This window comes from Leucoraja erinacea, chromosome 12 (assembly GCF_028641065.1).
Source record: "Leucoraja erinacea ecotype New England chromosome 12, Leri_hhj_1, whole genome shotgun sequence".
NCBI classification, from domain to species: Eukaryota; Metazoa; Chordata; class Chondrichthyes; order Rajiformes; family Rajidae; genus Leucoraja; species Leucoraja erinaceus.
The window spans coordinates 41,570,556-42,145,520 of record NC_073388.1 but is presented as its reverse complement, the minus strand read 5'-3'; the positions used below and the strand labels follow the sequence as shown (position 1 = coordinate 42,145,520).

The following is a 574,965-nucleotide window of genomic DNA, read 5'->3' as shown; positions in this document are numbered from 1 at the left end:
TTGATGATCTTTTTGAAGCAAATGAGTTTGCCTTACCATCCACTGAATGAAGCATCAAGGCTGAACCAAACCTTGCTGTTTATCCCTGTAAACTCTCCCTCAGAATGAATATGGCCCTGTTCTCCAGTGTGATGCTGCATTTGCAAGCAGAAGCGGGAGATGTATAGCATAACAAAACAAAACCAGCACACTTCACAAATGCATGAGCAAGTCCTATAAATGACACCAAGTGCTGGAGTAACTCACAGGCAACATCTTTGAGGGGCATCTTTTTCACTCGGATGGGTTTGGTATGTGGAACGAGAGGCCAGAGGACATAGTTGAGGCAGGTACTACAACAACATTTTAAAGACACTTGGACAGGTACATGGACAGGAGATTTAGAGGGAAATGGGCAACACATGAGCATGTGAGATGAGCATAGATGGGGCATCTTGGTCTGGGCAAGTTGGGCAGAAGGGCATTGTTTGACTATGACTATATAAATAGACTTAACAAAGCTGCAAAAATCCAATTTGTTTGTTGTTAAGGACCCAAGGCACCCTGAATGCCTAAAATGTCACAAATGTTCTCCCTGTGAATTCTCTTCCAAATGTAAAATTGTGCTGCAGTTGACAACAACCAAGAACATCAGGGACTGTTGCCTAATACATGGGAGGGCAGTGTCCCAGCTGGTACAGTTGCTGCCTCGCAGTGTCAGAGACCTCGGTTTGATCCTGTCCTCGGGTGCTGTCTCAGTGAAGTTTGCATGTTCTCCCTGTGACACCGCAGTTTTCCTTCAGGTGCTCCAGTTCCTCTCACGTTCCAAAGACGTGTGGGTTGTTATGCCCCTGTCCCACTTAGGAAACCTGAACTGAAACCTCTGGAGACTTTGTGCCCCACCCAAGGTTTCCGTGCAGTTCCCGGAGGTTCCCGGAGGTTTTTGTCAGTCTCCCTACCTGCTTCAACTACCTGTAACCTCTGGCAACCACCTGCAACATCCGGGAACCGCATGGAAACCTTGGGTGGGGTGCAAAGTCTCCAGAGGTTTCCGTTCAGGTTTCCTAAGTGGGACAGGGGCATTAGGTTAACTAGCTTCTGTAAATTGCCCCTTGTGCGTAGGATGCGGAAGCAAAAGTGAGATGATATTAAACTAGTGTGAGCGGGTTATCGATGGTCGGTGTCAACTTGGTGGGATGAGGGTGGGGAATGAGCATGGATAAAAGGGAGATGGGAGATGCGGGGACAGGAGATGAATGTGGGAAGGAGGGGAAAAGAGTGGGGTTGGAAGATGGTGAAGATATGAGTCATTAAAGGCTGCAGACTCTGGACAAAGGACCAGTAAGAAGAACTGAGGGAATCACAAATGTCACGCCCTCGAGTGTGGCTGTGCGAGGCGCCCCCAGGGCGCAAAAGCTGAAAGTGTCCGGGCGAAGACAGGGATGACGGATCGTGGAATGACCCGGATTGGAGGAGCCGGCTGCAACGGGCCTTTATGGCCAAGGGCAGCTGGGACTCTGAAAATGGTGCCAAAACCCTTGCATGTAGACTCAGTGGGCTATTAATATACATTCCGCACTTAATCAGGAATTGGACATGTGTATGGCAATAATCTTATTGATCTGAATGCAAAAAAAGAATGTAGTATCTTGGTACATGTGATAGTAAAGGACATTGAACTATTGAACGCACACCAGAATGGCCGTTACTTGATGTTAGAGAGTTTCTTGGCCTATGCGATCTCCCAGTTGCCAAACATTTTGACTCCCCTTCCCATTCCTATACTGAGCTTTCTGCCCTGGACCCCCTTCTCTGTCCGTAAAGCCACATGCAAATTGCAGGAACAGCACCTCATATTTCACTTGGGCAGCTTAAAACCCAGCAATATATATTAGATCTCTAATTTCAAGTAACCGCTGCATTCCCTCGCTCTCTGCCTCTCGCTAACCCTAGTCGTCCTGCCATTTCCACTGTTTGCATCCATATATCTCTCCGTTATCACCTCTCTCACAGCCACCAATGGTTCATCTTTCCTTGGTCATCGGCACCAGCTCTGATTTCTTCGGAACCGTTACATATCTCTAGATTCCCTCCCCCCCTGTCACTCAGTCAGAAGATGGGTTTCGACCCGAAACATCACCTAGTCCTTTTCTCCAAAGATATTGCTGTTGAGCTACTCCATCCAGCATTTTGGATCTATCTTCAGTGTAAGCCAGCATTTGCAGTTCCTTCCTGCACACTCAAGGTTCATACTGCTGGGTTGTAGGCCACCCAAGTGGAATATGAGGTGATGCTCCTCCAGTTTGTGAGTGGCCCCACTTTCTTGTGGCCCAATTCATGGTAATGCTACTTTCAGATGCAACAGAATGCAATGAACACGGACCTATTCTTGATCGTATGTACAATATGATCCTTAGTGTGTACCTCGAGCTTTGGAATAGGTGGGCAAGACAGTTTAGTGTCTCAGACAGTGTTGGCAGGTCTGACAATGCACCACTCCATCAGCACAAGATAGCTCGTCATTCAGGAAATGACCTCCCAGGGAGATGTTGATTTATGTGCATGGTTTCAAGAGATGATATCCAAGGCACGTTTCTTTCAATCATTTTCACTCCACAATAGGGCATCCTGGGTTAGTTTTTGAAAGGCTAATAAACAAGCATCAGTCTCAGGCAAGGATGGGTAGCAGAAAACACCGCTGTCTCAATACATACAAAGCTGTTCGTTAACACATCAAAGATTCAATGAATCCCCTGGTCTCAAGGATACTGACAATAGTTTATTTTTACTGCCTGATTGTAAAACTTCTGTTTGCTTCCTGGCTTAGTTATTCAACTAGTAATCCAGTTCAAATTCTACCTTGGCAACTTGAGAAATTGAATTCACTTTTAAAATGTGTGAAAATAAAATGTGCTTCAATATCATTGTCATGTGTGCTGTGGTACATTGCAAAGCTTCTCCTCCCTTCTTTCCCTCACCCCCACTCCCAGTACCCCACCTGATAAGCACCCCTCGCTCCTCTCCCCCACTTCCACCTAGATTCCTTCCTCTGGCTTCACAATTCGCAACTCATCGATCTATTTCATACACCTTTTGTCTTCTCATCTCTGGCCTTTGTCCAATCATCTCCCTATCAAACCTCCCCCTCCCCACACACCTGTATCCACCTATCACCTTAAGAAGGGTTCCGACCGAATATGTTGCTTGCTCCTTTCCTCCAGATATGTGGCCTGACCCGCTGAGTTACTCCAGCATTTTGTCTATCTCCACCTATCACTCAATAGACAATAGACAATAGACAATTGGTGCAGGAGTAGGCCATTCGGCCCTTCGAGCCAGCACTGCCATTCATTGTGAGCATGACTGATCATCCACAATCAGTACCCCATTCCTGCCTTCTCCTCATATCCCTTGACTCCGCTATCTTTAAGAGCTCTATCTAACTCTCGCTTGAATACATCAAGAGAATCGGCCTCCACTGTCTTCTGAGATAGATAACTCCACAGATTCACAACTCTCTGGGTGAAAAAATGTTTTTCCTCATCTCCTGAATGGCCTACCCCTTATTCTTAAACTGTGGCCCCTGCTTCTGGACTGCCCCAACATCGGGAATATGTTTCCTGCCTCCAGTGTGTCCAATCCCTTAATAATCTTAGGTAAACAAAAATGCTGGAGAAACTCAGCGGGTGCAGCAGCATCTATGAAGCGAAGGTAATAGGCAACGTTTCAGGCCGAATCCCTTCTTCAGCCCGAAACGGTGCCTATTTCTTTAGCTCCATAGATGCTGCTGCACCCGCTGAGTTTTTCCAGCATTTTTGTGTACTTTCGATTTTCCAGCATCTGCAGTTCCTTCTTAAACCCTTAATAATATTGTATGTTTCAATAAGATCTCCTCTCATCCTTCTAAATTCCAGTGTATACAAGTCCAGTCGCTCCATTCTTTCATCATATGACAGTCCCGCCATCCCGGGAATTAACCTCATGAACCTACACTGCACTCCCTCAATAGCAAGAATGTCCTTCCTCAAATTTGGAGACCAAACTGCACACAATACTCCAGGTGTGGTCTCACTAGGGCCCTGTACAACTGCAGAAGGACTTGTTTGCTCCTATACTCAACTACTCTTGTTATGAAGGCCAACATGCCATTAGCTTTCTTCACTGCCTGCTGTACCTGCATTCTTATTTTCAGTGACTGATATACAATGTCCACAATGAGATAGAGGAGAATCAGAGAGTATCCTAGCTTATGGAAAGACTGTTCAGAAGCCCGATAACAGAGCGGAAGAAGCTGTTCCTGTGACTAGTGGAGTGCGCTTTCAAGCTTCTGGATCTTCTGCCCGTTGGGAGCGTGGAGAGGGAGGAATGACTGGGGTGGGAAAGGTCTTTGATTATTATGGCTGATTTCGCTAGACAGCGTGATGTATAGATGAGTTAGTAGTGGGGAGTTGTTCTGTGTGATGGACCAGGCTACATCCACAACTCTCTGCAATTTTATGCGGTGTTGGGCAGATCTGTTCCCAAAGCAAGCTGTGTTGCAACCTGAAAATATGCTTTCTATGGTACATCTGTAGAGGATTATTAGAGTAATTGGAGACATGCTAAATGTCCTCAGTCGCTGAAGGAATTAGGGGCATTGGTGTGCCTTCTCTATGTTTTTATGGTGTAGAGAGATAGATTCTTGATTAGTATGGGTGTCAGGCGTTATGGGGAGAAGGCCGGAGAATGTGTTTAGGAGGGAAAGATAGATAAGCTATGATTGAATGACGGAATAGACTTGGTGGGCCGAATGGCCTAATTCTGCTCCTATAATTTATGAACATGAACATGTCGTAGAGCCGGAAAGCAGGAGGAATCACAGTGGGGGAGCAGCGAGAGAGGGTGTTGCAGAACCCCTGTCGGAGAACTTCTTCAATGCAGGCATAGCTTGAGTAGATTTTGCAGTGGAGCAGACAAAATATGTAGGAAGGAATTGCAGATGCTGGTTTCCACCGTAGATAGACACAAAATGCTGGAGTAACTCAGCAGGTCAGGCAGCATCTCTGGAGAAAAGGAATAGGTGATGTTTTGGGTCGGGACCCTTCTTCAGACTAGCGCATTGGTATTAGACATCTGGCAATGTTGCGTTTATCAACGTTGAATGGAGTGCCAACTGAGATTATTTAGTCAACTATTCGACAAGAACCATAGCCCTACTATATTAATTCAGCATGGGCAAACCAGAACTGTTGCGGAGTTATTCCTTGTTGCTGAGCAATGTGTAAAGGGTGTATTTAATTTAATATGTTTAGGTTCATGCACAATTGAAAATCTGCTCCTCATAATGTTTCGCATGCGGAATTATGAGCAGCTGGGGTTGAGTAAAAGGCTACAGTTTAACAATAGGGTGCATGTCTCGAAAGCCAAACTCAAGTAATTTATGGAGGTGATTCTTACCTTTCAATTAAGTAGCAGTGTTGAACGTAGCCCATACATATATATTATATAATATGTGTAACCAAGGACTTAATGAAGTGAAGACAGCACTAATGGCGGAATATGACGCATGAATCCGAGAATATTGCGTTATGTGATCTAGAGGTGGCGTAATGATGGGATTTCACTAGTTTGCTTGGAGGAAGTATATATGTCACCTGGACACTAATTAATGGGAAAGAAGTACTCAATTTTGTCTGCACGGATCCTAAGAATGTCAATCTGCTAATGAATGCAATTTACATAAATAACTTAACCATCAATTTGAATTTGTCCAAAATGAGCACTATTTCTCCCAACCTAATTAGCAGGAGGAAGGTAGGTCCATGCACTGAAGCTTCAAGGAAAGACACAAAGTTTTGGGTTGGGATTTATAAGGTCATAGTTTTGTGCTGCATAGAAACAGGCCATGTGGCCCATCTATTCCATGCTAACCATTACACTACCTATATTAATCCCACTTGCCTGCATTAATCCCACATGCCTCTCTGCCCTGTTCATTCAAGTACCTGTCCAGTCACCTTGTAAATGTCCAAAAAAGACACAAAGCGATGGAGTAAATCAGTATAGACACAAAAGGCTGGAGTAACTCAGCGGGACAGGCAGCATCTCTGGAGAGAAGGAATGGGTGACGTTTCGGGTCGAGACCCTTCTTCAGACTGACAGTGGGGAGTGGGGGGAAGAAAGCTGGTAAAGGCCGAGACACAGGGAAAAGTGTGGTAGATAATAGGTTGACACAGGCGAGGGGGATCTTTTTGACAGGGAGAAAGGGCAGAGAAAATAACAGTAGTTGTGAGACAAATTTGAAGAGAGGTGGGTTGTGAAGCTAGGGGGAGGGAAGTACTGGGGCGTGAGACAGGGGATGGGGGTTAGGCAGAGGAAAGTGGGGGTCCAGGTGGGGCACACGATAGAGAAGGGGGGAAAACGGCAACCTATATTTAGTCGCGGCCGATTTTGAATTTTTTGAAATAATTGCCGGAACATATAAGAAGCGGAAACTACTTTTAACCATTAGGGAGACTGACAAAAACCTCCGGGAACCTCCGGGAACCGCACGGAAACCTTGGGTGGGGAGCAAAGTCTCCAGAGGTTTCCGTTCAGGTTTCTTAAGTGGGACAGGGGCATAAGGCAGCAACTCTGCTGCTGTGCCACTGTGCTGCCGCTGTCTTATCAGAGTATTTAGATAGATTAGAGTTGGCCTTCAGCAAGGCAAGTGATTTGCTTTTAGAATTACTTTTAGAATTGCGTTTAGACCTTGCAGAAGATTGTGTGGGAGCCTTGCTCAGTGGATGGTTGCAGATACAGTAATGGTGTAGCCCTCCTCTTCTTGCAGAGACCTGATCATGTCTGTATAAAGAGCAGTTGTGGTATGGAGCTGAATGGTGGGGAGGGCTGCCATCATTATTGGGGTACATGGCCATAGTGGGGCGATCCAAATGTCATCTAGGCCCTGTGGCATGCATTAGAAACAACACTTATTGCATCTGCAACCAAAAAAACAAATTAACTGCGACAAATATTAAGAATTATTCATATCGCACCTTTATATTAAGCATTTGAAGTGAAACCAATGTTCTTACATGCAGTTTAGTTTAGTTACAGCATGGAAACAGGTCCTTCAGCCCACCGGGTCCATGCTGACCAGCGACCCCCACACACTAAGATTATCCTATACACACTGGGGTCAATTTACTATTATACCAAGCCAATTAGCCGACAAACCTGTACTGTACATCTTTGGAGGGTGGGACGAAAGCGGATATCCTGGAGAAAACCCGCACAGATCACGGAGAGAATGTACAAACTCCGTACAGACAGCATCCGTGGTTGTCATGTCATGTGTTGCGCTTGGGCTGAAGATTGAAGGGGCAATGCTGATAGTTCGGTATCCAGTCAACCAGATGCATAACCGCGTGGGTTTTCTCCGGGTGCTCCGATTTCCCTCCAAAGATCCAAAGACGTGCAGGTTTGTAGATTAATTTTGACCTCTGTGAATTACCACTGGCGTGCAGGGAGTGGATGTGAAAGTGGGATAACATAGAACTCGTGTCGAAGGTGGGTAATTTTCCATGCTGTATCTCTAAAACAGATAGACTACGTATGATGAGCATTTGACAGCACTGGGCCTGTACTCCTGGGAGTTTAGAAGGATGGGGGGTGGACCTCATTGAAATTTACCGAATAATGAAAGGCCTGAATAGATTGGATGCGGAGAAGATGTTTCCACTAGTGGGAGAGTGTAGGACTGGAGGGCATAACCTCAGAATAAAAGGATGTACCTTTAGAAAGGTGATGAAGAGGAAGTTCTTCAGTCAGAGGATGGTAATTCTGTGGAATTGATTGGCACAGACAGCTGTGGAGGCCAAGTCATTGGTTATTCTTAAGGTGTAGATTGACAGGTTCTTGATTAGTGCGGGTATCAAGGATTATGGGGAGAAGGCAGGAGAATAGGGTTAGGAGAGCAAGATAGATCTGCCATGATTGAATGGCGGTGAAGACTTGATGGCCTATTTCTACTCCTATGACTTATTATCTTGTGGACTTGTGAGACAATGAACGTTTTGTGGTGAAGAATGGTGGTGCAGTGGTAGAGTTCCTGCCTCACAGCACCGGAGACCCATGATCAATCCTGACTACAGGTGCTGTCTGTGCAGTTTGTGTGTTCTCCCCATGACCTGTGTGGGTTTTCTCTGGGTGCTCCAGTTTCCTCCCACACTCCAAAGACGTATAAGTTTGTAGGTTAATTGGCTTTGGTAAAAATTGTAAATTGTCCCTAGTGTGTAGGATAGGGTTAGTGTACAGAGATGGTTGGTCGCCACAGACTGGTTGGGCGAAGGGCCTGTTTCCGCGCTGTAACACTAAACTGAACAAAATAATTAAACTAAAATGGTACCTAAGGTAACCCCTAACTCTTCCTGAACAATGACACTGGAGATCCACACATAGTATTAACACAATGGCATGATCATTCACTCTGACATGTCATCACCAACTATGGGGAATCTTCACCACAGCCTAAAGGAACATCCTTTCTGACGCCAATTTGGAGCAAAGTCTCTTTCATTAAAAAAACCTCCCAGAGATATTTTTGTTGAATTGTTTCTTAGTGAGTCACTTAAATCAGTGCTTGAGACAGTCACTTAAGTGCCAGATGGATAGAAAAGATGCAACTAAGGCCAACAAAGGAGTACACACTCTGATTTCACTGCTTAAAGAAGCTCATAGCATTAATAAAAATGATGTTATGAGAAATCATGTGATGGTCTTACCTTCCATGCCCTCAAGGCCGGCTGCGCTGGTGCACCCCGGGGCACGGAGATTAGAAACATAGAAAGATAGAAAATAGGTGCAGGAGTAGGCCATTCGGCCCTTTGAGCCTGTACCGCCCTTCAATATGATCATGGCTGATCATCCAACTCAGTATCCTGTACCTGCCTTCTCTCCATACCCCCTCATCCCTTTAGCCACAATGGCCACATCTAACTCCCTCTTAAATATAGCCAATGAACTGGCCTCAACTGCCTTCTGTGGCAGAGAATTCCACAGATTCACCACTCTCAGTGTGAAAAATGCTTTTCTCATCTCGGTTCTAAAAGACTTCCCTCTTATCCTTAGACTGTGACCCCTTGTTCTGGACTTCCCCAACATCAGGAACAATCTTCCTGCATCTAGCCTGTCCAACCCCTTAAGAATTTTGTAAGTTTCTATAAGATCCCCCCTCAATCTTCTAAATTCTAGTGAGCACAAGCCGAGTCTATCCAATCTTTCTTCATATGGAAGTCTTGACATCCCAGGAATCAGTCTGGTGAACAGTCTGTACTCCCTCTATGGCAAGAATGTCTTTCCTCAGATTAGATTGAAGATGGCTGGACGAGGAGAGGGGCGTCAGTGCTGTAAAACAGTAACTCTACTACTATGCCACTGTGTCACCCCCAAAAGATTTAAAGGCAGTAGTCCGGAAGTGTATTAAATGGGCGGCAGGCACAGTCGCACAGTGATAGAGTTGCTGCCTTGCAATGCCAGGGACCCGGATCCTGTCCATGCGGGAGTTTATACGTTCCCCGTGTTGGTTTTCTCCAGGTGCTCCAGTTTCCTCCCACATCCCAAAGACGTACAGATTTGTACGTTAGTCGTTGAAACTAAGCTAGGGTGGAAATGTGAACTGCGAAGAGGATAGTAAGAGGGTGACTTTGACAGGTTGAGTGAGTGGGCAGGTGTATGGCAGATGCAATATAATGTAGATAAATGTGAGGTTATCCACTTTGGCGGCAAGAACAAGGAGGCAGATTATTATCTCAATGGTGCCAGATTAGGAAAAAGGGAAGTGCAATTGTACATCAGTCACTGAAAGTAAACATGCAGGTACAGCAGGCAGTGAAGAAAGCTAATGGCATGTTAGCCTTCATAACGAGAGGATATGAGTATAGGAGTAAACAGGTCCTTCTGCAGTTGTACAGGGCCCTGGTGAGACCACATCTGAAGTATTGTGTGCAGTTTTGGTCTAATTTGAGGAAGGACATTCTTGCTATTGAGGCAGTGCAGCGTAGGTTCATGGGGTTAATCCCGGGATTGTGGGACTGACATATGAGGAAAGATTGGAAAGACTGGGCTCATATTCACTGGAATTCAGAAGGATGGGAGAGGATCTTATAGAAACATATCTATATAATTAAAAGTCTCATCATGACCACTTCCTGTCTGCGCTGTATATTGATTTTAGAAAAAACGCTACCATATATTGCTATGATTTCCAGCCATCTTACTCACAATCCTGCTCTGCTGAGGAGGCCCCAAGGATTTTTCCCATCGATGAAAAAAAAAATTATGAGTGTTTAAAAAACCTTGAGATCCTATCGCCTGACAATCTAAGCTGTGGATCAACTGAACTGTGATTCTGCAGTGTATTTGCAATAAATGATTGGTTAGCCCTTAATGAAAATGAAATGAGTTTTGGCCTCCCTTGTGCTTTGAACTACAATGGCAATGGAAGAGGAATGAAAATGCAATGGACTGTTTGGCCTGCTCTGTGCTTGAAACTGCAATGGCAATGGAAGTGAAATGATAATTCAATCAGCTCTTTGGCCTGCCCTTTGCTTGAAACTGCAATGGCAATGGAAGTGCAATGAAAATGCAATCAGCTGTTTGGCATGCCCTGTGCTTGAAGCTGCAATGGCAATGGAATTGAAATTGAAATGGAAATGAAATGAAATGAAATGAAATTAGTTGTTTGGCCTGCCTGAAACCACAAATTCCGACCCACACGACTCCTATTAACCGCAAAATCAGTCCCTTTGGCCCAAAATGCCCGTATTAGCCTAGGAAGAGAATTTTGTCCCAAAAGGCCTGTGCCAGGCCAGGAAAAGTCCTGAAAAAATGCCTTTCACTGAGATTTCAGTCAAATTTCTTTTTAAAGAGCCCATTCGGCCCATCAGGCCTGTACTAGCCCAGGAGGCGTCCCTTCGGCCCATCACTATTTCCCCTGCAAGTATTAAATCTCAGTATTTTTCTCCCTCCCTTCATTGGCTACGTGAGATCCAGACCAGGGTAGACTTTCCTCCTTCATTGCTGTGATCTGTAGAAAAAGATGAAAAATGTCTAAAATTTATTCTCCACCCTCTCCTCATTCTCTCTCACAGAGTCTCTCACCTGTTTTGGGCAGAATTCCTCGCAGGCCTGAGTGACTGAGCTGCCACCACACCAGGCCTGACTGACTGAGCTGCCAGCCCACCAGGCCTGAGTGACTGAGCTGCCAGCCCAAGAATGTATTTGGCCCACAATGTCCATACTAACCCTCTGGAAACAAGTCCCTTCGACCCACAACACCCTTACTAGCACTCCAGAAAGAACCCCCCCCCTCCCCCCTCCCCCCCCCCCCCCCCCCCCCTGGCCACCAATATTGGAATTGGTGGAGAGGTGGAATATTGCGTTGGGGGACCATCCCTGGTCCCACTTAGTCTAGTAAAATTATAAAAGTACTAGACAAGCTAGACGCAAGAAAAATGTTCCCAATGTTGGGGGAGACCAGAACCAGAGGCCAAAGTCTATGAATAAAGGGGAGGCCATTTCTAACTGAGTTGCAAAAATAAATTCTCACCCAGAGAGTTGGGAATTTATGGAATTCTCTGCCACAGAAAGTAGTGGAGGCCAATTAACTTGATAAATTTAAAAGATAGTTAGGTAGAGCTCTAGGGGCTTGCGGAATCAAGGGATATGGGGAGAAGGCAGGCATGTGTTATTGATTGTGGAAGATCAGCCATGATCACGATGAATGGCGGTGCTGGCTCAAAGGGCCAAATGGCCTCCTCCTGCACCTATTTCTGTTTCTATGTTTAACAGGCCTCGGTAGTGTGTAGGGAGTGAATGTGAAATTAGGATAACATAGGAACTAGTGATTATTGGCTATGCAGACTCGATGGACACCCAAGGTCAGGATCGAACCCGGGTCTCTGACGCTGTCAAGCAGCAACTCGACTGCTGCTCAACTGAGTTACCCAACAAAAAGTGCGCAAAAATAAAGAATTTCACTGGACCTTGGTATACGTAATAATAAAGGAACCGTTGAACCATTGATGAGAGCATGTAACAACTACACCACTGTATCCAAACGTAATAACATTGTCCATGGTGAACACTTGGATGAAAGGTGACCCTCCAAGTTATAGGTGAATGGGGTAAGCTGGTGGTGTTATAGTTCCTGCTTTCCAGCAGGGGCTGCTGAGATGCTCTGTGCCTTCTTGAAAGCAGCAAACATCAGAACTGTCAGCGGCGTAACTAAAGGCATTGGAAATCACAAATCCTCACTTCTCACTTAGCATTTTTGTGGAATGCAATCTGTCACATTACAGCGTTCTCCAGCTCTGGGCTGCTGACAGTGTCAATCAGCCTGGCAGCATGCAGGGAGAAGCCAAGCTGACAGACACTTTTCATTAACAATTAATTGCACATGGATGGCTCGAGCGTTTGTGGAAATGGGGAAGGTGCGCACACACACACACACACACACACACACACACACACACACACACACACACACGCACGCACGCACGCACGCATGCACGCACACACACGTGCACACACATGCACAACACACACACATGCACACATGCACACACACCCACATATGCACAAACACACAAACACGCTCACACATGCGCATGCACACACATGTGCACATACACGCACGCATACACGTATGCACACGCATCCATACACACATGCACGCACCCATACACAAATAAAAAATATATATAAAACTAAACCCGAGTTGTAAAAATGAAAAAATCCATTACAAAGTGCTAAATGAGGTTCATGATGAGGGATGCTAAATGCTGCCAGATAGTTTAATGAGTTTGTCTTCCAAGCAACCTCACATTCCTACTCTTTCTGAAAGTAATTAAGCAATTGACAATGAAGATGCAATTCCCAGACGTGGTAATGAGATGCTGTGAGAGCACAGATCCCACCAGAAGGGATTGCTTATTAAATATTTATTGTGTGTGTAGCTTCATCGCTCGTACTACAAAGCACAGGGCTCTTTCAGTGAATACTTGTCTCCCGCTTTACAAGACCAGTGTAATCATTCTAAAGATCAATATTTCATTGTACATGTTAATTGTTTGTAAAGCAAAAAAGCCGCCACTGTACGTGACACCTGCTACTGCTCAAAGCCTCGCACGGCCGATCCGTGGGTGGAGTGAGGGCAATGTTATCGGTCGGTTTAATGAGTCTCGCAAGATAAATGTTACCCTCTCCGGGATGTGTGTCGGAGTACTAGTGGTGGTTAACTTCATTCCAAGGCTGTGGTCTCGGGCTGCATACCAACAACTTCTCAGCACACCATGTTGCATTTGCAACTCGGCGAGAGAGAGAGAGGAAAAAAATAAATTGAATGCAGGAGCAGTCATTTAACAGGGAGAGCTTTAGATTTACGAAGCATTCATCCACCTACCAGGGCTAAATCAAATACCGCGAATGAAAATGGATTTAACAAATTAGAGTGCATGTAGCATTGTTTCACATGGTGCTCTTCAGCTTTGCATATATGATCTTGCACTGCATACTACCCAATTAATTCACCGAATACAGTGGGGATTTCAGGCACCTTCTGTTCCTCAGTGCTTTGCATAGCTCATTATATTTGGCACCACTATCTGTGTTACAATTAATGGAACATAAAGGCATCCACACCAATATTTTTTTCAATACTCTGACCTAAATGTAGCATTTTCATTTTGTTCGACTTTTAATAAAATATTTACAATGTTCGTCGGTTTCACAAAGATGTTGGTTAGAAAATCTGCCTTTGATAACACATTTTACATCCATTCAAAAAAGAAGGATTTCATTGCCAGAGGAAAATGGTTCACTTCAGCACTTGGAGTAGTGAAAACAGCAGGCATAATGCAGAGGAGATTTAATGCAGTGATATATTACAGGGGGAAGGATGAGGAGAGGCAAGATAAACTCGTTTATACAATTTTATACAGCAGGAGCAAACAAAATCTGGATAAAGGGCAACACAGTGGCACAGCTGGTAGTTTAGTTTAGCTTAGAGATACAGTGCGGAAATAGGCCCTTCAGCCCACTCAGTCCGCGCTGACTAATGATCCCCGCACACTACCACTATCCTACACACTAGGGATAATTGACAATTTTATCAAATCCAATTAAGCTACATACCTGTACATCTTTGGAGTGTGGGAGGAAACTGGAGAACCCGTAGAAAACCCACGCAGAACGTACAAACTCTGTACAGATAGCACCCGTAGTCAGGATCAAACCCGGGTCTCTGGCGCTGTAAGGCAGCAAAGCTACTGCTGCACCATTGTGCTGCCCATACCGCTGCCTCCTCACAGTGCCAGAGAGGCCAGGGTTTCATCTTGACCTCGAGTGCTGTCGGTGTGGAGTTTGCACGTTCTCCCTGCGACTGTGTGGGTTTCCTCCGGGTGCTCTGTTGTCCTCCCACATCCCAGAGACGTGTGGGTTTGTAAGTTAATTGACCCTCTGTAAATGGCCCCGAATGTGTAGGGAGTGGATGCAAAATTGGGATAACATAGAACTAATGTGAACGGGTGATCAATGGTCAGTGTGGAATTGGTGGGCTGAAGGGCCTGTTTCCATTCTGTATCTTTCAATCAAAAAACTTTGAAGGGTGAACAAAAAACGTGGAATCCTTGGTCTTTAGCATAGAACCTTCTAGTGCAAAAGCAAAGAGGTAATGATAATATTTTAACTAGCACTGATACACTCTCATCTTCAGGAAGAGTAACTAATTATCTTGTTATTTTCCTTGTCACCAAAAAGAATGAGAGCAAGATTTATTTCCATGGCATTTCTCAAACATCACAGAGTTCTTTGCAATCAGTGCAGTAATTGAAATGATGGTGGTGTTGAAATGTAGGGATTGTATCTTTACTGTTGTAAATTGCCAGGCAATCTACTCTCAACCCACAATGTTAAAATGGATGAATATTAATTGGGAGTTAAATATTAGTCAGAAATAGGCCTGGATAGAGTGGATGTGGAGAGGATGTTTGCACTATTGTAAGAGTGTAGGACTAGAGGGCACAGCCTCAGAATAAAAGGACGTACCTTTAGAAAGGAGATGAGGAAGAATTTAGAAACATAGAAAAATAGGCGTAGGAGTAGGCCATTCGGCCCTTTGAGCCAGCACCACCATTCATCTGATCATCTAAAATCAGTACCCCATTCCTGCCTTTTTCCCAATATTCCTTGATTCTTTTAGCCCTAAGAGCTAATTCTAACTCGTTTGAAAACATTCAGTGAATTGGCCTCCGCTGCCCTCATCTCAGTCCTAAATGGCCTACCCCTTATGCTTAAACTGTGACCTCTGGTTCAGGATTCCCCCAAAATTGGAAAAAAAATCCTGCATCTAGCTGGTCCAATCCTTTAAGAATTTTATATGTTTCTTTAAGATTCCCTCTCATCCTTCATAAATTCTAGTGAATACAAGCTCAGTCGACCCATTCTTTCAACATACGTCATCCCACCATCCCGGGAATTAACCTGGTGAACCTCCGCTGCACTCTCTCAATAGCAATAATGTCCTTCCTCAAATGAGGAGACCAAAATTGCACACAACGCTCCAGGTGCAGTCACACCAGGGCCATGCACAACTGCAGTAGGACCTCCTTACTCCTAAACTCAAACCCTCAAAACCAACATGCCATTATCATTCTTCTCTGCCTGTTGTACCTGCATGCTTACTTTCAGTGACTGATGTACAAGCACACACAGGTCTCGTTGCACCTCCCCTTTTCTTAATCTGACACCATTCAATTAATAATCTGCCTTCCTGTTCTTGTCACCAATGTGGATAACCTCACATTATACTGCATCTGCCATGCATCTGCCCACTCACCTAACCTATCCAAGTCACCCTGCAGCCTCATAGCATCCTCATCACAGCTCACACTGCCACCCAGCTTTGTGTCATCCGCAAACTTGGAGATGTCACATTTAATTCCCTCGTCTAAATCATTTATATATATTGTAAATAACTGGGATCACTGCCTGCCATTCTGAAAAGGACCTGTTAATTCCTACTCTTTGTTTCCTGTCTGCCAACCAGTTCTCTATCCATGTCAATACCCTACCACCTATACCATGTGCTCTAATTATAACACTCATCTCTTGTGTGGGACCTTGTCAAAGGCTTTTTGAAAGTCCAGATACACCACATCCACTGGCTCTCCCTTATCCATTCTATGTGTTACATCCTCAAAAAATTCCCGAAGATTAGTCAAGCATGATTTCCCCTTCATAAAGAATAGGGTGGTGAATGTGCAATGTATTGCCACAGACGGCTGTGGAGGCCGAGTCATTGGGTATTCAAAGATTGACAGATTCTTGATTAGTACGGTGTCAGGGATTATGGGCAGAAGGCAGGAGAATGGTTTAGAGTGGAAAAGATAGTAGTCTTGATGGGCTGAATGGTGGAGTAGTCTTAATGGGCTGAATGGCCTAATTCTGCTCCTATTACTTATTAACTTATGAAAACTAGGAATACTTCCTCAAGCAAAATGCAAAGAGCTGGAGGAACTCACCAGGTCAGGCAGCATCTGTTATGGAAATGGACAGATGACATTTTGGGGCCGAAACCTTTGACAGACTGATTCACGTGTGAAGTCCGAAGAAGTGTCATGACCCAAAACATTGCCTGTTCAATCTGTCTGAGGAAGGCCCAGGACCCACGATGTTGCCTGTCCAGATGCTGCCTAATTCGCAGATTTACTTGAGCTCTTTGTGTTTTGCTCAAGAACCAGCATCTGCAGTTCCTTGTGACTCTCTGATGCATGTTAATAGATTCAGAATTCGCATATTTAAAGTGGTCAACAAACTGAAACAGGTTGACATACAAACCTCTGAAGATGTATTAGAGTAATTAACAGTGCAAAGGAAATGAATGATCTGGTGAAGTAAATATGACACAATCACTTTCACTGTGTGTAACCACACACATGCATATTGACAACACAACCCTTAATAAAGACAGATGCATGGCGCTGGAGTAACTCAATTGATCAGGCAGCATCTCTGGTGAACATGGATAGGTGATGTTTTGAGTAGGGACCCATCTTCGATCTGATTGTGGTGGAGGGGTGCAAATGTTGGAGAAGAAGTGGAGGCAGGACAAGGTCTGGCAAGTGATAGGTGGATACAGGTGAGGAAGTAGTAACAAGGACATGCAAATGCTGGTTTATCAAGTGAAGACGCAAAGCATTGGAGGAACTCAGTGGATTAGGCAGCATCCCTAAAGAGCACGGGTAGATGAGATTTCAGATCTGAAGACTGCTCCTGATCCGAAACGTCACCTATCCATGTTCTCCAGGGATGCAGCCTGACACACTAAGTTACTCCATCACTTTGTGTCTTTCCTCATAGTTGAGGAAGGTTTTTGAGAGGCAGATGTTTGAAGAAAGGCCTGGGATGAAAACACAATAGAAGTGAGATAAAGATAGAAAAAGAACATCAACTATTCATGTCTGAAGAAGGGTTTCGGCCTGAAACGTTGCCTATTTCCTTCGCTCCATAGATGCTGCTGCACCTGCTGAGTTTCTCCAGCAATTTTGTGTACCATCAACTATTCATGCTCTCCAGAGATGTTACCTGGCCTGTTGCTACTCCAGCACTTTGTGTGACTTTCTCCAAACTAGCAACTGCAGTTTCTTGTGTCTTCAATTAAAGCTACTTCACAATAGGACTGTCATTATACTAAGTCACAGGACATAATATTAGAACAGATGACAAATGTTTTGAGAGATTAAAGTACACTGCATGGAAACAGGCCATTTGGCCCATCAAGTCCATGCCAAACATTGCGTTCACACTATTCTATATTATCTCTCCTTCACTCCTTACATGCAAGGGACAATATACAGAGGCCAATTAACCTAGATAAAGGTGGAGAGAGAGAGAGAGAGGGGGGGGATGGGAGGTGAGAAAAGGCCAGGACAATCAGGGCCGGCATCAGGTGACCTCAGGAAGAGTGAGTCCATAATTTATGTCAGTGTTCTTTGTTTAATTTAGTTTTAGTTTAGAGACACAGCATGGAAGATTCCACCATTTTCATTCTCTTGAGACTTGTTATTGAGCAAATTAATGGCTACCTGACAATATCTCCTCGATTTCTTTGGTGATGGTTCATTTTTAATGAAGTATCTTGTTTCTTTTTCTGTTTTGAGAATGGTTTATAAGTGTGAGAAAACAGGGCCTTTGGTCCACCGTGTCAACGCAGACCAGCAATCACCTGTTCACACTAGTTCTATGTTGTCCCACTTTCGCATCCACTCCCAACACACTAGGGGCAATTTACAGAGAGCTAATCAAACTACAAACGCACACGTCTTTGGGTTGCGGGAGGAAATTGGAGTACCCAGAAGAAACCCACGCGGTCGCGGGGAGAACATTGAAACTCCACACAGACAGCATCCGAGGTTGGAATCGAACACTGGCCTCTAGTGCTGTGAGGCAGCAGCTCTGCCAGCTGCAGCACTGTGCTGTCCCTGTGAATTTTAATTTCTGGTAACTCTACATACAGCTCACAGCAACTGACAAAACAAATAATGCTTTGATTTTTTTGTCGACTGCATTATTCAAAGCATCGTTTAACAAGAATGAATTTGATAGTAAACAGATGTTTATAATTTTCACATATTGCTGTGATTTCATAACTATAATTCACGGGTAATATATGATTTACAAATCCAATATTATGCAAGAGGACATAATCAAAGACTGTAGCAGATAATACAGAATCTCTCAGTCTCAATAATTGCACTGATGGTGTTGATAAAATTCATAATTAAAATAAAACATTGATTTGATATATTCCCCAAGATTACATGATGATATAGCTTTCATTGGTCTTTTACTGCCCATGATAAAATGATTAAATTAATGCTTTGACTTTTTTTCAATCCATGTTTTATTGGGCAGTCACGGTGGCGCAGCAGTAGAGTTGCTGCCTTACAGTGAATGCAACGCCCGAGACCCAGATTTGATCCCGACTACAGGTGCTGTCTGTACAAAGTTTGTACGTTCTCCCTGTGACCTGCGTGCATTGTCTCCGAGATATTTGGTTTCCTCCCACACTCCAAAGACGTACAAGTTTGTACATTAATTGGCTTGGTAAATGGAAAAATTGTCCCTAGTGGGTGTAGGATAATGATAATATGCGGGGATCGCTGGTCGGCGTGGACTGAAGAGCCTATTTCCGCACTGTATCTCTAAACTAAACTAAACTAAAAGACATTCCTGTACCTCAGAATACAAGGATATACCTTTGGAAAGAAGATGAGGAGGAATTTCTTTAGTATGGTGAATCTGTAGAATTCATTGCTACAGACGTCTGTGGAGGTCAGGTTTAAGGCAGTGATTGACAGATACTTGATTGATAGGGGTGTCAAGGGTAATGGGGAAAAGGCAGGAGAATGGGGTTGAGAGGAAAAGATAGATCAGCCATGTTTGAATGGTGAACTAGACTCCATGGGCTCTTATGAACTCATGAAAATCATGAGGTGAAAAGTTAAGGTAAATGCACAGACTTTTCCCCAGAGCAGAGGAATCAAGAACCAGGGGATGTGGATTTAAAATGAGTGGAGAAAGATTAAAAAAAAACCTGAGGGGCAACTTTTTCCACACAGAAGGTGTGGAAATATATGGAATAAGCTGCCAGAGGAGGTAGTTGAGGCAGCTAATATCACAACATTTAAAAATAATTTGGACAGATACATGGATTGGAAAGGTTTAGAGAGATATGGGTCAAACACAGGTAGGTGGGACAAGTGTAGATGGGGCATCTTGGTCGGCATCAAGAGGTTGGGCCGAAGGGCTTGTTTCCGGACCGTGTGGCTCTATGACACAGGCACATAATTTAGCAATTCTGATCAACACCTTCATGTATAAAAGACAACTTGTGAAAATAAAAAAAACTGTAGATACCTGCAGATGGTGCAGAGCCAGATGTGCTAACTTACAGTGCCAGACACCCGGGTTTGATACTAAGTACAGGTGCTGGGTGATCCAGTTTCCTCCCACATCCAAATACATGCAGGTTTGGAGGCTAATTGGCTTCAGTAAAGATTGTAAATTATCCCTATTGTGTAAGATAGTGCTGGTGTACAGAGATCGCTGGTCAGCGTGGACTCGGAGGGTCATAGGGCCTGTTTCCACTTTGTATCTCTAAACTGAATTAAGCTAAACTAATACTGAAATTTTGAACGAAATTTGCAGGAAGATGAAGGTCAGGCTGCATCTGTGGCCAGAGAAACAGATTAAATCTTTCAAGTAGAAGATTTTTTTTGTCAGAACACACCTGTTGAGTATTTACAGCACGTTTTGCTTTTATAAAAGACACCTTGTTGGTTAAACGGTTACTCATGGAAATAAATGATTCACACCTGATGGGTGAATTTTTGAACCACTGTTATAGTTTAATTCCCTTTGCATAAATAGTGCATTTGTGATCTCTGCAGCATTAGAGCCCAGGTAAACTGTCCCCCTGGTCATTATGTAACCATCGTGAAGCCACACTTCAATTTGACGAACAACTTCTCGTATTTCGCTTGGGCAGCTTATACCACAGTGGTATGAACATTGAACTCTCTAACTTTAACTAACTTCATCTCATACTTCCCAACCCTTCCTCCTCCCTCTTTGCCCCCTTCCTCCTCCCTCATTCTTTTACGTTCCACAGTTCTCCACATTGTTTCTCTTGAGATCACACAGCTACGAGACACTGCCTACCTGAAATGTCCCGCTGAGTTACTCCAATACTTTGTGACTATCTTCATGTCGCATATCAACATGGGACCACCTCAACGTCTTGAGGTTTAGGTTTAGGTTTACTATTGTCTTGTGTAGTGAAAAGCTTTTGTTTGCATTCCATCCAATCAAATCAGATAAACAACAGAAGACACGAAGTGCTGAAGTAATTCAACGGGTCAGGCAGCATCTCTGGAGAAAATGGACAGGTGACGTTTCAGGTCAAGACCCTCCTTCAGATGAATGTAGAGAGGGAAAGGAAAGCTGGAAGAGATGAGGGGCAGGACAAAGGCTGGAAGGTTTTTTGATAGGCAGATGTTTGGACAAAGGCCCGAGATGAAAAGACAGAAGGTGTGAGACAAAAAGATTATAAAACAACATCTGGAGTTCCTTGTTTCTACAGAAATGAATCCAATCAAACCCAACTCAAGCACTGCAGGCAGAGCAAAGAGAAAGGTACCAGAGTGCAGAATATAGTTCTTTGCATTTGAGTGTAACAGTTCTAGAAAAAAGTCCAATGTCTGCAATAAGGTGGAGGAGAATTGGCCAGTCCCTTCGCTTATGGAAGGACCACTCAGAAGTCGGATAACAGAGGGGAGGATGTCATTCCTGAGTTTAGTAGTTTGCGGTTTCAAGCCTCTGTATCTTCTACCCATAGGGAGAAGCCAGAAGAAGGAATGACTAGGGTGAAAAGACCCTTGATTATGTTGGCTGCTTTCCCAAGGCAGTGTGAAGTGTAGACTGTTGAGAGTCTGGTCTGTGTGATGGACTAGGCTACATCTACAAGTCTCTGCAATTTCTTGTAGTCATGGGCAGCAGGTGTGGGAGCGGCATCACCTGCAAACACCTATTTTGTCCCGGAAGTGGCACAGTGATGCAGCTGGCAGGGCCACTGCCTCACAGCATCAGAGGCCTAGGTTCGATTCTGACCTCGGGTGCTGTCAGTGTGGAGCTTCCACGTTCTCCCTGTGACTGTGTGGGTTTTCTCCGGGTGCTCTCCTGTCCTCACACATCCCAAAGACGTGCGGGTTCGTAGATTAAATGTATCAGGTGTAAATAAACATGATAACTAGTGAAACTAACAAAGTGCTGGAGCAACTCAGCGGGTCAGGTAACATCTGTGGAGAGGATGGACAAATGACATGTTTGGTTGGGATCCTTCATCAGACTGTGGTGGGGGTTGGGGTTTAAGGAAGCTGGCAAAGAGGTGGGATTGGGACAAAGTCTGGCAAGTGATAAGTGGATACAGGTGAGAGGGTGGGCTTGTTTGAATTACAGATGAAATTGCAGAGTAGATGAAAAAGGCGACAAATGGGTGCCAGATAACGTGAGAAGAGTCAAATGTTTTAGTTTACATGTATCAAGGTACAGTGAAAAACAATGTTTTTTGTTACATGCTATCTATTCAGCATAAAGAGTATACATGATTACAGTCAAACCGCCCACAGTGTACAGATACCAGACAAAGGGAAATGTAAAGGGCCTGTCCCACGAGCATGCGACCAAACCGGAAGCAGGGGCCACGCGGGGGTCGCGCGGAGGTCAAGTGATCCCCGTACAGGTCCGGTCCCACCAGCATGCGACTGCATGCGGCAAGCGCGACCAAACCAGAAGCGGGAGCCGCACGGAGGTCGAGTGAGTGACGTGAAGTTCGAGCGAAGTCCGCGGGAAGTTTGCACGTGACGTACAGCGTCAAGGCGCTACGTGCGGCGTCAAGACGCTGCGTATGCCCGTCGAGGCGGTGCGTACGGCCTCAATGCGGCTGCGGTCTGGCAGGCGTTTTTTGAACACTGTCAGTTTTCCGGAGCCCCACACGATGTCGGGACCAGCTCCGCACAACTCCATACGGCTCCGGTGATCGAAGTGGGACCGGCCCCGCGAGGCCATACGGCTCAAGCGACCACGTTAGGTCGCGCTTGCCGCATGCAGTCGCATGCTCGTGGGACAGGCCCTTAAAGCTGAAGGGAGGGATGGGATGGAAAGGGACATGGGTGGAGGGGAAAGAGATGGATAAAAGGGGAGGCATGGTGGTGCAGCTGTAGAGTTGCTGCCTTAAGGGTCTGTCCCACTTTCACGACCTAATTCACAACCTTTTTTACTCGTGGACATTTTTCATCAGGCTAGAAAAACGCCCCGACCTATTTGATGCCACGAGTACCTACGACCAGCATCATGACCTACCTACGACCTCCTACGACCTACTACGACCTTGTGACGACGATGCAGCGAGTATGAGTCAAGGGCAAACTCGGCAGAGGTCGTGAATTAGGTCGTGAAAATGGGACAGGCCCTTTACAGCGCCAGAGACCTAGGTTCGATCCTGATTATGGGTGCTGTCTATATGGTGTTTGTACGTTCTCCCTGTGACGTGCATGGGTTTTCTCTGGATGCACCGGTTTTCTCCCACACTCCAAAGACGTACAGGTTTGTATGTTAATTGGCTTCTGTAAATTGTAAATTGTCCCTAGTGTGTGTAGGATAGTGTTGGTGTTTGGGTTGATCGCTGGTCGGCGAGGACTCAGTGGGCCGAAGGGCCTGTTTGCACTCTGTATCTCTAAACTCTCAACTAAACTAAACTCTAAAAAGGAAATAGGGGATTGGGGAGATGAGTGTATGGAGGAGGTCAATATGCTCTCTACCGTACACCTATAGAAGTTCAAGAGCATTAAAATCTAAGGGGTTTACACTGATGGGAGCCCAGGGACCTTATGATCTCCTATTTGTTTCACATACGGCTTTACGCTAAACCTACTTCACAGAGTGCTGGATTAGTGCAACATGATTGCTACTTCTAGTTCAAATCAATAATTCATACCTTGAATTATTTTGCATTTTAAACTTCAGTTTTTGAGATTAATAATAAAAAAAAATTAGGAAAGCCTTTTGCAGAAATTCAAGTTTATGTTTGTTAAGTAAATAATTTATTAAAATCAAAATTAACATCATATTTTCCTTCATGTACATACAGCAGTTCATTTTCAGAAAGAAAATGTGGTAATGCATTATTAAACACTTTATTATTCAATTTATACTTTAAATTAATTTTACATGGTTAATTTAGTCATCAAAACTTTAAATAAAACATTAGCTAAATAGGCTGTGGCAAAGGCAGCCAATTCAATTCAACAAAAACATTAAGCATAAAAATTTAACTTTGTCCAACACTGGTTTGAAGTGGACTTCATGCAGACCAGGGTGGGTGCTTGAAGTCTGACAGTCAACTTGAGAGTGGGTCTGCAGTGTCTTGGTTAATAACAGCTTTAGTTTGGTTTAGTTTAGAGATACAGTAGGGAAAATTACCCTTTGTCCCACCCAGTCCACGACGACCAGCAACCCCCATACATTGGTACTATCCTACACACTAGGGACAAATTACAGTTTTTACCACACCCAATTAAACTACAAACCTGTACATGTTTGAAGTGTATGAGGAAACCGGGGCTCCCAGAGAAAACCCAAATAGTCACTGGAAGGACATACAAACTGCATACAAACTGCACCCATACTCAGGATTGTACCTGGGTTTCTGGCGCTGTAAGGCAGCAACTATACTGCTGCGCTACTGTGACCTCCAGCTGTGAATATTGTCGCAGTAACTCATAAGGAAAAGGCACAAGATCTGGTAGTTCTGGGTCTCTGGTGCTACCACTCTACCTCTGTTCCACCGTTCTTCACAACAAATGGATCATAATCTCACGAGTTCATGAGTTCATGAGTTATAGGAGCAGAATTAGGCCATTTGGCCCATCAAGTTTACTGCTATTCAATCATGGCTGATGAATCATTCCCTCCTCAACCCCATTCTCCTGCCTTCTCCCCATAACTGATACCTTTACTAATCAAGACTCTGTCAATTTCTGCTGCCTGTGGCAATGACTTCCACAGATTCACCACCCTCTGACTAAAGAAATGTGGTTCATGCAAACTAAAGCTGAGGACAGTCAAGTCAGGAAGTGTTGCGATGCCCAGAAGATTGTCGGGAGATTGGAGAGTAGATTGGGAGAGAGCATAAGAGAAAATAGAGTGGAAAAGCAGAGGAGACAGTGTGGAGGAGAACGGAGGGAGAGACCGAGGTTAGAGAAGGAAGTGGAAAGAGAGGGAGAGCAAGGGGCCAGGGAGAAGAGAAGGGGTGCCATTGTATAAACATTCACACAAGCCACTGTTCAACACAACCATTAAATTAAGCAGTCTATAACCAGTACACCATTAACAAAACCTGCACGAAATACAATTTATGAGCCCTTAAAACAAACACTATTTCAGTAATTCCTGTATCATCATTTTCTTAACATAATCCTTGCGACACCACACCCATTAAAGTAACAGAATCTCTAAGCACGGAATAAAGGAAGCCTGTGTACTCTGCCTAGCTAACGGTGATGTCTACTTACAAAACCACATTGCCTCCCTGGTGTGGTTCTATTTTGAGGCACAATTATAATTGAAAAAGAATCCCTCTTCAAGTTGGTTATCAGTCGGAGTGCAAAACAAGAAACACTGCTTCAATTCTAAGCAGCACCTCAGAGAACATTATCATTGCAGTAAAAGCTCTACATTCAGCAAATTTATGGCAGTACATCTGCATCTGCAGCCTTCTCTCTGGAAATAAATTGAAAGATACAATTTCTTTCCGTATATGTGGGCTATCATGAATTCGAAAAAGGTATTTCACTATCATCTTCTTTGGTTTGCACATCAAGTCAGGGCAATGAATGTGTACCAGTGTCGTGATGGATTGCTCAAATGACCTACATTTGGAAGGGAGATGGCTCTATACATTACAGCTGCCAGGGAGAATGGTTGAGTTTTCAGTGCTGGGGCACCGATGGTTAACATGTTGTCAAGAGTCAAGAGTGTTTTATTGTCCTATGTCCCAAGCAGAACAATTAAATTCTTACTTGCAGCAGCACAGCAGATATGGAAACATAGTGCTCCATGAACAATATAATAAATGAAAAAAGTTCAGAATATGTATATATATATATATATGTGTGTGTGTGTATGTGTACACAGGCATATATTTACTATATACATATATATATATAAATATAAATTTGTAGATGACACTAAAACAGGTGGCATCATAGACAGTGAGGATGGTTGGCAAGATTTATCTTAATCCCAGAGCCCTACACAGTGAATAGTAGAGCCCTGAAAAGTGTTGTGCAGCAGAGGGATCTAGGAGTGCAGGTATATAGTACCTTGAAAGCGGCTCAGCAGGTAGATGGGATGGTCAAGAAAGCTTTCGGCACATTGGCCTTCATCAGTCAGATTATTGAGAAGAGAAGTTGGGGGAATCATGGGGGGACGTTGGTGAAGCTGTATTTAGAGTATTGTGTTAATTTCTTGGCACCAATTCTAGGAAAGATATTATTAAGTTGGAAAGGATGCAGAGTAGATTTACAAGCATATTGCCAGGACTAAAGGGTCTGAGGTATAGGGAGAGGTTGAGCAAGCTGGGAGTCTGTTCCCTGTGTACAGTGGGATGAGGATGTGATCTTATAGAGGTGGCTAAAATTATGAGAGGACCAGATCGGGTAGATGCACAAGGTTTAAGGTGAAGGGGGAAATATTTTATAGGAATCTGAGGGGGGACGTTTTCACACAAAGGGTGATGGGTGTATGGAACGAGCTGCCGGAGGAGGTAGTTAAGGCAGAGACTATTGCAATGTTTAAGAAGCAATTAGACAGGTACCTGGATAGGACAAATTAGGGAGATATGGGCTACACGCAGGCAGGTGGGGCAGGTGTAGATGGTACATGTTGGCTGGTATGGGCAAGTTGGGCCGAAGGGCCTGTTTCCAAACTGTAAGACACAATTTATCACTCTAACTGAGCAAGTGTGGCGACTAATGGAGTTGTTGAATGGAACGACTAATATGAGATGTTGAATTTTCGGAAGTCAAACCAAGGCTGGTACAATGACAACTTTTAAAAAACACTTGGACAGGTACATGGATAAGAAAGGTTTAGAGTGATATGTCAAAAGTTGGAAAATGGGACTAGCTTAGATGGGGCATCTTGGTCGGCGTGGTTGGGTGGACTGGCTGAATGACTCAAAGACTCTAAGTATTTAAACCATGACAGCTGCCATTATAACACAGTGAACATATAAGACCATAAGACATTGGAGCAGAATTAGGCCAGTCAGTCCATCAAGTCTACTCCGTCATTCACTAATGGCGGAACTATTTTTCCGTCTCAACCCTGTTCCCCTGCCTGTTCCCTGTAACCCTTGACACCATTACTAATCAAGAGCCTATCAATCTTTACTTTAGAAAAACCCAATAACTTGGCCTCTACCGCCATCCGTGGCTATGAATTCCACAAATTCACCACCCTCTGATTATAGAAATTCCTCCCTGTCCCAATACTAAATGTACGTCCTTTTATTCTGAGGCTGTGCCCTCTGGTCCTAGTCTCTCCCATTAGTAGAAACATTCTTTCCACGTCCACTCTGTCAAGGCCTATTTAGTGGCTTGATTAGTGGGCAAGAGGTCATGTGGATGTGTAGCAGGACATCTAGGTTGGTAGGTGATGTGATAGTCCTTGGCAGGGTGAGTACTGAGGTTGAGACAGGCACGGTGGCGCAGCTGTAGAGTTGCTGCCTCACAGAGCCGGGTTCAATTCTGACCACAGGTGCTGTCTATATGGAGTTTGTACGTTCACCCTGTGACCACATGGATTTTCTCCGGGTGCTCCTGTTTCTTCCCGAACTGTAAAGACGTGCAGGTTTGTAGGTTAATTGGCTTCGGTAAATTGTCCCTGATGTGTAGTCTCACATAGAACTAGTGTAGTGGGTAATTGTTAGTCGGCGTGGACTCGGTAGGCCGACAGGGCCTGTTTCCATGCTCTATCTCTAAACTAAACTAAACGAGACACAGCATACTCACAGATAATATCACCAGGAATATTTGGATGGATGGAGAGAGGCTCAGATGCCTGACCGTTATTGAACTGAGCCAAGCTGACAGTATGAATAAATTGATGGCCTTTCATGCACCAGAAATAACACAAAGTGACAGCCGAATCTCGGTAAATGTACCTAAGCTGTAAAAAGAGGATACTGATTTATGAGCTAATGAATCAATTTACTGCCTGCTATTATAGATGCAATGTGTGTAGTACAATAGTGTGGTGCAATCTTCTGAATCTTACATTAAGTCAGTATAAATCAGTAATTGTAATCAGACACTAAACATTGTGATAGATAAGGTCAGGTGCCTGAAAATAACAATTAAACACGACCTTGAACAGATTATTGTAATGTCAACCAACAGCAGCACATAAAATGGCAGTCATCAAGGGATTAGGATACATTGGCAGTACAACGTTTCCAGGGCAACAGATGAAGCAGAGTTTACAGTGCTTGCCGTCTTCTGCTAAATAAAACACAGCTTCCACTTTAAGCAATTGGACAGAAATTAATTACATTTGTTTATGAATTAGTGATAAATCTGGATCACATTTTTTTTGCCAAACGTCAGTTCACCTCGGTTTAAAACATGTTTAACTTGTTATCTTTTCTAAATACCAATCTATGATGGAAGAAATTGCAAAAAAAAACAGCTTTGAGAGATGATACGAAATGATGTGTTACCTTAAAATTTAATTTGTTGCTGAGATAGAATAGCAAGTTATACGCTTTGGGGGTGATTAAAATGGGAATGGAAAAGGGAGAAGGAGGAGGAGGCGGTTGAAAGATTATTAGACGTAAAAGAAATTGGAATTTGTATAGCGCCTTTAGGGCGGTAGAGTGGCGCAGCGGTAGAGCTGCAGCCTCACAGTGGCAGAGACCCATGTTCAATCCTGACTACGGGTTCTGTCTGTGTGGAGTTTGCACGTTCTCCCAGTGACTGTGTGGGCTTTCTCTGGGTGCTCTGGTTTCTTCCCATGTCCCAAAGACGTGCAGGTTTGCAGGTTATTTGACCTCTATAAATAGCTCCTAATGTGTTGGGAGTAGATGAGAAAGTGAGATAACTAATGTGAATAAGTGATCGATGGTCGGTGTGTACTCAATGGGTTGAAGGGCCTGTTACCATGCCTTATCTCTAAACTAAACTAAACTAAATCTTGCAAATCCCTAGGCTTTACCAAAGTGCTTCACTGGTGTTGAAGTAAACTAACAGAATTGATTGATTAATTAATTGACTGATCGATTGATTGAAACATACAACATGGAAACAGGCTCTTCTGCCCACTAAGTTCTGCCAATCATCGGTCATCCTTTCTCATGAATTCCACGTCATTCCACTTTCACATCCTGTCCCCACACACTAGGGGCCTATTAATCTCCAATCCTACATTTGTTTAGCACATAAAACAAAACTTTTCAACGTACATCAGTAGACATGACAATAATAAACTTAAAGCTAAAACACAAAGTTAGGAACAACCAGTTACAAGTACACTGTGTAGAGTAGCAATTCATCCCTGGTGACAATTGCTGAAGCAGAAATATAAAGTATGCTGGAAATTACACTGTATTTACAACATTTGTTTGAAGTTAATTGGAATAAGTTGACAGACAGCACGCTGGTGCAGCGGTAGAATTGCAGCCTGGGTTCGATCCTGACTAGGGTGCTGTCTGTACGGAGTTTGTACATTCTTCCTGTGACCTGCGTGGGTTTTCTCCGGATGCTCCGGTTTCCTCCCACTCTCCACCGACATACAGGATTGTAGGTTAATTGGCTTTGGTTAAAATTGTAAATTGTCACTAGCGTGAAGGATAATGCTAGCGTACGGAGATCGCTGATCAACGCGGACTCAGTGGGCTGATGGGCATGTTTCCATGCTGTATCTCTAAACTAAACTAAACTATACAGAATGGAAATCTCAAGGGCACAAACTGGTAGGTCAGTACTATACTTCAAGCAAGGGATAACTCTGAATGAGTGATGCCAACACACTCTCAGCTTGTGACATTGAACTAGTGTTGATAACTGCTGCAGTCTTCAAGCAGATTTTACCCAACTGTTAAGCACAACCATGGGTTGAACAGTAGGGGACAGAATTTAGATAAAGGACAAGCTCTTTAATAATTGTACAGGCTCATTCAATCATAACCAAAGGTATTAAAGGCACTTTTTTATTCCTGTAACAAATAGATACAGGCCTTGAAAAGAAATGCAGCATCAGCATTTTTGTTTGCTATGTTGAAAATGTAACAGTTGATGAATTTTTCGAGGTGCTGTGCAAAAGAGTATTAATACATTGACGTGATGTCTGATGAATTATGTAGAATTTATCCTATTAGCTGCCTCACGGGATGTGCTTTAGTCAGTCATTGTTGCGGTTTGCTCTCTGAATTACAAACTTTTTAAAATAAAAAAATTATATCTTAATTTTTAAAGGGATCATGTCCACTGTTCATTTAGTCTCAATGCATTATTTAGCTAAGGTTAGTTTTCATGTTGGGAATGGGTTTTTCTACCTTTGCAACAGTATTTGTCTTTTGTCTTTGTATGATAGGACTGCACAATGGCGCAGCGGTAGTCAAGTAGTCAAGTCAAGTCAAGTCAAGTTTATTTGTCACATACACACATGAGATGTGCAGTGAAATGAAAGTGGCAATGCTCGCGGACTTTTGTGCAAAAGACAAACAACTAAACAAACTATAAACACAATCATAACACACATAATCTTTTACATAATAAATAATGGAAGGAAATACGTTCAGTAGAGTTAGTCCCTGGGGAGATAGGCGTTTACAGTCCGAATGGCCTCTGGGAAGAAACTCCTTCTCAACCTCTCCGTTCTCACCATGACAACGGAGGCGTTTGCCTGACCGTAACAGCTGGAACAGTCCGTTGCAGGGGTGGAAGGGGTCTCTCATGAGATTGTTGGCTCTGGAGTTGCACCTCCTGATGTATAGTTCCTGCAGGGGGGCAAGTGAAGTTCCCATAGTGCGTTCAGTCGAACGCACTACTCTCTGCAGAGCCTTCTTGTCCTTGGCAGAGCAATTCCCAAACCAGATGGTAATGTTCCCGGACAAGATGCTTTCCACCGCCGCTGCGTAGAAGCACTGGAGGATCCTCGGAGACACTATGAATTTCCTCAATTGCCTGAGGTGGTAAAGGCGCTGCCTTGCATTACTCACGAGTGCTGAGGCGTGTGATGCCCATATCATATCCTCGGAGATGTGGACTCCCAGATATTTAAAACAGTTCACCCTATCCACAGGATCCCCATTTATCCTCAATGGAGTGTACGTCCTCGGATGATGTGCCCTCCTAAAGTCCATGATCAGCTCCTTCGTTTTTTTGATGTTCAAGAGGAGGCTGTTATCCTGGAACCAGAGTGCTAGATCAGCCACCTCTTCCCGGTAGGCCTTCTCATCGTTGTCTGAGATCAGGCCCACCACCACAGTGTCATCAGCAAACTTAATTATTGAGTTGGAGCTGAACCTAGCCACACAGTCATGTGTGTACAGGGAGTACAATAGGGGGCTGAGGACGCAACCCTGGGGCGATCCTGTGCTCAGGCTGAGGGACTTCAATGTATTCCCTCCCATCTTGACTACATGGGGCCTGGCGGTGAGAAAGTCCAGGACCCAGGCACACAGGGAGGTGTTGAGCCCCAATTCCATTAGCTTCCCGGCCAGTCTGGTGGGGACTATCGTGTTGAAGGCTGAACTGTAGTCTATGAACAGCATCCTCACGTAGCCCCCCTTCTGGCTGTCCAGATGGGAGAGAGCGGTGTGCAAGACCTGGGAGACCGCATCGTCCGTGGATCTGTTCGGACGGTATGCGAACTGCAACGGGTCCATGTTCCGAGGGAGGAAGGCGCAGATGTGTTTCTTCACCAGCCTCTCAAAGCATTTCATGACTACCGAGGTAAGGGCCACCGGACGGTAGTCATTCAGACAGGCTGGGGAGGCATTTTTTGGTACCAGTACAATGATGGATTTTTTGAAGCAGGCAGGGACCACGGACTTGTCCAAGGAGAGGTTGAATAATGTAGTGAGCACTAGAGTTGCTGCCTTACAGCGCCAGACACCCAGGTTCAATCTTGGCTCTGGCACTGTCTATATGGATGTTCTCCCTGTTACAATGTTTCTATGGGTAATCCGGTTTCCTCCCACATTCCAAAGATGTATAGGTTTATAAGTTAATTGGCTTTGGTAAAATTGTAAATTGTTCCTAGTATGTAGGATAGTGTTAGTGTACGGGTTGGTTGCTGGTCGGCACGTATTCTGTGGGCCAAAGGGCCTGTTTGTATGCTGTATTGCGAAAGTCTAAAATCTAAAGACTTATTGTTTCAACTCTGGGGTAGGATGAAATTATATTCAGTTCTGAGAGCAAACTAAACGCAATGTGATCATAGTTTGAGAAGAGGCCATTCAGTCTCTCAAGCCTATCCTATAATTCAATTAAATCATGGTTTTATCTAACATAGAATATAGATTATAGAACAGTACAGCACTGTAACTGGCCCTTCGGCCCACAATATCTATGCCAAGCATGTTGACATGATAATATAATCTCCTCTGCCTGCACATGATCCATATCCCTCCATTCCCTGCATGTCCATCAGCCTTTCTAAAAGACTCTGACACAGCAAAACAAAATATATACTCTCTGACCATTTCCCTGAATGCTTACGCTCAGTCCACCAAGGCCTACTGGATATCCCAGTTGCCAACCATTTTAACTACATTTCCCATTCCCATGCTGACCTTTCTATCCTTGGCCTCCTCCATTGCCAGAGTGAGGCCCAGCGCAAATTGTAGGAACAACACCTCATATTTCACTTGGGTAGCTTACAACTCAATGGTATGAATGTTGAATTCTCCCATTTTAACTTCTATAAATACCCCCCCCTCCCCCTGCACCCTTCCTCCACGAAAAATCCATTAACCAACTGAACTGTTCACAATGATGCTTCCCTCATGAGTTCACACCTATCTCCAACCAATAATTGGCATATCAGGGAACCTCCTTGCCTGAGGTCTACTGTTGCTAGCCCCGATTTGTCCTATTTTATTTCTCGCTTCCAGTCCCCTCCACCCCCCCCCCCCCCCCTGCCCTCCCACTACAATCAGTCAGAAGAAGAGTCCCAACACAAAATGTCACCTATCCATGTTCTCCACAGATTCTGCCTGACCCGCTGAGCTACTCCAGCAATTTGTGTCTGTCTTTGGCTTAGAACACAACAATGCAACACAGGAACAAGCCATTCGGCCACAATGTCCATGCCAAACATGGTGTCAAGATAAACTAATCTCTTCTGCCTGCATATGATCCATATCCCTCTATTCCCTTCCTATCTGTGTGCCTATCTAAAAGCCTCTTAAACGCCACTATAATATCTGCCTCCACCACCACACTCGACAGTGGGTTGCACGCATCCAGCACCTTCCGTGTAAAAAACTTGCCCAACACATCTCCTTTAAATGTTGTCCCTCGCACCTTAAAGCTACACCTTCTAGTCATTGATGTTTCCAGCCTAGGAAAAAGGTTCTGACTGTCTACCTTACTGATGCCTCTCAGAATTTTATATACTTCTGTCAGGTCTCTGGCATTCAAGGGAAAACAGTCCAAGTTTTTCCTGAAGAAGGGTTCTGATCCGAAACATCACCCATTCCTTTTCTCCAGGGATGCTGCCTGACCCATTGAGTTACTCCACCATCTTGAGTCTATCCAAGTTTGTCCAACCTCTCCTTTCAGTTGTGTGGGAAGGAACTGCAGATGCTGATTTACACCGCCGAAAGGCACAAAATGCTGGTGTGACTCAGTGTGCCAGGCAGCATTTCTGGAGAAAAGGAATAAGTGACATTTTGGGTCGAGAAACCAATATGAGGAAGGGCCTCAACCTGAAACATCACTTATTCCTTTTCTTCAGAGATGTTGCCTGACGCGCTGAGTGACTCCAGCATTTTGTGTCTCTCCTTACAGTTAATAACCTCTGCCTGGTAAATCTCTTCTGCACCCTCTTCTGGCTTTTTATGCACTCCATGATCTGAATTTCTGCTTTCAGAATGGCATATCATGAAGGGGTCACAGTAAATGATTACTATTCTAAATGAGCCAACCTACCAGTACTTTTAATGAGAACTCTCCCACAGTTAATCTATTCCCTTTGTCCAAATGTTTCTATTAAGCAAACCGCATTAAAAGCACTGTATACTCTAGTTCCATTTGACAATCACGTGTCTTCTAAAGACTCAAGGTCTGAAATCATTAGGCCATCTCTGCAGCAGATTTCCATTATGTGCTAAATGGATGTAAAAGTGTATTTCTTTAGGACTCAATCAATTGTGTAGCAACAGCATGGGCTTATAGAAAAATGTACTTACTTGTAAGACATATCCCATCTAGTTAGTGTAAGTGTATCCTGATCTCCTTATCAAATGTTGGAGCAGCAACAAGGAACATGAATTGTAGAATTGGTATCAAATCTTTCTTTCAATTTCTTATATACTTGCATGCCCCAAGAATTTCCAAAGATAGACACAAAGAGCAGAATAACTCAGCAGGTCTGGCAGTATCTCTGGAGAAAAAGGCTGGGTGATGTTTTGGGCTAGAACTAGATCCCTTCTTCAGACTGAAAGTTGGTGGGGGGGTGGAGATGGGAGTTAGTTACTTAAAATTAAAGAAGTCAATGTTCATACCACTGGGTTGTAAGCTAAGCTACCCAAGCGGAATATGAGATGTTATTCCTCCCGTTTGCGTGTGGCCTCACACTGGCAATAGAGGAGGTCGAGCACAGAAAAGTCAGTATGGGACTGTGAAGGGGAGCTAAAATGGTTAGCAACCGGAAGATCTGGCAGGCCTTGACAGACTGAGCTCAAATGTCCGGTGAAATGGTCACCTGGTCTACGCTTGGTCTCGCCAATGTACAGGAGGCCACATCCGGGACACCAAATGCAGCAGAACTGAATGTCGACCAATGAGTTAGAGGTGTGGAAGGATGCATTTCCAGACTCAGGCAGTTAGTTTAATTTAGTTTAGTTTAATTTCCTTACTTTAGCAAGGAAACAGGCCATTTAGCCTACTGAGTCCATACCGACCCATTCACACAAGTTCGATGTTATCCCACTTTCTTATCCACTCCCTACACACCAGGGGCGATTTTACAGAGGCCAACTAAACTCCAAATCCGCACGTGTTTGGGATGTGGGAGGAAACCAGAGCACCCGGAGGAAACCCACATGACCATGGGGAGAATGTGCAAATCCAACACAGACAGCACCCAAGGTCAGGATCGTACACTGGTTCTCAGGAGCTGTGGGCAGTAGCTCTACCAGCCATGGTTTTATTGCACAGCCAATAGTGGTAACTTACTCAGAAAATTATTTATTAAAACATTGAAGGAAACCAAGCTTAAAAGAAATGGGGAATGCAATTGTTTTTCGCAATGCAAGCAGCATACTTTAGTTTCATTCCACTTGTAGCCACGTACAGCAATAGAGTCACCAGCATTGATCATGATAATCAATTAACCAGCGTTAATCATTGAGTTATAGACTCTGTCCCAGATTCACCATCCTCTAACTAATTAAATGTTTCCTCATCTCCTTCCTATTAGAACGTCCTTTAATTCTGAGGCTATGACCTCTAGTCCTAGACTCTCCCACTAGTGGGAATATCCTCTCCACATCCATGCTATCCAAGCCTTTCATTATTCTGTATGTTTTTATGAGGTCCCTCCTTGTTCTTCTGAACTCCAGTGAGTACAGGCCCAGTGCCGATAAACGCTCATCGTGGGTTAACCTGCTCATTCCTGGAATCATTCTTGTAAACCTCCTTGTGACCCCATGGGTTTTCTCCAGTTGCTCTGATATCCTCCCACACACCAAAGACGTGCAGGTTTATTGGTTCATTGGCTTTGGAAAAATTGTAAATTGTCCCTAGTATGTAGGATAGTGCTAGTGTACATGGTGATCGCTGATCGGCCCAGTGGGCCTGTTTCCGCACTGTATCTCTAAAGTCTAAAGTCATAACCCTTATAGAAGCGTCCGGACCTGAAACGTCACCTATCTTTTTCCTCCAAAGATGTTGCCTGACCCACTGAGTTACCACAGTACTTTGTGTCTGAAGAACATTCAAGGTGTTGAGTCAGGCCCCATCTGTGCTGCCAAAATGGGTTTTGCGTTCAACAGGAGGATTATTAGAAGATAGTCAGAACATTGGATTAAATTAGCTGACTCAAGTGGAAAATAATATTCTCTAGCTGCAGCCTATAACTTGCAGTGTGGCTGCGACATTCTGCTACCCAAAGATTAAACATACCTCCTGTCAAACAGCAGCCTGTATCAGATGGTAAATGCTATGCTCAGTCACTCCGTGGAGTGTCATTCTAATTTTAGAATTAATCTTTATCAAAGGAGGGAGATAGTGAGCTTAAAAACCAATGGTATATTCTTATTAAGTATGGCAATGTTCCACTGTTAACCCACAGTAATGTCATTGTCCTATCTGGGACACATGACAATAAAACTCTCTTGACTCTTGACTCTTGATTTTTCACTCAGTATATCTCATAGGAGAAGTCAGTACTTGTGAGGATAGGGAAAATTTAAGGAAGAATGGCATTTTCTCAGAAGAAGAAGGAAGTTCAGTATGTTGGGAGTATATTCAGTATATCATGTTGCAGTTATATAAGGCATTGGTGCGGCTGCATTTAGAGTGTTGTGTTCAGTTCTATCAGTAAACCATAGAAGGATGCTGTCAAGCTGGAAAGGGTGCAGGGAGGATTTACAAGGATGTTTCCAGGACTCAAGGGCCTAAGCTCTAGGGAGAGTTTGAGCAGCGACCTTGTAACACAAGCGGATAAGGGTGATCTTACAGAGGTGTACAAAATCATGAGAGGAATAGATTGGGTAAGTGCACAGAGTCTCTTGCCCAGAGCAAGGGAATAAAGAACCAGAACACGTAGGTTTAAGATGATGGTGGGAAAGTTTTAATTAGGAACCTGAAGGGTTAGGGTTGGGTTGGGCTGAAGGGCCTGTTTCCACAGTACTTAACTCTACGTTCAGCCAGACTCCAAAGACTCCTACCAATGTCTACAAATGCACAGCAGAAAGCATCCTATTGGAATGCACCAACTCTTGGTTTGGGAACAGCTCTGCCAAAGATCGCAAGAAATTGCAGTGGATGTAGCAATTTCCACAGACCAGTCTGTCCGGAGGTTAGATCATCCCGACGAGACGGCCTGTACATCGGGCCGTCCGTTGTGGTGACTACGGAGGGTTTATGGCCCCGACCACAGGTGAACAAAGGAGAACTGACTGAACTTTGTTGCCTTCCACCACAGTGAAGAATGTTGTGGTGGATGTTTGTGTTAAATTCTATTGTGTATTGTGTGTTATTTTTTCAATTGTATTGTTGCATGGCAAATTCATTTCACTGTACCTTAGTTGGTGCATGTGATTAACAAATTTGTATTGTATTATTGTACCTGTAATGCTGTAAAACTATATTCTGCACCCTGATATTTTTTCTCTTTGTGCTACCTGTTGTGCTTGTGTAAGGTTTGATTGTGGTCATGCATTGTGTGATTAGACAGGTTAGCACACACTGTATCTCAATACATGTGACACTAATAAATCAATATTTATAAGATAACACTCAAACATCCTGAAATGCTAATTCTGTTTCTTTCTCCACAGATGCTGCCTGATCTGCTGAGTATTTCCAGCCAATTCAGTTTCATTTCATATTTATATCTACAGTGCTTTGACTTGGAGTCCATTTTCATCGATTGTATTTCTGGGCTGTGTTGCCCTTCATGGGTAGAGGCATATAATCAGGGCGCTGGATAGCATAGAAACGGACCATTCGGCCATGACCTTGTCCATACCGACAAAGTTGGCATACTGGGCTAGTCACATTCACCTGCATTGACCCAAACTCTTCCTCTCCGTACATCTATCCAAACGACTTTCAAATTCATAATTGTATCCACTTCTTGAGCTTCCTCTGGCTGCTCAGTCCGAGTATGGATTACCCTTTGAATTAAAAAATTACCCCTGAAGTCCTTGTTAAATCCCTTCCCTCTCACCTTAACTCTATGCCCTCACGTTTTAGAATGCTCTATCCTGGAAAAGACTGTGAGTGTTCACTTTATCCACTGTGCTCCTTATGATCTTGTCCACCTCAATAGGGAAGGTAAGTAAGTGTGAAAACACAAACCTCCAAATTCAGGGACAGTTTCTTCCTAGATGTTATGTGGCAAGTAAACCAACCCCCATCAACAACTAGAGAGTGGTCCTGGGCCACCATCTACTTCACTGGAAACCCTTGAACTATCTTTAATCGGACTTAATGAACTTTATCTTGCACTAAACGTTATTCTCTTTATCATGTATCTGTACACTGTGGACACTTCAATTGTATAGTCTCTCTGTTGACTAGTTAGCACACAGCAAATACATGTTTAATTGTTCCTCAGCACATATGACAATAAACTAAACTAAACACTGGTTTCACCCCTCAGCCTCCAACACTCCAAAGGAAAAAGTCCCAGCTTATCCAACCTTTCCCTATAACTCAAGCCTACAAGCCGAGGTAAGATCCCCTCTGCAACCTTTCCGACTTAATGACATCCTTTCTGCAGGTGATAAACTCGCTGGAAACGGGTGAGTGCGTCATATATTCTTTTCTTTGGTGGCTAGTTCACACTACTGCCCAGTTACAGCAATTTGTGGCGAGAATAATTGAACGTTGGAGTGACAATGTGTGTGGCACATTGAAAATAATTGATATCATAAATTAATCATGGAAAACTGTTCCATGCACTGCTAAATTATGCACTTTAATTCCCCTTTAAGCCAAAATTGAACTTACCATTCATTAATCGCTCAGCACCAAACATAGATTCCGCTCACTAAACGAGAATTCTTCTTGAGTATTTCCCCAAAGTGTTGGTTGTGCAATATAATTCTCCAATCACATACTGTGCTTCTAATCTCCCAAGACCTAAATTTTAAAATTTGCATTTTTCTTTCAAATACATTCTTGGCCTTGAACCTTCCTGTTATTGTATTATCTTCTATTTTTAAAAGCCTCTGAGATGTCCATGTTACTGTACATTGCAGCTACACCCTGGTTCTCAACAATCCAGCGCAAATAGATGTGTTGACAAGGCTGTATAATCTGGGATCAAAATTATTTTGTTAATGAGCTCCAGAGAACAAATGTCTTTTGATGTGTCGGGAAGAACTGCATATTCCAACTGCAACTGCATACATGCGTATCTAAACCGAAGATAGATACAAAACGTTGGAGTAACTCAGTGGGACAGGCAACATCTCTGGAGAGAAGGAATGTGATCAATGTCAGTTCCAAACACACAGGGGTATACCAGATATTGGCTACACTCATTTCACACTTGATCAGCTTTTTTTGAGTGGAAGTCTACGGTAGTCAGCACTCTCACACGCATTTAGAACCAATAAGCCAAGAGAAGTTTTGTACCTTTCTCAAATATTTTCTGCAGAACAGTCAAAACTGATTGTGAAAACTAGGCATTACAGTTGCTGGGATATAAAAGAACACGCACAAGATGCTAGAGTAACTTCAAAAGTTCATAAGTTATAAGAGCGGAATTAGGCCTTTCACCCCATCGAGTCTACTCGACCATCCAATCATGGCTGATTTACTTTTCCCTCACAACCTCATTCTCCTGCCTTGTCCCCATTATTTTTGACACCCTTATTAATAAAGAACCTGTCAATCTAGGTTTTAAAAATACTCAATGTCTTGGATTCCACAGCCGTCTGTGGCAATGAATTCCACAGATTCACCACCCCCCGACTAAGGAAATTCCTCCTCATCTCCTTTCTAAAGGCCCTCAGCACATCAAGCATGGAGAGCATGGATAGGAGGCATTTTGACGATCGAGCTTTCTCCCTCACTACCACAATCACTGAAGAAATAGCGCGGAAACAGGCCCTTCTGCGCACCGAGGCCATGCCGACCAGTGATCATCCCGTACACTAGCACTATCCCACACACAATTTGCATTTTTTATCAAAGCCAATTGACCTACAAACATGTACGTCTTTGGAGTGTGGGAGGAAACCGGATACCGGAGAAGACCTACGTGGTCACAGGGAAAAAGTACAAAATCCGTATAGACAGCAGCCGTAGTCAGGATCAAACCAGGATAAGGCAGCGACTACCGCTGTGCCACCCGATGTTGCCTACGTAGATTTTAGTAAGGCCTTTGATAAAGTTCCCTGAGGTAGGCTGACCCAGAAGATTAATATGCACAGGAATATCAGTGACATGGTCATATGGATTCAGAACTGGCTTACTGATAGAAGACGGGGGCTTACGGTGAAAGGACAATATTCAAGCTGGATGTCTGTGACCAGTGGAATTTTGCAGGGATCTGTACTGGGACCTCTTCTGTTTGTGATATATGTGACTTGGTCATAAACATAGACAGGTTGGTTAGTATATTTGCAGATGATAGCAAGCTTTCTGGGGTCACAGAGTGTGCTACAGAAATGGGCAGAGAAATGATAGATGGACTTTAATCTGAGCAAATGAGTGTTGCACTTTGGGAGGTCAAATGGTAGGGGAAAATATAAAATTACTGGTATAACCCTGAACAGAATTGATGTACATAGGCATTTTGGGGTCCAAGTTCCTAACTCCCAGAAAGTGGTAACACAAGTAAATAAAGGGGTAAAGAAGGTATATAGTAATGCTGGAGTAACTCAGCAGGACAGGTTTCATCTCTGGACAGAAGGAATAGGTGACTTTTCGGGTCGAGACCCTTCTTCAGACTGAAAGTCACAGAAAAGGGAAATGAGAGATATAGACAATGATGTAGAGAGATATTGAACAAATGAATTTTATATATGCAAAATAGTAACTGTGTTAGGCCATTGTTAGCCGTTCGCTAGGTGAGAACAAAAAGCTGGTGTGACTTGGTTGGGGGAGGGTTGGAGAGGAGGGGAATGCAGGGGTTATTTGAATTTACATAAACCAATATTCATACCCCTGGGTTGTAAGCTGCCCAAGCAAAATATGAAATGTTGTCCCTCCAATTTGCATTGAGCCTCACTCTGACAATGGAGGAGGCCTAGGACAGAAAGGTCAGTGTGGGAATGGGAAGGGGAATTAAAGTGTTTAGCAACCGGGAGAACATGTAGGTCCAGGCGGACTGAGCGAAGGTGTTCAGCAAAACGATCGCCCTGTCTATGTTTGGTCTCACCGATGTATGAGTCCACATCTTGAACAATGGATACAGTAGATGAGGTCAGAGGAGGTGCAAGTGAACCTCTGCCTAACCTGAAAGGATCCCAATCCTTGGATAGAGTCGAGGGAGGAGGTATAGGGAAAAGTATTGCATCTCCTGCATTTGCAGGCAGAGGTACCTGGGGAGAGGGTTCTTTGTGTGCGTTAAGGGATGAGTTAACCATGGAGTTGTGGAGGGAACTGTCTCGTTGGAGGGTGGAAAAGGGTGGAGTAGGGGAGGCGTGACTAGAGGTGGCAAAAATGTCAGAAGATTACTTGTGTGTGACGGCTGATGAGGTGAAAGGTAAGGACTAGAGAGACTCTGTCCCTGTTGCGGGGAGGGGGAGCAAGGGCGGGGTTGGGGGGACCGAGGAGCCACTTGCGAGGATCACATCTACGATAGAAGAGGGGAATCCCGTTCCCTAAAGAATGAGGACACCTCGTATGTCCTGGTATGGAACACTTCATCTTGGTGCAGATGCGACGTAGGCAGATAAATTGGGAGTAGGGGTTAGAGACTTTGCAAGAGGCAGAGTGGGAAGAAGTGTAATCGAGATAGTAATGGGTGTCAATGGGTTTGTAATAGACGCCCATCGATAGTCTATCTCCTGTGATGGAGACGGTGAGATCAAGAAAGGAGAGGGAGGTGTCGGAGATGGTCCAAGTGAATTTGATTGCAGGATGGAATTGGTGGCGAAGTTAATTAAGTCATATGGTTTGCTTGCTTTCTTAGGTCAGGGTATTGCATACAGAAGCCAGGAAGTTATAGTGCGGATTTATAGGACTTTGGTTAGGCGGTTTTTGGAGTATTGCATGCAGTTCTGGTTGCATCATTACAGGAAGGATGTTGAGCATGTGGAGAGGGTTCAGAAGAGGGTTACCAGAATGCTGCCTGGATTATAAGGTATTAGCTACAGGGAAGGCATGGACAGACTTTGATTATTATCTCTGGAACGGATAGAAGTGGATACAATGATAAGAAGTAGAGATAGGGTAGACAGTCAGAACCTAGAACAAATACTAGAGGGCATAGTGTTGAGATGAGAGAGATGGTTTAAAGGAGATATGTGTAAAGCTCTTTTACACAGAGGGCGGTGAGTGTCGGGGAAGCATTAAGAGACTTGGTTTAATTTAGTTAGTTTATTGTCACATGTACCAAGGAACTTTGAAAAGCTTTTTGTTACGTACTATCCAGTCAACGGAAAGATTATAGCAACATGTATACGTAGGGACTGGAGGGATACGGATTATGTGAAGGTAGATAAGACTTGGTCTTCGCATCATGTTTGGCAGATACATTGTGGGCCGTAGGGTCTGTTCTTGTGCTGTACAGTTCTATTTTCCTTGTTGCTGAGCAATAACGTGGGTGTTGAGAGGTAAACATGCCTCTGGCAGGTGAGGGCTACTTAGTGAGATCGTTTTTTTTAATAGGATTTATAGAGTCTTGCATTCCATGCATCTCAATATATCTGGGCTAGTTGGATTAGTGAAATACTAATACAATCCTGGTTCTGTCACAATATTTCTTTATTTACTTTCATCATCATATCAGAGTTGAATATTAACAATGACATCAATGCTTAGATTTTCTCTGATATGTTAGTAAAATGATATTTAATCCTGCCTACTGCAACTGTACACTTAGTTCATTGACATGACAGTTTCCAATAAGATAACCTTTCATTGTATTTGAATGTTTGATGTAATTTCCTGTAACAATTTAGTATTTTCAAGCATGATACAACTATGAATGGGAAGAGTGGGATCAGGGAGATTGATCGACAGTCAGGAAGGTGGGTTTAAAGATACTTTTTACAGTGGTGATTGGGAAAAAATTCCTGATGTTTATCAATGGTTCAATGATTGAGTGGTTTATTGAAACATGCAATAAAGAAACGAAAAGGGTGATTGATGAGGATAGGGTGGTGGATGTTGTCTGCATAGATTTTAAAAGATGCATTTTTACAAAGGAGATGAGGGGGAATTTCTTTAGTCAGAGGGTGGTGAATCTGTGGAATTCATTACCTCAGATGGCTGAGGAAGCCATAATTTGTTTTTTTTGGGGGTAGAGAGGTAAAGATAGATCAGGCACGACTGAATGGTGGATTAGACGATGGGCCGAATGGTCTAATTCTGCATCTATGACATCAAAAAGGGGACATCTTAATTGGCAGGGAAGGGCAAGTTGGGCTGAAGGGCCTGTTTCAGTGCTGCATGACTCGATGGCTCTAATTGTGTTCTGCATTCTAACATCTAGAGCTGATCGTCCATAATGTTTTGATTCATTTGTGATTAAGCATGAAGAAAGCCATGCTCCAACAAAATCACCCTGAATGTTTGGATTTTCTCCAAGGTCTTGACATTGTTCGTAACAATCCTAATCATTGTCAGGCACAGCTGGCATTTCACAGAGACGCTGGTGTGCCCTTCTCGAGTTTCAGACATGATTCAGCTGAACAGTAAGCATAGGTATTAGGTAACAGAAAATTAGTTCATTATATCCTGTCCCTATCAATTACTCAAATCCATGACCTCCTCTCGCAGACTGATTGGTCCAAATAGCTGAAAGATGTTACACATTGAAGGGAAAACTGCAATTGTGATCTTAATTGTGAAAAGAACACCAACTTTTAGAGACCAAAAAGTGAAATTCTCCTGAAATATTCAATATTGTCCACATTTCATTCTCGGCAGCTTACCTGCTTTCTACTTTGCACTAAACATTGTACCCTTTATCCTCTAGTTTAGTTTAGAACAAAGAAAACCATAGCCCTTAGTGCAACTAACGACAGTCCATAGAAGTTCATAGTTGAGATTAGTGTTGCGTAGTGTTCAAGAGTCTGATAGTTGTAGGGAAGAAGCTGTACTTGAATCTAGTGGTCAGTGTTTTCAGACTCCTCCTGTATGTTCTTCAAGATAGTAGAGGAAAATGAGAGCATGGCCAGGGTGGTGTGTGTCTTTGGTGATGCTGGCTTCCTTTTTGGGGCAGTTCCTCCCATAGATCTCTTAGATGGTGGGGAGGTCGGTTTCTGTGATAGGCCGGACAATGTCTATCACTGCCTATAATTAAAATTTGTGCGATTCATAGCCAGGGAATTCTCTCCCATCTGATAGACGTTAGACATATCTGTCCTGGCGTGATGGATGACCAAAAGATATAATTTTATCTGCTAGAAACATAGGTCAGTGTTTAAGCAAGTCTAAGACATTAACGATTCCTATTCATGAATTATCTACCACAGGAATAAAACTGTGCATTAACATAACTCCTTGTGTTAGTCAAACATCCCTGGAGAAGCAGAGATCATGAATACAATTAATTGATAGCACTGTCAAACAAAATATAAACAACAGGCTACTTAAGGAGATAAAATAGACAGCCAAAGTATTTAAAGGCATGGGTAGTAGAAGGCATTGTTACTGGTTTTCAGACTCCCTTGCAGAATTCCTTCTTCTTTACGTTCCCATCGGGCAGAAGGTGCAGAGGTTGAAGGCACACGTCATTAGATCAGAAACAGCTTCTTCCCCTCAATCAATCAATCAACCTTTATTGTCATCTTGCAAAGCAACAGTTGTACTGTGCAAAATGAGAAGATGTTTCCCAGGGAATACCGGAGCATCGCACGTAAAAATTAAACATTTCACACATAACTAAAAACAATAAAAACAATCCAGTCCCTGATAAAACAGTACGAATAGTTAAAAAGTGCAGGTAAAAACAGCAACATTGAAATACAAGTAAAAAACAGTCATAAAATGTCCAGGGCAGCTGATTTAAGTGGCCAGTGCCAGAGTTATTAAATTGTCAGTGCAAAAGCAGCAGAATCAGGTTTAGCAGCCTCACAGCCTGTGGAAGGAAGCTGTTTAGCAGTCTGGTTGTCCGGGCTTTGATGCTACGGTATCTCTTGCCTGATGGCAGGAGATCCAGATGTGTGTGGGGGTGCAGTCTGTCCTTAGCTATGCTCAGCGCTTTTTCAGGCTTCTGAACTGTCCTTACGTAAGCTGGAGCACCTGTCCTATTCACCTCTACCCCATTGTAGACATTGAACTTTGTTTCTGGAACTGATGCACTACAATGCTGAGAACTATATTCTGCATCCTGTATCTTCTCCTTCACCATATCTATTGTATTTAACTTTGAACTGATTGTATTTATGTATATAATGTTATTATGTGAAGGAGGGAACGGGAGATGTTGGTTTAAACCGAAGGTAGACACAAAAAGCTGGAGTAACTCAGCGGGACAGGCAGCATCTCTGGAGAGAAGGAATGTGTGACCTTTCGGGTTGAGACCTTTCTTCAGACTGTGATCTGACTGGCTAGTATGCAAAACAAAACATGTCACTATACCTCAGTATATGTGACAATAATAAACCAAAACTTAAACTTGAACTCCCACAGCTTCTTCCCAACAGTGAAATTAGAGCATGGCCAAGGTGTTGTAGGTCTTTGAGGATATTAGCTGCCTTTTTGAGGCAGTGTTTCCCAATTATCTAATCTTTTAGGCACTTAGAATTAGGGTGGCACAGGAGGCTGAATGGAAATATAACAAGACAAATGGAACTTGAGAAGACGGATTTATAACATAGGGCATATAAGATCTTTATGTAATAAATATAAGATATTTGTTCCTCTTGGCTTTAAATTTGTGTGCTGGAATCCAATGAACCATCACGTAACAATGGACTTCATCTGTTATTTTACTTCATAGTCATAATCATAGTGGTGCAGTTTGGAAATAGACCCTTTGGCTCAACATGCCCACGCCATGCCCCATTTATGCTTGTTCCACCTACCCACATTTGGCCCATATCCCTCTAAACATGTCCTATCCATGTACCTTACAAATGTCTGTCAAATGTTGTTAGAGTACCTGCCTTATGCCCCTGTCCCACTTAGGAAACCTGAATGGAAACCTCTGGAGACTCTGTGCCCCACCCAAGGTTTCTGTGCAGTTCCCGGAGGTTGCAGGTAGTGGAAGCAGGTAGGGAGACTGACAAAAACCTCTGGAAACTCCGGGAACCACACGGAAACCTTGGGTGGGGCACAGTCTCCAGAGGTTTCCATTCAGGTTTCCTAAGTGGGACAGGGGCATTACTTACCTCCCCTGGCAGCACGCCCCATATACCCACCACCCACTATATGAAAAAGCTGTATCTCAGATTCCTACTAAATCTCTCCCCACTCACTGTAAACCTCTGCTGCTTGATTCCCCTACTCTGGGTAAAAACCTTTGTGCATTCACCTTATCTATTCCCCTTGTGTTGTTCTAGTCTCTTGTTACATCTTGGTATTCTAATTTAGATCTTGATTTGTTTTTTTTTTTGCATTAAATTTCTAATTAAATATATTGCCGGGTATGTATCCCCCACCATCAGTTCCGTCTACACTTCATGCTGCCTCGGGCAAACAGCCAACATAATTAACCAGAAGATAGATAGAAAATGCTGGAGTAACTTAGCATTTCTCAGCATCTCTGGAGAAAAGGAATAGGTGATGTTTTGGATCGAGACCTTATTCAGACTGAGAGTTAGGAGGGAAGTTAGAGATATGAAAACATACAAAGAACAAATGAATGAGAGATATGAAAAGAACAAATCAAAGCCAGAACAATGATCAAAGAAATAATCCACTTGTTATCACCTTTTCTACAGCCAACAATGGACCATTGTTGGGCTCCGCATTTCCTTGATCATCGTTGCTAGCTTTGATTTGTTCTTTTTATACCTTTCATTCATTTGTTTTTGTACCTTTTCATACCTCTAGTTTCCCTCTCCCCTGACTCTCAATCTGAAGGGTCTCGACCCAAAACATCACCTCCTTTTCTCCAGAGATACTGCCTGACCCGCTGAGTTGCTCCAGCATTTTGTGTTTATGTTTGATTAATATTGGGTATGACTAGGTGTTAACAACATTAACTGCCAGGCTTCCAATTAGGCAGAAAGTATTCAGAGAATATAACTGCCTGCTCATTTTGGAGTACTTTTCCCCTGCATAACATTCCCTGGCAGGCAACCATTTCAAACAACTGAAGCATGCGAGGGCAATACATTTATTAGCTGCCATGAGGTTCTGTTCTCTTGCAATGAGAAAGTTTATAATCGTGGGTGAATTCCCAGTAGAACTTCTATGTGGCCCAGATTAGGCAACAGAAGAAAACATAAAAATCCCATTTAATTTTAAACTCAAAATTATTTAAAGATCAAACACACCCAAATAAATGACCCGAGCCAGATGGCATGGACTTTCCTGTCGCAAAGGACCTGCAGATGCTGGTTTACAAAAAACGACACAACATGCTGGAGTAACTTACCGTGTCAGGCAGCATTTCTGGAGAGCGATGGATAGGTGACATTTCGGGTCAGGACCCATCTTCTGACTGATTGCAGTAGGGGGAAGAATGGAAGAGCGAGATGGGGAGAGGACAAACCCTGGCAAGTGATAGGTGGATAGACACAAAGTGCTGAAGTAACTCAGCGGGTTAGGCAACATCTCTGGAGAAAGTTGCTGCCTGGTCCGCGGAGTTACGCCAACACTTTGTGTCCACCTTTGGTATAAACCAGCATGTGCAGTTCTTTGTTTCTACATTAAGTGATAGGTGGATACAGGTGAGAGCAATTTTTTGATTGGCAGATGATTGGACAAGTTGCCAGAGGAAGTAACTTAGGCAGGTACCATAACAATAATATCATAGTAAAAGTTATTTGGACAGGCACATGAATTTTGAAGGGAATCAGGGGTATTGGTCAGGTGGGCTCTTGCACTCTTTGACTGTAGCAATGTCCCATCTCTCTCCATATATATGAAAAAAATATCACCAAACAGAAAAATTGCAATTTGGTTTCACCATCCTAGCTATATTGGTCACTCAACATGGGCCAATAGGACTAAGTTAGATGGAGCATCTTGGTCGCTATGGAACAGTTGGGCCGAAGGACCTCTTTCCATGCTGCATTGACTCTATGACTCAAACCTTGTAGTTCAGCAGGATTCACAGTAGGATGTGGTATGTAGGGGGGTTTGAGAATAAATCATTATAAAACATTAGCAAACTACAACAATAAGCAACTAATAACATTGAAAACACAGTTTCCTTTCTCGGGACAAAGTCGTTATTAAATATTGAAATCAAACCATAACCATTGTACGAGCAAATGGAATGGCCACACAGAGTTGGTATTTGGGCAATTTATTAAAAATCGTGCCCTCCAGGAAACCAGTCAAAGCTGATATGTGAGCGCAACTTTGGTACAGCAATATTACACTGAAACTTGATTAACGGTAAAACTAGGTCTTGATTACAAAATAAAATGATTATCCACAAGTCTAATAGTTGACAGTAGATCCAGTTTTCTTCTACAATGATGGGTGCACGCTATGACAAAATCAATGAAGTTCCTGAAAGGTGGGGGTCATCATGGCTGCATTCCTTGCCTCTACTTTTAGGCTTTGTCTGCGATTCCCTGTCACCACATTCCACACAACAATCCACTTCCTTCTTTACTAGTTATTAGCTCTCACTATTATTTCCCTTACAATACCATACTGTAAATCGTGACAAGGGGAATTCAGCAATTGTCCACAGCTACTAAGCCTTTTCTAAAATTACCTGAATATGGAAGAAAGGTGGACATTTGTTAGACAGATATGGTATAGAAACAGGTACTTTGGGCCATTGATCTCATGACCATTAACAACCCATTTACACTAATCCTACATTAATCTAATCCAACTTTATTAAATTAGTTTAGAGATACAACATGATGGCCATCGATCACCCATTCACATTAGATCTATGTTAAGGGCATGTCCCACTTAGGCTATTTTTTAGACGATTACAGGTGACTAGGCTGTTGCCACATGGTCACCAGGATGTCGCCTGTATGGTCGTGAGTAGTCTCCTCAGTCGCCCAAAGAGTCGGAGCATCTTTCTGGTCGCCACTGGATTTTCAACATGTTCAAAAATTTTTGGTGGCAGTGGGCTTGACGGCAATGAGCGTAGCTTGACATCACCTGATGTAGGAGCTGTCGTAGATTGTCGCCAGGTGATGTAGGTTGTCACCAGGTGATGTAGGTTGTCGTGGTGCTGACTTTGGTGAATTCCATTGGCGACTACCTACGTCAACCGGCAACAGTTTTCGGCGACTGAATGGTCTTCAGTTGTATTCAGTTGCTGCCGACAGGGACGTAGCTTGTCATAGCTTGTCATGGATGGATATAGGTTGACCGGTTGTCATAGGTTGTTGCCTGTGTGGTCATAGGTTGTCGTAGGTGTAAGTCGTAGGTGGATGTCCTAATGGGTCACCGGTTATCAGTAGCTTGACATTGACTAGGTGGTAGGTTGTTGTAGCTTGTCGTAGACATTGTCGTAGGGGGGTCCAGTTGCAGTTTTTTGGCGACCTGCTACGACTATGACAGTCGCCGACAGTCGCCCTAAAAAAATCACCTGAGGGACAGGTCCTTTATTCCACTTTCTTATCCACTCCCCGCAGACTTATGGCAATTTACAGAAAGCCAATTAACCTGCAAACCCACACGTCTTTGGGATGTGGGAGGAAACCAAAGCGCGTGGAGAAAACCCATGCGGTCACAGGGAGAACATGCAAACTCCGCACAGACAGCACCCAAAGTCAGGATCGAACCAGGACTATGGCGCTGTGGGGCAGTGGCTCTACCCGCTATGCTACTGTGCCACCCATAACTTACACTAATATGGCACCTGTTATGACACAAGAACATCATAAAATGGCTCTCAACCAATTACTTACCTCTAAAATGTTCTTGCAAGTGCAACACAGCTAATGTATCTCCCAATCCATGTATAGGTGGACATGGAATTAACTATAAACAAACTTAAATTTCTCTTTTCTTTAGACATAAGTTCGTAAATTATCAAGTGATAAGAGCAGAATTAGGCCATTCGGCCCATCAAGTCTACTCCGCCATTCAATCATGGCTGATCTACCTTTCCCTCTGAACCCCATTCTCCTCCCCCATAATCCCCAACACCCTTACTTATCAAGAATCTATCAATTTCTGCCTTAAAAATATCCATTGACTTGGCCTCCACAGCTGCGTCGGGCACTTGCGACATACAACGTGACAACAGGCCGTTCGGCCCACTGAGTCGGTGCTGATCAGTGAACCTTGCACACTAACACTACCCTACACACTATGGACAATTTACAATTTTGCTGAAGCCAATTAACCTACAAATCCGCACATCTTTGAAGTGTGGGAGGAAACCAGAGCTCCCAGAGAAAACCCACGTGATCACAAGGAGAATGCACCAACTCGGTAAATCCAGGACCCATAGTCAAGATCAATCCCTGGCCTCTGGCGCTGTATGGCAGCAGTCCTACTGCTGTGCCGCTGCCGCACAGCAATTGTTGTTGATCTCCTTGTGTTAGGGATGTTTTACACCTCCTTGGGCCAATATATTTTGTTTAAATAAGCGTGATATCTTTTGTAATTTGTAATACTGCAACATTCCAGAGTCAATCCAAAACAAATTGAGTTTTTTTGCGCTTTTTGGGATTTGCCAAGCAATTTGCAGATTACACGTTATGAAGTTTACATATTGCTCATAAACACCTAATGTGCCAACCTATGCTGACACGCTGAAATTACTCCCTCTCCCCATGCTCTGTAACAAACATTACACTCAGCTGAACTGCTATTAATGAATAATGTGACTGTGACTTCCAGCAATTTAGCAGTGTGAAATTTACTGTTCATTCTCTTAATCGCTACTCACTGTTTAAAAATGCAGGTTTAGTATCTATTAAGCTAATACTTCGTAAAATAATTAACAGGTTTTCTTGTAATTATTTCTGATAACATTTCTACTTGTTGGAAGTGAATAACCTACATTTATGTAGCATCTTTCAGAAGCACTGATTGCCCTCTCTGGCAATTGATGTACAGAACATTGTATATTACTGCATAGTACAGGAAGCTCTCAGAAACAATAGTGATTTAAAAATAAATAATCAGAGCATTGGTTTTAAGTTTAGTTTAGTCTAGAGATACAATGTGGAACCAGGCCCTTCCCCCAACCGGGTCCACATCGACCATCAATCACCCGTACAGTATTTTTATGCTTTTCCACTTTCACATCCTACATGAAGAAGGGTTTCGGCCCGAAACGTTGCCTATTTCCTTCGCTCCATAGATGCTGCTGCACCCGCTGAGTTTCTCCAGCTTTTTTGTGTAACCTTCACATCCTACATACTGGGGGCAGTTTACAGAAGACAATTAACCCACAAATCCGCATGTCTTCAGAATGTAGGTGGAAACCGGAGCACTTGGAGTAAACCCACGCGATCAGAGGGAGGACGTGCAAACTCAGCACAGACAGCACCCGTGGTCAGGATCAAACCCAGGTCTTGTGCTTTAAAGCAGCAACTCTACCGCTCTGCCACAGTGCAAATGACTGAGGCCAATGGACTTTAATTTAACCTCTCATGATATGGAAGAATATGGATCATGTGCAGGCAATTGAAATTAGTTTATCTTAACATGATGTTCAGCACTGACATTGTGGGCCAAAGGGTCAGTTGCTGTGCTGCACTTTGCTCGATGTTCTATTAGCTAAAGAACAGCTCCAGCATCTCTACACTACCTCTGTACCGCACACACTGTGCGATACTGTTCTGTGTTCTATGTGGTTTAATTTGGCATAATATTAATCTCGGATATTGTGAGCTACAGGGCCTTTTCCTGCACTGTTTATGTTCGATGTATCATTTTGGATAAGAAAGTACACTTTGTAGAGTGAGGCTTGAATCTATTATCTTAGAGACTTAAGGGCCTGTCCCACTTGGGCATCATTTGCGCATCACGCAGATGACGGGCAAAGATTTTGTAGATCCCAAAATCCTGGGGCTTAGCGCGCGATCGCGCGTCCTCACATGCGCGCTTAATGCACACCATGCCCGTGTAAGGCGCACCATGCGCGCATCACATGCGTGCCGCGACGTGCGCATCGTGCGTCGTGACGCGCTAATGATGTCACGTAAATTACACACAAATGACGCCCAAGTGCCATTCAGCCTATCCATTCTTTGCTATGTGTATATACAGTAATATTTTTTATTCTTCTTAACCTTCCATCCTGCATATATTTGTGATGAGGGAAGAAGCTGGAGATGTGCAGATTTGTAGGTTAATTGGTCTCTATAATTTACCTCTGGTGTGTAGGGTATGGATGTGAGAGTGGGATAACCTAGAATGGGTGATCAATGGGTGATCAATGGTTGCCGTTTACTCAGTGGGTCAAAGAGCCTGTCTCCATGCTGTATCTTTAAAAATAAAAGCAAAATATAAATATATCTCTGGAATTGAAATCCCAACAGTTCGACTCTGATCTTGGAAATCACATCACAGTTGGTTCACGGGCTGAAGACTTAGTTATTCTCAAAAGCAAGGGCTAGAATCTAGGCTAGTTTAAAAATCTTGTCTGGTAGAACTGCTGCCACACAGCACCAGAGACCCTGGTTCAATCCTGACCTTGGGTGCTGTATGTGTGAAGTTCGAAGTTTGTACATTCTCCCTGTGACAGCATGGGTTTCCTCCGGGTGCCCCAGTTTCCTCCCACATCCCAAAGATGTGCGTGTTTGTAGGTTAATTGGCCTCCGTAAATTGCCCTTAGTGTGTAGGGAGCGGATACGAAAGTGGGATAGCATAGAACTAGTGTGAATGGGTGATCGATGGTTGGTGTGGGCCCAGTGGACTGAAAGGCCTGTTTCCATGCTGTAACTTTCAATTCAATTAAATTGACCATGGGGATGAAATAGGGGTTTGGAAATATGAAACAACCTCAGGCAATTCCGATCGATTTCCTGCAGGGCAATGAAGGAGATGAGCATTGAAGGTAAACCAAGCCATTTCTGACCTGCGACAGCATTCTAAACAACACTAATCTAAACGCAGGTAACCCCAATAGAAATGAAATAGTCTTAGTTTTCAAATTGTTTCTGCAAAATACAATAACTTCAGTGGGGTTTTAAATGCACTGCCAAATCAATTGATATTGAAACAAAATACGTCTTGATACAAGACCCAGGCAGACAAATTACACACTGCTATCTTCAGGACTGTTACAACTCCAGAAAATATTTTAACAAAACAATGAAGGAGAATAGAGCCATGGCTACAGATAAACTGATCAAACGTCAGGTCACAAGTCGACCATGGATGGGATTTTGGAAACTGTAATTTATCTTACAAATGCACAAGAAATTCTAGGCTCCAACAATTAATAAGCCTGTGGAAGTAACCACCCCATGGATATGTCGGGGTCATTTACCGGGTCTGGAGGTGTCAGCACATAAATGATCGGTTCTTCTCCAAAGCAGTCTGCTTTATACAAAACATGTGACGGCTCGTACATCACTGACCACCTTCCGACGTGCACAAGGGACAGGTAACCAGTTGCAATACTCACGGCAAGAGCCTACACATTTTGTCTGCTCCACTGCAAAATCTCCTCAAGGTATGCCTAGAGTCATAGAGTCGTACAACGTGGAATCCGGCCCGTTGGCCCAACTCGCCTACTCTGACCAACATGCACCATCTACACTAGTCTCACCTGCCTGCTCTTGGCCCATATCCACTCTAAATGTGGCCTCACCAACATCTTTTATTACTGTAATATGACATCCGGTCTTCTATATTCCTACTTTGAAGAGGTACTCTGACATGAATTCTTCAATACCCTCTCTCTCTCACTGCTCCCCTTCTATGAGTCCAACTACTCTCTGGCCTTTTCTCGCCTCCAGTTTATTTAACCCCGTCTCTCACCCCCCCCCCCCCCCACCTACTTTCAGTCTTAAAAAGGGTTTCGGTCCGAATTGTTACTTATTCTTTTTCCCCCGAGCGATGCTGCCTGATCCATTGAGTTACTCAAATATAGTTTGTGCCTATCTTTGAAATATTAGTATTAGGGTTTGGTAATTTCAGAGGCTAAGCCAATTTTAGTTTAAAGATAGACACAAAGTGCTGGTGTAACTCAACAGGTCTATCAGCATCTCTGGAGCAAAAGGATAGGTGACGTTTCAGGTTGGGACCGCTCTTTAGTTTAGTTTAATTTAGTTTAGAGCTGCCGCATGGAGATAAGCATTTCGGCCCACCAAGTCCATGTTGACCATCAATCAACTGTTCACACTAGTTCTATGTTATCCCACTTTTCCATCCACTCTCTGCACACCAGGGAAAACTTTCTGATTAGATTTTACCCACAAACCTCAAAAGGACACCAAGTGCCGGAGTGACTCAGCGGGTCAGTTAACATCCCTGGAGAACACGATCTCCAGAGATACTACCTGACCCGCTGAGTTACTCCAGCACTTTGTGTTCTTTTTCATAGACCAGCATCTGCAATTCTCTGTTTCAGGGTGGGGCCCTTCGTCAAACTAATTATGGTGGAGGAGGGGGGAAATCTTGAAGAGGGTGGGGGCGGGACAAAGCCTGGCAAGTGATAGGTGGATACAGATGATTCAGAAATAAAAATGTCAAAAAGTCACTTATTTTCAGGAAATATATCCTCTCATAAAGTACATCACCCCATTTAGTTTAGTTTAGAGATAAATAGGCCCTTCGGCCCACCGGGTCCATGCCGACCAGCGATCCCTATACACTAACACTATCCTACAGACGAAGGACGTTGTCATCAAAGCCAATTAACCTACAAACATGAAAGTCGTTGAAATGTTCAGATTTTCAGAAAGCCTTTGATTAAGTGCCACACGTTAGACAGCTTAGGAAGATGAGCCCTCGGTATCAAAGGGCAGATACTAACATGGATAGCAGGTTGGCTGGATGGCAGGAGACAAGGAGTGGCAATAAAGGGAACTTTTTCTGGGTGGCTGCCAGGGACTAGAGGAGTTTCATAAGAATTGGTGCTGGGGCTACTTTTCACGTTGTATAATAATGATTTGGATGAGGGGATTGAAGGCTTTGTGGCAAAGTTTGCGAATTATACGAAAATAGGTGGGGGGGCAGGTAGTGTAGAGAAAGCAGGGACTCTGCAGAAGGAGTTGGGCAGGGTGGGAGAGCGGGCAGAGAAGCCACAGATGGAATATTGTGTAGCAAAATGTGGAGTCATGCATGTTGGTAGTAGGAATAGAGGCGTAGATTATTTTCTAATTGGGGTGAGAATCCAGAAATCGAACTTGCAAAGGGACTTTGGAGTGCTGGTGCAGGATTTCCAAAAATTTAATCTGCAAGTTGAATCGGTAGTAAAGAAAGCAAACTCAATGCTAGCATTTATTTCAAGAGGACTTGTATACAAAAACAGGGATGTAATGTTGAGGCTCTATAAGGCCGCATTTGGAATATTGTGAGTAATTTTGGGCACCATATCTGAGGAAGGATGTGCTGGCTCTGGAGAGGGTCCAGAAGAGGTTTACAAGAATGATCCCAGGAATTAGTAGGTTAGCCTATGATGAGCATTTGTCAGCACTGGGCCTGTACTCGCTGGGGTTTAGAAGAATGAGGGGGGGACCTTATTGAAACATACAGAATAATGAATGGCTTGGATAGAGTGGAACTAGAAAGGATGTTTCCACTATTGGAAGAGTCTAGGACTAGAGGTCATAGCCTCAGAATTAGAGGACGCTCTATTAGGAAGGAGATGAGGAGAAAATTATTTAGTCAGAGAGTGGTGAATCTGTGGAATTCTTTGCCAGAGAAGGCTGTGGAGGCAAAGTCAGTGGATATTTTTAAGGCAGAGATAGATAGATTCTTGATCAATACCGGTGTCAGAGGTTATGGGGAGAAAGCAGGAGAAAGGGGTTAGGAGGGAGAGATAGATCAGCCATGATTGAATGGCGGAGTAGACATGATGGGCCAAATGGCCTAATTCTACTATTCTCATGACCTTATGACCTGAAGTGCGACAAAACGGAGCACCCGGAGAAAACCCACACGTTCTCTGGGAGAAAGTATAAACTCTATGCGGAGTCAGGATCGAACCCGGGTTTCTGTCGCTGTAAGGCAGAAGCTTTACTGCTGCACCACCATGCCGCTCTTTAACACTTCTTTCAATCTTTATATTGTTAATAGATTCTACTTAATGCATCTATAAAGGCAGGAAAGTGGTTAAAAATGTACAAAGAAACGGGCAGTTTTCACATGATGTCTAATCTTAGCTTCAATTAGGTGATTAGACTCTTATCTATTGCTGTTGTTTAATTATTTTTTTCACTGTATATTGCTTGAAACAAAATCACAACATGGAGGGAGGGAGTGATCCATTGTTGAGAGTATCAGCATCGCAAACAGGCGTGGTAGAAAGGGTTTATGATGCACACAGCAAGCAGGCTGGCTTGCTGTGTGCGTGATCCAGAGAATGGAGGCTCGGAAATCAATCATCTCCCAGATACACATCATAACCTGTGCACTCCTCAGTGAAAGAATATTTTATGTCACAGCTTGGTTTCTGTAGCTACGCAGCTCCGAGCTCTCAACCCAGTGATCAAATTTCAGATTCAAATGAAATTCAGACCCATATGTTTTCGCTGTGTGTGTCACGACAGTAATTGTAAGACACATTGCTTTGTTCCCCTGGAAGGTCAGTCTCCTACCTTCTCCCAGTTGATGGGCTGTGCATTGCTTACCAATCGTGGGCAAACCGGGGCAGTGAGCATCAGCCCTGCATATCCCACCACCAGAGGCATCGCAGTGCAGCACGATCCTCCTGCCCTTTCGGATTGACTGAAAGATGCAGAGTGGAAACAGGCCCTTCGGCCCACCGAGTCCATGCCGACCATCGATCACCCGTTTGCATCAGTTATATGTTATCCTATTGTCCAAGCTGTATCTCTGAACGAAACAAAGTATAATACCTCTCTTTAAATTTGGTTTTAGTTGAGTTGAGTTTATTTTAGGGATACAGCATGGAGACAGGCCCTTCGGCCCACCGAGTCCACGCTGACCATTGATCACCCTTTCGCACTAGTTCTATGTTATCCCACTTTCGCATCCACTCCCTGCAAACTAAGGCCAATTAATCTACAAACCCTCTGTCCTTGGGATGTGGGAGTAAACTTGAGTACCTGGAGGGAACCCACCAGTCACAGGGAGAACGTGCAGACTCCACTGCCAAGATCGAGGAAATTACAGAGTGCAGATCCTAGTTCTGAGCATTGTAACCTATTGCACCTTTATTCAGAGTCCCGACCCAAAGTGTCACCTGTCCATTTCCTCTCCAATTGCTGCCTGATCTGATGAGTTCCTCCAGCACTTTGTGTTTTTGCTTAGCAGTGTAGTGCACCAGTTCCATAGAAAAAGTCCAATGTCCGAAATAGGGTAGAGGTGAATCGGAGTGTCCCCTAGCTTCTGGAAGAACTGTTCAGAAATCTGATAACAGAGGGGAAGTAGCTGTTTATGAGTGTGGTGGTGCATGCTTTCTAGCTTCTGTACTTTCTACCCAACCGGAGTCAAGAGACAGGAATGTTTTATTGTCATAAGTCCTGAAATGAAACATCAAAGTTCTTACTTGCAGCAGCACAACAGACATGTAAACATAGTATTCTGTAAACACCATAAAAAACAACAATAAAACTTCAGTATATATAAATATTGTGCAAAGATAAAACTGTGCCCTGCAAGTCTATGTAGTTTGCAGCTTATTTGGAGGTTGTAGTGCTTAATAGCCTGATGATTGTTGGGAAGAAGCTGCTCCTGAACTTGGCCGTTACAGTTTACAGGCTCCCACAACTTATTCCTGTTGCCAAGGGTGAAATGAGAGCAGGTCCAGAGTGGTGTGGATCTCCAATGATGCTGGCTGCCTTTACGAGGCAGCGAACCCTGTAGATTCCATCGATAGTGAGGAGGTCAGTCCCCATAATGGACCCATTATGAAAATAAGTAATAACCGAGGTGGGACAAGCCTTTGATATATTGACTGCTTTCCCAAGACAATGTGAAGTGTAGATGGAGTCCATGGTAGGGAGTCTGGTCTTTGTGATGGACTGGGCTACATGTACAACTCTCTGTAAGAACGGCACTAATTTTGAGGTTGGAGATTCTGGATGACAAGTGCATCCCTGAGGCTTGCCCCAAACCATTGGGCTCCTCAGAACACACTTGGCAGAGAGGTTCTGACAGGCAGCAGCAGTTTGCGATAGCTCGTCACCGAACATTCACTTTGCCTGAAGTGATAACAATATTTGACAGTGTATGGGGCATCATTTTGTAATTATTCTCCTCGTTTGCTCAGTTCAGCCTTCAGAACACATTATCCTTGCTCTGCTACTGGGTACGGGACAAGAGAACAGATGTTGTCTGACTGACAGTCTGCTCATGGATATTTACAGTTCCATCACCACTTGTGTGGCAGTAATCAGAAAACATCGACTTCTAATTGGACTTACTAATGAACAAGCATGGTACACATGGAAATAATTCGCAGGTTGTCAAATAGTTAGGGATTCACCCCAGCTTCAATACGTTAGTAAATAGCAGTCAATGGTGTGTTATGTAATGAACCGGATTTGATAAAGGACCTCGAGGTTAATGAGCAATTAGAAGGCAGTGGCCATAACATGGTCAGGTTTAATCTACAATTGGAGATGGAGAAGAGTAGATCGGAGGTGTCGGTGTTGCAGTTGAATAAAGGGGACTATGGGGCCATGAGGGAGGAGCTTGCCAAAGTTGACTGGAAAGATGCACTGGCAGGGATGACAGTGGAACAGAAATGGCAGGTGTTTCTAGGAATAATACAGAAGATGCAGGATCAGTTCATTCCTAGGAGGAAGAAAGATTCCAAGAAGAGAAAGGGATGACCATGGCTAATAACGGACGTCAGGGACAGTATAAACATTAAAGCGAAGAAGTGTAACGCAGCAAAGATGAGCGGGAAGCAAGAGGATTGGGTAATGTTTAAAGAACAACAGAAGATAACCAAAAAGGCAATATGGGGAGAAAAGATGAGGTACGAAGGTAAGCTAGCCAAGAATATAAAGCAGGATAGTAAAAGCTTCTTTTGGTATGTGAAGGGAAAAAAATGAGTTAAGACCAAAGTTGGACCATTGAAGACCAAAAAAGGTGAATTTATTATGGGGAACAAGGAAATGGTAGACGAGTTGAACAGGTACTTTGGTTCTGTCTTCACCAAGGAGGACACAAACAATCTTCCTGATATAGTAGTGGCCAGAGGATCTGGGGTAACAGGAACTGAAAGAAATCCACATTAGGAAGGAATTGGTGTTGGATAGACTGATGGGACTGAAGGCTGATAAATCCCCAGGGCCTGATGATCTGCATCCCAGGGTACTTAAGGAAGTAGCTCTAGAAATCGTGGATGCATTGGTGATAATTTACCAATGTTCTCTAGATTCAGGATCAGTTCCTGTGGATTGGAGGGTAGCTAATGTTATTCAACTTTTTATGAAAGGCGGGAGAGAGAAAACGGGGAATTATAGACCAGTTAGCCTGACATCGGTGGTGGGGAAGATGCTGGAGTCAATTATAAAAGATGTGAGAGCCGCACATATGGATATCAGTAACAGGATCAGAGAAACATAGAAATATAGAAAATAGGTGCAGGAGTAGGCCATTTGGCCCTTCGAGCCTGCACCGCCATTCAATATGATTATGATCATCCAACTCAGTATCTGTAACGGGTATAGCTTGGACCCAATAGCAGCACAGAATCAGGCAGGTATAATTGGTCATGAACTTTATTACAATACTGTAACACAGAGTAGTAACACAGGAATGGGTACACCGTACTCACACAGAGGCTCAGGATTGAGCGAGGGTTCCAAAGAGGGGCAGGCAGGAGACGTAGTCGGGGTAGCGGAAAGTCCGGTAACCAGGAGATCCAACACACGATGCAAACAAACCAGCGAGGGACAGACGAAAGGAGAGTCGAAGCCAGGCAGGAAGTCGAACAGCCGTTGCAGGGATACACCAAACAGCCCAGGAGAGAGGCAGACAGAAACCAGGAGGTACGGGACGAAGGCCGTGGTCGGGGACAGAAGGCTGAGGTGATATACGGGAAGACAACAGGACGGAATGGTCAGGGGCAGGCAGGTTCGAATCCGTGTAGTCAGTCAAGAAATCGCTGGAGAGTCTTGCATGAATGCTGAGAACAATCTGGCACTGTGTGAACGGTGAGGAGAGTCTATATACCGGGTTAATTGGTGATCAGAGGCAACTGAGTGCAACAGGTGAGGAGAGTTGGGCTGATGAGAGGGGAGTGGCAGGCAGGCAGGTGAGGAGAAGGAGGGATTGGTGGAAAAGTACTGGGAGGTGAAGTGGATGAGAATGAGGAGAGGGCAGACTGTGACAGTATCCTGTGCCTGCCCTCTCTCCATACACGCCGATCCATTTAGCCACAAGGGCCACATCTAACTCCCTCTTAAATATAGCCAATGAACTGACCTCAACTACCTTCTTTGGCAAAGAATTCCAGAGATTCACCACTCTGTGTGTGAAAAATGTTTTTCTCATCTCGGTCCTAAAGGATTTCCCCCTTTATCCTTAAACTGTGAACCCTTGTCCTGGACTTCCCCAACATCGGGAACAATCTTCCCGCATCTAGCCTGTCCAACCACTTAAGAATTTTGGAAGTTTCTATAAGATCGGTCCAGTCAGCATGGATTTACAAAGGAGAAATCATGCTTGACTAATCTTCTGAAATTTTTTGAAGGTGTAACTCGGAGAATGGACAAGGGAGAGCCAGTGGATGTGGTGTACCTGGACTTTCAGAAAGCATTTGATAATGTCCCACACAGGAAATTAGTGTGCAAAATTACGGCACATTGTATTGGGGGGGAGAGTGCTGACATGGATAGCAAATTGGTTGGCAGACAGGAAACAAAGGGTAGGGATTAACGGGTCTCTTTCACAATGGCAGGCAGTGACTAGTGGGGTACCGCAAGGCTTGGTGCTGGGACCGCAGCTATTTACAATATACATCAATGATTTGGATGAAAGGATTCAAAGTAACATTAGCAAATTAGCAGATGACACAAAGCTGGGTGGCAGTGTGAACTGTGAAGAGGATGCTATGAGAATGCAGGGTGGCTTGGACAGGTTGGGGGAGTGGGCAAATGCATGGCAGATGAAGTTTAACGCGTTTAAATGTGCGGTTATCCACTTTGGTAGCAAAAACAGGAAGGCAGATTACTATCTAAATGGCGTCAAGTTGTGAAAAGGGGAAGTACAACGGGATCTGGGGGTCCTTGTACATCAGTCTATGAAAGTAAGCATGCAGGTACAGCAGGCAGTGAAGAAAGTGAATGGCATGTTGGTCTTTATAACAAGAGGAATCGAATATAGGAGTAAAGAGGTCCTTCTGCAGTTGTACAGAACCCTAGTGAGACCACACCTGGGATATTGTGTGCAGTTTTGGTCCCCTAATTTGAGGAAGGACATTCTTGCTATTGAGGGAGTGCATCGTAGGTTTACAAGGTTAATTCCCGGGATGGTGGGACTGTCATATGCTGAGAGAATGGAGCAGCTGGGCTTGTACACTCTGGAGTTTAGAAGAATGAGAGGGGATCTCATTGAAACATATAAGATTGTTAAGGGCTTGCACACACTAGAGGCAGGAAACATGTTCCCGATTTTGGGAACATCATCAGAACCAGGGCCACAGTTTAAGAATAAGGAGTAAGCCATCTAGAACGGAGACGAGGAAATACTTTTTCTCACAGACAGTGGTGAGTCTGTGGAATTCTCTGCCTCAGAGGGTGGTGGAGGCAGGTTCTCTGGATACTTTCAAGAGAGAGCTAGATCGGACTGTTAAAAATAACGGAATCAGGGGATATGGGGAGAAGGTAGGAATGGGGTACTGATTGGGGATGATCAGCCATGATTACATTGAATGGCGGTGCTGGATCGAAGGGCCGAATGGCCTGCTCCTGCACCTATTGTCTATTGTCTATTGTCTATTGTCAATGAATGGAGCCCAAACATGATACACACAAAGTGCTGGAGTAACTCAGCGGGCCCGACAGCATCACTGGAGGAAAGGAATAGGTGACATTTCAGGTCGAGACCCTTCTTCAGACTGAGAGGCAGGAGAGAGGGAGACTGGAGGTATGAAAATGTTCGGAACAAATTAGAGCCGCAAATTAGAGTTAGGGAAATGTGGAGCCCACAATAATCCATTGTTGGCTGTGGAAGAGGTGATAATGATGGGATACAAATAGTGAAACTAGCAAGCTGACTAGGGAGGGAAGGGACAGAGAGAGAGAAGGATGAAATGGGACTACAGGCTTCGGTACCTCTTGCCCGACGGTAGCAGCGAGAAGAGGTCATGGCCCAGATGCTGGGTGTCTTTGATGAAAGATGCTGCCTTCTTGAGACAGCGTCTCATGTAGATGCTTTCGATGGTGAGGAGTGCTGAGTTCAATTTCTGGATTAAAGGTTAACGAGGGTCAGTCAACCCTTGCATGAATGTATCATACGGTTCAATGGAGGTTTCTCCGGTGTTCTGATGAATATTTAACCTTTAATTAGCAGATCTTCAGAAATATATATCTGCCGATTATCACTTTGCTGTTAGCGTGCTGTGTGTGAGTTGACAACTTGCGGCACAGTGGCACAACAGTAGAGAAGGTGCCCGACAGTGCCAGAGACACAGACTCGATTCTGACTATGGGGGCTGTCATCTACAGAGTTTGCACGTTTCCTCTGTGACCGCGTGGGTTTTCGCTGCATGTTCCCACATCCCAAAGACGTGTGGACATGTGGGTTTGCAGGATAATTTCCTTCTGTAAATTGTGCATAGTGTGTAGGATAGAACTAGTGTACGGGTGATTGTTGGTCGATGTGGACTCAGTGGGCCGAAGGGATCAGTTTCCACAATGTATCAGTAAACAAACCTGAACTAAACTGCATTTCCAACATCAGTAACAACTCCCCTGATTGCACTTAGTTGGTTGCAAAGTGTTTCAGAATACCCTGAAGTGTGAAAGGCCCTGGAGTCATGACAATTCTTTGCATTTATTTTTTATCGCCATTCCTCTTGGAAAAGATTATGCTCTGGTTTAGACATGGTATTGGAGATAGGAAGTTGCTTCCATTTACAGATGTCTGTTGAAGGGTCTCAACCAGAAACGTCACCTGTCTATGTTCTCCAGAGATGCTGCCTGGCCCGCTGAATTACTCCAGCACTTTGTGTCCTTCCACAAAGGTGCGGAAGGTTTTTTGAGAGGCAGATTGTGGGACAAACGCTAGAGATGAAAAGGCAAAGTGAGTGAGATAAGGATAGAGGAACAACGTCAACAACTCATGTTCTCCAGAGATGCTGTCTGACCCGCTGAGTTACTCCAGCACTTTGTGTCTTTTGGCTCAGAGACATGGATTCAGAGTGAACGGCAAAAGTTGTAGTATTGGCATTGGTTTATTAATATTCTCACTTGACAATAGCATAATGTTAACCTATAATCCAGAGAGTGGTGGACTCAGCTTGGTCCATCACAGACAGGCACAGTCCCCTTCATCAAGAATATCCACACGAGCAAAATCTTTCACTGTGACTTAACTTAAGAAGAAATACGTGATCTCTAAAAACTGCCTCAAAAAAAAAAGCACAAGGAGACCTTAAAAAGAAAGTAGGAACAAGGAACTCCAGATGCTGGTTTACAAAAAAGACACAAACTGCTGGAGTCATTCAGCAGGTCTTTAGATTTTAGACTTTTGAGATGCTCCGCAGAAACAGGCCCTTCTGCCCACCATGTCCATTCCGACCAGTGATTACACCGTACACTAGCACTATCCTACCCACAAAGAACAGTTAACAATTTGCAGAAGCCAATTAACCTACAAACCTGTATGTCTTTGGAGTTTGGGAGGAAACCACAGCACCCGGAGAAAACCCACGTGGTTACAGGGAATGTACAAACGCCATACATACAACACCCTTAGTCAGGATCGAACCTGGGTCTATAGCGCTGTAAGCCTGCAACTGTACCACTGCTCCACCATGCCATCCCTATCAGCAGGCCAGGCATTATCCCTGGAGAATATATACAGTTACACCTACACCATGTTCTCCAGGGATGCTGCCTGACCCACTTTGTGACCTTAAAAAAAAAGTTGGGTTGATATAAGGCAAAATGCAGGGGAATAGAATTGATTAGATTGCTCTGCAGGAATCCAGAATACACCCAGTGGGCCAAATATTCTCTTTCCTGGCTGCAACAAGTCAAACAAACCTTCCCCTTCATTCCTATGGTTTGATGTGAAGTGCAGCGTGATTTCTTAGATCATATTACTCACTCACCCAACACTGCAGGAAGCAGATTAATTGGTGAATCATTGCAGGATCTTTCCTGTGTATAAATTGACTGCTGGGCTTGCTTTCAAAACAACTGCAACCAGAGTATCTCATTGATACTGAAGCTCTCTGAGACCCGACCATTATTCTGCTGCCAGGGAAGATGCTTCTTGTCAATGTCTGACTAGATTTGTTAAAAATGGGAGCCTAATCTACATGGACAGTGTCTATCAAAAATCAAAATCTTACCAAGGGATGGTTGTTGATTGTGTGGTTTTACTAACTGTGTTTTATTCAGAAGCAACTGGTTTTGAAGAACTGAGGCTTTACATCTGTGGCAAGTAGGTTCACTTGCATCTTCTCCAACCTCATCTATTGTACCTGTTGTTCAAGATGTGGACTCTTATACATCGGCGAGACCGAACATAGACCTGTTGTTTCGCTGAACACCTTCGCTCAGTCCACCTGAACCTACCTGATCTCCTGATGCTAAATACTTTAATTCTCCTTCCCATTCCCACACAGACCTTTCTGTCCTCGGTCTCCTCCAATGTCAGAGTGAGGCTAAACATGAATTGGAGGAACAGCATCCGGTAGGCGGCGCGGCTCTGGCCAGCAGCGGCCTCTGCAGCCTGTCCGCGTTTTTATTATTTTTTGTCTGTGTTTTTATGTAGTTTTTGTTATTTTATGTTGGGGTGTGTGTGTGGGGGGATGGGGGTGGGGTGGGAGGGGGGGGGAAAACTTTTGAACCTCTCCCTGCACTGGAGACCCGACCTTTTCTCGTCGGGTCTCAGGTGTCGTTGAGGCCGCAACGAGGAGCGGCCTCCAACGGGAAGAAGCCGGGGACTCTGGTGCCAACTCACCGTTGCCGTCGCGGAGCTGGCCGAGACCGGAGCGGGTGGAGCGGTGGAGGAGCGCTGCTGCTGCTGCTGCCGATGCCGCTGCTGCTGCTGCTGAGTCGGAGGCTGCTGCTGCGGGTCTGCGGACGGCGGCAACCGGGAGCCCGCGGCTCCCTGGAGGGAGACCGCTTTTCGGGGCTCCTGCAACGGCGACTTCCCCCGCCCGAGTTGCGGGGTCGAAGAGCTCCTGGAGCGGGGCCTGACATCACTGCCCCGCGCGGCTGGAACGGCCGCGGGACTTTGCGAGCGCACACCGGGGGTTCCAACACCAAGACCCGGTGTGCGACCTCGCACCACCCGGCGTGGCTTTAATGACCGCGGGACAATCGCCATCGCCAGCCGGGGGCTTTGACTTTGACTCTGACATCGGGGGGGGGGAGAGTGCAGTGGAGAGATAAGTTTTTTTTGGCCTTCCATCACAGTTATGTGATGGATGTTTATGTTAAATGTAATTATGTTGTGTCTGGGGTCTATTTGTGTGTAATGTATGGCTGCAGAAACGGCATTTCGTTTGGACCTCCAGGGGTCCAAATGACAATTAAATTGACTCTTGACTCTTGACTCTTGAGCATCTCATATTTTGCTTTGGGCAGCTTACAACCCAGTATGAATATTGATTTCTCTAACTTCAGGTAGGCCCAGCATTCCCTTTCTCTCTATTCCTCCCCCACCCAAGTCGCACTAGCTTCTCATTTTCATCGATCAAACAGCTAACAATGGCCTGTTTCCTTTATCATCATTACATTTTTCATATCTTTCATTCATTGTTCTTTATCTCTCTACATCATCGCCTATATCTCTCATTTCCTTTATCCCTAAACAGTTTGAAGAAGGGTCTCAACCCAAAACGTCATCCATTCCTTCTCTCCATAGATGCTGCCTGTCCGGCTGAGTTACTCCAGTTTTTTGTGTCTATCTTCGCATTATATATATATTTGGGGCAGCACAGTTACATAGTGTTAGAGTTGCTGCCTTACAGCATCAGAGACCCTGGTTTGATCCTCACTATGAGTGCTGTCTGTACGGTGTTTGCATGTTCTCCTGTGACCGTGTGAGTTTTCCCCAGGTGCTCTGGTTTCCTCCGATACTCCAAAGACGTGCGGGTTTGTAGATTAATTTGACTTAGTTAAAAATTGTAAATTGTCCCTAGTGTGTAGGATAGTAACAGTGTACAGGGATCTGTGTGAATAAGGTGGGCCGAAGGGCCTGTTTCTGCACTGTATCTCTACACTAAACCATCATTTATCTCTGGAGAAATAGAATAGGTGACATTTCAACCTGAAACATGACCTATTATTTTTCTCCAGAGATACTGTCTGACCTGCATTTACTCCAGCATTTTGTGTCTATCTTCGGTCGAAACCAGCACCTGCAGTTCGTTTTTATACATTTTAGATTTCAAACCAACATGCATAGACTTCAGAAAATCATAAAACTCCAATAATCTGTACACGATTGCTCAGAAATGCCAAATGTTAGGTATCTATCACACCAATCCATCACACAAACCCTCCTTGATTCCATCTACACTTCATGCTGCCTCAAGGAATCAACCAACATAATCACGGACCACTTACTCCCTGGACATTCACCCTTTTCCCATTCCCATTGGGCAGAAGATACATAAGCCTGAAAGCATGTCCCACCAGATTCAGGAACAGCTTCTTCCACACTGTTGTCAGACTACTGAACAGTTCTTTCATAAGCTAATGGTGTAATTAAAATGTCCCCACTACCTCACTGCAGCTCTTGCACTTTTTCATCTGCATTCTCTCTGTAGCTGCAGCACTACAATGCATTAATGCTATTTCCGTAAGTCATGGGAGCAGAATTAGGCCGTTCGGTCCATCAAGTTTATTCCACCATTCAATCATGGCTGATCCATCTCTCCCTCTCAACCCCATTCTCCTGCCTTCTCCCCATAACCTTTGACACCATTACTAATCCTGTATCTTTCAATCTCTGCTTTAAAAATACCCAATGGTGTGTGTGGCAATGAATTCCCCAGATTCACCACCCTCTGACTGAAGAAATTCCTCCTCATCTGCTTTCTAAAGTTATGTCCATTTAATCTGAGGCTGTTCCCTTTGGTCCGTGACTCTCCCACTAGTGGAAGCATCCTCCCCACGTCCACTATATCCAGGAGTTTCACTATTCGGTACGTTTCAATGAAATTCATCCCTCCTTATCCTTCTAAACTCCAATAAGTACAGGCCCAGCACCTTCAACCGCTCATCATACGGTAACCCTCTCAATCCTCGGGATCATTCTCGTAAACTTCCTCTGGATCCTCTCCAATACCAGTACATCTTTTCTCAGCACATCCCTCCTTGATTAGTACAGGTCTCAGAGGTTATGGAGAGAAGGAAGGAGAATGGGGTTAGGAGGGAGTGATAGATCAGCCTTAGTGCTGTCTAGATTAAGGGGGTATGAGATAAAAGGAGAGGTTGGGCACACACCTGGATTGTTTTTTTGTGGGGTGCTAGAAGTTGACAGAAGATCTGATGAAATTTTATAAAATGAAGAGAGGTTTCCTTTGGGTTTCTCCGGTTTCTTCCCACATCCCAAAGATGTGCAGGTTTGTAGGTTGATTGGCTTCTGTAAATTGCCCCTAGTGTGTTGGGTGTGGATACGAAAGCAGGATGAGATAAAACTAATGTGAATGGTGATTGATAGTCGGCATGGACTCGGTGGGCCGAAAGACCTGTTTCCATGCTGTATCTTTCACTTGTTAGATGGGCACAGCAGAGGCCATTTCGATGATCATTTTGGGATCCTGAATGGACATTGTACATAATTGCCTTCTTCACATGGCAGCACAGTGGTGCAGCAGTAGAATTGCTGCCTTGCAGCACCAGAGACCCGGGTTTGATCCTAACTACAGGCACTGTCTGTACCGAGTTTGTACTTTCTCCCTGTCACCACGTGGTTTTTCTCCGGGTGCTCCGGTTTTCCTCCCACATCCCAAAGATGTGCAGTTTTGTAGGTTCATTGACCTTTATAAATTACCCCTAGTGGGTAGGGAGTGGATGAGAAAGTGGGATAACATAGAACCAGTGCGAACAAGTAATCGACATTTGGCATGGCCTTGGTGGGCCAAAGGGCCTATTTCCATGCTGTGTCTCTAAAAACTACAACATACTCGGCTGTAAGCATGCTAATTTTAAGTATGAGATATTTGTAAAACATGTCTCCTTATTTATTTTTAACATGTATTTTTAAAACATGCACGCTCTAACCAGGGAAGATTTTTGAATGTGGTTACCTGTTAAGGTATATCAGTGAAAAGGAGGCATTGGAAAAGCAGTGCCAAATAAGTATTTAATGTCATTTATCTTTGTACATTGATGCAGCTGGTGTTGCAGCTCTGCGGTATGCGACATATGTGATATTCAATAATGATAAAGGTAAGAAAACAAAGAGAAGGGTGCTACGATAAACATGTCACACCAAGAATGTAATCTTCTGTTTTATCATTGTGCATAAAATACATATTACCATTGGACTGTAAATTATCCAGCTTGTTTAAAAATGCATGAACACTGGTTCCTGGGGTAACATTGTAATAGTTTTCTACATAATCTAATATTATGTAGAATACCTGTGCTGTTGACATAAGCCTCTTGGATACATAATAGGTCTATGTTTTCTATCTTGTTATCATGGTTATTGTTTAACATCTGCTTTCCATCACAGTGCCATTGTCACCAGGTTTAATTGTTAATTGATACTGTCAGCCAGGTCTTGAAGCATTTTTTGTCATGTTTCAGAAAATTCATTAAGGTCTAATCAGAAAGGGGCTCAATATTGTAAATGGGACATCTAGGTTATGCAGCATCAAATGGTGCTGTACAGACATACTTAATTTAATGTAATCATTGTGAATGAATGATTACGGCACTAGTTATGGAAGGGCTCTGTCATAAAGGGCAGTTCAGTGATCCAATCAGACATCAGCTTGTTTCCCGATGATATGTGTGACTCAGTGCCGCATGCTGAAAGGTTATTCAAACCTCAAGCAGAATTCTTCTAGACGAGGCACACTGGCACAGTGGTGGAGTTGCTGCCTTACAACAGGAGACCTGAGTTCGATCCTGACTACGGGTGTTGTCTGTACGGAGTTTCTACGTTCTCCCCGTAACCGTGTGGGTTTTCTCCGGGGGCTCCAGTTTCCTCCCACACTCCAAAGATGTACAGGATCTCTCTATAGTCTATAGTCTAAAGATACAGCATTGAAACAGGCCCTTCCACGGTGAAAATCAACATATTTTATTTTATTCAGATTGCAAATGCCATCAAAATATTTGTACTCACTAAAATTTGTATTTTTAAACATTCTTCCTTCTGAGAATGGGGCAATGTCCTACATGATAGTGCATACAATTTTCTAGATTAGCCAACAGATTAGCCAGATTAACCAACAGATTCCATTCAAGGACCCAAGCAATCATTCCAGGTGCGACAGAGGTTCACCTGCATCCCCCCCAACCTCATCTATTGCATCCGCTGCTCTAGATGTCAACTGATCTACATCGGTGAGACCAAGCGTAGGCTTGGCGATCGCTTCGCCAAACACCTCCGCTCGGTCCGCATTAACCTACCTGATCTCCCGGTGGCTCAGCACTTCAACTGCCCCTCCCATTCCGAATCTGACCTTTCTGTCCTGGTGATCACCCACTAGTTCTATCCATGCTCTTGCAACAATTTACAGAAGCAAATTAACTTTCAAACCTGCACGTCTTTGGAACACTGACAGCACCCGAGGTGAGGATCGAACCTTTGTCTCCGACGCTGCGAGGCGCAGCTCTACCGGCAGCCCAAGGTATGAATCATCAAGTGTCAATAACCTCCCCTTCCACCTGCTGTACATTCTTTCCTCCAGCTTCACAACTCGCAACTCTTCAATCCTTTTGTCTCACAACATCTGCCTTTTCATCTCTGGCCTTAGTCCAACCATCTGTCCATCAAAATAAAATCATCTCCTACATCAACCAATTACCTGACTTGTTTTGTCCTGCCGCTCTTCTCTTCCAGCTTTCTTCCCTCCCCTGCTTCCCCTGCCTTACAATCAGTCTGAAGAAGTCCCGACCCAAAATATCACCTATTCATGTCCTCCAGAGAAGTTGCCTGACCCGCTGACGTATCTGTATTAAGATTAAATGCAAATTCAGATTTTCCACAGTATGACCCGCTGGACATTTTGCAAAGTATTTACTGAAGGAGGGACCCGACCCGAAACGTCGTCTATCCATGTTCTCCACATATTTTGCCCGACTCAATGAGTTACTCCAGCACTTTGTGGGGCTCTTATGAGAATTTACTTTGGACTTAGCATTGAAACAGGCTCCATGTCCCACAGTGTCTGCGCCGACCAACGATCACCCCGTACACTGACACTATCCTACACACTAGAGACCATTTACAACTTTATCCAAGCCAATTAACCTACAAACGTGCTCATCTTTGGTGTGTGTGAGAAAACCGGAGCACCCGGATAAAACCCATGTGCTCACAGGGAAAACGTTCCAACTCAGTACAGGTAGCACCCATAGTCTGGATCGCACCCGGGTCTCTGGCGCTGTAAGGCAGCAGCTCTACCGCTAAACCATGGTGCAATCCAGTAATTTCTAGTCTTCTTTCATCCTTACACTGTTATGGATTTCCTTGCTAATTTAGCTTTTTAAAAAATAAATCTTCCTGCTTTTTCAAAATGTGACAGATTTGACATCCATAAGAAAACCTTGAAGAAGGAGGGAGAGGATTTGTTCCATCGGGACTACTTCACTGTGAGCTTGCATGTGATTTTGTTCTGCCATTGATTTCCTGTTAACTTTCTCCCCATGGAGAAGTTTAACTCAAGGCTGCAGAAGTGGAGGAAAGAGTTCTGATCATCTCATCTAACCTCATGACAGAAAGCTACTTGTTCATATGACACACAGCTAACTCAATGATCCACTGGTTCTTTATTGTCACATGTACCAAGCTACTGTGAAATGCTTTTTTTACAGGCAAGTATTACTATACATAAGCACACTCCTTGATTAAGTATGAAGTGTATAGAAATTGTCTACTGAGACAATATACAAGTCGCCGGATGTTGGCACAATTTTCAAAGTCCAGGTTGCTTTAAGTTGAATGGATCCATAAAGGCCCATTGTCCTGGCAGCGTTGCAGGGTTGGCCTTGTAGGCATCCTCCACTGCTCTGTGCTGCTGCAGGCCATGTCCAGTCCGCAAGCTCTGGAGAACCCAAATTGTTCTACTCCCCACAGCCATCAGGCTAAGAAACATAGTAACCTCCTAATAACTCTGATAGCTACATAGACCAGGAGGCATTGGTTTGGGCTTTTTGCACTATAATTGTTTGTTTGTCATATATATATATATCTATTACTAAAACTCTGTTCTTGACCGGTTTTTGCGATCTGTGCTGCGATTTCCGTGAGAACGCCGCCACCTACGGTCGTCATTTTTGGCCACCTCGCTCAGAGCCCCCCTCCGCCATATGTGTGCCAAGGATTTTTCCCGTCGATGAAATATGACAGAGATATTAATGATTTTACAAAATTCCACATTCTCTCTGCTGCCCCTGCAATTAGTCTGCAAGCTGGAGGAAGGCAGAGGGTCATGTTGCTCTGAGCTGTGAATAAAACTGAACAAATGTCCACACAACTTGTGAGTAAGTGTGTGTTGTGTGTGTGTTTGTGTGTGTGTGTATGTGTGTGTGTGTGTGTGTGTGTGTGTGTGTGTGTGCCTGCAAATGGTGTGTTTGGGTTGAATAAAAAAAAACTCTTCTTAACCTACAGACCTGTACATCCTTGGAGTGTGGGAGGAAACCGGAGCATCCGGGGAAACCCCCCACTCTCCTCGCCCCCCTCCTCATCCCCCCCCTCTCCTACAAACTCCCCCTCACCCTCTCTCCCCCCTCTCGAACCAAAGTCTCCTCCTCTATAAGGCAGCAACTCTCTACCCCTGTACCCCTGGGCCCCCCCTTCTCTGCAAATCTCTCCAGGATCAAAGCAAAGTCTCTGGTGCTACAAGGCAGCAACTCTACCCCTGTACCACTGGGCCACCCTTCTCTGCAAATACATATTTCTGCCTGTGGTAACAGTAACATATTGAACTTGATTAAAATGCCTTCAACTGGAAAAACCAATACACAATTCCTGATCTCGAGATCGGCAACTGTGCATTGGTTTTTCCTGTTGCTCTGGCTATTGCTCTGGCTGAACAATATCTAATCTTGTGATATGGACTCGATAAGAAGAAGCAGAAAACCAGTGGGAAGATCAGGATAAATTCTTCACTACACAAGGAATTATTAGAACAACAGTGTTTTATTGTCTGAACAAACTGGGGCAGAGATCATAACATCATTTAAGGGAGATTTGAATGAATATTTGAAGAGGAAGATATCAAAGGACAGGAAAATCATATCTGAACAAATGTGGTACTGGAAGAGTTGACACAACAGTGTATGTGCGGTAGTTTCCACAAAGCTGTGATTCTATGAGTAGAATGTGATTGCTATATTTGTAGAAAGGTAATACGAAACATCTAGAGTAAACCTTCAGGTAAATATTATCTTGCAGTGGAATGTAAGCAATATATAGACAAACAAAAGGAAAGAATGTCTTGTATTTCTGGAGCAGTTATCGCAATGGTGTCACAGTGGGTACAACATAAGTGTGCATCATTTCTTCCCCTATGTTTGAGTTTGAGTTTAGTTTATTGTAGCTCATACAGATGTACAGTGAAAAGCTTTTGTTGTGTGCTAACCAGTCAGCGGAAAGACCATACATGATTACAATCGACCTATCCACAGTGTACAGATACAGGACGCTTTGAAGCACTTCCCTCTGGAAGGCGACTCCGGACTGTCAGAACTGCCACAGCTAGACTTAAAAACAGCTTTTTTCCACGAGCAGTAGCTTGACTCAATAACCATAGGTCTGTAGCCTCCTTTTGCTCTGGTATTTTATTTAATTCACATGTCTAAACTATAATGTTTTATTCTTAATATTTTAATGTTTTATGTTTTATTCTTAATTGTTTATTGTATGTCGTTTTGTTACTTGCGAGTGGAGCACCAAGGCAAATTCCTTGTATGTGTACACACTTGGCCAATAAACTTATTCATTCATTCAAACTTAAAGGAAATGACATGAATAATGTTTAGTTCAAATGAAAACCATACAGTCCATTCAAAGATGGTTTGAGGGTCTCCAATAATGAGAAAAGGGAGGGCTGGGATGTGACTCATCCTTGATTATGCTGGTGGCCTTGCTGAGGCAGCGTGAGGTGCAAATTGAGTCAATGGAAGGGAGGTTATCAGGTTTCTGAACAGTCCTTCCATAAGCTAGGGTACTGCATCCGATTCACCTCTGCCCCATTGAGGACAATGGATTTTATCTGAAAATGATCCGCTACAATGCTGAGAAGTATATTCTGCACGTATCTTCTCCCTTGCTTTATCTATTGTACTTGAGTTTGAACTGGTTGTATTTATGTGGGGTATATCTGACCTGTTTGGATAGCATGCAAAACAATGCTTTCTACTGGACCACGGGACACATGATGATAATAAACCTATATGCAAAGGTATATAGCTCCCCATAGCTTAAGTGGCCGAATTGCAGCACCACCTTCGGTGCTGTTTGTGTGTAGTTTTCACATTCTCCCAATGTGAACGTGCAGGTAGATAGTTCCCTGAAAGTGGCGCCACAGGAAGATAGGGTGGACAAAAGGCCTTCATAAATTTAGTTTAATTTAGAGATATAGTGATGAACAACCTCATTTGACCCACCGAATCCGCACCAACTAGTGATTATCCGTATACTAGATCTATCCTACACACTAGGGGCAATTTACGGTGGCCAATTAACCTACAAACCTGCATGTCTTTGGGATGTGGGAGCAAACCAAAACACCCAGAAAAAACTCATGTGGTCACAGGGAGAAAGTGCAAACTCTGTACGGACAGCACCTGAGGTCAGGATTGAACCTGGTTCTCTGGCTGTGAGCTCTACCATCTATACCACTAGGCTAATTAGCTAAAGAACCAAGGACAACCTCCTGCTCATCTTTGAGTCACTGCCCAAAAACCTTTCATAACTGGAGGCACAAAGAACTGCAGATGCCAGTTAACAAAAAGAGACACAAACTGCTAGAACAACTCAGCGGGTCAGGCAGCATCTCCAGAGAACATGGATAGGTGACCTTTCGGGTCGTGGCCCTTCTTAGAAACATAGAAATTAGATGCAGGAGTAGGCCATTCGGCCCTTCGAGCCTGCACCGCCATTCAATATGATCATGGCTGATCATCCAACTCAGTATCCCGTACCTGCCTTCTCTCCATACCCCCTGATCCCCTTAGCCACAAGGGCCATATCTAACTCCCTCTTAAATATAGCCAATGAACTGGCCTCAACTACCCTCTGTGGCAGAGAGTTCCAGAGATTCACCACTCTCTGTGTGAAAAAAGTTCTTCTCATCTCGGTTTTAAAAGATTTCCCCTTTATCCTTAAGCTGTGACCCCTTGTCCTGGACTTCCCTAACATCGGGAACATTCTTCCTGCATCTAGCCTGTCCAACCCCTTAAGAATTTTGTAAGTTTCTATAAGATCCCCTCTCAATCTCCTAAATTCTAGAGAGTATAAACCAAGTCTATCCAATCTTTCTTCATAAGACAATCCTGACATCCCAGGAATCAGTCTGGTGAACCGTCTCTGCACTCCTTCTATGGCAATAATGTCCTTCCTCAGATTTGGAGACCAAAACTGTACGCAATACTCCAGGTGTGGTCTCACCAAGACCCTGTACAACTGCAGTAGAACCTCCCTGCTCCTATACTCAAATCCTTTTGCAATGAAAGCTAACATACCATTCGCTTTCTTTACTGCCTACTGCACCTGCATGCCTACCTTCAATGACTGGTGTACCATGACACCCAGGTCTCGCTGCATCTCCCCCTTTCCCAATCAGCCACCATTTAGATAATAGTCTGCTTTCCCGTTTTTGCCACCAAAATGGATAACCTCACATTTATCCACATTATACTGCATCTGCCAAACATTTGCCCACTCACCCAACCTATCCAAGTCACCTTGCAGTCTTCAGACTGATTCTGGTGGGAGGGGGAGTGGTGAAGAATGCTTGATGAGAGGTGGGGGCAGACAAAGTCTGGCCTGGATACAGCCTCAGATTGCCTGATGGTTGGACAAAGGCCAGAGGTAAAAAGACAAATAGTGTGAGATAAGGAGAAAAGGATAAAATCCGTGCAATTTGTGAAGCCAGAAGAAGGAGTTTAGATGGTCCCATTCTCCCTCCGATCACAATCAGCCTGAAGAAGGATCCAAACTTAAAGTATCACCTATCCACCTCCAAAGTTGCTGCTTGACCCCATCAGTTATTCCAGCACTTTGTGTCTTTTTCTGTGAACCTTTTACATCTGGTGGAGGCAGCTTAAGGTCGTACCCAAAATATGCAGGAGGTGCCCCGGGACACTAAGATGGCGGGGCGAGGAGAGGAGGGGGATGTCGGTCCGCGGGCCGATCCGATCGAGGGTGCCTGAGGCTTGCCAGGATCGGGAGCCACTCCAGTAGACCAAGCACGCATGCGGACTGGACTTTAGACTTTGGAAATGGCGCCAAAACATGGCAGCGCCCGCATGTGTAAATATGCAAAAAGAATTTCACTGTGCAGTTGCACATGAGACGAAAAAAGCACCATTGAACCATTGAAGACCATAAACAGACAGGAACGTGCTGCAAGAAAAAGTGGTGGAAGCAGATATGACAGCAACAATAAAGAGGCATTTAAATAGCACAAGAACAAGCAAGGAATGGGGGGGGGGGGAGGGAATACAGACCAGGTGCTAGCGGATATGTAGTTTGAATTGGCACCGTGGTCAATATCATGAGTTACAGGACTTGTTCCTGTGCTGTTGCTGTTATATTTGCTCAGTTCATCAGAGAGTCAACCGAGAATTTTGGTTCAAATCGCAGGAGCTGGTCTTGAAACTAAAACTGTCCAAATGGGAGATGAATGCAGTGTATATTAGCCATGGCTGCCAATGGGTTTCTAGTCGCTTGTGGGGGAAATCCAAATGGTTTTCTGAGATCTGCCATATTAACACAACTCTCCAGCGACTCACACTACGCATCCCTTTGTGTGAACAGATGGGACAATTCTTGAGAGGTTCAACATTTTTGCAAATTGGCGCACGGATAAGAGCATTTGTGGAGCTGCCTCATTACCCTACTTGAGTGAGAACAGGTGGTTGAGACCTTGGCCAGCAACAATACATCATGCTCGGGTGATTAAATGGCCGACATCTATTGATGCGATTTCTCCGTTGTGTCGATCCGACGAACAGCCAAAAAATAACCTCTTGCTGACTGCCAATAAAAAGAAACACATCCATCTCTAATTATAGCTAGAAACAAGGAACTGCGGATGCTGGTTTCCCAAAGATAAGACATAAAGTGTTGGAGTAACTCAGCGGGTCAGGCAGCATCGCTGGAAAACATGGATGGGTGACATTTCGGGTAGAGACCTTTCTTCAGACTCATTACATCTCGAAGTCAAGACGCTCTCAGACAATCAAACGAGCCCTGAGATTATGGTCTGTTCCTTACTGTCTGATGTAGATCCAATGATCATTAATGCAGCATTGTGCAAAACAAAGTTGTGAACGCATCCCAGAACATCACGCAAACCAACCATTGACTCCATCCACACCACACTGCCTTGGCATGGCCACCAGCATAATCTAGGACCAGTCTCACCCTGGTCACTCCCTCTTCTCCCCTCTCCCAGCAGGCAAGAGGTTCAGGTATGAAAATGCACACCTCCAAATTCAGGGACAATTTCTTCCCAGCTGTTATCAGGCAACTGAACCATCCTACCACCAACTAGAGAGCAGTCCTGAACTACCATCGACCTCATTGGAGATCATTGGACTATCTTTAAATGGATTTTACTGGACCTAATCTTGCACTAAATGTAATACCCTTCATCTTGTATCTGAACACTGTGGATGACTTGGTTGTAATGATGTATAGTCTTTCCGCTGACTGGATAACACGCAAGAAAAACGTTTTTTACTCTAATATATTAAGCACATGACATAAACTGTTCACATGACAATATACTAATTGAAACTAAATTAAAATAGAAGTACTGGACGAATGCAGCGGGTCAGGCGGCTTCTGTGGAAGGAACGGACGGGTGACATTTCGGGTCAGGAATAATGGAGTAGGAGGGAGAAAGCTGGAAAATAGGTGGGGGGGGGGGAGAACTTTCCCCTACTCCCTCCATCAATCAATCTGAATTAGGGTCCTGACCAGTTACCCAAGGATTTTTAGTTCACCACGTGTACCAGCACCAGCCATTGACCTGTTGTGGCGGTAGGCGAACTGCAGTGGGTCAAAGCCGCTGGGTAGACTGGTTCCATAACCAGCCTCTCAAAGCACTTTATTATGGTGGATACCAAGACCACTGGATGGTAGTCATTACAGCACGAGATCTTGCTTTTATTCGGCCCCAGGATGATAGTGGACTTCTTGAAGCAGGTGGGTACCTCAGAATGTAGGAGGGAGAGATTAAAGATGCCTGTGAATACTACTGCTTGTTGGTCCACACAGTTTCTAACGACAATGGACAATAGACAATAGGTGCAGGAGTAGGCCATTTGGCCCTTCGAGCCAGCACCGCCATTCAATGTGATCTTGGCTGATCATCCCCAATCAGTACCCCGTTCCTGCCTTTTCCCCATATCCCCTGACTATGCTATCTTTAAGAGCCCGATCCAGCTCTCTCTTGAAAGCATCCAGAGATCTTGCCTCCACTGCCCTCTGAGGCAGAGAATTAAACACACTCACAACTCTCTGTGAGAAAAAGTGTTTCCTTGTCTCCGTTCTAAATGGCTTACCCCTTACTCTTAAACTGTGGCCCCTGGTTCAGGACTCCCCCAACATCGGGAACATGTTTCCTGCCTCCAGCGTGTCCAAACCCTTAACAGTCTTATATGTTTCAATAAGATTGCCTCTCATCCTTCTAAACTCAATAAGATCCCCTCTCTTCCTTCTAAACGACGCAGTCAGGGACTCCGTCCGTGCCAGTTGCTTTCCGTGGGTTCACACTCAGGAAGGCCAATCTAACCTCTGCAACAGTTACCCTGGGAAGAGGCACACTTGAGTCTGATGTGACAAATGTCATCACTCCGTTGGCCCTCTGCTGTCTTTCATCTGTTCAGCTGTGATGCCCTAGTACCATTTACAGCAGGTTACATCGATGTTAAAGTGGCAAGGTTGGATCTTGCTAACAACTCGTGATCTTTACTGACACCTGCATTTATGTGCCTGTGTTGTTCTTAAACCTATTGAAACCACTCAAAATTAAAACCACTGCCATGAGATGTGTAACTGCTGAACTGTAGGTCTAACCTCCCGCAGTACAATTACACCATCCAGAGGAGGTAGTCGAGGCAGGTACAATAACGTTTATGTATATGTAACATATGTTTTAATGTTTATGAAACATTTGGACAGGTACATGGTTAGGAGAGGTTTAGAGAGATATGGACCAAGGCAGGTGGGACTAGTGTAGATGGATTATGTAGGTCGGCATGATGAAGTTTGGCCAATGGGGCTGTTTCCACACTGAATGACTATGACTCTATAACAGGCCCCATCTATGACTCCCTGAGACTCCATGATTACAATCTTGCCTCAGTGGAGGTGCGTTCCATTATTCCAATGTTTCTGAGTACCTACACAATCTACAGCAAATGCCTTACATCGCCAAGGACCCGGGTTCGATCCAGAAAATGGGTGCTGTCTGTACGGAGTTTGCTGTCTGTACGGAGTTAGCACGTTCTCCCCGTGACCATGTGTGTTTCCCCCGGATGCTTCAGTTTTCTCCCACGCTACAAAGACATACAGGTTTGTAGGTTAATTGGCTTTGTTAAAATTTGTAAATTGTCCTTCGTGTGTTGGGTAGTGCTAATGTACAGGGATCACTGGTCGGCACGGACCTGGTGGGTCGAAGGGCCTGTTTCCAGGCTGTATCTCTAAATTAAAATTAAACACGTGGCACTTTCAACCCAAGGCACACTAATCATTTGGTAATGCTATTTTTAACAAGCTGGTGTTAGAAACACATGGTCACTTAGCCTATTATTCTCTCTGCTTCATACTTTAAATAATCCAAGTAAGTGGAATGCATTTAGAGTATCGCAAGGAACTGCAGATGCTGGAATCTTGAGCAAAACACAATGTGCTGGAATAACTAAACAGGTTAGGCAGCATCTGTGGAGGGAATAGATAAGCAATGTTTCTGGTCAGGAGTCTTCTTTGCATCATATGTATCTGACAAAGGGTCCCAACCCAAAATGTTGCCTATCCATGTCTTCCAGAGATGCTGCTTGACCCATTTACTCCAGCACTTTGTCTAAGATATTAATATTATCCTGAAATGTTATTGAGTTGATAGCCTCTGTTCTATTAAAGTTATCTGCACCAAATGAATATCAACTTTATTAATATACTTTGTCATAATGTAAACAGCAGGAAATTAATTCTGCTCTAATTATATTTACTATTCCTTTATTGTATTTCACTTTGTACGTTTCATGATATGAAATTTGTTCAGGATTAGTTATGACTGATATGGATAATCTTGGTGGTGGATTTTGTAGGATATTCATGCAAATTAAAAAATGTAAGAAATATTATTTTTAAAATTCTACCAATATAAACTATTCATCAAAGAATTCAGCCAAGAAGGGAGTGAATGCACAGGGTATTGTCTATAACAAGAATGCATAGGCTTATGGTGTGAGGGGAAAGATTTAATAGAAACCTAGGAAAGATTTAATAGAATAGATGTTGGTGAGTATATGGAATGAGCTGCCGGTGGAGGCAGCTGAGGTACAGTGAGATCATTTAAAAGACATTTGGACGGTACATGGATAGGAAAGATTCAGAGTGATACGGGCCATACGCGGGCAGGTGGGACTGGTGTAGATTGCGTATTTTGGTCGGCATGGATGAGTTGGGTCGAAGGGCCTGTTTCCCTTCTGTCTGACCCTATAACGTTATGAAAACAAGGCAGAGCTATAGAAAATAATCACCATCCTGAGTTTGCCACAATGGAAAGGTGCAGAGATTTTAGCGATGAATTAAAAGTATGTAATCAAAAAGGGGAGAAAACAAGACTTTAGACTCTCGAGTCACAGCATGAAAACAGGCCCTTTGGCCCAGCACATCCACATCGACCAGTGACACACCAGGGAACATTTACAATTTATTTTGTGCTGAAGATGTTACTTAAGAGGGAGATGTTCTCTAATAAATTAGATTTCATGTAATCTAAAATAGTTCGATTGACTAAATATTTCAGAATGGATTTTTCGAGTTTTATTTTCAACTGAATTGAGCTTTTTATCTGTTTTCTGTCTCTATCATGTGTGCACTGGGAATTGGGTAACTGTAGGTATGGCCTTTATTGAGACACCAAAGGCAACAATGTTATCTATATAAAAATTGAAATTGAAATAATATTACAGAATTGTCTATATTATTCAAGTTGATAAGCATTGCATTATTGTATATATATTGAATAGTATTATTATTCATGAGTTCATAAGTTCATAGGTTCTAGGAGCAGAATAAAGCCATCTGGCTCATCGTCTACTCCGCCATTCAATTGTAGAAACATAAAAACATAGAAAAATAGTTGCAGGAGTAGGCCATTCAGCCCTTCGAACCGGCACCGCCTTTTTATATGATCATGGCCATTCCTGCTTTCTCCCCATATCCCTTGATTCTTTTAGCCCTAAGAGCTAAATCTAACTCTCTCATGAAAACATCCAGTGAATTGGCCTCCACTGCCTTCTGTGGCAGATAATTCCACAGATTCACAACTCTTTGGGTCAAATCGATTTTCCTCATCTCAGTCCTAAATGGCCAACCCCTTATTCTCAAACTGTGACCCCTGGTCCTGGACTCCCCGAACATCGGGAACATTTTTCCTGCATCTAGCCTGTCTAATCCTTTAAGAATGTTATATGTTTCTATGAGATCTCCTCTCATCCTTTTAAATTCCAGTGAATACAAGCCCAGTCAACCCATTCTTTCATCATATGTCAGTCCCGCCATTCCGGGAGTTAACCTGGTGAACTTACACTATATTCCCTCAATAGCAATAATGTCCTTCCTCAAATTAGGAGGCCAAAATTGCACACAATACTCTAGGTGCGGTCTCACCAGGGCCATGTACAAATGCAGTAGGACCTCCTTGTTCCTATACTCAAATCCTCTCACTATGAAGGCCAACATACCATTAGCTTTCTTCACTGCCTGCTGTACCTGCATGCTTACTTTCAGTCACTGATGTACAAGCCCACCCAGGTCTCGTTGCACCTCCTCGTTTCCTAATCTGACACCATTCAGAAAATAATCTTCCTTCCTGTTCTTGCCACCAAAGTGGATAGCCTCATATTAATCCGCATTATACTGCACCTGCCATGCATCTGCCCACTCACCCCAACCTATCCAAGTCACCCTGCAGCTTCATAGCATCCTCCTCGCCACTCACACTGCACCCATCTTTGTGTCATCCACAAACTTGGAGATGTCACATTTAATTCCCTTGTCTAAATTGTTAATATATATATTGTAAATAACTGGGGTCTCAGTACCGAGCCTTGCAGCACCCCACTAGTCACTGCATGCCATTCTTAATTCCTACTCTTTGCTTCCTGTCTGCCAACCTATCCATGTCATTGCCCTACCCCTAATACCATGTGCTCTAATTTTGCACACTAATCTCCTGTTGGGACCTTGTCAAAGGCTTTGTGAAAGTCCAGATACATCACATCCTCTGGCTTTCCCTTATCCATTCTACTTGATACATCCTCAAAAAATTCCAGAAGATTAGTCAAGCATGATTTCCCCTTCATAAATCCATACTGACTTTGACCGATCTTGTCATGACTTTCCAAATGTGCTGCTCTTACATCTTTAATAATCGACTCAAGCATCTTCCCCACTACCGATGTAAGGCTAACTGGTCTATAATCCCAGTTTTCGCTCTCCCTCCTTTCTTAAAAAGTGGAGTTTCATTGGCTCCCCTCCAGTCCACAGGAACTGATCCAGTCATGGAAGATCTGAACCCCATTCTCCTGCCTTTGCCTTATAACCCCTGACACCCATACTAATCAAGAATCTGTCAATCTTTCCCTTAAAATACCCATTGACTTGGGCTCCACAGCTGTCTGTGACAATTAATTCCTCAGATTCACCGTCCTCTGAATAAACAAATGCCTTCTCATCTCCTTTCTAAAGGTATATTATTTTATCCTGAGGCTATGTCCTCTGGTCCGATACTCTCCCACTAACAGTAACATCCTCTCCACATTCACTTTATCCAGGCCTTTCAATATTTGGCTAGTTTCAATGAGATCCCCCTCATCCTTCTTCATGCCAGTGGGTACAGGCCCAGCATCTTCAAATGATAATTCCTAGGATCATACTCGTAAACCTCCTCTGGACCCTTTCCAATGCCAGCATATCCTTCCACAGATTTGGGGCGCAAAATTGCGCCAGATCAGAGTTTGACCCTGACTACGAGTTTACGTTCTCCCTGTGACCACGAAGGGTTTCTCCAGCAGCGCTGGTTTCCACCCACACCCCAAAGTCATGCAGGTTTGTAGGTTAATTGCCTTCTGCAAATTGTAAATTGTCCCCAGTGTGTAGGATAGTACTAGTGTAGGAGGTGATCACTGGTCAGCATGAACTCAATGGGCTGAAAGGCTTATTTCCACACTGTATCTCTGTTTAAAGTAAAATTAACAAAGTGAAGCACTTTAGAAGGTCCAGTGAGTCTATTTCCCATTCTTTGTTTGCTTAACATTCTATTAAAATGTTGTGGCCCATCTATTAATGGAGATATTAACTTGTTTACTTTAATTTAATTTACATCTCTATTAATTAGTGCAGGAACATAATAAAAGTTAATAAATATTAATAAATAGGAATATTGCCAAGATAGCGTAAGGAGCTTTATATTAAATTAGACTGCGGGCACTGGTTACTCAGTGGATCTGTTGAGTGGATCATCACGTAACAAGTGCCGACTCAAACTTCACCAGGTTTAGAATGAATGTCTCCTTGTGGAAGCATCACTTTGAAATCACTTTTGCATTTGTGGACCAATTATGTGTTAAAGAAAACCATAGATTCATAGATTCAAACAGCACAAAACAGGCCATTCAGCCCAATTGACCCATGGTCAAGATACCCCATTTACGCTAGTCCCAACTGCCCACGTTTGGCCCTTACCCTTCTAAATCTACCCTATCCACATACCAGTGGAAATATCTCCCAAATGCTGTTTTAGTACCTCTCAACTATGTAAATAGTGTAAAAACGCACATTTCCAGATTCAAGTACCATCTCTTTCCAGCTGTTATCAGACAACTGAACCATGCTATCAATAACTAGAGAGCAGTCCTGAGCTGCTATCAGGAGACCCTCAGACTTTACTGGACATTATCTTGCACTAGACTTTATTCCCTTTATCTGTACACTGTGGAAGCCTCGATTGTAACCATGTAGTCTCTCCATGGACTGGTTAGCACGCAACAAAAGCTTTTCACTGTACCTCGGTACACATGATAATAAAATAAACTATACTAAACTCTCATTGATATACTCATCACCCTCCTTTTTCATCTGTGCATTAATTGCCTCATATTGTGTTTTGAATTGAATTCTGTCTTTACTTTGTGTACTAGTCATGTCTCTACTATTTATTTCATTCCCCTTACATGTTTTTCCTCTACCTGCTAAATTTTTGTAAGGTGTCCTTGAGACTCTTGAAAGGCGCCCATAAAATAAAAAAACATTAAAAAATAAAAAAATAAATAAAAAATAAAGATAAATGTATTATTATTATTATTGAAAAAGCTGCCCCTCGGGTTCCTATTAAATCTTACCTCACTCACCATAAACCTACGTCCTCTGGTTCTTGATTCCCCTATGTTGGGTAAAATAATCTGTACATTCACCTTATCCATTCCCCTCATGATTTTATACACATCAATAGGATCACCCCTCAGCCTCTTACACTATCTATATAATTAAAAGTCTCATCTTGACCACTTTCTGTTTGCATTGTGCTTTGATTTTAGAAAAAACGCTACCACATATGGCTGTGATTTTTTGTCCATCTTACTCAGAGTCCTCCTCTGCTGCAGCCCTGAGGATTTTTCCCATAGATGAAAAACAAAAGACTTATTAGTGTTGAAAAAAATCTTGAGATTCTCTCTCCTGTCAATCACTGTCATAAAGGCTACGCCCCTTCTGGTGGGAGGGGGAGGGACTATAAAACCCGGAAGTGTGGGCGTGGCTCGGTCTGTCTGCAAGATGGCGAGGGCGAGGTCACGACTCTCTGTCTGAACTGGGAAACCACAGAACAGTGAGTATGCAATATACTTGAATAAATTATTTGTTAGCCATTAATGAAAATGAAATGAGTTGTTTGGCCTGCGCTGTGCTTGAAACTGCAATGACAATGGAAATGAAGTGAAAAAGCAACCCCCCCACCCCCAACCACACACACTGGCCAGCAATATTCAAATTGGTGGAGAGGTGGAATATTGCGTTGGGGGACCAGCCCTCCTGTGTGAACATGGGACCCAACAGGTCCCACTTAGTCTAGTAAGGAATAAAGTTCTAACCTGCTCAGGCTCTCCAGGCAAGTCCTGGCAACATCCTCATAAATCTTCTATGCACTCTTCCCAGCTTAATGACATCCTTCCTATCGCAAGGTGACCAAAACTGAACACACTACTCCAAGTGTGGCCTCACAACATCTTATACAGCTGGAACATACCATCCCTACTTCTGTACTCAATACCTTAACTAATGAATGTCAATGAAACAAAAGTCTTCTTGATCACTCTATCTACCTAGGAGGCCACTTCCAGGGAACTAGACAGACCAGGTTTGATAATTACAATTACAAACTAGGAAAAGATCTCACACCTTCTGTCTTTATATTTCAGGTCTTTTTCCAATCACCTGCCTATCAAAAAAAACATCCTCACCTGTATCAACTTATTAGCTGCCAGTCTTTGTCCTGCCTCTCCTCTCTTCCCCAGCTTTTTACAGCTTCTGTCTTTTCATTTCAGGCCTATCAAAAAGCCTTCCTTGCCTGTATCAACCCCCTCCTCTCTTCCAGCTGACTGGTTAATACCAAAGATAGACAGACACAAAGTGCTGGAGTAACTCAGATTGTCAGGCAGCATCTCTGGAGACAAATGATGGGTGACGAGAGAGGGAAGGGAACTTGAAGCGAGAAATAACCAGGACAAATCAGGGCCGGCAACAGATGACCTCAGGCAAGGAGGTTCCCCCAGGGCCTGAGCTGTAGGATGAGATTAGGCAGGCTAAGACTATTCCTTGCAGCGCAGGAGGCTGAGTGGCGATTTTATAGAGATGTATTAAATCATGAGGGGAAATGACATGGTGAATGCACAGAGTCTTTTACCCAGTTTAAGGGAATCAAGAATTAGAGGACATAGGTCTATGGTGAGGGGGGAGATTATATAGGAACCTGAAGGGCAACCATCCTTGCAGCGAAATGACAAACGTTGCCTGATTTTGTTCAAATACAGCTTGTTCTGTGCTGTATAATGGATTTTTAATGCTCTGTGGTTGTTAAGGAACGGCAGTAAATGCTGTCTCCTCAGCATTGCTATCAGGAGAGCAGTGGAATGGTTAAACTATCGAGAGGCCTCAGTTGGAGATGCAGAGAGATTGCAATCCTGGGGATCTAAATTTAATTAATTGAGTAAACTCTGGGGGAACATAGATAAAAAGCAGTGATGGTCCTGTTATCAACACTTTCTATATTGTGCTTCCCATTCCCACACTGACCTTTCTGCCCTGGACCTTCTTCCATGCCGTTGTGAGGCCATGCACAAATTTGAGGAACAGTGCCTCATATTTTGCATGAGCAGCTGACAACCCAATGATAGTAATGTTGAATTGTCCAAACTTTAGAGATACAGCACGGAAACAGGTTCTTCAGCCCACCGAGCCCCAACCAGCGATCACCCCGTGCACTAGCACCATCCTACACACTAGGGACAATTTACAATTTTGTTTTTATCACAGCCAATTAACCAACAAACCTGGACATTTTTAGAGTGTGTGTGGAAACTGGAGCACCCGGAGAAAACCCAAGCAGAACGTACAAATCCGTGCAGACAACAACTGTTGTCACAATCAAACAAAGGTACCTGTCTACCACTGCCCCACCGTGTTGCCCTGTTGAGACGAGTTGAATGTTTAATGATCATATGTAGTGCAAACTCCACACAGACAGCACCCGTACACAGCTTGTACATTCTCCCAGTGATCACGTGGGTTTCCTATCGGTGCTCCGGTTTCCTCCCACATCCCAAAAACGTGCGAGTTTGTAGGTTAATTGGCCCCTCCAAATTGCCGCTAGTTTGTAGGGAGTGGATGTAAAAGTGCGATAACATAGAACTAGTGTGAATCGATGGTCAGTATGGATTCGGTGGATGGAAAGGCCTGTTTCCATGCTGTTTCTCTAAACTAAAGTAAACATTTCCTTACATTGTTATCGTTTGAAAGTGTATTCAAAAGTTCTTTAAAACATTAAAATATGCTACCAAAATGTAAGCTTTATTTTCCCTTTCATTTCAATTCTAGATATATGATCACGCCAATTTACCGGAAATGTTCTACCTGGAACATGTAGAACTATAGACGTAGCACTTGAAAAATTACTCTAATGTATCTGTGTGCCATGAAAATTTATCTTTTAGATGATTTTATTGCATGGTTACCCTAGGCAATTAATTCAATAAATCTTACTGTCAGAAACCTTGAACTCCAGCCAAGAATAAATGAAATGCATGGAATTTGTGAATTCAGTATTCTGACACCTTGTTTGGGAAATTATTTATCAATTGCGTTTCACTCCCTGCCCTGCAATTATTGTTTATTATATAAAAGCATATCACTGCATTTTAATTCATACTGTGTGACAAATGCCTGCAATCAGGTGGATAAAACTCATGTAAAAATTCTAGGGACTTAGGGTGTTAATCGCTGATAATTTGTGTTCATTAAAACGAGACTAGGTTGGTAAAATAACAATTCCGCAGAATATGGATTTGAAAGCTCCCTTGCAGAGGGCTGTGGTTTAAAGTGGTTATCTTTTTTTAAGCCAGGAAGGGAGTTCATAAAGTCCAGAGAGGGCAAGAGAGTGAAGAAGGGAACACTTAAGTCTTCTCAATAGCAGAATAACCTATAATCAATAGGATGTCAGGCGCTCATTAGAGTAACAAATTACTGCCGTTATTTGGCACTGGAATACATGCAAACACTGTGTTACAACTTCCAACGGCCTTTAACGTGATTTAGGTTTCAACTTATTTCAGACGTAGGCTTAAGGTAAAACGAGAAAGATTTAATGGAAATCTGAGGGGTTTTTTACACAATTACTAGTGGGCGCATGGAATGAGGTGCCGGAGGAGGCAGTTGAGGCAGGTACTATTGCAATGTTTAATAAAAATTTTGACAGATATATGGACGTTAGGTTTAGAGGAATCTGGGCAAAATGCAGGCACCTGGGGCTTGTGTAGATGGGACATGTTGGTCGGTGTTGGCAAGTTGGGCCGATGGGCCCGTTTCCACACTGTGAGACTTTATGACTCTAAGACACCTTCCCCTTAATCTTGATTATAATCATGGATTGTCTTTCTGCTGACTGGTTAGCAAATAGCAAAAGCTTTTCACTGTACCTTGGTACACATGATGATAAACAAAACTACATTTTCCTGGTAATAAGGGTAATGTATTGTATTGGTCAGAAATTGTGTCGATGCAATTCAAACAAAGTTAGCTAAAAGATAAAGGGATGGTTTATATCAATACCAATCAACCCATCGCCTCTGGAAGCACTGTCTTTCACACAACAACCTACCCTTTGAACAACTGACAATGCCAAGAATATTTTGCTTGGGCAGCTTGAATATTGATTTCTCCAATTTCAAGTAACCCCTGTATTCCCTCTCTCTCACCCTATTCCCACCCCCACCCTAGTCATCCCACCCATTCCACTATATCCATATATCCCTTTGTGATTACCTCTTCCACGGCCAACAATGGACCATGGTGGGCTTCACCTTTCCTTTTTCAACATTGCCGGCTCTGATTTGTTCTGTAGTAGAGCGAATATGACGATGTTTCAATCCCTGAAGTCGGCACTCGTGATATTGGCAGTGGGATTGGAGTGGTGGAAGGTACATCATCAGGCGGGCACCCTCCTTCTTTGTCATTTCATTGACAAGCCCACAACGTCTCCAGAGGGCTCAATGGTGATAACTAGCATCCCAGGTACACCCCGCTCAGTTCCATACCCTCCTATTTTCATCTTGCAGCCCAGTTGTCTTTCCTTTTAATCCAAAGTCAATTGCTGCTTTTTTCTGCTGAATTTGACAATGACTTGATTGCTTGTCGGAGGGAACAACCCCTCTCCCCCATTTTCTTCAATAGACTGGTCGTAGATGTAGCAACAATTCCCCTGCATCCCACTTCTACAGGGAAAATCTTAGTCTTCCAGCCATTCTGGGCAGCTTCAGTTGCCAGTTCAGAGTACTTTTTCCTCTCATAAGCTTCTTTGACATCATCTTCCCATGGTACCTGTCCATACCTCTAGTTTCCTTCTCCCCTGACTCTCAGTCTGAAGAAGGGTCTTGACCCGAAACATCACCTATTCTTTATCTCCAGAGATGCTGCCTGACCAGCTTAGTTACAGCATTTTGTGTCTATCTTCAATGCCAAGAAAATTCCTGTGTTATGTCCACCCCATTTTAGATATCATATTTTGGCGTATTTTGCTTCTTGCAGTCAAAGTTGACCATACATTCGTCATAGACTTTCTCTAGTTCTCTAATGCTGCCTGACATTGTGTTTTGTTCTAAATACATTCTGAGCTAGAGTGCGAATGTGTTTATAATATAGGTCGTAAAACAACTAATTTGCATCCTTACTCATGCATGTAAGAGTACAAATTGGAGATTTTTTTTCATAGATGATCGTGAACAAAATATATTTTTCAACATTCTGGTAGTTCCATGATCATTGGCATTGTTATAGAGTCATAGAGTTGTACAGTGTGGAAACAGGCCCTTCAGACCAATTTCCCCACACTGACCCATCTACAGTAGTTCCACTTGCCCACGTTTTGTCCATGTCCCTCTAAACCTGCCCTATCCATATACCTGTCTAATTGCTTCTTAATCATTGTGATGGTACCTGCTTCAACTACCTCCTCCGGCAGCTCCTTCCATACCCCAACCACCATTTGTGTGAAAGGTCACCCCTCAGATTCTTATAAAAAATCCCCCCTCCCCCACCTTAAATCTATCTTGTTCACGATTCCCACACTCTGGTGAAGAGACTCTGTGCGTCCACCTGATCTACTCCTCTCATGATTTTATACACCTCTGTTACACCTAAATTATTAGAGTTTCACTCCATACTGCTATTAGGGTTTTACTCCAGATTAATTCTAATTACCACTACTGTGATCTGGCAGAAAAATATCAATGTAGCAATCCTATACTTTTCATGGTTCAGGCCATGTGAGGGCTATAAACCTATATAGTTGCTGTAAGTATTCCAGTATCCCAACCAAGATTAATTCCCAAGTCTGAAGAAGGGTCCCGAACTGAAATGTCACCTATCCTTTTTCTCCACAGATGCTACCTGGCCCGCTGAGTTACTCCAGTGATCTGTGTCTACCTTTGGAATAAACCAGCATCTGCAGTTCTTTGTGTCTACAAAGCGAGATTGAGGGAGTTTGTCCCTTGCTTACTGGCTGATGTATCGGTAGGAGAGGAGAGGGAACCGGGGTCTGGCCTACTGCACCATCATGGTTGGCTGCAGAAGGCTCTTCGGAAAACAAAGGTGGACGGGAAAGGAGAGACGCATCGCATCCAAGGACGGCGACAGATGGAGGCCTCCAGCAGCCTGGGGCTCACCTGGAACAGGCACCGTTCATAACAACTGGTGCATGGATGGACTCAGTAGAGACTCTTTCCATACATTTGCTAATAGGGGATGGTATGACATTATGGCAACAATGGACTATTTGTAGGAAAGGAATTTCACAATGTGTTAGCACTTTGCACATGGAACAATAAAAGCACCGTTGAACCATTGAACCATAGACTGTGGTCCTCTCTCCTGCAGCATTCCAACGATTCAAAGATAACAATGAAATTGTTTCCCACACTTTCACTAATACTTCACAAGATGATGATCCCTCTTCAGATTTGAAGGGAGCAATATTCTAATTCAGATACAATGCTAAATTAGGTTAATTAGCATGTACATTTTCCAGCATAACTGAAGAAACAAAACATAAATCTTTCTCTGGAAATCCTGGATGGTGTTATTGTTATGTTATTAGGATGAGTAAATGAATGATTGCTAATAATTAAGGCTAATTTGCATATACAAATTAGATCAAAGACTGTAGTGTATAATTGAGAGGCATTGCCTCTATTGTTTTATTTCACTGCTATTGTTTGCTTTTTGAGTATGTGTGTATATATATACACATATGTATATATGTGTGTCTGTGTACTTGTAGTATACAAGTATATCAGTATATACACACTGATTTTTCCCCCCCTCTCATTTATCTCATTGTTTACAGTGTACTATGTTTACATATTCTGTTATGCTGCAGCAAGTAAGAATTTCACTTTTCTATCTGGGACATATGACAATAAAACACTCCTGACTCTTGAACACTTGCTAATATCATTTGCTGAGAGAATTTCCTGGATTTTTTTTTATTGGGGCAGCATGGTGGCGCAGCAGTGGAGTTGCTGCCTTACAGTGCCAGAGTCCCGGGCTCGATTCTGAATACGGGTGCTGTCTGTACCTTAACCCCGTAACCTGCTTGGGTTTTCGCGGGTCCTTCAGTTTCTTCCTACATTCCAAAGCCATTCATGCCTGCAGGCTAATTGGCTTGGTAAAATTGTAAATTGTCAGCACGGACTCGGTGGGCCGAAAGGCCTGTTTCCGTGCAGTGTCTCTAAACTAAGCTAAACTGAAGTGGTACTGCCTGTCCATTTCTGTAAGTGTGTTGCTTCTCTTTTTATGTTTATTCCACAACCTCAAAGTCTATGTTTGTGTTAAGACTTGCTTTGCAAGTTTGTGTTAAGACTTACTTTGAAGCAAGGAGCCTTATGGACCGGTCCCACTATTTTCAGCAGATTGCCAGCGACTGTCAAGTTGCCTGCAGTCGCCAGATAAACCGGGAACTGGAACGTCTGAGATATATTTGTCTGTCTGTCCGAGATATATTTTCTCCGGCTACTAGCTGATGCTGAAAAATTCTTCCGACTTGCGTTCTTGGAAGTTTTAAAAAAAAAATTGCGGGACAATTTAATCGCTGGAGTAAAATAAAAATGCGACTTCTAACACCGTCAACGCCGACAATGGGACGGATCTCACGTAGGGGACAAAACATAAGGTAAGTTGTTTATTTTACAAATAAACTTGCTTCTTCAAATGACTTTGTGATTATGGCCCAATACGAACCGGCAGTGATTTTCTTGCTGATATGGGGTTCAAATTCACCGCAAACCGCAACGTTCCAATCGATCGCGTTCCACAAAAACCCACTCGCAAGATGATTGAAATGGCCATTAATTTACCCGGAATTAAACATTAAATCCCTTTCATTTGGCCTAAACATTGAATTAATGACAATGAGATTTAAAAATCATGTTATATTGTGAATTCTTGTGTGAATGTTATTTGGACACTTAGGCTATTTAAAAATGTTAATATTTTCTTAAGAAATGGATAGATGTTTAGATCTAGTTATTGAATTTTGTAATTAGCTACAATTAGGTAACAAACTAATTATATGCTTTAATTTCAGGTCATCCAAGTAAGATTGTTTCATATTTCTTTCAGAATGCTTCAATCTATAATAACTGAAAAATTATTTCAGTTCTCTTAATTTTTAAGAAAGTTATGGGCTTTTGACTGTCCTCGATCACAGCTTTTGTGTTAAGTCAATGGAAAAGTAATAGGGAACACGATGCTAATTTCCGTGTATGAAAATGGCCATAACATTTTTAATACTGAAGATACGAAAGTGAATTAGGTGTCAAATTAAACTTATTTTTATGCTTTATCTGATGGGATAAATTGCAGACTTGATTTTTTAAATCTCAAAATGTTGTAACATTGCTACTTCTTCCTCTTTCCCCATCATTTAAATCTACTTCCGAAGCCTTCATCCGGAAGGTGGGAGTGGCTACGGATATAATTGCAAGGATGAAAGATTTGGAATATCATTATTTTGCTTAGTTGTAAACCATTCCCGTCTCTTAATTTGAAGTCATAGAGCTGTAGAGTGTGGAAACAGGCCCTTTGGTCTACCTTGGTCCTTGCCCACCATTGGCACATTGGGCTAATCATTTTTTGCTGCATTTGGCCTATATCCCCAAAACCAAATGTCCAAATATGTTTTAAATTAATAATTGCATTCACTTCTATAACTCCCTCTGACAACTCATTCCAGATATGGAATAGCCTCTGAATGAAAATGTTATAAGATCACTAGGCTAAGTGGGACCCATTGGGTCCCAGCATCACAGAGTCCCCCAGTGCAATATTCTTCCTCTCCACCAATTCCAATATTGGTGGCCAGTGGGGGGGTGGGGCTTTCTGGAGCGCTAGTATGGGTGTTGTGGAATGAAGTGACTGGTATCCAGATACTAGAGGGCTAGTATGGACATTGTGCACCGAAAGGATTTGGGCTGGCGGCTCACTCACTCACGCCTGTTGTGCTAGCAGCTCAGTCACTCACGGCTGGTGGGCTGACAGTTGACTCATGGCTATTCCTTGAAATTCCATTTTAAGCGGGGTGCAAGGCCAACAAATTCAAGTGCAGTTTCTAATCACTTCAAGCAGGGTGCAAGGCCACTAAAGACAGTGAGTCGTGACCTCTCGCTCCTCCATCTTGCAGAGACTGAGCCACGCCCACACTTCTGGGTTTTATAGTCCCTACCCCCTCCCACCAGAAGAGGTGTGGCCTTCATGGCGTGATTGACAGGAGAGAGAATCTCAACAATTTTTAAACACTAATAACTCTTTTATTTTTCATCAATGGAAAAATCCTCGGCACCTGATGAGCGGAGGGGGACTCTGAGTGAGATGCCCAAAAATCACAGCTGTACGTGGTAGCATTTTTTCTAAAATCAATATAAAGCACAAACAGGAGTGGGCAAGGCAACTTTAATTAGGAAAGGGAACTTTAATTAGGCAAGGCAACTTTAATTAGGCACAGCAACTTTAATTATTCAAGGCAACTTTAATTGGGCAAGGCAACTTTCGCATTTCCAAACCAAAGGCAACACAGCTTTAGCATTTCCAAACAAAGACAACACAGCTTTACTATTTACAAACCAAAGGCAACACAGCTTTAGCATTTCCAAACGAAAGGCAACACAGTTTAAGCATTTGAAAACTATATTTTCAAACCACATTAAGGGCACTGACAGGACAGTAAAACCACTCACAGTTTAGTAGACGTGTTCAGTGTTATTCACAGCTCAGACTGAGAGACAGGACCCTCTCGCTCCCCATCTTGCAGAGACTGACTGAGGCACTCAACACCTCTGGGTTTTATAGTCCCTCCAGATGGGGCGTGGCCTTTCAGGAGAGAGAATCTCAACATTTTTTAAACACTAATAACTCATTTATTTTTCATTGATGGGAAAAATCCTCTTGTCCTGCGCAGGGGGGGCACTCTGAGTAAGATGGCCAAAAATCACAGCCGTAAGTTGCAGCGTTTTTTCTAAAATCAATATACAGAACAACAGGAAGTGGTCAAGATCAGACTTTTAGTAATGTAGATAAGGGATAGGAGTAGAATTAGGTCATTTGGCCCATCAAGTCTACTTCGCCACTTCTTCCTTGGATGATGATCATGGCTGATCAATCTCTCCCTCCTAACTCCATTCTCCTACATTCTCCCCCTAACCTCTGAAACTTGTACTAATCAAGAATCTACCTATCTCTACCTTGAAAATATCCACTGACGGACTCCACAGCCTTCTGTGGCAATGAATTCCACAGATTCACCACCGTCTGGCTGAAGAAATTTCTCTTCATCTCCTTCATAAAAGAACCTGCCCCTGCGGTCCCTCTGAAATCTCCCCCCTCACACCTTAAGTCTCAACTCTCTAGTTTTAGAATCCTCTGCCCTGGGAAAAAGACTATGAGCGTTCACTTTATCCATGAACACATGTCAATTTCTGAGGATAGACACAAAGTGCTGGAGTAACTCAGTGGGTCAGGCAACATCGACCCAAAACGTCACCTATGCTTTGTTCTCCAGATATGCTGCCTGACCTGCGAGTTACTACCACAGGTCTTTGTATCTATCTTTGGTATAAACCAGCAAATGCAGTTCTTTGTTTCTTCCATTTCTGAGGTATGGTAATGTACGAATCTCCACCAAACAGACCAGCTAACATAACCAGGCAATATTAAGAAAAAATGGTTTTATTGTAGCTTGTTATGATTCAACACACTGGTAATATAATTAAGCCCTCTTTCAGAGAAGCAATCATACCAGTTCATACAATTATTATTTATACCGAGACATTACATTTAAAAAGAACAAAAAATACCAATAACAGTTTAATGTTTGTACATTTAGTATTAATGTTTCCAAATGAACACACAAGTGACAAAAAATGCATTATCTGTGCAACAGAGCTGAAACACAAAGCGAAACAGGCAGATAATATTTCATATTTAAGCCAAAGAAATCAACCTCCCACAGCTTTACAGAGATTAATCAATAGCTTAACATAATTACATTTTAGCTCTCTGTACAAAAATTCATAACTTAGCAAAAAAATTATTATTTTTTTACAAGGATAGATAAGAGCATGCCTGTCAAACAAAGTCTACTTGTGATGTTGGGGGCTGGACATATTTCCCTAATCTTTACACTTGATGTATTGTTCTTCGCCACCTACTTCCGCGCACCACATCCGTCCCTCCATTAATGGATGGCGTGATGGCAGTAGGCCGAAGGAAGGCTCTAACGTCTGCTAGGCCGCAGATGCTGAAGCCATGAATGGAGAACGAGTTTCAGAGAGGGTTAACTTGACATGGTGGGGGAGAGATTGAGACGCAGCGAGAGAGAGAGAGAGAGAGAAAGAGAGAGAGACGGAAAGAGCGAGACAAAGAGAGAGAGGAAAAAGAAAGAAGAAAGAGAAAGAAGATTGGGGAAAATGAAAGATAAGGGAGAGAAAAAGAAAGAGAAGGAGATAAAGATATATTAGAGAGGGAGGAGATAGAGATGAAAGAGTGAAATAAGTGAGAGAGAGGGAGAGAGAAAGAGAGAACGTTTCAGAGAGGGGTAACTAGACATGGTGGGGGGGGGTAGAGAGAGAGAGAGAGAGAGAAAGAGACAGCGAGAGTGGCAGAGATAGGAGATGGGGAGAGCAAGTGAAAGAGAGAGGGAGACAAAGGGAGGGAGAGAGCGAGAGAGGCAGAGAGAAAGATAGAGAGATTCAGGCTTGTTGATATCTTTGACAAAATCTTTTACAAAAGGCAGTGGATTTGTGAACATTTGGCAGTAACAAATCAGTTAGTGTGCGTATTTTTCCACAAATGGAGTTTTGATCAGGAAAACTAAAAGTTGAGAAGGAAAATTTACAATGTCTTGAGTAGGTGCCTGGTATGATGAGAGTGCACCCATGCAGAAATGGAATAATTTAACAAAGGCATGACTAATAGACTCAATAATTCACACACTTGTCAAACATAATCAAAATCTGACAAAACATGGCTTACTGTCAAAAATTATCTGCTTAGCCAACATACTGCTTCATTTCTAATAAATAAGTTTCCAAATTGGAGTTTTATTATATAAAACATCTTTAGTCTGGTTTAAAAATGTAAGAATAAGTCATAACTCAGTACCTCAAACATCAACATCAATGGAAATAGGTTAGTTTGTTCCTATAAGATTGACTTGTGCCATATTTTGTTTTAAATAATTACCTACAATGGGGGAAATAATAAGGATGACTATTGTCCTTGACTCTGATGCAAAGTCTGTAATGAGGCAAAATCTTTGAAGAACCTACACACATTTGGCTAAGAAATAGTTCATTCCATGGGACAAGATTTTATGAACGTGCTTTAGAAAGCGTTTCTGCTCCGACTGTTAAATCTCATTCTTATTCATTGGACCATGCCGGCAGTGAAGGAGCCACACATTAGTGGAAATATCACAGTGCGATTCTCAGAGTTCTCAACATCCAATTGCTTGAAGAAGGGTCCTGACCCGAAACGTCGCTAGCTCACTCCTTCCACAGATGCTGCATGACCTGATGAGTTCCTCCAGCACTTTGTGTTCTACTCTTGATTCCAACACTTGCAGTTTCTTGTAGAAACTAAGAACTGCAGATAGACACAAAATGTGGGAGTAACTCAGTGGGTCAGGCAGCGTCTCTGGAGAAAAGGAATAGGTGATGTTTTGGATCAAGACCCTTCTTGAGTCTGAAGCAGGGTCTCGACCCGAAATGCCACCTATTATTTTTCTCCAGAGATGCTGCCTGACCCGCTGAGCTAATGCAACATTTTATGTCTAGCTTCGGTGTAAACCAGCATTTGCATATCTTTCATACATAAAAAACTGCAGATGCTAGTTTATACCAAAGATAGACCCGCTGAATTACTCCTACACTTTTTTGTTTATCTGCAGTTCCTTGTGTCTGCTGACTACAGTCTGCCAAACTACAGTAACACAATTCTGATTACACTCAAGCAGGGTTGAAAGGTGAGCCACCTTGGCTCATACTCAATATTTGAGCCGTGGAACGAGTTACCCTGTTCTAGGCAGTTTAAAGATATTCCTAAGAGAGTAAAGGCTTCAAGGATGATGTTTCTAAAAAAAACCCCAATCCTTTAGGAATCCCTTGCTCCTGATCAATCAAAATGAAGACATCTAGAACTTCAACTCCCTTCATCAGGAGAAGCCCAGTAAAAGTTGTCTTCCATCTGCCAAACTCCCTATTTAAAAAACATTTGGACATGTCCATGGATAGGATTAGAAGTAGTTGAGACAGGTGCTATTGCAATGTTTTAAGAAACATTTAGACAGGTACATGGATAGGATAGAGGGATATGGGTGGGTGGGTCTGGTGAAGATGGGTCACAGTTGTCGGTGTGGGCAAGTTGGGCTGAAGGGCCTGTTTCTACACTGTATAACTTTGTGCAAAACTATCTACCTGCCTGGCCCATCAAGTCAATACTGCCTCACCTATGGGGCGCTGGCATTTACATTACATGTAGGAAGGAACACCAAAGATACACACCAAAGATAGACATAAAACGTTGAAGTAACTCAGTGGGGCAGGCAGCATTTCTGCAGAGAAGGAATGGCTGATATTTTGGGTCGAAAGAAGGCTCTCAACCTAAAATGTCACCCATTCCTTCTCTCCAGTTCTATGGCAGAGTCAGGGGTCAGCATTTTGTGCCTAACAGGGGTTTCACCAGTTGCCTCTGATCCCCACAGAATTGACAATCATTCCATCATTCAGAAACAAGATACAAGACTACACCAGACCGTATTCTGTGACAGACACTTCAACAGGGTAAGTTGTTGGGGGAAAAAAAACTCTTTTGAACTGTCCTATAGACAAAAGTGAAAATCAGGTTACAACTATTTTATTGAAAAAGACTGCTTTATTGCTTCCTTACTAGAAAGATTTTCCTCTTTTGAGCTGCCATTAAAGATGTAAAATAACTTTTATACTCAGTATGTCTTCCTCTGTAATCCATCCAAAAGTGAATACATTTTGTGTTTACCCTTCAGTGTGCAATTCTAGCTACTGCAAGCTGGTCACCATATTAGGTACCTCCTGCATCTGAAGTTCCTCACAGTCTAATCTGAATTATAATGTTGGTTATTTTATGAGGAGTGTTTGATGGTTCTGGGCCTGTGCTCACTGAAGTTGAGAAGGATGAGGGTGGACCTCATTGAAACCTATTGAATAATAAAAGGCCTAGATAGAGTGGATGTTTCCAGGGTGGGAGTCTAGGACCAGAGGGCACAGCCTCAAAATAAAAGGAAATACCTTTAGAATGGAGATGAGTAGGGATTCCTTTAGCCAGAGGGTGGCGAATTTCAGTTCAGTTCAGTTTAGTTTAGTTTACTGCAACATGTTCTGGGGTACAGTGAAAGGTTTTATGTTGCGTGATAATCTGTGGAATTCATTGCCACAGACATCTCTGAAGGCTAAGTCATTGGGAAATTTTTAAGTAGTGATTACTAGGTTTCAAAGATTATGGGGAGAAAGCAGGAGAATGGAGTTGAGAGGAAAAGATAGATCAGCCGTGATCTAATGGCAGAGCAGACTCGGTGGGCTGAATGGACTAATTCTGTTCCTATGTCTGTGGATCTTATTACCTTATTGTGATACTTTGAGAAACTAAGTTGCAACTTTACAAGTATCTTCACTCTCTCGTTCAGAAGGTTATTTTTGAACACTAATTTATGGCTGTGGGTGTCTTTGCTAGGTTTTAACTCTAAAGCTGAGGATGAACGGCCAGGCTCTAAAATGTTTGAGGTAAGTCAGATCAATTGTACTCACATTCACAATGGAAACACCGCCTACACCTGACCAAGATATTTAATCATAATTTCCAAATATAACCTCCCAATGACAGATTTAACAATGCCTGCAAACCTTAATCTTGCTCTTATTTCTTGGAAATTGGAAAAGCTAAACAGCTGAAAGAGTGACTGAGTGCAGTTCCTTTTTCAGCTGGGACGAGATTTAACAATAGGTTGTATGACCCTATAACCACATGGGTACTTCCCTATGCCAATTTATAATTCACCAATAGCTCAACACTAAAGATCTCAAGCTTCTGTTCCAAACCTATCCATTGACTGGCACCCAATCAACCATGTTACCCCTTTCATGCTCTCTGATGTTTCTGCATTCCTTCCTCTTGACCTAACCTCTTACTCAAAGATAATAATTCCACCAGAAATAATAGTGCTTGTAATATTCAGTCATCTTCACAAACTATCCTGTTACCAAGCACTCTTGCCACTCATGTGAACCACTAGGGTGAAATCCCTTCCCTTATTAGAGGGGCGTTTGCCAGATTGCCAGATTCAACCAGATCCTACCCACTCCCAGCCCCCACAATATCTTGCCATTGATGAAACCCTAGACTATGGTCCTCCCCCACAGAGCCTTGGCATTGACTACACCAAGCTTCAGCGAGTCCCTCAGCACATATGGAATGGGCCAGTTTATTTATGCAGACCAACAGTAACAGGAGTGGGTTCAAAGGCTAGACTATGCTCTGGAAAATAATTCCCTCGAGCGACACAAAATGCTGGAGTAACTCAGTGGGTCAGGCAGCATTGCTGGAGATTATCCCTTCATTATCACCTCCTCCACAGCCAACAATGGACTATTGTAGGCTCCGTGGCCACTGGGCCAGCTCTGATTTGTTCTATACCTTTACATACAGGTACCTCTAGTTTCCCTCACCCTTGAATCTCAGTCTGACGAAGGGTCAGACCCAAAACGTCACCTATTCCTTTTCTCCAGAGATATTGCCTGTCCCACTGAGTTATTCCAGCATTTTGTGTCTATCTTTGGTGTAAACCAGCATCTACAGTTCCTTCCCACACTAATAATTCCCTATGTGGCTAATGTCAGTGTTTGTCTGCTGTGTTGTGTCTCTGGTGATTTACTTAAATAAAAGCACTATATAAATGCAAATTGCTATGATTACTCTTAAAGAGTTCCTGAATGACTATCTCAGGCGATGAACACACCCCAATTTGTTCTCTGGGGGATATTTTCACTGGAGTTTTGAAAGCAGAATAACCCTTCTAAGGTCTGCAGGCACATGGGAATTAATATTTATTTTTACATCCACCTGCGATTAACAGGAATTAAAATCTATGAATTTACTTATGTGCATGTGTTTTGTGGGACTGATTACTGTGGTGATTTTATATAAACTTTCAATGAGGTGAAACACCTTGAATCGACACAACACCATCTATAAAGCAGAATATCCTGGGGAAATCCAACATTTGGATCAGATCCAAACAACATTTGGTGGTACGCCAAGAGCAAGATTTATTTTTATCAAGGCAGTAAGTTTTAAGGGGGAGTGCAAGGTGGCTGTCCTAAAATCATGAGGAGGAATGTACCTATTTTCCCCATCAGGTTCAAGAAAATCGGTGGTGGACCTGTAGTTTTTCCCATTTCAGTTGCAAACCTGAGAAATCAAAGTGAACAACTAATTGCATGGTCCGTGAAAATGCCAAGGAACTCCACAGTTTGAGCACTGTGCCTTTTTTAAAATACCAATTAAGTTCGGGGAATGCAAGGTACTCATATTTTGTGACCTACCAATGTGTGCAGCTACACATCCCAATCCACAAACTATCTCCTATTAGATTTGGCTGTGCTTTCAAAAGTTAATAAGGCACAGACAGCGTTGCGTATCTTAATCTCCTCCATCACTGCATTTGTCAGATATGCATCCTATTAAAAGATCTAGCATGAGTTCTTTACGATTTTGCTGCATTGCATTTATCTTTTGAAGCTCAACAATATATGATGGACATTGGATTAATGATAATTGTACCTTTTACGAGAGACAGGGTGAGGGATGGTTGAAGGACATCTAAATGACTCTTAATTCATAAGAACTGATATTGCATGTCATGCCTCCACCAATAACCACCCATAAATATCTCCATCTGGAGTAACTCAGCGGGTCAGGCAGCTTCTCTGGAGAACAGGAAGAGGTGTCATTCCGGGTTAAGACCCTTCTTCAGACTCAAAGATCAGACCAAAAAACGTCACCTATTCCTTTTCTCTAGTGATGCTGCCTGACTCGCTGAGTTACTCCAGTTTTTAGTGTCCATAATTCTCTCCAGCTCCTTACATATAAACCTCGGCTGAGATGGTCTTTGAGCGAACAGGGCCCTTTGTTCTGCTTAATTCAGTTTGCTTAAGTTGAGATGCATTTTGATATGATGGAGGAACCTCATTAGCATTGAGTAGTTTTGATCCTGGACAGGCGCATGAGGTATCTGCAAATGAGCACTCTCAACTACTTTCCGAAATTGCACCCTTGGTTATTAACGGCGAGGTGCCAACTCATGTATATGACACAAATTAACACCACGTCCACTATAATGAAGCAGTGAGGAATCCCACTGAAACATCTTAAGTACTTGAGCATCGGTAACTTCAAACCGCTGTTTTTTTTTTCTCTCAATAGATCCTTTCGTCCACTTTGGAGATACCTTAGTTCTTTGAACGTTCCATCCCCTCAAATGTTCAAGCATCATCTTATCACAGTTGGAGGAAATTTTTCAGTTCCATATTTTGGTATGGGTTACAATGTGGCATAACTTGATATATAAAAAAAAGATCACAAGAGTATCAAAGATCTCCTGGTGCTGAAAATAGAAGCTGGATGTGTCTGAAGATATTGTCATGACGATTGGAAGGACTGAAATTCACCTTTGAAAATATACACAGCCCAAGTTTTGGGCTCATCCTTATAAATGGCAAGGCCAGGACCGTGGAAATTTTCCTTCACACATTACCTAGGTGTTAGGAATTCTATCCTAATAAATATTTGCAACAAAAAAAAGTGCTTGTGATCACCAATCTCTAAGGCATACCTGACAACATGGGAGATGGTGAGTCCCCATTGTGCAGAAAGCAAGTAGAGCAGACCTCTGTTCAATGCTCAGTTTTCCATTTCTACTCGAGTACGTTTTCCTTTAGAAAGGGTACAAAATCAAGAGTCACACGACTTGCCTGTGTAAATGTCAGACTCTGTTCTGACCTCAGGGCTCACAGTCTGACGTTCAAACATTCTGCCATGACCCAGTGCTTACCCCTCTCAGCCTGAGTCACAAGGAAGCACAACAATGATTTATTTGGATCTGATTCTTGTTGGGAATTTCCATTCGTAACTCGGCATAGTCGCTTCTTTCATTTTAGTTCGCTCTCTCTCTCTCTCTCTCTCTCAGACACATCATACTTTTCCTGGTTTTGACTTGTCTTGGCCCTTGGGCAGTGTACAATGCCTGTTGTCTTCGCAAAGGCGAGCAGAAATCGATGCACTCAGATGAAAGCACAGAAACATATGACGTTGGTACTTCACTCCTCCACTCCTCGTGGCCCGCTGGGGCTCTCCTCCCCTCCCTCGAAGCACAGGCTCTCGGTCAAACTACTGGCCATGGGGAGACAATGTCCTCTGGCAGGGGCAGGCTGCAGGGCAGCGGGGGGAGGGAGGGGGAGGGATAGAGATACATCGCCGGTGGTTTGGATTCGGTGCCCGGGTCTGGCAGGGGGGGGGGGGGGGGGGGGGGCATCCGCCGATCGTGGTCCTGGCAGAGGTAGAGATGGAAATGCCAACTGAACGGAAAATTAAAAAGCAGCGTGCAGCACAGTCACTACAATAAGTGGGCTTCCACCCTCAACCAATGCAGTCCCTGCCGGGTGTAACGGACCAGGGTGGTCATGCTACTGTGTTGCGTTAGTGGCCCCATCAATGTGTCCAGCTCGTGAAAGAATTCTGCAACGAAGAAGGAAAGAAAAAATGAACAATGTGACTTAGAACACAGAACAGGTTGGCTGGAGCACAGAATGATGGAAAGGGATTGCTCTAAGTGCGGGCATAGACTTGATGGGTTGAATGGCCTCTTTTTATAGAACATAGAACAGTACAGAACAGGAACTCACCCGTCAGCCCACAATGCTTTTGCCGAACATGATGGCAAGTTAAACTATTCTCATCTGCTGTACATGAACCATATACCGGCTATTCCCTGCTCTTCCATGTGCCTACCTAAATGCCTCTCGAACACCACTGCTGTATCTGCCTCTGCCACCACTCCCAGCAATCTGTTCCAGGCCTGCATCACTCTCTGCGTAAAAAACAAGCCCAACACATCTTCATCAAACTTCCCTCCTCTCACCTTATGCCCTCTAGTGTTGGACATTTCAACCCTGGGAGAAAGGTTCTGACTGTCTACCCTATCTATTTCTCTCGTAATTTTATGTATCTATAATTTTATGTAAATCAATCTCCGACTGTCCAGAGAAAACAATCCAAGTCTTTCCAACCTCTCCCTGCAGCTGAAACCATCTAATCCAGTGTGGTGAATCTGTGGACGACTGTCCAGGCCAAGTCATTGGGTATGTTTAAGGCGCAGATTGACAGATTCTTGATTAGTAAGGGTATCAGGAGATAAGGGGAGAAAGGCAAGAAAATATAGGTCAGTCATGATCGAAACCATGTTGTAGACTTGATGGGCCAAAGGGCCTAATTCAGCTCCTATAACTGATGAATTTATAAACTTAAGGGCCTGTCTCAGTTGATGATTTTGCTGGCATCATATCACTGTCGACAAAAGATTTTGAACATTTCAAAATCCAGCGGGGAGCAAAAAAATGTTGCGATGCATGAAAAAACACCGCGCCATCACGGCGCATCACTGCCGCATCATATGTCATCATGCCGCGACACTGCCGCATCATACGTCATCACGCTGTGTCACCGCTGCATCATATGTCATCACGCCGTGTCACGCTGCATCACTCGAATTTTTTGGTGACCTGATATGTCAATCAATGATGCCAGCAGTCGCTGAAAAAAATCGCCAAGTGGGACAGGCCCTTTATGAGCATCCTGGTAAACCTCCTCTGCACCCTCTCCAAAGCCTCCACATCTTTCCTGTAAAGGAGCGACCAGAACTGCACATAATACGTGTTTCTGCAAAATAGCTTGAAATCTCATACTCAATGCAGCTAGAAGGCATTATTGCAATATTATTTTAAACATTGTCATATTGTTATATTCCACATTCATTGCCTCATAAACTGCTCTATTTTAAGATCCTAATACAGGCTATTTGCTTCCTGTAGATTCTCTTTGATGGCATTCTTTATGACTAATTTGCAATTTATCTGCATCTAATGAAATACATTTGGTTGATATTATCCCTTGTTAATTCACAAAGCAAAAAAAAAACATGAAGTGGATATTTTTTCATCTTAACTACAGTGCAAGCAAGATCACTCAGCTGTAATGTGCCTTGATGTAAAACCTCTTAACCTTAAACTTTTAATTAAATATCACAAACAAGCGTTGAAGTGCTTTACATGATTAGGCATAATTTGGCTAGATTTTTTTTATTACCATTTAACATCCATTTCACTAGTTGGCATAGGACTCCAAAGTGCCCAGAAATTGAATTTATTGGACTTTTCGGAATCATTTGTGAATGTGGGATTGTCAACCTTCTAAACAGACAGATAGGATGATATTAGTTTACATCTAGGATCCTCCAAGCACATCTTAAAGCACATCGTTTTAGTAAGTTGTGATTGGAAACTCTGTGAGTAGACAAAGTGCGGGAGTAACTCAACAGACCAGGCAGCATCTCTGGAGAACAAGGATAGGTGAAGTTTTGGATTGGAACCCTTCTTCAACATTATTCTCTGGAAATTCATTACAGTGTCCATCTCAATCTCATTCCAATGAAGAGATAGCATGGTAGCACAGCTGGTAGAGCTGCTGCCTCAGAACTGCAGTGTTGCAGGTTCACATGAGACGCATTGAACTGCGGTTGCTGGAATTTTGAGCAAAGCACAAAGCACTGGAGGAACTCAATGGCATCTGTGGTGGGAACAGACAGGCATGTTTTGGGTTGGGACTCGTCTTCAGACTGATTGTAGAGTCTAGTTTAGCTTAGACATACAGCGTGGAAACAGGACCTTCGGCCTACCGAGTCCACGCCGACCAGCGATTACCCCGTACACTAGCACTATCCTGCACACTCGGGACAATTTACAGTTTTTTTTTACTGAAGCCAATTAACCTACAAACCTGTGAGTCTTTGGAGTATGGAAGAAAACTGGAGCACCCGGGGAAAACCCACGCGGTCACAGAAAGAACGTACGAACGTCATCAAGACAAACACATGGAATCAAGATGGATTCCGAGTCTCTAGCGCTGTAAATCAGCAACTCTACTGTTGCGCCATCATGCCCATATTCTACATTCCACTGTATCAACAAGCAGAGGGAGCATAGCCTCAGCGCACTGACCTTTGTTCTCTCTGGCCAACTTGTCAGCAGTGTCCCAGTGCTCGTAACTCCTGAGGATGTTGTTGGTGATGTTGACGTGGCTGGCAGCCATGTGGTGGATCCGTTGGGGAATGCTGATGGTTGCTGAGGGTGAAGACGCAGTAGTACTGGTGCTGCTCCCATGAGACCCGACGGAGCTGACTGGAGATGGGCTGGGTGACAAAGGGGAGGCTGTTCCCGTGGTTCTACACAAAAAAAATAGAAAGAGGATTGTAAACCAAAACTGGGTGATGCCACGAAATCTTGAAGTCCACATGGCCACCTTTTAGTTTAGTTTAGTTCATTAGTTCATAAGGCCTAGGAGCAGAATTAGGCCATTTGACCCTCTCAACCCCATTCTCCTGCCTTCTGACACCCTTACCAAGCAAGAACCTATTATTGTCACGTGTGCTGAGCTACAGTGAAAAGCTTCCTCCGCATGCTCCGCTGCCCTCCCATGTCTGGAAGACATGCGGGTTATGGAGGCTAATTGGCCTCTGTAACAAATTGCTCTTCATGTGGAGGAGAAAGTGGGATAACATGGAATTAATGTCAATGGGTGATTGATGGTCTTGGTGGGGCAGAAGGGCCTGTTTCCATACTGCATTTCTGAAACTAAAAACTAAAACAAACATAGATTTGAGTCAGCACCTCAACCTTTATTGGACAAGGTGTGGCCTTTAGTATAGTTTATCATTGGCACATGTACCGAGATACATGTGAAAAGCTTTTATGCTTCGTGCTATCCAGTCAGCCAAAAGACTGCTGTACATGATTATAATCAAGTCATCCACAGTAGACAGATACAGGATAAAGGGAATAAAATTTAGTGCTAAATAAAGTCCAGTGAAGTTCGATTAAAGATAGTCCTCGGGTTTCCAATAAGGTAGATGGTGAAGGGAATATTTAGCTTCCTGGCAACAGCTGTGAAGAAACTGTCTGCGATCCTGACCACTATGCTCTTTTGCATGCAGTATTACTCTCAGTCTTATCCAGAAAGCGATAATTGGTCCTGTATGCTGGAACTGCTATCCCTCAAGTCAATAGTAACTTGAAAATTCTGATGAAGGGTCTTTGACCTAAAACAACAACTCTCTTTTTTCTTCCCACTGATGCAGCCGGACCTGATGAGTGTTTCCTGCATTTTCTGTTTATATTTTAGGCTTCCAGCATCTGCAGTTTTTAGTTAATTTGTATTTACTTGTTTAATTCACTGCCTCTATTCTTCCAGGCATAATCAGTTCTAATGAAGGGTCGTCAACTTGATACATTAACTCTGTTCTTCTTCCCACAGATGAGGCCTTACCTATATAGTGTTTCTTGCACTTTTATTTTTAAATTGGAACTCTCCTATGGTGCTATGGGAGGTGGTAAAGGCAGATACGAGTGGCATCAAGAGACTTTTGGATAGGCACATGGACATGCAACGAATGGAGGGATATTGATCATGTGCTGACAGTTAAGACTGGGTCTTGGCATCAAGTTTGACACAGACGTTGTGGGCCGAAGATCTTGTTCTAATGCTCTATGTTGTTTGTTCTTATCTGCTGTTAATAGAGCAGGCAAACAAAATCTCATGTACCCAAATGCTGGAGTAACTCAACGAGTCAGGCAGCAACTCTGGAGAAAACGGATAACTGACATTTCAGTTTTGGACCCGTCTTCAAACTCAAGAAATCGTCCCGACCCAAAACATCACATCCATTTTCTCCAGAGATGCTGCCTGACTGGTTGAGTTACTCCAGTTTATTGTGTATATGTTTGGTGTACATCAGCATCTGTTTGGGTTAGTTTATTATCGTCACGTGTTCCGAGGTACAGTGAAAAGATTTTTTGTTGCGTGCTATCCAGTCAGCGGAAAGACTATACATGATTACAATCAAGCCATCCACAGTGTACAGATACAGGATAAAGGGAGTAAAATTTAGTGCAAAATAAATGCCAGTGAAGTCCGATTAAAGATAGTCCGAGGGTTTTCAATGAGGTAGATGGTAGCTCAGGACGTTGTAGGTCTGCAGTTCCTTGTTATGACATGATGAAAGATGTGCTGGTTTGAAGAATTAACAGGTGTAGAGATGTTATCAGTTGACCTTGTAAGTCACAGGGTCAAACCCAGGATAGAGCGGGGCTCTATTGGGAGAGAGCTTAAGAACTGGCTCAAGTCCAGCTTGTTTATCTCCTTGAAAACTCTTAATATAATTAAGAGACAAACAGCAGTGGAGGAGGAAGCAGATGCTGCTGATCCTGTAGGCAGTCCCTGTGTTCATTATAAAAATGGGCTGCTTTCATGATCAATAAATTAAACAGTTTGCAAGCATTCAAGAGGAGCTTGATTAACACCATGATGTATGATTTTATTGCGGAAATCAATCACAGTTCTGCTATTTTATTCACAATAATTACTCTCAGCCCTTCCTTATTCTGTCTGACAGGCGACAGGGATAAATGTTGTATTGAAAAGCATTCAGGCCCGATAAAATCCGGCTGAACTCTGTCATAATCACAAACAAAAAGCCTTGTAAATGTGACTGCTACTTGCCAATCATCCGTGACTTTGATTGCTTTTAAACTGGATCTTAACATCTATCAATGAAATATTCATCAACTTTTCAGTAAACGTAAACATTGTGACTCCAAGTCTAAAGGTCGATATTAAATTGAAAGATTGCAACACAGGAGGAAGGTAAATCACTTTAACTGTTGACAATTCGCCTTTATTGGAAACTGGCTGTGTGTAGCGAGGTTATATAAAGTCTCTGGACAGGAGGGGACAGAATGAAATGATTGCATGTTAAATATAAAACAAATGTGACTGATGCCGTGTTTGTGACCTGATTGCACTTGTAATAGTGGGCTAATCTATTAGAAAGTCACTCTTACGCCTCAGAACTTTGTTGAGATAGCTGAGGGTGGCACAGTGGTGCCGCGGTAGAGTTGCTGCCTTACAGCGCCAGAGACCCGGGTTCGATCCTGACTACGGGCGTTGTCTGTACGGAGTTTGTACGTTCTTCCCGTGATCAGTGTAGGTTTTTCTGCACGTCTTTGGGACGTGGGAAGAAATCAGAGCACCCGGAGGAAACCCACGTGGTCACAGGGAGAACATGCCACTCCACAGGGTATAGTTTTAAGTTGAGAGGTGAACATTATATTTAACACTGGAACACGCTGCTGAGGCAGATACGTTAGTGGTGTTTACGATGCTTTTAGATAGGCACTTGGTTATGCAGTTTTAAGTTGAGAGGGAAACATTATATTTAACACTGGAACACGCTGCTGAGGCAGATACGTTAGTGGTGTTGTTAGACTCATAGAGTCATAGAGCATGGAAACATACCCTTCAGCCCAACCAGCCCACGCCGACCAACATACCCCATCCACACTAGTCTAATCTGCCTGCATTTGGCCCATATACCTCTAAATTTAATCTATCCACGTACCTGTCTAAATGTTTCTTAAATTCTGCGATAGTACCTGCCTTAACTACCTCCTCTGGCAGCATGTTCCATTCACCCATCACCCTTTGTGTAAACAAAGTTACCCATTAAATCATTCCCCTCTCACATTAAAGCTATGTCCTCTGGTTCGCGATTCCCCTTCTCTGGGCAAAAGACTGTCCGTTCAACCGTTATGTTCCTCGTATGATTTTGCACACTTCTATAAGATCGCCCTTCATGCTCCGGTGCCCAAGATATAAAGCCCCAGCCTACTCAACCTCACCCTGTAACTCAGGCCCTCAGGTCCTGGCAACACCCTGGTATCGGTAAATCTTCTCTGAACCGTTTCAAGCTTGACAACATATTTCCTATAACATGGTCACCAAAATTGAACACAATACTCTAAATGCGGCCTCACCAATGTCTCACACAACTGTAACATGACGTCCCAACTTCGATACTCAATGCTCTGACTGATGAAGGCCAATGTGCTGAAAGCCCTCCACCTGTTGGACCATCTATGTTTAATGTTCTAACCTCTCTTGGGAACACATTTTACAGGGAATCTGTGGGAGCACATCACTCTAAAATTCTGTAAGCTTGTGAAGCCAGGAAATGAAGAAAGAAAACTTACTTTCCATTCGTTCCCCAAGGAGACGGTGCTTGCGATGCTTTCGAAGAACTCTGCAACACAGAAAATCAGTGGTCAAAATACAACAGAGGCCAAGGGCAGCTTTCTTAGCCGGACAAGTGCGATTTGAAATTCCCTATTTGGATGGAGCAGCACAAAAGGCCAGACCTGATGGGGGATTGTTTGCCAGGGGTTTCATTGGCAGATTAGCAAAAATAAAGGAACAAAGAGACGGCATAATGGTGCAGCTGGTAGTGCTGCTGTCTCACAGCGCCAGAGATCCCGGGTTCCATCCTGACCTCGTTTGCGGTTTGTGTGGGGTTTGCACGTTCTCCCTATAACCTTGTGGGTTTACTCCAGGTGCTCGGCTTTCTTCCCACATCCCAAAGATGTAGGCTAATTGGCCTTCTATAAATTTCCCCTGATGTGAAGGGTGTGGATGAGAAAGTGGGATAAGATAGAACTAGTGTGAACGGGTATTCGATGGTCAGCATGGATCTGATGGGCCAAAGGGCCTGTTTCCATGCTGTATCTCTAAATGGGTAAATTATGTCGAGGAAAGAAGTGGTTTAGATGACGGTGGGCCAAATGCAGAAATATGAGTCAGCCGACTTGGTAGGCTTGGACTGGATGGGCTGAAGGGACTGTTTCCCGACTGTATCTCTAAAAGCGATGCCATTGATCTCCCATCCATTCCTGTGATCACTTGTTTGCAACCTGCTCAGTGTTGAAGCTTTAGACAGCGAATGTGCGTTGACCATGATTCATACAGGCACCATTCTCTTTAGTTTCGTTTAGTTTACTGTCACATGTACCGAGGTACAGTGCAAAGCTTTTGTTGCATGCTAACCAGTCAGCAGAAAGACAATACATGATTACAATCGAGCTGTCCACAGTGTACAGATACATGATAAAGGAAGTTTAGTGCAAGATAAAGCCAGTAAAGTCCGATCGAAGATAGTCCCAGAATCTCCAATGAGGTAGATAGTAGTTCAGGACTGCTCTCTAGTTGTTGGTAGGATGGTTCAGTTGCCTGATAACAGCTGGGAAGAAACTGTCCCCGATTCTGGAGGTGTGCGATTTCACACTTCTATACCTATTGCCCGATGGGAGAGTGGAGAAGAGGGAGTGGCCAAGGCAGCGTGACGTGTAAATGGAGCCATTCTGGGAAAAGCGTGAATCTAGGAAAAATCCTGCTCCATATGCTTGAGGAGAAATACCCATGCTGGTGCCCCAGCACTGAGACAATGAATCGCCGCACTGTAGGAACTGTCAATGGGACAGCTTACTCAGTGGGCTGCTTAGCTGTGGCAGAGGGGAGATAGATAAGGCCTAAAGGTCTTATTGTATCATTCAATACAACATTATGAGAGGTCTAGATGGGGTGGACAGTCAGAATCTTTCTCCCAGGGTGGAAATGTTAAAAACTATGGAGCAAAGCTTTAAGGTCAGAGTTTAAAACAAATGCGCAGGGCATATTTTCTACGCAGAGGGTGGTGGGTGCCTGGAACTAGCTGCCAGGTTGGTGGTGGTGGAGACAGATACAATAGTGGTGTCTAAGAGGCACATGGATATGTAGGGAATGGAGGGATATGGATCATATGCAAGCAGAGGATATTATTTTAACTTGGCGTCATGTTTGGCACGGACATTGTGGCCAAAGGGTCCATTCCTGTGCTATAATCTTCAATGTTCTTGGATTTTATTGGCAAAGGGAGTGAGGATGAATTGGCTTCACCGCTTAGAGTCAAAGAGCTATAAAAGACTGTAACAGACATTTTGGCCCACATTGTCCATGCAGACTAAGTTGGCATTCCCATCACCCTGCATATGACCCAACTTATAGCTCCTTCTCAACTATGGTGGAATTCTTCACCCCAGAAGGCTGTGGAGGTACTCAAAGGCTACTTTTACAGCAGAGATAGATAGTGTCTTGATTAGTATGGGTGTCAGGGGTTAAAGGGAGCAGGCAGGAGAATGGGGTAAGGAGGGAAAGATAGATCAGCCATGAGTAGACTTGATGGGGCGAATGGCCTAATTCTGCACCTATCACTTATGACCTTATGACCATCCCATTTCCCCGCATATGCCACAGAGCCCTCTAAACATTTCCTGTCTTGGGCATAAATAACGAGCTGTATGCAGTTCCTAGTTTTGGATAGGAACAGCAGAACTAATCCAAAAGGAAACATTCTGTTTGGTTCGCAGTTGTGAATAATTGGCAAACTCTGTGGCTTTTTAAATATTCATTCCACGAGTCACTCCAAACATAACAATGAGGAGACGATTCAGCAGCCAAAAGGAACAACTGTTTTGGGGAAAACTCTGCATGAGATGGAGTTTAACGCAGAGACAATTACAAAGCGGAATCACTGAGAACACATCAACTGTTTCAGCTGTTGTGTTTGGATAGATAAAAGAATGCAATGGAGAGCAGAATGTTCATCAGGACTCAAGGAAATATAGCCAAGCCATAGAGGCTCATCGCAGAGAGAGGCAAACCTCCAAGCTATAAACACAGGTCCACCACTGACTTTCCAGCAACTGGTGGTCCGGTGCCTCTTTTAATCTGGACAAAATGACACAATTAAAATCCTCGCTGGAAGTCCATCCCAAAATGTGATACCTCGGCTGGGTGAGGCAGCTGATCTGGACCTCATTGGGACTTCCGCGGCCGATCGGCGGGTCGAATTTGCTCCCTGTGGCTGGGACTCTGTAAATCCAGTCCAGCCAGAGCTGGCAGATCCGTTCCCAAAGTTGACTTCCACGAGCAACTTTACGGGCCGGTAACTGAGCCCTGCCCCCACCCCCCATGACCTCTGTTGGTCCAGCAAAACATGCAAAACGGCAACGCTCTAGAATCAAGGGGGCCGGGAAATTGGTTTTAAGTAATTGAAGTAAGTCATTAAAAATTAAGGATACTAAGGGCATAATCTCAGGCATAATCTTTGGAGGATATGGATGTGACGTTTCAGATAGAAACCCTACTTCACATCTTCACACTGATTGTAGGGGGGAGAAGAAAGGTGGGAGTGGCAGGACAAAGCGTGGCAGGTCATAGGTTGACATTGTTCATGCCATTGGGTTGTAAACTGCCTAACCTACCCTTGTTTGTATTAATTAAAAATCTCACCAGCTTCTTGATAATAAAACTCTGACGTTCAGATACCAAGGATGGGTGACAGAAGACTTGCTCACAAAACAAGTTTAAAGAAGACAAGGATGGGTAGAGAGGTTGGGAGGTTTTTGTTTAGATTAGATCATGACATGTAAACAGGGCCTGCTGGAGACAGGTACATGGATAGGATAGGTTTTGAGGCCTATGGGCCAAACGCAGGCAGGTGAGAATTGTGCAGATGGGACATGTTGGTCGGTGTGGGCAACTTGGGCTGAAGGGCCTGTTTCCATGCTATATGATTATATGAAGCTCATAAATACAGTGCACATTGATAACATATAATAAACAAAAATTCAATAAATTATTAACCTCATCACAAGTGCAAAAAAAATGCCGGAGGTCCTTAGTGCAACCAAAGACAGTCAATAGTTCATCGGTTCAGGAGAGTGTAGATTAAGGTTTGGATGAGCTCCAGTTGCTGCCTAGGGTAACAACATGCTATTTCAAGATTAATGCCACTACCCCATTCTATCTGTACTGAATTATGTGTTTTGCTTTAAATACTCATCCATTTTTCGTTTAAAAGATGCAACTGCAACTGTCTCAACTATTCCCTGTGGCAAAGCATTGCATGCTTCAACAAGCCAACATGTAAACAAGCTTCTTCTTGTGCTTTGTTCAGTCTCTTGGTGATAATATTAAAACTGATGATTCCTTGTCACTGATGCCCCCAACCAGAAGGAACAGTTTATCACTTTTGATCTATGGAAGCATTTCATCATTTAAAAAGAATCTTGCATCAAAGCCTCTCTAATGTTCTCTACTCCTTTAGAAACAGATAGGGGAGAATTTGAAGTCTACAAATGCGTTCCTTCCGGTGGGAGACAGTATTTATCAGGGCACAAATGGTTGAAGTAACTCAGAGGGTCAGGCAGCATCTCTGGAGGACATTGGACAGGCGATGTTTCAGGTTGTGACCCTTCACAGACTATGACCTGGAACATCGCCTATCCATGTTCTCCAGAGATCCTTCATGACCTGTTTGTGTTACTCCAACACCTGGTGTTGTTTTTTTTGGTAAACCAGCATCTGCAGTTCCTTATGTCAACAGTATCAATAAGCTTGTTTCTCAATTTAGGGGCATGGGATAAGATGGAGCATAATCAATCTTTCTAGTCTGATGCTACATTTAATTTGATCATGGTTCATCCAGACTACAACTCCAACTTCCTGCCTTTGCTTTAAATACCATGACAATTTACCCATAACAACCTCAAGCTGACAATCCCTGATTCTCCCAGAGGAGCGGCATGGTGGCACAGTGGTAGAATTGCTGCTTTACTGCCCCAGAGACCCGGGCTTGATTCTGACTACGGGTGCTGTCTGTGCAGAGTTTGCACGTTCTCCCCGTGACCACGTGAGTTTTCTCTGGGTGCTCTGGTTTCCTCCCATACTCCACAGACATGCAGGTTTTTAGGTTAATTTGTTTCGGTAAAATTGTACATTGCCTCCAGTGTGTAGGAAAGTGTTAGCATACATTGGTTGGTGTGGATTCGGTGGGCCAAAGGACCTGTTTCTGCACTGCATCTCAAAAATGTTTAATAAAATATCAGTGTCTGGGAGAAGAGAACTTTTGACTGGAATTGGTCCCGACTAAATTACAGTGTAATAGCAGATGTTGAAGGCAACCTACTGTGATAACTGATTCAGGCACAATTACCTTAAAATATTCCATCAAAGATCGGGAATATTTCATGGCGTGATCTTTCTTAAGTCTGAACATCCTCAAGTAGAGAAGGGATAAGCATCGGTAACTAGATGTAATTAGAGAAAGATGGTGTTAGACCAAGCAATCAAACATTGCACCCTCTGTAAACAAGGTATTTCACTTTAGAACATAGTGTAAATAGAAGATAGACACAAAATGTTGGAGTAACTCAGCGGGACAGGCAGGTTCATTGGAGAGAAGGAATGGGTGACGTTTCGGGTCGAGACAATTCTTCAGACTGAAAGTCACGGGAACGGGAAACAAGAGATATAGACGATGGTGTAGAGACATATAGAACAATGATGAAAGATGCAAAAATGTAACAATGATAAAGGAAACAGGCCATGTCTTATACAACTGTAATGTGACCTCACAACCACTATACTCAATATTCTGATGATGATTAATATGCCAAAAGCCTTCTTGACCACCCGACTACCTGTGACACAGCCTTCAAAGAACCTATGGACTCCTAGATGCCTCTGCTATACAAAACTGCCCAGAGGCCTACCATTCACTGTGCATGTACAGCCCATGTTAGACATCCTAAAATGCAACACCTCAAATTTATCTGTATCCATCAACCATTCCTCAGCCCACCTGGCCAACTGATGAAGGTCCTGCTGCAATTTTTGACATCCATTTTCACTATCTGCAATACCACCCTCTTTTGTATCATCTTCAAACTTGCTAAATTCACCATGTACGTTCTCATCCAAATCATTGATATAGATGACAAACAACAATGGGCCCATCACCAAACCCAGGGACATACCGCTTGTCATAAGCATCCAGTCCGAGAAGCTACATTCCACCATTACCCTCTGCTTCCTTCAATGAAGCCAATTTTCTATCCATTCAGCTATCTCTTCTTGGATCCCATGAGACCTAACCTTCCAGAGAAGCCTACCATGTGGAATCTTATCAAATACTTTGCTGAGGCCCATATATACATCTACAGCTCTACCTTCGTCAACCTTTTTGCTCACATCTTCAAAAAACTCAATCTGATTCATGAGACACGGCCTCCCACGTACAAAACCATGCTGACTCTCCCTCATCTAAATGCATGTATATCCTATCCCTCAGAATACTCTCCGGTAACTTTCCAACTGCAGATGGTTCCCAACTTATTCCCTGCAGCCCATCTTGTATAGAGGCACAATATTTACCACCCTCCAGTCTTCTGGCACCTCGCCAGTATTTAATGATGACTCGTAGATTTCAGCCAGGGCTTCCACAATTTCTTCTCTAGCTTCTCACAGTGTCCTCGGATATATCTGATCTGGTTTAAAGTTCACTCCACAATTTGAAGGGAAAGCCTTTTCATTAATATATTTTCCCTGTACAAGTACACTCATATAACATGAAGGAGCGCTTACTCACAAGATCAATAATCAAATGTCCACTTTGCAAAAACTCACCATAAAACTGCCAATTTCTTCTCCGCTATTGTTGCCAAGGAGCGGGTGAAATTCTTTAACCTCATGGCGTACCTTGTTAAAGAAAAAAACAAGCGACAATTAACATTCCCAATCAATGAACAAAGTCTGAGTGGATTTGTTTTTCTCTGGAAGTTGGAGGGGGAGACACAGCATCATGCATCAGATATGTGGTAACTGCTCTGTCCGCACGCTACCACAGAGACTTGTGGACGCAGCCCAGTTTGCCAAGCAAACCAGCTTCCCCATTCCATCTATACCACACTGCGTCAGGAAAGCAGCTGACATAATCAAGGACCACTCACACCCTGGTCATAGAATATAAAATAGTACTACACACAAACAGGCTTTTGGCCCACAATGTCTGTGCCGAACATGATGCCAAGTTAAACTAAACTCTGCCTGCATGTGATCCATATCCCTTAATTCCCTGTGGGTCGGGTCTGTGTGACCAATTTAAAGCCTCAGTCCTGACCCTTCTTCAGCCTAAATGGATGATTTTTGATTTTGAAGTAGATAAGTCAAACCTTGAAAGATATACAATGGTGAAATAATCTTTCCCAGAAGGCACACGACCCAAACGTCAACTACCCATTTTCTCTAAAGATGCTGTCTGGCCCACTGAGTTACTCCAGCACTTTGTGCCCCCTTTTCAAGGTGATTTAGACCTTTGGATGATGACATTAAATCAACATCCTGTTAGATATCTGACCCCGCATCTTTTTTGTTAGTTTCCCTGAATAAAAAGATAATCTCGACGGGGATGTGGTGCGGATTGAGCCAGTGTTAGCATTTTGATACCGACAAGTTGTGCTTGTGCTGTACTCAAGCCACTCCCTCAAATTCACATCTGCAACAGGATCAGATAGACCTTGGAAAGCTGAGTAAAAATATACCCTCCATCCAAGACCGCGAGAAATTGCAGAGAATTGTGGGCGTAGCCCAGACTATCACTAACCATCCTCCCTTCCATTGACTTAATCTACACTTTGTGCTGCCTCCTCAAGGCCAGCAGCAGAATCACTCCTTGTTCCATCAGACAAGAGGTATAGAAGTGTGAAAGCACACAACTCCAGATTGAGGGACAGTTTCTTCCCAGCTGTTATCAGGCAACTGAACTATTTTATCAACAACAGGAGAGCAGTCCTGAGCTACTATCTACCACAATGGAGACCCTCAGACTATCTTTAATCAGACTTTATCTTGAACTAAAACATTATTTCCTTTATCATGTTTTTCTACATTGTGAACGGCTCGATTGTAATTGTGTATAGTCTTTCCACTGACTGGTTAGCATGCAACAAATAAGCTTTTCACTGCAACTCGGTAGATGTGAGAATAAACTAAACTAAAATTGCTCATGTACAGCGTAAAAAAACAAAACTAATTTGTGACCACCTGTATCTAAGCTCTTAATTTTTTAGATAAGTTGCATGGCATTTAGAAAGCTGTATACCCTCAGATCAATTGATGGGCTCAGTAAAGGGACTAAGTTACTGCAAGATTGAGTTGTTCAGCAGGATTTGCAGTAGGTATGAGCAGCAAGATGACACATATTCCACAGCCTGAGGGAAGACAGGTATCAAACACCCAGCCAGTGTAACATCCCAACTCAATATCATATTATAGCTTGGGGAAGTGTAAGGGAAGCCTCTGTAGAAATGCCTTATCACTCAATTATGGCTTTATGTTTGTTTAGGATGGAACTGAAGATGACTCTCAGTCTGAAGAAGGGTCTCAACCCAAAACGTCACCTATTCCGTTTCTCCAGAGATGCTATCTGACCCACTGAGTTACTTCAGCTTTTTGTGTCTATCTCTGGTTTTATCTCTGTCCGCACTGCGGCCGAACACCGTGGAGCTGGCGGCCTCTTGCTGGGGATCAACCTTGGGATCTCAAACCGCGGGAGCCTGTGGACTTAACATCGTGGAGCTCGCGGTCCCTGGTTAGAGACCGGCTTCGGGAGCTCCAAGCCGCAGGATCTTCAACCGCCCTGATCACGGAAGCTTTGATCACTGCGACGCGGGAGCTTCGATCACTGACTGCGGGAGCTTCAATTGCCCTGACTACAGATGGTTCGATTCCCTCGACCGCGGGAGAAAAGGAGGAAAGAAGATAAGACGTTATTGTCTTCCATCACAGTGGGAATGTGGAGGAGCCGCTCTGGTGGATGCTTATGTCAAATTTTTATGCAGTTGCGTGTCTTGTTGCTTTTCTTGGTATAACTGGAAGGCAAATCAAATTCCTCGTATGTTCCAAAACATACTTGGCTAATAAATTATGATTGTGATTATTAATATTATTTAGTTACTAAAACAATTTGTGGTGCTTTAACTAGTAAAAAAGTGACCTTCCACACCACTTAGATGTTCAGAAAGCCTTTGATAATGTGCCACATGTCAGGCTGTTTTGGAAGATGAGAGCACACGGTATCAAAGGGCAGATACTAGCATGGATAGCAGGTTGGCTGGATGGCAGATGACAAACAGTGGCAATAAAGGGGGCTTTTTCTGGTTGGCTGCCAGTGACTAGTGTAGTTCTGCAAGGATCGGTGCTGGGCCGTTACCCTTCACGTTGTATATTAATGATTTGGATGAGGGGATTGAAGGCTTTGTGGCAAAGTTTACGGATGATACAAAAATAGGTGAGGAGCAGGTAGTGTAAAGAAAGCAGGGACACTGCAGAAGGACTTGGGCAGGTTGGAAAAGTGGGCAGACAAGTGGCAGACAGAATATAGTGTAGCAAAATGTGGAGTCATGCATATTGGTAGTAGAAATAAAGGCGTAGACTATTTTCTAAATGGGATGAGAATCCAGAAATCGGAGGTGCAAAGGGACTTGGGTGAGCTGGTGCAGGATACCCTAAAAGTTAACCTGGAAGTTGAATTGGTAGTAAAGAAAGCAAACTCAATGCTATGGTATGACTATGGTATGAAATATAGCATTTATTTCAAGAGGGCTTGTACACAAAACAGGGATGTAATGTTGAGGCTCCAGAAGGCACTGGTAAGGCAGCATTTGGAATATTGCGAGCAATTTTGGGCACCATATCTGAGGAGAGGGTCCAGAAGAGGTTTACAAGAATGATCCCAGGAATGAATAGGAAAACCTATGACGAGTGTTTGTCGGCTGGAGCTGGAGCTTAGAAGAATGAGGGGATACCTCATTGAAACATGCAGAATAGTGGAAGGCTTGGATAGAGTGGATGTGGAGAGGATGTTTCCACTAGTATGAGAGTCTAGGACTAGAGGTCATAGCCTCAGAATTAAAAGACGTTCTCTTAGGAAGGAGATGAGGAGAAATTTCTTTAGGCAGATGATGGTGAATCTGGAAATTCTTTGCCACAGAAGGCTGTAGAGGCTGTCAATGAATATTTTTTAAGACAGAGATAGATAGATTCTTGATTAGTACAGGTGTCAGAAATTATGGGGAGAATGCAGGAGAATTGGGTTAGGAGGGAGAGATAGATCAGCCATCATTGAATGGCAGAATAGACTCGATGGGTCGAATGGCCCAATTCTACGCTTATTCCATGTGACCTTATGACTGGCAAACGGGAGGAATAATGCCTTATGTTTTGCTTGGTTCGCTTACAAAGCGACGGTATCAACATTCAAAGGCAAATAGCGGTGGAGTAACTCAGTTGGTCAGGCCGCGGGAGCCTGCGGACTTTAACATCGAGGACTTAGCAGTCCCTGGTTAGGGACCGACATTGCAGCTCCAAGCCGCAGGAGCTTCAATCGCCCCGACTGCAGATGGTTCGACTGCCCCAATAAAGAGGAGAATAAAGAGGGAAGATTAGACATTATTGCCTTCCATCACAGTGAGGAATGTGGGGAATCCACTGTGGTGGAGGTTTATGTTAACTTTTATGTAGTTCTGTGTCTTGTTGCTTTTTTTTGGTATGGCTGTATGTTAAATCAGATATCACTGTACCTTAATTGGTACACGTGACAATAAAATACCTTGAGCGTTGACATACAATGTGGAAACTGCTGTCACAGGGAAGACATGCAGACTCCACACAGACCGAACCCGAGGTCAGGATCGAACCTGGGTCTCTGGCACTGTGAGGCAGCAACTCTCCCTGCTGATTGATGGGAGTAAGGTTTAATGCTCTCTGTGCACATCAGTTCTTCTCACCTCTACAGGAGGCTCTCGTCACCAGTCTGTGGCCTTGTTTGACATTCCTGTCACACATTAAATAGCTTCTCAATCTCAAATCCCCATTAATTCAAGTTACCATATGTTGATGGCTGTACGCTCTTTGACAGCCACTGTGCATCGCTTCACGTTTTCACACAATTACACACTGCGGGAGGTTATTTTCCAATGTCTCTCCAAATAGGTCCTACAGTTTTTGCTATTAATTTATAATATATTTATTCACATTCCTCCTGAACATTTCTGTTAAATCTGCTTCCATTTACCTTCCAGATAATGTAAATTCCGATGAATAAAACAATTTATATTCACGTAAATCTTACTGCATGAAATAATTTCTCTATATCTCCCCACTGGTTCTTTTGATTCTTATTTATGACCTCTTTCTTTGTTCACTGACTATTCTTTCAGTGGAGATGTTAGCACTTCATTGAATATAGTTGAATCTTTCAATGAATGAATCAATCAATAAATGGAGGAATCAATCAATCAATCAACCACACTTGCTCATCTAATCTCCATATCCCTTGAATCCCTGGATTCCACAAAGTGATTGGACATTTCCATAGGTATAAACAATGCCCACAGCCTTCCTTGAGAACATTCCTTCTGTCTTCAATCCTAAATCTTTTACCTCAGACAATCTGACATAGAACATAGAATAGAGAACATCACAGGAACATGCCCATCACTGTATAATATCTGTACTGATCACAATGCCATCTCTTATCTACCTGTGAATAATCCATATCCCTCCATTCCCTCCATGTCCATGTGCCTATCCATAAGTCTCGTGAATATACCATATCTGTCTCTACCACCAAATACAGCACCAGGCACTCACCACCCTCTGTGTAGAAAACTTGCCCCGCACATCTCCTTCGAGCTGCCCCTCCCACCTGAAAGCTATGCCCTCTTGTATAGCTTGATATTGCCATCGTGGGAAATAGGTTATAGCTGTCTCAAAATGTTATATACCTCAACCTCCTGTATTCCAGAGAAAACAATTCACGTCTGACCATCCTCTTCCTGTAGCTAATACCCCCTAATCCAGGCATCATTCTGATAAACCACCTCGCCACCCTTTCCAAAGCCTCCACATCCTTCCTCCAACAGAGCAACTAGAAGTGCATGCAATACTCCAAATGTGACCCAATCAAAGTTTTATAATGCTGCATCTAGACTTCCTGTCTCTTATACTCAATGCCCCGACCTATGAAAGCAAGTAAACCATGTGTCTTCTTTACCACTACGTCTTCTTGTGTGGCCACTTTCAGGGAGTTTTGGACTTGGAAGATAGATCCCATATTTTTTCTTTTATCATTCAGACATCCTCAACGAATAGAGCAACAGCGCACCCACATATTTGACACTGTAAATGGGCACTGCTTCTTCACAGCTCTCCTGTTCTGATCTCCATCTCATTGTGCCCATCCTCCTTCTCCAACTATCTGCACTGAACTGGCACAATCCCTCAACATTTCCCCATCCCCAGCTCATTTAACTGATTGATGACCTGATTGCACATTCTTTCCCATGAACCTTTGAGCAATCCCAGCCCTTCCCCACGTTGGACTTCCTGGAAAAATGTAAGAGAAAAATTATGAGAGTTATAGACAGGATAGACAGTTGGAACTTTTTCCAAGAACGGAAAAAATTCAAATACTAGAGGGCATAGGTTTAGGGTGAGAGGGACAAAGTTTAAAGGAGATGTGCGGGGCCGTTTTCTTTTTGCAAAGAGGGTGGTTAGTGCCTGAATGCGCTGTCTGGGGTGGTGGTGGAAGCCGTTATGATAGTGGTGTTTATGAGAATTTTGGATGGGCGTATGAATATGCAGAGAATGGCTGGACATAGATTACGTGCAGGCAGAAAAGAGTTGGTCTTGGCATCATGTTCGGCACAAATATTACGTTGTACTGTTCTATGTTCTATCTGAGTGGACTCTCATTTGCTGCAGGAAACCCAGTTGTCCCAGAGATGACTGGCAATAGTGCTCCCAGGACAATGTGGTCCAACTCCCACCATAACATCCAATAGGAGTATTGCAGTTGGAATACTATAACTTGGTGCACCAGCGACAAGTGATGCAAATTGACCCACAATGGTCACCATTGACTATCGCTCTGTGTTAAATGCATTTTCAGTCATTTAGTGCTGAATGAACAGCACTTCACCATCCAATTCTAGGCCAGTTCTTCCTTGGTTGAAATACCTTAAAAGCCCTACATACCTCAAAGCACTTAACCTTTGATAGACACAAAATGCTGGAGGAACTTAGCGGGACAGGCAGCATTTTCTAAAGAGAAGGAATGGGTGACGTTTCGGGTCGAGACCCTTCTTCAGACCTTTTAACTTCCACTTAACCTTTGCCGTTCTATGGAGCTTAAAAAAAAGACCTTCAGGGACTTCTACCCTTGGGGCCATTCTAATATTTCCAAGGTCAATATTGTCAATATTTCCAATATTTTCTCCAACGTGCAGTGCCTTGCAATGAACAAAGCTCCCCAGTTGAAACATTTGACTGGGAGCTCCCCAGTCAGATATCTACAAAAGTCTACCATAACTTCTTTCTTCTTTCAACCCGTGGCTCTATTTAGAATCTGTTTTTTTTTCAACAAATGGAGCTCCAAATTCAATTTAGGCTGAAACTTAATTTTGGTGAAGTGCATTAGACTTTAGAGATACAGCATAAAAACAGGCCCTTCGGCCCACCGAGTCCGTGCCAACCAGCGATCATCCCATATGCTAGCACTATCCTACACACTAGGGACAATTATAATCTTACCAAAGCCAATTAACCTACAAAACTGCATGTGTGGGAGGAAACTGGAGCACCCGGAGAAAACCCATACAGTTTAAGGTGCTTTTAGAATCTCACAGATTCACATGTGAACATGTTTGCTCCGGTGACCAAAGGTTTGGTGAAAGAACTAGCTTCACAGAACAAATCTTGATGGAGAAGACCAAAATGGAGAGGAGCTTTACTCAGAGCCTCAGCAACTGAATGGATGCCTACTAATGGTGGAACAAGGCTTGTGGATATGCAGGGAAAGGAGGGATATAGATCATGTGCAGGCAGGTAAGTGTTGGCATCATGTTCGGTACAGATATTGTGGGCCAAAGGGCCTGTTTTTGTGCTGCACTATTCTATGTTTTCATGAAAATGGGGGATGATTAAGAAACTACAATTGGACAAGTGCAGAGTGAGTGTAAGGCTGGAGGATGTTAGACTGCGGAGAATTTAACTAATCAAGGTTTATTAACATGACCTGGTGCCTTTAAAGATTTGTGCATGTAAACAACGAGGCCTCTCTATCCTTGCAACTCTATTAAGACTACAGCAATTTATTTATATTGCCTCCATTCCTTACGGTAGCATGGTGGCACAGTGGTAGAGATGCTACCTTACAGTTCGAGAGACCCAGGTTCAATCCTGACTACGGGTGCTGTCTGTACGGAGTTTGAATGTTCTCCCTGTGACCACGTGAGATTTCGACCCACACTTCAAAGAGGTACAGGTTTGTAGGTTAATTGACTTTGGTAAATTATCCCTGTTGTTTTGGATATGGGTGATTGCTGGTCGACATGCACTCTGTGGGCCAAATGGCCTGTTTCCATGCTATTTCTCTAAACTAAACTAATCTAAGCTAAATCAGTCCTGACTGTAAGAATGACCTTAGCCCTATCTGATACTGCAAGATTGGCTTCCTCCCACATGCCAAAGATGTACAGGTTTATAGGTTAATTGGCTTTGTAAAAACTGTAAATCATCCCTGGTGTGTAGGACAGTGCTACAGTATGGGGTGATCACTGGTCAGCGCAGACTCTGTGGGCCGAAAGGCCTGTTTCCACACTGTATCTATAAAATCTAAAGCCCTTCCCTCCCAAGTATATCACATCATCCATCCATCACTGCACTAAATTTCAGACGACACTTGTCTTCCCATCTCGTCAGACTCTTTACATTATTCAGCCATTATTAACATCCTTAGCCTTCAAGGATGTTGAACAGTTTATTTGCTCAAGTATTTACCGAGGAACCACCAACCATCGTAAATTACTTAAACATATAAATTATCAGCAAACAAACAAAAGTCGATTTAAGTGTTAAAGTTCTGAAATATGACATCTTTGTATGGCTCTTAATCTCCAATTTTGATTTCCTCACAGCAGGTTATTAATTATCATTTAAAAGTGATTAGTAAAATTATATTCATAAAGACATTAACCTGATGAGTTCCACCGTCTCGGAATACATGGTATATGGGGATTTTGCCTCTAATGGGTCACGCTCCATGGCATTCCCGCATTCAATGAATGAGAGTGCTGCATCTGCATAATTAACTGCTTTTCCAAACTTATCAAGCTGAAAATTAAAAAAGAAAAGAACTTTAGTGATGTGGATCTCAACAAGAGGCACCACAATTTCACTTCTCACTGGTGACATGGCAGCAGGATCAGCTTGTACCTATTGACTTATGTCATGCCAGTAACAACAAAGGAAGGGAGCAATAAAGCACATGGATGGATATATTACCAGTGCGTCAGCTCGATGTTTCAGCTTCTTGGCCTCTTGCATGTAGTAATCGGCATTATGAGACCTGTAAAACAGTCATCATCAGTCACAACTGGATGTCTACGGTGTTGAGAATCAGTCATCTCTCTGTTACAGTCAAGGAAAGTGATCTGCTCCCAGTCAAGACAAGATTGACTACAGCAACGGGAAAGAGTAGAGGGTGGCACGGTGACTCAACAGTAAAGTTACTGCCTTACAGCACCAGGGACCTGGGTTCAATCCTGACTATGGGTGTTGCCTGTACGGGGTTTGTACATTCTTCCTGTGACCGCGTGGGTTTTCTCCGGTTTCCCCCCACAACCCAAGACGTACAGGTTTGTAGGTTAGTCAGAGAGATATTCCTTTACTTTAGACTTTACATTTTAGAGATACAGCATGGAAACAGGCCCTTCGGCCCACCAACAAGCGATCACCCCGTACTACCCACTAGGGACAACTTACAATTTACAGAAGCCAATTAACCTACAAACCTGATCGTCTTTGGAGTGTGGTAGGAAACCGGAGCACCCGGAGAAAACCCACGTGGTCACAGGGAGAACGTACAAACTCCGTACAGACAGCACCCAAAACTGGGTCTCTGGCGCTGTGAGGCAGCAACTCTACCATTGTGTCACTGAGCCATCCCAATGTGGTTTCCTTTCATGTTCTGTGGAGATAATTTCAATGGAATCCACCTACTGTTGTGCATGAATGGGGCTTGAACTTATAAGCTACTGACTCTTGAGAGCAGACCAATGGATATACTTCCGGAGGTTCAGTACCATGGCATGCAAATGAGCACTCACGTGTCATCAAAAGTCAACTTGGGTCTTCGTGGTTCTGAATGACCATTGGATATCAACATCCAAGTATCCATTTGCGATTGGCTGTTTTCTTGGACATTGCTTGACAAGCTGGGATGCGATTCGTTCTCCTGCAATAAAGAAGTATTTGTTATTGCAAGGAATGAGGTATTTTTCTGTTGGTAGCAAGGCTGATGTGCAATACCCAACAACATACCCAATGTTACAGCACATAAGCACCCATCTGATTAAACGACCATGATTTTATTCGATGTTAGAGCAGTCTCGAGGATCAAGCAGCTTATTCCTGTTGTAAATTTTTGAGGAACTTAAATTTGTAATGAAGATTGGAGGGTGATTGTAAGAACCAGAGGATATAGGTTTAAGGCGAGTGTTGGAAGATTTAATGGGAACCTGAGGGGCAACTTTTTAACACAAATGACAGTAGATATATGGAACAAGCTACCTGAGGAGGTAATTGAGGCAGGTACAATAACAATCTTTAAAAGACATTTGGTCAGTTACACTTATAGGAAATGTTTAAATGGATATGGGCCAAATTCAAGCAGATGGGACTAATGTAGATGGGGCATCTTGATCGTTGTGGATGGGTTGCGCCTAATGGCTTATTTTGGTGTTGCATGACTCTATGACCAACCTGGCACGAGCAGTTGGACATATCCGTGACTTATCTGACCTTAAAGAGTTGCAGCGATGCAGCAGGTAGAGCTGCTGCCTCACAACTCCAGCAATCCGGGTTCAATCCTGACCTCAGGTGCAGTGTGCGTGGAGTTTGCACATTTCCCCTGTGACCACGAGGGTTTCTCTTCCAGGTACTGGGGTTTCCTCCCACATCCCAGATGCATGATTCACTGGCCCTTCATTGGCACTTGGTCAAATTCATGAAACTTCTTCCTTAACTACACTCTGGGAGCACCTTCACCCGAGGGACGTAATGGTTTGAGATAATGGCTCACCAACCTTTTCCCAAAGGCATTAGAGATGGTGAATACACATCGACTTGCCAATTACATGAGTAAATGATCAAAAGATCAATGTTCTGTCAGGCAATTTAGAATCTAGAAAATTTAAAAAGTACATGGACAGGAAAGCTTTAGAGGGATATGGACCAAACATGGGCAGATGGGGAGTGACTTTAGAGGGATATGGACCAAACATGGGCAGATGGGGAGTGGCTTTAGAGGGATGTGGACCAAACATGGGCAGATGGGGAGTGGCTTTAGTGGGATGTGGACCAAACATGGGCAGATGGGGAGTGGCTTTAGAGGGATATGGACCAAACATGGGTAGATGGGGAGTGACTTTAGAGGGATATGGACCAAACATGGGTAGATGGGGACTGGCTTTAAAGGGATGTGGACCAAACATGGGCAGATGGGGAGTGACTTTAGAGGGATATGGACCAAACATGGGTAGATGGGGAGTGACTTTCAGTACTCAGAGGGCACAAATTCTAAGTGTTTGCCATCAGAGCTGGAAAGAGGAGAATGTTGTACTATATCACCATGAGTTGTGATATAAAGTGCTTAGCTTAAAAGAAGCAGAGAAACATATTATTTGAAAAGGAAACTGTATACATACTTCACAGAAAAGTCACAACACATGCACCCTTGTTTCTCGGCCAGCTCTTTGAAAGACCTTTACAATAAATCCCACTCCTCAGTTTCTGGGAAAGGGGGAAGTACAACGGGATCTGGGGGTCCTTGTACATCAGTCTATGAAAGCAAGCAGGCAGGTACAGCAGGCAGTGAAGAAAGCGAATGGCATGTTGGCCTTTATAACAAGAGGAATCGAATATAGGAGCAAAGAAGTCCTTCTGCAGTTGTACAGAGCCCTAGTGAGACCACACCTGGATTATTGTGTGCAGTTTTGGTCCCCTAATTTGAGGAAGGACATTCTTGCTATTGAAGGAGTACAGCATAGGTTTACAAGGTTAATTCCCAGGATGGCGGGGCATGCTGAGAGAATGGAGCAGCTGGGTTTGTATACTCTGGAGTTTAGAAGGATGAGAGGGCATCTCATTGAAACATATAAGATTATTAAGGGTTTGGACATGCTAGAGGTAGGAAACATGTCCCCGATGTTGGGGGAGTCCAGAACCAGGGGCCACAGTTTAAGAATAAGGAGTAGCCATTTAGAACGCAGACGAGGAAACACTTTTTCTCACAGATAGTGGTGAGTCTGTGGAATTCTCTGCCTCAGAGGGCAGTGGAGGCAGGTTCTCTGGATGGTTTCAAGAGAGAGCTAGATAGGGCTCTTAAGGATAGGATATGGGGAGAAGGCAGGAATGGGGTACTGATTGTGGATGATCAGCCATGATCACATTGAATGGTGGTGCTTGCTCGAAGGGCCGAATGGCCTACTCCTGCACCTTTGTCTATTGGACATTTATTTTGGAGTTTACTTTCAGGCTCTATACTTTAGGCTTTGGTTTTTAAAGATTGTACAAAGATATAAAAATGGAATAGTTCTGCTATTCTAATGACTGGAGACCTGCTTTGAAAGTGAACTGGGTCAAAGAAGAATGGTGACTGTGGTAGTAATTTAGATGCTAGCACAGTACACCGTGGTTTAAAATAGGACCTGGTCTAATCAGAATTGGATCGTTTCAGACATTGAATCTGCCATTTGATCATGGCTGATCTATTTTTCCTCTCAAACCCAATTCTCCTGCCTTCTCCCCATAACCTTAGACACCCTTACTAATCAAGAACCTAACAATCTCCGCTTGACACCCAATGACACCTGTAGTCATTTATGTCAATTAATTTCACAAATTCTCCATCCTCTGGCTTAAGAAATTCCTTTCTAAAGGTCCAACCTTTTATTCTGAGGGTGTGCCCTCTGGTCCTAAACTCTCCCACTAGTGGAAATATCCTCCTCATGTTCACTTTATCAAGGCCTATCTATAAACCTATTCTTGAAATAAAAGCAGTAAATGATGCCTTGTCTTTTAACATTGTAAATGGTCACTTGTGCATTTCCCTCTACAGATGCTGCCTGACCTGTTGAGTTCCTCCATCACTTTGTTTTTCCCCTCTTTGCTCAGATCAAGTAGAGATGTGAACCAATTAGGAGGACATTGGGAAATTAGATTTGCGCGGAAGGAACAAATGAGTGATCTAGTCATCATTTAATGCCCATTAGGGTGGTATGGTGGCGCAGTGGTAAAGTTACAGCGCCAGAGACCTGACTACGGGTGCAGTCTGTACAGATTTTTTATGTTGTCCCCGTAACCTGCGTGGGTTTTGTCCGGGATTTCCGGTTTCCTCCCACACTCCAAAGACGTAGAGGTTTGTAGATAAATTGGCTTGGTAAAAATCGTAAATTGCCCCTCCCCCTCGTGTGTGTAGGATAGTGTTAGTGTGTGGGGATCGCTGGTCGGCGTGTACTCGGTGGGCCGAAGGGCCTGTTTTCGCACTGCATCTTTAAACTAAACTAAAGACATCTATTCCATTAAAATGGCAGCGGTCAGAGTGTTCAGGTTCATGTTCTTTGATCTCAGATCCCACTAATTTTTTCTCCGATCAATGAACAAACAAATGTTTCTGCCAACAGTTTGTTGTGAAACTTTCCACCTGGAACATCAAGCTTTCAATCTTTGCATAATGTGTTAAAAAGAAATTGGCTGAATTAATATTTTCTAAAGAGGTTTAAATTCCAGAGAACGTTGCTCTTTTTTTTTTTAACAAAAAGCATTATGCATTCTGAAAATATACAGCTTCATCTCATCTCGTGAATAGACAGAACAAGTTGAGGGTATTATGGTAATTCTGAGACTTTACTGAGCTGTTGCCCTGGCAACAGAATTGAATCAGGTTATGTTCATGATGATGGAAGAAATTGAGTCTAGTGCAGTCGTCCTAATAGCGATATGTATGAATGGTTCAAACGTATAATCTGAATATGAAAAATTCTGTATGAAGGTGCTAAACTATTTATCAAAAATACTGCTGGCTTCTTCCTAATCAAATCAGGCCTGCTTCACGCCCGGCCATTTCTGTCTGAGACACCAGCACTGTCTCTTTCATTCTTGGAGCTGGGAATTTTCATAAACGAAAAGAAAACATTTGTTTCAATTGGCCACGGTGCCCTAAAGCCAGTCACTGGTAAAGGACTGATCAAAAACAAAACCTGGGAAACACACAGTTCATAATGAACATGAAACCAACGTGTATTTTCAGTGTAGGTCCTTTGTAAGATGTAAGATGTTAATACCAGAAATAGGATAATCGGCCCTTTAAGTCTGCTCCGCCATTCGATCATGGCTCCCTCGCAACCCCATTCTCCTGCCTTCTCCCCGTAACCTTTGATTCCCTTACGACTCAACAACCTATCTATATCTGCTTTATAAGTACCCGAAGACTTGGCCTCCACCGCCGTCATTAGTCTGATTTCTACTTGATTTCATTTAATGATCCCCATTTGCTTGGAGTCATTAAAGGCAATGAAATACTTTTGAAGCATTGCCCCTTTCGCAATATAGGAGCCATGTAGCACTGAAGCAGGCCCCTTTGCCCAATTCATCCATGCCAACCAAGATGTCCCATCATAGCCGGTCCCATTTGCCTGCACTTGCACATAACCATCTAAACCTTATCTATGTACCTGTCCAAGTGTCTTTTAAATGCTGTTATTGTGCCTGCCTTAACTGCCTCCTCTGGCAGCTCGTTCCATATACCCACCACCCTCTGAGTGAAAATGGTGTTACCTAGTTCCTATTCATTCTTTCTCCTCTCACTAAAAATCTATGTCCTCTGGATCTTGATTCCCCTACTCTGTGTAAAGTACTCTGTAAAGTACATTCACCCTATCAATTTCCCTCATGGTTTAATACACCTCTCTAAGATCACCCTTCACCCTCCCAAAGCCCTCCAAATAATAAAGTCCAAGCCTATCCAACCTCTCCCTACAGTTCGGGCCCTTAAATCCAGGCAATATTCTCGTAAATCTTTTCTGCACTCCTTGGAGCTTATTTGTGCACAGCAAACACCTCCATATTGCAATGCGTTGAGCCTCTCGTGATGTAGACTTAAACAGTCTAGGGTATTGGCTAGGGTATTGGCCGATTCACCTCTACCCCATTGAGCATGTTGCATGTTGTCTATGGAACTGAATAGCTACAGAGCTGAGAACTATATTCTGCACTCTGCAGCCTTTGCTCTACCTATTGTACATGAATTCAACTTGATTGTACTCATGTCGGATGTATCTGATCCTTTTGGACAATAATAAACCTTAAACCTAAATTGATTCAGAAATCGGAGGTGCAAATGGACTTGGAGTGCTGGTGCAGTTTTCCCAAAAGGTTAATTTGCAAGTTGAATCTGTAGTAAGGAACGTGAATGCAATGCTAACATTTTTTTCAAGTGGGCTAGAAAATGAAAACAGGGATGTAATGTTGAGGCGTTATGAGACACTGGTCAGACGGCATTTGGAGGATTATCAGCAGTTTAGGGCCCTATATCTGAGGATGGAGGTCCTGAGAATGATCCCGGAGATGATTAGGTTAACGTATGATGAGCATTTAACGGCACTGGTCCTCTACTCGCTGGAGTTTAGAAGGATGAGGGGGTAGCTCATTGAAATCTATTAATACCTATCATTGAAAATTACCGAATATTGAAAGGCCTGGTTAGAGGGGATGTGGAGAGGATTCCACTAGTGGGAGAGTCTAGGACCAGAGTCCATAGTATCAGAATAAAAGGATATACCTTTAGAAAGGAGATGAGGAGAAATGTATTTCCTCAGAGGGTGGTGAATCTCTGGAATTCATTGCCACAGACGGCCATAAAGGCAAAGTCAATGGGTATTGAAGATTGACCGGTGCTTGATTAGTAAGGGTGCCAGTGGTCATGGGGAGAAGGCAGGAGAATGGGGTTGAGAGGGGAAGATAGATTACCCATAATTGAATGCTGGCAGACTCGATGGACCAAATGGCCTAATTCTGCTCCTATATCTTATGGTCTAACATGGAGAGGTCACATTTCAGGTAAGGTGAAGGGTCTGAAGAAGGTTCTCCCGAGATGCTGCCTGACCCACTGAGTTACTCCAGCACCCCACTGTTACCCCAACTACTCTCTCTTCCTTGCACAGATGAAGTAGCCGTGCGTTTCACACCATTATGTCTTTCGTGGACATAAGCAATGAAGAAGAGGAACTCACGGTGGTGTTTTTTGCGTGGCACGTGGGCTTGTTGTCGGGTTTGCGGTGTTTGTATTGCGTGGAGGGCTGTGAGGCACTGCTTGGTACGGAGTTACTGCTGCTCTCCTGGCCAAGGAGCTCGCTCTCGTTTATTCCGCGTTTGGACTCGGGTTCATCCGGCAGTGGCGAGAGCGGAGGTGGGAACTTCCGGTCCCTTTTGGTCAACTGTTTTGTTAACCTAGGAGAAGAAAGAATGAATGTTCCAGGATTGGACATCAGAGGCAGGGAGCAACAAAACATTTCAGTCGGCCTTTCTCTCACCTCATGATACCGGAGGACACTCAACCTATCGTAGCTGAGCTATCTCTCGGGGTGCCTTCACTTGTGGCACATTGGTACAGCCGGTAGAGCTACTGCCTCATATGCCAGAGACTCAGGTTGGATCCTGACTCCAGGTGCTGTCTGTGTGGAGTTTGCAGGTTCTCCCTGTGACCACAGGGATTTCCTCCGTATGCTCCGGTTTCCTCCCACATCCCAAAGACGTGCTGTTTTGCAGGTTAATTGGCCCTCTGTAAATTGACCCACGTTTGCAGGGAGTGGATGCGAAAGTGGGATAAAAGAACTAGTGTGAACGATTGATCAATGGCGGGCATACACTCAGTGGGCAGTAGAGCCTGTTTCCGTGCTGTGTCTATAAACTCAGGGAGCAATTAGCCAAACAATCTGCACATCTTTGGGATGAAGCTGAAAGCCCCAAAGGAAAGCCTCACAGTCGCAGAGTGAAAGTGCAAACTCTACACAGAGAAAACATGCAAATTCCACACAGAGAGAATATGCAAACTCTACATAGTGAACAAACAAACTCTGCACTGAGGGAACATGCAATCTCTCCACAGGAATAACGTGCAAACTCTGCACAAAGAAAATGTGCAAACTCTGTACAGGGAGAACGTGCAAGCTCTACACTGGGGAGAATGCAAACTTTACCCAGTGAGAACGTGCAAATTCTATACGGAGAGAACGTGCAAACTCTGCACAGACAACACCAGAGATCAGAATCCAACTCTAGAATGTGAGGCTCATCGAGAGATAGAGCATGGAAGCAGGCCCTTCAGCTGATCAAGTCCATGCTGACCATCAAAGACCATCAAAGATTTGGGGTGGCATGGTGGCACAGCAGTAGAGTTGCTGCCTTACAATGCCAGAGAACAGGGTTCAATCCTGACTATGGGTGCTGTCTGTATGGAGTTTGTACATTCTCCCTGTGACCACGTGGGTTTTCTCCAGTTTTCTCCCATACTCAAAAGGCATACAGGTTTGTAAGTTAACTGGCTTTGGTAAAATTGTAAAAAAATATATAAACCTTGTGTATAGCTTAGTGCTAATCTATGGGCATCACTAGTTGGTGCAGACTTAGTGGGCCGAAGGGCCTTTTTCTCTAAATAGTAAGATTAAACGAGAACTTACCAGTTCGAAGTTTGATCGTTATTTTATGAGGAGTAACGTTGAGGGATTACGTGAAGAATCCGCCAGGACGCATGCGTGTCATTCTTCAAAGCAGCGGTGTGATATCACAGATAACAGTAATGACTGAACATAGTAAGATTAGAGAAGAGGATACCAGTTGAACTGTATGATCAAGGGTGGGAGCGGAGGGCAAGTAATCCCTCGACGTTACTCCTCATAAAATAACGATCAAACTTCGAACTGGTAAGTTCTCGTTTAATCTTACTATTTTACTTCGGAGTCATGTGAGTGACTACGTGAAGATTTCAAAGCTCTGTGATTTCATGCCGTGGAAACGAGTCCATGCATCACATCTGCCTTAATTGACTAAGGGAGGAATTGTGTTAACATATTTAAACATGAATCCGACATTGAAATCCATGATAAAGTTATTAACAACAAATTATAGCCCCTATTTCATGGGGTGAAATCATATTACAGAACTTAAAATTGATTCTGCAAAAGTTCCAGGTTTAACCACTGGTTTATGGTAGAATTGTTGGAACGTTTTTTCCCTTGACCATCCTGCTGTCTCCAGGATTTGGTCCATCGGTACGTCCAACTCCATAGCTGCCGATGTAGCTGCAGCCCTGGTGGAATGAGATTTGAATATGTTAGTATCCACTCCAGTTGTTGTTAAAACCTGTTTCAGCCATCTGGAAATAGTTTGAACCAACACTTTTTTGTGAGGTTGCTTGTGGCTGATTAGTAGTGCCATCTCATAGCCTCTGATGCTTTTGGTGTTCTCCATATATAAAGATAAATGTCTTATTATAAAGAGACGATCATCTATCGGGTAAGCCCATAATTCTATTTTGAGGCCTGATGGTCCCGGTCTGTTCTGTTTGACTAATTCGTGAACATGAATAGTTATATTTCTTGTTAAGGAAGTCATATTGTTCAGCCTTAACTTATGTAAAGACTGTACCCTTTGTGCTGTGACCAAAGCCATTTGCATGACTGTTTTGTGCGTCAGTTTTTGCAGGGACAGAGCTGTTGCTGGAGACCAGTTCCTTAGCAACGTTAAGACAATACTCACATCCCATATTTGAGAGTACCTGGTTCTTGGGGGATTGATATTAAAATTCCCCTCATAAGTTTGGTTACAATGCAATACAATTTATTTGTCACTTGAACCTCATAGAGGCTCAAATGAAATGTTGTTTCTGCAGTCATACACACAAGAAAAAAAGACCCAAGGCACAACACAATTTACACAGACATCCATCACAGCGCATCTCCTCCTCGCTGTGATGGAAGGCGAAAACTTATCTCTCCCCTGCACTCCCCATTCCCCTCCCGATGTCAGAGTCAAAGCCCCCGGCGGGCGATGGCAATTGTCCCGCGGACATTAACGCCGCGCCGGGCGATGCAAGGCCACGCTCCGGGTCTTGTTGTTGGAGCCCCCGGCGGGCGCTAGCAAAGTCCCGCAGCCGTTGAAGCCGCGCCGGGCGATGTAAGGCCCTGCTCCAGGTACTCCTCGACCCCGCAACTCGGGCGGGAGAAGTCACCGTTGCGGAAGCCCCAAAAATCGGTCTCCCAGCAGGGACCCGTGGGCTCCCGATATTACTGTCCACCGGACCTGCGGTTGGAGCCTCCGAATCTCCGGGGGCCGGGTCGCAGCAGCGCGCCACTACTGCTCCTCCCGCTCCGAACTCGGCCAGCTCCGCGATGGTGGGTAAGTCCGCAGCTCCGTGACTGGAGCCCCAGGTTATTCCTGCTGGAGGCCGCTCCACGTTGCTCAGCCCCAACGACAACGGAGACCCGACAGGGAAAAGGTCGGGTTCTCCGTGCAGGGGAAAGATTTTAAAACGTTTCCCTCCCCCCCCCCCCCCCCCACCACACACACCCCCCCAACCAAAAAAAAAACTACATTAAAACGGGACAAAAAAATAACAAAAATACAGACGGACTGCAGAGGCCGCTGCAGGGTGAGTCCCAACAGAATGACACTCTGATCCTCGCCATAGATATGCTGAAAGGGCACTTCTGGCGCAGTTAATGGCACTGTAACTGAGCCCCTCATCATAATGGAGGCCTGCCAGGAATTCCAGAACAGACGTTATGTTCATCGAGCTGTACGTGATGTTGTTTCTGTGACATATATTTCCCATTTCCTGATGTATACCAGATATTGTTTTTTGGTGGACTGCCTGTGAGCCGATGAGATAATGTTCAATGTTCGGTCCGTCAGTCCCAGTTCAAGTAGAGGTTTCTTTAAACTCTACATATTAATAAGTTTGTCGTATTATGACATGGATGGCTATCCCCAGTTACGGGATGAACCAACAAATCTGGTCATTTCAGGATGGTGACACATGGTTCTAAGACCATGTCGAGTATCACAGGGAACTATGGTTGAGTAGGCCAATCGGGCACTATCAAAATACCAGACGCCGAGTCTTGTTGTATTTTGCGTAACACCCGACTGATGAGGCAGAAAGGAGGGAATGTATAGAAAAACAATTTCCCCCAATGCAGCGAAAAAGCATCTATCGCTGATGCCCCAGGGTCTGGTTCCCAAGAAACATAGTTTGGTAACTGGTGATTGAGTCTAGATGCAAATAGATCGATATCTGGTGTTCCATACCGTGCTACAATATCAGCAAATACTTTTATATCCATATTCAATGTTGTCATTGAATTTGCGTGACCTGGTGCCTGCCTCTGAATTTAGGTTACCTGGTAGGTAAGTAGCTGATATCTAAATATTTCTCTGGATACACCATTGCCAAATTGTATTAGCCGATTGTCACATGATGTCGATTTGATTCCACCCATATGGTTAATATATGCCACCACGGTGGTATTGTCAATCTGTAGTCTAACATGCTGGTGATATATTCCAGAACAGTATGACTTTAGGCCATAGAACGCACCCAACATTTTAAGGTAGTTTATGCCAAGTGTCTGTAGTAATGATTCCTCCTGTGCATTCCATCTACCTCCACAGCTGGGGATGGAATTGGTAGCACCCCAACCAAGTGCACTGGCATCAGTTTGTAGCACCACTGAGTGGTTGCTGATAATGATAGGGCTGGAACAATGCCGAATGTTATCCCTCCACCATTTTAATTCCATCATTGCTTTGATTGGTAGCTTCATTGGTCTGTCAAAATGACCAGCATTCATTTTGAGTGCTTGTATTTTTGCCCTTTGTAAATTTTGATAATACAAAAGTCCAAATTGCGTGGCTGGAAAAGCAGCCACTTTTTTGCCAATCACCCTTGCTACCAATCTGATAGATGGTTCACTGATGTCAATGAGGTTGTTGCAGGCCTCAGTTAAGACTGTCCTTTGGTAAAGTCACCGACATGTGAACTGAGTCAATAGTGAACCCCAAATAATCCATATGGTGGAAGGCGTTAGTTTAGATCTAACTGGATGGATGATAAACCCCAGTTTCTCAAACAATTGTTTGGTGGCTGATACAGCTAGTTTGGCTAATTCCAAAGGTTAGCCCACAATCAATATGTCATCTAGATAGGCCATGATCATGTTTTTGTTTCCGAAGAAATGCTAGGGCTGGTTTCAAAATTTTTGTAAACGGCCTGGGGCTGATGTTAATCCATTTGGTAGAGCTCTATACTGCCATTCTGCCCCATCCAGTTGAATTTTAAATAACGTCTGTGATCAATCCGTATAGGTACTAAATAGTAGGCATCTTTTAGGTCGATGCTGGCCATGAAGTAGCCTGTGGAAATCAATTGTTTGGCAGTAACAAAGGTTTCCATTTTGAAATGAATATCCAATTTGGTCAAATCTATGATGATGCGACAACCACCATCTTTTTTGTTTTTGGTAAAGATATTAGATACAAATTCCAGAGAATCGTGTTGGGTTTTTTCAATAACCCCTTAGCGTGGAGTCTCACCAGTTCAGCATGTACTTCCAATTATTCTTTTCGTGAAAGTACGAACGTTCGGTTCAGTACATGCTGAACTGGGGGGCTATTTTTGTGCACAAATTCAATGGTATATCCCTGGATACTGTTTAGGATATAAGTGTCTGTTGTTAATGCACTCCATACCTCTCAAAAGAAGTGTAATCTCCCACCGATATGTGTATTAGCCACACTTCCTATAATTTGTAAGGGACCAGACCCACCTACCTCCATGGTTGCCAGTGGAAAGTTTACTTCTTCCTGTGTAGTCTTCGAGGAGGTTGAGGCGTCAGTGTCTGGGTTTGGGTTTGGGGTTTGAGCATTTTCCACAAAGGCCGGTCTGGGCCATGGCCTAAAAAAGACCGCAGTCCTGTATGTCCGGCCTTTGAGCTTTCACCAGCTTCTGATTGTCTTGCTCTGCTGGTGGGTGCGTAAGGGTGCGGTCTTTGAGTGTAGGAGGTCCTTCCTGTTGTCGCCTTTGTGAGCCCCAGGGTTTTTGCCTCATCAAGCTCCTTCTTTCTCCTTCCTGCACCGCCTGCACACTTGTTGTTTGTTCAGCAAACCCCTCTTCAGGGTCAGCCCAGAATTGCTGGCTGCCCGCAACTCCGTGGTTCTTTCCAGCCAGTGCAGCCCTTGTGGACCCTTGTCCATAGTTTCCCCTGTGAAAATCAGCACGGGAAACAAAAAACGACCGCAGGGTAATTCCCTTACCTGCCGGTCTCGGTTTAAACTTGCCGCTGCGGGGGAACGCTCCCTCCGCTTGCCGTTTTGACTTGTCAGAGTCAACGGCTCTGATTTGTGTAGTCTTCCCGCCCGGCCGTGGTGTTGATCTGGCCGGCGCGGGTGCTAAGTCGGGCACAGCTGATCCCACTCATGGTGATGCTGGTGCCTTCAGCTGCTACTGGCTGCCCGCAACTCCGCGGTCCTCCCCAGCCAGCTTTAGACGCAGCCCTTGTGGACTCTATTTTATGTCCAGTTTCCCCCTGTAAAAAACAGCGCGGGAAACAAAAAACGACCGCAGAGTAATTCACTTACCTGCGGTCTCGGTTTCAAAATTACCGCTACGGGGGAACGCTCCACCACGCCTGTCGTTTCGCAATGCGTGAAGCGATATGTCACGCATGCATCCTGGCGGGTTCTTCACGTAGTCACTCACGTGACTCCGAAGTAAAATCTATATTTCTGTATCCCTAAACTAAACTAAACTAAACTAAACCTATTTATGTTAATTTTACATGAATCCCCTTTATTCGCGCCACATTGCCTGTAGCCCCCTCAGGGGGCAATTTAGAGTTGTCATTTATCCTCTCAACCTGCCTGTCTTTGGGATGTGGGAGGAAACCCACACTGTCACGGAAACATGCAAACTCTATGCAGACAGCAGCCGAGGTTAGGATTGAACCAGGTTCTCTGGCGCTGTGAGGCAGTAGCTCTATGTACTGTACCACCGTACTTCCAATTTGTCCAGCTAAATGAAGCCTGCTTAATTTATTCATTTAAGAGTCAAAGTGAAGTGTGTTTAATAGTCTTCTGTACTGACAATGAAACACTGAAATTCCTACTTGCAGCAGTTTTATAGACCCATAAATGCAATGCATACAAATAAAATATAATAACGAAAAACATTTCAATAAATTAATAACCATAATAGCCATAATGATGCAAAACCAATGTCCTTAGTGCAACCAAAGGCACAATCCATAGAAGTTCATAGTTGCAATGCTCAAGAACCTGATGGTTACTGCAAGAAGCTATTCTTGAACCTGGTATCAGGTTCTTCCTGTACTATCAGGAAGAAGGTACAGCAGTCTGAAAACCATGGGAGTGAGGCTCCTGTACCTTCTTCCTGATAGTAGGAGCAAACTGAGAGTGTGGCCGGGGTTGTGTGGGTCCCAGATGATGCTGGCTGTATTTTGGAGGCAACGCCTCCAGTAGATCCCTTCGATGATGGGGAGTTTAGTACCCATGATGGACCAGGCTGTGTCCATCACTCTCTGTCATTTCCTTCATTCCTGGGTGCTCAAGTTGCCAAATCAGGCAACTTTCGACATGAGAATATTTCTGGGAAAACCAAAATGTATTGCCCGTCTCTAATTGCCTTGCAGGATAATTTTAGTGTCAGCCATCGGCAAATCTAAATCCAATTGCAGGCAAGGATGGAGGATTTTATTTCCTTAAAGAACATTAGTCAGCCACATGGGGATTTATGGCAATTCAGTTTGTCCGCACTCACCACTCCTGCCACCAGCTTTATATTCCAGTTATTAAAATTATATGAATTTAAATTTCCACATATGAGGTGACGGGATTTAAACTTACATCTATAGATCAAAAGACTAGTAACTTAATGAACAAATACCCATTACCAATTTGTCTCAGATCTTTATCTACACCAGGCACATCCCATTCTGCGTTTGTCTTTTAATCTTGTCCCTTCCTGCAGGGGCGGGCTCAGGATAATACTTGTTACATCAACAAGAATAATTGCTGCATTAAAATCATCACAAAATCTAATTATGAGATTTTCCCTTTCCAAGTGCACAGTTCATTCGTAAATGACTTTCTGAATCTGCTTCGGATGATTTTCATTAATTTTCCATGTAAAATGTAAATTTTTAATATCATTGCTCAATCTTTTCTGGTTGGAATATGAAAAGCTTAAAGGGACATTTGAGTTTTTTTTTTAAACCCACGCTATTGCTTCCTCTCCACTCAAATGTCCAAAGCTATTTCTTCTTCTCCCGCTTCTCATGGGCAGCAGATACAGAAGCTTGAAAACACGCATCACCCAGACTCAGGTACAGCTTCCTCCACTGTTTTGGCCTCTGTACATTGCCCCCAGTGTGGGATGTGAAATTGGGATAACATAGAACTAGTGTGCGGGTGGTTGTTGGTCGGCGCGGATTCGATGGGCCGAGTGGCTCATTACCATGTTGTAGCTGAACTATGCCTTATCGTGGACACTGGACTTTGTCTTTGGAACTGGTGCTCTACAATGCTATTCAACATCTTCCCCTTTGATCCATCCATGTACTTGATGATAGTTTATCTGATTTGATTGAACAACGTGCAAAATAAAGCTTTTCACTGGACCTGGTTACGTGTGATAATAATAAACATAAACCTTTTCTCTCACCCCAACAACAAAATCTTCCACCTCTGTTTCCCTCTATATTTATTGTATTTCCCCTTACATGCCTCCCTGCGCACCTTAGCTGTGGTGGGAATGAGTTTCCCCATTCGACCCACCTTCTGGAGCAAGGCCAGAGGTTCACTGAGTTATCCCAAGTGCCCGTTACCAGTAGTTATCCCACTTTCTCATCCACTCCCTACGCACCAGGGTCAATTTACGTAGGGCCAATTAATCTACAAACCCACATGTCTTTGGGGTGTGGGAGGAAAGCGGAACATCAGGAGGAAACCCATGTCATCACAGGGAGAACGTACAAACTCCACACACGCAGCACCCGAGGTCAGGATCGAACCCGGGTCTCTGGCGCCGTGAGACGGCGGGTCTGCCACCTCCGCCACTGGGCCACATGGTTTAGTTGAACAGTGCATGAGGCTACAGAGAGAACAGAGTGGACCAGGACTGAAGGCTAAAGTAACAAGCAATGGGAAGCCAATGTCATGCCCTGTTGTGTGGTCAAGTGAGATCTTGAACGTACATGCTACGTTTATAGTGGGCAAAAATGGCAGTAAATTAGAGGGTTGCTTACTCTTTACTGCTCAGGACCTTGTGGCTGGAACTTGCCGAGCAGCTGGCGGGAAGAAGCATCGGCGCCGTGGGTTCCTTCTCTATGTGTTGCTTCTTGAGTTCGCACAGACCTTCTGTGTTCTCCATCTGCGGGAAGGTACATGGAATCATTACAGGATCACCCTCGATCACCCGCGAAAACAGGTCCTTTGGCCCAACCTGTCAATGCTGTCCAACATCCCCCATCTACACTACTCACACCTGCATGGATTTGGCCCATATCCCTCTAAACCTATCCTATTCATGTACCTGTCCAAATAGTTTTTAAATGTTGTAATAGTACCTGCCTCAACTACCTCCTCCAGCAGCTCGTTCCATATACTCATTTTGCCCCCTTCGTTCTTATTAAATATTTTCCCCCTCACCTTAACCCTATGTCCTCAGGTTTGAGATTCCCCTACTCTGGGTAAAAGAGTGTGTATCGATCCTGCCTATTCCTCTTGTGTTATTATACACCTCTAGAAGATCACCCCTCTTCCTCCTGCACTCCAAGAAATAAGGACCATCAAACACCTATTTACATCATTCTATTACTAAACTAATTTTATTCTTGCCATCTACAAACGATGACATCATCTAACCTCATCTACTGCAGCCAGTGTTCCTGCTGTTCCTGTACAACAGCAAGATGAAGTGTAGATTTAGCGATGGTTTCGCCGAGCACTATAGCTCAATCCGCCAAGGCCTGCCGGATCTCCCAGTAGACAACCATTCCATCTCCCCTTCCCATTCCCACACTGTCCATTCTGTCCTGGGCCTTCTCCATTGCCAGAATAAGGCCACACACAAACTGGAGGAACAGCACTTCATATTCCACTTGGGCAGCTTGCAACTAATGGTATGAAATTCACCAATTTTAGGTAAAATTCTCAATTTTTCTAACCATCTGCCTATCAAATAACCCTCCTCACCTGTTTGCTGATTTAAGACTATAGAGATGCAGCAAGTTAGCAGGCTCTTCAGCCCACCATGTCCGTGCAGACCAGCGATCACCCTGTACACCAGCACTATCCTACACAATAGGGTCAATTTACAATTTTTACCAAAGCCAATTAATCAACAACATGTTGTTTAAGAAGGAACTGCAGATGCTGGAAAATCGAAGGTACACAAAACATGTACATCTTTGGAGTGTGCGAGGACACCGGAGCATTTGGAGTAAATCCACGTGGTCATAGACAGAGCGTACAAACTCCGTACAGGTAGCACCCATAGTCAGGATTAAATTTGGGTCTGTGACACTCTGAGGCAGTAACTCTATCGCTGCGTCACTGTGCCACCCCGAAAATGGCTGTGATTATTTTGGCTGCTTTTCTGAGGCAGGGTGAATGTAAAAGGAGTCGATGGTGGGGATGTTAGTCTGTACGATGGACTGTATTTACACAGCACCTTTCATGTGGAAAGGGTTACCGAACAAAATTTGATATTGCACTCCGTACAGATCCGGACAAAACGTAGTTAAACAGGTAGGCTTTAGGTGAAGCTTGAAAAATAAACGTTGCCAGGATCGAACCTGGGTCTCTGACGCTGCAACTCGACCGCTGCGCCACTGTACTGATCTGAATGCATATCTCCAGACTTTATCCATGCCATTGGATTGCAAGTAACATAGCCACTGAGGAACCACATCTTGTTAAAATGCCATTTTCAACCTTATTGTTCCTCAATAGAGTAAAGCCAGGTCACTCACCTTGTGTTTCCGTTTGGTTTTAATGGTGTTTTTATCCATCACCGTTGAAGGGGACTGATTGTTGTGTTTAATGTTGGGTGGTCTGACCTCTGGCTTGCCCACCACGTTTTCTTCCACTGCCAGTCCAGGGACCCGGGTCAGAAGGCTGAGATCTAATTTCACCCAAAGTGACTTGATCTCCTCGTAGTCTCTCAGGGGAGATAGAGGTTCGTTCTGCGGGAGTGGGAGAGGCGAGAAGGATAACTCTTCCAAATCGATGGGCCCTTTGTCCAGGGCGGAGCTGTCCATGGGGCAAACGTTGGGGCAACCCGTCGCGCCCACGCAGTCCTTGGTTTTCACCGAGTTGCTGGTCACGGCGGGAGGGGCCACGGCTTTAGCCGCAGCCACTGCTACCACTTCCTCCAGGTCCGTGTGAGAGTCTGATGAGTCCGTCTCCACAAACTCCCTCGACTTAGGCACAATCTTACCAGGCACGCGGTGCTTCCTCTTCTCCACAGGGGCCGGCACGGCCGCCGTCGCTGCGGCAATGCTCCGTGGCTCCTTCCTGGCCCCTGCCTTGCAGCCGCCCGCTTTCCCCTTGGCCTTGGCTTGGTCGGCCGAGCTTCCTCGCCCATCCCTGTCTTTGGGGGTACTGCTGGGGTTGCCGGGGCGAAGCCAGGCATGTTCCTCGACGCTCGGAGCCCGTTCCACCCTCCTGGGCTGCGACTTGCCCGTGGTCCTCCTCGACGGAGCAGGCTCGGTGTGCACGGGGGACTTCTGCCTCGCTGGCTTCCCTTCCGCCACTTTCTGAGTGGACCTCGGTTTGGCTTTCTCCCTGACGGGCACAAGTAGGACTCGATCTTTGGAATCTGCCTGAGGCAGTGGAAGGACCTGCTTCCCTTTGATCTGCGTGTCAATCTCTTGGTTCCTCTGGGACAGCGGATCACTCAGCTCATCGCAGTCGGTTTGGTTGTTGATGATGGCCTTGCTGTGCGACGTAACTTTGTTCAGCCATTTGTCCAGCTGCCACTTGTTGGTCGATGGTGGTTCAGGCTAGGGGGACAGAAAATAAATCGTCACTTCACATGAACAGGGTAGGGTCAGATGGATACGGGCCAACAGCAAGCAAATTGAGTTTATTTTAGTTCAGAGACACAGCGTGGAAACAGGCCCTTCGGCCCACTGAGTTAACACTGACCATCAATCACCCATTGTGTTAGAATCTATTTCTTTCGGTGAAGCATTTTTAAGCTACAAAGTTAACACATTTACAAAGTCCAAACATAAACCGTCCTTTATTCAACTGTGAAAGCGGAAATTGAAAACTGCATTAAACATGAAGTAGTATTTAATTCCCTTCAGGGATGGCAATGTGACCTCAGTATGTGACTCCAGATCCAGCATTATGAAGCGGGCATTAAATGTCCACTCCATCTCAACTCCACGGCAATTATTCAAGGTTGAATTGATTAATTGATTGAAAGATTCAGCATGGAAACAGGCCATTGGACCTCTGAGTCCATGCTGAACAACAATCTCCCATTTAAGTTAGAGATACAACGCGGAAACAGGCCCTTCGGCCCACCGAGTCAACACTGACTAGCGAACCCTGCACATTAACACTATCCTACACACACTAGGGACATTTTACATTTATACCAACCGATTAACCTACAAACCTGCAGGTGTTGGGAGGAAACCGAAGATGTCGGAGAAAACCCACACGGTCACAAGGAGAACGTACGAACTCCGTACTGACAGCACCCGTAGTCGGGATCGAACCCGGATCTCCAGCGCTGTAAGTGCTTTAAGGCAGCAACTCTACCCCTGCGTCACCATGTCACCCTAGTGTCACTAGTTCTATCTGAGAAGAAAGAAACTAACTAAATAAAGTTTGCCCTTCTCACCTTAAAGCTATACTATCCTGTATTTGATATTATTACTCTAGAAACGAGGTTGTGTCTTTCTACCTTCTCAAATCCTCTCATAATTATGCCTGCATTTTCTCTGCAGGTGCAACATTACATTCTGCATGGTTATGATTGAATTTCTGCATGGGTGGTGTACTTGGATAGCACACAAAACAAGGCTTTCCACTGACAATGGCCCAAGTGACAATAAAACCAATACCAAATACTCATTGAAGAAGGGTCCCATCCTGAAACGTCATGCTCTCCAGAGTTGCTGCCTGACCAGCTAAGTTACTCCAGAACTTTGTGTACTTTTGTGTATTAACCAACATCTGTATTTAGACTTTAGACTCGAGAGATACAGCACGAACAGATCATTTGGCCCACTGAGTCAGCGCTGACCAGCGATCACCCCACACACTAACTCTATCCTTCACACTCAGGACAGTTTCCAATTTTTTTCATCAAAGCCAATTAACCTACAAACCTGCACGTATTTCTAGTGTGGGATGAAACTGGAGCACCCGTAGAAAACCCACACGGGGGTGGTGAGAACGTAAAACTCCGTACAGACAGCACCCGTAGTCTGGGTCGAACCCGGGTCTCTGTAAGGTGCTGTAAGGCCACAACCCTACTGCTGAGCCACTGTGCCGCCCCACAGGAGGTCACTAATTCATTCTATCAATTAGAAACCTCAAGATGAAGGATGACGTTTCGTGGGATGACTGAATGGAGGTGACGGATGCAACGTGCCTTTACGGCCACCCGCAGTTGGGACTATGAGAAGGTGCCAAAACCTGGTGACTCTTGCATTTGGACAGTGGCCTACTTCTGTGCATTATGTACCTAACTGGGGATTGCACTTATGCAAGGCATTGGTCCTACTGATCTGTAGGCGACAAAATAATTTCACTGTACTTTGGTACACGTGATAATAAAGAAACAATTGAACTATTAGGTTGGCAAGATAATGCAGTGGTATGTCATTTTTCTCCAGAAATTCTGCCTGACCTGCTGAGTTACTTCAGCACTTTGTGTCTCTCTTTAATGCACTACAATGCTGAGAACTATATTCTGCACTCCGTATCTTCTCCTTTGCCCTACCTATTGCACTTGAGTTTGACGTGTATATTTATGGAGAGTATTTTGTGATCTGATTATTATCTTAATATTACTATGATAGTATTATGTAATGTGATCTGCAAAAACAAATCCTTGTACCTCGGTGTACATGACAACAATAAACCTGAATTAGACTGGCACGTGGCCGCATGCTGCCCCCTCTCCTACCTCTGGTGTTGCGGTGCGGGGCGCCTCGTTGCATTCACTGTCACTGGAGGTGCTCTCGCTGTCCGAGTCGGACTCCGAACTGCTCCCAGACTCGCTCGAGCTGCTGCATCCGCCGCTGGAATGACCGGAGGCGGCTCCGTGGGTGTTCTGCAGAGCGCTGGTGCTGTCAGGGGGAAAGGGAGAGTTAGCCGGGTTTAAAGGTTAAACGAGGCACGTGCCAACTGGTCGGTACCCCTGACATCAGCTGAGGACCTGCAGGGCAATGGATACATCATCTCATGAGAGGAACAGCCGATCTTGCCAATGTACAGGAGGCCACGTTGGGTTCATTGGATGCAGTAGATGAGGTTAGACAATGTATATGTTAGTCAATGGAGAGAGTAAAATTGGATTAGATCAGTGCAGACAGCACCCATAGTCAGGATCGAACCCGGGTCTCTGGCACTGTAAGGCAGCAACTCTACCGGTGTGTCACTGTGCCGCTCTTAAAAAAACATTTTTTTCCTCAAAGAAGGGTCTCAACCTGAAATGTCACCCAAATGTCTGAAGAAGGGTCTTGACCTGAAACGTCACCCATTCCTTCTCTCCAGAGATGCTGCCTGTCCTGCTGTTACTCCAGCATTTTGTGTCTATCATAAATTTTTCCTTTAAGCAGTTTCTATCACTCAGCTTTTCCCAACAGAAAATTACAGAGATAGAGCTGCTGGATCATTGCACCGGAGACCTGGGCTTGATCCCGACCTTCTGTGTTGAGTTTGTACATTCTCCCTGTGACCATGTGGGTTTCCTCCGGGTGCTCCAGTTTCCTGCTACATCCCAAAGAGTTGCAAGTCTGTAGGTTAACTGCCCCTATATAAATTGCCCCTAGTGTGAGGGGAATGGATGCCAAAGTGGGATATCATAAAACAAGAATAAACTGGGTGATTGATGGTCGTCGTGGACTCGGTGGGCTGAAAGGTCCTGCTTCCTTGATGTGTCTCTAAACTAAACTGGGTGGCACAGTGGCACAGTTGCCAAAGACTAATGTTCGATCCTAACTACGTGCTGTCTGTGTGGAGTTTGCATGTTTTCCCCATGACCGCATGGGTTTTCCCCAGGTGCTCTGGGTTCCTCCCATATTCCAGACTCGTACAGGTTTGTAGCCTAATTGGCTTTGGTAAAGATTGTAAATAGTCAATTGTGTGTAGGATAGCGTTAGTGTATGGGGATCACTGGTTGGCGCAGACTCGGTGGGTCGAAGGGCCTGTTTTCTCACTGTATCTCTGAACCAAACTAAACTAAACAGGGAATCAAAGGGAGTGATCCATATTGTCCATGTTTTCTGTACAACCATTTCAGCACAACTATGCTGTTATTAAATGATCTTCAACACATCATTTACTATAATCTTGTGATAAATTGCCTTGAAGAATAATTTCAGCACTTTCAGAGATCATAATGTGCAATGACTTGCCTTAAAAATCATTAAACTTCTTAATATATTAAATTATTGCTTGCCTGCGCAGTAATTGTGTAAAATCAACTGTTATGGCTGTGCTATAATGTCATGATATTCCTCAGAGAGACAGTGTCGTCAGCTAAATCAAACGTATCATCGCAAAATTACGACCAATTAAATTTAGTGAAACCAATTAAAGTGGTCAGAATTTATTTGATCGATTACCCTGGTTTAAAGCCATTCTAATTCACTTAGGACCATTCTCCTTTCACATACCTGCTGGTAAAGTGGACCCGCATTCACCAGACTTTACCAAAACAAAACCTTGTGCATGAATTTGAAAATAAGACGCACATCAAAAGCCATGAAAGGAGGGGATCACTGCAGAAATTTGAGGAGGGTCTCCAAAATTGGCAATCACATGCCTTGTGATTTGTCGGCTTGGTAAAATTGTACATTGTCCCTAGTGTGTAGGATAGTGTTAGTGTATGGGGTGATTACTTAGCTGCTCAGGCTCATTGGACCGAAGGGCCTGTTTTTTTTTTTTAGTTCTTTCATTTAGTCTAGTTTAGTTTATTGTCACGTGTACCGAGGTACAGTGAAAAGCTTTTTTATTGTGTGCTGTCCAGTCAGCAGAATTTCTATGCATGATTCCAATCAAGCTGTTCACTGTTTGCAAATGCAGGATAAAGTGAAAAACAATTAGTGTAACTAAAATCCTGTACACTCCGATTAAGGATAGTCGAGGGTCTCCAGTGAGGTAGATGGTAGATCAGGACCACTCTCTAGTTGTTGAAAGGATGGTTTTGCCTGATAACCTGGGAAGTAAATGACCCTGAGTTGGAGACCCCAGCATAACCCTTTGAGCAGACTAAGTTAGCCCCATATTTCTAGTTTGATCAAACACTTTTAACATAACTTTCCATTTATAAATGCCTTTAAAGTAGCAATTATAATGTCCCAAGGGACTTCCTGGGTGCATTAATAAACAAAACAGACAAACAGAAGGCCAAAATAGAATGGATGTGGATAGGTTGTTCCCAGAAGTAAGAGAGTCTTGGACCAGAGGGCACAGCGTCAGAATAAAAGGGTATATGTTTAAGGGCCTGTCCCACTTGCATGCGATTTTGTGCGTTTGGCGCGACCAAACGGAAGCGGAGTTCACGCAAAGTTCGCGCTAAGTACGCGCTAAGATCTCGCTAAGTTCGCGCGTGACGTCATTTGTGTCATGCTTATCAATCAGCTGGGCAGGAGGCGGGCCGACTGAATTTGGGCATCGCACGGCGTAGGGCGGTGACGTCATCGCGCAATGCCATCCGCTAGGCGTAACGCCGTCAAGACGCTGCATACGACATCAAGACCGCAATGCGCCTGCATGCCGACAGGCTGTTGGCGCGCGAAGATTTTGGCCACTGTCAGAATTTCGGAGCCCCGTACGATGTCGGGACCAGCCCCGCACAACTCCGCGCTTCTAAGTGGGACCGGCCCCACGCAGCCATGCGGTGCCCGTACGCCTCAAGTGACCACGAGGTCGCGTAATTGGGTGTGGAGGGATATGTATCACATGTAGGCACAGGAGATTATTTTCTAACTTGGCATCATGTTCGGCAGAGAGAGCATGGGCTGAAAGGCCTGTTCATGTGCCGTAGAGATGCAGTGTGGAAACTGCATCTCTACGGTGCAGTGTAGACTTGGCCCACCAAGTCTACGCCAACCAGCGATCAACCCGTACCCTGGCACTACCTTATACACTAGGGACAATTTACAATTTTATCTAAGCCAATTAACCCTACAAACTATACGTCTTTGGAGTGTTGGAGGAAACCGGAGCACCTGGAGAAAACCCACATGGAGACATTCAAACTCCATACAGACGGCACCCATAGTCAGGATCGAACCCAGGTCTCTGACGCTGTAAGGCAGCAACTACTCACTGTGCTACTGTGCCACCCTAATGTTTTATGTTCTCTCAGTTTTTATCATTGGGACAGATTGGAATGTTTGTGGGAGCGTACCTTACGCAAGCTTGTTGCCATATTTCCCCCATGACACGTTTCATGAACACATAATTGGCTGCAAGCTGCTTTGGAATATCCCAAGGTCATTTTCGTTTCTCACAAGATCGTGACACATAGGAGCAGAGTTGGTCCATACAGCCCATGGCTGATCTATTTTTCCATCTCAACCCCATTCTCCTGTCTTGTCCCCATAACACCCGACACCCGTAATAATCATCTTGGTCGGCGCCAGATACGTGGCGACTCGTGTGTACTGCCTAGATGAGGTTTGCTGTACGAATTTACCAGGATTCATGCAAAACAAAGCATTTCACTGTTCCTAGGTACACATGACAATAAAGTATAATTGATTCATTGAGTTAAGTCTCAATCAAGAGTTGGTGTCAACATTAAGGCACAAATGTTAAGGCATTCCATTGCAAGTAGGGTGACTGAGAATGGAGACCACAACACAGGGTCTAAGCTGCCGTGAAGGGCTGAGGTGAACTTTGACTGAAGCATCAGGCACTGGAACGTGAAGTAACGACTTCATTGCTGCCTACGCCGAACATATGTATTCAGTCAAGAAACAGCTGGCTTCTCACTCTGCCCTTGGACTGAGGCGTGTAATTACATTAAGTTATATCCTCTTGTAAACAGTTTGAAAAGAAGATTATCGTGGAGAAAGAAAGAATCCTTTTCTGCACAGCGCAGAAGATCTGTCAGAGCTTTGTCGAAAGTGAGCAAAGCGCTGGAACAGGGCTTATCTTATCAAGCTCGGGGGGGGGGTAAAAAAACGATGAAGCGATTGCAACTGATTCTTTTCGCACGGAGATGGTGCAATGTCCTGGGAGAATGACAAACAGCATCAAGAGCTCGGGCTTCATTGATTGACAAGCCTGCAGCTGTAATGAGCAGAACTGGGAATTGAGCATAAGAGTGGAGCGCAAGGTTGGACCAGAACACCACAGACCATTGCACGGGAGTTCAATGGAACTCGCTTTGACTGCTGCATCATTAGATCAGCTTTATTTCAGGTGTGCTAACCCCAAATTCCCAGCAGCATCTGGTACTCTTGGATCATTGGACGTTGTTAGATTATCCTTCCATCCTGGGAGCCCGTCGTTATGAATGCTTGCCTGAGTTCATCTTTATTTTTTTCCAGTCCAAGGATTCATCTGAATGTGTGGTGGTTAACAAGGTAGGCTGGTGCACAGAAGGGGCTATAAGTTGGGCGAAAAATACCTCACAGTGAATCCTCCGACAGAAGTATGAAGGGTCGCACTTTTGGGGGGGTTGAATGTAAGGGGAAGGTACACAGTTGATGGCAACCCACTCAACATTGATGTGCAGAGGGCTCTTGGGGTCCAGTTCCATAGTTGCCTGAAACCTCAACAATCCCTTTCCCTCCACAGATGCTGCTCGACCCACTGAGTTCCTCCAGCAGATTGTGTAGGTTTTCACCAACGATTGACACAAAATGAGTAACTCTGGAAAATAGGAATAGGTGACGTTTCGGTATAAGACCCTTCTTCTTCCAGCAGATTGTTTACTTCCCAATCAGACCGTGAGCTGCTGGAATTGTCTGCAGGAATCATTAATACACTTATCGGAGATCCTTGTGGCTTTGGGAATCTAAACGTTGGGTAATTATGTCGCAACTTTACCAGACAATGGTGAGACCACACTTGAAGTATTGTGCCCAGTTCCAGTCGCCACTTAATAGGAAGAATGTGGTTATGCTGTACAAAGCTTTACCTTAAACCACTCGTCTGGAACAGCTTTCTCCCCTCTGATCCGACTTCTGAACGGTCCTTCCATAAGTTAGGGCACAGTCCCGATTCTCCAACCTACCCTATTGTGGACATTGCACTTTTTCACTGGAACTGTTACACTACAATGCCAGGAACTACGTTCTGCACTCTGTATCTTCCCCTTTGCTCTACGTATTGTACTTGAATTTGACGATTGTAATTAGGTGCAGTATTGTTTGATCTGATTGGTAGCAGGCACAACAAAGCTTTTCACTGTACCTCACTCAGTACAGGTATGAATAATCAACCTAAACCGAAACATAAACAGCAATGGTAATATACACTTGGCACATTCATTTTAAATCATTTTAATGCACCCATTGTTTTGATTATTAAGGAAAGGAACAAATGGACAGGAAGAAATATTTCTCTGGTGCATTTTTTCTGCATCACCGTACCATGACAATGATAAGCCTATACCCTAACCTCTAGTCCTTTCCTGTATTCTTAAACCTAAGACAAGACCCTCAGTTCGTCAGTCCATATGGTGGAAAGATAAGTATATTTAGAAACTGCAACAATGAGCCACTGATCACAGATCAATTAGTAACGTTAAATCCAAGACTGACAGTTTCATTGATTAATTAATGATATTCGGGAAACATGGGTACAATGCAAGTTGATGGAAATCAATTTGGCTGCGGCGGTACGGTGGAGCAGCAGTAGGGTTGCTGCCTCACAGCACCAGATCCCGGGTTCAATCCTGACTACAGGCGCTGTCTGTATGGAGTTTGAATGTTCTCCATGTGACCGCATGGGTTTTCACCGAATGCTCCAGTTTCCTCCCACACTCGAAAGACAAACAGGTTTGTAGGTTAATTGCCCGGTAAAAATTGTAAATTGTCCCTAGTGTGTGGGATAGAGCTAGTTGATCACTGTTCGATATGGACTCTGTGGGCGAAAGGGTCTGTTTCCGCGCTGTATCTCTAAAGTCTAAAGGCGCTCCTGCATCTGTCTTATATTCTTATAATTGTAACATTTCTCAGCCTTTAAGGACACCATTAATACAGGTTTGTAGGTTAATTGGTTTCAGTAAAATTGTAAATTGACCCTAGTGCGTAGGATAGCGTTAGTGCACAGTGATCGCTAGTCTGCATGGGCCGAAGGGCCTGTTTCCACACCACATCTCTAAAAGTCTTAAAGGAATCGACCAAAACAGTCTGGGGTTAAATGGATTCCTCCTGTCCCTGTGTTCACTAAATTTCAGCTACATTCACCTGGACTTGATTGAATGGAGCTGAGCATTGTGACAGATCCAAAGGAACCTCAGTGACAGAAAGACTGTCACCCCCCCCCCCCCCCCCCCCCCCCACCTCTCCAACCACCAATCACCATCATTCCAAGTGACTTAATGACTTGAGTTCCAATTAACTCTGTGACCACAGATATCCCTGATGCTCTCTGTCTGTCACAAATTCCCAGAGGGAGGAAGGCAGTACAAGCATAACCTGATAAGGTAGCAGGCTTAATAAATGGAAAAAAAATCAATTTATTGTCCACAGACACAGCCTTTTAACACTTTGCTCCCCACATTTATAGATAGTGCTAACAATGGAATTTATAAAGTTGTGATCATTTTTTGGGTGAAATACATGCATTAAAGTTGGTGCCTGCACCTGATGGTCAAGGGGTATGATTCTTGCTTTGGTGGCGAAAGGTCCTGGTTTCAAATCCCGGACAGGCCCTTATTTAGGATGGGACAGTGGCACGATGATAGAGTTGCAACTTTACGCTGCCAAGAGCCCATGTTAGGTTCTGACTATGGGTGCTGTCTGTACAGACTTCAAACGGGCTCCCTGTGACCACTTCAGGTTTTCTCCGGGTGCTTCGATTTCCTCCAACATTCCAAAAATGTGCAGGTTTGTAGGTTGATTGGCTTGTGAAAATTGTCCCTAGTGTGTAGGATAGAGGGAATGTACGTGTGATTGGTGGACGGCTTGGACTCGGTGGGCTGTAGGGCCACCATGCGTTTCCATGGATATCTCTTAACAAAACTAAAAATCTGTGCTTGGTCATTGAAAATGCTAGCTCCTTCCAAGTAGCTTTTAAAGTAGTTTAATATCAAGATAATGGGTGGGCAGTCAGAATACATTCACAGATGGCACAGTGGTGCAGTGGGTAGAGCTTTTCCCGCACGGCACCAGAAACCCGCATACGATCCTGACATCAGGCGCTGTCTGGGTGGAGCTTGCACATTCTTCCTGTGACTGTGTGGGTTTCCTCCAGGTGCTCCGGTTTCCTCCCACATCCCAAAGACGTGCGTGTTTGCAGGTTAATTTCTGTGAATTTCCCCTAGTGTGTAGGGAGTGGTTGCAAAAGTGAGAAAACATCGAGCACTGTATGTGGTTTTCTACACTATTGTTTAGTTGGAAATGCAACGGAATGATTTACAAGGACAATGCCAGAAATGAGAGGCTTAAAACTACCAAGATAGACCAAACAGTGATGCTTTTCTCCAGTAAGGCAAAGATGGAGGGGTTACCCGATAAGTAATCAAAGATTCTGACAGGGTAGATGGAGCTAGAGAAAATATTTACATTTCCAGAGCTACCAGCCGAGGGCAATAAATAGAAATGGTTCTGATAGGTAACCGAACAGAAACTTTTACAAGAGAATGGCTTGAAAGAAGGACCGGCAAAATGAATAGGAGGAGGCAAATTTAGGATAAATATTCAGGAGATACAAACAGAAGTGAGAAGAGGGAGTCTGGATGGGAAATGATGATGAGGTCCACTTAAGACTGGTGCTGTGTTGTAAACTCTCAGTAATTTACTTCCTCCTAAGCCCTACACTGATCGAGAGTGCAGAGTTCACAAGCTGACATTTTGCAAAGAAAACAATAAGGGCGTGGGAGAGAATTATTTTCTAAAATTATAGTTGAAACGTTCAGTTTCACTGCATTTGTTCGGTGATCTTTTGGTTGCAATTTTGCCGTTATTAAAAACAATCTGTTTACTGTGAAATAATAATGTGATGGAACAATTCAGTCGATCAGGCAGCAAATGTGTGTGTGGGGGGGGGAGGGGAGTAAGGGGGGACGGGGGGGGGGGGGGGGGGGAGGGGGGGGGGAGGGGGGGGGGGGAGAGGGTAGGGGGGGTGGGGAGGAATAGACAGACGACATTTCGAGTCATGACTGTTCTTCAGACTGAAAGTCTGAAACTGGAAGTCTGAAGAACGATCCCAACCCTAAACGTCGCCTGTCCACTCCCTCCACAGGTGCTGGCTGACCCACTGAGTTCCTCCAGCACTTTGTGCTTTGCTCATGATTCGAGATTCAGAAGTTTCTTGAGGGTTATGAGGCGAAGGCAGGAGAATGGGGTTGAGAAGCAAAGATAAAATAAGCCATGATTGAATGGCAAAGTAGACTTGCTGGGCTGAAAGACCTAATTCTACTCCTAAAACGTACGAGTCTCCAATCAATTTACTGCCCTTGTTGAAATGGGTGGACAGCTCAATACCATATATCTAACTTGCACACAAATATATATTTTATACATATGGATTTCTCTGCAAAGAAGGTGCTTCGGAAGCTGAAAGGGCTGAAGGTGGATATGTTACCTGGACCAGAAAGACTGCTGTGGAGTCAGGAATGGTTCCAGATGATTTGAAAATTGCCAATATTACCACGCTGTGAAATTGGCAATAGAAAATTACAGGAAAGATAATGTTAATATACAGGTCCTTCCTATGTTACAATATAGTTCTTTAGTTTAGTTTAGTGTAGAGATACAGTGTGGAAATAGGCCCTTCGGCCGAGCCAAGGGTTATGGGGAGAAGGCAGGATGATCGGGTTCAGAGAGAAATATAGGTCAGCCATGATAGAATGACAGAGTAGTCTTGATGACTAGACTAATCTTGCTCCTATGATTAAAGTTCACCCGACCAGCGATCACTCGTACACTAATTCTATCCTAACCATTAGGGACAATTTATAGAAGCCAATTAACCTACAAACTCGCACATATTTGTAGTTGGAGGAAACCAGAGCACCCGGAGAAAACCCACACAGTCACAGGGAAAGCGAACAAACTCCATACCGACAGTAACTCTACTGCTGCACCACTGTGCCACCCACCCGCCAATGTGTGGCCCCAGTTCCTGTTGATCGTTTGTAACCTGGACTGTTCGTATGTTGGAAATACAGCCTCAAAATACATTCCTGGGTGGCAGAAGATGCCTGCGGTCCCATAATAGCTGCCAACTAAACTAAACATCAGCCCCTTCATCCAAGTCAACCTACTTGACAAAACAACAATATCACTGCTGAAATATGGAGACTAAAACTACTATCTATGAAATGGAAACAAACTGCAGGAAGGATATGATCAAAAGGAATGGCTATACGGTGTGGAAACAGCACAGTGTTAATTAATTAATGGCGAGGATGACAGGAAAGGGGGCAAAGTGGTTGAAAGAGAAAGCATTTACTTAGCTTCATGCTCATGCAAGTTAAAGAGAAGTAACAAAAGATATACATTCCTTACTAACACTCTCAAACATACACTCACATTGAAGCATAGTCATCCCCACACATTCTCTCTCTTACACACACACTTAGATGCACACACATACACGTACACACACACACACGGACACACACACACACGATATACACAAAGGGCTGGAGTAACTCAATGGGTCAGGCAACATCTCTGGAGAAAAGGAATAAGTGACATTTCAGGTCGGAAGAAAACATAATTTATTCCGTTTCTCCAGAGATACTGCCTGACTCGCTGAGTTTCCTCCAGCACTTGGTATTTATCTTTGGTATAAACCAGCATCTGCAGTTCCTTCCGACACATACTCACACACACACACACGCACGTGCCCGCACACACGCACGTACCCACACACACGTAGACACACACACACACCACAAGCATGCATCACTTTATATGAAAGGTCCTGACCCGAAACGTCACCTATCCATGTCCTTCAAGATAAAGATGCTGTCTGGCCTGCTGAGTCACTCCAGCACTTTGTGTTCTTATATGAATCATTGCTTGACTTGTGTTAATAGGATTTGACATCTCTATGTGCAAAGTGTTTCTCTAGTTTCAATACTTTTCACACAATTCTAGGAAAGAAGCCATGGAAAGCATTGTGGGTTTTAAATAGTTGAAGAGATATCTGAGTATTCTATTTCATCTCAGACCTAATTTACACTTTAAAAAGACTGCCCGTCGATGTTACACTTGCAAAGAAACATCTTTAAAATTGCATATAGATGGGGCCATGATTAGGTGTACATTTCTATTGCAGGGATACCTCAAGGCTACAGTTTGCTGTCATTATCCATTTTAATCTCTTTGGCATGATTAATATTATCCAGAATAATACTTACACAATAAAGTTCCACTGTAAATAAAACAACTTCGATCTGTAACTTCAAAGCAGTCACACCAGGAGATAATACACTTGCACTATACGTCTGATTTATTCTATATTTGCCTGGGTGATGCTTTTGAATGTAATTTTGCATCGTACAACCATAAACCCTGTTAGAAATCGTACATCTGTCAATCCTGCCCTTTGAAAGAGAAAGAATGACAATACCAGGCATTTTAAGTGATAGATGTTAGAAGGAACTTCTTTGGAGAAAACCTTTCATGTAAGAAGATGCAGGCAGCGACAAATAGAAGTAGTCTTTAGCAACCAAGGTGTCCCATCTACACGAGCCCCACCTGCCAGCTTTTGGCTCATATCCCTCTAAACCTTTCCTATCCATGTACCTATCCAGATATCTTTTAACTGTTGTTGAAATGTAGCCCCTCAGCTACCTCCTCTGGCAGCTCATTCCATTTACCCACCGCCCTCTGTGTGTAAATGTTGGCCATCACGATCCTATCAATCTCTCTCCTCTCACCTTAAACCTATGTCCTGATTCTTAATTTCCCTACTCTGGGTAAATATTCTGCGCATTCACCCTATCTATACCCCTCATGATCTTACACACCTCTCGAAGATCATCTCAGCCACCTGCGCTCCAAGGAATAAAGTCCAAGCCTGCTCAACCTCTCGCTGTAGCTGAAGCCTGGGGGTCGTGGCAATTATTCACATTCTTCCCTTTATCATATATCTACACACAGTGGATGGCTCGATTGTAATCATATATTGTCTTTCTGCTGACTGGTTCGTATGCAACAAAAGCTTTTTACTGTACCTCGGTACACATGAAAATAAACTAAACTAAACTTGCCAGACCTTTTGTTCCATCCCACCTCCCTTTTCCAGCTTCAGAGTCCCGATTGAAAACATCGCCTATCCATTTCCCTCTCTAGATGCTGACTGACCCACTGAGTTCCTCCAGCATTTTGCTTTTAGCTCAATTAATTCCAGAACCCCAGAACACTGGGTGAACATAGTTTCTACTCATCTAATCCCTTCACCTATTACCTTACATCTTCTCTGCCAATGAAAATAGGTTATTCCTGTCCCTCCATGAGTAAACCTCCGTGCAGCCTCCCCTATTAGCGTACTTCACAGAATGACCATTGCCCACATTAAAAAATAACAGTTTTACAGTTGGATCTTTGGCTCTGGGCTTTTTGGCCGGTAGACCTTCATTGTTTGGAAAAAGAAATCATTTGGTATTGATTGTACTGTTTGCAAATCCGTTTCCAAAAATCCTCAACGTCTTATGAAGCAGCGATCCTTAAATGAACTGTATAAGAAAATCACACCCACATGCACACTGACACAAGCCTCACGCACTCTCCAACACACATTCATGCAGGAACATAGTCATGCAGGAACATAGTCATTCACACACGCAGACACACACAGGCAGACACGCACACACAAACTCAGGTACACACGGATACACACACACACAAACATGGACATGCGCACATGCGCGCAAACATGCACGTACATGGGGACACACACAGACACACACATACAAACACACAGGAAAACACAGTGCCACACAGGCACACACACATAGACACACACGCACGCACGAATAGACACACACACATGTGCACACACACACGTAAATCCAGACACACATACATGTACTTATGCACATGTGCACACAGGCACATGTACACACACATTATATACACAAACACAGATACACACATACATACATACACACGCACGTGCACACACACACACACACACACACACACACACACACACACACACACACACACACACACACACACACACACACACACACACACACACACACACACAGACAGATGTGTTCAAACAATACCAGTGTGGAAACATGTGGAATTTGGACCAAGGGTAAAACAATCTGATGTGCTCCATCGGTTAGAATGGTGAATCAAATTTGCCCAAGTTAAATAGTTTATTATCAGGAAAGCTGATCAGTCAGGAAGTAAAATGCTCACAAATTCGACACAGCAATGGCACCCCATAATTCTTGACAATCACATGAGAACATTATTCAGGTTTTGGTAAAAACCAGCCAATAATATTTACAACCCCTCCAAAAACGGTATCTTGGCACGCAAATCCCTTCCTGCTCCATTGTTAACAGTCCACATATAGAGCCATGGAACTGAGGCAAATCGATAGCTAATGTTACAAAATCAACAATTAATTTATAACATGGTGTGTGAAAGTGTGGTATTTGGCAGGCAGAAATGAATAATAGCTCTAGTGAGCATAATTCACAGGGGAATAAATTGCTGTTGTTTTACTGACTCTGTGTGCCAGTACTCAAATATAAGCTGAATGCCACATGATCATATTTAAATTTTTTTTAGTTTTAGAGATAAAACATGGAAACAGGGCCCACTGAATCCACACCGACCAGCGATACCCGCACACTAACACTATCCTACACAGTAGGGACAATTTACAATTATAGTCAATTAGCCTACAAACCTGTACGTCTTTGGAGTGTGGGAGGAAACTGGAGAACCCAGAGAAAACCTACACAGGTGACAGGGAGAATGCACAACCTCCATACAGATAGTACCGTGGTCAGGATCGAACATAGGTCTCTGGCGCTGTAAGGCAGCAACTCAACTGCTGCGCCACCCCCCCCCACTTCAACAACAGCAGAATACGTGCATTGATGTTGCAGCTTTAACATAACAAACCCTCCCAAAACAATTGGCACATTGAATTCAACATCACAATCGCCATGAGTTATTTAGACAGCAGACTAAGATATTTCCAGTGTCCTGGCCAATTCGAATCCCAAAACCAACATTCCTGGAGCAGCTGATCTGGTTATTAACACGCTGACGTTGCTTTGGGTAAATTGGCTAACATGTCAGTCTCATGTCACAATAGTGATTACATTTCACACCGCTGGGTGTTGACTGCTTTTGGGCATCCTGTGTGAAATCTGCCTCTTGCTTTCGTGCTAATGAAAAGGACTTTACAAATGCACTTTCCTCTCTTCCATCCTAGTACCTCTGACAAAATGGAAGTGAGCTATTTGTCCCAGTGCAAAAGGGTGGCATAGTGGCACAGTTGGTGGAGCTGCTGCCTCACAGAGACAGAGACCCGACTTTGATCCTGACCTTGGGAGCTGTCTGTGGGTGGATTTTGCACGTGCTCCCTGTGACCGCCTGGGTTTCCTACAGGTGACAATAGACAATAGCTGCAGGAGTACGCAAATCGGCCCTTTGAGCCAGTACCGCCATTCAATGAGATCATGGCTGATCATCCACAATCAGTACCCCGTTCTTGCCTTCTCCACATATCCCTTGCTATCTTTAAGAGCTTTTTCTAACTCCATCTTGAAAGCATCCAGACAACATGCCTCCACTGTCCTCTGAGGCAGAGAATTCCACAGACTGACAACACACTAAATAAGGGGGATTATGAACTATGTGTGAAAAAGTATTTCCTCATCTCTGTTCTAAATGGCTTACCACGGTTTCCTCATCTTTGTTCTAAATGGCTTATCACGGCTATTCCTTGAAATTCCATTTCAAGCTGGGTGCAAGGCCTGAAGGCAATTAGTCTTCGAGATTGTAAGGGATATAAGGTAGCCAGAGATAGTGGGTAGGGTAGATGAGGATTGGGAAGCATTAAAGGTCAGCACTAATAACTAAGAGATTAATAAGACGGGGAAAAAACAAATTCAAGTGTAGTTTCATACCATTTCAAGCAGGGGGCAAGGCCACTAAAGACAGCGAGTCGTGACCTCTCCTTCCTCCATCTTGCAGAGATTGAGCCACGCCCACACTTCTGGGTTTTATAGTCCCTTCATGGCGTGATTGACAGGAGAGAATCTCAACATTTTTTAAACACTAATATCTCTTTTATTTTTCATCGATGAGAAAAATCCTCGGCACCTGAAGAGCGGAGGGGGACTAAGAGTAAGATGGCCAAAAATAACTGCATTATGTGGTAGCGTTTTTTCTAAAATCAATATAAAGCGCTAACAAGAAGTGGTCAAGATTAGACTTTTCATTATATAGAAGGCAAGGTGACTTTAATTTGGCAAGGCAACTTTAATTAGGCTATGCAACTTTAATTAGGCAAGGCAACTTTAGCATTTCCAAACCAAAGGCAACACAGCTTTAGCATCTCCAAACCAAAGGCAACACAGCTTTAGCATTTCCAAGCTGTACACAAATGATTACGCTAGAGAACACTGGCTTTATGGATCGTGTGAGTGCACGAGGATGTTCTGGAATGATCATACTAGAACTTGGACCTAGTTTGCAGGGGTATAAACTGAGATAGGAAGACTGAGGGGGGGTTCCTATGGCCCCATTTCCAAACCAAATTAAGGGCACTGACAGGTCAGTAAAACCACTCACAGTTTAGTAGACATGTGTTCAGTGTTATTCACAGTTCAGACTGAGAGACTTGAGACTTGACCCTCTCGCTCCCCCATCTTGCAGACTGACTGAGGCACTCAACACTTCCAGGTTTTATAGTCCCTCCGGAAGATGAGTGGTCTTTAGGAGAGAGAATCTCAACATTTTTTAAACACTAATAACTCTTTTATTTTTCATCGATGGGAAAAATCCTCTTGTCCTGCGCAGCGGTGGGGGACTTTGAGTAAGATGGCCAAAAATCTCAGCGTTTTTTCTAAAATCAATATACAGAACAACAGGAAGTGGTCAAGATCAGACTTTTAGTAATATAAGGTAGATAACTGCAGTCCCAGCACCAAGCCTTGCGGTACCCCACTAGTCACTGCCTGCCATTCTGAAAGGGACCAGTTAATCTCTACTCTCTGTTTCCTGCCTGCCAACCAATTTTCTATCCATGTCAGCACTCTACCCCCAATACCATGTGCTCTAATTTTGCCCACTAATCTCCTATGTGGGACCTTATCAAATACTTTCTGATTGTCCAGGTAAACTACATCCACTGGCTCTCCCTTGTCCATTTTCCCAGTTACATCCTCAAAAAATCCCAGAAGATTAGTCAAGCATGAATTCCCTTCCGTAAATCCATGCTGACTCGGACCGATCCTGTTACTGCTATCCAAATGTGCCGCTATTTCATCTTTGATAATTGACTCCAGCATCTTCCTCACCACCGATGTCAGGCTAACTGGTCTATAATTCCTTGTTTTCTCTCTCCTGCCTTTCTTAAAAAGTGGGATAACATTAGCTACCCGCCAATCCTCAGGAACTGATCCTGAATCTATAGAACATTGTAAAATTATCACCAATGCGTACAACATTTCTAGAGCCACTTCTTAAGTACCCTGGGATACAGACCATCAGGCCCTGGAGATTTATCAGCTTTCAGTCCCATCATTCTACCCAACACCATTTCCTGCCTAATGTGAATTTCCTTCAGTTCCTCCATCACCCTAGATCCTATGGCCACTAGTACATCTGGAAGATTGTTTGTGTCCTACTTAGTGCTTCGGTTTCCTCCCACATCCCAAAGGCATGCATGTTTGTAGATTAATTAGCCTCATTAAATTTTCACTGGTCTGTAGGAAAGAATTAGTGTATGGATGATTGTTGATCAGCGTGGGCCGAAGGGCCTGTTTTCATGCTGTATCTCAAAGGTAAACTAACCACTCAATCCAATCGGCTGAAGCCAACAAGCTTCAGGTTAACATATAACCTGCTTCCTTGGTGTCATGGTCAAATCAGTCCCAAACACACAAACGCTGCCCAATAATGAAAAAAGAATACACACTAACTTTAGAAGGGAGACAAAAATGCTGGAGAAACTCAGTGGGTGAGGTAGCATCTATGGAGCAAAGGAAGGGGTGACATTTCTGGTCGAGACCCCTCTTCAGAATGATGAGGGGATGGGTGGGGGGGGAGGCGGGAAGAAGAAAACTTTAAGCACACTAGCTTTAAGAATGTTCATGGTCTTTTTCTGGAACGTGTGTAGCTTGTTATTTATATGTGGAGGTAGAGAGGCTATATTTCACAATGTAAAGTTTTGTACCTTGTTTGAAACAAACATAAAATTGGCCTAAACAGCTTGAACCTGAATTGTACACACTCCCTATGAAACTCTGAACAGCGATTGGGAATCTTACATTTTCACCAAATATAACAATTATAACAACAACGTTTTACATTGATCCAATGCCTCTAAGGTAGTAAATCTTTACAAGAGTGCTCTCCAGGCAATTTCAACCATAACTAACTCTAAAATGCAGACACAAGGAAGTGCGGGTGGAAATCAAGCATTGAACTTAAAGTGCTGGACTAATTCAGTGGGTCAAGCAGCATCTCTAGAGGAGAGAGATAGTCGACGTTTCAGGTATGGACCCTTCATCAGACTGACTTAAAGAAGGGTCTGGTCCCAACCTGACACATCACCTATCCATGTTCTCCAGAGTTGCTCCCTGACCAGCTGAGTTACTCCAGCATTTCGTGTTCTACATAACTTTGTCTAAGTCAGGTTTGGAGGTTTAAGCACAGGTGGTTCATTGTATGGTGGAGTAATGGGTTGTTAAAGAAAGCCTCAATGTGTGAGAGGCAGTAAGGTGTTGGGAACAGGGACATTGATAAGGCAATACTGTCAGGGGTGGGGGAAAGAGGGAGGCAAGGATCACAAGCAGAAGAACTGGAAGAGAGGACTGAGCATTTAGTTTAGTTTAGTTTAGTTTAGTTTAGTTTAGTTTAGTTTAGTTTATCCACCAAGTCCGCACCGACAAACGATCACTAGTTTTATGTTACACAGTAGGGACAATTGACAGAAGTCAATTAACCAGCTAATCTGCACGTCTTTGGAAAGTGGGAGGAAACAAGAGCACCCGAAAACTGCGCGATGGTGGGGTATTGGCCCAACGCTCCACGCCATCCATTTTGGTGCCGGTTATTCCGGCTGTTGAGTTGTTACATACTCCTTAGAGAGGAATGCAAGATGTGTTGCTTGCAATCCATAAAGAATGAACGCAAACTAGAAACAAGCCAGAGTTCCACTTACTAATTAAACCTCAGCAAATTGAAATATCCAATGCAGAACACAATCAATTTTAGCTACGAGCTTCAAACAGATTGCAAAGAACCATTTCAAAGGCATTCAATCCAATTAGATGTTCTTAGTGGGAGGATTGTTCTGGTCTCAAATGTAAATACTTTCTATTTCTCTTCATTGACTGAACCACGCAGAAAAAGTGCCAAAATATCAATGTCTTTTTTGTCGTTGCTAACTCTGTAATCACACTTGAAATAGTAGTTATTTTGCCAGTGGTGAAATGGGTCATTTGCAATCTGAGGTTATCTGTATTTGTATAAATACCGTAAATCTTTGGTCATTAGTTCAGCTAAAAATAAGGTCAGATTGCTCTGCACAATTTGGAAAGTGTGGCATCACCTTACTAATTGGAAAATGATAAGTTGGAACCATTTAGTAAATGTAATGATGTTTTCATCTTCCAACTTCCAATGCTAATAGTATTTTGATTAATGAAAAGATACAGCATGGAAATAGTCCCTTCGGCACACCAAGTCCACGCCGAACATCGATCACCCATTCATACTAGTTCTACGTTATCCCACTTTTGCATCCACTTCCCACACATTAAAGACAATTTACAGAGGGCCATTTAGCCTACAAACCAGCACTTTGTTTTGGGATGTGTGAGGAAACCGGAGCACCCGGAGGAAACCCACACAGTCACAGGGAGAATGTGCAAACTCCAGCGCAATGGTAGAGTTGCTGCCTTCCAGCACCAGAGATCTAGGTTTGATCCTGACTACGGATGCTGTCTGTATGGAGTTTGTACATTTTCCCCATGACCACGTGAGTTCCTCTGGGTGCTCTGCTTTCCTCCCATATCCCAAAGACATATAAGTTTGTAGATTATTTGCCTTCGGTAACATGTACAGTATATTGTCCCTAGTCTGCAGCATAGTTCTAGTGTATGGGGATGCTGGTCGACGTGGATTTGGTGGACCAAAGGGCTTATTTCCGCACTGTATCTCTAAACTAAATTAAACTAAATTAAACTCAACTAAACTAAACTCAACTAAACTTAACTCCACGTAGACAAAACTGAAATAAACTCCACACAGACAAAAGTGAGGTCAGTATCGAACTGGGCACTGCGAGGCAGAATCTCTATCAGCTGCGAAACTCCTGTACCCATGCAATCTTCCAGTTATCTGAACCTCATACTCATTTCCGCCTTCCCGACACGTGTGGGTTTTACATTACAGGTAACAGCACCAACATAAACAGAAACAGTCCAATCTGCGGCAGTTTTCAAAGTTGCTTATAAATCTCAGATTCAGCATTAATCTTGATGTCTGTGGAGCACCTCAGATTGCTCAGTATATTTTACAGGCATCGCACAGTACTCTCTGAACATTGGAGGTCACAGTGCATCCCAAATACCCCTACTTCCTAAATGCTAGTGCAGGGTCTTGACATGAAATGTCGACAATTCCTTCCCCCTGCCCCTCCCCTATAGATGTTGATGAATTCCTCCAGCCATTTATGTTCCCAAATTGTTTAGAATTATTTTCTCTGGAATACCGGAGGTTAAGGAGAGGCCTGGTGGAAGTAAATGAAATTATGAGAGGCACAGATAGAGTAGACAGTCAGAACCTTTTTCCCCAGGGTGGAAATGTCAAAAGATAGAGAGTATAACTTTAATGTGAAAGAGGGCCAGTGTAATGGAGATGTTCGGGGCAAGTTTATCCCATTGAGAGTAGTGGCGGCAGGGCCGGATTTAGATGAAGAGAGGCCCTAAGCTGTTCCACTTGTGAGGCCCCCTCCGCGTTGGTTTTCAGTGCTGGCGGCGAGGCCTTGGCCGGAGGCCCCCCTAGACCTCGAGGCCCTAAGCTTAAGCTTGTCTAGCTTATAAGTAAATCTGGCCCTGAGTGGCGGCCTGGAATGCATTGCCAGGGGAAATGGTGGAGGCAGATATGATAATGTCATAGAGTCTTATGGTGTGGAAACCGACCCATCTGCCCAACTTGCCCATACCGTCCAACATGTTCCATCCACGCTAGTTCCACCTATCCCTCTAAACCAATCCTATCCATGTACCTGTCTAAATGTTTCTTAAATGTTGCAATAGTACCTGCCTCAACTATTCCTCCGGCAGCTCGTTCCATACACCCACCACTCTTTGTGTGAAAAAAGTTACCCCTCAGGTTCGTATTCAATTTTTCCCCCTCACCTTAAACCTTTGTCCTCAGGTTCTCGATTCCCCTACTCTGGGCAAGAGACTCAAACCGATCTATTCCTCTCATGATTTTGTACACTACACAGACAGATACAGGGATGGCAGCAAGATTCAGAGAGAACTCCTTCAAATGCTGGGCAAAACTCATCACATGTTAGTTTTGTTTACTTTTGTCACGTGTACTGAGGTACAGAGAAAAGCTTTTTTTCTAGCGCATTGGAGAAGCAGCTGGATGACCTCAGGGCCATCCAGGACAACGAGAGTTTCCTGGACAGGAACTGCATTTAGGTTGTCACGCCAAGGATACGGGAAGAACGAAGGTGTGTGACTGAGAGAAAGGGTGGTAACCGTGGAGTGCAGGAGACCCAGGTGGCTGTGCCTAATGAAAACAGGTACGCCCTCTTGGGAACGGTCGGGGAGACGATGCTTCCAGTCCGAGCGACGGACATGTCGGTTGCTCCAATCCTAGAGATGGGACTTCACGGGCAAGACCGAGTTCGGGCAGAGCCATAGTGGTGGGTGACTCCATAGTTCCAACACTGGGAAAATCAGGTTGGAACTGGACCCCAAGAAAGGATGTTTGTGGAGTGCCTCTGTGATGGATTCTTAGAGCAGCTTGTATTGGAGCCTACCAAGGAGAAGGCAATTCTGGATTTAGTGTTGTGTAATGAACCGGATTTGATAAAGCAACTTGAGGTTAAGGAGCCATTAGGAGGTAGTGACCATAATATGGTCAAGATTAATCTACAATTGGAGAGGGAGAAGGGTAAATTGGAGTTGAATAAACTGGACTATGGATCCATGATCCATAATACAGAAGGTGTAGGATCAGTTCATTCCAAAAAGAAAGAAAGATTCCACGGGGAGTAAAGAGCCTGTCCCACTGGACGAGGTAATTCAAGAGTTCTCCAGAGTTCCCTTGATTCGAAATTGGAGAATTGCGGTAATAGCCGTTCGTAGGTAGTAGGGACACTCGTGGACATTTTTCACAGTGCTGTTACCGCGTTTCCCAAGTACCTGCCGTTAGCATTACAAGCCTCTACAAGACATCCATGAGCTCCGACGTAGCCGCTACGTACATTCTACGTACTTACCACGAGTTTGATTTTTTTTAAACTCAGGAGAGCTCTTGAATTACCTCGTACAGTGGGACAGGTCCTTAAGGGTTGACCGCGGCTGACAAGGGACGTCAGGGACAGTGTCAAAATAAAAGAGAAGAAGTACAACGTAGCAAAGATGAGCGGGAAGCAAGAGGATTGGGTAATGTTTAAGAGGATAAGAAGATAACTAAAATGACAATATGGGGAAAAAAGAGGAGGATAGTAAAATCTTCTTTAGGTATGTGAAAAGGAAACAATTAGTTAAGACCAAAGTTGGACCCTTGAAGGCTGAAAAAGGTGAATTTATTATGGGGAACAAGGAAATGGCAGATGAGTTGAACAGGTACTTTGGATCTGTCTTCACTAAGGAGGACACAAACAATCTTCCTGATATACTAGTGGCCGGAGGATATGGGGTGACGGAGGAACTGAAGGGAATCCACATTAGGCAGGAAATGGTGCTGGGTAGACTAATGGGACTGAAGGCTGATAAATCCCCAGGGCCTGATGGTCTGCATCCCAGGGTACTTAAGGAAGTGACTAGAAATTGTGGACGCATTGGTGATAATTTTGCAATGTTCTATAGATTCAGGATCAGTTCCTGTGGATTGGAGGGTAGCTAATGTTTTTCATCCCACTTTTTAAGAAAGGCAGGAGTGAGAAAACAGGGAACTATAGACCAATTAGCCTGACATCGGTGGTGGGGAAGATGCTGGAGTCAATTATAAATGATGAAATAGCGGCACATTTGGATAGCAGTAACAGGATCGGTCCAAGTTAACATGGATTTACAAAGGGGAAATCATGCTTGACTAATCTTCTGGAATTTTTTGAGGATGTAACTAGGAAAATGGACAAGGGAGAGCCAGTGGATGTAGTGTACCTGGACTTTCAGAAAGCATTTGATTAGGTCCCACATAGGAGATTAGTGGGCAAAATTAGAGCACATGGTATTAGGGGTAGGGTACTGACATGGATAGAAAATTGGTTGGCAGACAGGAAACAAAGTGTAGGGATTAATGGGTCCCTTTCAGAATGGCAGGCAGTGACTAGTGGAGTACCGCAAGTCTCGGTGCTGGGACTGCAGCTATTTACAATATATATCAATGATTTAGATGAAGGGATTCAAAGTAACATGAACAATTTGGCAGATGACACAAAGCTGGGTGGCAGTGTGAACTGTGAGGAGGATGCTATGAGAATGCACGGTGCCTTGGGCAGGTTGGGTAAGTGGGCAGCAGCATGGCGGATGCAATTTAATGTGGATAAATGTGAGGTTATCCACTTTGGTAGCAAAAACAGGAAGGCAGATTACTATCCAAATAGTGTCAAGTTGGGAAAAGGGGAAGTACAACGGGATCTGGGGGCCCTTGTTCATCAGTCAATTAAAGTAAGCATGCAGTGAAGAAATCGAATGGCATGTTGCCCTTTATAACAAGAGGAGTTGAGTATAGGAGCAAAGAGTTCCTTCTGCAGTTGTATGGGGCCCTAGTGATTCCACACCTGGAGTATTGTGTACAATTTTGGTCCCCTAATTTGAGGAAGGACATTCTTGCTATTGAGGGAGTGCAGCGTAGCTTTACCAGGTTAATTCCCGGGATGACGGGACTGTCATATGCTGAGAGAATGGAGCGGCTGGGCTTGTATACTCTGGAGTTTAGAAAGATGAGAGGGGATCTTATTGTAACATAAGATTATTAAGGATTTGGACACGCTAGAGGCAGGAAATATGTTCCCGATGTTGTGGGAGTCCATAACCAGGGGCCACAGTTTAAGAATAAGGGGTAAGCCATTTAGAATGGAGACAAGGAAACACTTTTTCTCACAGTGAGTTGTGAATCTGTGTAATTCTCTGCCTCAGAGTGCAATGGAGGCAGGTTCTCTGGATACTTTCAAGAGAGAGCTAGATAGTGCTCTTAAAGATAGTGGAGTCAAGGGATATAGGGAGAAGGCAGGATGGGGTACTGATTGTGGATGATCAGCCATGATCACATTGAATGGCGGTGCTGGCTCGAAGGGCCAAATGGCCTATGCCTGCACCTATTGTCTATTGTCTATCCAGTCAGTGAAAAGACTAGATTACAATCATGTCGTTCTAAAGTTCATAAGTTCTAGGAGCAGAATTAGGCCAGTCAGTTCTTCCAGTGTACTCCACCATTCAATCATGGTTGATCTATCTTTCCCTCTCAATCCCATTCTCCTGCCTTCTCCCCATAACCCCTGACACCCTTACTAAACAAGAATCTGTAAATCTCTGCCTTAAAAATATATCCTCCACAGTGAATTCCACAGATTCACCAACCTCTGATTAAAGAAATTCCTCCTCCTTTCTAAAGGAGTGTTGTTTTATTCTGAGACTATGGCCTCTGATCCTACACTCTCCCATATACGGAAACATGCGCTCCACATTCACTCTATCCAGGGCTTTCACGATCCAGCCAATTTATAGTGTACAGATACAGGATACAGGGAATATCGTTTATACAGAATAAAGTCCAGTAAAGTCCAATTAAAGATATTCCATGGGTCTCCAACGGGAATTACTGGTCAATGGGACCTATCTGTAAACCTCGTAAATGAGGAGTTATCCTTGTAGTCCTTGTCTATACCTGTCCCTCGATGACCACCATTGACTTGTTCTTTAAATTGAATTGATACAGCATGGAAACAGTCCCTTCGGCCCGCCACCGATCATTGAGCACCCGTTCGCAATAGTATTATGTTATCCCATTTTTGCATCCACTCCCTACACACTTGCGGCAATTTCCAGAGGCAATCAGCCGACAGACCTGCACGTCTTTAGGACATGCGAGGAAGCTGGAGCACTTGGAGGAAATCCACGTGGTTACAGGGAGAACAGTGCAAACTCCACACAGACAGCATGCAAGGTCAGAATCGAACCGGGTCTCATGGGGATGGAAGTGAAGGAGAGAAATAGGTGGGAGGTGAACCCCACAGAGGATGGAATTGGGGATGGGGATGGGCAAATATGGAGGTATGTGCAGAAGAGGGTGGGAGGGATAGTGAGAAGCTAAAATTGGAACGTTTTCCTTGCCCGCTATAATTTCAGAAGTGTCAATTCATCAGAAGCCTTGGATGCACTATATGCACAGACCTAGACTATTGATTCAGCAACATAAGTTCAAATCCAAACACTGCATCTGGGGAATTTCAACTCAAGTAATTAAATAAATCTGGAATTACAAGCATGGGTATTGTCAGTTATGGTATTTATAAAGCAATTGGATTGTTGTAAAAATTCATCTGGTTCCCAAGTGTCTTTGGGGACAGGAAATACACTGTCTTTATGAAGTCTGGGCTAAATGTGACTTTGAATCCACTAATTTTGTTGTCTCTTAACATTTCTATGTCTAGGGAGAATTAGAGATAATCATAGTCATACAGTATGGAAACAGCCTCTTCAGCCCAACTTGCCATGCTGACCAAGATGTTGCACCTACGCTAGTCCCACCTGCCCATGTTTGGTCCATATCCCTCTAAACCTTTCCTATCCAGGTGCCTTTCCGACATTTAAATGTTGTTGTAGTCGATCATTGTAACGTTCACAGATCTCACAAATGAACAAATTATAAAATGACATAGACTGCATGACACCTCTGCCTGCTGCACAGGCTCGTCACTTGGGACGGCACAGTGGCACAGCGGTCGAGCTGTTGCCTCACGGTGCCAGAGACCTAGGTTAGATCCTGCATGGAGTTTGTCTGCACGGAGTGTGTACGTTCTCCCTGTGACCGCATGAGTTTCCTCTGGGTTTTCCTGTTCCCTCCCACACTCCAAAGACCTGCAGGTCTGTAGGTTAAATTGTCCCGAGTGTGTAGGATTGAACGAGTATATGGGTGATCACTGATTGTCACGGACTCGGTGGGCCAAAGGGCCTGTTTCCATGCTGTATCTCTCAACTAAACTAAGCTGAACTTTAATCTTCCATTGGTGTAAATCCATATGAGATTTCTCTCGCTCAACTCTTATATTGTTTTAGCATCTTCTCTTGTTCCTTTGTCAGGCTGCCTCTGAAATATCCCTGTGTCAGCACATTGTGAGCAAAGACTTCTCTTCAGAATTCTCTATTGGTTTGTTAATTATCATCTTCCATTTCGAGCTCCTAGTTTTGGATTCACCACAGGTTAAAGCCAGAGCTGAGATTGTGGCTGTAGGATTCGCTGACACTGAGAAATTTGCAGCAACTCACAGCTGGAAGAGAAACAGCCTCAGTGCTCTAGTTCCAGTGTCTCGTAATCCAAAGCTGTATCAATAACATCAAAGCGACATTTTGATTTAGTTTAGAGATACAGTGCGGAAACAGACTCTTCGATCCACCGAGTCCGCGCCGAACCGCAATCCCCGTACACTAACACTAGGGACAATTCACAATTTACAGAAACCAAATTAGCTTACAAACCTGTACGTCTTTGGAAGTGTGGGAGGAAGCCGGAGCACCCGGAGAAAACCCTAGTGGATAGAGGGAGACCATACAAACTCAGTACAGACAGCACCCGTAGTCAGATTCAAACCTGGGTCTCTGGTGCTGTGAGGCAGCAACTCTGCTGCTGCACCATCATGGCGATATGTTGTTGAATGGACAACAGTCTGGGTTTCAGCATGTTATATTGGTAACCAATTTTACATCAACAACAATTTATTGTTTTATAAGAACATGGCAACAATTATTCAAAGCTCACAACATCTCTGGAAACTGCAAAGGCTAAGCAAAAATAAGGGATTTTCCTTAGTTTTAAGCCTTGGGACCAAATTTGTGTCAATGGCAAGAGCCTTAGGAACATTGTAGAAACAAGGAACTGCAGATGTTGGTTTACACAAAAGGACACAAAGTGCTGGAGTAACTCAGTGGGCCAAGCAGCATCTCTGGAGAAAGATGCTGCTTGATCTGCTGAGGTACTCCAGCACTTTGTGTCCATCTTTCGTATAAACCAGCATTGGCAGTTCTTTGTTTCTCCATTTCAACATCCCGTCAGAACATGGATAGATGTCATTTCAGATTGGGACTCTTCTTCAGACTGACCCATGTCCTGCAGAGATGCTGCCTGACTCACTGAGTTACTCCAAGACTTTGGGTCTCTTAGGAGCATTGATGTACATAGGGGTCATGGGGTGCAAGTTCATAACCCTTTTAATGTGAGCAACACAAGTATGACTGGTAAAAAAGGCCCTTGCCTTCATTGGTCGAGGTTTTCAGTCAGGAAGTTACTTTGCAGCTGTGTGAAACGCAAGGAATGGTGATGCACGATGGCCAATAGGCCTGTTCTTGTGCTGTACTGGGTTATTCTTTGTGATCACATGGGTTTCCCCAAGTGTTTCCGTTTCCTCAGATTCAGAATAAATTATAAATATAAACACAAGGGTGCACACACGCTGATGGGAAGGAACTGAATATTAAGTGGGCGGCACAGTGGCTCAGCGGTAGAGTTGCTGCCTCACAGCACCAGAGACCTGAGTTCAATCCTGACCTCGGCTGCTGTCTGTGTGGGGTTTGCACGTTCTCCCTGTGAACGTGGGAGTTTTCTCCGGGTGCTCCAGTTTCCTCCCATGTTCCAAAGACGTGCGTGTTTGTATGTTAATTGACTTCTGTAAATTGACCCGAGTGTGTAGGGTGTGGATGAGAAAATAGGATAACATAGAACTAGTTTGAATGGGTGAACGATGACTCCTGGGCCAAAGGGCCTGCTTCCATGCTGTATCTCTCACCATGTGTATTAGAGGTAATATATGGCTGGAAGTGTGGGGAGAATAAAATTAACGTGGTTTAAATGGGAGTTTGATGGTCACTGCAGATTCGGTATGGAAAGGCTTGTTCCTGCATGTCCTATCATGGCATAGTTGAAATCTGTAAAATCCTGTATTATCGCAGCCAAGTGTGTCCCACCCTATCCCAACTAACACTTCAAACATGCCACAGTTGATGAAGTGCGTGGAACAAGCAATAATTGTAAAGCAAATGAACTCAACCTTGGACTCAAGTACTGCACCCCAAGGTGATCAGACAAGATTATCAGTTAATAATACAGCTTTACTTTTTAAAACCATTTGGAATATAAAAGCAACCATTCGTATCATGTACCCTGTGCCAAGTCCTTACATACCAACATCCACAAGTGAGACAACTGGGATAGGACATCACTGCCAAATCCCTCACCAGAGTTCTTCCCTCTGCCAAATCTTCATCTGTCTGGCAGATTATTGGGCACCAGTTAAGTAACATATGAGTCATTGACAAGTTCATTTTTTGCTGGCCTGTACTTTCCTTTCTTACAAGCAGTCATATTAACTTTACAATTTTCTGATTCCAAAGGAAAAATCTTGAACTATATCGTTGAAGAGCGGCATGGTGGCGCAGCGTTAGAGTTGCAGCCTTACAGCGCCAGAGACCCAAGGCTCAATCCTGACTTTGGGTGCTGTCTGTACGGAGTTTGTACGTTCTCCCAGGTACCGCTTGGCTTTTCCCCCGATGCTCCGGTTTCCTTCCACGCTCCAAAGACGTAGGTAAATTGTCCCTAGTGTGTAGGATTGAACTACTGTATGGTGTGATTGCTGGATGGTGCGTACTCGGTGGGCTGAAATACCTATTTCTGTGCTGTATTGCCCCTGTCCCACTTAGGAAACCTGAACGGAAACCTCTGGAGACTTTGCGCCCCACCCAAGGTTTCCGTGCGGTTTCCGGAGGTTTTTTTGTCAGTCTCCCTAATAGTCGAAAGTGGTTTCCGCTTCTTCTATCTTCTATGTTCCAGCGATTATTTCAAAAAATGAAAAACCGTCCGCGACTAAAAATAGGTTGCCGTTTTAAAAATCGGTAATTTTTTTGTCGAAGCCGGCTGCGATGCTAGTTGAAGGTAGTTGCCGGAGGTTGCAGGTAGTGGAAGGTAAGACCTTTTTTTCACCCAGTTTTATTCCACCAGGGAGATCTTAGAAGCGGAAACCACTTTCGACCATTAGGGAGACTGACAAAAACTTCCGGGAACCGCACGGAAACCTTGGGTGGGGCGCAAAGTCTCCAGAGGTTTCCGTTCAGGTTTCCTAAGTGGAACAGGGGCATAAGTCTAAACTAAACTAAACTTAATGTTTATCCTTTACTAACGACCTGTCGTGGACCTACCACGTTGCTGCGTTAGCCAAGAAGACACACCATCTTCCTGAGGAAAATTGGCATGTCTCCAGTGACTCTTACAAACATTTACAGATGTGCCATGGAATGCATACAGCTTGGCATCACAGCTTGGTTTGGGAACAGCTCTGCCCAAGTTTGCAAGAAATCACAGAGAGTGGTTAATATAGTCCAGTCCATCACATAGACCAGACTTCCCAACACTGACTCCATCTGCACATCACGCTGCCTTGGAAAAGCAGCCAAAATAATCAAAGACTTGGCCCCATTCGGTCATTCTTCTTCTCCCTGCTCCTGTCCGGTTAAAGGTACAGAAACTTGAAAGTGCGCACCACCAGATTCAGGAACAGCTTCTTCCCCTCTGTTATCAGGCTTCTGAATGTTCCTTCTGTAAGGAATCTGTACTGGACAATTCAGCTCAATTGCACACATTGCACACATTGACTTTGTTTGTGGAACGATATTATTTTGCTCTCTGTATCTTCCTTTTCCCTTTACCGAGTGTACTTTTGACTTGATTGTATTCATGTATAGTACTATCTGATCTGTTTGGATAGCATATAAACCAAAGCTTTTCACTGTACCTCGGTACACATGACAATAATAAACCAGAACCTATTTCCTTCAGTATTTGACATTTCAACACTGAAATAAAGATTCTGACTATCTTCTATGTTTCAGCGATTATTTCAGCGATGTTATAAACAGGCCCTTCAGTCCACTGAGTCCTCACTGACCAACAATCACCCATACAATAGTTCTATCTTACATATTAGGGACAATTCCAAAAAGACAATTACCTACAAACCTGCACATCTTTGGGATGTGGGAGGAAACTGGATCACCCGGATGCAGCCATGCAGTCACATGGCCAAACCCTCACAAATGTACAAACCCTTCGTACAGACAGCACCCAGAGTCAGGATCGAACCTGGGTCTCTGGTGCAATGAGTCAGCAGCTCTACCGCTGTGCTGCTGTGTCGCTCTATTTCGGTACACATGGCAACTCTTAAAAAGATTAGTTTGGTCGTTCAATGTGTGGGGGCTGTAGGAACGATGTATCAGAGGGAAACATGAAGTCAGGGCTGAAAGTCCAAGGTGGGGAAATGCACCAAATTCTTTTGGATGGTAGAAAACTGTTGCTTCATTGTCCTGTTTAACTGTGTGTATATATTATTGCAAATTATTTGCAAACACAAGAAGATGTTCAGCAGAAGCCTTTGTGAACACAGAACCGGACAGAGGATACGATATGGTGATATAGATTGAGATGGGTGTTCCTGTAAGTAAAGCGGCACAATGGCGCAGCGGTAGAGTTGCTGTTTTACAGCGCCAGAGACCCGGGTTCGATCTTGACTATGGGTGTTGACTGTACGAAGTTTGCACATTCTCCCTGTGACCGTGTGGGTTTTCTCCGGGTGTCCCGGTTTCTCCTCACACACCAAAGATGTACAGGTTTGTAGGTTAATTGGCTTCAGTAAATTCTAAATTATCCCTAGTATAAAGGATAGTGTTAGTCTACGGAGTGATCATTGGTCGGCGTGGCCTCGATGGGTCGAAGGGCCTGTTTCCACGTTGTATCTCTAAACCCAAGAAGATGCTCAGCAGAAGCCTTTGTGAACATGGAACTGGAGAGAGGACATGATATGGTGATGTAAATGGAGATGGGTGTTCCTGTAATCAATTACTGTTAGCAGACAATCACAGTAAGCAATTAGGATGGAAATCATAGAGAAAATACATCGAAACAGGCACGTCAGCCCACCGGCCACACAAATCATCAAACTCCGATCTGCTCACTGATCTATTTTATTCTGCCACATTCCCATCAATTTCCCCCTGATCCTGCCTCAAATTCTGCCAGTCAGCTAAACATAAAGGCTCAGTTAACGCATCAACTCATACATCATTGAGACATGGGTATTGTGTTCAGCTTTGGTCACCCTGCTCTTAGAAAGTACGGGATACTGAGTTGGATGATCACCCATGATCATATTGAATTGTGGTGCAGGCTCGAAGGGCCGAATAGTCTACTCCTGCACCTATTTTCTATGTTTCTATGTTTCTATGTCATTCAGCTAGAAAGGGTACAGAGTAAATTTACAAGGAGTTTAAAAGTCGATAGTGTTTTATTGTCATATGTGCCAAAACGGAAGAGTGAAATTCTTACAACAGGTTTGTACACACAGTACTCAATAGATGACGTAATGAACAAACATCAAAATAAGTTCACTAAGTACAAAAACCCTATAGAATGCAAAAAACAAATTGAAGCCTGAAGTCCCTAGCGCAACTAAGGTAGTTAGTAGCTCAGATGTTTAGTTGGAGTTTGTAGTATTCAATAGCCTGATGGTTGTTGGGAAGAAATTGTTCCAGAACCTGGATGTTATCAGGTCTTGAGAGGCTGTTATTGGGAGAGGTTGAGCAGGTAAGGACTTTGATCCTTGCAGTGCAGAAGGCTGAGGGATGATCATGTGAAGGTGTATAAAATCCTGAATAGGGAATAGATAGCGTGAATGCACAGTCTTTTATCGAGGGTAGAGTAATCAAGGGTAAAGGTTTACGGTGAGATGGGAAAACTTTAATAGGAACCTGAGAGTCAACTTTTTCACAAGGAGGGTGATGGCTATATGGAACAAGCTGGTACACAAGGTAGTTCAGGCAAGTACAATAACAATATTGAGAAGACATTTGGACAGGCACATGGATAAGACCATGAGGGATATGGTTCAAACGTGGGTAAATGAAACCGGCTTAGATGAGACATCTTGGTCACCATGGATAAGTTAGGTGGAATGATCTGTTTCCGTGCTGTTTGACTCTGACTCCATAACTCTGTGGTGTCAAAGACATTTCAGTGTGCAGTGAAGTTGCCTCTCAGCAATTAACAGCCAGAAACAGCTGGGTAACAGGATTGCTCGACTAACAAAGTGACCCACTGCAGATTTATGTTGCTGCCAGTTTCACCGCAGTATTCAGGTGTTTCAGATTTTGTGTTAAATTAATTTCAGCAGCAGAGCATGGGGAAATCTTCAACACCTCTTAATAATCTGGCGGTTTTGTATTTTTTTCTTGTCAAGCCTTCTTTCCATTAACCATGAGGAACGTGCTATTTCCACATTGATGTGCTAATTCATGTTACCAATCTGAGGGTCCCACTTAGTGTCATCAGTCATAGACGTACAGCACTGAAACGGGGCCTTCAGCCCAAATAGTCCATAACAAACATGATGCCCCATCCAAGCTAGTCCCATCAGCTTGCATTTGGCCCATATCACTTAAAACCTATCCTATCCATGTACCTGTCCAAATATGTTTTAAATGTTATTGTCCTTGCCTCAACTACCTCCTTTGGCAGCACATTCCATACAACCACCGTCCTCTGTGTGAAAATGTTGCCCCTCAGGTTCCTATTAAATCTTTCTTCTCTCAACGTAAACCTATGTCCCCTGATTCTTGATTCCTCTACTCTGGGAAAAAATACATTTTAATGATTTTATGTACCGCTATAAGATAATTTTCAGCCTTCTGTGCCCCAAGGAATAAAGTCCGATCCAAAGATTGTGAGTTCCAGAGAATACCTGAATCCACCATCTGCCCTCGCCAAAAGTATTTTAAGAATGTGATCTCCTCTGCACTGGAGAAACCAAACAGAGGTTGGGTGGTCGTTTTGAGGAGCACTTGCACTGTCTACCAGGTGAGATCTTTAAGCTTCCTGTTTCTACCATTTTCATTCCCATTCCCAATCCCAATCCTATTTCAATCTGTTGGTATACATTCTCCTCCGTTGCCAAGGTGAGGACCAGTGTCAATTAAAACAATACCTTATATTCCATCTGGCACTTTGCATCCTTGTGGAATAAATGTTGAGTCTTCCTTGTAGAACCCATTGTTCTGGAGGTACTCAACGGGTCAGGCAGCATCTCTGGAGATCACATTTTGGGTAGGAACACTACTTCCACTGCATATAATATTCAGTCTAATTATCACACAATGGCACAGTGGCGCAGTGATAGAGTTGCTGCCTTACAGCACCAGAGACCTGGGTTTGATCCTGACTACAGATGCTGTCTGCATGGAGTTTGTATGTTCTCAGTGATTGCTGTTCTGCATGGACTTGGTGGCCGAAGGGCCTGTTTCCATGTTGTATCTCTAAAGTCTAAAGTCTAACCGGATGTTTCATATCTATCACTGGGGCAGGAAAGTGGTGCAGCTGGTAGTGCTGCTGTCTCACAACGTCACAAACCCAGGTTCAATCCTGACCTTGGGTGCTGCCAGTGTGGAGTTTGCACGTTCTCCCTGTGACTGCATGGGTTTCTATTGGGTGCTCCAGTTTCCTCCCACATCCCAAGAGACATGTGGGTTTGTAGGTTAATTGGCCTCTGTAAAATTGCCCCTAATGTGGTTAATTAAAAAATCGATGAGAAAGTGGGATAACATAGAACTAATGTGAAGGGTGATTGACAGTTGGCGTGGACTTGGCGGGCGTAGGTTCTGTTTCTATGCTGTATCTCTAAAAACTAAAAAAACGAAGACATTATAAAATATGAAGCACCATAGTGTCGTACAGTGTGGAAACAGGGCCTTCAGCCCAACTTGCTCACATCGAGCAATACATCTCATCTACACTATTACCACATGCCTGTGTTTGGCCTATATCCCTCTAAAACTGGCCTATCCATGTATCTGTTTAAATGTTCCTTAAACGTTGTGATAGTACCTACCTCAACACCTCCTCCAGCAGCTCGTTCCATACACCCACAATCCTTTGTGTAAAAAAGTTACCCTTTCTATTAAATCTTTCCCCATTCACCTTAAACCCTCTGGTTCTCTCCATTCCTTTACTCTGGGTGAAGTAAACTGTGCGTTTCCCCAATATATTCTTCACATGATTCTGTACACCATTATAAGATCACCCCTCACTCTCAACACTATGTTATTTAGACAATAGAAAATAGTTGCAGGTGTAGGCCATTCGGCTCTTCGAGCCAGCACCACCATTCGATGTGATCATGGCTGATAAACCACAATCAGTACCCCATTCCTGCCTTCTCCTCATATCCCCTGACTGCACTATCTTTAATATCGATATCATATTGTTTATGCTCACAGGCATCTGTACAACTTACGATGTTAGTAATGTCAGTAGAATGTTGTAATTGGTCTAGAAATATTTGGATGACGTAATGGGAGAAGGCATGTGGTCTCAGGATGGAGAAAGTGGAATGAGGTGAATACACGGACATCTGTATTTATTTTGTGGATACCACATTTACTATCGTGAAAGGGCAGACTGCAATGGCCATCACTTTGAATACTCTACAGAAAGTCAATATATGAAATGAATCATGAAACAGCCATCAAAAATGTCAGCTCTTAATTCTTTAACTTCACACCCCTTTGTGCTTCCTCCCTCTGCAGTGAAGTGCCCTGTCTATGAGCATGGCTGGTAAATTCCCCCAGTTACTCATTTTACGACCCGATTTCAAACGCAAGTGTTCAAAGATGGTTTTCGTTATAATCATCTGTGGTTCAGATAAACAAAACGTACAGCCTGACACTGATTAAGATGCACATATGGTTCTTGGTTGACTCACAAGTTTCAACAGAAAAATCTGTCCCTTGGCACAACAAAGATCTTTCCAAGGCTTTGTTGTGGCCTCTCAGCTGGATGCGATCTAGCCTGGAACTGTTTTGCCCCATGGATAGTTGATGTACTTTAACTGACTCAATGTCTCTAGCTTCTGAACAGCTTCAGCTTCAGAGGACCAGCAGAATTAAATCCCGACACTGGAGGCTAGCACAGGGATGGATTTCTTTTTGCGAGCGCCTTGATGCTAAATCTAGACTGTGTGTCTGGCAAGTAACAGATAGCAGAAATACTAGCAGCAGCCACACTGCCAGCCAATTACTTGGAATAGAGGGCTTTCAGCGACTCCTAGGATGCTGGGTAGTTTAACCACCATACCATCTCTTCTTCCAACTTTCTCCTGCTAACAGAGGATCGACGCAACATGCTGGAGTAACTCAGCGGGACACGCAGCATCTCTGGAGCGAAGAAATGGGTGATGTTTCAGGAGGCTTCTTCAGACTACTGAGTTTAGTCTAAAAAAAAGGTGTTGACCCGAAAAGTCACCCATTCCTTCTCTCCAGCAATGCAGCCTGTCCCACTGAGCTACTTCAGCATTTGTGTCTATCTTCAGTGTAAACCAGCATCTGCAGTTCCCTCCTACATATTTCTTCTGTCAACCACTGATGTTAGTAATCAAATCAATAAATGAGCATAAAGGGAAAGATAAAGATGAAAGTAAGATCCTTAATGGCATTGAAGATAGATACAAAATGCTGAGTATCTCAGCAACATTGCTCAGTATTCCCTTTATCATATATCTGTACACTGTGGATATCTTAATTGTAATTTCCACTTTCCACTGACTTGTTTAGCACACAACCAAAGCAAACAATAAGCTAAACTCAAACTCAGGTCAGGCAGCATCTGTGAATAAAAGGAGTAGGTGACGTTTGGGGTCTTGACCTGAAACATCATCTACTCCTTTCCTTAGGAGTTACTCCAGCATTTTGTGTCTATCTTCAGTGTAAACCTGGGGTGGGGAACCTATTCACATTGGAATGCTGCATTAAGTTAGCTATAATCTAATAAGGCCACATCCAAGAAACTTAAATTAGATATACTTCAAAATGTACATTATTTTGTAAAAATCTAGCTACTATGTACTAACTTCAAGAAAATGAAAATAAATTGTTAATTCTAAAGTTAACTAACCTTTTAATGACTTTGTTGTGTGCCTTTTGTGGGAGGTTAACATACATTTTAGAGTCGCATTAGAACTAAATCATGAGCATAACAGGTGTTAAAATAGCCCTCATGCCTTACTAATGTTTTAATTGTGGCCGTCAGTCGGGGAGGATTATTTTGTTGAATCTCTTGGTATTTTAAATACGTTCATTTTAAGATTAAAATTAAAATAATAAAAGACGGACAAGAACATATTAATAAAATAAAAATAAAAGGATTTGTTCTACAAAATTTGGATTCATTCAAAAGGTCGCACTTAATGGCCCAGAAGGACGCATACGGCCTTATGGCTGCAGGTTCCCCACCCTTGGTGTAAACCATCATTTGCAGTTGCTTCCCATACATCCTTAATGGCATTGATGTGCAGAGTGACCATGGGGTCCAGGTCCATAGCTGCCTGAAAGTATCAACATGAGTAGACACAGTGGTAAAGAAGGCGCACGGTATGCTTGCCTTCAGAGGTCGGATAATTGAGTCGAAGAGTCAGGAAGTCATAGTGCAGCTATATAGGACTTGGGTTGGGCCGCATTCAGAGTATTGTGTATAATTCTGGTCACCCCATTACAGGAAAGATTTAGAGGCTTTGGAAAGGGTGCAAAAGATACAGACTGCACCCGTAGTCAGGCTCGAACACGGGTCTATGGCACTGTATGGCAGCAACTCCACTGCTGTGCCAATCTGCTGTCCGAAATATACTGGTTTAATGATCTCTAGTCTGTCACTAATGGGCGACTTAATCTGTGAGTTCTGTCAAGTTTGCCCTCGACTTATACTCGCAGCATGGTCGACACGAGGTCATAGGAGGTCTTCATAACGCTCCTTTGTGCTCGAGAATGGTCTCCGCATACTCGAAGCCTCAGCTGGATCACGGTGATTTTTTCAATATGTTAAAAAATGCCCTTAAAGGGGCTGTCCCACTTGGGCGACCTAATTGATGAGTTTAGATGAGTTTAGGAGAGTTTGAAAAATTGTCATGTTGAAGACCTCCTTCGACTATGTTGAAGACCAGCTTCAACAACTAGTTACGACTAACCGGGAAATAGTGGAGAGTGAAGACGACCTCCTTCGATCTCCTTCGACCTTCCTTCGAATATGATGAAGACTCTCTACGACTACATTTGACTACCTTCGATTAACTTCGACTACCATCGATTACCTATGACTAACATGCCGACCTATTACGACCTACTATGACTAAACCTACGAGTAAAAACAGTATAGATATTTTCTATGGTGACGATTTTTTACTCTTGGGGAGCATTTTTCAACATGTTGAAAAATACATCCCGACTTAGCTGAGGCCTCGAGTACACGGGGACCACTCTCGAGCATGAAGGAGAGTTACAAAGACCTCCTACGACCTTGTGTCGGACATGCTGCGTGTATGAGTCGGGGGCAAACTCGCCAGAATTTGCAGATTAGGTCGCCCAAGTAGGACAGGCCCTTAACCATCCAGCGACCAGAGGAATTTAAATTCAGATTATAATCTGGAAATTGGGGAAAAAACCCCAAAAGATCAGCGTGACTAGAAGTAAAGCTACTAGGCGGGGGAGAGGGTAACCTTCATAGTTGTCGATTAAAACAACGACCCCACACGTCTTTGGGATGTGGGAGGAAACTGACCCAGAAGAAACCCACATGGTCACAGGTATAACAGGCAAATTCCACACGGATAGCACCCGAGGTCAGGATCAAACCCAGGTCTCTGTTGCTACGGACCAGGCGTAGGGCCACTGAGAATGAAGAAGGGACCCAGATGGGTGTCTGCTATTCAATCATGGCTGATCTATTTTTCCCTCTCAACCCCATTTTATGCCTTCTCCCCATAACCTATGACACCCTTACTAATCAAGAATTTGTCAATCTCTGCTGTAAAAATACCCAATTACTTGGCTTCCCAGCCTTCTGTGGCAATGAATTCCACAGATTCACCACGCTCTGAATGAATAAATTGCTCCCCATCTCCTTTCTAAAGGTATGTCCTTGTATTCTGATATAAACCAGCATCTGCAGTTCCTTCCTACAAATTTCCTTCCTACAGTCAAGGACTGTGAACGATATAATTCCACAAACCAAAGTGCAGTGGGAAATATTAGCTTGCACTTCAGCGATAAGTCAATGAATCTATTTATTAAACATCCAACCAAATGTAATACGTTATTATAGATGTAACCTGTGTTAGAATTTCACACCTACACACCAGTGTTGAATGCTAATAGCAATGTCTGCCAATTATGTGCCTGGCATATCAGTAGGGAATCTCCTAAAGACTCATTTCAGTAGATGTCTAAAAAGGTGCTCTTACATTGACTGTGATGCACTGTTGTTGGATCACAGTCCACAATTTGCCCTGTGTAAGCCTAAACTAATTTATCTGATGCTGATGGCTCTGGGCCACATGTAACGTGCCAAATGAAAATGTGTATGACTATGCTATTAAATGATAATTTAGCTTGCAGTATTCACCGCTGACTCTAATCGCATTCTTTACAGCCTCCTGTTAGAAGATGCAATTTGATGCAATTCTGCTACATCACAACTCAGAAAACAGTTTAATGGACATTTCCTTAATAGATCCATCTCCATTTTTTTTAATGTAGGGCACTGCTTAGCGGGGCTGTGTATTATATCTTTGAGAGGCCAGTCAAATTGCAATTTGTATAACGGGGCTGCCATTAAGTGTGCATTTTTTAAGTAATATCTATCATCAAGATGTGAGTGTTGTTGGCGAAGCCAGAATTTATTGCCCATTCCTGGTTTCCCCAGAGTGGTTTGAAGTGAATCGCATTGATGGGATCTATGTGGAACGGCATTAAATACACACCAAAGAGGCAGGCCCATACTAGCATTTATTCTCCACATTAATTCTCCCCCCCCCCCCCCCCCCCCCGACACAAGTAATACCACCAGCAGGTTCATACATTCCTTTCTCACTGTGATTAAATGTGTTGACACTGTTTGCCTCATTGACTCCTTTTCTTGTTATTTATTGTCAAGCAGATTTATTATCCATATTTTCACCCTTAAAAAATCTTTAGCTTGGTCTAGTTTAGTTTATGTTGGAGATACAATGTGAAAACAGGCCCTTTGGCCACACCGAGCACGTGCCGATCATTGATTACCTGTTCACACACTAGTTCTATTGTATACACAAGGGGCAATTTTACAGAAGCCAATTAACCTACAAACCTGCATGTCTTTGGGATGGGGGGGGGGGGGGGGGGGGGGGGGTGGAAACCCCACAGGAGGAGAATGTGCAAACTTCGTGCAGAGAGCATCCAGAGTCAGGATCAAACTGGGTCTCTGGTGTCATGCTGAATATTATGTTAAATTGAAATGCTAAAATAGTGACTTCTACCCACATGCGATCCATGTCCCTCCATTCCCTCCCTATCAAAAACCCTGTCAAATGCCTACAAATACAGGCACAAAGTACTGGAATAATTCTGGAAAACATGGATAGGTGACATTTCCGATTAGGGTCCTTCCTGAAACATAGCTATCCAGTTTCTCCAGAGATGCAGCCTAACTCACTGAGTTACTCCGACACTTTGTAACCCAGCCTCTGTAGTTCCGTGTATCTTAAACTTAAACACCCCTTTCGTATCTGCTTCCACCACCACTTCTAGAAAATATTTTGTTGAAAAATCAAGCAAAGTGCAATTAAAAATGTTTTTAACATTCCGACAACCAAACACTCTTGTACAAAGCACTCTCATGTGTGAATCTACAGGTCCGCCACCAGTTTTCCAGCTCCCTTGATTCCAGATCCTTCTGGACTATCCATTTAGCTGAACCAACAGAGGTTATGGCCTCTAAGAGGAGTCCATCGGTACAGGTATGGTCCACCTAGACCGCCGGGGGGCCGAGATACCGGCCCGGAAGTCGGCGTTGGGAATGGATCAGCCGGCTCCGGCCAGGCCTGAGTTCCAGAGCCCTGGCTGCAGGGGGCAAATTTGACCCACCGATCAGCTGTGGAACTCCAGATAAAGTCCAGATCAGCCGCCTCACCCAGCCTAGGTGCCATGTTTCCAGAGGATTCCGAGGTTGGGGGTGGGGGCTGATTTGTTTGGGTTAACAAAACGTGTTACATAAACAAAGAGCACCCTGAATAAGAGCCAAAATTAATTTAATCTTTTGGAGGATATCTGACATCTCTACTTGTTAATAAATTAACTACATCCCAAGTTCAGCTGTCAGAACAACAGTAATTGACACCACAATGTTGTTGGGCCTTTAATAGCATGCATACATCTAAATAGAGAAATCTGCCTCAGGAAATTGTGGAATGAATTATTTTGTGCTCTCTGCAGAGTAAGTGTAGTTTCTGCTTGAGCAACACTGATGTAATCTTCGGTGAATGCTGAACACCTGGCTGTGGTTCTGAGTTTGAAGGAACTACCCCTCGAGCACCATACTTTCCAGTAAAAAGCATGATCTATACCTAACTGGCCCTGACTTTTCCCACCATCGGCATTGAGTAGCAGATATGACCTGCTCTGATACTGTTGAAACTAAGAACCGCAGATGTTGGTTTATACCAAAGATAGACACAAAGTGCTGGAATAACTCAGGCAGCGTCTCCGGAGAAAAAGGATGGGTGACCTTTCAGGTCAGGACCCTTCTTCAAACTGAAAGCAGAGGGTGGGCCGAGTGGGCATGAAGGGCTGGTGACGGGAAAAGACCAGGACTGATCAGGGACAATCACAAATGCCCTGGTAGGCCCCTTGTTGGCTAGGGAAGGTGCGTCCTCAAGAGAATAATAATAATAATAATAATAATAATAATAACTTTATTTATAAAGCGCTTTTAGACAACATCAGTTACCACAAAGTGCTGTACATGGGAAATCAACAAAAAGTTATTACAAACTACTAAAACCATTAAGACGACAGGACTATAAAAACAGTAAAAAATTAAAAGACATTAAAAGCACTAAAACAGGAACAATGTCTCAGCCAGTGTCGAAAGCCAGTGAATAAAAGTGAGTTTTTAGGGAGGATTTAAAGATGGACAGTGAAGGGGCCTGTCTGATCTGCAGCGGCAAGGTGTTCCAGAGTGCCGGGGCAGCAACAGAAAAGGCTCTATCCCCTCTGAGCTTCCGCTTAGAGCTTGGTAGAATAGTGGAAGGGGTTAAACAACTAGGGTGGAAGAAGGGAGCCAGTGGGGAGGAAGAGGGGAGGGGAATGCAGGTAGAAGACACAAGGTCTACTGGATCTCCTGGTGCAAACCATGTTAACCGCCCTTCCCATTCCCACACAAACCTTCCTGTCCTGGGCCTCCTCCATTACCAGACTGAGGCCACAGACAAACTGGAGAAACAGCACATATTCTGATTGGATAGCTTACAACCCAACGTATGAACAATGAATTTCCCAATTTTTGGTGACCGCTAACACACGCGCCCCTCCCCTCCCCCCCTCCTCCCCTCACACACCGAACCCCCAACCTCCCCCATGCCCTCACCTGGACTCGTACCCATTTCTCCTCTCCCCATCTTCCTACGTTTTTTCCTCCGGCTTCACAATTTGCAACTCTTCATACTGTCTGTCTCACTCCTTCCGCTTCAATCTCTGGCTTTTGTTCCAACCATCTGATATCAACTCCCCCCCTCGCCTGTGTCCACCTATTACCGGCAATGCTTTGTGCTGACTCACCTATCTTCCAAACCCCCCCCCTCACAATCTGTCTGAAGAACGGTCCCGACCCGAGACACCACTTATCCATATTCTCCAGAGATGCTGCCTGACCCAATGAATTACTCCAGTACTTTGTGTCCTTTTGTGTAAACCCGCATCTGCAGTTCCTTGTTTCTACATTTCTCCAGTCTTGTAAGACTGTGTAGAAACTGGGACCTCATTACTATTTACTTGGTTCCAGCAAGATGCGAGAAGTGTAGTCGATTTCAGTGAATTTTTATTTGTATTTGTGGCCATTTGCCAAATTACATTTATGAAAATTTCAAACATGGCCTAATAACAATTTTTCTTCATTATTATGCATGAGATATTACTTACACAGTTAGTGCTGAAACCTCCAGCGTTAATCCATCTCAAGTGGCGTCAGTCATCACTTCAGTTTTTATTGCAAATGATATTTTTCGATGATTCTTTCAAGATTAACCTTCCGTTTTCATAGATGGTGGAGGATAAGCTGAAGGTAGTCTGAGGTAAAGATGGATCATGAACATTGAACGGCTATCTCTATTAGTTCTGGCGTCATGGACTGAGGTCAACTATGTTGTTTTGTTTTAGTTCAGAGATACAGCGTGGAATCAGACCCATTTCTGTCCTCCTTGGCCATCAGTGTCGGCTCTGTTCTGTACCTATCCAGACCTCTAGTTTCCTGCTCCCCTGACCTTCAGCCTGAAGAAGGGGCTCGACCAGAAACGTCACCTCTTCCTTTTCTCCAGAGATGCTGCCTGACCCGTTGAGTTACTTCAGCTTCTTGTGTCTATCTTTGGTGTAAACCAGCATCTGCAGTTCCTTGCTAATACATCTCAAGTTGTCGATTTTTCATCTGGACTAGCACAATTTAACGAGGGATCCTTGAGTTGAAATGCTATCTCGGTTTCTCCCTGCATAAATGTTACCTTTTCTGCAGTGTCTCCAGTATTTTACTTAAATGCATCAGCATTTACACAGTTCCCATAATGTAGGAGACAAGTACTGTATGATCTCATGCAGGGAAGACCTCAGAACAATATAATCGTCCAATCAAGATTGCATGATTTAGTTGCATACCTTGTTAAAAAAACCATTAATGGAATATTTAATCATACATCTGCAGCAATAATCCTAAGTGTTTGCATTACTTGACACATGCAAAGAATCTGACAGTGTGAAATTAGAATTAGTCATTTTAACGTTGCTAATACAATTACATTTCTCAGTGCTCCATAATTATCCTCAGAGATGTGATGGATATTCTATCTTTTGTTCAATATAACCCCACCTCAAGCCTTCATTAAACAAGACCTGTACTACAGTCGTTTCACAGACAGCATCCTCTCTGTCCCGGATAATGGGTCTAGTTTACTTTAGAGAAACAGCGCGGAAAGAGGCCCTTCAGCACATCGGGTCCATGCCAACCAGCGATCGCCACACATTAACACTATCCTACACACACCAGGGACAATTTGCATTTATACCAAGCCAATTAACCCACAAACCGGTACATCTTTGTAGTGTGGGAGGAAACCAGAGCACCCAGAGAAAACCCACACGGTCACAGGGAGAATGTACAAACTCCGAACAAACAAGCATCCGTAGTCAGGATTGAACCCGGGTCTCTGGCGCTGTAAGGCAGCAACTCTACTGCTGCACCACCATGCCGACCCATCCTTGCATGATTATTCCATAATTATTCCTCTTTCTCTCCATGCTAATCATCTCCCTCCACTCCACTCCACTCCACTCCACTCCACTCCATTCCAGCTCCATACTCAGCATCTGCAGTTCCTTGTGTCTAACTGATACCTTTTCCTGTAGTTTACAGCGTCAATTATAAAGACAGCAGCTGCTGGAAGACATATGTCTGAATAACAGGTGACAAAGATCGGAGTATGAATTTCTACCTGCTGGAATCCAGTAAGGCCAGTTTGTATCATGAGCATCTCTTTGAACCCATAAAAATGAATCAAATAAAATTAGTAAGTTAGTTTCATGTATTGTTACATGTACCCAGGTACAGTGCAAAGCTTTTTTGTTGCGTGTTGTTTCTGGTTAGTGGACAAACTATACATGATTACAACCAAGCTGTCCACCGTGTACAGATACAGTATAAAGGAAATCATGTTTAGTGCAAGATAAAGTTCAGCTGTGCTTCAGTCCTTGGTGCAAACCCAAGTGTCATCATTTACTGTTAAACCAACTTTGGTAATAGAACGATCCCAAGCACTTTCTATTTTCTTGTCACAAACTGTTTTCGCATCGTAGAGCCAAACAGTTCTTTGTTTCCACAGGGAAACAGGCAGTTTGGCTCAGCTTTCTTTTGCATCCTATCCAATCTCATTAGATAATATTACACATAAATACAATAACAAGTACAATAGGTAGAGCAAAGAAGAAGATACAGTGCAGAATATAGTACTCAGCATTGTAGTGCATCAGTTCGAGAGACAAAGTCCAATGTCCACAATGAGGTAGAGGTGAATCGGATAGTGCTCTAGCTTATGGAAGGAGTGTCTGTCACTATTACTGTAACACAGAACCATGGCAATTGTCTGTCAGTAAGCTGAGGGGAACCCCGCTCCCCACAAAATGTACTCACCCCCACCCTCACTGTTGCTTAGCTGTACTAACATAAAACATAGAAAAGCACAGCATAAGAACAGGCCCTTCTGCCCACATGATGCTAAGACCACCTCTTATCTGCTGGCACATAACCCATACCCCTCCATTCCTTGCATATACGTGCCTATGCAAAAGGCTTTCAAATGCTACTTTCATATCTGCTTCACCCAGCATGTTTCAGGCATTCACCATCCTCTGTGTAAAAAAAACTTGCTCCACACATTTCATTTAAACTTTGCCCCTTTTGCCTTACAAATATGACTTCTGGTCTTTGACATTTCCATCCTGGGGAAAAAGTTCTGACTGCCTGTTCTATCTATGCCACTCATAATTTGACATACTTCCATCAGGGCAATGGCCCTTTGCCATTGTCTTTGCTTAGCTGCCTACCCCTTCTCTGTATCCTCCCTCTGTATCATGGAATGTCCCTGCCTTCTCCCAGTCAACTGCACCTAAAGCAAATTTGTCAAAACAATTAGCAGCTATGGCTCACTAGGTGGTGATAAAAACATTGTGTTTATACAGCGCCATTAACATAATGAAAATCTGGAAGTTTTCACATGAAAGGTTATCAAACAGAAACAAAGCAATGTAGGGGGAGGCATCAAAATAACTAGTCCAATGCCTTGGATGAAGAGCGTTAGAACAGTGCAAAGCACAGTGAAAGTGCTAGAGAGGTTTAGAAAGAGCAATTCCAGAGGAAGGGTCTGGACAGCAGAGGACACAAACAACAGGGCAGCACAACGCCTCTTAACGGAAGAGAAACGGGTTCGATCCTGACCTTGGGAGTTTGCATGTTCTCCCTGTGACCATGTGGAATTTTTCCTGGTGCTCCTTTTTTTCTTCCACATCCCAAAGACGTGAGGGTTTGTAGGTGATTGGATGCTGTAAATGACCCCTAGTGAGCAGGGAGTGGTTGGCATGGCCTCGGTAGGCTGAAAGCCAGTTCCAGGTTGTATCTCTAAACTCTAAACAAAATAGAATTTTAAGTTTGAAAAAAAATCCCAAAAAAGGCATGTCCATTCCCTCCTCAGATGCTGCCTGACCCACTGAGTTACTCCAGCACTTTGTGCTCTTTGTGTGGATGAGAAAGTGGAATAACATAGAACTAGTGTGAATGGGTGATTGATGGTCGGCGTGGACTCGGTGGGCCGAAGGGCCTGCTTCCATGCTGTATCTGTAAACTAAACTAAACTAAGCTAACTAAACTCTGACCATGCAAAAAAAATCAGAGTGTGAAGGAACACCAAGCTCCTGAGTGTTTTTAGGTCTGGATGCCTTCCTAGGTGTGTCCTTGTGGAATAGTGCATACTGGAGACTTAAAATTTAGACCGTCATTTTGGTGCAGTAGTAGTGATGGGCTTTTGGAGATGACACAAAACCAAGGTTGCATCATGAAAGATCTCACAGATATTTTCAATGAAGAGGAAGGCAACTCTCACCAGAGTCTCCCATAACATCTCAAACATAAATTCACCCGTTTTAAAGTCATAGAATCATACAGACAGCCCGACTCGTCCATGCGATCAAGATTCCCCAGTTAAGCTAATCCCATATGCCCGTGTTTGACCCATATCCCTCTAAATCTTTCCTATCCATATACCTGTCCAAATGTCTTTTAAATATTGTTATAGTATCTGCCTCAACTATTTCACATACCCACCACCCTCAGTGAAAAAGTTGCCCCTCAGGTTCCTATTCCCCTCTCACCTTAAACCTATATCTTACGATTCTTGATTTCCCTACCCTGGGTAAAAGACTGTATTTACCATATCAATTTCTCTCATGATCTTATCCACCTCTACAAGATCACCCTTTAGCTTTCTGCGTTCCTATGAATAAATTCCTAGCCCTCTGAACCTCCATTTAGACTTTAGATTTTAGAGATACAGCATGAAAACAGGCCCACGGCTCACTGAGTCCATGCCGACCAGCGATCGCCCCATACGCAAGAACTATCCTACACACTAGGGACAATTTATACTTTTCGGTTGCCTAATAACCTACAAACCTGTACTTCTTTGGAGTGTGGAAAGAAACCAGAGCACCATAAGAAAATCCATGCAGTCACAGGAAAACGTACAAATTCCGTACAAATAGCAACATTGTCAGGATTGCAACTCTACTGCTGTGCCACTGTGCTGCCTCTCACAATAGTTCAGGCCCTTGAATTCTGGCAAGAACCTCATATATTGAACAAGTAAGGGCTCTGCTTTATTTTTGTAAAATAAGTAAATGGAAACGAATTTGAGAAACACAACCACGATCAAGGATCAATTGGTAATCTACCGGAACATTTATCTCATTGGTCTTTGTGGGATCCTGATATGGACCAATCATCTGCTTTGCTACTTGCATGAGAAGAATGAACACACTTATAAAATATTTAACTGGCTGTACAGAGGTTTGGAAAGCTAAGAGTTTGCAAAAGGTACCATGGAGATACAAATTGTTTCCTTCTGTTCCTCTAAGACTGATGAAGTGCACGCACACCCACAGCCCATTAGTGCCTCGGTTAAATTCTTTCGTAAGTATATTAGGAAGTAGCAGTCAAACGTTGACAAATTGGCTTTCTCGTACTCTCTCTCATGTGATGTTTAAAATTGTAAACTGGAACTAAATCATTGGAGTATAATTCTGCAAACTGTAACCAAACACGACCATGCTGGTCACAAACACTATGGGCCTGTCCCACTGGGCGATTTTTTCGGTGATTGCCGGCGACTGTCATAGTCGTCGAAAAACCGGCGATTGGACCCCAATACGACAATGTCTACAAAAACCTACCTCCTAGTCGACGTCAAGCTACGGCAAGCTATCGACAACTGGCGACCAATTAGGACGACCACCTACGACCACACCTTCATAGAAACATAGAAAATAGGTGCAGGATTAGGCCATAAGGCCCTTCGAGCCTGCACCGCCATTCAATATGATCATGACTGATCATCTAACCCAGTATCCTGTACCTGCCTTCTCTCCATACCCCCGGATCCCTTTAGCCACAAGGGCCACATCTAACTCCCTCTTAAATGTAGCCAATAAACTGACCTCAACTACCTTCTGTGGCAGAGAATTCCACAGATTCACCACTCTTTGTGTGAAAAATGTTTTCCTCATCTCGGTCCTAAAAGATTTTCCCCTTATCCTTAAACTGTGACCCCTTGTTCTGGACTTCCCCAACATCGGGAACAATCTTCCTGCATCTAGCCTGTCCAACCCCTTAAGAATTTTGTAAGTTTCTATAAGATCCCCCCTCAATCTTCTAAATTCTAGCAAGTACAAACCGAGTCTATCCAATCTTTCTTCATATGAAAGTCCTGACATCCCAGGAATCAGTCTGGTGAACCTTCTCTGTACTGCCTCTCTATGGCAAGAATTTCTTTCCTCAGATTAGGAGACCAAAACTGTACGCAATACTCCAGGTGTGGTCTCACCAAGACCCTGTACAACTGCAGTAGAACCTCCTTGCTCCTATACTCAAATCCTTTTGCTATGAATGCTAACATACCATTCGCCTTCTTCACTGCCTGCTGCACCTGCATGCCTACTTTTAATGACTGGTGTACCATGACACCCAGGTCTCGTTGCATCTCCCCCTTTCCTATTCGGCCTCCTACATTCACCCGTGACAAGCTACGACAAGGTAAGACAATTCAATCGCCGGTTGACATAGGTTGACGTAGATAGTCGCCAATGGAATTCACCAAAATCAACGCCGGTGACAACCTACGTCACCTGGCGACAACATACATCATTCTGGCAACAACCTACGTCAGGCTACGATCGTTGGCGTCAAACCCACGGGCGCCGACAGTCACCAAAAAGTTTTGAACATTTCAAAATCCAGCGGTGAACAGAAAAAAGGTACGACTCTATGAGCGACTGAGGAGACCATACAGCCGACAGCCCGGCGACCATGTGGCGACACCCTAGCCGCCTGTAGTCGCCTAAAAAATCGCCTAAGTTGGACAGGCCCATTAAAACTGCAGTATCAGGCACAAAAGATAGATGGCATCCCTTCTATAAACCTTCACCTATCACAATGACAACAATGACCAGTGATCACCTCGTGCACTAGCACTATCCTACACAATAGGGACCATTTACAATTTTTTTTACCGAAGCCGATTAACCTGCAATCCTGTGCGTCTTTGGAGTGTGGGAGGAAACAGGATCACCTGGAGAAAACAGGGGGAACATGCAAACTCCGTACAGGCAGCACCCATAGTCAGGATCGAACCTGGGTCTATGGTGGTGTAAGGCAGCAACTTTACTGCTGCGCCACTGTGACACATTACATTTTCCAAACTGAGCACTAGATTAAAGTTTAAATAACCCAGGAACTAATTGACCTCGTAAATCAGACAAATATTATTGTGAAATTCAATCAATTGACAGTATATGCTCAATAAATTAGCCATGTTGGAATTATAACTGTAACTATATTTTAGAAGGAAGGATCCCAAAGAACTGCAGATGCTGGAATCCTGAGCAAAACACTAAGTGCTGGAGTAACTCAGCTGGTCAGGCAGCATCTGTGGAGGGAATGGACAGATGGTATTATGGGTCAGAATCCTTCTTCAGACACCAGCATTTTGTGTTTTTTTCTATTTTGTAAGGCTTTTTTGCACTGAGATACGGTATGGCAACATGCCATTTGGCCCATTGAGTTCACACTGACCATCTAACCCAATCATACTAGTTCCATGTTATCCAATTTTTGCATCCATTCCCTGCACATTAGGGGCAATTTACAGAGGCCAGATAGCCTACAAACCCATGCATCTTTGGGATATGGGAGGAAACCAGAGCATCTGGAGGAAATCCACGTGGGAAAAGGGACAAATGCAGGAATCTTGACAAAACACAAAGTGCTGGAGTAACTCAGCAGGTAAACTCCACAGAGACAGCACCTGAGGTCAGGATCGAACCTGGGTCTATGATGCTGTAAGCCAGCAGGTCCACCAGCTGCGCCACTGTGTACCCACAGATGTAACTCAACTGAACTGCTTCTATACTGTATGACTGATCCATCTGTGAACAGGAAAAACTTGGATGATCTCTCACTTGATAACACCATTTACAGAGTAGAGTCAGGCTACAGTCCACCAAGCCTCTGGGTTATCCATCATTTCATGAAATGTAAAATTATTCTCACAGCTCAACTCCACCTTCACTGTATCTGTATCTTTCACTTCAATGTTCTTTAAAGTATCCCACAATTTCTCACAGAGCTACCACACTCTATTCTCTTGGCCTGGTCTGAAGACGTTGTCCCTAGCTTATCATCTCTCTTCATCCATGAAGCATAATTTCATGGCTCCGATTTACTTGCACCACTGTTAGAGGAATTAGAGGCACACGGAACAGCAGGTACTGGAATCATGAACAAAACATAAAGTGCTGGAGGAACTCAGCGGGTCAGGCAGCATCTGTGGAGGGAAAATGAATGGGCGACATTTCAGGTCAGGGCCCTCCTGTAGTCTTTCCCTATGGTATCAAACTCTTGTTAATTTTGTGCTCATATGTGCGTGAAATAGAAACAGAAAGTGCTGAAAATAATCAACGGGTCCGGAAGCATCTGTGGTGAAAAACCTGTAAATATAACCCACTGAGTATTTTTAATACTTTCAGTCCATGGATCTGATTTCTGGCATCGCTTTGCTTTCAATTATTGCTTTTCAGTATATTTTCTGTTCTGGATATAGCCACAGAATCCCATTCCTGCTTATAGGATAAACTTTTCTTTACAATATTACCTTACCTACAGTACTTCCAGGTGCGGGAGAGGTTCACCAGCACCTCCTCCAACCTCATCTATTGCATCCACTGCTCTAGGTGTCAGCTGCTCTACATCGGTGAGATCAAGCGTCGGCTTGGCTTTTAAAAAAATTTCTTGCCGCTCGCTTCGCCCAACACCTCCGCTCGGTTCGCAATAACCAACCTGATCTCCCAGTGGCTCAGCACTTCAACTCCCCATCCCATTCCGAATCCGACCTTTCTGTCCTGAGCCTCCTCCATGGCCAGAGTGAGGCCCATCATAAATTGGAGGAGCAGCACCTCATATTTCGCTTGGGTAGTTTACACCCCAGCAAACATTGACTTCTCCAATTTTAGGTAGTCCCTGCTTTCTTCTTCTTTCCCCTCCCCTTCCCAGCTCTCCCACAGCCCACTGTCTCCGCCTCTTCCTTTCTTCTTCCTGCCCGCCCCCCACCCCCACATCAGTCTGAAGAAGGATCTCGACCCGGAACGTCGCCTATTTCCTTTGCTCCATAGATGCTGCCTTACCCACTGAGTTTCTCCAGCATTTTTGTTTACCTACAGTAAGTCTATGTGGCTGACTAGAATATACCCTATTAATCTGTTAACTGAAGTGTGATATTTGTACAGATTTATACAGTCATACCGCGTGGAAACAGGCCTTTCGGATCAACCTGCCCACTCCATCCAACGTCCCATCTATACTAGTCCCACCTGCCTGCATTTGGCGCATATCCCTCTAACCCTGTCCTATCCATATGCCTGTCTATATGTTTCTTAAACATTGTGATAGCATCTGCCTCAACAAAGTCCTAGTAATTTATCTTTACTTTGGTTGTACTGAACTAACGTACACAACTTAGAACTAGTGTGAACAGGAGATCGATGGTTGTCGTAGACTCGCTGAGCCAAAAAGGCCTGTTTCCATGCTGTATCACTAAACAAAAATAACAAAAAGGGACTTTGCGTTTATTAATCTGATTTTCAACATCCGGGGTATTATGTATTTGATGGGTTCCCTTTGTCTCTCTGTTCATCCACACCCTCCATTGCACATCCAATGGCTGTGTGCATCTAGGACATTTTGCCTCATGGTTCCCACAATAAACTTCACTTGCTACCTCGCTGGCCATTCCACTGTGCTGTCGTTGGCTTCGAAAAGGGGTGGCTCAGTAGAATTCCTGCTTTACAGTGTCAGAAACCCGGGTTCGATCCTGACTAGGGGTGCTGGCTGTACAGAGTTTGGATGTTCTCCATGTGACCGTGTGGGTTTTCTTCGGATGCTCTTGTTTTCCTCCCACACCCCAAAGATATACAGGTTTGTAATTTATTTGGCTTTGGTAAAATTGTAAATTGTCCCTAGAATCTAGGACAGTTGTTCTTAACCTTTTTGGCACCAGTACGCACCCAATGACTCCCCCCCCCCCCCATCGGAGGTCATGACCCCCAGGTTAAGAACCACTGATCTAGGATCATGCTGTATTGCGGGTGGACTCGGTGTACCAAAAGGCCTGTGTCCAAGCTGTGTCTAAAGTCTAAAGCCTCTGATACTGTATGCTTGTTCCTCCTACATTTCAGCTTTGTATCATCTGTTACTGCCAAGGCAAAGTGGACTTGAATGAATCTGTGGAACACAAACCTTTGATTCTCATCCAGCAGCATAGCACTTGATCCTTGGTCCCCACTTATTTTAATCAATATGCTTTCAGACAGTTAAACACGCGAGTCTTTAACAATAAATGATCTGGCCATTCTAAACATCCAACATTCCAAGGCTGTGTTGCATACCACGCAATTTACAGACTAAAGGCAGAGAGAGAATGGGTAGGACTTTGTGAAATAAGACTGTTTTCACATCAGTATTGTCAAATAGAAACACATTTTCAAATACTGTAAGTGGTCATAATAATGTACAGTGATGTACTGTAACATGGGGAATGGGCTAACAGTTTTCCATCTGCAACTTTGAGTTGCCTCTCAAGATCAAAAAGACTTTCACGGTACTTAAACCAGACTATTGTATCAATCCAGGAATATCAGCACTCAACTCCCTGTGGAAGTGTCAATGTGCATGTACAAGCTTTCTAAACCACCTTTTGCACTGGGGATGTGACATGCTCAATAGAATAAGCCACAAACCAATCACAGTTGGATGCTCTTAAAAATATATGGGCATAAAAAGAAGGGAACAAGATCATTCCTGGTTGTTTTTGTTCCGATTGACTGCCTGGGAATGGTCCAGGTGGCTGCCAATCTAAGGACATTTCCAACAATAATTGGCCTTTAATTGATCCTGGAATCATTTCCATGTTTTCCTCCTGGGAATAATGCAGATGATTAAAGAGGGGAGGAAATCAAAGAGGTCCTGGCCACATTCACTCAAACATCTATGAATCCATAGATGTTTAGACAAATGTGGCCAGAACCTGATTTATAGATTTATGGATTCAGTGATGATGTTGGTGGACTGGGAAATTGGATATGTTAGACCCTTGTCCAACAAAGGGTGCAGAGATCAACTCTATAACTATATACCAGTTAATTTCAATCTTTCAGCTGGGGATTGGGTGGATCAGGCGACGCTGGAGGCCCGACAGAGGTCAGACGAGCTCACGGATCAGACAGGGCCTGTAGTGGCATGGAGTGGTGGAGCAGCAGTGGAGGACACCGATAACATCGCCTAGCCAGGCCGACCCTTGACACACTGACCCAGCGCCAGCGCCAGGACAAGGCCAAGAGAAGACTCCATATTTTTAAGAACATTGAAACTTGAAGGACACAAGATAGCATTGGAAACTCGGCAAGTCTTTGTTAACTGTCTCAGTGTAATGTACCATTCGGTCCACCGAGTCCACGTCGACCAGCAATCTCTGCACACTAGCATTATCCGACACACTAGGGACAATGTACAATTTTTTTAATCAAAGCCAATTAACCTATAAAACTGCATGTCTTTGGGATGTGGGAGGACACAAGCCTGATTGGACTGATCCAGGATGGGGAGGAGTCTGCCTACAGACAGGAAGTGACACAGCTGGCGTCCTGGTGCCATCGCAACAACCTGGAGCTCAATGTTCTTAAGACAGTGGAATTGATTGTAGACTTTAGGAGAGCTCCCCCCACTCACCATCAACAACACCACAGTCACATCTGTGGAGTCATTTAAGTTCCTTGGAACCATCATTTCTAGGAACCTTAAAGGGCCTGTCCCACTTTCACAACCTAATTCACGACCTTTTTTACTCGTGAATATTTTTCATTAGGCTAGAAAAACGGCCCTGACCTACTTGATGCCACGAGTACCTACGACTAGATCATGACCTACCTATGACCTTGTGACGACCATGCTGCTAGTATGAGTCAAGGGCAAACTCGGCAAAGGTCGTGAATTAGGTCGTGAAAGTGGGACAGGCCCTTAAATGGGAGGCCACCATCGACTCCAACGTCAAAAAGGCCCAACTGAGAATGTACTTCCTGCGGCAGCTGAGAAAACACAATCTGCCGCAGGCAATGATGGTTTAGTTTTATACTGCCATCATAGAGTCTGTCCTCATCTTCTGCATCATGTGTATCATTATAAAATTTTATGCAGATTATCATCAGCTGTATCCCTAACGTTGGAGCAGTTACTCTTAAGTTAGTCATGCTTATGACACTGATTTCAGCACGAAGAGCACAGTCTTTACACAATCTCCATCTGGATCACTCGGTCATATCTGACAAGAGGGTAGCATTTTATGTGAATGAAAGCAGAACAGGCACGGTTGGGTACAAGTTGGAGTTGACAGCATACCCACCAGATCGGAGATTGGGGGTGTTTATTATGTAAAAAGGTACACTGTGGTTACTAAGAACCTATGAGATGAAGGAAAAGTATCTTCATAGTTATATAATAGTTTCACAAGAGATTGTTGGTGCAGACTATTTCAAGATGGATAGATGGATGAAAGCAGCTGAAAGTGGGAGTGAATACAAATAATTTCAAGTCTCACTCTACCAGGGTGGCTGGCTCCTCAGCAGCCAAAATAATGGATATTCCCCTTTGATCACTTTCTTGCAACAGCAGGAGGCTCAGATGAGCGCACTTTCGGAAGTTATAAAATATCGTTGAACATGTCTGGACGTTTGCAGATAGAATTCTGAACAGTGCTACATGAGCTATTGTCGAACTCAAAGGCAATTGGGACTGTGGTCCAATTACGGGTGATGTACATGTGTGTAAAGTTAGCATCACTTTGTTAATGCCCCATGTCTTTTCTACCATTTATGGTTTATCTATGTAGCGTTTTCACATAGATTGGTTTACTGCATGAAACCACAGAGCTTCGAAGGCTTCCCGCACTCATCACGAGACTTCGATATAAAATAGAAAGAGTAAATGGGAACTTACCGTTTGAAGTTTGATCTTTATTTTATGAGAAGTTGGACTGAGAGATTACGTGCCCTTGACTGCCAACCGTGAATCTCATAAAGATCATTCGGGAAGGCAAGCATTATTAATCTTTCTATAGTTTAATTTGGTGCAAGTGGTCTGTGGTTTCATACAGTTGCTTTGAAGATTGACTCGCATGCGGGCTGACGGGTTCTTCATGTAGTCTCTCACTCCAACTTCAAACGGTAAGTTCTCGTTTAATCTTTCTATTTTTGGCCGAAAGAGTTATAGTAATAGATCAGAAAATGGAGTTGAAGCCAAGCACAACTTTTGTCTTCTGTATATCTCTAGACTTTGTCCACCCATCAGCAAATTTAACCCTCCTCACCTGTATCTGCCTATCACTTGTCAGCCTTTGTCCTGCCCCTATGTCTCTTTTCCAGGTTTCTCTCTCTACGACAACCGGCTGCAGAAGGGTCCCGACCTGAAACGTCACCTATCCATGATCTCCAGAGATGCTACCTGACCCACTGAGTTACTCCAGCACTTTGTGGTCTCTGTTTAATTCATGCCTTCCTGGATAAGAAGCTCGTGTTCAAAACCTCTGCGTCACCACAGCCATTTGCATTTAATTACTGGTCTTCAAAAATAGACCTCATCATCACTGTCATTATTATTATAATCGTTATTTTAGTATTATTATTATTAGCATCAATAGGAGTAACCATAAAGGAGATATCGCAAGAGAGTAATGAGTCAAGTTAAGAGTGTCATATAGTCATAGTACCAAAATGGAACAATGGAATTCTTCCTTGAAGCAGCAAAACAGATATGTAAACATAGTACTCTGTAAAACCCAAACTGAACAACAAGAAAAAGTTTGGTATATATATAAAAACACAAACAGACAAACAAATAGACAATAAAAGTGCAAAAATAACATCTCCCAGTCTAGATAGTTCAGAGCCTATTTGGAGTTTGATGTGTTCAATAGCCTGGTGGTTGTAGGGAAGAAGCTGCTCCTAAACCTGGACATTACAGTTTTCAGGCTGATGATGTTATGATTTAGTTGACAATGTTCTTTTAGATACTTTGGAGGCAAATTTTATCTTTGGTTGTCAGCGCGGAACATGACGTGAGAACAGTGAGGAGGTGTCTGAGATCGAGAAACAAGAGCCAGAGATGGTGGCTTGGTGTTCATCTGTGAGGACATGGTCAAGGGGTAGATGTGAGGAGGTGTTTGAGAGCTGACTTCATCATGATAAAGGTCAGCGCACCAGAATACAACAGCACCTCTCTTGTCAGTGGGTTTAATAACAATGTTGGGATTGCTGTTGAGTGAGAGGAGGGCTGTGTGATCGGAGGACGTTGGGATTAGAGTGCGTAAGGGGAGTTGAGAAGGCTAGATAGTTGACGTCACAGCATCAGTCCGAAGAAGGGTCCCGACCCGAAACCTCATCTAACAATGTTCTCCAGGGATGCTGCCCGACCTGCTGAGTTACTCTTAGCATTTTGTTTCTTTTATTAGAAGCAAGATGTAGTTTAGTCCACACAGCCTCTTGAGTGTGCTTCAGGATTCAATTATAGAGTGGCAAAGTGGCACAGCAATAGAGTTGCTGTCTAACAGCGCCAGAGATCCAGTTTCAATCCTGACTTTGGATGCTGTCTGTATGGAGCTTGTACATTCTCCCTGTGACTGTGTGGGTTTTCTCCGGGTGCTTCAGTTTCCTCCCACGCTCCAAAGACATACTAATTGGCTTCTGTACATTTTAAACTGTCCCTAGTATGATAGTGCTAGTGTACGGGATAATCGTTGGTCGGCATGGACTTGTTGGGCCGAAGGGCCTGTTTCCACACCGTATCTCTAAAGTCTACAGAGAATACTGGACCTGATCTTGGTCTCAACTACACTTTTCCCCTCGTGGTCCACATGTCTGTCTCAGTCTGCGATATAATTAATGATTCTTTGAGCAAAGATCTCTGTGGTGGAGTATTTCAAGGATCCCAGGGCTCTCTGAGAGAAGGTTTCTGACACATTTCCATCTTAAGCTATTCTGAAATTCTGCCCCTGAGTCTGGGACTTCCCAAGAGGGGAAACAACTTCTCATCGTCAACTCTTTCAGTCCCCTAGGGTGTTGTTTGTACTCAGTCTCAGGTCTGTACATTTGCATCTTTGGTAAGAATCAGTGCTTTTGATGTAGACAAAAAGATGTCGGTATGTATAACATTCCCTGCTGTTAGTGTCTATGACAGATTATCACCCCACAGCTACTAAAGCTGTTTAAGGTTGAAGAAAGGAATTATAGGTGCTGGTTTAGAGAAAAAGGGGCTGGCGTAACTTAAATAGACAGTCAGCAACTCTGGCGAACACTGAGAGATGACGTTTCGGGTCGGGAAGAAGGGTCCCCATCTGACACATTGCCTAACCAAGTTCTCCAGAGAAGCTGTGTGACCCATGGAGTTCCTCAAGCAATTTGAATCTTCTTTAAGCTGTTTAAGGGCCTTACCACCAAATTGCATGAATACAATTTATCTTTTTAAATTTTAGTAATCTTTTCATGATATTAAAAATTCAAAAAATGTGAAATTCTACTTTTTAACTTTATAGAGGTATTGCTACGTACCATCACAAAACAAAGTACTCGTATGAAATGTTTGGAAGTGGATACAATGAATAGCCAGTGCTCTGGGTAATATTCACTGTTAATATAACCGATGAGAAATATTTTTCCTCTCAAATCCCATGCTTCCACGATGGTGCAGCAGTAAGTGCCGCTACATAACTGCTCCAGCTACCGGGAGACATGAGGAATGCAGACACTGGACTCTGGCGTGGAAGACATAGTTCTGGACTACCTCAATGGGTCAGTTTAGTTTAGTTTAGTTACTGTCACGTGTATCGAGGTACAGTGAAAAGCTTTGTGTTATGTGCTATACCAGTCAGCGAAAACACTATATATGATTACAATCAAGCCGTCCACAATGAACATATACAGTATGAAGGAAAAAATATTTTGTACAAGATAAATTCCAATTAAAGATAGTCTGAGGGTCTCCAGTGAGGTAGATGGTAGGTCAAAACTGCTCTCCAGTGGTGATAGGATGGTTCAGTTGCAGGATAACAGCTGGGAAGAAACTATCCCTGAATCTGGAGGTGTGTGTTTTCACACTTCTGTACCTTTTCCCAGATCAGACAGCATCTCTGGAGAACATGGATAAGTGATGATTTGGGTCAGGACACCCCCCTACATATCCATATGCCCATCTAAAAGTGTTTGAAATGCCCCCTTGTATCTGCCATCACCACCACCCATGAGTCTGAGATTTCCCTAGAGGTGAACTAATTCAAAAACCTCTTTTGTATGGTTCATACTCAGTCTTGAAATCTGGACATTTGCATTTTTGGTATGAAACATTACTTTATTTTGTGGATAAAAAGGTGCCGGTGTGCATATAGTTTCTTGCCAATGTTGTCTGTGGCACTTTGGGTTTAATCCTAACCTAGAGAACAGTGGTGCAGCGGTAGAGTTGCTGCCTCACAACGCCAGAGATCCGGGTTCGATCCTGACCTCGGGTGCTGTCTACACAGAGATTTTACGCTCTCTATGTGACCGCGTGGGTTTTCTCCGGGTGCTCCGGTTTCCTCGCACACTCCGAACTTGTGCTGGTGGGTTAATTGGCTGCTGGAAATTACCCCAAGTGGAGGTGGCGACAGGAGAATTAGTTGGAGTTGGTCGGCAGGCAAAAGAGAATAGATTGTAAAGCAAACAATTGGGAAATGATTCCGAAGGCCAGTATGGTCCTGATGGGCAGACTGGCCTCTTTTGGCATCATAAACACGTAACTATAAAATATAAATAAAAGCAACAAGCCTGCCCAATGCACAACACAGCAGATAGTGTCTCGTAACAAGAATAAGCAAGTGGTTTGAATTGCCAATAGGACTGGATCAATTTACAGGATATTTAATGTCTTGTCACATTAGCACTCAGCCCAAGCCACTTGAAATACTTGTGAGTTTATTTATAGGGGCCCTGAAGATGATTATTTTTATATTCATTACAGCTCGTTTAAGGAGAACAACAAAATTGGTTTGAAGTAGGTTGAGGTTGGTGTATAAATATGCTGAAATGGTGTTACTCGAAACAAAGCACAAATTGTACTGAATCGAATTAGCTAATTTATGAGGAGCAGAGAACATTTGCCCTCTGGGCAATAAGGGGTAGATTGCAGTATCATGCTTGTTATAATCCTTACCTGAACAGCTGATGGAACATAAATCTCCCCCATCTCCTTCCCACCATAACCAATATTTCATTTATCGATCATCAATAGAGAACACTGCCACATAAAAGTAAACTTACTTCACAGCGATGGGTCGAATCTTTGTTTTTTCTGCCTGCAAGTACAAATAACACCATTAGCCAGAGAAAAAAGAACTACATGGGTTTGTTGTAACTTCTTTGAATAATTTAGTGCTTCAGTATTTGGAAACTAGAACAATATGTTTTTTGAGCACAGAATAATCTGATAAAGCATGACATTTCACAACATCTATTGTCTTTTATCCAACAAATATCCCAGGTACTAACGCAAAAATCAATGCTGATTCCTCTATGTAACACCAAGAATACACTGCATAGTCCGAGGTGGTTTCTTCTCTAAAGGAAGGAACTGCTGATGCGGGTTTATACCAAAGATAGATACAAAATGCTGGTGTAATTCAGCAGGACACGCATCATCTCGTAAAGTCATAAGGTCACATGGTCATGTGATAGGAGCAGAATTAGGCTGTTTGGCCCATCTAATTCATCGCCATTCAACCATTCTGATGAAGGGTTTCGGCCTGAAACGTTGCCTATTTCCTTCACTCCATAGATGCTGCCGCACCCGCTGAGTTTCTCCAGCACTTTTGTCTACCATCAATTTTCCAGCATCTGCAGTTCCTTCTTGGCCATCCAATGATGGCTGATCGATCTCTCTCTGCTGACCTCATTCTCCTGCCTTCTCCCCATAAACCGTGACATCCGTGCTAATCAGGAATCTCTGGATAAAAAGAATAGGTGGCGTTTTGGGTTGGAGCCCTTCTTCAGAGTGAAAGTAGAGGTGGGGGGGATTAAACTGGAGGCGAGAAAAGGCCAGAACAAATCAGGGCTGACCTCAGTAAGGATGGAGCTCATAATGGGCTATTGTTGGCTGGAAAAGACGTGCTAACAAGAGGGATACAAAGATGCGAACAGTGGAACTGGTAGGACGACTGGGGTGGGGAAAAAGGAAGAGCGAGGGGAAGGGAAGGAATGCACGAGTTACTTGAAATTAGAGAAATGAACATTCATACCATTGGGTTATAAGCTACCCAAGAAGAAGTGCTTCTTCTAGATGGGAAGTCAAATTAAAGTGCTGTCTGACCACCTGAGTGTGAAAGATCCTTGGGTCTGTTTCGAAGAGTTATCCCCAGAAGCCTGACCACTATTCCCCCTTCAATCCATACCGTTGAAGCAGGTTATGTTCATAGAACATAGAGAACCACACAGGATCTGGCACCTTTAGCCAACAATCACTGGGATGAACATGATTCCATGATAATCCAATTCAAAGAGATTCTAATCTCATCTGTCTCATGGTCGACACAGATATCATAGGTCGAAGGGCCTCTTCCTGTACTGTTTGACGTTCTATGTTCTAATCTGCCAATCTTCAGGATGCAGGTGGAATCTGGATCACCTGTGTGATCACAGAGAGAACGTGCAAACTCCGCACGGATACCAGCGAAGGTCATATTTAAAACAAACTCAGGTCACTGGAACTGTGAGGTGATAGAACAGGAAGACCCAGAGAGGCAGTGGACCTTTGTTCCAATGGCCCATTCAAAGAAGCACAATCAGCGTCACAACATAGAGCATAGAAGAGTACAGCACAGGAACAGGTCCCTCTGCCTGGACAAAGCAGAACAACATTGCAATCCCACTGCATTGTCTCTGGATGACAAGATTTATACCCTCAATATAATCGCCGCCGCCATTAATGGCTTGTAACTTGCATGATGAGGACTCTACTAATTGTACTAATTAATAGTCCGGACATGACGAACAACATCAAAGTACTGAGGTTAGGGCCTTGTTCTTTTAGGTAACACTCCGTTCCATTTTTATATTTTTACATTATTGCAAAGCTAGTTTAATTTATTTTGTGTTTTCTTTTTTTCCTCTGTCATTCCTTCTTCTTATTTCTCTTTCTGCCTCAAATAGAACATCAAACAGTACAGCGGAGGACCAGAGCCCTTGGCCCACAATGTTCATGTTGCACATGATGCCAAGTAATCTAATCTCCTCTGCCTGCACATAATCCAAATTTTATTTCCTGCATATCCATGTGCCTATCGAAAGGCCTCTTAAATGCCACCTTCCTCCACCACCAGCCCTTCTTCTATATGGCCACACAAGATGAAGCATTGTTGAATTGGCTTACCAGTCACATTCGTGGAACAGCAGTCAACTTAGCCTTCTATTCCTTTGGCACTCAGGTTTTCTTTCATGAGTCCCTCCTATTTGCCCCAATAACTCTGGAGGAGTGCATTCACACGCTCTCATCACCTTCTGGGTAAAGGCATTACTTTGGAATTCCCAATTTGTTAACGCCTCCGTCATTACTGACACCGAGAACAGAGAGGGACCATTGGCGCTATGATGAGTACTTTGCTACTCTGTCGGCACCAGATATGTGGCGACTCTTTGCCTACTTTGTGCACTGTCGGCAAAAACAAGAATTTCACTGTACCTCATTGGCCTGGACATTGTTGACAATGTTGACGGTTTCAAATAGAAATGCTTGTCTGTTTCAACAATGTTAAGTCAAGGACTTACACATGAGAGCTGTCAGAGTCAAATATCTAGGATGAAGAGGGGTCTTGAACGAAACATCACCTTTTCCTTTTCGCCAGAGATGCTGCCTGACCCGCTGAGTTACTCCAGCACGTTGTGTATCTTCAACCAGCATCAGCAGTTCCTTCCTACACACTAGGACACACTGACTGACTGACTATGTCAAATCCCTCACTTTGTCTAATACCGGACATTGATTTGAGTTAGACTTTACTACAGACCCGAAACATCATCTAGGATACATTGAAGAAGGGTCTTAACCCGAAACATCACCTATTCCTTTTCTCCAGAGATGCTGCCTGACCTACTGATTTACACATTTTGTGTCTTTTAGTTGTAAACCAGCATTGGCAATCCCTTGTTTCTACAAACTATTCTGGGTGGCCGGCTCTAGTAATGTGGTCCCATTACAACGAGAATATTTCTGGAATCACTGACATGAACTACTTGTTGCCTGAAGAACGATTTTGAAATTCATTGGAGAATTTTTCAAGTGCAGTTCTAGTGAGTCAGAAACCCTGTGCTCTGTGTGGGTACATCTGTCAGAGATTGTGCATGATGTTCTCTTGAATTTAACCCCGGGCATTAGATCTTTCCGTTCTGATACAAGACAAGAGGATGGCTTTGCTGAACACAAGATATGAAAGAGATTATCTTAACAGCTCAGAAATGCTGTAAAAATAACTGTGTTCAAGTCATTTGCCAATGTTAGTTTGTTTAAAAACCCCAGCAATTTGCAATGAGGAAGACTGAAAGGTTGAGTTCCTATTCTCCGCAAACAGTGCACAGTGAGTGAAACAATGCCGTTGGTTTAGACAGAACAACATTGCAACATCTCACTGAAACATCTCTTGATGATGAGATTTATACCCTCAATATAATCACTTCTGCTATTGGGGGCTTGTAACCTCTATGATGAGGACTCTACCAATTGTACTAATTAATAGTCCACACATGAGGTTAGGGCCATGTACTCTCAAGCAGTACACTGTTCCAAATATTTTTAATATTATTACAAAGCTAGTTTAATTTACCTTTCTTTTTCTTCTCTATTTTCCCTCTCTTTATTTCTCTTTCTGCCTCAAATTGAATATAGAACAGTACAGCAGAGTAACAGGCCCCTCGGCCCACCATGTGTGTGCTGAACATGATGCCAAGTAAACTAATCTCCCCTGTCTGTACTTGGTCCATATCCCTCCATTACCTGCATATCCACTTGCTTATCCAGTAGCCTCTTAAACACCACTATCTTATCTGTCTCCACAACCACACCCCTGGCAGCGCGTTCCAGGCACTCACCGTGCTTTGCATAAAATATTTCAGCATAGTTTATAAGTCATAGAAGCCATTCATTAAGCCATGCCATTAAGCCATTTGGCAGACTGAGTCTACGCCATTCAATCATGGCCAATCTCTTCCCCCTTCAATCCTACTCTCCTGCCTTCTCCCCATAAGCTTTGACACCCTTACTAATCAAGAACCTATCAATCTCTGTTTTAAAAATACTCAATGGCCTCCACAGTTGTCTGTGGCACTGAATTCACCACTTTCTGACGAAATAAATTTTCCTTATCTCCTTTCTAAAGGCACGTTCTTTTATTCCGAGACTGTTCCCTATAGTCCTAGACCCTCCAATTACACTGATCTTCACCGTCGCACCTCTCGTTTCCTGTCAATCTTTCACTTTATTGGCTCGGGAAATTTTACAACAGATTATTTTATTCACCTATGGAAGACAGCGAACACTGAAGGCAAACATTGCTGAAGTAAAACATTGGGCTGGCTAGATCTTTATTCCTTGGAGCGCAATCATCTGAGGGGTGATTGTATAGAGGTGTACAAAGTCATGAAGGGAATAGATGGGATGAATGCACAGAGTCTTTGACCAAGAGTAAGGGAATGAAGAACCAAAGGGCATAGTTTATGGTAAGAGGGACAACATTCGAATTTCACTCAAAGGGTGGTGGGTATCTGGAATGAACTGGCAGAGGAGATAATTGAGGCAGGTATTATAACAGCATTTAAAAGACATTTGGATGGATACATGGATAGGAAAGGTTTAGAGGGATGTGGGCCAAATGGTACTAGCTTACATGGGACATCTTGATCGGCATGGAAGTTGATGGGCAGCACAGTGGCACAGTGGTAGAGATGCTGCCTTACAGCACCAGAGACCCAGGCTCGATCTGACTACTGGTGCTGTCTGTGTAGAGTTTGCATGGTCTCCCCATGACTGCGTGTGTTTCCCCCAGGTCCTCTGGTTTCCTCCCACAACCCAAAGACATAGAGGTTTGTAGGTTAATTAGCTTTGGTAAAAAAAATTGTCAAATGTCCATAGTTTGTAGGATGGTGCCAGTGTATGGGGAGCGCTGGTCAGCGAGGACCTGGTCGGCCAAAGGGCCTGTTTATGTGCTGTATCTCTAAACTAAACTAAACTAAAGTTAGGTTGAAGGACCAGTTACCATGTTGTATGACTCTACAATTCTATTTATACACAATCTGCGTTGGTGTAAAGGCCAATTCTAGTAACATCCAAAATAGTCATAAATATAACTGGTACTGTTCGGTGGTTAATTGGTCTGGAACAATTTTTTCTAAAAAATATATCAACATCCAACTGCAAACCTTTGCATCAGAAAGCTCCAAACAATCCCCTTTCCCTGTTACTGACTTATTCACCAATGCTGTTCTCCTGAAGTGATCTTGCCTTGAAGGCATGGCACACACACACAGAAGAACGATCACTTAACTGTGATGTCCTCGCTGTGTGACCAGTGGCAACAATTTGAGCTGGCCAGCCTTGGCACTGTTGATGTCACAGCGTTATTAAGAAACAAAAATCTGAGGGAGGCATGTTGGCCCAGCAGTAGAGTTGCTGCCTTACAGAGCCAGAGACCCGGGTTCAATCCTGATTACAGGCGCTGTCTGTAGGGTACGTACGTTTTCCTTGTGACCACGTGGGTTTTCTCCGGGTGCTTCGGTTTTCTCCCACACTCTAAAGACATGCTGGTTTGTTGTTAATTGGCTTTGGTTGTAAATTGGCTCAAGTGCGTTTTAATAGTGCTAGTTCACGGGGTGATTGCTGGTCGGTGCAATTCGGTGGGCTAAAGGGCCTGTTTGCGCCCTGTATCTCTAAACTAAACGATACCGTCAGGATTTGGAAGCTCTTTCCGCTTGCACTGTGCAATGGCGAAAACAAACAGGAATTGTTTCAATAACCAAATCTTCAGGTCCCTTCCTGATTATGCAACCTCTGCTGCCTCAGACATGGACCATGGTTCCAGTTTATTGCAGTGCCCATTGATCTGTGTACAGCCCATTTATCATTCATGAAAGAACTCGGTGATCTTCACAGTATATTATATGAAACAACTCATATCATCTGTCAACTGCAGTCTCATTTCTGTTTTCAGCTCCATAGGGATTTTGTCTTTTCAATCCTTCTTGAATTAAAATGTTGCTAAGCAACACAGCCAGGAGACATGCTGGCTCAATGCTTCCAGAAATGCAGTCTATCAAATCATTTTAACTGCCTGCTATACTACTGAATTCTGAAAGCACTGTTTATTTCATGAAACTGCCATACCACTGGATAAGATTCACACAGTAGTTTACCTAGGTCCAATTAACCTGTCACATTTTAGACTTTTTGGAAGACCAACATCAAGGGACATCCTGCTAGTAAATGCAGTTCAAGGTTGCTTAACCATTGCCTTTATTCAATCCTCACTCAGTTTTGCACTGTAACGATTATCCTTTGATCACTAAATCTAATCCATCAGCTGCAAAAAAAACCTCTACAATCATCTTCACCATTATCAGCCCAAGTCAAATCTTCAATCAAGGCCTACGTCTCATTTATTGCGTCAAAAACGTTTGTGCCTTTTCTTGTGTCAGTGGCGATTACAAACTGCTAAGTCTCTTGCAGGGCCTAAAGTCACTGTTGTAATCCGTCGTATGAGCAAGTTATGGGAACAATGGAAAATAAAATCAAAGCCTCTTGTTCCTAGCCCATCCTATTAAGGCATGTTGCAAAGAAGAAGACACAAAGTTCTGGAGTACCTCATCAATTCAGCAGCATCTCTGGAGAATATAGATGGGCGATGTTTCAGGTTGGGACCCTTCTTCAGACTGATTGTGGTTGAAGAGGGGGGTAAAAGCCGGAAGAGTGGTGGGGGCAGGACAAGTTTGGTGAGTGATAGGTGGATATAAGTGAGGGTTTTTTTTTTTATTGGCAGGAAGTTGTGCTAAAGTCAGAGATGAAAAGACAAAAATTGTGAGATAAGGAGATAGGGATTTGAGGAGTGATTTGTGAAGCTAGAGGAAGGAATATAGGTGGAACGGGACAGGGTCAGAAGGGGAAGGGGAGAAATGTGTGTGAATCCAGGTGGGGCACAGGGAACAGGGGAAAAATGAGAGAGAGAGGGGGGGAGGGGGTGCTAGTAGGTTAGTTACCAAAAATTGGAGAATACCAATTGGAGAATGTCAATGGAGTTTGGCCGCACGGGTTTTCTCTGGGTATCCTCGTACACTCCAAAAACGTGCAGGTTTGTGGGTTAATTAGCTTTTATAAATTGTAAATTGGTCCTAGTGTGTAGGATAGTGCTGGTGTACAGGTTGATCACTCGACATTGCAGACTCAGTGGGACAAAGACCCTGTTTCCGTGCTGTATCTCTAAAGTCTAAACTCAGTATTCTCCATCGTCCAAGGAAGAAGCTTCAGAATGTAGAACCAATGACCTGCAGATACTAGTTCACACAAAAGAACACAAAATGGTGGAGCAACTCAGCGGTTCAGGCAGTATCTCCAGAGAACATGGAGAGTTGATGTTTTGGTTCAGGATTCTTCTACAGATTTTGATCAGTTGGCATTCTCTTTCCATTTATAGTCACACATATGTTGATGAGCACCAATTGTAATTGTTTACAGGGCAGTAGGAAAATAGGAAATTGGACTTGGAGGAGATGCAGTGTGGCGATACCGTCTTGATTTACTGAAGCTTATTAAGTTGTAGCAACTTGGAAAGCAGGAATCAATTGTACCACAAGTATTCACAACTGCGTGATTAAATCCCAGACATCCAACTTTTCTCCTTGCAAGCCAAGTGTTCTGATCCAGCATTATCAACAAAGGTGGAATAGAAATGAGCGGTTAATTGCTGGCATTTGGGCATTGGGATATGAGCTCATTGCCAGATGGGCATGATGCCAAGATTTTAGTTTGCTGGTTTCTTTCTGTTTTTAAAATTGTGAAGAGCTTTCGTCCCCTGGCCCAGGGCCAAATAAATACCAAAAGGAGAAGGAAGTCAAGGTTAATTTCTCAAAGGCTGAAGGTTTTACTTGGCTACTTCTCAACTAGATTCAGATCTGGAGATGTTCTACGAAAGTCAAGTGATGGGACTGATGACCTCTAAGGTACCTCTGCCAGGTACCTCTGCTAAGGTACCTCGGGGGCAGTGCCCCTCACCCTGAACACCACCACAACTAGTTTAATGCTTTATGAGATGCTGATAAGACCACATTTGGAAATTTGTAAAAGGTTCCCGACCTAAAACGTCACCTATCTCTTTTCTCCACAGATGCTGCCTGACCCGCTGAGTTACTCCAGCACTTTGTGTCTGTCTTAGGAATATTGTTTTGGGCCCCATATCAGAGGAAGGATGTGCCTGCATTAGAGATGGTCCAGAGGATGTTTACAAGGATGATCCTGGGGATGATCAGGTTAACATATGAGGAGTGTGTGATGGCTCTGGGTCTGTATTCGCTAGAGTTTAGAAGGATGAGTGGACAATCTCATTGAAACTTACTGAATAATGAAAGGCCAAGAAAGGCTATGAACAGGATGTTTCTAGTAATGGGAGAGTCCACGATCAGAGGGCACAGCCTCAGAATAAAAGGTTGCACCTTTGGAATGGAGACGAGGAGGAATTTCTTTAGCCAGAGGAAGTTGAACCTGTGCACTTTATTGCCACAGATGGCTGTGGAGGCCAAGTCATTGGATATTTTTAAGGCAGAGATTGATAGGTTCTTGATTAGTAAGGGTGTCAAAGTTTATGGGGAGAAAGTAGAAGAATGGGGTTGAGAAAGAAAAATAGATCAGCCATGATTAATGGCGGATCAGTCCCGATGGAACAAATGACCTAATGCTACTCCTGTGTCTTATGATCTTATAAAAACATAAACAAAAATTAGACCATTTCTTCTGACAATTGTATTTTAGGAAGAATAATTTCTAAAGACACCACTCTAAACTCTATTTGCCAACTGCCTGTTCCACCCTTCTCTTAGGCCTTCACCAGCAGCCAGACTGAAGTGTTCACATCTCAGTGCTCTACTTGCCAAACTCTACATCACCAGGATAGTTTGTGACCAAAAGTGGCCACCACCATGAGAAACTCAGCTCACTGGAGACCGAAATGTTACCCACACTTAGTTAGCTCCAGGTGACGCCATCTCCCATGTTCTCCTGTCCACCCCACAACCTGCATGAACATACTGATCCACTCTATGAATTTATACTGATCCTAACGCTATTGTAACTTCTCATCTCATATTTGATGAGAACATACATGACATGATTGGCAAATTTGCAGATGTGGATGGTATCGTAGGGAGTGAAGATGGTTGTCAAAAATTGCAGCAGGGTCTTGATCGGTTTGGAGGGTGGGTTGAGGAAAGGTTCACGGAATTTAATACAGAGAAATGTGAGGTGTTGCATTTTGGTAAGACTAACATGGACAGGACCTACACAGTGAATGGTAGGCCTATGGGGAGTTTTGTAGAGCAGAGGGATCTAGGAATGCAGGTACATAGTTTGTTGAAAGTGGCACCACAGGTAGATAGGGTGGTCAAAAGGCTTTTGGCACATTGATCTTCATCAGTCAGAGTATTGAGTATAGCAGTTGGGATGTCATGTTACAATTATACAAGACTTTGGTGTGGCCACATTTAGAGTATTGTGTTCAGTTTTGGTCACCATGCTATCGGAAAGATGTTGTCAAGCTGGAAAGGTTGCAGAGATTTACAAGGATATTGCCAGGACTTGAGGGCCTGGGCTATAGGGAGAGGTTGAGCAGGCTAGGACTATTCCTTGGAACGCAGGAGGATGAAGGGTGATCCTATGGATGTGTACAAAATCATGAGAGGAATAGATCGGGTAAACGCACAGGGTCTCTTGCCCAGAGGAGGGGAATCGAGTGCATGACAACATAGGTTTAAGGGGGGAAAGATTTAATAGGAACCTGAGGAGTACTTTTTTAGACAAAGGGTGGTGGGTGCATGGAACAAACTGCCAGAGGAGGTGGATGAGGCAGGTACTATTGCAACACTTATGAAACGTTTAGTTATATGGATAGGACAGGTTTAGAGGCAAAACGTAAGCAGGTGGGACTAGTGTACTATAGATGGGACAGGTTGGTTGGTGTGGGTAAGTTGGGCAGAAGGGCCTATTTCCACGCTGTATGACTTTATGACTATCAGTGTATGGATGAGGGGAAAGGAGCAGGGTGGAGCCACAAAGAACTGCAGATGCTAGTTTACAAAAACAGACACAAAGTGCTGGAGTAACTAAGTATGTCAGGCAGCATCTCTGGAGAACTTGGATAAACAAGGAACTGCAGATGCTGGTTTGCAAAAAGGAAGACACAGTATTGGAGTAACATTAGGCAAGTTGGGCCGAAGGGCCTGTTTCCACGCTGTACGACTATGACTATTTATCAGAAGACGAGAAAGGGTACAAAACTCCTCACTCGCTACTTGTAATGGAATATTTGTAGCGCTCGGCTGTTCATTGACTTTGTAGAGTAATGGAAATGATCGATAACAAGTGGACAAAGTGATGATCCAGGTGAAAAAGAAATCAGCTGCTCTCAATAAATTGTTCACCACAGCAAACAAATTAAGAGACAACTGTACTAGATTAATTAAATATTGATTGGATGCCGTGTCACTGAAGGACTTTACATCGTCAGTGCTGTTGGCTTTGAGTGCTAATCAATAAAATGCCCAAGAAACAGGGCACCCAAGCATTTAGTGCTCAGCTTCCACCAGGCAAGTTTAGCAGGTGGGTTCACCATATGATCTTTGTGTGTGACACTAGACAAAGACCAATCCTCATTGACACCTCAAGATAAGGATTGATTGCACGTAGTAATTTCTCCTATAGCAACTAACAAGGCAAAGGAAACAGGGCAGCAAGTAGCGTCTGAAGAAGGGTTCCGACCCGAAACGTCACCCATCCTTTTTCTCCAGAGATGCTGCCTGACCCGCTGAGTTACTCCAGCACTTTGTGTCCATCTTTGGTATAAACCAGCCTCTGCAGTTCCTTCCGATGCAGCATAGTGGTGTAGCTGGTAGAGCCGCTGTCTCACAATGTCAGAGATCTGGGTTCGACCCTGACCTCGGGTGTTGTCTGTGTGGAGTTTGCACATTTTCCACCAGGTTCATTTGCATGCATTTTCTCCGGGTACTCCAGTTTCCTCCCACATCCCACAGACTTGCAGGTTTGTAGGTTAATTGGCTTCTGTAAAATTGTCTCTTATGTGTGGGGAATGGACGGGAAACTGGGATAACATAGAAAAAGTGATCAATGGTTAGCGTGGACTCAGTGGGCCGCGGGGCTTGCTTCCTTGCTATATCTTAAACTAAACTTAGAGCTTTCTACTTAAATCGAATCATTGCACAAGGGAAATGTCAATGGCCTGGGAATCTTTCAGATACAAGTGGCATTTGTAGACCACCTTTGGAGATGTGTTGCACCAAGGTGTCGGGACGTTTACCAAATGTTGGGCTAAAGAGGAGATGGAGTGGGAGAGTGCAAAGCACAGTTGTTGTGGAGGAAAGACTGAAGTAGGAGTTACACAAGAGGCCAGATTTGGAGAAGTATGGGGCTTGCAGAGAGAAAACAAGGGAATTTCATTTGCAAAGGTGAAAATCTTTAAATTGCAGTCTTATCAACTCAGGATGTGTTGAAGGTGAGGAAATACAGGAGAGAAGGGTGGGATTTAATTTGGGTTATGATCATGATAGCATGGTGTTTGGGTCAGTTTAAGTTCATGGATGTTGGGAGGCAATCAAGAGAACATGGGAGATTGCCTCACCTTGGGTCACAGAGTCAGAGTCTTACAGCATGGAAACATCCTCTTCAGCCCAACTTGCCCACAAAGACCAACATGTCCCATCAACACTAGTCCCACCTGCCTGCATTTGTCCCATATCCCTGTAAACCAGTATATCTTTATTGTTATTTCCCGAGTACTCACATACCCAGAGGAAACAAAAAAACGTTGCTCAACCAGTGTCCGTTCAGTGTGCAGTACAAATAACAACAAGTAAATAGAAATAAAAATACATATATCATGAACAAATTAAATTAGAGTGTTTAATTTAATTTGTTCATGATATATGTATTTTTATTTCTATTTACTTGTTGTTATTTGTACTGCACACTGAACGGACACTGGTTGAGCAACGTTTTTTTGTTTCCTCTGGGTATGTGAGTACTCAGGAAATAACAATAAAGATATACTGATACTGATACTGATAAACCTCTCTGTGCTGGCTGTACGGAGTTTGTAGGTTCTCTCTGTGATGCCGTGGGTTTTCTCCAGGTGCTCCAGTTTCCTCTCACATCCCAAGGACATCCTGGTTTGTAGGCTAATTGGCTTCTATGTAATCCCTAGCATGTAGGGTAGAACTAGTGTTTGGGATGATCGCTAGTCGGTGCGGACTCGGTGGGCCGAAGAGCCTGTTTCCACACTGTATCTCAAAAATCCCTGAAAAGGTGTTGTTGTACAGCCATATATTCATCAGACTACTGATGATATTGTTTTCCACACGACTTTTACAAACATCTGAGGTAGCAGAGAGGTGAACAGGTTGCATGAAAACTGGCACTGTTAAAAGTACAACACATCATTAGTTCCACAATGAAGTGCCAGCATTGAGTTTTGTGCTCTGGAGAAGGAATGCAACCCAACAATTTCTATCTCCGGAGACAGCAGAGTATCAACCGAACTTCTGGTGCCTGACCTCCCTTAACGTTTCATAAACACAGGGGAAAAAGATATAGACTATTGTTCATCATGGTCTTGAGACTTAACTTTAGACTTTGGAAACAGGCCCTTCGGCCCACTGAATCCGTGCCAACCAAATGGTGCACGAACACTATCCTACACACATCAGGGACAATTTTATAATTTCACCAAAGCCCAATTAACCTACAAAACTGTACGTCTTTGGAGTGTGGGAGGAAACCGGAACACCTGGCAGAAAACGCACATGGTCCCAGGGATAACATACAAACTCTGTACAGACAGTACCCGTAATCAGGATTGAACCCAGGTCCATGGGGCTGTAAGGCAGCAACTCCACCACCGCGTCACTGTGCTGCCTTAATGGGCATTAAATCACTGATTTGTTCCTTCTGTACAAATCTAATTTCAAAGCCAAGTTCAATCATTTCCCAGTTGGGAGACTGGCAGTGAGTGTCACTGCCATGCTGCTAATTATGAGTGAGCTATGCCCACAACCTTTTCTCCATTGGGCTAATGATGTACCACATAAACATTTGGAAAGGCAATGCTTTAAGGCCTTCAGTTGCCACGCTCATTAAAGTGAAAAGAAAGCCTGGAAAATCGTGCTGAATTACAGTAAAACCATACGAACAGATGCTGATAGTAATTAAATTGATTTATGTCCTCCTTCGATGTTCAAAGCTGACAGTTCTCTACAATTTACCTTGCGTACAGCATCCTTTTTTTTCAAACCCTGAAGTATCACAGATCCTCCAAATGATATATACACAACCCTCGAGTGTGCGTTCAATTGATATTTATTGTACGTTCTATTGGAATGATGAGTTGATGGCCTGTAAACCAATGGCGCTGAACAAGGTCACGGGTCTCTGTGTGTTCATTTGTATTAATGTCACTAGCCAAAGCTCTGTGCTCAGACAACTGTTACAAACCAGCAAAGAATCCACATCAGCTTCTTCACGATAAATAAATAAGATAGATGTGCAGCACAGTGTCGAGCGGTAAAGTGCTAGTGTACGGGGTGATCACTGGCCGGTGAAGATTCGGTGGGCTGAAGGGCCTGTTTCCACCTTGTATCCCTGCAGTCTAAAGTAATGTAAAGTCTAACGTAAGGGGTGGCACAGTGGCACTACGGTAGAGCTGCTACCTTACAACACCAGAGATCTGGGTTTGATCCAGACTACAGGTGCTGTCTGTATGAAGTTTATACATTCTCCCTGTAACCTGCGTGGGTTTTCTCTGGTACTTCGTTTTCCTCCCACATCGCAAAGACGTGCAGGTTTGCAGGTTAATTGGCTCCTGTAAATTGCCCCTAGTGTGTAGGATAGAACGAGTGCAAGGTTGATTATTGGTCGGCATGGAATCGACGGGCCGAAAGGTTGTATCACTAAAGTAAGCTAAACTAAATATTCCCTGCCTGACATAGTCATAGAGCATGGAAATAGGCCCTTCAGCCCAACATCCATGCCGACCAAAATGCCCCATCTATGCTAGTCCCATATCCTTCTGAACATTTCCTATCCTTGTACAAGTCCAAGTATCTTTCAAATACTGTTATAGTACCTGCCTTAACTAGCTCCTCTGGCAACTTGTTCCATATACCCTCCACCCTCAGTGAAAACATTGTCCCTCTGGTTCCTATTAACTCTTTCCCCTCTCACCTCAGTCCTCTATCCTCTGATCCATGATTCCAGATAAAAGACTGTGCATTCACCTTATCTATTCCCCTCATAATTATATACAGTCGTATGATTTCCTTTCATCTGTGGCTCTATTTTAACATATAAAACATGAAAGGAATATAACATATATATGTAATTTACATTTCATGGGTCTCCGTAACTATTGTAAGTACTATGTATCATGAATCCAAATGTTGTAACATGCATATGGATATATAAGGTGCACCCTGCTCTTTTTAATTATGCATCGTTGGGAGACTTGGTGACATTAGAATCTAACTCCACAGTGAAAATGTCAAAGACTAGAGGCCACAGCTTTAAGGTGAGAGGGGCAAAGTTTAAAGGAGATGTGCGGGGCAAGTTTTTTACACATAGGGTGGTGGGTACCTGGAACATGCTGCCAGGGGTAGTGGTGGAGGTGGTATAATATTGGCATTTAAGAAGCTTTTAGATAGGCACACAAATATGCAGGGAATGGAGCGATGGGAATCATGTGCGGGCAGGCGAGATCAGTTGAACTTGGCATCATGTTCGGCACAGATATTGTGTTGTGAAATGCCTGTTTCTGTGCTGTACTGTTCTATGTTCTACGTTTATCACTATGACCATAAAAACTAAGTGCTTTAATATTTGTTGGATTTAATAGCTACCAATGGAAGATTCTGCGGTACTGGGAATTTTCACCTAAAAATCCTTTGAAAGATTTGATAGTTCCTGGAATGCTGCCCTTTCCATTATTTTACAATAGGCTAGAGAGGATCACAGTGACTGTATCGAACTGCAGTCCGGCTCAGGGAATAGTTAAATTACGGAATTATTTTCCTGATTTCTCCTGCCCTTTGCTTGCCTCTCCTCCATTACGACTCGAGTCAAAGCTTTTGGCCCTAATATTTCCTTATATGGTTCAGCAAAACTTTTTTTTGATAATGCTCCAGTGAGGAGCCTTGGAATATCTCACTGCATTAATAGGCGCATATAAACATTGCTGTGATTCTACGCTCAGGAATGCCTAGGCATCTGGAATGGGTCGCTGCTTCGTGTACAGGCCACTGATTCTCTAAAGTTGCCAAATTCCTTTTAAGAGAGAGCTGTGCTTGCTTTTGGTCGTTCTTGAGGTAACTTGGTGCAAGGAGTAGACACAAAGTGCTGGAGTAACTTCAGCCTTCAAACCAATGCACAAAGCCACTCAATCCATGACAGTTCACTGGCGACCTCCCTCTTGTACCAAATGTGTCGAAAGGGACTGCAGATGCTGGTACATACCGCAGATAGACACAAAAGTGTTGGACTAACTCAGCAGGTCAGGCAGCATCTATGGAGAAGAAGGATGGGTGAAGTTTCGGGTTCAGGCCGTTCTTCTGTCTGAGGATGTCTGCCACCCAGCCTTTTCCTCCAGAGATGCAGCCAGACCCGCTGAGTTACTCCAAAAGTTTGTGTCTATCCTCAGTATATACCAGCATCTGCAGTGGGTCGACGGACCTGTTTCTGTGTTGTACAACTCTATATCTTCAAAAAAAGTATTTAGTTAATTTAATACCTATTCATTCACTGTTGAAACAAGCCCTTCGGCCCAGCTTTCCATTGCAACCAATGTGCCCCATTTACACGTCTCAACTGCCCACTTTTGACCCATATCCATGTAAACCTATTTTATCCATGTACCTGTTCAAATGTTTTTTAAATGTTGTGATGGTACTTGCCTCAACTACCTCCTCCGGTAGCCCGTTGCATACACCCACCGTCCTTTGTGTAAAAAAGTTAACACTCAAGTTCCTGTTAAATCTTTCCCCCCTCACCTTAAACCTTCGTCCCCTGGTTATTGATTCCTGTTGAGAGACTCTAAGCACCTCTCCCCTCTCTGGCATGAAGAGCTATAAGCCTCTTGAGCTGATGAACAATCAGATCTGAACCGCATTAAAAAAAAAAATCTATAGGTAGTCGTTTCTTTCAATTACATAGCACTTTCAATTCTTGGTCTGCCCCTTCAGAACGTTTGAAAACCAGGCAATATAATGAATAAATTAGATAGATTCCAATCATCTCTGCAACCTGCTCCAATGCAACATGTTGCTGAGACCCCTGCGCTCCACGAAATTTGACCTCATGTCCATCACCAATTCCTTCACTCCAACATTGGTACATTTATCTTCAGCTATTTGGGCCCAAGTCTCTGCAAATCTCTCCCAAAATCATTCTACCTCTCTAGCTCACCTTTTTATATTTGAATTGAAAGATACAACATGGAAACAGGCCCTTCAGCCTGCCAGGTCTACGCTGTCCAACAGCCACCCGTTCGCATGAGTTCCATATTATCCCATTTTTCATCTACTCTCGACACATCAGGGGGCAATTTACTGAGGGCCAATTAACTTACAAACCTGCACATCTTTGGGTTGTGGGAGCAAACAGGAGCACCCAGAGGAAACCCATTTGGTCACAGAGAGAACGTGCAAACTCCGCACAGACAGTACCCAATTTCAGAATCTAACGCGGGTCTCTGACGCTGTGAGGTAGCAGCTCTACCAGCTGTACCATTCTGTGCCTGTCAGCCATTTTCTTTTATAGCTTAGTATCATATTTTTATTAGAGTCATGGTCATGCAGCAATGAAACAGGCCCTTCAGCCCAACTCATCCATGCTGACCAAGATGCCCCATCAGAGTTACTCCCATTTGCCTGCATTTGGCCCATGTCCCTTTAAACCTTTCCTATCCATGTACTTGTGCAAATTTATATAAAATACTGTTATAGTGCCTGCCTCAACTACCTCCTCAAGCAGCTCATTCCATAAACCCACCACCTTTGTGTGAGAAAGTTGACCCCCAGGCTCCTATTAAAACTTTCCCCTGACACCTTAAACCTGTCATCTTGATTCACCTAATCTGGGTAAAATACCCAGTGCATCTGCATTAACTATTCCCCTCATGATTTTGAGTCTGAAGAATGGTCTCGATCTGAAACATCACCTATTCCTTTTCTCCAGAGATGCTGCCTCATCCATTGAGTTACTACAGCTTTTTGCGTCTATCGATGATGTTATACGTGTCTGAATATGCCGTTGAGGTACTTTTGTCCCACATCATAATACCAGGCAATTGTGCTTTTGTTTACCTGTTCACTCTCTTCCTCGTCACTGCTAAGCTTCAAGTCATCTTCCAGCATCCTACAAAATAAAAGAAGTAATTGTATGTTAAAATTGTCCCTTAGATGGCTGCGAGATGTTATAATCATAACAATACAAGACAGAAGCATGTGGACCCATTAGCCCCTTTAAACTGTTAGGCTTTAGAGATACAGTGTTGGAACAGACCCTTCGGCCCACCAAGTCCGTGCCAACAAGCGATCACCCCGTACACTAGCACTATCCTACACCGGAGGGACAATACTGTACAGACAGTATCTGTGGTCAGAATCAAACTTGTGTCTCTGCCACTGTAGGGCAGCAACTACGTCTGTGTCACTGTGCCCCCTTGTGCCTGCTACACTGTTCGATAAGATCATGCCTGATCTAATCTTGGCCTCAACATCATTTCCTTGCTCCGTACATTCTCTCTCCCCCTTGATTCCATGGTCTGTCAAACTTTGTGTGCATGCGAGTCCATCATCACTGGGCTCTGGGGTAGAGGGCTCCAAAGATTTACCATCCCATGAGAAGAAATTTATGAAATGGTGACCCCAGTTCTAGACACTCCCATCAGGGGAAGGGTCCTCTCAAGCATCCTCCTTGGAATATTTATTTCAAGTTCCATGGGCTACAGGTCCAATCTAAACCCTTCTTTATTGTCAACAATTCCATCACCCCATAAAATGATGCAGCATGGAATCAATCCATTATGTTCAGCATGGACGTTGTGGGCCGAAGGGCCTTTTCTTGTGCTGTTCTATTCTATATTCTCACCAATGTATCTCTGTTGACTCATTGAAGAAACTCCCCCAGTAGTTCTACTCCAACCGTTGTATCCCCAGCAATATGTTGTTATGCCCCCCTCAAACATTTAGTCAATTCCCTTCTGAAGGCTACCATCGTGTCCACATCCAACACCATTCAGGCAGAGAGCAAGCAAACATGAAAAATATCTTATCTTCACCTTCCCTTCCTTTTCCTCAGTTAATTACATTAAATCCTGTACATTGGCGATACCGAGCATAGACTTGGCGACTGTTACACCGAACACTTGTGCTCGGCCCGCCAAGGACTACCAGATCTCCCAGTTAGTAACCATTTTAACTCCCCTTCCCATTCCCACTGACCTTTCTGTCCTGGGCCTCCTCCACTATCAGTGTGAAGCCACACGCAAACTCGACGAACAACACCTCATATTCCACTTGGGTAGCTTACAACTCAGCGATATGAACATTGAATTCTCCAATTTTAGGTGACCTCTAATAACCCCGCCCCTCCCCCTCCCCTTTCTACACTCTCCTCCCCTTTCGCCTCCCCCTCACCTTTCCCCTCCCCTTTCCCCTCCCCTTTCTCCTTCCCATCCTGTTTCTTCCACCCTCCATTGTGCTCCACCTGGACTTTACTACTGATTTCTCCACCCCCTCCCCTTCCACCTACATTCCTTCCTCTGGCTTTACAATTCACAACAATCCTTTTGTCTCACGCCTTGTTTTTCCATCTCTGGCCTTTGTCATTAGTTCATGTCAAAGGAGCAGAGTTAGGCCATTCTGCAATTCAATCATGGCTGATCTCTCTTTCCCTCTCAACCCCATTCTCCTGCTTTCTCCCCATAACTTTTAACACCTTTCTAAACAAGGACCTGTACAACCATCTGCCTATCATAACCTTCCTCCCTCACCTGTGTTCACTTATTACCTGCCATGCCTTGTCCTGTCTCTCCTAGCATTCTGCCCTCCCTATAATCATTCTGAAGAAAGTTCCCAACCTGAAACGTCACCTATCCATATTCTTAGTGATACTGCCTGACCCACTGAGTTACTCCAGCACTTTGTGTCTTTTTTTTGGGTAAACCAGTATCTGCAGTTCTTTGTTTCTACTTTTAATTTTTGTTCCTTGGTTACCGCAGCTGAGATCGGAGGACTGTAAGCCAGACATGACCCAACGTGCAGACGTGGACACGTCATTTATTGCCAATTGGACGCTGCACTTGATTTAATTCAGTGGAATCTGAATGAGTTGGTATGGCTCAATCAACCCAAAGTAGTTCACACCAACATGATCCAGTGTGCTGGACATCATGATCCAAAATAGCAGTAACTCGGAAGATGAGTCAGTGGGAAAATTTGAGAGCAAGAAAGATTAAATGAGTGGAATTAATAGGTGTATAATGATCAAAGAATGTGATAGAGTATATATAGAGAGAGAATAACTTCCTCAGACATGGGGAACTTCTGGAAAGTCACTCAAGCTTAAATCAATGTGTGTCTTTCTCTCTCCTTCACATAAAGGATCGTGAGAATCTGCAACTCCCTTTCTCAAAGTCCGTCAAACATTTATCTTGCTAACTGATACCCTTCAAGCTAATATCATGCTGTTCATACATATGTTTAAAAGAAATTTGATATGAAAACCAGGAATGCAGGAAAGCTGAGCAAGTGTTTTGCTTAGTTTAGAGATTCAGTATGGAAACAGGCCCTTTGGCCCACCGAGTCCATGCTACCTACCCATCGAACACCCGTTCACACTAGTTCTATGTTATCTCGCTTTTGCATCCACACTCGGGGCAATTTACAGAAGGCAATTAATTGAATTGAATTGAATTGAATCCTTTATTTGTCATTCAGACCTTTCGGTCTGAACGAAATTTCGGTCTGAACGAAATTAACGTAACAACCCGGTCTGAAGAAGGGTTTCGGCCCGAAATGTTGCCTATTTCCTTCGCTCCATAGATGCTGCTGCACCCGCTGAGTTTCTTCAGCATTGTTGTGTACCCGCACAACTTTGGGATGTGCGAAGAAACTGGAGCACACGGAGGAAACCCACACAGTCATTGGAAGAGCATGCAAACACCACACAGCAGTCCCCAAGGTCAGGATCAAACCCGGGTCTCTGGCGCTATGAGGCACCTGTTGTGCCACTGAGCTGCCTAAATGAAAATACGGTCTCCATTGATCCTAAAACAATCCAGAGCCAAGTAAGTGCAGGAGAACGCATGAAAACAGGAGGCTCAAGGTAGATGCTGAAATCTTGAGCAAAACACAATGTGCTGGAGGAACTCAGCAGGTCAGATAGCTTCTGTGGAGGAAATGACAGATGACGTATCGGGTTGGAATCCTTCTTCATCTTGACGGAGTGTAAATTTAGAATAGACGTGAAGAAGGCTTTTCCTGCTTTCTCCCCACTGCTCTATCAGTCTGCAGAAGGGTCCCAACCTAAAACGTTGCCTGTTCATTCCCTCTCTGGACACTGCCTGGCCCATCGAGTTCCTCCAGCAGTTTGTGGTTTGCTCAAAATTCTAGCATCTGTAGTCTCCTGTGTCTCTCTGTCATTTGCTGTCTTATCTGGCTTCTGAGCCGAAGACACAAATTATTTTGAGTGAAAACAGGAACTTGACCAGAAATGTCTCCAGTCCAATATCTCTGTAGATGCTGCTTGATCCTTTGAATTACTCCAGGCCTTTGTGGTTTACACAAATTACTTGTAATTTAAATATAGGAAATATGTTGCACCTATTCCATGATAAATCTGTCGATGAATATGACACAAGGCGTGTTAGTGTGAATTTGTTTGTAAACAAATCAAATCCTTGTGCAGAAAAAGACGCAAACTTCTGGAGTAACTCAGCGGGTTAGGATGCGTATCTGGAGAGCATTGATAGGTGACTTTTTGGTTCCGAATCGCAGTTGCAACACAATAAAAAAGTCCCAAAACATCACCTATCCATGTTCTCCAGAGATGCTGCCTGACCCACTGAGTTTGTGTCTTTTATTGGTAGTTCCTCTACAGAAAAAGGATGGGTGACATTTCAGATTGGAACCCTTTTTTAGACCCTTGATTCTTGACTCTCTTGAAACTTAATATTGGTGCTCTGGTAAAAAGAGTCTTAAAGTCATAGGCATAAAGCAAGGAAACATGTCCCGCTGCCCAACTTGCCCATGCTGACCAAGATGCCCCATCTGCAATAGTGCCACCTGCCCACGTTTGGCCCTTATCCCTCTTAGAGGGAGGAAGCAGATACTTGTGGAAGAAGAAATTGCAGATGCTGGTTTAAACCAAAAATGGACACAAAAAGCTGGAGTAACTCAGCGGGACAAGCAGCATCTCTGGAGAGAAGGAATGGGTGACCCTTCTTTGGGTCTCGACCTGAAACGTCACCCATTCCTTTTCTCCAGAGATGCTGCCTGTCCTGCTGAGTTAGTCCAGCTTTTTGTGTCTATCTATAAGCAGTTACTTGTTTCTAATCTACATGCTGCTGCAGGCTTTACGCTGCATAGAAACTAGATCAGATTAAGATGTCGGAATTTTAGATCAATGACATAAGGAAGGATTGTGGCTGAAGTGCCACTTGTGAAACAATTAGCAGGAAATTGCAGTTAAGATAATTCAACTGAAGTGACTGCACTTCAGAACACAGGCTTTCATTTTTTTTCTCTCTTTTTTCAAATTCTAGGCATTTTTCTTTAATCTATTTGTACAGAAAATTATGTAAGAGACAAAGTGGTGCAGTGTCACAGCAGTAGAGTTGCTGACGTACAGGGCCTAGGGACACGGGTTCGATCCTGACTATGGGTGCTGCCTGCACGGAGTGTGCACGCTCTCCCTGTGGTTGTGTGGGATTTCTCCGGGTGTTCCGCTTGTCTCCCACATTCCAAAGACGTGCAGGTTTGTAGGCTAATTGGCATCTGTAAATTGTCCCTAAAGTGTAGGATAGACCTAGTGTATGGGGTAATTGCTGGTCAGCATCGACTCGATGGGTCGAAGGGCCTGTATCCGCGCTGTATCTGTAAACTAAACTTAACAAAAGCTGCTCCCTTCCAAACAATATAACTGCAACCTCGAAATAGGCTCCAAACTATATAGACTTCGGAACATTATTTTTGACCGCACTATTATTGTCTATTCATTTGTTTTTTTTTAATATATACAAAACCTCTTATTTTGTAGTTTATTATGGGTTTTACAGAGAACGACAGTATGTTTACATGACTGGTGTGCTGCTGCATGTAAGAATTTAATTGTTCCGTTTAAGGCTTTATGATAATAAAACACTCTTGACTCTCTTGAAATTTAATAGCAATTCTCTAGTAACCGTCATAGTCAAATGGCACGGAAACAGGCTCTTCAGCCAAACTTGCCCATATCAACCAGGATGACCCAATATTTTTGTCAATGAAGTTTCATTTCTCATTTTATTAATTTATTATTATTATTACGTGTATCTAAGTACAGCAAGACGTTTTTTGTTGCATGCTTTCCAGTCAACAGAAAGACTATAAATGATTACAATCAAGCCATCCACAATGTACAGAAATACGATAGGGTATCACGTTTAGTGCAGTAAAGTCCATTTAAAGACAGACACAAAATGCTGGAGTAACTCAGAGGGACAGGCAGCATCTCCGGAGAGAAGGAATGGGTGGCATTTCGAGTCGAGAGCCTTCTTCAGACTGTAGAAGGGTCTCGATCCGAATTATCACCCATTCCTTCTTTCCAGAGATTCTGCCTGTTCCGCTGAGTTACTCTAGCATGTTGTGTCTATCTTTGGTTTAAACCAGCATCTGCAGTTCCTTCATACACAAAGTCAAATTAAAGATACACTGTAGTTTGAGGGTCTCCAATGAGGTACATGGGAGGTCAGGACCGCTCTCTAGTTGTCGAGAGGATGGTTCTAAATCACAGCATAGAAGACAGAGCCTGCTAGCTTCTATCTGTCCTTTCCCTCCCTGTTCCCCATCAACTCATTAACTGGGATTAGAGTGAGCTAACAATCGACGGGGATGGTTCACGCATTGAAGTAAAGCATTGTATTAAGGGCCGCGTTATATCTCCCACCTGCACATCCTTTCATTGGTAATGTCTGGTTACAAACTCAGAGTCAAGGGGCAACCTGTACCTCCCACGTCTCCCCACCCTGCTGCCTAACAGAAAGCAAGAGATAAAGGAGGAGGGTTGTGCGAGGAAAATTAGCGATGGCTTTGAATGGCAATAAGGAGGTGTCTTTTTCTCTGTGGATCCTGCCAATTTTAACACAGCGGTTATAATGCAACCACTTGGAACCACCCAGGGGTGTTCTGATCCCAGCCTATTTACATGGAGAATTAGTTCTACTCTCTCCGCTTGCAGAGGTCATGTCTAAGTAATGCAGTGTCAACTCAACAATGTAAAGATTCTACGTGTTCAGTCATGAGGGGCAGAATTACTTGGCCTGCTAATCTGTCATTATTTTCACTGGTGTTTTTTTAAACTCATCATCCTTTGGGGCCAAATATAGGGCGGTACGGTGGTTCAATGGTAGAGTCGCTGCATTACAGCGCCAGAGAACAAGGTTCGATCCTGACTACGGGTACTGTCTGTACGGAGTTTATACGTTCTCCCCGTGACTGTGTGGGTTTTCCCTCGGTGCTCCGGTTTTCTCCCATGTTCCAAAGGCGTGCAGATTTGGAGGTTAATTGGCTTCTGTAAAATGTAAGTTGTCGCTATTGTGTAGGGTGATTGTTGGTCGGTGTGGACTCGGTGGGCTGAAGGTCTTTCTTCCACACCGTATCTCCAATATGCCTTTTTAACCGTAGACTGGGTCTACTCCGGGTGTTACTGAAGAAGGGTCCTGACCTGAAACGTCGCCTATCAATGCCCTCCAGAGATGCTGCCTTGACCCAATGAGTCACTCCAGCTCTTTCTGCTCTAGTATATTTTTAACTGTCTGTCCTCTGCTGGAGACGGCTGTTGTGTGCTTTTGCATGAGGCCAGTTAAGGTGCCTTGAGTTAGGCAGCTCCACAATTGCCCTGCTCCCGTTTCAATCAGCCAGCCAAGAATGTGAGCCCAGCCCCTGTGAGTGTAAAGATCCCCCCGCAAAGATCTTCTCAAGTTAAAAGTGCCTTGGCCCCACAGGCCTGAGGGGGAAAGAAAAAACTCACCCTCTATTAAGGCAGGGGAAAAAAATAGCCCTACAGCAGTGTCTGCAAACAGTTTCCTTTCCCAAAAGTGGGATATTAAATATACCCAAAGCCCAGTCCTTGATTGCTTCTTGCTTAACCAGTGAATAGTTCACATAGAGCTGCTAATCTTGACTGTCAGTCATAAGGTTTCAATAAAAAGCATCGCACACCTGTTTTTTTTTAAGGATTCCTGCTTTGTGTTAATTCCTCACCAGGGCTGTGGGAAAATGAAATGCAGAAGGTCCCAATTTTGTCGGAGCAATTTACTTCTCAAATGTCATACGGTACATTATTCATCTTCTGTTCAAATGAGCAGGCAATTCTTTTATTAACAAGGATGAAGGGGAGGGAGAAATGGACAAATTAACGGGAGACTTTGTAGACTCTTGGGAATTGCAAGGCAACACCTTGGGGGAGGTGGAGTTGTCGAGAGGGCACAATTCGACCTCAGGCCTCCACATAGGTTTGAGATGACGTAGGTTTCAGGTGAGGGGGGAAAGATTTAATAGGAACCTGAGGGGTAACTTTTTCACACAAAAGGTAGTGGGTGTATGGAACGAGCTGCCGGAGGAGGTAGTTGAGGCAGGTACTATCACAATGTTCAAGAAACAATTAGACAAGGTACATGGATAGGACACGTTTAGAGGGATATGGGCCAAATGTAGGTAGGTGGACCAGTGTAGATAGGACATGTTGGTCGGCGTGGGCAAATTGGGGTGAAGGGGTTGTTTCCATGCTGTGTGACTATGACTTTCCATGAGTGTACGGAAGAGGGGAAAGGAGCAGGGTCGAGATACAAGGAACTGCACATGCTGGTTTACAAAAAAAAGGCACAACATGCAGGAGTAACACTGAGGGTCAGGCAGCATCTCTGGAGAACATGGATGCATAAGGTACTGCGGATGCTGGTTTACAAAAAAGACACAAAGTGCTGGAGGTTCCCAGAGGTTTTTGTCAGTCTCCCTACCTGCTTCCACTACCTGCAACCTCCGGCAACCACCTGCAACCTCCGGGAACCGCACGGAAACCTTGGGTGGGGTGCAAAGTCTCCAGAGGTTTCCGTTCAGGTTTCCTAAGTGGGACAGTGGCATTAAGTATCTGCCAATCTTCACCTTAAAAACTCCCATTGACTTGGCCTCCACAGCCGCATGTGCCATTGAATTCCACAGATTCACCACCTTCTGACTAAAGAAATTCCTCCTTATCTCCCTTCTAAAAGTATGTTCTTTTATTCAGAGGTATGGCTTCTGGTCTTAGACTCTCCCATTAGTGGGAACATCTTCTCCGCATCCACTCTATCCGGGTCTATCACTATTCGTAAGGTCTCCTTTTATCCTTCCAAAATCCAGCGAGCACAGGCCCAGAGCCGTCACACACTATGAATGGTGTTGTCGACTGATATTGAGTCATGAGCAAATGTTTACCCCATGTTTTTCCTTGACAGTGATGGTATTGTGTTCTTTGGCAGTGAAGCAAGTCCTCAGATGCAAATACTAGAGAAATAATGATGAGGAAGTCAAGGCGGGAGTGTAGGGAGAGGGTGCCAACATGCTGTGGCACAATGCCATGCAGGTCCTTCCTTTCCAACATGGTAGCTTCTCCAAGGCAGCTGAGAGCAGGTGGGTTGGCAACTCTCTGGGAGATGAGCATCAGTCCACCTCTCAGGAGCCTTTCAGCACCCTGCTCCCTTGAGCGACAGAAAGCTGGACAGAGGCACTTGGAGAGTGGAGAAAACCAAACTCATCTATAGCCGGGTGTATAAACTCGGATTAGATGCTGAGATGATTGAGAGCTTGACATTTCTGGGTGTAAATATCACCAATAATTTGACCAGGACCAACCATATTGAAGCTATGGCCAGTGGGGCGATACGATGGCACAGTGGCAGAGCTGCTGCCTCACAGTGCCAGAGACCCGGGTACGATCCTGACTACGGATGCTATCCGGAAGGAGTTTGTACATTCTCACTGTGGGTTTTCTCCAGGTGCTCCAATATCCTCCCACAATCCAAAGACGTGCAGGTTTGTAGGTTAATTGGCTTCTGTAAATTCTCTGTAGTGTGTAGGATAGTGCTAATGTACGGGGTGCTGGTCGGCACTGACTTGTTGGGCCAAAGGACCTGTTTCTGCGTTTAGTTATGTTTAGTTTAATAATGTCACGTGTATCGAGGTGTGGTGAAAATCTTTTTATTGCCGGCTATCCAGCCAGCAAAAAGACGATATGTGATTACAATCAAGACGTCCACAGTGTACAGATCTATTGAAATAAAGATCTAAGAGTGGAGCGAATGTAATGAATAATAGCAGATCCAGCTCTCGGATCAGTATATTAAGGGTTGCCTTGCTTCAGCGAGGGACAAGGGCCAAACACAGGCAAATGAGAGAAATGACGTTTTGGGTCGGAACCCTTCCTCAGTCTGAAAGATAGAGAAGACCAGAACAGAGGGGGAGAATGAGCGAGGGTGTTGCAGAACTCCCCTCGGAGAGAAGAGGAGAACTTCTTCAAAGTTGAGTTACTCCAGCATTTTGCGTCTATCCAACATTAACCAGCATCTGCAGTTCCTCACTACACATTTTGTCAGCTCCACTGCAAAAGCTCTTCAAGGTAGGCCTACTTTGAAGAAGTTCTCCTCTTCTCTCCGACAGTGTTCAGCAACACCCTCTCGCACTGCTCACCCTCAGTTCTGACCTTTCCATCTTTCAGTCTGAAGAAGGATTCCCACCCAAGCCTTCACCTACCCACGTTCTCCAGAGTTGCTGCCTGACCCCTCTGAGTTACTCCAGCACTTTGTGTCAATTACAGGTAGGTGGAACTAGCTTAGACCAGCCTCTTGGTCAGGGTATGCAGGTTGGGCTGGAGGGCCTGTTTCCATGCAGCATGACTCGATACATCGATGGCCCATGTTCCAATTCATCTAATCTCCTCCTTTACACCCATTTAAAGGAGGGGAGTCTTATACACGTTCCCATGGGAGCTCGGCCAGTTCTATGGCTGCACCTAAACATGCTCCCCATTTCCACGGCTACCATCTGAAGCAAATTGTCGGTGTGCACAGAAAGATAGATAACATTGTTTGAAATGTAGAAATACCCAGATTACTATTTTCCACTCTTATAATAACAATTACAGAGGCTTAGGAATTTATCATGAAAATCTTCTGTATAAAAAAACTCTAAGCATTGCATCCACTGTAATTACCTACAATACAAACTAAAAACATGCCTCTTCCTCCAGTTCATGTAACTACTCTTCATTTTATTTAATGTATCTTTCAACGTTGTTGAATATAATCTGAGATTAGCTGTGAATTTTAGCCAGCCAGGAATTAAGTCAATTTATTACTTGATATGACTGATGTGACTGCTTATGTTTTATCTTTATCACTTAAATCCCAAAAGGAGTGTTTTCTCTGGAGGCATAGATAGGGTAGACAGTCAGAACCTTGTTTTCCTTGAAATGCCAAAGACTAGAGGGCATAGCTTTAAGGTGAGAGGGGCAAAGTTTAAAACAGATGTGCGGGGCAAGTTGTTTAACACAGAGGGTGGACAGTGCCGGGTATGCACTGTTAGCGGTGGTGAGGGGTCTGCAAGGGACAAACAAAGACCCATCGGGGGGGGGGGGGGGGGGGGGGGGGGGGGGAGTGGGGGGGGGGGGGGGGGGGGGGGGGGGGGGTGGGGGGGGGGGGGGGAGGGGGGGGGGGGGGGGGTGGGTGGGGGGGGGGGGGGGGAGGCTGAGAACAAAGGGCGACCATCAGGATTCTAATGATTACTTTAGTAACATTGTCGACACCAGATACATGGCAACTCTTAGCGTACTTTGTTTTATTGTATGCAAAAGCAAAGATTTTCACAGTACCTTGGTGCATTATTTATTCATGCGTGTATATATTTATATTATGGTATATGGACACACTGATCTGTTTTGTAGTAAATGCCTACTATGTTCTGTGTGCTGAAGCAAAGCAAGAATGTCATTGTCCAATCAGGGACACATGACAATAAACTCACTTGAACATTTGAACACTTGAACTTGACTGTGACAACAAAGTATCATTGAAGTGGTGGAGGCAGAAACAATAAGGGCATTTAAGAGGTTTCTGGATAGGCACAAGGATATGCGGGGAAAGGCCGGATATGGATCATGTTCAGACAGAGAAGATTAGTTTAGCTTAACATCATGTTCACCACAGGGCATGTTCCTGTGGGCTAAAGGGCATGTTCCTGCGGGCTAAAGGGCATGTTCCTGTGCTGTCCTGTTCTTTATTCTATGTCCTACGTCACATTACTTTTTTTTATCATTTGTCAAACACATCCAAGTCTTTCGTAGGAACCTCTGCCGATGGATTAGTTGCATAGAGGCAAGCTCTGAAGTATTTCTGATCTTCGTACTTTACTGGGATTGTTTACAGTCACAATAAGTCTGAAAGTAAATTTTTGGAAGGTCAGGGAATTGAGGGTTTTGGGGAATTGGCGCGGAAGAAGAGTTAGGGGCGGCGCGTTGGAGCAGCGGTAGACCTGTCACCTACAGATCCAGAGATCCCAGTTCAATCCAGACTATGGGTGCTGTCTGTACAGAGTTTATACACTCTCACTGGGACTGTGTGGGTTTTCTCCGGGTGCTTTCTTACCACTAAATTACTGCTAGTGTGTAGGATAGTGCTAGTTAACGGGGAGATTGCTGGTCGGCATGGACTCGATAGGCCGAGGGGCCTGTTTCAACGCTGTATTTCTGAAGTCTAACGAGGAGATGTAGCATGGGGTCATTGTCCTATCTGGGACACATGACAATAAACTATCTTGACTTGACTAGCAAGGCAGGCTTGAGGGGCCAAGTTGCCTTTTCTTGGCCCTGTTTGCTTGTGCTTGTGTGCACCAGGTACCTCTATATGTACCTCCATGAACCATGTTGCACTTCAGTCTCTCTATGCTTCATAAGTTCATAAATTATAGGAGCAGAATTAGGCCATCAGCCCATTGAGTCTACTCAGTGATCCATATTTCCGTCTCAACCTCATTCTCCTGTCTTCTCCCTGTAACCTTAGAACCTGTACTAATGAAGAGTCTGTCAATCTCCACTTTAAAAATACCCAATGACTTGGCCTCCACTGCTGTCTGTGGCAATTAATTCCACAGATTCACCACCCTCTGACTAAAGAAATTCCCCCTCATATCCTTTCTAAAGGTTTGTTCTTTTATTCTGTGGCTATACCATAAACTCTCCCACTAGTGGATACATCTTACACTGATATGCACAGCTAGATTTTGTGCTTAGGTCATTGTGTCATAACCTCTAACATGGTGACAGCAATACCAACTGAACAAGATTAGATGAACTTCGCGCTATGTAACAAATTGGATAAAACCTTGTCCTACCTCTCAAACATTGGTGGAAAAAGTAATACCCTTTTAGAAACATTTTGCCCTTTGAAAGTAGGGTCTCCATGAATCCTCCAAGTACTCTGGTTTCCTCCCACATCCCAGAGACACGCAGGTTTGTAGATTAATTGGTCTCTGTAAATTACCCCTGGTGTGTAGGGAGTTGGTGAGAAAGTGGTAAAACGTAGAACTAGTATAAACGGATGATCGACGGTCAGTGTGGACTCGATGGGCTGAACGGCCTGTTTCCATACTTATCTCTAAACTACACTAAGCTAATATTTGCAGGAATATGCACTACTACCTCAATCTAATGGTTTAGTTTAGAGATACAGCGTGGACTCGATGGGCTGAAGGACCAGAAACAGGTCCTTCGGCCCACTGAATCCATGCCAACTGTTGATCACCCACTCACATTCATTTTATGTTATTATTTAAATTTAGGTTTAGGCTTATTATTGTCATGTGTACCGAGGTACAGTGAACAGCTTTGTTTTGCATGCTGTCCAAACAGATCAGATATACCGTATATGAATATAACCAAGCCAAACTCAAGTACAATAGATGGAGCAAAGGGGAAGATACAGAGTGCAGAATATAGCTTTCAGCATTGCAGTGAAAGTCACTTTCTCATCCATTCCCAAAACATTTGTGACAGTTTATTGTACGGTGATGTCTATTCATTGTTTGAGGAATGAGTCACTAGATACTCGGGGAAAAAAATTCATTGGATATTTTTCTGTCAAGACTTAATCCCAAAATTTCTCTCTGAGTTAGGAATAAATTGGTTGTCTGATTAATGATGGCTAAATACGAGATTAAATATTCAGCAGAACACAATTATTCACCTTGTTGATAGACTTGGGAATATCAGCAGTGATATGCACTGATTAAGATTGAATTTTGCAAAATGCAACACTAAATTTATCCCTTGAATTTTCACATCGTTACCTTAAATGTCAAAAAAAATGCTGAGCTCTTATCTTTATAGAAACTTGATTTGCGTTATCTCATCTCCCCACGGAGACTAAATAAATCGAGTTTGATCCATGCCAATGTCTTTGTCTCGCCGGAGAAGCAAAGAGTGAGGGGTAATGCGTTGGAGAGTCCTTGAGATGCAGAAAGTCTTGATAGGGCAGGGGTTTCTGACTTTCACACGCAGGATGCCCAGAGGACACAGACATAAGGTCGTCAATAATAAATTCACTAAAGGATTCAGCACCAGAGTTCACTCCCGCCAGGTGAAGGTGAGATGAAGAGAAGGCATGCATTTGCAGTCAGCGATTCATACAACAGTGATATCAATCAATGGGTTAGGCAGCACGGAAACAGGCCTTTCGGCCCACCTTGTTCCTGCAGACTATCATGCACTGTTTCTAACACCAATCAGGAGCTGGGCGAGCGTGCGGATCAAACGCAGCCTGCGGCAGCAGCACGGAGTGGCGGTGGAAGGAGCCGATGGCATCGCTCTGCCCCAGGCCGACCCCTACTTCACCGACCCAATGTCAGCAGGACACCGGGCCTTAAAGAGAGAAAATAAGGAATGATATCTCTCCCTGGTCCAAGATTGGATTCTTCAGAGACTTGAAAGTTAGAAGCTGGTGCCAGAATGTGGTGACACTCTATGCGCTCTTCCATAAGAGGATTTATTGTACATCTATTGCAGCCTTACAGCGTCAGAAATCCAGTTTCAATCCTGACTATGGGTGCTGTCACTGCTGTCAGTACGTAGTTTGCACGTTCTCCTGGTGACCACATGGGGTTTCTCTAGGACCTAGAGTCTAGGTGTTCCAGTTTCCTCCCTCATTCCAATGACCAGCTTTGTAGGTTAATTGGCTTCTGTAAATTGTCCATATTGTGTAGGATCAAATTAGTGCCTGGGTGATCGCTGGTCAGCATGGACTCTTTGGGCCAAAGGGCCTGTTTTCTTAACTAACTAAATATGTATAGTATGATTTTGCTGGAAATAAGCTTTGCACTGTATCACTGTCCATGTGAAAATAAATAATCCAAAACAAACCAACATAGAGACAGGCCCTTCGGCCCACCATGTCAATGCTAACCATCAATTGCTCATCTAAATTAATCTCAATTACTATCAGCCTCCTGACAATTCAAGCTCTCAACCAGAAATGTCTTAAATGTAGTGAGAATGTCAATTTCCTCCACCGACATCTGTGGAGTGTCCTGATTCCAACCAACCTTTGGGTGAAAAAGTTACTTCTCACGTCCCCTCTAAGGCTCCCTGCCCTCTGCACCTGACTGTACATCCTGCGGTTATTAACACCTCTGTAACAGGCATGACTTCCTGCTATCTACTCTGCCCCTGCCACTCGTACTCTTCCACATCTAAATCAGTGTCCCATTTGGCTTCCTCCGCTCTGAGGAAAGCAAGCCCAGCCTATCCAGAAACCAACCTCGACAGATTCGCCATAGAAAACATTTTATCGGGATGCACCTCAGAATGGTTTGGAAACATCTCCGCTCAAGGCCGCAAGAAATCGCAGAGAGTTGTGGATGCAGCCCAGACCATCACACAAATTGAATTGAATTGAATAACCTTTAATAATCCTTTGCAGGAAATTACAGTGCCACAACAGCTTCAAGACAGACATAACACCACACATTTCCACAGATAGCTTCAATACTTAATAAGTTAAAATACAATGAATGAATACTAAAAAAATCCAAAATTATTTTTGTGCATTATAAAACCTTATAGCAGCTGGTATACAAGACTTCCTATATCTCTCAGTTTTGCACATTGGTGCAATCAGTCTCTGACTGAAGATGCTGCTCTTGATCACCTTCAGGGCGTGGAGTGGGTGAGTGGGGTTGGTCATTATTGAACCTAGTTTGTTCAGAGTTCTGGCCTCTGCCACCTGCTGGACCGTTAGTTGCTCAGCCCCGACCACTGAGCCGGCCTTCCTGATCAGCTTGTCCAGTCTGTTTTTGTCCGCCATGCGGGCGCCTTCTCCCCAACAGGCCACAGCAAAAAACAGAGCACTGGCCACCACTGAATGGTAGACACTGCACAGTAGGGGTTGGCAGATGTTGAATGACCTTAGCCTCCTTAAAAAATAGTCCACTTTGTCCCTTCCTGTACACCGCCTCCATATGACTCTTCCAGTCCAGCTCACTGTCAAGCTGCACACCAAGGTACCTGTGGTTGGCGACTACCTCCACCTCAGTGCCCCTGATGGTGATTGGTGTTGGTTGAGTCCTCCTCCTCCCCCTCCTGAAATCCACAACTATCTCCTTCGTTTTTGTGGTGTTGAGATGGAGGTTACAAACCAACGTCGCTTCCATTGACTTAATCTACACTTCACGCTGCATCAGCAAGGCCAACAGCATAATCAAGGATGAGTCTCATCCCCTTCTCCCTCATTCCCTCTCCTCCCCTCTCCCAACAGGCAAAAAGTACAGAAGAGTGAAAATGCATAACTGCAGGGACAGTTACTTCCCAGCTGTCATCATGCAATGGAACCATCCTACCAACTAGAGAAACATCCTGAGCTACCATCTACCTCATTGGAGACCCTCGGACGATCATTAATTGGAATTTACTGGTCTTTATTTTGCACGAAACATTATTCACGTTATTCCCTTTATTATGTATCTGTACACTGTGGATGGCTCGATTATAATCTTGTATTATCTTCCCTCTGACTGGTTAGCATGCAACCAAAGCTTTTCACTATATCTCAGTACATGTGACAATAAACTAAACAAAAACTAAAACTAACGTGACCCTTAGGTAAGTCCGGGAATGTCTCTATATACTTTCTACTGATTCTTTTTAGTTTAGTTTAGTTTAGAGATAGAGCCTGGAAACAAGCCCTTCTGCCCACCAAGTCCGTGCCAGCAATCCCCATATATTAGTTCTATCCTAAAGACCAGGAACAATTCACAGGAGCCAATTATCCTACATTGGGATGTGGGAGGAAACTGGGGCACCTGGGGAAAACCCACGCAGTCACTAGGAGAATGTGCAAACTCAAGACATGTGCAGACAGCATCTATATTCAGGATCAAACACAAGTCTATGGAGCTGTAAGGCAGCAACTCTATCACAGCACCACCGTGTCGCCCAATATCTTTAGTATCTTTCTCTCTTCTTTCCTACCCCAGGAATGAGTAGGTTAACCTATGATGACCGTTTGTCAGCACTGGGCCTGTACTCACCGGAGTTTAGAAGAATGAGGGGGGGGGGGCATCATTGAAACATACAGAATAGTAAAATACTTGAATAGTGTGGAGGTGAAGAGGATATTTCCACTACTGGGAGAGTCTAGGACGAGAGGTCATAGCCTCAGAATTAAAGGATGTTCTTTAGGAAGGAGATGAGGAGAAATTTATTTTGTCAGAGGGTGGTGAATCTGTGGAATTTTTTGCCACAGAAGGCTGTGGAGGCCAAGTCAGTGGATATTTTTAATGTAGAGGTAGATAGATTCTTGAGAGATAGATAGGCAGGAGAATTGGGTTAGGAGGGAGAGATAGATCAGCCATTATTGAATGGCAGAGTAGACTTGATGGGTCAAATAGCCTAATTGTACTGCTATTCCTTATGACCTTATGACCCTCTTTGAGTTACAGGAAGACAGTCAGTCCAGTCAAATATCAAAGTACTTTTCTAATTTTAAAAACCTGCTGGACAATCAGGACATCATTTCTGCTGTCTGCTTACTTCACAGAGACACTCAGATGCTGTATCAGGTTCCACCGTAAACAATACAGCAACAAGGCAGGCAACAGTGATTACATGCTACAAGACTTAAAAACGATACCAACCAATATTATATCTGCTGTGTTCATTCCCGGAGAGTTGTATTTCCTCTCTCAAAGTTAAAAGGGTTGTCATTTTAATTGCAAACATAAGTAACGTTTCACGTGGTTTGGTTGAACTGATCGATTGAAAGATACAGCACGGAAACAGTGACACAGCTGTCTCCCTGGTCCAACAATCTGGCTTCAATCCTGACCTCTGGCGTAATCTGTGTGTAGAGTTTGCATGTTCTCCCTAAGAATGTTCTGCGGTACAAGCAGTCCTGCCCTCCCATCTACCCCATTGGAGACTCGGACTATCTTTAATCGGACTTTTAGTGAACGTTATTCCCTTTATCCTGTATCTGGTGGGTGGCATGATTGTAAGGCAACATCTGTGCAGAGAGGAACCTGTTACCGTTTTGGAGCAAAGAGCCTCTGTGACCTAAATTGTTACCTACTTAGTTTAGTTTTGAGATACAGCATGGAAACCGGCCCTTTGGCCCACCGAGTCCATGATGACCATCAATCACCCGTTCACACTAGATCTATGTTATCCCACTTTCATATATACTTCCCACACACTAGGGGTATTTTACAGAGGGCCAATTAACCTGCAAACCTGCACATCTTTGGGATGTGGGAGGATACCGGAGCACCCGGAATAAACCCACACGGTCACAGGATGAACGTACAAACTCCACAAACAGCACCTGTAATCAGGATCGAACCCTGGCCTCTGGCGCTGTAAGGCAGCAGCTCTACTGCTGTGCCACTGTGCCATCCTCAAAACACTATTTCCGTGCTGTATCTCTAAACTTTCTAAACTTGTCAATGCGTCCATCATCTCTCTATCATCCGCCCATTCCCTCCACACCTGCCACAAGATCCGCTAAGTTCTTCCAGCACTTGGTGTTTGGATCAAGATTCAGGCACCTGCAGTTCCTTGTGCCTCGAACATTTAATTTTCCTTCGCGTAATACGTTTGGTTTAGTTTTAGTTTTTAAAAGATACAACGCGGACAGGTCCTTCAGCCCACTGGTGATCCCCGTACACTAGCACTATCCTACATACACTAGGGACAATTTATAAATCTCTACCAAAGCCAATTAACCTACAAACCTGTATGACTTTGAAGTATGAGAGCACCCAGAGAAAATCCATGTGGTCACGGGAGACCGTACAAACTCTGTACAAGTAGCACCCAGAGTCAGTATAGAACCCGGGTCTCTGGGGATGTAAGCCAGCATTTCTACCACTACGCCACTGTGCCGCCCTTGTTTGGCTGCAAGTTAAATATTAGCCTGGATATCAATTAGCGCACCAGAGCCCAAATATGTGCGAATGCTGATTTAATATCAGAACCCTTCTCAAAGCAGAATTAACTTTCTAAAGATGAACGTGATTTCAGTTGAATGGGAAGCTGATGCCTCAGTTTAGTTTATCAGCATGTTTGCTCGATACTCTGCCCCACTGTAAGCTGCATGTACCGATCTACGATTAAAGATATTTCGATAAGCAACTCACTGACAAGCCAAAAATACTCCAGGTGGTTGCAAATTCATTAAATCTACAAGCAGATTACTGCTGAAAGGCACGGCGCATAGCTTCAATGACACATTCAATTGAGTTAAGCAGATTTTCTCCACTGTGCTTGGGACTAAACCCGATAATTGAATTTGCTTGCCTGCAACGAACTTCACTGACACTATTACAGGACAGCGCAGTTCGTCAGGTTGAAGGTTAGTTACAAGAATAGAATAAAGTTATCAAGTACAGTGGCACAGCTGGTAGAGTCGCTGCCTCACAGCGCCAGAGACTTGGGTTCGATCCTGACCTCGGGTGCTATCTGTGTGGAGTTTGGACACTCTCCTTGTGATCATGTGGTTGAACGAGTTGGGCTGAAGGTCCTGTATTACTCTAAGAGCGGCACGTTGGCGCAGCATTAGAGTTGCTGTCTTACAGCGCCAGAGACCCGAGTTCGAACCTGACTAGGGGTGGGTGCTGTCTGTATTGAGTTTGTACCTTCTCCCCGTGACCGGGTGGGTTTTCTCTGGGTGATCACGTTTCCTCCCATATTCCCAGGTTTGTAGGTAAATTGGCTTTGATAAGAATTGTAAATTGTCCCTAGTGTGTAGTACTGTGTTAGCGTAATGGGTGATTGTTGGTCAGCATGGACTCGGTGGGCTGAAGGGCCTGTTTCTACGCTGTACCTCGAACTAAACTAAACTAGATAAATGTCGTCTCTTCTACCCCTCTGTAATTAGCCTTGTGAATGTTCCTTCCATAAGCAACATTACAGTCTGATCAACCTCTACCCCATTGCGGACATTGGATATTGTCTCTGGAACTGATGCTCTACGATGCTGCAAACTATATTCTGCATTCTGCATCTTCCCCATTGCTCTACCTATTGTGCTTGAGTTTGGGTTGATTGGATTTAGGCATAGTATTATCTGGTTTGATTCAATAGCATGCAAAACAAAGTTTTTCACTGTGCCTCGGTACTCATAACTATAATAGACCTAAACCTACAACTAATTTGTCTAAAAATCAACCTTTCATTTTATTTGTGAGTATTGCTGTTCAGGACAAATCGGGGCTGAATTGCAGAATAAGGTATGCATTTATTCTCTAAATAAATGGTTTATTAAGAAGCAACACTAGCCTAATGGAGTGCATAGGCTCTGTCTGTGTTGTAGTGATCTATGATTGTTGTGGCAAATGTGGACTATCTTGGAAAAATACTACTACAGAGACAGAGCAACGATTTGGGTCAGGCAGCATCTTGGAGTGAAATGGACATATGACATTTTGAGTCAGGATCCTTCTTCACCAATCTGATGACTGATCTGTCTTGCCATTCCCTCTACAGATGCTGCCCGACCTGTTGAGTTCCTCCAGCACTTTTTCTTTGCTCTATATACAGGCATCTGCAATCTCTTTCATCTCCAATGAAAGAAGTCAAATAATTAGGGGGTGAAGGCATCCAACATGTATTGTCCTTGCCTGTCTATCCTTGATGAGGTATCTACTTGGACCATTGCCTTCATTGTACTGATGAAGCTGAGAAGGAAGTTCCAGGATTTGGACCTAGTGAAGGAGAGGCATCTCATTCAAGGTCCTTGAGTTACCTCATTTGGAAGTGGTGGTGCTCCCATGTGCTTATTGCCCTTGTCCATCTGGCCAGTAGAGGGCATGAGCTTGGGAGGTGATGATAAATTCTGTCAATGACATATATCTGACATGGATAGATCTATTGGACAGTGGGTAAGGCGGTGAATAGCTGAGTGTAAATTTTTAACTTTAGACTTTATTTTAGAGATACAGCATGGAAAAAGACCCTTTGGCCCACTGAGATTACACTGACCAGCAATCACCCTGTACACTAGGACTCACCTACTCACTATGGACAACTTTACAACTTACCGAAGCCAATTAACCTACAAATCTGTACGTCTTTGAAGTGTGGAAGAAAACTGGAGCATTTGGAGGAAACCCACGTGGGTACGGGGAGAACATACAAATTCCATACAGACAACACCCATAGTCAGGATTGAATGTGGGTCTTTGGCGCTGTAAGGTAGCAACTCTAACGCTGTGCTACTGTGCCACCCCAATATAATGTTTATGATAAGAATTGATCATCAGCTGTTGATACCACAAAGGCATCAACATTTCAGAATGCTGCCTGGATTTGAGCACTTTCTGCTGCAGGAAGAGCTCGGTTCGACTTGGATTATTTTCTCTGCAACATCGGAGATTGAGGGGAGGCTTGATAGAAGGGTATAAAATTATGTGAGGCATAGATAGGGTAGACAGTCAGAAACTTTTTCCAAGTGGAAATGTCCAATACTAGAGGGCATAACGATAAGGGGAGAAGGGATGTGCGGGCAAGTTTTTTACAGAAAGCGGTGGGTGCCTAGTACGCATTGCCAGGGGTGATGCTGGAGGCAGATATGATAGTGGTGTTTAAGAGGTTTTAAAATAGGCATAGGGAAGTGCAGGGAATAAAGGGATATGGAACGTGTACAGGCAGATGTATACAGGCAGATCAGTTTAAATTGGCATTATGTTCGGCACAAGCATTGTGGGTCGAAAGACCTGTTTCTGTGCTGTACGGTTCCATGTTCTATTTCACTTTCCCAAATTCCTCGGGGGTTTTTAGGTTTATTATTGTCACATGTACCGAGGTACAATGAAGGCTTGTCTTGCATGGTATTCAAACATATCAGATATACCATACATAAGTGCAATCAAATCCATCTCAAGTACAATAGGTAGAGCAAAGGAGAAGATATAGAGTGCAGAAAATAGTTTAGTTTAGTTTAGAGACACAGCGCGGGAACAGGCCCTTCGGCCGATCGACCACCGATCTCCAAGCATTAACACGCCTACACACACAAGGGGCAATTTATGAAACCCAAGCCAATTAACCTACAAACCTGTACGTCTTTGGAGTGTGGGAAGAAACTGAAGATCTCAGAGAAAACCTGTATGGTCATGGGGAGAACGTACCAACTCCATACAGACAGCACATATAGTCAGGATCGAACCGGGGTCTCCTGTGCTGCAAGTGCTGCAAGGCAGCAACTCTACCGCTGCGCCACCATGCCACCCTTAGTTCTCAGCATTGTAGTGCAACAGTTCCAGAGACATGTCGAAACAAGGAACTGCAGATTTACAAAAAAAAGACACATACAGGAGTAAATCAGTGGGTCAGGCAGCATCTCAGGAGAACATGGATAGGTGACGTTTCGGATTAGGGCTCATTTTCAGACTGATGACGACTCAAAGCTACACGCATCCATGTTCTCCAGAGATGCTGCTTGACCTGCTGAGTTACTCTAGCACTTTGTGTCTTTGTTCTATGGGCATCTTTAGTACCTTCTTACTAAAGACTGAAGATGATGGGATAATATTAACTGGCAATAATCTGCACGGGGGAGTGTTTACAGAGATGTTTTACTGAGCTCTTTTGAAAACCGATATTGCTTAAGATCAACAAGGAAAATTGGATTCATTTGAAGGTCACAAATGAGAGCATAAATCCAAAGTGTGTTCGTATTTGGATGGTGCCAATGGAAAGGAAAGGCAACAATCTGAACTCCAGGTCAGGTCAGGCGGCATCTCTGGAGACCCAAAACATCACCTCTTCTCCAGCAATGCTGCCTGACCCGCTGAGTTACTCCAGCATTTTGTGTCTATCTTCGAGGTAAACCAGCATCCACAGTTACTTCCAATTCATACACAGCACCCCTGTAAACTTGCAAAGGTTAAAGGCAACTCTGTTTTAAAGAGACAAGTGTTACTTTATCATTTCACATTTACAGGCTCCTAACTGAATCACAGCAATGTAACCTTGAGGGTCAGGGCTACTCCTTTCAAAAGTAAACCCTTTGTGCATTCTCCGACCATGCTGGTGTTGGGTAGTCTGTGATTTAAAGGCCGTCACTATTTGGACCCTGGTATGCATGTGGTAGTTCGTTTTGCCCAGGGCATCGTTCATTGGACTCGTGTCTTCAAATGCTTGGCTTGGCACTCAGCCACCTCATATATCAGTTTGGATATGGTTCTTGCAGGCTGCATGTCGGGGCTGATTTAAAATTCATGGCAACAGTGTGCCTTACTTCTTAGCAAGGGCGATCAGTTACTGTGCTTTTTTTTTGTTGGAAAAAAAGCAAACCCATCATGGCTAGAAAAGAAATCGTTCTCTCGCAAGCAAAGAACCAGATTATTTCAATTAGGGAGATGTCATTGCCAATTGAAGAAAGCCTCTATTGCATGGCTCACTGCAGCTCCTAGAGTTTTAAGTTTCTTCCTGCCCCTTCAAAGACCTAATTTTCTGGATACCGTCACCATGGAAACGGTTGCAAAATTTAATCCAGTGCCAAAGGTCAACTTGGGCCATCGGCTTCAGTCGCTCAGTCCCAGAGAAAGCAGCAGATGAGGAAATCAGATGCAGTGCACGTTGAGTACTCAATGGGCAACCACACTGCTCCAAGAGAAACCCATGGGAAGGATAAATTAGCTTGTTGGTTGGAGGCCATTAAAAAGGTTGACATAACACATCTTCCAGAGTTCAATGTTTAGTTTAGTTTAGTTTAGTTTAGTTTAGTTTAGAGATACAGGGCGGGAACAGGCCCTTCGGCCCACTGAGTCCGCACCGGCCAGAAATCCCTGCATATTAACTCTACCCTGGAGTTTGCATGTTCTCCATGTGACCGTGTGGGTTTCTCCAAGTGCTCTGGTTTCCTCCCACATCCCAAAGACATGTACATTTGTAGGTTAATTGCCTTCTGTAAATTGTCCCTAGTATGCAGGATAGAACTAATGTACGGGTGATCGTTGATTGGTGCGGACTTGCTGGGTCGAAGGGTCTATTTCCACGCTGTATTTCCGAACTAAACAAAGGTGACGTTTCGGGTTGGGAACCCTTCTGTAAAGTCCCCTATCCATGTTCTCCAATGATGCTGCCTGACCTGCTGAGTTACTCCTGCACTTTGTGTCTTTTTACCTTGTTTACTTTATGCATTTGTTTCAAACTTTTGGAATCTACAGATGTAATGAATGAATTTTTGGCTGTGAAAACGGGCAATGTATTTTTGTTGAACGGAATTGAGAGCCTCCACACTAATTGCTATCAGTGGGAATGGATACTCTTGCTTAGACACTCAGAGCAGATAGTCTGCTCCATCAATGAATGATTTGGTTATTCCTGGGATCAGTAAATGCACTTTGTGCTCAGTAAGCATCTGTTCATTCCTGGAATGTGAGGATCAGTATATGGATCAGTAAATGTCTTTTCATTGCAGGATCAATAAATATTTTGTGTGTCTCTGGGATCTGCTGTACATGTTGGGTACCTGGATAGATAAATACAGTGTAGGAAGGAACTGCAGAAGTTGGTTTACACAGACACAAAATGCTGGAGTAACTCAGCAGGGCAACAAGCATCTCTGGAGAAAAAGGAATAGGTGACATTTCGGGTCGAGACCCTTCTTCAGACAAATGTCACTTATTCCTTTTCTCCAGAGAGTCTGCCTGACCCACTGAGTTATTCGGCATTTTATGTTTATGTTAGATAAATACAGTACCAGTCCATTTCCTATGTCAGTGAGCGTGTTTTTTTTAAATGAAGAGTACATTTAATGTTATTGAGTTATTTAGTACAGTGTATTAGGGTCATGGCATTTAAATGTACACAACACAAAAGGTTAAGGAGATGGATTAAGTTATTTTGTATTAGGGTCATGGTACTTAAAATTACACAACCCAAAAGGTTAAGGAGATTGCTAAACACAAGTCATACACAGTACTACTGTGGCAATGCGGAGCTGGGCGCACGGATCGGATGCGGCGGCCTGCTGTGGCATGGAGCAGTGGTGGAGGACATCGGCAACATTGCCTGGCCCTGCAACTCTGACCCAGTACTGCCACTTGGACAATAGGTTTCTACGGTCAAGTTAAGACTCTTTCTTTTTAACGTTTGGACCTGAATCATACAAAATGCCACTGGAAATGTGGCCACTCTTGTGTACTGTCTCAGTGTAATCTACTATTCTGCACTCTTGTTCTTAAGCATGATTGTGCTTATGTATAGTAAGATCTTTACTGAAATACTAGACTGTGGGTCCCGTCCCCTCAACGCGTTGTTGTGGGGGGGGGGGGGGGGGGGGGGGGGGGGCTGTGGTGTCACACACACACACACACACACACACTAACCTGAGAGCAATGCCAATGATGTTGATTTGACAACACAGTATCAAGCTGTTGCATTGGATAGAGTGTGAACATTGTGGTAGAGCATTTGGGTCATGAAGAACTTCCTTCACAGACGATGTACGTGGAACAGCATAGCACAATCCTTCAATCCATAATATCTGTGTTGTAAATGTAGCCAAGACCATCTCTTATCTATCTTTGCAATATTCCATACCCCTCCATTCCCTGCATATCCACATGCCTATACAAAAGTCTCAAAAGCGTGGCTGGCAGCTTCGCCTACAATCTGTCTGTATTTTCGTCTTTTTGTGTTATTTTTAGTGTGCTTTACAAAGTTGCTGTTAATGTTCTCTGGTTTGTTTTATGGGTGGTGTAAAGTTTTTTTCAATCTCTTACCTTTGCCGGAGATGGAATTATTTTCCAGATTGCATCTCCAGTCGTTCTGCGGCCTAACATCGTGGAGCTGGTGGCCTTGCTTGGGACTGACATTGAGCCTCACCACGGGGCATGGACTTACCATCGGAGCTGATTCCTTGCCTGGGATCGACTTGCCTGTGGACTTTAACATCAAGGAGCTTGCAGTCTCGGGTTGAGACCGACATCAGGAAAGCTCCAAAAGCCGCACAACGTTCCACTAGCCCTGACCCGGGGTAGATCACCCGACATGTGGGAGCTGAGATTCCCCCCCCCCGATGCAGGAGCTTGATCGCCCCGATGAGGAGGCCCACCGCCGGCTACGGGTATAAGATCGTCCTGTCAATTGACGGTTGGAGGCCCCCGACTGCTGGCAAAGAAGGGAGAGATTGAACTTTTTTTTTTGCTTTCCATCACAGTGAGGAATGCGAAGAAGTCACAGTGGTGGATGTTCATGTTAAAATGTATTTTTGTGTTCTTTTCCGTTTTATTGGTATGGCAAATTAAATTCCTCGTATGTTGCAAAACATACTTGACTAATAAATTATGATTATGATTAAGATTATGAAATGCCACTATCATATCTGTTTCCATCAACCCCAGCAGTACATTTCAGGCACCAGCACTCTCAGCATCAAAACTTGCCCCTCACATCTCCTTTAAACTTTGCTCCTCTCACCTTAAAGCTATGCCCTCTAGTACTTGCTTTTCTATTCGAGGAAAAAGGTTCCGATTGTCTACTCCTATCTATGCCGCATAATTTTATACAGTTCTTTCAGGTCTCCCCTCATCCTTCAGTGTTCCAGAGAAAACAATCAAAGTCTGCCCAACCTCTCCCTGTAGCTAATACCCTCCAATCCAGGCGTCATTCTGGTAAGCAACCTCTGCACCCTTTCCAAATCCTTCACATCCTTTCTCTAATGGGGTGACCAGAACTGCACACAATAATCCAAATGCAGCCTAACCAAAGCCCTGAATAACTGCATCATGACTTCCTGACTCTTGTCCTCAATAGCCCAACTAATGAAGGCAAATATAACATATGCGTTCTTTATCATTCTATCTATTTGTGTTGTCACTGTCAGGGAGTTCTGGAATTAGACCCCAAGATCCCTCTGTACATCAATGCTAATGGGTGTCTTGCCATTACGTGCATACTTTCCTCTTACATTCGATCACCCAAAGTGCACCATCTCACACTTGCTCGTATTAAACTCCATCTGCCATTTCTCCACCCATTTCTGTAGCTATTTGAGAAGATCTATAAACGGTAGCACGCACGACTCATATCAGAAACAGCAGCAACTCCTGCTGGCAAAAGGATTACTATTCCAGTGAAATGCAGAAACTCGTTACAAAAAAATAAATCCCCCCCACAAGTTTTGACCCATCACGTGAACAAGTGTGATCTCTGGGTGCGATTCACTTTCATCCTTGCTGCAAATAGTCAAGACACCGTGAGTATCCAGGATATTTCTGCTAACAGTCCTGGCATAATAAGGTCCCAGTCTAATTAAAATAACAATGGTGGTGACAGATGGAATAAGTCGGCCTGGAATTTTTATAACCTCTATTTTGAATGAGCTCTACAGCAAATATAGATCTTCATTAAAAAAAAATTCTCATTTTCAAAGCCATTCAAATCAAAGTTTATTGTTATGGCTTCTCTCTCCTTTTTCACTGTCATCAAAGCTATTCTGAGCACGCTTTGCTTTATAAAAAGACAAGTAATCATGTGTATAGTGATTCTGTTTGGAAAAATAAATTGCTGATTACATTTTGATATTTCGTGCTGATACTCCATGCTTGGCTCCTGCAATGTGGGTGGTGAAGGGTGGCTAAGTGCATCTAGGATGCATTTCATACACTGCACTGCACTGCAACTGATGATTACTCATGAGGGGACCCTTTAGTAGCCTGATAACAGCGGGGACGAAACTGTTCCTGAATCTGGTGTTTGCACCTCCAAGCTTCTGTATCGTCTGCCTGATGGGAGAGGGGAGAAGAGGGAATGACCAGGGTGTAAATGGGCATTAATGAGTTAATGGTTGTGAGTCTGGTCTGTGTGATGGATTGGACCATATCCACATCTCTGCAATTCCTAAGATAGACACAAAGTGCTGGAGTAACTCAGTCGGATGTCATGATCATAGTGAATGGCGGTGTTGGCTCGAAGGGCCAAATGGCCTATTCCTGCACCTATTGTCTATTGTCAGGCAGCATCTCTGAAGAAAAAGAACGGGTGACTTTTTGGGTCGGAACCCTTCTTCTGAAGAAGGGCCTTTCTTCTGAAGAAGGGTTCTAACCAGAAAATCACCCATCCTTTTTCTCCAGAGGTGCAGCCTGACCTGATGAGTTACTCCAGCACTTTATGTCTATCTTCGATATAAACCAGCATCTGCAGTTGCTTTCTACACACTTTCTTTGTAATTCCTTGTGGTCTTTGGCAGAGTCAAAGTAAACGGTGTGGCATTTGGATAGGATGCTTACCACAATGCATCTGTAGAAGTTGATGCAGCGCAAAGCAAAACTCCAGGGCGCAACAAGGTGCAAGGTATCAAAGGGAAAGATATTAGGAGACGTTGGTAAGATCATGGTCACAGACAAGGGGTGCTATGGAGGGTGCAGAGAAGATTCACCAGGAATGTTGGAAATACAAAAAACTGCAGATGCTGGAATCTTGAGCTAAACACAAATTGCTGTAGGAACTCAAAAGATTTGGCAGCATCTGTTGGAGGAGATGGATAGAAAAAGTTTAATGTTGGGATTCATATTCTGTTCATTCCCCCCCGCAGATGCTGCCTGACCCACTGAGTTCCTGCAGCCATTTTACTTTTGCTCAGGTTTCTGGCATCTGCAGGCTCTTGGATCTCGTAAATCTCCCACCACTGGGTGGCGCCCAAAGTGGCCGCCTCACCAGCAGTCTGCTTAGAAATACAGCACGGAAAAAGGCCCTTCCGTCCGCCGCTGACCAGTGATCCCCGCACATTAACACTATCCTACACCCACTAGGGACAATTTTTACATTTACCAACCCAATTAACCTACAAACCTGTGCGTCTTTGCAATGTGGGAGGAAACCGAAGATCTCAGAGAAAACCCATGCAGGTCACAGGGAGAACGTACAAACTCCGTACAGACAGCACCCAGGTCTAAGGCGCGGCATTTTCTGTAAGGCAGCAACTCTACCGCTGCGCCACCGTGACTGACTATCTTGTCCCTTCTCTGTTTTTATTATTTTAAGTATGTCTTCAATGTTTGCTTTAATGTCTCTTGGTATGTTTTATGTGCGGGGTGTGGGGGGGATTGGGCGAAGCTTTTTCCAGTCACTTACCTCGACGGAGATGCCAATTATTTCCGTGTCGCATCTCCCTCCCTCCCTGCAGCCCACAATGTGGAGCGGTGCAGCCTTTCCTGGTGACCGGCTCGGAGCTTCAAGCCGCGGTTGTGGCGCAGACTTACAATCTCGGGGCCTGGAATCCTTTGCCGAGGATCGCCAGTGTTGGTGCTCTGACCGCGGGTCCTGTGAACTTTAACAACGAGAAGCAGCAGTCTCCAGTAAAAAACGGCCGACTCCGGAGGTCCATGCCGCAGAGCGTTCCGTTCCGTCCCGACACCGTAGTTTCGATCATCCCGACGAGGGGGCTTGAACAGCAGACCGTCGGCAAAGGCCCCGTTCAAAGGCCCCGACCATGGGTGAACAAAGGAGGAAGGTGACTGAACTTTATTGCCTTCCATCACAGTGAGGAATATTGATTCCACTGTGGTGGATGTTCATGTTTAACTTTATTTTATGTGTTGTGTATATTTTTTGGTTTTTACTTAATATGACTGTATGGGGGCATCCGGTGGGAATGCAGAGAGAATAAAATGTGTTATCACTGGTTTAGTGAAAAAATACTACTTGATAGTTAGCGTGGACTCAATGGGCTGAAGAACCATTTTCCATGGCACACCATTCTCTATGGGCAAGAGGTTGTTCAGTGTGTTGGCTGTATTCTTTTTGGTCAGGAATAATCTACTAATTCTATACCAAAGCCTGGATGAAATTTAAAAAGTGCATTTATATAGCATTGTTTATAATCTCAAAAACATGGTCAAGGAAAGATAAGGTTTAAGGATAAAATAATAAATAATGCTGATATATCCTTAGTGAACAATGGCATATGTAAACTACCAGCCACATCCTTGAATTAATATACCGAATATCAGATCCTATGATCTATAGCCATGGCCAATCAATCTGCTCAATGGTTCAATGATATTTTATTGTCACGTGTACTCAAATACAGTAACAGTCCTTGTATACTGCTCAATGACAATCCTACATTGACTCCATCTACAATTCACGTAGCCTCGGGAAGGCCTCCAGCATAATCAAAGGCCAGACTCATCCCGGTCACTTCCTCTTCTCCCCCCTCCCATCAAGCACAAAGAACAGAAGCATGAAAACGCACATCTCTAGATTCAGGCAGAGTTCCTTCCCAGCTATTACCAGGTAACTGAACCATTGTATCAACAACTAGAGAACAGCCCTGAGCTACTATCTACCTCATTGGAGACCCTCGGACTATATTTAATCGGACCTTACCGGACTTTATCTTGCACTATCCATTATTCCCTATATCATGTATCTGTACGCTGTGAACGGCTTGATAGTAAGTGGTCCTGGTCTTATATTGTCAGCCTCAAATGACCTATTTTCCTCTGATGTGTGTGTGGCCTCACTTTTCATCATACTCTAACAATGCTTAATCTATATAAGGCCCAGTCCGCCTTGGCATATGCGATCTCCCAGTTGCCAAACATTTAAACTCCCGTTCCCAGTCCAATACTTACATTTCTAAACTGGGCCTCCTCCACTTTCAGAGTGAGGCCACACACATATTGGAGGAGGAACACCCCATATTTCTCTTGGGCAGCTTACAACCCAGCAGTATAAATATTGATTTTTCTAATTTCAAGTAACTCTTGCATTCCCTCCGCTCCCCTCTCTCCTCCCCCTTCCCCCACCCCAGTCGTCCTACCAGTTCCACTGGTTGTATCCTTGTATCCCTCTTGTTATCACTCCATCCCCAGCCAACAATGCGCCATTATGGGCTCCACCCTTCCTGAGGTCATCTGTTGCCAGCCCTGATTTGGTCTGGCCTATTATAGAGTCATAGAGTGACTATGATTAGAGCATATGTCTAGAGAGAGTATTCTCGCCTCTAGTTTGTTTTTACCGCTACACTAATGTGCCGCCACTTATTGAGATTGCTAGTGCTATGGAGTCATATAGCGGCCCATAGCAGAAGCGTCCAGGTCGCGGGGCTGGAAACTGGAAGTATCCTGAGCTAATTTCGCTGCCACCATCGTCTATTGCAACAAGTGATGGCTCCCACTGATTGTCGCCGGAAGCTTGCGTCCTTTTCAGGGCGGACGATGACAGCGATGTCAACATTTGAAACATGGAATATGGGCACAAAAGAGGAAGAAGTCATACAGCATGGAAGCAGGCTCTTTGGCCCAACTTGCCCATGACGACCAACTTCTACACTAATCCTACCTTCCCCCGTTTGGCTCATATCCCTCTAAATCTTTCCTTTCCTATCCGCATTAACCAACCTGATCTCCCGGTGGCTCAGCACTTCAACTCCCCCCTCCCATTCTGAATCCGACCTTTCTGTCCTGGGCCTCCTCCATGGCCAGAGTGAGGACCACCGGAAATTGGAGGAGCAACACCTCATATTCCGCTTGGGCAGTCTGCACCCTGGTGACATAAACACTGAATTCACCAATTTCCAGTAGCCTTTGCTGTCTCGTCCCCTTCGCAGCTTTCCCTCAGCCCTGGGGCTCCCCCTCTTCCTTTTACCTTTCTTCTACCCCATCCCCCCCCCCCCCCCCCCCTACCCTACATCAGTCTGAAGAAGGGTTTCAGCCCAAAACGTTGCCCATTTCCTTCACTCCATATATGCTGCTGCACCTGCTGCGCGTTTCTCCAGCATTTATGTCTACCTTAAATGTCTTGAATGTTGTTTTATTACCTGCCTCAGCCATTCCCTCTGGCAGCTCGTTCCATGCACCCACCACCCTCTGTATGAATAAATTGCCCTTCAGGTTCCTATTAAATCTTTCCCTTCTGGTTCAGGTAACATTTGCTCTAAAGTTACAAAGTACTCTCCCTATCTGACACTCCGTCTCAGATTCCACCGCCACAGTATGCTACTGATGGTGTAAAAAATTGAGTTCAGCAATCAAATGGAATCTTCTGTCTAGGCTGGTGTTAAGCTTTTTAAGTCTAGTTGAATCCTGGCAATCTCTGCTGTCAGTTCTGGCATTGTGTGTGCTTCCCATATTTATCATTGCACCATTGCCAATCACGCTGGCAGCTGCCAATGGCCTATGCTGTGGAGTGTCTCACATTAAGCTCTCTGCCTTTCCACATCTTTGTCCGATATTAAGAAGCTCCTCAAAATCTACTTCCTTCATCAGGTTTCTTCACCACCCGTCCGAACATCTCTTTGTGTGCTACAATTTCAGATGCTGCCTCGATTGTTGCTGCTGCTTCCACATCAGTGGAGGCAGCTTCCACACCCACGCTGCCTCCATAGAACATAGAACAGTACAGCAGAGGAACAGGCCCTTCGGCCCACAATATCCCTGCTGAATATGATGTCAAAATAAATTAATTTCCTCTGCCTGTGTCTGAAGAAGGGTTTCATACCCAAGATGTCACCTGTTCCTTTACTCCAGAGATGCTTCCTGACCCGCTGTTACTCCAGCACATGATCCATGCACCTGTATTCCCTGCATATCCATGTGCCTTTGACCAGTGCCTTCCATAATGTTTGGGACAAAGACCCATCATTTATTTATTTGCCTGGTTAAAGTGCACATTGTCAGATTTTATTAATGTTTATATATTTGGGTTTCACCATGTAGAAATTACAGCTGTGTTTATACATAGTCCCCAATTTCAGGGCACCATAATGTTTGAGACACATGGTTTCACAGGCATTTGTCATTGCTCATGTGTGTTTAATTGCCTCCGTAATGCAGGTATAAGAGAGCTTTCAACACCTAGTCTTTCCTCCAGTCTTTCCATCACCTTTAGAAACTTTTATTGCTGTTTACCAACAAAGTTGTGCCAATGAAAGTCAAAGAAGCCATTATGAGAATCAAGAACTGTTAGAGACATCAGCCAAACCTTAGGCTTACCAAAATCACCAGTTTGGAACATCATTCAGAAGAATGAGAACACTGGTGAGCTTACTAATCGCAAAGGGACTAACAGGCCAAGGAAGACCTCCACAGCTGATGACAGGAGAATTTCCTCGATAATAAAGAAAAATCCTCAAATACCTGTCCAACAGTTCAGAAACACACTTCAGGTGTGGATTTGTCAATGACCACCTTCCGCAGAAGACTTCATGAACAGAAATACAGAGGCTACACTGCAGGATGCAAACCATTGGTTAGCAGCAAAAATAGGATGGCCAGGTTACAGATTACCAAGAAATACTTAAAAGAGCAACCACAGTTCTGGAAGAAGATCTTGTGGACAGATGAGACAAGTATTAATTTATATCAGAGTGATGGCAAGAGCAAAGTATGGAAGAGGGAAGGAACTGCCAAAGATCCAAAGCATGCCATCTCATCTGTGAAACACGGAGGTGGGGATGTTATGGCCTGGCATGTATGGCTGCTGAAGGTGTTGGCTCACATATCTTCATTGCTGATTCAACTGCTGATGGTAGTAGCATAATGAATTCTGAAGTGTATAGACATATCCTATCTGCTCATGTTCAAACAAATGCCTCAAAACTCATTGGCCGGCGGTTCATTCTACAGCAAGACAATGATCCCAAACATACTGCCAAAGCAGCAAAGGATGTTTACAAAGTTAAAAAATTGTCAATTCTTGAGTGGCCGTCAATCACCCGATCTGAACCCAATTGAGCATGCCTTTTATATGCTGAAGAGAAAACTGAAGGGAACTTGCCCCCAAAAGAAGCATAAGCAAAAGATGCCTGAAATGCAGGCCTGGCAGAGCATCACTAGAGAAGACACCCAGCAACTGGTGATGTCCATGTATCGCAGACTTCAAGCAGTCATTGCATGCAAAGGATATGGAACAAAATACTAAACATGACTATTTTCACTTAAATGACACTGCTGTGCCCCAAACATTATGGTGCCCTGAAATGGGGGGACTATGTATAAACAATGCTGTAATTTCTACATGGTGAAACCAAAATGTATAAAAATTGCCTTTATTAAAATTCTGACAATGTGCACTTAAACCACGTGATTTTTTTCTATTACAAATCTCAAATTGTGGAGTACTGAGGCAAATAAATAAATGATGAATCTTTGTCCCAAACATTATGAATGGCACTGTACGTCTCTTAAACGCCACTATCATATCTGCTTCCACCACTACCCCTCGCAGCGCAGTCCTTGACCAGCTCATCAACAGAGCATAATCTGTATGAATTGGCAGCAACACTTCCAGGAGCACCTCAAGATTGTGTGCTTAGCCCCCTGCTCTTCTCATTCTAGACCCATAACTGTGTGGCTGGACGTAGTTCCCACTCCATCATTAAATTCGCTGATGACACCACCATTGTTGGATGAATTACAGATGATGATGAGTCAGAGTATAGGAGGGAGATCGAATGGTAAAAGAACAACAACCGTGTTATCAACGTCAGTAAGACCAAGGAACCAATTGTTGTCTTTAGAAGAGGAACTACAAACATGTCTTCACCAACAGGATGGTGGTGGAGAGAGTTAAAAAAATTCAAGTTCCCAGGCATGTATATCTCTGAAGATTTCTCCTGGACCCAGCACATTGATGCGATCATAATGAAAACCTTACATAGGCTCCACCTCCTTAGAGGTTGAGGAGATTTGGTATTTGACAAATACTCTACAGGTGGACAGTAGAGAGCATGTTGTCTAGTTACATCATGGCCTTGTTTGGGAACTCAAACGGCCAGGAACGAAGAAGGTTGCAAAAAGTGGTAAACATTGCCCAGTCCATCACGGGTATTGACCCACCGAAGGATCAACAAAAATCGCTGCCTCAATCAGATGCCCACACCACCCTTGCCACTTTTCACTCCTGCCATCGAGAAGATAGTATCAGAGCCTGAAAACTGTAACATTCAGGAAAATGGGAGTGGATTGGTGGTATTATTCTGCTGGATGGAGTCTGGCACGGATATAATGGGCTGAATTCATTACCATGTCACACATGGAGGTATTTCCCTCACAGATGCTGCTTGGTCTGCTCAAAAATTTTGTTCAAGTCATATACCAGCGGAGGAAGTTAAACAGTTACTATAACATTATTTAAAGGACATTTGGACAGATAGGAAATGTTTAGAGGGATATCGGCTAAATATGGGCTGGTGGAACTAGTGTAATTGGTCATCTTTGTCAGCATGGGCAAGTTGGGCTGAAGGGCCAGTTTCCACGCTGTATGACTCTATCTTGTGAATGAGTATTCTGATTAAAAGCCAACTACTGGTTCTTGTATGCCATTGTACCTTTGCAAATCCATTGCCCTAGTCACATCATCCAATTTTATTTTTCCTCTGCATTTCTCCCCTCTCTTTAATTTAGTTTAGAGATACTGCATGGAAACAGGTCCTTCGGCCCACTGAGTCCACGTTGACCATTGATGACCAATCACAATAGTTCTATGTTATTCCACTTTCTCTTTCATACCCGACACACAAGGGGGTCATGTACAAAGGACAATTAACCTATAAAACCTTTGGGATGTGGGAGGAAAATGGAGCACGAGAAGGAAACCAATATAGGCACAGGGAGAACCTGCAAACCCCACACAGGCAACGCCCGAAGTCAGGATCAAACCCGGGTCTCTGGCACTGTGAGGTAGTAGCTTTAACAACTGCACTAGTGTTGAGCCAAAAGTCCATACAAGGGCTTGTTAGTTTAAGGGGTGTTCTATTTTCTCCTAATCCTATTAATTTTGGAGCACCATTAATATTGCAAAGGTAAACAGAACATCACACAAGACTGCAGCCAGTAAAAATCTGACATTGTACTAAACAAAATAATCGGACAGTTTGGAGCAGTGTTGAGATGGAGACATTCAGACTTAACAGAGAGGGGAAAAGTGAAGCTGTGGAGAGATTGGCAAATGGGGATAATAAATTTAAAAGACATGCCAATCGGAGAATCATTGAGCCATACAGCACAGCAACAGGCCCTTCCGCCCATCTTGTCCCTGCCGATCAAACTGGCATAGTGGGCTCGTCCTATTAGCCTGCATTTTGCCCACAGCTCTCTAAGCCCTTCCTATCAACACGTCTGTCCAAATTGTACCTGCTTGTATGGGGAAAATCGCCAGTGAAAGCTTGCTGATAATCCTTAGCTAGGTTATCTGTCATTCAAAGTTAATTAACTTGAGCAACTGACTTGTGAGCTGGCTAGTTGGAAGGGTAGGGCTTGATGTGAGCTTTTTAAAATATATGCATAATGTTCATTGCGACGGATATCGCTGGCAGTGGGAATATTTAATGTCTGTTTCTAATTGTCCCTTCACACTGGGTGTCAGAGTCATAGAGCTGTACAGCATGAAAATAAGCACTTCAGCCAAGCAAGTCTGTGCCGACCAGCGATCACCTTGTACACTAGCACTATCCTACACACCAGGGACAATTTACAATTTTACCGAAACCAATTAACCTACAAACCTGCACTTCTTTGGAGTTTGGGAGGAAACTGGAGAGCCTGTAGAAAACCCATGCAGTCACAGGTAGAACATACAATCTCCATACAAACAGCACCCGCATCATCAGGATCGAACCCAAGTCTCTGCCGCTGTAAGGCAGCAAGTCTACGGCATCACCACTGTGCCGCTGGGCACCCAGGTCCTTCACACTTGCGCCCAGCTTTGGTCCCGGACAAAGCGAGTGAGCTTTTGAAAGAAAGAATCAGCAAGTTGTACTCACGATTTTTGCGGGGCAGACTTGGTCGGAGGCTTTCCTTGCACATCGCATCGTTCTGAAAGGTAAACATTAAGGGTGTCAGGCACGAGGAAATAAAGATGCTAGTTTACAAATAAAAAGACACAAAGTGCTGGAGTAACTCAACGGGTCAGGCAGCATCTCTGGAGAATATGGATAGGTAACATTTCGGGTCATGATCCTTCTTCAGACTCATCTTATAATAGATTCCCTTAACACGTGTATCTGTCTATCAGGATTTGTCACACCCTCCATCTGTTTTCCAGCTTTCTCCCCCTACAATCAATCTGACAAAGGGTCTTGACCCGAAACGTTGCCTGTTCAAGTTCTGGAGAACATGGGTAGGTGACGTTTCGTGTCAGGTCCCTTCTTCTAGCGGCCTAAATCATCTCCTAGTCACCTTACTCGTTTCCCTGCTCATACCCCTTCATTATCACCTCATTCACAGCCAACAATGGACCATTGTGGGCTCCTCCATTCCTGAGTCATCGGTGCTGGCTAATTTGTTCTGCCCCTTTTCATACCTCTAGTTTCCCTCTCCCCTGACACTCAGTCTGAAGAAGGGTCTCGACCCAAAACGTCACCTATTCCTTTCCTCCAGAGATGCTGACTGACCCGCTGAGTTACTCCAGCACATTCTGCCTGAATCTTCAGTCTGAAGAAGGGTCCAAACCCAAAACATCACCTATCCATGTCCTCCAGGGATGCTGCCAAACCCACTGAGTTTCCCTGGCATTATTTGTGGTTTTATTTTTTTTTAGTGTCAGGCCCCTGTTATTGTTTTACCTAGAATCTGTCTACAGTTTTGACACTGACTGTTAATATCAACTGTTAACATGCCCCAACAAATAATCCTTCATCATGGGGAAATAATCCTTCCATCATCAGAGAATCAGGAGCATGCAATTAACATTCCAATGTTAAGTTTAATTACAGGCAGAGCATTAAATTGCTTTCAAAAATGACTATAAGACTTGACCTACTTTGTCCATTGTAGCCAGAGGTTAGATGCTGAGAATCCTATAAAACAAAGAACACGAGATCAGAGCAGAATCCCGAATGACACAATGTGAGCCAAGATAGGTAAGAATTTATTCATTTAACTTTAACACGGAGAGATTACAGAAATTAATGACTGATAATACAAAAGCAATTAGGCAGAACACAATGGCATTGTGTTGCTTTGCCAGTGTCAGCTAATTAGCTGGACGACTCGGAACTAAACACACATTTCTAACAGAAAGAGTAAAAGATCAGGATGATAGAATGTGGCTGATGAAAGAATCACATTTTATGTCATCCAAACAATGTCTCTGCAGCGTTTAATGCAGTAGCTATTACTAAAAAGGCCAAGCTGCCTACGCATTATGAAAGGGATTTCCATATACCTTTTTCTACAGTGACAAATGGAAGATGAGTATGTCTTGAAATTGGTTAAAAAAAAAAGCTATATATGAGAAAAAGAAGTCAAATTATACTTAGCAATGAATGGCTTAAATCAACGAGTGAGTTTTAAAGATTTTTAGCGATAGAGCATGCAATGCTTCGGTCCACTGAGTCCATGTTGGCCATTGATCACCCATTCACGCTAGTTCTATGTTATCCCACTGTCTCATCCACTTGGGGCAATTTACAGAGGCCAATTAACTTACAAAACCCACACGTCTTTGGGATTTGGGATGAAACCCATAGCACCCAGAGGAAACCCACGTGACAATAGACAATGGACAATAGACATAGAAACATAGAAAATAGGTGCAGGAGTAGGCCATTTGGCCCTTCGAGCCTGCTCTGCCATTCAATATGATCATGGCTGATCATCCAACTCAGCATCCTCTACCTGCCTTCTTTCTCTCCATACCCCCTGATCCTTTTTGCCACAAGGGCCACATCTAACTCCCTCTTAAATATAGCCAATGAACTGGCCTCAACTACCTTCTGTGGCAGAGAATTCCACAGATTCACCACTCTCTGTGTGAAAAATGTTTTTCTCATCTCGGTCCTACAAATTATCCTTAAAATATGACCCCTTGTTCTGGACTTCCCCAATATCGGGAACAATCTTCCTGCATCTAGCCTGTCCAACCCCTTAAGAATTTTGTAAGTTTCAATAAGATCCCCCCTCAATCTTCTAAATTCTAGCGAGTACAAGCCGAGTCTATCCAGTCGACCCAGACAATAGACAATAGGTGGAGGAGTAGGCCATTCGAATCTTCAAGCCAGCACCGCCATTCACTGTGACCATGGCTGATCATCCACATTCAGCACCCTGTTCCTGCCTTCTCCCCATATCCCCTGACTTGCTATCTAACTCTCTCTTGAAAGCATCCAGACAATTGGCCTCCACTGTCTTCTGGGGCAGAGAATTCCTCAGATTCACAACCCGCTGTGTGAAAAAGTTTTTCCTCATCTACATTTTAAATGGCTTACTCCTTATTCTTAAACTGTGGCCCCTGGTTCTGGACTCCCCCAACATCGGGAACATGTTTCCTGCCTCTAGCGTGTCCAAACGCTTAATAATCTTATTTTTCAATAAGATCCCTTCTCATCCTTCTAAATTCCAGAGTATACAAGCCCAGCCGCTCCATTCTATCAACATATGACAGTCCCGCCATCCTGGGAATTAACCTGGTGAAACTCGTGGTCACAGGGAGAACGTGGAAACTTCACACGGGATTCAGGATCTAACCCAGATCTCTGGTGCTGTGAGGCAGCAATGTTGAGCCTTCAGAATTCATGGGTAGAATTGTTGCTAGTACCAATTCGGGTACGATCCAGGAACTAAATGAATGCAACACTGTCAGGGATTCCTCGAGAAAGGAGCTAACATAATCAAAGACCTTTTTTCACCCCAACCATTTCGTCTTCCCCCCTCTCCCTTTGGGCAGAAGATACAGAAGATACTTTGAAAACACATACCACCAGACTCAGGAATACCTACTACCCTGCTGTTAACGAACTACTGAACCATCCTCCCATAGACTAGTGTATAGTCCCGATCTTCCAATCAACCTCATTGCAGACATGGACTTTTTCTCAGCAACACTGTGTTCTGCACTCTGGTGTTTTTATCTTTGCACTTATTTATGGCGATTATTTATTCTTATGTACAAGGATGTTGCTAGCACTCGAGGGCCTGAGCAAGAGGGAGAGGTTGTGCAGTCTAGGACTTTCTTCCATGGAGCGCATGAGGATTAGGGGTGATCTTATAGAGATATACAAAATTATGAAAGTAATAGATTGATTAAATGCACAGTCTTTTCCACTGAGGAGGTAGTTGAGGCAGGTACTATCACATAATTTAATAAACATTTGGGCAGATACATGGATAGGTTTAGAGGGATGTGGGGCAAATGTAGGCAGGTGGAACAAATGTAGATGAGGCTTGTTGGTCAGTGTGGGCAAGTTGAGCCAGAGGGCCTGTTTCTATGCTGAATGACTCGAAAAAAAACCTCTTGTTGTAGTTGTGTACAGCTTGATATTGTATGATTTGATTGAATTGGATAACACACAAACAAAAGCATTTCATTGTACCTTAGTACAGGTGACAATAATAAACCAATGCCAATACCAAAAGGCTGTTGACATAAAATCCTGTCTCTGCCATCAAGTGGAAACAAAGATACTAATCATAAAGGCCAAGGCCGCTCTCTTTTGTAACATGGCCAATATTTATTCCTCTAACAATGTCAGTAAAAATTGTTTACTCTGACACCTTATCTCATTGCTGTTTCTGGAATTATACCATAGGCACTTTGGCTGCCAGATTTCTCACACTACATCAGTGACCACACTTTAAAAGGTGGTTTATTAGCTGTAAAGTTGCTTTGGGGCCAGCCGAAGTTATGGAATGGTTCATAAATGCAACTCTTTATTTTAATCTCAAAGCATTATGGACACAATGAGTTGCCTGGGGGTGCAGTGACTCTGTAGTTATATTGCCAGATACAACTCAACCATAGGAGATGGGAACATGGATTTAGGAAACGAGCCAGCAATCCAGCGTGCTCTGTGAATTAATGACTTGATGCTCTGCACAAGAATTCCTCTCGCCTATCTTTGCATAATTTTCTCTGCATTTCTCATATACCCAACAAAATAAATAATTCCCAAGTAACCAATTTCACTGTCTTCCTTATTGATTTTACTGTTTGTATGCCTCAATTTTACCTTCCCCAAAGCCAACAATGAACAATTTTACATTTCTTTGAGAATCATCTGCTTTGACCTGCTGTTTTCACACCTCATCCTTCCATATCTCTAATTTCCCTGTCCCCTGACTCTCAGTCTGAAGAGGGTCTTGACCCGAAATGCCATCCATTCCTTCTCTCCAGAGATGCTGCCTGTCCCAATAGACAATAGACATTAGACAATAGGTGCACGAGTAGGCCATTTGGCCCTTAGCAGCCAGCACCGCCATTCAATGTGATCATGGCTGATCATCCCCAATCAGTACCCGATTCCTGCCTTCTCCCCATATCCCCTGACTCCCCTGCTATTTTTAAGAGCCCTATCTAGCTCTCTCTTGAAAGAATCCAGAGAACCTGCCTCCACTGCCCTCTGAGGCAGAGAATTCCACAGACCGCTGAGTTACTCCAGCATTTTGTGTCTATCTTCTATCTCCATCAGCCTTGATAGCTCCATTTGATCCATGAACCATTAACATTTGGTGAAGGTTGCTCAAGAGATATCATATCCTTAGGCTGAACATATATCTGATTTTGGTGTAAATTGTCCCTATCGTGTAGGATAGTTCTAGTGTACGGGGTGATCGCTGGTCTCCGTGGACTAGGTTGTGGAAGGGTCTCTTTCCACACTGTATCTCTAAACTAAACTAAAGTATACTTTAAGATTCTCATCTGTATGTCGGCATTCCAAAGATGTTCGGGTTTGTAGGTTAATTGGCTTCTGTAAATTGTCCCTAGTGTGTAGGATAATGCTAGTATATGGGGTGATCGCTGCTCAGCGCGGACTTGGTGGGCCGAAGGGCCTGTTTCCATGCTGTATCTCTAAAGTCTAAAGCGCACACTGGCTTTTATCATGTACAAACATCATAGGAGCAGAATTAAGCTATTTGGCCCATCAAGTCTACTCTGTCATGCAATTATTTATCTTCCCCGTAAACTGTAAACCTCCATTTTATTGTTAACCTCTGTTTTTTCTGCCCTGGTAGGTGCAACCAGGTTTTATTTTTGAGCCAGGTCGTGTTCAAGAGAGTTGTCTTTTTCGAGGCTCCCCACCCCTTGTCGGTGCCTGCCCCGTGGCAAATCCCTACCTTGCTTGGGATCGGGAACTTGGTTGTCTCAGCCTTGCCAGGTGTGTGTATCGCAGTTAGGGGAGGAGGCCATGAATGTGTCATCTCCTGCAGTGAAAAGAAAACAATTTCACAAATCGATTTGTGACCCACTTCACAGCGTGTTAAACTGCGACCATTACAGCAGTCTCCAGTAAACACTCACTGCCCACAGCACCTTCACCATATTAATGTGAGGGCACAAAATGAAATGGGAAAACCAGATCTTACCATTACATTGTTCTTTATGAGTTTATTTTGTACGCGCAAGCAATGGGTTACAGTGCTAACATACACTTCAGCAGAACATAATCACTGAGGCAATTAAAAAAAAAGAAAGATTTAACTAAAAGCTATATCCTATTTCTTAGAAATGTGCTGATGATATGGGACACTAAGCTGTCACAGGCATTTTGCATAAATGAGATACTCTATACTCAATGCTCCATTAGATGTGTAGGCGAAAGAACACAGATCTCAGCTGTGTGTAGCTTCGGGCTAATGAGATGCAGTCTCTGAAATCCAAAATCGCTTTGTTCTTAGAAGACAGTTCTTCCCGAGCCCAATCATAGCCTTTCTTTAGTGTTATTATACATGTTTCCGACTGTTCGATCAACTCACCTTACACCTAAGGAAGCCTGGCTTAAAGGCGCTGCTAAACACTGCATTGGAAATGCTTAAGGACTTGGCAGGTACAGTGCGGAAACTATAAAGGTGATTGCTATTGCAATGGCTGCAGCGTAATATCAAATTCAACAGTGTGAAAATAAGTATAGAGCCAGTGATGAACATACACCACGAGCATGCCTCTAGGGCTTTCCATTTCTTTCAGTTTCCAATTTTAAAAGCACAGTCCATAAGTTCAAATACTTGTGTCGAAATGTAAAGTTATTTCAGTGGGATGCAAATTATTCTATAGATCTGTGCTGTAATTTGCCACAAAAGGACACAAGGTGCTGGAGTAACTCAGCGGGTCCTCGTTCCCAGCCAACAATGGACCATTGTCGGCTCCACCTTTCCACTGATGCAGGATCTGCTTTGTTCTGTACCTTCACATACCTCTAGTTTTCCCCTCCCTGACTCTCAGTCTCTGACTGAAGAAGGGTCTCAACCTGAAACGTCACCTATTCCTTTTCTCTAGAGATGCTGCCTGACCCACTGCCTGACGGACCCAGCATCTCTGGAGAACATGGGTAGGTGAAGTTTCAGGTCAGGACCCTTCTTCAGACACAATATCACAATGGGATTAAGCAGTCAGTGTAGCTGAATTAGAATAAATCTTTATCTCACACCTTTTATCTTTTCTCCTTGACATTTGTCGAATCATCTGCCTATCAAAAACCATCCTCACCTGTATCCACCTATTACTCGCTAAGCTTTGTTCTGCTCCTCCACTCTTCCAACCTCCTACCACCACAATCAGTCTGAAGAAGGGTCCTAACCAGAAATGTCACCTATCCATATTCTCCAGTGATGCTGCCTGTCCTGCTGAGTTAATCGAGCATTTTATGACTTTTTTTAATAAACCAGCATCTGGAGTTTCTTGTACCTACACCTGCTGCTTTTTGGAATATCCGAAACTTGGTTATTATTTTTGTTCATTGGCCTGATGGTGTGATACATCTCTTGACTCTGTGACGAGGGACCTGAAAGTTATGCTAATAATGCTCATGTCAGTTTGGTTTAGATCTTCCTAGCCAGGTTTTCTAAGTTCACTTCCCACTTTGGGACTGGAGCCCCCCAGTCTTGGTTAACACTTGTGTGAAGTACTTCTCATGGAGGTGCTGTTTTTCAGATAAGACAGCCTTGTTCACCTGTTTAACTTAAATTAGGTTAAAGATACAGCATGGAAACAGGCCCTTCAGCCTAATGAGTCCACGCTGACCAATGATCACCTGTTCACGCTAGTTCAATGCTATCCCACTTTCTCAACCTTCTAATTACAAGCAAATTATCATGGAATATTATTCTTAAAAGCCACATGTCTTTGGGATGTGGCGGGAAATTGGAGCATCTGGAGGAAACCTATAGATAGAACGTGCAAACTCCACACGGGCAGCACCCGAGGTCAGGTTCGAATCAGGGTCTCTGGCGCTTTGAAGCAGCAGCTCCACCAGGTGTGCCACTGTGTCACGCCACTTGCCAAGGCAACTGCGGCGATCCCTTGGAATAATGAGATCGAGGCAAGATAACATTGCTCTGCCTAACATTCATCCAACCAATTCCATTACAGTTGTTTCAGCTGTGATGAGCTGTTCGTGTGAAATTTGTGGGCCTCTTGTTCAAGTATTAATCTGAGTTCGTACACAACAAAATAAAGACTGTTATTTATTGTTTTAACCATTTTGAGGAACTGAAATTCCTCAATGAATAGTGCTGAAACATGCTACACAAAATGAGCTATAGAGTCATAGAGTCATACTGCACATTAACAGATCCTTCAGACCAACTTGTCCACGGCGACCAAGATGCCCCAACTAGATTAGCCCATTTGGCCGTGTTTGGCCCATATCCCTCTATGCCTTTCCTATCCATGTACTTCTCCAAGTGTCTTTTAAATGTTGTTATTGTACCTGCCTTAACTACCGCCTTTCACAGCTCAGTCGGGGGAACTGGAGGGAGGTGAAGGCCAGAAAATATCTGGGCCGACAAAAGATCACCAAAGAAGGGTGGAACCGTGGAATCCATAATAGACCGTTGTTGACTGTGGAAGAGGTGAAGACAAAGGGATATTGGGATGTAAACAGTGGAACTGGTAGGACAACTAGGGTGGGAGAGGGAGGGGGAAAGAGGGATGTAAGGTGGGTTGTAAGGTGCCCGTGTGAAATATGAGGTGATCTTTCCCCATTTTACGTGTGGTCTCCCACTGACAGTGGAGGAGGCCAAGGACAGAAAGGTCAGTATGGGTAGGAAGGAACTGGAGATGCAGGTTTACACCCATGATAGACACAGATTGCAGGTGTAAATCAGTGGGTCAGGCAGCATCTCTGGAGAAAAGGAATCAGTGATGTTTTGCGTCAAGACCGTTCTTTAGACCATGTCAGCATGGGAATGGGAAAGGGAGCTAATAAATGAAGAGTTTTATGCATTGTGGCAGACATGTGGAAAGAGGCCAACTCAACATAGTATCCTTGCCTACGTTGAAGTAGCGCAGGAGTCTTTTTCTTTTTGACCATGCTAAATGCTCCCAGGTGGTCTAAAGTTTACAATAGGTAGACGCCCAATCATTTATTATCCCCTCCTTTAGAGTTAACTAAAGTCAAAGTTGGCATAAATTAAGTAGTGCCAGTGAAGGAGTTAAAGAACTTCTTTGCAGCTGAAGGGAAACAGCCTTGGTTAAAATCCCACACAGAGAAAGTAAGATCAGTGGCCAAATCGGGCAGCAACAATCTATCGTGCAATACTACAGACACAAGCCTGTGAAAGCAGTCGGCAAACAGGGGCCTCACTGGAGCACGACCTAAACCTCCTGGCCCTTCCACTTGTAAAAGCCACACCACAGCAAGCAAGCTTAAAGCCCACCAAATAGTGCAAACAATTTGGTGGCATGTTTTAGAACATAGAACAGTACAGCACAGGAACAGGCCCTTTGGCCCACAATGTCCATGACGAACACGATGCCAAGATGAAGTAATCACATCTACCTGCACATAATCCATCTCCCTTCATTTCCTCAATTTCCATGTGCTTATCAGACAGCCTCTTAAACGCCACTATCGTATCTGCCTCCACCACCATCCTGGCAGCATGTTCCAAGCACCCAGCACCCTTTGTGTAAACAACTTGTCGTACACATTTCCTTTAAGTTTTCCCCCTCTCACCTTAAATCCATGTCCCCTAGTGTTTGACACTTTCACTCTAGGAGACAGTTTCTGACTGTCTACTATGTCTATGCCTCTTATAATTTTATATACTTCTATCAGGTCACACCTCAACCTTCAGCGCTCCAGAGAAAACAGTCCAAGTCTGTCCAACTTCTCCCTGGAGCTAATAGCTTCTAATCCAGGCAGGATTCTGGTAAACTTTTTCTTTACCCTTTCCAAAGACTCCACATCCTTCCTGAATTGTGGCGACCAGAACTGCATGCAAGTTCATCCAACTTCTCTTAATTGTAGCCATACAGCGTGGAACCAGGCCCTTCGACCCACCAAGTTCACGCCAACCAGCGATCCCCATACGCTAGCATTATCCTACAAACTACGGGACAATTTACAACTTTACTGAAGCCAAATAATTTACAGGTCTGCACTAGAGTGTGGGAGGAAACTGGAGCACCCGGAGAAAACCCACACAGTTACAGGGAGAATACAAACTCAGTACAGACAGCGCCCAATGTCAGGATCGAACCCGGGTCTCTGGCACTGTAAGGTAGCAACTCTACCGCTGCACCACTGTGCGGCCCTCACCTTGTAGGCAATACCTTAAAATCCAGGTAACATTCCGGTAAACCTGGGATTATTCCTGTAACTAATTAACCTCTCACCTTCTCGGGAAATTATCCATCACCTGGATTATATTATGGTTCGATCCAATATGCAACTCCTCTCTTTCCCCTGAGTGATTGAATGGATGCCATTGTCAAATGCCACAGTAAAGTTCATCACCATCTCCCCCTCCTTCTAATCCAACACAATTACAGAATACACCTTCTGACCTGTTTTTCACTCCTACATGACACACTCTTTTACACATTTTAATATCGTATTTACAGTATAAAATACACCAATGTCTTTGAAGATCTAGCAAATTTGGTATTATCAGTCACTTTGGTTTCCTCCACTCCAAGTACTTAAGTTTAGTTTACTTTACTTTAGTTTAGCGATACAGCAAGGAAATTAGCCCCTCAGACCACCGTCCATGCTTGTTGTGTAATCCCACTTTCCCAGGCTCCCACCACCCTCTGACCTTCAACTTGCCCTGCACATCTCCTTTAAATGCCCCCTCTCACCTTAAAGCTGTGCCCTCTAGTGTTAGATACTTTTGCCTTATAATTCTGCATTTACTGGTGGCCTCTCCTAATACCCCATTCACTGATAGCATCTGCCTCAATTACTGGCTGCTCGCTCCCCTCTCAGGCCAAACCTATGACTGCTTCTTGAGAACATGCAAACCACACAGAAAGCACCTGAGGCCAGGATCGAACCCGGGTCTCTGGAGCTGTGAGGCAGTGGCTCTACCAGCTGCAACACTGGGCTGCCCTTTGAAGACCGAACAAATCACCTTTTCTTAATTACCGATTATCTATCGCTCTCATCATATTATACATTTCTATCAGGGTTCCTTGCAACCTCCGCTATTCCAGAGGAAACTATACGTTTGTCAAACCTCTCTCTGTAGATAATAACCCTCCCTTAATTCTGATTAAGGAGTATTAGCCACCCTGGGGATTGTTGCTTAGTGAAATGAAATTTGTGGGTTGTCTCTGCATCACAGGTGCATGGAAGGTAAAATAAAAAAAATAAGCAAATGCTCTGAATGATCATGAAACCATCGCTTTGTTGCAAAGTTCACTGATATCCTTGTCAAAGGCCACAAAGTGCTGGAGTAACTCCTCGGGTCAGAAAGCATCTCGAGAGCACAAAGAAAAGTGACATTTTGGGTTGCGACCCTTCTTCAGTTTGACAGTGGGTTATGGGGAGAAGGCAGAATGGGGTTGGGAAAGATAGGTCAGCCATGATACAAGTAGACTGGCCTAATACTGATCCTATGACTAATGAACATAAACCTAATGATAGTGCATGCAACATAGAAGGTAAAATTGAGACATTAATCAAATACTCAGAATGATTCTTTATTCCTCCACAGTTGATTAAAATGTCTTAAGTGTCACCGAGGGAAAGCCATGATCTAACGAGAGCTCAATGTTTAAAAATTGGAAAGCATTTTTTCTGTGCAGATGCATATGGAACAGGCACAGCTAGGTGGGAGTAGCTGTGTTTGGCAACTTGGATGGCATGGATGAGTTGGGTAAATGGGCATGTTTGCATCCTGAATAACTCCATGACTCCAAGAAAGATGTGATTAGTTTAGAGGTACAGTGCGGAAACATGCCCTTTGGCCCACCGAGTCTGAACCGACCAGCCATCCCCACACCCTAACACTACCCTACACACACTGGGGACAATTTATCTTTACACCAAGCCAAGTAACCCACAAACCGGTACTTCTTTGCAGAGTGTTCTTTGGTTTGAACTTCACTTCCTTGTTTGATCCCCATAACTCTGACACTCCAAATAACAAGAAGTTTATTGAGGTTTAACCAATAATTATTGCTCTCACTGGACAGAGAAAACTATTTTGTGTGTTGATTTTAATTCTCTTGTATAGCGTTTGAAAAAAATATAATGGATTGTGGTTTTTTTAACCTCAAAAAAAGTTTATTTCTGAAAGTTAATTTTTACTGCAATTTATCTTATATGATTTAAATCCTTACCCTACAACTCTCCAGCATCTGTACTTCCTTCCTACACAACCTCCTCTGGCAGCTTGCTCCACATACCCAGCACTTCCTGTGTGAAAAAGTTCCTCCTCAGGTCCCTGTTAAATCTTTCTCCTTTTACCTTAAACCTATGTCCTCTGGTTCTTGATTTCCCTACTCTGGGTAAAAGACTCAGTGCATTTATCTCATGATCGTATACACCTCTTTAAAATCACCCCTCATTTTCCTATGCTCCCTATTGCTCAAGTCCTACAATCAAAGCATAATAAGTAAACCTACTTCCATCTGCCTGACCATTTATCACGTGGCACCTCAGATATTGCTGTACTTTTGAAAGCAGCATGTGACGAAATAGTTTATCCCTTTTCCACATGCCAGGGAAAAAAAAACAAGCCATTTATTTACAGTGCTTTATCAAAGTTCACACACAAGGCAGGCAATGGACCACCCAGGGAGATTGGGACGATGTGCCTGCTGTTTACTAGCATCAATTAGCCTTCAGTCTAATTTTTATTAAGAGATCCCAGGGATGTGTGCTATTTGGGCATAGATTAGCCCAAGTACAGTCACTCAAACAGCAAATCCAATACCTCGTTGGATACCATTATTAGCCCTAATTCTTATTATTGTTCCACCTCACCATAGTCAGTGCGCAATAGGTAACCCTTCCTCCCGAGTACCTAGTACTTGACTTTCTCGGTCAGATTTTTCCATGGAGAGATGGATGGTGGCACAGTGGCGCAAGCGGTAGAGTTGTTGCCTTACAGCGCCAGAGACTTTGGTTCGATCCTGACTACAGGATTTTGTACATTCTCGCTGTGATCACGTGGGTTTTCTCCGGGTGCTCCACTTTCCTCCCACACTCCAAAGATGCGCGGGTTTGTAGGTTTTTGACCTAGTGTAAATTGTGCCTAGTGTGGAGAGAGTGGATGGGAAAGTGGGATAACATAGAACGAGTGCGAATGGGTAATCGATGGGCTGAGGGGTCTGTTTGCATTCTAAATTCAACATTTAACCATTAATCAAAATGATCACAGCAAACTAACAGGTGAAGGACAAAAAAAAAAAAGGCCAAATTTGAAATCTGAAATATGTGGAGAAATTCAGGAAAACTCAACAGGTCCGGCAGCATCTGCAAAAGAAATGGTCGATCTTTTGGGCCTGATTCCCTTCATCATAACTGCATTTCCTGTTTACTGCTATAGATTCTTATCACACAGCATCTGAAGGAGCATGCTGAACGGAAATTGGTTTAATTTTTTTTCTATCATCACTTTGGCCACACTTCATAACATACTTTATTGTCTTTGAAATTGTAGCGTGACATCCTGAAAATTGTTCAACACTACATTTAAATGCAAATTGGTTTTCCTTCTACAAAAAGCAATGCCCCAGAGTTGTGTGGGATTGTAAGTTAATTGGCCTCTGTAACTTTCCCTGAGTTTGTGGAGAGTGGTTGCAAAAGTGGGATAACATAAAACTAGTGTGCACAGGTGATCGATGGTCAGCATAGACTCGGTGGGCCAAAGGGCCTATTTCCATGCTGTATTTTTCAATAATGCAATAAAAATCAAGATGCGCATGACTGTGGCCTTGGAGATCAAAATTGGATCAACTCCCACTTCTTTAGACTTTAAAGATACAGCACGGAAAAAGGCCCTTCAGCCAACTGAGTCCGCGCCGACCAGCGATCACCCTGTACACCATCACTACCTACACACTAGGAACAGTTTATAATTTTACCGAAGCCAATTAATCTACAAACCTTGGGAGTGTGGGAAGAAACCGGAGCACCCGGAGAAAACATACGCAGTCACAGGGAGAATGCACAAACCCCATATACAGACTGCACCTGGTGCTGTAAGGCAGCAGGTCGATCACTGCACTACTGTGCTGCCCTTTTTGACACTTTTCTCAATCCCTGATACTGCAATGTTTCATTTCACCTCCTAGACAGTGCCTGTTGAAGTAGAGCTGATCTTTAGAATGGGGGAAACACTTCCCGTCTTTGGGATGTGGGAGAAGACCGGAGCACCCAGAGGAAAACCAAGGAGTCACAGGGAGAAACTGCACACTTCTGAGGTAAGCATTGAACCCCTGGTCACTGGCGCTATGAGGCACCAACTCTACGAGCTGCGCCACTGTGCCGCCCAATCATGGAAGCTACACCCAGAAAGGCGGGGGATTTTTTCCCCACGAGCAGAAGGAAGATAGATAGTCAAAGTTGGGAAGATTTAAACTAAAGGCCATGAGTTTCATGTAAGAGGGGAAAGATTTAAATGAGGTCTGTGGGGCATAATTTTCACAGATAGGGTGATGGGTATGTAGAACCATCTGCTAGAGGAAATGGGGATGGTGAGTACAATAATATAATCTAAAAAACACATTTGGACAGGAGCATGAGAGAAAAGATTTAAGTGTTTAATTTTTGTGTGTTTTGCTCAAGGTCATTTTTGTGTCCAAGACTACACACGCTAATCTGCGCTCCTGCACATGAAGACATCGCCAGGCGGAGAATGGAAAAGAGTTACAGGTGGTCCCAAAGCCTCCTTGAAAAATGCAACATCCCCTCGAACTCCTGTGAATCTCTGGCCCATGAGCAAAGGTACATCCAGAATGGTATTGAGAACATCAGGGCTGAACAGAGAAGACAATGCAGACACAAGGAACAGCAGATGCTGGATTACAAAAAAAGTCATAAAGTGCCAGAGTAACTCAGCGGGTCAGGCAGCGTCTCTGGAGAATATGGATATAGGCGACATTTCAGGTCGGGACACTTTTTCAGACTGATTGTGGATTGTGAGGATTTGGAGAGAAAGAGAATAAAGGAAATAAATAAATCAAGGATGTAACATCACCACAATGTCTCTCTCATCCTCTAAATGTGCCAACGCATTTTGCAATATTGTCAGTGTTGAACCGCTTGAATAGCAGCTGCAATGGGCGCGCAACAAGAAACCCCAAACTCCAACATGATATATCAACTTAATCTGCGTTTTTGGTGTTGGTCAATGAATAAACGTCCTCCAATTTTGGCCTTATGCTTTCAACACCATTTCATAGATGGAAGGATCAGAGGTCAAAGGTGAAACCACCAGAATTCTGTGAGCCAGTGGTAATAACCTTCCGTGTAGAAACAAGGAACTGCAGATGCTGGTTTACATTATAAAAAACAACCCAAAATGTTGGAGTAACTCAGTGGGTCAGGCAGCGTCTCTGGAGGGCAAGATAGGTAAAGTTGAGACCTTTCTTCAGATTGAATCAGGATTGAACCCCTCCTCTTCACAATTCACAACTCTTTATTCCATTTATCTTGGACCGTCTATCTTTTCATCTCAGGTCCTCCATCTATACTAGCCCCACCTGCCTGTTTTTTGCCCATATCCCTCCAAACATATCCTGTCCATGAACTTGTCTAATTGTTTCTGAAACATTGTAATAGTACCTGCCTCAACTACCTCGTCCGGCAGCGCGTTCCACACACCCACCATCCTTTGTGTGAAAAAAGTTATCCTTCAGGTTCTTATTACATCTTTCACCGCTGGCCTTAAATCTTTGTCCTCTGTTTCATGATTCCCCTACACTTGGCAAGAGACTGTGTGTCCACCCGATCCATTCCTCTCATTATTTTGTACACCTCTATAAGATCACCCCTCATCCTCCTGCACTCCAAGGAATACAGTCCTAGCCTGCTCAACATTTCCCTGTAGCTCATGCCATCGAGTCGTGGCAACATCCTCGTAAATCTTCTCTGCACACCTTTCCAGCTTGACAACATCGAGCCACACCACCATTCCGCGAACACACGTGGCGCCTCCAACCTTCCCCCCGGCCCAACCCCGGCGCACAGTCGGCCGTTCAGTTCCCTCGCAGAAACTTGGCAGGACTCACCGGATCGAGGCAAGCGGCTTTTAATGTCAGCTGAGGAGGAAGCAACCAAGCCTACATGAGACCCAGGGACTGGTGACCCTGTTACACCACCCTCAACTGGTTTGTTGTGCAAAAAGAAAATCTGGCACCAAGTTACAGTCTGCATTTCTTTGTAGCGTCGGTTGGCTGTTGTCCAACCGGGCTGCAGAAATCTTACGCTACATTAAGCAGAGACGGACTGGGGTATGGTGGAGGGAGAGATACAGATCAAGCAACCAGCGTATCTATCTGATAGAATTCAACGCTGATTTTCCTTTCTTTAAAAGAAAAGGTATTCGAGATTAAACTACTCCCACTGACTTCAGAAGGCAACAGCTGGAACGGTTAACGCATCTGCGGTGTTGTGCTTTCAAAGTGCTGCTTTTTTATCGGTCTCCAGCCCAGAAGTTGTCACGACAAGAACATGCTGTTCACTGCGAGAGAAAAAACAATCTGCTTCCCTCACTGATGTCCTTGTGTTCTGTCCAGCTGGCTCCTGCTAGTCTCCTTCACTAGCAGACACACTCCCAGGGCAGGAAGCATCAAAACAAGTATGAAATTCCATGAAAGCAACTCGATTCCTGACAGGAATTTTTCAAGGTACTCAACAAAAAATATTATTTGGCTAACACAAAAATCAACACAGCCGGGATAAAAGCTAATTAATACAAATGTGATTTGTTCCTAAAGTCATGAACATTTCTTTGTCTCCCATGTACTCATTTATGTCTACACGGGATGAGGTGCAGTGGCATCGGCGGAAATCCCGGGGGGGGCAAGAGTGCCACGTCCCCACCATGTTTTGAGAGGTGGGGGACAAATCTCCCCATATTTTGTAATCTGGATTTTGAACTTTGGTGAAAAAAACAATTAAAAATCTCTGCTTTCCGCGAGTCAGTTCGGGTGGGACTGATGATTGAGCGCGCCGATTGGACGAGAGAGACGTCGGTCAGCAGGCAGTGGGGAGGGGGTGGGACATGATGATTCAGCGCGATGACCGGAGGAGGGAGGTGTCGATCAGAGGTGGAAAGAGGGGGGTAGGACTGAGGGTGGAGTGCGGTGATTGGAGGAGGGAGACGTCCTGGTGGAGCTAAGATCATAGAGCGGAGCTTGAATCGACTCATTCGCTGGGCCTTACATCGCACGCCGTGGCTTAAAATCGCCCGCGGGATCTTCCATCGCCCTGCGGTCAAATTGCTGCATAGAGGTGATCGAGGCTCCCGATGTTAAATCCGGGCGATGAAAGGCCCTGCAAACTGGCCGATTGAAGCCCCACAATTCAGGGCGGACGAAGCTGCTGTTGCTAGAGTTCGGAGTTGGTCACCAACCAGGTCAGTTCCCAATGTTATCGTCCACAGGGCCCACGACCGAAGCCTCGCATCTGTGCACATGCGGCCACCAAGAAATGTTGTCTCTCCCATGTTCTGATAGCAATTTCCGCCCCTGTGCAGTGGGTAAAGCTGCTGCCTCACAGCGCCAGAGGCACGGGTTCGATCCTGACCTCCGGTGCTGTCTGTACAGAGTTTGCACTTTCTCCCTGTGATTGCGTGGGTTTCCTCTGGGTGCTCTGGTTTCCTCCTACAGGCCAAAGGCGTACCCGTGCAGTTTTGTAGAATAACTGGCCGTCTGTAAATTGCCTTCACTATGTAGAGAATGTGAGGATAATAAAATGGGATTCATGTAAGATGCACTTGGCTGATGGTCAACATGGACTCAGTGTGCTGAAGGGCCTGTTTCCCTGCTGTATCTTTCTAAGACTTCACCTTAATTGCTTTAACTAAAAAAATAGCAATTGCTCATAAACCACCATATATATATATACATAGATATAATTGAGTATTTTACGAGCAAATGCACGCATATATGATATATATATATATATATATATATATAGCTGATATTTATGCATATATGTGTATACACATACACACATGTGTGTATAATATATCAATCAATATATATAAATGCATACACACATATCTCTCTCTCTCTGAGGTATATATATAGGACTCAATCATTATGATTTGTTAAATTTTCATAAGCTACACACACACACGTCTATATGTGTGTGTATATGTGCGTGTGTGTATATGTACGTTTGTGTGTGTGTGTGTGTGTGTGTGTGTGTGTGTGTGTGTGTGTGTGTGTGTGTGTGTGTGTGTGTGTGTGTGTGTGTGTGTGTGTGTGCGTGCGTGTGTGTGTGTATATATTTATATTTTCTATCTCTATATATAGGACTCAATCATTCAGGATGTGGTGTTAGTCACTGCCGGTGACTAAATGCCATGTTGCTTGGATACAGCTATTTCTCATCACATCTTCCCACAGCTGTCTCCAGGGCTGACGGTGCTGTGTGATTGACTCTGCCAGCGCACACGTTACCCGGATTCTAATGACGTCTGTATGATCATTTGAAATGCACAGCGTACACCACGCACACTGCTGGTGCAGGCCCCAGTGCTAAACAGCAATCTCCACCCGACGTATTTTCAACCTGATTTTGCTGTGATGTTCAGCCCGAGCTGAGTCACGAAGAGTGAGTGATGTAGTCTTTCTTTATCTGTTATCATGGCCTGCAAATGAATTAGTGGGAATAGATTCCTTAAACTCATAGAGCCTTACAGCATGGAAACAGGCCCTTCAGCCCAACCTGTCCATGCTGAACTGATATGCTACGATACACTACAATTTTGACAACTAAACTCTGTACCTTACCCTTTTGCTCCATCTATTGTACTTGAGTTTGAACTGATTATATCTTTGTATGGTATTTCCAATATTTTGGGATACCATGCAAAACAAACTGTTCCTGTGATGTTTGGTAGAGTTGTGTGGGGTGGGAGGACCCGTTGCTCCTCCCGTGCAGCAGGTGGCGCTGCACAGGACAAAGGCAGATGTTTTGTATATAGTTTATCCTGTCTGTGTGTGTGCCACAGCCATTTTTGACTTGTCTTGCTGCCAGCATTGAGCAAAGCATTAAAGACTTCTGTTGTAAATTAAAGATTCTCAAGTTTTGTGCAGACCTAGAAAACGAACACGAAAGTTCCTCAGTACATGTGATATGTACTGAACCTATACAAACCTACACCAAGATGCCCCATCTCAGATAGTCCCAAATCTGTGTTTGGCCCATATCCTTCAAAACATTTCCTATCCATGAATCTGTCCAAGTGTCTTTTAAATGTTTTTATAATACTTGCCTCAACTACGTCCTATGGCAGCTCATTCCATGTACCCATCATCTTGTGAGTGATGTGTAGGAAGAAACTGCAGATGCTGGTTTATTTCGAAGATAGACACAAAATACCGAAGTAACTCAGCAGGTCAAGCAGCATCTCTGGAGGAAAGGTATAGGTGACATTTTTTTAAATTCTGAACCCCTCATATTCAATTGGAGGAACAGCAACTCATATTTAGTTTGGGCAGCTTCCAACCCAGCAGTACGAATGTTGATTTCCTTAATTTCAAGTAACTCCTGAACTTCTTTTGTGGTAACTCATGATCCACATGCAGCATATTTACAACACAAACGTTCTCTTTATGTTACAAGACAAAATGTCCTGCAGTCCTCTCATGAGACAACACGATGCATTGTGTGGCGATGACATTTGTAAGAGGAACACAAAGTGCTGGAGTAACTCAGCGGATCAGGCAGCATATCTGGAGAACATGGACAGGTGACGTTTCAGGTCAGGCCCCTTTTTCAGACACCTGTATCATTAAGTATGTACTGTATGTACAGTATGTACTGTTTTGTTTAATTCAGTTCTGTTTAGTTTAGAGGTACAGCATGGAAACAGTCTCTTTGGCCCATCGAGTCCATGCCATCAATTACCAGTTCACATTAGTTCCATATAATCCCACTTTCGCATCCACTCCCTACACACTAGGGGCAATTTTACAGACGGAAAATTAACCTACAACCCTGCAAGTCTTTGGAGTGTGGGAGGAAACCGGAGCACCCGGAGGAAGCCCACATGGTCACAGAGAATGTGCAAACTCCACACAGGCAGCACCCGGGTCTCGGACACTGTAACGTAGTGGCTCTACCAGCTGTGCCACTGGGCCGCTCACATTGATTCATTCCCTGGGTAAAAGATCAGTCTGAAGTAGGGACCAGTAGATGCTGAAAACCCCCCCAACAAAAATAAGAAATGCTAGGAACATCCATCAGGCCAGGCAGCATCTGTGAGGAAAGTAGCAAAGACACAAGAACACAAGAAAATAGGAGCAGGAATAGGCAACCAGCCTTCTCAAGCTTGTCCCGCCATTCAATATGATCATGACTGACCTACTCTAACCTCAATATCTCTTCTGTACCAGAGTTCCAGAGATGCTGCCTGCCCACTGAGTTACTCCAGCACCTTGTCACTTTTTTTTGTAAACCAGCACCTGCAGTTCCTCGTGTCCTCATAATCCATAATTTAAAACCAAATATTTATCCATGTCTACCTTAACTATATCTAATGATCCTACTTCCATCACACCAGGCGACACTTGAGCAATGAACAAAGCACTGGAGGAACTCAGCAGGTCAGGCAGCGTCTGGGAATGGACAGGCATTACTTTGGGTCGGGATCCTTCTTTAGACTGATTGTGGACTAGTTATTCAACATTAGGGCTGCACAGTGGCGCAGTGGTAGTGCTGCTGCCTTACAGCACCAGATAACCGGGTTCGATCCTGACGACGGGTACTGTCTGTTCACAGTTTGTACGTTCTCACTGTGACCGCATGGGTTTTCTCATGGGTGCTCCGGCTTCCCCCCAAATTCCACAGACATACAGGTTTACAGGTTAATTGGCATCTGTAAAATTGTAAATTTGTCCCTAGCGTGTAGGGTGGTGCTAATGTACGGGGATCGTTGGTCGGACTAGACTCGGTGGGCCGAAGGGCCTGCTTCTGCACTGCATCTTTAAAGAAAGGGAAGGGAGGTGGGCAAGGCGGAGGGGGGAGGGGCAGGGGGAAAGTGAGAAGTGGGTGTGTTTCCAGGAAAGAGGGTGGGGGCGGGCAGTGGTTGGCAAGGGTTCATTGTGTCTACATTTTAGCTTGAAGTGCTTGACCGAGATTGTTTGCTCTCTCTCAGGAAGACGGCAATGTTTCAAGGAAGAGCAGGTGAGTTTGTGCTATTCTGATCGATGTTTATACCTCTGCCTACATCAGTGAAACCTGGTGATTTCCTATCCTTGCTATGTACTTGTTAACTACTCTATTTATGAAGTAAACACTTCAAGAAAAGAACTTTCATTGCTTAGGGACATTGTTAAGACTGCAGCTTATATCGTTTGCAATTGTTTAAAAGGGGAAATCTAATCGTCCCCCCCCCCCCCCCCCCCCCCCCCCGAAATGTATAAAAATGGCCTTTATTAAAATATGACAATGTGCACTTTAACCACATGTGATTTTTTTCTACAAAATCTCAAAATATGGAGTACAGGCAAATAAATAAATGACGGGTCTTTGTCCCAAATATTATGGAAGGCACTGTAAATCAAGGTGACTGCTTGTCCTTTGAGAGCAGCACGTGCCAAATTTTCATCTCTTGCACCATTGCTCAGCAGTTTCAATAATTCCTCTTCGCAGAGGCAGAGTGTAATAGTCCAGCTGCTCGCATAGTCCCCTGCCTGTCCTTAGTAGCCCAGTCCTAAAAATATCCATTGTTAATATACTCGCTGGAACTAAAGGCTTATTCTGTTACTGCCTGTCAGTAACCAACCAATGACTGCTAGGAATTCATCTCTCTATTAACACACAGGTACTCAAGATACTTAGAGGAACATAGATGCCAAAAGCAATTGGAAATGCAACACTCGTTCATAAGTTTAAGTTATAGTAGCAGAATTAGACCATTTGCCCATCATATTTACTCTGCCATTCAATCATGGCTTATCTATCTCTCCCTCTCAACGCCATTCCCATATTCCCATATTCCCATAACCTCTGGGACACCTATACTAATCAAGAATCTGTCAATCTGCATCTGAAGAAGGGTCTCAACCCGAAACGTCACCCATTCCTTCGCTCCAGCTTTTTGTGTTCATCTTCGGTTTAAACCAGCATCTGCAGTTCATTCCTACACCTTAAAAATACACAATGACTTGGCCTCCACAGTCGGCTGTGACTAGTCTGAAAGAGATGGGATTTACACTTTAGACTTTAGAGACACAGTGCAGAAACAGACCTATTGGCACTGAGTCCGTGCCGACTAGCAATCAACCCATACAGAAGTTTACAATTTTTCCAAAGCCAATTAACCTACAAACCTGCATGTCTTTGGAGTATGAGGAAACCGGAACACTTGGAACCAACTAATGCGGTCACAGGGAACGTACAAACTCCATACAGACAGCATCCGTAGTCAGGATCGAACCTGGGTCTCTGGCGCTGTAAGGCAGCAACTCTACCGCTGCACCATTGTGTCGCCCCACACTTCCACTTCCACTTCCACTTTGCAATTCCACTTAGTATCATCTTGATAGCAAAATACACTATTCGCTGCAGCTTGTTCCAAATTATTGAGTCATGATCATTTATAGTTCATCATTGCCACTGTTCTATTCTCTGAAGCTCACAGTCACAACAGAGTGTCATTACAATAGAAATAAATAGCCAAAATTAAAAATAACATATTCCACCCACAATTGTTGCTTAAAATTTAAGAACGTAAGATGTAGGAGTAATTTATGTGGTGCATGTGATCGATATCCCTCCACTCTCTGCATATCCCTGTGTCTATGTAACAGCCCCTTAAATGTCACTATCGTAACTGCCTCCACCAGCACCATTGGCAGTGCATTCCACGCACTCACCACCCTCTGTGTAAACAACTTGCCCCACACATCTCCTTTATACTTTGTTCCTCTCACCTTAAAGTTATGCCCTCCAGTATTTGATTTTTTCTATTCTGAGGAAAAGGTTCTGACTGTCTACCCCAGGGGTGGGGAACCTGCGGCCTTCTAAGCCATTAAGTGTGCGGCCTTTTGACTGATTCCAAATTTTTTATAACAAATCTTTTTGTTATTATTATGTCAGGGGGTATGGAGAGAAGGCAGGCACAGGATACTGGGTTGGATGATCAGCCATGATCATATTGAATGGCGGTGCAGGCTCGAACGGCCGAATGGCCTACTCCTGCATCTATTTTCTATGTTTTTGTTCATCTTTTATTATTTATATTTTAATCTTAAAATGAACGTATTTAAAATACCAAAGAGTAAAAGAAGATTCAATGAAATAATCCTCCCCGACTGACGGCCACACTTAAAACATTAGTAAGTCATGAGGGTATTTTAACAAAATAATGTACATTTTGAAGTATATCAAATTGAAGTTTCTTTGATGCGGCCTTATTAGATTACAACTAACAATGCGGCCTTCCACCATGAAAAGGTTCGCCACCCCTGGTCTACCCCCATCTATACTTCTCATAATTTTTTCTACTTCTAACAGGTAATATTCACTCTTACACGATACCCATAGATTTCATGTATAGTATTATCTGATTTAATTGGATAGGACACAATAAAATCTTTCCACTCTCGATACACGTGACAAAAATGAACCAATGAACCAATACCAACACAACATGAAGCACTCGATTTTTAACAGGTTTCACACAAACCAGTGTGAGTTACATAGTTACATACACTGCAGGGCAACCCGGTGGGGCAGCAATAGAGTTGCTGCCTTACAGTGCTAGAGACACCGGCTTGATCCTGACCACGTGCTGTCTGTACAGAGTTTGCATGTTGTCCCTGTTACCACGTGGGTTTTCTCCGGGAGCTCCAGTTTCCCCCAACTCTCCAAAGGCATAGAGGTTCGTAGGTTAATTGGCTTCGGTAAAAATTGTAAATTGTTCCTAGTGTGTTGGATGGTGTTAATAATGTCTCTGGTCGACGCGGTCTTGGTGGGCCGAAGGGCATGTTTCCACGCTTTGTCTCTAAAGTCTAAAATTTAAATACAAACACATGCAAATAGGACCAGCTTATATGGTACATCTTGGTTGGCATAGAGTCGGGGCTGAAGGGCCTGTTTCTGTGCTGTATGACTAATACAAAACATGGCTTCTTTGCTAAATAGTGCACTTGCAGAGGTCCATGCGTTGTGTAAATACTCTGTTTAATAATTATCCGTTACAGCCCCGTCGCTCATGCGCTCATCAAGTTATTATTTTTCTACTACTGTACTGTCGCTCGTGAGCAAACCCAAGTTCAACTCCAACTGCCAATTCCAACTGCCGCCTTTGAATTCCATCCGCCTAACGGCCCGTCCCCCTGACCGCATGATTGATCGGCCCAGATCACGCCCGGTCCACTCAAGAGTTCAAGCCCGACCAACGACGATTCAATACCAAAATGGCTCAGGCCGCCATATGACCCCCCCCCTCCCCTCCAGAACTGGAGTAATGGAGGCTGTTAGGCTCACGAGTGAGGTGGCCTGATCTCATGTAGGCGTCTCCTGTGTTCGGGGTCGCAGCTGACAGAGGTGAGGGCGGGTGCGGTCGTGATGGCGGATGCCCTCCCCGGCGGGGCTGTGCAACATGCACTGGTTTGCCAATGTCCAAGTGTGCTGGCATAAGACGGTCCACGGAGTCAGTCTCCTCCCTGCCCCGCCCATGTTGATGACAAAAGTCGTGATGCCATATTGCGGTACCTGGAAAGGTCCCTCGTGAGGCCTTTACAGTGGCGTACGGTGGGAATCGCGGCAAAGGAAGATGTACTGGCAGTCTTGGAGGGCGGGTGAGGACGTAGCGTGATGTTGGGACTGGTGAGAGCGTACCTACTTTCTCCCAGAGGCTCATCAGCATGGTCATGGTTGGTTCCTGATGCCCACGTGCCACCGGAATGAAGTCCCATGGGACTGTGGGCGGGGCACCATGCACCAGCTCGGCCTAGGAAATTGCCAGGTCCTCGTTCGGGGCAGTGCGTATGCCCAGCAGGACCCACAGCAACTCGCCCATCCGGTCCGAGCTGTGCCCTTAGGGACGCCTTCAGGTGCCAGTGAAAACTCTCCACTAGGTTATTTTCATGCTGGTGGTGGTGTGGTTCAGCTGAGGGCCAAGCAGCCAGGCCATTGCTGACCACAACTCGGAGGTGAACTGTGCACCTCTGTCAGTGGAGATGTCCACCGGCACACCAAAGCAGGCAACCCAGTGGGCAGTGAGGGCACGTGCACATTTCGCAATTGAGGTATCTGAGGTCAGGGGACGCCATCTCATGAATCATTCCATGATGGTGAGAAGTAGGGTGACACCTCTGGATGGGGCAGCGGTCCAACGATGTTGACGTGGATGTGGTCGAAACGCCGGTGTGACAGGGCGAATCTTTGAGGTTTGAGGTTTGACAGGGGATGCACGTCCTGGCCCAGTTGCTGACCTGGTTGCACAACCCGTGCCCCAGGAACTTGGCCGCCACCAGTGCCAGTGTTGCCCGGGTGGAAGCGTGAGCCAAACCATGAACCATGTCGAAGATCTGGCGGCGCCAGGCTGTGGGGATGATGGGTCATGGCTGCCCGGTAGACACGTCGCGGTAGAGCGTGGTGTCAGATTGCCCAAATCGCACATCCTCGAGAAACGGGCCTGAGAAGACGGCGCGGTAGGTGAACATCTTCCCATCCTCTCGATGGGCGGCCACCATGGCTGTGCAGTCGATACCTGGGGCCAAAGCTTGATGGCATTGATGGCGGTGCGGGACAACACATCTGCGACCCGGTTGTTCTTGCCTGCGATGTGCTGGATGCAAGCCTTGAACTTGGAGATGTAGGCCAGGTGACGTTGTTGCCAGGTTGACCAAGGATCAGACACCTTGGCCAAGTTGTCCTACAACTTTAAGCTGTGCATGCCACACGAAAGAAGAAGAAGACACATTGGCAAAGGCAAATGTGAGTAGCTTGTGGTCGGTGAAAGCTGTGAAACGCCTGCCCACGAGGATATAAGGGAAATGCGGGATGGCCAGGTAGAGCACAAGGAGTTCCCGGTCGAAAGTACTCTATTTCTGCTCAGGGGGGGTCTCAGGTGATGACTGAAAAAAGGAGCTTCCAACAATCAGTTGCTCCAGCACTTCGCCCACAGCTGTGCCAGATGCATCAACCATGAGTAACAATGTTACAAAATTTTGAGATTTAAAACATCAAGTCTGCAATTTATCCCATCAGATAAAGCTTAAAAAGAAGTTTAATTTGACACCTAATTCACATTCATATCATCAGTATTAAAAAAAGTTATGGCCATTTTCATACTCCGAAATTAGCATCTTGTTCCCTATTGCTTTTCCATTGACTTAACACAAAAGCTGTGATCGAGGACAGTCAAAAGCCCATAATTTTCTTAAAAATTAAGAGAACTGAAAGAAATTTTCAGTTATTATAGATTGAAGCACTCTGAAACAAATATGAAACAATTTTACTTGGATGACCTGAAATTAAAGCATATAATTAGTTAGTTATCTAATTGTAGCTAATTACAAAATTCAATTACTAGATCTAAACATCTATCCATTTCTTAAAAAAAGATTAACATTTTTAAATAGCCTAAGTGTCCAAATAACATTCACACAAGAATTAACAATATAACATGATTTGTAAATCTCATTGTCATGAATTTATAGGCCAAATGGAAGGAAGGAATGTTTAATTCCAGTAAATTAATGGCCATTTAAATCATCTTGTGAGTGGGTTTTTGTGGAACGTGATCGATTGGAACGTTGCGGTTGCAGTGAATTTGAACCCCATATCGGCAGGAAAAACACTGCCGGTTCGTATGGGGCCATAATCACATTTTTGCCAAGGAAATGTTGATTAAAGTCATCCTAAGAAGCAAGTTTATATGTAAAATAGACGACTTGCCTTAAGTTTTGTCCCCTACGTGAGATCCGTCCCGTTGTCGGCATTGACGGCGTTAGAAGTCGCTTTTTTATTTTATTCCAGCGATTAAATTGTCCCGCGATTTTTTTTTTTAAACTTCTGAGAACGCAAGTCGGAACGATTTTTCAGCATCATCTAGCAGCCCGAGGAAATATATCTCGGACATGCAGGAGAAAATGGCATTTTAATCTCGCCCCTCCCCCCCTCCCCCCCAAGTGGCAAAACTGCAGCACTGCTGAACGTAAGTATTGTAACGTACCTACCATGAGAACAGTTGGCGCGTTGGCCCGTGGATGTACCAGCATCATCACCTTTTCCAGTGCCTCTTTGACGTTTTTGAAAGCGATTGTGGCTGTGTTGTCCCCAACGAGCTTTCTCGGCTTGTTGGCCAGGGTCTTGAACAGCGGTTGCATGATCCTGGCGGCTGCTGGCCTGAAACGGTGATAGATGTTGACCATGCCGACAAACTCTTGGAGTCCCTTCACCGTAGAGGGTTTGGGAAACCGGTGAATGGCCTCGGCCTTGGTCGGGAGAGGGACCGCTCCGTGCTGGTTGATGTGGTGGCCGAGGAAACTGATGGAAGGGTGGTCAAACTGACACTGGGCAGGGTTGATGGCCAGGCCATGCTGGTTGAGCCACTGGAAGAGTAACCGTGAGGCCAAAAGGCATCCGTAGGAACTCAAAGAGCCCAAACGGGGTGATGAGAACCGTCTTGGGGACGTCGTCTGGGTGGACCGGAATCTGATGGCAGCCACGTACCAGGTCAATTTCAGAAAAAACCTTGGCGCCGTCCAGATTGGCCGTGAAATCCTGGATGTGAGGGACAGGGTACCGGTCGGCCGTTGTGATGTCATTGAGATGGCGGTAGTCTCCACAGGGTCTCCAGCCCCCAGACGCTTTGAGGACAATGTGAAGCGAGGATGCCCACGGGCTGTCTGAGCAGCGCACAATGCCCATTTCCTCCATCTTGCAGAACTCATCTTTGGCCAGTTGGAGCTTGTCAGGGGGCAGTCTGCATCGCGTGAATGGAATAGTGGTCCGGTGGTGGGGATACAGTGCTTCACCCCATGCCTGGGGCTGGCTGTTGGGAATTGGTGGGTTATGATGTCAGTGAAATCAGCCAAGATCTGGGTGTACTGGTTTTTGGAGAAGGTCACCGAGCTGAGATGTGGGGCAGTCAATTTGGTGGGGTGCAAGGCGATCGACTTGAACGTCTCAGAATTGATGAGACGTTGTCCCTTCACGTCGAACAGCAGGGAGTGCGCCCAGAGGAAATTGGGACTCAGCAGCGGTGGTGGAGACGTCGGCGATAGTAAAGGGCCAATTGAAGTGATAGGAGTTGAAGGTGAGCGGGATCATGCAGACCCCGTATGTCTTGATGTTGCTGCCATTGATGGCGGACAGAGGAGGTCCCTTCTTTCCAGAACTAGTGTCGGCTGCCGATGAGGGCAAAACATTGACCTCTGTTCCTGTGTCCACGAGTAAACGCCGCCCCAAACGACGGTCCCAGGTGTAAAGTAGCCACTACTGGAGGTCGGCCGAGGCGTTTCACGGATGCGTGCAGGATGGTTGGCATCGGCGGGTCTCAGAATCCCATCTTTGGTGGTAGTAGCACCACATACCTTTGCCATCGTTGCTCGTGGCTGGACTCATTGCCGTGCCTTCAGTGGAGGCTGGGACCGGCCGCTTGATCCGCCAAGGCACCTTGCTGTTTGACCTGCCACAGCACATCCGCATGGGCAGCCAGCCTTCGGGGGTCGGTGAAATCGTTGTCCACGAGGAGCAGGCAAATGTCATCAGGCATCTGCTCGAAGAACACCTGTTCGAACTGGAGGCAGGTCTTGTGTCCGCCCATCAAGGCGAGCATTTCATCCATAAGCACGGGTGGCTTGCGGTTGCCTAGGCCATACATGTGAAGGAGTTTGGCTGCCCTGTCATGGCGGCTGAGACCGAAAGTGCGGAAGAGGAGCATTTTGAGGCCCTCGTAGTTGCCGTCGGCTGGTGGCTGGCGAAGGTAATCGATTAGGTGAGAGCGGTGTCCTGGTCCAGCGCACTGACTACGTAGTAGTATTTGGTGGCATCGGCAGTGATCTGCCAAATGTGGAACTGGGCTTCAGCCTGTTCATAGAAACATAGAAAATAGATGCAGTAGGCCATTCGGCCCTTCGAACCTGCACCGACATTCAATATGATCATGGCTGATCATCCAACTAAGTATCCTGTACCTGCCTTCTCTCCATACCCCCTGATCCCTTTAGCCACAAGGGCCACATCTAACTCCCTCTTAAATATAGCCAATGAACTGGCCTCAACTACCTTCTGTGGCAGAGAATTCCAGAGATTCACCACTCTCTCTATGTTTTCCTTCCGTGGTGCTGTGATTCCCAGAAAGTGGGCAGTTTGATCGAAACTGCATTCTGCTGGTCTGGGTTGTCGACTGCAAACATGATCAAATCCAAAATAGGCCATTTTGGATTGTCGGGGTCACCACTGTAGAGGTCCATGCATTGTGTAAACACTCTGTTTAATAATTAACCGATACAGCCCCATCGTTCATGCACGCATCAAGTTATTATTTTACTACTAATGTGCCGTTGCTCGTGAACAAACCCAAGTGCCACTCCAACTGCCAATCCTTCAATTTCAACTGCCGCCTTTGAATTCCAACCTCCTAACGGCCCATCCCCCTGACTGGTCGGCCCAGATCACGCCTGGTCCACTCAAGAGTTTGAGCAATGATGGTTCAACACCAAAATGGCTCAGGCCGCCACACACTTCACATTGTCCATAATCTTTGCGGATAAACATTGCCAGCTCTTTCCTTCACTACTATTTTTGTTCACAGCAATTACATCTTCTCACACCTATCATGAGTTTTGTGAGCCATAATGCTTCCCTGACAAGGCATCCGTTGCGATCAATGGCAATTGGCGAGTTTGTCAGTGAGGCAATGTTAGTTTAAAATAAAACACTTCGTACCAAGAAAGAAACATTAAGAGAAGCACTTAATAGTTGGGTAACTGAAGCAAAAAGAAATTCAGTGCTGACAGAAAATCTTCAGATATAAACATGCAATTTGTACATCTGCTGAGAATACATCCTTCACATCATGATCTTGAGAACAGCATTGCCAAAATACAACAGAATCTCTGGGATTTATGAGATAAAACCAATAGTCACTCATCCCCGCCAAATGTTTGAAAGTTATGCTATGTTTGCGTTTTCCATTTTGATTTCAAAAGCACTGACATGTTGGCACCTTTTGGTTTAGTTTAGTAGAGATACAACATGGTAACAGGCCCTTCGGCCCACTGAGTCCATGCCGACCAGCAATCACCCATACACTTGTTCTATCTTAGACACTAGGGACAATTTACGGAAGCCAATTCACCTACAAACCTGCACATCTTCGGAGTGTGGGAGAAACCGGAGCACCTGGAGAAAACCCATTTGTTTAACATGGGTAACAGGCCCATGTCAACCAGCATGCCCCAGCATGCCCCATCTACACTAGTCCTACCTGCCTGCATTTTAACTCGGGCCCTCCAGTCCTGGCAACAACCTTGTAAATAATCTCAACACCCTTTCCTCCTTCACAACATTTTTCCTATAACTGGGTGATCAAAACTGAACACAATGCGTAACCTGGTGAACCTCTGCTGCACTCCCTCAATAGCAATAATATCCTTCCTCAAATTTAGAGACCAAAATTTCAGGCAATACTCCAGGTGCGGTCTCACCAGGGCCCTGTACAACTGCAGTAGGACTTGCTCCTAAACTCACATCCTCTTGCAATGAAGGCCAACATGCAATTAGCTTTCTTCACTACCTGCTGTACCTGCATGCTTACTTTTAGTGACTGATGTACAAGGACACACAGGTCTCGTTGCACCTCTCCTTTTCCTAATCTGACACCATTTAGATAATAATCTGCCTTCCTGTTCTTGCCACCAAAGTGGATAACCTCACATTTATCCACATTATGCTGCATCTGCCATGCATCTGCCCACTCACCCAACCTATTCAAGTCACCCTGGAGCCTCATAGCATCCTCACCTCAGCTCACACTGCCACCCAGCTTTGTGTTATCCACAAACTTGGAGGTGTCACATTTAATTCCCTCGTCTATATCGTTAATATATATTGTAAATAACTGTGGTCCCTGCACCGAGCCTTGCGGCACCCCGCTAGTCACTTCCTGCCATTCTGAAAAGGACCCGTTAATTCCTACTCTTTGCTTCCTGTCTGTCAAACAGTTCTCTATCCATGTCAATACCCTACCCCCAATACCATCTGCTCTAATTTTGCACACTAATCTCTTGGACTTTCTCTAGACCTTTTGGTTAGATTTGCACACTAATCTCTAGACCTTTCGGCCCACAATACGGTTGCCAAGACCATCACTTACCTGTGCATAACCCATGTCTGTCTATCACAGCTGAAGCATTTTTTTGATTAATGTCAGTCTCTTGTTCCTTCTCCTAAAGGACTGCAATTTTAAGCCTGTATTCAGGGCCTCAACTCTATACCAGGAAGGACTAACCAAAGAACTGTGAATCCAATGGAGCGATACCATTGCGCCTGCGGTAGAGTTGTTGCCTCACAGCGCTAGAGACCCAGGTTCGATCTTGATTACAGGTGCTGTCTATATGGAGTTTTTACGTTCTCCCCATGACACCATGGGTTTTCCCCGGGTGTTCCGGTTTCCTTCCACACTCCAAAGTAGTGCAGGTTTGTAGGTTAATTGGCTTCAGTAAAGATTGGAAATTGCCCAAGTGTGTAGGATAGTGCAAGTACACGGGGTGATTGCTGGGCGGCATGGACTCGGTGTGCCAAAGGGCCTGTTTACATACTGTATCTCGAAACCAAACTAATCTGAGCCCCACGAGCAGATAAGTATTTACTCAATTTATTTTAATCACTTTTTTTTTAACTAGCATTTTAATTGCAATATGTTTTTAATGCTTTCAGTGTTCTTGCTTAAATAAATATAACCATTATGTATCAAGGCTACAGGAAACAAGGAATTGCAGATGCTGGTTTACAAAAAAAGACACAAAATGCTCAAATAACACATCAGGTCAGGTCCCTCTCACCTAAAAGCTACGTCCTCCAGTATTTGATATTTCCATCTTGACTCTCTACCCTATCTATGCCTCTCATAATTTTATACACTCATTTATATACTTTTATCAGGTCTCCCTGCAACCTCTGGTATTCCAGAGAAAACATCTAACTCTGCCCAACCAATTTTTGTCGGTAGAAACATCGAACTGCAGATGCTGGTTAATAAAAAACACACACAATGCTGGAGTATAACAACGGGTCAGGCAGCATCCCTGGACAAAATGGATAGATGACGTTTCGGGTCGAGACCCTTCTACAGTCACTCCCTGTAGGTAATACCCTCTATTCCAGGCATTGTTCTAGATAAACCTCCTCCACACCCTTTCCAAAGCAGAATCTCTGGAGAACATGGATAGGTGACTTTTTAGATCGGGACCCTTCTTCACACCTGCATGAATACCTCTTCCTTGCAGGAGAGCTCCCCAGATGTGATTTTTTGTATCTGTTGGGAAGTTTAGTTTAGTTCAGCTTACTTCTGTTTAGATCAGTTCAGTTTAGTGTCGTGTAGATTTATTCAGTTTAGTTTAATTTAGTTTAGTGACATGTGTACCGAGGTACAGTGTTGTGTGCTAACCAGTCAGCTAAAAGACTACACATGATTACGATCAAGCCGACCATAGTGTACCGATACAGGATAAAGGGAATAACAAGATAAAGCACAGTAAAGTCCAATTAACGATAGTGTGAGGGTCTCCAATGAGGTCGATGGTAGGTCAGGGCCACTCTCTAGCTGGTGCAACTCACCGGGGATAAGTGGAGTGAAACCTGAGCAGCAGGTTGGGTCCAGGATCATGCACGCTTTGTTTCAATTATTGTTACCTGTTCAAGGAAATTGCAGCAGATTGCTCGGCGATTAAACATCTCACCCTTTGCTTGTTTGCCAATTTACTTCACAGGGTATTCCATTAACTTTGTCAACTGTTTTTCCAAGGTGATGGACATCAAGGTTACACAGGTTACTGACGTCTCATCGTTGACTATCTCGGCACATTGCAGAGGGTGCAGGTGATCAAGTTATCCAGCCTTTGCTGTGACACTCGGAATTTCTTTAATCAGACTTTACTGGGTTTTATTCTGCACTAAATGTTATTCGCTTTATCCTGTATCTGTACACTGTGGATGGCTTGATTGTAATCATGTATAGGCCTTCCGCTGACTGATTTGCAGGCAACAAAAAGCTTTTCACTGTACCTCGATGCAGTGCTGGGAATTTATCAGTTGGTAAGATTACTTAATGTGACGAATGCATGGTTCATAATCTATTCAATAATGATCTCCAAAGCACCTCGTAATGCAGTTTACATCTCAGAAACAGGCCTTTCGGCCACCTAGCTCGCCAACCAATGATCACCCCGTACACCAGCACTATCCTCCACACTTGAGACAATTTACAATGCTACCGAAGCCAATTAATCACGTCTTTGGAGTGTCGGAGGAAACTAGAGCACCTGGAGAAAACCCATGCGGTCACAGGGAGAGCTTTCAAGCTCTGTACAGATAGTACACATTATCAGGATCTCACCCAGGTCTCTGGCTCTGTGAGGCAGCAACTCTACAGCTGCGCCACTGTGCCACCCCAAAGTCATGTAATGATGCTCGAATACATATCCTTCCAACTTCTACGCAGACCAATCTAGGGAAATGAATACATATCATTTAATTTTACATATACAGAGATACAGGGAGAGGTTGAGCAGGCTAGAACATTGTTCCTTGATGCACAGTAGGCTGGGGGTGATCTCATAGAGGCGTATAACAACATGAGGGGAATAGATAGGGTGAATGTACAGTCTTCTACCCAGGTTAGGGGAATCAAGAACCAAAGGGGCATAAGTTTAAGGTGAGAGGGGAAAGATTTAATATGAATCTGAGGGGCAACCTTTTACACAAAGGGTGTATGGAACGAGCTGCGGGAGGTGATAGTTGAAGCATGTACCATCACAACATTAAAAAAATGTATACAGTGAGAGGGAATAGATGTAATAGGAAACTGAGGGGGAACCTTTTCACACAGAGGACCAATGGTCAGATGGAACCAGGAATGGGTAGAGAGTATGAAAGATAGATCAGCGGAGATGAAACGCAGGTGAATGGATATGTGAGTGTTGGGCAGGTGAGTGATAAATAAAGGTGACGAGAGGGAAGAGGGGTGAAGAAAAATGAACAAAGAGAGAGATCTTGGGTGGACTGCTGTGAGAGGGAATCAAAAATAGGGGGAGTGGGTGACCTGAAATTGAAAACCTGGTTAGGATCCCATTGACTGCTAGTCCATTCAATGGTTGGGATTTATAAGGCAGCAAGGGATTAAGGGTAGGATAATTTTTTATAATAATTTAGAAACAAGGAACGGCCGATGCAGTTTTACATAAAAAGACACACGTGCTAGTGTAACTTAGCAGTAACTGCAGCATCCCTGGAGAACATGGATAGGTGACGATTCAGATAGGGACCCTTATTTCAGTCTGATAATGAGTCCTAAACAAAACGTCCAGTCCCAAAAGCACATTCAAGGCATCCACCACCCCCTGTCTAAAAAACTAGTCCCTCCCTTATCCCCTTCTTGTAATGTGAGACGTGAAAAAAATGGGTTAAATCAAATGAATTTATTCTACTATAACTGGGTAACATCATCAATACATCAGATCCTCAAAAAAAAACTCTTCCACAAGACAGTCGACAAAGTCTCACATAATTAACCTTATAGGACAGGGTAAGTTAATGATCTCATGAGAAAAGCGCCCATAGGGCAAGGATAATAGGCAAGTACTCATATTGGACGAATGCCCCACAGGAATAAGTGTTGGTGCTTCAGCCTTTCACGGTGGCACTGCTGCTGATTTGCTGCCTCACAGCACCGGAGACCCAGGTTCGATCCTGACTACGGGTGCTGTCCGTACAGAATTTGTACGTGGGTTTTCCCTGGGTGCTCGGGGTTCGTCCCTCGGTCAAAGGCTACCTTAATTGGCATCGGCAAAAATTGTAAATTGCCCCTAGTGTGTAGGACAGTGCTAGCGTACGGGATGATCGCTGGTCGGCACGGACTCGGGGGGGCGGGGGGGGTGAAGGGCCTGGTTCCAAGTTGTACCTTTAAAGTCTAAAGTCTAAATGTGGGCAGGTGGGACTAGCATAGCGGAAGGGCCTGTTTCTGTGCTGTATCTCTAAACTTAACTGATCTATATCCCTCCATTCCTTGCATATCAATTCCTTGCAAATCAATGTGCCTCTCCAAAAGCTTCTTGAATGCCACTATCGTGTCCTCCAGAAAATACCAGATAAAGCTCCTCACACGAGGCTATTCCTCATAAATTAAGCTTACAGGAGGGTAAGTTACTGATCTCATGAGCAAACTGCCCAGGTTGTGAGATAGAGCAGGGATAATGGGCAAGTACTCATATTGGAAGGATGCGACTAGTGGATTTCCCACAGGGATAGGTGTTGGTGCCTCAGCTATTCCCTGTATTTATCAATGACTTCGATGATGGATGGAGGGCCACATATCAAAGCTAGCTGGTGACAGGGAGAGAGAAAGCATTGTACAAATGGAAGCATAAAATGATATTAATAGATTGAGCAGACAGGCAAAACCGTGGCAAATGGATTTCGATGTAACAGTAGTGAGGTCAGCCACATACGACCATCAAACGCTAACTCAGATTAATTTCCAAATGGTGAAAAGTTAAAAGCATTTGAGGTCAAAGAGATTTAGAGACCCCCATATGAATCATTAAACCGTCGTGCGTGAGCAATAAAAACAATTAGAGAGCTAGTGTAATGCTGAGTTTAACATCTCGAGGATGAGAAATCATGAAGGAAGCAACTATGCTTCACCTATAAGAAGCCCTGGTTGTCGGAGCTTTGAGCAATAGAGACAAGGTAATGTAGACCGAGAGAAATTGTAGAGTGTTGGGGATGCAGCCCAGACCATCACGCAAAACAACCTCCCTTCCATTGACCCCATCTACACTTCACTGCCTCGGCAAGGCCACCAGCATAATCAAGGACGAGTCTCACCCCGGCCACTCCCTCTTCTTCCCTCTCCCATCAGGCAAAAGGTACAGAAGTATGAAAATTCACATTTCCAGATTTAGGGACAGTTTCTTCCCAACTGTTATCAGGCATCTGAACTACCTGATTGACGATTAGAGAGCAGTCTATAGCCTATTATCTACCTCATTGGAGACTCTCGGACTATCTTTAATGGACTTTACTGGATCTTATCTTGTACGAAACATTATTCCCTTTATCCCGTATCTATACACTGTGGATGGCTCGATTGTAATGACTTTCCGCTGACTGGATAACACGCAGCAAAAAAGCGTGACAATAAACTGAACTAAACTGAGCCAAGTTACCTGAATCCAAGGGGTTAACTTGTCCAGAGACATGGCACAAATTAAGGTTCCATGCTCTGGTATTTAGAAGCTTAAAGGTTGATTCAATCAAAGTTCCTAAGATATTAAGTGGATCTGATAGCGGTGATAAAGCACGTGGTTAAGAAGTCTGGGACCAGGCACAGATTAGGACCAGGCCTTCCTGTAGTGATAAGAAATAGGCAGAAAGTTAACGAAGTTTGGAACTCCCTTCCATAATCAGCGGTTAATGTAGGGTCATTGTTCATCTTGAAGATCGCTAGATACTTGTTAGCCAAAGGCATTAAGGGATAAGTGCAGAAAGTAATACACGGTCTCATTGTATGCCTTATGTGTCTCAGTGTTCCTGTACTTTTGAGATTCTGGATGTTATTAACACAGTATTAATGCTCAGAGCCTGAACCTTCACCGGTGTTTCATATCTACGACATAATAATGTTGAAGTCTTTGAAAATTGAGGCTATTATCCTATTAGTATGTCAAACCTAACAATCACCATCAATATCATGGCCTCTTGCACTGGTGAGATAGTTACATGTTGTATTTTCATAGCTAAATTAAAGCTGCCTCGTTATGTTGAAACTCCGCGCATTTCATGTTAGGTTCACTGTCAGTGGGTTCTTTCATTCTTCTGTCTAGCTGATCTACTTCACTTCAGTAGAGAGTCGTACAGCACAGAAACTGGTCCACTGGTCCAACTTGCCCACATGCCCATCTATGCTAGTCCCACTTGCATGCATTTGGTCCATATACAAACATGGAAAATAGGAACAAGAGTAGGCCATTTGGCCCTTCGAGCCAGCACCGCCATTCAATCGGATCATGGCTGATCATCCTAAATCAGCACCCCGTTCCTGCTTTCTCCTTGATTCCATTAGCCCAAAGAGCTTTATCTAGCTCTCTCTAGAAATATCCAGTGAATTGGCCTCCACAGCCTTCTGTGAAAGAGAATTCCACAGATATCCCTCTAAACCTTTCCTATCCATGTACCTATCGAAGTGTGTTTTAAATGGTTAAAGTAGGTGCCTCAACTACCTCCTCTGGCAGATCGTACACCCACCAGCTTTTGCGTAAAAAAAGTTGCCCCTTAGGTTCCTATTAAATCTTTTCACCCTCAACTAAAACCTATGTCCTCTGGTTCGCGATTCTCCTCCCCTGGGTAAAAGACTGCAATCATTCTATCTATTGCCCTTATGATTTTATACACTTCTATAACTGCACCCCTCAGTCTCTTGCACTTCCAGGAATAAAGTCCAAGAATGCCCAACCTCCCCTACAACTCAAGCCCCTAGTTCTGAGAACAACCTCATAAATCTTCTCTGCTCTTTCCAGCTCAATGACATCCTTCCTATATCATGGGCTGCACAGTGGTGCACCGGGAGAGTTGCAGCCTTCCAGCACCAGACACCCGGGTTCGATCCTGATAACGGATGCTGTCTGCATGGAGTTTGTACATTCTCACGGTGACCGTGTGGGTTTTCTCCAGGTGTTCCGGTTTCCTCCCACAAGTTAAAGAGGTACAGGTTTGTAGGTTAACTGGCTTTGGGAAAATAGTAAATAGCCCCTAGTGTGTAGGATAGTGTTAGTGTACGGGGTGATAATTCGACAGCGTGAATTCAGCGGGCTAATGGGCCTGTTTCCACGCTGTATCTCTAAAGTCTAAAAAGCAGGGTGACAAAAACTGAATACCATACTCCAAATGTGGCCACGACAACATCTGGTACCAATGTAACATAACACTCCAACTTCTTCTGGACATGACTTGTTGTCAAATTAGCATTGTACATGTTGTGATTTTTCCATTTGTACGTGAGTCTCGAGCAAGAGGAAGTTGTTGCAAGATAATGGATCTGTAAACTTTAGAGGTACAGCGCGGAAATAGGGATGTTGGCCCTCCAAGTCCATGCCGACCAGTGATCATCTCGTACACTAGCACTATGCTGCACACTATGGAACATCGTTTACCAAAGCCAGTTTACATACAAACCTGTACGTCTTTGGGATGTGGCAGGAAACCAGTGCACACAAAGAAAATCCACACGGTCACAGGGAGAGTGTACACACTCCGTATAGACGGCACCTGTAGTCGGGATCCAACCCGGGTCTCTGCCGTTGTAAGGCAGCAACTCTACCGCTGCGCCACCGTGCCGCCTCCACAAGTTGGGAAAGGTGGTCGGACGGTCATTTAAAATTGAGAAGAGAAAATAGAAAACAAAATTGAGGTGGTGAATCTCTGGAATTCTCCTTCCCGAGTGGGTTATGGAGGCTGGATCACTAGAGGTACATAAAGAGGGAGTAGATAAATTGTTGAAAGATCAGGGAATTGAGGAACGGTCTCAGAAGAGGAGTTGAATGGTAGGGCAGAATTGAGGAGCCAGGGGCCCGACAATTTTATCATGTTCTCACGATGTGTGCGAGGAATTCCCTCCATGGTCCAAGTCTTTCATCAGAAACAGTGTTACAGGAAAACTTCATGGCAAAAAGGGCACAGTTTAACGGACAGGTGGGAGGCAAGTTTTTTTACACAGAAATGGTGGGTGTCTGGAACATACTGTAGGTATGTTACAAAACTTACCTTCAGTGGCGCTGTAATTCTGCCACTGGCCATGTGCGTGATTTAGGCGCGTTTTGGGGGGGGGGGGGGGGGGGGGGGGGGGGGTTAAAACGGGGTTTTTTCCCGACCTAGTCCTGAATTATATTTGTTGGAGTGCAAGATTTTGCTAAAGAATCGTTCCTTCTGTGTGTTTTTTTTTTAATTCACCCGACATGTTAATCGCTGGAATGATTTTAAAAGCAGCTTCTGAAGCCGTCAATGCCGACAACTGTGATGGATTTTATGGAGGACCAGGTAAAAGAAAGTAGTTTATTTTTATGTATAAAAGTGTTTCTTAAGATGTATTTAATTCACATTTTAAGTTGCGAAACGGTGATTTTCCCCTGAAGAACCGGCAGTGTATTTGCTGCAGATATGGGGGTATAAATTCACCGCATTATCAACGTTCTAAAGGGTCCCGTTCCAGAAAATCCCACTCGCAAGATGATTTAAATGACCATTAATTTACAGGTATTAAACATTAAATTCCTTCCATTTGGCCTATAAACCCATGACAATGAGATTTAAAAATTAAGTTATATTCTGAATTCTTGTGAATGTTATTTGGACACTTAGGTTATTTTAAAATGTTAATCTATTCTTACGATAGATGTTTAGATCTAGTAATTGAATTTTGTAATTAGCTACAATTAGGTAACTAACTAATTATATGCTTTAATTTCATCTAAGTAAGATTGTTTCATATTTGTTTCAGAATGCTTCAATCTATAATAACTGACAATTTCTTTCAGTTATCTTAAATTTTAAGAAAGTTATCGGCCTTTAAATGTTCTCGATCACAGCTTTTGTGTTTAGTCAATGAAAAAGCCAATAGGCCAATTTCCGAGTATGAAAATGGCCATAACTTTTTTTAAAACTGAAAATATGAAAGTGAATTAGGTGTCAAATTAAACTTCTTTTTATGCTTTATCTGATGGGATAGATTAAAGACTTGGGATAAATTAAAGACTTGATTTTGTAAATCTCAAAGTTTTGTAACATTGCTACATACTGCGTTGAGGCACATACAATAGGGGCATTTTTAGATAGGTACATGTATATGCAGGGAATGAAGGGATTTGGAACACATGCAAGTAGATGAGATTAGTTTAGTTGGCATCATGTTCGGCATGGACATTGTTGGCCCATTACAGTGTCTGCTTTTTGAATACAATGAATACAATAACTCAGTGGGTCAGACAGCATCCCTGGAGAAAAGCAATTGGTGACGTTTCAGGTCGAGATCCTTCTTCTGACTTTAGGATGGGGGAGGAAGGCGGATCACCCGGAGAAAACCCATGCGGCCACAGAGAGACCATGCAAACTCTACACACAGACAGCACCCGAGGTCGGGGTCGAAACCGGGTCCCCGGCACTGTGAGGCAGCGGCTCTACCTGCTGCGCCGCTGTGCTGCCCCAGTCACATGACCTTAAAGGCACGAGTCCCATCCTTCTCCCACCTGTGAGCAAAAGCCAGAGTACGACCCTGTTGCATTTACACGTGTGTTGACTTGTTTTGTAAACACCTCTGCATCCCCCCAAATGCCCACGGTGAAGTTAAAATAGAATGGAAGGTGACCAACCCGCAATATTTCTTCCACACAGCTGGACTCGTTGGAAAGGCTGACCTAAGTGGGAGAGAGAAAAAATATATTTCACTAAGACATCTCCATGCACAGGCAGAAAATAAGACTTCTTAAAGAATTTAATATTAGTAAAATTAGCACCTTCCCAAATAAGAATTAAGAAATAAAAATGAAATAGCAATGACATCCTGGGACATTTGGAACATGATCGTAGTTTCTACATCTCAAATAAATACCAATGGTATTGCCCACCAATGGAGTAACTCGGCAGGTCAGACAGGAACTCTGGAGAACAGGGATAGGTGACATTTCCGGTCAGGACCCTTCTTCAGATTGAATCAGGTGTGAATACCCTCCCCTTCCACCTACTCTCCTTCCTCTAGCTTCACAACTCACAACCTTCAATCTTTTTGTCTTACACATTCTACCTTTTCATCTCTGGCCTTTTTCCAACCATCCGCCGATCAAAAAAACCTATCACCTATATCAACCTATTTCCTGCCAGGTTTTGAGCTGACCTCTCTTCCCACCCCCTCCCCCCCCCCCCCCCCCCCCCCCCCCCCCCCCCCCACTTTACAATTCGTCAGAAGAAGATTCTAAACCCAAAACATCTCCGATCCATTTCCTCCAGTGAAGCTGTCAGACCCGCTGAGTTACTTCTGCGATGCGTGTGTTTTTTAGGTGTAGATGTGAATTCAGTTTCTCTGCAGTGCTACCTGCTAAGTATTTTGAGAAGTATTTTCTGAAGGATGGCATTTATATATTTATCTGTGTGTATTGCATTACAATCCTGCTAAGCTGGTGCAAGTCTGAATTTGATTGTTCTATTGTTGGTACATTTGACAATAAAACAATCTTGAGTCTCTCATCTTGACGAAATCAAATCTTGCTGCCTACAACTGGGCACCATTGGATTAACCTGCTCTTCATACTGACTTGGCCTGCACCAGCATAATGGGCTGAATGGCCTCTTTCTGCGCTGTAAATCTTTGAGATTCCTGATTCCCTTCATGACAATGCATCAGGTGGCTGGACACATTCTTGCTCACAGTTGCCTTGTAAATACAGGGAGGCACAGTGGCACAGCTGGTAGTGCTGATGCCTCATGGTGCCAGAGAGTCGGGTTCGATGCTGACCTCGGGTGTGTCTGTACAGAGATTATACGTTCTCCCTGTGATTGTGTGGGTTATCTCCGGGTGCTCCAGGAGAAAATGCAAATTCCGTACAGACTGCACTCGTAGTTAGGATCAAACCCAGGTCTCTGGCACTGTAATGCAGCAATTGTACTGCTGTGCCACAGTGCCGCCCCTTTCTATATTACAAATAGAAGTCTCAAAAAATGTTACACACACACACACACACACACACACACACACACACACACACACACACACACACACACACACACACACACACACACACACACACACACACACACACACACACACACACACACACACACACACACAAATGACTACAGATAGAGGTGGGAGATTGCAGCCTTCACGTGGTCCACCCTGTTTCGACTAATGCAATCAAACCGAAGTGCACAAACAAATGGAAATCGTTTTTCATGCCACTTGATCAACTTTAGGTTGTACACGCCATACGCAAGATTAAAACCACAAATAAAAGGTCAAATATAAGGCTCCCGAATAGGTCTGGCTTTGTTTATAAAAGGGCAGAAGCAAAAAGTGGCGAAAAGATGCATTGGTATCTTGCAACCATATCATTGATATGAGTAATAAGGCAAAGAATGATGGATGTCTTATTTTCAGAAAAGGGTTTTGGCTGATTTCCACATCTGTGAAGTACACTGATGGACAGGGGGTAAACCAAGACTTTCAATTCCAAACATACTATAAAATTGAAACAGGATGGCTGTGAATGGAAACATTTCATTCTCGGAAAAAGTTATGAGCGTTGGACCGAGGCGTCAGCCTTGGTATGTTTACAGGCTTATAAACATGTAACCAAAATCACAAACTTCAAATTTTCCATGGATGTAGATGAATCAGGCAATGGAAATAATGGAAATAAAGCGGTCAGATTTGGATCTGTTTGATAACCAGGCACAGTATAGGGCTGAAATAGTTCAATATGGATGTGTGTAAAAATAATTGGAACATAGAACAGTACAGTGTAGACACAAGGAACTGCAGATGCCGGAATCATGCGTGGACTCAAGGTGCTGGAGTAACTCAATGGGTCTGTGGCAGTCGCCGAAAGAGTCGCGTAAGACACCTTCAGTGCCTCCATTTTGAAAATTACTTTATTGACTGTGAAGCATTTGAGGACATCCTATTGTTGTGAAAATCCAACTTTTTAATACATTTTTTAATGGGTCCACACTCCATCACTCGACTTTGCAATCCAGAATAAATCACCGTAATTTGAGTACTGGGGCCGTATTGTTTAATGTGGTCAGAATGTACTCTACTGTTTCATTTAGTACTTTTAGTTCTATCACAAATGACAGAAATATATCAACTAATGAGAGGCGTATATAGGTTAGACAGTCAGAACCTTTTTCCTGAGGTGGAAATGACAAGACGAGAGGGTGTAGCTTTATGGTGAAAGGGGCAAAGTTTAAAGGAGATGTGAGGAAAGTCGGTGACTCACCCGTCATAGGTCGCCGAAAATTTTCAACATGTTGAAAATTCAGCAGCGACCAGAAAGATGCTATGACACTTTGGGTGACTAGGAGACCTCTCACGACCGTACAGGCGACCCCCTGGCGACACGTCGCGGTTGTCAAGGGGTGTCACCAGGGGCATGTCACCAGGGATCGCCTGTATGGTCGTGAGAGGTCTCCTAGTCACCCAAAGAATCATAGTTTCTTTCTGGTCGCCGCTGAATTTTCGGCGACCTATGATGGGTGCTAGCAGTCGCCGAAAAAGTCGTGAAAGTGAGACAAGCCCTTAAGGCATTGTGAGAATCACAAGGGCTAATTTAGCAAGCTCCCGTAGACAATGGTCAGACAATCTAATTTACTGAGAAATTAATATCTGCCAGAGAACCAGGAACACTTCATGCTTTTCGTTAAAAACTGCGATGGGTACAGAGAACTAACAACTCTCAGCTACTGAATGAGACACTCTTTGATCCCTTGAACGACTAGAGAGCATCCAAAGGGACGCAAAGTTCTGTAGTAACTCAGCAGATCAGGCCGCATCTCTGGGGAACATGGATGGGTTGCAATTCGGGTCCAGACCTTTCTTCAGACCAAAGAAGAAGAATCTGAAGAATGGACTCGACCCGAAACATCACCAATCCATGATCCCAAGAGATGCTTCATTTAATTTTAGTGATATAGCACCGAAATAGGCCCTTCGGCCCAACGAGTTCACGCTGACCAGCGATCAACCCGTACAGCAGCATTATTCTACACACTAGGGACAATTTTTAAACCAAAGCCAAATTAACATACGAAGCTGTACGTCTTTGGGATATGGGAGGCAACGGCACCCAGGGAAACCCCATACAGTCACAGGGAGAACACTTTCCTCCCACATCCCAAAGACATGTGGGTTTGTAGATTAATTGGTGCTCTAAATTGCTCCTAGTGTACAGGGAGAGGGTGAGAAAATGGGATAACATACAGGGTGATCGCCGACCAGTGATCCCCATACGCTAGCACCATCCTACATACTAGAGACAGTTTACAATTTTTACTGGTCAATCAACCTACAAACCTGCATGTTTTTTGAGTGTGGAAGGGCACCTCGAGAAAACCCATGGGGCGAATGTACAAACTCCGTACAGACAGCACCCGTAGTCAGGACCAAATCCGGGTCTCTGGCGCTGTAAGGCAGCAAGTCTATCATTGCGCCACCATGCCGCCCTGACCCGCTGAGTTACTCCAACACTTTGTCTCATCTTGTGGATGAACCAGCATCTGCAGGACTAGAGAGTATCCTAGTTCACCGTCACATGCTGAAGAGAGCATTTCATCGTTGAAAATACCGCAAGGAATTTTCTCACTAAAATCTAAGAAACTTCCCAGCAAATCAATCAATTGATATTGGAACAAACTCACCACAAAGGGGAATAGTTCCATTTGTAAAATTTCAAACAGCTAGGAATAAATTATCTGGATTCTAACCCAAGAATAGTTCAGCAAGGGCCAAAGGCTCTGAATTCTATTGACTAAGAAAGGAGAAAGCTTGTGGAAATCTTTCAATCTTCGGGTAATTCTTTTACTGGAGGTAGCTGTAAGGAACAAGTCATTGTGAGCTTTAATATAAATTTGGATGACGAAATGCCAAGCAGATTGGAATGAGAGCAGGCAGATTTTGTTTACGACTTTGTGACTACTATACACTACATACTGGTTTTAGATTTTAGCGATACAGCATGGCAACAGGCCTTTCAGCCCACCAAGTCTGAGCTGACCAGCGATCACTAGCACTATCCTAGACACAATGGACAATTTTACAATTTGCAGAAGCCAATTGACCTACAAACCTGCACATCTTTGGAGTGTGGGAGGAAACCGGAGCACCTGGAGAAAACCCACGTGGTCACAGGCAGAACGTACAAACTTCATACAAGGCAGCAACTCTACCGCTGCGCTAATGTGCCGCTTCTTATGATAATTTGGGATCAACTTGCTACAATTAAGAAATTGAGCACTGCTTTTCCAAAGCTATCCAACAAAATAGGTGACAAGATTAAATTGCTCAGGGGTCAATATTCCAGCACACACAATCTCACTGTTGGATAATGACGTTCATTTCAGAATATACACTGCAGTCAATACTCAATTCACTTGACATTAAACAATGCCATTTCCTTTTGTTACAACCTCTTGACATCCATATAAAGCAAATTATGAGTAATCTGTCTGTCCTTTATGAGAGTTTCACAGTGCTATAGGTAACAAAGATAAATGGATGGGATGGGGGAGAAGGCGGATGTACTGGGAGTTGACTGAAAATGTCAATTGTGACTCTGGGGATCAAACATGCAAGTGTCTCTGCGTTTAAGGCATAAATAGGTGAGGGAGTACTGTCACTGCCAGAACAGTGGCACTGAAGATTTACTGGAGGTTTTGAGATCAGCTTCCCAAGTGACAAAGGAACAAGGTAGTTGAGAATAAGTGAAATATGTGGGGTCTCACATACAAACAGACTGAGATTTATTGACTTCAGTTCACCAGGTTTATTCTAGTCAATATATAAAGCTATATACCTTCACATGCGAGGGCTTGAAACCTATTTGGTTTAGTCCTTTGGGTCAGTTTGGGGATGATTTGTTCTGGTTTTTATTCGTGTTTTGTCAAATTAAATATTTATGGTATTAAACATCGATCAAGGAATGCATCAACTTTGTCTCCGTACAGCACGACGGGTGGCACAGTAGCACAGTGGTAGTGTTGGTGCCTTACAGCGCAAGAGACCCAGGTTCGGTCCTGACTACGGGTGCTGTCTGTACCGAGCTCTCCCTGTGAACATGTGGGTTTTCTCCGGGTGCTCCAGTTTTCTCCCATACTCCAGAAACGTACTGGCTTGTAGGTTAATTGGCTTCGGAAAAAATTGCAAATTGTCCCTAGTGTTTGGTATAGTGCTAGTGTATGGGAATCGCAAGTCGGTAAGGACTTGGTGGGCTGAAGGGCCTGCTTCTGTGCTGTACCTCTAAGCTAAACTAGACTGAATTAAAAACTGGTATATTAATAACAGATGCACTTACAAAACCATATTAACATTATATCTTTGTTCCAATCTTCCTGGATGCAAGCCTCTTCACACCAACCTGCTCCTTGCCACAAACAAATGCGATTGATCTGGTGTTTATATGGACATTCTGAAAACCATGCTCAAATGGTGACAACGTGATGCAGCAGGAAGAGATCCAGGTTCGATCCTGACCTCCGTGCTGTCTGCATGGAGTTTGCACGTTCTCCCTGTGACCACGTAGGATTCTTCTGAGTGCTCCGCTTTCCTCCCACACCCCAAAGACGTGTGGATTTGTAGGTTAATTGCCCCTCGTGTGTAGGGAGTGGATGGGAACGTGACATAACAAAGAACATGTGTGAATGGGTCGGCATGGACTTTGTGGCCTGAAGGTTCTGTTTCTGCGCTGTATCTCTAAACTAAATTAAATGCAAAAAGAATAGAAATGAAAGTTCTGCAAGGTTGGGATTTATTGCCAGGATGCTATTTTAGGGAGAGCGATATTTCCGAGTTGGCCTTTGGACTTCTTTGTAGCTTTTATCAGTTAAAAGTCAGAAAACTCACGCTTTGCATCAGCACAGTTTCTTGATGAGAAAAAAGGCCCAATTTTGCCTCCACATTGAGAAAGAGTAGGTGGCATGGTTGTGCAGCTGGTAGAGTTGCTGTCTCACATCGCCAGAGACCTGGGGTCGACCTGACCTCAGGTGCTGCCTGTGTGGAATTTGCACGTTCTCCCTGCGGCTGCCTGGGTTTCCTACTGGAGCTCCTGTTTCCTCCCACATCCCAAAGATGTTTGGGAATGTAGGTTAATTGTAGGTTAATTGGCCCTCTAAATTGCTCCTAGTGTGTCGGGAGTGGATGAGAAAATGGGATAGCATATGGAGTGATCGCCGATCTGCGATCCCGCTAGCACTATCCTATACACTAAGGATAATTTATAATTTTTACAGAAGCCAATTAACCTACAAACCTGCACGTCTTTTGAGTGTGGAAGGAAACTGGAGAACCTGGGGAAAACCCACGCGGTCACAGGAGGAATGTACAAACTCTGTACAGACAAGGACCCGTAGTCAGGATTGAGCCTGTGTGTCTGGCACTATAAAGCAACAACTCCACCACTGCGCCACCGTGCAGCCCTGTAGAATTGCGTGTCAAAGGCATGGGAAGAAGCCTCGGAAGGAAATGTCATGACCTGCCCGCTTAGCTTTAGCACGATATTTTGCCTTGCATTGAAATTGAATCAGGAAGCACCGTAAAAACAAAACCTTGTGCAATCCAACTGCTAAACAATAGAGCCCCCTATGCCAGACGATTACAAAGTGCTTGACAGCTTTTGAAATGTGGTTTCTCTACTCATGAGACCATACCTCCGCAGAGTTAATAACACAAGGTTTCTACCCAGAATCTTTAGCAAAATGTCTGGCAGATAGATTTCTATTCCCTGTTGAAAATAGTTCTTATATTGATATTTCTGATCAACATAGGTGGCTATTTGACAGGACCATCTTTACTTCACGCTGCCTCAGCAAGGCCACCAGTTAATCAAGGACGAGTCTCCCCCACCCCGCCCGTCACTCCCTCTTCTCCCCTCTCCCACCAGGCAAGAGGTACAGAAGTGTGAAAATGCACACCTCCAGATGCAGGGTCAATTTCTTCCCAGCTGTTATCAGGCAACTGAAACATCCTATCCCCAGCTGGAGAGTGGTCCTGAGCTACCATCTACCTCAATGGAAAACCCCAAACTATCTCTAATCGGGCTTTACTGGACTTTATCTTGCACTAAACATTATTCCCTGTATCTGCAGACAGTGGACAGCTTGATTGTAATCATGTACAGCCTTTCCGCGGACTGGATAGCATGCAACAAAATAGCTTCTCACTGTACCTCGTTTCATGTTACAATAACCTAAACTAAAACTAACCAAACCTCCTTTGAGTTAACAACACAAGGTTTCAAACCTGAACGCAAATCTTCAGCAGTTACATTCCTGCCAGAATGAAGAGTTCTTATATGGATATTTCTAATCAACATAGGTGACCATTTGACAGAATGAGTCAATGCCAGAACCTCCCTGAAACCCCTTCCCATGTAAATCCCCCATAATCGATCCCTTCTCACGTGTCTAGTAACAGCTTTCTCTGATCTTTCAACCGAAAACTTCCACTCATAGTAACCTAGAGGAGCCAATTACCGATATAAATTCACGAGAGACGCAGACTGGCCTGACAGTCAGAGTGGACACAAAGTGTTGGAATAACTCAGTGGGTCAGGCAGCAGTTCTGGCGAACATGGATAGGTGATATTTTGGGTTGAGAGCCTTTCAAGGACCCGAAACATCACCTATCTGTGATCTCCGGAGATGCTGCCGCTCCCGCTGAGTTACTCCAGCACTTTGTGAGGTGAGGTTTTACCGGGTTGTATGCAGAACAAAACACTTCACTGTACCTACGTACAGGTGACAATAAAGTATCATTGAATCATTGCTTTGATTGCCTGTCACACACTGCCAGGGGTGGTGGTGGAAGCAGATATGACAGCAATGTTTTAGAGGGATTTAGATAGACACATGAACAGGGAAAGAATGGAGGGATATAGACCATGTACGGGCAGATGTTCAAATTAAATTGGCTTCATGGTTAGCACAGATGTCATGGGCCGAAGGGCATGTTCATGGTCTATTTAAGGCTCTGTGTTCTAATCTAACAATCTTCACAACTTCAGGATGTGGGAGAAATTTGGATCTCCTGTGCGGTCATAGGAAGAATGTGCAAACTCCACATAGACAGCAGTGAAGGTCAAAATCAAGTCAAACTCGGGTCACTGGAGCTGTGGTGTGGATAAATTGCAGGAAGGCCCAGAGAGACAGTTGGCCGTTTGTTTCAATAGCCCATTCAAAGATGGGGCAACCAGCATCACAACATAGAACGTAGAACAGTACAGCACAGGAACAGCCCCTTTGGCCCACAATGTCTGAACTGAACATGATGCCAAATTAAAGTGATCTTCTCTGCATGCATGTGACCCATATCCTTCCCTTCCCTGCATATTCACGTGTCTATCTGAAAGCCTAAATGAGCTCCAAAAGACAATATTATACAAGTGACCAGGGTTTGGGGCTCAGTGAAGAGACACAAACCCACAATGTACTGACTTGTCCAGAAATGTTGCAACTCAACAAACTGAGACTAACATATCTGGGTTTAGAATTAGATTTATAATTGGCACGTGTGTTGAGGTACAGTGAAAAGCTTTGTTTTGCATGCTATCAAATCAGATCAGATAATACTATAAATACATACAGTCAAGTCAAACTAAACTATAATAGGTAGAGTAAGGGGGAAGATGCAGAGTGCAGAATATAGTTCTGAGCATTGTAGTGCATCAGTTCCACAGACACAGTCCAATGTCCACAATGGGGTAGAGCTGAATCGGACAGTACCCCAGCTTATGGAAGGATGGTGCAGAAGCCTGATGATGGAGGGGAAGAGGCTGTTCCATAGTCTGGTGGTGCTCTCTTTCAAGCTTCCCTATCTTCTGCCCGATGAGAGCAGGGTGAAGAAGGAATAATTGGGGTGGGACAAGTCTTTGATTATTAAGTTTAATTTGGTTCAGAGATACAACGTGGAAACTTGGGACCACCGAATCCACGCTGACCAGTGATCCCTATATACTAGCACTCTCCTACACACTAGGGCCAATTTACAATTTTACCAAGCCAATTATCCTACAAACCTGTACGTTTTGGAATGTGGGAGGAAACCGGAGCATCTGAAGAAAACCCACGCAGGTCATGGGAAGAACGTACAAACTCCATACAGACAGCACCCGCTGTCAGGATCGAACCCGGGTCTCTTGTGCGGTGTAACATATTATGGGATCACTCCCACAAACCTCTCTATTGATTCCTTTTTACTGATCAGCAGATTTACCTCAGATTAAATTCCTTCTGTGGATGCTGTTAGATAAACATTTCAGGTTCATGTACCATGTTACTAGTAAACTGGCTGTGATCCACAAATCCCAGTCAATGCCTGTCAATACCACAGTATGATCAACATTTATGATTGTAGCGCTTGATATACATTCCCTAAAAGTCTATTGATTGCATTTTGCAAGTTATAAAACACAAAACAGTCCCAAATAACCACCAATGGACAACAATATAAAATAATCCTATTGATGTGGTTCTGATGACTCCTTTAAAAATTATTATGTGTGCTTGCAAGGTAACTACAGTGAAATGATTGATACGGTGACTTTATGATCCAATACACAAAAAATTCACAGAAATGTCTCGAAAACTGCTTACAAGAAATAAAGAAATAAAATACAAGAAATAAAGAAATAAAAACGACGTGTATGCTTGGTTTATTGATGTATTCACTGTTTATTTATTTTACTGAAGAGAGGACATGTTTCAATGCCTCATATTGAATATTGACCAGCGAGATTAACTCTGGTTCCCTCTCCACAGATGCCGATTGCCATGCCAAAAATACAACCATTTTCTGTCTTTATTGAAAATCTTTATTTTAAGTGGAAGGAAAGCATTTTCCTCATGAACCCGCAGTCACAAAATTTGGTTCTAATTAACCGGCACCTTCTCTCCTTGGATAGACAGGGACATGTTTTGTTTGGAGTGTAGGAGGCTAAGGGGTGACTTTACTGACGTGTATATGATCATGGGGGGCATGGATTAAGTGAATGCTCACCGCCTTTTTCCCAGGATAGAGAATTCTAAAATTGGAGGGCATAAACTTAAAATGAGAGGGGAGCAATTTAAGAAGGTTCTCAGGATAACTCTTTCATTCAAAGGGTAGTCTGTATATGGAACAACCTGCCAGAAGAATCTCTAGAAGTGGATCAAATTATGACTTTTAAAAGGCATTTGGACAGATGTATGGATAGAAAAGATTTAGTCAAGGGGTCAAATGCAAGCAAATTGGACTAGCACAAAATGCCAATTTGGTTAGTATGGACAAGGCGGGCTGAAGGGTCTGATTCCATGCTATACAGATCCATGACTCCACAACACTACCAATTCAGTTTTGCGACGTCAACAGTCATGCGGTAATTCCAATCTCAGACCTCTAGATGGCATCAATAAATGGATCTCCTCCCCTCCTTGCTTTCTCCACCCCCCCCTCCCCAGCTTCCCACCCTCCCTCTTCCCACCCACCCCCGACAATCAGTCTGAAGAAGCATCCCAACCAAAAACATCACCCATCCATGTTCTCCAGGGATGCTGCTTGACCGCTGGGTTACTTCAGCACTTTGTGTCTAGTAAACTAGCATCTGCAGTTCCTTGTTAATAAGTGGAGCACTGGCACAGCAGTAGGTTTACAGGGCCTGAGTCCTGGGTTCGATCTTGACTATGGCTGCTACCTGTATGGAGTTTGTACATTCTCCCTGTGACCGCGTATATTTTCTCTGGGTGCTTCGGATCCTCCCACGCTCCAAAGACGTGCAGGTTTGTGGTTTAATTGGCTTCTGTAAATTGCCCCTAGTGTGTAGGAAAGGGGTGATCGCTGGTCGGCGCAGACTCGGTGGGCCGAAGGGCCTGTTTCTACACTGTATCCCTAAAACCAAAACTAAAAACTAAAGTGGCTTCTCTCCCTATCCAAACACAATTCTCTTTTTCCAAAACAAACAAGTGAATTTACGTGTGCAATCGGTCAGAATGGGGAAGGTTTGGAAAGTGTTCAACACTGTTCTGTCCGCAGTTTGACTTGGACATGACTGAGTCTCTGATCCTGAATAAGAATTTCTAATCCCAGGCTATGATCTCCGAACGAGAGGCAAGACACACACAGTTACAGAGAGATAAAAACGGCACGTCCGACCGAGCTGGCTGGCCTGTAGATGCCCGCAGATCATGTAAACTAGCTTCCGCTAGAGACCTTAATGATAAACAAAGTGACTCCAAGTCTAGGATTCTGTCACCGACTTAATGGGGGGGGGGGGGGAGGGGAGAGTTATTCTGTGTTCAACAACTCAGATACTTTTTGATCACAGCACAGTTCAGTTTAGAAATAGCCCTGACTCCTGTGAAATTAAAATGAAGGGATTCTTAAGTAAATATGGTTGTAGGCAAGACTCCCTTCTGCTGCAGCCCAGTGCTTGTGTTAGTCAACAGGGTTATTAGTTGTTAGCTGCCCAGGGAAGCAGGTAATTACTCCCAGCTTTAGATAGACTGACAACATAGGGACTTCATAAACACTCATCACAGACAAGCCTTTGAAATCCTGTAGACTTCCTGTTTGCTGGAGGGAGGCAGCCTAATGTCTTGTCTCCATGGAGACGGGCCGTGCAGCTTTTAAGAAGAGAGAAGGCTATATTAATGATAAAGATGAGAAAACCATTTCCAGCCAACTGTGCTCCTTTATGTGCAACCATTTAGCGATGAACATCATTTAGCTTGGTCCATAAAAGAGAAAACACAAGAGAGTATATCGAGGAGACCATCTTTTAGGTCTCCACATTCTTTGGTTCAGGTTTAGGTTTCTTATTGTCACCTGAACTGAGGTACAGTGAAAATCTTTGTTTTGCATGCTGCCAAACATATCGGATAATATTGCACATAAATACAAACATCAAACTCAAGTTGAATAGACAGAGCAAAATGGAATGGAGAGTGCAGGACATACAGTAGTTCCCAGCACTGTGGCGTAGCTGGTAAAGTTGCTGTCTCATCGTGCGAGAGACCCGGGTTCAATCCTAATCTCGGGTACTGTCTGTGTGGAGTTTGCATTTATTCTTCCTGTGTCTGTCTGGATTTCCTCCGGGTGCTCCAGTTTCCTCCCACATCCCAAAGGCTTGTGCGTGTGTAGGTTAATTGGCCCTCTGCAAATTGCTCCCTAGTGTGAAGGGAGTAATACGGAAGTGGGATAACAAAAAAACTAGTGTGATAATCTATAGTTGGTGTGAATTCTATGGGCCGCAAGGCCTGGTTACATGCTCTATCTCAAAACTAAATTAAACTAAACATTGTAGCCTTCCACTTCCGTAGTCAAAGTCCAATGGCCGCACTGGGTTAGTGGTGAATCGGATGGTACCCTAGCTTACGGAAGGACTGATAACGGTGGGAAAGAAGCTGTACCTGAGTCTGGTGGTAAGCACTTTCAAGCTTCTATCCCTTCAGCACGAAGGGAGCAGGGAGAAGAAAAAATGACCAGGATGGGACGAGTCTTTGATAATGTTGGCTGCTTTTCATGCGACAATAAACAAAACTAAGCAAATGTTTAATGTCCTTCCTGTGAGAACTTTTGGTTGCTGTGTTTTCCGAGCAGTGACAACATTTCTGCTGTAATAAATGGGATATAACACCATCTTTAAATTGTGTCGCAACTGTTGAAATTGTTACACACTGAATGATACACACTGCCTCTCTGCAGAAAATAATGAGTTAAGAAGTACTAAGAAGGTCGTAAAATGTAAGTGTAAAGCTATTATATCAATAACCCATATGTTTGGATAATCTTTTTACACTCATACCAGATAATTTCCTTGTTTGAAATGTGTTTGTGTTGACATGATGAGTACGATTTCTTTGGTTTTATTCTTTTTTATTTTCTTCAACAATTTTATCTCTTTCAGTCATTTGAGTCACGTTGCAGGGAGCTGTGTCCATGTCCCAGGTTAACATCCCTTGCCATTGGCTGATACTCGCTGCCGCTGAAAGCCATTGGCTGACATCCACTGCCATTGACAGCCATTGGCTGACCTTCGCCGCCATTGAAAATGATTGGTTGACGTGTTGCCATTGGCAGCATTGGCTGACATTTATTGTCATTGACAGCCATTGGCTAACATTTGTTGCCATTGACTGCTATTGGCTGACATTCATTGCCATTGACAGCCAATGCCTGATTTTCACTGACCTGCACTGCCACTCAATGCCATTCATTGACACTCATTGCTATTCGCTGTCTTAACATCCTTTGTCATTTGCACTGTGCTGCTATGCTGTGGCCTAGTATCATGAATGTACGTTGGAAATATTATTCTATTGCCCCTGTGGAGGGTAAAACAGCCTTGAATCTGCTGGCAACGCACCTACACCTGAGACTAAAAAGTGTGGATAACCTGCAGCCAAAGATCCGAAACCTCAATCCAAGTTCACGTTCCAACACAGTACCACAGATGTGTTGTACTGCAGGAGGTGTCTTTTTGATGTTTGAAACCAAAACCTCATGTGTCCTGTCAAGATACTGTAGGATGGTTTGTACTGGATGTAACCAGAAGAAATCTGAAGAAGGGTCCCGACCTGAATTGTCACCTATCCATGTTCTCCAGAGATGCTGCCAGACCCGCAGAGTTACTCCAGCATTCTGCTTTTTACGGAGGCAACTCCTATCCAGATTACTGTGAATTCTGTCCAAAGAAACCTAATGCTTACTGATTTACACAGAAAATGCATTCATCCAAACATAAAGGTCATTCAGTAAAGTCAATAGACTGTTGCTCAAAGACTCACTCACCAAGGGGAGATCAATTAATTGGATTTGCATTCCCTAAATTTGAAATTGACTGAAAACTGGCCTCTCAATAAGATTTTAATCCTTTGGACAACGCAAAAACACTTTATGGACAATTAAGCATTTCGGAAATATTGTAAGCCAGGATTTAGAGGTTGCATTAGATGCACAAAATAGCATTTTGTATACAATGTGGGCAGCTTATGTCAATGGCATGAACATTGAATTCTCCAGTTTTAAGTAACATTCCTTTCCCCCACTCTCTTTCCCATGCCTCTTCATCCACTTCAGTGCGCACCCATTCCTCCCACGATTCTCCCCCCCCCCCCCCCCCCCCCCCCCCCTCTCACTGGCCCCTTCCCCCCTATACTTCCCTTTGTCTCTCTTTCAATTCTAGCCTGTCCACGCATCTGCAAATCAAACCCCCCTCACCTATGGCCACCAATCACTTGCCAGGCTTTCTATCGCTCCCACCACTTTTCTAGCTTTCTCCCTCCCTCCCTCCCAAAATCAGTGTGAGGAAGGGTCCCAAACTGAAATGTCCTTTATCCATTCCCTCCATAGATGCCATCTGACTTGCTGAGTTCCACCAGGACTTTGTATTTTTTTGCAAGATTCCAACATCTGCAGTTCCTTGTGGCTGCATTAAGTCGCCACCCTGTTTCAACCTCCCTAAATTTATATCCATTGATGCTGGAAAAGGTGCAGTAAAGATTTATGACAATGTTCCCAGAACTCGAGAGTCTGACCTATAGGCAGAGGTTGAGCAAGTTTGGACTTTATTCATTGGAACTCAGGAGGCTGAGCGTTAATCTTATCGAGATGTACAAAATAATGAGAGGAATTAATAGGATACATGCCCAGAATCCTTTACCCAGAGAAGGGGAATCAAGAACCAGAGGATATAGGATTAGAGTGAGAGGGCAAAGATTGAATAAGAACCTGAGGGGCAACCTTTTTACACACAGGATAGTGGGTGTATGAAATGAGCTGCCAGAGAAGATATCTGAGACAGGTACTACCACAATGTTTAAAAAATGTTTGGACAGCTACATAGATAGGAAAGGGATATGGGCCAAAGGCAGGCAGGTGGATCGAGTGTAGCTAGGGCCTTTTGATCAGCATGGGCTAGTTGGGCCAAAGGGCCTGTTTCCATGCTGTATGGCTCTATAACTCTATGACTATGATGAAGATACCACATACAGCTTAACTGTTTGCTTATGGTTATTAGCTTGCACTATTGGATATAACCAAGGTCTGAAGGAGGGTCTTGACCTGAAATGTCACCGATTCCTTTTCTCCAGTCATGCTGCCTGACCCGTTGAGTTACTCCAGCATTATGTGCCTATCATAACTAAAGACCTGGTTGTCAGTTAGATGGATAAGTAGCTGCTTAGATTGTCTTATATGTGCCTGACTTCATTTCAAAGATATGCAAATGATTGTAAGGCTTCCCTTTTCAATCAGGGCCCACCACGAGGTTTAATAAACCTTTAGTGCAGTGTTGAATAAATGATATCCCACACAGTGCATTTCAAGGGGCAAGTGCCACCTTCAGTCATTTAAACGGGGAGATTTGTAAATAACCATGATTGTTATTAGGGAGCAGGGACATGCTGTGAAAATAATTGTTTTATTGCCTTCTAAACAATTGCCTGGCTCAATGACATTCCCAGCCCTAACCAAGTTTGGTTATTTTAGTAGCAACAAAGAACTGCAGATGCTGGTTTATACCAAAGATAAACACAAAGTGCTGGAGTAACTCAACGGCTCAGGCAGCATCTCTGGAGATAAAGGATGGGTGACGTTTAGTTCTTAGAAGGGTCCCGACCCAAAACATCACACATCACCCATCCTTTTTCTCTGGAGATGCTGCCTGACCCACTGAGTTACACCAGCGCCTTTGGTTACTTTAGGCAGGGTTCAGTTTGTATACATTAGCCAACCTTCCAAGCATCCCTCTCCCTTCTTCACTCAACTATCCCTCTCCCCACCCATCACACACATACGTATTCAGGAGAGAGTTGGATATAACTCTTAGGTTAACGGAATCAAGGGATATGGGGAGAAAGCAGGAACAGAGTACTGATTCTGGATAGTCTGCCATGATCATATTGAATGGTGGTGCTGGTTTGAAGGGCCGAATGGCCTACTCCTGCACCTATTTTCTATGTTTCTATGTTTCTATGTTTCTAACAATTTACTTGCAATCTCTATCTCAGGAGGCAACCTTTATTTGGCCCCCATCTAATACAGTCCAGAGGAAACATTGATAGATTACGGGAGCTGGGATACTCCTGAAGGAAGTCTGTGCTTAAAACCTTGGCTGCCTGCCCTCTCTCCATTTATTCTGGGCACATGCTTAAGAAACCAGGATTTATAAGCAAAAAAAAAAAAATCCAAGGTAAATAAAGCAAAGCTATAAGTGTTCAATAGCTGAGGGCATCTTACAGGTCTTCCCGATCAATAAAACTAATTTTAGGAGCCTTCCATTAATGAAAAGACTAATAGAACGAGTGTCAGTGTGGGAGTCCAACGTTAGTGAATGGTTTAATAAATGGGTGGTATTCAGAGTTGACAGCAAGCAGTGTGCTGTTGCTACAGGTTCAATAATGCATGTTATTTTGCCCATTATAAAATCTTGTCATCTTCGTTCCTGCTGTGCTCTTATGTTTGTCTTTTATTTCCTCGCCGCTCCTTTCAAAATATAATTCATTGATTTTCCCTTCCACAAATATTATTTTACAGCTTGGATCACTCAATAAGAGAACCTCGCAGGAACAGGAGGAGGCCATTCATCCCATTGTGCCTGTACTTGCTCTTTGAAAGAGTGTGTTTGCTGTTTAAAAGTCCTCTGCTCCTTCCACAAAGCATTTGATAAGGTCCCACATAGGAGATTAGTGGGCAAAATTAGGGCACATGGTATTGGGGGTAGAGTGCTGACATGGATAGAGAATTGGTTGGCAGACAGGAAAGAAAGAGTAGGGATTAACGGGTCCCTTTCAGAATGGCAGGCAGTAACTAGTGGGGTACCACAGGGCTCGGTGCTGGGACCGCAGCTATTTACAATATAACATTAGCAAATTTGCAGATGACACAAAGCTGGGTGGCAGTGTGAACTGTGAGGAGGATGCTATGAGGATGCAAGGTGACTTAGACAGGTTGGGGGAGTGGGCAGATGCATGGCATATGAAGTTTAATGCGGATAAATGTGAGGTTATACACTTTGGTAGCAAAAACAGGAAGGCAGATTACTATCTAATTGGCGTCAAATTGGGAAAAGGGGAAGTCCACTGACAGGATCTGGGGGTCCTTGTTCATCAGTCAATGAAAGTAAGCATGCAGGTACAGCTGCAAGGCTTCCAACATTGGGTGATAGTGGGTGATAGGTGGGCGGAGGAATGGTTGATGGAATTTAATACAGAAAAGTGTGAGGTGTTGCATTTTGGGACGTCAAACAAGGGCAAGACCTCACAGTAAATGGTAGGCCTCTGGGTAGTGTTATGGAGCAGAGGTATCTAGGAGTACAGGTGTATGGTTCCTTGAAGGTCGAGTCACAGGTAGATAAGGTGGTCAAAAAGGCTTTTGGCACTTTGGCCTTCATCAGTCAGAGTATTGAGTACAGAAGTTGGGAGGTCATATTGCAGTTGTATAAGATGTTGGTGTGACCGCATTTAGAATATTGTCTTCAGTTCTGGGCACCATGTTATAGGAAAGATATTGTCAAGCTTGAAAGGGTTCAGAAAAGATTTACAAGGATGTTGCCAGTACTTGTGGGTGTGAGCTATATGGGGAGGTTTAATGGGCTGTGTCTCTATTCCATGGAGTGCAGGAGGATGAGGGGAAATCTTGTAGAGGTGTACAAAATCATGAGAGGAATAGATCGGGTAGATACACAGAGTCTCGTGTCCAGAGTAGGGGAATCATGAACTGGAGGACATACGATTAAGGTGAGGTGGGAAAGATTTATTAAGTACCTAGGGGGTCATTTTTTTACACAAAGTGTACTGGGTGTATGGAATGAGCTGCCGGTGGAGGTAATTGAGGCAGGTACTATCGCAATGCTTAAGAAATGTTTAGACAGGTGCATGGATAGGATAGGATTAGAGGGACATGGGCCAAATGCAGGCAGGTGGGACTAGTGTTGATGGGACATGTTGGTTGGCTTGGGCAAGTTGGGCTGAAAGGCCTTTTTCCATGCTGTATGACTCCATGAGTCTATGAGAAATTACAAGTGTTTTTACAGCAATCTCTGAAGTCCAAGTGGTGCAGTACAGTGGTGCTGCTGCCTCACAGCTTTAGAGACCCGGGTTCAAACCTGACCTCGTGTACTCTCTGTATGGAGTCTGCATGTTCCTCTTGTTACCGTGTGGGTTTCTCCGAGTGTTCCGTATTCCTCTCACTTCACAAAGACAGGTGGGTTTGTAGGTGAAATGGTATCTGTAAAATTGCCCCCAGCGTTTGGGGAACGGATGAAGAATTGGGATAACACAGAATTAGTGTGAACGGGTGATCGATGGCCGGCGTGGACTCGGTGCGCCCAAGGGCCTGTTTCCACATTGCATTTCAAAACGAAACTATAAACTGCGTTTGCAAGACAAGATGCACAGCAAAATCCCATGCTTCACAGTGCGATGATCTGATTGTTTTGCTAACTGAGCACTGATTATCGATCTAGGCTGACAGGAAAGAAAGGCCCTGTGTTTTGCTTTAAATTATGGATTCTTATCATATGCTTGAACCTTACAGGATAGACAAGAGCCCGGGCTAATGCTTTGACTGATAGATGCAATCTTTAGGTTCAGATTTAAGCATATTGTTGTCACAAGTACAGAGGTGCAGGAAAAAGCTTTATTTTGCATGATATCTAAAGAGATCAGATATACCATACATAGACACAATCAGTTCACCACAGAGGTGAGAGGTCCACCTACTGAGGTCTCCCACTGTTGACCCAAGCCACATGCAGACTCACTGTCTTAGCCTTCGCACCAAGCAGATTGTAGCGCCACTCGGCAATAGGCAGGAGCCACACCACTAATGAGTGAGAAATCAACAGAGGTGCATAAGGAGCTAATTAAGAAAGATAATTATCATGCAGCGACTGGTCTGCTTCAGAAACACCGACTGTACAAGCTCCAGCATCTGTGAGAGTTCATCCAAAATTTTCAAAAAAAACGATTGCTTAGGCTAAACCATCATGGATTAGGCTAGGAGAAATGAGAGTTACCACATTCAATGCATTGAATGGGACTTCTAATTCATAGAACTCGTAAAGTCATGGGAAAAAGTGATTGTATTTGTCAAACATTTATTTATTTTAGTGCGGGGCTCTTAAGCGGAATGGATATAATGTTCAAGAAATTGCATTTTTATTGAGCTGGAATGATTTCCAGCCCTTGCGTGGCAGGACAAGTGCCGAGGGTAGGGTGATAAGCTAAACACGCACAGGCAATCATCATTTTACATCAAAGTGTGAGGACACAGCAGTGAAATAAAATCTAGAGCATCTGTCCCAACCTTGTCTCATGTCAGAACCAGTGAGCCACTTGCTAAAGTACAAAACAAGCCGCAAATCCAGGTAATTATTCCAATGGCTGCCAATAGAATCACTAAATAACCACACAGGCCAGAAGAAGGGAACAGCTCCATCCAAGACCACAAGAAATTGCACAGAATTGTGGACGCAGCCTAGTTCATCACCCAATGGGCCCTGGTCACGACCCAAAATGTCACCTATTTCTTTTCTCCAAAGATGCTGCCTGACCCGCTGAGTTACACCAGCATTTTGTAAACTAGCATCTGCAGCTCCTTCTTACACCCAAACCAACATCCTTTCCATTGGAATTCTGAAGAAGGGATCTGAACTGAAATGTCACCTATTCCTTTTCTCTAGAGGTGCTGCCTGACCTGCTGAGTTACTCCAGCTTTTTGAGTCTATCTCCCTTCCATTGTCTCCATTTTCACTTCACGCTGCTTCAGCAAAACCAACAGCATAATCAAGATCGAGTCTCACCCTGGACACTCCCTCTTCCCCTCTCTCCCATCAGGCAAGAGGTACAGAAACTTAAAAATGCATACCTTCAGATTCAGGGACAATTCTTTCCCAGCTGTTATCAAGCAACTGAACCATCCTGTCAACAACTAGAGAGTGGTCATGACCTACTATCTACCCCCAGACTGTCTGTAATCAGACTTTACTGGACATTTCCTTGCACTAACCGTTATTCCCTTTATCCTGTATCTGTACACAGAGGGCAGTAGAGGCTGGTTCTCTGGATACTTTCAAGCGAGAGCTAGATAGGGCTCTTAAAGATAGTGGAGTCAGGGGATATGGGGAGAAGGCAGGAACGGGGTACTGATTGGGGATGATCAGTCATAATCGCATTGAATGGCGGTGCTGGCTCAAAGGGCTGAATGGCCTACTCCTGGACCTATTGTCTATTGTCTATTGTACACTGTGGACAGCTCGATCGTACTCGTGTATAGTTGTTCCGCCAACTGGATAGCGGGCAACAAAAAGAGTTTTTCACTGCACCTCGTTACACATGACAATAAACCAAACTAAACTATACTAACGATATTTAGCTCATTATGTCGACTGGCAGTCCTCGGTAGAGAAGTTATATTGTCTGCCTGTTTTAGTGTATATGCCAGTTTTAGTTTTTAGGATGTGCCTGAGAGCATAAAAACCTTTCTTTGCGCCATGAAATTCGATTCCTCTCTGATACAAAAGCATCAGCTAATGATTGAGGAACTACAAATGTCCCCTTAAACACTAACATTTAGCTTAGTTTAGAGATGCAGCATGGAAATAGGCCATTTGGCCCATTGAGTCCATGCTGACCATTTTCACCCATTCATGTTGATTCTATGATATCTCGCTTTCTCATTCACTCCCTGATATTATGGGCAATCTTTTACAACTTGTACGTCTTTGGGATGTGTAAACCAGAGCACTTCGAGGAAACCCACACGGTCTCAGATGAGAATGTGCAAACTCCACACAGGCAGCACCTGAGTTCAGGATCAAACCCGGGTCTTTGGGGCTGTGAGGCAGAAGCTATACCAAGTGCGACAGTATGCCATCCCTACATATTCTTTCCACTTCCCAAAGACATGCGGGTTTGTAGGTTCATTGGCCCTCTGTAAATTGTCCCTAGTGTATAGGGAGTGGATGAGAAAGTGGGATAACATAGACAGGTGATCGGTGATCAGCATGGACACAGTGAGCAAAATGCACTGTTTCCACTCTGTATGACTCTATGTATTGTGCAAGTGCCTATCCTATTTACTTTTGACGGCTCTGATTCTGATTCTGTTTCCAGCACCCTGACAGGCAATGAATTCCAAATTCCAATCCAGACACAAAAAACCTCATATTTTCTTTGGATCTTTCAAATAAATTTTGACACAAGGAACTGCAGATGCTGAAGTGCTGGAGGAACTCTGCGGGTCAAGCAGCAGGTAGTTCTACATCTCTGGCCCTGATCCTTCAATTAGCTGCAAATGGAAGAGTTTATTTCTCTCCAAACTCATCATGACCATGTTCATCTTCATCAAATCTCCCCTCAACTTTATTTGATTCAATTCCAGGGTCTCCAATCTAACCCCATCCTTTTACCCCCCACCAACCCTAGTTCTGACCAGTGTTCATAACCATTTGTTTTGTTTTGAAATACAGCATGGAATTAGACCACCGAGCCAACACTGTGTTCACCCATTCACATTAGTTTGATGTTGTCCCATATTTTCATCCACACCTTACACAATAGCGACAATTTACAGAGGGCCAATTAGCCTGTAAACCTACATGCCTTTGGGACATGAGGGGAAACCGGAGCACCCGGAGGAAACTCAGCTGTCTCAGGAAGAACATACAAACTGTATGTGTCCATGTCCTCCAGAGATGCTGACTGACCGGCTGAGTTACTCCAGCACTTTGTGGGGGTTTTTTTTGGTCATTTCATGAGTAGGTAAGATTCAATCTCACTTCGGTGTGTTTGGAGTCCTATATAGATCAGAGCAAATATGGATGGAAGACATTAGTGAGCCAAATGTGTTTGTAGCAACAATCCAGATGTTTCAAGAATACCTTATTTTTGATGTAATCATTTTATTGTAGATTGTATTTAAAATAATGTTGGAATTTCACATCTGTTCTGGTGGGGTTCAGAATCTTTCCAGCAATTTATTAGTCGGGTTGATTAACTTGGCTATTACTATTGGCTTCTTATTAAGAATGATGGGGATTTGAGGTGCTGAGATCCTTTAGTCCACACAATAGCAAAATGGATAATATCAGAGGAATAGATAGGGTAAATGTACAGAGGTTTACCAGGAAGTTGTCAGGACTCGAGGGCCTGAGCTATAGGGAGAAGTTGAGCAGACTAGGACTTTATTTCTTGAAGCTCAAGAGGATGAAGAGTGATTTTGTAGAGGTATGGAAGATCAAGAGATGAATAAATATGGTCTTTTTCTTTGAGTAGCGGAATCAAGAACCAGAGTACATACAGTAGGTTTAAGGTGAAGAGGGAAAGATTGAATAGGAACCTATGGGGCAACGTTTTTGCACAAATGGTGCTAGGTATATGGACCAAGTTGCTAGAGGAGGTAGTTGAGGCAGGAACTATCTTAACTGCAACTGCTGTAAGGCAGCAACTCTACCGCTGTGCCACCCGCTGCGCCATCTTGCCACCCACTGCCTGCTGTGTCACCGTGCCGCTCGTATAGTGAATCCAGTCCACATTCCCACTCTGAGTCCTGGTTTGCTTGTGATGGAACCTGAGTGATTGATGGGCAACATTATAGCCTTTGATGGATAAACCTGCACAACTTTAACTACACAAAGATCACTCACCGCTGAGACCAAGAAACCTGTGCATTGCGTCACACCAATAATGGTCGGTACAATGGCGCAGCGGTAGAGTTGATACCTCACTGCAGATTAATCTGTTGCAAGATCCTCCCATGTTCATATAACTAACTATAACTCTCTGTAAAGTGAATAATGATTGTCATGCTGACAAGGGATTTAAATAGTGTCAATCGTAACTCCAAATTATACATGCACCAAAGAAAGGACTGTGAATGGGATCCAGCTGTCCGCAGAGTACAGATAAAGGATAAAGGGTACAAGGTATTCTTTCTCGTCATTGGCCTCGAGGACTCCACCTGCCAGGTACCACCTTTCTGATCTCCTATTTTGTGTGGCTGCCAAAGAACAGCCGGTAGCAACACTGGCCTCTCAGGCAAAGAAATAGTGAGTTCAACTCCCATTCCAGAGACTTATACTGACACTCTAGTGTGGTGCTGGGGGAGCGTTGCCCTTCAGATGAGAATTCAAGATCACCCCTGTCCTCTCAGGTCATTGCAATGGATGTCATGTCATAATTTTAACAAAGAACAGATCCAATAATACCAACTAATACCAATTCAAGTACCAATACTGATACCAATACTAACAATTCATACTATTACCAACACCAATACTGATACTATTACCAACACCAATCAATACCTATACCAATACTATCACCAATGTTAATAATAATAATAATAATAATAATAATCTTATTTATATAGCACATTTTTAGTCAACTTGCATTGACCCCAAAGTGCTTCACATAATTACATTACATTTACACACAGGCAAAGGTGGGTGAAGTGTCTTGCCCCAAGGACACAACGACAGTATGCACTCCAAGCAGGATTTGAACCGGCTACCTTCCGGTCGCCAGCCAAACACTTAGCCCATTGCGCCATCTGTCATCCCACATTAATACCATAACCGATACCAATAACTACACCAATATTATTACCAATACTAATACCAATACTAATACTAAAACCAATACCCATACCATTACCAATACTAATGCCAAAACCAATACCAATAATTATACCAGCACCTAAGAGGCCATTTATCTGTAAGTTCTATCATTTGCTGTATTCACGGCAGATCTGTAGTTTCACACACCTGACATCACTCAGTATCCCATAATATCTTTGCTTTACAAAACTCAACCAACCTCAGGGTTCATTTAGTAATTACTGACCTGACGTCGGTTGCCATTTGCAGGGGAGATTGCCAAGCTCTCTCACCTGACACATCAGCTTTGTGTGTGAGGTGGCAGACACTGAGGAATTAGTTTGTCTCCTTTTCCCCTTCATCCTCCCTAACATCAGATGGAAGCCATTTCGCCTTTTTTTCTCAGGGCAAACATTGCTCCTGGCAACCGATGTCTCACTTTGATGTCCTGCAAACTTTACTCTGTAATCATTAAAAGAAAGCAATGGCTCTGTTCTATTTTCAGCATTGAGCCGTGCTTAGATCTTCTGCCAGTTTCCACAGGTGTTGGATATACCTTTGACCCTTCCAGTACTTTCTATGCTAGGTTGTTTCTTGGCAAGAGGGTTGGAGAATTTGCCACCCCATCCAAGAAAATAATCGATTCTCCAGACCGTGACTTTTTGGGTCGACCCTTGCGATTCTCACCTCAGTAAAAGCACCACTGGGAGGGGTTCTGTTTGGCGAAACCACAACATTTTAACACATCTGACAAGGTTTCCTCCAGAGAACATGAGTGCTTAGCAATGACAATCACAATCTGGCCTGGTGCGTTTAATAAACTTTAATATACGTAAAAGCAGCTGAGAGGAAATTGCAGTATTCCCAAGTGTTTATACATTTCTTGCGTTGGTGAACTAAATCACTCTAGTCACAACTTTAATGATCTGCATCTGGAAATGCTCTTTGTATCATTACCTGGGCAGTTTCTGCAACCTCCCTTCTCACATCTTTTTAAACAAAATTATCACTGTTCGAATGTAGAAACAAGGAACTGCAGATGCTGGTTTATACCAAAGGTAGAGACAAAGTGCAGGAGTAACTCATCGGGTCGGGCAGCATCTCTGGAGAAAAAGGATGGGTGACGTTTTAGGTTGAGACCCTTCTTCAGACTGAAGAAGGGCCCAACCCAAGACATCACCCATCCTTTTTCTCCAGAGATGCTACCTGACCCGCTGAGTTATTACAACATTTTATGGAACCTGGTTTTGGATTATGAACAGACATCTCCTTCAGATCACCATTGAAGCAAAAGCCTCGGGCGTTTGCTGCCTTGTGTCTGATAATTATGGATGAAAATATTGAGTACAGTGTGGAAACAGGCAATTCGTCCCATTGAGTCCATGCTGACCATCGATCACCCGTTCACACTGGTTCTATGTTAGACTCTTTCTTTTGTTTTATCCTCCATTGCCTGCTTCAGAGGTTGGAGTTTAGAGTTTAAAGGTACAGCATGGAAACAGGCCCTTCAGCCCACCGAGTCCATGCCGACCCTCTACTTCATCAGTTTGAAGAAAGAACCCAGCCTGAAATGTCATGTGTGCACTTCCCTCCACAGATGCTGCCAGATTTGTTGAGTTCCTCCATCAGTGAGCTTTTTGCTCAGTATTGTCACCAGGAAGTTTGATATTTTAAATGTTATGAAATAATCATACTATAAATGCTTGAGAACATTCAGAAAGGGCTGAATGATATTATGTATGTACTTGATTGGTCGAATAGCCTATTTCCATGCTTAATATTTCTCTCTCTATGAGCTGAAGACCCAGGCAAGATTCCTAATGGGCCTGTCCCGCTTATGCGACATTTTCGGCGATTGCCGACACCCATGTTGAAAATTCAGCGGCGACCAGAAAGACGCGACGACTCTTTGGGCGACTGAGGAGACTACTCACGACCATACAGGCGACACTCTGGCGACATGTCGCTGGGTGAAGCCTGTATGGTCGTGAGTAGTCGCCCAAAGAGCCGTTCCTTGTTCTGGTCGCCGCTGCATTTTCGACATGTTGAAGATTTTCGGCGACCTGATGTGACTATAACAGGTGCCGTCAAGTCGCCACAAAAATTGCGTACGTGGGCAGGCCCATAACAAAGACTTCTCCACGCACTGGACTCTGCAGTGTGCTGCCATGTTTCAGATAATACCTTTCATTAGAGATGTTAGACTACATTTGTATCCTCTGAAAATTTGGTTGGAGGATGTTTGAATTTTCAAAATATGTAAGGGGAGGCGGGAGGATGGAGAGATGCAATGCCTGAGAAATCGAGGATGAAGGCGCAGTCAATAACAATTATGTGTGGCCCTCAAGAATACTGTCAGGAAATACTTCTGCACTGAGTGTTGAGGATGGTTGGAGACCATAAGAAATTGGAGCAGAATTAGGCCATTCAGTCTGTCAAGTTTACTCCACATTTGATCATGGCTGATCTATTTCTCCCTCCATTCTCACCTTCTCGCTATAATTTTTGATGCTCTTACAAATCAAGAATCTATCAATCTCCACTTTAGAGATACAGCATGGAAACAGGCCCTTCAGCCCACCGAGTCCATGCCGACCCTCTTCTTCATCGGTTTGAAGAAGGAGCCCAGGCTGAAATGGCATCATTCCACTTCCCTCCACAGATGCTGCCTGGTCAGCTGAGTTTCTCTAGCAGTGTGCTCTGGAATAATACTGCGCAGAAACAAGTCTATGGACCATATTGAGCATCTACTCGTACACTCATCCTATCCCCTTCTACCCATGATTCCATGGTTTTCCCAGCAGGTTTAACCACTCATAGACACACTTGGGCAATTTGCAGTGGTCAAGCTAACCTGGTGGCATACAATTTTTTGAGTCGTGGGAGGAAAACTGAGCACCCGGAGGGAACCTACTCACTCACAGTGGGAATTTGCAAACTCCACACAGACAGCGCCAGAGGTCAGGATCAAATCTGGGCAGCTGGTGGTGTCAGAGAGCAACTCAACTGGTTGCACCACTGTCATAAATTTATAGAGCATGTAAAGATGCACTTTGGTCTGATTTGCCCATACCGACCAATATGCCCCATCAACCCTCGTCCCACCTGCCTGCATTTGGCCCATATCCCCATAAACCTTTCCTATCCATGTACCTGTTCAGATGTCTTTTAAATGTTGCTATTGTACCTGCCTCAACTACCTCCTCTGGACATTTCCACGTACCCACGTCTATTACACGTCTGTGTCGACGTTAAAAAGTGCAAATAGAAAAACTGCGTGGAAAATATCGACGTACAATGTGACAACCAGTTCAAGAAAATGTGCTTGCCCAATAATTTTATGAAAGATTGATGGAGAGGGCGGATTGGCCTCTTCCTGATTCTTGCATACCTTGTATTTTATTTCCCCATTCTGCCTTTCAGAAGTGAGGAGTAGATTGGATAAACGCACAGTTTCTTGCCCAGAGTAGGGGAATTGAGAACAAGAGGACATAAGGTGAGGGAGGAAAGATGTAATAGGAACCTGAGGGGTAGTTTTTTCACACAAAGGGTGGTGGGCACATGGAACAAGCTGCTGGAGTAGACACTTGAGGCAGGTACTGTCGTAATGTTTAAGAGACATTTAGACAGGTACATAGATAGGACAGGTTTAGAGTATTAGAAGGATATGGGTTAAATGTGGGCAGGTGGGACCTGTGTGGACGGGACATGTTGGTTGGTGTGGGCAGGTTGGGCCGAAGAGCCTGTTTCGACACTGTATGACTCCATGACTGTCAAAGCAGGCTTTGAACAGCCCTCTCAGGCAGTGGTAAATGTTATTACTTGCAGGAAGAACAGGGGGAATTCTCCTCGGTGCCTGGCCAACACTAAAAACAGATGGTCCGACCATTATTACATTGTAGTTTGTTAACTGTGGGATCTTGCTGTGCACAAATTGGCTGCCGTGTCCTGATATTACAACAGTAATCACACTCCGTAAAGCAATTCATGGGCTGTAAGCTGCTTTGGGAAGTATTCTTGCCAAGAAATGTGAAATATAAATACACATTTCTCTTCCTTGCTTTCAATCTCCTTTGCGTTTTTGCTCAAGATTGATGGATGAGGTTCAGTGTACTGCTAGAGAGAGGTGACAGGAGCGAGATATTGTACCGCACAAGAATTAAATCAGCATAAACCCATGAAAAACTGCAATAGGATATTTTTATTGATAATTTGTTTCTTCTTGTGAAAACCTTTGGTGCAGTATTTGACCTATGGTGCATTGAAGAATTGTCTGAAGTGTGCCATTGATAACTGCCCTGGAATAGCAGAGGCACAAGGAACTACAGATGCTGGAAGCTTCAGCAAAACACAAAGTGACGGAGGAACTAAGCGAGTCATAAAACATAGAACATTACAGCATAAGAACCACAATATCTGCACCAAACATGATGCCAAGACCAACTCCCATTTGCCAGCAGGTAATCCATTTCCCTCCATTCCCTGAATATCCATGTGCCTATTCAAAAAGCCTCTTCAATATCACTATTGTATCTGCCTCCACCATTCCCGGCAGCACGTTCCGGACACTGACCACCCTCTGTTTAAAAGAACTTGGCCCGCACATCTCCTTTGAACTTTGAGATAGACACAAAAAGACCAAAGAAGGGACCTGACCTGAAACGTCACCTATTCCTTCTTCTCCAGAGACGCTGCCTGACCCGCCAAGTTACTCCAGCACTTTGTGTCCCACATTAGAAATAAATCTTATCTCGGTGATGGTGACCATGAAACAGTCTGGTTCATTAATGTCCTTGAGGAAAGGAAATCCATTGTCCTTCGCAATGCCTGACCAGTACGTGACTCTGGACAACTAATGTTGTTGACTCTCACTGTCTTCTCAGTTCAGGGAGGGACTAAAATCCTGGCATTGACAGCAATATCCACATCTTGTGTACCAATACATTAAAAAAAGTGATTGATCTTTTCGTACTAACACAAATTAACGTTCTCCATCTGAAGACCATAAGACATAGGAACAGAATTAGGCCATTAGGCCCTTCACGTCTATTCCACCATTTATCATGGCCGATCTATTTTTTCCACAACCCCATTCTCCTGCCTTCTCCCCAGAACATTTGAAGCCTGTGCTAATATAGAACCTATCAATCTCCACTTTAAAATATCCAATGTCCTGGTCTCCACAGCCATCTGCGGAAATGAATTCCACAGATTCACCACGCTGTCTGTATGGCGTTTGCATGTTCTCCCTGGAGCCGAGTGGGTTTTCTTCAGGGGCTCCAGTTTCGTCCTACATTCCAAAGATGTGCAGGTTTGTAGGTTGTTAATTGGCCTCTTGTAAAATGTGTAGTGAGTCGGTGTGAACTAGTGCATGGGTAATTGCTGCTCAGCGTGGACTCAGTTGGCCAAAGAGCTTGTTTCCACACTGTATATCAAAACAAAACTAAATTGAAACAAACTGTGACCACTTTCAAAGATTTTGTGATTGCTTACAACACACTTTGGCTTGTTTAGAGGCATTAATGGAGATTCTACCTTCTAACCTGATATGTACCCAAGTTATTCAACGTTGCAAATGTATGCAAAGCAGCTAGGGTAGAATGGGCGGTACAATGGAGCAGCGGGTAGAGCTGCTGCCTCATAGCGTCAGAGTCACGGGTTCGATCCTGACCTCTGGTGCTCTCTGTGTGGAGTTTGCACGTTCTCAATGACTATTGACCACTGGCACTAATGTCTGTGGTGATGAAGTGCTTTGAGAGGCTGATCATGGCATGAATCAACTCATAACTCGACAAAAACCTGGACCTACTGCAGTTCGCTTACTGCCACAACAGATCAATGGTGGATGCGATCTCACTGGCTCTCCATTCCGCTCTGGACCACTTGGACAACAAAAACTCATATGTCAGGCTCTCATGGCTGTATCATCATCCCCTCCAAGCTGGTTACCAAGCTCTCAGATCTGGGTCTCTGCGCATCCCTCCGCAATTGGATCCTCGACTTCCTCATTCACAGACCACAGTCTGTCCGTATTGGTGGAAATGTGTCATCCTCGATGACAATCAGCATGGGAGCACCTCAAGGCTGCATGCTCATCCTCCTGCTGTACCCACTCTATACTCATGACTGCATAGCCGGACGTAGTGCGAATTCCATCATCAAGTTCGCTGACGACACCACTGTTGTGGGACATATCACTGATGGAGATCAGTCAGAGTATAGAAGTGAGATCGACCGATTGACCAAAAGGTGCCAGCACAATAACCTGGCTCTCACCACCAGCAAAACCAAGGAAGTGATTGTGGACTTCGGAAGGGGTAGGATAGGGACCCACAGTCCCGTTTATATCAACGGGTGGATGGTGGAAAGGGTCAAGAACTTCAAATTCCTGGGCGTGCATATTTCCGAAGATCTCTCCTGGTCCCAGAACACTGATGCAATCATAACGAAAGCACATCAGCGCCTCTACTTCCTGAGAAGATTACCGAGTCGGTATATCAAGGAGCATTATCTGGGACTTCTACAGCTTGTTCCCCACAGCCATCCGACTATTAAACACAACTTCAAACAAACGATGAACTATAACAGCCTATTGCACTTTATCTGTTTATTTATGTGTGTATATTCTATGGTATATGTACACACTGATCTGATCTGTATTTATGCCTACAATATTCTGTTGTGCTGCAGCAACAGATATATTTACGACCATCCGCGCCCGCGCAGTTGGAGGAGGCCCATCAGCCGCGTCACAATTGAAAATGGCGCCGGTAACGCGGTAGGGACGCAAAATGACGTTGTCTCCCCGCGCGTGCGCAGGCCCGTTATCCGCGCGTGCGCAGTTGGGGCAGCAGTCGCACATACGTAGTTAGGGAATTTCAGGAAATACCATCAAATTCCAGGAAATTTTGGATTCTATTTAAGAAAATGTTTGCGTGAGGTGAGGAAGCACTGTTGGGGTTGGATGCAAAAGTGGGATAACATAGAACTAGTGTAAATGGGTGAACGACCGTCAGTGTGAAATTGGTGGGCCCTGGGGCCTGTTTCCATGCTGTAACTAAAACTAAAAGAAGAATGCTTCCCATTTCTTTCCACTGGAGCTAAAAGGGACAGACCTTTTACATAACACCCATGTTATCACAGCATGTACAAGATTAAAGTATGTTACATCAGTGTGATACTTTTTAAAAGCAGCGATGTTTGTTCTGGTTTGCTTGAATTGTTTATTCATGAAGGTGGGAATTTTTAGTTCAATATAGGGTCTCATTAGACTTACAGACCAGTGAATGCTAGAATGATGCCAATTTGCTGGAGGGGTAGTTGGGTATGAGACCCGGAAGAGGCTGAACTTTGGTAATTGCGCCAAAACCTGGCAACTCTTGCATGCGGTCTCAGTGGATTATTTCTATACACTCTTTACTAATCAGAAATTGTGCTTAGGAATGGCGATACTTTACTGGACTGTATACGAAAATAAAATAATTTCACTGTATGTCTGTACCCGTGACAATAGAGACCATTGACCCTACTTCCAAATCACGTCACATGCCTTCCTTCATTATTGCAATGATCATTTTACCAATGAAACCACCGTGAAAGAGAAAACATCAGTTCTGTCTCGGGTTATGTCTCAATGGTGTTCCGTGTCATGAATTGCACAAGGACAGTTAGGCATTTACTGTTCATTTATGCATTCTAAAGGACATTGTTACCATAGCGTGAACATTAAAATTAATTTAATTTTCATTTGTAAACTGAATCAGAAATAATTTATGGACCTTTTGAGTTAATTGTGTAGAAAGTAATTAACGTGAATTTCATGGGGTAAAAAAAGAACACAATCCCTTCAGAAATTTATGGAGAATGCATAAACATATATTCCCTTAATTTATACAGCACCTTTTTACATAATTAATGACAGCTTTCCATTCACCATGCAGATTTCCACTTGTGCTTCTTCAGTACATTACACAGTCCTTTAATGTCAGTAAGCGACTTATTAGCACAGATAAGAGGCTGTAGTCATTGATTCCCACCGCACTAAAGCATTGAGATTCAAATCCAGCTGTTAGTGCAAACAACAAGATAACAAAGACTGAAGCTGCCTGGCTACAAGCTGAACACAGAGCACTCTCTCTTCACTGAGTATCAATCAGGACAAGTCTTACAACAAGATTGTAAGGCGGCACCGTGGTGCAGCAGTAGAGTTGCTGTCTGCAGCGCCAGAGACCCAGGTTCGATCCTGACTATGGGTGCTGTCTGTATGGAGTTTGTACGTTCTCCCTGTGACCGTGTGGGTTTTCTCCGGGTGCTCTGGTTTGCTTCCACACTCCAAAGATGTGCAGGTTTGTAGGTTAATTGGTTTCTGTAAATTGTAAATTGTCTCTCGTGTGTAGTATAGTGTTAGTGTCTGGGGTGATCGCAAGTCGATGTGGACCTGGTGGGTCGAATGGTCTGTTTCAATGCAATATCTCAGGTCCAAAGTCTAAAGATGCTTGGATTACAGGGAATTAGTTACAGGGAGAGGTTTGATTGGGCGGGAGATGGAGCGGCTTGGATTGTTTTCTCTGGAGGTTGCAGGGAAATCTGATACAGGTATATCAAAATTATGAGAGGCATAAATAGGGTAGACAGTCAGAACCTTTTTCCCAGGATGAAAAAAATCAAAGATTATAGCTTTAAGGTGAGTGGGGCAAAGTTTAAAGACCAGGTTTTTTTTACACGGAGGGTGTTGAGTGCATGGAACACACTGTCAGGAGTGGTGCAGGGGGGTGGGGGCGGGAGATACGAGAGTGGCATTTAAGAGGGTTTTGGATAGGCACATGGATATGCAGAAAATGGAGGAACATCTCTCCTGACTCATAGATCATATAACACATCGCACAGGAACAGTCGCTTCAGCGCATAATGTCCGTACCGATTGTGAGGCCAGAATAAACTAATCTCCTTAGCATGCACGTGATCAATACCCCTCCATTCCCTGCATACCCATGTCCCTATCTAATAGCCTCTTACATCCCCTTAACACATCTGCCTCCACCACCACCACCACCCCCGGCAGCACGTTCCAGTCATCCACCACCCTCTGTGCCAAAGACCTGGCCCACATAACATACCTCTATACTTTGTCCCTCTCACCTTGAAGCTATGCTCTCTAGTCTTTGATATTTCCATCCTGAGAAAAATATTCTGACTCTCTACCTTATCTATGCCTCACATGATTTTACGTACTTTTATCAAGACTCCTGGGAACCTCAGGCCTATGACCACGCAAAGTGGAGAAGCAGCATTTGGGATCCTTGAATTCATGCATCGAGAGCATAAATAAACCTCGCGTTGGTGGTGGTGGTGGTGGTGGCAGAGGCACTGCCTCACAAAATGCCCGGCATTCTCCCCTTTCACCACAATCTGCCTTGGCTTTAGAAGAGTCTGCAGCTCCTACATTGCTCACCGGCACCACAGAGCACAATGAAGCAGGGTAGATGGAGGGACCATCGAGGGAGGAGGAGGAGGAGGAGGAGGAGAAGGAGAAGAAAGAGAAGGAAAACAAAATGCAGAAGGAGATGGAGGAGAAGGAGAATGAGAAGGAAGATGGAGAAGCAGAACAAGAAAGAGGAGAAAGTGAAAAGGAAGTAGGAGATATAGAGATAGAGATGAACGAGAAGGAGAAGAAGAAGAACAACAATAGTAACAACAAGACAGGAACATCACAGTGAAATGTCTGGAGCTGCAACTGGAATCCTTATTTGACGTTGATGTGCATTCCTCGGTGCAGTGAGCGTCAGCGGGCTACTTCTGGGATGGACAGACCCCAGACGTTCCAGACTGCGAGAGTACACGTGATGAATGGAGCCCAGGGAATGTCCCCAGAGGCCCTGGGTTTGTGGGTGGGTGACCTGCATTACCAAGTACTCAGTAATTCCCAGTCAGGTCCAAACATGATTATGATTGTGTTTATAATTTGTTTGGTTGTTTTGTTGTTCCGCGAGCATTGCCACTTTCATTTCACGGCGCATCTCGTATGTGTATGTGACAAATAAACTTGACTTGACTTGACTTGACTTGACATGACATTCCCAGGGATGGAAATGAGGGTTAAACCCTTAACTCATCAACTCATGCCTTTCTGATTCCTTGGTGGGAGACGGTATCCTCAAACATCTCGCAGCATCTAACATTATCTGTAAGTATCAGAGAGATTCAGCCTCTGTGCAACGATGAGTTGAACTACTGTCCACATGATCAGTGACTGGAAACCATCAGTGAGTAAGTGTGTCAGACTTTTCCAAATCCATCAACACCTCTTTTATATCCTTGCTCCACAGAACAATCCCAACTATTCAAACACAGGAAGGGTTCCCTGAGCACCCTGCAGCCTAGCTGACAGAGTGGAAATCCCTGCTTCAGATGCTTCTCTCAGTGCTGAAAGGCCTGTTGTACGTAGTTACAGCTTCTTCATTGAGTTAGACCCAGAGAGAGAGAGAGAGAGAGACAGAGAGAGAGAGAGAGAGAGAGAGAGAGAGAGAGAGAGAGAGAGAGAGAGAGAGAGAGAGAGAGAGAGAGAGAGAGAGTGTGTGAGTTAGAGAGTGATAGTGAGTTAGCGAGAGATAGCGAGTGAGAGGCAGAGAGATAGAGAGTAAGATACAGAGAGGGAGAGTTGGAGAGAGTTAGAGGGAGAGACAGGGACAGAGAAAGAGACAGTTTGAGAGAGTTAGAGAACGATAGTTAGAGAGAGATTAGAGTGTTAGTGAGTCAGAGAGAGACAGAGAGTGACAGAGTGCAAGAGAATTAAGTGTGAGAGTGTGTGTGAGAGAGAGTTAAGCCCCTGTCCCACTTATGTGGCCTTGGCACGCTAATTACGCGACCTCATGGTCGCGTTGAGGCGCGACGATCCCGCGAAGGTCGTACGCGATTTCATGCGCCTGCACAGCCGTCTGGAGCGCGTGACGTCATTTGAAGATGGACACAAAATGCAGGAGTAACTCAGCGGGACCAGCAGCATCCCTGGAAAGAAGCAATGGGTGACGTTTCGTGTCAAGACTCTTCTTCAGTCTGAAAGATGGGCTTTGATCCGAAACGTCACCCAATGCTTCTCTCCAGAGATGCTGCCGGTCCCGCTGAGTTACTCCTGCATTTTGTGTCTATCTTCAATTTTCTTGGCCCCGCTCTGGGAGTAGAAGCGGGGGCGGATCCGGACCACAACGGCCGTGAGCCCAAGGCAGAGCTCGGCGATCGTTTGCCTGCTTCTGCTGCTGTTGATGGTGAGACGTTGCATCGCGCCAGGGGCTTGGGCCTGTCCCACTTTGGCCGTCAGTTACGCGACAGGCCTTGGGCGCGCAAAGATTTCATTCGCTACAAAAATTTCGGAGCCCCGCGCGATGTCGCACACAACTACATACCCCTCCACGCTGTGCCTGTGTGCCTCAATGCGACAACGAGGTTGCGTAATTTGCATGCCAATGACACGTAAGTGGGACAGGCCCTTTAGCAAACAAAATAAATAGTTAGAGTTAGAGCTAGAGAGAAAGAGGGGTGGAGAGAGAGGGTGGGGCAGAGAGAGCGTGAGAGTTAGTAAGAGAGAGTTGGAGAATGCGATATAGAAAAAGAGAAAGAAAGAAAGAGAGTGTGAGAGTGTTAGAGTGACAGAGTTAGAGAGAGAGGGAGAACGAGGGAGAGAACAAGAGAGAGAGACACAGGCAGACAGAGAGAGAGAGAGAAAGAGAGAGTGAGAGAGACAAAGAGAGAGTGTTCTCACAGTTAGATCAGGGAGTAGACATTGAGATACACATTTCAGCCCGGTGGTGGCAAAGAAATGAATAAGTGAGATCGGAAAAGTAAGCTTCTTCTTGTCTTTATGAGCAGGGAAGAATCCAGATCATGAATTGTGCATGTTGCATCTCTGTTAGAATCTATTCTGACATGGTACTGCTTGGGGCAATTGGTTCGTTTGTGCTTATTGGGTACGGAGACCACAAGTTGCACCCATGTACACATTCACTCAATGGCAACTTTTGAATCTGAATCGGTCTGTACTCGGGAACAGTCAGAAGGTGGTGGGATCACAACTAGAGATACATTACCTCAGGCTGACACTCCAAAGGCAGACACTCTCAGGGTACAGCTAGGAAAGGCTTGCGCTGTCAAAGTGACTGTCCACATTAAACATTATGACTACAATCCAAAACAAGCATTCATTTAAATAAAAAATGATTGTAGGATGTGGATGTTTATATATAGGTTTGTTATTAACATGTGTACTGAGGAACAGTGAAAAGGTTTGTTTTGCATGCTACCAAGTCAATTCAAATAATAATCTACATGACACTCAAGTACAATAGGGAGAGCAAAGGGGAAGATACAGAGTGCAGAATACGGTTCTCAGGATTGTAGTGCATCAGACTAGAAGTCCAATGTCCATCCATGGGGTAGAGGTGAATCAGACAGTATCCTAGCTTATGGAAGAACTGTTCAGAAGCTTAATTACAGAGGGGAATAAATATGGCACCTATCCATGTCCTCCAGAGATGTTGCCTGACCCGCTGAGTTACTCCAGCACTTTGTGTCATTTTGTGTAAACCAGCATCTGCAGTTCATTGTTTCTACACTGTGTTCCTGAGACTGGCGGTGCTAGCTGCTGTATCTTCAGCCCAACAGGAGCAGGGTGAAGAAGGAATGACTAGGGTGGAATAAGACTTTGATTATGTTGCTGAGACAGCGTGAAGTATAGATGGAGTCAATGGGCAAGGCCAGCTTTAATTTTAAAGGGTTAATACTCAAAGGCCACAAATCACGGCCTGACCACAATTACACATTATTTGCTGGAATCACTGTAAAATCCCATGAACTGTTTACTCAAGGGTTATATATAAAATGATAAAGTTAAGTAATGGGAATAATGTGGCAAAAGTGCTGGCTTCAATGTTCTGCAGCAAATATACATTAAATATTTATGAAAATATATATTTGAAATAAAAATGTATATTTATTGGCTATCCCTAGTTCCCTTGAACTAAGCAGATTGTTGGGCTATTTCAGGTTGCACTGAACAGTCAACAACATTATGGGTAGCACAGTGATGCAGCTGGTGAATCGGCTGCTTCACAGCAACAGAGACCCGGGTTCGATCCTGTCCTTGGATGCTGTCTGTGTGGAGTTTGCAAGTTCTCCCTGTGACCGTGTGGATCACGTGGAGGCAGAGGAGAATAGGTTATCTTGCTGTCATGTTAGGCATATCATGCCGAACATGATGACAACACCATCTCTTCTCTGCACATGCTGTGATTCATATCCCTCTATTCCTTGTATATCCATTGCCTATCCAAAAGCCTCTTAAATGCCACTGTCATATTTACCTCAACCACTATTCCCGGCAACTCATTCCAGGCACTCACCACCCTTTGTGTAAAAAGGTTGCCCCGCATATCCCCTTTAAAATGTGTCCCTCTCTCCTTAAAGCTATGACCTCTGGTATCCTGGGAAAAAAAGGTTCTGACTGTCTACCCTATCCATGCCTCTCATAATTGTATGTACTTCTATCAGGAAAGGAGGTAGACAAAAAAGGGAAATTATGTCAATCTAACTGAACTTCCATCATTGATGGAATTCATTATAAGGAAGCAATAGCATAACATTTTAAAAAGTCATAATATAATTAAGGAGTGCCAGTATTGTTTCATTCAAAGGAAATTTTGTCTGACAAATTCACAAGGATTCTTTAAGAATGCCACAAGCATGGTCGATAAGGGGGAATTGGGAGATGTAATGTACTTGGAGTTTCACTTTAGTCTTTAGACTTTAGAATACAGCGTGGAATCAGGCCATTCAGTCCATTGAGTCCCCGCTGACCAGCGATCACGCCGTACACTAGCACTATCACACACACAAAGAAGGAATGCCAGTTGCTTGTAATTCGATAATTCAACATTCATACCACTGGGTTATAAGCTGCCATATATAGATGGTCTGTGTCATGGAGTCATACAGCACTGCCCAACCCAACCATGCTGACCAAGATGCCCCTCTAAGCTGGTCCCATTTATCCATGTGGGTGCAAAGCCAAGATGAGATCAGCCATGGTTTCATTGATGGTGGAGAAGGCACGAGGGGTCATATCACTACTCCTGTGCTACATGCTTCATACCTACTGTAATGATCTGTATCGTTGTCGATGATGCAGCGCCAAAGTCATTCATTCCATTGAGTCTGGGCATTAAACAAAACACAAAGTGCTGTAGTGATTCTGTGGGTCAGACACCATCTGTGAAAGGAATGGATAGGCGGCGTTTCACCTCGGGACCCTTCTAATAACGTTAAAATATGGCCTTATCCATTACCTCCACAGATGCTGCCTGACACGCTGAGGTACGCCAGGACTTTATGGTTTACCAAGACATATTTTCTTCAAGTGTGTATCCCGTTACCCTCTTAAATCTGAATTCAGTTTTCATTGAATCTGTTTCCTCTAACCCACAACACAGAGCTTTCCAGAACAAGGAGACACTGCGTACAAAAAGAAAACCTTTCTTGGTAATCTACCTATCACTTTCAATCAAAGTCCTCCAGACGCTGACTTTTTAGTCACTGGAAGCAGCTTTTCCTTATTTACTCCATCTAACTCCTTCATTGTTTTCACAATCTTTGCATTAAAAATAAACCCTAATTAAACTTGTATGATCAATCAATGAAGACATGAGCACAGTGGGGCCAGTGTCTTTAAAGACAGAGCTCAATAAGAGATTAGCATTTGCCTGCTGTTTGATTTCCCAGTAACGCAGCTTCTGTATACACAGCAGTAATGGAGATCAATATTTTTGTCAATACGTTGGAAATGCAAAGGGAAAGATTCTGCTCCTCTTATTTAGTCTTACCCTTTCACAAGTGCCCCAGGCAATGGGTTGTCATGTAATTTTAAAAGTTGCTGCTAATATTATGCACATCACCCTCATAAGGAATAAACATTGTCTGATCCATGTACTGGATATCTGAAATTGTCCTGTCTATTTCTGCCGAGGGGACTTTGTGTTTAATGCAGCCAAGCCTTTCAACACCAATGTGGTGAGCTCAGGGCTTCCAGGTTTAAGAGAGATCCCTGTGGTGAGGAGATGGGTCAGCCAACAGACAGTTGCTGTCTTACAAACATATCTGTGGCAGGTACTTTGACAACATATACAAGACATTTGGGCAGGTACATGGATAGGAAAGGTTTAGAGGGATATGGAGCAAACACAGGCAGGTGAGACGAGTATAGATGGGGCATCTTGGTCAGCATGGGCAAGTTGGGCAAAAGGGCCTGTTTCCGTAGTCTATGATTCTATATCTCTATGCCTCTAAATGTGCAAAATGCAAGGAGTTACAAGGAACTGCAGAGGCAGGTTTAAAAAATAAGACACAATGTTATGGCCTTGTCCTTAGGGCAGCCATGTTGGCGCAGCGGTAGAGCTGCTGCCTTACAGCGCTTGCAGCACCAGAGACCCTGGTTCGATCCCGACTACAGGTGCTGTCTGTACGGAGTTTGTACGTTCTCCCCGTGATCGCGTGGGTTTTTTCCCAGATCATCAGTTTCCTCCGACACTCCAAAGACGTACAGGTTTGTAAGTTAATTGGCTTAGTATATTTGTAAATGGTCCTTAGTGTGTGTGGGACAGTGTTGATATGTGGGGATCGCTGGTCAATGCAGACTCGGAGGGTGAAGGGCCTGATTCCGCGCTGTATCACTAAACTAAAAACAAAAATATATAAAATCATGAGAGTAATAGATCGGGTAAACACACTCTTTCCCAAAGTAGGGGAGTTTCTGAGAATCAGAGAACATAGGTTTAAGATGTGGGGGGAAAGATTTAATAGGAACTTGAGGAGTAACTTTTTCACACTAAGTGTGATGAGTGTATGGAACGGACTGCTGGGGGAGGCAGTTGAGGCAGGTACTATCGCAACGTTTAAGAAACATTTAGACAGGTTTGTGGATCGGACAGGTTTAGAGGCATGTGGGCCAAACACTGGAAGGTGGGACTAGTGTAGATGGGACATGTTGGTTGGTGTGGGCAGGTTGGGTGGAAGGGCCTGTTTCTGTGCTGTATGACTCTAAGACTCTGCTGGAGTAACTCAGTCTGTCTGGCAACAACATTGGAGAACATGGATAGGTGGCGTTTTGGGTCGGGATCTTCAGACAAAATATAAGCCTGGTCCGCCTTTACCTGATCTGACAGCACCCTCAACTCCAAGGTTCCCTTTCATCCCTTTGCTTATCAAAAATTGTATCCAACCTCTGCCTTAAAAATATTTAGACTCTGCTTACATTATACTTTGAAGGAGAGTGCTCTAAAATCTCACAAGCATTCGAGTCGCTTTACTTTTTGGTGAAACAGAGTTATTATAGATACAAGAAACCATAGAAGCTGGAATCGGGTAGAACACAAAGTGCTGGAGTATCTCAGCAGGTCAGGCACCATCTCTGGAGGACATGGCTGGGTGATGTTTCAGGTTGGGACCCTTCTTCAGACTCGTTTTCTGAAGAAGGGTCCTGACTCGAAACATTGTTATCTATGTTCTCCACAGATGCAACCTGACCCACTGAGTTACTTCAGCACTTTGTGTTCTCCAACAGAGTTAATGCTTCAGGCTGAAGACCCTTCAACAAAACTGATCCAAAAATATAGTCTTGGACCCGAACGGTAACACAATTTTTTTCTACCTAGGTGTTGCTGGCCATGTGCAGTGTTATATATTTATATTTTATATTTCCAGAATCTGCAGTATTTTTGATTTTCATGTTTCTCTAAGATCTCGTTATGACAAAGTGGGTTAGCTCCCTGTACGCCCAATGGTCAAGATGGGTGGCACAGTGGCGCAGCGGTAGAATTGCTGCTTTACAGTGCCATGTATCCAGGTTCGATCCTAACTATGGGTGCTGTCGGTACGGAGTTTGTACGTTCCCCCTGTGCTTTTTCCGGGTTTCCTTCCACATTACAAAGGCATTAATGTTTGTAGGTTAATTGGCTTCAGTAAAACTGAACATTACCCCTAGTATGTGGTACTGTACTAGTGCTGGGGGATTGCTTGTCGCCCAGGACTCAGTGGTCCAAATGCCCTATGTATGTGCTTTATCTGTAAAAATCTAAAGTAAAAGATGTAGAAAGTAAGAAATGTAGATGCTGGTTTATACCAAAGATAGGCACAAAGTGCTGGAGTAACTCAGCGGGTCAGGCTCCGGAGAGAAAGGATAAGTGACATTGTGGGTCCGGACACTTCTTCAGCCCAGTGATCAACTTTCTTTCTGATGGAAGATTTAAATTGCGGGACAGGGAGACCGGGGTCCAAACTCTGACAGCGAGCAGGCAGCTGGAATTTGTTCTATTCCACTGTTGTTTCACGTTGGAAGAAAACTCATCTCACCTTTGCCCAGAGGAAATCGTTACTCTTAAAAAAAAATTGCTTCAGCAGTAATTGGACTCCTTCTCGCAAGGAGACAGCAGTCCAGATGTGGCCTGGAGCAATGCATTTTCCAGTTTACCAATCCTCAAAAAAATAATTGAAAAAATATACTGGTAACTCAATAGCGTTGTGTTAGGGGAGTCTATAAATATTTGTAAATTGCATTTTGTACAATGAAGGAATCAGTAACAAATGAAAAGGTTTGACCGATTCATCAGTAGCCTGTGGGAGCCAGTAAATGCAGGGAATGGAGGGATATGGATCATGTGCAGGCTGAGGAGAATAGTTTACCATGGCATCTTGCACAGCACAGATGTTGTGGACCGAATGGCCTGTTCCTGAGCTGCATTATCTAATTCTGCTCCAAAAACTTATGAACTTATGAAAAGCCCTTGTCCTGATCCCTGCCTGAATCCCACAAGCGTACCGACAATAACAGATATCAGAGATGATTAATGTGGTATCATGTTTGACATGGAAATTGAGGAAGGGTTTTGACCTGAAAGGTTGTCTATTTCTTTTCTCCAGAGATGTTGCTTGACCCGCAGAGTTACTCCAGCATTTTGTATCTATCTTCGGTGTCAACCAGCATCTGCAGTTCCTTCCTACACATTCTGGCCAGGAATGGTTCTGTAGAAGTGTAGGTCTGACATGCATAATTCTTCACACTCTGAAGAAGGTTCCCGACCTGAAACGTCACCTATGCACATTCTCCAGAGATGCTGCTTGACCCGCTGAGTTACTCCACCACTTTGCATCTATTTTTTTTTGTAAACCAGCATCTGCAGTTCCTTATGTCTACAACTTTGGAGAGAGTCTGGCAGCCTAGCCCACAGAACGAACAGAGACATTTAATGCATAACAAGTAAAATTATCAGTGTCTGGTGCTGGACTACATAAGCCACTGTATAAACAGAGTCAAAAGCTTGAAGCGTTTAATTGATTGGAAGAAGATGGAAATTCACTGATACTTCCAGCAATATTGTGAGCTCCGTGTACTTTCTGGATAACAATATTTATTCTGAAACCATTCCAAAAGTTGAAACAAGGCAATGTTTTGGAGGTGACATCATCTTTTTGCCAGCTACATGACTGAACACAGGCAGAGTTCAATGGAAAATAAAATGACTGCAAGCCACAAGCAATGCTAAAATCCATTAAGCAGCAGCCAGGGAGGATTAGTGTTACAATTTGTTGGAACTTGGGCAACAAGAATTCAACGAGCTAATTTTCCCCGAGTCACATCAGTTCAAGTTAAACGCATTACACCTACAACATGCTGTGATTTGGATGGTTATCTGTGAAAGACAGCAGAGAGAGATGGTGGTTCAAGCCTCAAGAACACTTTCTTCCATCTCTCAGCGCTGCATTTGTATTAACGAACAGCTGTTTTGGCACTATGCTCTGGTGTACGGAGACATGAATGGCACCAAGCGATGCCAAGCTAACACTGAGAAGTTAATGCCATGACTCTCTGCACGATCAGTCCCAAACAACCTGTCTAATGGACATTCCAAGTGGAAGTGAGTAGACCATTGCCCATACTTTAGGCTTTAGCGAAGGCAAAATCTTTGGTGCAGCGGTGGAGTTTCTGCCTTACAGCGCCAGAGACCTGGGTTCGATCCAGACTATGGGTGCTGTCTGTATGGAGTTTGGACATTCTCCCTGTGACTGCATGGGTTTTAACCGGGTGCTCCAGTTTCCTCCCACACTCCAATGACATACAGGCTTGTAGGTTAATTGGCTTTGGTACAGTTTGTAAATTATCCCTAGTGTGTAGCATAATGCTAGTGTACAGGGATCGTTTGTCGGCATGGACTCGGTGGACTGGAGGGCCTGTTTCCGCACTGTATCTTTAAACTAAACTAAACAAAGACTTTAAAGTCACAGTGTGGTAACAAGACCTTCAGCCCACCAAGTCCACGCCAACCCACGATCGTCCATATGTCTACATTTGGCCCATAGCCCAGTAAACCCTTCCTTTCCATGTATCTGTCCAAATGTCTTTTAAAAGTCAGTTAGAGTTTCTTTCAAATGCGCCACAGGTGAAGAAAGAATAGAATCAGCCAACTCGCCACAAAAGTTTAAATTAATTCAGTGATAGGCGGGTCTATGAAGTAAGAAGTGTGTTTTCCAGCTTTAGCTTTTTAGACTTTAGAGATACAGCATGGAAACAAGCCATTCAGCCCACCGAGTCCACACTGATCAGCGATCCCCAGACACTAGCACTATGCAAGATTTTTAGACAGAGGGTGGCAAGTGGAACATGCTGTCAGGAGTGGTGGTAGAGCAAATATGATAGTAATGTTTAAGAGTCTTTTAAATAGGTACATGGATATGCAGGGAATATTGGGGTAAGGGTCACATGCAGGCAGAGAAGATTAGTTCATCTGGCAATATTGGACACAAAATGCTGGAGTAACTCGGAGGGACAGGCAACATCTCTGGAGAACACGGATAGATGATATTTCAGGTCGGGACCCTTCTTCAGACCCTTCAGAAGGGCTCCTACCTGAAACATCACATATCCATGTCATCCAGAGACGCTGCTTGACCCGCTGAGTTACTCCAGCACTTTGTATCATTTTCTGTAAATGAGCATCTGCAGTTCCCTGTTTCTTCATCTCGGCATTATGTTCGGCACAGACATTGTGGGCCGATGGTCCTGTTCCTGTACTGGACTGTTCTATGTCCTGTCTAAAGTTATCATGCACAACACAGCAATAAAACAACTCTAAATAAAGACTTCCTGAAAATGTAATTTTGTGAACTCCTTTCTCTTGTTCTTCCTGCCATCCTGACCTTTCTTGATCTTTTAGCCACCATGCAAAACACAAAACTCCAGGGTTTTTTTTTATTATGCACCATTTCCCATTAACCATCAAGCTTGACATTAAAGATGAAGCATTATGTGGTGACAATGCATTATATTTACAAAGACTGGGAAAGAAATCATGTAGGAATTAAGGATGTCCATTTAATCTGAGTTATAGCTGTGGAATCCTCTAACACATTGCCTTCTGGTGATGGAATAATATACAGTAGATAATTGTGAACACATATCACAGCAACTTATCAAGCAGATCAGAAAAAATGTAATCACACTGATTTAATGTTTTTATCAAGGTTTTTAAGGGGGGGGGGGGGGGGGGGCTGTCACAACGTAATGTTTTACACAGGTTTAGTTCGACCAGTTTATTTCATCGAGCTTCTCCTGGCCTCTGTTGTGCTTTCAAATGTAATAAACTGTTATTCCTTTCATGCCCTCTCTCCATTGACAAACTGTGCACTATTTATGTCGCGAGACACTCAGCAGATAAAAGAACCTGCAAATCTGGTGCCAGCGATCAATAATTTCCTGTTGCACCCAATCCACTTTATTGATCACTATCCATCCCGGTGTCCTGAATTCAGAGAGTGTATCCAGCCTACCTCACCCCATTTCTCCCACCCCACCCCCCCACACAACCCCCTTGAAAGGATCGTGCGGTGATGCGTACCATTACTGGTACCAACCTTACTACCTGAGACTTGGAATGAATGGACTTGAAGTAAATCTTACTGGCTGCTTAGAGAAATCACACTAAAGAAAAGCAGCTTCACCAGCAATCCACAAGGGAAAAACAGGAATTAATTAACAAGGAGGTAGCATTGAATTCTCCTTAACATAGAATATAGAACAGCACAGCACCTGGATCAGGCCCTTTGGCCCACAATGTCTGTGATGAGCGTGATGCCAAGTTAAACTGATCTCCTCTGTCTGTACCTGATCCATTTTCCTCCATTCCCTGCATACCCATGTGCCTATTTAAGCCTCTTAAACACCACTATCATATCTGCCTCCACCACCAGCCCCGGCAGTACGTTCCAGGCACTGTGTAAAAAATACTTGTCTCGCATATCTTCTTTAAACTTTGCTCCTCTCATCTTAAAACTGTGCCCTCTAGTCTTTGACATGTCTATCCTGGGAAAAAAGGTTCTGACTGTCAGGATAGACAGTCAGAACCTTTTTCAATCCCTCTCATCATTTTATGTACTTCAATCAGATCTCCCCTTAACATCTGATGTTCCAGAGAAAATAACGTTACCGGTTCCCCAACTGTTTAAAGAGCTTATACTCACCCCATTGTCGGAGTGATGTCTACATGGTTTAGTTTAGTTTAGAGATGTAGCATGGAAACAGGCCCTTCGGCCCACTGTGTCCACATCGACCGTCAATCACTCTACACAATGAACAATTTACAGCGGCCAATTAACCTATAAACCTGAAATATTTAAACCTATAGTTTAGAGATATAGCGTGGAAACAGGCACTTTAGCCCATTGAGTCTACGCTGACCAATGATCGCCCGTACACTAGTTCTATCCTACACACTACGGACAGTACATTCTACTTGTGCCGCCACTGAGAAATTCCAATGGTGGGACAAATACAACAAGTCTAGGTCTAGAAGGGAGTCTAGAAAGGTTACTGGCAGAAGGCAGGAGAATGGCGAAAGGCCTGGACAGAGTGAACAATGAGATGATGTTTCCATGAGTGAGAGAGTCGAGGACCAGAGGGCACAGCCTCAGAACAAAACAACGCACTATTAGAAAGATGAGGAGGAATTTATTGAGCCAGAGGGTGGTGAATCTATGGAATTCATTGCCTGAGACGCCTCAGGAGGCCATCTTTGGGAATTGTTAAGGCAGAGGGTGACAGATTGTTGATTAGTATGGGTGTCAAAGGTTACGGGGAAAAGGCAGGAGAATGCGGTTGAGGGGGAAAGATAGATCAGCCATGATTGAATGATAGACCAGACTTGATGGGCTAAATGGTCTAATTCTGCTCCTTTATCTTACAATCTTATGATCTTTACAGAAAATGAAACACCTCTGAGTTGAGTGTCACTGTCACAATGCAGTACTTATGTGTTTGTATCTGGTAGGAACCCACATAAAATAAGTCACTGACCAGTAAATATGCTTTAAAGGGTGGATTTGTTTTGAGAGTTGTACAGTGGCCAAGTCGCTGAGCAATTCTATTCTACTTTATTAGTCGTGTCAAGGCACATTTTATACCCTTCATCGAAGGAAGATAAGTCCTTGGTTTCATTTGAAAGACAATACTTTCACATGAAGGCAAAACAAGCAAACATAGCGCTGGTAAATGGAGTTAAGGTACAAGACCAGCCAAGATCTTGATAAATGGTTCCTACAGTTGAATGTATAGTGTGGTGGAACTGGGAAGCTTTGTCAAGCTGCCCATGTTGGTTGCTGAGAAAGTAGATAACACAGGAAATGGGATTGTGAGTTGGCTATCTGGCTCTTCAACTCTGCTCCACCATTTATCAAGATCTTGGCTGGTCTTGTACCTTAACTCCATTTAACAGCGCTATGCTCATATCCCTTGATTTGTTTCATGACTAGAAAACTATAGATCTCCATGTTAAATGAAGATAAGAACAGAGTTTCCACAGCCTCTAGTGAAAGTGTACAAATAATGGCATGACCCTTACGAGCAATGATGCACAGAGGGATCTTGGAATCCAACACCATATCTCCCTAAAAATGGCAACAAACCAGATAAGAGTGTGGAAAGGAACTGCAGATGTTGGTTTGTGCCAAAGATAGACACAGTGTGATGGGGTAACTCATCGGATCAGGTAGCATCTCTGGAGAAAAAGGATGTGTGATATTTTGGGTCGGGTCTGAACAATGGTCGTATGGTATGGGAGTGAATCTACGGAAAACAACTGGCCCAGATGGAGTCTATTCGGAATCCAAGATATTCTGACAGAACTTGGCAGTTGTAATGCAGCTCGATTCATTTTACTGCAGAATTGGGCCTATTTGCAATATAACTTGATCTATATTGTCACAGAATTGACTTAATTGTAATGTAGTCCTATTCACATTGCTATAGAATTTGGCAGCTGTAATATAGCTGCATGTATTTTCTAACCACATAGAAGGAAGTTTTTTAGCCCATGGCAAGTATTTTTAACACAGAGAGTGATAGGTACCTGGAACGCCCTGTTGAGGCAGATGTTTTTAAATAGGCACACGGATGTGCAGGGAATGGAGGGATATGGATCTTGTACAGGCAAAGGAGATTAGTTTAATTAATAGTCGGCACAGTCATTGTGGGCTGAAGGGCCTGTTCCTGTGCTGTCCCTTTCTATGTTCTAAATCTGGAGCCAAAAATAAGTTACCAGAGAAACTTATTGTACTCAGTTTCTTCTCATAATCCTGGAACCAGTCCAATAAATCTTCACCTCACACAATATACAGTAGGGGCATTGCTACTAAAGTAAGGAGACCAAAACTCCCTGTGACCTTCAATGCCCTTACTAATCAAGAATCTGTCTCTGCTTCAATAATACCCAATGATATGGCCTCCACTGCCATCTGTGGCAATGAATTCCACAGATTCACCACCCTCTGACTAAAGAAATTATCTCGTAATGAAAAACCATCACTGCCTCGGCCATTTATATTAAAAACTCCACAAAAGACAGACGCTAAAATTTGTGAAGTTTACATCACATAATGCACCAATTTGGGCCATGGGGTCTGCCCCAGCATTTGTGATCAACTGGAGTCTCTTTCACATACGGGAAGCTGTAACATGAAACCGAGTCCCATTGCCAAACCAATCACCGTCAAAAATTATCCACTCCAGTTGCTGCCTCAAACTTTAATCCTCAAACAGAATCCCACTGTGGGTTGTAAATGTCTAAAACCTCAGTAACATTGTCAGCAGTTAAATACAGGTTACCAAATGGTCATTTGGTACAATAACAATGTATAAAAGTTACTTCGACAAGTACATGGATAGGAAAGGTTTAGAGGGATATGGGCCCTGATAAATGGAATTAGGTTAGATGGGGCTTCTTGGTTGACATGGACGAGTTGGGCCGAAGGGCCTGTTCCCATGTTGCATGACTATGAGTCTATATTGCCCCTTAGTGTGACTCAGTGGCAAAAGAATCAAAAAAGGAGGTGAGTGGGCGCATGAGAGAGAATAAATTGCAGGGCAACAGTAGGAGTGGAATGATGGAATCGCTCTACTGGCAGTCAGCATGGGTGCCATGGGCCAAATGGTTTAGTTTAGCTTAGTTTATTGTCACGTGTAGCAAGTTACAGTGAAAAGCTTTTGTTGCGTGCTAACCAGTCAGCAGAGAGACAATACATGATTGAATTTGAGCCGCCAAAGTGTACATGACAAAGGGAATAAAGTTCAGTGCAAGATAAAGTCTAGTAAAGTACAATTAAAGATAGTCCGGGGTAGATAGCAGCTCAGGACTGCTCTCCAGTTGTTGATAGGATAATTCAGTTGCCTGATAACCGATGGGAAGAATCTGTCCTTGAATCTGGAGGTGTGCTTTTTCACACTTCTGTAGCTCTTGCCTGATGGGAGAGGGAAAAAGAGGAAGTGAAGGGAGGTTGGTTAGCGTGATGGTCTGGGCTGCGTCCACAATTCATTACAATTTCTTGCAGCCTTGGATGGAGCTGTTCCTAAACCATGCTGTAATGCATTCCGACAAAATGCTTCCCATGACGCATCGGTAAAAGCTATGGTGTAATAAGGCTGTGGTATAATAACAATAGATGTGATGTGATTTATGCTGGTCTTTTTTAACATGTGATATTGTGGTTATGCTTAAGATTAAAATTTGCCATCACTCCAATGTGCTTTGTGGAAGAATGATCCTTCCTTGAATAATTGGGCTCTACCTGTCTGGACGTTCATGAACCGAGCTCTCATCCAGAGTCATCCGTCCCAATCTCTAACCGCTTGGGCTTTAGGTGCAGCAACAATCCCATTGACATGGAGGAGAGTGCTGAGATCATCATGGTTTCATTTAGGTTAGTTTAGAGATAAAATGCGGAAACAGGCCATTCGGCCCACTGATTTCACACCGACCAGCGAATCCTGCACACTAGCACTATCCTACACACACTAGGGACGATTTACCATCTTACCAAAGCCAAGTAACCTACAAACCTGTACGTCTTTGGAATGTGGGGAGAAACCGGAGAACCCGGAGAAAACCCACGCTGGTCACAGGTAGAACGTACAAACTCCATACAGTCAGCACTCGTAGTCAGGATTGAACCCGGATCTCTGGAGCTACAAGGCAGCAATTATACTGCTGTGCCACTCTATATGATCAGACATTTGGGATGTAATGCTAAGGCCCTAACCTAAACGTCCATGGAGAGAGAAGTAGTCTTCTTGTAGAATTTGTCCTGTGTTGCCTGGCCAGTGACAGGTGGATACAGGTGAGGGGGGGCTTTTGATTAGCAGATGGTTAGACAAAGGCGGCACAGTGGTGTAGCAATAGAGTTGCTGCCTTACAGCGCCAGAGACCCGGGTTCGATTCTGACTACGGGTGCTATCTGTACGGAATTTTTACATTGATTAGTACGTGTGTCAGGGTTTATGGGGAGAAGGCAGGAGAATGGAGTTAAGATGGAAAGATAGATCAGCCAGGATTGAATGGCAGAATAGACAATTCAATAACTTATGAACTTACGAACTTTCTGTGGCCGTGTGGGTTTTCTCCGGGTGCATCAGTTTCCTCGCACATGCCAAAGACTCGCAAGCTTGTAGGTTAATTGGCTTCTGTTAAATAAAACTGTCCCTAGTGTGTAGGATAGAGCTAGCTTACAGGTTGATTACTAGTCCTGTTCTGTTACCACACTGTTTCTCTAAACTAAACTAATCTAAACTAGTGCATGGATGATTGCTGGTCGGCACGGACTCGGTGGCCAAAGGGCCTGTTTCCAGTCTGCATCTCTACACTAACTAAATGCCAAAGATGAAAGTACACAAAGGCTTGGATGAACAAGTACTAATGGAGGTTGCTGCTTCCTTGTGTAATCAGTGGTGTTTTCTGCTGTGTGCAGTAAACACACAGTGCATTAAAGTATTTGAAGAGAATTCTGAGAATTCTGAAATTTAGACATAAATTTCAATGGATCAGTTTGCACTTTCACACATTTTACATAGTGAATTTAATGCATGCTGGATTTCTACTCTATGCATCATTCAAGTCACAACAAAGGGTATTTCTACTGCCAGAAGGTTGCTGGAAGGATTTTTATATAATACGAAAGGCTAAAGCGATCAAAGCAGATATGGAGAAGCTGGGACCAGGATCTGAATATAGATGGACTTCCGTGATTACAGTAAAAGACTGAGCCGACTCCAATGGTGAAGCGGCCTCTTCCTGCTCCTAATTACTGTGTGGCTGATACCAGCAGATAGAAAGATACAGTGCAAAAACAGGCCCTTCGGCCCACTGAGTCTGCGCTGACCAGCGATCACCCCATGTGCGAACACTATCCAACACACTAGGGACAATTTACAATTTACAAAAGCCAATTTGCAGATGCCTGCAAACCTGAACATCTTTGGAGTGTGGGAGGAAACCAGAACACCAGAAGGAAACCCACATGGTCACACGGAGAATGTATATACTCCTTACAGACAGCACCCATAGTCAGCATCGAACCCAGGTCTCTGGCACTGTAAGGCAGCAACTCTACTGCTGAGCCACTGTACCACCTACTGTTGGTGAATAGCTGGAGAATGGTTAGGATAGGGCTATGTATTTCCCTCAGCGTAAGTCCAATGAATGACCATCGGACAATGGTTTACCAGATGGTCATGGATCTCATCTGCTCAGTAGATTTCCATCTCACAGTTTCCACCCCTACAGTGACCCTGCTCCACACAGCCCACACTTATCTCCTGCCCAAACTCCACCATGAGGACTGCCCTGTCAGACTCATTGTTTCAGCCCGGCCTTGCCCATCAAACTTATGTCATCCTCCTTGACACCATCCATTCTCCTCTGGTCCAATCTCTCAGACTAAGGAAAGGTCCCAACCTGAAACATCACCCATCCATGTTCTCCAGGGATGCCTTCTGACCCACTGAGTTACTCCAGCACTGCTTTCCATTTGCTCTCAAAAAGGGAGAGATAGGTGATTCAATGGCGGAGTAGACTTGATGGGCCGAACGGCCTAATTGTGCTCCCCGAACTTATGAATATGAACTCTCCCCTTTGGTCCAGACATTCTGCTTCAATCATTCTCTCTCTGCACCTTGATTCCATATTCTACAGCAACATTTCCCCCATTTGCACTCGTGTTCAGATAGCGTGGAAACTGGAAACGTACAGTAATCACATCCAGATCTTCCCCACCTCACCTGTGCGTTGGGTCCACCAGGGCACGTGTCGATCCCACAGTCCTTAGCCAGACGGCTATTCTTTGCGCGCATGCTGATGGTCAAGATGATGCTGAGCCAGCAACTACATCACAGCTGAGCTTCACTTGGCCAACACGCGAGCACGCGAGCACGCATGCTTTACAATGGGGAACATGCAAACGCTATCAGCAGGGGAAACCCGGGATGAATTTTTCCTTACCCACACCCACCCACACCAACCCCCCCCCCCCCCCCCCCCCCCCCCCCCCCCCCCCCCCCCCCAACCCCCCTCCCCCCCCCACCGCCCGCTCTCCTAACCTGGACTGGCGGAGCCCAGCTGTGCTGCTCCTTGCACACATCTGGCTGTGATTGAACTAACTCAGCCCAGAGCTGGAATTAGATCTGGAGTCCTCTCTCTGATGTGTGTAACTCTATACCACCCAGAGCACATTTACCTCCACAGCCCAGTTGTCCTTTATTAATAACGTCTTTTTAAAAAATTGGCTTTGGTCCAGAGGAAAAAAACCCAGAAACAAACAACATGCATTTCCACGGCATGTTTCACGAACAGTGTACTTATTCCAATATAGGTATGGGACGGTACAGCACAGGAACAGGCCTTTCATCCCACAATGTCTGTGCTGAACATATGTTCACATTCATAAGTCATAGCAACAGAATTAGACCAATCGGCTCACCAATGCCCACGATGCCAATGCAAACTCTTATCTGCCTGCATGTCATCCATATCCCTCCATTCCATGCATATCCATATGCCTATGCAAAAGCCTCTTAAATCCCACTAATATTCTGCCTCCACCACCACCACCACCCCTGGCAGCACGTTCCAGGCACCCACAACCCACTGTGTAAAAAACTTGTCCCACACATCTCCTTTAAACTTTGTCCTCGCTCGTCTTAAAACGATGCTCTCTAGTATTTGATACTGGGAATAAAAGCCCTGATTGTCTCTCATAATTGTATATACTTTTATCAGATCTCCTTTCAACCTGAATTCCAGAGAAAACAACTCAAGTCTGTCCAATGTATCTTAGTAAGATATACGTTCCAATCCAGACATCATTCTGGTAAACCTGTTCTGCAACCTTTCCAAAGTCTGAATGTGTGAAGAAGGGTCCCGACCTGAAACGTCACCATTCCATATTCCCCAGCGATGTGCCAGATCTGCTGAGTTACTTCAGCACTTTGTGCCTTTCCAAAGCCTCCACATCCTTCCTGTGGTGACCAGAACTACACGCAATGCACCAAATGCAATTTAACCAAAGTCCTTTCAAGCTGCATCATGACTTCCTGGATCTTATACCCAATGCCTCGACCTATTAAAGCAATGAGTAGAAGAGCCGGTATACCATACGTTTTTGGATTTAACTCACTGGTCAACAGAAAACACGGCAGAAATCAGACCAACAATCTCCACAAATATCACAGCGATGGTGAGCAGATTGGCACAAGATTAGTGAATGTGGATTGAGGGTAAATATAAGTTCATAAGTTCATAAGTCAGAGACACGGAATTAGGCCATTGTGTCTACTCCATCATTCAATCATGGCTGATCTATCATTCCCCCTCAATCCCATTCTCCCCATAACCCTTGACACCTTCACTAATCAAAATCAGTCAATCTCCGCCTTAAATTCCTAGACTCTCCCACTAGTGGAAACATCCACTCCATTCAGGCTTTTCCCTATTCGGCTAACTTCAATTAAGACCCCCTTCATCCTTCTAAACTCCAGCGAGTACAGACCCAATGCTTTCAAATGCTCATCATAGGTCAACCTAATCATCCCCGGATCATTCTCGTAAACCTCCTCTGGACCCTTGTGGGGCCCAACATTACTCATAGTGCTCCAAATGTGGTCTGACCAGTGCCTTATAAAGCCTCATTACATCACTGTTTTTATATTCTATTCCTCTCGAGATAAATGCTAACATTACATTTGTCTTTCCTTACTACCAATTCGACTTGCAAATTAACCTTTTGGGAATCCCGCAGCAGCACCCAATTCCCTTTTACACCTCCGATTTCTGATTCCTCTCTCCATTTAGCTGCACACTTTGCGACGCTGTATTCCATCTGCCACTTCCTATCCCACTCTCCCAACATGTCCATGTCCATTTGCAGAGTACCTGCTTTCTCAACACAACCTGCCCCACCACCTATCCTCGCATCATCAAATATTGACCAGGATCCAGAGTAGAATATCCCAACTTTCCTCCTTGGAGCACATTGGGATTAATGATTCAATGATGCTTTATTGTCGCATGTATCTAGGTATAGTGAAAGGCTTGGTTTTGCATTTAACCTGGTAAAGCCATGGAACAGACAACACTTATGCAGTGCACAAGTGTCACTACATTTTGGCATCGACAAAGTTACTAAAGTTCACTGAACAGTCCCATCCACTGTCTGCCGCCGCACGTGGCAGCAGCACCCTCCCCCCCCACCACCCGCTCCTCCCGCTAGGTCCCCCATTGTTCTTGGCGACCCTCCTCACTCTCAATGGTTCCCTCGCTCTCCAACGGTCCCCTTCACTCTCTGACAGCCCACAGTCTCTGCCTTATAAACCCCCTATGACTTGGCCTCCGCAGCCGTCTGTGGCAATGAATTCCACTGATTTACCACCGTCTGGCTAAAGGAGTTGCCCCATATCTCCCTCCTATAGGTATGACCTTTTATTCTGTGGCTATGCCCTCTGGTCCTAGACTGTCCGACTCGTGGATTAAATGTGATCCTTCCCAAAAGATGTGAAACATTAATTGAAAGTCACGACTAAAAGGCACTAAGATGGTTGTACAAGAGGCAATAATGACTTAATTAGCACCCGTGGGTTTCAGTTGACAACCAAATGTTTTTACGAGTTCCATTCTCAAAGAGTTGTCTACAAATTCTTACAGCAGAGCCAAGGGATATCTTGGCTTCAAATTCCCTTTTAGAACACATGGTACCACTTTCCAAATGGAAATTAAATTCAAGGAATGTGGGACTGGTGGGAGGGAGAACCGCTTTGCCAGTCAATGGTCGAAAAGATCTTTATGTTTCTCGACTCGAGAGCTTCATACTTTGTTTTCTTAAACCTATGCTGATTTACAAGAATTGGGGGAAAATTCAAAGCTATTGGACTTCACAGTGGTGTAGTGGTAGAATTGCCACCTTACAGCACCAGAAACCCAAATTCGATCCTGACTATGGGTGCTGTCTGTATGGAGTTTTGAATGTTCTCCTCCGTGACCGCGTCAGTTTTCTCCGGTTTTCCTACTACATTCCAAAGATATGCAGGTTTTTAGATTAATTGGCTTCTGTAAATTGATGATAGTGTGTAGGATAGAACGCGTGTAGGGGAGATCTGTAGTCGGTATGGACCGACTTCCATGCTGTGTCTCTAAATTAAACTAAAATTGAGTGCTGTTAGAGTCACTGCCTCACAGCTCCAGAGACCCAGGTTCAATCCTGACCTCAGGTGCAGTCTGTGCGGAGTTGGCACGTTCTCCCTGTAACTGCATGCAGTTTGCTCCGGTTTCCTCCCACATCCCAAAGATGTGTGGGTTTGCAGGTTAATTGGCCTTTGTAAAAATTGTCCCTTGTGTATAGGTAGTGGATAGCACAAAGTGGGATAGCACAAAACTAATGTGAACGGGTGCTCGATGGTCGGCGTGGACTCAGTGAGCCGAAGGGCCCAAGCTAAAACTATGAAAATACAATAGTCACCCAAAAAATCAAATGGAGAACAAAATGCAGACGCTTCTGAGCTCCGTGGGAATACTATAACATGAAGTAGTGCAGCTGAATAATAAGAGGGGTTTGAATAAGATGCATGAAGGAGAATGATTAGAACCATCATTTTCATGTTGGATGTTGCAAATGCAGAGCATAAGAATCTCATTTTGGTGCCGTGTTATTTACAATCATCATCAATGTAATTTAAGCAGGGATTTAAGGGAGAGCTATTTCAATGAGAGGGTCTAGGAAGGAACTGCAGATGCTGGTTTATACCGAAGATGCACAGTAAATGTTAGTGTAACACAGCGGATCAGGCAGAAAAGGAATAGGTGACGTTTCGGGTTGAAACTCTTCTTCCGATCTCACCTATTCTTTTTTTCCAGAGATGCTGACTGACCCACTGAGTTATTCCAGCATCTTATGTCAGCCATACCAGCCATGGGTGGTTTGATACCAGACATTCACCCAGAGATAAATACAGAAGTTGTGAGACAAAATGTTTGAAGTATTGCGAATTGTGAAGCCAGAGGAAGAAATGTAGGTGGAGGGGGAGAGGAGATATGTGCAAATCCAGGTGGGGCACATGGGACGGGAGGGGGGGGGAGGGGGAGTGGAGGGGGGGGGGGGCAGGAGTTTGTTGTGAGAGATTCCCTAAAATTGGAGAATTGAATGGGGGTTGCGGGGGGGGGGTTAGGGGGGGAGGAGAGGACGCAGGAGTTTGTGAGAGATTCCCTAAAATGCTGGAGAATTGAATGCTCATACCATTGGGTTGTAAGTTGCCGGAATATGAGTGGCTGTTCCTTCAGTTAGTGTGTGTCCTCACTCTAGCAATGGAGGAGGCCCAGGACATTGAAGCAGGTTTAGTGGGCAGCCAGGGATGTCGCAGGGAAAAGCATGCCGTACAGAAATACAGAAATACAGAATGATTCAGAAATACAGAAATGTCACAGAAATGATTTACAATAGGGAAAAACATTGAACAGCACGACACATGAACATTTTGGCAATCGCAACCCGAGCACCAATCTTGTACGTATTTCTTCTTGGAGCTCTGTTTTTTGTTTCTAGGTTAATTGGGTTCTGTAAATTGACACTATTAGGATACATTTGTACCAAGTGCTGGCGAAGGGGAACAGCGTGGGAAAGCATTTGATGGCCGTCACAGACATGGTGGGCCGCAGGTCCTATTTCCTAGCTGTGCAACTCTATATGACCTCGCGACCTTGGTGAGAGGATTTAGTGTGACATGTCTGTTTGCTGACAATACAAACAAGAGAGAGAGTCAATCTGTGGACATGGTGCAGGGAGACAGGTTTAGTGGGCAGCCAGGGATGTCGCAGGCAAAGCATGCCGTACAGAAATACAGAAATACAGAAATGATTACAATAGGGAAAAACGACAGCATTGAACATTCATTAAAAGTCACGACACATGAACATTTTGGCAATCGCAACCCGAGCACCAATCTTGTACGTTCTCCCTGTGACTGGTTGGATGTCTTCTTGGAGCTCTGTTTTCCTCCCACATTCCAAAAGATGTGCAAGTTTCTAGGTTAATTGGGTTCTGTAAATTGACACTATTGTGTAGGATAGAACTAGAACTGGAATGATCGTTGGTCGGCACAGACTCAGAGGGCCAAAGGGCCTGTTTCCACGCTATGTCTCTAAATTAAACAAAATTAAACTAAATCAAACTAAACGACTACACTAACTAAACTAAACTAAACTAATCAGAGAAAACACATTAACGTGTTAAATGGTGTGTTAGCCTAACTACAAATAGGCTGGGGTGTAAGAGTAATAATCTTGGCTGGTCTAGATTCTTTGAGTTGAAGCCACACTTTTGTTTTCAGTTTTTTATTTGTAAAATAATTTGAAAACCATGTATCATTTTCCTTCCACTTCACAATTATGCGCCACTTTGTGTTGGTCTATCACATAAAATCCCAATAAAATACATTTACGTTTGTGGTTGTAACGTGATAAAATGTGGAAAAGTTCAAGGGGTATGAATACTTTTGCAAGCCACTGTATTTACCCAATGAAAGGGGAAACTAGCAGAAAATAAAGCAAGGGGCATTGTAGGAAAAAAAGATGAAAAGAACTAGAAGTGGGATCTGGAGACACAAGAGGAGCAGATATTGGAATCTTGACCTACACACAAAGTGCTGGAGGAACCCTTCATCAGACAGATTGTAGAAAAGGAGAGAAAGCTGCAAAAGAAGTGGTTTGGGACAAAAAAAAGGCTCGGATTGCTGGAGTACCGCAGCGGGTCAAGAAGCATCTGTGGAGAACGTGGATAGGGAACGTTTCAGGTTGGGTCTCTTCTTAAACTGATTGGAGTAGGGGGGAGAAAACTGGATAAGAGATGGGGAAGCAGGACAAACCCTGGCAAGTGATAGGTGGATCTAGGTGAGGGGTTTAATGGGCAGGTGGATGAACAGAGAGGAAAAAGAGATCAAAGTGAATTTGGTTTCAACTTCACATTCTGATCTGTTTCTATAAACGTTTTGACCAAATACCAGTCTGTCTCCACCTTGGATATATCAAGTGAGGTGTTTTTGCAGTTTAGTTAAGTTTAGAGATACAGCATGGAAACTGGTCCTTCGGCCCATCGAGTCTATGCCGATCATTGATCACCCCTTCACTCTAGTTCCATGTTATCCCATTTTCTCATCCACTCCCTACACATTACGAGCAATGTTTTAAACTAAGGCCAATTAACCTACAAACCCGCACATCTTTGGAACGTGGGAGGAAAACAGTGCTGTGTTTTCCTGACACAGGGAAACTCCACACAGACAGTACCCGAGGTCAGGATCGAACTGGGGTCTCTGAAGCTGTGAGGCAGCAGCTCTACCCGCTGCATCACCAATTCTTTCACAGCTGGTTAAAAGGGAACACAAGATCTCTTCCTGTTTCATCCTCAAAATGCACTATCATTGGCAATGCCTTCTCTGTAATTGCCTGCATTAAATATTTATTTGTGAAATAGTTAAAAATAATATGCATCGAGTTAAAGGAACAATGCAAATTAAGTCAGGGTTCCATGGAGACATAACTAATAACTAGTATAACCAATGCCTACAATTCTACATCATGACCTTTCAATAAACCCGAAAGAAAAACCTGAATAATTTGCTTATGAATATATTGCCGCCTACATTAGCAAGCATAAGATAAATGATTCACATCCACAATAGGACATTGATTTGAACAAAGGACTTTAAGCACCTCACTAGTGTGATACATAAAAATCGGCATAGATTCAATAATGGAAATCTTTTCTATTGAGAACCAGGTATTAATGTCACCAGAATGATGAGCAGCTTCCAAAATAGTTTTTCCAAGTGATATTAAACAGGCAGATTGACATCTAAATCCAGCATGCGTCTGAAGAAGGGTTCTAAACGAAACGTCACCTATTCCTTTCCTCCAGAGATTTGGCCTGACCCGCTGAGTTACTCCAGCATTTGGTGTCTATTTAAATACAGCATCTGTAGTTCCTTGTTTCTATATTTCGACTGCTTCACTGCACAATCTCCTCAAGGTATGCATCAGACTGAAGAAGGGTTCCAACCTGAAGTGTTGCCTATCCATGTGCTTCAGAGATGCTGCCTGGCGCGCTGAGTTACTCCAGCACTTTGTGCGTGTTTGTGTAAACCAGCATCTGCAGTCCCTAGTACCTAAATCAAGGTGACCGGTTGTCTTTTGAGATCATTACATTCCCACTTTACATCCCTTGTGGGCTGAAGGGTCTGTTCCTGTACTCTACTCTATAATCCATGTTCTATCCCTGAACCCAATGCACGAGCAGTTTAATCAAAGGCGTCAGCAGAAGACGATGACTCATTTCCAGCCGTGCTTTCCTAAATCTCTGTGACTAATGTCAAAAGAAATCAAGAGGATAGTAGATAAGCACTCTCAATGTCAAAGTTGTTACGCAAGCACTGAAAGTGTCCTCAATGATTTTATGACATGGCCGCTCTTTGATTTGTATGCTCCGTGTGAACTTGCCTTGAATGAATCACAACGCACCAGTGACTCATCTGTTTAACTTATATCTACATTCATAGTTTTATTCCAGACGCCCCGCAGTTTTCCAAACTGAATCTTGCTCTTTTTACCGCTTCTCGGATTCCGTGACCTTGCCTGATCGTCCCCATCCTTCTTTGAATCCTTTCTGGTAGTTAGACTCCTTCTTTTGTTCTCTTCTCCCTTCTCTGGTTCAGAGTTTATCGATCAACAAAATACAGCACGGAAACAGGTCCTTTGGCCCAAGGAGTGTATGCCGGCCATTCATCGCTTGTTCACACCAGTTGTATGTTATCATACTTTCACATCTGCCCCCTGCACACTTGGGACATTTTTACAGAGATCAGATTATTTACAAACCTGCATGTCATGGGAATGTGGGAAGAAACAGGAGCACCCAAAGAAAACCCACATGGTCACTGGGAGAACGTGCAAACTCCACAAAACGGCGGCAGAGGTCAGGAATGGACCTGGATCTCTAGTGCTGTGAGGCAGCAGCTCTACCAGCTGTACCACTGTGCCACCCAAACAAATAAGAGAAGGGTCCCAACCCAAAAGGTCACCCATCCATTTTTTTGAAAGAGATGCTGCCTGACCCACTGAGTTATTCTTAATATTTTGCTACTCAAACCAGCATCTGTGGTTCCTATTATTCCTAATAATTTTTAATCATATTGATTTGTGTTGAATATTCTTTGACTATAACTTGGCGCATCCCACTGTTCTAATTCATTTCAGTAGCAACTATTTCCAAGAACAGCAATTACGCGGTGTACTGGCAGAATAAGTATCTACACTGCAGCTAATTATCTGCTTCTCAATTTGAATTCTGGCAATGAATTTGTAGTCAGCTATGCAAATGTAAATGTACGTTTGGGCAAAGAAGCAATTTGAATCGGAGCTGAGAGTGGACTAATTGAATGTGTCAGTGACTGCGCTGTTCAACTCCAACACTGTGCTGTAACTCACAGACAGTTTAACAATCACACTGGGGCCTGGTCGGGTTGACATGGAGAGCTTGTTCCCACTGGTGGGAGAATCTAAACACAGCAGCCATGAATAAAACATTGCCGTTGATAAATCCTTTGAGGAGTTCAGCAGAGGTTTCCCTGCTCGGAGGCCGGCGAGACTGTGGAACAATCATCTACAGTGAGGAGCTGTGGGAAATAGCAACGGGCCAAATCTCAAAGTAGGCCGAGGGATTCTGACAGTGCAGGTGTCCAAGCCGAGTTGGGGAGGGGGTAGACAGTTTTCCCTGCGACCATGTGGGTTTCCACCAGGAGCACCTGTTTCTTCCCACATCCCAAAGGCATGCGGGTTTGTAGGTTAATTGGCCTCTATAAATTACAACTGGTGTCGAGGCAGTAGATGAGAAAGTGGGATAACATAGAACAAGTGCGAACGGGTGATTGTGATCAATGTGGACTCAATAGGCCGAAGAGCCTGTTTCTATGCTGTGTCTCTAAAGTAAGAGTTTGCACGTTTTCCCTGTGATGGCGTGAGTTACCTCCAGGTGCTCCGGTTTCCTCCCTCTTCCCAAAGACATGTGGATTTGTTGGTTAATTGCCCACTGTAAATAACCCCTAGTGTGCAGGGATTGGATGAGAAAGTGATAAGGTAGAACTAGTGTGAATGGGTGATCGATGGTCAGTGTGGACTCCGTGGATGGAAAGGCCTGTTTCCGTGCTTTATCTTTCAACCATTCAATTTGAAAAATCTTGCATGATTGGTGATTTCCTAATGTGCAGTTAATGTATATCTGTGAGGCCTCAGGAGCCTAACATAAGCAAATGTTACATTCTTAAGGGCCTGTCCCACTTAGGTGATTTTTAGGCGACTGTCATAGTCGTAGTAGGTCGCCAAAAAAACAGCGACTGGAACCATCTTGGACATAAAATTTGAAATAGAATCATTACCTTAGCAGCACCAGTGACAACCTACATCACCTAGGGACAACTACGACAGCACCTACGTCAGGAGAAGTTAAGCTGCGCTCATTGGCATCAAACCCAGTGTCGCCGACTGTCTCTGAAAGGTTTTCAACATGTTGAAAATCCAGTGGTGACCATAAAGATGCTACGACTCTTTGGGCGTCTGTGGAGACTACTCACAACCATATAGGCGACACCACGTAGACCATGTGGCGACAGCCTAGTCGCCTGTAGTCTCCTAAAACATCGCCTAAGTGGGACAGGCTCTTTAATGGTTATTACAATAAAAGTACGGGTGGTGTTTTATCTTTTCATCTTTCACTTATTGACAGGATATAATTTTACATGACAACAAAGTGGAGAAGATTTATCGCCCAAACTTTAAACCGTCTAGAAGTTATGTGCAAGAAATACTTACATTTTTTTATTCTTAGATTTCGTTTTATGAAAACTATTGAAGTGTAATCTTTAAGCATGGACCAGAAACAGAAAACACTGGAAAGGCGGAGCATGTCAGACTGCATATGTGGAAGGAAAAACATTAACCGTTTCTCTTTCCACAGATGCTGCCTGACCTGTTGAGAGTTTTGAGCATTTTTCTGCTTCTATTTCATACTAGCCTAAGTGGGACCCGTTGGGTCCCAGCACCACACGGGAGGGCTGGTCACCAACGCAATATTCCACCTCTCCACCAATTCCAATACTGCTCGCCAGTGGGGGGGGGGGGGGGGGACTGTCTGTTGCGCTAGTATGGGTGTTGCGGGCCGAAGGTACTGGTTTCCAGTGGGCTAGTATAGACATTGTGGGCCATATGGATGCTTGGGCAGGCATCCAACTGTTGCAACGATTTTAAAAGCCAAAACCGAGGCAAACAATTGGGCTGCAGCCACCCGACAACCAAAATTCATTTTGGGAACACAAACTTGTTATAAAAGGCAAGGAAAACAATTGGGCTGCGGACACCCGAAAACCAAAATTCATTTTGTGAACATAAACATTTTAAAAAGGGCTGCAGCCACTTTACACCCGCATCGAGGGGACTCACCGTGGAGTAAACGTGCCTTCAGTGTTATTCGCAGCTCAGAGAGCTGTGAGCCGTGAGCCGTGAGCCGTGACCCTCTCGCCAGAATCTGGGTCTGGCAGAGACTGAGTGAGGCACGACACTTCCTGGTTTTATAGTCCCTCCCCCTGCTGCCAGCGAGGGCAGCAGAGAGAATGGGGAATTTTGTAAAAACATTCATATTTCTCTCATTTTTCATCGACGGAAAAAATCCTCCACACTCATACGGCGGAGGGGGGCTCTGAGCCAGGTGGCTGAAAATGACGGCCATAGGTAGCGGCGTTCTCTCAGAAATCGCAGCACAGTCGGCCAAAAGCGGTCAAGATCAGAGATTAAGTAATATATAGATTTGCAGCAACTGCAGGTTTTTTTCTGTTGATTTTCATTGTCTTTAGGTTTGGTCCTGATTTAACCTGTTTATTACTCACAGTCAATGTAGAGGCTTTAAGGATGAGAAGTGTCCATTGTCTTCTGTAATAAGTTAAAATCGTTAGTACATGTCCACCACCGATTTTCCGGCAACTGGTGGTCTGGTTTTTCCATTCTCCCCATGAACGTGTGGGTTTTCTCCAAGTGCTCCAGTTTCCTCCCACACTCCAAACGCATGCAGGTTTATAGGTTCATTGGCTTTGGCAAAAATTGTAAATTGTCCCTGTGTGTAGGATAGTGCTTGTGTACGGGGACTGCTGGTCGGCACGGACTCAATAGGCCAAAGGGCCTGTTTCTGCACTGTATCTCTAAGCTCTAATGCCCAAAGTTTTGATGGGCTTTTGATTGTTTCAAATTTGGTGAGAAATGGACCAGCATTTGGCTGTTTAGCAAATGATTGTTTATATTGGTGTCAGTGTACGGTTCAATAATTTTTAAAAAAATTCGGCTACTCAACTGATGAATTATCATTGCCACCAGAAAGATTAATTTCTGTCGTCAGACCACTTATGACTGCATTGAGTTGGCATGCCTAAATATATCCAGGAATATTTATTTTAACAACAAACCTTTCTTTTTGACAAAGAATGCTCTAGCAAATGAGGTCTGACTGTAGTTCTTTAAGTCAGACAATGTTTGCTGATACAAACATATTTTAGTCTAAAACCTAAGCGAGAGAGTTCACCCAGGCTAACCCTTGTGACATAATCCACTTTGCCCAGTTTAGGATCGTGTCCTTCTGTGCCTAGGAAGCTACTGCAGATGCTGGTTTACACCGAAGATAGACACAAAATGCTGGAGTGACTCAACGGGTCATGCAGCATCTCTGGAGTAAAGGAATACGTGACGATTCAGGTCAGAGCCCTCTTCAGACTGAAAGATAAACATGCGGGTTTGTCGTGGTGGGGTGGAAACTGGAGGCAAGAAAAGGACAGAACAAAGCAGGGTTGGCAACAGATAACTTCAGGAAGGGTGGAGTCCATCATGGCCCATTGTTGGCTGGAGGAAATGTGCTAATGAAAGGGATACAAGGATGCGATCAGTGGAACTAGTAGAATGACTAGGGGGCAGAGGGAGAGAGGGGGGCGGGGAGAAGGAATGCAGGAGTATTTAAAGTGATCAACGTTCGTACCATTGGATTGTAAACTGCCATATATAGATAATCAGAGTCAGAGACATACAACACGGACCAGCACGTCCATGCTATCCAAGAGATACTAAATATACTAAATATACTAAACTATTATATCTCTATATTACTAAAACTCTCATCTTGTTTATTTGTCGATTTGTTTGCCTGGTTTGTTTTTGCACAAAAACGGTACACGATACTGCCACCATTTTTGGTCCACCTTACTCACCATTATATTGTGATGTAAAATAAACAAGTTTCGTTCAGATTTATGGTATATTTTACAAGTTATTGATGTTTAAAACTTTAAAATATGAAAACAGCGCCCCCACTTGCCATCTTTACTTGACAGGCGTCACAAATGACACCTCAGCGTGGCCTTTGCACAATTTCAGACAGCCATTTTTTTCCTCGTCACAACGGCAACTCGACGGCTCCACGGGTAAGTTTCCTTTTATTTTAATTTCTGCCCCCCCTGGGCTGGGGTTGGAGCCGGTGAGGGGACCGGGGGCGAGAAGAGGCCGCGCCGGGTACCCTTGGCCTCACCCTCCCCCTCCATCAACTAAAGGACGCTCGTTGCACCTCCCCCCCCCCCCGACATCCCCCGCCTCAAGCCCACCCCATCCACCGGCACCAAGATGCTCGCCCCCCCCTCCCCCCCCCCCCCCCCCCCACAGCCCCCACCTCAATCCCTCCCCCAGCTCCCCCCCTGAGGGGATGCTCCCCCCCCCCCGACAGCCCCCCTTGGCACCACAAGCCCTCTCCCCCCCCCCCGACTGGCCCAGGATGCTTACCCACCCCCCCTTGGCAGCCCCCACCCCCGCCTCAAGCCCTTCCCCTCCCCCAGCTCCAGGAAGATCACCCCCCCCCCCCCCCCCCCAAGCCCTTCCCCAAAGCCCCCACCTCAAGCCCTCCCCCTCCCCCGGCTGCAGGACGTTCGTTCCCCCCCCCCCCCCCCCCCCCCCCCGACAGCCCCCGCCTCAAGTACAACTTCATCACACTCGCTGCTGAAGAAAACGGGGCCGGCAGTGGATTATCTTTATATTACTAAAACGATTACTAAAATCATCTTGTGTGTGAGTTTGCATGTTTGTTTGTGAGCGTGCTTGTCATGACCTGAACTATGCCAAAATAGTACAAGATAGCACTACAATATTTGCACCACCATATGAACCATTGTCCCGTGGTGTAGAGTATCAAGTTTCATTCAGATTGATGTTATATTTTAAAAGTTATTCACATTTTTACATTTATAAAACGACAATTTGAGAAATATTTCTTCCCCCTGCACTGGCACTTACAGCAATGACATCACAATGGGATTGTAGCCCTGCTCACTACAATGTTGCTATCCAAGGATACCGAGTCCTGCCAGCCCAATCAAGTGCAATTGCATTTTTTTTAAGTTTAAAATGAGGGAGGGTGAATAAGGGGAAATGAGCAGCCCCTGTGCAGGTGGGGGTTATGGGTGAGTGGTGGATTATTGCATAGGGGGAACGGGTTGCATTGGGGGAACGGGTGAGTGGTGGAATTTTGCATTGGGGAATGGGTTACGTTGGGGGACCAGGCCTCCCGTGTTGGGGAACGGGTGAGTGGTGGAATATTGCATTGGGGAACAGTGTGCGTTGGGAGAGCAGGCCTCCCTTTGGGCTATGGGTGAGTGGGGGAATATTGCGTTGGGGAACGGGTTGCGTTGGAGGACCAAGCAATGACAGGGACCTAACGGGTCCCACTTGGTCTAGCGTATATATGTATATACACACACGCGCAAGCACACACACACACACACATACATACATACATACACATATGCTATATATATTTATATATGATTTATGTATACACACACACACTATATATATTTCAATTGTTCTATTAAAAACGACAGCCTATCTTTTCCACAGTGAAAGAGGAACAGGCTTCAGAATTATTCTGGGAATGAATGAAAAACCTTACTGAACAAAGAGGGAATTCCAGTCTTGAAAGAGGTGAGAACAGGGGATAAGGATCAGCTACAGAGTTAGCAATGTGCATGATGATTAGAGGCTGTGGAGGGCAGAGCATTTGATGGTTATAACAGGTTTACCCTTGGGGCAAAATGAAACTGCCTCGCCACTGAAATAACTGACATTATCACAACACACCCTTGAACAAGTCAGTTGGCATTGCCTGCTGCCTTTCAAATTATGCTATTGCTTTCCATCGTGCGGCTTGTAAAACCTGTCTGGTGAATCCATCCTGATGTTTCATAATTTAGTGCTTTCTTGCTAGCATCCTGAAGCAAGCTGAAGAAGCAATGGCTGAAATTAAGAAGCTGTTTGAATTGTATCATAAGGTTACCCAAAGCAGTATGGCGGCACAGTTGCGCAGTGGTAGAGTTGCTGCCTCACAGCGCCGGAGACCCGGGTTCAATCCTGACTGCGGCTGCTGTCTGTATGACATTTGTACGTTCTCCATGTGGGTTTTCTCCGGGTGCTCCGGTTTTCTCCCACATCCCAAGGACGTGCAGGTATGTAGGTCAATTGGCTTCTGTAACATTGTAAATAGTTCCTAGTGTGTAGAATAGTGCTAGTGTACGGAGTGGTTGATGGCCAGCATGGACTCTAATGAATAGTAAACTACTTACACTATATAACTGTCGCAAATGGCGGTGGGGACGAACATCTTGGCTAGTGCAAATGCCATTGCAGTGACTACTGCTAAATCAATGGGGGGACATCTTGGACAGGTAGATGAATAAGAAAGCTTTGTAAGGATATGGCCTAGGTTGATAGTCAGAACCTCTTTTTGTCCTGACTGTATTGGTTAGTTTTAAGTTCAAATTTACATTTATTGTCACATGCACCATTTGGTACAGTGAGATTTGGGTTACCATACAGCCATACGAATAAAAAAAAGAACACACCATATGATAGAATTTAACATAAACATCCCCACACAGCAGAATCAGCGTTTTCCACAGTGAGGGAAGGCAATAATGTTCAGTCATCTTCCTCTTTGTTCACCCGTGGTCGGGGCCTCCCGAGCCCTCCGCAGTCGCCATTACGGGCGGCCCGATATTCAGGCCCTCTCGCCGGGCTGATGGGAACTCCGACATCGGAACGGAAGAACATTCTCAGCGGCTTGTAGTTCCGAATCGGCCACTTCTCACCGGAGACCGCGGCTCCCGAAGTCCACAGGCTGAGCTGGGCGGAGATTCAACACTGGCGACCCTCTGCAAAAGGTCCCAGGACTCCGCGATATTGGTCAGCGCCGCCCGCGGCTAGAAGCTCCGCAACCACAGCTCCACGATGTTAAGCAGCAGGCCCAACACTCCGGAGCTTCAACAAGCGATCCCCGGTAAGGCATCGCCCGCTCCGCGATGGTAATCTACTGCTGTGCCACCGATGAAGCTCTGGTCGGTCTCCTGCAGGAAAGGCCACGCCAATCCAGATGGTAGGCCGTGGGGGGGGGGTGTGAAGACATGACTCGGAGAATAGTCGCGTCCTCGCCAGGAAGTGACTGGGAAACGGTTTCCCCCTTATCCTCCCCACCTCCTCCACATAAAAAGACTAAGAAACCTCCAAAACATACTTTTTAAACAGACTAAAATTAACAAAAAGATGAAAAAACAGACAGACTGTGGGCAGAGGTTGCCATCATACGGCGCCCCTAGTGGTGCACCCCTAGAACTAGTGTACTGCAAATTGTTGGTCGCATGGACTTGGCGGGCCAAAGGGTTTGTTTCCATGATGTATCACTAAATAGTGTGTACTGTATATTCTCCATGGCAGGTATTGTATACACCAATCTTGTGTAGTCATAGCCTATGGTTTAAGTTGATTGCGGCCCTCAGCTCACTTTAGTTTTAGTTTAGAGATATAGCGTGGAAACAGGCCCTTCGGCCCACCGAGTCCATGCCAACCTAGCGATCACCCGTACACTAGCACTATCCTACACACTAGGGACAATTGACAATTTTACCAAGCTGGGTCTCATGCGCTGTCAGGCAGCAGCTCTATGACTGTGCCACTGTACCACCATTCTGTGAAGCATTACCACAATGGGATGACAAGACTTAGTGCCTTGTTGTTTTGCTTCACTTAAATCCTTTCTCCTCACCTAAATAAACAGGTGACCAATTTGCTCTACAAAGTACCGTGGAAAGTGACTGACTGAGATATAGATTGGCCATTTTTTATTTTTGAAATTGTTCTCGCTGTTGGGTTTTTCACAGTTGTTGATGTGTTGTAGTTATGGTGCAGTGGGAGAGCTTAAATTGAGCATTTGAAAGTGTCTTTCTGTCATATTTGATTGCCTTACTTGTTGAACCATTATAACTGGAATAACTCAGCAGGTCAGGCAACATCGGTGGATGGAATGGACAGACAATGTTTTCGGTCGGGACCCTTCTTCTGAGGGAGAACTTCTTCAAAGTAGGTATTCCTTGAGAAGTAAACGTTTGCATAGGAAGTGGGATTATCCTCAACAAATAAAGTAGGCATAAGTTGCGGCGATTGTACAAAACCATGAGAGGAGTAGATCGGACAAGTCTTTTGCTCAGAGTAAGATAATCGAGAACCAGAGGACAGAGGTATAAGGTGAGGTGGGAAAGATTTAATGGGAACCCGAGGAGTCATTTTTTTACACAAAGGGTGGTGGATATATGGAACGAGCAGCCGGAGGAGATAGTTGAGGCAGGTAATATTGCAGCAGTTATGCCCCTGTCCCACTTAGGAAACCTGAACGGACACCTCTGGAGACTTTGCGCCCCACCCAAGGTTTCCGTGCAGTTCCCGGAGGTTGCCGGAGGTTGCAGGAAGTGGAAGCAGGTAGGGAGACTGACAAAAACCTCCAGGAACCTCTGGGAACCTTGGGTGGGGCGCAAAGTCTCCAGAGGTTTCCGTTCAAGTTTCCTAAGTGGGACATGGGCATAAAAGGAAACATTTTGACAGGTACGTGGTTAGGACAGGTTTAGAGGGATATGGGCCAAACGCAGGCAGGTGGGACTAGTGTAGCTGGGACATGTTGGTCGGCGTGGGCAAGTTGGGGTGAAGGGTCTGATTCAATGCTGTATGACTCTCTGACTGTGATATTTCACAGTGGAGCTGTAAAATGGAGACACAACGAATTGCAGATGCTGGAATCTTGAACAAAAACCTTGAAAACAGGAATTACGGAGGTGGAGCAGTGAGAGAGGGTCACACAGAACGCCCGTTGGAGAGGGGAAGATAACTTCTTCAGAGGAGGCAGACCTTGAAAAGACTTAGCAATGGAACCAGAAAATGGAGACACAAGGAACTGTAGATGCTGGGATTTTGAGCAAAACACAAAGTGTTGGTGAAACTCAGTGACTCAGGCAGCATGTAGGGAGGGAATGAACAGGTGACGCTTCAGGTGGGGACACTTCTTAACCTTTTTCATTCTTCATTCTTTTTTTCATTCTTCTTCTATTCTTCGCTTTTGTCTGTCCATTTCCTCCACAGATGCTGTCTGATCCGCTGAGTTCCTCTCGCACTTTGTGGTTTGCTCAAGATTCCCTTTCCGATTCCCTTCTTGCAATGCGTAAGGAGGCTGTCTGCATGTGGAACCCATGCAAACCAAACATGAACTAAAGGATAATTCTAAAGATAGAAACAGTCCAAAGAATTGCCCTGACCTAAAACATCAGTGCTTCCCATTGCAGATGCTGCCTGATCCATTGAGTTCCTCCAGCAGTTTCTTTTTTTTTGTTCAGGATAATCCCACTTCCTAGCAATCACAGTTGTCAATGGACATCTGGATGCTATTAAAATGTGAAATCAGTTTCCCTCGCCACCAGTCAATGAAGTCCAGACCCCATCATGTACTGAATGAAATAATCTTTCCTCCCTTTGAATTCTTCAACTAATTAAGTTAAATCTACATCCCTAAAGTACTGATCTCCCAAAACTCAATAACTCCTGTGAGTTTTGCCAAACTAAGCTTTGTACGATTTTACAATATGGGCTAAACGCAGGCAGGTGGGACGAGTGGAGATGGGATATGTTGGTCGGAGTGGGCAAGTTGGGCTGAAGGGCCGTTTTCCATGCTGAATCACTCTATAACTATAACATGAATTTGCAAGTAAAGACTGCATTTGGACCACAGGCCAACATTTCCTCAATTAACCTCCCAGCTACAAAACGCTCACAGTTCATTTACCTTCTTTATGGTCTCCCCCTCCACACTCCCGACCCCCATCCCCCTCCGCTGTCCTTACAGGAAGGGCAGCATTTGAAACACTGTTCACGCTACAGAATCACAAATGTTAACAATAATTAGGTAATAGGGAGGCTTGTTCGTGGCTAACAGCTTTCAGGTTGTGCAAAGTATTTATTCAGCTGTTTTATCTTAAAATGTATCTTCTCCCCTGTGATGCACCACAGTCTCGAGATCTGAGCAATTTGAACGAGCAGCCTTAAATTTCCAGCAATATTAATTCTGTAGATCCACAACCCAGTGGAAGCCAGCTTTGAACATGAAGCCAGCTTACACACGATCACGCTATCAGACACGCGTGTTCACAGACTGCAGACATGTTGCTCTCCTGCACAGACCGTGGATCTCCACAAAGTGTAAATTCACACCAACCTTGAAAACCCGCCTCAGCTTTCCCATTAAACTTTTCCTATCCTGACACCATTAATCTTAATCCAGGGCAGGGGAAAAACATTGGATTGAAAACAGATGTGTGCAGAGATTTTACTTTGTAGTTCTTTTGAAATAAAGTTTCCATAACAAAGGAAGAACATTGGGATCTCGTTGTGTAATATAAACCCACATGTACGTCAATTCACCGCCAGTGTCTCAGTGTATTAAAGAGATTGATTCAATTGTCTCCCATCAGGAGAAAATATTTTATTGCAGAGAATGGTCGGGATCCTAAACTAGGGGAGGGAGTGGGCAGAGTGAGAAAGACACAAGAGAGAGAAGAGAGAGGGACAGGGAACGATGGAGGGACAGAGCAGGGAATTTTCAGTGAGGGAGTTGGCAACAGGTCATGATGGAGGTGTTGTGGTGAGAGTGGATGGTTACACACAGAGGGAGGAAGACCAAGATATGAGGACAATACACAAATGTTGAAATCGTGGCTGGGATGTAGGTGTAGGCCAGAAAGTAGAGGTGTGAGTGGAACATGGTGTTTAGAAAGGAGGAATTCATTATTTCTTTGCTCAAGTGTTTGAGCGTGTATGTGTCTGTGAGTGTATCTGTATGTGCCCGCCTGTGAATGTGAGCCTGTCAGTGTGCATGTGTCTCTGTGTGTACTGTACGTGTGTGTGTTTCTGTGTGTGTGTGTGTGTGTGTGTGTGTGTGTGTGTGTGTGTGTGTGTGTGTGTGTGTGTGTGTGTGTGTGTGTGTGTGTGTGTGTGTATGTATGTATGTAGACGGGGGTGTGTGTGTGTGTGTGTGTACGTGTGATGATTGGCCCTTTTGCGAAATAAAATACTGCCAGAAGAATACACTGCAGCACCAGTAATCAGAGTAATCATTTCCCCCCTTTTTATGGAGTAGAAGTTTAACATCTGCTTTGATTTAGCTTCAGCATTCCTCGAAATGATGGCCTTCTCTCCGCTGGTCATGATGAAACAAGACCATGTGGTGAGAGTGACTGAATCATGGTATAAACCTCTCCAGTGAGAGTTGCAGTGCGCAGTGGATGCCAAGTCTGTTCAAAGGTCGTGAGACCTCCACTGTACGCCAGTCCCCTAAACGCAAAGGACACAAAAATACAGTGGAGTCGGAGCCTGTGGTCATTAGACAATGGACATTCTCATCCAAGACTGCAAGAATCCCAGAGCACCCAGAGGGAACCACTGTGGTTACAGAGAGAGCATGCAAACTCCTCACAGACAGCACTTAAAGTCGGGTTTCCTCTGGGTGCTACAATTTCCTCCCACGTCCCAAAGACATGCAGGCTTGCGGGTTGATTGGCCTCTGTAAATTGCCTCTTGTGTTTATGGAGCAGATGTGAAAGTAGGAAAACATAGAACTAGTGTGAACATAGAATGGTATGAAAAGCTACACACAGGCAAATGAGACTAGTTTAGATGTGGTCTGAAGGGGCTGTTTCCATGCTGTATCTCTAAACTAAACACTAAACTGGTCAAGTTAATATTGTGGGAGATATAAGGAATATGTAGCAGGAACTAATGCTTTGGATCCATGCTAGAAAGGCACACCCCTGTCAAACGTCCTGGGTCCCACAAACTGCAAGTCCCTTTGTGAGTCGCTTTGCCTGTTCTTCTGGCCAAGGTTCTGGATGCACTAAACGTTATTCATGTTTATCATGTATCTGTACACCGTGGATGGATCAGTTATGATCATGTGTAGCCTTTCCGCTGACGGGTTAGCACACAACAAAAGCTTTTCACTGTACCTCGGTCAGTACATGTGACAATAAACTAAACTAATGAATCTCAGCACAAAAGACACAAAATGCTGGAGTAACTCAGTGGGACAGGCAGCATCTCTAGATAGTGTGGTGTGGTGTGAGTCTCACCATTACCCTCTACCCCAGAAACCCCCAATGCCATCCAGCTGAAATTGGAGGAGCGAGTACCTCTGGGGTCCTGCCAAACCTTGTATTTGACCAAAGCACTGGGCAATATGACTTGGACTTAGTTGCTCCACTGTTGTTCTCAGGAGAGACTGCACAGCTGTGCTTAAAAGGTCCACGATCTGGAATAATATAACTCCCTGTTTTCATTGGCTTCCACTTCTCCCAAATTGCAATTCAATCCATGCCTGCTGTCTCCTTCCCCTTTGGAAAGGCAGCCAGCTGTGTCCATGACCACAACATCATTTAAGTAATAAAACTCGCAGCAGTGTGCTTTCCTCTCCCACATCAGCCAAAGGATCTCGCAATTCACAGGCCATTCTACCCGCTGTGCCTGCTTTCCGAAACAGTGAACCAATATCTCTTATACCGCAAACAATGCGTTCTAAAAGTGAGTGTCCCAAATTGAGCTTAATGCTCAAGGTGAGGTCACACCTGGGTTTGCTTAAAGGTCTGTTTGTTTCTTTTTATAAAAAAAGTCTCTACAGTTCTTTATGAAAGATTTAGTTTGGTTTACAGATACAGCACAGAAATAGGACCTTTGGTCCATCGAGTCTGCGCCGACTAACGATCACCCCGTACACTAGTACTAATCGATATTCACAGAAGCCAACCTACAAAACCTGTTCATCTTTGGGGTGTGGGAGGAAACTGGAGCACCTGGAGAAAACTCACCTGGTCACAGGGAGAACATACAAACTCCATACAGATAGCACCCGTAGTCAGGATCAAATCCAAGTCTCTGACACTGTAAGGTAGCAAATCTACCTCTGCGTCACCGTGTCGCCCTTTCCTTGCACATTCCAAAGGCGTGCGGGTTTGTGGATTAATTGGCCTCTATAAAAATTGTCCCCTGTGTATTGGGAATGGATGAGAAAGCATGATAACAGATGTGAATGGTTGATTGGTGGTCGGCATAGACCCGGTGGGCTGAAGGGCCTGTTTCCATGCTGTATCTGTAAACTAGCGATTGAAAGATTTTTGATTGGCACGGATGACAAGGGTTATAGGGTAAAAGGCAGAAAAATGGTGTTGAGAAGGAAAGGTAGATGAGCCATTATTGAATGGTGGAGTAGGCTCGATGGGCAGAGTGGCCTCATTCTGCTCCTATGATTATGAATTTAGAAACTAAAAATTGATATGAAAGTTTAAATAACCACAACACATCCACAAAAGATCACAAATATACGAATCAATTGTTATTTCACCGCACGTACATTGGAAGTCACAGGTTATGATCTGACTTATATTTTCAATGCACATAGACAGCTTTATAATTGACCCACATTTTGAACTCATTTACCTGACCACAACTGTACTTTAAAAGCCCAAATGGCCATCCTCAATCCACTTACAGACTGCTCCACGAGGATTCTTTTGAAAATCATTTTTCATTTTCTTGGGAGTTAAACGTCGATGTAATTTACATTAATGCTCAATTTGTTTTCCTTTTTACTACATAGAAAATGAGTCATGATTAGCAAATTGAACTGACATGAACAGAGAGGGTAATTTGCATCACTTGAATGGAAGGCAGCAATCCAGCATCTTCCACATTACACGATGCCCAGCAATGCACACAGCCCTCTCATCAGCTGTGACGCAACTGATCCAGCATCACTTGCAGAATAGCAAAGAGGGACATATCAATGGAGAAAAAGAAGAACATTCATGTTCAATTATTCCCAGCAGTGGGGGATTTCAATTGTGGAACGAAGAACATTTCTTACAGAGGAGTGACACTGCACAACTGTCGACTTATTTACATGCACCCATGCGCATCTGCATACATATGTGGAGATCCATACGTTCTAGGAGCAAAATTAGGCCATTTGGCCCATCGTCTACTCCACCATTCAACCATGGCTGATCCATCTTTCCCTCTCAACCCCATTCTCATGCCTTCTCCCCATAACCCCTGAAACCCATAATAAACTATATTTTTGATATTTTAAATAGTGGTGGCACAGTGGCGTAGCGGTAGAGTTGCTGCATACAGGGTCAGAGACCCCGGTTCGATCCTGACTAAGGGTGCTGTCTATTTGGAGTTTGTATGTTCTCTCTGTAACCACGTGGGTTTTCTCTGGATGCTCAAATTTCCTCCCACATTCCAAAGACATACAGGTTTGTAGATTAATTGGCTCCGGAAAAATTGTTAATTGTCCTTACTGTGTATGATAGTTTTAATAATAATAATAATAATAATAATAATAATAATAATAATAATAATAATAATATATTTTATTGTCATTGCACATAAGCACATCGAGATTTGGTATGCAGCTTCCATCCGATGTCATAACTTAAATAAGTAATAAAATTTAGATTTAGATAGTGTGGGGAAAGATTGCTGGTCAGACCGGACTCAGTGGGCTGAATGACCTGTTTTGCATTGTATCTATCTCTAAAGTCTAAAGTCTATATGCATCAAAACACATGTACACACAGACACACACAAGTTTTCACACTCGCACTCACAGTTATGCGTATGCACACAGACTCAAACACACACAAAACACACAATTGCATACAAAAGCACACACATACACAATCACCTGTCGAAACTTACACATCCACACATATACAGAACACACATAAACATGTACATCCCAACCCATGCACGCAAACGCACTTGTACAGTGTATATATATAGACATATATACACACACACCCCCATACATATACACACATGCACATGCACACCCACAGAAATACATATACCTGTATATGGGGCAAAATTGATCTATGCTGAAACTGTATTCAGAAAGGTTAATGATAAAGAAAAGTGCTGACAGTGTTAAACAGCCATCAAACTGCTGTGGTTCCCTTTGTGCAAGTGGTGTTAATAAGTTCAGCACACCCAGTACTGTAACAATGGGGGCGCTATGACAACATGTAATAGGGTTCTGTTACAGGAGGTATGTATGGCTTTCAAAAGAACTGCGGGTCTTCAAAGGTATGGAATAGATGGAGGTGTTGCCTCGACATTCATCTCTGATTTTCCAGCATCTAGTGAGTCGCCCCCACCCCCCCTTTATTCCAGCAAAGACACCCCACCTCTGAACTCCCCCTGAAAATGTGGCGCTTAGGCCAGGTGAGGTGATCTCGATCTCATCGGGACTTCCACACCGATCGCCGGGTCGAATTTGCCCCCTGCGGCCGGGGTTCTGGAACTCCGGCCCAACCAGAGCCAGTAGATCCATTCCCATAGCCGTCTTCGGAGGTCGACTTTGCTGCTCTGTATCCTCTGTTGTCCCGGCAAGACTCTGGAAGCAAGGGAGCTGGAAAATCGGTACTGGATCTGATTCATGAAGTTGAATTCAGCACCATTAATCATCACTGACGGTGAAACTAACTCTACAAATTCCACATATGCAAATTCATTACAACAGTCCTGGAATAATCTAATTCTCTTACACAAAGTGTGTGGTTTGTCACCTCTGCAAAGAAATCAAAATCAACCACTTGGATTAATGTTGACTTAGCTTTCTGCTACAAAATCTTGCTGTCAATTACCTTCCAAATTTTAATGTTCCTTTTACGTGAGATTTAAATGAGTTAACAGTATACCAAACCACAATTACTGCTTAACAAACTGAAACCCAAAATACTGATATCGTGCAGTGATTTGCAATTAACTCCTTCAAATGTCAAACTTTAACAGATATTAAAGTAATAAGTTTGTACAAATTTAACTTTGATATTTCAACTTCTATCTTAATCATATACATAGAACATAGAAAAGTACATCACCGGAACAGCCCCTTCAGCCCACAATGGCTGTGCTGAACTTGATGCCAAGATAAACTCATCACAACTGCCTGCACGTGATCCATACCCATCCAACCCTACATATCCATGTGCCGATCTTAAAGCTTCTTAAATCCCACTATCGTATCTCTCTCAACCAACAATCCTGGTGGTGTGTTCCAGGCACTCACCAGAGCCCCTCTCATATTAATGCTATGCTCACTAGTCTTTGCCATTTCCACCCTGGGAAAAAGGTTCTGACTGTCTACCTTATCTGTGCCTCATAATTTTACATAATTCTATCAGATCTCCCCACAGTCTCTGTTATTCCAGAGAAAACAATCCAAGTCGGTCCAAACCCTGTGGTGGGAAGAAGAAAGGAAGAGGTGGAGACAGTTGGCTGTGGGAGAGCTGGCAAGGGGAGGGGTAGAAGGAAGAAAACAAGGACTACCTGAAATTGGAGAAGTCAATGTTCATACCGCTGGGGTGTAAGCTGCCCAAGCGAAATATGAGGTGCTGCTATTTGCAGTGGGACTCACTCTGGCCATGGAGGAGGCCCAGGACAGAAAGGTCGGATATGGAATGGGAGGGGCAGTTGAAGTGCTGAGCCACTGGGAGATCAGGTTGGTTAATGCGAACCGAGCGGAGGTGTTGGGCCTGTGCTTGGTCTCACCGATGTAGAGCAGTTGACACCTAGAGCAACGGATGCAATAAATGAGGTTGGAGGAGGTGCAGGTGAACCTCTGCCGCACATGGAAAGACTGCTTGGATCCTTGGATGTAGTCGAAGGAGGAGTTAAAGCGATAAGTGTAGCATTTCGTGCAGTTGCAAGGTAAAGTACCAGGGGAGGGGGTGGTTTGGGTGGGAAGGGACGAATTGACCAGGGAGTTACAGAGGGAGCGGTCTCTGCGGAAAGCTGAAAGGGGAGGAGATGGGAAGATGTGGCCAGTGGTGGGATCCTGTTGGAGGTGGCGACAATGTCGGAGGATTATCTGTTGCATGTGACGGCTGGTGGGGTGGAAGGTAAACTCAACATCTCCTTCAATGAGCAAAAGGAAGGAGTTAGTTATTGACTTCAAGAAACATGGTGGAGTGTAGAAGAAGGCGACACAAGGTGCTGGGGTAGCTCAGCGGGTCTGGCAGCATCTCAGGTGAACATGGATAGGCAATGTTTTGGTTTGGGACCCTTCTTCAGATTGATTGTAGGTGGGGAGAAAGAAACCTAGAAGGGAGGGGAGGCAGGACAATGCCTGTCAGGTAATAGGTTGACAGGGGTAAGAAGGGTTACTTGAAAGGCATTTGGGTGGCCAAAGGCCAGAATTGAAAAGACAGGTGTGAGACAAAAGGATTGAAGAGTTGCGATTGTGAAGCTAGAGGAAGGAATGTAGGTGTAAGGGGAGAATTACATGCAAGTCTGGGGCACAGGGGAGAGAGGGTGTTATATGGGGGAAGAACAGAGCGGAGATGGATTATATAGTTACCTAAATTGGAGAATTCAATGTTCATACCATGGGGTTGTAAGCTTTTCTAGCGGAATAAGAGGTGGTGTTCCATCAATTTGCCTGCAGCTACACTCTGGCAATGGAAGAGGCCAAGGACGGAAAGGTCAGTGTGGGAATGGGAAGGGGAGTTAAAATGTTTAGCAATGGTAGATCCTGCAGGCTTTGGCGGACCAAGCACAAGTGTTCAGTGAAGTACATACACTAGTCAGCATGAAGGTGCTGAATTGGAGATAGTTGAGAGCTTTATGTTTTTGGCTTAAATATCACCACCAACTTGCCTAGATCAACCACACTGAAACATTGGTCAAGAAACCACACCAATGCCTCTGCTTCCTCAAATGATTAAGGAACCTCGGTCTAGGCTGGCCAGTATTCGACTATAACTCATCTCATGACGTTGATCCTTAATGGGTCCAAGATGCCACTCAGTGTTAGTGATATCTGAATCAAATTCAGTTTTGTTCAGAGATACAGCATGGCAACAGGCCCTTTGGCCCATCGAGTCCGCGCTGACCAACGATCACCTGTTCACACTAGTTCTATGTTATCTCATTTTCCCATCCTGCACACTAGGGGCAATTTACAAAAGTGAATTAACTTAAAAATCTGCACCTCTTTGGACTGTGGGATGAAACCGGAGCACTTGTTGAAAATCCACTGGGAGAACATGCAAATTCCGTACACACAGCAGAAGTGTTAGGTCAGGATCAAACCCAGATCCCTGGCGCTGTAAGGCAGCAACTCTACCGCTGCGCTACTGTGCCACTGCGGTAGAGAATAGCAGAAATGTCACCCATAGGGCAGTGTTATGTAGATGAAGCAGGTTTCCCAAATCCACGGTCCTTCCATTTATCCTTGTAAATGCTTCCGGGACAATTGGATCCAAATGATTTCACAAATAAAACTGTGGGGTGGTACAGTGGCGCAGCAGTAGAGTTGCTGCCTTACAGCACCAGAGACCCGGGTTCAATCCTGACCACGGGTGCTGTCTGTACGGAATTTGCATGTTCACCCTGTGACCGTGTGGGATTTCTCCGGGTGCTCCGGTTTCCTCCCACATTCCAAAGTGTACGTGATCACTGGTTGGCGCGGACTCGGAGGATCCAAGGCCCTGTTTCCACGCTGTATCTCTAATACTAAACTAAGAGAGAAATCTCATCTGGTTCTACTGCCTCATAACACATGTTCTGCTGTGAATTAAAGGAAAACAAGTCCGATAATCAGTCAAGATAAACAGAAGCTGGAAAAGTAAAACAAAACACAACTTAAAAAAATTAAAATAACAATTAAAGATAGTTGCAGCTTTAATGTTACTGTCAACACTATATTTACACTTTCAGTAGATTATTCACATGATGTTGGATTTATATTATTACCTTTTACTCCCCAATGCAAGGGAGGATAATTTTCCAAGTTTAAATAGCAGAACTATGATTGCAGAATCCCATAGCACGGTCTGGAGAAGTGTCCCGACCTGAAATGTCACCTAACCATTATTTCCACAGAAAGAGTAGGCAAATCAAGAACTAGAGGACATAGGTTTAAGTGAGAAGGGGAAAGATTCAATAGGAATCTGAGGGACAACGTTTTCACACAGAGGGTGGTGGGTATATGGAACTAGGTGGCAGAGGAGGTAGTTGAGGCAGAAATTACAACAACATTTAAAAAATATTTGAATAGGTACACGGATATGAAATGTTTAGAGGGATATAGGATAACCATGGGCAGGTAGGACCAGCGTAGATGGGACATCTTGGGGGCATGGATGAGTAGGGCCGAAGGGCCTTTTTCCATGCTGTATGGTACAATGACTCTATGAGATGCTTGTCAACACACAAAAGGACACAAAGTTCTGGAGTAACTTTTGTGGAGGATCAGGAAGCATCGCTGAAGAACATAGATAGGTGCGGTTTGGGTCAAGACCCCTCTTCGGACTGGATGAAGAGCCTCAACCTTATGCCCCTGTCCCACTTAGGAAACCTGAACGGAAACCTATGGATATTTTGCGCCCCATCCAAGGTTTCCGTGTGGTTCCCGGAGGTTGCAGGTGGTTGCAGGTAGTGGAAGCAGGTAAGGAGACTGACAAAAACCTCCGGGAACCTCACAGAAACCTTGGGTGGGGCGCAAAGTCTCCAGAGGTTTCCGTTCGGGTTTCCTAAGTGGGACAGCGGCATAAAACATCACATGTCTAATCTTCTCCAGAGATGCTGCCTGACCTGCTGAGTTACTCCAACTCTTTGTGCCCTCATCTGTAGAAGAGCCTTCAGGTCCAACACTGGACACATCAGCCACCTCTGAATCCACAGAACAGGAATGAAACCAATTCAAGCTCAATCCCAAGGGACTGCTTCAGAAAGAAGAGACTTTGCAGAGGCCATTCGCATGTTGCTGATGTGAGGATTTTTTATATTTCCACAGTTGACCGGAGATTTTGGTCTGTCATATACCCGTAACTTGTAATTCAGCATATTGGTTACAGAGCGAGTAACACTAATTGTGTTTTATATAATGTGATATCTGCAGGAAAGCAGATAAGCATTTGATTTAACATCCAATTAAAAGCTGTCGTTGAAAAATTACTTCAAATAGGCTCTTTATTTTTTTCCATCACTTTCTGAGTCAAACCGTTCCCTAACCTGCTGAACCAAACTCTGAGGCTCATGAATTTTGATTAAAAAAAATTCAGACCATTTCCAAGTGCAGCAGACTTTTTCTGTTTGATAGAAATTTAATAAATCCATGAAACTCAGCCTGCATCATCTATCTTCTTTTTTTTTTCTCTTTCCACAAGACTGGCCTATTATGCCAAGGTTGTAAATTATCAAACGATCGTCAAGCCAGAATTCTTCAGTCGGCAGAGATGTAATCAATTTCAGTGGACCATATAATTACACTGGAATATGAATCGCCATAAAGATTAAGCCCATTGCTAATCTGTGACGTGCGCTTTTGAAGAGGTTTCTGAAATCACGCCTCAGTGTCAGAAGGCTCCCAGTTTGTATCTGCCTCCTCTTGGGAATGTTGGAGGCATTGTAATATGTTCACCAAACTCAAACCGCCAAGTTAATCGAAGAGTTAATGACAGCTTGAAACATATCTGCAGATTGGGATGCTCAGATCAAAATTTGTACAATAGTGTCAAATTATTCCTTCCCGTGTTTGTCGCGCGGCAGAAAACGCCCCAAGGTGCTGTGGCCAAGGAACAAGGAACCCACCCGAAGGACACGAAGGTTCGGAGGACCGCGGAACCAGGAACCCACCCAGAGGATCCAAAAGCTCTGCGGACCGTGACCTGTCGAGGGAAGCCATCGAGCCTGGACCCTGCTCGTCACCCGAAGACCGGAGAATTAACGAGGAGTGAGCCGCGGGAGACGTCGGACACGAGGTGAACCAGGATATTGCCTCCAGCGCTTTCAAGGTTGGCTGCAGGAGGTTCCCCCGAGACACAAAGATGGCCAGGCGAGGAGAGTGATGCCAGTTCGCAGGCCAATATGGTTGAATGAAGGGAGCCTCTCCAGTAGACCGAGCGCGTGGGCAGACCGGAGCAAAACATGACACACCTGCCTGCATGTGTAAACATGCAAAAATAATTCTACTGTGCAATTGCACATGGGACAAATAAATCAGATACTGATCCATAAGCTAGGATGTAGTCCCAATCTTCCAAACTACCTCATTATCGACCTTTCGTTTTTTCTCTGTAACTGTAATGCTATAATACCTTAGTATTTTAGTTTTTGAAATACAGCACGGAACAGATCTTTCGCCCCCCCCGGGTCCATGCCGACCATCAATACCAGTACACTTGCACAATCCAACACACTATTGACAATTTACAAATTTTACCGAAGCTAATGAACCTATAATCCTGTAGGTCTTTAAAGTGTGGGTGGAAACCGGAGCACCCGGAGAAAACCCACGTGGTCACAGGCAGAACGTACAGATTCCGTACAGGCAGCACCCGTAGTCAGGATCGCGCTCAGGTCACTGGTGCTGTAAGGCAACAACTCTACCGCTGCGCCGCCAGTGTGACGTCCAAAACAATGTCCATTAGATAAATAAACAGCCTGTTCTGGACTGTTGTTGTTGGTGGCAAAAGTTTGTGCAGGAAAGATGTAATTCCAGAGTACAGGCCTGAGCTCTGACACTTACAGATGGTACTAATTAATGCCAAGAGAGACTCGCCTTCCACCACTCTGTGCAGCATCGAAGGCTGCAGCATGCCAACAATACAACACAAAAGCGAGAGGTTGGCAGACTTCGCACTGAGACAGACACCTGCTCTCTGAAAGCCCATGTTTGATGTAAGACCTCAGCAAGATCCAGACAGATTGCACTCAAACACATCCAAATGAAGACATTCTGTCCACATTTTTGCTGGCACACATTGGAAGCTGATAAAGAGGCTTTTTATTTGGTGTATCCATGAGTGTGCGTGTGGTTGTGTGTGTGTGTGTGTGTGTGTGTGTGTGTGTGTGTGTGTGTGTGTGTGTGTGTGTGTGTGTGTGTGTGTGTGTGTGTGTGTGTGTGTGTGTGTGTGTGTGTGTGTGTGTGTGTGTGTGTGTGTGTGTCTGATTGTGTGTGTGTGTGTGTGTGTGTGTGTGTGTGTGTGTCTGGCTGTTGTGTGTGTGTGTGTGTGTGTGTGTGTGTGTGTGTGTGTGTGTGTGTGTGTGTGTGTGTGTGTGTGTGTGTGTGTGTGTGTGTGTGTGTGTGTGTGTGTGTGTGTGTGTGTGTGTGTGTGTGTGTGTGTGTGTGTGTGTGTGTGTGAAACCCAGTGTATAAGTATGTATTCAAATACAGTCAAATGCACACACTCACGGACGCACACATGCAAATACAACGCATGCACGCACACAAATATGCTCAACACACACATGTGAACACATTAATGTCCATACGCACAAATATGCATGAACACACGCACACAGATGCAAACACTCCACATACCCATCCAGACACACATGCATATCACACACATGTGGACACATTAATTTGTAAATGTACAAACACGTGTGCATATGTGTGTGTGTGCGTGAGTGTGTGTGTGTGTGTGTCTCTGTGCATGTTGGCATGTCTCTGTGTGTGGATGCGTAGGTATCTGTGTCTGTGTGTGTCTACGCGAGCATATTGGTACATGTACAAATTAATGTGTTCACATGTGTGTGTCTGTGAGGGTATGTGCATGCATGCGGTGTATTTCCTTGTGTGGATGTGTGTGGACACGTGTTTGTACATATACATATAAATGTGTTCACACACATGAGTTGGGCATGTGTGTGTGTGTGCGTGTATGTGTTGTATTTGCGTGTGTGTATGCGTGTGCTTGGCTGTATTGAATAAATACCTAGACACTGTGTTTATGTACAGCATAAGTTTAATGGAACATTAATGCTATTGCAATAAAAAGTGTTAACTGTTAAAATATTTCTACTTCCTGAATAAATACTGAGTCAAGAACAGCATTTCTTAGACTCAAAAATAACATATGGCTCTATTTTTGGAAGCAATCCAGAATTTGTACATAATCGAGCTTTCTATTTATGTAAACTAGGAATAGGCAGTCAATTGCCGATCTTACTCCCACTGGCGTTCTTTGGTCGACATTCATAGTAACATCAGACACTTCTTTTGAAATGATGAAACGCACAACCCAACAGTGGCATTCATTCATAAGGGCAGAAGGAAAATCCAGCCCACTTTATCTGCGATTATGATCCGATCTGCAGCAGTTAGTTGCAGTCCGCAACAGGGACGGCAAAGTGTCACGATAAAGACTGAAGGGTTGACTATTGTCAGTGGAACCTCCCGATTACATCAAAAGTACTGGCTCTCTTTGGCCTAACTGCACTCTTGCTTCCCTCTATCTATGTGTTATTTATCTGCTTTGCAGACTTTGTGATTATAGGGCAGGGAAGTATACCCTGTAATAGGTGAAGATATCACAGAGGCGGTATAAAGCATCTCTCACAACAACACAAGGACCTACAGCTCTTTAAACCAACAAAGGACCTTTGAAGAACTGCTGTAATAAAGGGAACTAGGCAAACTATATGACTGCAGTAAAGCCTCATGAAAAGCAACATTAGAAACGATATCAACCATCTTTTAAATCAGGTTACATTAAGTGATATTAATTATATTTACATTTACTTTAATTATGGTATTTAATTATGCGTTTATTGATAATGTGTATTCTATTATGTTTCATTAACTTAATTTATGTTATTCTTTTCTTACTTTGGTTATAATAGTTTAGAATCATGGATGCAATCAAACAGCGCAATTGATCCTCTGTTCCCCTCAATCATGAAGCATTTATTTACACTAATTCTACACATTCATCCCAAACCATTTTATTTTAATTTTATTTATTCCGATATAATCCAAGGCCTAAATATAGAGATGCGCTCTGGAGATTTGTGTTCTCAGTGTTTTTGAGAGCATTGAATCATCCAGATCGTCTCCCAGTTTGCAAAATATTAAAACTCTTTGCAATATCAGTAATTCATAATTAAATTGTTTGACAGTGTTCGGTTTCAAATGACGCACAGATTTAGGCACATGCACACAATCACAAAATCAACATAAAGTCATAGTTATATAGCAGGAAAAAAGGACCTCCGGATCAACTCGCCCATGTCGACCAAGATGCCCCATCTACACTAGTCTGGCTCATATCCCTCTAAACCTTTTCCATCCATGTAACTGTCCAAATGTCTTCTAAATGCTGTTATAGTACTTGCATCAACTACCTCTTTTGACAGCTCATGCCATATATACACCACCCTCCTAATGAAAAGGTTGCCCCCTCGGGTTCCTTGTAATTTTTTCCTTCCCACCATGGTACCTGGTTCTTGATTCCGCTACTCGGGGAAAATAAACGAGTATTTAACTGGTTCAATAAATCATGATAATTCAGTAAATCTTTATATTGGAGTGATTGCATAGACCCTGTCTTGTACTTTGTGTGTACACATACCCCAGCAGCAAGATGAACTAAATTGACATAAAATGATGTCGTTTGTAGCCCAGTATTTCATTATTTGTTTTCTCTGGTATAATGGATGGTAAAATGAGGCATTGATTGTTTCATTGTTTGAAAGATATGGCATGGAAACAGGCCCCTTGGACCATCAAGTCCATGTTGACCATCAATCATCCTTTCACATTAGTTCTAGGTTATCCACTTTCTCCTCCAATCCCTTCACATAGGGACAATTTACAGAGGGCCAATTAACCTACAAACCTGCACATACTTGGGATGTGGGAGGAAACCACAGCACCTGGAGGAAACCCACGCAGTCACAGGGAGAACGTACAAACTCCGTACAGTCAGTACCCGTAGTCAGGGTCTAACTCGGCCTTTGGCGCCGTAGGGCAGCAATTCTAACGCTGCACCACTGCAGAGCTCCACATTGCTCAACATAGCTTCACATCATCCCAAAACAGATAACAGCCAACGAACCACTTTTCAAGTGAAGGCAACGTTACAAAATGCAAAACTGATTCCACATAAAATAACCTGGTATCGAGTTTTGGTCACCTATTCTAAGAAGTATGTGAAGTTTTAATAGAGGATCATGAAAGGATTATCTCAGTAGTTCCGGAGAAAATGGTAGGAAGCTGGAGAAGACATTGTGGGTGCCCCTTGCTGGAGATATATGGAAAGTGTGGTGTCAGAAGACTGGAGGAAGACCAATGTTGTGTCTTAAATTAGGAAAGGTGGAAAAATCCCACCTGGGAACAATAAACCAGAAAGCTCAACATCTGTGATAGGGAAAGTACTGGAGGGGATTCTAAGAAATAAGATATACTTGCATTTGGAGTCAGGGGTTGATTAGAGATGTATGGTTAGCACAGCTTTATGCATAGGAGATTGGGTCTTTTGAATTTATTTGAGTACTGACTGATCTATGTCTCCCTCTCAACCCCATTCTCCTGCCTTCTCACTGTAACCTTTCACACCCCTGCTAATCAAGAACCTATCAATCTCCACTTTAAAAATACTCAATGACTTGGCTTCCACCGCCATCTGTGACAATGAATTCCACAGATCACCACCCACTGGTTAAATAAATTCCTCCTCATCTCTATTCTAAAGGGGTCCTTTTATTCTGAGGCTGAGCCCCCTGGTTCTGGACTCCCCCACTACTGGAGGCATCCTCTCCACATCCACTCTATATAGGCCCAAGCAACATAGATCTAGATCTCTATCTCTATCTATGAACATGTCCTTCAGCCACAATGTCCTTCAGCCACAAACTAATCTAATCTCCCTGTTTTCCTGATCCATTCCTTGCATATCCATATACCTATCTAAAAGCCTCTTAAATACCTGCAAAGACACAGGACGGAAACTTCGACCCACTAAACCTACACCGAGTATCAACCATCCATATACAGTAATCCAACATTAGTCCTATTTGTTTTTATCCAACCAGATTCTAGTCAATTTTGCCCAAATTCTATCTCTCACTGACACACTCAAGGTACTTTTACAGAGGCCAATTAACCTACAAACTTGCACGTCTTTGGAGTGTGGGAGCATCTGGAGGAAACCCATGCGGTCACGGGGAGGAGGTGCAGGCTCCACAAAGACAGCATCCAAGATCAGGATCAAACTCGGATCTCTGGCACTGTGAGGCAGCAGCTCTACCCTCTGCACTACTGTACTGCCCTCAAGCCGTTGTTAAAGCTGTGATCATGAGAACGTGGATTAAACCAGCCAATTTACAAATGGTTTCCCGCAAATAAAACCCCTAAACTGCTGTAAATCCCACCCAAACCATCATTGTTCATTTTAATAGCCAAAAACAACATTACAGCCAGCTCTTTGAGAGAACTGCATGCTTGCAAAGCCCCAGAAAAAAATTAAATGCGTAAAATTAGATATAAATATGCATTAAAATGGTAATCCATGTTATGATCTGTCAAGATCTAAAAATGTGTAAATTAGACGCAGCTGGTCACCCTAAGTGTTGCTCCAGTTTGCATTTAGTTTTGTTTTATGAGTTTCAAGTTATATTTATAACCTGCCTTGCCACTGTAACATGTGCAACATAATTATCAGCTATGCAGGAAGGAATTGCAGATGACGGTATACACGGAACATAGACACAAGAAGCTGAAGTAACAGCTGGTCAGGCAGCATCTCTGGTGTAAAGGAATAGGTGAGGTTTCGGGTTGAGACACTTCTTCAGACTGAGAGTCAGGGGAGAGGGAACCGAGAGTTATGAAAAGGTCTAAAGAGCAAAATAATGAATGATATGCAAAAAGACAGATCAAAAGCAGCAGTGATCATCAACAAACGGCGGAGCCCACAATTGTCCATTGTTGGCTGTGGAGAAGGTGATGTCGGGTGATACATACCGTGAAACTAAGCAGAATGACAGTAAAACTAGTACGACAACTGTGGTGGGGGCGGGACAGAGAGAGAGAAGGAATGCAAGTGTTACTTGAAGTTAGAGAAGTCAATATTCACACTGCTAGGTTGTCAGCTGCCCAAGCGAAATATGAGGTGGCCGAGCTGCTACAAGCCACAGCTTTGTACTGCTGCTGCTGGAGGTCAGGCAACCCCGCTGACTAATGATGCGGGGAGCCCTCAAGCCCTCTCCGAGGGACACTCTGGTTCCTTGACGGAAGGCACGCGGAGACAGAATAGGAAGCAATCAGCAGCGACCTGCATTGTGTCACCCAGCTGGGCTGATGTTCAACGCAGCTGTAGAGTCATGCAGCGGGGAGACACAAGAGGCCACAGATGCTGGTCTCCTGAGCAGTGCTGCTGGAGCTCAGCGGGTCAGGCAGCATCTGTGAGGTAATGGACAAATGACGCTTCCAGTCGGTAACCCTCTTTAAGGCTGGAGTTGAGTTGAGTTGACGGGACATTGCTGGTAGAAGGAGTTGAGGGAAAGGTGTGGGGCAAGAGTTGGCAAGTGATAGGTACAGCCATCAGACCATGAAACACAACACTCTCTAAATAAGCTCTGAACTGCATAGACTTGGGGGCATAGGTTTTGTCTTTTTGCACATATATATGTGTGCATGTGTGTATATGTATGCGTATGTATGTGTGTGTGCATGTGTATGCATATATTACATGTATATTATGTTGTGTGTGTGCATATGTATGTGAGTGCATGCGTGTATACTGTATGATATTTATATATACACATACACACACACACATATTATGATATTTATATGTATATACATACATAATGGGGATAGTTAGCAGTCGTGTATATATACTTGTGTATATATATTTTGTATGTGTGCGTATATTATATGTATATAGTACACGACTGCTAAATATCCTCATTGATTCTGTTTTTTTCCAACAGACATCTCAAACACAAGATTACATCCAGTTTTACAACACAAACATTGCTGATGGTATATTTCCGTGATTTATAAAACCAGTTCACACTGATAAATGTATTACTTAAAATAAACAATACAGCACCTTAATTCCCCATTACAGCCTTTGCATTATCAACATAATGTGTTCTGGTGAATATGAAGCCATTTTTAAGACTTTTAATGTATTCACTCAATAAATATGTCATATAAAGGATTTTTATGGTGATTTTTTTAATACCCCGAGAAGAATCATATTTAAGTTATAGAGAGAATTTTGAATAGGTGGGAAATGTTGAGTCTAGCGTACATGTTTGCAATTTAATTCCTGGTGATTAACATTTGCACCTCCATGGCAAAATAGTATAGGGAGATGTTGGCATAATTTGAACAGAATTGTCCTAAATCATGATTTTAAAAATCCTGACAGTCTTTTCAGGTTAGGCCTCCTCCATCTCATCTACTATATCCACTGTTGCAGGTATAGACTGCTATATATCAGCGAGACCAAATGCAGACATGGCGATTGTTTCACTGAACACTTTTGCTCAGTCCGCCTTAGATTACGTGATCTTCCGGTTGCCAAACACTTTAACTACCCTTCCCATTCCCATAATGACCTTTCTGACCTGGGCCTCGTCCATTGTTAGTGAAGCCAATCGCAAATTGGAGGAGCAGCACCTCATATTTCGCTTGGGCAGCTTACAAACCAGCGGTAGGATTATTGATTTCTCCAAATTAAAATAATCCTTGCATCCCCTCTCTCTCCTTCGCTCCCCCACCCTAGTCATTGCACCAGTTTCACTGTCATCATGCTGAGTTTCACTGCCTGTATAACTCGTTATCACCTCGCCCACAGCCAACAATGGACCATTGTGGGCTCCACCTTTCCTTGATCATTGTTACTTTTTGCATGTCTTTCATTCCTTTGTTCTATATCTCTCCACATCGCCATCAATATCTCTCGTGTTCCTTTCCCCTGACTCAGTTTGAAGAAAGGTCTCTGCCCGAAACGTCATCTATTCCTTTTTCTTTTCTCCAGAGATACATAGAAACATAGAAATTAGGTGCAGGAGTAGGCCATTCGACCCTTCGAGCCTGCACCGTCATTCAATATGATCATGGCTGATATCCAACTCAGTATCCCGTACCTGCCTTCTCTCCATACCCCCGGATCCCCTTAGCCACAAGGGCCACATCTAACTCCCTCTTAAATATAGCCAATGAACTGGCCTCGACTACCCTCTGTGGCAGAGAGTTCCAGAGATTCACCACTCTCTGTGTGAAAAAAGTTCTTCTCATCTCGGTTTTAAAGGATTTCCCCCTTATCCTTAAGCTGTGACCCCTTGTCCTGGACTTCCCTAACATCGGGAACAATCTTCCTGCATCTAGCCTGTCCAACCCCTTAAGAATTTTGTAGGTTTCTATAAGATCCCCTCTCAATCTCCTAAATTCTAGAGAGTATAAACCAAGTCTATCCAGTCTTTCTTCATAAGACAGTCCTGACATCCCAGGAATCAGTCTGGTGAACCTTCTCTGCACTCCCTCTATGGCAATAATGTCCTTCCTCAGATGTGGAGACCAAAACTGTACGCAATATTCCAGGTGTGGTCTCACCAAGACCCTGTACAACTGCAGTAGAACCTCCCTGCTCCTATACTCAAATCCTTTTGCTATGAAATGAGATACTGCCTGACTAGCTGAGTTACTCCAGACTTTTTGTTCATCTTATATGTGTGTGTGCATGCGTGCGTGCGTGCGTGCGTGCGTGCATGCGTGCGTGTGTGTGCGTGCGCGCGTGTGCGTGCGCGTGCATGCGTGTGTGCGTGTGTGTGTGTGCGTGCATGTGCGCGCGTGCGTGTGTGTGTGCGTGTGTGTGTGTGTGTGTGTGTGTGTGTGTTGGCAGGGATTTACTGGTCCAATGGGCCTGTTTCTATGCTGTATCTTCTAAATTAAAATACAATGAGTTTGTATTGTAACAAAACACAATGATTTAAATTACAATAGGTGGCTCAGCACTTTAACTCCTCCTCACATTCCCAATCTAACCTTTCTGTTCTGGGCCTCCTCCATTGTCCGAGTGAGGCCCAGCGCAAATTGGAGGAACAGAACCTCATATTTCGCTTGAGTAGCTTACACCTAGTGGTATGACCATTGACTTCTCTAACTTCTCTAACTAAGTAGCTCTTGCTTTCCCTCTCTCCATCCCCTCCCCATCCCCAGTTCTCCCACTAGTCTTACTGTCTCCGACTACATTCTATCGCTGTCCAGCCCCCTCTGCTGAAATCGGCCTGGAGAAGGGGCTCGACCCAAAACGTCGCCCATTCCTTCTCTACAGAGATGCTGCCTGTCCCGCTGAGTTATTCCAGCATTTTGTGTCCGCCTACGACTTAAACCAGCATCTGCAGTTCCTTCCAAAAAAAACCCAAAATTAAATACAATGAGTTTGCTGGTGAGCCGACTGTTGAGTGAAGGTAGTGTGATGATGAGGAACTGGGCTTCGCTGCTGAGCATCAAAGTACAGAACAAACCATTGTTTAGCACATCTAAACTGTAATGGAAAAACAATGTGCACCAACCGGGTGCTTTGTCTTCCAGTAACCAAGAGTTGGTTATCGCTGAATAAATTTGCAGTGAATATATTACCACTCCGTGCTTCTGCTGCAATAAGTTATGTTTGGCAATAAAAAGTTGGTGTTAGAATGGAACAACAACTGTCTCATAAAACATAGAACTGTACAGGGTCATACAATGGTCAAAGAGCAGGAAAGCGTTAAGTTTGAAGAAGGGTCCCGACCTGAACGGTCACAGATTCATGTTCTCCCGAGATGCTGCCTGACCCACTGAGTTACTCCAGCACTTGGTGTCTATATTTATAAAACGGTACAGCACAGGATCAGGCCTTCATCCCACAGTGTCTATGCCAACTGGGAAGCTGTTAAACTAATCTCCTCTGCCTGCACATGATCCATATATTCGTCCATTCGCTGCATATCCATGTGTCTATCGAAAATTCTCTTAAATACTGCAATCATATCTGCCTCCACCACCACCTCTGGCAACACGTTTCAGTCACTCACCAGCCTCTGTGTAAAAAACACCCTGCATATCTCTTTTAAACATTGCCTCTATCACCTTAAAGCTCTGCTCTCTATTCTTTGACATTTCGACCCTGGGAATAAGGTCTTGTACACACTGGCACTGAGCTTCCCTCCATTGCAACTCCTCCAATGTATCTCAGTGCTGTAAAGTGTTTGGGATAACCTCAGGGATGGGGAAGTTGCTACATAAATGCAGGCTTCTTCCTCAAGGTTGCACTTTCATCAAAGCTTCAGTTTGAAATTATAAACTCGGAAACCTTAATAATTTGGTTTATGATGGTATCAAACAGAATTAGTTTGGGGGATTCTCGCATCTTTTTAGATTAGATTAGATTAGATATCCTTTATAGCCTTTTATTCATTAGTGCCCAGATGGGAAGTTTGCACTCTGTCCCATTACAGTATAGTTGTCAGCCTACTTCACAGGTTAACACCACTACTCGGAACTGCAGATGCTGGAAACCTGAGCAAAACACAAAGTGCTGGAGGAACTCAGTGGATTGGGCAGCATCTGTGGGGGGGAATGGGCAGGTGACATTCTTGGGTTTACTTTTCATTAACAAAGAGCTTTACAAAATACTGCATTAATCAAGCCTGCTATTCATACAGTTTGCAGACATTGACCATCAGATTGCAACATTGTCACAATTGCAACACATATACATGCTGTACTTGAGCTTCGTTCAAGACCCTTCTCCCGACTGATAGACAATGTCAATTATTCTCTAAAACAATCAGTCTGAAGAAGATTCTCGACCCGAAACCTCACCTATCCCTGTTCTCCAGAGATGCTGCCTGACCCACTGAGTTACCCCAGCACTTTATGTCCATGTTTGTATTAACCAGCATATGCAGTTCTTTGTTCCTACGTCCTTTAAAACTTTAGACTTTAGAGATACTGCATGGAAACAGGCCATTTGGCCCACTTCCTCTCTGACTAGCGATCACCCCATACACTAGTTCTATCCTACACAACAGGGCCAATTTACAATTTACAGAAGCCAATTAGCCTACAATCCTACAGTCTTTGGAGTGTGGTAAGAAACCAAGTACCTAGAGAAACCCTACGCGGTCACAGGGAGAACGTAAAACTCTGTACAGACAGCACCCGTAGTCAGAATTGAACCCGGGTTTCTGGCACTGTAAGGCAGCAACTCTACCGCTGCACCACTGGGCCACCCTAATCCTCATCTACCTCTTCTCCGCCCACTCCACAGTAATGGCTCCATTCCCATAATGTGGGGAGCAGATATTTCACACTCTCATGCTGTGATCTCAAGGGCGTTTATTTGTCATATGCATCGGGCATGAAGCCGAACAAAGAATCATACTTGCTACAGCTTTACAGACACATTAGCACCTTACAGACCTCCCCAGCGTTGAGAAAAGTTCCAGGCTTTTCTGATGCACTTAGATCCTGCACAAAAGTCCTCAGATATGGAAGAATTTATGTTAAACTAGCAGGGGTGGCACAGCTGGTAGAGTTGCTGCCTAAGCATAGAGACCTGATCCTGATCTCAGGTGCTGTCTGTGTGGAGTTTGCACATTCTCCTGTTACAGTTTGGGTTTCCTCCACGTGCCCCAGGTTAGTAACTAGCCAGTTAATTAGTTAGTTAGTTAGTTAGTTAGTTAGTTAGTTAGTTAGTTAGTTAGTTAGTTAGTTAGTTAGTTCGTTATTTAGTTAATTAGTTAATTAGTTTGTTCAGTTTATTGTCACATGTACCGAGGTACAGCAAAAAATAATATTTGGTCACACGCTATCCAGTCAGCGGAAAGACTCCACATGATTAGAATCAGCCATCCACAGTGTACAGATACAGGGTAAAGGGAAAAACGTTTAGTGCAAGATAAAGCCCACTAAAGTCCCATTAAAGATAGTCCGAGGATCTCCAATAAATTACTAGGTGGTAGGTCAGGACCACTCTCTAGTTGGTGATAGGGTGGTTCAATAGACTGATACAGCTGGGGATAAACTGTCCCTGATCTGGAGGTGTGCGTTTTCAACTTTTGTACCACTTGCCTGAAGGGAGAGGGGAAAAGAGGGAGTGATGTGTGAATTGGGAGGCTAATTGGACTCTGTAAATTGCCCTTAGTGCGTAGGTAAGTGATAGAATCTGAAGGGAATGGACGACAACACAGAGAGCATAAAATTTGATTAGATTAGTGTTGGATCAGTAGTGTAATGGGTGATTGATGGTCAGCAAGGAGTCGGTGGGCCGAAGGGCCTGTTTCAGAAATGCTGTATCTCTCTCTCTCTAAGATAGAGGAGTGTCACGCAAGAACAAATGATGTCCATGATCAGCAACAGTGCAAGAGTGTGAGCCTAATCAGAATACAAAGTGCTAGAGTAACTCAATGGCTCTGGCAGCAGCTTTGGAAGGAATATACAGGCTGCGTTTCCGGTGTGAAGAAGGGTCCTGACCCGAAATGTCACCTGTCCTTCCCATGATCAAAGCATAAAGTGTTGGAGGAACTCAGCAGACCAGAAAGGTTGATAATATATTTCTCTACACATATGCTGCCTGACCTGCTGAGTTCCTCCAGCATGTTACATGGTAAATGGTAGGGAATTGAAGAATGTAGGTGAACAGAGGGATCTGGGAATAACTGTGCACAGTTCCCTGAAAGTGGAATCTCATGTAGATAGGGTGGTAAAGAAAGCTTTTGGTGTGCTGGCCTTTATAAATCAGAGCATTGAGTATAGAAGTTGGGATGTAATGTTAAAATTGTACAAGGCATTGGTGAGGCCAATTCTGGAGTATGGTGTACAATTTTGGTCGCCTAATTATAGGAAGGATGTCAACAAAATAGAGAGAGTACAGAGGAGATTTACGAGAATGTTGCCTGGGTTTCAGCAACTAAGTTACAGAGAAAGGTTGAACAAGTTAGGGCTTTATTCTTTGGATCGCAGAAGGTTAAGGGGGGACTTGATAGAGGTTTTTAAAATGATGAGAGGGATAGACAGAGTTGACGTGGAAAAGCTTTTCCCACTGAGAGTAGGGAAGATTCAAACAAGGGGACATGACTTGAGAATTAAGGGACTGAAGTTTAAGGGTAACATGAGGGGGAACTTCTTTACTCAGAGAGTGGTAGCTGTGTGGAATGAGCTTCCAGTGAAGGTGGTGGAGGCAGGTTTGTTTTTATCATTTAAAAATAAATTGGATAGTTATATGGATGGGAAGGGAATGGAGGGTTATGGTCTGAGCGCAGGTATATGGGACTAGGGGAGATTATGTGTTCGGCACGGACTAGAAGGGTCGAGATGGCCTGTTTCCATGTTGTAATTGTTATATGGTTATATGGTTATATGTTGTGCTTTGGTCAACATGCCAGCATCTGCAGTTCCTTTTATCTCCAGGCCTCTTGTGTGCTGACTACAACACTTTATTTTCCAAGCATTATTGTCTTCGCTACATTTTGATCCATGAATGTCATCGCCATTAAAATCGTATTGGAAATGTTCTGGCTTAATTTCAAAAATCCTAGCACAGTGGGTTTTTTACTTTAGTTTAGTTTAGTTTACAGATATGGCATGTAAACAGGCCCTTTGGCCCACCGATTCCCCATCGGCCAGCGATCACCCATGCACTAGCTCTATCCTACTCACAGGGGGACAATTTGCAGAAGATAATTAACCTACTGGTCTTTGGAGTGGAGTGAAGAAACCAGAGCACCCAGAGAAAACCAATGTGGTCACAGTGAAAACCTACTCCATACAGACAGTGCTCTTAGTCAGGATCGAACCCGGGTCTCCGGTGCTGTAAGGCAGCAACTCCTCCGCTGCGCCACTGTGCCCACCTAATCCACTCTGACTATCGATCACCCATTTACAATAGTCATAGTCTTGCAGCATGGAAGTCTTGCAGGCCCTTCAGCCCAACTCATCCATGCCGACCAAGATGCCCCATCTAATCTGCTCCCATTTGCCTGCTTTTGGCCTGTATCCTCTACTACTTTTCAATCCATCTGCCTGTCTATTAGGGTCATTAAAATGCTATTATAGTACCAGCCTCAACTACCTAATTATCCAACTGTCAATACTATATCTATCCCACTTGCTCATCCACCCCCTACCCACTAGGAGCAATTTATAGAGGGCCAATTAACCTACAATTCCGCATGTATTGGGGAAGCGGGAGGAAACCGGAGCACCCAGAGGAAATCCACACAGCCACAGCGAAAACGTGCCGACAGCAACAGCCAAGTTTGGGACCGAAACTGGGTTCTTGGTGTTGAGAGGCAGCAGCTCTACCAGATGCACCACTGTGTCAATAGCAAATATTTTATTTTAAAATGGTTGCCTCTTAGCAACAGGGACTAAGAGATTCAGGCATCAGACTGCTACATGCTGTAATGCCATTCGCACAGCATGCCCTCTTATCTGGTAGAGTTGGATTTATTTACTGAGTGACACTCTTTGTTTTCTATTATTTCTTCCGTGCATCATTGACTTTGCTCCTTCAGTTAATGGGATTGTAGCGGTGGGTTTGTACATGTAGTGCCGTCATCTCAATAAACTCTGCTGCTGCCAAAACATTACGGTGATATGAAATGGACGGTTGGGAAAACTGCTGCTTTTGTCTCCGGGAAAGAGAAGACGGAATTCTCAAGTGGAGACAATTTGTTTGATAAGTCAGGTGAAGCAACGGCATCGATAAATCGAGAGCCAAATTCACGAGCATCTTTGGGGAGTGTATTGAGGTGGGAAACTCATCCTAACACTAAGCACCTAGCCCAAATAACAATGCATTAGCGGGTTCAGCAGGTCAGGCAGCATCTCCGGAGAAAAGGAATAGGTGACGTTTCAGTTCAAGACCCTTCATCAGACACGTCAGAATAGAATTAATGTAGATTTAGTGTAAAAGGAGTGATTGATGGTCGGAATGGACATGATTCTGTGTTGAATATCTCTGTGTAAGATCATAGGAGCAGAATCCAATTTGAAAAAGGGTCTCACCCGAAACGTAAACAATTCCTTTTCTCTGGAGATGCTAACTAACCCACTGATTTACTCCAGCATTTTGTGTCTATCTTTGGTATAAACCAGCATCTGCAGTTCCTTCCTACACATCTTGTTGGCCTATATTTAGTTGGTTAGTCTAGTTAGTCAGTTTAGTTTATTGTCAAAAATCGACACAAAGTGCTGGAGCAACTCAGCGGGACAGTCAGCATCTCTGGAGAGAAGGAATGGGTGACATTTCGGGTCGAGTCCCTTCTTCAGACCTGAATTGTCACCCATTCCTTCTCTCCAGAGATGATGCCTGTCCCGCTGAGTTGCTCCATCACTTTGTGTCTGTCTTCGGTATAAACTAGCATCAGCAATTCCTTCCTACACATTTGTTTATTGTCAAGTCTACCGAGGTTCTGTGAAAAGCACACTTTTTTAGTGTGTGCTATTCAGACAGTGGAAACATTTTACATGATTACAATCAAACCGCCCACAGTGCAGAGATACAATGGAAACATGTTTAATGCAAGATAAAGTCCAGTAAAGTTCGATTAAAAGTAGTCTAATGAGGGAGATGTTAGGTCAAGACCGCTCTCATTGGTAATAGGATTTCAGCTGCCTAATAACAGCTGAAAAAACTGTCCCTGAATCTGGAGGTGTGCGTTTTCACACTTCTATACCTCTTGCCTGGTGAGAAGAGGGACAAATTGGGATGATACTGGTCCTTGATTACGCTGGTAGCATTGCCAAGGCAGCATGAGATGTAGATGGAATCAATGGAAGGGAGGTTGGTTTGTGCAATGGTCTGGGCTTTGTCCACAATTCTCTGCAATTTCTTGCGGTCTTGGATGGAGCTATTGGATAAGTTCTCGAGGGAAGAATGATAGGTTTATGCTATAGGTTCCATAGCAAGGAAACTGGCCCTCAGGCCAAGAAGCTTGATGTATTGGTAAGCATCTTTGGTAACCTGGAGGTGAGGATTCATATCTGCCCATAGAATAATCACGCAATGGACAACTCTGGTGAAGAGTTGAGGAAGTTGGCCAGCACAGTGGCGCAGCTGTAGAGTTGACGTTTTACAGCGCCAGATACCCAAGTTTAATCCTGACAATGGGCGCTGTCGGTATGGAGTCTGTATGTTCTCCCTGTGACCACATGGGTTTTCTCAAGGTGCTCCGTTTCTTTCCCACAATCCAAAGACATAGCAGTTTGTAGATTAATTAGCATCTGTAAATTGAAAATTGTCCCGAGCGTGTAGGATAGTGTATGGGGATCACTGGTCGGTACAGACTCGGTGAGCCGAAGGATCTGTTCACACGCTATTTCTCCAAAGTCCATATTCCTTGTGTTGAAAGTCTTTGTTATTTACTTCCACCACCAGAGGAGATAGTTTCTTTGTAATCAGTCTGCAAAACAGTTTTCCCATTCTAACATCAGGGCGACACAGCTGGTAGAGCTGCTGCCAAACAGCGCCAGAGATCCTGGTTCTATCCTGACCCCGGGTGCTGTTTGTGAGGAGTTTGCACATTCTGCCTGTGACAGCATGGGTTTCCTCAGAGTGCTCCGGTTTCTGCCCACATCACATTGGGTTGATGGGTTGATGGGCCCTAATTGGCCCTAATGTGTAGGTGTGTGGGAGAATCTGGGGGAGAGTTGATGAGAATGAGGGACGATTTAACGAATGGGATTTAGTGTAAAAGGTGGTTGATGGTCGGAATGGATTCGGTGGTTTAAAGGGCCTGTTCCATGTTATACATCTCTACATAAGAACATAAGACAAAGGAGCAGAATTAGCTATTCGGTCCATCAAGTCTGTTCCACTATTCAGTCAAGGTTGATCTATGTTTCACACATTCAAAAAGTCATGTCATAGAAGAATGAGGCCATTCAGTCCATCGATTCTAGCCCGCCATTCAATCTTGGCTTTCCCTCGCAACCACAATCTCCTGCCTTCTCCCCATATCCACTGACATTTGATACTGACCCTTGTACCTCTCACAACAATACAACCCCCACAACCCTGTAACCCTGTTACAATCCTCTGATTTTACTTCGGAGTCACGTGAGTGATTCCGTGAAGAGCACGCATGCGCGGCATTACGTTTCAGCAGGCAACAGCGGCAGGCGGGAGTCAGGCGCTCCCGCTACAAGCCTGAAAGAGGAAGCTTTAGGTAGGTACTTACCTTCAGTTTAACCAGCGACTCACGTCTGTTTGTTGCTCCAGGTGGAGCATAGCAGCAGACGCAAACGGCCCCCGTTGGACTCCGGGCAAGGAGCTCTAGAACAAACCTGTTCCCCAAGCCACGGATGAGTGGGGGGTGGGGGGCAGCAACAAGGCGGTAGGACCGCTTACCCGGCCTCCGCTATTCCCCGACATCGCGTCCGAGCACAGCCCGCTAGCGCCTGAGCAGCGGGCTGGAAGTAAAGCCACGGAAGAGGCGTCCAGCCGGTGGCTTCCGACTTGTCAGACGGGGACGTCTCTCCACCCGCCCGGGGGAGAGACAGCCGCCTGAGCCGCTGGAGCGGCTCCTGGAGCAGGAGCTCCAGCGAGACGTGTTTCATGAGGGGCGCTTTCGCAGGGGGAGTTCAGGTACTCCCTCCACAGTGCCTTGTGCACTGTCCATTGCTTCCTCCTTACCCGAGGGTAGCTTTGACTGGGCTGGTCAAGAAGAGGGGACGATGGCTGAAGATCTCGGGAGTATGCAAGGGTGCAGGAACAGGAAGAGCTGCTGGGTGTGGTGGACCGCTACGTGGCAACCCCAGGAGGCTGTTCACGGCCCTACAGGAGAGGTGGTCAATGAGGTATACAGCTCCAGAGAACTGTGAGTCCCTTAAAGTGCCGGCTGTAAACAGCCAAAAGTGGGGGCACGTTGGGACAAACATTCGGAAACAAGGAGCTAAAACTGCAGCGGTCCTCAGGCTCCTGACGTCAGCCATCACATCGTTTGCTCGTTCCGTGGACCAATATGGAGATGACCACAACCTTTGTAAACAAATCATAAGACCTGCCATAAAATCCTAAATTTGCGGGGTTGTGCAAAACCCCAGCCACTGAGCCAGACCCACTGCTCTCTGGCAAAAACCTCACAAAGCATATGAAGGATATGGAGAGGCCTTAACAAGCTTTCGGTCTCATGAGGGCAGGCCCCGGGACGAGCAAAACCAAAAACAATAAGCAGCAGCATCCCATCGCGTCCATCAGTCGACGTCTACCATATCGGACTGATGAAAGCTCGGGGTCCGCATTCTATCACCGAAAGTCTTCTTTAGACCAGGGCCCAGAGCAAACCCCATGGAAAATGTGCCACCCCCCAACGTCACCGCCACATCAGACGACGTGCAACACTCGTTGGACCGGCAGGAAACAGAAGAATACCCATAACCATGGAGATAGGTGGGTCTGGTTCCTACCAGCATATAGAGTAATACTAACACACGGGAGTCTATGACGAGTGATCAGTATATACTCAATGGCATTAGTGGATACAAATACAATTCATACTAGAAAAATTCACCCCAGAGGGTATTTTTCCCCTCTCCGTTAAAGAAACGAGAGGGACAAGCTGAACTGGTGAGACTAATTACAAAGGGTATCATGGGAAAACCTGAACCCTTGCAATATATTCACTAAACCCAAACAAGATGGTGGATGTCGCATCATCATTGACTTAACTTCACTAAATATGTTTGTTAAGTATATACATTTCAAAATGGAAACAGTTGTTACTGCCAAACAACTACATTCCAAAGGATACTTCATGGCAAGCATTGATCTTAAAGATGTTTACTATTTAGTACCATTCACAAGGATCATCGCAGATACCTGAAATTTACCTGGATGGGGCAGCTATAGCAGTTTAAAGCGATGTCTTAAATGGTAGGCAAGACCATGGAATTGACTATGTTAGCTGTGTCAGCTACAAAACAGTTATTCGAAACCCTGGGATTGTCTTACATCCAGATAAATCTAAGTTTAAGCATCCACAATCATGGACTACTTGGGCTTCACAATTAATTCAGTCTACGTGACTGTAACATTGCCAAGAGACAAAATAGTTGAATTGGCACAATCATGCAACAATTTAATGGTCAACAAACTACCAACTACTCAACAAGTAACAGAGTAATTGGAAAAATGGTAGCAGCATTTTCCGGCTACATAATTCAGACCTTTGCACCAAAAACACCATACAGGTCATTATGATCGTGTCATGAAGTTACCCACTGAAGCAATATCAGAACTACAGTGGTGGGCAAAAAATGTTTGGCATAGTTTACAGCCCTATTATCATCACTAACCGTATGTTAGTTATCCAAACAGATGCCAGTGCTCAAGGCTGGGGAGCAACTAACTCAATATCTAGCACAGGTAATAGATGGACTAACCCAGAGGCATCATTACCACTTACACTGGGCATTAATTATCTAGAGATGTTGGATGACTTTTATGGTTTAAAGCATATGCACAAATATGCATCACTTGCATGTACGGTTACAAATAGATAAATGCTACGGTGGTGGCCTACATTAACCATATGGACGGCATAAAATCGGTATCATGCAACAAGTTGGTCAACACAATTTGGCAATGGTGTGTCGAAAGACATATTTGGCTATCAGCAACTTACCTGCCAGGTAAGCTAAATACAGTGGCAGACACCAGGTCACGTAAATTTAATGATAAATGGATGTTAAAACCCCCAAAAAAGTTTTTCCGCAAAAGTTAGCAAGCAATATGGCACGCCAGATATCGATTTATTTGCATCCAGGCTAAATCACCAGGTACCTATGTATGTCGCTTGGGAACCAGACCTGAGGCAGCAGCGTTAGATGTGTTCGCGCTGGATTGGGGAAATTCTTCTTCTATGCATTTCCTCCCTTCTGCCTCATCAGTCGGGGACTACGCACAATACAAATGGGTATTTTTGATAGTACCCAACTGGCCTACACGGTTCCCAATACTCCATGACATGGTTGTTGAAACTCCGATGGTATTCCCCAATGACCCAGAGTTATTAACACCCAGTGTCGGGCACAAGCCACCCGTGCCATGAAAAAATCAAACTCCTGGGTTGCAGATTCTGCACAAACCACTTCTGGGACTGAGATTATCAGAACAAACTGTCGACACCATGTCAGCATCCCTCCGAACATCCACTAAAAAACAGTACTTGTCCAGCATCAAAAAATGGGAGAAGTACTGCTTGGATACAGGGACCACCTACTCAGCTGCTACAGTTACCAACGTACTGGAATTCCTGGCGAACCTTCACCACGATGAAGGACTCAGCTACAGAGCCATCAACACAGCTAGAAGTGCCCTGCCTGTCTATTTAAAACCAGCTCCAGGACAACAGGCCATGGGGTCCCACCCGCTGGTGGTCAAACTAATGAAGGGTATTTACAACTCTAACCCCCTAGACCAAGGTACACCCATACATGGGATGTCAGTGTGGTCCTGACATACCTCAGGGGATGGCCACCAGCCAGATCCCTCAACCTGGAACAATCTATGCTCAAAACACTCATGTTGATGGCACTTGTATCTGCACAGAGGGTCCAGTCACTACACCTATTGCGACTGGACACCATGCTCACAGCTCCAGACCAGATCTCTGTCGTTATCCAGGGAATGATCAAACAGAGCAGACCAGGAACACCTAATCCAGTCGTGGAATTCCGGGCTTACCCGCCAGAAACACGGTTATGTGCCATGACCCTACTATCCTACATAGACACAACCAAAATATTCGAGGGAGATGAAAAGCCTTGTGGGTCAGTCATAAAAAACCTTATGGTCGGGTGACGAGCCAAACCATTTCGAGATGGCTCAAGCAGGTGCTAAAAGCTGCTGGGATAAAAACTAACATGTACAAATTTCATTCCACCAGGGCAGCATCCACGTCGACGGCTAAAAGAATGGACGTGCCTATAGACCACATCCTGGCTACAGCAGGATGGTGGGGGGAAAGACCGTTCAGAAAATTTTATAATAAGCCGTTGGCAAAACCTGTTTTATTTGCAGGAAAGATTTTACAGACTGCAAATATTTAATTTAAGCCCAGGGGAGCAATTTAATTTCTTTGTTGTTATTGTTAAAAAATACCATTGTGTTTTTCAACAAACAGATTCATTGGTTGATTACGATAACGCACTTCCTCCCTCAAGGACATCGGCAGTGCGTGAAGTAATAATTGTTACACGGTTTGAAATCACAGAGCTTTGAAGTCTTCACGGAATCACTCACGTGACTCCGAAGTAAAATAGTAAGATTAAACGAGAACTTACCAGTTTGAAGTTTGATCTGTATTTTATGAGGAGTTACGATGAGGGATTACGTGCCCTCCGCTCCCACCCTCAATAATATGGGTCAAATTGATAAACTGATGTCTCCTTGTCTTTACTATGTTTACTTCAATAACTGTGTCTATCTGTGATTCCACACCGCTGCTTTGAAGTGTGCCGTGCATGCGTGCTGAGCGGGCTCTTCACGTAATCCCTCATCGTAACTCCTCATAAAATACAGATCAAACTTCAAACTGGTAAGTTCTCATTTAATCTTACTATTTTACTCTCCTTTCCACCCCACTCCCCCTCCCTTTTCTTAAAAACCTTTGATCCCCATACTAGTCAAATATCTGTCAAACTCCACCTTAAAAATACCAAATGACGGCCTCCACAACTGTCTGTGGTAATAAATTCCACAGATTCACCACCCTCTGGCAAAATAAATTCCTCCTCATCTCCTTTCTAAAAGTACATCCTTTTATTCTGAGGCTGTACTCGCTGGTCCTGGACTTTCCCACCAGGGCAAACATCTCTTCAGCATGCACATATCCAGGCCTTTCACTATTCGACAAGTTTCAATGAGGAACTTTCAATTTTCCCTCTCAACCTGCAGTCTCCTATAATTATGTGGGGATTGACTGCAGTCTAAACCTCAAGTTGACAACAAGCTAGAAAGTTCTCTCAGAGGTGGAAAGAACTTACGAAGCAGCCCCCAAATTTGAAAGAGCAGCGTTCGACCTTACCGCAGCACTGGTTTTGCACGAAGTCAGTTCAAACTGACCGTCTTCATTGACTTCTGACATCTGAGACCTTCCGATTTTAGTACCGCTGGCCTTTCCATCTCTGGTATTTTACGGGAAGTGTGCTTTGGTGTAGAGCAGCCTTGCGTGAGAGCGTGTTGTTTTTATAGATGTCTTGACCCTCACTCCCGGTACATTCCTTGTAGCTGAAGTAAATTTTAGACGGGAGCACATTCATAAACACAGAGACTGCCTCTTGTCTGAGGAGACCACAGAAATGTAAACGAACTGCACTATTCCCCATTGCCTCCTGTTTACATAAGGGTTTGCGTACCTGGGGCCCAGATTCTTCCAACGAGCTGAATTTTCAGAAATTAATTAACCTCCACAATCATCAACTCTCTACAATTGGTGACTGTCCCAGTCATTGTTGTCCCTGGGAGCCAGGGATTCGTTTTGACAATCCACGGCTCGGTTCCTTCCTCCTCACGTTTGAGTTCTGCCACTTTCATGATCGCAAGACATGAAAATACTTGCCGTACCGGGGGATTGGTGAAAGAACACCCATTGAACCCATGGACCAGGCATTTTTTGAGTGAATCATTTTCAAGTTCTGAAGCCAAATTCTCTGAGGCATCATGATTCAATTTCTCCTGCGAAGGCTTACATCCCACCGCTAAGTCCAGACAAGGAGGTCCCACAAGCGCGAACGTACAGCATCGATCTGCAACACTTCTCTGAGGCAGAAAGCTGAATGCACACACAGGGGGGGCTAGGGGAGCCCCACATACCACAGTGTCAAGTATTTCCTCAAAGTGGGCAACACAGCCTGTGGAGCAGCCACATAGTGCTACACAGTGATGCACAACTTCCATCGTAGTTTGGTTAAAATGCAGTGCTCATTTAGCATTTAAAGTTTAGAGATACAGCGTGCAAACAGGCCCTTCGGCCCACCGAATCCGGCCCAACCATTCACTAACACTATCCTACACACGTGACAATTTACAGAAGTCAATTAACCTGCAAACATGTATGTCGTTAGAGTGTGTGAGAAAACCGGAACACCTGGAGAAAACCCACGCGGTCACAAAGAGAACGTGCATACTCCACACAGACAACACCTTTAGTCTGGATCGAACCCGGGTTTCTGACACTGTAAAGCATCAACTCTAGACTTTTGACTAGACTAGAGGCGAGACTAAAAACTACCTCAGCAGAGAAGAGGTCATGTGTATAATAACATTTACATCCAGTGCATGGCCTAATCGGGCAATCTCGAGTTCTGGTTTTGCATTCTGAACGAGCCACTTGTTTGTGTAGGTGGGCTATTTAAAGCAGGAATCACCAACAAATTAATGATCCAGCATAATTAATTAACAAAAAAAGTGTTAGCTGTACTAGCGTGGAGCTTATTTAAGTTTCACGCAGTATTAATCACCTAGGTTAAGCTTTTTTTTTTGCATAATGCAACCATAATCACCAGAAGTCATTTGCGATGCTTGCTGCTGCGAATTTGTTTATTTTAAAAATCCACGCAATTAAATTTCTGCCAGTTCTGCAGATGCTTTCGAAGGGACACCCTCTCGCTGTGTGAATGCTGCAAACAGACTTCACTAATGGTTTTTAATTTGGGTCACAGCGTTCGAGTAGGATCCATTCTAAGAGCTCCACACAAAGCAAGCACAGTCACGGAGCACTCCGAATGCGTTCTTGACACTTCAATATCATATTTGCATTCCGGGTCATGCACTTCCTCGACATACATGCAGAATCACGCAGTAGGTATATTACTACCAACCACCCAAGATCTCCCAAAACAGCACAGAAAATCAGATATAAATTAAAATGACTTAAAGACCTAACAGCATGCCACTCTGCGTATTACTTTGCAACGCTCTAAGCTACTAAGCTTTTTTCTAGTCAATAGAATAAATCTCATCTAAAGCACTTGGTCATCTGCTGTTCCTGCGACTGTACATTTCAGTAATGACTGCAGCTTAACTTCACGCAAGCAGCTCAAAACGATTGAGGACTTTTTTTAAAGATTTATGTGAGCTGAATTGACAAATTATTTTTAAAATCCCATTCACATTTCATAAGTGACGGGAGCAGAATTCGGCCATTCGGCCCATCGAGGCAACTCTGCCATTCAATCGTGGCTGATCTATCTTTCCCTCTCAACCACATTCTCCTGCCTTCACCCCATAACCCCTGACATTTGATCCCAACCCTTGTACCCCTCACTACACTACTACTCCCGCAACCCTGAAACCTCTTCTGCTGTAATCCTCTGATTTTGCTCTCTTTTCCACACCATTCCCCCTTCCTCCATCCTTCCCTTCACCATCAGTTTGTTTCGTTTGAGGGATATACAGCATGGATTCAGGCCCTTCAGATCACTGCCGACCATTGATCACTAGCTCACACTGGTCATATGTTATCCCACCTCCCCATTCACTCCCTACTCACAAGGGCCAATTTACTGAGGGCCAATTAATCTACAAACCTGCACGCCTGTGGGATGTTCGACGAAACCGGAGCACCCAGAGAAAAAGCACGTGGTCACGATCGGAAACTCGTCGGTCGGCGTAACTGGGAGGGAGCCAGAGATTAGTTCTATCCTACACATTTAACAAGGCCAATTAACCTACAAACCAGTACGTCTTTGGAGTGTGTCAGGAAATCAGAGCACCCAGAGAAAACCCACGCAGGTTATAGGGTAAAAGTACAAACTCCATACAGACAGCGCCTGCAGTCAGGACCAAACCCGGGTCTCTGGTAGCAGGAAAATAACGTGACAATAATGACCTAATTATAAAACCTAAACTGATCCTGATCTCCCCTGCTCTCACGGCATGTTTCCCACATCAATCCACATGAAATAAATTCACTGACAGGAATGTAACCTGCTAAATGGCTGTGCCCATTGAAACATGCAGCCTATGAATCTCTGAAGAGCACATAAAACGATGGGCGAAATAAGGTTTTATTTTAGTAACGGTAAGAGATACAACAGCGACATAATGCATTTCAATTTTTGCCAGTGACTGCCCAGATTGTTTAAGCCCTAAAAATGGCATGAATGCCAATTAAAACCTGAAAGGTCTTTTAAACAGCAGCATTGTAGGGCACAAATAATCTGTGGGTCAGTGAAGGAGGTCAAGGTAGCTTGACCCAAAGCCTAGCGATGATTGTCCCCTATCACTGTCGATGGTGTGTTTCACCTACGTTTTCTCGTCTCTCTCCCCCCCCCCCCCCCAGCACTGCCTTGCCTCCCTGTGATGAATTAAGTCAATTATTATTCTGATCTCCTCCGGTGTCTGCCCCAAGTTAATTTACATTCAGCGCGGATCGCTCCCAGTTCCACCGGCTCTCTCACAAAAGGCCGTAAATGTTTCTCCTGAATCCACTCGCACGTCACGGCAACAGGGACTCAGCCATTCCCACCTGCTCCCTGGGGCAAAATATGACTTAATTTCTAGTTTCAGTAGTAAAGACCTGCCCAAATGCATCTTTGGCAGTAAAAAGGGTCTCGGTTTAGTTTAAAGATCGACACAAAGTGCTGGAGTAACCCAGCGGGTCAGGCAGCATCTCTGGAGAAAAAGGAATAGGTGATGTTTCGGATCGAGACACTTTAGACCCATTAGTTTAGGCTAGTTTAGAGATACAGTTTGGAAACAGGCCCTTCGGCCGACCGAGTCCGCGCCTACACATTTAACAAGGCCATTTAACCTACAAACCGGCATGTCTTTGGAGTGTGGGAGGAAACCAGAGAAAGCCCACGCAGTCACTGGGAGAACATGCAAACTCCACACAAACAGCACCTGGAGCAATAATCGAACCCCGGCCTCTGGTGCAATAAGGCAGCAACTCTACCGCTGCGCCACCGTATCGCCCCAAGTTTAGGTTAGTTTAGAGAAGCTAAAACTTACTCTTATCTGCTGCACATAACCCTCATACCTCCATTCCCTACATATCCTTGTGCCTATCTAAATTCTCTCTTTGCATGCTGTCCTGGAAGAGGTTTTACTATTTTCCACTGCAATTGTTCCACACTTTTGGTCGATTTATTGAGTGAAAGACACTGCATAGAAACAGGTGGCTTGTGGCAATTTGGCGCGATGTGATTTCAACCTTTTGTATCTTCTGCTTGATGAGAGAGGGGAGAAGAGGGAATGACCGCAGTCTATGTGATCCTGGATGAAATGGGCTGCTTTCCCGCAGAGTTTAGTCTTTTTAGTTTTGTATAGTTTGTACAGCATGGAAATAGGCCCTTCGGCCGACCGAGTCGACGCCGACCAGCAATCCCCACACACTTACACTGTCCTACACACACTAGGGACAATTTACAATTTCACCAAAGCCAATTAACCTATAAACCTGTACATCTTTGGAGTGTGGGAGGAATGCGGAGCAGCCGGAGAAAACACACACAGGTCATGGGGAGAACGTACAAACTCCCCTCCAGATAGCAGTTGTAGTCAGAATCGAGCCCGGGTCTCTGGCGCCATAAAGGGCCTGTCCCACTTGCCGATTTTTTTTGGCGACTGTCAGCAACATTGACTGACGTATCAGGTCACCGAAAAAATCGCGGCGTGATGACGTATGTTTCCTCAAGTGTCGCAACATTTTTTTGTCGCCGCTGGATTTTGAAATGTTCAAAATCTTTCGGCGACCATTATACGTCAGTCAATGATGCCGGCAGTCGCCGAAAAAATTGCCAAGTGGGACAGGCCATTAAGGCAGCAACTCTACCAATTGCTTTGCTGGGAGCTAGCATGGATGCAATGGGTCAAATGGCCTACATGTTTGTAAAAGTACAGGCATGATGCTGACAGGTAGAACATTAAAAGTCTATGAATACGAGACGTTATTGTTAGGATCACCCTTGTTCATAATAAAAAGTAAATTAAACACGAGCAGCTACTTCTATGGGTTTTCCTTCATAGCTATGTTTTGTATAATGTTTTCAGTTAGTGGACATTTTCCATTCTTCAAACTGTCTCCAAATCCCCATTATAGAAAAGGATACAACATTATTATAGGATAGACAGTCAGGTCCTTTCTCCCAAGGTGGAAATATCATAGAGGGCAGAAAATGAATGTGAGAGGGGCAAAGTTTAAACACAATGTCATAGCCATACAATGTGGAAACAGGCGATTCGGCCAAACTTGCCCATGCTGACCCATATCTGGCATATGTTTGGCCCATATCCCTTTAAACATGTATGGGGCAAGTTTTTCCACAGAGGGTGGTGGGTGCCTGGAACGTGCTGCTGGGGGTGGTGGTGGAAGCAGACATGATAGGGATGTTTACAAGGCTTGGAAAGGCACATGGACATGCAGGGAATGGAGGGGTATAGATCAGGTGCAGGCAGATAAGAGTTGGTCTTGACATCATGGACATTATGGACCGAAGGGCCAGTTCCTGTCCTGTGCTTGTGCCAAAGATAAACATAACATGCTGGAGTAACTCGGTGGGTCAGACAGCACTTTAAAAGTTCTACCTGTCTTTCTACATGCCATTTGGCCCATTACATCCATGCTGTCCTCAGCAAAGCAACTCCCCGGGAAAGCAGCCAATGTAATGAAGGAACCCGACCTGAAATGTCACCCATTCTTTTTCTCCAGAGATGCTGCCTGATCCGCTGAGTTACTCCAGCACTTTGTGACTGTCTTCTGTCCTGTACCTTTTCTATGTTCTAGTTTCCAAACCCAAGAATTATGCGTCTCACCCTCTGGTAGGGGACTGGTGCACAAAGAGTCTGCCGGTGCCTTCAATAATAATATCCATCAGCTACTGCACCCTGCAGACGTTCATTTCATGGGAAATGTTTTTGGCATTTCTAAGAGGCTTTGTTAAACTAGTAGGCATGCAAAACTCCCACCCTTTGCCTTTGCATTGCCCATTATTCCAAAAGCAATTTAAACCTTCCAGCAGTGCACTTCGCCAACTGAGGTCGGAATAATATTCTCAACATGCATTGTAAAAAATGCAACGTTAAATTATATCGGTGGGCTGGTGCAGTCCTGGCACTGATTGACAGGGTGGATGGGCACAAACTGGTGCCCCGGTGAGATCACTCAGACTCCAGATCACACTGCCTGAGATATGGTGTCAGCACTGACAACCACTGCAACAGAAAAGCCCTCCTCCCCCTGCCATGTGCATCGGACGTAGCCAGGCAATCGCGCCCAGTTCGAGAGGCGTTGAAATCTGCTACACACGGTGGACATTTGATTGTCACCTGCTGGCACAGAGAGATCGAGGCCAAGCGGCTGAATCGAGCCCTTGCCAAGAAGCAAACAAAAACCCACAGCATCCTGGCCAGATTTCAAAGCCAGATTTTCCCTGAAAGACGGGGATTAACTGACGTTGGCAAGGGGGGCCAACTGATCTTTAGGACCTCCTGCCAGGTAATTGTTTCTAAAATAAGGATATTACACAATGTCGCCAACTCTGACTGGGGTTATTGTGCTTGCAAGGTTACAAAGTATGCCTTGTCGTGAATATCCTTTGCAAGTTATGTTATGATACAATATCTCAATGCATATCCTTGCTTGGCTTACAGTCAGTCGTCTTTCCTTTCGAGCGCGGCTGATGCTCGTACTGATGTACTCTATTTTCCATATGTCTTGGTGCCCAGAGAAGGGTGCTTTGTATTCATTGATTTGAAGCCAATTCCAGCACTGACACCAGGCTAATGACATTCCAGGTGGCCCCGCTCATTCCAGCTGCCCCTGCGCTACCAAATGGCCGCTGGTAATTTGTGCGAGAAAGCAATTGGCATCCAAACTAGATGCAGACAATATTTTATCTGAGGCGAAAAATCTGGGACAAAAGCACGTCTTTTGTACGTACAGAAAAAGCTCAAAATACTCAGCAGTTTAGGCAGCCACAGAGAAGAGAGAAGAAGAATTAGTGTTTATCATCGATGGCATTCCACCGGGAAAAGTTGGAGATCAAACATAAAGCAACCAACATATTCAAGGACCACAAAAAATCCCCGTCATTCTCACTTCTCCCCTCTCCCGTTGGGCAATCCATCCAAAATCTTGAAAGCATGCACCACTTAATTCAGAAACACCTTCTTCCCCGCTGTTATCATTCACTTGAACAGACCCCTGATAATCATCGAGCCATACAGCACTGAAACAGACCTCTCAGCAAAGAACTGTAGATGCTGGTTTGTACCAAAGATAGACACAAAGTGCTGGAGTAACTAGGCGGGTCAGGCAGCATTTCTGGAGAAAAGGGACAGGTCTGAAGAAGGTCCTGACCCAAAACGTCACAACGTTCTTTATTCTTCGGAGATGGTGTCTGACCTGCTGAGTTACTCCAGGACTTCGTGTCTATCTATAGCCACCACTAAGTTGTGTTCAGACAAGTATCCTGGTGATCATACTGCCTCGGGCATCGTATGAAGGTCTGGGAACCTATGCTTGTGGTTTAACACAGTGACAGATTCTCACCTAGTAACTTTGTTACAAGTGAGATTCTCACGCAGAGCTGCGGCTAGTCTTTGTGCGTGAGAAGGCACAAACAAACCATTCCTTCCAGCACTTGTGCAAGGAGGAGAGTCCTCCAGTCGAACCGTTTTGGTCAACAATTCAACAGTACTTTATTGTCACATGTACCTATAACCAGTGAAATGATTTGTTTTGCAACGAAGGCAACGATTGGAGTGTAAAAAATAATAGATTTCTTCTGAGACAATAGGGGCAGCACAGTGGCGCAGCATTAACATTGCTGCCTTACAGCGCCAAAGACCGGGATTCGATCCTGACCTCGAGTACTGTCTGTACGTTCCCCTTGTGACCGCATGGATTTTCCCTTGGTGCTCCGATATCCTCCCACACTCCAATGACGTGCAGGTTTATAGGTTATTTGGATTCGATAAAAATTGTAAATTGTCGCAAGTGTATAGGAAATTGATAGTGCACGGGGTGATCGCTGGTCAGCATGGACCCGGTGAGCTGAAGGGCCGGTCTCTTTCTGTACTGTATCTCTCTCTAAACTAAGTGCACAAAGAGCCGTCACATTTCTGGCACCATCTTGTAGTTATCAAGTATCAAGCTCTTAAAACCATCGAGGCGTATTTTGGCCACAAAGGCCAGTTGTCCTGGTGGCGGCACTGGGTCAGAGTTGCAGGGATCGCGATGCCTGGCCAGGCAAAGTCGTCGGTGTCCTCCACCGCTGTAGGTCGCGTCCGGTCCATACACATGTCCAACCACTGTGGGCCCTCCAGCATATTTGATCATCCTGATTCCCCCCCCCCCCCCCACCCCCGATTGCTGCAGAGACTCCAGTGGCCGGGTCACAAGATTTCTTGAGCCTCACTGATGATGATGATGATGCTGATGATACTTTATTCTCACAAGTACCTAGGTACAGTGAAATGCTTTGTTTTGCATACAATTTGATAAAATCATACAGCAGACCTCACCAAGGCAGTACACAAGAGTTGCCACGTTGCTGGCGCCAACACAGTTACAAAAGTTCACTGAACAGTCCAATCTAATGCCTGCTGCCACACATGGGCAAAAATGGGTATAGCTTAAATGGAGTATCTTGGGGTTGGCATGGACATGTTGGGCTGAAGGGCCTGTTTCTATGCCATGTGATTCTATGACTCCATGAATATCAGTTGCAGTGGAGTACAATACAGGTATTCCAGGTGACATTTTGAGCCAAATAAGCACCTTTATTTGTATATAAAACACTTTGCCTTTCTGCAGTTCCTTCCTTGAGTTGTTTTAACAGCAGCCCAATCAAATACTGACACACCAAACCAAAGAGATAGGCATTAGGGCAGTTGAATTAAAGCATGTTTTCAGGAAATTAAATAATTCAGCATTTTCTACAGACACACCAGAGAAAGCATTCTATGAGGAAGCATCAAAGCTTCGTTTGGCAACTGGTCTGCCAAAGACTGCAAGCAACTGCGGAGCGATGTGGATGCAGACACCACACAATTCACAAGGGCGGCACAGTGGCGCAGCTGGTAGAGTTGTCGTCTCATAGCGCCAGAGACACAGGTTCAATCCTGATTGTGGGTGTTGTCTGTGTGTGGAGTTTGCATCTTCTTGTGACTGTGTGGGTTTCCTCCAGGTGCTCTGGTTTCCTCTCACATCCCAAAGACGTGCAGGTTTGTCGATTACATGGTCACTGTAAATTGCCCCTCATGTGTAGGGAGTGGATGAGAAAGTGGGATAACATAGAAATAGTGTGAACGGGTGATCGATGGTCGGTGTGGACACGGTGGGGCGAAGGGCTCGTTTCCATGCTCTATATCTAAACTTTAAACAAAACCAGCATCCCCCCGCATCCCCATCATCGATTCAATCCACACTGCCTTGGGAAAGCAGCCAACATAATCAAGGGCCACTTACACCCCGACCATTCTCTCTTCCCCCCTCTCCTTTTCGAGATACAAAAGCTTGTACCCACAGAACCAAAGATAGCTTCTTCCCCACTGTTGTCCGACCATTGAATGGACAAATGGAGAAATGTTTCCATGGTCCTCCAATCTACCTCGTTGCAGCTCTTACACTTTTTTAATCTGTGCTTTCTCCATGACCATACACTATTTTCTGCATTGTGTTTCCTTTCTCTTTGAACCACCTGATATACATGCATGGTTTTGATTGTAATCATGTGTGGATGTTTTTTACCAACTATTACATAAGGCACAAATGTTTTAACGTATCTTGTCAACACGGCAATAATAAAATAATGCCAATAGAAATAAAAGAGAAAAAGGAGGTAGAATCAAAGAACTTTACAGCAGGGAAAGAGGCCAACGCAGCTGAAGATCTCAATCCAAAACTTCAACAGTCCATGCTCAGAGATGCTGCTTGGCCTACTGAGTTAGTCCTGCATTATGTTTTCTTTTTGTAAATAAGCATCTGAAGTTCCTTGTGTCTCTACCATATCCATACCGACCTGCTTCTGTGTTGTATGACTCTCTGACTCGATGTAGAATCAGTTGTGGGTCATTGATGGCAGAGGTAAAGATGGCTTGGTGTGAGTTGAGATACAGATAGCAGAGTTTTGGCTCTAGTTCGCCCCTGGATTTATAGAACATAAGAAGATTATAGCACAGGAACAGGCCCTTTGGGCCACAATGTTTGGCCGAACATGATGTCAAGTTAAAATGACCTGTACATGATCCATATCCCTCTAATCCCTGCACTTCCATGTGCCTATCCAAAAGCCTCCAAAACGCCACTGTCGTATCTGCCTCCACCACCAACTCTGGCAAAGCGTTCCAGGCCCACACAACTGTGTGTGGAAAAAAACTTGCTCCGCACATCTCCAGTAAACTTTCCCCCTCTCACCTTATAGTTGTGTCCTTTAGTGTTGGACATTTTCACCCGAAGAAGGCTCTGACTGTATTCCCTATCTACACCTCTCTTAATTCTATGCACATTTATATAAATATATAGAGGAAGGAAAATTGATCCATTCCGTAATTTAACCACATTGACCAATGTCGCATTTATGCCAAATCTGGCCCAAACCCATGGGAAGTTCATGTGGAAGAAGATTGAGAAAGAGCGGATTTATATTTGTACGCCATGCTATCAAATCTTGATGGTGCTCACAGAGTTAGTGGGTTAGTTGTTGACTCTGAAGACTCTAAACCCATAAAAATCAGTTGAGGAATTAGCACTGGTCAGACTGGCCAGTGAATATAATCGTTTGATGGTACCCATTGATTTATTGATTTATTTTAAGTGGTCTTTCTTCCTTGTTGAAACTGCTGACATCGAGGGTTATCTTGACAGTGAACAATGGTGTACAACAAACAATACTGGCTCACTGCCCTGTTGTGTGGCATTCTGACCTTCAACTAGAACAGCCATTGGAATCACTCTTGCAAAAAACCTGAAAAACGAGCAGAAAAAAAGCCAAGCCAATACTTTTGTAAAGGTTTACATTTGAGGTGTCATCTTTTGGTTGAGATATCAAACCTAAATGGGATTTATTCTGCTGGATTCATGAGGTCTTCGGACCACAGTACAAATGGGACAGGTTGGTCGGAGAGGGCAAGTTGGGTCAAAGGGCCTGTTTCCACACTGTATGACCCTCTCGACTGAAGATTTGTGTTCTTGAGCTACCTGCTCGTGTTGCCAATCAGCTCCAACACTGGCAGCTACCCAATAATGTGTAAAATGGCCCAGGTATGTCCTTAGTTTTAATATTATAGATATTGCATAGAAACAGGCCATTCGGCCCACCAAGTCCATTTATCAACTGCTCACACTAGTCCTAGGTTATCCTTCCTTCTCATCCACTCCCTACACACTTGGGGTAATTTACAGAAGCCAATTAACCTAAAAATCCCGCACGCCTTTGGGATGTGGGAGGAAACCGGGACACCCAGAGGAAATCAACGCAGTCACAGGGAGAACGTGTTAATTCCACGCAGGCAGCAGCCAAGGTTAGGATCGAACCTAGGTCTCAATGGCAACGTGAGGGAGCAGCTCGACCAGCTGCACCTCCGTGTCGCTATCAAAAAGCAAGGAAATCCTATATGACTAATTTGAAAGTTATGAAAATTCCCATATGAAGATAATTCTCAAATTTGTTCTTACCAGCTGATAGGAAACTGCAGTCATATAATCAAGCAAAAGTTGGAAGCAGACACAAAATGCTGCAGTAACTCAGCAGGCAGCATCTCTGGAAAACGTGGAAAGGTGACAAAGGGTCGAGAATCTTCTTCAGACAGAGAGTCAGGGGAGAAGGTACCAAGAGATATAGAAGGTATAGAGAACAAAAGAATGAAAGATATGCATACAGCAACGATGATCAAGGAAAGATGGAGCCCACAATTGTCCATTGTTGGCTGTGGGTAAGGTGATAATGAATACGTTGGTTTAAAATGTGGTTGTAGATCCGGAGAGCAGAAGAAATCGCAGAGGGGGTGCAGTGAGAGAGGGTGTTGCAGAATTCTCGTCGGAGAGAGGAGGAGGACTTCTTCAAAGTAGGCATACCTTGAGGAGATTTGGCAATGGAGCAGACAGAATGTGTAGGAAGGAACTGCAGATGCTGGTTTACACCGAAGATAGACACTAAAGCAGGAGTAACTCAGCAGGTCAGGCAGCATCTCTGGAGAAGAGCTATTTTGTGTCTATCTCTGGTGTAAACTAGCATCTGCAGTTCCTTCCTATACATTGTTGGAAGCAGTTTGGCTGCTACAGTGCTGACACAGCAAGTGTCAAGGGTGTAATTTAATGCTAAGCTAATGATATAATGATGCTAACCATTCAATGTGGTCAACACAATGGAAGTACAACAGTGGGTGATGTGCGAGAATGATATGGGAATGTGTATTTAATCAATACGCACCCAGATTACAGGGTAATTATACACAAATTTAACACAACACAGTGAGTCGGTGGGGGTGCTGCAAGCCGGCGCCCTGTCAGCAGCATGTCCGTTTTTTTCAACTTGTTTTTGTTTTTTTAGTATGTTTTAAAGTATGTTTTTTGTGTTTCTATGTGTGTTTTGTGTGGGGGGTGGTGTGGGGGGCAAGGGGGAAACCGTTTCGGTCGCCTCCTCCATGGAGAGGCGACTTTTTCCAGGTCGCCTCCCCCGTGGCCTAACAACGAGGATCGGGTGGCCTTTCCCGGAGACGCGCCCGGAGATTCAGCGGCGGGCGCAGCGGGGACTCTCGGGGGCTCCAACGGAGGGGAGCCCTCCGTTACGCTGGCCCGCGGCAGCCGACAGCCTGAGCTCCAGCTGGCGCGGCGTCTACAGCCCGGGATCCCTCGTGGGGGACCCGGGAGAAGAAGAAGCTTCCACCGCTGGCCCGCAGCCAACTTCTACCGCGGACCCGGCGTGGACTTACCATCACGCCTGGAGGGGAGCTTCGACCACCGGCCCTGCGGTCTGCGGTGCTTCTGGCTGCGGCGGGGACTTTAAATCTTCGACCGCCGGCCTACGGCCTACACCATCCTGAAGCCACGGTCTCCGGTGGGGAAGAGCCGACTATGGACTGGCTCTGGACTCTGGTCCCGACCATGGGGGGAAATGGAGGAGGACTGGACAATTTTTGTGCCTTCCACCACAGTGATGAATGCTGTGGTGGATGTTTGTGTTAAATTTTTTATTGTGTATTGTGTGTTCTTTCTCATTGTATCGCTGCTGACAAATTCATTTCACTTGCACATTATGTGCAATGTGACGAATAAACCCGTATTGTATTGTATTGTATTGTATTGTATTGTATTGTATTGTATTGCGTTTAAGACAAATGAGACAAATGTGTAAATCCTCCTTTCCGAGGATGTTGCTAGGGCTTGAGGACCTGGGCTATAGGGAGAGGTTGAGTAGGCCAGGACTTTATTCTGTGGAGCGCAAGAGGTTGAGGGGTGATCTTCTAAGGCAGCAGTTCTAAACCTGGGGGTCATGACCCCCACGGGGGTCATTTGGGGTGTTTCCGGGGGTCATGAAGCGGTCATAAATAACATATCAATTTGTTGAGCATATTTTTAGGAACCTAACAAAGATACATCCCACACACAGTATTTTGTTCGCGTATGCCAAGTCAAGTCAAGTCAAGTTTATTTGTCACATACACAAATGAGATGTGCAGTGAAATGAAAGTGGCAATGCTCGCGGACTTTTGTGCAAAAAGACAAACAAACAAACAACCAAACAAATTATAAACACACTCATAAACACACACATATTCTTTTACATATTAAATACTGGAAGAAAAAACGTTCAGTAAAGTTAGCCCCTGGTATATATGCGTGTACGTATATGCACACGAACTGTGTGTTGTGAACCATGTCTGCCAAGAAGAGCATATATAGTGAAGCATTTCACAAGTTCGGCTTCACAAGCATTGTTCAAAAATCCATGGTCAAGCCGCAATGTGTTATCTGTGCCAAGGTTTTGAGCCACGTGAGCATGAAGCCCAGCAAACTGAAGATCCATTTGGAGTCTTGTCACAGTGACCTGGCGGGGAAGGCGTGGATTAGTTCAAACAAATAGAAGCCTCACTCAAGGGCTCATTACATCGTCAAAATGAAGCAGCGCTGGAGGCTTCATACCGGATTGCTTATCAAATCGTACAGACTAAGTAATCTCACACTATCGGTGAAGAGCTTATCAAGCCATGGCTTTTCGAAGCAGCGAAGTTGGTGCTGGGGGAACAGCAGCCAAACAAGTTCTGGCAGATTTCCCTTTCAAATGACACAGTCAACAGTCGAATCTCGGATATGAGTAATGATATTCTGCTGCAAGTAGTGAGCGCTATGAAGAGCAGTCCACTGTATTCACTGCAACTGGACGAGTCAACAGATGTTGCCTCATGTTCCCAACTGCAAGTCTACTTTTGTTACCTCGATGGAGAAGCCACGAAGGCAGAGTACCTGTTCGTGGAGCCATTGGCCATTACCATTCGGGGAGAAGATGTGTTCAGAATGCTGGAAGCCTTCCTCATCAAACATGAGCTTGGCTGGGAACGCCTTGTCGGGGTGTGTACAGCTGGGGCACCTTCCAGGGTCGGTTGCAGATCCGGCTTCAAAGTCTTCGTGAAGGATGTCGCCCCATATGTCTCCTTCACCCACTGCATGATTTAGCGATGAAGACTCTCCCTCCTGGTCTTCGAGAAGTCCTTTCAGATGTGGTGAAGATTGTGACCACATCCGAAGGAGCGTAACAAACTCAAGAAGCTTCAAAGCGATGCGTGAAGAAATAAGCGCCGATTTCACTGCTCTGATATTCCATACAGAGGTGCGCTGGCTTTTGCGTGGTAAAGTTCTCAATCATATGATTCAACTTTGAGAGGAAATAGCACTGTTCTTGGAGAGAGGGTGTACCGAGAAGGAGAATCAGCTTCAGGAAAAGATGCAGGATGAAGTGTTCGTGATGAAGGTTGCTTACTTGGCTGATTTCTTTGCCGAGGTGAATTCCTTAAACCTGTCACTTCAAGGAAAACTCCCAATGCTACACACAGCTTGTGACAAAGTGGCAGCGTCAGGAGGACGATTCACCTTTACCACAGAAGAGTCCAGGACGGTGACACGACTATCTTCCCTGAGATGACGACTCTCCTGGATGCTACAGATTTCAGCCAGATGCTGAATGCCACTTCCACGAGGAGATCTGGCAATTAGTGAAGCCATCGAACGTTACTTCCCCAGAACTGGACGACCGCTCACATGATGTGTGGATCGTCCGACTCTTTTCCATTGAGGACGGTGCCATCAGCGATACTGACATAGCTGCGAAGGTTGAATTTTACCGAATTTGTGAAGATGCGCAGCTCAAGAGTGACTTCATGGAACAAAAGCTCGCCACATTTTGGCTAAAAGTGAAGGACTGTCCTGTTCTTTCGAAGAGGGCCCTGACCCTATTAGCCTAGTCCCCCTCAATTTACGACTGTGAGGCTGGATTCTCAACCATGGTAACTCTGAAAACAAAGGCACGCATTAGGCTTGTGATCGACGCTGACATGAGGTGTTGCCTGTCGAGCATTCGTCCTGGTTTTGATTGCCTCATGGCTGCAAAGCAATTCCAAAGCAATTCCAGCCATCCCATTGGCAGACATGTTATAATAAATCGGGCTGTTTTTTTTTTCAATTTTTGTTTTGGGGGTCACGGCACTGACCAAGAATGTCTGATGGGGTCTAGGGCCCACAAAGGTTAAGAACCACTGTTCTAAGGGAGTACAAAATCATGAGGGGAATCACTAGGCTGAATCTTTTACCCGGAGCAGGGGAATCGAGAACCGGAAAACATGGGCTGAAGGTGAAGGGGAAAAGATTTAATAGGAACCTGAGGGGCACCTTTTCACACAGAGGGTAGTGGGTGTATGGAACAAGCTGCCAGAGGTAATTGAGGGAGGTACTATAACATTTGGACAGGTAGATAGGAAAGGTATGAGCCAAACCAAGACTGGTTGCACAAGCGTAGATGGGCCATCTTGGTCAGCTTGGGCAAGTTGGGCCAAGGTATGACTATATGACTCTCCGACAAGACTCATTCAGAAAATCTTCCAGATTTCACTGTGGTAAAATGTAAAGGCTACTACTTTGGGCAAGGTACTGCATATGCTGGAAATAGGAGCAGGATGCAAACTGTTGGATACACTCAACGGGTCAAGCAGCATCCATGGGGAGAAGGGAATGGTCGACGTTTTGGGTTTTGAGTCAAAACCCTGTATCGGGACTAAGTGAAGAGGGAAGATCGCCGGTATAAAGGAGAGAGGGTAAGAGCTGAGACTGGAGCCAGGAGGTGGAGGTGGAGCAAAGACTGACAGGCAGACAGGAGCCTGATGAGGGAGCGGTGGATATGGGAGGAGGGGGCACGTCGGTAATAGGCAGAAGCAACAGAGGAAAAAAAGAAGTCAGGTAGGGCTGGGGTGTCGCCTTGTACCTGCTTTGTGTCCATCTTCAGCCTCCCCCCCCCCCCATCGTGCTCCATCTGCCTCCTTTTTGTTTCTTTCCCTTTTTCTCTCTTTATCTGCCTCCACCTATCAGGCACTAACCTCTATCTCCCAATTCCATCCCTCCCCCTCTCACATACCTGCCTCCATCTGTCCATCGGCGTCAACGGCCAAAGGGAGGAGGCAGAGGAATGGGGTTGAGAAGGAAGCATAGTTCAGCCATGCTTGAATGGTGGAGTAGGCTCAATGGGCCAAATGGCCCTATCCTACTATGTATTTTCTTATTATCCCCCACCCCGCCTCACTCCACATCATCTACTGCCCCTAGACTCACCGCTCCCTCTCTCCTCTTTATAACAGCCGTCCTTCTTTTTCACACCCTCTCCACTCTAATGAAGTATCGACAATGCCTCTCCCCTCACTCCCTCTCCTCTTTATACCAGCTTCCCTTCCCTTTCACACCCTCTCCCCTCTAATGCAGGGTCTTAACCCAAAACATTGACAATTCCTTCCCCGTCCCCACAGATATTGTTTGGCCTGTTGAATTCCACCAGCTGTTTGTTTGTTGGTCTTCCGCAATGGATTAGTTTAGAGATACAGCTTGGAAACAGGCCCTACGGCCCACCAAGTCCATGCCGACCAGCACCCCAACACTATCCTACACACATGAGGGACAATTTTACAATTTTACCAAGCCAATTGATCTACAAACCTGTACATCTTTGGCGTGTGGGAGGAAACTGGAGCATCCTGAGAAAACCCACGCAGGTCACGGAGAGAACGTACAAACTCCATACAGACAGCACCCATAGTCAGGATCAAACCCGAGTCTCTGGTGCTGTAAGACAGCAACACTTCCGCCGTGCCACTGTGATTATGGAAGTATTGATCACTTAATATAATAATGCATCAATATGAGTGCAATGTTGCTCAATACTACCTTGTTATGACTTGCAAACGACCAAGCACAAACCACGGATATAATTGTTGTGTTGCAATCTCATGCAATTGGTTCAATGCCATCTTAGATTCTACACATACTGAGTTGACTACACACTGTTAAATACAACTGAAATTCATAAAAACAATTGAACCTTGCACCTTAATTGTGCATTCATCATTTCAACAAAGCCCTCCCTTTCTCACTTCTTCCGCCCTAAACCCTACCCCCTTCCCACCCCCTCTCCACTGTGCCCCACCTGGATATGCATCTATTTCTCCCCCTTCCCCTCCACTTCCACCAACATTCCTTCCTCTAGCTTCACAATTTGCAACTCTTTTTGCCCTTAGTTTTAATATAGAGGTATGTTGCTTGGAATCCTTTTGTCTCACACCTTTTGTCTGTTCACCTCTGGCCCTTGTCCACCATCTGCCTATTCAATGACTCAATGACACATGTACCTAGGTACGGCTACATTCTTTATTTTTGCATACAATACAGAAAGTGTGCAAAGAGTCATCAATAGGGATGCAAAGAGCTGGCATGCAATCTTAACGGATGGAGTTCATAAGTTCATAAGTCATAGGAACAGAATTAGGCCATTTGCCCATCGAGTGTACACTGCCATTCACTCATGGCTGATCTATTTTTCCATTTCAATCCATTCTCCTGCCTTCTCCCCATTAAAAGGAGTGTAGCCTTACAGAGAAATAGATGCGATGAACAGTCTTTTCCCCAGGGTAGGGGAGGATAAAACAAGAGGCCACAGGTTTAAGTTGAGAGGGGAAAGATACCTCCGGGGACTACTTTTTCACAGAGTGTGCGGTGGGAAAGAAGGTCGGCACGGTGGCGCAGAGGTAGAGTTGATGCCATACATCGCCAGAAACCCAGGGTCGATCCTACTGGTGCGGTCGGTATGGAGTTTGTTCTTTCACCCTGTGACCATGTGTGTTTTCTCTGAGTGATCCGGTTTCCTATCACATTCCAAAGAGTTACAGGTTTGTAGGTTAATTGGCTTCAGTAAAAGTTGTAAATTGTTCCTAGTGTGTAGGATAGTGCTAGTGTGTAGGGTAGTGCTGGGGTGATCGCTGGTCGGCATGGACACAGTGGGCCGAAGGCCTTGTTTTCGCGTTGTATCTCTAAAGTCTAATGCCTTCAGAAGAAGTTATAGAGGTGGGTACAATCACAACATTTAATTCAACCCTCACTCGCAGTGAATCACAGCATTTGCCGGCGGCCTGGCCCACCACTCCTCCATCTCGGGGGGTTGTTGTCATCTTTCCTCACTGAACCGAGAAGGATTTCCCTTTCAAGTATTTGTCCAGTCCCCTCGTGAATGTTAACATTGGGTCTAACCGACAACAGGCACAAAATGCTGCAGTAACTCAGCGGGTCAGGCAGCATCTTTGGAGAAAAGGAATAGGGGATGTTTCAGGTAGAGAACCTTGGTGAGACTGAGAGGCAGGGGGTGAGAAACTAGAGGTATAGACGGTACTTTGCATGAATGAGTGGAAGATATGCAAAATACAATGACGACAATCAAGCAAATATGCGGCACACAATAGGCCATTGTTGGCTGTGGGATAGGTGATAATGAGTATACCAGCAACATTGGGTCTGCTTCCATCAGGTTTTCAAGAAATGCATTCCAGATCAAACAACTTTCTACATAAACAACATTTCCATGAATTTTCTCTCCTGACTCGATGCCTAAAGAAGAATCCCGACCCGAAACGTCACCAATCCTTTTCCTCCAGAGATGCTGCCTGACCCGCTGAGTTACTCCAGCACTTTGTGTCTCTCTCGTTAACTCCACTTTGGTTTATTTTGTCAATGACCTTAAAAAGAAGCTCTCAAGCTTCTGTGACAGGCAAGGGTGTTTCTAGTCCTGAACATTTAAGCTGGGGCTGCTTCTCGTGAGTTAATGCAGTCCCCCCAGAGTCTGCCTTGATCTACTTCACAAATTAGAGAAGAATTTCCAAACCTTCAGTTTTCATAAATTGCCCACAGATTTTTCCCCTCTGGCCTTTTTCCTTCACTGTCCCAACAGGGATGGTGAAGTGCCAAGTCTGCAAGGAAGGTTTGTTGGATTACATAATCTTTCAATGTGTCAGAGGAGGAGACAGGAGTGCTGCTCCTGTCACTATAGCACACCCCATTACTCCTCAACAGGCAAGGCCACGAGCATAATTAAGGATGAGTCTCACCACGGACACTCCCTCTTCTCCACTCTCCCTTCAGGCAGGAGGTACAGAAGTGTGAAACACACACCCCCAGACTCAGGGATAGTTTCTTCCCAGCTGTTATTGGGCAATTGAACCATCCTATTAACATCTCGAGAGGGGCCCTGAGCTACCATCTACCTCATTGGAAACCCTCAGACTATCTTTAATTAGGGTTTAAAGGAATTTAAATTGCATTAAATTTTAAATTTAAAGGAATTTAAATCAAATTAAAGGGTTTAAATTACTTGTACTAGATGTTATTCCCATTATCCTGTATCAGTACACTGTGGACGGCTTGATTGTAATCATGTATAGTCTTTCTGCTGACTGGATAGCATGCAATAAAAAAGCTTTTCACTATACCTTGGTATTCGTGACAATAATCTAAACCAAACTAAACTATCACCTAAGATAGACTTAAAATGCTGGAGTAACTCAAAGTATCAGGCAGCATCACTGGAGAAAAAGATTAGGTGACGCTTCGGGTTGAAACCCTTCTTCAGACTGAAAGTAGAGGTGAGGGAGGGGGTTATAAACTGGATTGAACGTAGGGCCCAACTGCCTCTACTGCCCATGCCCACACGTCCTTCTCCCCCCCCGCTCTGCTCCTTCTAACCTCTGTCATCCTTTGCTTCTGCCCTTGCCTGGACTCTGGCATTCCCTCTCTGACCTCCCCTCCCCCCCCTCTCCCTCCCTCTCCCACACCTCCTCAACACATTGCCTGTCAAAGGACAACACTGGCCCAAGTCCGAAATGAGCATCAAGACGTCGCTGTCTCTGTTTGACAGTGAAACAAGAAGTGAAATGTCCTGTGTAAAGATTAACCAGCACTTCACAAAGTAGCACTTAAAAATAAAATGTTAGATGAAAAACCACTTACTGTCCGATGGAATGCTTTCACGCAATGTCAAGAAGGGGGTTGGAATTTTTGAAATATTTCTGGGTTTCCTGCAGATGACTTTGGAACACCAATTAAGTCCACGTGGCTCTGAACATACTAGTTACCGTCCCTGCTCACTCTGTCAAAGCAAGTGATGCATGCTCAGTCAAGCTCCCATCCACTCAGCTACTTGAGCCTGTCTCTGTTTGACTTACGCACCACATCAATGTGAAGCTGTGTGACACTTTACGTAAACAAGGCATATCTGATTTCACAGAGACCTTGACTGCACTCTCTAACTCAGTCACCACCAGCACGGTAATTTGGTACAGCACATGCTGTACCTACACAGTATATTATTTGGCAGTCACTTCCTGACTTGTAAGCTTGCCAATGCAAGTGAGTTCCGCATAAGAATGTTCCTGTCAATGGCTCAATAACACTGACTTAAGGCAACCTAGGCTGGGCAGGGGCCAATTTTCGCAATTGTTATTGTTGTTGAAAGTAATGCCTCTTTCCATCAACCGTCAAGAGCTAAGAGTCAACGGTGTTTTATTGCCATATGTCCCAAAACGGAACAATGTAATTACAAATATGTAAATATATTACTCGTAAAAAAAGTCATAAAATTGCATTATACATGACAAGAAACCAGTTTATATTAAAAAAATTAGGTAAGAAACAGACACATAAATAGATAATTGTACTGCAGTCAAATATATTGTTCCCAAGTATATATAGTTTGGAGCCTATTTGGAGGTTGTAGTGTTTAATAGACTGTTGCTTAGAGGGAAGAAGCTGCTCCTGAACCTGAACTTTACAGTTTTCAGGCTCCTGACGGCAGGGATGAAATGGGACAGTGACCAGTGTGGTGTGGGTCTTGAACCAACCTGCACCCTAACCTCAACTCTACCTCAGCGATAAACTAGATCGGACTTTATACGACTGCGGTGGTGTAGCCACTAGAGCCGCTGTCTCGGGTTCGATCCTGACCTCGGCTGCTGTGTGGAGTTTGTATGTGCTACCTGTGACCGCGTGGGTTTCTTTCGGGTGCTCTGGTTTCCTCCCACATCCCAAAGACGTGTGGGTCTGTGGAGTAATTGGCCTCTGATTGGCGAATGGGGCGGAGTGAAATATAAAGGACAGGGGCGGAGTGAAATGTAAAGCTGGGGGGAGGGATATAAGTGGAAAGGGATGGGGAAGGAGAAAGAGGGGGGATAACAGGGAAATGGAAGACTCAGTAAGGGTGGGAGTGAACAAATTAAGGAGGGGATAGGAACAGGGGGAGAAACAAAGAACTGCAGAGGCTGGTTTATACGAAAGATACACACAAAGTGCTGGAGTAACTCAGCGGGTCAGGGACCAACTCTGGAGAAAAAGGATGGGTGACGTTTCTTCAGACTGGGGTCTGAAGTAGGGTCGCTACCCAAAACGTCACCTATCCTTTTTCCGCAGAGATGCTGCCTGACCCGCTGAGTTACTGCACCATTTGTGTCTCTCTCGGGGGGTAAGGGGTGTTGAGAAACGGTGTACTGAACCATTACGATGCTGAAAACTCATCAAAAGCCCTTGGCTGGTTGTGTGAGGCTTGAAAGGTGATTTAGAAATCTCTCTCTTTCTGATGCATGTCACTAGGCGGGCAATTCTGAGTGCATTTAGAATGGCACAAATAATTGTTATAAATGAAGGATATGCATGTCAGAAGGATCTCGACCCGAAACATCACCTATTCCTTTTCTCCAGAGATGCTGCCTGACCTGCAGAGTTACTCCAGCTTTTTGTGTCTATCTTCTAAATAAAACACCGGCTTGTTTCAGGAGCCAAATTCTGTGCATAGGAACTATTGAGAACATTCCGGAAAAGACTTTCCGTTGGCTGGTATGGAATGTGTCCACTTCCTCTGGGCTTATAAATCACAGTAACACGGTGAATGCAAGCACAAGAACCATGAGCACTGAGGGATGTCTGAATAGTGCATCAGGAAAGGCATATTGCAGTTTAGAGACAGAGCAATGAAACAGGCCCTTCGGCCCACCGAGTTCATGCCGACCATCGATCACCCATACACACTAGTTCTATATTATCCCACCTCTTCATCCACTCCCCACACATTAGGAGGCCACTTACAGAGAGGCCAATTACTCTACAAACCCGCACGTCTTTGGGATGTGGGAGGAAACCGGAGCACTCAGAGGAAACCCACATGGCCACAGGAAGATCATGCAAAGTCCACACAGATAGGACCCAAGATCAAGATCAAACCGGCGTCACTGGTGCTATATATATAAGTGTGTATGTGTGTGTGTGTGTGTGTATGTGTGTGTGTGTGTGTTATAATATGAGGTTTTCATATTATATATTAAATATTAATTATATATATAATGAATATATTTCCACACAAACATATATGTAACTAATATATGTTATCATATGCATATATATTATATATTAAATATTAATATTACATTATTATATTATATTAATATTTTATATATATATATATATGCATGTGTGTATATGTGTAAATATATATGTATATATATTGTGTGTGTCTGTGTGTGTGTGTGTGTGTGTGTGTGTGAAAATAGATGAATATATATTTCTTATATAAGTTACCAAACATTTCTTACTGCTTCCTTTGTCAATGATCTACCAGTGCTCTCCATAATGTTTGGGACAAAGACCCATCATTTATTTATTTGCCTCAGTATTCCACAATTTGAGATTTGTAATAGAAAAAAATCACATGTGGTTCAAGTGCACATTGTCAGATTTTATTAAACGTTTTTTTTAATACATTTTGGTTTCACCATGTAGAAATTACAGCTGTGTTTACACATAGCCCCTCATTTCAGGGCACCATAATGTTTGGGACACATGGCTTCACAGGTGTTTGTAATTGCTCAGGTGTGTTTAAATGCCTCATTAATGCAGGTATAAGAGCGCTCTCAGCACCTAATCTTTCCTCCAGTCTTTCCATCAACTTTTATTGCTGTTTATCAACACGAGGACCAAAGTTGTGCCAATGAAAGTCAAAGGCATTATGAGACCGAGAAACACAAATAAAACTGTTAGAGACATCAGCCAAACCTTTGGCTTACCAAAATCAACTGTTTGGAGCATCATTAAGAAGAAGGTAGACAAAAGTGCTGGAGAAACTCAGCGTGTGCAGCAGCATCTATCGAGCGAAGGAAATAGGCAACGTTTCGGGCCAAAACCCTTCTTCAGACTTAAGAAGAAAGAGAGCACTGGTGAGCTTATTAATCGCAAAGGACTGGCAGGCCAAAGAAGACCTCCACATCTGATGACAGAAGAATTCTCTCTATAACAAAGAAAAATCCCCAAACACCCGCCTGACAGATCAGAAACATTCTTCAGGAGTCAGGTGTGGATTTGTCAATGGCCTGCAGAAGACTTCATGAACTGAAATACACTGCAAGATACAAACCGCTGGTTAGCTGCAAAAGTAGGATGGCCAGGTTACAGTTTGCCAGGAAGTACCTAAAAGAGCAACCACAGTTCTGGAATGAGGTTACACAAAAAAGCTGGAGAAACTCAGCGGGTGCAGCAGCATCTATGGAGCGAAGGAAATAGGCAGGTTTTATTATTGTATATGCCGAATACCAGTTTGTGTACCCGCTGAGTTTCTCCAGCTTTTTTGTGTAACCTTCGATTCTCCAGCATCTGCAGTTCCCTCTTAAACTCTGGAATGAGGTGTTGTGGACAGATGAGATCAAGATTAACTTGTATCAGGGTGATGGCAAGAGCAAAGTATGGAGGAGAGAAGGAACTGCCCAAGATCCAAAGCATACCACCTCATCTGTGAAACACTGTGGTGGGGGTGTTATGGCCTTGGCATGTATGGCTGCTGAAGGTACTGGCTCACTTATTTTCATTGACATATCCTATCTGCTCAAGTTCAAACAAATACCTCAAAACTCATTGGCCGGCAGTTCATTCTACAGCAAGACAATGATTCCAAACATGCAGCTAAAGCAACAAAGGAGTTTTTCAAAGCTAAAAAATGGTCAATTCTTGAATTGCCAAGTCAATCACCCGATCTGAACCCAATTGGGCATGCCTTTTAAATGCTGAAAAGAAAACTGAAGGGGACTAGCCCCCAAAACAAGCATAGGCTAAAGATGACTGCAATACAGGCCTGGCAGAGCATCACCAGAGAAGACACCCAGCAACTGGTGATGTCCATGAATCGCAAACTTCAAGCAGTCATTGCATGACAAGGATGTGTGGCAAAATACTAAACATGACTACTTTCATTTACGTGGTATTGCTGTGTCCCAAACATTAGTGCCCTGAAATGTATAAACATTGCTGTGATTTCTACATGGCGAAACCAAAATGTATAAAAATGTCCTTCATTAAAATCTAACAATGTGCACTTTAATCACATGCAATTTTTTTTTCGATTAAATATCTCAAATTGTGGATTACAGGCAAATAAATAAATCATGGGTCTTTGTCCCAAACATTATGAAGGGCATTGTAGCTTTCATTTGCTTGGTGTTTATTTGCTGTTCAAGAATTAATGTTTGCAAAATGCAACCAGGCATGAAAAATGTTCAACTGCATATTTTGTCCCGCAGTAAAAATAAACAGGAACATCTGCAGCACAAACTGGTAAACGGCATATACAATAATAAACCTTTTACTCCTTTCCACCAAAACACCATCTGCAGTCATGTGCAAGCCTTTGGTGGATATAAATAGGTCTTTGTACCACTTCCTTACATGCCACACTCAGAAAGCACCATCATCTCTGTAAGTGCCCGTTTCTCTCACAGTTATGGGCAAGACTGCACAATGATTTGCATATTTTACACTCTATTAGCACAATTACTCAGCAAGTGAATCCCTGGGGACTAATAACTACACATTGTTTCTCTTCACTTCCTAAACTGTTATGTATTTTTAAAAGCACTTTATACCGATTGTAGATATTAATCTACCAGTAAACTACCGTCTAGTTTCATTGACTAATATGTATGTCGTTTTGATCAACAGCGGAAAATAACCTGATGCATTATTCTTCCCCACTCCAGAGCTGCCTATCAGAATGAACGCTATCCTTTAGCATGCTGATTGCAACACTGAGTGTTTCCCTTGCCGTACGTCAATAAAGCTAAACAATTTATGAAGTGGAATTTGCATTGATATAATACTTTTCAAATATTGTACTGAAGCACTCCTGATGAAGTGAATCATAAACAGCCACAAATCAAGTCCCCACAAAACAACAGGTAATATATTTGTTTGCAAGGTTAGTTGGTTATAAATATTACATAGCATTCCTGCATTTGGGGTGGTGCAGTGGCGCAGCTGGTAAGATGCTGCCTCACTGCGCCATGGACCCATGTTCGATCCTGACCTCAAGATCAAGATCAAGATCAAGATAGATCAAGATCAAGATACATTTATTTGTCACATGTGCCAGTTGGCACAGTGAAATGTGATCACCATACAGCCATACAATAAAAGCACCTCTGGACCGCTTGGGTTTCCTCCAGGTGCTCCAGGTTCCTCCCACATGTGAAACATGTGTGGATTTGTAGGCTAATTGGCTTCTGTAAATTACCCCTATTGTGTAGGGAGTGAACATGATAGTGAGATAACATAGAACTAGTGTGAATAGGTAATCGATGGTTGGCATAGCATGGACTTGGTGGGTGGAAGAGCCTGTTTCCATGCTGTATTTCAAAAATAAATGAAATATTTTCAAAATAACATGGGATTTTTTTCATTGATGATGTAGGCCGACCCAGTGTCACAAGGACATTGGGCATTAATGCAATAAAATAAGAAGTGCATAACTCCTTGGGCCAAGATCAAACATGACATTGTCAGAGACTTGAAACTTGAAAATTGTAACAGGGGTCACATAGAACATAGAGCAGGCAAGAGAATAGTACAGGAACAGGCCCTTCTGCCCACAAGGTGTGTGCCAAACTGGATGTCTACTGCACATCTCATATTTCTTGCACTTAATCCACATCCCTCCATATATTCACGTGCCTATCTATGTCACCTGTTCTGTGCGGTCCTAGAAGAGGTTTGACTATTATTTATTGCAATTGTTTCACTCTTTGGATTGATTCATTGATTAAAAGACACAGGATGGAAACAGGCCTTTCGGCTCAACGAGTCCATGCCAACCATCAATCACCCGTTCACACTAGTTTGATGTCATCCCACTTTCTCATCCACTCCCTACATATTGGGGGTAATTTACAGAGAGTTAATTAACCTACAAAAACCTGCACGTATTTGGGATGTGGTAGGAAACCTGAGCACCCGGAGGAAACCCATGCAGTCACAGGGAGAATGTGCAAACTTTGCACAGACGGCACCTGAGGTCAGGATCGAACCCAGGTCTCTGGCGCTGAGAGACAGCAGCTCTACCAGATGCACCCTTACGTTACTCTCTATACATTTGGTACGATTTATCTGGATAGTGTGCAAAATGAAGCTTTTCATTGTATCTTGGGAAACCTGACAATATTAAACTTAACTAAACATGGAGAACACATATGGCCTTTGTGTAATATTGCATCTGCTGAAAGTGCAGCACCCTCTCAGTACCAGTGGAACTTTGGGCTTCAATAAAGGAGTCCAATTCACTGCAGAGAAACAGCAAAAGGGGTTTCCCTGTATTGACTAAAACCTAAAAAACAAATAATTTCATCCTCAGTACTTTTTTCCCCACAGTGCTCTTGAGTTTTTCCACCATCAGCAAACACATTCCAGGCTGACGTTCCTTGCCAGATTCCAGTCCGACTCGCCCTGAGGTACCGGCCTTTTTAGGCTTTGCCTGCGTATAAATCAGCCGAACACGATTCCTACACGGTGAGTTAAATTGGAAGCTCCACAGTCACTTTATATATGACTGACATTTAAGAGGAGGTTTTGTTGATGACTTGACAAGACATGGAAAGGGAGGAGAGAAGAAAAAGTAATTTATGTGTCAGCACTCTCTGCTGCCAGCTGTTTGTGAGGTGTGTGTGTGTGTGTGTATGTGTGTACACATATTTGCATCTGTGAGCTTGTACATGTGCATGTGCCTGTATATGTGCGCACATGTGTGTGCATGAACGCATGTGAGTGTGTGTGTGTATGTGCATATCCAATTTTGTATCTACGTGTATATGCATCTGTGTGTGTGTGTGCGCGTGCATGTGTATGTGCATACATATTTTTGCATTTATGAGTTTGTACACATGTATGTGCATGTGCCTGCGTGTGTGTATATATATATGTATATGTGTGTGTATGTATATGTATATGTGCCGGAATGCATACACACACATATGTGTGTAGGTCTGTACTTGCATGTGTGTGTATGTGCATGTGTGCATCTGTAAGTGTGTGTGCGTGTGCGTATGGAAAGGCTTTGTATGGAAGTAGTGTTGCATGCAAGATTAATTTTTGCCTGTCCCCTGCAGTTTTGGGCGGGACCGCTAATGTCTTAATAATAATAATAATGGATGGGATTTATATAGCGCCTTTCTAGATACTCAAGGCTCTTAAGGTTCCTGCACAGACTTTTACTGATCACTGTCGTGAGTAATCTAGGTGTAATTTATGTTTTTGTCTGAGCAAGTGAGGTTTTCACTGTATTTGCACCTCACCATCCTTGTGCATGTGACAATAATATCGACTTGCATTGTCTCCACTTTAGTTTAGAGATACAGGAAAACAGAGCTTCCCAGGGAAAACGCACGCAGGTCACAGGGAGAACGTACAAACTCTGTACAGACAGCGCCCGTAGTCAGGGTTGAACCCGGGTCTCTGGCGCTGTAAGGCAGCAACTCTACCACCAAAATCACTGAACTAATCTCAAAGCCAGAACGAGATGTGCACAAATTGTATTATTGCAATATCTGTAATAAGATCCCTATTTTGTTTGTTAGCTACATGTATCGAGGGATGAGGAGATAGGACCAGGAAGATGAGACATTGAGAGGCTAAACATCTTTTCTTGGCAATCCTGTTTTTCGTAGGAAAGAACAGCAGCATGTAAATGTCCTAGCTAACCAATCTTTTGACAGTGCCAACCGTTTTAGTCTCTGACCTTTCAAATAAACTCCAGTGATTCAAATCCATTCTGGGTCCATTAAGCAACACTCCATGATTGGTAGCATTGTAATCTTTCACCGTGACCGTTTCAGATATAGAATGATTGACTTCTGACATCAAATAGGTTTTCCATGCATTACAGCACTCAACAAAGATCTCACTGCAACAAGATTTTAAAATCACAATATGGGGCCTGTTATAACCCCAGACTTGTAAATGCAGGTGTGTCTGCTTACCTCTACCGGTTGAGGGATGGTCAGCTTTGGTAACTTGCACTTGGAGGTTGTTGTGCAGGGTTTCACATCCAGGAGGTTTCCGAATGCCTGGTTACTGAAAGCATCCTCGATTTCCATCAGGGGTTTTAGCTCTGGTGACTCAATGGGGGCTTGTTCCTGCCCGTCCATTGGCCTGACGTAGGCGGTGGGCTTCTGCTGAAGAACACTGGACTTGCAGTGGAGTCCTGGCAGGAAGTTCTGGCTGGAGAGAGCACTGCCACCAGGAATCAGGGAGGTGGAGGGGAGCGGTGAACCGCAGGAGTAGGAGCCACCGTCGGTATCAATGGGGGACTTCATGTGGCAGCCGTCTTTGTAGGAGTGATCGCTGCTGGCCGGCTTGGAGTGGCCGTGCCGCTTGGAGCGCGAGGTGGTGCCGGGACTCGACGACTGAAGCTTCACGCAGTCGTCAACACTGGCCTGCAGGTCACTTTTGTGCAGCTCGCTCTGACCAGCGTACGGGTCGCCGTACCTGTCCTGGGACTGTTCGTGGGAGGCCGGGTGCTTCTCCCTGCCCTGTTGGTTGCCCGGCTGACTACCGCTCTGCAGGCCATGCCCACCAGTCGACCCGTGTCCACCTCGGGACCACTCCACCCGTGACTTTTTGCTGGGGTGCCCGTGCAGCAGCGTAGAACTCAGCGACAGGCAGGAGGAAGGCGGGGGCATGCAGGAGGAAGAGTGATTGCCACTTTGGTGCGATGGCACCACCTTAGTCCTGGGCTCGCTGAAGAAACTTGGCTCCATCTTATCCGTGGGCGTCTGTGGGATCAGGGACTTGGGGATGCCCACGAGGTGACTCTGGTTGGAACGGTTGGTCAGCAGGTCCTTCATCTCGTCGTAGTTCCCTAAAGTATTCTGCACACGGCTAGAAAGCGCATCACCTTTGCTGGTCTGAAAGATATTAGACGGCATACAAAACTGGACAATAATTATTTTAAAAGCACAGCAGTAAACCCTTGCAATACATCCCTCCCAAACAGAAAACATTTGTACATCACATACTTAAAGCTCACAAAATAGACCTTTTAAATATCCCAAAATATAATTGATAAATCCGATTCATTATTGGGATGTGTTTGGTGAACCAACGAGAAGAGAAGGGTTTCATCTCTCATCCATTATGGTTAATGCTTGACCCCAGAGAGCAGATGATTCTTAACTAGTTAGTTAGGTTAGTTTAGTTAGTTTAATCAGTTCTTTAGCTTAGTTAGTTTAGTTTATTATCACATGTACCGAGATACAGTGAAAAGCTCTTATTGTTGCATGCTATCCAGTCAGCGGGAATACTACACATGATTACAATCAAGCCATGCACAGTGTAAAGATACATGATAAAGGGAATAATGTTTAGTGCAAGATAAAGTTCAGTAAAGTCTGAATGAAGATAGTCTGGGGGTCTCCAATGAGGTAGATGAAAGGTCAGGACCACTCTAGTGGGTGATGGGATGATTTAGTTGCCTGAAGTCAGCTGGAAAGAATCTGGAAATGTGTGTTTTCAAATGTCTGTACCTTCTGCCTGATGGGAGAGGGGGAAAGATAGAGTGTCCAGGGTGAGACTGGCCCTTGATTATACTGGTAGCCTTGCCGAGGCTACGTGAAGTGTAGATGGAGTCAATGGAAGGGAGGTTGGCTTGCGTGATGATGTGGGCTGCACATTTTACAGTGACCAAACAAAGCCTCACGCCAAAGCATTTTACTGGGGGAGAGCTCTCTGCGCCACAGGCGGAGAGTATATAGAGCCCAGCCTCCTGAAAGGCAAAATGAAAGGGTTAGTTTGGGATTGGCAAACAGAAGTACCAGATGTTGCCGACCTTTCCTCACCAAGTCGCTGATAATGCCGGAGGATGTCAATTTAATCCTGGGTAGGTCATACATATCGGCCTCTGGACAGCTGCCAAGGGCATGATTTCCTTTGAAGAGTGTCGGCTAAAAGACAGCAGAGTGCAACACCCTTTGAAAAAAAGCTTTGATTTTTTTCGCTCTCCCTCTATTAAAATAACGGGACGAATACAATGATGGAGGATGTGTCTGGGGTTGAACGGTGCACAAGTTGGCTACTTAAATTGTACCAGCTATGAAGAAACAACTTAAACATTTTTTTGTAAATGTGTACATTTATCATCACAGGTGGTGTAGTGCTAGAGTTGCTGCTTTATGGAGTCAGAGACCCGGATTCGATCCTGACTGTGGGTGCTGTCTGTATGAAGTTTGTACGTTCTCACTGTGACCGCCAGGGGTTTTCCCCGGGTGCTCCAGTTTCCCCCACACTACAAAGACGTACAGGTTGGAAGGTTAATTGGCTTTGGTAAAATTGTAAATTGCCCCTAGTGTGTGAGATAGCGCTAGTGTACGGGGTGATTGCTGATCAGAGCGGACTCGATGGGCCGAAAGACCTGTTTCCGCACTGTATCTCTAAAATCTAAGTCTAAAGATAGCATCTTAAAACTCTGGTACGCGCTGATTCTCACCATTCATTAATCTCCCTAATGTGCAAGATAGTGCTAGCACGGGGTAATCACTGGTCAACATTGACTCGGTTGGGCAAAAGTCCTGTTTCCGTGCTGTATCTCTAAACTAAACTAAAATCTTCCCTGCGTCTGCAGTGCCACACTGCACACCTCCTCCCAGTCAGATTTACAATGGAAATGATTTAACAACACACAACTTAAGGCATTGATCAATGCCAGAACACATAATATTCATCAATCTTTCCCATTAGCTATTAAGAGAGTGCAAATCAGTTGCTTTTTACACCTAGACTGAAGCTCACTCTCTCATCAATGAGCAAAGCTTTTCATTCAATTGCTGCTTCTTTAAAAAAAAAAACAGCTTTTTAAGCTCAATACGGCATCTGAGAAGACAATACCATTGCACCCTGCATATCCCACCCTGGGTGTCTGCTATTTCACATTCCTAACCCTCAAGACCCATTTCCCAAATTTGCTGCTTCCTCTGTTGACACTCCGAGCAGAATGTGCAGTCAGGAAGATGGAACATGATTTTAATTATGGATTGAAACAAATTTGGGAACTGTGAATGTACCGACCTCTTCACATCTTACTCAAAGGTTAGAGGGAGAAAGCAGGATATTGCGGTTGAAAGGGAAAAATAGATCAGCCATGATTGAATAACCCACACTCGATGGGCTGAATGGCCTAATTATGTTCCTATCTCTAAGCATCTTATGAATTTTAAAGGTAAAAACTGCGTCCAGATTCATTAACAGTGAGAATCAGTGCATACTAGAGTTTTAAGATGCTATGTACAGAGATACAGAGAAGAAACAGTACACGAGCATTATCCTACACACTCTGTACACAAGCATTATCCTACACACTAGAGACAATTTACAATTTTACGGCAGCAATTACCCTACAGACCCGTATGTCTTTGGAGTTTGGGAAAAAAACTGTGTACCCGGAGAAAACTCATGCAGTCAAAGGGAGAACGTACAAACTCTGTACAGACTCCGTACTCCGATGTTCAGGATCGAACCCGGGTCTCTGGCATTCTAAGGCAGCAACACTACCGCTGCGCCTCTGTGCTGCTCTGTAACTATCGCTACAGTTTTCCCGTTCTGAGTATGTTAAACAAACTGAAGTAAGGGACCAGCTAACCGCCACCACTATCTCAACGATATCAAATTTCAGCTGAAATAACACATTTTCACCAGGCTACCTTGTAGGGTTCACCGAATAGATTAAAACTTGAGGCAAACAGATCTTCATCTTGATGGACTTCCTGATTCCGTCTCTCCCATTCTTTTCTCCTCAGCGCGTTTCGATCCTGTTCGTAGTGACTGCAACAGACATTGGAGAGAGGTCATTAATAGGCATGAATGCTCGGCGGTAGTTTCCCGAGGTCCCTGCAGAACCCACTGGGTGTGTCCCTGTGACAGACGATGGAGCACAGCGCAGTATAGCACAGTAACGGTCTGAAGAAGGGTCCCAACCCGCAACGTCACCTATCCATGATCTCCAGAGGTGCTGCCTCGACCCGCCGAGTTACTCCAGCACTTTGGGTTTTCTTTTGTAAACCAGCATCTGCAGTTCCTTGTTTCTGCAGGAACAAGCCCTTCAGCCCAACATCACATAGCTGAACATGATACCAAGATCATCTCTTATCTATGTGCACATAATCCATATCCCTCCAATTCCCTGCATAACAATATGCCTATCCATATGCCTGAGTGTACATTAACCGCTTCCCTATAATTCCCAGTATATCTATATCCCAATCCATATGCCTACGTGTACATAATCCATATGCCTCCAACCCACATATCTATATGCCTATTCAAAAGCCTCTTAAGTGCCACTGTCATCAATGCTTCTTAAATGTCACTATCACATCTGTCTCCACCACCACCCTAGGCACCCACCATCCTCTGGGTAAAAGACTTGCCCCACACATCTCCGTCAAACTCTCCCCCTTCTCACAGTAAAGCTACCCCCTCTAGTCTTTGATTTTTCCACCCTGGGGAGAAAAGATTCTGACTGTCTACCGTTTCTAAGCCTCCCATAATTTTTATACGCGATGGATCGATTGTTACCGTTAAGACCCTCGAAGCGCGGAGCGACCTGCCTGCTGGAAGAAGAAGCGGAGGGGAGCAGAGGGTGGATAGGGACTGGGAGGTGGAAAGGGGCGCGGCATCGAGACGGCTCAAACCGTGAAGGAAAATGCACAAACAGAAGAGGTGGCAGGTTCCAACTTGCAGTGACAACCCTCGGGGAGCCATGCAGTGAGGGACACTTCTGTGCATTGAGCCTGCATTGATTTGTTATGAGCTGCTGGCTGCGCTCGGTATCAGTTAATTAGCGTACAAATTTGAGATGACAATTTAAATAGTAGATTGCACACGCTGATGTTATCTGTGGCAAGGGTAAAAAAAAAAGCCCAACATCTGCTGCCTTTTGCACAGCTTGAGTAACCAATATTAATATCGGGCGCAAAGGTAAAACTTTCCAGCTGAAGTTGAAAAATCATCAAAGCGCTCCAACCAATTTTCTGGCATTGTGAATAAATGCACTGACGGTCTCACACGATGAGGTGTAATAAAGAAGAAACCTGGCAGCTCCAAGGATTAAATACTACAGCAATCCCTCTTTCAGCGTTAAAATGTTAATTATTAATTTGAAACAGCAGCTAATTAAACTTGCGGTTGATCATTTAGCCTCTTTGTTCTGCTCCTTGCTGAATGTTTACACTGATGGTAAGCATGTTAAATGTAATCAGCCATTCAGAGCTATCAAAGGGAGGGTGATTCCGTTTTGTTCTCTTGAATATGTTTGTCCTTCTCACCACAAAACCCATATAACAACGGGCCTGATCTTTGCTGGAAGAATAACAAAGTCTGAAGAAGGCTCCCGACCCAAAACGTCACTTATCCGTGTCCTCCAGAGATGCTGTCTGACCCGTTAAGTTACTCCAGCGCTTTGTGCCTTTTTTTATATTACAGAGTCATCAGGCCTCACTGACGATAGACGCAAAATGCGTAAATGTAACTCAGCAGGTCAGGCAGCATCTCTGGAGAAAATGGATGGGTGATGTTTCTCGTTTTCTCCAGAGATGCTCCCGACCCAAAACGTCACTTATCCGTGTCCTCCAGAGATGCTGCCTGTGCCTGAACTAAGTTACTCCAGCATTTTGTGTCTATCTTCGGTGTAAACCAGCATCTGCAGTTCCTTCCTACACATATCAGCCCTCACTGTAAGTTCTAAACACCACATTCTGTTACACACCGCTCCTTATCATGGTACAAGATACAATATAACACAGTGGCGCAGCGGTAGAGTTGCTGCCTTGCAGCACCAGAGACCCGGGTTCGATCCTGACCATGGGTGCTGTCTGTACGGAGTTTGTACGCTCTCCTTGTGACCTCGTGGGTGTAACAGAAAGTGGTGTTTAATTCACACCCTAGTGCCTTTGGCCACATACACAGATTGCACCTCGTCCTTGTATTTTTTAAGACTTTTGTTTTTTGCCCAAAAACTCACTAAAGAAAATTAAATAGAACATCAAACAAACAACAGTACAGCCTAAGAACAGGCCCTTTGGTCCACAATATCCATGCTGAATTTGATGCCAGTTTATACTATTCTTCTCTACTCAAATCCCTCCAATCTCTGCAGATCCATGTGCCTATCAAAAAGCCTCTTAAACACCACTATTGTATATGCTTCCATCACTACCACCCGACATCAAGTTCCAGGCACCCACTGTGTAAAAAGAATTGCCCCACACATCTCTTTTAAACTTTGCCCCTCTCACCTTAAAACTATGCCCTCTAGTCTTTGACATTTCCAACCTGAGAAAAAAGGTTCTGACTCTTTACTCTAAATATGCCTCTCATAATTTTATATACTTCTATCATATTTTTGCTCATCCTCTGACACTCAGTTAGTCAGGAGTCATGAACAAAACGTTTTATCTACGTGGCCATTGTAAATCCAGAGACAATCAGCCTTTCTGCCCCAGAGTCAGAACAGTCTAAAATTGCCAATCTCATTCCTGCATGAGATTGGCATTCCTCTCATTCCTCATCAATGAAGAAGAGTCTCGACTCGAAACGTCATCTATTCCTTTTCTCCAGAGGTGCTGCCTGACCCGCTGAGTTACTCCAGCATCTTGTGTGTATCTCTGGTGTAAATCAGCATACGCAGTTCCTTCCTAAACATTTCTTAAAACGTGCCCTTTTTTCTTATTTTTCCTACTCTTCTCAGAGTTTTAATGCACTATTTCCCCCTCTGTTCCCATTTTGCCTCTAATTCATTATTTTTTCACGCTTGTTTCTCTATTTAAACACAAGAAATTCCAGACTTTTGGTTTACAAAACAAGATAAACTAATCTCCTCAGCCTGCACATGATCCAAATCATTCCAGTCCTTGCATATCCATATACTGTACTTATCTAAGAGCCTCTTTAGTGCCACAATCATTTGTGCATCTTACCACCTCTGGCAGTCTGAGGAAAGGGACCCATCCTGAAACATTGTCCTCCATTAATGCTGCCTAGATTACTCCAGTAAACAAGACCCGTTGCGTCTTTGTTCCTCTATTTGTTCCTCAATCTTTAAATTTCATTGGATAGATGGTATCAGAGTTGCTGCCTTACAACACCAGACACTGTGGTTTAATCCTGATTATGAGTACCGCCTATATGGAGTTTGAACGTTCTCCCTGTGACCGCGTGGGTTTTCTCCGGGTGCTCCGGATTCCTCCACACTCCAGACATACAGGCGCGTATGTTAAATGGCTTTGGTAAAATTGAAAATTGTCCTTAGTGCCCTAGTGCGTAGAATAGTGCTAGTGAACAGGGTGATCGCTGGTCGGCGCGGACTCGGTGGGCCGAAAGGCCTGTTTCAGCATTGCATCTCTAAACTCTAAAGTCTCAATCTCAAAGCTCAGGGAACTCCTCAGACATCCTAAAGATACAAGGAACCGTAGACGCTGAAATCTTGCGCAAACCACAAAGTGCTGAAGGAACTCAATGGGCCAGGCAGCATCTGTGGAAGGAATGGACAAACGACGTTTCAGGTTGGGACCCTTCTTCCAAAGACATTTTTCTTGCATGCCATTTGTAGTGGAGCATTAATCCATTCAAATCAAAGGAGATGTTGTTTCGGTTACGTACGGCACAGTAGAGCTGGTAGAGCTGCTGCCTCACGGCGCCGGAGACTCGGGTTCGATCCTGACCTCGGGTGCTGTGTGTGTTGAGTTTGCACGTCCTCCCTGTAATGCCATGGGTTTCCTCCAGGTGCTCGGAAGTGGGATAATATAAAAATAGTGTCGGTTTGGAAAGGGTGAAGGTACCTCTTTCCATGCTGGATCTTTCAATCAATTATAATCATGAAGAGAGTATCTACCATTCCCTGAGCCCCACATAGTCTGAATCCCCTCCACACCAATATATGGACTCACTTCAAGTGATGGTGCACAAGAGCTGTAAGTTGAACAGCACATGAAGAAGATGTTGACACAAGGAACCACAGATGCTGTTTTACCAAAAAGACACAAATCATTGGAGTAACTCAGTGGGTCAAGCAGCATCTCTGAAGATCATGGATACATGATATTTCAGACTCCAAGGAGACTATACGTGAAGATGAAGAATGGCGCACACTCTACATCCTTGAATCCAGCATACGTGGCCCTAAAAACACAACAAAAGAGCAGCAAAAGTAAAAAGAAAGACGTTTATATGGGAGGGCAAATGGAACTAGCTTGGTCTCTTGGACAAGGGCCTATTTTCCTGTCACAAGACTCTATGACTACATATGTAATTTTACTAGCAAGATACCCTGAAATATCCTTGGAGATTAGCTACAAATAATCACTTCACGATATTCCCATGACAATTTTTTTATGCCCACAGACAATAGCTTATTTATTTTTGAATGGATTTAGCACCCAATTACAAATGAAATCCAAGGGAAATATCCTAGGAGTTCACCATACATAGATCTGTCAACGGTAATTTTAACAGTTGGACTTTTGAAGCAATGCAGTCTGTTCATTTAGGGGATTTCTAAAATAAGTGAAACCAGATTTAAGGGATAATGAGGTTGCACTGCAATAATTAGTGAATAATATCACTGAGGATTACATCAGGCATGTTAAAGAGTCAAGAACATTAAGCTACTATGTTCATAACTTTGTCACTCTATTGATAAGTTTATTGTTGTCTTTGTGGTTTGCCCTGTTTGAATGGTTTGAGTATATATATTATAAAATATATTTGCTGTTTGATGAATGTTTCTTTCTAATAATGAGTACACAAGCATATGTTTACTTCTTTTTAATTAACTTTAAATTGGCAGCTGAAGCAACAGAGCTATAATTAAAACAATGACAGCATTAGATTCTAATCTTCACTGCTGTGAAATCCATGTCTCCATGGTGTCAATTTGTGTTTGATATCATTTCCGTGAGGGTATTGACTAGAGTGGTGCTTTCTGAAGAGAAAGTATCTCTTTAGCTAAAATTAAAATAAAGTAGTTAAAATGGTGGTGCAGCGGTAGAGTTGCTGCCTTACAAAGCCAAAGACCCGAGTTTGATTCTGATTATGGGTGCTGTCTGTACAGACTTTGTACGTTCTCTCTGTGACCACGTGGGTTTTCCCCAGGTGCTCCGGTTTCCTCCCACACTCCCCAGACGTACAGTTTTGTAGGTGCATTGGCTGGTAAAAATGTAAATTGTCCCTAGAGTGTAGGATAGTGCTAGTGAGTAGGATGCTCTCTGGTTGGCAGGGACTCGGTGGGCTGAAGGACCTGTTTCTGCGCTGTATCTCTAAAGTCCAAAAGAAACTAAATGACATTGCAGGGTTAAAACAGGGCACCACAGTGGAGAAGCTGGTATTGTTGCAGCCTCACAGCACTAGAGTCGGGGATTTGATCTTGTCTACTGGTGCTATATGCACGGAGTTTGCATGTTCTCCCTGTGACCACGTGGATCTGCTCCAGGTTGCTCTGGTTTTCTCCTCACTCCAAAGATGTTCAGGTTTGTAGGTAAATTGGCTTCTTCAAATTGTCCCCAGCATGTAGGATAGTGCTAATGTACGGGGTAATTGCTGATCGTCGAGGACTCGGTGGGTCTAAATATCCAAGCTGTATCTCTAAAGTATAAAGCCTCAAATCTTGTTGTGAGGCGCACCTTGTCCCTGGTCCAAGTTTAGATTCAGGGTTATTATTGTCACGTGTACCGAGGTACAGTAAAGTGCTTTGTTTTACATACTGTCCAATCAGATCTGATAATACTCTACATAAATACAATCGTCAAACTCGTACAAAATCAGTTCAAACATGTACAACAGAATGGGCAAAGGGGAAGTTACAGAGTGTAGAATATAGTTCCCAGCATTGTAGTGCATCCGTCAAACAGACAAAGTCCAATGTCCGCAATAGAGTAGAGATGAATTGGGCAGTGCCCAGCTTGGCTTATGGAAGGGCCGTTTAGAAGCCTGATGACAGAGGGGAAGAAGCTGTTCTGGTGGTACGCACTTTCATGCTTCTGTACTTTTGCCTAACGGTAACTGGGAGAATAAAGAATATCCAGGGTGGGACAAGTCTTTGATTATGTTGTCGACTTTTCCGATGTAACGTGAAGTGTAGATGGAGTCAATGGAACTATTTAAGAAACATTTAGATAGGTACATGGGTAGGATAGGTTTGGAGGGATATATGCCAAACGCAGGCAGGTTTGACTAGTGTAGATGGGACAACTTGGTCAGTGTGGGCAAGTTGGTTTGAAGGGCCTGTTTCCATGCTGAACGATACCATGACACATTGGCGTAGTAGTAGAGTTGCTGCCAGAGACCTGGGTTAGATTCTGACTAAGGGTTCTGTCTATATGGAGTTTGTACGTTCTCCCTGTGACCGCGTGGGTTTTCTCTGAATGGTCCGGTTTCCTCTCACACTCCAAAGACGTGCGGGTTTGTAGGTTAATTGGCTCTGGTAAAATTGTAAATTGTCCCTAATGTGTAGAATAGTGCTAGTATATGTGGTTCGCTGGTCGGTGTGGACTCGTTGGGCCGAAGGACCTGTTTCCATGCTGTATCTCTAAAATCTAAAGTCTAAAGACTTCTCTAACCAAAAGGATCACAATTTCCCTCTGAATGACCTCACTGTCATTCCAGCTTAATACATTGAATAATGGTCTTAAAGGAATTCATCTGGTTTGGATCAAAGACATCCTCATTATGACGCCTCCTCCAAAACAGTCGGGGACTAACTTCTGAGGAAGTGTTAGTATTCACAAAAGACATTGTAACAAGTTAGAATTACTTTGTTACAGGTGAGATATGACAGTGGCCAGAATTTGTCACAAATCCAATTGCAGTTAAAACTAAAAACATACTGTCTACAATATGGTTTAATGTAGATGAATGACAGTCTAAATCCAACAATATCACAGCAGTTAATGTCACCGACTCTCAATTCATTCTCACTGATTTGGGCACCAACATAGAGAATATAATTTTTTATCTAGATTTCATTATGTACTTATGAAGTGTCCCATCTCCATTATTTCAGATAATGCAACATCCTTCAATGTATTATGGCCCAATCTTCTCAAGCCATTTGGAGATGCTGCCTCAGAATACTCATTGAACTTCTATTAGCCTTCTGACTCACACTGACCTACAACTCTACAAATGGCAATATATTCTTGCTTGGCTTGCAAGTTACATTCTCTGTGGACTAAAACATTCTCGAGAAAAACATTAATTAACTTAAACGGGCCAAGCAGCCAAGTGATTTAGTTAAATTCTGTTCAGAGATACAACATGGAAAAAGGCACTTCGGCCCACCGACTCCCCGCTGACTAGTTCACTAGTTCTATCCTACACATGCAGGACAATTTACAGAAGCCAATTAACCTACAAACCTGCACGTTTTTGAAGTGTGGGAGGAAACCGGAGCACGCAGAGAAAACCCACGCAGTCACGGGGAGAATGTGCACATTCCGTAGAGACAGCACCCGCGGTCAAGATGCTGTAAGGCAGCAACTCTGCCACTGCGCCACTGTGCCATCCATGTTTAACAATGTGTGTCACCTGAAACTATACAAGTCTTAATAATTTGGAACACTTTATTTTGTTTTAGAATATTCCATTTGTCTGGAGATTTTTCAAAAAGATCTATTAGTTGGTAGCTCCCAAATTTGACGGTCAGCGTATAAAAGATCTGTAGTTGACACTAAATGCATTCCTGTGCATAAGACATTGAGGTGCTACATACAAAAGCCCAGCTCCAAGTATAGGAGAAATGTGCAGGGCAAGTTGATTTTGACACAGAATGCGCTGCCAGGAATGGTGGTGGAGGCAGATACAAAGTGCTGCTTAAGAGGCTTTGAGATAGGTAAATGCATAGAGTCATATAGTCATACAGTGTGGAAACAGACCCTTCAACCCAACTTTCCCAATCCAAACAGCATGCCCCATCTATACTAGACCCACCTGCCTGCGTTTGACCCATATCTCTCTAAACCTATCGTATCCATGTACCTGTCCAATGTTTCTTAAGCATTGTGATTGTACCGACCTCAACTACCTCCATCAGCAGCTCGTTCCATATACCTACCACCATTTGCTTAAAAATGTTGCCCCACAGGTTCTTACTCTCAGTAAAAGACACTGTGCATGTACCCCATATATTCTTTTCATGATCTGATACACCTCTATAAGATCACCCCTCATCTTCCTACGATCCAATAGAATCCTAGCTTGCTGAATCTCTCCTTATAACTCAGGCCCTCAATTCCTGGCAAAATCCTCGTAAATCTTCTCTGCATCCTTTCCAGCTTAACAACATCTTTCCTATCACAGTATGACCAAAACTGAAAATAATACTCTAAATGTGCAGGAAATGGATCATGTGCAGGCAGAGGAGATTAGTTTATCCTGGCATAATTTGGGGCTGAAAATGTGGGCCTTGGAGCCTGTTCCTATGCTGTACTGTTGTATGTTCTGTATTTCCAGCATCAGCAGTACTTTGGAACGTGCTGCCAGGGGTGGTGATGCAGAAATATATGATAGTAGCATTGAAGAGGCTTTAAGATAGGCACATGGATAAGTAGGAATTGGAGGGATATGGGTTATGTAGGCAAAGGAGATTAGTTTAATTTAACATCATGTTCGGCACAGACATGGTGGGCCGATGGGCCTGTTCCTGTGCTCTGCTGTTCTATGTTCAATGTAAGATGATATCATTAACAGAAAATGTGATGACATGGTTACAATGTCAGTCTAGACTTACACACTAAAGTGCAACTGCTATATATCATGTTGCAATAAAATTAAGACCCAAATATTTGAAATCACAGTGGGATCGGTACGGATGTTGAATGTCTATTAAAGAAATGGAAAACTAACAACTTAGAAAAGGTACAAAACCTTCCGTGCCACTTGGAAAGACCACATCGCTCATGAATTATTGAATGGAGACTTGGAGAAAGAAATGGAAAGGATTTGGAGAAAAGAAAGTGGATTTAGAATGATTCCAGGAACCAAAATTTGCCCAGAATTGAGCACAATTTCCAACATTACAGAAATAGCCAGTGGTTCATAATCAGACATAATTAGTGAATAAGTGATTGAGACAGGTACAATAAGGACATTTTAACAGGCATTTGGACAGGTACATGGATAGGATAGATTTACAAGGATATCAGTCAAATGCTGGGAACATAATCAAAGACTTGTCCCACCCCGATCATTCCCTCTTCTCCCTGCTCCTATCCGACAGTAGGTTCTCAAGCTTGAAAGCGCGCACTATGAGACTCAACAACAGCTTCCCCTCCCTCCATTATCAGGATTCTGATTCGGATTCCATAAACTAGGGTGTTGTCCGATTCACCTCTATCCCAGTGAGGACAATGGACTTTGTCTATGGAACAGATGCACTAGAATGCTGAGAACTCTGCAATTTGTGTCTTCCCCTTTGCACTTGCTTGAAGTGAAAGTGAAAAGTGAGCTTTATCCAGCTCCACCTTTCCAGGGTCATCGGTGCCAGCTCCGATTAGTTCAGTAGCTTTTCATACCTCTAGTTTCCCTCTCGCCTGACCCTCAGTCTGAAGAAGGGTCTCGGCCCGAAACGTCACCTATTCCTTTTCTCCAGAGATGCTGCCTGACCCGCTGAGTTAAGCCAGTATTTTGTACCTATCAATGGTATATCTGATCAGTTTGGATAGGTCATGCCGTAAGTGATAGGAGCAGAATTAGGCCATTTGGCCCATCAAGTCTACTCCGCCATTCAATCAAGGCTGATCTATCTCTTCCCTCTAACCCCATTCTCCTGCCTTCTCCCCATAATCCTTGACATTTGTACTAATAGGATGCAAAACAAATTGTTCCACTATACCTCGAACATGTAACAATAATAAACCTAAACCTAACACGCTAATAGGACTAGATTAAATGAAGTATCTTGGATAGCATTGATGAGTTGGGCCGAAGGGCCTGGTTCCATGCTGCACGACTCTATAACTCTAAGTGCTAAGCTGCAATAATCATCCTTAAGTCTGAACACATATATGACACAGATAAATCCATGTCATGTTATATAACCCCCCAAAATGTCAACGACCTTTTAATATATCAAACGACGTGTAAAGTAAAAAGGCTATTAGTGTCAAAGTACAGCTGCGACATTATGTATATAAGTAGGGTCTAATTTAACCTGGATTCAGGATAGTCTATGATGTACAATGCAGTTCGAGTTCACTGATCTAAAAAATTAGCAGTAAGCTGGGCTCGAGCTGCTGATAAGGAGCACAACAGCACTTGCAGTAAAGTGAGGTCTGGCTCATTTACTGGCCTCATTTCATGCATTAAATTTATGGTTGGAAGATACCAATACACACTCCTGCTGGCATCAGGGAAGGCCCCAGCCTATGATGAGAACTCACTGCACCGACTGCTTCTGTGAAGATGCCCATATTGCTAGGTGGGATTAAAAAGAAAGATGTGGCACTAATGTGACAGAAAGCCTCCATCCACCCAATATTCATACATTCACACAACACGGAAGCAGCCCCTTCGGCCCAACTTGTCCTTGCTGACCACGATTTCCCATCTACTGTAGGGGGCGCCGTCCTGTACGGGTATGGCTGCCCAGCCTGCAGCTGTCCATTTTTTAATCTCTTTTTTTTATTTTTAGTTAGTTGAGTTTTTGTTTTTGTAGTTCTAGCCTTTTTTATGTGGGGGTGGGGTGGGGGGGAAGGGGGAAAAACTGCTTTTCAGGGTCCCTACCTGGTCGGAGAGGCGGCTTTTCTCCGGGCTGCACTGTCGACCCGTCCTCGCGGCCTACCAGCGGGCCTGGAGCGGCATTTCCTGAGGGGACCGCCCAGAACCTTGGCTTCGGCGGTGGCGCAGCGCTGGAGCGCTATCGCGGAGCGGAGCGGGCGATACCTTGCCCGGGTCGCCGCACTGGAGCTCCGGAATGCTGAGACCGCAGGTGAACATCGCGGAGCTGTGGAACGGCCAGCCGCGGGCGGCAGCGCTGAACTTTAACATCGGGAGCCTGGGATCTCTCGGCGAGATCGCCAGTGGTGGAGCTCCGTCCAGCGCGACCTGTCGGCTTCGGAAGCCGCGGTCTCCGGTAAGGAAGCGGCCGTTCCAGGCATCCCAAGCCGCTGAGAGGGTTCTCCCGACGCCGGAGCACCATCACCCGGTGAAGAAGGGCCTGTAACATCGGCCCCCGTAGCGGCGACTGCGGAGGCCTCAATAGGCCCGACTATGGGTGGACATGGGGATGGGGACTGGACTTTATGCCTTCCCTCACAGTGGGAACCATTGTGGGGGAATGTTTTTATATTTATTGTTAAATTCTTTAATGTTGTTTCTTATCTTTATCTGTGTGCTGCGAGGCAAGACAAATTTCACTACACCAATTGGTGTATGTGATAATAAATGTCCTTTGTATCTTTGTATCTGTACGCTCATCCCAATTGCCCACATTTGGCTCCTATCCCTCTAAACCTTCCCTATCCATGTACCTGTCCAACTATCTTTTAACTGTTGTTGTCAACTACCTCCTCCGGCAGCTCGTTCTACCCTTTAAGTGAAAAGGCCCTTCAGGTTCCTATTCTGATGCTGCACAGTGGAGCTGCGGCAGAGCTGCTGCCTGACAATGTCAGAGACCTGTGTTTGATCCTGACTATAAAGGGTGCTATCTGTACGGAGTATGCAACTTCTCCCTGTGACTGCATGGGTTTTTTCTCCAGGTGCCCATGTTTCTCCCCACACTTCAAGGATGTATGGGTTTGTAGGTTAATTGACTTCTATAAATTGTCCCCGGTGTGTACGATAGTGTTAGTGTATGGGTGGTTGCTGGGCGGCGTGGATGGGTGAGCCAAAGGACCAGTTTCCGCGCTGTATCTGTAAAGTCTAAAGACTAAAGGTTTGGCCAGTGAGTTAAGGGCCTGTCCCACGAGCATGTGAGTCCATGCGGCAAGCGCGACCAAAAGGCCCGGTCCCACCAGCATGCGCCTGCATGCGGCAAGCGCTACCCTAACGTGGTCGCTTGAGCTGTACGGCCTCGCGGGGCCGGTCCCACTTTGATCGCTGGAGCCGTATGGATTTGTGCGGAGCTGGTCCCGACATCGCACAGGGCTCCGAAAAACTGATCGTGTTAAAAAAATTCTGCATGGCAACGGCCTGCCGGCCCGCAGCCGCCTCGACGCCATACGTCACACGCGAACTTCTCGCAGACTTCGCTCGAACTTCATGTCACTCACTCGACCTCCGCGCGGCCCCCGCTTCTGGTTTGGTCGCGCTTGCCGCATGCAGGTGCATGTTGGTGGGACCGGCCCTTTAGGCTGCAAAGAGTACTTTAGCAGAAGAGATTTGAAAGAGGCAAGAGATTTAGAGTGAACTGGTGATCGACGGTCTGCACAGACTCGATGGGTTGAATGGTTTATTTCCATGCTACATTGCTAAACTAAATTAAACTAAACTTGGTGAAATGCCATGGTTTATTGGTGAGAGGAAATTAATGCAGGTGGTGATGTGTATGCGATGTACATCAAGAGGACTGTTTCATCCTGGATAGTGTTGAGCTCTTCGAGATGTCCATTAGGAAATGTTGCCGACTGGCCATGGGGAAGGTCAGAGGTCACAGTTCTTGCTTTGTTCAAATCTCATCCTGAATAAAGTTAATTTTTATTTGAAAAAAGGAAGAGTTCCTGGAGCAAGCGGAGAGCACCCAATCACACTTGGGACATGTGCCTTGTTGGAGTCGAAATCTTCACTTCCAAAAGTTGTTTACAGCTGCAAAGTTGGAGCCAGCTTGTGGAAATATGAAGCAAACTGTGAGATTCTGCCAGTGTGTGGCTCCATACACCAGGCTATGGAGAAAATAGCCTTTTCTTTTGGCTGCTGCATCTCGGAGTTGCCAACCTCGGACAAACTTTGATCGGACTATATCAGCATAATTAAGGATGAGTCGCACCCCGGTCACTCCCTCTTCTCCCCTCTCCCATCAGGCAAAAGGTTTAGACACCTCCAGATTCAGGGACAGTTTCTTCCCAGCTGTTATCAGGCAACTGAACCATTCTACCAACAACGAGAGAGCAGTCTTGAACTCCTATCGACCACATTGGAGACCCTCGGACTATCTTTGATTGGACTTTACTAGTTTTATTTTTAACTAGACGTTATTCACTTTATCATGTATCTGTACACTGCGGACGGCTCGATTTTAATCATGTATTGTCTTTCCGCTGACTGTTTAGCACACAACAAAAACTTTTCACTGTACCTCAGTACACGTGACAATAAACTAAACTCAAACTAAACTTAACTCAAAAGTAAGCTGGGGTGTTGGCTCTGCTATTTAAGGGGGGGACTATATTAAAATAATAGATTCAAGCACTCAAATATTTAATAGGATAACCCCGTTAACAGAAATGAATCTCCCACTGTACAGAACATACAAATGCAGGCAGACTCCGTATCTATGGCTGTGAACTGTACGGTACAATAGGTACCATGGAAGTGCTTTGGATCTAATTTGCTGGATCATTAAGCACTGTGGCGGCAACAGGGAGACTGTGCATTTCATTCGCGGTTGGAAGTCTAGCTAGCATGATCAGAGAAACTGCTTGAGAAAGCAGATGAAAGAACAGACACGCTTGCATAGAAATGGCAGAGCCGTTCCAAACAGCGGGCGGCCATTTTGCCGTTGCTGCATCATTGAGGGAGCTCTGCAAGTAGTTTCACTTGTACCGATCCCAGGGACATTACCCTCCAACCTCAGATCTTCTACTGGCTCTGGAAGTAGGTTTAGGTTTAGGTTTATTATTGTAACGTGTACCGAGGTGCTGTGAAGAGCTTTCTCTTGCATGCTATCCAATTAGATCAAATATACCATTCATAAATTAAATCGTCAAACTCAAGTACAATAGGTAGAGCAAAGGGGAGGATACTAAGTGCGGAGTACAGTTCTCAGTAGCGCAACTGTTCCAAAGACAAAGTTCAATGTCCCCAATAGATGAATCGGACAATTTTCTAGCTCATGGAAGGACCGTTCAGAAGCTTGAAATTGTCTAATTCATCCAATTTAGAGCTTTGAATCTGTGTCGTCTTCAACATGATCTCCAGTGGAAGTACATTCATGGATGAAATGTGACATATCGTGATCCCGCAAACCGGAGTTCAAGCTGCCAATATAAATTCATAAGTGGTAGCCGATCTAGTATCTTTCCCTCTTAATCCCATTCTCCTGCCTTCTCCCCATAAGTCCTGACACCTGTACTAATCAAGAATCTATCTATCTCTGCCTTAAAGATATCCATAGACAGCCTCCACAGCCTTCTGTGGCAATTCATTCCACAGATTCACCAAACAAAGACACTCCAGTGGAAAGTCACAAATTCAAAATCCGTGCAATAACAGTATGGGAAATCCCAAAGTGCTGGAGGAGCTCAGCAGGTCAGGCGGCATCTGCGGTGGGAAAGGATGGGTGATGTTTCGGGTCAGGACCCTTCTTCGCTCCCTGAATTATCAGTGGAAGTAATGGCCAGATGACGTTTTAAACATTAAGAAAATCCCCTATACAAATTTGCAAATATCAAATTTACCAATTAAACAGAAATAAATAGATAAATACAGACATTCCCGACATACTTAATAGGTGACTTACGGAAACTCGCACTTTCAGAGTATGGTCCTCAAACTGCAGAGCATCCTGGACAATACAGCTCACCCCCTCCATGACACACTGGTCAACCTGATGAGTACCTTCAGCTGCACCTGGTTACACCAAGATGCAGTACAGAACGCCACAGGACATCCGTCTTCCCTGTGGCTATCAAACTGTACAACTCCTCACCCTTCTGTCGTGGGGTAGACTGCCTCCCCTCCCCCCACCACCACCTCAATCTTTGAACATCACCAATCCTTTCCACTCGTCACTTTCACTTCATGTTTCATATATTTTGTATTTTTTTATGACTCGTGACAGATTAATTTCCCTTCTGGGATAAATGAAGTTCTATCATATCGTATAAACAAATCTTTAAGGCCGTTGCTTTGTTGTGCATCTCAGTAGCAGAACGCTGCTGCTGTCGCATGCGGCCGATTCCACGTCCATCAGCTGTTCTCGTGGATGTTCCCACTTGGTCTCCGCGTCAGAGCTCCCACCTGGTCTCCTGGTTTACGTAACACACACCAAACGTAACGCCAGATTGTTTTCTGTTTTTAAGCGGCACAGTTTTGCAGTAGAGTCGCTGCCTTACAGCGCCAGGGACCCGAGTTCAATCCTCATTACAGGTGCTGCCTGTACGGAGTTTGCCCGCTCTCCCTGTGACTGCGTGGATGCGGATAGGTGACTTTCCGGGTCGGGACGTTGCGGGTTGGGTCTGAAGAAGGGTCCCGTCCCGAATCGTCACCTATCCATGTTCTCCAGAGATGCTGCCTGATCTGCTGAGATACACCAACACTGTGTGTCCTGAGGTAATAGCTAGATATAGGTGAGGGAGGTTCTGATTAACCTGGACAACGGCCACAGATGAAGTTCCAACACAACCGCATCTAGAGGCACATGAGCGCAGCAGCAGAGACTGTGTGTATGGCACCCTCTCACCAGACTTCAGAACCGCCTAGGACTTATTTCTGTAGCACCGATCTGAGCAGCTGCTGCTGAGCACAGATGTCGGCCTTGGTCGTGCAGTGCGGAGGAGGCTGGAGTGGAGGTAGAGACACGGTCGCCGCTTGCTGGAACCACAGAGCAACAATCTCCTCACAGCCTTTTGGAGGCTTCTGCGGTTAAAAATAGCCACCCACCGAGGCTGTACACAGAATGTCAAAGGGTGTGAACCCAACAGTGAAACATAGTCTGCTCAGCACAGCAAACCTTCCGAGTGGTTTCAGACACGAAACGTACCTGTCCTTCTCTTGTGCTGCCTGGCCTGCTGAGTACCTCCAGCACTTTCGTTTTTAGTGGAAACAAGGAACAGCAGATGCTGGTTCACACAAAAAGACACAAGGTGCTGGAGTAACTCAGCGGGTCAGGTAGATTCTCTGGAGAACATGGACAATTGACGTTTCGGGTCGGGACCCTTCTTCAGACGTTGCATCTGCATCTAGTTTTGTTTCAGACTTCCTGCACCTGCAGCATTTTATTCTTATATTAGAATATCAAGAGGGCGGCAGTCACACAATCCTGCACCCCTCTTTTTCCTTCCTCCCCCTCCCTCTCCCCTCTGAAGTAAAGTAAAAGCCAGAGATGAAAAGACATGGGGTGGTGAGATAAGGACATAAGGATAGAAGAGGCGTATATTCAAGTTCAAGTGTTCAAGTGAGTTTATTGTCATGTGTCCCTGATAGGGCAATGAAATTCTTGCTTTGCTTCAGCACACAGAGCATAGTAGGCATTTACTACAACACAGATCAGTGTGTCCATATGTCATAATATAAATATATATATTGTAAGAATGCAAACTTTGTGTTATTTTTTGTAAACTAGCATCTGCATTGTATCTCCATAATACATAACTCTGCTGCCTGCAAGAAATAAATATCATTTCTAATGCTGATGGAAAGAGGGGATCAATGTCTGGAACCATACAGTGCAGACAGAGTCTACCTAACCTCTTCCTGCTGTGTAAACATCTGTGCAATTACTCCTGACCTTTCTCCTTGCCGACGCAACCACCTCCCTTCTATGCAGTTACTCACTTTTGGAAGTTATGGCTGAACTGGCTTTGCCTCCCGTTTCTTGGCTGAGACTGAAAACACATCAATGATCAAGACAAGATCAAATGAAGAAAGTACAGGAGCCTGAAAAGCCCTGACCACCAGGTTCAAAGAGCAGCTTCTATCCGGGCATCATCAGGCTTTTGAACCACACTGCACCAAGGTCTGGCCTGCAGTGCCTGCAAGGTTGACTGCGGGAAGCTGCCCCCTGGGAACAAAGGCGGATGGGTGTGGAGAGGGACGCCAGCTCATTGGTCAATCCACATGTCCAAGGGAAAACTATGGCTGGAGGCCCCGCGGTAGCCTGGGGCTCGCCTGGAACGGACACCACTCATAACGACTGAAGCACAGACTGGCCTTTGAAAATAGCGTCAGAACATGGCGCCCCTTGCATACGCGATCAGTAAACTTTCTGTACATTTTGCTAATGGGGGATATGCACAGCGAGCACTAAAGAAGGTTCTGACTATCTACCCTGTCCATGCCTTTTATAATTTTATATATTCCTATCTGGTCTTCCCTCAGCCTCTGACACTACAGAGAAAACAATCCAAGTTTGTCCACCAGTCCTTGCAACAAGTACTCTATAAATCCAGGCAGCACTCTGGTAATGCTCTTTAAAGAGTGTTGGGTTGTGTTTGAACATTAAAAACATTTAATAAATGCAAGTCATGCTTGCTGTTTATGTAACAAGATCCTTTCCGTAATCGAGGTAACTGAGGAGTTCACTTGGACGAGACTTCAGTTCCAGGGAAGCTGGAAGAAGATGTTTATTGCATCCTTTGTTTGCACGTAGGTGGTGGACAGAAAGAAACGTTAATGAAGAAATATCAGAGAATGGGAAGTACACAAGATTCATGAACGTGTGCCAAAAAACGTGGCAATAAAAGTAAAGTAAGCAGAAAGCAGGGAGGCAAAAAACCCAGTGAATAGACAATAGACAAACATAGAAACATAGAAATTAGGTGCAGGAGTAGGCTATTCGGCCCTTCGAGCCTGCACCGCCATTCAATATGATCATGGCTGATCATCCAACTCCGTATCCCGTACCTGCCTTCTCTCCATACCCCCTGATCCCCTTAGCCACAAGGGCCACATCTAACTCCCTCTTAAATATAGCCAATGAACTGGCCTCAACTACCCTCTGTGGTAGAGAGTTCCAGAGATTCACCACTCTCTGTGTGAAAAAAGTTCTTCTCATCTCGGTTTTAAAGGATTTCCCCCTTATCCTTAAGCTGTGACCCCTTATCCTGGACTTCCCTAACATCGGGAACAATCTTGCTGCATCTAGCCTGTCCAACCCCTTAAGAATTTTGTACGTTTCTATAAGATCCCCTCTCAATCTCCTAAATTCTAGAGAGTATAAACCAAGTCTATCCAGTCTTTCTTCATAAGACAGTCCTGACATCCCAGGAATCAGTCTGGTGAACCGTTTCTGCACTCCCTCTATGGCAATAATGTCTTTCCTCAGATTTGGAAACCAAAACTGTACGCAATACTCCAGGTGTGCTCTCACCAAGACCCTGTACAACTGCAGTAGAACCTCCCTGCTCCTATACTCAAATCCTTTTGCAATGAAAGCTAACATACCATTCGCTTTCTTTACTGCCTGCTGCACCTGCATGCCTACCTTCAATGACTGGTGTACCATGACACCCAGGTCTCGCTGCATCTCCCCCTTTCCCAATCGGCCACCATTTAGATAATAGTTTGCTTTCCCGTTTTTGCCACCAAAATGGATAACCTCACATTATCCACATTATACTGCATCTGCCAAACATTTGCCCACTCACCCAGCCTATCCAAGTCACCTGCCTACCTGCAATAGGTGCAGGAGTAGGCCATTTGGCCCTTCGAGCCAGCACCGCCATCCAATGTGATCATGGCTGATCATCCCCAATCAGTACCCCGTTCCTGCCTTCTCTCCATATCCCCCGACTCCGCTATCTTTAAGAGCCCTATCTAGCTCTCTCTTGAAAATATTCAGAGAACCAGCCTCCACCACCCTCTGAGGCAGAGAATTCCACACTCACAACTCTCTGTGAGAAAAAGTGTTTCCTCATCTCCGTTTTAAATGGCTTACCCCTTATTCTTAAACTGTGGCCCCTGGTCTGGAGTCCCCCAACATCGGTAACATGAAGCAAAGCGATGACTCAATTCATGTCATAGGAGCAGAATTAGGCCAATCAGCCCATTGAGTCCACATCATTCAAGCATGGCTGATCTATCTTTCCTTCTCAACCCCATTCTCTGATATCCTCTCCATAATATTTGACGTCCTTACTGTCAATCTCCATTTTAAAAGTACCCAATGACTTGGCCTCCACAGCCATCTGTGGCAATGAATTTCACAGCTTCATAACTGGTGCAAAAGAACATAAGGAAGAGAAAAAAACATAAGGCTAATGGTTTATTTGGGCCACACCCACCCTCTTTAGGATCTTGGCTTATTTGATCTTTCATCTCAACTGCTCCTTTTTTCCTAAGTCACAGTGGCATAGAGGTGGCACAGCGGCACAGCGGTAGAGGTGTTGCCTTACAGCGCCAGAGATCCGGGTTCATTCCTGACTACGGGTGCTGTCTGTACAGTTTGCACGTTTTCCATTTGACCTCGTGGGTTTGCTCAGGTTTCCTCCCACACTCCAAAGATGTACAGGTTTGTAGGTTGATTGGCTTTGATAAAATTGTAAATTGTCCTTAGTGTGAAGGACAGCATTAGTGTTTGCGGTGATTGTTTGTTGGTGAGGTCTCAGTGGGCCAAAGGGCCTATTTCTGTGCTGTATCTCGAAAATAAACTAAGCTATACTAAACTAATATACGACACCCAAGCACAATCAATGCCCTGGCTTCACAATTCACCAATCCTCCATCCTTATCTCACACCTTTTTTGCCTTTTCATCTCTGACCTCTGTCCAACTATCTACCTGTTAGAATCCCCCCTCACCTATATCCACCTATCACTCACCAGAGTATGTCCTGCCTTACCTCCCTTCCAGCTTTATCTCCCCTCCATTAGTCTGACTAAGGATCCCAACCAGAAACATCGCCTCTCCATGTTCTCCAGAGATGTTGCCTGACTCGCTGAGTTACTCCAGCACGTTGTGTCTTTTTCTCTTGAGCAGAGTAAAGTGATCAGAGTCTAAACTCTGCTGAGACTCAGTGTGGGTGGGAGTTATGGGCATGAGTCTGCATATAACCACTCCCTCTCTTTACACACATGTGTCACTCCCTCCCTTTACACAGAAGACCCAATGTATCATCCCACTTCCCACACAAACACTGACGCACTGTTAGTTTATTTTTTTTAAATCCTTTACGTATCAAATATATTTCATACTGACTTGGAAAAACCCCCCAGAATAATCTAAAAATAACTTTAAAAGTTCCAATTGGCCTACATCCTTCAGCAAGGTACATTTTAATTGTGAAAAGGCTTGTCACTGTGGAGTACGTTCCACAGTCTCAGACCATCCAAACCTTCAAGGCTGTGTAGCAGTATGAACGTCGATTTAATTAATTTCAAGTAACTCCTTGATTCCCTCCTATTCCCTCTCTCCCCCCTCCCCTCACCCACCCTAGTCATCCCACCAAGTTCCACAGTTTGCATCCTTGTATCCCTCACGCTATATCACACATTCCCCCATCCAACAATGGGCCATCAATGACTCCACGCTTCCTGTGGCCACCTGTTGCCGGCTCTGGTGTTTTCTGGCCTTTTCTCGTCTCCAGTTCATTTATAAAATTAGAAGTTGATTGGTCACCAAATCAAAACAGGAGAGCATGTCGATGTAAAAATGTTGATAATTGTAGAATAATTTTTAATTGGTATGCATCCCAGCAACATAAAAGCACTGACCAAACCCAATCTATTATTAGACAGTGTTTAAGGGTTTGAGATTTGTCTGCAATATATAATGTATCTATTTTCCATTAGAGATGAATATGACTCAACATTAGTCAGAGACCACAGCCCAGCTAGCACAGTTGTGAGAGCACAAGACTTTAATCCCAGGGTCATGGGTTTGAGCCACATGTTGGCGGCAGAGTTGCAGAGTACCTGAGCAGTAGAATTGCTACCTTACAGCGCCGGAGACTTGGGTTCGATCCTGACTATGAGTGCTTGTGGGCCAAAGGGCCTGTTTCCACGCTGTATCGATAAACTAAACTAAACTAAGTCACTGAAGTCAAATTTAGACTGTTGGAATCTTTTGACTCCGAGGTATAACAAGAGGAAATGGCAAATCCATTTCAACACACTAAATCTTGTGCAGTGAAACAGCAATGGAATTGTACCTGGCCGAGATCACTATGCAAATGAAAATAGGGAACTATTTATACTTTATCTCAGCTCAACCTGAAGAGCTTTGCTCCCTATGATGTACATTTGAATGTAATCACAATTGTTATACAGGGAACAAGACATCCAATTAGCACAAAGCAAGCCCACACTGACAACAAAGTGCTAATGACCAGATGACTCTTTTGTAATGTGGTTCAGTAGATCAATATTAGTCAGCAGGCCAGTGAACATTTCCTTCACAGTAGTACCAGGGAATATTTGATTGGCATTGACACATCCACTGAGGACCACGTTAGAGGATTCACCTGATGTTCTTTGTCCTCAAGGGCAGCACAGTAGTGCAGTGGTAGAGTTGCTGTTTCACAGCACCAGAGACCTGGGTTAGATCCTGACCTCGGGTGCTGTCCGTGTGTGTACTTTGCACGTTCTCCCTGCGACCGTGTGGGTTTCCTCCCACAATCCAAAGACATGCGGGTTTGTAAGTTAATTGGCTTCTGTAAAACTGTCCCTGGTGTGTAGGAGCAAACTAGTGCACAGGCTGTTCGATGGTCAGCACAGACTAGAAGGGCCGATGGGCCTGTTTCCACTCTGTATCTCTAATGGCATCTCAATTGCCCCTAGTATGCAGGGGTGTGGATGAGAAAGTGGGATAACATAGAACTAGTGTGAACTGGTCATCGATGGTGGGCCAAAGGGTCTGTTTCCATTCTGTATCTTTCAATCAATTCAATCAATCAATTCAGAATGCACATTCCAGATCACAACAACTGTGTTTTTGATCACTTCCACTGCTACTTCCTACTGTGGCTTGATGCCAACTGTTGTCTGATTTATCCTGCTGTGAATTGCCTTGGGATATTTCTCACGGTTAAGGCTTTGTATAAATGCAATCTGTTGCCGTTCAAAGACTAAAAATTTTCTGAAATGGTTTTTTAAAAATGCATTTTGTACATACATGCACTTTGATTATTAATGTTTCAAAGAGACACGTCTTGGAAGATATCCAATTAAGATTCTGCTCGAGTTCGGATACCAGAGACACTATCAACAGATCACTCTTGTCTGACAGTGCATATTAAATAGAGCACCCTATCTTGCTTCTGAAAGTTTGTTTCTTGGATGGAAGATCTGTCGGCAGTGCTGCACAATAAGGCTTTTATTCAAATCCTTGGCTCACTGAAGTCACCCAAGGAGGCATGAAAATCTAGATCAGAATGGATAACTACAGGACAAATCATCATTCAATCACACCAAAATAGAACAGTCCCACTGGACAAAACACTCATTGTACCGGGCAATTCTCAGGAGCACCCCGCTAATAAAACCAGAGAGGCAGAGTCAAGTTAATGTTTGGTTATGAATGATTATTGTTGTCATGCGCCGGACATGTTTGCATTCCTTATGGGGAAAACGCAGTGAGATTAACAACAGCATGTATCTATACAGCACTATCTCGAGCAAAGTCGTTTCATTTAGACACAAAGTGCTGGGGTAACTCAGCTAGTCAGGCAACATCTCGGGAGAAAAAGGATGGGTGGCGTTTCAGGTCGGGACCCTTCTTCAGACTGAAAGTAGAGGGGCGTTTAGTTTAGTTACGACACAGTGTGGAAATAGGCACTTCGGCCCACGGAGTCTGCATCGACCTGTACACTACTTCTATTCTACACACTAGGGATAATTAACAGGTCAATTAACCTACAAACCCGCACGTCTTTGGAATATGGGAGGAAACTGGGAGAACGAACAAACTCCGTATAGTCAGCACCCATATTTAGGATCGAACCCGGGACTCTGACACTGTGAGGCAGCAGCTCTACCAGCTGCACCACTGTGCTGCCTTTAAACATCACAAGAGCAGAATCTAAGGTAATTTCACTCCAAGGCTGAGTGGGTGAAAAGGGAAACATTTAAGGAGCATCTTAAGGAGAGAAGACTGAGAGAGGTGTAGGGAGGGAGTTCCAAATATTTACAGTCTTGAAGTGCCAGTAGGATGGCAGTGGAGGTGGACATAGAGGATCAGTGCCAGTGAGCTGGCTGGTGTCTCACCTCTGTTTCCTCAGCAGCACTCTGAGAGTTCTGAGGTTGGCTGAGGGAGGTGCTCCAGGGCACAGAGACTGAGCAGTGGTTGGGTGAGGCGCGAGGATGGCACATTGGCAGGTTGACATGTCTGAGTCGAGGCATCAGTGGTGTGGACGGTTGGAGGCCCAGCAGCAGCCTGGGGCTAGATTAGTGCCCAAGCGGGCGGATTGGTCATGGCCTGCGGCGGCACGGAGCGACGGTGGAGGACATCGACACATCGTCAGGCCAGGCCGACCCCTGAAACTCCGACCCAGTGCCGCCACCAAGACAACGGACCTTCATGGCCAAGCTAAAACTCCACAATTTTAACATCGCTGTACAAGATGGTACCAAAAAATGTAGTATGTGCCAGAAACGTGGTAACTCAGTGTAATCTACTACCTTAAACCTTAGGCCCATGAACTTAAGCACGATTGTGTCTGTAACTTAACTGCATGCAAAAAATAACTTCACTGGATCTAGGTACATTTGACAATAAAGTACCTTTAAACCATTGAACCATTATCATGGTAGCTTCAAGGCCTGGCATCTGTGAAGAATGGTGAATTAAGGTCACCATTGGAGAGGCAAATAAATGTCAGAGGGTTACGTGGCTGTAGGAAGTTGTAGATACAAACGCATTATTAGTTGAGTTATAAAGTAAGAACACTGACATTCCAAGTCAGATGCTTTGCAACAGTCATGGTCAATATATAAGCCATGACAATCACATAGAACAGCACAGGCCCTTCGGCCCATAATGTCCGTGCACAACATGATATCACGTTAAACTGATCTCATCTAACTGCACATGATCGATATCCCTCTATTCCCTGCATTTCCTTGTGCCTACTATCTTAAATACCATGATCATATCTGCCTCCATCACCACCCCTAGCAGTGCATTCCAGCCCCCCACCACTCTGTGTAAAAAACTTGCCACATCTCCATTAAACTTTGCCCCTCTCACCCTATAACTACGTCCTCTAGTGTTGGACATTTCCACCCTGGGATAAAAAGTTCTGACTGTGTACCCTATATATGCTTCTCATAATTTTATATACATCTATCAAGTCTCCCCTCAACCTCTGACTTTCCAGAGAAAATCTAAGTCTATGCAACCTTTCCCTGCAGCCAAAATCCTCCAATTTAGCAGCATTTTGGTGAACCTCTGCACCCTCTTCAAAGCCACCACACTTCCTGTAATGGGGCAACCAGAAGTTTAGTTTAGCTTAGAGATACAGCGTGGAAACAGGCTCTTTGGCCCCACCGAGTCCGGGTCAACCAGCAGCCACGGGTTCTATCCTACACACTATGGACAATTTTACAAATGCCAGTTATCCTACAAGCCTGCATATCTTCGGAGTGGGGGAGAAAACTGGAGCACCCAGAGAAAAACCCATACAGTCACAGGGAGAACGGACAAAATCCATACAGACAGCACCCAAGGCAAGAATTGAACCCGGGTGTCTGGCACTGTAAGGCATCGACTCTGCAGCTGCACCGCTGTGCCACAATACTCGAAAGAACTGCACACAATACTCCAAATAATCTTTCTGATTGTGTTCCAGATGTGCTAAAAAAACTGGAGCATAATGTAAGCCACTCCTGAATAATTTTCACCCTTGGAAAAAAATAAAAGAGCACATTTTCTTGGTTAACACTCCAACGTAGTACTAAGATTTATCAGTCAAACCTCCGGCTGTACATACTCTCACAGTTACTTGCAAGTCTGCGACACAGCACAAAGAAAAGAATGGAAGAGACTTGCTGAATAGGTCCCTTAATTGAACTCGGATGGGCCGAGCGAATCGCTGATTAGAGCAACATGACATTGTGCCCATAAAAGAGAGGTTCCGCCTTGCTCCTGCCAAGATACAGATCGCATGCATTACACAGCACCCCTGGCTTTAATGAGGATATACTCCTACCCAGCGAATGATGCTCTATTAGAAGTTTAGTTTAGCTTAGAAATACAGCATGGAAACAGGCCCTTCGGCCTACTGAGTCTGCGCCAACAAACAATCACCCGTACAATAGTGCTATCGTACACACTAGGGACAACTTACAGGGGGCAATTAACCTACAACCCTGGGGTCAAGGAAAGAGCATTCACGTCAAGGCCCTGTTTCCACCAATCTTTCCACAGGAAGCATAAGAAGCGACAAGACAGACCGTTGTATGCAGATGCCGTAAAATGTGTTCAGCTCTGGCTGAACAAGTTCTATTCTTGTGTGTGTACTCGATAAGAAGAGACCTACAATCCTGCATGTCCTTGGTATGAGGGAGGCAACTGGAGCACCCGGAGAAAATCCATGCGGTTACAGGGAGAACGTACAAACCCTGTAAAGACAGCAGCCACCGTCAGAATCGAACTCGGGTGAATCGGACAGTACCCTAGCTCATGGAGGACAGTTCAGCCTGATAATAAGGAGGAAGAAGCTGTTCTTGAGTTTAGTGAAGCACACTTTCAAGCTTCTGTACCTTCTGCCGGACAGGAGCAGGGAAAAGTAGGAATGAACGGGGTGGGACAAGTCTTTGATTATGTTGGCTGCTTTTCTGAGGCAGCGTGAAATGTAGATGGAGTCAATGGTGGGAAGTCTGTGTGTTAAAATAATATTGTGCAATATTTAATGTTCATCTGAAAGAACTCCTCTGGGCAATGCTGCCTCCAACAAAAGTGTCTTGTTTTATGCCACATTGGACCATTTCATTGGGTGCTCAGGTTTGTTTCTACCCTCCAAAAATGCACAGGTTTGTAGGTTAATTTTGTTTTGGTATAAATTGTAAATTGTAGTGTGTGAGGTAGCGCTAGTGTATGGGATGATCGCTGGTGGGCTTGGACTCGGTGGGCAGAAGGACCTGTTCCCACACTGTATTTCTAAACTAAACTAAACTAAGTCTCTGGTCAAATTTAGACCCTTTGAAATGTTGTGACTCCGAGGTATAAATCCTGCCAACAGTTGGTCCAATGTTCATCTCCAGATCAGTACCGTGAAAAATCCCTGGACTAAAGCCACGACTCCCCTCCCAGTCACGTTAAACATATTTAACAGCCACTTTAGTTCATTATACTCCAGCCTCAAACTGAAAGTGTGCATTTCACAGGCAGGGAAAAATACCCTGACAAGACTTTACAGCCTTTAAACTTAAGAGGTGTAGGGTCATACAGCATAGCTGCAGGCCTTTTGGCCCATTGTGCCAAACCTGACTTTTGAGTGCTATTTGCTATTTCCCAGCACTTAGTTCCCAGCACGGAGGAGACCCATACTGTCACAGGGAGAACATGCAAACTCTACATAGACAGCACCCGAGGTCGGGATTGAAGCTGCATCTTTGGCACTGTGAGACAGCAGTTCTACTAGCATTGTGACCCCAACACTCGGTCTGTAATCTTCTACCAGTTAAACATCACTTGCTCAGCTAGGACGACAGATAGCACAATGGGCTAAGAGTTCGGCTGGCGACCGGAAGGTAGCCGGTTCAAATCCCGCTTGGAGTGCATACTGTCGTTGTGTCCTTGGGCAAGACACTTCACCCACCTTTGCCTGTAATGGAATGTTACGGCGGCAGGCGCGGGCACACCGCGACGCCCTGTGTCTCCCTTTCAAGGGAGATGCTAAAAATGCATTTCGTTGTCTCTGTACTGTACACTGACAATGACAATAAATTGAATCATTTCATTTTTCATTTCATCTAGATAGTTCTTCTTCAATGTTATGAGGGAACATCCCCATTACCCATACAGGCTGTGTATCCAGATTCCAATAACTGGGTGCTACATTCTTCTGCAGATCCCGTCTAAACCTCTTATCTATTACGCTAAACTATGCCCCTTCATTTTAGACCACTCTCCTAAAGGAAATGATTCATAGAGTCATTGAGTCATAGAGTCGTACATCATGGAATCAGGCCCTTCAGCCCAACTTGCCCACCTGCCTGTGTTTGGCCCATATTCCTCTAAAACTGTCCTATCCATGTACCCATCTAAATGTCAGACGATGCCTGACCCGCTGAGTTACTCGAGCACTTTGTGAATTGCTCAATGTTTTAGAAAGCTGTATCACAATTTCTCCTCTCGAACAATACAGCCAAAGACAGCAAGTCTGGTTGATAGAACTCACTGGGGATGTATTTCGAGATGAGTTTCCTCGTTTTTTTGCTGATTTTCCCCAATCAAATTTTAAAATATTGTAGATGGAGGAAATAAAATAGTTGACAGCAATTAGTACAGTCAGACAGCATCCCTGAAGAACATGGATAGGCGACACTTCGGGTCAGGACCTTTCTTCAGACTGCCTTCCTTCCCTACATTCATGCCGTAACTTTCAATTCAATTCAATTCATTTCTGTCCAATTAATGGGACTGTGGATCTTAATCAATGCACAGACCTATCTGTATGCCATTCATAAGTTTGGGTCTGAAGAAAGGTCATGACCCGAAACGTCACCTATCCATGTTCTCCAGGGATGCTGCCTGACCCACCGAGTTCTTTTATGCCTGACACTAAATTAATGAACTGATACATTGCTAATGTTTAAATAAGAATGCTGCTGCCCTACAGGATTACAGCTCAAATTACCCAGCACAATTCTGTGAAAAGCACAGTGTTTTTACAGCTGCAGGTTTTCGAGCTAAGTTGCTCTGGTGAACGTGAATTCCATCTATCGTGTCCCTGTGGATCAGACCTAAAATCTGCCCTCAGCTCAACCAGACGGCAGCCAATAAGCAACTTGACAGAAAATAATTGTATGGCACAGTGCCGCTGGAGGCCCTGCAGTAACCTGGGGCTCGGCTGGACAGGGCGCCGCTCCAAGAGGCCAAGCACGTGGACCGGACGCGGCCTACAGCGGTGGAGCAGTGGGAGAGGACACCACGGCTGTGCTTGGCCAGGCCAACGGTGCAGCATCACCAGGACAACGGGTCTTCATGGTCAGGTCATTACCCCTGCACTTATTAACTGTAACTTAAAAATGGCACCAAATCTGTTGACTCTGTATACTGTCCCAGTGTACTGCAGCTATTCACCTGTACTGTATCTGAGATGCTTCTCTAAGAAGTATCTACGTGCTTATGTATGGCGATACTGGTACTGAACTGTATACAAAAATGAAGTTCACTGTACCTCGATACATGTGATAAACAAAGTTCCATTGAACCAGCGGTAGAGTTGCTGCCTCACAACACCAGAGATCCTGACTACGGGTGCTGTCTGTCTGGAGTTTTTACGCTCTCCCTGTGACCGCATGGGTTTCCTCTAGTTGCTCCGGTTTCCTCCCACATTCCAAAGATGTTCAGGTTTGTCGGTTAATTGGCTTCTGCAAATTGTCCTAGTGTGTAGGCTAGAACTAGTCTACGGGTGATTGATGATCGGCGCAGACTCAGTGGGCGGAAGGACCTGTTTCCGCACTGTATCTCTAAACTTAACTAAACTAATAAACAATCTGAGCTTATGGTTGCTTGATGACCAACCTGAAGGAACATACATTGCCAATGATCCTGTCCTGGTCTTGCCATCTGCTTTCTCTTGCCCAACATTGCTGGTCTCCCATCTATGCCCAGTTTGGTGCCAGGGTTCACCCCTAAGCATACGCATATCTCATTCTTACAAGATACAAGGTTACTTGGATGCAGAAGAGATTCATCAGTTTTCAAAAAAAGACACAAAGTGCTGGAGTAACTCAATGGGTCAAGCTGATCTCTGGATAGGTGACTTTTTGGGTCGGGACCCTTCTTCAGTGACAATGGGGGTGGGGGGTAGGTGGAACTGGAAGCAGGACAAATCAGGACCAGCAATAGATAACCTCAGGCAGGTTCCCTGAGAGACTGATTGTTGTATCGGGACAGTGTGATCCCAAGAAGGATGCATCGTTGCGAACTGTAGAACTGGTTAAATATCTTTTAGTAGGGGGGGGGGGGGGAGGGGGGGGGGGGGGGGGGGGGGGGGGGGGGGGGGGGGGGGGGGGGAGGCAGGGGAAAGATGGATGGGAAGGGGAGGAAAGTTGTTTGCACAAGTTACCTAAAAGTAGAGAATTCAATGTTCACACCGCTGGGTTTTATCTACCCAAGCAGAATATACGGTGCTGTTCCTCCAATTTATGTGTGGCCTCACTCTGGCGATGAAGGAGGCCCAGAACACAAAGGTCAGTGTGGGAATGGGAAAGGGGAGTTAAAATGCAATGTTGTGTGTAGCTTCCTGACTTTGCTTTAATTTAAGGAAACATCTGAGAATGTAATTAACCAATTATAAAGAGCCGGTAACATCCTACTTGACCTGCACCCAGCAACAAAGTCAGGATTGAGTTGGGTAGCTAAACTTTAATGTTGAGTATGCTTTGGTTTTCCGTTTTATATTCTTCTTGCCTTTGGCTACAACTTCCTTTGCTGGTCAATCTGCCTCATCAGGTCATGGCTGGTTAAGTCTATTATTACATAAAGGCAGCTAAAGTCCGATAACAGCTCTGCCATCAAGGCAAGTCTCCATAAAACAAAGCTGCCACTGAACCCACACATTGACACTGGCGAGGTGTGTAAATGCCTGCCGGATAAATTAATCCACTGTGTAATTGCATAATTATTGCCAGAGGCCACACCAGTTCATATCACTCTTTCCAAAATAGGTATAATGGATAAAATAAAGTTAATTGGCCAATCGCACTCTGGATTTGGTTGAATAAAGATTTCATGTTATTGTTATAGGAGCTGAATTTGGCCATTTATCTCCACCATTCAATCATGGCAGATTTATCTTTCCTTCTCAACCCCATTCTCCTGCCTTCGCCCCATAACCCCTCACACCCGTACTAATCTAGAATCTGTCAATCTCCGCCTTAGAAATATCCTTTGATTTGGCTTCCACAGCCGTCTGTGGCAATTTATTCCACAGATTCACAGATATTCTTCCTCATCTCCTTTCTAAAGGTACATCGTTTTATTCTAAGGTTGTGCCCTCAGGTCCTAGCTGGGTGGCACGTTGGCGTAACGACAGTACCAGAGACCCGGGTTCAATCCTGACTACAAATGCTTGTCTACGGAGTTTGTACGTTCTCCCCGTGACCTGTGTGGGTTTTCTCCGAGATCTTTGTTTTCTCCCACAGTCCAAAGACATACAGGTTTGTAGGTTAATTGGCTTAATTGTAAATGTTAAAAAATTGTATTTAGTATGTGTAGGGTAGTGTTAACGTGCTGGGATCGCTTGTCGGTGCAAACCCGGTGGGCCGAAGGGCCTGTTTCTACGCTGTATCTCTAATCTAAACAAAACTAAATTAAACTCTGCCGCTAGTGGAAACATCCTCTCCACATTCGCTCTATCCAGGCCTTTCATTGCCTGATTTGGCATGAAGTTAAACGATTATAAATCAAAGTTTAATGATTAATGTTGGGAATATGAACACTCAGATATTTAACTTATTTCTACGAATTTAGCCATGTTATTTGTCCACTTAAAGGGTATATTTAACTTACATTAAGAGAATGGAACAGAGGAATAACATGTGGACATATTATGCGGTCACCCATTTACTCACCAACAATTATTTCTGGACTTGCATGTTAAATAATTTTCTATACAGCTGTTTTCTGTGTGTGTTAGTTTGAATGCAACAACTTAAACTGATAAATTGAGAACACTCACATCAACTAATGTGGACACTCCAAGAACTCACGAAAAGCAATCTGATGAATGGGATTAGTTCCAAGATAACACTCTGGTAGTATTTGAGGAGGAAGGAAGGCCGGCCAGGAGTTAAGGGACAGTCCTTGGTTTAAGACCATCAATATTTAGTTTTGTTTTGAGGTACAGCGTGGAAACAGGCCCTTCGGCCGACCGAGTCCACGCCGACCATCGATCACCCGTTCACACTAGTTATCCCACTACACAGGAGGGACAAGTTTTACAGAGGCCAATTAACCCACAAACCCGCACATCTTCGGGATGTGGGCGGAAACCGGAGCATTGAGATGAAACCCACACGGCCAAAGGGAGAACATGTAAACAACACACATGTAAACAACTCACACAGACAGCACCAGAGGTCAGGATCAAATCCAGGTCAACCAATGAGCCACTGTGCTCTCTTTACTAGGAAGGAACTGAGGCCTTAGTTTAAATCTTCATTCAAAAGATAGCACTTCTGACAGTTCAATAATTCCTCAGTGAGGCTTTGTCATAGAGTCAAAGTTTAGTTTAGTTTAGAAATACCGCATGGAAACAGGCCCTCAGCCCACCGAGTCCGAGTTAACCACATCACCTGTTCACACTAGTTCTATTCGCTCAGGGTGAAGACATTTCCTCTCAATTCTGAACTGAATGAGCGCCGCATATTTTGAGACAGTGAATCTCGGTCTAGGCACCCAGGCATAGAAAGTGAGCTCTGGATGCAGCGGGAGAAGATGTGAATTATAAACAAAGGTACACAAAAAAGCTGAAGAAACTCAGCAGCATCTATGGAGCGAAGGAAATAGGCAACGTTTCGGTTTCGGGCTGAAACCTTTCTTCAGACTGATGGGGGGGTGGGGGGGGCAGGGAGAAGAAAGGAAAAAGGAGGAGGAGGAGCACGTCAGCCCGAAACGTTGCCTATTTCCTTCGCTCCATAGATGCTGCTGCACCCGCTGAGTTTCTCCAGCTCTTTTGTGTACCTTCGATTTTCCAGCATCTGCAGTTTCTTCTTAAACACATGAATTATAAACAAGTTTAGTTTAGTTTAGTTTATTGTCACGTGTACCGAGGTACAGTGAAAAGTTTTTGTTGCGTGCTAACCAGTCAACAGAAAGACAACACATGATTCTGCCGATACATGATTACCTGATGGATATCTACACCTCCCGCTACCTTAGCAAGGGCAAAGAAGATCATCAAAGACAGCTCCCATCCTGCGTTTGGACTTGTCAACCTGCTGCCCTCTGGAAGGCGCTATAGGTGCATCAAATCCAGGACAAATAGACTCAGAAATAGTTGCTTTCCGAAAACTATAACTACTCTGAATTCAAATTCACACATGCACTGACTTCACAGCCCAACACCCGGACTTCCATCTGTATATATGTATATATGTATGTAGCGCCGCAGAATTGTGCACCTATCTCTCTCTCTCTCTCTTTCTCTCCCCCCCCCCCCCACCCCCCCTGTCTCTCTCTGCCACAGAGAGAGAGACAGAGAGAGAGAGGCAGAGAGAGACAGAGAGAGGATATCCCCCCCCTTCTCCCTTCTGTTTTTGTTTTTCTGTTTCTTGTTTTTTGTGCTAAATTGTATGTATGCACTGAGTACGAGCAGCTTTCAGTTTCACTGTACATGTATAGTGACAATAAATGGCATATCATATCATTAAGGCAATACATGATTATACATGATCAAGCCAATACATGAAGCTGTTCCTGTGTCTGGTACCTTCTTCACCGGTACATCGCAACAGTTATAAAGACAGCAACTACTTGAAGACCAGACATACCTTGACTTAGTGAGTCTGGGATAAAAAGTGGTCCTAGAGCCGTTGAAGAGTCTTGACCCTAAACGTCACCCATTCCATCTATCCAAAGATGCTGCCTGTCCCGCTGAGTTACTCCAGCATTTTGTGTCTAAATTATATGCAGGTAGACATACGTCTGAATGACAATAATTTCTTAATTATTATTTATGTTCATAAGTTATCGGAGCAGAATTAGGCGATTCGGCCCATCAAGTCTACCCCGCCATTCAATCATGGCATATCTATCTTTCCCTCTCAACATTTCCATATCCTGCCTTCTCCCCATAACCCCATGGATATCATCGGTCAATCTCTGCCTTAAAAATATTAATTGACTTGGCCTCCACAACCGTCTGTGGCAATGAATTCCACAGATTCACCACCCTTTGACTAAAGAAATTCCTCCTCATCACCTTTCAAATAGGTACATCCTTTTATTCTGAGGCTGTGTTTAATTGAAAGAGCTATCTCTCACCCACCCTAAGTTGATTATTTGCATTTATTTATCAAATGACCTTTTGAGGGTTACTCCTAAATATGGTTGCTTGTCTCCTTCTCACCAATGCATAACTATAACAAGCCTCTACGTAATCACTATTAGCATTAGATTAGAGGCTTTAGCTGGGCAGTAACAGTTCCAAGCTGATCCCTATTTTTACAGCCAGTCCAACCATCTGTCCTACTAAGTCTTTCTGCTCAGCATGCGTGAAAGATTAGTTGTTAAACATATTTAAAATTGATACCATGTGGGGTTATCTATAAAGACCTGTTGTGTTGCTAAATTTCATGCAAAGACCCATTTTCAGAGTGTAATTGTGGGCACACACAGTGTTCGAAAGTTAATTGCAACAGACAAATGCTGCCTGGATAAGAGGGTATAAGCTACAAGGAGAGGATGACCAGACTTGGATTGGTTTCTCTGGATTGCCGGAAGTTGAGGGGAGGCCTTTTTAGTTTCTTTAGTTTAGAGATATAGTGAGGAAACAGGCCCTTTGGCCCACCGAGCCCATGCTGACCAACGCATTCTGGAATAAAACCAAAGAGTTGCTGGCAGCACTCAGCAGACCATGCAGCATCTGTGGTAAGAGAAACAGAGTTAACGTTTTGTGTCTGAATCCCAACTCTCAGAGATTCTTCGAGTCTGAGGAAGGATCTCGATTGAAAAAGTCATCTATCCATTCCCTCCACAGATGCTGCTTGATCCGTTGAGTTCCTCCAGTACTTTGTGTTTTGCTCAAGATTCCAGCATCTGCAGTTCCTTCTGTCTCAGATATTCTTTGCCTGGCAACACTCACACTTTTACAATGAAAGATAACAAAAGCTGGGTCTGCCATTGTGAGAGTATAACTGCAGCCTCTGTTTACATGGTTAACAGCACAAAAAGAGGCCATTCAGCCTATTGTATTTGTGCTCTTTGCAAGACGTCACCAATTGGTCCCTTTTTGTTTAGATTGGTTTAGTTTAGTTTAGAGATACAGCATGAACCCGGGCCCTTCGGCCCATCGAGTCCACGCCTACCATCGATCACCCGTTCACACTAGGTCTATGTTTTCTCACTTTCACATGCACTCCTTACACATTAGGTGCAATTTACAGAACACCAATTAACCTACAAATCCACACGTTTTTGGGATGTAGGAGGAAACTCTCCTCTCTAAGGGGAACAACCCCAATGTTTCCAGCCTCTTCTCATGAAGGGCATCGCTCAACCTGTCTGCTAAGTATATACAGTATATTTGTCATTCAGCATAGGAGGCTATTCAGCCCATCAAGTCTTTGTCAGCTCTCAACCCAATACCACCATTCCCATTCCCCCACCTACTTCACTGCAACCTATTCCCTATCACTTGACATCAACTCCCATGACTGCTACACACCTAAACAGTAGGTAGTGATCCGGCTAATAAGCATGCCTTTAGGAATTAGGGACATGGTGGCACACCAACCATCCACAGGAAATATAGATCACAGCACATGGAACAGCACATCACCAGAACAGGCCATTCGGCCCATAATGTTTGTGTTGAACATGATGCTAAGACCATCTCTATCGACCTGCGTAAATCCATATCCCTATCCAAAAGACTGAAATGCCGCTATTGTATCTGCCTCAACCACCACCCCTGGCAGGCAATCACCACCCATAGTGTAAAACATCTCCTTCTAATTTTGCTCCTCTCACCTGAAAGCAAAGCCCTCTAGTATTTGATTTTCCATTCTGGGATAAGTTCTGACTGTCTATCCTGTCTTACAGCACCAGAGACCCGAGTTGGATTCTGACAATGGGTGCTCTCTGTACGGAGTTTTTATGTTCTCCCCATGACCACGTGGGGCAGCACAGTGGTGCAGCGGTAGAGTTGCTGCCTCCCAGCGCCAGAGACCCGGGTTCGATCCAGACTTTGGGTGCTGTCCATATGGAGTTTGTACGTTCTCCCTGTGACCACGTGGGTTTTATCAGGGTGCGCTGGTTTCCTCCAATACTCCAAAGACAAACAGATTCATTGGATTTGGTAAAATTGTCAATTGTCCCTTGGATGGTGCTCGTGTTTGAGTTATCCATGGCCGGTGTGAACTCGAAGGACCAGAGGGCCTGTTTCCTTCCGTGCCTTATCTCTAAAGTCTAAAAGTCTAAAGATATCATAGTGTTTGTTGCTGCTATTATATCTGTAGTATCAAACATTGTACACAATCCGTGTGTCTAACATTACAACTTCCTCTCTAATGTTTGTTTATGGATGTGGGTGAGATATGACCCAATTACTTTTGCGCTGTGTCTTTAATAAAAGCATCCCACTATTCCTGCTGCTGTGATATTGTTACCGAAGCTTTTCACATTAGTTATCTTATTTATGGACTGAATATCATTAAAAAGGTGCAAAATATCATTATCCAGCAATCTGCACACACAAAAACGACTTTTGAGAATTATTAAGCTGAGGAGAGAATAAAAAAAATCTAATTTTGAACCAAAATCAATCAAATGCCAGGGTCTCTCTGAATAAATTGTTTGTAAGTGAGTGCAGTGAATTGTGCAAAAGAGATGACAAATATGACATTTTGTGCTTTCTGTTGTGATTCTATGAATGCAGACATTTTTGCATCAATAAAACATTAATTTCCCAAGTTTCTGCCCTTTTCTCCCCCTTCCTTGATATACAATGCACAATCTAGGAAAGCAACTAATGTGCATATAGGAAAATAATTTCCCTCCCCTCCTCCCACCCCCACCAACTCCGGAGTAAGTCCGTGTTTGATCTCACAGATAACTACCACTTAAAAGATCAAACAACGCTTTTACAAGGCCCTGCTAAATCCTAACCTCTGGCAAGGAAAAGTGGTTCCACATGCCAATATAAAACTGATGCAAGCTGAGTTTAAGCAAGGGCAAAACATGGCTACATCCAGCACCATCAAAGGCAGAAAGCCCAGTGTTGATAGGGAGAAGGCGTAGCATGTACGATGTTGAATTATCTGTGACAATGCATTTCACACGCTGCTTTCATTCAAGACATCTATCTGTGCTGTTTTCGGCTGCTAATAAGTGAAAGATTGTATGCGGTTCCAAAGCTATTTACAGTTAAAAAAAACATGTTTGTAAATTCAGAGAGAGCTCATATCCTGAACATTTACATCGTCAATGCCTCAGAAACATCTCACTGTTCATTAGTTTAGTTTAGTTTAGAGAGACAGCATGGAAACAGGCCCTTCAGCCCAGAGACCATGCTGACCATCGATTGGCCTTCACACTAGTTCTAAGTTATCTCACATTCACGTCTATTCTCTACACATTAAGGGCACTTTACAGAGGCCAGTTAACCTACAAACCCACATGTCATTGGGATATGGGAGGAAACTGGAGCACCTAGAGGAAATCCCTGGGGAAACCCACAGGGAGAACGTGCAAACTCAGCACGCACACACAGACAGCACCCGAGGTCAGGTTCGAACCTTTGGCCTCTGGCACTGAATGGCAGCAGCGTTTGTTGAGCTGCACCACTCTGCTGCCTTACAGCTACTGCTAAGGCCAGGGTTAAAGCTTCCCCTATCGAGTGCCAACTCCAGAACTGCCTTTGTGGACATGAACCTTTGGCCAGAATCAACTATATTAATCGTGAATCTGTGTCGAAAAACCACACAAGAGTAAGAGGACAATGGAAAGAACATTTTTGAAAAGACCCATCAGATATTTAATGAGAAGAAACTTCTCCATAGGCAGTAGGGAACAAAAATTAAGATAAAAAGGCAATGTCACCAGAGTGAGCTGAGAAAGGTTATTTTTCACAGTTGTGATTTTGTGTATTTCGTACTACATCTTTTCAAGGGATGGAATAATTAAATACTAGAGGGCATAGCTTGAAGGTGAGAGGGGCAAAGTTTAAAGGAGATGTGCATTGCAATTCTTTTTTTATACAGAGAGGTGGGTGCATGGAACATGCTGTCAGGGGTGGTAAATATAGTTTAGTTTAGAGATACAGCATGGAAACAAGCTCTTCAGCCCACTGAGTCCATGCCGATCAATGATCACCTGTACACTAGTTCTATATCATAGTATCGCATCCTCCACATTAGGGACAATTTACAGCGGCCAATTAACCTATGAATCCACATGTTTTTGGAATGAAAGGAAATCGGAGCACCCAGAAGAAATCCCCTTGGCCACAAGGAGAATGTACAAACTCTGTACAGACACCAGTCAAAGTCAGGATTGAACCCGGGTCTCCAGCGCTGTAATGCAGCAACTCTACCGCTGTGCCGTCATGCACCACACATGGATATGCTAGGAATGGAAGGATAAGGATTATGTGTAGGCAGATAAGAGTTGGTCTTGACGTCATATTCAGCACAGATATTATGGGCTAAAGAACTTGTTTGTGTGCAGTATTGCATTGTTCTATGCTCTATATCTCACCGGATGGTGGAATTAGATTTAATAGCAAGTTTATGAATGGAAACAGATATGGAGGTGAAAATACTTAAGAAAGCAAGGGGAAGGGGGAAGAATGAATGGGTAAATCTTCTGGTAATGGGCCGAATGGCCAAGTTCCCTGCAGTTATATTGAACGGTGCAGTGTACCGCCAACAACAGCGGCACAGTGGCACTGCAGTAGTTGCTGCCTTACAATGCCAGAGACCCAGGTTCGATACTGACTATGGATGCTTTCTGCACGGAATTAGGTCTCAGTCTGTGCGGAGTTTGTACATTCTGCCTGTGACCATGTGGGTTTTCTTCAGGTGCTCCGGTTTTCTCCCACATTGCAAAGACTTTCAAGTTTGTACGTTAACCTGTTCAGTGCCACCCCTAAGTATACTCGGGTCATGGTCAATAGTTAAAAGAACTTGACAGTGAACAGGTTCATTGGCTTTCTAAATTCAAGGTTTCAAGGCTTCAAGGTCAGTATATTGCAACATGTACCAATTAAGGTACAGTAAGATTAAAATTAGTGTGTAGGATAGAACTACATTGCTGGTGAGTGTGGAACTGGTGGCTGAAGGGCTTGTTTCCATGCTGTATCTGTAAACTAAAAAAACTAAACTGAGATAAATTAAATTTTAAACTCTGATCTTTTTTCTCCAGAGATGCTGTCTGACCCACTGAGTTAATTCAGCACTTTGTGTCTATCTTAAATTAAACTTCATGTTGCCATTAATACCAACGCTGCACAATTCAATGACTGTCAGTGTAAAGAGGCTGCATATGAGCTTACAGAAGCTTCCAGCTTTGCATTCAATTTATCACTTAACAAAACCCGTCTATCATTATTGCTACCTCTTCGCTTAGCATGTGCTGTCTTCAGAGAGAGATGTGAGATCCTTGTCACAGATGAACATCTGTGCAGAATCACAGACACACAGAACACTCGTAGATGTTGATGCACAACAAAAATGTCTTACTACTATTTTACTAATATTGATTGGGCTAGTGCGTTACCTCTTTAAGACCCAGTGGTGTAGATGGTAGAACTGCTGCCTCACAGTGCTAGAGAACTGGGTTTGATCCTGACCTTCTGACTACCTTGTCAGGGTGGAGTTTTCATGCTCAAAAGAGAGCCTGAAGCCAAGAGTGCTTAATTGCCATATGTACCGAAAACATAACAATGATATTCTTACTTGCAGCAGCACAACAGGTCTGTAAACAACAGTTTACATGGATAACATTATTTTAAAAATTCAATGTTTACAAAAACAATATAAGTTAAGTGCAAATATTAGGCCAAACTCTCTAGTGCAACAGAAACAGTTTATCGTTCGTCGTTCAGTTGGTGCTTGTAGTTTAGTTTGGACTAAACCCTGTGACGGCTTTGGTTTTCCCCGTGTGCTCTGGTTTCCTCCCACATCCCAAAGACGCGCGGGTTTGTTGGTTCATTGGCCTTCTGCAAATCACCCCAGTGTGTAGAGAAAGTGAGATAACACAGAAAAGGTGATGTGTGTAGAAAGGAACTACAGATATTGGTTTACAACAAAGATAGACACAAATGCTGGAGTAACTCAGCGGGACAGGCAGCATCCCTGGAGAGATGGAATGGGTGATGTTTTCGGTCGAGACCATTCCTCGATTTAGTTTAATTTAGTTTTGTTTAGCTTGGAGTTCAGTTTAGAAATTGATGGTCGACCTGGACTCGGTGAGCTGAATGAAGAGCCTGTTTCCATGCTGTATCTCTAAACCAAACTACAAACAAACCAATTGAGATTCTCAGAAGGTTTTGAGTCTATAAAACTCTTTTCCTCAATGGATGGTGGAAACTTGCCTTCAGGTATTTCTAAAGTGGTCGATTGATTCTCAAGGATATGAAAGGCCACCGTAGGTGAGACAAGCATGCTGAGAATGGGGATGAGTATTCAAAACACCCCTGATCTTAACAATGGGCACTACACTTTTGAAGGGCCAAATGGCCTGTTCCCGTTCCAAACTCAAATGCTCTATAGAAAGGTCCCAACCTGAATCGTTACTTAACCATGTTCTCTAGAGATGCTGCCTGACCCGCTGAGTTACCCAAGCACTTCGTGTTTTCTGCAGGAAAACTCTGAAGAAGGGTCCCAACCCTAAATGTTACTTATCTGTGTCCTGTGGAGATGCTGCCAGACCCGCTTAGTTACTCCAGCACTTTGTGTCTTTTTCCATATGCTCCTACGTTTGAATGTATATTATGTGGTCCTTGGCAAGAGCTTACTTTGCACAACGCCACTGTCTTGTTTCTTGTATTAGTACAGTGCAAACACTTCAAAAATACTGAATTAGCTGCGAGCCCTTCAGCTTGTCCTGAGGTGCTGTATAAATGCATGTCTTTCCATCATTTAACATTTCATTCAGCATGTAATGCACTTTGGATTCATGAGCCTGCTGCATTTTTAACCACTGCATGACAGTGTGTCAAGCACCCCGTGCAAGGTCTCACTCAGCATTTCCATTCATTTACATACATTACTGCAGCTGTGGGTTCCAACAGACTCAAACCCTCTTGAATTTAAAAACTTGGAACAATCTTTAATCTGACTTTATCTTGCAGTAAATATTGAACCCTTTATCCTTTATCTGTGCACTGTGGACGGCTTGATTGTAATCATGTAATCTTTCTGCTGATTGGTTTGCACACAAACAAAAGGTTTTCACTGTACCTCGGTACAAGTGAAAATAATAAACTGCGCTAAATTTAACTAAACATAGGGATTTGTGTTCCCTCTGGATCAATTCTCCGTCTCCTAATCTCCACTGAGTATAGGCTCCGTCTGCTCAACTTTCACTCCTAAGGCAACCCCATCCCCAAGTTTTGTATGAAACCTAGAGACACGAGAAACTGCAGATGCTGGAATTTGATAATAAACTATAATAATAAACTAAACTAAACTAAACTAAATAAACTTGAGCAACTGGTAAGATTCACAGATACATCTGCTATGTGATGGGCTTTACAATTCTATGTCATGGTTGCTATATGTCTAATCGTACTTTATCTTGTACTTAATGCTGTAGTCTTTCTCGTTTATTTTGTTTAGATTATAATTGTCCTGTTCTGAGGTAGAGTAAAAAGCTTTTTTGTTGCGTGCTATCCAGTCAGCAGAAAGACTCTACATGATTACAATCAAGCATAGATACAAGATAATGGGAATAATGTTTAGTGCAAGACAAAGTCCAGTGAAGTCCAATTAAAGATAGTCCGTGGGCCTCCAACAAAGTAGACGGTAGCTCAGGACCACTTGGTGGTAGGATCATTCAATTGCCTGATAACAGTTGGGGAAAAAACTGTCACAGAACCTGGAGGTGTGCGTTTTCACACTACTGTACGTGATTGTAATCATGTATGGTCTTGGCTTTGACTGGATAAAACGCAAACAAAAGCTTTTCACTGTACTTCAGTGCACTTGACAATAATAGTAAACTAAACTAAACTTAAGCAACTGGTAAGATTCACAGATACATCTGCTATGTGAATTATCCAACACTCTTGACTAACGTTAATGTTCAACTCAAAAAGAAGGGTTTGGAAATACGGGTGCTGTCTGTATGGAGTTTGCACGTTCTCCCTGTGACCATGCAGATTTTCTCTGGGAGCTCTGGTTTCCTCTCACACTCCAAAGACCTATAGGTTTGTAGGTTAATTGCCTTCGGTGAAATTGTAAAATTGTCCATAGTGTATAGGATAGTGCTAGTGTACGGGGTGATTGCTGGTCGGCACGGACTCGGTGGGCCGAAGGGCCTGTTTCTCTAAAAAGAAGTCTAAAATAATTTATTGGTTCAGTTTCTCTTTTGAAAGTTCTAAAAGCTCTTCAGTTTTTATGTAGAATGGATGGAAATGTTCTTCAGTGGAAGCAATATAGCAATTGTGTGCGAGGGTGAAAATACGTCTGGGAATATTAATGATTTGGGTTGAGGATCGCCAATTAACGAAATTCAGAGTGTTTCCTGCATTTTCAATTTTCAACAAAGGAACACATCTAACTAAATCAGAATCAGAAACTACAACAGAATCAAAGTTCAGGCGAGACCATTGATGGTTGTTTGATTGTGTAGGAAGGAACTGCAGATGCTGGTTTAAAACAAAGGTAGACACATAAAGCTGGAGTTACAGCGGGACAGTCTGAAGAAGGATCTCGACCCCAGAACGTCACCCATTCCTTCTCTCCATAGATGCTGCCTTACCCGCTGAGTTCCTCCAGCATTTTTTGTCTACGTTAAAAAGAAACATGGGGAGGTCATTTAAGACTGAGGTGAGAAAAAAACGTTTTCACCTAGAGAGTTGTGAATTTATGGAATTCCCTGCCACAGAGGGCAGTGGAGGCCAAGTCACTGGATGGATTTAAGAGAGAGTTAGATAGAGCTCTCAGAGCTAGTGGAGTCAATGGATATGGGGAGAAGGCAGGCACGGGTTATTTATAGGGGACAATCAGCCATGATCACAATGAGTGGCGGTGCTGGCTCGAAGGGCCGAATGGCCTCCTCCTGCACCTATTTTCTGTGTTTCTATGTTTCTATATTCCAACTCAAGATGGGAGGAGACTTCGGCTGAATATAACAAATATTTTTGGAAAACAAGCAAATTACATTGTTATTGTTGCCAGAAAGTTTTACTTTAACGTGTGTAATGCTATTTTCAAAAGCGAGATGTATTAAAACAAAAGTTTTTTTCCAAAACAGATATGAGCAAGTCTGAAGCAGTTTGCTCTGTGTGGGCGTTGATTTGCATGGCACTGCACTATTCTCTGGACTATTACCGTTTGTAAGTTCCGTCAATGCTGCCTGTCCCGCTTCAGTTACTCCATCTTTTTGTGTCTATCTATCCAGGTTGATTGTTTCAAGGAATCTGTACCCACCAACCATTAGATTCTTGAAGCACCCTGCACAACCCTAACCACAACCCTACCTCCACCATCTCAATACTACTGAGCCACTACAGACTTTGCACTACAGAAGAAGACACAGAGTGCTGGAGTAACTCAGTAGGTCAGGCAGCATCTCAGCAGAACATGGATAGGAAATGTTTCGGTTGGGATCCTTCGACAGCCTGATTATTTTTTTGTAAAGCAGCATCAGCAGTCCCTTGTTTCTGGACTCTACTCTACTAAAATTACTCTACCTACTTGGAGTTCTGCACTCTCAAGGTCTAGGTTACTAAGAGTAACTGATAATTTGTTATCATTGTTGATTACTAGATTAGATCCAAATGTAACGTGCCAGTAATGCTGCAACATGCCAGAATGCCATCATTCTAATTCACCTCCGGTAACTAAACACTCTTGATTTCCAACTAATATAAACAGGCTTGGGTACAGATGCTATTTTATCAACCCTTCTGCCATCACATAAGGCACAAGCCATTTCATTCAATAATATGATAGAGAGACTAGATAGATAGAAGAATCACTCCAACCCAGTACCTTCAGAGAGCACAGATAACTATAAATTCAGAAGCAGAGCCGAAGAATAGGCGAGACCACTGATCATAAGGAGATTGTATTGAAAAATCTATTTCCTGCGACTAGCAGGACAGGCTTGTGTCCAGGTTAAGTGAGCATATTCCATGCAAGTTAATAAAAGCACAAGACTCAATGTCCAAACGTGCATGTGGAAATCCCATATCAATGGAAGGTGCTTGAAAACAAGTAGACATCAGGGCCTGCAGATGCTGGTTTACAAAAAAAAAGATGCTGGAGAAACTCAGGGGGTCAGGCAGCATCTCTGCAGGACATGGATAGGCAACAGATGATGTTTCGAGATGGGACACTTCTTCTGACTTTTACATTTTGCATTTTGATCAAGATTCCTGCACTTGCAGTTTCTTGTATCTCAGATTTAAACGTTAAAGATACAGCGCGGAAAAATGTGCTTCAGACCCCCAACAATCAATTTACAATTTTTACAGAAGCTAATTAACCTGCAAACCTGTACGTCTTTGGAGTGTGGGAGAAAATCCTACGTGGTCACAGGGAGAACGTACAAACTCCGTATATAGACGGCACCCATAGTCGGGAGTGGGGGGTGTGTGGGAGGGGGGTGTGTGGGGCAGGGGGAGGTCTGGGGGTGGGTGGGGGGCAGAGGGTGTGGGCAGGGGGGGGGGGGTGTGTGTGGGGGGCATTGTGTGGGGTGTGGGAGGGAGGGGAGGGGGGTATAGGCGGGGGAGTTGTGGGGGGGGGGAGGGGGGGGAGGGGAGTTGTGGTGGGAGAGGGGTGTGTAGGTGGGGGGAGGGGGGTAGTCAGCTTGGTGAAAAGATGGGGAAGAGCCATGGGCGAGAGGAGGGGTATCACAGGGAAGTAGGAGAGGAGCCTGCGTGGGGGGCCAGAGGGGTAGTGGCTGAAATTGGCTGTGCGATGGGGACTCACAGCGGGCGCTGGTCACTGGTCGCTGTTCATTCTCCTCTGCTGGGATCAGAGTCTCCGCTTTCCGTTTGTCATCATCTCCGACATAGGGCTGGGCTGTGTCTCCGACTCTGGGCTGGGCTGTGTCTCCGACTCTGGGCTGTGTCTCTGACGCTGGGCTGCTTGGGGCTGGGATGCTCGGGACAGGGCTGCTTGGGGCTGGGATGCTTCTGGTCCCTACGAAAATTGTGTCCGGATGGAAACCTCTGCTGGCTATCCTCGGCTCCAGTAAGGACGCGATGGCGCAGGAAGGGGCGGACTGTCCCCGTGAGTGACAGGGGAAGAGACTAATCCGCGCGGCGTTGAACGTCAGGAGAAGAGATCAATCGCGCATGGCGGTTTTTAAGATTTTTAAACCTCGCTAACTTTTATGACATTCAACCGATCGAAATGAAACTTGGCGCACTCGCAGCACACGAGAACGGTGAGTGAAGTGGTGAAAAATCGTAGCGCTATCGCGAACCGTTTTTGCGCAAATAGGAAGACCGCACAGACCGGAAGATAACAAGATCAGAGTTTTAGTTATGTATAGATATCAGAGATTAGTACATCTAGTCTGAAGAAGGGTCTCAACCTGAAACATTACTCATTACTCATTTCACTACTCATCCAGAGATGCTGCCTGTCCCGCTGAGGTACTCCAACATTTTGTGTCTATCTTCAATATGAACATCAATGCAGCTTGCGAATTAACCTACAAACCCATACATCTTGGAATGTTGGAAGAGACCAGAGCACTCAGAGAAAACCCACGTGGCCACAAGGAGAACATACAAACTCCGTACAGCCGGCATCAGAGGTCAGAATCAAACCTGGGTTTCTGGCGCTGTAATAGCCCTGTCCGAGTTCATTCCAAGAGCTCTCCCGAGTTTGAAAAAAATCTAACTCGTGGTAAGCACGGAGAATGAACGTAGCGGGTACGTCGGAGCTCGGGGACGTCTCCTATCAGGTTGTAATGCTAACGGCAGGTACTCGGGAAGACTCGCTAATAGCAAGTAAGCACGGGAAGATTTGTGAAGATTTTTCAACATGTTTAAGAGGCTTTTAGATAGGCACATAGATATGTAGTGAATGGGGGGATATGGATCATGTAGAAGCCGAGGAGATTAACTTATCCGAGCGTACAGGCAGACTTGGAAATGGCTCCAACATATGGCGGCGCCTGCATGTTCAAATATGCAAAAGGAATTTCACTGTGCAGTTGCACATGTGACAAATAAAACAACTTTGAACCACCTCAGAACTGGACGAAAGAATTAAACTTAAACCTACGTATTGATAACAAATTAATTGGTGTTATTATTCCAACACTGGGGGATTTGGTCTATTACATTGAGTGCATCAAAAAGAGAGACCAAGTTATTTCAGTCTATCTATAAGATTCTATGTCGTCACATGGAAATTCATTCCCCAGGGGGTTAGAGTTAATTAATAAAACATTCAAAAATGTTTGTTACTCAGGCTGCCTCAACCCTTCAGTGGAAGTGTATGCTTTCTGAAGCCTGAGCCGCCAGAGGAATAGATCGGGTAGATGCACCAAGTCTCTTGCCCAGAGTTGGTGAATCAAGGACCAGAGGACATAGGTTTAAGGTGAAGGGGAAAAGATTTAAAAGGAGTCTGAGGGGTAACTTTTTCACACAAAGGGTGTATGGAACGAGCTGTCAGAAGAGGTAGTTGAAGCTGGGGCTATCCCAATATTTAAGAAACGGTTTGACAGGTACATGGCTGGGACAGGTTTGGAGGGATAGGTGTCAAAAGCAGGCAGGTGGGACTAGTGTAGATGGGACATGTTAGTCAGCACGTATGACTCTATGACTCCATGACTAAACTAAACATAGAACTAGTGTGAACGGGTTATCAATGGTCGGCGTGGACTCGATGGGCCAAACGGCCTGTTTCCATGCTGTATGACTATGCCTTCATGAGTTACTCCAGCATTTTGTGACTCTCTTTGGTATAAACCAGTATCTGCAGTTCCTTCCTGCACAAACCTTGTTCATATTCAGTTAATCGAAACGCTTTGACTTATCAGCTGGCTTGCAGTGAATGGTACACAGACAGGGGAATCTAATTAAAATCATTTATTTCCTTTCTCTCTCTCTCTCCTTGTGCTGATAACGCCGTTTGGGAGAGAGGGAAGGCAGTTTTATCAGCAGACAGCATCCGCACTGACACGGGAGGGTCACCTGTAGCTGTGGATTCGGGTGTGCAATGCCATCAAATCCTCATCCGTTGCCCACCAGTGCTGCCACCAACAACATAAGTCCAGATAATCAGATACATTGTGGGGATGACAGGCACGGGATTGACACCAGGGAGTCCCATGCCCAGAGTAGGTGAATCAAGGACCAGAGGACATAGGTTTAAGGTGACAGGGAAACGATTTAATAGGAATCTGAGGGGTAATTTTTTCACACAAAGGTTGGTGGGTGTATGGAACGAGCTGCCAGAGGAGGTAGTTGATGCTGGGACTTTCCTAATGTTTAGGAAACAGCTAGACAGGTACATGGATAGGACAGGTTTGGAGGGATATGGAACAAACATGGGACAGGTGGGACTAGTGTGGCTGGGACATGTTGACCAGTGTGGGCAAGTTGGGTCGAAGGGACTGTTTCCACGCTGTATCACTCTATGACTATGACTGCCAAAGGCCCAGGCACTAATGAGAACAAACACATACCTGTTTGCAGACCTGCATCCCATCTTCTCTTACTGACCTTATGGGACAGGCAACATCCTGTCAGATATTGGAATGGAGAAGGAATGGATTCCAGAGAAGGAATGGATGACGTTTTGGCTCGAGACCCTTATTCAGTCCCAAAACGTTACACGTTCCTTCTCTCCAGCTGAGTTACTCCAGCATTGTGTGTCTATCTTCACTGTAAACCAGCATCTGTAGTTCCTTCCTACCCCAACTGACCTTTCTGGGCCTCCTCCACTGTCAGAGTGAGCCACACGCAAATTGGAGGAATTGCACCTCATATCCTCAGATGTCACTATGGCAGCTTACAACCCAGCAGTATGAATGTTGATTTCTCTCATTTCAAATAGCCGCTGCAGTCCCTCTCTCTCCCCTCCCCCAGCCTAGTCATCCTACTAGTTCACATCCTTGTACCCCTTCATTATCCCTTCCACAGCCAACAATGGGCCATTATGAGCTGCACCCTTCCTTGCTCATCTGTTGCCGACTCTGAATTGTCCTGGCCTTTTCCTACATCCAGTTCCATCATCCTCCTCTACTTTCAGTCGGAAGAAATGTTCCGATCCGAAATGCCACATCCTTTTTCTCCAGAGATGCTGCCTGAACCGCTGATTAACTTCATCCTCGTGTCTATCCTCGGTATAAACCAGCATCTGCAATTCCTTTGTACACATACCTTCCTCGGCCTTCCTCCCGATCTTTGTGTCCCGATTTTAACTTTAGACTCTAGTCTTTAGAGATACAGCGCAGAAACAGGCCCTTCGATCCGCCGAGTCCGAGTATGATCACCTCATACACTAGCATTCACCAACACACTAGAGACAATTTACAATTTTACCAAAGTCAATTAACCTACAAACCTTCACGACTTTGGAATGTGGAGGAAACCGGAGTACCCGGAGAAAACCCATGCGGTCACGGGGAGAATGTACAAATCCCATACAGACATCGCCCGTAGTCAGGATCAAATCTGAGTTTCTGGCGAAATGCAGCAACTCTACCGCTGCCCCACTCTGCTTATCTTACCTAATACTACTGATCATTTGTTGCATAATTGATTATTGTATATTTATTTATTTGTCATGTGGTTGCCTTAGTGTGCCTGTAACGCTGCAGCATGTAAAGGGCCTGTTCCACTGACGTGACTTTACAGCGATTGTGTTCGACCTTCAAGCTCAAGGACACTTGCCTGGAAAACCTTGAGCTGGATCGACCGTCAGCGATGAAACCGCGAGCTGGGTCGGCCAACTGCACACACACAAACGCATCGCAGAGGCGGCGGCCAGGGAAAGCGGGGGAGCGCTGTCTGAAATTCACACCCACGACGAAGAGGAAGGTAAAAGACGGCTGGCACAGTAACGGTAAGTCCTTTAGAGAGCGCGGAGGGGGGGGGGGGGGGGGGGGGGGGGGGGGGGGGGTGGGGGGGGCAGGGGAGAAAGGGGGGTGTATCAGGGGGGAGAAGGAGTGGAGATACATTTAAGAAGCCAGCCAACTTATAATAAAGTTTAGCAGGCATTTAAATTACTTTTCCTTTGTCCTGAAAACTCCAATGAGCCAATTAAAATGCCCGGTCAACGAAGGAGATTGCCTACGGCTGCCCTCGACTGTCTATAACTACACAGCGACCCCACTCCACTGCACTATGATTTCAAAAGAACCATGCCGACCCATTTTTACTTGCGGAAAATTTTTCAACATGCTGAAAAATATTCCTCGACAAACTGAGGCCGCGAGTATACGGGAACTTCCCTCGAGCATGAAGGAGAGTTCCAGTGATCTCATAGGATCTCCTTTGACCACATGTCAACCATGCTGCGAGTTTGAGTCAAGGGCAAACTCTTCTAAACTTGCAGATTAGGTCGTCGCAGTGGGTCAACCCCTTTAGAATTTCATTGATTCTTTTTCAGTGCAGATGACAAGTCAGGATCGAGCCATGGTGTCTGGCGCTGAAAGGACCTGAGAGCAATAAAGGAATTGAGCTTTTATACATTATTGGTATTATTTGCACTATTATTGTCTCGCTACCTTGCATCAGATCACAGAACAGTACAACACGGGAAGACACTCTTCCCCCATAATGTCTGTACCGATCATGACACCAAGTTGAACTAATCTCCCTCCATATCCATGTACCATAAAAACTCTTAAATTTTGATGCTCACCTATTCGTGCTGTAATAGTCGGGGTTTAAGGTACAGTTCAACAACACGCACGAGATAAACACAAAATGCTGGGGTGGCTCAGCAGGACAGGCAGCACCTCTGGAGAGAAGGAATGGGCCCGTTTCTTTTCGCCAGAGATGCTGCCTGTCCCGCTGAGCCACTCCAGCATTTTGTGTCTATCATTGATTTAAATCAGCATCTGCAGTTCCTTCCAACACACACAAGGTCGCCGGTTGAGTGTCAATCTGTACTTTTTAATATCCGGAGGTCTGCAATTTGTGCGTACAAATTATTGTAGCCAAAAAAGTCTATCATAAGCAGTTATTTCCTGACTGACTGCTTGCCTTTCCTTCGTGTACCTAGTTCAATAAAGCTGCAAGAATCAACCCTATTGCTGCTGCTTCCTACAGGGCCAGTTTATGATTCATATTCGGAAGGCTGCTGCCTCGAGCCCTTGGGGGAATCCAAATTAATGAACAAACGCTCTCGCAGAATGATGCAGGCTTTATTGGAGTGGGGAAAGGTGCAGTCTGTTCACAGCGGCTCCTTAATTTCTTGTAATTAACCTTGGTAGAATTAACCGTGGCAGCAGCAAATTAAGAAAATCGAGGAAGCGCGACTAAGTGCCGGCGCTCCGCTTTTCTACCCGTACAAATATCAACCAATTATTTGGATGAACGAAGGCAGGTGCATGTGTACCCACCGCACTGCCATCTTCCCATCCAAGTCACACGCAACTGTTGTGGGGTTGGGTTTACACCGGTTTCTTCATCGTTGAGTAGAGATGTCTTTGAAGCTCTCGAACCAACCGTGACTCCAACAAAGGGGACAGGAATGTAGCTCGCCAACAAGTTCTTACGGCTGGAGAATGGGGACCAATATTGAGGGCAGGCTCGAACAATGATGTCTACATCCTAATGCACCGTTACAACTACTAAACATTTTTTTTTAATCAATTATATTTATTCAAAAATAAAAAACATATTTAGATATTATCTAAATGGTGGCCGATTGGGAAAGGGGGAGATGCAGCGAGACCTGGGTGTCATGGTACACCAGTCATTGAAGGTAGGCATGCAGGTGCAGCAGGCAGTAAAGAAAGCGAATGGTATGTTGGCTTTCATAGCAAGAGGATTTGAGTATAGGAGCAGGGAGGTTCTACTGCAGTTGTACAGGGTCTTGGTGAGACCACACCTGGAGTATTGCGTGCAGTTTTGGTCTCCAAATCTGAGGAAGGACATTATTGCCATAGAGGGAGTGCAGAGAAGGTTCACCAGACTGATTCCTGGGATGTCAGGACTGTCTTATGAAGAAAGACTGGATAGACTTGGTTTATACTCTCTAGAATTTAGGAGATTGAGAGGGGATCTTATAGAAACGTACAAAATTCTTAAGGGGTTGGACAGGCTAGATGCAGGAAGATTGTTCCCGATGTTGGGGAAGTCCAGGACAAGGGGTCACAGCTTAAGGATACGGGGGAAATCCTTTAAAACCGAGATGAGGAGAACTTTTTTCACACAGAGAGTGGTGAATCTCTGGAACTCTCTGCCACAGAGGGTAGTTGAGGCCAGTTCATTGGCTATATTTAAGAGGGAGTTAGATGTGGCCCTTGTGGCCAAGGGGATCAGAGGGTATGGAGAGAAGGCAGGTACGGAATACTGAGTTGGATGATCAGCCATGATCATATTGAATGGCGGTGCAGGCTCGAAGGGCCGAATGACCTACTCCTGCACCTAATTTCTATGTTTCTATGTTTCTATGTACAGTAGAGTAAAAAACAAAACAGAACCCACCATCATAATACACGACAAAGGAACAACTATTATACAGCTACCGTACAATCCTTGTCAAGGATGCATTCAACCCCTCCCCACCCCCAAACTACTAAATATTAGCAGGTAATCCAGAACCACACAGTGCAATGGTGGAATGGTGGATACTTCAGAACGCCACCTTCTCAAAACCAGCCAAGTATTTCTGCGCCGGCCAATGATAGTTCATATTTGTGTATCTATTGATAGGAGCGTCGCAGCGCTGGGAAATCAGTGGGGAGCGGGCAATGCCTTACCGGGTCGCCGTGCGGCAAGCTCCGGAGCGCTGTGGCCGCCGACACACAACATCGCGGAGCGTCGCTGGATTTGGAGCCGCGGAGCTGGGGGCTCCGTCCGGCCGCGGGCGGCGCCGGTTGGAGCTCCAACCCCGGCAACTCTACCCCTGGCTGCGCGGCTCCAAATCCAGCGACGCTCCGCGATGTTGTTTGTGTCGGCGGCCACAGCGCTCCGGAGCTTGCCGCACGGCGACCCGGTAAGGCATTGCCCGCTCCCCACTGATTTCCCAGCACTGCGACGCTGCCGACTCCCGACATTCGCGGAGCTGGGGCGTCCGGCCGCGGGCCACGCTGGATTTGGAGCGCCTCGCAGCCAGGGGTAGAGTTGCCGGGGTCGGAGCTACAACTGGCGCCGCCCGCCGCCCCAACGGCCACAGCGCTGCGGAGCTTACTGCACGGCGACCCGGTAAGACATTGACCGCTCCCCCGCCTCTCCGACCAGGTAGGGGACTAAGAATTAAAGTTTACCCCTTCAAATTCACATAAAAGCCCTCCAAACTAACTGACTAACATTTAGCAATGATTTTCCAGATGTTTAAGCGTCTCCCCGGTCTCCAGGGAGGAGGCAGCCGCCACAGTAGTACAGACCTGGGTTGACCGTGGGTCGTTTTGGGTCAAGTTTGGCGCCAAACGCGAGCTTTGGTGCGCAGACGACATCTGGAAAAAATGGTCGGTTTTCGGAGCTTTTCGGTTTCTGGAACACCGGATAAAAGGTTGTGCACCTGTATTTAAGAGGGAGTTAGATGTGGCCCTTGTGGCTAAAGGGATCAGGGGGTATGGAGAGAAGGCAGGGATGGGATACTGAGTTGGATGATCAGCCATGATCATATCGAATGGCAGTGTAGGCTCGAAGGGCCGAATGGCCTACTCCTGCACCTATTTTCTATGTTTCTATGTCTATGTTTCTATGTCCATGTCTAACAAAAATATGTATTTTACATTCAGACAAAGTCTCCTCTCATCTTGAGTTGAAAAATGCCATGTTTCATTTTAAGGTAGACAAAAATGCTGGAGGAACTCAGCGGGTGAGGCAGCATCTATGGAGAGAAGAAATTGGTGATATTTCGGGTTGAGATGCTGCCTCACCCGCTGAGTTCCTCCAGCATTTATGTCTACCTTCGATTTTCCAGCATCTGCAGTTCTTTCTTAAATGTTTCTTTTTAATGTACGTTTAGTTTAGTTAAGAGATACAGCATGGAAACAGGCCCTTCGGCCCACCGAGCCAGTGTTGACCAGCGATCACCCCGTACACTAGCACTATCCTACACAGTAGGGGCTATTCATAATTTTTACCAAAGTCAATTAGCCTACAAAACTGTAGGTCTTTGAGGGGTGGGAGGATACCAGAGCACCCGGAGAAAATCCACGCGGTCACGGGGAGAATGTACAAACTCCACGGTACTCATAGTCAGGATTGAACCCGATTCTCTGGTGTTGTAAGGCAGCAACTCTACGGCTGGGCCACCGTGCCGCCCCATGTGATAAATTAATTCTCTGTATGCTTGCTGACAGTATAGTTTAGTTTAGAGATACAGCATGGAAACAGACCCTTCGGCCCACCGAGCTCATGTTGACCATCAATCACACGTTCACACTAATTATGTTATCTCATGTTCTCATCACTCCCTACACACTAGGGGGCAATTTTCAGATGGCCAATTAATGTACCACTCTGCACTTGCAACAACCCTATTAATCAATATAAGATTATAAGACATAGGAGTGGAAATAGGCCCTTCGGCCCATCGAGCCTGCTCTGCCACTCTATCATGACTGATTTATTTTTCCCTCTTAACCCCATTCTCCAGCCTTCGCCCTATAACATTGTTCCTTACTAATCAAGAACCTGTCAATCTCCACTTTGTCCATCTGTCACTACATCCCCACAGACTCCTCTGTCAAGCTTCTCAAGTTTGCGGAGGACACAACCCTGATTGGACTGATCCAGGATGGGGAAGAATCTGCCTACAGACAGGAAGTGACACAGCTGGCATCCTGGTGCCATCGCAACAACCTGGAGTGCAATGCTCTTAAGACAGTGGAATTGATAGTCGACTTTTGGAGAGCTCCCCCCCCACTCACCATCAACAACACCACAGTCACATCTGTGGAGTCTTTTAAGTTCCTGGGAACAATCATCCAAGGACCTTGAATGGTGGGCTACCATTGACTCCACAGTCAAAAAGGCACAACAGAGGATGTACTTCCTGCAGCAACTGAAGAAGCCTAATCTGCCACAGGCAATGATGGTTCAATTCTACATGGCCATCATAGAGTCTGTTCGCACCTTCTCCATCATGGTCTGGTTTGGCGCAGCCACCAAGCATGACATCCGGAGGCTACAGCAAATCATCCAATCAGCTGAGAAGGTTATTGGCTGCAACCTTCCCTCCATTGACAAACTGTACACTGCAAGGGCCAGGAAGCGAGCGGGTAATATCATCTCTGACCCCTCTCACCCTGGCCACAAACTCTTTGAATCACTTCCCTCTGGAAGGCGACTCCGGACTGTCAAAGCTGCCACAGCCAGACATAAAAACAACTTCTTTCCACGAGTAGTAGCTCTACTCAATAACCAAAAATCTGTAGCCTCCTTTTGCTCTGGTATTTAATTTAATTCACATGTTTAATCAATAATGTTTTAATATTAATGTTTAATGTTTTATGTGTCATTCCTAACTGTCACAGTATGTCATTGTCACTTGCGGGCAGAGCACCGTCAAATTCCTTGTATGTGAATACTTGGCTAATAAACTTATTCATTAATTTCAAAATATCCAATGAGTTGTCCTTCACAGCATTTATGACAATAAATTCCACAGATTCACCACGTTCTCGCGAAATAAGTTTGTCCACAAAACAGGGAGATTTCTCCCCTTTTCTGGCTTTGTGAAGCCAAATTGGTATCAATGCAATCATCCACTCTGAGCAGAGACACAAGAGATGATGTGTTGGAGTAACTCAATGGCATCATCTGTGGAGGGAATGGACTGGTGACACTCTGAGCCCCTTATGCATGCTAATCGGGGGCTTTTTGGGTGAGGCCACTCCACTATTAACTTGCATACACAAAATGGTGCACAGCTGATTTTCAGGATGCAGCAATATCATGGGCGGTACTATACATTGAGGATGTCACCAGGACTCAAGGGCCTAAGTTACAGAAAGAGGTTGGGCAGGCTAGGACTTTATTTATTGGGGCTCAGGAAGAACAGGTGTGATCTTATAAAGGTGTGTAAAATCATGAAGGGAATTGATAGGGTGAATGCACAGAGTCTGTTTACTCAGAGTAGGGGAATCAAGAATCAGAGGACATAGGTTTCAGGTGAGAGTAAAAAGGTATAATAGAAACCCGAGGGTAACTTTTTCACACTGAGGGTAGTGGGTGAATGGAACGAGCTGCCAGAGGAGCTAGTTGAGGCAGGTACTATAACAACATGTGAAAGCGATTTGGACAGATACACGGATAAGAAAGGTTTTGAGGGTTATGAGCCAAATGCAGCCATATGAGCCAATCTCTAACTAGCTTAGATTGGGGCATCTTGGTTGATTGGAATAGTTTGTTCAAAAGGCCTGTTTCCATCCAGCATGACTACGACTCAAAAAACAGGTTTCATAGTCAAAAAGTGTCAACTCCACTAAGGCATAAAGGCAAAGCAATCACGTTTGGCACTTTATATGCTTATTTTTATTGCTTTTTCTCAAGCCGATCTGAAAGGTTGATTATAAATTATTGAATTGCAAATAAAGTAGATGCTGAGCATTGGTGCCTGGTGTCCTCGTGTTAATAGGTGGCAATTGTGTGGGAGTAATCTTTCCTCAATAGAGTCATAGAGTATGAAAACAGGCCCTTTGGCCCAACCTGCCCATGCCGACAAAAATGTCCCATCTGCACTAGTCCCACCTCTCTCCTTCTAAACCTATCAATGTACCTGTCTAAATGTTTCTTAAATGGTGCAATAGTATTTGCCTCAACCACCTCATCCGGCAGCTTATTCCATACACCCACCACCTTTTATGCGAAAAGGTTAGCTCTCAGGTTGCTATTAAATCTATTGGCATTTTAAGCCTGTCCTCTGGTTCTCAATTCCCCTACTGTGGACAAGAGACTCTGTGCATCTACCCGATCTATACCTCTCATGATTTTTTACACCCTTTGAGACCACCTGTCATCCTAGCCAGCTCAACCTCTCCCTGTAGATGAAGCCCTCGAGTACTGGCAACATCCTCGTAAATCTTCTCTGCACCCTTTTCAGCTTGACAACATCCTTCCTGTAACATGGTGCACAAAACTGAACACAATACTCTAAATCTATTTCTTATTAGTTCATCTGCTTGCACAATTGCTGCTTATTGGCATTTACCCCAACTATCTCTCTGACTGTCTCTCCTGGTCTCTTCAATAATCACAAAGCAATTTGTGCCAGCAGCTTATCATTTGCATAACAAGGTTGTGCCAAATTAATTTTTTCCTGTTGCGACAAAACTATAAAAACAAATCGAGGCAACATTCGTACCAAACAAATAGGAAATGGAAAATGGCAATGAGGAATTTAATCTATCTTTGAGCAGAACACTTGTCCCCCCATTTACTCTACTGAACTGTTTATGATGCCATCTTGGCATCAGAAAATCTGCACCATATGACTTCAGTAAGTTCACTTTAACTGGATATCCACATTGTTGGAAATAGGTTTATATCACAGGTCAGCGCAGAGGTTGAGTTGCTGCCTCATAGTGCCAGAGACCCGGGTTGGTATTTTCTTCCTGTGATCACGTGGGTTTTCTCCGGGTGCTCCAGTTTCCTCCCACATCCCCAAGACGTGCAGGTTTGTAGATTAATTGACTTCTGTAAATTGTCCCTAGGGTGTAGGGGGTGGATGTGAAAGTGGGATAACATGGAACTAGTGTGAACAAGCAATCAATGGTCAGCGTAGCCTCAGTGGGCCGAAGGGCCGATTTCCATGCGGTATCTTTCAATCAATTCATCAAGTTCTCTGAGGACTGGTAGGAGCACTACAAACTTCAACTAAACTCCGAACTACCTTGGTGGCACGAAGGAAGGTGTGAATGGGATCAGTTTGTTATTTGGATAATTAGACTATTTATAAATTTTAGCCTTTTCTTAAGAAATGGATAGATGCTTAGATCTAGTAATTGAATTTAGATGAATTTAATTGATTATATGAATTTAATTGATTTGATGAAACTGATGAATATGGATTTTTTGTTGGGTATTTACTATTTGTTTTAGCATTTAACTTTATCATTTCTACCTTTTTTTCTAAAACTGCAAATAATAACTTGTTTCTGTTAATGCCATTCAGTGGGGTTTTTCTTTACATTTTAAACAGATGTCCGAAGAAGAAATGTAAAATCGTCATTCCAAATGCCCAACAAAAGAGACTGATTTAGACAACATTTGCAGATATTGTCTAAATTTGGACTACTCTAAATGTGATGATCTACAGGACATTCTTAATGGGAAGAATGGGAAGCAGAGGGCAGAAATGGCATGTCATGCGTGGTTTGAAGAGCAAAAACTTGTAGTGTTCAATTCCAAAATTGAAAAGTTGAGAAAAAACAAAGTGTACAGAGTTGATTATTGGTTACAATCTGAGGAGTATGATGATGCTACTGATTATGATATGCCAATGTACCAGCTAGCAACTGATCTTCTCCATAAAGAATTGGTCTTTTGCTAGAAATTGTAATTTCTTTACCTGTTTGTTGTTTATCTAGGTTTATCACTATTTCCGTCACAACGGTCAATTTTGTAATTAGCTACAAAAAAGCTACTAACTAATTATATGCTTTAATTTCACATCATCCAAGTAAGATGTTTCATATTTGTTTCAGAATGCTTCAATCTATAATAACTGAAAATTTCATTCAATTCTCTTAATTTTTAAGAAAGTTCACAGATTTCAATTAAAGAAATAGAAGAGACAATCAATTCATTGAAGAACGGCAAAACACCAGGACCAGACGGGTTCAGTAACGAATTTTATAAAAGATTTTACGAGATAATTTCTCTGCGTTTATACAACCTTTATATATACGCATTTATAGAACAGAACACAAACACTAGCTGAATCAACTATCACACTTATACCCAAAACAGATAAAGATCTGGAAGACCCGGGATCATACAGAGCAATCGCCCTGTTAAATACAGATCAGAAAATATTTACGAAAACATTGGCAAGAAGATTAAATAAATACGTTAATAAATTAATACACTCGAATCAAACGGGGTTTATACCCAAGAGACATTTGTTTAATAATTTGAGATGCCTTTTTAACATAATGTGCTCACACAGAACTATAAAAGAACTTATCAATTATTTCATTAGATGCAGAAAAAGCATTTGATCAAGTAGAATGGAAATATCTTTTTACAGTATTGCAAACATTTCAGTTGGGAGAAAATTTTATCTCATGGATAAAACTGTTATATGATAAGCCGACTGCCAGAATACTGATTAACCATATACTCTCACCTAAATTTCAGTTATCCAGGGGCAATAGACAGGGATGTGCATTATCACCCATTATTTGCCCTTGTGATTGAACCTCTAGCGGAAAGTATAAGAGTACATCCGAGCATTCACAGCTATAATTCTAAATACTCCAATAAATAAAATATCATTATATGCATTTGATGTATTATTATATATCACCAATTCCCAAGTTAGCATTCCAAATATATTAAATCTTATAGAGGAATTTGGCTCCTTTTCAGGATATAGAATAAACTAGAATAAAAGTGAAATTATGTCAATAAAACCTCAAGAGCGAAACACACCTTCTAAAATTCCCTTTCAGAATTGCTGCGGAAAAATTCAAATTTCTGGGTGTTCCAGAAAATACAAATATCTGGGTAACCAGAAAATATACCTCTCTATTCAACGCAAACTTCCCTCCTTTAGTTACTAAATTAAACGCTCTTATTCAATTCTGGAAAACACTTCCGATGTCTCTAATAGGCAGAATAAATTCTATAAAGATGATCTTCCTCCCACAAATCCTGTATTTATTCCAATCAATACCGATATATCCTAAAAAAAATTTCAAAAAACTTGACTCTCTGATTAGAAACTTTATTTGGGTTTATAAAACACATAGAATTCATAAACGGCATCTATGTAAACCTAAAGAAACTGGTGAATTGGCACTCCCCAACTTCTTATACTATTACTGGGCAATGAATATTAAAAATGTAATCTACTGGCTGGACAATACAGGCCAACAGGTAGATTGGTTAATAATGGAGAGAGAGGATTGTTTGCCTTTTAATATAGGCACAATTCTTCTCTCTCCAATAAATTTGAAGAACACATTATATGATAAAAATCTGATTATTCACAGTACGAATCTGGAGACAAGTGAAATCAACCTTTAAACTAAGAAATTTATCTCTTCTTTCACCAATTGCCAATAACCCTTTATTCAAGCCATCTATTATAGATAAAACGTTTACATATTGGGAAAGATTAGGAATCAAAAAACTTCGGAGACCTTTATGAGATGGGAACTTCTCTCATTTCAAAAATTACAGTCGAAATATCACCTGAAAGGTAATCAATATTTCAGATTTATTACAAGGATAGTATGGTACAACACAATTTTGGAGTTAAATCTAATTACGGGTTGGGTGATGGGTGGGGAGGGATGCGAGGCAGGTATATCATCACTTTTCTCTTTCTTTCTTTTTTGTCTTTTTATTTATCTATTCCTTCCTTATTTCTTTTACTTACTCACTCTCTGGCTACACCACTTTGGTAGTCTAGGGGTTCTATCCTTGCACATTCCACTTTTTCGCTCTCTTGCATTTTCTCTCTTCTTTTCTCTTAACTATAGCTAATATTCAAAATTGAAGCTGTACGATAACTGTATTATGTCATATGCCATTGATTATATTTTTGTACACTTGCTTCTAATAAATAAAAAATTAAAAACATTAAAAAAAATAAAGTTATGGGCTTTTATATCAATTGACTGTCCTCCATCACAGCTTTTGTGTTAAGTTAATGGAAAAGCAATAGGGAACAAGATGCTAATTTCCGAGTAAGAAAATGACCATAACCTTTTTAATACTGATGATATGAAAGTGAATTAGGTATCAAATTAGGGTTATTTTTAGGCTTTATCTGATGGGATAAATTACAGGCTTGATGTTTTAAATCTCAACATTTTGTAACATTACTACTGAGCCAAGCAGAGTGGTGAACTTACCACCATGTTTTCAGGAGTGAAATTCCAACACAATTATTGATCTCCAGATTCTCACAAGTTTCAGATTTAAAGGAGGTACATTATAATAATTTACAATAACACAAAATATGAAAGTGTGGATCAACACCGAGATAATCAAACCAGTTCCCGCTTCACCTCTATCGGTAGGGGTGCAACCTACGGTACTTTACTATTCAACCCAACCCCATTGTGGACATTAGACTTTATCTCTGGAACTGATGTGCTTCAATGCTGAGATCTATATTCTGCACTGTATTTTCCCCTTCACTCTACCTATTGTACCTGTGTTTGACTTGATTGTACTCCCATATTGTATTAACTGATCTGTTTGGATAGCATGCAAAACTTGATTTTCACTGTGCCTCAGTACATTTGACAATAATACACCTAAACCTGTTTTTTTTCCTGTCTCAAACACTGCTCTTTAGCTGGAGAGCTATGCAGCCAATACAACCCAAAACAACGGCATCAGATAGCATACACAGGCTCTTAGAATTGGACAGGAGCCAGCGTTGGACAAACCAGGTCACCCTGACAGTTCTCCAAAGGAAAATAAATAATCCAGTTTGGTTTCCACTGGAAACCAACAAATATAGGGGCCCCGACACTACCAGCATCAGAGATTTGCACTTCAGCCCAACATGAGTTGTCTATCCACACTCATCCCATTAGAATGGGTTCCTTTTAAATCTTGCGCATTGAATGGTCTTTCAAAAGGCCTCTTAAAGAGTGGCTACATCTGATTACCATCTACTCAGATAGAACATTCAAGAAACTAACCCCTCCTTGTGTTAAAAAAACACCCCCCAGATCCCTTTTAAACTCCTTCCTCTCACAAACCTACGCCCTTTCGGTTTTGATATGCCTAACACGGGAAAAACATTCTGACTATCTACCCTATCAGTGCATCTCATAAAATTCCAGTTTGGAATTATCTCTTTAAATCGAATACAAACATCTTGGGATTTGAGTTCCAGTCAAACCTAAACATAACAACACTAACCAACTCCTCAGGAGAAAAATAATGGGTGACGGTTTGGGTTGGAACCCTTCTTCGGAAGAAGGATCCAGACCCGAAAAGTCACCCATCCTTTTACTCCAGTGATGCCACCTGACCCACTGAGTTAATCCAGCACTTTGTGTCTATCTGGTATAAACCAGCATCTGTAGTTCCTTTCTACATTAACCAGCACCTGTCAGGCAGGAGATATAGAGGCTTGAAAGTGAGCATCACCAGATTCAGGAACAGCTTCTTCCCCTCATCAGGCTTCTGAACTGACCTCCCACAAGCTAGGGTACAGTCCGATTCACCTCTACCCCAGTGTAGACATTGGACTTTATCTCTGGAAATGGTTACACTGCAATGTTGAGAACTATAATCTGCACTCTGTATCTTTCCCTTTGCTCTACCTCTTGAATTGAGTTGGGGTTGGTTATATTTACGTATAGTATTATCTGATTTCATTGCATAGCATGCAAAACAAAGTTTTACACTGTATCTTGCTACACATGACAATAATGAACCTAAATCTAAACCTTCCAGAATGATACTGAGAAGTGCCAATACATCAAAATTTTGATGGGATTTCAAAAAAAATTAAGAGTTATTTTCCTGGATACCAAAATGCAGAAGAATCATGTGAAAACATAATTATTTTTATTCATGAACACTTTAAAAGCATTTATATAGAACCTTTCACAAGGTCCTAGCACACTTTACAATGAAGTACTTTTGATTTTGATCAAGAGCTTCCAGCATATGCAGTCTCTTGTGTCTCCACTTTGATTAATGTTACAGTATAGGAAATGCAGACACTACCCCATCAACAATAAGCTTCCTCATTCATTGCTCTGATAAGATTTACAAGGATGGTGCCAGGTCCCTCCACAAAATTGTGCACAGCAGATTTTCAGGATGCAGCAGTAACTTGATTGGTACAACACATCGAGGATGTTGCCAGGACTCAAAGGCCTGAGCTATAGGGAGAGGTTGGGCAAGCTAGGACTTGAATCCTTAGCTGACAGGTGATCTTATAGAGGTATATAAAATTAAGAGGGGGTGAACGCACAGAGATTTTTTATCCAGAGCACAGAAATCATGAGCAGAGTGAGAGAGACTAGATTGAATAGGACTCTGATAGGGAAACATTTTCACATTGAGTGGTGGGTACATGGAACGAGCAGCCAGAGAATGTATTTGAGATGGGTCCAATAACAGTATTTTAAAGATACTTGGTTATATGCATGGATAGGAAAGATTTAGAAGTATATGGGCCAACTGAGGCTATTAGCACTAGATCAGATGAGGCATCTTGGTCGTCATGTATGAGTTGGGCTGAAGGGCCTGTTTTTTGTGCTGTAGGACTCTATAACTCCATAACTCGATCATGTGTTTCAATAGTGTTAGAGGAGGTTTAAATATGCGGTAAAAGGTAAATGTTAAATCTAGATGTCTGTAATAAATGCTAGTCTGGCAAGCAATATTCTTCCCTCGAGAAAGTCTTTTCTTTATAAATAGATTTGATAACTTCAGATTGCATTTACAGAAAAAAATATATCGATATGTATCCTAAAAACAGAAGACCTTTCGCATGAATTGCATTTGACACAAATCACTCACCCTGTTTCTCTTTCCACAGATGTTGCCTGACCTGCTGAGTATTACGAGCATTTTCTGATTTTGTTTCAGATTTTAATCATCTGCAATTTTTTTTCCATTATAAATGCTGAAAATTGGGAGAGACTTTGGGCACACAACCAAAAAGGAAGATTCACCTTCTCATTAATGTTTTGCAAGCTATCCGAACAGAACAGATATACCATTCATAAGTACGTTGTGAACAGCTGGAATTCTAACATTAATCCTCTCCCTCCCACTAATCTTGTACCATGGTGATGATCAGTTTATTTAGCAAAATACAAATTGCTGGAAGAACTCGGCAGGTCGGGCAGCATCTGTGGAGGGGAATGGCTTAGGTTTAGGTCCAGGTTTATTATGGTCACATGTATCGAGTGAAAAGGTTGGTTTGCATGCTATTCAATCAAGTCAGCTAATACTATACATAAATATAATCAAGCCAAACTCACGTACAAAAGGAAGATACAGAGTGCAGAATATAGTTCAGAATATTATAACACATCAGTTCCATAGACAATGTCCAATGCCCACAATGGGATAGATGTGAATCAGACAGTACCTTGGTTAATTTTAGTTTTTAGTTTAGAGATACACTGCGGAAACAGGCCCTTCGGACCATGCTGACCAGTGATTCCCTCACATTAACATTACCCTACACACACTAGGGACAATTTTACATTTATACTAAGCCACTTAACCTACAAATCTGTATGTTTCTGGAATGTGGGATGAAAGCAAAGATTTCTGAGAAAACCCATGCAGGTCACGGGGAGAACGCACAAACTCTGTATAGACAAGCACCTGCAGTCAGGATCGAACCCAGATCTCTGAAAGGCAGTAGCTCTACTGCTGTGTCACCTTCCCGCCCCAAATTGGAACTATTCCTGATTCTGTATCTTGGCAGAAACCATCTCTGGCACCTACCATAACCTTGGGTAGACAATGAGGAGGGAAGCATAGAAATACGTAGACAGAAAATATACATGAAACAAAGAAAGAAAGAACAGTACAGCATAGAAACAGGCCCTTTAGCCCATCGGTGAGATCAAGCGTGATTTCCTATACTGCTACATCGGTGAGACCAAGCGTAGGCTTGGCGATCGCTTCGCCCAACACCTTCCACTTGGTTCCCAATAACCAACCTGATCTCCCGGTGGCTCAGCACTTCAACTCCACCTCCCATTCCGAATCCAACCTTTCTGTCCTGGGCCTCCTCCATGGCCAGAGTGAGGCCCACCGTAAATTGGAGGAGCAGCACCTCATATTTCGTTTGGCAAATTTACACCCCAGCGGTATGAACATTGACTTCTCTAATTTCAGGTAGTCCTTGCTTTCTCCTCCCCTTCTCAGCTCTCCCTCAGCCCACTGTTTCTGCCTCATCCCTTTCATCTTCACCTCCCCCCCCCCCACCTTCACAGTCTGAAGAAGGGTCTCGACCTGAAACGTTGCCTATTTCCTTCACTCCATGGATGCTGCCTCACCCGCTGAGTTTCTTCAGCATTTTTGTCTACCTTCCAGCATCTGCAGTTCCTTCTTATACCTTTGCATGATGCAAAGGTCAATTAATCTCGCATGATCCATATCTCTCCATTCCTCACATATCAATATGCCTATCCAAAGGCTTAAATGCCACCATCATATCTACCACCACCATCACCTCTGGCAGCGTGCTCCAGGCAATCACTAGTCTCTGTGTAAAACAAATATGCACTGCCACATCTCCTTCAAATGATGCCTCTCTTACCTTAAAGCAGGGGTTGGCAACCTGCGGCCCCCAAACCGAATGCAGACTGTAACCTGAAATCATCCGGCCCGCAGGCGGATTTTTTTCTCCCATAATCATCCGGCTTGTCGAGCGCCACGAGCTCTGGCTGTACCGCATCCTGCTCAAAGCCGCCGGCACGGCCGCACACCTTCTGTGAACACGTTTAAGAAAGAACTGCAGATGCTGGAAAAATCGAAGATAGACAAAAATGCTGGAGAAACTCAGCGGTGAGACATGCTAGGATTGCATGAGGCTGCCTCACCCGCTGAGTTTCTCCAGCATTTTTGTCTACCTTCTGTGAACACGTGATTTGATGCCTGCCATCCGGGGTGGGGTGGGGGCGGGATCCATGTGCACACATGATAGATGTGGCCCGCCATCCGCTCACAGACATGCGTTCTGGCCCCTTTGCAGAACAAGGTTGCCGACCCCTGCCTTTAAGCTGTGCCTTCTAGTATTTGGCATTTCCACCCTGGGATAAAGGTTCTGATGGTGTATCTTATCAATGCCAAAGCTACACAATTATGTAAGTTAAGAACAGGACGGTGGTACAACAGGTAGAGCTGCTACCGTACAGCGCCAGAGACCCGGGCTCAATCCTGACTTTGGGTACAGTCTATGTGGAGTTTGCATGTTCTTCCTGTGACTGGGTGGGTTTCGTCCCTAAGACGTGCAAGTTTGTAGGTTAATTGTCTGTAAATTGCCCCGCATATCCAGGGAGTGGATGTGAAAGTAGGACAATGTAGAACTAGTGTGAACGAGTGATCAATGGTTGGCATGGACACAATGGGCCAAAGGCCCTTTTTACATGCTGTATCTCTAAACAAAACTGTAACAGTAGACTTACTTGCCCAAATCTGAATCTACTTCAGGGAAGAGAATTGGAGAGAGCATACACATACACCCTAATCTCACACATACTGAGTGATGTCCATGACAAGCTGGCCAATTAGGTCTCAGTCCGTGTGGAGTTTGCATGTTCTCCGGATTCCTCCCACATTCCAAAGACGTGCGGGATTGTAGGTTAATTATCTTCTGTAAGTTGCTCCTGGTGTGTAGGATAGAACTAGTGTATGGATGATCGCTGGTCGGCACGGTTTCCGTGGGCCAATGGGCCTGTTTCCACAGTTTGTTTAAACAGAACTATTGGCCTACACTCTTCTCAAAGACCCACTTGAAATGCAAGACAAACAGCATTCACTATCACAACGTTTAAGAAACATTTGGACAGGTAAGTGGAGAGGATAGGTTTAGAGGTACGTTAGACACAAAAAACTGGAGTATCTCAGCGGGTCAAGGAGCATTACTGGAGAATAGGAATAGGTGACATTTTGGGTCGAGACCCTTCTTCAGACGCTGAATCGAAGAAGTCATTCAGAGTCTGACGAGGGTCTCGACCAAAAACATCAGCTATTCCTTGTATTCAGAGATGGTGCCTAATAGGCTGAGTTACTCCAGCTTTTTGTGTCTGTCTTCACCGTAAACTAGCATCTGCAGTTCCTCCCTACATGTGGTTTAGAGGGATATAGGCCAAACGCAGGCAGGTCAGACAAGTGTAAATGGGAGTGTATTAGTCAGCATTGATAAGTTGGCCTATTTGCTTGCTTTGTGATTCTAGCAGCCGAACAAGAACAAGAAAATCTGCAACCAAACTCAAGCAAATGTTCTAATCAAGAAAACAATGATGAGTCCCATAATGAGACCAATGACTACAACCCTGTAAAGGCTGCAACCATACCTTGTTCATTCATAAAATAGGAACCATGTTGGCAAAGTGTTAGAGAGAGCTGCAAGCGAATGTCGGAAGTCCTCTTACTGTTTACACTGACGTCTCAGCTGTAGCATTTATTTGTCGGGTAAATATTTCCACAGTTGCTATAAGTAGTCAATCAAAGCAAGCTTTCAGCGAGCAATCTTTGCACAACTGTGCAACTACAAAGTCCAGCTGCAATTTTGAAACCAAACGTTTGTTTGGTTACAGAATGACTCTCAACAACACAGGAGTTTCTAGAGCTTTTGACACTGTATAGTGCAGCTGGTAACTTGTGTCACCTGCGGTTCAGCGGATAACACTCTCAGCTTGAGTCAGAAGCTTGTGCGTACATCCTGAGAAAAGGTTTCGAGAATCTGTATTGTACCAAAGAATTATTCTGCTGCTAAAAAATACATAGAGTGCTGGAGTCACGCAGCAGGTCAGGCAGCTTTGGTTCAGTTGCAGATTTTCTTGTTCTTGTTTGGCTGTTGGAGTCACACAGCATGCAAAGGGCTCTTCGGCCCAACTTGCTCGTGCTGACTAACAAACCCCTTCTACACTAGTCCCACCTGCCTGCATCTCTGGATAGGTGACATATTCCCAGTCAAGGCCTTTCTGCAGTCCGAAAAATGCAGAGGGAATCTGGAGAATTCTGAAGAAGGGTCCTGACACAAAATATGGGCGGCACAGTGATGCAGAGGTAGAGCTGCAGCCTGACAGTGCCAGAGACCCTGGTTCAATCCTGACTAAGAAAACTCTCCGTATGGTGTTTGTATGTCTCCCGTGACCGCGTGGGTTTTCTCTGGATGATCCAGTCTCTTCCCACACACCAGAGTCATGCGGAGTAATCCCTGGTCGGCAAGACCTCAGTGGGCCGAAGGGCCTGTTTCCGTGCTGTACCTCTAAAAGGCTAAAAAGTCAAGAGTGTTTAATTGTCACATTTATCGATAATGGTTGCTGGCAAGAAGCTGTTGTTGAACCTGGTGTCACAGTTTTCAGACTCTTGTACCTTCTTCCCGATGGCAGGGGTGAAAAGAGAGCATGGCCAGGGTGGTGTGGGTCTTTGATGATATTGGCTGCCTTTTTAAGGCAGTGCCTCCTATACATCCCTTTGCTAGTGGGAGGTTCAGTACCGTTGATGGACCAAGCAGTGCCACTTTTTGATACATAGATTCAAGGAATTGGGAGTTACGGGGAATTGGCACACAGGAGCAGATGACGCCAGCACAGATCACCCATGAGCATGTTGAATGGGGGGCAGGCTTGAGGTGACCTAATCCAGCTCTTATTTTCTTGTGTTCAACAAATACTTTGAAGCCCCTTTGTCTCCGAGCAATTAATTCAGACTCTGAATGTTTCTTTAGCAGCTGGGTTTTGATCTTTATCTTGTCAATGTCATTAGGGTGCTTTACCACGTTGAAGCTGGTTGATCCATGTAAATTTGGTCACCAAAGATTTTAATAATTCTAACCCAGCCGTGATCCTATTTAAACCATTACATCAAACACTGGTCTACAGTCCAATTCTGGAGTCATTTTTTTCTATGCTAAGCATTGGCACAAACAGTGTGTGTTTTGCAACCAAAGTTTGTGAGATCACCTCCCTTGCCACTAATCTCAGGGGCACGTACGTATCTTTTAATGTTCCAGGTGCAATGATGCAAATCTTCTTTTTTCCTAACCAAAGCATGTAAAATATCAACTCCTCAAATTATCTGCTTTGCATCTCTGCCTTACATTTGCAGCTATAATAGTTCTAAGTCAGTGATAGGTTAAGTAAGACAGCACAGTGGTACAGCTGTAAAGTTTAGTTTAGTTTTAGTTTCGAGATAGTGTGGAAACAGGTCCCTCAGCCCACTGAGACAGCATCGACCAACAATCACCCATATACTAGCATTATCCTACACACTAGGGATAATTTACAGAAGCCAATTAACCAGCAAGTCTACACATCTTAAGAATTTGGACTGAAACCAGAGCACCTGGAGAAAACCCACGCAGTTACAGGCAGAACGTACAAACTCCGTACAGACAGCACCCATAGTCTGGATCGAACCCGGGTCACAGGTGCTGTAAGGCGGCAGCTCGACCCCTGTGCCCCTGTGCCTTACAGCGTCAGAGACCATCTTCTTCTTCTTGTGTACGGTGTGCAGAGCCTAAAGTTGTAGGACAACTAGTTCTATTTGATCTTATTTGATTGTGCACGCCAGGTTAATTGTGTTCGACGAAACGGGGCGGACCACGTGAAGGTTGCAATCTTCCACCCCACCAGAAACCATGTTCAATCTTGACCACGGATGACTCTCTCTGAGGAGTTTGCACATTCTCCCTGTGACTACATGGTTTTTTTCCAGGTGCTCCCACATTCTAAAGATGTGCAGGATTTAGGTTAATTAGCTTGTGAAAAAATTGTTCCCAGTGTGTCAGATATAGCGTATGATATGGACTTGGCAGGCCGAAGTGCAGTTTCTATGCTGTATCTTTAAAAATAAAAACTTAAAACTATACTGGTTAAGCTAGAAGTCAAGCCAACACCTAATTAGTCCAGAGTTTGTATATTCCATGCAATTGTGTTCACTACCTTACAAGAAATATCTTATTCAACTGGTGAAGGTGCATAGGAGATTTACAATGATATTTATATTGATAGGTTATAGGAGAAAAATTAGGCCATTTGGCCCATCCTGTCATAGAGGTAGAGGTAGGCCATTCAGCCCGCGGAGTCTACTCCGCCATTCAATCTCTTTCCTTATGATCTCTTTCCTTATCAACCCCATTCTCCTGTCTTAGTGCTACCAAAGACACAGTCCATGCAAGTTCATAGTTGCTATGGTCAGCATTGTGCAATGTTCAAATGCCTGATGGTTGCTGGCAAGACGTTGTTCCTGAATCTTGTGGTCACGGTTTACAGGCAGAATTTATATATCTCACTCTTGCAGGTCAGCATGGAGAACATACGTTCCATACAGACAGCATATTAGGATCGAACTCGAGTCTCTGCCGTTGTAAGGCAGCAACTCCACCGCTGCGCCACTGTGTTCATACCATTGGGTTGTAAGCTGCCTAACTGGATTATGAGGTGCTGTTCCTCCACTTTACATGTGGCCTCACTCTGACAATAGAGACGGTTCAGGACAGTATGGTCGGCATAGGAATGGGAAGACGATATAACGCACAGTCTCTGGCCCAGAGTAGGGGAATCGAGAACCAGAAGACATGGGTTTAAGATGAGGGGGCAAAGATTTAATAGGTACCTGAAGGGTAACTTTTTTTTTTGCACAAAGGATGGTGGGTGTATAGAATGAGTTGCTGGAGGAGGCAGTAACTGCTGGAGGAGCAGAAAGGTACTATTTCAATGTTTAAGAAAAATTTGGACAGGTACATGGATAGAATAGGTTTATAGGGATATAGGCCAAACGCAGGAAGGTAGGACTGGATAGATGGGACACCTTGGTCGGCGTGGGCAAGTTGGGCCGAAGGGCCTGTCTTCACCCTGCATGACCTTATGCTTTTATGAATAGAATTGTTTTATTCAATGTTTATGTTGGGAGCTTTTTAACAGATCCACAGAATCATCGTAATAGGCGGCTGTAGAGAGCAGTCTTTAGAATGATGATAGTCTCAGATCACCACAATCCATCAGGGCAAACAGGGAGCTGACAGAAGCTAACAGAAAGATGCATGATTTAAGGAGAAGCATAAAAGGGAGAAGTATATAGTTAATCCATGGGATATATGGTGTAGGTGGAGAGCTATGATCACAATAGATTTATATAAAACAAACACCATTATTGTGGAGGATGTTTCCAGGACTCAGGATTTGACAGTCTAGGACTTTATTCCTTGGAGTGTAGGAGGCTGAGGCGTGATCTTATAGAGGTGTATAAAATCATGCGGGGAATAGCTTGGGTGAATGCTATTTACCCAGAATAACCAAAATCAAGAACTAAAGGGCACAGGTTTAAGGTGAGAGGGGGAAATTTGAGTATTTGGAATGAGCTGCCAGAGAAAGTAGTTGGGGCAAGTCCAGTAACGACATTTAAAAGATGTTTGGACAGCTACATGGATAGGAAAGGTTTAGAGGGATATGGGACAAAGCGGGCAAATGGGTCTATCTTAGATGGGGCATCCTGGTCAGCATGGATGAGTTGGGCAGAAGGGCCTGTTTCCAGGGTGTATGTATCTATAATTCTATTTAAATGGGTGGGGGGGGGAGGTAGAACGTAGCAGAACAATTTTTTTTGTTAATTTACAAAAGTCGATTTGAGAAGGAATCTGGCAAATCTAGGGTATTTGTCTTTGATGTATAACTTCACGACATAGAAGCAGAATTAGGCCATTTGGCCCATCAAGTCTACTCTGCTATTTAATCATGGCTGAATTATCTTTCCCTCTCAACCCCATCCTCCTGTTTTCTCCCTATAAACCCTTGACACCCTTATTAATTAAGAATATGGCAATCTCCTCCTTAAAAATACCCAATGAATACCCAAGGCCTCCAGAAGCTGTCTTAAAAAAAATTGGGGTAAAATGAATAGTTCACAACTCCGCACTGTACCAAAATGCCTTGTATACATTTTGTCCAACATTGTTGGTTTATAAAATGAAGCATTGCCAGGAAAATCATTTTGCAATGGAATGGCTGTAGCAGGCATCTGTAGATCACAACGTCCTTAACTTCATGAGAACGAGGATTCTTGTACGAGACGTTGGATAGATTGCACATGGGAGTATTGTTTTCAGTTTTGGTCACCCTGCTATAGGAAATATTTTATTAACTTAGAAAGTTTAATTTTAGTGTTTGGTTTAGTTTAATTTAAGTTAGAGATGCAGTGTGGAAACAGCCCCTTCGGCCCACCAAGTCGCACCGACCAACGATCACCCGTACACTAGTTCTACCCTGCACATTTGGGACAATTTACAGAAGCCAATTAATCTGCAAACCTGCACGTCTTCGGGATGTGGAAAGAAAGCGGAGCACCCGGGGAAAACCCGTGCGGTCGCAGGGAGAACGCACAAACTCCATACAGACAGCATCCAATCGGGTTTGAACCCGGGCCTCTGGAGCTGTAAGGCAGAAACTCGAACGCTGCACCACTGTTGCCAGGGTTCAAGGGAATGAGCTATAGGGAGCGGTCACATGCAAGGACTTTTGTTCCTTGGAGCATAGGAGCCTGCGGGGTGATGTTATGAAGGTGGATAAAATCATGAGGGCCATAGACAGGGCCAATGCAAAGAGTTTTTCATTTTCAGCCAGGGTTTTTTTTAACTTTGTGACTCTATAAATTACCTGCCGAATATCGTTTTTTCCCAAGCAACTGCAAGATATTCTATTTCTTAATTTCAGTGCCTCTAAATGCTTTAAGAGCATTCTAAATCAACCCAATTGGCAGCGGGTAGGAATATAAGTACACTGTGATTAGCTTCACTATCAAGTAACCAAGCCTTGAGGCCCAGTAGATTCTATCAATTGTGCAATCACCTGTGTCAAAATAATGGCACCAGTGTTTTATACAGGAGGTAACTCTGTAAAATAATTCCCGTCCGTCTCTTCCTTCATCAGGAATTAAGCAATTGTTAGCAGGATAAAGACGTGCCTTTTTTCACCGGCTTGTACAATAGGCACCTTGTTTGCCCAGAATTATGATCGCAACTGAGGAAGCTGATCCATCATTTGATTCTGGAGTCAACAGAGAGACAACCCCTCGTACTCGGAGTCAGGATCGAACCTAGGTCTCTGGCACTGTAAGGCAGCAACTCTGCTGCTGCGCCACCATGACATAGGGTCATACAGCACGGAAACAGACACTTCAGCCAAAATACCCCATCTAAGTTTGTTCCATTTGCCCATGTTTTGCCCATATCCCTCTAAACCTTTCCTATCCATGTACCTGTCTACGTGTTGTCATAGTAACTGCCCCAACTTTCTCTTCTGGCAACTCGTTCCATATACCCACCACACTCTGTGTGAAAAAGATGCCCCTCGGGTTCCTATTAAATATTTCCCCTCTCATCTTATACCTTTAATTCCACCATGCATCTACCCTTTATTGCCACTCTTTGCCTTTTATGTCCTCAAGTTCTTGATTCCACCAGTCAGTGTAAAAGACTCAGTGCATTCCCCCTGGCTATTCCGCCAATGATTTTATACACCTATGTAAGATCATCCCTCTTCCTTCTATGCTCCAAGGAATAAAGTCCTAGATTGCCCACCCTCTTATAGAGTCATAGAGTGATAACGTGTGGAAACAGGCCCTTCAGCCCAACTTGCCCACACCTGCCAACATGTCCCAGCTACACTAGTTCCACCTGCCTGCGTTTGGCCCAGATCCCTCCAGGACTGACCTATACATGTACCTGTCCAACTGTATCTTAATCACCTCAGTTACCTCCTCTGGCAGCATGTTCCATACACCCACCACCCACCCTTTGTGTGAAAAAGTTGCCCCTCAGATTCCTATTAAATCTTTTCCCCTTCATCTTAAACCTATGTCTTTTTGTCCTTGATTCACCTTCTCTGGGCAAGAGATGTCGCACATCTCCTTTATCTGCATCTACCCGAGCTATTCCTCTCCTTATAACTCAGGCAGTCGAATCCTGGCAACATCCTCGTGAATCTTCCTTGCACTCTTCCTTGCTTAATGACATCTCTCCTACAGCAGGGTGATAATTTACTCCTTCCGTGAATTGTTAGAACGCTGATTCACTGGTTTGAGGTAGTTTCTCAGCTCTGCATCACTGCGTTAGGAATTGATCCAAAGCTTTTACAGTACACCCTGAATGACACAAGGAAGGCGCCAGAATACATGCACAGGTGATTAAAAGCCAGAAAACCATAACATGTTGTGCCACCTTGCATTAGTAGGAAATACACCCTCCTAACCTGTATTCTTGCAAGCGCTGCTGGGGTGACATAAAATGACTGCACCAGCAAACCAGCATAAAAGGATGCAAATTCTAAAGCACGCTCCTGCAATCCATTGTCGTATGGTGCTCAGTAACAAAGGAAAGTTGACCTGCTGGTGAAATCAACACAGGATTTCAGTATGCCACAGTATGCCACAAAGATAATTTCTTAATTAGTACAGGTGTCAGAGGTTATGGGGAGAAGGGAGGAGAATGGGGTGAGGAGGGAGAGATAGTTCAGCCATGATTGAATGGCGGAGTGGACTTGATGGACCGAATGGCCTAATTCTCATCCTATCACTTATGATAATGGTATCCCATGTGTGTGCTGTCATGTCCATCCTCGTGGTCGGAGTTTGTCCTTTTGCATACCTTTCATTCATTTGCTCTTTGCACATCTTCATTCCTCTAGTTCCTCTCTCCCGTGACTCTCAGCCTGAGGTGACGGTCTTGGCCCAAAACGTCACCAATTCCTTTTCTCCAGAGTTGCTACTTGACTCGCTGAGTTAATCCAGCATTTTGTGTCCATCTCGTCGTTGGAGTTGTTGGTTTGAGTTATGGGAGTTCCAAGGCAAATAAGAGATGTGGATCATTCTTCCTCTTTGCAATTGAATACCATTGAAACCTGAAATTCTCTAATTTCAAGTAACTTCGTTCCCCCTTCCTCCACCCTTCTTTCCCCCTTCCTCCATATCGGTTTTATCAGTTCCACAGTTCTCCACATTGTTTCCACCTTGAGATCACTCCTTCCCAAGCCAAGAATGGGCCTAACAGACAATGTTTCAGCCTGAGGTCATGCGTGGTCCTGATCTTTTTTCCCCACCAGCTCTTCACCTCCCCTCACCCTCTACTTTCAGTCTGAAGAAGGGTCTCGACCCAAAACGTCACCCAGCCTTTCTCTCCAGAGATGCTGCCCGACCCACTGAGTTACTCCACCACTTTGTGTCTACCTTTGGTATAAACCAGCTTCCGCAGTTCTTCATTTCTACAGTGAAACCCGGGCAACTTACAAACAGTAGCGATACCATTAAATGAATATTAAAACAAGCTAAAAAGAAATTCAAACTAAAGCCTATTCAATCAAATTTATTTAAGATCATTCAGACACAAAAGCAAAGCAGCAAACTGTGTCAGCTGCTGTTAACCTGCCAATACTAAAGCAATAAGCAAAGTCTATAACATAGACAATATCTGTGCTGTAAAGTAATTTGTGACAGGGTGCAAGTTAAGAATGATGTACATTTATAAATTGACTTTCATATTACTTTCAGAACATCCAAAGTCACTTCTGAGGTACAATCCTTGATATAATGTCTGAAACTCATTGGCAATCTACACCATGAATACCAATGCTGCCCATCTAATAATGGTGACGGGAGTTTAATGGTGTTTCAATTGCAGTGAAGAGCGTTGGGGAGTCGGGGGGAGGTGGGTGTTGTAAATAAATACTCTCACTTCAGAATGATATGCTTGCCTTCACTGGTCGTGGCATTGAGTCAGGAAGTCATGACGTGGCTTTGTAGATCTTTGTAGAAACAAAAAACCACAGATGCTGGTTTACCGAGGAAAGACAAAAAATGATGGAGCAACTCAGTGTGTCAGGCAGCACCCCTAAGAACATGGATGGGTGACATTTCGGGTCGAGACGCTATCGGTCTTCAGCCTGAAGAAAGTTTTCAACCCGATACAACACCTTTCCATGTTCCCCAGGGTTGCTGCCTGCGCCGCTGTAGTTACTCCAGCATTTTGTGTCTTTCCTTTTATAGGACTTCGGTTAGGCCACATTTGGAGCATTGCATGCAGTGCTGGTCACCCCATTACAGGAAGGGTGTGGAGGCTTTCTAGCGGGTATGTAAGAGGTTTACCAGAAAAATCTGGATTCGAGGGTATTAACTTTAAGGAGAGGTTGGTCAGACTTGGATTGTTTTCTCTAGAATGCAGGAGGTTGATCTGAGACCCGATAGAAGTATATAAACTTATGCAAGGCATGGATAGGGTAGACAGTCAGATCCTTTCTCCCAGTATGGAAATATCAAAGGCTAGAGGGCATAGCTTTAAGACTATGTCACAGCTTAAAAGCTTTATCAGGCAACTGAACCGTTCTATCAACAACTTGAGAGTGGTTTTGAGTTACCGTTTCATGTTGATTTCTATAGTGTACTGTTCTGTGTCTTTTTTCTTTTTTCTCTTTTTTGTTTTGTATGGATATATTGACATTTGGTCTGTTCTATTAATTTAATCAAACTCTGTAAAGCACTTTGGTTCAAATACTGGTTTTGTTGAAAAGTGCTATATAAATAAAGATTATTATTATTATTATTATTATTATTATTATTATTATTACCGTCTACCTCAGTGGAGACTCTTGAACTATCTTTAATCAGACTTTACCTTGCACTGAACGTTATTCCCTTCATCATGTATCTGTACACTGTGGATGGCTCAATTGTAATCAGGTATTGTAATCAGGCTTTTCACTGTACCTCAGTACAATTTAAAATAAACAAAACTAAAGGTGAGAGGGGTAAAGTTCAAAGGATAGGGACATAGAGAGTAACGATTCATGATATGAGTCAAACAGGACCAAATGGGCCGAAGGGCCTGTTACCGCATTATATCTCTAAAAATAAGCCTAAAAGCCTAAAGGCACGGTCACTGTTACAAGGTGAGAGCTGCAGCAGTGTGTGCATGCATGGAAAGTTCCCACAGATAGCAACAGGATAATGATCTGATAACCGGATTATCTGTGACACATACTTTAGCACGCATCTGTCATACCCCAGATATCAGATGTTGCACTCTGCTCCAAATGCCAAACTACCCAGTAGTAAGTACATCACATAGTGGTAAGCTAAAATGTGTAAGCACTCAGGGCTGCACAGAGGCGCAGTGGTACAGCAGAGGTACAGCAGAGGTACAGCAGCTTCTGCCTTACAGGTGCTGCACTACTGTGCTGCTGAATTATACAAGTGTGATTTGGAGAAGAGTCCAAATCTGAAGAAGAGTCCCAACCTGAAACATCGCCTGTCCATTCCCAAATTCCCACAGATGGTGCCTTACCTGTCGAGTTCCTCCAGCAGTTTTGTGTTTTTTTGCTCAAGATTCCAGCATCTGCAGTTCCTTGTGTCTCCGTTACGTAACAAGTGAATGATATACTATGGCCAATTTAACATTGCTAACTCTTCGTGAAGTTCAGATTTCACACTATTATCTTCACGTGTCGAGTTTTGTTTGACAACCTTCCTGTGAAGTGCCGTGGTATTCTTCACTACATTGAATGAATGATTGAATGAATGAATGAATGAATAAGGAATGAATGAATGAATGAAGGATAAAGATAATGCAGAAATGCAAGTTGATGCCAGTGAAACATTAGACCAAGGAATGACACACCACAAAGAGTTTGTCCATTAATCTTGGCAGCAGCCAACTTTGCATGAGACAACTGGGTCACCAGCAAGCAGGTGTAGACACTAATGTTTCCATTCAAGGAGATGTGCGGGGCAATAAATAGAGATGTGCGGGCAATTAAAGGAGATGTGCGATGCCATTATGGGACAACTTTTTCTTTAGACAGAAGGTGGTGGGTGCCTGGAACATGCTGCCAGCTTTTGTGGTTGAGGCAGATATGATAGTGGAGTTTTAGAGGCTTTTGGATAAGCACATGGATATGCAGGAAATGAATGGATATGGATTTTAGTTTAATTTAATTTAGAGGTACAGCATGAAAACAGGCCCTCGGCCCACCAAGTCCATGAAGACCAACAAGCACCCATACACTAGTTCTATCCTACACACTAGGGACAATTTACAAAAGCCAATTAACCTACAAACCAGCAAGTCTTTGGAATATGGGAAGAAACCGGAGAACTTGGGGAAATCCAATGTGGTTGCAGGAAGAAGGTGCAAACTCCACACAGACAACACCTGTAGCCAGGATCGAACCCGGGTCTCCGGTGCTATAAGGCAGCAACTCTACCGCTGCACCACTGTGCCGCATTTACCACACATGGGCAGGTGGATAAGAGATAGACAGATAGATAGTTGGACAGAAGTCTGAAGAAGGGTTCCAACCCGAAACGTCACCAATTCCTTGTCTTCAGCATGTTGTGTCTTTCTTCATTATGAACCAGCATCTGCAGTTTCTCCCTACTCACGTAAGAGATGGCCTTGGCATCATGCTCGACAGAGGCATTGCGGGCCGAAGGGCCTGTTCTTGTGCTGTACCGTTCAGTGAACACCAAATCAGCAGAGGGTGATATGAATGGAGAAGTGAAGACCCATCACCCGATTTGATCACGAGAGACAAATGGCAGAATGTATCTAACATGAGCCTCTGCCTAATGATAATTTTCACCATTCTTTCCACATGCCTGGGCTGAGGTAATGACCTTATTAATGCATTCACTCTCTAGTGCGTACTAGAGGACAATGTCCCATCCATCTTTGTCGCATCAGAATGAAAATTGGTTAAACAGAACTTGCCTCCACGTATTCTTTCTGCATACCATTAAGTAAAATAATGTGGCACTAAATCATAATTCTCTGCAGTACCCACTGTAAACATCATTCAGATGGGGACTGTTTAAGTCTCTTTTAATAAAGATCCTTGTTTTGATGGCTGAAAACACGATGGGGAATTATTGTGCTTTATATTTCACTTTTCTGCATGACATAACCTTTGGGAAAATAATTGTTTTATATATTCAGGTCTGAGATATATGATACCGACTTATCAATTGAATTGAAAACAATTTATTGCTGCTCCAACTGCCCAATTTTCTGTGGCCCTGTATTGGAAAAAATTATCTGTCATGTATTAGTGTTCATCACTGAACTAATAAAGATATCTGATGACTACCAATGCACTGGTGCCAAAACAGCAAGAATAAATCAGTCCTTGCTGCCAGGTTTACATTCATCGTAATATTCGGTGTTTACAAGTTGCTGATGTACTGCGTTTAACATAGAGGAGCTCCTCTCGAACTCAAAAGAGGATTAAACTGAAGGGAAAACCTTGTCATCGTCTTCATGAAATGTTTTTCTTCTTCAAAATAATTTGTTTAGTTTCCATTTAGAGATGCAGCGTGGACACAGGCCCTTTGGCCCATCGAGTCCGCGCCGACCAGCGATTCCCGCACACTAACACTATCCTACACACTGGGGACAATTAGCCCACAAAACTGTACGCCTTTGGATTGTGGGAGGAAACTGGAGCTCCCGGAGAATACCCACGCAGATCACGAGGAGAACGTACAAACAGCACCCGTAGTCAGGATCAAATCCGGGTCTTTGGCGACTTAAGGCAGCAACTCTGTCGCTGTGCCACTGCAGAGTCTGTCATACAGAGTCAGAGTCATACAGCACTGAAACAGGCCCTTCAATCCAACGTACCTATGTCGACCAAGATACTCCATCTACACTAATCCCACCTGCCTGCATTTGGCCCATATCCCTCTGTACCTTTCCTATACATGTACCTGTCAAAATGTATTTTTGTGATAGTGCCTGCCTCAAATATCTTCTCTGGCAGCTTGTTCCATTTACCCACCTGTGTGAAAAGGCTGCCCTTCAGGTTCCTATTAAATCTTTCCCCTCTCACCTTGAACCTATGTCCTCTGGTTCTTGATTTCCCTACTCTGGGTAAAAAAACTCTGTGCATTCACCCTTATCTATTCCCAACATCAATGTCATAGTTTAGTTTATTATGGTCACGTGTGCTGAGGTACAGTGAAAAGCTTTTTTGTTGCATGCTAACCAGTCAGCGGAAAAACGATATGACCACAATCAAATTGTCCATGGTGTACAGATAAAAGCAAGTTTTGGAAATGGTGTTCCATTTACTGATATTGCTGAGAACTAATTTCTAAAAAAACAATTATTTTCACAGAAGGATCTCTGTCTAGACCCTTGAGATTGAACTCAACCTCGCTCATCGATTGCATTTGATCAGCTTTTCCATGGATTCTGGAGTTGATGGACACCAAATTTATGAAACCAGATGAATTTCCGCTCTCATCTGTTTTATACCCAGTACATTGAACCACATGGATAAGCATCTATGGAGCGAAGGAAATAGGCGACGTTTCGGGTCGAGACCCTTCTTCAGAATGATGTGGGGGTGGGGAAGCGGGAAGAAGAAAGGAAGAGGCGGAGACAGTGGGCTGTGGGAGAGTGGGAAGGGGAGGGGAAAGAAGGAGAAAGCAGGGACTACCTGAAATTGGAGAAGTCAATGTTCATACCGCTGGGGTGTAAACTACCCAAGCAAAATGTGAGGTGCTGCTCCTCCAATTTTTGGTGGGAGCATGGAGGAGGCCCAGGGCAGAAATGGGAGGGGGTTGAAATGCTGAGCCACTGGGAGATCAGGTTGGTTATTGTTATGTTAGTGGAAGGTATAGTTTTAAGGTGAGATGGACAAAGTTTAAAGAAGATGTGCATGGCAAGGTTTTTTTTTGCACAGAGTTCCTGGAACGTGCTGCCAGAGCTGGTGGTGGAGGCAGATACAATAGTGGCATTTATGAGGCTTATCAGAGAGGCAAGAGCAATTTAAGGGTCATTTGGAATAAGGAGAGGTCCAAACAGAGTTGTTTCTGCAGCCATACAGTTTAGTGAAAATAGACCCTGACACAACCATCGATTACCCATTTACATAAACATCCATCACATACCAGTGACAGAAGGCCAAAAAAACCTACAAACCTGTATCTCTCTGGAGTGTGTGCACTACCAGAGCCCCCCCCACGCGATCACAGGGAGAGCGTGTCACGGTCAAAGTACAAACTCCGTGCAGCCCCCGGCATCCGTCATGATCGATCCCTGTCCCTGGCGGTTGAAGGCCTGCCGGGTGGTGCGAGGTCGCACCACGGCGGGTCTTGGTGTTGGAGCCCCCGGTGTGCGCTCGTAAAGTCCCGCAGCCGTTCCAGCCGCGCGGGGCAATGGTGTTAGGCCCCGCGCCCAGGAGCTCTTCGACCCCGCAACTATGGAGTTGTGCGGGCGGGAGAAAAATCGCCGTTGCAGGAGCCCCGAAAAGCGGTCTCGACGCCGGCGCACCGCGCGGGCTCCCGGCGCAGCGCTGTCCGCAGACGTCACGCAGCAGCAGCCCCGCGGACTCAGCTTGAAGCAGCAGCAGCGGCAGCAGCAGCAGCAGCCGCTCCAGTTCCACCGCGCCAACCTCTGCAGGACTGCTGCCAGGACCAGCCTGACGGGGACGGTGAGTAGCACGCTGCCCCTGCTTCCGGTTTTGTCGCGTTGCCGTATGCACATCGCTCCTCGTGGCAGGCCTTAAGGCATCAACTCTACAACGGCGCTACCCGACGAGAAAAAGGTCGGGGCTCCAGTGCAGGGAGAGATTTAAAAACTTTCCCCCCCCCCTGTTCACCCCACCCCCACCCCCCACACACACACACCCCTGCAAAAATAAACAAAAACTACATTAAAACACAGACAGAAAATAATAAAAACGCGGACAGGCACATGCAAGTGCAGGGAATGGAGGAATAAGGTACAGGCAGAGTTGTTTCCTTTAGTTCAGTTGTTTAGTTTAGTGAAGGGGTCTGTGCTGACCATCGATCACCCATACACAAGTTCTATCCTACACACTAGGAACCAGTTACAGAAGCCAATTAACCTACAAACCTGTATGTCTCTGGAGTGTGTGAGGATACCAGAGCACCCGGAGAAAACCCACGCGATCACAGGGAGAGCGTGGTTACGGTGGAAATGTACAAACTCCGTGCAGGCAGCATCCATAGTCAGGATCGATCCCTGGTCTCTGGCGGTGTAAAGGGCCTGTTCCACGAGCATGCGACTCCATGCGGCAAGCGCGACCTAACGTGGTCGCTTGAACCGTACGGCCTCGCGGGGCCAGTCCCACTTCGATCGCCGGAGCCATATGGAGTTGTGCGGAGCTGGTCCCGACATCGCGTGGGGCTCCGAAAAACTGACCGTGTTAAAAAATTCCGCGCGGCAACGGCCTGCCGGACCGCAGCCGCCTTCGACGCCGTGCGCACCGCCTCGACGGGCGTGCGCAGCGTCTTGACGCCATACGTCACGCGCAAACTTCCCGCGGACTTCGCTTGAACTTCACGTCACTCACTCGACCTCAGCGCGGCCCCCGCTTCCAGTTTGGTCGCGCTCGCCTCATGCAGGCGCATGCTGGTAGGACCAGCCCTGTACGGGGGTCACTCGACCTCCGCGCGGCCCCTGCTTCCGGTTTTGTCGCGCTTGCCGTATGCACATCGCATGCTCGTGGGACAGGCCCTTAAGGCATCAACTCTACCACTGCGCTACTGTGCCGTTGAAATTAGTTTAACTTGGCATCATGTTCGGCACAGAGATTGTGGGGTGAAGGGCCTGTACTGTTCTATGTTCTATGTTCAACAAAAGCCATAGCCAACACAAAGCAGCTGGCAACTCAAGAACCAGCTGCTATTATAAACTCAAGGTCTGCTTGCCAATCGCACCAGAGAGCATCTCTCTGCAGGTGGCGTGTAACCCGAACCCAACAATCCTTGACATTGCACCACAGTAAAAATAAACAGCAAGATTAATTTGTGAAATAAAAATCATATTCTTTGGAACTGTATTAAACAATCAAACTAGACAGATAAAAACAGCAATTAATTTGAAAATGTAAAATAGCCGCAAGATGATGCTTCCTCTGACATATTCTGCACGGCTTGTAAAGGTTGCTGCACAAGTTTAGCATTATGCGCGATGCAAAGATAAATATTCTGGTGACTCAGCCAGTTTTTTTCTTTCATACATCAACACAGAATATTTAATTCCGAGACGATTTGCATAATTATATTACTCCATGCTCAATAATTTCCAATCTGCTCCATTCTGGAGTAAAGTGTGGTGATGTCACCTGGAGAGATCGCTGGCAGCTGATTGATTCAATTTGTATGTGGCACGAAGCAAATAGAATTTCATGGTTTCCTTTGATTTAAAACTGTGATGATTCCAACATATTAATTTCCAACTACACTTCATATGCGAGGGAGCGATGGAACATTGTCATTAGCAGCTCTGCAGGACAAGGAAAGATTACAGAGATCCTGAGGTTTACAGCAAATATCATAACAACAGGAAATCTGATAAAAACTTAAAGCCTGAGCTTGCAATCGGTATTGGGGCGGACCCTTCCAGTGAATACACTCAGCACTATTATAAACCTAAGAGTAAAAAAATGCCCTAGTATGTAGGATAGTGCTAGTGTACAGAGTGATTGCTGGTCGGCATGGGCTCGGTGGGCCGAAGGGTCTGTTTCCATGCAGAATCTCTAAAGATAATGCAAAGTCTAAATACAATTTGCAACTTCCTGTAATAAGGTTTTATCGAAAAGGACAGCACATGAACAGACTCTTCAGCCCACAATGTTGGTGCGGCTCACAAAGACTCAGCTGGTAGAGCTGCTGCCTCACTGCAACAGAGATCCGGGTTCGATCCTGGCCTCAGCTGCTGTTTGTAGGCAGTTTGTGTGTTCGTCCTGTGACCAGGTGAGTTTCCTCCAGGTGCTCCGGTTTCCTCCCACATCCCAAAAGATGTGCAGGTTTGTTAGCCCCCTGTAAACTGTTCCTAGTGTGCACATAGAACACAAAACAGTACAGCACGAGAACAGGCCCTTCTGCCCACGAATGTTTCTGCCGAACATGATGCCAAGATGTACTGATCTCATCATCTGCCTGTACATGATCCATATCCCAACATTCCCTGCACTTCCATGTGCCCATCCAAAAGCCTCTGAAACACCACTATTGTATCTGCCTCCACCACCACCCCTTGCAGTACATTACAGCCCCCCACAAATATCTGTGTAAAAAACTTTGCCCCGCACATCTCCATTAAACCTTCCCACTCTCACCTGGTAGCTGTGCCCTCTGTTGTTGGACATCTCCAACCGGGGAAAAAGGTTCTAACTGTCTTCCCAATCTATGGCTCATAATTTTATATACAGTATTGGTATCAAGTCTCCCCTCAACCTCCAATGTTCCAAAGAAAATAATCCATATATCCAACCTCCCACTGTAGCTGAAACCCTCTAAACCAGGCAGCATTATGGTCAACCTCCTCTGCACTCTCTCCAAAGCCTCCACATCGGCTCTGACCTTCCTTCCATCGAGGGGATTTATCGCAGTCGCTGCCTCAAAAGGCTGGCAGTATCATCAAAGACCCACACCATCCTGGCCACACACTCATCTCCCTGCTACCTTCAGGTAGAAGGTACAGGAGCCTGAAGACTGCAACAACCAGGTTCAGAAATAGCTACTTCCCCACAGCCATCAGGCTATTAAACCTGGCTCGGACAAAACTCTGATTATTAATAACCAATTATCTGCTATTTGCACTTTATCATTTTATTTATTCATGTGTGTATATATTTATATTATAGTATATGGACACATTGATCTGTTTTGTAGTAAATGCCTACTATGTTCTGTGTGCTCAAGCAAAGCAAGAATTTCATTGTCCTATCAGGGACACATGACAATAAACTCACTTGAACTAGAACTTGGACATCCTTCCTGTAATAGAGTGGCCAGAGCTGCACGCAATACTCCATATGCAGCCTAACCAAAGTCCTATAGAGCTGCAACATTAATTCTTGACTACTATATTCAATGCCCTTAGGAATGAAGGTAAGCATACCATACGCCTTCTTAACCACCCTATCTGCTTGTACCGCCACCTTCAGTGAGCTACGTATGAACTTGGACTCCAAGATCCCTCGGCACAACACTGCCGTTAAGGGTCTTGCCATTAAATATCAAGTATAAAGAGTGAATGATAAAGTGACAACAAGGAACTAGTGGGAATGGGTGATCGATGGCTGGGATGGACTCAATGGGCCGCAGGGCCTGTTTCTATGTTGTATCTTTGAAGAAAGGTAAAATATGATAAAAAAAGGATTATCCCATCTTTACCCAATGAACACAGGATAAAAACAAGTTTAAATGACTCCACATCCAGTCGGTCATGTTGCCTTCTAAATAGTCTAATAAAGGAGGACAGAAAGTGGTACATTTCAAATTCCTTTCAGAACATCCCACAGTCAGTACTGCACTTCTATCTTGCAGTCTTTGTTGTAATGTAGTGCATTTAGCAGTCAATTTACACACAATGAACTCACACAAAAAGCAACAACTTAGTGACGGGCTAATCATTTGAGTGAAGAAATGTAAGAAAGGATATCAGGGAGAACTCAGTCATTCAGGACAAGTAGGCATAGTCTCAGAGAAACTGCTGATGCTGGTTTACTAAAGAAAAACACCAAGTGCTGGAGTAACTCAGCGGTTCAGTCAGCATCTGTGGAGGACAAGGATAGCTGATGTTTCGGGTGGGGACCCCTTCTTCGGACAGAGTCAGAGCCTAGAGTCATACAGCGTGCAAACTTCATACAGCATGTGTCAGATCTTCGCCTGGATCCGAATGTAATAAACACTTTTTTCCACACCTTCTGCACGTTTGGCCCCTGGCAGGGCAAACATGAATCCTTGGCAAAATGTAAAAAATTCCCACATCTAAAACACTCACATTCATCTTCAGCTTTGGAATGATCCTTACCATGTCCATGCCAAGCCTTATCTCTCCGTTTGGTTTTGGTACACCTACAACTGGACTGACCCATTCAACAGGTTCAATGATATCCTGTTCAATGAGCTCTTGGATCTTAGCCTCAACCTTTTCTCTTAATCTAAATAGAGTTCTTCGCATTGGTTGTGCTACAGGCTTAACATTTGGGTCTATCTTAATTTTGACTTGACGATCACGCAATTTTCCAATGCCCTCAAATACTGGCTTGAACCTTTCCTTTAAGTCCGCAGATGACTTCAGTGATTTCACATTTATCCCAATCTGAAGCACACCTAACGCTTGAGCAGTCCCTCGCCCATGAGTGGCTCTCCTTTCTCCTCGATGATCACTTTGCAAAGAAGTGTCGAGCTGCAGGCAAACCAAAGAGATATGATGGAAAAACAAACACATTTGGAGGAGGAAGAGGGCAGAGAATTGGATACTAACAACATTTACGCCGAGTCCAGTCAGCGAAAAAGGCTATACATGATTACAATCAAGCCATCCACAGTATACAGATACAGGATAAAGGGAATAATGTTCAGTGCAAGATAAAGCCCAGAAATATCTGATTAAAGAAGTTTGAAGATCTCCAACGAGCTAGATGGGAGGTCAGGATTGCTCTCTAGTTGGTGACAGGGTGTTCATGTCATAGGAGCAGAAATAGGTCATTCAGTCCATCAAATCTTCTCCATCATCAAATCATGGCTGATCTATCTTTCCCTCTCAATCCCATTATCCTGCCTTCTTCCCATGACCCTTGACGCCCTTACTAATGGTTACTGATGGTTTAGTTGCCTGATAACAGCTGCAAATAAACTGTGCCTGAATCTAGAGGTGTGCCTTTTCACACTTTAGACTTTAGATGTACAGAGTGGAAACTGGCCTTCGGCCCACCCTTGCTGACCAGTGATCACCCCATACACTAGCACTATCCTACATGTTAGAGACAATTGACAATTTTACTGAAGCCAATTAACCTACAAACCTGGATAGACACAAAATGCTGGAGTAACTCAGCAGGTCTGGCAGTATCTCTGAATAAAAGGACAAGAATCACCTATTCCTTTCCTCCAGAGATGCTACCTGACCTGCTGGAGTTACTCCAGCATTTTGCGTCTATCTTTGGTATAAATCATGCATCTGAAGTTCCTCCCTATACATTTAACCTACAAACCTGCTCGTCTTTGGAAAGTGAGAGCTAAACCGGAGCACCCAAAGACAATCTGCGCGGTCACAGCGAGAATGTACAAGCTGTGTACAGACTGCACCCATAGTCAGGATCGAACCTGGGTCTCTGCCATTGTAAGACCAGGTACTCTGTACCTTTTGCCCGATGGGAGAGAGGAGCCTCTGGACCAGATACAGGGGATGGGTATGGGTGGAAAAGGCAAGCAAACTCCATGCTTTCTGGAAACAGAGACACAAGAGGCTGCAGATGCTGGAATCTTGAAGGAACAACATCGTGCTGGAGGAAACACTTTAACTCCCTTCCCATTCCTATACTGCCCAATCTGTCCTAGGTCTCCTTAACTGTCAACGTGAGGCCAAATGCATTTTGTAGGAATAGCACCTCATATTTCGCTTGGGCAGCATACAGCGCAGCAGTAAGAATCTTGATTTCTCTAACTTCAAGTAAAACCCTTGCATCCCCTTTCTCTCCGTCACTCCCCCACCCTAGACATTGTACTTGTTTCACTGTTATCCTGTTGAGTTTCACTGTTTGTATAACTCGTTATCACCCAACCCACAACCAACAATGGATCAATGTGGGCTCCACCTTTCCTTGATCATCCTTCCTTTTTGCATATCTTTCAGTCATTTCTACTATGTTGAGTTTAGTTTAGTTTAGAGATACAGTGCGGAAACAGGCCCTTCAGCCCACCAGGTCCATGCCGACCAGCGATCCCTGCACAATCCTACACACACACTTGGGACAATTTTTACATTTACCAATTTAGCCAATTAACCTACAAACCTGTACGGCTTTGGAGTGTGGGAGGAAACAGAAGATCTCGGAGAAAACCTACGCAAGTCACGAGGAGAACGTACAAAATCCGTTTAGACAGCACCTGTAGTCAGGATCGAACCCTGGTCTCCAGCGCTGCATTCGCTGTAAGGCAGCAACTCAGCCGCTGCGCCACCATGACCGCCATGTACCTTCTCTATCTCTCGTTTCCTTTTCCCCCCACTCTCAGTCTGAAGGAAGGGTCTTGACCCGAAACGTCACCTGGTCCCTTTCTCCAGCGATGTTGCATGATCCACTGAGTTACTGCAGCTTTTACTGGTCTATCTTTGCTGGAGGATCTCAGCGGGTCAGGCAGCATCTGTGGAGGGAAATATCGAGGACAACTGGAGGTGTGGTTCATGTGGAGATAGAGCAAGGAACACCAATGTTGGAGGAGAGGGCAGGGGAGGGGATGCACTCTTGAAGCCAAGCCAGCAACCTTTCCAGCCTGAATGGAGTCCTGCAAACAGAACTTGGCGTGCAAGTGATGAATGCCTGGAACGACACTCAGCATTTGATTGATGCAACTAACTCAGAGTGATGGTCAGCTCCGACAACACGCATTACGGTGTTTAAACTGAAAAGCAGGCAAATTCACGGGTACAAAAATAGGCCAGCATTTGATCAAATTTGCAATGCTAATGAAGTGAGATTTTATTGAACCTTCCTCCCGGGAGACATGTTTGCACGTCCTACATGGAAAAATAAATAAAAATCGCAGCCGTAAGGAATACGGCGATCACATTGCAACTAAGGATGGATGAATACTTCAAGTGATTACAAACACCATTTATTAACGAGAGGAAGAAATCATTATTGATTACCATGTGTAAACACAAAGAAACTCCATGAAGTAGAGCACTCACAAAGAATTATAGCTGCAGAGACCTGGTCTATTCTCAGTCAAAAATGGACATAAAATGCTGGAGTAACTCACTGACTCAGGCAGCTTTTCTGGAGAAAAGGAACAGGTAACTTTTCAGGTCAAGACACTTCTTCAGATTGAGAGTCAGGGGAAAGGGAAACAAGAGATATAGACAGTTCATAGAGCAAATGAAGGAATGAATACCTGAAGAAGGATCTCGACCTGACACGTCACTTATTGCCTGACTCACTGAGTTACTCCAGCACTTTGTGTCAATCTTTGTTGTAAACCAGCATCTGCAGTTCCTTCCAACACACCAGGTCTATTATTGTTGTGCTCGTTCAAGTTATATTTTCATGCATCGAATTTACTTGATAGCTGTAAAGCCCCTCTAAAGTAATTTTCAAATCACTACAGGGATTCACCCTCCAAACACCTGTACCAATCCCCGCCCTACATTGGTGAAGTAATGTTCATAAGTTTTGGGGCGGTACTGTGGTGCAGCAGTAGAGTTGCTGCCTAACAGCACCAGAGACCGGGTTTGGATCATGAGGACGGGTGCTGTGTGTACGAAGTTTGTATGTTCACCCTGTGACTGTGTGGGGTTTCACCAGATGCTCCGGTTTCCTCCCGCACTCCAAAGATGTACAGGTTTGAAGGTTAATTGCCGTCTGTAAAATTGTAAATATATCAAAATGTGTGTAGGATAGAGCTATTGTACAGCGCTGGTCGGTGCAGACTCGGTGTGCCAAAGGGCCTGTTTCTACTCTGTATCACTAAAGTCCAAAGTAAAACACTGGAAGGCCAATATGTGCAAGTTATTGTCAGAGAATCCCCAATCTCATAAATTAATAATCAAAAATGTGGACAGCTGTTATTAGTGTGCCTACTTCTCAAACAAAGTAAAAGAGTCGCATGCTGAACCGCTGGGTCATACCAGCACACACAGGGTCAATCCTGAACTCCGGTACCGTCTGTGTAGGGTTTGCATGTTCTCCCTGTGCAGTGCGGACTCGGTGGGTCGAAGGGCCTGTGCCCGCACTGTATCTCTAAAGTCTAAAGTGACGGAAGCTAGATCGGAGTAGGCACTACCTTTAGCGCACACTCTAGATCAGCCAAGGCTGGCTCTAGATCGGCTAAGGATCCTTCCAGCTGCCTGTGAAGAGGTGCGGAGAGTCAGTAGTTTTCCAACCACAAGGCAGAGGCCACAAATGAAGACCTCTGCGGTTTTGAAAACTAATCTTAGAAAAACACTCACACTTTCAGGGTTGTGAAATTTTCCACTTCCTGCATCAACCGTATTGCCACTATCTGAAGCACAGTGTGTTGTGAATGCATCTTGTGCCAAATTATGCTCAGTCATATGCCACAGGAGAGTCTTTCAAATGAGACCTTAAATACAGTCTGAAGAAGGATTCCAACCAAAAACGTCACCTATTCCTTTTCTCCGAGATGTTGCATGAGCCACTAATTTACTCCAGTACTTTTGTGTCTGTCTTTAGACTTTTTAGACTTTCGAGATGCAACACAGAACAGGCCCTTCGGCCCACCGAGTCCCCACTGACCGGCAAACACCCTGTACACTAACACGATCCTACACACGAGGGACAATCTTATAACTTACTGAAGCCAATTAACTTTCAAACCTGAACATCTTTGGAGTGTGGGAGAAAATCGGAGCACCCGGAGAAAACACACGTGGTCACAGGGAGAACGTACAAACTCCTCACAGTTGTTTCTGCTTGGTCTGATGCAACAATAAGGTCTTGTAACAACGTCATCACAGCACGCAGAGTATGAGAGATAGGAGTACACCTTTTTAAAAAAATTGATTGACAGATACAGCTTGGCAACAGGCCCTACAGCCCACTGGTGTCCAATCCGACTGTCGATCACCTGTTCACACTAGTTCTGTGCTGCTCCACTTTCCCATCCATTCCCTACATACCATGGCCAATTTACAGAGAGCAATTAACCCACAAACGCGCATGTCTTTTGAGTGTGGGAGGAAACCAGAGCACCCAGAGGAAACCCACGCGGGTTAATTGAGAGAGAATGTGCAAACTCCACACAGACAGCACCCAAGGTCAGGATCGAACCCTTGTCTCTGGCATTGTGAGGCAGCAGTTCTATCAGCTGCACCATCGTGCCAATTAAGTAGGAAATAAGGAAAGAAAAAAAGGGGGTGTAAGATATCCATGGATGGATATATTGAATGAGTTGCCAGAGGCGGTAGTTGAGCCAGGTACAAAACAGCATGTCAAGTCAAGTCAAGTCAAGTCAAGAGAGTTTATTGTCATGTGTCCCAGATAGGACAATGAAATTCTTGCTTGCTGCAGCACAACAGAGTATTGTAAACAAAAATACAGAACAGTTCAGTTCAATATACACATAAATAAGCAGATAAAGTGCAATATGCTGTTACTGTTCAGTCTGTTTGTTGCCAAGTTTAATAGCCTGATGGCTGTGGGGAAGAAGCTGGTCCTGTACCTTCTGCCTGATGGTAGCGGAGAGATGAGTGCGTGGCCAGGATGGTGTGGGTCCTTGATGTTGTTGGCTGCCTTTTTGAGGCAGCGACTGCGATAGATCACTTCGATGGTGGGGAGGTCAGAGCCGATGATGGAGTGGGCAGTGGTTACAACTTTCTGCATCCTTTTCCATTCCTGGACCCTCAGATTGCTGAACCAAGCCACGATGCAACCGGTCAACATGCTCTCTACTGTGCACCTGTAGAAGTTCGAGAGTCCTCTTTGACATGCCGACTCTCCGTAGTCTTCTCAGGAAGTAGAGGCGCTGATGTGCTTTCTTTATGATTGCATCAGTGTGCTGGGACCAGGAACGTTCTTTGGAAATGTGCACACACAGGAATTTGAAGTTCTTGACCCTTTCCACCATGTATGGGATTTAAACGGGATTGTGGGTCCCTATCCTACCCCTTCCAAAGTCCACAATCAGTTTCTTGGTTTTGCTGGTGTTGAGAGCCAGGTTATTGTGTCGATCTCACTTCTATAATCTGACTCGTCCGACACTGGGACAGGTACATGGATAGGAAGGGTTTCAGAGGGGTTATGGACTAATGTGACAAGCTTAGATAGGGCATCTAGATTGGCATGGACGAAATGGGCTGATAGACCAGCGAATGGGTGATTGATGGACCCGTTTCCCTGCTGTATGACTCTATCCGTGCATTGAGAAACAGTTAACCTTTCAGGTCAAGGATCCTTTAAGCAGAACTAAGATAAGTTAGAAAACAGGCATAATGTATCTCATGGAGAGCGGAGGAGGGAACAAAAAAGGAACGTCTGGGGTGGAAACAGAGAGATTGAACGGCACAGATGGTGTTGGTGCTGGCGAGAGAGGGTGGTGAGAAGCTTGTTAATCACAGCTGATCTAACCGAGGAGGTGTAAATGGAAAGAGATGAACAGGAATGGGTGAGAGAGAGTGAAAAGTAACGATGCTCGACTCTGTGGGAAACAAAACACAGGTTTTCAGAAACAGGGTTTCCTCCGGGTGCTCCGGTTTCTTCCCACATCACAACAAAGGATGGGTTTGTCAGTTAATTGGCCTATGTAAATTGCTCCCAGTGTGCAGGGAGTGGGTGAGAAAGTGGATAGTGGCCTAGTGCGAATGGGTGATTGATGGTCGGCCTTGATTGTGGGCTGAAGGGCCTGTTTCCATGCTGTATCTCAAACGTAAATTATACAAAGTTGAGATTTTGTAGTCATATTAGTGGCTGTACGTTAAATGTCGAGACATTTCAAAAGGGCAACATGTTCTCAATGACATTGATGGAACTGTAGTAACTCAGCGGGTCAGTCAGCATCTCTGGAAAACATGGATAGGTGACTTTTGGGTTGAGATAATTCTTCAGACCCAACCCAAAACATCCCATGCTCCCATGTTCTCTTGCGTTGCTGCCTGACCCAATGAGTTACTCCAGCATTTTGTGTCTTTTTTTGTAAACCAGCATCTGCCGGTTTCTACATGCCACCCATAAGTTGCCCTTTTAAAATGTCGGACAAGATTGGAGTTTCCTCAAACATTTTGGCATTTAGCATGCAACCACGGTGTGATTTTATAAAATGTTAGTAATTTAGTTTAGTTTACGCCAACCTTTGATCAGCTGTTCACACTAGTTCTACGTTATTCCACTACATACACACTAGGGGCAGGTTTACAGAAGCCTATTAAACTACATACCCACAATCAGTTTGAAGGAGGGTCCCGGCCAGAAACGTCGCCTATCCATGTTTGATCCAGAGATGCTGCCTGGCTCGCTGAGTTACTCCAGCACTTTGTGTCTTTTCATGTTGGTAAAACACAGCTCAGTCTATGAGGGGGCATCAATGGTTGCTGAGAGCAGCCCTGGGCAAGGCTTCAACCTAACTCCCAGGGGTAAAAGGAAACGTTGCAAGCTTGTTCATACACCTGGTTGGCATTTAACTTAATGAAGTAAAACTCAGTTCACAGTTCAACTACACATTGGAAACATCCTTGCAGTACTCCATTTTTGGTGCCTCTCAGTACCCTAGGGCCCTTCGTTGGTACTTGGCCAAGAACCTACTTAGGCTCTGTGCTTCAGTGATGAAGCCTTAAGTTTACTGCTGGCAGTGTTCCTTGCAAGACTCTTAACAAGCCATTACTTTGGCCCTCTCTCTCTCTACGATCTTAGCACAATAATTTGTTGAAACAGTATTTTAAAATAAATGGGTTAACATGACCATTGAAGTACCAGACAATGGGAATGTTGAAAGAAGTACATGGAGTTTGCACACTAAAATAACACAGAGTGATGGCAGGCTAACAGCAAACATAAAAGGTCCTTATCTTATGTAATGGTTTATTATTCCTGTACAGGTTCTCTTAAGTTGCTGCCTTTTGAAAGCACAATCGATAGGCCATGAATCTTCTGGGGATTCATTACCTGATACATCACAATCAAAATGTACTGGACAGGATAAATGTTTAGCAACCTATACATCCCATCAAGCCTGGAGTCTAAACATTCAACTCCCCATTTAGCACATCAATGTGCAGATGAGTGGATATGTTTTTAAGCAACACAATAGACCATCAGTCTGAAGATGGGTCCGCATGTTAGACGTCACCCATCCAATCTGAAGAAGGGTCATGTCCCGAAGAAGGGTCCTGACCGAGAACATCACCTATCCATGTTCTCCTGTAATGCTGCCTGATCCGCTGAGCCACTCCAGCACGGTGTGCCTGCTTTTGCAAACCAACATTTGCAGTTCCTTGTTTCTGTTGCCTGATCCGCTGAGTCCCTCCAGCACGTTGTGTTTTTGCACAATAGGTCAGATATTGGCAGGACACAACCTGCTGGAGGAATTCAGCGGGTCAGGCAGTATCTGTGGAGGGAATGGACAGACGACGTTTCAGCTCAGGGCCCTTCTTCATGTCCATCCCTCCACGAATGCTGCCTGGCCCATCAAGTTCTTCCAGTGTTTTGCTCAAGAGTCCATCATCTGCAGCTACTGGTGTCTCCAGGTTTGCATCGCAAATCATTGCTTGTATGTTTGACTCAATATTTGGTTTTGCTCTCAACCATTAACACAAAAGAAATTGGCCCCATAAGGTTTAGATTTAGGCAGCATTGCAGTAGATTATGAATGTCAGATGAGAATTTGCTCATTTGATCATACTTGGAGTAGAGGTAAATTGGATTCCCTAGATTATGGGGTATTGCCCCATGTGCTTTAAGAATATTATTTGAGATAGATTAAATGATGATTCAATTCAAGGACACTTTATTCTTGATAGAGGTTTTTTAAATGATGAGAGGGATAGACAGAGTTGATGTGGACAAGCTTTTCCCTTTGAGAATAGGGAAGATTCAAACAAGAGGACATGACTTCAGAATTAAGGGACAGAAGTTTAGGGGTAACATGAGGGGGAACTTCTTTACTCAGAGAGTGGTAGCGGTGTGGAATGAGCTTCCAGTGGAAGTGGTGGAGGCAGGTTCGTTGGTATCATTTAAAAATAAATTGGATAGGCATATGGATCAGAAGGGAATGGAGGGTTATGGTTTGAGTGCAGGCAGGTGGGACTAAGGGGAAAAAGTTGTTCGGCACGGACTTGTAGGGCCGAGATGGCCTGTTTCCATGCTGTAATTATGGTTATATGGTTATAGTCTCACATGTACCCAGGTACAATGAAAGGTTTTATTTTGCATACAACCCGGTAAAAGCATGTAGCAGACCTCACCTAGGCAGTACACAAGTGTCACCATGACTTATCACCAACAAAATTAGAAAAGTTCACGGAACATTCCTATCTATTGCCTGTTGCCACATGTGGCAGCAGACACCCCTCCCATCTCCCCGCCAGGTACCCCCTTCATTCTCGATGGCCCTCCTCGTTCTCTGACGGCCCACCTCACTCTCCCTGGTTGCTCGCAGGTCCCTCCTCACTCTCTGACAGCCCTCCCCGCTCTCCAATGGCCCTCCTCCCTCTCTGTGGTTGCTCGCTCATCCAGCACGAGTGCCATCGCCATCCGCGGATAGTGAGCTGGGCCTACTGGAGGGCTTGGCCCCGCTCGCGGGAACACTCACGACCACATACCGCTCAGTGGGCTGAATGGCTTGATCCTGTGCTGCAGCATGCCATGACGTAGCGATTGTCTTAAAATAGGACCTCCCACTCCTGGGTCCACCTAATCATTTGTCATCATGGGAATTGGCCTTTACCTCTTTCACCAAAATGATGCAGTGTCTGATCTGATATTTTTAATGAGAGATGAAGGTTGGGTGAAGAGTTTAAGTCAACACCCCACATTAGGCCTACTCCAAACCTACTCAGCTTTGCAATTGGTATTGGCTTATTATTGTCACATGTATCAAGATACAGTGAAAAACGTTATTTATGTGCTATCCAAACAGATCGCACCAACATGGTTTATGTTCACCTTTGTCTCATCTACTGAGGTCCAGTGAAAAGTGTTGTTTTGCATACTATCCGAACGGATCAGATAGTACCATACATATAGGGGTTCATCCATAGAGTCGCTGCCATACAGCGCCACAAGCCCACGATTGATCCTGACTATGGGTGCTGTCGATATGGAATTTGTACGTTCTCCCCATGACCATGCAGGTTTTCCCCAGGTGCTCCGGCTTCCTCCCACCTTCCAAGGATGTACAGGTTTGTAGGTTAATTGGCTTAGATAACGATTGTAAATTGCCCCAAGCGTGTTAGATCGTGCTAGTGTATGGGGATTGCTGGTCAGTGCGGACTAAGTGGGCCGAAGAACCTGTTTCCATTCTGTATCTCTAAACTAAACCAAATTAAATACAAACAAGACAAACTCCAATATATTAGGTAGAGCAAAGGGAAAGATACGGAATACAGAATCTAGTTCTCAGCATTGCCGTGTATTAGTTCCAATGTCCACAATGGGGTAGGTGAATCAGACAGTGCCCTAGCTTATGGAAGGACTATTTAGAAACCTAATAACAGAGGGGGAAAAGCTGTTCCAAAGTCTGGTGGTGCACATTTTCAAGCTTCTGCATTTTCTGCCCGACAGGAGTGGAGAGAAGAAGGATGACTGGAGTTTTAAAGATCTTGAATACATCAGGTAGTGCAAAAGAGAAAATAAACAGAATACAGCGTTACAACTGTAGATTAAGTGCAGATGAAAAAAAGTGCAAGAGTCGCAATGAGGTAGATTGGAAGATCAGGAATTCACACAGTGCATATGAGGGGTCCATTCAAGAGTCTGATAAAGGGGGAAGAAGCTGTCCTTGAATTTGGGGGTACATACATTCAAGCTTGTGTATCTTCTGCCTGATGGGAGAGTAGAGCAGTGAGAATGGCCAGGGTGTGTTGTCCTTGATTATGTTGGCTGTTTTTATGAAACAGAATGAAGTATAAACGGAGTCAATGGGGAGGAAGGCGGGTTTACATTCAAGGACAAATATCAAGGCTGAAGCTCCAAGCCAGTCCTGGTGCATCGCTGGATTGAAGGAAGTGTTATCTTTCTAAGGGAAGGCTAGGCTACCACCTGCCCTCTGAGGTGGATTTAAATTATCGCAGGAGTTGCAATGTCAAAGACACCAGAATTATAACTGGTGTCATTCATCACTCAACCATCAAATGGGAAGCGATTATCCGGTCAACAACAAGTTGTTCTTTGTGGGAGCTGTTTGTTGACAAGGTGGCCCCTAACAGTGTCTAGACATCAAAAGTGCTACCTAAGCCAGAGAATGCTCTGAGACATCTAGAAGCAATGAAAGGCACACTTCTGTATTAGACGCACTATCTAGATCACAGCTTGGAGATTATTTTATTCATACAATATCTTCCTGTGCTTCTGAACCACTGATTGATGAAACCCGAGATATTTTATGTGCTGTCACTCCACACGCCCTAATCGACCTTAGAAACTGCACTTGGTAATGGCTCCAACTCCTATCACCCACCACCAAGATTGATAGAAATACCCTCAAATTCACCAGAATGATATAACGTTGGTTATGCAATAGTAAAATACAACTAACTCTTGGAGTCTTAAGCTATATCTCCTAGTCACAGAGTCATACAGCACATAAACAGGCAGTTTGGCTCGGTGATCATCGGTGATCGGCTCTGCACATTGTGGGTGGCTCGATTGTAATCATGTATTTTCTTTCCGCTGACTGGTTAGCATGCAACAAAAGCTTTTCACATGACAATAAATTAAACTAAACTTAACTTTTCCCCCACCATGTTCATGTTAGCCTCAAGTACCAATCTAGGCTAACCCCAGTTAGAATTAGCAAACCCTAGGGTGTCAGGGGTTATGGGGAGAAGGCTTGAGAAGAGGGTTGCGATGGAATGATAGATCAACCATGATTAAATGGTGGAGTAGAATGATGGGGCGAATGGCCTAATTCTGCTAGAATTTATGAAGCTACCAAAGCTTGGTACCAAGTTTACCTCAGCCCATCAGTCTGAAGAAGGTTCTGACCCGAAATGTCATCTGTCCATTTCCTCAGCAGATGATGTCCCTCCAGCACTTAGAGTTCTGCTGCTATCTGCAGTTACCAACATTTGTCTGCAGAATTCTATATCTTGATGATTCAAGTGCTTGTCTGGATAGTTCCCAAGTGTTGCAAGAATATCTGACCCCACCAGCCCCTCGGGCAATGCATTCCAGATTAGAACCAACCTTTGGGTAGAAGATCTCTTTCTCAGGTCTTCTCTAAACCTTTTACTCCTAATGCAAACTCACCTAGTTTTAGATACCTCTGTTATGAGTAAGCCTAAAAGCCCTATATCTGCCCCCACATAGTTTTGTACACCTGTGGTAAAAAATAAATAAAATATGGATGGTATGTTGGCACAGTTGAAAAAGTTGCTACCTCAGAGCACCAGACACCCAGAATTCAATCCTGAATTTAGGTGCTGTCTGTAGAGTTTGCACGTTCTCCCCGTGACCGCATGGGTTTCATCCGGGTGCTCCAGTTTCCTTGCACATTCCACTTTGCAAAATTTTGTAGGTTAATTGGCCCTCTGTAAATTGCCCTTAGTATTTAGTGAGTGGATGAGAAAGTGGGATAACATAGACTAGCGTGGATGGGTGATTGATGGTCAGCATGGATTCAGTGGGCTGAAGGGCTTGTTTCCATGCTGTATCTTTCCATTCAAATCTGTCAAAACTTGAAGATGACTAGAATGACAGCATAGCAAAAACTGAAGGAAGACTTTTTATTTGGAAATTCACTATTTTTGAGAATAGTCTCATGGCAGAGTTATTTTGTCTATGATAAGCTGGTACTTTTGAACACCAGCCAGCTTATCTCTGCTCAGTTCTCTCTCCCCACAGCTTTGCAAATTATTTTTTCATTCACAGATCAAAACATCTTCCATGTTATCACATCGCCTATTCCTCTTCTCCAGAAAGGTTGCCTGACCCACTGAGTTACTCCAGCTTTTTGTGTCTTATCTTCCATTAAAGCATTAGTTTCTCTTTTTGAAAATTGCTGTTGAAATTTGTCCACAACTTTTTCCAGAGTTTTAGCCAAATACATTTGTGTGATGGGAGGATGAGAGGAAGGAGAAGAAATGGAGGACTTAGGAGAAGAAGGTAGTAAATTGTAACAAGTAGCCACATGGGTGTGTGAATTTTTTTAAACTTGCAATACTTTACCTCAAATTTTACTATGGTTGGGGAGTCGAGTGCCAGAGACCATAGTTTTAAGGTGAGTGGGGGAAAAATTAATAGAAACCAGAGGGGCACTCAGAGGGTGGTGGGTATACACATTTAAAATCACCCCTCATTCTCCTGTGCTCCAAGGAATAAAGTCCTAGCTTGCTCAATCTCTTCCCTATAGCTCAGGACATCGAGTCCTGGCAACATCCTTGTAAATCTTCTCTGCTTCATTCCCAGCTAAACAAAATCTTTCTTACAACAGGATGACTAAAACTGAACACAATACTCTAAATGCGGCCTCACAAATGTCTTGTACTACTGTAACATGAACTCCCAAACTGTAATCAATACTGATGAAGGCCAATTCCTCAAGAAAAATGGGAAACCCAAAATCACGGAGTAGGGAGTAAAGAGAGAAAACGCAAGTCCCATTGAAGTATTAAGAACGCACCCTTGATGAAGCAGAAATTCTTCAAAGGTGGGTACCGTTTAGATTTTAGAGATACAGCGCTGGAACAGGCCCTTTGGCCCATTTAGTCCACGCTGACCACAGATCACCCCGTACATTAGCACAATCCTCCTACACACTAGGGATAATTTACAATTTTCACCAAAGCCTACAAACCTGCAGAATGGGTCCGATTCTCATCCTTTTGATTGTCTGTGTGTAGGTCCTAGAGATGGAATTGAGAGCCCATCCAATAAGAAGAAAATTATCCCTGATATTTTACGCCGGAAGAATTGGTTTGATTGAATACAATGGAGATGGAAAATGAGTTATTGTATCATTTAAAACCATCATGTGTTACTTTCCTTTCTTGGTTGAAAAAAAAACCGGAGAGGCTTAATATCGCAAGATTAACAAAGTAAATCTCCCTAAACAAAAGTAATCTAGGACATGCAGAGCAATTACACAGCAGTGAACAACACTAATTCGACACAAATGTTCTTCAAATAACTGTGCATGCAATGTCTAAGAGCATTGAAGCCTCCCCTCAGAATAAAGTAATGAATGAGTGGGTAACAAAGCAGTGTGTGACTTTTACACTTAATTAACAGAATATACAACATGGGAAATGACCATTTGGCCCATTGACCCATGCTTGCATTTGTGCTCCTCCCATCTTATCTTTATTTGTTTTGTGCTCCAAATAAGCTCTGAACTACATAGACATATATATGTATGCATGTTTATATATGTGTATGTATATATACACACACATACTCAATTTTTTTTCTTTATTCTATTGTTACAGTGTACTACATCCTGTTGTGTTAGAAATTAATTGTTCTATCTGGGACATATGACAATAAAACACTCTTTACTTATTTCACTTTCATTTTTTTCACTTTCTTTCATTCCATTCTTCCACATATGTCGGATAGGCCCCTTTGACCATATCCATTCCCTTCACTTTAACTTGGGCAACTTGGTGGTAAGGTGGTAGAACCAGCTTGTTGTCAAGCTGTAAAGGGTGCAGAAAAGAGTTAGGAGGATGTCGCCAGTACTCGAGGGCCTGAGCTATAGGGAGAGGATGTGCATTCCTTGGAGTGCACTACGATTAGGGATGATCTTATGGAGGTGTACAAGATAATGAGAGGAATAGAAAGGATGAAGGCACAGTTTTTTCCCCCAGAGCAGGGGAATAGAGAACCTGAGGATATTGAATCAAGGTGAAGGGGGATCATTTTAAAAGGAACCTTAGGGGGCAACTTTTTTTAACACAAAATAGTTAGGCAGGTGTATGGATTAGTAAGGGTGTCAAAGGTTATGGGGAGAAGGTAGAAGAATGGGGTTGAGAGGGACAGATAGATCACCCATGATTGAATGGCAAAGCAAACTTCAGTTTTAGTTTAAAGATACAGCGCGGAAACAGGCCGTTCAGCCCAAGTCCATGCCAATCAGTGAATCCCACACACTAGTGGTATCCTACACAGCCAATTAGCCTACAAACCTGTATGACTTTGGAGTGTGGGAGGATACCAGAGCTCCCGGAGAAAACCCACGCAGGTCACGGGAAGAACGCACCCTTGATCAGCATCGAACACGGATCACTGGCACTGTAAGGCAGCAACTCTACCACTGTACCACTCTCTATCGCTGCTCCACTATGCTGCCCAACTTGATGGGACGAATGGCCGCATTCTGCTCCTATGACTTATGAAACATGGTGACTTAAGTGCAACTTAAAAAAAAACCTTTTCTCACAGGACTAAACATTAAGTGAGGTGTCAGTGCTCCATGTCCATCCTTATGACCCCTGGATGGTTAGATGTCAACCACAATAAAGGCTCTGGCAGCTCACATAGGCCAGATTGGACAAGGACAGCTGATTCCATTCTCCAAGAAGCATTGCCAGACCAGATGGGTTTTTATGACAATCCGGCAGTATTGTGGTCACCGTCACAGACCAAGTCTCTTTTTAATATATTCCAGATTTATTTAGTTACTGCAATTTAAAATTCCTCAGCTGTTCTGGTGGGACTTGAGCTCTCATCTCAGGATCAATGGTCCAAAATGCTGGCTGTCATTCCGGTAACAGAACCACAACATTATCAGACGCTTTGTGCTAGGAAGCATATCCTGGGGTTGAGAGGATGGAATTTCAAAGTAACAAATGTGCTCTTTTTTTTAATAGTCACTTGTTTTTTTATATGGATTTTGTTATGGTGTTGCAGGCAAAGCTGGCATGCACTGCCCTTGCCCAATTGTCCCTGGGTAGGAATGTTTCCTTCTTGAGGGCAGCACGGTGGCGCAGGGGTAGAGTTGCTGCATTACAGCGCCAGAGACTCGGGCTCGAACCCGACTACAGGTGCTGTCTGAATGGATTTTTTACTTTCTGTCTGTGACCGCCTGAATTTTCTCCCGGTGCTCCGGTTTCCTCTCACACTCCAAAGACATACAGGGTTCCAGGTTAATTGATTTTGGTAAAATTGTAAATAGTCTCTTCTTGTGTGTAGATAGTGCTAATGTGTGGGTGGTTGCTGGCCGGCAGACTCGATGAGCAGGAGTTCCTGTTTCTGTGCTGTATCTCTAAAGTTGAGCAATTGGGATCTTTCAATTAACTAATGTCGTCATAGTGGAAGGTTCTCAAACAGTGCTGTTATGGAAAGACTGCCACCACAATGCTAACGCTAACCACCACCTCACATACTATGAACATCTATGGACTGTGTCTTTAGTTGCAATATGGACCAGTTACTTGCACTGGTATTACAGTTATTAATTTATTGAATATTTTTGATTATTATATTAAATGCAATGCATGCAGTTAACAGCACTGTTAAGTTGCTGCAAATAATATAATTGTTCTGTTGTCAGCACAGATAACAGTTAACACTCTTGACTTTTGAAAGAGTTTCAGCATTTAAACCCAGTGCTATATTGGATCAGTAAAATATTTCCAAAGCAGGACTGGGAGAGATATCAGTAGACAGTTGCATTCCTGTTAGCGGTGTGGCCACACATTTCAGAGGCAAAGACCAGGATGGTAATTATAGTGCATTTTATACATGGCACACAATGCGCCTATTGGGCACCAATTGTGGAGAGAATTAAGGTTTTGGGTTGTGAATGGGGCATCGAACATGAGAAATGATTGATTGATTAAAAGATGCAGCATTAGCCCACCGAGTCCACGCTGACCATCGATCACCTGTTCACACTAGTTCTAGGTTACCCAATTTTCTCATTCACTCCCTTGCACACTAAGGGCAATTTACAGAGAGCCAATTAATTTTCAAAACACCCATGTCTCTGGGATGTGTAAGGAAACCGGAGCACCCAGAGGAAACCCACAAGGTCAGAGGGAGAACTTACAACCTTCACACACACACATCATCCAAAGTCAGGATCGTAAAAAGGTCTCTAGCGCTGTGGGGCAGCAGCACTTTGAGCAGCGCCACTGTGACTCATCTTGAATTTTCTTGAATACTGTTGTGGTTGCTCTCATGAAGCCTAGTATTGTGGCATTTGCGAGGTTTCTAGATAGGCACATGGATATGCAGCGAATGGATGGATATGGAGACTTCCGGTGGTGCCATGGAGCATTAAGAGGCGCACGATTTAGCTCTGCTCCGAAAAATGTGTTAAAACGCGTTAAAATACCTGAAAAATAAAAACGACCTGAAGGAAAAACACTTACCGGCAGATGCCCGACGTCGCGTAAGTGACGTCACCAGAAATCGACGCTATACCGACTGGATACTGACCGGTATATTAAATGCAAAGACAGACTCGCAAAAGGAACCTTCCTACTCCACCTCTGAGAAGATACAGAACTCGAAGGAAGATTCTACAAGAGGAAGGTGAAGAAACCTTTCAAGAATCTGAGGAAGAAAGACTTATTTCTACTATGGAAGCGCACCAAGCGAACATGACCAAGCTCTACGGTAAAAGACTTTAGAGAAGTGCTTGCTGAAATGCTTGGAAACTTAGAAACAAAACGATGTTCAACTCAATGCTGGGAAAACAGAAATTTGTGGAAAGATTGACACTCTACAAGCTCAAATCGAGGAGGTGAATTCCTCTTTGAAAGGAGAAATTAAAAGGGTTGAAGAGGATATCAGTAGTAAGCTGGAGCCCATTCTTTTCACCTCAAAAAAACAAAACAACACCATCAGAGAACTGGAAAGCTGCAACTATGGATATCTCTCAGACAACTCAAAGACTGAAGAAAGAACTCGACCGTGTCTCTGGGCAATTGACCAGAATGACCGAAAAATGCCTAGATCTCCAAGGTCGTTCTAAACGCCAAAATTTAAGGATTGTAGGTGTGAAGGAAGGGGAGGAAGGAAGATGGAAAAGATTCTCGGGACTTTACTGCCGACTCACTCCAACAGGTACTTAATCTGCCTGAGAGACTCAAACTTGATTGGGCACATCGAGCTCAGAGAGCCCGACCAGGAGCTGGAGCTCCACCAAGACAACTTATTCTGAAACTACACCACCTATCAGTTCTTGAAGACATAATGAAGAAAGTTGCAAGTGCAAGAAACTTGATGTTTGAAGGAGACAATATAAGAATCTTCAGAGATTATCCAGCAGATGTTGTAAGGAAGAGAGCACTTTTTACCAAGTCGCGAGTTATCCTCAGAGACATACCAGGCTTAAGATATGAACCTATTCCCATCAATACTGATTTTTCTCCCTGAAATTAAAAAAAAACTTGATTCTGTGATCACAAACTTTATTTGGGATTATAAAACTTTATTTGGGATTATAAAGGGATTATAAAACACACAGAATCCATAAACGACATTTATGTAAACCCAAAGAAATTGGCGGACTGGCTCTCCTTAATTTTTTTTACTATTATTGGGCAACGAATATTAAAAATTTAATCTATTGGATAGACAACACATGCCAACAGGTAAACTGGCTAATAATGGAGAGAGAAGATTGTTCGCCTTTTAATATAGGCGCGATTCTTCTCTCTCCAATAAATCTGAAGAAATCAGTATATGAGAAAAATCCGATAATCCATAGCACCTTTCGAATCTGGAAACAAGTGAAGTCAACCCTTAAATTGAGAAATGTATCTCTTCTCTCACCCATCGCCAACAATCTCTCATTTAAGCCGTCTACTTTAGACAATGCGTTGATACAATGAGAAAGATTAGGAATTAAAAAACTGGGAGATCTTTATGAGATGGGGACTCTCCTCTCATTTCAAGAATTACAGTCAAAATATCATCTGAAAGGTAGCCAATACTTTAGATATCTTCAAATATGAGACTATCTGAAATCACATACCCAAGACTGTCAATATATGGTTCCAGACATACTAGACAAATGCATGAATAGAGACTCGGATTCAAATAAGTTAATATCGTACCCTTATAATACCCTTTTCAATATAAAAACCCCATCGTTGGAAATAATTAGGGGAGCTTGGGAAGATGAATTGGGCATATCAATTTTAAAAGATAGATGGGAGGAAAGCCTTCTATATATACACATAACTGTTCTCTTAACGTTAGGCACTCGTTAATACAATTTAAAATACTGCATAGACTATTATTCAAAGTCTAAATTGAATAAGATCTTCCCAAATGTTTCCCCTATTTGTGATAAATGTTTCCTTCAGGAAGCAACCATAACCCACTCTTACACGGGGGGACGAGGGGCAGGTATATCTCCACTTTTTTCTTTTTTTCTTTTTGTTTTCCTTTTCTTCTCTTATATATTTATTCATTCTTTGGCCACACGACCTTGGTAGTCTAGGGGTCCTGTCTTTTCACTTTTCACTTTTTCGCTCTCTTGTTCTTTCTCTCTTCTTTTCTCACATTACCAAGTTAAAAGGTCAAATTTGAAGCTGTACAATAATTCTATAATTTTATATGCCAAATGTTTTATTCTTGTACAATTACTTCTAATAAAAATAATAAAAAAATAAAAAAGAGAGAATGGGTGGATATAGATCATGTGCAGCAGTGGAGATTAGTATAACTTCATAAATCCACAAATAATAGGAGCAGAATTAGGCCATTCAGCCAATGGAGTCTACTCCACCATTCAATCACGGCTGATCTATCTTTCCCCCTGAACCCCATACTCCTGCCTTCTCCCCGTAACCTTTGACACTCTTACTAATCAAGAACCTGTCAATGTTCGCTTTATAAATACCCAATTACAGCCTCCGTATGTCGCAGTGAATTCCACAGATTTACCACCCTCTGACTAAAGAAATTCCACCGCATCTCCTTTCTAAAGGAACGTCCTTTTATTCTGAAGTTATGTCCTCTGGACCCAGACTCTCCCCCAACTGGAAACATCCTCTGCACATGATGTTTGGCATTGACATTGTGGGCCAACAGCCTGATCCTGTACTGTACTTTCCCATGTTCTATGCAAGTAAATGTTTGGAATGATTGTTGTGGATTACATACACCCTATTCTGGACAGCAAACAAAGAGTCAGTCGCCTGGTTGCAATACAGTTTTCATTAAGTTGTCTTTAAGCTGTAAAGTGTGCAAGAATGACATGAGGATATTGCCACGACTTAACGGCCTGAACTATTGGAAGAGATTAGGCAGGCTAGGACTTTATTCCTTAGAGTGCAGGAAGCTGAGGGGTTATCTTATGGAGGTGTATAAAATCAAGGGGAGAATAGATAGGGTGAAAGCATAGAAATTTTACCTAGGGTAGGGGAATCAAGAACCATAGTCTTAAGGCAAGAGGGGAAAGATTTAATAGGAACCCGATGTGTAACATTTTCACCAAGAAGGTAGAAGGTATATGGAACGAACTGCCAGAGGAGATAGTTGAGGCAGGTACTATAACAGCGTTTAAAAGACACAGACAAGTTTGATGCAGGTACTATCATAACATTTAAAATATTTGGACAGGTAGATTGATAGGAAAGATTTACAGGAATATGGGCCACACACAGGCAAGTAGGAAGAGCTTCGATGGAGGCATCTTGGTTGGCATGGACGACCAGGGCCAAAGGGCCTGTTACCATGCTACATGACTTTATCTTACAACTTTGACTCATTATCAATGGTATTCCTCTGCACAATCATCTTGACCAAGGACAAGTGTAACGGCATGGTCCAACTGAATGGAGCATTCTATGTCTACGGTGCCTGAGCCAGATGGACATCAGAGACAGGCAGAACCACAGCAAATGATGTTGCTGCTATAAATGCAATCAGGTGCTGCTGAAAGATCATCAATTGGGTGAAAGCCACACTTTGGTCTACCCAAAACTTGTTGGTCTCCCAGCAGAACAAGAATGTTGCTGACTGACTGGCCCGCTCCAGACTACAGGAGTATATGCTGAGGGACTCACTAAAACTCTGTGCAGCCAACGCCAAGGCTCTGTGGGGAAGGACCATTTACTAGGCCATAGGCAGAATCCAGTGGGGACACACACAAACAAGGGTAGGGATATCACCCCAGGGGTGATGAGTTTGTTTTAAGAAAGGTAGAACAGTACCGAGTAGTTTTTGAGATACAGCGTGGAGACAGGCCCTTCAACCCACTGAGCCCACTCCAACCAATGATCACCCATACACTAGTTCTATGTTATTCCAGTTTTACATCTTACACACTAGAGGCAATTTACAGGAACTTATTACCTTACAAACCTGCGCGTCTTTGGAATGTGAAAATACACACCTCCAGATTCAGGGACAGTTGTTATCAAGCAACTGAACCATCCCATCAACAACTGGAGAGTGAGTGGTCCTGAGCTACAATCTACCTGATTGGAGGCCCTCGGACCATCTTTAATCAGACTTTACCTTGCACTGACCGTTATTCCTGTTTTCATGTATCTGTATACTGTGGACAGCTTGATTGTAGTCATGGATAGTCTTTCCGCTGACTGGTTACCACACAACAAAAGCTTCTCACTGGACCTCAGAACACATGAAAATAAACTAAACTAAACTAAATCCGGGAGGAAACAAGAGCACCCGGAGAAAACCCACCCGATCACCTGGAGAACATACAAACTCCTTACGGCCAGCACATGTAGTCAGGATCGAACCCGGGTGATACTCTTGAACGTATAGACACTGAGAATCTATTAAGGGTTTAGTTTAGTTTAGTTTAGTGGTACATGTACTGAAATACAATGAAAAGCTTTCGTTGCAAGCTGATCAGTCAGCGGGAAGACAATACATGATTACAATCGATCTATTTACAGTGCATGGATACATGATAAGGGAATAACATTTAGTGCAAGGTGAAGCCAGTGAAATTCACTCCAAGATAGTCCAAGGGTCACCAATGAGGTACATAGTAGTTCAGGACCACTCTCTAATTGTGGTACGATAATTCAGTTGCCTGATAACAGCTGGGAACAAACTGTCCTTGAATCTGAATCTGAATTTGCAGAGGTTTGTTTTCATATGTATTTCTTATTCTGAATAAAGTTTATTTTAAGGGGGGGGGGGGGAGAAACTGCATACCTAAGTGGTGCAGTAACACTTTTGTGTTGAGTTGACCAAAAAGTTGAAAAAAATACCAGGGCTGGAAGCTGGAATTTAAACCAGATGCAAGGTCTGCAGAGAGCTGTAGTAACGCAGTATAAAGTTACCCTGGATGAACTCCTGTCACTAGGAGCCTCAAAGGGGATGAAAAAAAACTGCTGGAGACTCTGGAGGCCAGGGCTTAATGCAAACCAGGGCAAAGATATTCTGTGCGCTCAAACAAGTGATGCTGATGGAAGCTGAAGGCAAGTGAGGTATTCGGGTTGTATAGTACAGGTCACAGAAAATCCTAACCTGGTTAATATCAACCAGTTCAAGCCATAACTCAGTGTTAATTCGGATGATAATTACCAAATCTCCTGCAGCAATCACTCTGTAGATAAAGCATTTACACAGTGAGAACGGGTGGCTGTTCTCACGGTGGCAGGGGGGGTACAATGGGTCCATCTCTTGCAGACACTCCGCTCTGTGTTGGAAAGGCTGGCAGGGTTAATAACAGGAATTACCTGAATAAATAAAGTGACAAGAAGCGAGGGTGCTGGCACTCGTTAATGTGGCAGCACCTCGTCTCAACAAGTCAGCGCAAAGCAAATCCAGATAAACCTCCTTGACACTTCAATCAAAGGTGCCGCGATTTATGGAAATTGCCGCTGCATCAGACGACGTCAGATCAGCTCGGCGATAGAAGTCTTGGACAGCTTCAATCGCAGCTGTCGGAAAGAGAGACGGCATGCGTTTACACGCACCCTGTTGTAAAGGTGAAGGGTGCACGGTTGTAGGGAGAGACCGTGGCACAGTCGTGCATGGCGGCATTGCCTGCGTCACTGCACAGTGATGAGTACCCACTCCCACACTGCACTGATCTTCTCTTTCAAATGGGCTAGCACAGGCATGAGGGGCAGAACTGCCTCCATCTGACTGTACTCTTTGCTCTACCTGTTGCGCTTGTGTACAATTCACTGGTACAATGGTGCTTTATTGTCACATTCAAGATTCAAGAGAGTTTATTGTCATGTGTCCCAATAGGACAATTAAATTCTTGCTTTGCTTCAGCACAACAGAATATAGAAGGCATGAATACAGAACAGATCAGTGTGTCCATATACCATTGTATAAATATATACACACATGAATAAATAAAAAAGATAAAGTGCGAATAAACTTATAATGGGCTATTAATGTACAGTTTTGTTTGAGTTGAGTTCAATAGCCTGATGGCTGTGGGTAAGTAGCTGTTTCTGAACCTGGACGTTGCAGTCCTCAGGCTCCTGTATGTGCGAAGTGCAAATGCAGAGTGAAATGATTTCCTCACAAACTGCCCAGTAGAGTATTGCCAGACCCAAGCACTGTCCCCCAATTAGCAAAGTGTACAGAAACCGTCCACTGGGCCCGCATGCATGAGGCGCCATGTTTGGGCACCATTTTCCAAGTCGAGTCCGTGCTCTAGTTTTTATGAGTGGTGCCCAATCCTGTCTTGCCCCATGCTGCTGCAGGGCCTCCAGCCATCGCCTCTCTTAGACGTGAATCGACCAGTGAGCCCTTGTCCCTCTCCTCGCCCGTCCACCCTTGTGCCTTATGTATGGTCTGACTAGTTAGCACGCAGATAATGTTTCCCACATCAAAGACAAGGATCTGCAAAGTTATATCTTTACACTGAATGTTGTGCCCTTTATCCTCTATATTTGCACTGTGGATGACTTGATTGCATTCATGTATAGTCTTTTTTTTAACTGGATAGCACGCAAACAAAAGCTTTTCACTCTACCTCGGTACACGTGACCATAATAAATCAAACTGCAGATGCTGGAATCTCGCGTAGACCACAAAGTGCTGGAGTAACTCAGTGGGCCAGGCAGCATCTCTGGCGAACCTGGATAAGGGGCAATGTCGGTCACCACCGTTCTTCAGGCTACAAGTCTTTTTCCCCACTGTATCTCGAGACATGCGACAATAACAAACCAATTCCTGTCCGATTTCTAAGAAAAATAATTCCCCAGTCACGGATTTGCAGTGACAGTTCGGACAGTACATATAATATAGAACTTGGAGCAGTACAGAACTGTAATGGGCCCTTCGACCGATGATCATTGTGTTGAACATGATGCTAAATTAAACTAATCTCATCTGCCTGCACGTGATCTATATATTCCTCAATTCCCAGGATGTGCTGCTTGGCGGTAGAAGGTTCCCAGGATGTGCCGCAGAGCTGAACAACCCAGTAGGCCATGCCATCGAGAACAAAGAGGGGCCCAGTGGGGGGCCATCAAGAACTAAGAGGGACCCGGCAGGGGATCGCCTGCAGCCACGTGCAGGCCTGGTTCACCTCTGCATGAAGATAAGACTGCATTAAGAACTTTTGAAACGTTGTCATTCCCAGAAAGGAGGCAGCTCTTTGTGTACTGCCAAGGGGAAGTCTGCTGTATGATATTCCCGGATTGTTTGCTAAAACAAATAATTTCACTGTACCTGGGCACAAGTGACAATAAAGTATCATCGGATCCCTGCATATCTAAAAGCCTCGTAAATGCCACTATAGTATCTGCAAATTGCAGGCGGCGAGCATCTCTCAATATATTCACCCTAGGCATGTTTTATTTTCGCTGGTAGGGGGTATGTGTCCACTCTTTGGGAATGCCCATCTCTGTCACCAGCTTCACATCAGTGGTGATATTAATAACAAGTGTGTCAAGCTTATTAATAGACAGGGGGCCAGATCCAAGCCCGAAGATAGACATGAAGCCACCGATTTAGAACAGGCCAAGTATTAGCTGAATCAATGATGTAATGGCACAAAGTGGGAATGAAATATGCTCCTTGCATGCTCCTAGCTTCACGTGCACTCACTGACAGATGAGGCCTCATCTTTCATTAAATTATGTATTGCTGACGCATTTCTACACAGATAAGGGCAGCACGGTGGCGCAGCGGTAGGGTTGCTGCCTCAAAGCGGCAGAGACCCGGGTTCAATCCTGACTATGGGTGCTGTCTGTAGAGTTTGTACGTTCTCCCCGTGACCGTGTGGGTTTTCTCTGGGTGCTCTGGTTTCTTCCCACTATCCAAAGACATGCGGGTTTGCAGGTTAATCAGCTTCTGTAAAATTGTCCCTAATGTGTAGGATAGTGCTAGTGCACGGTGTGATCGCTGGTCGGCGCGGGCATGCCTTTTCCCACGTTGTATCTCTAAAGTCTAAAAACAATCATGACTAGGTACAGAAACAGTTCCACTATTGGTGTATGTTGGACTCAATTTTATTTTTGCAATTTGCAGAAGAGAGAGAGAGAGAGAGGGAGGGAGTCAACTTCCTTACTCCATCAGTCTAATGAAGGGTCCAGACACAAAACTTCACCCATTCATCCCCCCCCCCCCACCACCCTCTACCCCTCTGCAGATTGTGTCTGACCCACTGAGTTCTTCCAGCACCTTCCGTTTTGCTCAAGATTCCAGCACCTGCAGTTCCTTGCATCTTCATGACTAGATTCTCTCGAGGCTGATTTCAATGATAATTGGTCCAATTTGGTTTATGATATTCATGATTTTGAATAAAGAATTATTGCCTGCATTAATTTGCATGTTTATAGCCATGGGGAATTAGTTTAATTATTTAACCTCACACCACGTTGGCTATGCTCACTCCTGCCATTGTGAAGAAGGTATAGGAGCCTGAAAACTAACATTTAGATTCAGGAGCAGCTTCTTCCCTATAACCATCAGGCTATTAAACACTACAACCTCCAAATAGCCTCTGAACTATATTGCCTTTGGGACATTATTTTTTAAATTATTATCGTGTATTTATTTGTTATCATATATATATAGACAATATATACATACACAAATATGTAGACTATATATAAATACATTTTTTGTTGTTTATTCTGGATTTTACAGAGTACTATGTTTCCATATCTGTTATGCTGCTGCAAGTAAGAATTTCATTGTTCCATTTTGAGTAATGACAATAAAAGACTCTTGACTCTTGATCATTTTCAGCATGGACATTATGGGCCGAAGGGTCTGCTCCCACACTATGTATCAGCGAAGCTTTACGGCAACGATTGAAACTACTCTTGTTGTTCCCGCGGCTGCAATCAAAGAGAACTAATTGCATATTCCATCCCCTACACCTTTCACCCCGAGACGTCACAATTAATTTCCCTCTCAACCATCCAGAGTAAGGATTGAAAATAAAATCCTCTGTGAAGTCAGCTGATGAATAAGTGTGCCTGACCAAGGGGAAAACCACCATGGCCAAAAGGCTGCAGTGAAATCACTGCATGTCAGGCAGCACGGTGATTAGATTCATGGCAGCGATTACTTCTTGCACGCCGTGGGAAGGTAGCAGGGAGCATGCGGAGTGTGAAGGGGAGTGTTCACCCTCACTGCCTGCACTTCATCCTTCGAAGGAACCCTGTCCCCGCAGGGAGCAAATGCTGCACTTGGAAATGTTCACATTGTCACCGGGTTGAAGGCAATAAACGGAAGAAACTTGCATTCCCATGGCGCCACTCACCATTGCAGGATGTTTATTGTAGCAGCCAATGTTGAACTGCAGCCAGTGTTGCACTGTTGGAAATCCAGCAGCATTGCTGCATTGCTGGAAATCTCACAGCCAGCGTTACATCGTTGGAAATCCTGCTGTATAGTTGCATTGTTTGAAATCTTGCAGCATCATTGCAAATTCTGCAACATTGTTACATATCTTGCAGCCAGCGCTGCAAGGTTGGAAATCTTGCAGTCATTGTCAAATCATACAGTATTGTTGCATCACTGGGAATCTTAAAATCAGCACACCCGCAGTAACCACCTCATCAATAGATTGCCAACTGGCAAGCAATCAGTTCCAATGATTTTGCCAGTGGTTGAGGGCAAATTTTAACCAGAGGCCCATTACCCTGTTTTAAACCTGTGGCTGTGAGATCCACTGTGCTGCCTGAGAGGGCAGAACAACACCTGCTGTTAATGCTTCCTCTTCATAGTTCAAGTACATGACTCCCTTCTAAAAATAAATGTTCCACTGCACATTTCACACAGGCAGTAAGACAGGAGACGAAGCACGGCTAAGTGCTTATAGATGAGCCAAGTGCTGCTTGTAACTCCAATCCTGATGTAGTTTAAAGATACAGAGTGAAAACAGGCCCTTCAGCCCACCGAGTAGGTGCTGACCAATGATCACCCATACACTAATTCTATCCTATAACTCTAGGGAGACTTTACAGAAGCCAATTAACCTACAAACCTGCACATCTTAAGAGTGTGGGAGGAAACTGGAGCACCCAGAGAAAACCCATGTGGTCACGAGGAGAATGTACAAACTCCACACAGACAGCACCCATAGTCAGGATCGATCCCTGGTCTCTGGCGCTGTAAGGCAGCGACTCTACCGTTGCGCCACCGTGCCGGTAGTCTATTGATTCTTATTGGGTGATGTTTCGAGTCGAGAACCTTCAGTCTGAAAAGAAGGGTCTTGACCCTAAACGTCACCCATTGCTTCTCTCCAGAGATGCTGCCGGTCCCACTGAGTTACTCCAGCATTTCGTGTCTATCTTCAATTTTCTGGACCGCAACGGCCGTGAGTCCCAGGCCGAGCTCGGCGATCGTTTGCCCACTTCTGCTGCTGTTGAAGGTGAGGCGTTGCGTCGTGCCAGGGTCTTGGGCCTGTCCCACTTTGGCCGTCAGTTCCACGACAGGCCGTTGGCGCACGAAGATTTCGTTCTCAACAAAAATTTCGGAGCCCCACACGATGTTGCGCACAACTACATACCCCTGCACGCTTCTCAGTGGGGCCGGCCCCGCGCGGCCATACGATGCCCATGCGCCTCAACGCGACCAGGAGATTGCGTAATTTACGTGCCTAGGACACGTAAGTGGGACAGGCTCTTTACTCTGTTTATCTCTCCCCAGGTGCTATCTTACCTGCTGAGTATAATCACCATTTTCTGTCTTTATTTCAGACTGTCAGCAGTTCTTTTCATTTTCATTCACTATTTGGTATCTCATTTTCAATGATAACACTGCCATGAAATACAATTTGGATTATTTTTGTGTTAGAGCCATACAGGAAACAGGCCTTTCAACACATCTCACCCATGCCAACCAAGATGCTCCATGTACACTAGCCCCACCTGCCTGCATTTGGCCCTTATCCCCCTAAACTTTTCCTATCCACGTGTCTTTTCCTATCCAAGTGTCTTTTGAATGTTGTTATAGTACCTGGTTCAACTATCTCCTCTTGCATCTTGTTCCATATACCCACACCCTCTGCGTGAAAACATTGCCCCTCGGGTTCCTATTAAATCTTTCCCCTCGAACCTTAAAACCTATGTCGTCTGGTTCACAATTCTGGGAAAAAAGGCTCTGTGCATTCACTCTATCAAATGATTTTACACACCTTCATAAGATCTTCCCTCAGTTTCATGCGCTCGGAGGAATAAAGTCCTTTCCTGCCCAACCTTTCCCTGCAGCTCAGACCCTCGAGCCCTGGCAATATCAATGTTATTTAGGCCACAGTTTTATCCCCGTTGAACTCTGCGAGCCAACATAGTAAAGATCCAAGATGGTGAGCGACAGACAGTCATGAATCATTGTCTGAGACCAGCAAACTGTGCCACAGCAGCTCATGATCAATGACTTACACACACATCACTGAGTGAAAAAAGGTGACATCAACTGTATTTATCATTTCTGCTGCAAGACTCAAGAGCAGAAATATAAGGAGAGTCTGGATAGGTAGCACGTTTGATAGGTGGCAAGTTTGAGCTAGATAGGGCTCTTAAAGATAGCGGTCAGGGATTATGGGGAAAAGGCAGGTACGGGGTACTGATTGGGGATGATCAGCCATGATCACATAGAATGGCAGTGCTGGCTCAAAGGGCCGAATGGCCTACTCCTGCACCTATTGTCTATTGTCGATTGTTTAGTTTAGTTTTAATTTAATTTAGAGATACAGCACGGAAACAGGCCTTTTGGCCCACCGAGTTCGCACAAACCAGCGATCCCCATACAGAACACTATCCTATACACTAGGTACAATTTACACAAAACAAATTAACCGACAAACGTACATCTTTGGCGTGTTGGAGGAAACCAGAGCACCCGCAGAAAGTGATTAATAAGGGTGTTAGGAGTTATGGGGAGAAGGAAGGGAATGAGGTTGTGTGGGAAAGATAGATCAGCCATGATTGAATGGTGGATTAGACTTGATAGGCCAAACGGCCTAATTCTGCCCCTACTTCTGAAAACCCACGCAGTCACAGGGAAAACGTACAAACTTCATACAGACAGCAACCATAGTCAGGATTGAACCTGGGTGTCTGACGCTGCAAGGCAGCAATACTATTGCTGCACCACCTTACCGCCTCATCTGCTCCATCACTGAATCACATCAGAATGTTTCACTTTGACACAAGAAGTCCATGTCAGCACTTTGAAAATCACTACGATTAATTTCATTGCACCACTCTTTGCTTCTGGCCTGCATCCATTTTTAATCTATGAATACAACACAGGTGACCCAGCTGGTGCAGTTCCCGCCTCACGGCGCCAGAGACCTGGGTTCGACCCTAATCTCGGGTGCTGTCAGTGTGGAGTTTGCACATTCTCCATGTGACCTCATGGGTATCCTCCAGGTACTCCGACTACCTCCCACACCCCAAAGACGTGCGGGATTGTAGGTTAATTGGCCCTCTGTAGATAGAGTGGGTAAGGAGTGGATGCGAAAGTGGGATAAAGTAGAAAGAGTGTGAATGGGTGATCAATGGTCAGAATGGACTCAGTGGACCGAAGGGCCTGTTTCCACGCTGTATCTCTAAGCTAAAATAACTCCTCTTTAAATGTTCTGTTGGATATCCTTTGCTGACTTTTCACACACCTGTCAGTTCATCTGAATGAATCAGAATATGATTTGCAACCAAACTGGTTCTTATATTTTACATAAAAATATTCCCCTTTAAGGATTATTATCTCAACAGGCATTCCTTCTCTTGTGCCTTTTAAATTATTTTGATGAAGCAGTCAGTGGCACATTGCCAAAACAATATAGTCCTATCATTTGGGTTTTAAGTGCACCCCTCGGGTGAACCCCTTGGGATCACATAAAACTACAGAGCCACAGGAACACAATGTGGCTCGACAGTGAATAAAAGTCTCAACATCCCAATTGTAAAACGCTGGCGTCAACACCAAACATGTACTCTGTTTACATTGCATCAGGTAGGTAGCCTCAGCCTGAGATCATTCTAAACAGTGAAGAGCATCAAATCAAATATGTGTGGAAACTTGAGAGAAAGAGAGAGAGGAGCGAGAGAGAGCACGAGTGTTAGTGATAGAGAGTGAGTGTGAGTGTGAGCACATTTGTATAACACACAGACACCGGCACACAGACGGGGACACACACACACACAGTGACACACACACACACACACCTGCAGATGCTGGTTTATAAATTAAAACACAAATTGCTGGAGTAACTAAACAGGCCAGGCAGCGTCCAGTGTTGTCTTTCCATGTTCTCCAGTGACACTGTCTGACCCACTGAGTTACTCTGGCACTTGGTGTGTTTTTTTTTGTAAACCAGAATCTGCAGTTCCTTCTGTCAGCATCAAATCTTATATATGCATGTGTGGGTGTGTGTGTATACTTTATATACAAATGTATACACGCACAGATCATATACACACTTGATTGCATACACATAAAATAAATTACATGGCCTATTCTCCACTGTTCTTAAGCGACAGTATATTTTATTCCACAAGACACCAGCATCGGCACACAGGACAGCATTGTTGAGCTGCGGATTCGAGCTACTTGTCAGATGCCACCAAAACAAAAAAATCAATGAATCAAAAATACTACAGATAAACACACAGAGAACAGAAGCATTAGCAATGAGGAGTAACATGTGCATTGAAATTAACCCAATGATTAATAATTGATTTTGTAAGCAATCTGTGCAGTTGAACATTAACACAATCCCTTGGTTTGAAGTAGTAAATCCGCCTCTGCCGCTGTGGTTTTTGTTGTTGCCGTTCTCCAGTCATCAGGAAAGCTTAAGAACAGCACCAACAGCCCTGTGCAGAAATGTTAGAGATTCCACCATGTTTTAAAAATAGTAAGCTCAAAAGGTCTGTACTTGCAGAAGGCAATGTGTGTGTGTGTGTGTGTGTGTGTGTGTGTGTGTGTGTGTGTGTGTGTGTGTGTGTGTGTGTGTGTGTGTGTGTGTGTGTGTGTGTGTGTGTGTGTGTGTGTGTCTCTCTCTCTCTCTCTGTATCTCTTTCTCTGTCTCGCTGTATGTGTGTCTCTCTCTGTATGTGTGTGGCTCGCTCTGTATGTGTGTCTCCCCGTTTATGTGTGCCTGTGTGTGTGTGTGTCTGTGTGTCTGTGTGTGTCAACCCAATCTGAACCTGACTTAATTCTCCATTAAAATAACAACAGAAAAAACCCCACACTGTACTTTTTTGAGAGTTAAATGCATGCCACAGCATCAGATCAAATGAGTTTTCAACGTAATTTGACATTCTGGAGAGTATCATATATTCTAAACAATGGTGAACTGTTTCAGGTCAGGCAATACACTCATGTGCAACAGCTGTACCAGATACAATCTTATTAAAGTTGCCTACCAGTTCTGTAAATCTTTCCTCTTAACACTAATTTGCCAAAAAGGGATTTATATTAAATCCGAGACATACACCACCCCAGCCTATTACACATAGTCTCACAAGAATCAGAGAAAGGAGTGTGATTTTATACAGAATGTCAACTGAGCAACATTCCCACCAAATATTATTTTTGTTTTAAGAATAAGGTAACCATTAACTAATCATGTGTGTGCCAGGTCAAAGGTTACAGATTTTCTTTTCAAAACACTGTTCCTCTGTGAATCCTCCATATGCAAAAAGACCACAAATCGAAAGTTGCCTCAAACATAATGGCCCCGTCATGAAAAGCTTTTGTACATATTGTTGGATGAACAGAACAAGTCCCATTACATGTGCATTGTTTGTTAGATAGTGAAATACAGCATGGAAACAGGCCCTTCGGCCCAGATAATCCATACTGACCATCAACCACCCATTGACACTAATCTAATCCACCTTTATTCTCCCCCGTATTGTTATAATTTCCTCCTGGATTCTACCACTCACCTACACTCAAGAGGACACCTTTAGTGATTTTAGTCTGAATAGGCCCTTCGGCTCACCGGGTCCTTGCTAACCATCGATCACCCCTTCACACTGGTTCTATGTTATCCCACTTTCTTATCCACTCCCTATACACGGAGCAATTTTTAGAGGCCAATTGACCTACAAAACTGCACGTCTATGTGATGTGGGCGGAGCACCCGGAGAAAACCCACGTGGTCACAGGGAGAACGTGCAAACTCCTCAAAGACATTACCCGAGGTCAGCATCAAACCCAGGTCTCTGGATCTGTGAGGCAGCAACTCTACCAACTACACCACAGTTGATCATGTTGGCTATAGAATAAATTAGATCAATTGCACTAGTTATTGGGAGTGTGTTTAAGAATGCATAAAGGCTCCAAATAACCTAGAAATGTTGACTTAATAAATCTGATACAAAGGCTGAATTAAAAACAACAGACATTTGGACAGTTAATGGATAGGAAAGGTTTAGAATGAAACGGGTGGCATATTGGCACAGCGGTAGAGTTGCTGCTTCACAGCAACAGAGACCCGGGTTCCAACTGGTTCCATCCGGTGTGAGTACGGGTGCTGCCTCTACAGAGTTTGTATGTTCTCCCTGTGACCGCATGGATATTCTCTGAGTGCTCTTGTTTCCTCCCACATTTCAAAGACATACAAGCTTTGTAAGTTAATTGGCTTTAGAAAAAAATGTCCGTAGTGTGTAGGATAGTGGTTGTTTATGGGGTGATCGCAGGTCGGCAGAGACTTGGTAGGCTGAAGGGACTGTTTCCACACTATATCTCTGAAGTCTAAAATATAATGTGACATATTTGCATGGATAGGAAAGGTTTAGAGGGATACGGGCCAAACACATGGAGGTGGGACTATTGTAGATGTGGCATCTTGGTCAGCATGAGCATGTTGGACTGAAGGGCCTATTTCCGTGCTGTATAAATCAATTGCTGCACCTTAAAGATCCATTGCATACCAGCCAGCTCCATTTGATACTGGATAGCTCCATCAAACCCAGCCCATCCCCAACTTAGTTGAACAAGAACCAAGTTCAGACAATTAAATCCTCACAGGCTTGATATCTATTACAATGGGCCAAATATTTATTGCAACTATATCACAAGTATTTAATCTCCACCATATTCCATAAACATGCGTTGGAGACAATGCCAACAACGCATAGGATGAGCACAACTAAAAAAGCAAACAAATAAATATAATTTACAGGCAATCACTGGTCCATAAAATTCAAACGTTTACTATCATAATATCAGCCAGAATCAGGTTCAACGGGGAACAACACATGTAATACAGAGCCAAAACAGGCCTAATAGATTCTACTAAAAGGCCTCTATCATATCACCAAACCAACTAGGCCTGTGCATGTAGTGCTACTGGACTGGCAGAGATCAGACTGTGTGTGCGTGTGCGTGTGCGTGTGTGTCCTCCACTTAACTGATTGAACAGCACAGATGTTGGGCAATTTAAAACACTCACTTTTCAGACTTAAAGGGAATCCACAAACAAAAACAAAGTGAATGAGAAATGAAGCATATTCTCAGCCAATGCTGACAGAAAGTCATAGACGTACAGATTTTAAAAAAAAAGAGAATGTGTATGGAAACAGGCCATTCGGCCCACCGTCTATGCTAACTACTTGTTTACATTAAGCCCATCTCCACACATTCTCATCAACTCCCCACAGATTTTGGTACTGAACTACTGACTTGGGGCAATTTGAAGTGGTTGATTGCCCTGCCAACCCACACATCATTGAGACATGTTTGCACACAGAGGTTGAACAAACTTCGCACAGCCAGCCTCCAGGTCAGGATTGAACCATAGTTTTTGGCACAATAAGGCAGCAGTTCTGCCACTATGCCGCCTTAACATTATTGGTGACATTTTAGCACAGGGTTATTTTTATAGAGAATCCTATAGGGAAAGCTATTCAGTTCCAATGGGTAGATGTGACATGAATACTCAATCCTTGTTTGAGGTGGCACCGGGAACAGTCAGAAGGTATGTCGCTGAATACTCCTCCACACTTCTACAAGTGTACGGTGGAGAGTGTACTGACTGGTTGCATCACGCCCACATTGGTAACTCAAACGTTCAAGAACGAAGGAGGCTGCAGAGAGTGGTAGACACTGCCCGGTTTATCGCGGGTACTGACCTCCACACCATTGAAGGGATCTACAGGAAGTGCTGCCTCAAAAAGGCAGCTAGTAACATCAGACCCACACCACACTGGCTATGCTCTTTTCTCCTGACTACTAATGTGAATGTAATACAGGAGTCTGCAAACCATTACCTCCAGGAAGAACAGCTTTAAAGCCCTGTCCCACGGTACGAGTTCATTCCAAGAGTTCTCCCGAGTTTGCCCTGATTCGAACTCGGAGATTTACGGTAATGGCCACTCGTCGGCTCTCGTGGACATTTTCCAACATGTTGAAAAATCTTCACAAGTCTTCCCGTGCTTACCTGCTGTTAGCATGTCTTCCCGAGTACCTGCCATTAGCGTTACGAGCCACTAAGAGACGTCCCCGAGCTCCGACGTACCTGCTACGTTCATTCTCTGTGCTTACCACAAGTTTGATTTTTATTAAACTCGGGAGAGCTCTTGGAATGAACTCGTACCGTGGAACAGGGCTATTAGACTTCGGAAACTAGACTTTAGGGATACAGTGTGGAAACAGGCCCTTCGGCCCATTGAGTCCGCTCTGACCATCAATCATCCCATACACTAGCACTATCCTACACACAAGGCACAATTTATAATTTTACCGATGCTAATTAACCTTCAAACTTGAAGAACCAGGATCACCTAGAGAAAACCTATGCAGTCACAGGGAGAACGTACAACTCCGTACAGACAGCACCCATAGTCAGGATCAAACCTGGGTCTCTGGCGCTGTAAGGCAGCAACTCTTCCGCTGCACAACTGTGTCACCTCTTTCTTCTTATGCTTCTTCCTATTGTCTATCAGCTTTTGAACTACCCTGCACAACTCTACTTCAGCACCAAAGCACTTCAGACTTTTCACTGCCCTGGGTGCTCCATGTACTATCATGTATTATCATGATGTAGGTTACTTAGAGCAATTGATAATTGATTGCATTTATTGGTGTCCTTGTTGCATCAACTTGGGCCTGTGAAGCAACAGCAAGCAAGAATTTCATTGATCCACTTCATATCTAGTGCATATGAAACTCTTGACTTTTAAAGGACACTGGTCTTCTGTGCATTATCCTTTTCCCCCAACACATGACATTCTTTCTAAAGTTCAAATTAGCAGCATTTCTGATCCGATCAAGATTTCTCCTCACAAAGGGCGCAGCAGATAGAGCTGCTCCCTCACTGCGCCAGAAGCCCTTGTTCGATTCTGACCTCGGATGCATTCTGTGTGGAGTTTGCACGTTCTCCCTGTGACCCCGTGAGTTTCCTCTAGATGCTCCAGTTTCCTCTCACATTCTAAAGGCGTCTGGGTTTGTTGGTTAATTGGCCATCAGTAAATTGTTCCCAGTGTGTAGGGAGTGGATGAGAAAGTGGGATAACATGGATAACTAGTGTGAAGGGGTGATCGATGGTCAACGTGGACCTAGTCGGCTGAAGAGCCTGTTTCCGCATTGTATCTCTATACCATGTAAAATCCACGGTGTCCTCTTTCCAAAATCCACAGTGTCCAAAATCCTTGGTGTCCACCTTGGTTTCCAAATAGGTTCCAAAGTATGTGGCTCAGTCCAACCAAGGACATTGGTGGTTTAAACACATTCTACAGTTAACTCCTGGAGGACCAATGTATTATTTGTAATTCCTTGACTTCATCCGCCCCCATTTCAGCAATAAGACATCACCACTTACTTCTTGGAAACCCCTTAGAAAAAATCTCCTAAAGAACCATGATGTTATGCAGCATGTTACAGGAAAGATGTTCTCAAGTTGGAAAGGGTGCAGAGAAGATTTACGAGGATGTTGCCAGTACCTGGGGGCCTGAGCTATAAGGAGCGGCTGAGCAGGCTAGGACTCTATTCCTTGGAGTGTGGGAGGATGAGGGGTGATCTTACAAATGTGCACAAAATCATGAAAGGAATAGATCGGGTAGACGCACAGTCTCTTGCCTGTGTAGGGGAATTGAGAACCAGAGGACATACTGTGGGTTTAAGGTGAGGGGTATATTTAGTTGGAACTTAAGGGGTAACTCGTTCACACAAAGGGTGGTGGGTGTATGGGACGAGCTACCAGAGGAGGTAGTTAAGGCAGGTACTGTCGCAAAATTTAAGAAACATTTAGACAGGTACGTGGATAGGATAGGGTTAGAGGGATGTGGGCCAAATGCAGGCAGGTAGGACATGTGAATGGGACATGTTGGTCAGTATTGGCAAGTTGGGCCGAAGGGCCTGTTTCAATTCTGTATGACTCCATGTTCTTGGGTGGGCATTAACATTGGGAATATGGCACAGAAATGTTATAGAAATGATGCAAATGTCAGTCACCAAGGCAAGTCTGACCCCCACAAACTTATAACAAGGCTTTTTGGAGGAAGGTGAAAATGATCTGTCAAGTGAAACTTTGCAAGCACCCACAACTCTTATCGTTCAACCATTCATTCTGAACAACCAAACCGTTGCAATTTCACACAGAACACATCTCTGAAACCACCTTGGATTTGCCTTGTTAAAAAAAGCCCACATATGTATGAGAGAGTAGCGTTTTCCAAAAAAAAAGCCAGCAGCCTGCCTCCCGTTAATTGGAAATATCACTGAAGAATATTCAGATGCAAACTTAAGTGTGCAAGTGATGAATGTCACTGGTTGTTTCTGGTGCGTTAGATGCACGGAGCTCTTGCTAAAAAAAAAGAATACAAAATACAACACAAAGAAAGCCTTCCAGCATAAAAAAAAATCAGTGTGGCAAAATTCAGCCGAGATAGACGCTAGCTAGCAAGCAGCGTGCGGGACTCGCAGAAATGGGTGCAATATATCAACGTTTCACAGTAACAACGACTGAGACCGGCGCCAGGAGTGGAGACGATTAAAAAAAGGCAATGAACTAATGCATGAAGGAACCTTATCCAAAACAAAAGAGAGAGAGAGATAGAGGGACTTACCACGATTGCTCCAGTTCCCAGTCTCTGAAGAAGTCGAACTCGAAAAGGTCCATAGCAGAGCGCTGAGCAAGCGTCGCTGTCAGTGCTGCGTCCGGCTAGGCATAAGGTGATTGTTCCTACAGTGTCCGCACTGAACGCGCTGGCTGCCTCTCGCACTGAGAGAATGTTGCCTGTCTTGGCTGTGCGAGGCAGAATCAACATCTCACACACACACACACACAGAAAGAGGTGGAGCCTCCGTCAGCAAGAAGCCATGACACGGAGCTTACACAAAAAACGCTGTCTGCTGTGCGCAAGGCTTATTACACAATTGGATGGAGGATGCTGCCTCCACCCCTGCTCACGGAACAGCACCAGAACAGGCCCTTCGGCCCACAATGTCTGTGCTGAACATGATGCCAAAACCCAAGATAGACACAAAATGCTGGAGTAACTCAGCGAGTCAAGCAGCATCTCTGGAGAAAAGGGATAATTGTTGACTTTTCGGGTCCAGACCCTTCCTCAGAACAAGACCACACATAGAAATCTGAGGAAGGTTCCAGTCCGAAACATCGACTATTTGTTTTCTCTTGACCCGCTGAGTTACTCCAGCTTTTTGTGACTATCTTCGGTACAAACCAGCATCTGCAGTTCCTTGTTTGTTTCTTCCTCGACCGCTGAACCAGCCTATTCCCGTCTACCCATACTCTCCTCCACCTAACAAAGCTGGTCATTACCCTCAACAACTTATCCTTCGACTCCTCCCACTTCCTCCAAATCCAAGGCGCACCTGCATGGGCCTTAGCTATGCCTGGGTACGTTGAACAATCCCTGTTCCAGGTGTACACTGGCCCTATCCCCAAACTCTCCCTCCGCTACATTGACGACTGCATTGGTGCTACCTCCTGCACCCATGCAGAACTCACTGACTTCATCAACTTCACCACTAAGTTCCATCCTGCACTCAAATTCACTTGGACCATCTCCGACATCTCCCTACCGTTTCTCGATCTCACGGTTTCCATCACAGGAAACAGACTATTGACTGACATCTACTACAAACCTACTGACTCCCATAGCTATCTTGACTACACTTCTTCCCAACCTGCTTCTTGTAAAGACTCTATCCCCTACTCCCAATTCCTCCGTCTTGGCTGCATCTGTGCCCAGGATGAGGTTTTCCATACCAGGGCATCGGAGATGTTTTCATTCTTTAGGAAACGGGGTTCCCCTCTTCCATTATAGACGAGGCTCTCACTAAGGTCTCCTCGATATCCCGCAACTCTGCTCCTGCTCTCCCTCCCCCCATTCGTAACAAGGACAGAGTCCCCCTTGTCCTCACCTTCCACCCCATTAGCTGTCGCATACAGCGTATAATCCTCCAACATTTTCACCACCTCCAACGGGATCCCACTACTGGCCACATCTTCTCATCTCCTCCCCTGTCTGCTTTCCACAGAGATCTTTCCCTCTGAAACTCCCTGGTCAACTCGTTCCTTCCCACACAAACCCACCCCCTCCCTAGGTACTTTTCACTGCAACTGCAGGAGAGGCAAGACCTGTCGCTTTACCTCTCCCCTCGACTCCATCCAAGGACGCTGACAGTCTTTCGAGGTGAGCCAGAGGTTCTCTTGCACCTCCTCCAACCTCATCTACTCTATCCGCTGTTCCAGGTGTCAACCTCTACATCTGTGAGACCAAGCGCAAGCTCGGCGATCGTTTTGTTGAACACCTCCACTCAGCCGTCTTAACCGACCTGATCTTCCGGTGGCTCAGCACTTAAACCTCTCCCATTCCCAAACTCACCTTTCTGTCCAGGGCCTCCTCCATTGTCAGAGTGAGGCCCAGTGCAAATTGGAGGAACAGCTCCTCATATTTTGCTTGGGCAGCTAACACCCCAACATTGACTTCTCTGACTTCAGATAGCCCCTGATTACTCTCCCAATCCCCTCCCCTTCCCAGTTCTCCCACTAGTCTTAATGTCTCTGACTACATTCTAACTTTTTCCCGCCCCCTCCCCTGACATCAGTCTGAAGAAGGGCCTTGACCTGAAACCTCACCCATTCCTTCTCTCCAGAGATGCTGCCTAACCCACTGAGTTACTCCAGCATTTTGTGTCTACCTTCGATTTAAACCAGCATCTGCAATTCTTTCCTACACATCTCCATCTCTTGCTCGCCTCCATTCATCTCTCAACCCATTCATGTCCTGCTCCAACCATCTCCCACCCACCTCCCTCTCCCACCCCGTCCCTCTCCCATCCCCAATCCTTGTCATAACCACCCTATCACCAACCAGAGAGTGGTCCTGATCACCCATCTATCTCATTGGAGACCCTCAAACTATCTTTAATCGGACTTCACCAAACTTTATCTTGCACTAAACGTTATTCCCATTATCCTATATCTGTACACTGTGGGGGGCTCAATTGTAAGTATAGATAGTATTTCTGCTGACTGGATAGCAGCAACAAAAGGTTTTCACTGTACCTCGCTACACGTGACAATAAACTATATTCTCATCCCATTTTATCCCTCCCTATTTCTCTCCAACCCCATCCCAGTCCCACCCCCCCATTTCTCTCACCATCCATCACTCTCCCACAATGAACCCTCTCCCTCTTCCATATCTCTCCCACCCCATCCCTCTCTCGTCCCCTATCCCTCATTAACACCCATCCCTTTCGGACCACCATCCGTCTCCATTCCCATCGTCTCCACCCCCATCCCTCTCACCCCCCCCCCATCCATAGACACCCCCCCCCCCCCCCCATCCCCCCACCACCCCCCCCCCCCCCCCCCCCCCCATCCCTCTCTCTCCGCCATGCACACATATTCCATGCTGCATTTGTGATTTGAGATGGTTTGCCCCCTCCTCCCCCCCTAACCTCTCATGCCCCATCCTCTCCCAGCCCCACCCCTTTCTCAAATGGATCGGGAGTCCCAGCCCAAAACGCTGTCCATCTAATCTCTCCACAGATGCTGCCCGATACACTGAGTTCCACCTGCACTTTATGTTTTCCTCATATTTCTCATATTTTCTTGCAATCTAATAAGACAGCATTCGACCCATTGTGTCTATGCTGGCTCAGAAGTCCACCAGTCCCATTCCCTCACTTAGTTTAGTTTCAGTTTAGTTTAGAGATACAGCACGGACACAGGCCCTTCGGCCCACCGAGTGCGCACCAGCCAGCAATCCCTGCACATTAACACAAGCCTACACACACGAGGAACAATTTACACTTATACCAAGTATACAAACCCAAGCCAATTAACCTACAAACCTGTACGTCTATGGAATGTGGGAGGAAATTGAAGATCTCAGAGAAAACCCACGCAGGTCACGGAGAGAAAATACAAACTCCGTACAAACAGCACCCATAGTCGGGATCGAACTGGGGTCTCTGGCACAGCAAGTGCTGTAAGGCAGCAACTCTACCGCTGCACCACTGTGCCGTCCCCCCCTTCCCTTCTAAATCATTATTTCTCACATGCCCTTCAACATTGACCTCATCTCCAATTCTTCTGTCGTCTACCGACTCCAAGGGTACTTTCAACCATCAATCTTCATGCCAACAAGTGATAAAGCATAGAACAGTACAGCACAGAAACAGGCCCTTTGGCCCACAACGTCTATGCTGAACATGATGCCAAGACCAACTCTTATCTGCCTGCACATAACCTATATCCCGCCATCCCCTACATATCCATGTGCCTATCCAAAAGTATCTTAAACGTGCTATTGTATCTGCGTCCACCATCACCCCTGACAGCGCGTTCCAGGCACTCATTACCAAACATGTCACTGGACAAATTCTTTACTGAAAATGCTGATAATCTGAAAAGTCTTTTGAAGAATGCTGGAACTATTTGCAAGTCGGGAGGCTACTATTTCTGCCATGTTCATTTCCTTGGTTTGGCAGTTTCTTTGGAAAGGTGTGGCCTGGTCCAGATTTAGGTTGAAGGATAAACCCTCAACATGGACACAGGACATAACCGTCTTGCTCTTTAAACTTTAGAGATTCAGTGTGGAAACAGGCCCCACGGCCCACCAAGTCCACACCGACCAGCGCTCACTCCGTACACTAGCACTATCCTACACACTATGGACAATTTACAGAAGGCAATTAACATACAAACTTGCATGTGTTTGGAGTGTGAGAGGATACTGGAGCACCCGGAGAAATCCAAGCGGTCACAGGGAAAACATGCAAACTCCGTACAGTCAGCACCCTGGAATGAACCTGGGTCTCTGCCGCTGTAAGGCAGCAACTCTACTGCTGTGCAACGGTGCCTCCCTCTCTTCACCACTTCAAACCAGCTGTTTTCTGCTCCAGGAGCCTTTGCAGGTAATCCATGGTGACCGTCTCATCCTATTCCTGAGGGAATGAGACTCTGTCAAAGGAATCCAGCATTAGCTGCTCTCCCAAATGGATGTGAATGGTCACATCACTTTGAAGAGCAACCAGACCTTGCTGTGCCCAAAGCCCCTGCCACTATACTTTCAGAAAGGATGACACAGTGGCTGGTAGTGCAGCTGTCTCACAGTGCCGGCGACTCGGGTTCGATCCTGTCCTCAGCTGCTGTCTGTGTGGAGTTTGCACCTTCTCCCTGTGACTGTGTGGGTTTCCTCCTGGTGCTCCGGTTTCCTCGCCTATCCCAAAGATATATGGGTTTGTGGGTTAAGACTTCCCCGTAAATTGTCTCCTCACGTGTCTCCCAGCCATTCAGAACATTATCATTGAGTATAATAGTGAGGAGTCATGTTGCAGCCTCATTGGACTTTAGTTAGGCCGCATTTAGTTAGGCCACATTGAACAGCTCAGGTCACCCCATTATGGGTAAGATGTTGAGGCTTTGGTTTAGTTTAGCGTAGTTAAGTTTATTGTCATGTGTACCGAAGTAAAAAGCTTTTGTTGCGTGCTAACCAGTCAGCGGAAAGACTATACGTGATTATAATAAAGCGATCCACAGTGTGCAGATACATGATAAGTGGCATTGATATACATACCACTCAAGAAAAGAAGCTTGCACTCACATTTCAGGGTTAAAGAGCAGAAGAAAATATGAGCAGGAATATATCATTTTACCCCTTAAGCCAGCCCCGTCATTTCATTTTTCAATTTCATAGAAACAGCATGGAAACAGGCCCTTCAGCCAACCGTGTCCATGTGACCATTGATCACCCCTTCACGCTAGTTCTACGTTACCCTATTTTGCATCCACTTCCTACACTCTAGGAGCATTTTACAGAGGGCCAATTAACTTACAATTAACTTACAAACCTGCACGTCTTTGTGATGTGGGAAGAAACCCACGCGGTCACAGGGAGAATGTGCAAACTACACACAGACAGCACTCAAGGTTGGGGTCGAACCTGGATCTGCAGCTTAGTGAGACGGCAGCTCTACCCGCTGTGCCACTGTCCCACATTTGATTTTCCCCTGGGCCTCATCTCTTCTTCTGTGCCAGTTTCCACATCGTCCTCAGTTACCTGCTCTTTCAAAAATCTATCTATTTCCTCAGTAAGTACTCCTCAATGATCCAGCCTCAGCAACCTCAGGTAGAGATTTCCAGAGATTTGCCACCCTCTGTGAGAAGTAATATCTAGTTACCTGGTGCTCCCAGCCTTCCCCTACAGGGTTGTATATGGCACAAGTTGAAGCCTACCCAGATTGCAGCTTCCTTTCCTCGAGTCAGAATGCTCTGGACTTATAAGCATGAGATTTGAGCTGCTGCCTCGATATTTTGTAGATGGGTTTCTGCACATGTCAGAAGTTCTATTCCCCGCTCCAATGTTCAAACGTGCACCCATCGACTCTGCCCATAAAAGAACAAAGGCATCTCAAGGCATTTTGGGTTGGGACTCTTCAGTTCTCCTCTTTTCCTGATCAGGCCAGCACAGCGGTAGAGCTGTTGCCTCACAGCGCCTTGAACCCGGGTTCAATCCTGATCTCAGATGTTGTCTGTACGGAGTTTGTACGTTCTCCCTGTGACCGCGTGCTCTGGTTTCCTCCACATTCCAAAGACATGTGGGTTTGTAGGTTAATTGGCTTTTGTAAATCGTCCCTAGGGTGTAGGATGGAACTAGTGCACAGGTCATCGCTAGTCGGCATGGAAAACCGGTTTCCACGCTGTATCTCTAACCTAAACCGAACTAAACTAATTTTTATCCCTCTACAGACAACAAAAGCAAATAATATGGTCACAAATTATATGTTAGGAGCATGCTGTGTACAAATTGACCAAAGTGCTTCACCCAATTCAACAATGACTGCAGTTAAAATGTAGAAAAAAGGAACTGCAGGTGCTGGTTATAGAAAAATAGACTCAAAGTGCCAGAGTAACTCAGCGGGTCAACCAGTATCTCTGTAGAACATGGATAGGTGACGTTTTGGGTTGGGACTCTTCAGTACATGGCCAAAATAGTGCTATTTAAATTAGGACTACTTTGTGCAAAATAAATAAAATGTATTTATTGGAAGAAGAGATGATCAGGGTGTGTGCAATATTCCCTATTAACTCCTCATGATGCAGATTGTAGTGTCATTTTCCACAAATGGGCTCATTTAGCAGATAAGCCCTATTGCAACACACAGCTGGCTAATATATTCTCAGCTGTTAATGCAATGGAATATTTTATTAAAATAACTGGACTGTCACAACAATCTGGAATATGAACATGCAAAAAGCAAGCTGCCCTGAGCAATAGAAAGAAAATTTGCTTAGTGGTGGGAGAGAGAATAAACTATTTGGTTGCCACGTGCAATAACAAATGAGTGTTGATAGAATATAACTTGGAAACATGTATTGTTCGTCAGTTACCAACAGTGTCCAGGAACAAATCAAAAAATATTTTCATTTATATACCAACTTTAAAAACAATGTTTAGCATTCATATAGCATACTGCAGCTTTATATCACTTTGGATAGGTCACATTTGGAGTCTTGCTTGCAATTGTGGTCACTCCATTACAGGGAGGATGTGAAGGTTTTGAAAAGGGTCCAGAAGATGTTTACCAGAATGCTGAAGATGGACACAAAGTGCTGGAGTCACTCAATGGGTCAGGCAGCATCTCCGGAGAAAACGGATGGAGAACGTTTCGAGCCTGGACCCTTCTCTGCCTGGATTAGCGGTTATTAGCTGTAAGGGGAGTTTGGACAAACCTAAATTGTTTTCTCTTGAGCATCAGAGGTTGAGAGTAGATCTGATAGAAGAAATAGACTGCCCTGCAAAGAGATGACACAGACCTATAGGGCCGAATGGCCTTCTGTATCATGGCAATTCTGCAATCAGTTGACGGTAGGTGACAAGAGAAAGCTGGAGCAGAGAGGCTGGGTTCCAAAGAGCATACAGTAATTTGCCACAAGTACAAGATAGGAAGTGGATAGAATGGAACTGCAGATGCTGGTTTAAACCGAAGATAGAAACAAAATACAGGATTAACACAGCAGGACAGGCAGCATCTCTGGAGTCTGAAGAAGGGTTTCGACCCAAAACATCACCCATTCCTTCTCTCCAGAGATGCTGCCTGTCCCGCTGAATTACTCCAGCAGAGGTTTAAGGAGGAGCTAATTGAACTTTCCTGCGGGAAGCTTTCCAAAACAAAGACAAAATCACAGGAAGATTTAAGTAGAGAGTTCCACCGAGACAGTTGGTTTCCTGTCACTAACTAGTGACAAAGGCTATAATGGCATTATAACAATCATGTAAAAGCATTTTGTATTATAAAGGGATCTACATATGTTTAATATTTATGATGTTATGTGCCAGACTATGTAAAACATTAAATGTGTTTTTATATATTATTTATGTTTAATAGGTATATTTGGCATTTCAGTCGTGCTTTGCTACGGTTGTGAAATTGGATCGTTGACGTCTCTGGCTTGTGGGAGGTCCTGCCACAAGTGGGCCTGTGTTTAACTTACAGGATGCCGTAATGATGTAGAGAGAGTTACAGAGGGCTGTAGAGCCATCTGGAGGATCAATGGATCTCTGCTCCAGACAGCAAGCAGCACCAAACAACATCCTAAAAGGGAGACACCAAATGCTGGAGGAACTCCGGGGGTGGCACGGTGGCACAGCGGTAGAGTTGCTACCTCACAGCACCAGAGACTCGGGTTTGATCCTGGCAAAGGGGGCTGTCTGTACAGAGTTTGTAGTTCTCCCTGTGACGCATGGGTTTTCTCCGGGTGCTCCGAATCCTCCCACACTCCAAAGACATGCAAGCTTGTATGTTAGTTAGCCTCTATAAATTGTCCCTAGTGTGTAGGAGAGTGTTAGTAAATGAGGATCGCTGACTGGTGCAGATCTGCTGGGCCGAAGGGCCTGTTTCCATGCTGTATATCTAAACTAAACTAAACTAAACATTGTAAAATTGTTCCTAGTGTATACGATAGTGTATGGGTGATTGCTGGTCGGCACGGACTCAGTGGGCCGAAGTGCCTGTTTGCACTCTTTATCTCCAAAGAGAAACAGGCCCAACATTACAGGTCAGAGATCCATCGTCAAAGCTGAGGCTTCTGCAGGAAAGGTGGACGTGAAGCAGAATCGGGGGGGGGGTGGGGGATGAGATGGAAGAGGGACCATCAAGACTATATTGAATACCTTTGGAAATTTGTCGACACCCTCTATGTGGCAACTCTTTGTATGCATACTTTGTATTGTATGCAAAGCAAAGAACTTCATTGAGTGGAGGTGAGTGGGAATAATTTGGTTTTGAAAATTATAAGGAAATGATAAACCAATAATGAAGAATAATGATATGGATTGTGATATCCATAGTCTGTTAGGAAGGGACAGAGCATTCAAACCTTCAAATAAAGAAAATTGGCTAAAAGTTAAAATTAAAGACTAAAAGAATATAAGAGTCAGGAAATCATGGTGCAGCTCTTTAAGACTTTGGTTAGGACCACATTTGGAGTATTGTGTAATGTTCTGGTTGCTCCATATTAGGTAGATAGCAATATTACAACAGATATTTTTTAAATGATGTAAGATTTAAAGATGTTGCTGTTGTGAGTGACCTGAGTGTCCATGAGTATGAATCACTGAATGTTGACATGCAGGTACAGGTCCACCTACAATTTGTTGGCAACTGGTGGTCCAGCACCTCCTTTAATCCGGACCAAGTTATGAGAGTACATGTTAAATTCCTAGCCCCGGAAGTCTTCCCGAAAATGTGGGGCCTAGGCTGGTTGAGACGGCCGATCTCCACCTTATCGGGACTTCCCCTCCGATCGGCAGGTTGAATTTGCCCCGTGTGGTCAGAGCTCTGGAACGCCAGCCCGGCCGCAGCTGGCTGATCCATTCCCATATCCAACTTCCGACGCCGACTTTGCACGCTGGTATCTCAGCTCCTCAGCGACCATTCCAGTACCGTTGGACTCCTCTCAGAGGCCGAGACCTCTGTTGGTCCGGCTAAATGAATAATCCAAAAAAGCTCTGGAACCAAGGGCGTTGAAAAATCGGTAGTGGACCTGTATCAGGAAGTCGTCAAACTGTCGCAAGATGATTTCAATAAAATAATTCAAATGTTTTATATAGAGTCTAAACCTGAACCATTCGTACGTCAAGTCTCCTGACCGACCGAATATACTTGTGATCGAAAGGATGCACCAAAGGTTCAGCGGTTCAGTAGTGGAGAATATGGATAGATGACATTTTGTGTTGGGACTCTTCTTCAGACAAAACCTAACTGTACTTACAGGATTGGGAACTCTTCCAATCAATAGATCCCCTATACACCAGAACCCCCACCAAAGTCGAACTGTCCACAAAATCCATACCAATTTGGTCATTGAACAGGAGTTGCTAACAACATACAGTGCATTGAGAAAGTATTCAGACCCCTTCACCTTTTCCACATTTTGTTACGTTACAGCTTTTTCTAAAATGGATTAAATTCATTTTTTAATCAGCAATCTACACACAGTAGCCCACAATAAAAAAGCGAAAACAGGTGTTTAGAAATTTTTGCAAAATAATTAAAAATATATAACTGAAATATCACATTTACATAAGTATTCAGACCCTTTACTCAGTACTTTATTGAGGCACCTTTGGCAGTGATTGCAATCACAAATCTTCTTGGGTATGACGCAACAAGTTTGGCACACCTGTACTTGGGTAATTTCTCCCATTCTTCTCTGCAGATCCTCTCAGGCTCTGTCAGGTTGGATGGGGAGTGTTGATACACAGCTATTTTCAGGTCCCTCCAGAGATATTCGATCGGGTTCAAGTCCGGGTTCTGGCTGGGCCACTTACGGACATTCACAGACTTGTCACAAAGCCACTCCTGCATTGTCTTGGACGTGAGCTTTAGGTCGTTGTCCTGTTGGAAGGTGAACCTCTGCCCCAGTCTGAGGTCCTGAACGCTCTGGAGCAGGTTTTCATCAAGGATCTCTCTGTACTTTGCTCCGTTCATCTTTCCCTCGATCCTGACTTGTCTCCCAGTTCCTGCTGCTGAAAAACATTCCCACAGCATGATGCTGCCACCACCATGCTTCACCGTAGATATGGTATTGGCCAGGTGTTGAGCGGTGCCTGGTTTTCTCTAGACGTGACACTTGGCATTCAGGCCAAAGAGTTCAATCTTGGTTTCATCAGGCCAGGGAATCTTGTTTAGGTGCCTTTTGGCAAACTCCAAGTGGGTTGTCATGTGCCTTTAACTGAGGAGTGGCTTCTGTCTGGCCACTCTACAATAAAGGCCTGATTGGTGGAGTGCTGCAGATATAGTTGTCCTTCTGGAAGTTTCTCCCATCTCCACAGAGGAACTCTGGAGCTCTGTCAGAGTGACCATCGGGTTCTTGGTCACCTCCCTGACCAAGGCCCTTCTTCCCCGATTGCGCAGTTTGGCCAGGCGACTAGCTCTATGAAGAGTCCTGGTGGTTCCAAAGTTCTATTTAAGAATGACGGAGGCCACTGTGCTCTTCGGGATCTGCAATGCTGCAAAAAATGTTTTATCCCCTTCCCCAAATCTGTGTCTCAACACAATCCTGTCTCGGAGGTCTGCAGACTATTCCTTTGTCCTTTGTCGTCATGGCTTGTTTTTTTGCTCTGACATGCACTGTCAACTGTGGGATCTTATATAGACAGGTGTGTGCCTTTCCAAATCATGTACAATCAATTTAATTTACCACTTGTGGACTCCAATCAAGTTGTAGAAACATCTCGAGGATAATCAATGGAAACAGGATGCACCGAAGCTCAATTTTGAGAGTCACAGCAAAGGGTCTGAATACTTACGTAAATGTGATATTTCAGTTATTTATTTTTAATTATTTTGCAAAAATTACTAAACACTTGTTTTCACTTTTATATTATGAGGCATTGTGCGTAGATTGATGATAAAAAAAAATGACTGTAATCAATTTTAGAATAAGGCTGTAATGTAACAAAATGTGGAAAAGGTGAAGGGGTCTGAATACTTTCTCAATGCACTGTATGCCTGAGGAATACAAAGCCAAAAAAGATGATAAACACAAAATGCTGGAGTAACTCAATGGTTCAGGCAGCATCCCTGGAGAAAAGGAATAGGTGATGTTTCGGGTTGAGATGCTTCATCAGACCAAAAAGATGATAGCCTGTTTGAATTAGTGCACAATATTGTCTGACTTGCAGACTTGGATTCAATGTGTCCTAATATTACTCTTTAAGAACTAACACTTATATTGAATCGATTTACACATTTAGATTATAATATCTTTCCTTATTTCAGCACATGAAGAGTTTCAATTTTTTATATGTCCAATCAATCGCACTTGAAGGCCAGAAAAGTCCCACAATGCCTTTAGAAAAGCAGGTTCAAGTCACGTTTAGACTTCACTTTGGACTTTTGAGATACAGCGTAGAAATATGCCCTTTGAGGCATTGAATCCACGTCGATCAGCGATCACCCCGTACGCTAGCAATATCCTACACACTGAGGCCAATTTACAATTTTAACAAAGCCTATCAACCTACAAACCTGTACATTTTTGGAGTGTGGGAGGAAATTGGAGCATCCGGAGGTTGATCATTGGCAGAACATGCAAACTCCGTACAGACAGCATCTGTAGTCAGGATCGAACCCAGGTGTCTGGCGTTGTAATGCAGCAACTCTACCACTGCACCGCTGTACAGCCCTTGCTTTTGATTATTTCTTATAATCATTTCTTGCAAGCCCAGATACAATGGTCTAAAGGCTGTTGATAAGATTCCTGTAGCATGCTGAAGTCTGAAGTAAAGCCATGAATTTAGTCAAATTCAATGTGACAGGCAATGTCTGCAAGCGGCAGACTAGATAGCTGGCAAATGATCATAATTGTTTGCTTATCTAATGTGTGTCTTTAGCAGATCTGTCATTCTGAAAGACCCAGGGAGCTGAAGTAATGTCTATCATCTTCAGCAAGGATAATCTCCTTCTGTGACTCAAAATGATTTCCATACAGTGGTCCTCTCTCCCATAACTGAACAGAATTATATTTGTGACTGATAAACTGAGTCTTTGATCTGTCTCATGAGCAATTAACTAGCTACATTCCGAAACCAAGTGTACGAGAAAATCACCTGAATTTGGGGATCAACAACATTATTTACATTTCTATCACACATGAAACAAGGTGCTTCATATAATTGTAGACACGAGGAACTGTAAATGCTGGAATCTAGCATAGAACACCAAGCTCATAAGTCATAGCAGCAGAATTAGGCCATTTGACCCATCGAGTCTTCCCCACCATTCAATAATGGCAATTTTATCTTTCCCCTTCAACCCCATGAATTTCACAGATAAAAACACCCTCTATCTAAAGCAATTCCTCCTCATCTCCTTTCAAAAGGTACGACCTCTTATTATGAAGCTGTGCCCTCTGGTTCGAAACCCACCCACCAGTGAAAACATCCTCTCCACATCCACTCTATACTGGCCTTTCACTATTCGGTAAGTTTCAATGAAGTTTCCCCTCATCCTTCTAAACTCCAGCGAGTACACGTCTTGTGCAGTCAAATCCTTATCATATGTTAAACCAATCATACCAGGATCATTCTCGTAAACTTCCTCTGGACCCTCTCCAATGCCAGCACATCCTCAAATATGATGTTGGAGTAACTGAGTGGATCAAGGGAATGCCATAAGGGTCCTTGTCATGGTTCATCTCAAAGAGCTTTATAATAGAGGACTCTGCTTTACGGGCTGTTCCCAGGGACACATTTGGAGATGGACATCAAGCGCTGGTGGAAGGTCATCAACTTGGATGAAGACGCTCTTTGGTCTTCCCGAAACCTGTTGGTCTCCCAGCAGAGTGAGATGTCCATCAGGGAATGTTGCCGACTGGCCCACTCCAGACTGCAGGAGTGCGTGCTGGGTAACTCAATGAAGCTCAGTGCAAACAAAGGCAAGACTCTGTAGGGGAGGACCATGGTCTAGGGTCACTCCGCTACTGGACATTGAGGGGCAGAGTCCGGTAGGGACACCCCCCCAAACATGGGAAGGGATATCACCCCAGGGCACCACAAGAGTGGCAAGGGTGCTTGGTTCAAGGATAGTTCTGAACACTACTGAATATGACACTAATTAGTGTATAGACGCTGAGAATTAGGAGTTTTTGCACTGGAATTGCACTTGTTTTGTATAGATCTTTTATCCTGAATAAAGTTAATTTTTAGAAATTAAAAAAACTCAGTAGATCAAGTTACTCAGTGACCCCCAGTCCATACCTTAGTTTAGTTTGGAGATTCAACGCGGAAACAGACCCTTTGGCTCATCGAGTCCGTGCCAATCAGCGATCACCATTAAACAGGCACTATCCTGCACACTAGGGACAACATACAATAATAATAATAATAATAATAATAATAATAATAATAATAATACATTTTATTTTTTATTTATGGGCACCTTTCAAGAGTCTCAAGGCCACCTTACAAAAATTTAGCAAGTAGAGGAAAAACATGTAAGCGGAATGAAATAAATAGTAGAGACATGACTAGTACACAAAGTAAAGACAGAATTCAATTAAAAACACAATATGAGGCAATTCAAGCACAGATGAAAAGGGAGGGGGACGTGGGGCTAAGGATAGGCAGAGATGAAGAGATGGGTCTTGAGGCGGGACTGAAAGATGGTGAGGGACACGGAATTGCGGATCAGTTGGGGGAGGGAGTTCCAGAGCCTGGGAGCTGCCCTGGAGAAAGCTCTGTCCCCAAAACTGCGGAGGTTGGACTTGTGGATGGAGAGGAGACCGGCTGATGTGGATCTGAGGGACCGTGAGATCTTAAGATTAAATTAACCTTAAGATCATTAACCTACAAACCTGTACATCTTTGGAGTATAGGAGGAAAACGGAGCACCCAGGGAAAACACACATGGTCACGGGGAGAACGTACAAACTCTGTATAGGCAGCACCTGTGTCAGGATCAAACCTGGCCCTCTGGTGCTATAAGGCAGCAACTCTACCACTGTGCCGCCCCTTCCAACCTCTCCCTCTCCAATGCAGAACAGTCCGTCCTCAACAGATGCCTTACTTTTTTGTTACCCCTTGGCCCATATCTCAACGAGTTCGGGGCCCATTATGATGTTGAGCTCCTCTTTCGTCACCTCCGCATCTGAGCCTTTTTCTCTGGTAAGTAGTCCTTGTCACGCAGTGATGACCCCTTCTTCCATCTCCAATATTCTCCCACCTTATGGACTCCATCCCCCCTAGCAGCACCTGTAGTCAATTACAGTATGTTTAAAACATATCCTGGTTTTAAATTCTCCTACCCTGGGAAAAGACTATAGCTTACCTATGCCTCCCATGATTGTATAAACATCTGTAAGATCAAGCCTCAGGCTTTAGGGGGGAAAACCCAAGCCTGTTCAGTCTCCCATAACTCATGTCCTCCAATAACACCCTCGTAAATCTTTTTTTTTTGCATCCTTTTCAGTTTAACTGCATCCTTCCTATAGCGAGGTGATGTATTCATCTAAGGAAGTATTCATGCTTCTCATGCTCACTGAGTTATGGGTGATGAATCATCTGGTTAATTATGCTTCTATCGTTAGTGGTGTTCACCATGTGATTAACCCAGTATCCTTGGTTTTATACAGAGACCAGGAGGCCGCATCTAGGCTTCTAAACCATACATTGTTCATTCTACATAGAGAGTCCTGGAGGAATATTACAGAAATAACTGAGTTAGGAAGAAAGGAGGAGCTCTAATCAATTATAATCACCTTGGAAGAGGGACTGAGTAAGTTGCTTAATTCTTGATAAGTAAAGTGAACACTCACAGACCTTTTCCCAGGGTAGAGGATTCTAAAACTAGAGGGCATAGGCTTAAGGAGAGAAGGGAGAGATTTAAGAGGTACCTCAGGGCAACTTAGTTTCTCAGAGAGTGGTCCATACCTGGAATAAGCTGCCAGAAGAAGTTGTGGAAGCGGATACAATTATGACTCTCAAAAGACATTTGGACAGACACGTGGATATGAAGGGTTTCGAGGCAAATGAGGTTGAGAGGGGGAACATAGATCAGCCATGATTGAATGGCAGGGCAGATTCAATGGGCCGAATGGCCCATCTTAAGATCTCATGCAGACAAATGGGACTAGCCTAATATGCCAACTGGGTCAGCCTGTTTCTACTCTCTATCTTTCATTTCATCCTCAGGTGTTCAAAGGACTGATAAGTGAGATGATTGATGTGTTGGTTTTAAGTTTCTAAATTTCCTCAGATTAGTAAGTGATTCCATTAGATTGCAAAATTAGAAAGGGATTCAGCAGAATGGAAACCACTGGCTTAACATCTGTCATAGGGAAAATATTCAGTTATTATTAAATATCAGAGAGCCAAGCACAGAATAATTCAAGACAATCAAGCTAAGTCAACATGGTTTGTGAAAGGGAAATCAAGTTTGACAAATATATTGGTCTTTGAAGATAAAGAAGAATGAGTGAATGCACAATATTTAGATTTCTGGAGAGCATTTGATAAGATATCACATCATAGGTTATTCTAGAAAATTAAAATTCATGTTGTAGGAGATGATCCCTTGACAAGGTTGGCTGGCTAACAGGAATTGAAATAGGAATGCAATGGCCTTTTATTAGTTGGCGAGATACAATGAAACAGTGACACGGAGATTGGTGCTGGAACCCCATTTCTTACAGTTTATTATTGTCATGTGTACTGAGGTACAGTGAAAAGCTTTATTTTACATGCTATCCAAGCAGATTAGATATACTATATATAGATACAATCAGTTCAAACATGTACAATAGAATGAACAAAGTTTTCTACAGTGCATCTGTAGAAGGTTGTAAGAGCCACTGGAGACATGCCAAATTTCCTCAGTCTCATAGAAACATAGAAACATAGAAATTAGGTGCAGGAGTAGGCCATTCGGCCCTTCGAGCCTGCACGGCCATTCAATATGATCATGGCTGATCATCCAACTCAGTATCCCGTACCTGCCTTCTTTCCATACCCCCTGATCCTCTTAGCCACAAGGGCCACATCTAACTGCTTCTTAAATATAGCCAATGGACTGACCTCAACTACCCTCTGTGGCAGAGAGTTATTCACCACTCTCTGCGTGAAAAAAAGTTCTTAGGATTTCCCCTTTATCCTTAAGCTGTGACCCCTTGTCCTGGACTTCCCCAACATCGGGAACAATCTTCCTGCATCTAGCCTGTCCAACCCCTTAAGAATTTTGTAAGTTTCTATAAAGATCCCCTCTCAAAAATTCTAGAGAGTATAACCAAGTCTATATCCAGTCTTTCTTCATAAGACAGTCCTGACATCCCAGGAATCAGTCTGGTGAACCGTCTCTGCACTCCCTCTATGGCAATAATGTCCTTCCTCAGATTTGGAGACCAAAACTGTACGCAATACTCCAGGTGTGGTCTCACCAAGACCTGTACAACTGCAGTAGAACCTCTCTGCTCCTATACTCAAATCCTTTTGCAATGAAAGCTAACATACCATTCGCTTTCTTTACTGCCTGCTGCACCTGCATGCCTACCTTCAATGACTGGTGTACCGTGACACCCAGGTCTCGCTGCATCTCCCCCTTTCCCAATCGGCCACCATTTAGATAATAGTCTGCTTTCCTGTTTTTGCCATGAATGAGAGGCATTGGAGTGCATTCTTGGCTATTGTATCAATGTGGTTGGTCCACGACAGATTATTGGTAATATTGATGCCAAGGAAATTATATAAAAGATTAGGATGAAGGCACAGAAGGTATGATTATTAAATTTGCTGACGGCACAAAAATCGGGCAAAACACTGGTTGTGAAGAGAGTGGCACAGTGGAGCAGCGGTAGAGTTGCTGTCATACAGTGCCAGAGACCTGGTTCAACCCTGAGTACGGGTGTGTCTGTATGGAGTTTGGACTTTCCCTTGTGATCATGTGGGTTTTCTCCAGATGCTTTGGTTTCATATCACATCCGAAAGACATGCAGGTTAGTAACTTAATTGGCTGCTGTAATACTTTCCCCTAATATCTAGGATAGAACTTGTGTGCAGGTGATCGCTGGTTGGCATGGACTCGGTGGGCCGCAGGACCTGTTTCCATGCTGTATCTCAAAGGTCATAAGATCTTAAGTGATAGAAGAATTAGGCCATTCAGCCCATCAAGTCGACTCCGCCATTCAATCATGACTGATCTATCCCTCACTCTTAACCCCATTCTCCTGCCTTCTCCCCATAACCTATGACACCCATTCTAATAAATAATTTATCTATCTCTGCATTAAAAATACCCACTGATTTAGCTTTATCAGCCTTCTGTGGCAAAAAATTCCACAGATTCACCAACCTCTGACTAAAGAAATTCCTCCTCCTACCTAAAAAAATGTCCTTTAATTCTAAGGCTATAACCTCTAGTCTTAGACTCTCGCATTGGTGGAAACATCCTCTCAACATCTACTCTAACCAAGCTCTAAACTAAACTGAACTAAACCAGCCAAACGGAGGAGCAGTCTTCAGGCACAAAGTTACCTCCTCCTGCTCCTGATTTCAACTTTCCACAAGTTCAGTGCACGTGACAATAAACTAAACTAATCTAAACGTGGGTGCACAAGCCCTTCAGCCTTGTCCTTAGCACTCATGGAAAAAGACACAAAGTGCTGGAGTAACTAGGGTGGCACAGTGACGCAGCTGGTGTAGTTACTGTCTCACAGCATCAGTGACCTGGGTTCGATCCTGATCTTGGATACTGTCTGTGTGGAGTTCGCAAGTTCTCCCTGTGGCAGCGTGGGTTTGCTCCGGTTTCCTCCCACATCCCAAAGATGAACGGGTTTGAAGGTTAATTACCCTCTGTAAATTGCCCCGAGTGTGTAGGAAGTTGATGAGAGTGGAATAACTTAGAGCTAGTGTGATCTAATGTGGTCTGGGTTGACTCGGTGGGCCAAGGGGCCTATTTCCATACTGTATCACTAAACTAAATCTTTCACAATTTAGACACCAGTCCCCATCTGTTTGTGATGAGGGCTCTGGAAGTGTGGCTGGACTTGCTGTGTGTGAGATGCTTACAGTGACCGCAATAAATCAGTAAATGTCCTTTCACTCAAGGCTTTGTATAGTATAGTATATCGTTATTGTCATTTTCCTGAGTACTCACATACCCAGAGGAAACAAAAAAACGTTGCTCAACCAGTGTCCATTCAGTGTGCAGTAAAAAATAAATAGAAATAAAAATACATATATCATGAACAAATTAAACACTCTACTCTCTACTAAACATCAACAGGCGTTCCGATCGGCAGCGGCACGACAGTGGCTCTGCTGCAGTGTGTCCAGGTTGGTGGTTGGTGCGCGATACTTTGGCAGGGGGCAAAGTCCGTTTATCAGTCTTATAGCCTGCGGGAAGAAGCTGAGGAGCATCCTGCTGGTTTTGCAGCTAATGCTCCTGTACCTCTTCCCAGATGGCAGGATGGAGAATATGTGATGCGATGGGTGGTAGGGGTCTTTGATGATGGAGATGGCTCTGCTGATACATCTCTTCCTGTATATGTCCAGCAGGAAAGGGAGTGGAGCACCAATAATCCTGCTGGCGGTCTTCACAATCCTGTCTAGTTGGTGCCGTTCGTACGCCTTGCAGCTCCCGAACCAGGAAGTGATGCCGTAGGTTAATGTGCTCTCGATTGTCCCCCTATAAAAAGTTTGTAGGTGTTTAGTGGGGAGACCTGCTTTCCGTAGTCTTCGGAGAGGGTGTAGTCGCTTCTGGGCTCTCTTGACCAGTGTTGTGAGAAGGAATATCTTGAAATCCCCAAATCCTTAATCACAGACAATCCCCACAAGCACAGATAATAGACCATCCATTACAAAGGACAGAGCTTGTGATGGGCAATAAACAATGGTGTTTTACTGTGGCTCTGGCACTTATAGCTGATGTTGATGATGCTATGAACTACGTATGAACTGCCTTGATTGTTTACTTTAGAGTTACGGCATGGAAATAGGCCCTTCAGCCCACACTGACCATTGATCACCCATTCACACTAGTTCTGCAGTAACCCCTGCATCCATTCCTTACACACTTTGGGGAATTTACAGAAGCCAATTAACCTACAAACCCATGTGTCTTTGGGATGTGGGAGGTAACTGGAACTCCGGGAGGAAACCCACGCGGTCACAGGGAGAATGTGCCAACTCCACACAGACAGCACTCTAGGTCAGAATCAAACCCGGGTCTCTGGCGCTGTGTTGCAGCAGCTCTACCCGCTACAACACTATGCTGCCCAATTGGATCCTGAATGGATCCTTGCATGAAGAACTTTGGGTTTTTTGCACAAATATCGGGGTTTCTAATTTAATAATTTTTGTTGGTAGACAAAAATACTGGAGAAACTCAGCGGTTGCGGCAGCACCTACGGAGCGAAGGAAATTGGCAACGTTTCGGGCCGAAACCCACCTTCAGACTGAACTTCTTCCTTCTTGAACAAACTTAATAATTTTTGTTGTTTATTATGTTATCTATGAATACTGCGCTTATATACCTGTTACACTGCTACATGTATTCATTTTTCAGTTGCTGGTACATATGATGACAGAATGGCGTAGTGCTAGAGTTGCTGCCTTATAGCGCGATAGACTCAGGTTCTATCCTGCCTACTGATGCTATCTCTATAACATTTGCCTGTTCTCCCTGTGACCATGAGGGTTTTCTCCGGGTGCTCCAGTTTCCTCCCACATCCCAAAGACACACGGGTTTGTAGGTTAATTGGCTGCTGTAAATTGACGGCTCTAGAAACAGGACTGCTTTACCTTTGAATAAAATATAATTTTGTAGCCTCTGGTTAACAAAAATGCAAGTTAGTTGAGTACTGGAGTGAAAATGGTGACCATCAATATTCACCACCAAACTCGTTTTGTTCCTTGTCATGTTTTAGTTAATTTTTGTTTTATTAAGTTGTATATGTGTGTGGGTGGGGTGGGAGAAACATGCTTTGGTCTCTTCCTTCGGGGAATGCGACTTTTTCTTCGGTCGTATTCCCCATCCCCGTCTACGTCTGCGCCGAGGCCTAATGGCGGAGCTGGCGGCATCGGAGCTGTAGCGGCGGCAGCAGTGGCGGAGATCCGACTCGGTCCTGGAGCTGTGGCGGAGGCGGCGGAGACCCGACTCGGCCCCGAAGCTGTAGCGGCGGCAGCAGCAGCAGTGGCAGCGGAGACCCGGCTCGGCCCTGCAGCTGTGGCGGAGGCAGCGACCACCCGCAGAGTTTGAGCCGTCGCCTCGGCGCAGAGGGAGAACAAAGAGGGAAGAGACAGAGACTTTAAGATTTTGCCTTCCACCACAGTGAGGAGGTGTTTGGTGAACTCACTGTGGTGGATGTTAAATTTGTGTTGATTGTGTGTTTTTGTCATTTTTTAAATTATATGTATGACTGCAGGGAAACAAAACTTTGTTCAGACCGAAAGGTCTGAATGACAATAAACAAATCTAATCTAAATCTAATCTAATCTAAAGTAAGCAATAAATCAGCAGATAATGGACAAACACAGTAAATGCATAAAAGTGGTGGCCAAGTTGACAGCTGCCGGGATTAGTGATCTCATAAGATCATAAAGGATAGGAGCCAAATTAGGCCATTCGACCCATCAAGTCTACTCCGCCATTCAATCAAGGCTGATCTATCTCTCCCTCCTATCTCCATTCTCCTGCCTTCTCTCCATAACCCCTGACACCTGTTCTAATCAAGAACTATCCATCTTTGCCTTAAAGATATCC

The 574,965-nt window shown here is 44.1% G+C and overlaps 1 protein-coding gene across 4 annotated transcripts; it reads right to left on the bottom strand.

The window, feature by feature from the left end:
• Positions 1-102,587: 102,587 nt before the first annotated feature.
• Positions 102,588-555,213, bottom strand: aff2 (AF4/FMR2 family, member 2). Of its 4 annotated transcripts, XM_055643996.1 has the most exons (22): positions 553,794-555,213; positions 432,507-432,627; positions 430,650-430,754; positions 428,793-429,719; positions 296,846-296,890; positions 261,949-262,035; positions 257,657-257,693; positions 256,659-256,710; positions 220,462-220,513; positions 203,119-203,153; positions 145,459-145,621; positions 142,280-143,311; positions 140,552-140,676; positions 131,465-131,681; positions 125,282-125,409; positions 124,458-124,521; positions 124,150-124,286; positions 115,740-115,811; positions 114,268-114,361; positions 109,433-109,482; positions 105,347-105,570; positions 102,588-102,809 (listed from the first exon to the last, which is right to left on the bottom strand). In XM_055643996.1, the coding sequence occupies exons 1-22, from the start codon at positions 553,844-553,846 to the stop codon at positions 102,688-102,690; spliced, it is 3,942 nt and encodes a 1,313-aa protein (XP_055499971.1). In that variant the 5' UTR covers positions 553,847-555,213; the 3' UTR covers positions 102,588-102,687. The 4 variants fall into 4 exon arrangements, with proteins under 4 accessions (XP_055499971.1, XP_055499973.1, XP_055499972.1 ...); XM_055643998.1 differs by lacking the exon at positions 261,949-262,035; XM_055643997.1 differs by lacking the exon at positions 430,650-430,754 and having other exon boundaries at positions 428,793-429,746.
• Positions 555,214-574,965: the final 19,752 nt, after the last annotated feature.

Coding starts and splice junctions, on each gene's coding strand:
- aff2 (XM_055643996.1), bottom strand. CDS start 553,846: ATGGACCTTTTCGAGTTCGACTTCTTCAGAGACTGGGAACTGGAGCAA. Junction 143,312..145,458: donor CCCGCACCGCAACACCAGAG/GTAGGAGAGGGG, acceptor CTGTCCCCCTAG/CCTGAACCACCATCGACCAA. Junction 125,410..131,464: donor GCCACGCAAAAAACACCACC/GTGAGTTCCTCT, acceptor TCTTTATTGCAG/GAGAACGAATCGCATCCCAG.